Raw genomic sequence first — 576,716 nt, 5'->3', positions numbered from 1 at the left:
AATACGTGAACACAAAAACCCAAAGTAAAATCCCACTTTCAGAGGCATACAATGCTGTGTAATGCCTCAGAGGGAAACAATAATATTGTTAGGTGGCTAACATGGGAATTGCACTGTCCATGCCATAGCAAATTAGGATGTTATCCATTCCTTCAGAGAATACCACTGAAAATTCATCTTGTACTTTCTGACTTTGGACAAAGTCTTTAGGATATTTATAGCTGCATTTCATTAAAACTCCTGTTAAGAGAATGCAGTGGATTTTTTGTTTTGGTTTTTTTTAAGGTTACAGGTTAAAAACCAGGTAGCTGGGAGATTCCTATCACAAAGAAGGTAGAGCAAAAAAAGATTAATAGAAGATTCCTCATGCTATTTTGCAATAGGAATATTTAAAAACAAATGAGCTCTGCTGAGGGTCTCAATACTCCCCAAACTCAGTTATTGATGATCCTTAGGTCAAACAGAGCCCACACTGCCATGATAGAACAATTCCAACAGCTCTATGCTGGCAATAATTTTCTGCATTCTTGTAGGAAGGCAGGAGAGAAAGAAATTAAATAAACTTTTGTTGTTAGGAGGCAAGTAGGTTTTTTTCATGGTCTTTTATTTCTATTAAATGAAAGGTCATCTGTGATGTTCTAGAAGGATAAAAGTAAAACCTTAAAATGTAATGGTTAAACAGAAAAATCATTTTCATAATATGCTTGGTTTTACTGTTGCAGATGTGGCAGTTCTAGACAACATTGCAAATAAAGGAATAATTACAGACTAAGATATTTAAAAGTCAGTCTATATGGAAGCTATAATGTAGTTGAGAAGAGTAATAGTAAAGTATAAACAGGTTCTAAATAGTTTGTGTAGTCAACGAGGAGTGGTTTTTTCTGTTTTTTTATTAATTTGAAGTCAAATTTCTTAAAGGAGTGCCTGCATAAACATAAACAAGTACAAAAAGAAGGGAAGAATTAAGGGAAAGATATATTAAGTATGAGTCTGTGTATTTCAACATTAGTGTGTTAGGTTTGCAATCTGGTTCAATTAGAATTTTCAACCCATTTCCTACCCAAAACAAAACCTTTCTTGGAACTCTCTTTGAGTTTACGTTGGTATCATGTTCACAACACATAAGCAGCTGCTAAAATTTCCAGAACTGTTTATTCAGAAATTTGCTTGTTTTGTTCAAGGTGTGTCAGCCCCTCATATTTTCTGTTGTAATTAAACATTTGTAGCCTTACAAAAAATCCTTTAAATGGAAAAAATGCATGGCAATTGAGTTCTTTTTGTTCTTTGTTTTTAAAGTGTAAGATAAGTTAGTGTGGCATTGGGACTTCTCAAGGAAATTTGTAACATATCTAACACTAAATATCAAAACTACATTGAGCAATGTGTCCAGAACTCTAATGTATGTTTAACTGATTTTAGTTAACAAGGAGTATGAAATGACACACTATACAAAGGACCTTGTGGTTACTATATAAAGAATCTGAAAAAACTCTGCAGATTCATTATGTGACTTGCCATCTGTTATCAAAAGACTGCTGAGCTCTTAGGAGATCTTACAGAGTGCAATAATTGTTAACCAAGTCTATTAGAAATAATTTTGAGATAAGAACTCTAACCATTAATCCCTGTAGGAGCTATATTAGTTTTAAAAAACTGGTCTGCATATAGGAACTTTTTGATTAATTTATCAGAAACACCTTTCAGGTTTTGATGTTGAAAATTAACCTGACCATTCATGACTTTTTTAGTAAACCTTGAACAAAGCTGTTATCTAAATTTCAAGCATATATCTGTGTGGGGAAATCTACTGTGTGTGGAGTATTGCTGTTAAGAGTGGACTCTGTAAGGAAAATTAGAGCTGAACTCTGTGGCCAGAAGCTTTTTTGACTTTAAGAATATTTTGAGAGTATCCCCAATAGTTAACATCCATTTAAGGAAGCCAATTTGGATTAGTCCTGGGAGGAGATTCTCATTTTCCCTGCTGATGCTATTTATATCTTGCAAATACCTCTTTGCAGCTGCTTCAGCCTTTAAGGAGCAGCATGGAGACAGAAAACCTTGCAACAATTCCCTTTTTGAGACAGATGTTGAGACAGAGAAATGACTTGAGAAATGAGAATGTGCTTGAAGTTCTGAGGATTAACTGAAGCTGGATGATATATTTGGACAAAGTGAACATTTTTCATGAATAGCAACTTCTGTGTTAAAGTTGAGGATTTTTTTCTGGCTTAGTTTTTCCAAACACAAAAATTATATGTAAGGTGGGGTGATAACAGCAGCTGTTTGTACTCCTGGAAAACCTGCAGCTGGTTTCACAGGATGTGCCAGAGCAGCCCCTCACCTGGCCACTTAATCAGTGTTCTTGGTGATAATATAATAATAAGAGAGCCCATTTCAGTTTCTTTCATTTTCCAGTACATTCATGTTGAGATTAAAATATTGAAGATGGGCCAACAAGTGTCAGTGTCTAAGGTACTAAAAGCAGTGCTAAAGCATGATGGATATCTAGTAACACATTATTGCTCTCTATTATCTGCTCTTGCCTAGATGAGTGATTTGTTCTTGGCTTCCAAATAAATAATGCAGAGCATCCAAAGAGGCCATCTCACAGTTCCTGAATCCTACTTGAAACTGTGATGAACACAGATATTACTAGTTGTTGTTGTTCTTTTTTAAGTAACAAAAAATAGGGCAGTCATAGAATTTAGTGCCTCTTTTTGATGTAACTGGAGCAGTTTGGGAAATATAGATTAGTTCCATTAAGTTCCTTTCTGTGGGTAGTAAAGAGAGCAGTGCTAATTAAGGTATTTTTCAGATTTAAAATTGTTATGTATCTCAAATGTAAAAATATCTCCTTCTCTCAAAAATTACTATTTTAAAATATGAACGGTAAAAAGCTTGTTTTGAACAGAACATAGTTTTTCCTCATGTGACTACAAAAATTCAGTTTTTTGTTCTGTTCTGTATTACATGTTTTTCTCTTGTATTCCTGAACATTATATTTTCTGATTTATACACTCAGTTAACATTGGTGATATGTGAGAAAGAAGGTTTACTGTTTTGTTCTCCTGCTGACAAACTGATGATATATGCTAATGCCTTACTTCGAGACAGCTTTTTGATTAAGAAGTGGAATTAGCAGATAAATTAGGCTGCTAATTCAAAGACTAGCCAGACTCGTCAGATAAAATCAAGTTGCTCCATTTCTTTGTCTAGCCTGTTCTTTGATATTTGTTTACAGATGGGCAAGTAAATTACCATACCATAGTTTAAAGAAAGAATACAACTCCCCCCAGGATTACTATGAATTATGCACATGCACTTCCCCCCCAAAAAAAATTCCAGAGTGTTTTGGCCAGCTATGTTTCTGCTCAGAATGTGGTTTTGTTTTTGAAGGGGTTTTCAAGGCACAGCAGGGCAACATAACTTAAGGAATAGCAAAACTATATCACTCAATAATGTACACAGAAGATTTCTGATGTTAAGAAATTTTAAATATTTTTCCTCCACTTTTTGCGAGTCCCTTTTAGAAAGGCCAAGTTTTTAATGCCATCAATTAGTCTCTCAATGATTCTCCAAATTACCCTTCAGAGGCTGGAAAGGAGATCCAGCTTAGCTAACACTAGGAGTTTCTAAATTTAATATAAATAAAAACTACCAGGATTAAGAAGTCAGTGTCTGTTAGTAGTTAAAAACAAGTGATGTTAATGTGCAAAACAATCTATTTTATCTAGGACAAGAATACCTAGAGTTAATTCCAGCCCAGGAGCTCTTCTGGGGTTTAAAACACTGTCTCCACAACCAAACAGTCCAATTCAGGGACAACTCTATTTGCAGGATGTAGCAAGAGCAAAAAAATGCTCTCTTTCTTTTTGTCTTGTAATGTCAGATTTAGTTCTGCTTCTTTTACATATGTAACACAAATATTGCCACAGTAAATCAAGAGTCTGATAAATCTGGGAATATGATAGCTTCTTTGCTGTTTTTCTGAACAAAATACCAAACTACTGAGAATTTAGAGAGAGTTTGTGATGAAGAGAATATGGTTTAGGAGAACCCTGTATTTCCACATAATTCTCTAAAAATACTATTGGACACTAGTCATGATTAATAGGAGGGAAAAGGGGATATAAATGTCATGCAACTGTGAGAATCTTGCATCTATCTTTAGAAGAGTTTGCTTCTTACCAAACTTTTGGAAAGTTTATGCTCTTAAAACCTTTCAGTCATTTTCCATATGAACCATACGTGATCCTTTTGTGTGTCACTTTGAAAAATGAATTCAAGGCTGGATCCACTAAGCTTGTGTGAGCTTGTACACATGTGGAGCTCTTGAAATGAAACATCACTTTCTGAATGGGGCTGCCACATTTTGAAATAATTTGGAGCTTGAAAGAACCTGGCAATAGCTTTACAGGAAGTAAATAAAAGATGTAGAAATCATAACATCAAAACTCACTAGCAATTTCTGTCTGGTTAGTTCTTGAGTTGAAGGGCATGGAAGACAGTATGGGTAAAGATGTTTTTTTCAGCTCTCCCAACAGTAAAGTGATACTGATGTGTGGCCAACCTCCCTTCTGCCTTACCTGTGTTATTTATTGATTGCCTATGAATGAGTGTCTGGTTCATTGTCAATATGGCTTTTAGACCTGACTCCTGTTTTCAGGAGAAAATTGAAAGCTGATTATCTTCCTTTAATCTCAGAAAACCTTCTTAATGGTGTAATGAGATATAAATCCTGCTTTTACAGAGGGCATATGTACACAAAATTATTCCCTGAGGAGGGTTTGCTTTTGGTTTTGTTGGGTATTTTTTAGTAAGAGTGCAAGTAGATACACAGAGTAAATTTTTTTTGCTACCTAATGTCTTCTCACTGTTTCTGCCTTTTGGTGGAACTTTCAAGTAGCAAATAATTCTTTTCACAAATATTTTACAAACTCTTGTGGTTAAATTCACATTTTGTAAAAAAAAGAAGAAAGTAGTCAGGACCAAAGAATCAGTTCTCTTTCTCTATGCTCTTCAAAAAATTTGGTAGATTTAATTTGCATGTTTGCAATCTGTTTCTTGACAAACTTTATGGAAGTGTTTCTTATGTGAAAAATAGACTAAAATAAAACTATCCAGCTCAGTATAGCCCCCAAGACTCAGTATGAATTCTGCTGTAAATGGATGGAATGCTGGATTCCCATGGATTCCTTTGTCATGGGGAAGACTGACACCCCATTAAGGGAAGAGCTGTGGGTAGCTATGCCCCCAACACACCACGCTGCTTAGGTAGAGTCCTTATTCCAAAATTATGTCCATAACAGGGATAATGTTTCCTGTTTTCAGAGGAATAGATTGTACAATCTGTCTGTTGGCTGATTTCCTTGCTTACAATACAACTTTCAACACAGTAATGAGAACTCTTGGTTTTGTTATAGCAGAACTTAGAAATGGAGTAATTTACACCAGAACACAAACTAAGAATCTGGTCCTTATAAAACTCAGAAAAATATAACTGACATTGCTAAACTGTTTTGTGGAGTTGTAGATTTGTTATTCATGTCAGAGTGAGCAATTTGATAATGCTGACAACTTCCTGCAATGCAGAGGCTATATAATTTCACAGAGGAATTTTTTCATCAGCCAATAACTTCCTGTGTAGTCCAAGTATATCCACAAGAAGATTACGACTCTGGGGATTTCAGCTGCTGTCATGCCTTTAGGAAATTGTTTATTGTGATTTTAACTGTTTTAGAAACCAAGCTTATCTTATTTTCCAGATTGGAGCCATTGGATCTCTGCTAACGTTGTATTTCATACTGAAAATCTTTCCACTGTTAGAAAAGCTGTGTCTTCGCTATCCACCAGTGCTAATGGGATAGAATGAACCAGGATTTAGGGACTGAAGCTGCTTCCCTGGTGTTCTGCTGGGGAGGTTAAAAAAGACTGCTTAATGAGGAGGAGTGGTTTGTCAAACCTAAATACCTTTAGGATGCATTTGAGTCCTGTTCCAGGGAATGGGTCATATGCATGTTTTTACTGCAATGCTTATAAAAATTTTCAAAGATTTGCTGAAGGAATGCTCCTTGTAAGTGGTTACATATGGATAGGACAGATAGGTGGTGTAATACAGTTTGTAAGTCTGTATTAATGACTCAAAATTCATTCCCAATTTCTAATGCATAGGCAATGCTGAAATAAACTGCTTGAAAATTAGAACAAAATTTATCTGGTTCTCTACTGTAACCATTTCGTACTGCATCCACCAGAGAACAGTCATGGTGCAAGAGCTGAGATAGAATGAGGTTTCTATCTTCTCTGAAAGTCAACCAGAAATCTTCCCCAAATTAGGTTGCATTGACAATGAAACAGAGAACTTGTGCTGCAGCCATTATTCTAACAACATCCATCTGTAAAGTTGTTTCTCTGTTATAACCATGTCTTGGCGCAGAAATCTGCGAAAACCACACACTCAAAAAAAGTTATAAGGTTATCAAAAGATGGGAGGAGAGGCTACTTGAAAGGAAACACTTAGAGGAGCTAATCCAATGCTAATGCATCTGTTAAAATGCTGTTAATTTTAGGACAACTCTTCGAGGAAAGCAAAGAAAATTATTTCAGCAAGTGGTATAAGGTTTTGGAGGGGTTTGTTGTTTTTTGGTTTTTGGGTTTTTTTAACAATTTTGCTGAAAATTTATTATATTTTCTTAGGAAAGGGTTTCCTTAAAATTAGCACTATGGGCCTTTTCCTCCTGTATAAACATCCCCAAATAAGAAAAAGTAGAATGACTAATATGCAAGCAATAATCATTTCAGCAGGGGACAAAAAAGCATGCAATCCATGTGTTGTTTTGGAAACTGCCCTGCTCTACTCCTGTGTTCTTGGCAATGCCTGCGATGGCCAATCAACAATTCTTGGGCTGTGGACAGCGTGGATCTTTCAAGGATGGCTGCAGGCAGCCACTCCTCCACTTCTCTCATGAGCTGGTTTTCAGCACTGAACTGTTCATATTTACTCCAGGTTTGGCTTTCTTCCCAGACTGGAGCACTGAGCTCTTTAAAGGAAAGCCCTGCTGCAGCTTTCAGGGGAGTGCATATCCTCAGCAGCCCAAATACAGTGATAAGCATATGGTTTGGAAGATTTTATGGGTTACATGGAAACAAGTTTTTCCTCATTTTTATGGGGGAGGAACTAGTGTATACCTATCTTAGCAGGTAACAGGTTTAGGCATTTGCCATGCTCAGGCTTTCATAGAAGTCTGGATCCTTCCATGTAGGTCTGCCCCAACACACGGAAGTTTAGTCCTGCTCCCAAGAGAACAAAAATAATTTATATCACAGCCAGGAAGAGATCCAAGGTCTCTTAATTTCTATTCTGTATTATTAATGTCTTGCAGATATCTGTCATGTCAAACTTTCCAGGAAGCCCAGGAGTTGAGTTTGGTTTTTAATAGCAGCTATTACTCTGATTTCTTAGAATTAGCTTTAATCATTTTAGAAGAGCTGTACAGCAATCTGAAATGTCATCCTAATGCAATATTTTGATATAGCTCTCTCATGGCATATATGTTAACTCTTAGTTGCAGGTAGAAGCAGGAACAGCCTTAAAAAAAAAAAAAAACAACAGATGGGAGGGGTGAGAGAACAATAAAGAATAGTTTTGCTCCATCCCACAGTGATAATTTCAGCTTTGTTTCTTGGATGTTTACAGTAAATTTCTTTCCTGTTCTGATTTCTAGGAATAAATAATGAGGAGTCTCAGTGCACTGTTTAATACTGTATTTGGTTCCTGAGAGCAAAGTAAAATGGATACACTTCAAGCTTCTTCTTCAAATCATTGTTTAATAATGGAGAATTAATAATATACATAAAAGATCTGAAGGCTAAAAGACATTAATATTTTTTAATTTAAAAAAAGTAAAACACATGAATCTTTACTGTTTCCTCTATCCTGACTCAAACTCTTGAATTCACCTTTCAGATTATTTCTAATTTAAAACACTAATTTAAAAAAGAACATGATTTTGAATTAACTCCCTATGCAAGGTGGTAATCACATTTATTAAATGGTATATATAATATATGCATTAAAAACAGTAAAAAAAGGGATGAAATGAAAAAAATAAGGTACAGTCGCTCTTCCATAGAGCAATACTTGTAACTTAATAAGCATCTTGAATTTGTACTGAAGTGAATTTGGCTCCTGAATACACTTTGAATTAAAACTCACTTATCTACAAGCTTAATATGTACATTCATGTGAATGTAATAATTTGTATCATATTGCAAGAACTTTTATCAGAGTGACAAATGTGTAAGCATACACCAGTAAGTGAGATCAAAATGCATTGCAAAAGAAATTCCTTTTATGTGGGAGGTATGCTCTTGGGCCAATAAAATCAGTTTTTTGAGACATCTAGCTCATTTCTCTAGTGAAGACTGGGAAGACACCTTTTATCTGCCATGAAAATGATTAATTTCTACTTTTGGCTCTCTTTACACCACAGGCTTCTGCTGAAAATTAGTTCTCACTTGTAATGTTTTCAGCCCCAACTGTGTTTGCCCTTGAAATCAGCCTACTGTATACAAGTATTTTGGATTGAAATACATACATTTCTTCTTAGAATTTAATGAAAGATTTCAGCCCTCTTGGTTTATTGATAGACCATCATGCAGGCTTCACAGCTCTGCTCATTGATAAGAACACCTACTGACAAATTTTATTAACCTCCCACTTTGAATTCTTATTGAATAATTAAAATAGTTAGATTGCAAAAGGTTATAAAATGTGTATTTTAAACTGTTCCCTTAGTCCCTGCTGATGCTCCTTTCACTGATTATTGATGTATAGTACATTGTCCAAGTTTGCTTGGACAAACCCTTTCTTGAGACCTGAACATTCAGCCTTCTGCAAGTAGTTTTATCTCAGCTGTTAGTTGTGTTTATAGTTTTCTGAGGATATATAATTAATCCAAGATTGAGGAGCTCAGAAAAACCTAGGAATTGTTCTCTACTCAGTCATTGTTGCTTCATATAAATTGTTTCTCAGTTCAGACCAAATATTTTCTCTCCCTTGCGTGGGCATAAAGATAATGCAATGTCAGCCTTGGCCATTCACAGAAATGAAATTGAGATGAGATATTCTAGGTAATGTTCTTGGCTTACCTGGAACCTTTCATAGTTTGTGTGTTTCTCAGACTTGAATTAGTGGTCAGGCTGCATTGCCAAGAATATTTGCTGTTTCATTCCCCATTCCTGTGGAAAACGAGAACTGGATGCACTCAGGCAGCTCTTGGGTCTGAAGTGGCTGGTGTTGGAAGGACATTCTCTTTGCTTGGACAGGTTGAATCTGGGCTTCAGTCTGTTCAGACCTTCTGCTGTCAGTCAGAGAAATAGGAGAATTTACTTTTACCTCCTTAAACTGTAAGGTGGGTAAGAATTCAATGTTGAAATATTAAACTACATTATGATTTTGTTGTTCTCAAACAGGAGAAACATGTATTATATAAAAAAAGAGAGAGATAGTTGTTTATTAGCTGATCTTCTCTTACCAGAGATATAAAAATACTTGCCTATTACACATGTCTATTATTTGGGATCACTTATGTAAAATTCTGATCTCAATTGCATTATTTGTGAGAGATGTTTTGCCTAATCTCAACATATTGTTCTTAGAATGGATTCTTTAAAAATGGATTCCTCTGAAGAGGTATTTCTCTTAGAGGTGAGAGAAGCACACTTTAAATGGATTATTGCTAAAATATCCTGGAATGTGTGATATTAAGCTAGTGGGCAGCACATGAAGTTACTTCATGTTATTTAGAAAACAATGACATGAATATTAGGTGCTGCATAATAGCATACAGAGAACTTGGCAGTGTAGTTTGTTCTCAAACTTTTCTTTGAAATAATCTTTTTTCATATTTGAACAGGAGGTTTTTTAAGACTTGGATATAAGAACCTGTAATTTTTAAAAATCTGAGTTTTATGGAGTCTGAAGGCCACAGATAAATGGATATGTTGGGTAGAATATCTTGAGTACTTTTGTTAAAACATCCTTGATATCTCTTCTGTCTGCCTAAGTTTGTTTTCATTTGAAACTAGCTAATATATTTTAAACTAATCTCACTTCCAGTTTGATTTCAAAAAGCAAACCAGTCTTCCAAAAATAACATGACAAAAGGAATCTGGTCAAAAAGGGTCCATCTCATCTACATGTCTATAGATGCATATACAAGAGGGCTGAGTATGTAAAGGGGAAAATCAAAATTATTGGTTTGCTAACTTCTAATCTCATTTTCTTATTTTCTTTTTTTTCCTTTTTAATTTTTTTTTTTTTTTGGTGTTTTTTGTTTGTTTGTTTGTTTGTTTGTTTTTTGGTGGTTTTGTTTGTTTGTTTGTTTGTTTGTTTTTGTTTGAAACCCATGAAATCAGGGACTAAGAATGAACATAAGACACTTTACTGCAGTAGCAAAGCCAGACACTGCTGTAATATTTTATGATAACCCAGGAAGAAAACTCACTGTTAACTCAGGACCATACATAATAAAATACAAACACAGATAATGACTCTAACTCCTTTTCTTTACAGGGTGGAGATTATAGTAGCAAAGAAAAGGCAGGCTGCACTGATTGTCAGAAAAGCATTCTTTCCAAATGACCTGGTGACCCATCAATTTTATTTTATTTTGCTTAAATTATATGTATTGAGATTCCAGCCATGAAATTGATTGCATAATGGCACTCCCCCTGAGCCCAGAGGAGTCCTTCCAAAGCAGGGATGCTGGAATATGCCCAGGCTTTTGTGGGTTTGGAACCATAAATACCAGTGGAGCTTGCAGCAGTCTCTGCTGCCAAGGAATTTCTGCATCTTGTTCCTACATCTCGTGTTATTTATTGTTATTTTATTTCTGGGGATTGCAGCTTGGACCTGTGTGTCTCAGTCAGAGAGGATCCTGAAGGCAGAATGGGCCAGCTCCAGTGAGCCTCTATTGATTTAGTACTTACTGGGGAGGCAATATAGTGTCTGTGTCATCAGGTGGTGAGATAGGCAGGCTGTGTGCTTCTAAGTAATGGGGTGGAACAAACTGGAGCTGTTTCTAAGCCTCCTTTCATCTTCTCATGTGTTATAATGCAGCACCCAAGCACAGAGAGGATAAGTACATGGATTAGATTGACTGGGTCCACAGTCATTAGAGAAGTGCATATTCCCCTGGCCATTAGCAGATGGAAGAACAATGGATAATTGGTGTGAGGTACTTAGTGTTGTTATCCTAAAAATCCTCTTAGCCAGACCTTAATTTGATCACCTTTGAGGATCAAACAGGTTCTCTTCATATGAAAGCTGCATTTCCACATTTGTCAAGAAAGCAGAAAGATTGAAGGTAAAAGCTACTGCTGGAGCTGGAAGAGAAAGCAGCATTTCATATATGAAATTACTGATCTATCTATTTTCACTGGGAAAACAGTGCCTGAGGAGCAATTTTATTTCCTTACATTAGGTTTTGCATGTAATTTACCTTCTCTTCCCTGCATACTTATGTTTCATGTGTTTTGGTTATGCAAACCTATCAAATCTGGATTACTTTTGTGTCACTCTCAGATGAACCAGCAAAGTCTACTTGAATGGATAGAAATAGGTACTTTTCCCCCATTCATTGCATTATATCTTTTCCCACCTTATCTTTCAGAAAGCAAACATTTCTCATACATCAGGAAAGGAGACTAGGAGCAGTTTCAGGGATTTCTTCACAGAAGAAAGCCACAGATTCTCATTAACAGCTGATGTCCAGTAAATACAAACACACTGTGCACTTTTGAGACTTGCAGATAAAGCTTGACACTTTCCAGCTGTCCAGGAAGATTCTCAGACAAGAGGGCAAGCAGCTTCTCAGTGAGACTGCTGGAACTGGGTGGCTCCAGTGATTAGGAAGATTTATCTAGGCCATTAGTTTAAATCTGATTCATGTTGTCCTCTTAAAGCCCTTTTTGGCCGTGTTAGATTAAATGAAGCAGTAGTTTATGTAGTTCCTACTGAAAAAACTGCTCATATCACCAAAAAGAAAAAACAAACCCAACAAAACGTTTAATGTTGTTTGCTGAGGAAAATTCAATGAGCCTTTAAAGTCAGACCTCAATTTTCCTTGTCATTCCCTCCCTCTGTCAGCCTCCTTGTTGCTGTTTGAGTAATATTTTTGGTATTCTCTCTGTCTTCCAGTGCAGTACATAATAAGCCTGTAGTGTTGAAATGCTTTGTGGTAATACTGTGCTTTACATCTCAATAAAGCTCAGCAAGAATGTCAGATATAATCTAAAGAAAAAGAAAAAAATTGATAGGCTTTAAGATTATCAGAAATTATCATACTCATTTTAAAGGTGAAATTTCTGAGAATGAGAGGGTGGAGCACAAGGAGTTTTTGGATTTTTTTTCGGTGTGGGCTTGGGGTTTTACTGTTTTGTTATTTATACCATATCTATGTTATGTAACATAGAAAATAGGTGCTGCTCTCACCATCCCAACCAATGAAGAAAATTCCCAATATCTGCTTAGAATCAATGTCACACACTTGGTTACCTGTACCCAGCCATTCCAAGGGTGAGCAGAATGCCATGGCAGAGGAAGGCACTTGCCTATGGAGTACCAAGGAAGCTCAGCCCTGTTCTTTTGTGTCCCTTTCCATGGTGTTCAGGGCAACCTGAAGCCAGACTCTGGCAGGATCATCTTCTTTCACTGTCAGAGGTCAAATTAATGAGGGCTTTCTGCTGGGACCATCTCCCATTTCCCCTTCCTTTTAACTTCTGTATAATTTCCTTTGTTTTCCATTAATTTCATCTGGTGAACCCTGACTTCTGTGAAGGCTTTCAACAATATAGACGTTGAGCTACTCAGTATAGTTTTTTGGCATCCATTGAAATAAAAAAAATACTCTTCCAACTTGGCACAGTGCAAATTCACAGACCATATGGCATCTTGTTGAAGTAACTAGATTTGTTTTAGTTTGCAAATACTAACTTAAGTATTAAATGCCAGCATTTTTTCCTAATGCAACAGTACTTTGGTGATGAGGAAAAAAATTAAATTCAACCTTCTGCATTATAGGATTCCTTTTGATCCTCAGTAGCCTGGAAAATCAGTAAAAGCTTTGCTCAGTTTGTCCCATGCTGGGGAGCAGATTGACCTGGCTGGTTTTTCCCTTTCCTATCCAAAGAAGTTTCAGTTTTCTGAAAAATTTTTATCCTATTTGATTTGTTTCTGGCATCAATTTTAATTTATTTTTAAATATAAATAAGAAAAAAAAAAAGGGGGGGAAATTAACAAATCCAGATTTTAGGTGAGTTTCTAAGAGATATTTGAATATGAAACAGTCATAGTAGGTATTTTCTTACATATGGTTTATTGCCTAATTTTTATGCTGTCTCTTTTGTCCTGGATAGCCTAAGGTATCAGAGGAGGAGTGAACTGTGTTTGCCAGACCACTACACAGTTAATCCTACACTTAATGACACAGTTATTAAGGTATTCCTTGTGAAAAATATACACTTTGGTGCAAAAGTAGTTGTAAATATTTTGTCTGGCAATCCATAAAACAAACTAGTAAATTTTCTTATTATTAGCCAAGATTTTCTTTTGCTTTTACTAATTTCTTAAAAATATTCACCATCACCTTAGATAAGAAATCTGAGCAGGCAGTGACTGAAAGCCCAGCTTTGAAAAGAATACAGTGAATGCTCTGTTGGCATTTGCAGAGATTCAGTCAGGGCTTGAATGTTAAAAATCCCAGATTAAACATAAATGCCAACGTAATATTGCTGACTGACCTCCCAACACCACAGTAGTTTGAATTCCAAAGCTCAATTTTAGCTGGCTAGGCATTAATATTAAAAAAATCTGAATTTTCTTTCTCATGTACATTTTTCAAAATTACTGTAATGAGCTGCTGGTGAGGAGGAATAACTTCTCTTATACTCAATTTTTTTCTGTGTATCAAAATGATGACAATTTTTTAGGTCCTTCTTCAATGATAAATCTTCAAAAAGAATGTCCTCAGCTTCCAATTATGCATGCAAGCCTGTGAGTCCTGACCATCTTATCCCAAGTTGCCTATTTACAGTCTTGATGAAACACTGATTAGGTCTGATTAGCTAATGGATCTCTGATTAAAATGTCTAATTAAGAAAGTAAGTTATTTTATTCATGCAGTCAAATTAACTTCCTTTCACAAAACCAACATGAGATAGTTGTACATGCTGTGTAAGTACTTGATTCTGAAGGTGCACAGTGCTTCCCAAGCAGTGACAATTCAGAGTATCTAAGTTCATTTCATTAGGTATTGCAAGTTATGCAAGTTTATACCACTTTAATGAAAAGTATTTGTGCAAATAATGTTTTCTTGAAAACACTGGTTCATATTATAAAGCAATGAACATCTTGTTAGTGCTGTTTTAATCATGAATTTGTGTTGTGTGCAGGTTTAAACTGGTTGAAAAGTTACATTGCTGGGTATTAACTGACACAGTAGCTTTACTTCAGAAATTTTATTGCCAAGTAGAAATTTAGTAATATTTTTCAAGTGATTATTCAGTAACTTTTAGAAATAATGATTTTGGAATGATTTCTGAGTGGTCTGCTAACCTTTTCATGATAGAATGTGATGAATCAAAATGTGCAGATTTCCATTATTTTTAACCATGTATTGTAAATTTTAGCTTGGCTTCTCAGTGGATAATGGTGGATAAAGTGGATTGATTAGACTGTCACAGCTGAAACAAATTAATCCAGTTCAAAATTTAATAAATCAATGGGACAAGTTTGTCCACAAACTGATGTGTCCAACAGCTGTTTTCAGTATTTCATAAACCTTGCCAAGCTCAACCCAACTAGGACCTAGCTGGGGAAATTTTCTTTGTTTGGTACTCTGTAGTGATACAGGTGGAGTGCAAAAGTTATCAACAATTTCCAATTCCCAGCAATTGGATACCCTTTTAAACAAGTTGCAGGAGATATATTCTAAATTCCATAAGGATGGTGGGAAATAATGGGGTCTATGGGAGATGGAAACAAATCAACTTCTTTTCTTAAGGAACTCACAGTTAATTGCACTTAAGAAATGGTCTGTACAAATTTAATGAAGGCTTTAAGGATGTGGATTTACGGTGCAAGTGTGGCAGCCAAATTATCTATCCATGGATTTAGGAGTCCCTTAGTACTCATAGAGGTGATAGACCATGATGGCTCTGAGGAACTATTAAATCCATCAGGTCGAAAACAACTTCACATGACAACTTTTACACCCACATTAAAAGCTGCCAGACATTTCTCCAACATCCTGGCTGCTAAAACAGCTGCTTTTTCTTCTAGTCAGACTGTACCATTCACAAACTGTGCTCCTGAACAATTTTTGGCAATTTTTTTCATTGTCTGACTTTGATGTCAATAAAAATATTATCTGATATGATGACAAGAGAATTTATCAGGATTTCTCTCCTCCACTGCGAATTTTGATTTGCCATTGTGAATGAGAAAATAAAATGAAGGAGGAAAAATGTATAGGGCCATTAGGATTCAAGTTGCCTGAAAAGAAGTTAGAATCTAAGAAAATATAAACCTGATAACCATGGCACAATCAATTTCCAATGTCTGGAATTTCTTCTGGAAATGAGGAGAAAGAAATGAAAATTCCTGTTGCAACACCATCCTCGCTTTTTTTCTATTATGTACCTACTATATATCACCCCTTAGAGACCCATCTACTCCTACTTCATCTGTCTTTCTGGTAACCCTTGTGCAGAGTAATGTCACAGAAAGAAATGAAGGGGCAAAGTGGAACACCACTGATAGCACTGCCCAGGGGTAATTTAGTGGGCCATGACAATATTCTTAAAAGAAATATATGGATGCCTGTTGTGGCCAGGGTACAGAGAGAAACAAATCACTTCTGCATGAGCTGTTGGTGTGGGAAGCTTCCAATTCTCCCTCATTACCAATGTTATTAGAAAGCTGAGGAAGGCTCATAATCACATTGAGCCTTGTTTGGGATGTTAGTCAAATCATTTAACCTTGTCACCTCCCTTTAACCTCCTATCTCAACCCAAGAGCGTTGACAAGATCAAGGAACATAAAACACTTCATATCCTCTTGATGGTGGAATGTGATACTGCAGCAAGAGAATAGCTTTGGCTTTAACACAGTTCTTTTGTTTCAACTGGCTGCAAGATCATTTGCAGCTCGATGGAGGTGTTAGAAAAGCCCACAATGAATTAAAACTTATGTAAGATTTTGAGATAAGGGAAGGTGTGTAGTTACACATGGAAATATCTGCTAGTGAAAGAAAGGAAATGGAAAAGGCCAAAACAAACAAACAAAAAAAACCAAACCAAACAAGCCAAAACAAACATGATAAATTTCTAAACTACCTCTGTGAAGCAGAAGAGGCTAGAGAAGCAGGAGAATATCTAGTAAAATACCAGGTTCTAAGAAAAGAAAATACCAGATTGAGGAAGTGAGAGAGAGAATACTTAAATACTTAAATGATATGTTTTTAGAAGAAACAGCTTGACAGGCACAAGCTTTCACTGGACTGGATGTACCAAGTGTGAGAGAAAGTCTTTATTGGCACTGTTGAGTATCCATAAGACTCTTCCAAATCCCACTGTGAAAAGAGGCTGGAAATAGAGCCAGGGATGACTTGTTCCTAGCAGACTCTCATTTTAGTGCTGTAAATCTAGCAGCCACTGTTGTGTCAGGAAAAAATACTGAATTTGCATTGACTTTGTCCAGCAGCTGGAAGTGCAGACTCAAACAAATCACTGTGGAGGATACTCATTGCAAATTAACTTTGGTGGTTTTGTCATATTGCTTGTTGCAAGAGAAAAGATTTCATCTTTGTTTCACAAACTGAAAAAGCTGATTTGTAAGCAGTAGTTCTTGCTGAGGAGTTCATGCAAGTTGTAAAGAGTCATAGAATGGTTTGGGTCAGAAGGAATTTAAGAGATTGTTTTGTTCCAACCCCTGTGCCATGGGCAGGGACATTTTCCATTGGAACAGATTTCTCAGAGCTCCATCCAACCTGGCCTTGAGCACTTCCAGGGATGGGGTATCCACAGCTTCTCTGGGAAACCTGTGCCAGGGTCTCACCTTACCCTTCTGGTAAAGAATTCCTTCCTAATGTCTAACACAAACCTATTTCCTTTCAATTTGAAATAATTCCTGCTCAGTACAATTCTCACTAACAGAAGTAGAAGCTTTTTTGTTAAGGACTGCCTTTTGGGAGACAAGTTGAAAATGTGAGGTTTATTTTGGTGTGTTGATTTGGGGTTTTTATTGTTTTTTGTTTGTTTGTTTGTTTTGTTGCTGCTTTTAATTACATTGCTAGGTTTTGTGGATTCATCTCCTAGACAGGGTTTTCAAGAATTGAACATGCACAATTAAAAATAACATCACAATTTTTGAACAAAAATTATTTTGAAGTTAGCTCTCTGGGAAATGATGGGAGTTGCAGTTCAGCTGATTGCTGTCTTCTTTCTCCCACAGATGTGTAGTTGTTTTTGGAAACTCAATGCACCTCAACAGCTAAGAAAAAAAAAAAAACAAAAACAAAAGGGAGGTCATATGTAAGGAGGATTTGTTAAATTTTCAGTGTTATCACTCCAAGGTTCTGGTCTAACACTAGAAAAACATGGATTTTTCTGTACAATTTTACTGTTTTCTCTATGTAGAAATGTATATTCTTCAATAATACATCTTATAATGAACCTTAATTGCAGCATGGCCAGGGCTGCATTTGCTCAGCTGTAGCTGCTGCTGCTTTTAGCAGTGTGGTGTCTCAGAGGGCAGATGAATGCAGATCAATTGAGTATTACACTTTGATTTTGATAAATATTCAATTAAAACAGGGACTATGGACAGCAAGAGCTCTACCAATATAAGCTCTGTTTTTGTTTTCATCCTGTCCTTCTTTGTATCCAGCATTATATTTTCTCCTTTGTAGTCAGAATTACCTACCACTTCACTTGCATAAGAATTTTACTATCTGTTAAGAAAAGCAAAAAAAATGGTGTTCAGTGGGTTATAAGTCCTCCAGGAAAACGTATTTATTAGATACTCATGTTGCAGAATTGTGTCTGGGCAATATCTGCAAGGGGTACTTTAACTGCATTGTATTGAAAGCCAAAAAAACCAATCTGCATCAGCTTTTTCCACTTTGCATTAGAGGTGCAAAGAAATTCAATATTTAAAAGCTAAATACCACCACAGGCTTCATATATCTCTTTGTAATCACTTAACCACAAAAGTAATGACCCATAAGAAAAAAATCTATCATGATATTTACCATTTCAGCTGGGTACAATTAAATTATATAAGTTAATGAGTTCTCTTAGTGACTGAGACTACAAAAATAATTCCTTTCCTCTTTTGCTTTTTTGAGCAAGGACTGTGATTACTTCCCCCCGCCTTCATTTGATGGTTCTTTGTAAAATCACTGCCCTGAAAATGTCAGCTTTGATTTAAAAGGAATGCAGATGTTAAGTCTCCTTTGCTCAATGGATATACAGATCTGTACAGGTTTTCTTTTTTATCCATTTGGAATCAAGGTACAGATCTCTGTTCTCCTCTAGTGATGCTCAGTGTTGGTAATTTCTCCTTGAAATCTTCTGAATAGCTACATGATTTCTAGCCCACCTCAGAGTGGAAAAAATATGGAGTGTTTTCTTAAAATATATTAAACTATTTTCAGTTCAGTGTATTTCTCATAGGCTGGGAGCAATAGGGAGGCACTAAGGAGCTAGGAGCTTTTAAAAATGAGCTGAGAGTTTTAAATAAGCTCTGGTGTTTTGCTCTGTTTTCAGTTAGTCTGAATCCTTTTGTTTTTCCTCTCTGCCTTCCCCAAGCCCTTCTTTTTGCCCTCAGAGTGTTTCCTTGAAGAACAATCATCTAAGCCTAAATTCTAGGGCTGGTCTTCTTTCCTAGTTTACAAACCAAGAGACACACAATCCTTTACAGAATGGACTTGTAGCTGTGCTGCCAGCAGAAAATTGTCTCTTCAGGATGGTAGAATTCCATGTTATATTCCAACAAAGGCATGATAAGAAAGATATTTGGAAATAGAACCACATCTTTCAATGAAAAACTGCCTCAAACTCAGGAAAAGCAGCATCCTGGTACTCACTAGCAATTTAGGTAAATAACCAAATCCAAGGATTTTTTAAGGAGAGGAGGGGAAGTCTTTAGTAAAACCCCATCAATCTAAGGTTGCCTGTGTTATGGCACAAGAAGAGAGGGAACACTCATGAGAGCTTTGCCATGCCTGTTCCATGGGATATTTTGGCAAACTGGAAGGTGGCCCCCAATGCAGAGTTTTCAGATATGTGCTGAGACTGCTGCAGTTTCTCCCTGTGATTTTTTTTGTATGTATGTGTGATTATGGAAGTTCAAAAGCCTTCTGGGCAGATACAGAACTGTCAGACAGGGTGGGAGTGGTGGTGTTATTTTTTCTTTGTACAAGTTATCTCCTCACAAAGTGAGATGGATGAGCCCAGAACACCATAAGGGCTTAAAGGCTGAAGGGCACTTTATAATATCAGAAAGCAGCAGTAATGCATCTGGACTCCATTATTAATTCTATCAGGTTTGTTCAGCTGCATTTAAACAACAGTGGGGGAAAGAAAGACAAGAGTACTCTGCCTTGACAGTATATTCAGGGGAAGGCAACCTGAAGTACCTGGAGACTGGCTTATATTGAGCCTATTCCCTGAAGAGTTCCTAAACAGTGTTTTTTCCCATATTTTTTCTCTCACAGCACTCTTATTGAATTAAAAGCTTCTCGAGGAGAATTGTGCATGAGAAATGTGCCTTGTGGTCTGCTTGTTAATAGAAATGTTTTGGTAAAATACTGTAAATTATTAGTTTCAGATTTGATGTTGGAGATAATAAAACAATCTATAGAGGTTAACCCTGCATTCATTGTGAAGAAAAGAGGGAAATAATAACAATGTGTGGTATTATTGGTTAGCTTTCCATATTGGAAGACAGTGAGATCTGAGGCTTTAAATTTGGTCCACAACTAACAGAGCAAAATAAGTCCATCTATCTTAGAGTGTGGGATAGTAAAGGATGGGTAACTAATTCTGAGGGAAGTCCACACGTTGTAGACTTGTGACAGAAATAATTGGTCAGGTTTGTAAGCTTGTAGATACATTTGATTTCCTGTTCCTCAAGCCTTCCAGCATAAAAACTTGCTGCAAGGCTCACTTGGGGGTTTGGTTTAGCTTCAGTATTAACTACAAGCTGACTTTTGCCTTTTTAATTTATTTGAGGCCAATATTTTAAGCTTTATTTAATTCCTTTATTTCTTTCCCAAGAACCTCACCATTACTTTTTTCTTTTACTCACTTTGGACCTTCTCCAAAACTTATTAAAATTGATGCAGTCTTTTTTATGTCTGCTATTAAAGAGAACTGAAAGAAAGCATAAAACTGTCACAACATTATATCAGCTTTACATATTTATGAAAGGATAGTAAACTTATTATGCACGATAGCTTGTATTCAGTGGAGATCTGTATTGTAAATGAGTTTAACTACAGTTTCTTATCACTGAACAGTTACTACTGATCTTTAGTCTGTCTTTAGGAAAGACAAATTATGCTCAGTATTATTATTCTTGCTCTCCATCTTGAACTCTTTGCATGTAATATTATCCCTTCTGGAATGATTTAATTAGATTTTATATGATTGTGATTCTTGAACAGCATTGTAGAGGTTTAACAAAACTAGAAGTTAGACTTCAGGCAGTAACACTTCTGTGATATCAGCTTTAACCTGGTGGTTATTTTAATAATGAAATTTTCCTGTGCAAAACATGCTGTATATCATAATATTTAATGTCTTAAAATGCACAACACGTTTCACAACAATAGAAACAGAAACAGATAAGAGAGTGTGAAATATTAAGCCTATTCTGACTACAGTACATTAACTGTTGGTGTTCAAACTACACAATATGAAGATAATAGATGAAACTTATGGTTCTCCACGGGTACAGAGATAATTCTCCAGTTTATTCAGGGTAGGAGAGGACTGGTAGATGATCAGCAGGAGGTACAAAAACTCCCTTGGGCAATCAGTGTCATCTCCAGGGGGGGAACCAAAGAACTTCTTCAGCCTCCCTCTCTTTGCTTCTCCCCCAGCTCCCTCACATCTGTAACCCATCTTATTCCAATTACACCAACAGCCAAAGTATTGCCTTTGACCCCATTTGATTTGACCTGAAGTCAAGTGGGGTTACATATCTGTGGTTTTACCTAGCAGGGGTTCGTGCTACTTCTTTGAGTGCTTTGCAAATGAGCACATTTGCAGCAGCTAAATTTCACCTGGGGACTCGAGCCAACTGCAGACATTTAGATGAGAACTTTCCTCTGAGCTGGAGTAACTTCTGAAGCCCAGAAACTCTCAGCAAACACTTGTTCTAAAATGAGAGGATGCTCACTTTGCCCATGGTGAGGTCTATTGGTTGCTGTCTCTATTTGAAATGGAAATATCCTGAATTTCTAATGGATTTTAATTTTAATGTGACTATTTGTGTAAACCTATTCAGTCTTTTGTGACCAGATGTCTAGAGAACAAGAATTCAAGATTATTGTAGTAGTAATACACCAGGCTATTTCTTACTTCAAGAGAGTTTTGTGTTTGTAAATTTTCAGTTTCATGACAATTGGACAGCAGAAACAAGAAAACAGCTCATATTTTCCCCCCTTCTCCCATTTTCTTATCTTCCACACTATTAATTAAACGATTATGTAATTAATGTTTCCAAGGAATAGCTACATTTGCATCCAAAAAATTAACCCATGTACAGTGTGACTTGTTTCCATATGGTAAATTTACATTTTTGTGTAAAAAATCCTATAATTGAATCTTTTAATGATTATGGCCACAGATGTGTCTGCACATTCAGTATTTGAATGCTTTGCATAGATACAGGTGATTCTATGTATCATTCCCCCCATCTAAGGCCTTAGTTTAAAACAGTCTTAATTCTGCAGTCACTTTTATAATTTAATTTTACAATGAATACAGAGCCCCCAAAGTAAGTATTTTGCTGGTCCATATACTTTATGCTTTGACTGTGATAATTACAAGATTTGCCTGCATATTTAGAATTTACCTTGGTTAGAAATCTTTTAAGGGATTTAAATCATTGTTCGGGAATTTACTAACCTTATCCTAAGGTCAAGGGAAAAATTCACTCATGTTCTTCCCCACATGGTGCTGTTCACTGTGTGACTTGCAAAGATCTTGTCCTGGCTGACACCATCTCGCTGCATCTAAAATTAATTTCAACTCAATCAATCCTCTAGTTCCAAATACTTATCTGTATCTAATCCATTCTCCTCTTTTCATGCAGACACACGCATGTGGAGTTTCTGTGAGCATGAGGGAGGGAAACAGATGGCTTTAACAGCAAGATTTTCCTCTGACTTCTAGTTAATACAATATTTTCTCAGGAAAATAATCTCTCACATGATTTATTAGGTATTTCTTGAACAGGAAGCCTAGTAAGTATCCAAGTCATCCTCATTTCTTCCCCAAATATGGATTATGCCATCCAAATATAACACTTAGTAATTTTCTGAGGAAATTACCTTTCTTGTAGTTCTCGCCGTAATAAGCACATTGTTTTTACTTTTCAAATCATCATTGGGAGTTAACCATAGGCAGAAATTGGTTTGAATATACCTAAATGGCACAGAACAGTGGTTTGGCCTAGCCAGCAAGACCTTGCTTAGAGCAGGCAGTTTCAGAGGGTCAGGGTTCATTGGGAATGAACTCTCTCCAATGCCAGTTTTCCTTCTTGCACACAGAGTTGTGAGGGAGTGAAGGAATGCCTGAGCACATTTATATTTATATTGGTGCTCATATTAAGAAGCACAGAGCAAGCACTGCTAACTCCTGCTCATGGCTTTATAAAGCTGCAATTCTGGCCTCTGCTTCCACTGATTTAAAACAAACTAATCCCAGCATTCTCATCTTTGCTTTCACGGGTGGTGGAAGAAGCCAATGCCACAGAGACCCAGTCTTTCCATGCTGAAAGAGAAGCATCAGCCCTATGGAAACTCCTCTCCCAGAGGGATGAAGAGGCTTGGCACGTTCAGCTGATGGAAGCAGGTCTAGAGATGAGCACAACTGTTACCCTGAGGAATCACTCCTTCTGGCTCTATAGTCTCCCAAAGGAAAAGCAGTCTAATGTTTATCCAGAGTTAATCCCTTTCCCAATTACCACTGCAAGCTGAAGCTGTGGAGGCAGCTAGGAACAGCAGAGAGGTTTCCTTCCTCTAGTCCATAGGGAAAGGAGCTTAACACACCTTACATGGAAACATCAGTAGTTCTGCAACTTCTGTTAGCTTTCAGAATTGCTGTCATCAGTGATGCAAAAATGACTTTCCCTTGTCAACAACAGCAAGAAGAAAATACACTGTGTGTATGTGTGTGTGTGTGTGTGTGACAGAGCATTTTAATGGCAAAGGATGACAGCAAAATATTTAAAGGACAAAGTTCTGCCAGGATAACTCACTCTGTAGTCCTAGTCATGCTGGTGATATCACTGTTGGAAACAAGATGCACATGAGAGTTGAATACCTAAGTTTTGGGTTGATTTTGTTACAACTGAAAGGGCATTGCAGTGGAGTTTTTTAAAGAGACCTGTGATCTCTAGCATTTGTTTTGTGTTTTTTCCATATCTCGTGTGAATTGAAATAAGAACCTAGGATAAGCACTGTTTAATTTTAATGACTTAGTTAAACAAATGTATTTTATCATTTCATCAGGCTTCTGGATTATTTTCTTCCTCCATCATTGAGCTGTACAACACAAATATTGGTTTTGCAGATAAGGAATTCAATTAGCATTTCAAAGGTGTCAGAGTCACTCCCTCTCCTAGCAACTTCTTAATAGCTTATTTGGCATGATTGGGAGCTCCGATGAAATTAGACAGCCTAACAAAATTAAAGGACATACATAGAAAAAGAGAGGGTAATGTTTTATTTTTATGTAATACAAAATTCATTCCAGAAGCTTTTGAAAATCTGGGGAACAGAGTAGCCATAAATACCAGGAATAGAACCCTTCCCAAGGGAGATAAATTAATGCACTGTTATCTAGAACTTTGAAATTTTAGGAAAACTTTTGAATTTGGAAAAGTATCTGTGTATGCTTTAACTTCTCTGCTACTAATTACAATTAGAATTTTATTTGCAGTGCATTTATTAAGGAGAGCTAAGTTTGCCCTGAACAAAGGAGCAGCATGGTCCTGCTGTATATTGCAGACTAACAACCTTTCTGGCCTTTTGCTGCCCTGCTGATAGAGGAGTATCCAGAGTGCAGGCTGGGCAGGAGGGCAGTAAAACAGGTGGAGTGATCCATCCTGAGAGAGCTGCAGATGCAGTGGAATCTCCCCTGGCACTGCTCACAGGGGATGCTCAGCTTCCCCTGCAGCCATGTGCCCTCCAAAGCCCAGCTGGGAAACCTGAGCAGCACCAGAGCTCAGGGAGGTTGTCCTCCCTCCTTCTACCAGGGCGTGGCACAGAAGCTGCCAGCACTGGGACATCCACATGGTGCAGTGGATCAAGCTTCCAGTTTTATCTGTGCTGCCAGAAAAACAGACAGGATCCAAAAGTGCCTTGGGCATTCTAAGTAGTGAATCCATTCTAGCAGAAAATTCAGGGTTTTTTTGATGAAGATGTTCTGTTTGGTTTTTTTAAGGCTGCTTTTTATAAAACGGAGGATAAGGGAAGAAATGGATTCTGTTCCTGCTAAAGTTTCTAAAAAAGTGGATATAAAAGAAAATGAGAAATAATACTACTCAGAGCAGCACACAGTGGTACAGGAGGCAGTAGGTGCAAACTCAAGCCCTTGTGACAAGTTGTGCCTGTCTACGTGGAGATTAGAAATCATGGAGCACAGGCTCCCAAGGCTCTTTCACAATCAGTCTTCTCATATCCCAATGCATATTTTGCATGTAGTTAGTGGATGTCTGACTTCACCCCCACCCTGCCCTTGCTAATATAAATCAGTATTTTATCCTCACATGGTTCTGATGTTTATGTCTAAGATGCCTTTCAATCATCTCTCAATACTATCTTAAATGAGAAACTTCTGTTAAGGAAAAAAGACAAATAAAATTATAATGTTTAGCGTGAATGAGATTTTCAATGATTTTCAGGGATAGTGATTTTGCTGAAGATTAGCACAAAATATACAGAATTGCTAGCTGACATAAAGATTTATGTAACCACCACTTATCTTAGCATGTGTGAGGGTTAGCTTCTGCCTAAGTGGTGACCTACGTTCCCAGCCTTGCATTTAGTTAGTAACAGCATGATAACCCTGTTAAAATGCAAAATATTGCAGCCTGTCTTTGATGCTGACTTCAGATTAAATTCAACTTCTGTGTAGGAGGATACAACTCTTACAGACTACAAAGCAAATGTAGCCCTACTGGTTCTTGACTGCTCTATAATAGGAGTTAATGTCCCAAGTTTGCTTCAGAAGTTCTGCCTTGAAGACAGCAGATGTGTTGCTAAAGCCATCTGGCTCTTTTTTGAATATAATTTGTATGCCTATAAATAATCACTATGCATATGGCCTGCATTTCAAACGTGTGTTCCTCAAACTATGTAAGTTAAGATAATTTATTTCTTCTCGTCTTACAAAGAACTTCTGCCATACATTCCTGTCCTCTTGTTAATATTCTTGCAAACTATCAGAGGAAAAAAACAACTTATGTGTACTAAGAAGCCAGAAAAGTTGATTAGACAAGGAAAACTAAAATACCCCTCTAGGCACAAGCAATCACAGAGCTCTTTTCAGTATTTCCCAGCATTTCAAGTAGCAATTTAGAGTCCCAGAGCTGATTCCATTCTCTAGGCTGCACGTGTGACATTAGGAAGAAAAGTGCTGGAGAAGGGATGCAAACAACCTCAGTCAGAGAAAATATTCTTCTGAAATTATTTCTGCTTAGTGGGCAAAAACTTGATGTGTGAACTCTTGTTCACCTTTCCATTCGGGATTCTCTTACTGATCAGCTGCACAGTGATGACTTATATGCATAGAATATTTCCTAAGCACTAAATCTGGCTTTTCTCTAAACAGGAAAAAAATCTCACAAACTCACAAAAGAGATATTTAAATCAATTCCCATTTCTGCATTTATGAACTAGTGTAATTTTACTGCAGAACTTTCCAATCTGTGTTCTTCAGCATAAGAAAGATAAATTGAATATCATTTGTTCATATTTTAGATTACCCACTCTGATATCAAAAATAAGGAAATAAAGATGAATGTCATTGCATTCTAAGCAAAAAGAAACTCAGTTTTTGCACTTGTTAGCATCAGCAGAATAAAGAATTCACACAACCTTTTTAGATGACAGTTTGAAAATGCCTGTTATTTATTAGAAAATAGCAAAAGGCCTTGTTACATGACTTCTTATGAAGGAGCAAATTATTTATAGCCAGCTTAGCTACATATAACCCACAATTAATTGCAGTAAAAGGTCAAATATTTTTCCAACTTTTAGGGTAGTGGAAGATACAACTATCACTGCAGATCTGCTTAGGTTCTTCAGGAACAGGAAAGGACAGGAGACTTTTTAGTGCAGATCCCAAGTGTCTACAAGTCTCAGGAACTTCAGCTGTGTTATTTGGCTTTGCTTAGGTGTGGTATAGAAATCCCTTGTACATCCATTCAGATTTAGAAAGTCAAGGGCAAACTATTTGATAATAAGATTATTAGCTAAATATACACTAAAAGCTCATGTATATTATGCAAAAGAATGCAATATTCTGCTTATCATTTCTCTTTCCTTACATATACTAGTTTTGATCAATTAACACTGGTTACCAACCCTCTGAACAAGAGTTTACAAAATGACAAAGACTGATTCTAAGGAAGTTAAAGGCTTTTGGAATGAAAAAAAATCTGAAATGTATGATAGCACTGCTTTTGGTAACCACTTGAAGACTGTCCTGGTTTTGAGTTTTGGTTTTCCACAGTGATATTGAACTTCAGACTTTTTAAGATACCATTGAAACTAACTAACTAAGTCAACTAAGCACTTATTTTTGAGTTCCAGAATGATCTCCTCTGTCTGAGTGCACCACAGCCTGCCTTTGCACAAAGGAGGGAGGCCTTGAAGGCTGGTGGTACATCTACTAAACAACACTTTTCAAATATAAATTGAAAATAGCTGTTTCCTTGATACCAGCTTCATGATCAAAGCTAGAATTCCCATCTCCTTCCACTTTCTTCCCATGACTATAAACTGCCTGAAAATGTTTGTTTGATTAGACTTTGTGGTTTTATTTGCTGAACATCTGTAAAACACTTGTGTCTAAAACCCTTTGAAACTTCTTGCCTCCTTCTCAGATTCTCTCATATTTGCATTGCCTCAGTTTTGTTGTGTTGTTGGTTTCTTTTTGAAGCAAAGGGAAATAAGGATTTTGAAAAACCATATAATGGTGTGTGACCATATTTTTATGTGCATCTGTCGTCCACCTCCATCACTCAGGATGCAAGCATGGTGCAATTAGACTGTCAGTATAGCACACAATTGTAATGGAAAACACCACTAAGACAACAGCTAGTGATGTGATGCTGCATATGAGAATGGAGAGAATGGCTGCATATCCCAAGAAACAAGGAATGGCTCTAAAAAAGTGTATCTCATGAAGCTGCAGAATGCTTTCCTCTAGCTAGGAGTGTTTTTTCCTGGTTTTCTAGCTACTGCTCCAGTGAAAAGGCAAATCTTGTGTGTTGGGTGATGGAAATTTTCTCCAAGATGCTTATGTCTGATGTTGACAGAGTTTTCTTGACTCCTTCACCCACTTCTGCCCTCTCTCTTTCTGCTCACTTGCACACATCCTCTTAGGAGACTGACTTCCATTGTGTGGAGCTGTGCTCATTTTGATTTACTGAAATCGTTCAGCATCATAATTGTGAGCATTCATTGTACAGAACAAAAGAAATATTATTTTATATAACAACAGAATACTTGCATCCTATATGAATTAGTCTCTATTGGGCAGTGTTCTGGAAGATTAAAACAAAGCCCCAGTTGGAGAAATTCAGTGTATGAGTGAATGATACTTTTACTGTCACACATGTCAGTCTGACCATCTGAGTCTTGCTTTTGGAGCATGTTACCAGTAAAAGTCCTCAAAGAGCACAAGTTCTTATCCCATGCAAAAGCAGCCTTTCCATTTGGAAATTACACAACTAAATGAGCTCAGTGCACTAATTATCTAGGAAATATGCAGCCAGTGTAATTGCACTCTGTTATCCTTGTTAGGACCAAGCAAGACAAAAAGTGTCTCTGTTGGTGCTGTGTTTGCTGCTACCTGCAGCAGCTACTGCAGGGTAAGTGACAGACAGAGTCTCATCCCCTAGAACCTGGCAGGTTGCTGCATTAACCCCTGGACTGTGCTTGATAACACACTTTTCCTCTCACCTGTGAGATGGGATTCCCATGAAGGGAGAAGCAGAATTCTTGTTTCAGAGAGTAAACTCTCAGTCGTTGTTAGGACTGTGGGTAGTGTGTGCTTTGCCCCCTGATGTTTTCAATCACTGGAATGGCCATGCCATAACCTCCATTTCATTCCCTAGCTGAAAGTGCTCTGTTGCTTTCCTATTTTTAACACTTTCCCTGCTGGTTTTATTTTGGCCCCTTTTATCCCTGTTACTTCCCTGGTTCAGTGAACACTTGAAAGGTTTTTTTTTCCCTATTGAAGGAGGCCACACAAAGCTGTTCCCATGTGGCACAATCTTATTCTTTTCGAACTGTAAGGTAGCATCTTTTGCTTGCTTAAGTTACATGACAAAGTTGAGAATCAGAAAGTTAGGGTAAGGAATTAAAATGTGCCTTCATAGTGCTACAAGTTCAGTAACTGATCTTTTTGTCTTCACAATTTCACGAGCTTAGTAACACATTTTAATAATCATAAGAGATCTATAAGCCAGCTTGTGAAGTGACATTAGCACAAAGACCATATGGATGATTGTGAAATATCTTGTTGAATTTTTAGGAGTGTGAATTTGTCTAGAGTCATGTCTCTCTGAATACAAAAATAATTCCTCTTCTGTTCACTGTGAAGTCTTAGTTTCTAACAACACAATGCTTTGCAAACTCTGTTTTGTAGATTTTTAATTCTCTCAAGATCAATCTTAATTATCACATATAGTTCTTTCTCTAAAGAGCCTGAATATCCACAGTACTCTATATGCATTGTTATTGGTGTAATAAAAGTAATAAATTAATCAGAATTTAAGGGGTGTGTTACAGAGCAGATATAAAAGAGCTGCTTTAGTTGTTGTTACTAAAGTAATTTTATCAGCAGTCCACCCATCTACCTTTCAGACTTTCTTTATGAGCACACAAATTTCCACTTTTATGTACATATGCCCTTTTCACTGTGTGCCACTTTCAGCTGTTGATGAATTATTGATTTCTCCTGTCACAATTCTTTTGAGTTACAGTACTCGTGATGCTGAAAAAGAAACAGGGTTCATTATTGCACTTTTCTGAAATGTGTTTCACTCTCTTTAGATTTTCTTAATTTCCTGCAAGGTTATATGAAAGGTGTGTTGAAATGACCCCAAGGACAGGACATCAACCTGCACCCAGATGGGATGGTTCTTCATAAATTCCAAATAAATTGAAGAAGAGAGCAACAGAGTTCAGGAGAAAATTTTCTCTATCAGAAATCAGTTATTCCCACTGGATTTGGAATAAGAAACTATATATTTACTAAGAAGATAATTATTTTGGTTTCACTTTGGGTTTCCAGTTAGCTTTTTGAAGGATATCATGTTTTACAAACCTGCTGTGAGCTAATTGGGTGTGCTTACCTTTCTTTTACAGATAGCATACCTTTAATTGCAGCAGAGGGAAGTTAAGAAAACAAGCCAAGAAATGTCAAGAAATGAGCAGCCTAATAGTTTAAACTTGCAGTATTAAATATCAGGTTTGATTAGACTTCCAAGACCAAGGATTTCAGCTTAAATAACTTTCCTTTTGCTGCTGTGGATTTATTGATCCCATGGAGTCCCTGCCTGCTGTTGGACCAGTATTTCTGCCCAGGAGCTCCAGCCAAGGCCAGATGTGGGTCTGGCCACTGGCACCAGGACCAGATCTCCAGCTCAGCTCTGGCAGAGCCAGTAACACAATTACAGAGTTCAGAGAAATATGTGAGATTGTCACAGCAAGCAGGTGTGAGATGTGTTTGGTCTTCTTCTCTGTTTACTAGAGGCTGGCCCAAGACTTAGAACATGAAATTTAATTTAAACTCTACATTTGTACTACGAGTGCTATAGACTGGGTACTTGGTATCCAAACACAGTTTTATAAATATTTATATCTTGCCTCAAATAGTCTGCACCACAGAGTTCTATGGTCTATTTTCAGGCTGGGGAGAAGCACAGAAATTCTTAACCAGTTTTGTCATTTTAAATGAAGTTGGATGTTTACTGATTCCTGTGAAGTTTTGGTAAAAGGGATTTTTTTTCTTTTTCTTTTTCTTTTTTTTAAGAACGCCATTAATTTCTCTAAGTCTATGTTGATTCACATTGATAGTAGATAACATAAATACACAGTTCCCACCAGGAGTGACATAATGCAAGGCACTATAGTGTGTGCCAAAGAATGGATTAAATTATGGATACATTTAAAAAAACAAGGAATGCACATTGATTATTATATGTAAATCAAATACTGAAATTTCAGCCCAGAAGCATTTTTTTGACAAAACTTCCAAGATTTTTTTCCATGTGATACTAAATGCCAATTAATATCTGCAAGCAGAGTATAATTTCTCTCTGCAGTAAACTCCAGAAACTTCTTGTCAGAGAATGAAATTGTTTGACAATCAAATGCAGGACGTGCAGAGAATTCAGTCCAAGTTTATTGTTGTTTAAGTATTCTGCAAATCAAATGATTCCTGGCATAATAGAGCAAGAAACTTCAGTAAAGATCACTGTTATGAGCAGATGACATATGTTTGTGTTATTAAGCATGTACCCTTGCAGATTATCTTCAAAATAATTCAGCTTTCTGATTGGAGATAATAGGATGAAAGATAGTGGCATACTTCTTTCCCTTTTATCTGGATCAAACTCAAATATATCATTGGGTAGGAAGCGTTTTCATTTCTTGTTCTTAGATCATTTCTATTACTATAATGCAAAAGTATTTTGAAGTAATATTTAAGGGGTTATATTTTAGGATTCATAGCAAATAGGACCTCAGAAGTAAGGAGATTGTAAGTCCATCCCTTGACTCCAAACAGTCATGGCTGTTTGGCAGAACCACTCTTTAAAACTTTTACAGGAAATTTATTCCAGTGCTTACTCTTCTTTCAATTAGAAAAGTTTTCCTGCCTTAAACCTTTTACCTATCTTAAGTTCACCACACTTCAGTTGAACTCTACTGCTTCTTATATTGTCTGCTGTAAATTTTAGAAGCAGTATAAACATCCTCTTGAATTTTAAACCTGGTTTGTTTTAACAAACCAAGAGTTTGTTAACCTCTTGCAGCCTGATGCAAATTTAAACCAGTTTTCCTTTCTATCCTTCTAGTGTTCTGTGAAATATCAAATTATATGACATTGGGGTAAATTCAAAGAAGCCCAGATTGATAATATTTGTTTCTAATTTAGAGTGAAACCTTGACAATCATTCACTTGAGTAGATGTTTACCAGAAAGCTGCTCTAGTTCCCATTTTCTGTTGACTTGTTTTGCTGTGCAGCTATTTCACAGTGGTTGCCTCTAGACACAGTTCTGTAACGTGTTTAAGAGATGGGCATGTCAGATACTGCTTTACTAAACTCCAGGCATGTGGCATTTTCTGCTTTTTCCCCAAGGAAAATGTATTATGGAGTCCTAAAAGGAAAAGGGACTGTGTTTGGTGAAATTTGTTCTTGAAAAATACCTGTTGGCTGTTGCTTGCTTTATTTCTTTTTTTGATTTGCAGACCATCTTTTTACTAGTGCAGGAAATCTCTTTCTCAAGTTATGGCATTAGCTAAAAATAAAATTTTATTTTGTTCTTTCAAAGATGATTTCACGTCCAGCTGTAGGAATGATTTATACAAAACAATAGACTTCTCAGTTTTTTCTTTTAAATTTGGGTCTAAAATAATTTTTAAACTAAAGAATATAGCCTACAGTGAGCAAGATTATTTAATCCAAGGATCTGTTTGCTAACAACATCATTCATTTCCACCAAAATTTCTTATCAAGTCCTAAACTCAGTGAGTGCTCAGGTCTCTATCAAAAAATGTTGTCTCTGCTTCATTCTCATGGATTTTAAAAATATTGTGATACCAGATAGGGAATAACAGCATCATGCTACAGAGCAGGTAATCTCCAGATAATATTGGGGGGGTCTTAATCAGAAGTCTTTGAAGTATTTTATTGGAATAGCATCATTTATTGTAATAGTGCCTTTTATGAAGAATTTATTTGTAGACCTCAGCTATAAGATGTGTATCTAAACCAAGAAACTGAGAAACAACAACTGAGATCTGAATCTATTCTGGTTTTAATGCATTGAAGCAATCATGGCCTTGTACACTTGAGAAATTCAGTGTGAGCAGTAGGAATGACACCCCACCTCTTTCACTGATTTGTGCAATTGTACAGCCATGTCATTCTCTCACCTGCCTCTGAAAGGTGACCCATCCTTCAGTGTTGTTCTACTGATGTTTTATTTGATATTATTCAAAAAAACCTTTTCTCCTTTGAGTGATCATTTTTGCTCTGGCCAAAGAAATATTTGATTTTTTTTTTTAATTGGTAAAACTGAGCAACAGGGAAATCCAGCAGTGATTTTCCTCTCTTACAGCATTATACCTGTACTCCAGTGCAATCTTGCATTGATAATTTGCTGCTTCCCCCACTTTGCCTACAAATGTCAGCAATTTTTATAGAAGCTCAAAATCTAGCATGCAAAACCCAGCAGCAGTGAGAGTCCACTAGGGCTCAAGGGTCGAGCAGAACTTGAAACTGGACATGAGAATGGATGTGAACTTACACACAGCATTAGTTTACAGAGGAGGAAAGCATTGTTGCTGGATTCAAATCAACCTATGTATTCAAACTAGGAGAAAATTTGTGTGTGGAACTGCAGGTTTTCAGATAAGATACAAACAAGTGCTAGAGTCTTCTTGCTGAATTGTGTAAATGTATCTTGAGAAGTGCACAAGGGAAGGAATGAAAGCAATTAACACTGAAAACTGAAAATTTTCCTCTTCATTCTTCCTACTTTGTCTTTCTGTTCCAAATCACAAGTGCCTTAATGTGTTACAGTGGGAAATGATGGGATATCCTCATCCAAAATCATCATAAATGTTGAGCTGGTTATTTTTAGTCCAGTCAGAACAGCTTTTATGCCACTCACTTGATGTCACTCACACTTCTCTCTAAGAATTTGTATGTATGGTGATTTGTTTGTATGGTTATTTGTATGTATGTCTAATTGAGGGTCTTTCTCAAGCAAAAAAAAAAAAACAAAAAAAACCCACATAAACAAAATCTACACAGGGATTCACATTCTCCCTATGTTACTTCATGTAGTAGTTCATGCTCAAGAATATGTACAAAGACCAGTAGCTAATCTTAAAAATATGTTTTGGAACCTTTTTCAAGTTTTTATCAATCTTCCTATATTTAAAAGCTAGTTTGTAGTCCACTCTTTATGAAATAACATTTTTCTTACTAGTATATAAAACTGGCATTTGATCAGTATTATTTTGTAATCAAAAAGGCTGAAAGAGAGAACATTTTTTTCTTATTTCTGAAAGAATATTTGCCCAGAGGAATGTTAACCCTGCTGTTAGAAATATGGCTTTTCCTCACAGTTTATTTTTTTTTTAGTTTTCTCTGGCCAGAATTATTTATGGAAGTAATATAGGAGAAGTTTTTATGTCCCTCATTAGTTTTCTTGCCAACCTGTGGTCATGTTCACTTGTCCACTATGTCTTCACACCATTTTCTTTGTACCTGTCTCATCTGTGCTGCAGAAGTTTTACTTTGAAAACTAAAATGTTTTGTCATACAATACCTGAATTTCTTTGTCTGAAAATGCCAACGAGCCAGGCTTTCTGTTGCTGCATATTATCATATTGTCAATCCCCTTCCTCCTCCTTTCTCCAGCTATGCAGCTTAAATTTTCAGGCTTTGTTCATTTAGTCACAAGGGAACATTTTCCTTCCCTTTCTCCCGTTATAATTATTATTTTTGTCTGTGTTCTGGCTCCAGCCTCATTGCAACTGCAGCAGTGGTGGCAGCTGTGACAGGAGCCTCTTTGAAGCAAAAGCATCTAATGAAAGGGCTTGAACACTCTCTCTAAAGGTGTTTGTGGATCAATTCGAACCATTTCAAACCTTTTCCACCCCTGTGCTACCCAGAGTGTCTCTTCAGCTTAGTCTGAGTTAGCTGCAGAACTTTCCACCCTCAGGAGATGCTGGCTCATGCAGAGGTCACTGGCATCCTTTGGGAGAGCAAGGATTCAGACCTCCAGTGTGTGGGGTTTGATTTTTGACAGACTTCAAATGCAGCATCTCTGGAAGTGCCCTAATATCATATCAGACCTTTCACAGATAATGGGAAAGGCAATCAGAAATTTGTTGGGCAAGCTAAATTATTATTTGTGCTTTTTATTTGTTGTTGTTGTTGCTAGTAATTTTTCCTTGCTGAACTTATGGAATTTCAGTTTCTTTTAACAAGGGAAATATGTATGTGGATGGTCTAGAAAACCCATCAAAGTCTTAAATCTGTCATGGCCAGTGATTGGTTTATAAGCAAGATTTCTTATTTATTTCTATTTAGTTCTCATTATTTCATAATCAAAGTTCATAAAAGCAAAAAACACCCTGGTCCCACCATGTTTCAGTGGATTTTTCATTGGTTTTGGCTGCTGGTTCAGTCTGACAGCTGCACAAGCTGCAACAAGCCTTGGACCTGTTTGCAGGCAGGTTCTGATCCTTTCTGAGCCTTCACAGATTTAGGGATCTCTTCCAGGCTCATGGTGCCAGCTCAGCTCAGAGTTACTTATGCAACTTATCTCTCCTTGGGGGTTGGGAATTGTTAAATTGGTAAATGAGACACTGAGGTCATACTGAGTGTTTTGCGTAAGGTAATGGGGAAAATGGGCAAGATTACCCAAAGAGAAAGTACACTTCCTAAATTATTTTGTATTTTGGGTACAAATAGGGTATGAACTACTGCTAATCATGTCTACCATGCCTGAATTGTGAGCTTTATATGTGTTGGTGGGTTTCTTTTTATTCTATTTTGATACTCATGAGCATAAGAAAAATAAAATAAAATAAAATAGTAAATATTTTTCCTTCCCTAACTGTTTGTCTTATATAATGTGATATAAAAATCATCTTTTTTTTTTTTTGTTTAATACTTTATTATCTATGCTATTATGTATTTCAATATACATATTGAGGGCTGTACATTTTCCCTCCTTTTCTCAGATTATTTCTTTTCTGTGTTTTTGCATTCTAGAGGTATCTGAAATGTTTTTAACTCAATATCTTTAGTGCATCCCTGAGATTATTGCAATTATACTAATTTTCTTCACGTGTCATGTGTGTATGTGTTTGTGTTCGTAAACATTAACTGAAAATATTTTCATGTTCACCTCTGGGAAATTAACCGTCACCCTGAAAAAAAAGAGCTATTTCAAGATGTTGTGGCTTTCATTCCTGGTTTCCAAAAAAAAATAAAAAAAAAAAAATTATCCAGAGTGCCAGCACAAGCTCCACTGGGAGAGTTTTATCCAGAAATGCATTTTTGTTACATACTTGTTGATTTTATCCAGGTTAGTTATACACCTAGCTAATTCCATAGTTAGATATTTTAACTTCTTCTTAACTAACAGTTGTGCCAAAATATTTGGCACAACCCAAGAAATGAGTTCTTACTGAAACAGATGTAGTCATCTTGTGAGACTGGGAGAAACTTGTGTCCAGTGAAGCAGTGACAAAGACTGTGCCTCAGCTTCTCAGCTGGGTAAGTGCAGTAAATCATTTCCTAGCACAGCCAAATACACACTCGACCTGTGCACAAAAGAACAGGGGTTTGTTTTCCCTGAGCTAGATTGCTTTGCTCATTGAGATCTTATTCAAGCTGTAAAACCACGTGGAAATGACTTTCTGGGGTGAACTTGGCAAATTCTTCCAGTATGATGAGAATCTTTTTGCAACCCTTTCAAGAACTTAGGAGAAAAATGTAATTTGTCAAATTTGATCTAGTGCTAAGGAATCCAGAAACATTAGTGCCCTGATCCTCAAAAGCTAATGCAAACAGCAAAATAGTTTAGGATGTTACTGTTCAGTTAAAATATAATTAAAGAAAGCCCCTAATGATGTAAATATGGAGTCTGAAATAAAGTTGGTTTCATGTATTTCAGTTGATTTATACCAAAACCTTTATATAGTGTTGCAGTGATTGAAACTGAATTCAGAAGTTCAGAAAAGGATACAAATGTAATAAATCCTATTCATTCTAACCTATGAAGCCATTAGTTAATATGTCTAATAAAAATGCTGAATTCATTTGTATTTAACCAGTTTTTTAGAGCTAAGTGGAGCCTGTAAGTAGCAATTTGATTATTTCTGCATAAATTGAAAAATAATTTTGTCCTTCATTAGAGATGGATTTCTGTTTCAGGCATAGGGATGTAGAATGAGGAAATCACACCCCAGAATACACAGATCTTTTATATATTCTATTTTTATATATTATATTCCTTCTGTATTACTTGGCTTTAGCCTGGGAAGCCAGGCCACACCTGCTGTGGAGTAAAAACCTTACCTTGTAAAGCTTTAAAGACTTCTAAAATCCTTATATAAGGCATTTAAATTATTTTTATGTTCTTCTATAATCAGGTGCATGCTTGAGGCAAGCAGAATAAGCATTAAAGTGTATGTCGTGCAGCAGTGGATATCAAGGTGGTGATATTCAAAGTGTGTATCATGATAGTGTAGCCTTGGATAATGCACATTGTAAAATATATTCTGAGTGTTTCCAAACTTCTGAATTCTGAAAACACACAGAAAAGGGATTTTCACATCCTCCTGCTTCTTTTCACATATGATTATCTGTGTCTGTATAAAATGGTTGTGGAATGGGGTTAAGGTTAGTAGTAGGGAGGGAGTTGTGGCACCACAGGATGAATGGCTTCTCAGTGGTTACACAATGAATGTGTTGTTAATCTAGTGTTCATTTAATCTGACTCTTATAAGTTTTCTGTTCCTCTACATTAACTACTCACTGCTTTATGAACCCTAGGAATTAGCTTGCATTTATTGTTTAGAGAGACTATTATTTCTCTCTAAAGTCATTTTTCTTCCTGCTGATATGAAATCGATGTAGATGGCAAAAAGCAGGATTTTAAGAAAGTTTTCACATGGAAAAGCACTTGGAAAAAATTAACAAATATTTTACATCCCTTCTTCATTCAAGCCAGAAAAACCACTGAAGTGGTTTACACCTGGTAACACCAGTTTGATCTGTGAACTTCAGAAGGATTCCTCCTTAGTGTTGACTGATTAAGGCACCTCACAAAGCTGCTCCCAAATACTGTCCACTATGAACAACTAAGATAGGGATATCAGAGCAATCAATTCTATTTTCATCCTAAAATACTATTTTCCATTTCCTTTGAAGTATACAAAATGTAACTCATCTGGATTTCTTCCTAGATATAAAAATGGAAACGCCATTTAGATTACAATCATTCATTATATTATTTTTTTTCCATTTAATAATTTTAAGGGTCTTTTGCTTATATGTCATCAACCTCTGGCCACTTAACAAGTGTATTTATTCTCTTGACTCTTTCAAAAGGCTTTTTTCATGACCTAACAGGAGAAAAAGAAAGTGGTGGATTATAATGACTGGATAGAAAATGCTGTCATAGTTTAAGTGGCTTCTTTTCAAAGTGTGTAATGCTTTAAAGTCCCAAAAATATCTATTGAACTTTTATCTATTAGTGCAAGTATCTCAATGCTTCAAAACTGCCTCAAAAAATGCATCTTTTCCTGAATTTGTCCTTATCAGGAGGTTTTCAGGGTCTCTGAATGACTTTTGTCCAACAATTGAATCTGCTACAAAGACAATTCTGCTATTCCTATAAATGGTACAGGCATTGTGATTTGGGATGATCTAACATGGTTCTATTTTTTCTTTTTTTATGAATACCATTTGAAAATTATTTTCATGGTCCCATTTTAGAATCTCTGCCTCTCTTTGTTAAAAGATATAAAAATACATACAAGCAGCATGTACTTTCCATATGTAGGACACACACCCTCTCTCCTATTGCTCCTATTCAGAAATCACATCTTGCCCTTCATCTGTGTTATCTGGATCCCTGGGACACTCTACTTTGTTTTGATTGGATTTCATAGGAACTATCATTAAATTCTTCAGTCAACTAATCAAGTTGATTACTCACATGAAATGAAAACAATTGCATTTGAGAATGAGATAGATGATTCTCCTGTCTATGCACACGACTAAATGTACAATATAAAAATGTAAATAAAAGTTTAAGTTAGCATGTGAAAGTTCTATTCATGGCACAGAGACAATTTGTGCACACAGTATCTAATTATATGCTTGAATCACAATCAAACCTGAGAAAGGCTGAGCAACAGCATTTTCTGTCTAAAATAGGAAATAACTTTTTTGCTGCATCCAGACTCAGATTTAACTTTCAATCCCTAAGAGTACCTTTTCTGTTTCCAGGCAGAGCTTCTCCTTTCCTCCAAATGTTATCTATTTTTACAATGCCTTGAGCTCAGAAATAGATGCTGCCATTTTAACACCAAAAAAAAAAAAAGAATTTTTAAATGTAACTACTGTATGAGGTATGACTGACAAGTCTGGGCCCTGCTTAGTTTTAAATTCAGTTCTTTACCCTTTAGGAATGACATCATACATATTTCTTAAAGCATATTAGCAATATTCTTTGTTCCTCTTTTTGAAAGCCTACATGAAGGCCATTGTACCCCAATAATATGAATTTTCAATGCATCTGACTGCTTGTCTTTTAGCATTAGAGTCACTGCATTGAAGTAACTCCAGTTATTGACAAGAAACAAATAATGCTTAATGATGCTGATCATATCACGATACGTGGAAGTAGAGATAAAATTTGGAAGTGTTAATAGGCATCTTTACCATTTAAAAATCACACATTTAGAAACAGCAGATAAAAATGAGTTGTGGCAAATATCTATTTCTATTAATCCTCTTATTTTATACAAATTTAGTGTTTTTTATTAGGTGTGAGAAAGCTTAACAATGCCACAGTACAAAATTCATATTCATACTCCGAGATAATTAACATACTTCTTCATGCCTGTATCTTTGCACAAACAAAAAAGGATATTGCCAAGGCTGGTTCATGGAGAGATTACAGAGGAGAAAAATAAAAAGAAGAGATACTGAGCATTCTTTGCCCAGTGGTGTCCTGCACAGCTCAAAGGCATACAACTCCAGCATCTGATAGAAAACACTGAGGATGGGTAAGATCAAAACAGCCACATCATCAAAGTGCAGCCCAAGCAGGAGCAGCTAATTGCTGCTCATCCCCTCGCTGCAATTAGTGAGAGCAGCAGTGAATTCTCTGCCCACCAGCCTCACCTCGCTTGGGGGATGCATCCCAGCACACAGCCAAGGCAGAGCTGGGGGAGCATGAGGTGGAAGAAGCTTGCAGGAAACTGCAGGGGTGATTTGTGCTTCCTACTTTGTTAGTTTGGCACATCCCCAGTAGGGTGTAAGTTCTAAATGCAAATCTGCATCTACAGCTGCTGGTTTTGTTTTGAAAGCTCTATACTGATATTTCTGTACGACTGCATTTGTTGCCACAGCCTTTGCCTTTTGCAGTGCTAAATATTGTTCTTTAACATCCAAGAAACTGCATATTTTTAGAGATTAATGTGGGTATTTATTCATACAATTCAGAGTGACCCTAGTGGAAGCCTTCTGGAAAAAGCCAGTATTTCCAAGGTTGGTTTTTCACTTTACTCACTACCAGGACCAGGAAATCATAGCAGCACATGCTACCAGAACCACTGGAAGCAGTTATCCAGCTGTATCCCTTGCAATACACCCAAAGGGACCATCCCAGGAGGCCTTCTCAGCCATCCTTCCCAGCAGCTTTTCATTAATCTTCCAACACTTGTCCCTGTGTTGGCACTGGGGCTGGCTGTGGGGTGAACTTATTGAGGCTTTCCAGAACCTAAACTGGTGTTACACAAGAGCTAGAGGTGGATTTTTTACAAGAGCATGTAGTGATAAGACAAGGGTGAATGGCTCTAAGCTGAAACAGGAGAGATTTAGATTGCATATTAAGAAGAAATTCTTTATTTTGAGAGAGGTGAGCTGTGGGTGCCCCATCCCTTCGAGTGTTCAAGGCCAGGCTGGATGGGGCTCTGAGCAACCTGGTCTGGTGAAAGGTGTCCCTGTGTGTGGCAGGGGGGTTGGAACCAAATTATCTCTAATGTCCCTTCCACCCCAAACTATTCTACTGTTTTCAGTACAGGTCTCATTGGGTCCAAGCAGCCCTTTTAGAGCTCCATGGTGTCCTGAGCCTCATCTACTGAGCCTCAAGAGGCTCTGTAGATATAGAAATATATTTTTATTACAGAGGCATTCATGTCTATATGTGTAGGATATGCTTCTGAAAGGAACTACTCATTAGAAAATGGCAGCCTGAGGTTTTCAAGTGGAGTTTGGGCAAACATATGCTTCCCATGGTCAATCAAAAATATAGTTAATTATTTAAAAAGCCAAGAATTACTAGCTCCTACCTTCTGCAGCCTAAATATCCCCAGCCAATTCTTTCAACAAATGTAAGCAGTCTTTGACCCTCTCCCCTACATCTTAGTTTTTTATCCCTTATGTTTGTACACTCACTTGCATTTGTGCACTCAGCAGAAGCAGTAGTTAGGATCCAGCTTGTAGAAGAGAGAGTCTCACAAATTTTGCTCATGCAAATCATGTCAGTAGCTCAAGGATTAATGATGTGCATGTTGAAGAACAGGATCTGACTCAAGCAAAGGTGATGTGCATGTGTAGGAGTCTGAAATCCTTTTCCTAATCAGCACCTGCAGCCCATGGTCGAGGGAGAAACACCTGTATGCTGTGGTGTCACAGGGGCTACCTTGAGCACAGCTGGTGCATGTCATAAATTTAAAGACCTGATGCAGACAGAACACTGTTTGACAAGCCAAAATGACTTCTTTGGAGAAATAGGAAGCTGAGAATTTGGTGTGTCAAGGTAACAAAGCAGAAGTTCAAATCCATCACCCTTACAGCAACACGATCCCTTTGGCAGCAAGCTCAGTTACACTACAACTATTTATGTATATAATAATGTTATTCTTGGACTACAGACATCAGTTCTGCTTCTGTGTGGGGATTATCTCTTGAATCCTTCCACTTAATCCTCTGGCACAGCTGAGAGAACCATGGTGCATCAAGGCTGCTATTGTTCTGAACAGCTTGCTGGTGTGACCCTTGACTTTGCCAAATGTGTCACCACTGAGCCTGGCCACCTCCCTCTCAAAAAAAGGCTCTACACAGACTCTGTGACTTAGAACTATCTTATCCAATCAATCCCACAGCTCCTTACAGCAGCTCCCAAGAATGTTACTCTTTATTGGTGTAATGACCATTCTCTAATCTTTAGTTATCACTGTAAGAATTCATTTTTTATTACTTCACAATTGAAGGTAAGATATGTATATAATGCAAGACACAGAATGATTTTACATCAAAGAAATGTTTTTATTTCGAATATATGATATTACAGCTTCATATATTTTGTGAACAGTAGTACAATGGAATATCTTTGCTGACTCAAAAGCGGGATGGTATTCTCCTTAAAAAAAATTTATATGTATTTTAGTTTATTACCAAAGGCTGAGGGGAACAGAGCAGAGATATGTTCAAACTGTACTGTTATTGACTAATACTCCAAATACATGTAAGCAGTGCTTTGCTAAACATCTCACAGATATGGGATTTCTGCAGCCTTCAACATTTCCCAGAATAGAAACCACGAGACAAGGAGATTGCATCAAAGGCAAGAGTAGACCCTGGGCATTTTGAGTGACAGCAATGCACTTTATTTACAATAGTTCCTGCTTCTACAGAAATATATTCCTTGTGATCACCTCTGCAAGTACTCACACCCACTTGGTTGCTCATTATACGTTGCTCTTGATCAAATATGCATTTTAACATTTTCTCTCACGTGCCTCCTAGCAAGTACTGAAACATTGTTGTGTGGTATTTCTGACTTAAGAAAATTATAGGGTCATTTGCTGAACAGGTAAATATTTGGGCTGACAACAGGCTCAAAAGATTTTATACTGATTTTGTATAAGGGCTGAATTTGGCTATGTGGGCTATGTGATTAAAATTATTTTACCTCTGACATGAAAGTTACTTAAAGAAAAAAGAAAAATTTTAAAAGCTAATAATTAGTATTTGCTTTATTTCTTCCTCAATACGTGATTAAATATTCACCCAAAACAGACTAGCACTAACAATATGTCTATAAATAAAAATATAAAATTTTAATATTGGGCTTATTCATATGGGTTGTGGAGAATACACAAAAGGACAGTTTCCTCTTGCCTGTAGATACTTTGGGAATTTCTAGGCATAAATAGCATCGTACTCAGATGTTTTCACTTCCCTTGGGAAGAGAATAATGCTTCTCCACCCCTCTTATATTTATTGTTCACTGATTAACTGTTGTAGAAATAAGAGTGACACTGAACATGTTCATTTAGAACAATTTCCCTGGAGCCTTTTCCTCTATGTTTTATATTCCCCAACTTTACCTACATCTGCAAATACTTTCCTTGATGACCAACATATCTCTGCATGTGTTCTTCCCTTCACTGTAATCTTTCTTCTTTTCTGTAATTAAGTAGGTCATCATTCAGCACAAATAACTGTTCCTTTTCCCTGTCCTGATTCTTTTCAGGTTGCTCTGAACTTGAAAGAAAAATTCTGCCTTTCTAAATAAATTTCATTTAAAATGTAGATTTCTTGTAGAGAAAAAGAAATATTAATATATATATATATATAGTAAGGAAAAGCCTTTAAGGACAGGATGCTAAGGTACTCTTTGTGAATAAATGAAATTTGGAAGGAGTGTGGGAAGGAAGGTATCTTTGCTTTTGTTTTCAGAAAATAGGAAGATTAATTTGATTCTATGTTTCTCATGGAAATGAAAATCAGAATCAACTTCTATAGATGGTCAGAATGAATATGGTCAGTTTGTTCTCATCTTTCAATGACTGTTCTTTAATAATTTTTTAAATCATAATGTATTCTGTGAGCAAGTGGTTCTTAAATGCACTTATTTTACTGAGCAAAGATACAAACATTAATTTTTTATCTATTGCTGTGGCATCACTTCATAAGGTAAAAATCCTAAAACAGACTTGACATATATTTGATTGTTTATGTATGGATCTGTTTTATTAGTAATAAAATTCATTGTGAACTTTCTGAAATCTATAGAAACTTATTAGGATGTGATGTGCTTTGACTACTAAAAGTAAACTCCAAGAAAGTGTGGGTAGTGTTAGAGTTTTTAAAGCCTCTTGCCATGAGGGTATGCCAAATACATACTGACACATTATGCAAATTTTTCATTGGGATTTACATTCTTTAATGACCTCAAGATGCTCCAGATTTACTTTTAGATGCACACAGGCAATAAATGAAGAACAGTACATGGATGAAATTAGGCCAAAAGTCAAGATATATCAAAGCAACATGAGTGACAAATATGAAACAGTCAGGCAGCATCAGTCTCCCTTGATGTCCAGCTATGTTGAACCAACATAAATATTTGATGTGATAGAAAAAAACAAATGCCCAGCAGCAGCAATATTTTCCTTAAGGAGGTAAAGTCCAGCTGTTGTTTCTTCCTACCTCCCAAGGATAATGTGCAGTGGCTTGGCATGGTCTGGATGAAAGAAAGCACAGAAAAGTCCAGAATAGAGAGGAAAGAATGGAGATGTCTCAGCCCATTGAAATTAGAGCTTTCTTATGTCCTTTTTATACTGCAATAAGAAAAATTTGCTGTTTCAGATTTAAATACTGTGCTTGCTCTATCTGTAATGGAAAAATAATTGCTTAAATGGTCTTAGGGTAGGAGACAACTTCTAAATCTCAGAAATATAAAATAGTTTTCTGACCATCATACTTTTACCAGTATTAGATTTTTAAATGATTATGAATTAAGATTGGAGGATAAACCCTCTGTTAGAAGTAGTTAAAATGCTGGATAATTGTGTGCATACCTAGGTTACTTATTCAAATACAAATAATCAGCTAAGTGTAATAGTCTTTGGGACAATAGCTATTTTTAAAATAAGTCTTTCAAAGTAGAAGGTGGTTTCCCATTAATTATGTGTTATATTTGTTAAATGAGGCAGTCTGGGCAGAAATTATGGCTGTAGTTTTGCCATTGGAATAAGAAAGCCCTGCAACCTGGACTACTCTCAGGTCCTGTTGAGGTGTTGGGTCATAACCTGGAGAAGGAAGAGTGAAAGAAATCTTCAGTTCAAGAAGCTTTCATGTTCACCTGAGCATAAAATTTCAGTTTCCACATAGCTATTGCACAAATCCAAGTTCAAACTAGGTCAGGACTGTAAATTTCTATCATAATTGATCTTTTTTTTCTCTGTAATTGTTCATCCGTGGCAGATTCAGTAGAACAGCATGAGGAAGCTGCTATCTGTAGAGCCTTTGTTTTGTGGCTAGAAGAGATCCATTCTCACAACTCACCAGCAAGTACCTTTTGGCAGCTCTAGATTCACTTGGGATTTCTCATTAAGCCTCGCTTTTAATGCAAAGCTTCTCTGATATTCTGTGAGCCTGAGACTGTCCTTACATAAATGAGCAGACTGAGATTTAGGATGTGAAGTAGAAGCTGACACAGTAACTCTGTTTTAATTTCTATTCCATACACATGAGCATTAACTGAAATGTAGCAACAAAAGCTCTTCATACTCGCACCTCTAAAGGCGCTGCAAAAATAAAATTACATCATTTGATTTCTACTATTGTCCTTAAAATAGGATGTCTGACACTCTGAACAACCTCAAGTCTGACCTCCCATTTCACAGCTTATCCCTCTTTGTCAGGTCAAGAAGAATATTTTGAATCTGTCCTTTGATCTCTCTATCCCTATGGTTATGGATGATGGAGGAACTGATAACTCATGCAATAGAACCATTGCTGTCAATAGAAGGACATGGGCAAGTTTCTTTAGAATTCTTGTGATGGAATTGGTAGGGTATGTGTTTTAGAATTAGCTTTACTTTTGAGCCCATGGTTGTCATTTTTGGGTTTGGAAAAGGGCATGAAGCAAAAGAATTCTGAAATATTTTTCCCAAAGACAAGACTGGAAAAGTGGGAAATAAGTGGCAGGTTTAAAAACTTCATAAGTGGTAATTATTTTGCAGTATATATAAATATATTGATTACATGACTATTGAGTAATAGGGGTTTATGGGGGCCACACAACCTTATTCAGAAACAGCTCAGTTGGGTTCTGTGGGCCTTGGTTCAGCAGTATGATGAACTCAAACTCCAAATTTCTATGTGCTTAAGTTGCTAAAGATTCTGTTGTGTTTTGTTTACTGTTTTTCCTCAGTCTTAATTCAATTAAAATAGCCTTGGTCATTTTCAAAAGCACATTGAACAGCTATTGTTGATATTAATTTTTCTTTATAAAGACTAATTCCCAATGTGATTTCTTTGCTGAAATATTTAGCAGCTTTCACCTGAACCTATTGCCTTCTCCCTTTACAGCAATCACTTCTTCAGTGCAAAGAACTGAAATGTGGGTGATTTCCTTTTATCCATATTCTGTCCTTTTCCTGTGGAATGTGGCGATATGCTAATGGAAAAGAGCATCAGGCCCACCCATTCCCCCTCAGCTGCTACAAAGCAGGGAGAAGGTCAAGGAATATTTGAGCTAAGACTTCAGGGTGGTCCTTCAGAGTTTATGGGCTCTGCACTCCAATCTCTGTCTTTATGTACCTTGTGTGTGTGTGTCTAAGGTCAAGCAATCAGGCTGACTGTTGCTGGGAACATTTTTTATCACATATCAAGATGAAAAGAAAGAAGGGACCTGGTGTAAAACCATGATATAGATATTTAGATCATAGCTCAGTGAACAACGAAAACAATTTTTTTGGGAACTCTATTGAAAAAGGTGAGAATATTAACTTTGAAATTCATGATTGTCATAACAAACTGTTCTAAGTAATAGAAATTAATATGGGTTTGTTTGTTTGTCTGTAATGTTGCTCATCTAGACAACTAACTTACTTGGGAAAGGTGAATAATATATCTTGAATCAGCACTGTCTCAAGCATATTTTTTTAATTCATATATCAATCTATAGCATGACATCTGAAAATCATCAAGACTGTGAATGGTATGGCAAGTAGAGCTTTAATGAGATGTGTCAGAGCTGCTATCACATAGCCTGGTTACAAAAGGAGCACACTCATCATAATTGCAGTTCCACACCATATTGCTCTGCAGTAACACATTATCCATGTCTCTGCATGAGAGTGTTTTGGCCAGGGAAAAAAAGGCCAGGAATGGTATCCTGTTCCTTTTTTAAATCTGTCAAGTGGATGTTTGGTGTATTTTGGGAAAAGGCAGAAGAGGTAAAAGGAAGAAATGGTCTTGTTAATGAGATGTTTTTGAAGCCCATTTAGCTATTAAAAAAAAAAAAAAAGGCCTAAATATGTACAAATTTCTACACTATGACTTACACAGAACACATTTCATGTTAAAAGGTATTGTCTATTTTGATAAATTCTGGTCTCTTAATAAACATAATACAGTGAGAAATTATTCTACAGATCATTTTTATTTAATTTTTTATAGAGACAGTCAGGGGTACACTGGGATATGTAAGAACTGAGCTGAATTTCTGGCTTTTTGACAGTCTTGAATAATAATGGGAAAGATAATTAGAACAAGAACCTAAAGTCAATGAAAATATTGCCAGTGATTATAATGGGACCAGAATTCAGTCTGTTTCCCTTTCACAAAATGAAGATATAACAGTGCTTACGGGTCTCACATGGGAGTCATAAGAATGAAAACATTACAGTAAAAAAAATGTGGGTCAAGTTATTCCTAGGAAGATAAGAAGATACATAATAGGTACCTGGTTATGACTGAGAGATTCAACAATCAGATCAGGTTACCAAAATCTTTTTTCTATGAATGAAATGGGGGAAATCTCTGGGGTTTCCATCAGACTATAATTTAAAAATTGTAGAAAACTAGTGCTCATTCAGGGTCAAAACATAATAACAAAGGCAGCACATTGACTACTGCAAAACCACAAGGTGAATGCAGAACAGGCTTTTGCATTTTGGTCATGAAAACCAATGAAAACTTTTTTTTCTTCCATTTTCCAGAACTGATATTTCTTTGTCGTTCTCAAGCCATCTAAAAGATTTGTCTCTATTTTACACAAACAAAGCTTAAAATTTCTTTAAGAAATCTAGAAAATTAAAAAAAAACAAAAAACAAAAAACAAAAAACAAAACAAAAAAAAAAAAAAAACCAAAAAAAAAAAAACCAAAAAAAAACAAAAAAAAAACCTTCTACGATATTTTCTTGATTACTTGGTTAAAAATCCAAAGACAGAATATAATATCATGATCTGGATTAAGCAGTATCTCTCTGTCCTTCTTCAAATTAACATGAAAGAAGAAAGAAAACATTAGCATGTTAATTTGGAGAAACTGAATATGAACATGAAGGCATTTACCACAACTGTTTTTTGTTGTGAGGGAAAAAAAATGACAACATCTGGAACTAAATGTTTTCAATTATAGTGGATTGGATGATATAGTCAAAATGAATTCAATAAAATGGAAAACAGGTTTCATGACAGCAGAAATGAGTGAAAGGGAGAAATCTCAACTGAAAAGCTTAGCAATCATTCATAAATATTTTTTTAATATGTAATGTTCATGCAGTCTGTGAAGAAGTTTTAGAGCTGGCATACTATTAAGAGAGTTTAGAATGCATTAAGAATGCATTTTACACACCCTGAGTAAGTTTTATTATTAGGTACTACAGTGTTCCTTTACCTCTTATGTATAAAGTAATATCTACATTAATTCCTTATGAGAGAGGGAGCAAGTGTTTTTATTTCTGTTTTTCCTTTTTAAAAGTATATTGTCATACTGACTGCAGGAAAAAAATTGTGGAGAAAATAATAAGGTCGAATTCTACCACCGTGATTTGTTAATGCACCTCAAGAAATAAAATTAAAAACAAAAAAACCCACTCCAATTTTCCTCTCCCAATTAATCTCTCAAGGGATTTTGCAACTTCTTTGGTTTTATTTTTGTTTTCCTTTCAAAAGCAAACTCAGTGAATTTCTCATAATATTGCAGTAAGATTTAATTAAATATTTATATAAAATTAAGGAATGGTAAATGAAATAAGAATGGTCATCCAGGGTTTAAGTCCTTTGCCTCTGTTTGACTGAGTTCAGGTAGCCAAGCTCTTCTGTATATTCTAATTTCATAGCTGAAAAAAATATAACTACAGATACTGTTTCTGGCTTTGTCAGAATGCAAAATGTAGTTTTAGAAGGAGGTCTGTACTTTCCATACTTTAAAAACCTTGTAAATTACTGTATGTTCCTGGGTTAATAATGCCATACTGAGCCCCTCTGAGTTCAGTGGGAAACCACCTGGAGCAAGGGGGTCCCTCCTAGCAGGCAGCTTGGAAGATCAGCAGGGAAAAAGTACAGAGTGATGAGTTGGTCATGCTCATAACATCTTGCTGACACCTGGTTAAATAACTGGGTATTATTTAAACCAGAAGGAAGTGCTCTCTTTTTTTAAACTTTTTTATCTTAAAATATGTAAACTGTTGCTGGAGGATGTTGTTGATGCTGAATGCATGGGCTCAAAAAGGGATTAGGAAAAAAAAAAAAACCAGAAAAAACAACACAAACTTGTGGAAGGTTCCCTTTAGGATGCAGATCCGATTTCTGAATATCAAAAAACCACAAAGATAAATTTAGTTTTGTGCCCCATTTGCTTTGTATGAACACTACTCAAGATCACAGGTAGTTTTCACAGTTTAAAAGCTGGGCAGCACATTTTGGTTCCTTTTTACTCCCTCTCAGCACATCTTTCCAGCAAATGTCTTATTTCTCTTCCAGGAGGTTAAATAGATCATTCAGGGCAAGAGGAACTGTCCCTCAGCATCCTTCTCTGTTAGCCAGGCAGGTTAACTTGTCTGGCCTCACTCTCTTTGACAGCTTTGGGTGATTTTTTCTTACCAGAAGACTGGCAAGCTACTAAAACATGTCAATAATAAGAGTTTGTGAAAGGCAATGCAGTCTTCCCATTCACACACAGATAAAAAACTCCTCCAAAAATTTATTCTCAGGAAAAATTGAACCTTCCTTTTTGAATCTTGTATTCTTGTCATTCCTGCTTCACTATTGGTCCCTATGACATTGGTTTCTATGACGGCCTCAGACACAATTTTTGTTAAGACACCCACCCAAACTTCCTTCTTGATTAAACTAATCCATTTCTAATTATTACATTTCTTTCTATTTCAGGGATGAATAAACCCAGCCATTGCAGCAGGGCTTGGTTCTTTCCCATTTAGTAGCTTGTTCTTTGTTCCTTCATTAAGCACTATTTTAATCCCTTATCTCTTCTACTTTGTTTCTTTTGATTTTATCTTTATGAGGCTGTGTCAGGTAGTATCACTCAAATCTACTCTGATTAGCCTGGTATTTATAGGTATTGATACAAACACTTGTTAAACCACCTCCACCAGTTCACTTAAATAATCTGAATTTTGGTATACTTCACTTGTGTTTGCAATAAAAAAGAAAAAAAGTAAATGAGGCCTGCGTAGTCAAATTTAGAAAATTTAAGAGAGGAATACAAAGAATGCACAGCAAAGTCTCCTATGACACAAATGGTAAAATAAGCCCATACTTCTTTTACATACCTTTTAACAAGTTTCAGATCATGAGGCTTCTCTAGCACAAATCATTTAAAAAGTGATTTAACTTACAGAAATTGTTTAATCCATCAATAAAATACTGAACTAGTTTATTTGACTCTAACCTGTGTGCTATACTTTGTGTTTAAATTGAACTAATCAGTTATCCTCTGTGTTCATCACTTTCCCCATCTCTAAAGTGGGGCTAATGCTTTCCTCTTAAAAATCTCAAGACTTAATTTATTAAAAGCAATTTCAGATCCTCAGGCTGAAAGCACTCTAGCAGTGCTATGCATTTTTATTATTACAATATTTGTAATCAAGCCTTTTATCCTGGGTGACAAAATGCTCTTCTCTTAATGGAGATTTCCTCTTTTGTTAAGACAGTTTAGGAAAATAGCAGTCAAAATCCTTAAAGAATTGCCATTACATGTGTTTCTGCCACAAGGTGGTGATGGGAGAGCTGAGCCCATCATTCCACGTTTGGTGAACGTTGTGTGATGACAGTGAGTTAAATGCTAAGACCTTGACAATCTGCATATATAAAACAAATGTTTTCATAATATGAAAATTAAGACTATTCTTTTCTTTCAAGATTGCATAATTCCAAGATCATCATCCATCTGTGTACATCCTTTATTTTTTCTTTTCACTTACTTTAATAGCTTTATTTTGCAACTTAATGTTTTTCCACCAGCAGGTGAAAGCATTCATAAATCTGTCACAAACAGTTGCCAATGAATATTCATATCTGAACTGTCTGACTGCAGTACTGTGACATTTTTATTTGATTCTAGAGGGAGAGCAAACTTAGACGTGCTTCTTATTTCCTAATGTGTCCTGATTGATACTCAGCATTGTACTGCTGAGTAAGTTAATGCAATTAGTAACCTTAAACTGCCAATTTGGAATACAAGCATACATGAAATTGTTTAAGAATAAAATGCCTATGAGATAAAGGGGAGCTACAAACTGTTACTGACATATTTTTTTCTAGGTTTGGCAAATAACTGGGATCTTTTAAAGCCAAAAGCTCCTCCTGTTCAGTCACAATACTTGCCCAATTATTGGATTGTTTATCTGTAACATGGAAGAGGAGAGGCAGTCAAATATTTCTGTTCAGTTTGTCCCAATTATCATGCCAGTATTTTTTTTATTCTCTACTGGCTTTGTTATTCAGTCATCAGAAGAAAAGCAAGGGCTCATAGTAGCTCCTTACAAACCAATGTTTTGGCTGCTACATTTAGGAAGTAGCTCTTTTGTCCTTAAAATTTGTTGTGCCCCAATCTAATATGTTGCTTTTTGCTTTTTAAAGTCAATGTTCTTTCTATGACCTCAGTCACATATGAAATGAAATGAGTTTCTTTTTATTTATTTATTTCCTCACCTCAGCACCAGTCTCTAACCTCTGCTTATTTAGAAGGAAGCAATAATATTCATAATTGTTTTCACTCTTTCTTCTCTGAATAGTTTACACATTAATGCCACTTACACATTTTTTATTGATCAGACTTTATGGTAGGAGTCAAGGGAGAATCTTAGAGGAGTTGGATTTTTGCATCCCATAAAAACTCAGTATTTGAACACTTACCTTCCAGTAGGTGCCTTTGGAAATCTAGCATCCATACTTTCTCTTAATTAGGCAAAAAACCAAAGTTACTGTAAAAGTAGGCAAAAAAAAAAAATTCTACTGCTGTTTTCCTTCAAGCTGTCCTGTGAAATCACCATAAAAATATGCACTGCCATTAATCTGGAGAGATAAGATCAGAATTAATCCTTCCACACACTTGAATGAAAGGCACAGTTTGTAGGGAATTAATTGTGTTTGAGTGTGGTTTGAGTCCCTCACAGAGGAAACATTGTGTAGCCCAGGCCTTGGGATTTACATCACTAACGAAGGGTACAAATTAGTCTTTTAATAGTAACCATACCTAGAAATGGCTGGCAGCCTGCTGAGATCTTCAGTTGTGAGTTATTATTGCAAAACCGTGGAAGTATTTTGACTCTGAAGTTGATGCAATCCAAGTTATGGTCGTGTTTTTCAAGGAAGTCTTCCAGCTGTGCTGCAGGATGTGTTAGCTCCAGTTAAAGAGGTGTGACTTACACCTTGAATACTAAGTATCCCAGGCCAAATCTCAGAATTTATCAATCACAGGTAATATAGAGATTGGGAATCATTTATTGAATTCATCTCAATATGAGTAACAAGACTTAGCTCTAAATAAGCTTGAAATTAAAAAAAAAAGAATTAAGAAGTTTTCTTTCTGCCTCACTGGCAGATCCTCATCATCTTGAAGAACGTAGCAGCTGCTGAATGCAACTAATGTTATTCATTAGCTGCTTGGAAGGCTAAGTCACTTTTAAAAACAGAATTATAGCTACTGGGTCAGTTAGGCATGGCTGAAAATTAGATCTAAAATTAAATCTGTAAAATCAAAACTACTTTCATGAAACAAGAAAATGGGATTCGAAAGCTTGCAGCACCTGGAAGAGGCAAATCAATCCAGCTGACGTTGCATTAATGCTTGGTAGCAGTTTTGTGTATCTTAACTGGGAATGCACACATGCATGCATTAGATTTCAGGTTTCAGTCATGAAGAATAGCAAAATGCTTTCTAGAAACAGGTTTATGAATGAATAAAAATGCTGCAATTCTGCTCATGCCCAGAATGGGAATATTAAACTTACCTGGAGCAGGAAACGCAGGGTTAGAGGAAACAGATTGACATCAGCATCTGATTTGAGGAATCTTTTTGGTTCAGTGAGGTATCCAGTGCTGCTATTTATTTACAGCAATGCCCAGAATCATGAGGAAGTCAAGATATTTGGGGAAAGTTTATCTGAATGATAGAGATTTCAAGGTTTTAAGATGGATTTACAAATAAATGTATTTTGACCCCAACTGAGCACTATTTGCTGGTGACAAAGTTATTCTCTGAAGAAGGATTTTTGTGAGGTATTGTGGTGGAAGGTGGTATTTTATGAGGGATATGGGCCTTGTGTAGTTCCATATAGCTTTTCAAGGCAATTTGAGGTGTGTGTTATCTTAGTAAAATAAGACTGGTTTTTGTTAAGTGAGTATGTTGGAAGGTTTTTTTTGTTTGGTTGATTTGGATTTTGTTGGGGTTTTTTTATTGGTTTTGTGTAGCTTTTTCATTCAATTGCTTTTTTTACCATCAGCAGGATGGAATTTTATTTTTAAATAAATCATGAACAAAAGGAGTTTCGCCCAGACAAAAATTTGGGTCAGGGTGTCTTAGCAGTCAATTCTGTTTTTCCAATTAGCCTGTGAGAATCTCAAACCCGAATCTTCATGTCTTTTTATTCTCTAACAGACCCATTTAAATATCACAGAATGTCCCCAGTTATTAGAGTTTTCTATACAATTATAGCATGTTTTGTTGACTCTCACATTAACACTGTGGAAGGGTAACAGTATTGATTTTTTGATAAGGAATAAATTTTTCAGGAGCAATGGACCAAATTAATGCTTTCTGTATCACACTGTACAAGATGATTTTTTAGAGCTATTCAGATTTTTATACATAGAGAATTAAAAGTCTATGGGAGACCAGGGAAAAATACTGTAATTTCCAAGTCAAACTTGTGCAGCGTGCCAAATTCCAGTGAATTCCAAATGTAGCTCTTCTGTCCTATATTAAGTTCTTATATGAAAATTTGGGATGCCACTCTTGATTGGATAATTACTAGTCTTATGTTAATTCCATTTTCCTGTAAAAAATAAGCTAAGCATGGCAAACAAAGTAGGAAGAGGGAATATTTGTATAAATAAGTTTCTAGGGTTTTTCTCTTGTGTAGCTATTTGGATCTCTGCCATTTCGTTCAAGAAAATGTTTGTGAATCCTAAACACTTATTGAATGATTATCCATGCAGAGGAGTACAACTCTAGGAAATCAGAGACGAGACAAAAATGAAATTAGAGGAGTGATATCAAAGTCATGGCAATACTTAATTCAGAAGGATACATGCAGAGAAGGCAGGACTTGTTTATTGACTAATACAAGATATAGATTGAGCACAGAATTCTATTGTGATGAACCATTTAAAGAGAGGTAGTCCTTTGATTAAAAAAAAACTCAAAGAGCCAAACATTTTGAGTTAAACCCTATCTATGGTACAAATGTACTATAATTTCAGTTTACCTTTTCCCCTTCTATGTGGTCTGCAAAATGCAGGGTGAGTTTTGAGCAGATCCGTTCTGTTAGGCTTCACCAAGCAAATTGCACTGTAATAGCATCTATTTGATCTTTCAGTACCTAAAAACTGCCTAGAGGCTACATGTTTCACTTCATTTCATTGGATCAAAGAGAGGGAAGTCCAGGGTTTTCAAAGCACATCCAGACTCCAAGTGGTGAAAAGTGTTCTTTTGATTTCAGCCATCCAGAACAAGCAGTGCAGATTTAGTGTGAACCCCATTAGTCACCACACTCTGTTCCATTTAGTAGTCAATGATTTTCTTTCCAAAGTAGTAGGGTTATAAATTTGGCACAGACAGCTCACTATTACACTCTGTAGATGTTTAACAAGGTTCATATAAATATAGGTTTGATTTTAATTACATCCTGGGTTTATGCACAAATTTTTCCCAGTGAAGAAACAGACTTCAGTGAGATGTGTTCATGATGTGCTCTCTGCCTGATGCTGTTAATTTGAGATGAAGCAGTAGAAGTCCAACTTGAATATTACCATGTAGGACTGCCTTGCCCTAGCAATGAAAGAAGTAGCATTTACTCTCTTTCCTCTGGTGTCTATCCATCTTTAGAAATCAACCTTGGGAAAGCTCTGTGGCCACTCTAGGAATTGTGGTGTTTGAATCTAAAAGAAAAGAGCATTTTTAACACAATATCATTTCTGCAATGAGAAACATTAAGATGCCTGAGTGAAGAACATTAGAAAATGGCCTTCCCTCTGTTTCACTCTGACCTTCTAAGAAATATTTAGATTGAATTGTGAATTTTCAATGGTAAGCAGCTATGGTGAATTTTAAATTAAAACAGTATTTCAAACTATAACTCGCTGCTGAAAAGTTCAGCCAAAAATATTGTCCTTTAAAAACCTAAACAAATCATGAGAAATTAGACTCCTTTAAACAGCTCTACTTGGTCAGAAAGATGACCTGCATGATCTAATATCGTTTGAGCACAATTATATCTACTGTTCTTCGAGTACATACACTTGACCTTTTACAGCTACTGTGTCATGAAGAACTTTTTGGCTGCTTAAACTACATAAGATCCAAAATTGACCAGTAGCTTTTAGGAAAATTTAGAATCCAATAGGTTTTATCATTGAGATAAGGAAATATTAATACTATATTGTAATAATCAATAGTTTTTCATTTAAATCAGTTGAAAATAGCTACAGAACTTCTAATTCTTTTTTTTTGTCTTTGAGCATTTGCAGAAGTTTATCCCTGAGACAGTTACTTTGATCTGTATGCTACATTTCCTGTCTGGGTTTAACCTATTTCTATTCAACAGGTATGTGGAATAGACATGCAACATAATCCTTACAACAGTTTACTTTGGAAAATGAGTGGTATATAAGAAAAGTAACTGAATTTTGCATATGTAATTACACTGAATTAAATAGCTGCCAGAAGAGGATAATTTCCAAGCACTGAGTAGTAGCACCTGCACATCTGAACTACTCTTCATCCCATGAATTTCTTGAGAGTCTGATCTAGTTCAGTCATTTAGCAAATGAGTTAATCACTCAGCCATTCCTAGTGGTTTTACAAGAGAGGATGAATTAACTGACCTCAGCCATGTAGCTAGAGCAACATCTTGTTAACAACTTATTTCTTTGTGAAATGTCTTCCCTTTGCTTCCTTTTAATCCATCACTCCAACACTCTGAATTCTCTAGGAATTAAAAACTGCTGCTGAACAATCATAAAAAATATAATTCAATAAAATTATTTACCAGGAAAAAAAAAAAATCTTTGCTTCACTATCTCCCACTTCATCTTGGTTGGCTTGCAGCTATGGTACCATGTAATGTGTAGATACAAGGTAGCCTCTAATCCAGGCATGGAATTCAGATAAAATCTGCCCTTGTGTTTTTCTAGTTTCATGTATCTCTACTCCTCTTGTGTCAGTACATATCCACTTACATACTTGAAGACTGTGTTATCTATTTGCTGGACATTTATACAAGATAAAATTCCACCACAAGGTATGTAAGCAGATGTGAAAGTTCTCAGCTCAATGTTCAGGTTTAAATAGTTCATGAGATCCTCGACTGAGCTTCAGGTTTTTTCCTTATATGCTCACAAAGTGACTTTCTCAGAGGTGTTAAAATTCTTTGGGGGAAATGAGTTGAGTTTCAGTATTAGTTCTTTGCAGATTGCCTGGCTTACCCTAAAATGCTACTGGAAATTTTTCTTAGCACAATAGACTAAGTAATTTGCTTCTTCCACCTACCTTACACAAAATATAAACACTGAAATAAAAATAATGTTGATTTTTTTTTTTTTTTTTAAATGGTATCCAGGAAACCTTTCTTGATCTCTATTTTCCAATAGTTTCTTCAGCTGGTTATGTATTACAGCAGACCCTTCACTAAGGTAACCACATACCAAAAAGATCTAAAGGTTAAAAGAAAAAAAGAAAATAAGAAATAAAAAGATCATATTGGTTTTCAAAAATGTGAAAGGTAATATCTCTCTCTTTATCACATTTCAGTCTCATGTTAAATTAAAGCAGATGTACTCTCACAGTCCAATCTAAAGATCAGTAAGGTCAGAAGGGCCTTTGGTAGTTTCTGTCAGATTTTGTACATAGTTTCTCCATTAGACCACCTCTACTTGGCTAAGTCCAGGGACCTAGAAAGCATTTTGCACCAGAGAATTGTGGCAAATATATTTGATACCTCTAAGAGTAAACAAGTTGTGAAATCATTTACTCTCCAACCCTGAATCTGTGCAGCAATTTGGGCAAGTACTCCCAGCATCACCGTGGGACTCAACCAGCAGCTCTGAGGCAGAGTAGGTCTGCTCATCCTCCCAGATCAGATCCCAGCACCTCATCCAAGTACTAGAAACTTATATTGTAATTAGAGTTAGGGTGTGGGATGGGAAGTGTGTTTCTTTATGGTGTCTTTATGTGTCTTTATGGTACTTTCTTTGACTCCTTTATTTTGATCTCCTGGACAAAGTGGTTTCTGGAGAAAGTGTCTATATAGGCTTCTTTATATATTCAACTTTAGGTTTACTTTAAATTTTAACTTTTCTTCTTCTCTTTTCAAGCTGTCACACCTTTTGTTTCATAAAAGGCTCCATTAAGTACATTTAAGAGATCATAATTTTGGAATATGAGTCAACACAGATCAGAAAGGCAAACTAATCTTAGAAAACATCAATAGATGGATGCAAGTCCAGAGGACTGGACATGCCAGACCTTCCTGGGAAATAGTGGTAACTGGAGGTGGGATTAGAAGAGAAATAGTGTGGTCAGAGCTTCAGCTAACAGCAAACATTGCCAGCACTGAAAACCTGAATGAGGAGGAGACACTGAGCAGTCTGAGCCATGACAGAGATTTTTTCAAGGCACTGCAAAGTAGGGTGTGCAGAACAAATCTTGATAAAAGAAAAATTTGTTCTTAGTTTTGCCTCACAGAATACATTCAGTTTTGAATTTCTTGAAAACATTTCAGTCTATGAGGATTATGTTGTTGTTATAATTAGCTATACAGATTGATCATACATGGTGCTCAATAAAAGCTTGGTGCTTAACTTGGTTTACTTAATTGCATTTAGCCAGGTATTCTGCTTGGAATTGCTTTTGTTATCCCAGTGGTGATAATCTCTCCCAGTGAAAATGTTTGTGAGTAGTGACATATCTGACAGTCATTTTCCATCACAAGTGGAAGAAGAGCTCAAATACATGTTTTTCACACAACTGATTAATCAAAAAGTCTTAAAAATATCTCTGTATTTTGAAACAAATGTTAAATACTCCTCTAAAACGCAGGACAATTCCCAGGGCTGAAACATATAAAATATAATATATTTATATACATTAAGTTTTTTAATCACAAATATATTTTCATTTCATCTGAAAAATAATCTGCAGAAAGCCAAAATACAAGTTAATTATATAGATGTTTTGTATAAAAGAATATAATTTGACAATATCTTGGAATCTGGCAAGAGAAGGAAAAGAGTTTTAAATCATCTATTTCTTAGAAACTAGTATTTAAAAAGAAAAGCCAGGTATAATGACTGTAGAAATCTAGCCTGGTTATATTTATTATAGAAAAATGGATACATAGAATAAATTTATTTCTGAAGCTGGACATGACATTCAGCTTCTTGGTGAGGCTTGATGGTTACATGAAAAGTGAATTTCCATATTAAAATTTGAACTTTTGTTGAATTTAAGATACATGTGTTGACTTTCAAATAATCACCAGGACATGAAAAAAGATCTTTTTCAAAATTATCTTAATTTTGTATCTAAGAAGAGTTAAGTGAATAGTGTCATGAGCTAGAAATTTATATAAATGAGGGTAAGACTGATGAAAAGATAAGTCCATAACCCAGCCACATATTAAAGTTGTGAAAGTTAATTGCTTAATAACTGAATTTTAGTCTTTCATTCATCATAGCAAGGTTGCAGTACTAATTTTATATTTTTATTGTAGGCATTGCATCCCTAGCAGCATCCCATAAAGCAAAAGAATATTTATTTTTTTTTCCTTCAGGTTGCAGATTCAGATTAACAGGTTATTTAAAAAATTAGCACCTAGCTGGTTTAATGAGTGTATAAATGATCAACCTTTCTACCCTGAGAGCTCTTTGTGAATAATACATGAGAATAAACTCATGTCATAAATCCACATGTGTGGATTTAATCCACGGCTTCAATTTGATATTTTCTCCAATATTCCACAGCCTGTAGCTGGCTACAGAAATGTAGGGGTTGGATATCAGGAAAAGATTTTTCACCCAGAGGATGGCAGGGCAGTGGAACAGGCTCACAGGGAAGTGGTCACAGCACCAAACCTGAGAGTGCTTAAGAAGGGTTTGGACAAAGCACATGGTGGGATATTCCTGGATGTTCTGTACAGGACTAGGAGATGGACTGATGATCCTTGTGGGTCCTTCCCACCTCAGGACCTTCTGAGATTCTGCAATCCAGAAATACTTAGAGAAAGAAGTGTGATAGACAAAATTACCTTGTGGCCCACATTGAGTGCTACAAACTCTAGCTAATATCCATTGCTGATGGGTCACTTAATAAATGTTAAAACACATGCTGGGATTAAGTTTGTGTTTCCCAGGATGATTAAAAACACTACATAAATGTTTTAATTTTCTTAAAGGCTTGCTCCAAGTTTGTTTAGGTTTGAAGCAAAAGGGTGTTATATTTTTACTTTACCAAATCTTCCTGTAGTTTTCAAAGGTGGAAGAGAAAATGTGCAATAAAGTTTACTTGGAGTTTGAGGGTATTCTCTGGAGACCTATGATACTGGCTTATTGAGAAATATATAGAGTATCCAGGAAGATATTTGTACTTTAAAGTTATTTTGCTTGCTACCATCAGTTTTTAGGGCTCTATAAATTTTAATTTTTAAAGCTCTAATTCCAGATCCTGTTATAAGGTGTAAATAGCCTATTCTTTCAAGTTAAAGATGTCTGGGTTGTAATTTCTGTACAGATTTTGAATATTTGGCAAAAATATTGATTGAAAGTGATCGAAATTGTGTTGTTAAATATTTAATGATATTAAGATCAGTCTTCAAATTTGTTATTTTGTTTGTTTAATGAAGCTGGACTTGATGTAGAACAGCAAAACAAAGCCAAGTTAAAACAGTAAGGCAGCTGTCTATATATTCTTTGTAGAGAGAAAGAGAGATTTGGTTTATCTGCAAATAGTTTTTTAGTACTATACTAAAAAATCCTTAGTAAAATGGCATCTGAACTATCAGGCAGAGATTCTCACATACCTGCTGTTTAATTGAGTTCTGGCTAGTTATGTGTGTAACTCTCAAAATTCAGTTTCTCCTGATTGTGGACTGCTATGTTGCATCCTGTCTAAAATCTCACTGTGTTTATATCCTAATTTACTGATTGCATGGGAAGGAGGCTGGTGAGAGGTAGATTCCTCCTAGATTTTTACTGATGTTCACAGGCAGAGGCTTTGCACTTTTTGTTTTCATTGAGATCTTTCTGGTTCAGACTGAGCTAGAGGTCCTGAGGAGACTGATCTTGGAGATGGATGTATAACTCAGCTAATATTGGTGGCCATGACAGTGAGGATTCTTGAAAAAGCATTTGTCTTTAAATCTCTCAAGTCACATAAGTTACACTGGCATTTACATAACTCCTAAAATATGCAGTTTGAAACAATATTCCATTGGTAACACAAAAAACAATAAATCAGAGAGAGATTTCTTGAGGACTCTGAGCAATTTCCAATCAAATCACTCAGATGAGCAACACCTTAGAGGTTTCCTTTGAGAAAGCAATAAGATTTCTCTTACATTTTTAAAGTTCCTGTGTTACATTTGTCCCAAAATTAAAGGAAAATCCTGACCTTACAGTGCTGCCTTGGGCTAAGGACTAATAACTCATTGAAATCTTACCCATGTGGGTCATCCTGGACAAGCCAGTTAGTGTCTCCTTTTCACTTGTAACTCAGCTTCTCATTAAACCAGAATTGTAAGAGTCTGGGAAATAAAGAAATTTGTAAAGTTCTAAAGTTGAGTACTAAAGGTTTCAGGAAAATAAACATATAGAAGCATTTGATGGAAAACTTCACCCTTCCACCACTGCACTGAGTGATTTATATCATGCAGCTCTTTTGTGTTTTTAAACAAAGCCAAATGGCAGAGCTCAACTGAGTGGAAAAATCTCTGCTATGGTCTCTACTCATCCATCATCCCTAAGAGGGGTAGGAGAACAAACTGCACCCCCATAAATGTCCCCACATCTTCTCCTATCCTTCAATCCCACAGGCAGGATGGGAGCACGTGAGAGCACTAACACAGACCACTGGCCTCAGTTAACTTGCCCCAACCTCATGGCCCTAATAGAATTCAGATTTTTGGGATCAAAAGATCACTATTCCTACCTTCTGGGTCATATTATTCATACATTCACATTCATTTTATTAGGTAGCTTACATATATATATATATACATATATATAGTGATTTGCATTGCCAATAAAGTCTACATTTAAGAAAGAATTGCATTTACCTTTATAAACCCTAAAATTTATAGATTAGAGAACAAGTTAATTGTCTTTTTAAATTTTTTTAAAAACTATTGCTTCTCTCTCTGCTAAACATTGTAAATAAGAATTATATTGTTTACCAACAAACACAATGAAGAAATTGGTGGAGAAAAGTCATTTTTCCAAGAGATGTTTTAGGGAAGAATACAAATGGGCCCCAACTGCCATTTCTGTTACACATCTCCCATGTCTCTGGGTGAATTCATATGTCTTCTTTCTCTTTCTTTATAACTTGTTTTTACATGGAAAATGGTTACCCTAGGGGACATTTATACATAAATTATGCTGTTTGAGTTCTGGCTTTCTGTAAACACAAAAACTACAACTAGAATTAGAAATTCTACTCCTGAATACACAATACAGATGCAGCACACAAGAATGTTGCTAAATAAATTGACATTAAAGGCAATTAACTCTGGTATTCCTCTGAAGATTTTGGAACACAATGCAATAACATCTTCTCCTTTAAATTCAGTGTGGCCCACTTAATCTGATAATGTCTAGAACAAAAATGACCAAGTTTTATGAAATAAATGATTTGCCCTTCTTCTCAGAGAGACCTTTCTGCCATGTCTTGATTGACTTTGAACATGCCATTATGCTAAATGTTAGCTAAAATGTTCTGGAAATTCAGTGCAAGAAAACTGGGATAGGTTTACTGTCAACTAACAGGATTAAACTGAAAGCTGGAAACAAGTCTCCTCCCTTCTTTCAGTATTTTAAATATGTTTTAAAGTATGTTTCTAATTGAATTCATTTTAATCTCATTTAAGAAAATGTGGATGATGTTAGAAGAATGCAGTCTGGTGGGGCATATTTTGTAAGAAGCAAGAGAAATGTATATGGCTGTCCATGGCCTGGCTGCCCAGGGAGATTTGGCAGGATATTCTGCTGCTCTGGAAAAGTATATTTTTCAATAGACATCTGTTCCATGCCTTATTCTGACTTGGTTTGAAGCTGAAGTACAGGCCAGTATGTAGCAGGGTGGTTTCTGTGCCTGAAGTAAATGCCTTTCTGCCCTAAGACTGCCTGAGGAGAGGGAAAGATGAGAAGGAGGTTTCCTCATCTTTCCACTAACAAGAGAGGGTGGGAAAAGTGTTCCAGGATGGTAGGCAGAATCAGTGGTTCTCTTTCTTTCTTTCTTTCTTTCTTTCTTTCTTTCTTTCTTTCTTTCTTTCTTTCTTTCTTTCTTTCTTTCTTTCTTTCTCTCTCTCTCTCTCTCTTTCTTCTTTCTTTCTCTTTCTTTCTTTCTTTCCTTTCTTTCTTTCTTTCTTTCTTTCTTTCTTTCTTTCTTTCTTTCTTTCTCTCTCTCTCTCTCTCTCTCTCTCTTTCTTTCTTCTTTCTTTCCCTTTCTTTCTTTCTTTCTCTTTCTTTCTTTCTTTCTTTCTTTCTTTCTTTCTTTCTTTCTTTCTTTCTTTCTTTCTTTCTTTCTTTTCACTCTTTCTCTCTCTTTCTTTCCTTTCTTCCGCTCTTTCTCCCTCCCTCTCTTTCTTTCTTTCTTCCCTCCCCAGCCCCAAAATGTAAGCACTCTTCTGAGTCGTTTTCTGACCAGAATACTGAGGAAGCATTAGATAACTTGGATGCCTGTTTTCAGGACAGTCAGGCAAGGAAAATGTAGCAAGATTGAAGCAAGTTATTTATTCATTAGAAGTCAAGGGAAAGCAACAGGAATATTTCTTAAACAGAATCATTTTAGGGAAAATTTTGTATGTTTTCTGGGGACCCTTGTGTCTATAAATAATTCATGCCCTTGCATGGTTCTGATTTCTTTCTCTGCAAATGCTTTTTTTTTTTATGACCAGATCACATGGTCAGAGTTATCCTTTAATGTCCTTTAATGTATTTTTTCACTTTATCATTTTTCCATTTTGCTGAGGAATACATTAGCCTTTGCTACTTACCCTTGAAACATCTACTTTAGCAGCAGGCTTTGAAGAGAAAATGAGTAGTGAAATATTAGTTGTATCTGACATACTTGGGGGAGAAATTTTACCTGAAAGCTTCAAAATGTCCAGGAAAAAAAATATTATTTCTTTTGGTTTACATGCAATTTCTTAAAATGCCAACTATGTTAACTTTATATATTAAAAACAAAGTTCAGCAAGCAATACATCCCAGATTATTCATAGATCTGTGGTTTCAAGCATGCAAAACTATCCTTCAGTAGCTTCTCCCACGTCTGAATTTTGACTTATTTCCTATGCTGCATAAAAATGTCTTTGAAATTAATGTGAAGTTTCTACATAGAAACTACAAAGTTGTGACTTAACTAAATTTCAAAATATCTATCCAAATCGACCACTTTTAATGCTTGAGGCTAATAAACTTTTGAAAGGAGATCAAAATCTTTATTCCAGACACTTTTTGGGACAAGACTTCTGCTGATATTGAAGGATATCTCAGTAATGACTTTGTCTCTAGTCCCTGTAGAAAAGTGGACTATTCAGAGGAATAAAAAGTATTCCCTTTTATGTATGTATGCATATATATTAATTAATTTATTTATTTAAACAGTGCTGCCTTTCCAACCTCAGGAGAGTTTTCCCATATTAATTGCCTCTGTGCTTAGATGCCTCCAATTATTAACCTGCAGGTGTCTCTAATCACTGCATATTCCCATTGGAGTCAGGTTGAGGGCTATTAGCCGTGGTGCTTAAATACAACACACATTATCTGGGTTTTGTTTACTGTTTCATCCCTGAATTTGGCCTCAAAGATGTCAGAAAATAGTCATCAGCAACCACTTCTTTCCACTCCTGCAGTGCCTTGGATCCCATTTTCCTCCTTCCCTTCTTTCTCAGGGAAATATTTGAAGACAGTGTGTAGGCTAAAGTGAGAGGAGTTTTCCAAACACTATTCCATATTATTGAACTTGGAACTCAGTCTCACCGTTCAACACTTCTGCTTTCCAAAGCCATAAAAATCCCACTTGGGAAACCTACATAGTTTTGCTAAAACTGCCAAGCAGGGATATTTGAAAATGTAAGGAGCAGTGGACTCTGTCTTCATTTGTATGGGGTTATCATGGCTTATTTTGCAGTAAAATTGTATCTAATTATGTTGGTACTAGACTGAATCTCCTTTAATTGATTAATTATAATTCACGTGTAGATTAACAGCTTTTAAAGGTCAAAACCTTTCAAATTGCACTGAGTACTTGTTTATCTCTCCCTGTGCTGTGTAAACCTGGTATTCTATTGCAGCCTGAAAGCGACACCATAATTACAGATTTGGAGGCCGAGAAAAATTGATTAGCAACCAAGGCAGGGTAGGAACAAAGGAACTGGGGCTGGGTATTCTTCTGCTCTCCCTCCTGAAAAGCACAAGCCTTGACTCTAGTTTAGAGCATGAGATTTTGACAGCCTAAGGTGTTCCAGAAGTGAATGAGCACTCTAAATAAAAGGTGTTACTGATTACGAAGCTGGCACACTGCATACAAATAGATATTGTTTCTTTAAATTCTGAGTAGCATGAGGTGCTGGTATTATTACGTTTTGAAGGAGATGCACACTGATGCAAAATTATTTAAACTTTTAACCTAGTACTCCAATATACTTTGTTTTTCTTGTCATTCAAGTGCTAACACAGAACAAATTTTTTTGTGCATGACACCTCAAGGGTCTCAAAGTGTTTGACTAAAACATGCTATTTTCACCTATTGGAAATATCCCCAATATCTTCTATACTCTACATGCAGCATATGACTTGCCACATTTTTCAAAGTGCTGTGACAGATAAAAGTGAAAAATAGAGAAGTTTTCATTTGTGGTGGAAACAAAAATATATTTCTTGCAATAGGAAATTTGCCCTTGTTTATAAGAAAAAAAAAAAAAGAGTAGTTATTCTTTCTATTTTTAAGTTTTGATATTGAAAGAGAGTGGCTTGTTGTTGCTAGCTGTTTGATATGTCTCATGATAAAATTAGCATTTTTAATTTTTGAGGAGTTCTTTTTCTGACCCTTGATATTATGTTGAAATAAAGAAAATTTAAAGCTGAAGAACAATATTCTCTTTAAACAATGAAAACCACTTTAGAGCACTATTTTTGTTTGTTAATTTGCCAACAGAAACTGAATAATACTAATTCCTGAAATATTCTCTTTTTCATAGACGAAGAAATTAAGGAAACTGTGTAAGTCATTGGAGTTTGGGTTTGCAATTAAGAGCACAATGCAATTTCTCAGAGAAAAGAGAACATAGAGACCAAACTGGCAGTGCAGTTGACTGGAGAAAGCAGACCTGGAGGGAAGAGCTGTCTCAAGTGTGTATATATATGTATGTGTATATAGATAGATATAGATATATATAGATATAGATTAGATATAGATAAATAGATATAGCTATATATATAGATTATATAGATAGATATAGATATAGATAGATTAGATATAGATATTTATCTGCATCTTTACTCTGATAGTCAAGTAAAATACTTCAGGACAGGACTTGAAATGTATCAAGACTGATCCCTGCTTAGTCAGGTTTATTCCAGACAGGTGTCCTTACCACTACTTAGATTCTACTGCAAAAAACCACCTTTTGATTATATTTTTGTTTCTCTGTACTTGATATAATTTTCAAAATTTAAAACCAAAATTCAGCAGGAGCAATGTTAGTGTGAAGGTGGAATGGAAAGTATAAATACATCTTGTAAGATCAAGGAGTAGGAGAGGCTGGGAAAAACACAACAGTGAAGTCTATTTTAAGCTATTTAATTTTTTTTCAGGGCAGGATATATTGTGAATACTCTTTATCTGTCAGAAACTGAGAGAAGATAAAGTATCAAAAACAGAGGAAGTGTTCAATATCAAAGTGAATTTTGTTGTGGTTAGCCAATTTCACAGAATCAGAAGGATGTTACTTGGAAGATTTCTGTAAACAGTAGAAAAATATTTCTAAAAATTAACTACACATATCTGCATCCAGTGTATAGAGAGAGCAAAAGACACATTTGAACCACCCATCTCTCATGAGTTTGTACTCCATTTATTTCTGTGTTATTAGAATAGTCAGCATGACATTGTCAGCCCATTATTTTGAAGGGAAAAGAGACAGCCAACTCAGCAAAGAAAGCATCAAAAAACCAAAAAACCCCAAACCAAAAACAAACAAAAAAAAAAACCACAACATGAACAAAAGCCCCAAACAGCCACAAAAACAAAGGTTGGGGTGCTCTCCCTGTGAGCCCCATGGCTGCTCCCCAGCACAATTCCCACCCTGCCTGCACACACCACAAACTGAGGCATAGTACAAAGTGTGTGCTGAGGGAAAGGAGACACCATTATTTCTGATAGTCATACTGATTATATAGCAACTAAATCTAATCTTCATTCATCTGGCTGTTCTAACAATGAAATCAATTTAAAAGTCACAATTGTCAGCAGCTTGGCAGAACAACAGTAAACATCTAAGCAAGATTGGCAAGGAGCTTTGAGATATTAAGAAAATGTGCATTTAAACAACATTAATCCTCACTTTCCTTATAAGCTCTTCCCCTTCTAGGCTCCTTGGAATTTAATTTGGCTCTGGCTTAAAGGAGTTATGAATGGAAGTAATTTAAAGATGGATGGATGTTAATTTAAAGATGTCGTCATTTTCTAACAGAGCTGGGTACTGAAGTGTAAGAAAATGCATAAGGAAGATAGTGTGTAATCAGGAAATGCCAGTCAGACAACAATTTGATAAACTGATGGGAAAGAGACATGATGCTTCTAATGGCCTTTAGTCTCTACCAAATACAACATATTTGATGAGCTAATTTCTGCTATGGCACACAAAGCAGGTTTCCTAAATTATGCTATACAATTGTGTGTGTTTATACTGTAAATGGAGGCACATTTTTTAGAAATAAGAGTAATATCAATATTACCTCCACTAAGCAGTAATGTAAATTGTTTAATATATAAACATTAGTGTGAATTGGAAAATTAATTAAAAGAACAAGTCACTATAATTATGATAAATAAAGCTTATCTTTATTGCTAGCATGCTTCTCCAGCAATCTGTCTAAATGAGAGGAAATTATATGCCATCAACTTCCCCAAGAGCTAAAGTCTCATTTTAAGGATCAGGTATGCTACACTGAAATTAGAAAAATATCTGCTTAATCGGTATCACATCTCAAGGAGGATTAGAGAGAGAGGCTGGCCCTGTTTTGCCACCAGTTCTGCATATACAGAGCACAATTCTTGTCCCATTTAACTGACTTTTGACCCCAAGTTTCACTCATTGTGCATAATTTAGTCAGATTTTGATGCCAGGGAAGCTGGTCATTGGACTCTAATGATAAAGCACATGTAACTATTAAATATGTAATGCTTTCCAAATTGGACTATTGGAATTTTTTTACTGTCATGGTATTTTCTAATCCTAGTCTTCTCCATCTCCACTATCTTTTTGTATTCACCAGATTCTGGTACCTACTTTGAGAGAAAAGAAAAGAAGTCAACAGAAAGTCCTTACAACTTTGCTGTGATGTTAGAAAATATATCATCAATCTGTCTTTTTTCTGGCTGGTCTTGTACACTTCTTCTCAGTTATCTGTTTAAATATTTCACTGCCTCTCAATACATTGAGCAATCATTATTGGACAAGGAATTATAGTGTTGAAATACACATCCTGCATGTTGTTCAGGACTTCAACATTGCTTAAAGTTAATAACACCTTATACAGCTTCTGAAAACCATTTTCTAAATTCAGGTGTAGAGACAAACAAAGTAGATCAGAAGACATTTGGGGAAATGTGGCATAAGAAGAGAGGAAGTAGTAATGAGCAGAGCAGTCTTTGGCCTCTTTTCAGCACAGTTCATGTCTGGTGTAGTGTTGGAAAACTTCTCCTCTTGTTCCTCCTGCTCCTCCTCCTGAGCCTGGCACTGGGCCACTCTGGATGTTCTTGGTCAGGACCTAAGACTGTGATGGTGCCCTGGCACCCTGGCACACAACTGCTGCCAGAGGAATTAGGGATATATGCAAATAAGGTTCAGGTTGTTACTTCTTAAGTTGTCTCTGTTGCATAAACATGCAAAAAAAAAAAAAATGTGTGAAGTTAACTAGAACTTGTGCTTGCAGCAATCTTTGCATAGCAGAACAGCTGCAACAGCCAGGATGCAGCTGAATTTTCAAAATGACATCAAGCTTCCTATAGTTTATAAATCCCCATCTGGATGTGCCCCTAGAAAAAAGGCTTTATCTCATGTTGCTGGAAAAAACTTGGCTCCAAGTTTTAATCAGGGCCATAAATAGAGAAGGATGTGGATTTATTATTTACTTGTCTAGTCTGGATGTTCACACATGTACATGTGGCATGTTGAAAATCTTGTCATTCCTGATTTTTGAAACTTTCCAAGATCATTTTTTCTAATATTCAACTATTTGCATTACTTAAAAAAAAAAAAAAAAATCACTTTAATTGGAAGATGTATTCCCAACCAGCTGTAATGAGAAAAATTTGAATTTCCTCCTAAAACCACTTGCACACCATACACTCTAAGATTAATTGTATGCATCTTACTTCTTGCCTCATTTCACTATACAAATGAGATACTGAACATACATAAAATTCTTGTATTAGTGCCTGCAAAACTTTATTTGACAGAAATTGCATTACTGGTTGAAAAACAGTCTCTATCACAATCTTCATTGCAGCAGTATGGAAGTTGGTCAGCCAAGACTTGCTAATTATCTGTCTAAAAACCACTGTGCCTAAATTGATAGTGTGCCACAGCATTAAAGATTTTTTTATCTGGGAGAATTTTTAGCACCTACTGTTTTTATTCTGACTTCTGCTAATTGCAGTATTCCCACCAAAAAAAAAAAAAAAAAAAGGCAAGGTACACCAATGTTCTCAACAAAAAAAAAAAAACAAAAAAAACAAAACAAAACAAACAAACAAACAAAACAAACAAACAAACAAACAAACAAACAAACCCTATAAATGAATTCCAATACTAAGCAAAGACTTATACAGGATGTTTACTGTATTCAACCTATGACTTCACTCCCTTCCCTTTGAAGTTTTTTGTGATTTTTTAAATTTTTAAGTTCTGTAGGACAAGAAAAAAAAAATAAAGAAAAAGAAAAAGAGAAGATTATTTTATTTTTCCTGCAAAAATTAATAAGCCTCTGTAAGATTTGGGTCCTTTGCTTTTGGATTCATTTCATAGGTAAGATATGCTTGGCTTAATTGGTTCTTGCAATGAATTCCCAGTAAAGCCTTCAGGAACAAATTTTTGTTTACCACCAAATTCTATGCATGAGTGTTGTGATTCTGTTACGTTAATGAAATAAAAACCAAAGGTCAAATTCCCACCTGAACTAATAAAGAATCAGCTTCTCACCAGATCTATTCCACTGGGGAGCCACTTCTGTAAAGGGGAGGTGAAATCTGAGGTCCTCATAAAATTTGTGGTCATTTAAAAACCTTGCATGTGCCAAATTAAAGGTGTTAGCCCCAGTGTCTTGGTGAAATTCCAAATTAAATATTTATGTTCTGTGTGCCTGAGATCTCTGTCTAATTTCATTTAAATATTATTTCTTTCCCTAGTGGCACCATTCCAGTGTAGTTGCTGTATTTCAGTAGTGCTTTCATGCTCCATGATGGCAGTCTAACCTTTTGTGAACATACAGAATATGCAAGTGTATTTAAAGGAATTAAGACATTTCTGTCCCCTTTGACAAGTTCTTTGCATCCAATCAAACTGTTACATAAAGGAACAGAGAGGATTAAAAAGAGATGAGGTTTGTTATTATCTGTGATCCTTGTGATTGTTCAGCTTGGAGCAGAGATTTTGGGGAGAGCTCATTACAGCCTTCTACTGACTTGAGGCAGTAGATTATAAAAAGGAGGAGGGGGGACATTCTGAACAGCCAAATAGTGACAGGATAAGGGGCAATGCTTTTAAACTGAAAGAGAGCAAGTTTAGATTAGATGTTAGGAAAAAATTGTTTTCTGTGAGGGTGGTGAGATGCTGGCACAGCTGCCCAGAGAAGCTGCTGCCCCATTCCTGGAAGTGTTCAAATCCAGGTTGGATGGGACACCTGAGCCACCTGGGCTAGTGAAAGGTGTCCCTGCCAATGCCAGGGCTGGAATGAGATGATCTCTAATGTCCTATCCAACCTAAACCATTCTAAGAATATGTTTCATGGAGGTGCAACTACCTGTGTGGATCCCCTGGAAATATTGCCACCAGCATGGACAGTGACAGCAGGGCAGAACCACTTACTATTATTAAGATTTCTTGAGAGAAAAAGCTAAGATCTGGGCTACATCCAAGCTATCTGACAGGAATTAACATTTTTATGAAACATAGGATTTTTGCCACATCCCATCAGAGAGGGCCCAGTGGCAGATTTCTCCAGATTTCTCCAGGTGCAGCGACTGGACAGGTTGGAAGGTACAGGAGAACACAGCACGTTGTGTTTCCAGGGCTGTGTGGGGTCATATTCCCTCAGAGACCAGTGTCTGTTTAAGCTCCAGTGGATGCACATTTTTGCCACTTTGTAGTTTTTGTAGTGCTGTGTAGTTTGTAGGCTTCTGGATCCAAGGGTGGAGCCCCAGCAGCTCTTATTGGCATTGCCACAGCATGGATTACTTAGATATTTACCTTTGGGTTTACCACCTTTAAAATAATGTAATAACTATTATAATACCTTTTTTTTTTTTTCATTTTTTTTTACTTTCTCATTTTAAACTTTGAGGTGGATCATATCTGGAACTCTAGTATTGAAAACCAGTACGTGCAAGTTTTCACATGCCTAAGAATAATGATTTTCAATTGTGAATTGTGGTCACACTTGGGACTTTCTAAGTGGTTATGGTAACATATATATGTGTACATGGTTTAAGAATCATTCCTCTAAACTGACCAGGGTGGATTCTGAGTTGCTTTGTGTTTTCAAAGCAAATACCTAAACAGCCTGGACCATTCCCTCCTGGCCTTATGTGGAGAAATGCTTGCCTTGGTCCCAAAGAACCCAGACACTGAACATAAATGAGCTTCCTAAACAGAGATATATAGGAGGATAATCATGGCAAGAAGGATGAAGGCAATTAATAAATTTTTTCTCAGAACAACTCTCATCTTCCCCATTTTTTTTCAGAGATCACATAGAAGCAGGCTTTTATAACTGGTTGCCTCCTTAGATTTTTGTTGTGGTGAAGAAAATACAAATGTATTAACTTCAGATTTATACCAGTTTATCCATGAGGAAAATTTTAATTTTGCTTTCACAATTCAGCCATCATAGCAGCTAGGTCAATAGTAAATACAGACATCCATTTTATAGAACTACTGTAGGTGTTTAATAATAAGATACTCATTAGGGGCAATGTTTACCTTGAATATAGTAACATAGCTCATTTTGCCTCAATCCAACACAGAGCACAGTGACACAAAGCGAAATTATACTTGTTAAGCTGAAAAAACAGTTGCTAATTGTACGATAAATGTCTGGAACACAGAGTTTTATTATTTTGAATTCTTTTTAGTAATATAAATATATATGAGCCTGGAAAGTAATCTCAATAAATTAATCATTTTGAATGTGAGAAGACTTCAAAAGGGGTTGAGATGAAAGTGCAGAAATACAATTCATTCCTGAAGACAATTTAATACAAATTTTGCAATTTTATATTTCTCAGTGTTTAATACGTAATTCTTTCAAAATATCCAGCTTAGAAGCAGAGTCTCTGGAATACTAATAGGCTATTGTTTACACTGTCTTACAAACAACAGCATGAGAGCAGGAAAGACAACAACCTCAGCACTTTCTATCTCCTGCTCTGAATTTCTGAGCATGCTGATGTGGCTCATCTGCAACACAGAGCAATATGATCTCAGTGGCCTAGAAACAGCCCAAGATCAGGGACTTGGAGGTATATAGGATCTAAAATGAAAAGCACCTAAAATGAAAAAAAATTGGAAAGATCCCCTTTCAGAATATTGAGGGGTTTTTTGGATTTTTTTTTTTTTTGCAGAGAATTAAAATTTTGTCTTTAATTTCAATAATTACTTTTTTTTTTTTTTCACTGACAATTACATGCAATATTTTTAAGGTATAGAGCTGAAAGTGTGGCCCTGCCACACTTTAAGTAGCAAAAGATTCTTTGGGAGAGTGTTGCTGCATGCAATTTGTGGAGCAGTGCCAGGAAATGTGCTGTGGAAACTTTAAAACGGTGCCTTTTCCCTTCATGTGTTATTTCCGCTGCCTAGAAGAGCACAACTCACAGTAATTCTAAAAAGGGCAACAGGGATAATTGGGTTCCTGCTGCTACACGTGTTTATCAGTGAGCTACTACCAGATGTAGGACATATGCTACAAATGGGCTCCTTATCCCCAAAAGAAAAAAAAAACCACCCAAACCCCATCAGATTTCCCCATCTCTGTACAGACATAGAGCACAGGAATAAAGTCAGGAAGGTTTTTTTAACTTTGATACCCCTACCTCTTAAATTAATGCTTTTAGTCAACTGATGATTACAGATGAGGGATTGTTTTGATTTTGAACATGGAATAAAAAGCCAAAGCTTTTCATGAGAAATTTAGAGACTGTGTGCAGTTTTAGAAGTGTACATAAAAGTTTATACAGCTCATGCTTTGTATGTGGCTAGTGAGGATTGGATTATGGCTCAAATTTCAGTACTGGGTATTTTTTACATTGGGAGGTGTTGTTTGACTGGATGCTTTTGCTCAGCATGTGAAAATCAAAGCTTAGTTTTGACTTTGCTCAAAATGAAAACAGTTGCAAGGAGAACCATAGAATCATGCTTAATTCAGATTGTTTTGGGTAAAGAAGTTCACTGGACTCAAAAGAGAAAGAAAAGGTTCTTTTGTTTTTGTTCTTTATTAATGGTACTTTGTGAAACTTTAAAATTAATTTAAGCTTTCAACTATTAAAAATAAGTGAAATGCTTTAATTTCTTTAAAACATACATTTAGAAACTACTGTCTTCTAAGAAATTCATTGAGCTGGAACACAGAACCTCTATCTACCAATCCAGAGACTCTACAAAAGTTATTTAATCTCACCATAAGCCTTTCTTCTTCTTCTGTAGAAGCAAAAATCCTTTTGTGCTGTGAAACTAGTGAAGTAGTTCAACATTATTATAAGACTTTTGCAACAGATACAAAACATGGGATGGAAAATAGGAAACTCAGATTCATGTATGTGGACTAGCACAAGAAACTCACTGCGTTTTCTCCCTGTTAACAGACTTTAGATAGTATTCAACTCCCACCTGAAAAAAACAAACAGTGGATAATATGATTTTTTGTAGTACAGGTCTCTGAACAGCCTCAGGGGTGATGCTAAACTTTTGAAGAAAGAAAAATTTAATTCCAGGCATAAAAGTGCTTGCAGTCTGTGGACTGATATGTAGGGAAAAGCTGAGGCAAAAGTAGTCACTGTTTACTAGCAAGTGAGGAATGGATGTTTTGAAAAAAATATATGAACAACCATAAAGAAATGTAAGTTGGAAGGTAATGCTGTCAAAATATGGAGCTGTTGGAGGCTGGAGGGGAGGAACAGGGAGATAGACCCTGCATAGCTCCAGGCAATGGGATAATGCAACAAGAAATGTTGCTTTTTTTTTTTTTGTTTTATTATCATTTGCCTCTAGATGACATTCTGAATAGATGGTTTGTGACTCAAGAGCACTGAAATATTGTTTTTGTTAACATAAGTGCTAGACAAAATAATGTTTTGAAAATGTCAAGCCATTTTTAAATGGCATATATTGTATACACACAATTTACCTCTCAAAATGCATGAAACTTGCAAATATAGAGCTGATTCATGCATATGCATTGAGAGGGCAATAAGGTGCTCTTTAAAGACCAAGTGAAGTTTATTTATAGAATCACAGAATTATAGAAGGATTTGAGTTGGAAGGGATCTTTTAAAGCCCTTCTAGTCCAAGCCCTACAATGAGCAGGGACACCTTCAGCTACATCAGGTCACTCAGATCTGTCCACCCTGACCTTGAACGTTACCCAGAATGGGACATCCATCACCTTTCTGGGCAACCCATTCCAGCGTCTCACAACCCTCATCATAAAAGAATTCTTCCTTATACCCAGTCTAAATGTGCCATCTTTAATTTAAAAGCATTATCTCTTGTCCTATTGCAGCAGGCCCTACCCTAAAAAGTTTGCACCCATCTTTCTTACAGACCCTCTTTAAATACTGAGGCTTTAAATTTAAGCCTTTAAATTAAAGACTTCAATAAGGTCACCCCAGAGCCTTTTCGTCTTATCTTTTATCCAGTGTAGTATCTGTACAATAAGGGATTCATTTTCACTTTAAATTTTATATTTTAGAATGCTGTGTTTAAAGCAACACAAAGAATTTGTTGTCTAAGTAAAGAATAACACAGCTCTGAGAAGAATGTCAATTTATCAATTGAAGCTGAGAGATGGGAGGTTGAAAACCCAAAAAATAACATTTTCCTACAAAAGCCTGTTTTGTTGATAATTGTATACCCATTCTTTTTAATATTAGAAACAGTCTAGGAAAAACTATTTTTAAAGCTCCAACATCATAGAATTAACTTGGCTACAAAAGAAAAATAATTTTAGCATCAGGAATGTTCCCCTGCACTTTTCCTTTTGCCAAGATGAATGACTACATGGAAACCTTGTCAACAGCTTGAACTGTGTCCTGAAACAAGTAGGAAGTGAGTGCTGTTCCTGGAAAAATTATATCCTGCAGGTAGCACACTCACCAAGGAGAAAAAGTGCAGCTGGCACAAAGCAATGGCTCCTTTTCTTTTGGGCAGATGAAGTGAATACCCTGGATTTTTGCTGGTAATTCAGAACATGATTTCTGGCAGTTGATTAGAAATCAAGAGGAGTCAGGGATGTTTATGCTTCAGAAAACCCATCCTGGGGCCTTCTATGTATTCAGAAACTTGACATGAAGTCATATCACCATAGTGTTAAGATAAAATAGCAGAGCTCTGTTACAGACCTGCAATTGGTTCAGACAAAATTGTTGGCCATAATTTGTTGTTATGGTGCATCAGTAGCAGACTTTATGTTGTGCTCAAGATTCCTCGTCTTCATTCTTTGTATTTTGTCTCTGTTGTGTTGTCAGCATCACTCACATTCAGATTATCATGGTGTATCTGCTGGGCTGTTTCTCTGGTGCCCTTCTCTGGAAGACCTTTTAATTTATAGACAAGGCTCATTAGCTCTGTAAGCCAAAAAACGCTGAGGAACAGCAAGAGACCTGGGTATAATCTTCATCTAAACTGAAAACTAAATTTAAACCTTGAATTTTCAGTCTGTTGTTTGGAGGCAAATGGTGTCATTCTCATTGCTCCCCCAGGAAGATTAGATAAGTCTCCCTCAAAAGAAAAGTAAATGCACACTCTGGGTCTGCTAAAGATAATGCAAAATGTTCCATGTATATGTCTTTTTGATCTATCCAAAATCTTTAGCACTAATGAGTCACTAGCAGTGACAAAATTCTTTAAAGGCAGAGCATGCCACCTTGAACAAGCACCCCAAAATTTCAAGAGACTGGTTAGGTCAGGAAAACAACCCCAAATATAAAGATTGGTTTGTTTTTTTCCCAAGTAATGAATGGTGTGGGTTTCTATACATTAGTTAAAAAGTCTCTGCTGGCTGGCATTAGAACTTGCAAATATTTTTTCTCATCAGTGTATTTTGTACAACATGAATATTTTGCTATTTATTATCTGTACAGAACCAGTGACCACCTCAACACAAAACACCAAATTACCCTTTTGGATGGGAGAAAAAAGAAGTTCTATTTCTTCTTGTGAGTTTCAATAAAATGTTTTTAGCAAAGTGTAAGTAGAAAATTCTCTTGGAAGTGACTTGTATTTTGACAACAAGACATACAATTTAATGCCAAGAGATACTGTGCAGATTTCTTTTGGAACATGCCATAATTTCTATATCCATGCTTTGAGTCTTAAAATATATGAATAGGAAGTACATTTACAATTCTATCTCTGAGTTAATTCTAGAGGAATGCTTTGATTTTTGGTCCCTTATGCTCTATTGATGACACTTTTTTGACTGCCCAGAAAGTACCATGCTACCTAAAGTGCAGGGTAGTTGCTGGAATCCATTTTAGTTACCTTCTTTTGCTCCCTCTGAGCAGAACTTGCCAGATAGGGACTCTAATGAATTCTTATGTGTTTTGTAGTGTGAACTGCTATCAATTAGGAACTAGGCTGAGACCATCAAACTCATTTTAATTAGAACCTCTGATTGGATTCATGCCAAGATCCCAAAGGTAAAAAACTAGTACAGACATTCTCCATCTTTTCCAAGTCAAAATTTGAATTCTAGTCAGCTCTCCTTCCTCAGTCTAGCATTTGCTTTCTTGGTGTACATGCTTGTGTATGAGGTTAAATTTTATTTGCCTTGGCAGGAAGTGGAGATGTTCCTACACAGACTGAACTGAGACCATCCCAGTGTTCCATCCCTGTCCATTCCATTTACACTGGCAGGCAGAAAAACAATTTTATCTCTCACACTTGCATTCTATATATTTAATTTCTAATGAGTTTCAGGGATGCTCCATTCCCAAGGCACATTACCTTCCACTATAACCACAGTGCACTATAATATTTAAAATAATAATAGAGAGTAATAATAATAGCTAATGTGTAATCATCTTGAATCTGTTCTCACAAAGTCTGACAATTGTATCCTGGTAATAGGAAGATCTAGCTGCTGGATGTTTCAGCTTGGAAAGATAATTTCTTATTATGTTCCTTTATTATTATTATTATTAGTCTTTTAACCTTCACAATCTTTGATTTGAAATTCATGCTTAAAATTCAGTTAGCCATAACCAGTTATCTAAACGGGAAAATTGTTTTCTGTATGGCCAGGAAAATGCTCAAATGAGGTTTTCCTGATGCTGGAAATATCTGTACATTGAATACACTTGTATGTATAGAGAACTCCCCACAAAATGTTCTCCAGAGCAGCCTTTGTATTGAACAGTTTGAGAGCAGTGAACCTTACAAAGAGAATGATAGCTGAGGGATAGTTTTGGAGTTCATACACCAAAAAAAAATCTATAGGATCCTATGTAAATAGCTGGAGGCTGGAGGAATTAGACAGAGAAAAATTATGTCTGCGCAGGGAATAGACAGTTCAGACCAAGTTGTTGACCCATTAAGTCACCTATGACAGTAGTGAGACAGAAGCCAGGGGACTTCAGCTCAATCCTCAATTAGGTCATCCAATCAAAACGTGTTTAGGAACATAACTAACCAGATGGACTGCAGGATGTCTCAACTCCTGCCCTTTCTGTGTCCCACAACTAAATTTCAGTCAGCCACACCAGGAATAAAATAAAGATGAGACCACTGCTGCACCAAAAGCTTGTGGTTGCACTAAAACATCACTTAGGTATAAACATATGCTCATGCTGATGTCATGTTTCAAGCCTTTGTTTAGACTTTAGCTTATTTATAACCCAATAAGTATAAAGAGTTATTGAAACCGTGTTACACACATTATTCCTTTATCCAGGGTTTAACATTTTGGTTGAAGTTTTAGGCAATAAACCAACTTTATTTTAGGGAAGTGCTTCCAAAGTTAAATGTCATAATGTGGGCAAGGCAAATCCCCAAAAACATGAATTAATAGTTTTCAACTACATTTCACGGAGATCTGGGGGGTGTTGGTAACACTAAAAACATTTCAGGATCACTAACCATTGTTACACAGTCCAGAAAAAAATTTAAAATCTTAAGTCAATTCTGTCTTGTAAAAAGCTGATATTTGGACAAGTAATTTTTTGTACATTACATTAGAAATGTAAAATGCAAATACTGGTAACCTGGTAAATGTAGGTACTTCAAAAGGAAAATAATTTTAAAGGATCAAAATGTTCAGTGCTAAAATGAAGAAGGGAGAGTTTTAATTTCATAGTTCTTTTTTGAGGTTATGTTTAGAAGTAAACTAAAAAATGTGTATTTTTTTTTTCCTGAAGTGTTTCCAGTTATTGCCAACTTAATCCCTACGGATGGTTTTCTTTTCCAGAGAAGGATTTCTTTTAACCTTTGTGTATGACACTTAGCTTGAAGTATATTGTGATAGCTGCTTATGAAAAAAATTTTCCCTGCAGTTTTGCAGATTTAAAATAATGCTTATTGTTTCATTTCCTTGTGGGTTTTTAATATTATGATCATAATTTTTGATCACTGGGGGAAAGCAAATAACAACTCAAATGGGCACTGAGTCATTGCAGATCCAAAAGTTAATAACTTCCTTCTCTAAACTAACTCCATATTCTTCCTGAATCAAATGTTCTGAGCCCCTCCTTTTTTTTTTTTAATTAGATGTGTAATCATAACAGGTTTTGATTAGAGTAAAGCAGGTAAAGCTCTCATGAGACCAGCCCATGTCTAGTCATAAGCATATGGTAGGAGGTGGAAATAGGATAGTAGACCTGGGGGACTGTGTTTTTCATTCAGGATTAGACATCCATTATATGTCAAATTTGCTGGTGAGAACCAATGACTGGAAGCCTCACATCCAACTCCTGTCTGTACTGATTCTTTTAGGCAAAATTTTACTGATTTTTCTAGACCAAATTTTAGACCACTGCAGAACAAAATACTTTCAGGCAAAACAATTCTTCTCTGGAGATCATTCTTGGTGTTGCAGCCTTTATTCAGCAAAATAATTTTTCTCCACTCCAGCTTGTGAATCCTAAACTGAGTCAAGGAAATAATGTGATGTTCAGCAGACTCCAGTCAACTAAGATTACATTCTTTGTACCATGAGAGTAAGGGGAAAAAAACACATTTGTTGAGACCAAAGGGCGCACAGAGGCAGCCCCGGAGTAATTCAAACATAAACAGGAAAGAAACTTGATAGAAAAGCCTGGCACTGGTCCATGTCAAGGCTAATTACTGCCACTTTGTTCATGCAAAGTTCTGAATTAATAAGGTTGAAGAAAAAGGGAATACAGAGCGTGCACTTCGCTTCAAGGGCACAGCTTCATTCTCACAATTCTTTGCTTGCTCTTCAATTGAGAAGACATGAGAGCTGTTTCACAAAAAATATTCTGGTTGAAACACACTGTGAAAAAAAAACAATTCTGATGTTTTTGACATTAAAATCAAATGTTAGATAGGATTTAACAGTTATTGTGGCCTTATATTTCATTAGTCAGAAACAGGGGCAGGTTTGTTTTATAATAGGTCAATTTATCTGTCTAGCATTATGCCACTAAGCAGTCAATTTGTTTTCTCCTACAAACATCAGTAATTGTAAAGTGCATTTTCTTTGTTTAGCATTCAAACATGTTGAATGGTGTAATTATTTCAGTAAAATGGCAGCTGTAGGATTTAAATGGATAAGGTAAAATATGTTCCATTTTTTTAATATAAACATGGATATAAAACAAAGTTCCTTTTCAGAAATTTTGGCATGGCTCTGAAATCCTGCTACAAAGGATAAGGCTCTAGCCTTGGAAACAATCCTTCTGGAGGCAGTAGACTACCCACCTGGGTGATGAATTCTAGGAGGGAAGAGAGAATTTTTTATCAATGGAAGGTTTTTCCAGAAATGCAAGTCCATCATTTCCATTTGATGTGTCAGAGGACATTGCCTCTGGAGTGAAAAACAATGAAACTGGTTGAGCAAATGGCCAAACTCAGAAATTTTCACAAAATGGAGAAAAAAACTCATTTACCAAACAGCTTTCTCAAGAGTGCAGTCCAAAATAAGCTGTTTCTACTAAGGCAATTCCTGTAATACTCTAAAACAGAGATGTGTGTCTGTGTGTGCACACACAGACATTATCTCTGAAAAGAAAAAAACAGTTCTGAGAGCTGACAGACCATTGATAACCATTATCTGTTTATTTTTTCCTTGAACTTAAGGCTGAACAAGTGAGGTTCATGTTTTCCACTCACTGCTTTGATGTTTCATTGGCTGCTTTTGTCAAAGTGAAATGTTTGAAAGCCAGGAACCAGAAAGATGCAATAACCTTGCATAACATGTGTGATACCACTTTCTGCTATTTGTAGGTAAAAACATGCATTGTTTACAAATGGCTTGAGGTAGCCACAAGATGATTTTATATGTGCAGCCTCACACACCCTACATATCTGGTCAGTGCCAAGCATGCAGTGTTCTGAGAGTTCAGAAATATCTGTAGCTTGGATTTGCTGCTCAGGTGACATCATTCAAGCCATTTTAGCACAATTTATGTAGGCAATATGAATACCACATTTTAAATTTGCCCAGACCTTCTTGCCATTTTTATGTCAAGATCTGGAAAGTACTCGGAATTAGATCCTTTAGCTGAAGTCCTGCTTACTCTTCTGCATGCATGGAAAATGTGGTTACTCTACAAACTGTGCTTTTTAGTGTGTGCACAAGTTTGTGTTCTCAAGGCCAAGAGCATTTGATACTTCCAGGCAGATTAAGAGGCATTCTAACAGCATAAATGCAGGACACAGTATGAAGGCAAAGACAAATCTACTGTTTCGCTGAAGGTCATTAAAAACTGTGATTTTTGGCAAACCTATCCATTACTGTGTTAAACTATAACAGAGATATGTTCAGAGGGGAAACAGTATCCCCTTTGTTGAGCAAGAAAAAAAAAAATCCTGTTTCCAAGCTGCCCTTATAAATTCTCACTGAACCCTTTCAAGTAGCTTGCCAAGACATTAGGCAGTTTTAGGAGAACACTGGGGTGCAGATTAATTCTTAATAAATTGATTGATATCCCTACAAGTAAGCAAGCAAGCTGTGTGCTCAAATGCCATTTGGGTCCCGTGCATCTGACAGCTTCTTGTATAAATTATGGTTTCATTCTTTAAAAGACCAGTGTGTCATCTGTATTAAAAGTCTTCAAGAGCTTACAGTTGTTTCACATTATAGCTTATTGTATTACAGTTCTGGTATATTCTTTCTATAAGTAATCTTCTGGGAGCCAGGGAAATAGGAGCCCTTCAGAGTGTAAGGACAATGGGTTTTCCGTGTTTCCTCCACTGTGCTGGTGGGGGAGCAACTGGAAGGGACTGGAATCTTCCTAGGCACCCAGGTTTATGCACATTTCATTCAATTTTTGGTAGGTTTTGATCTTCATTTTGAAAAGAGCTGGAGGAGACTCCTCACAGAAATAAATATTCACCTCTCAGCCATCATTAACTCACAGAAACCTAAAACTCAAAAACTTGCTTTCAAAAAAAACAACTTGTTCTTAAAACAAAATAACAAACAAACAAAACCAGGATAAAAAAAGTTCAGGGGTAAAATTGGTCTACTGGTAAAAATGTATTATCATACACATTTCCAGTAGAAAAATGTGAAGAACCTGTATGTAAATTTACTTAGCATTAATTTAATCCCTTTGGAAGTTATCCATGTATGTGTTACATATGTTTGATAAGGAACACTAAGAAAAATGGTATTTTGTTTCAGACATGCTTTTCTCAGGAATAAGGGTATTTTTTAATAGCAACTACAGCATGAGAAGTCATTGAATTTTGACTGAGCAAATTCAGTTTTATAATCAGTGTGATATTTTTTCATTTTTCAACCTATAATTTTTCACACTCATGAAACAGATAAATGATCAAATGAAAGCCTAAACTGCATCTATGCATAGACACAATTAAAATATATAGTTAATTTAAAGGAAAATGTCCAGTAGGCATCATTTGAAGCCATATCAGAAATAATTTTCTTAGCAAAAGGAAACTATCATACATTAAAAATTAGAACAATTATTACACTTTTTAGAGGGTTGACCATGGCTGGACACCAGGTGTTCACCAAACTGTCCCCTTCTCAGCTGGACAGAGGAGAGAAAATACAATGAAATTGAAGATGGAGGTAAGGACCAGGAGAGATCACTCACCAGTCACAGATAAAACAATATTTACTTGGGGCATAATTAATTTAATATATCACCAATTAAATCACATTAGGATAATGAGAAATAAACCAAAGGTTAAAACCTTTCCCTCCCTTCTTTCCAAGCTCAAATTCACTCCCAGTTTGGTGCATATATTGTCTCTGCTGCTTCTTCCTCCTGTAGCTCTCAATCCACCTCCAAAACTTTGCTCAATAAACATTTTATTTTTTTTACCATGTCTTTATATATATAATTTCTATTCTTTAATTTTCTGTGTGTTAGCTATTTCCATGGTTATTTTCATCCCTTTACATTACTTTTTGAAGACTCTAAAATTTATTGCCATTTCCAGTTTCCAAGGAAAATGCTAGTTGCTGGTTAACAAGTTGAAAATTAAGTTCATGAAAAAAATTATTCAGATATTTGGGATGAGAAATTGCCAAGTGTTCTACTTTTTAAAGTGTATACAGTGGAGATACACACAGAATTGCTTCATTTAAGCTTCTTAACTGATTTTGCTTCTAAGCCAAACCTTAAATTTTGTAATAAAGAAATAACAGCTTGTCCAGGGATGCCAGGGATTAGCACCCACAAATGTGTGACTAAATTCACACCTGAGTTTTATTTTCCAGATTACCTGTCAGTTCCAGTATTCCAGGGCTGGAATAATGGCAAGGGCAAAGCCAAGGCACTACACTGTGTGTGCAGCAGCAAGTGTCTGAAACCTGAGACTGTATCTGGTGTCTTAATCTACTCTAGCATCTAAAATAAGCCCCTTATCTCTTTGGGAAGATGTGAGCTTCTGAAAAGCATGATGCTAGAGTATTGGAAATAACTGACATGAGTAGGCAAGGAAGAACTGCTCTGAACAGTAAGATGTGAAGCATTTTCTTTATTAAAACAAGTCTTTGAAAATATCTTACAAGTAAGGTTTTGCAGAAAAGGCATGAATGCTTTTATATACTAACACTTCACTGGATATTTTGAATTATTTCTCTGTTAATCTATCCTGTTAGGACTACTGATTTTGCTCTCAAATATTCTTAAATTATAGTTTTTACTCTCTGAAAGTCTCCCATTATTTCATGCGTAGGCTTCCTCTGTTTTCTTTAGTTTTTAAACTTTCTGCAGATAAAAATAAAAATCTGTTGTGGCACCCAGAAAGCCATGGCTCATCTCTTCACATCCAGGCTTCATGTACACTGCAAAAACTCTGTGCTGACATCTGACTCAAAACTACAAGGGCTGTGGCATCACATTGCTCTTTTCCAGCCTGTTAAATGTGCCACTCCTGCTGAAATATATCTTTCCTGTATAGAGAATCCAAATAGTTTATATATCAACAATTTTTTTTTTCCATTTTCTTAATATGACCCTATAATAAGGATGGGATACCATAGGGGCTATTTTATTGGCTTGTTAGAATGCAGTACATTGATCCCAACTGCTAAATCATTTTTATGGCACATTAACAGTATCATGACATCAGGAAACATATCTTTCAGCTTGAGGGACCTCTTTCCAAATCAAATGCATCCCACATGAGCACTGAAAACAAATCATAGCAGTCTATTCTGCAGTGGAATAATAGAGGCCATTTTCAGTCTTAAAAGTGTTTGCTCAAATGAGTCTTTGCTAAGACTTGGGATTACATTTAAAGATTTGGAAATACCTGAAGTTTTATCTAAGATTTGTGTTACTCCCTTATCTTAAAAATGTTTGTTGGTTTGTTTGGTTGATTGGCTGGTTTTGTTTTGTTTTTGTTTTGTTTTTGTTTTGTTTTTGTTTTTTGGGGGGTTTTGTTTGTTGTTGTTTGGATTTTTGGGGCTTTTTCTTTGTTTTTTGGGTTTTATTTTGTGGAATGCATTGGGTTATTTAATCATATATTGATGAAAAACACATCAGTTCTAGAGTAAATTTTTACTACTTAGCATCTGATATCACTGTGCAGAAAAGGAGATGGAGAAAGCAGTGGATGGTTTGGCCTTCCTGTATTTCAGAATAGGTGTGGCACTCTTAATCAGATCATTGGTACAGGAAAAAATAGTATTGTACTAAATATATGTATGTTTTGACTGTATCACAAATACTTTGTATTGTCAAGCAGAAAATTGTTTCTCAAGCAGGAAAGTGAGAATCTGATGCTAATGTTAGATTTGCAGGATGCTTCATTTCATATTGGGAGAATTTCTCTACTCAGCATTTATACACAGATTTACCTCTCAAAGAGCAAGTCTTGCTCTGTTTGCCTCTCTTTTTTCTTTATTCATATAATTTCTTCTACTGTTTGCTAATAATGACAGTTGCCCTCTATTTCAGAAATCAAAACAGTAACTACTGAAACAGCAAACATTTGCAGCCTTTATTATTGCCTGCAGCCTCCCTTTGATATGCAGTCTCTGTCTCCAAATTAGCAAATTAGTATGAAAATGGCTGGGATGAAGAAGGCTGATGAAAATAATCTGAATACAATTTTAATATGTCCTCTTATGCTCTATTGAATCAGACCTGATATCACCTTTGTTAAAGCAAAATGAATCCTGAGAAATCTGAGCCAGGGAACTTAATACAAATTTCTAATAAAATATCAGGCATCTTCTCAGAAAGGACAGGGTGCCTGAAAATACCCAAATTTATCTCCCATTTCAGCCAGAGCTTGTAATTAACAACTTATGGCCTCCTTTTATCTAAGAGAAATACTTGGGCAAGTTCTGTAGCTTGTTATTAACTATCAAGGTTTATATGAACCAACTGCATTAAGTAAAGCATGAGAACTTTCCACTTTTATTTTACTGTTTACCTAGAGTGAAAAAGATCTCCTTCACTCTTCAAATAACTTCACTGTTAGCACCATGTGTGCCAACTTTTTAGCTCTTTCCCACTCTGCAGGGAGAACCTGGCACCTGTGCAAAAGAAAGTGAAATGATTGTTTTCCCAGGCTCCTAGTTCTCCATATCTCCTGACAGATATGGAATTCCATCCCATTGAACAAGAAACTCAAAGAATTAACGTTTCAGTAATGATTATTGCATAATAAAATAGATTAAAATAGTCTGATTAGTAGGTAATAATCTATTAGGTACATCTTTCTCTCTCTCTCTTTCTTTCTTTCTTTCTTTCTTTCTTTCTTTCTTTCTTTCTTTCTTTCTTTGTCTCTCTCTCTCTCCTTCTCTACTTTTTTCTTTTTTCCTCTTTTCTCTATTTCTTTCTCTTTCTCTATCTTTCTCTCTCTCTCTTTCTCTCTCTCTCTCTTTTTTCTTTCTCTCTTTCTTTCTTTCTGTTCTCTGAAGCAAAAAAAATACAACAACAAAAACAAAACAAAAAGTCCAATGTAATTATGGAAGTAACACTAGAAGAAATGAACACTATATATATGCCAATATATGAAGACAAGTATATATGAAATCTGTGTGACTCATTACCATATTATCCTACACAGAGGTAAATGGCAAAGTGTATTTTTGCTGAGAAAAACACTAAGTTTGTGTATTTTGGCAACTGACTCTTGACACAATTTTTAATGGGTTTTCATAGCAACATCTGGTTTAGCTTTTTTTAAACCCCAGTCACAGTCATAGAGCATTATTAATGGGTTTCTGTGAATGTTTGTTGAGCATGGTTGTAAAACATTGAAAAAAATAAAATATACACTACCTGCCTGTTGGAGTAAGGGGTGTCATTGTCTCATCCCATGGATGATCTCCCCTTCCCATGTAAGTGCACTCACATCTTATATTTCTCTCTTCCTTTAAACAGCTTCTAGATGCACAATGAATTCTGTGCTGTCAACCTTTTTAATTTACCAAGGGCTGGGTTTTGCTCTTTGTACCTAACTGTGGGAATGAAGTGATTGGCACTTAATCACTCCTGGAGATGTTGTCCCCAAAGAGATGCTGCTCTTGTACTGGCAGGACATGGTTCACTTTATCTTCTCTGAGCATCCTTCTTTGCAGTGACTCTGAGCATGCACAGCTCTGAAACACGGTGAGGAAAGCAGTTTTATTTCTCAGTTTCATGGGATGAGTGCTCCATAGGTAGATCTGGTTGCTCATCTCCATAATCAGCCAGGAAGAGGGAGTGGATCTTGCAAGTGAGCACAGAGCTGATGCAGAACAAAGGAAGCTTTGGCAACCTCGCATGTAAAATTTCAAGGGTCAAGCAAAGACTGAAAATAAGGGGTTAATTTTAAATTCCTGCTGTACTCTGGGGCTCCTCAGAGGGCTGATTTCTGTGCTGTTTGTGTGTTTCTCTGGTGTGGTCTGCCCATCTGCTGGGAATATAACAGAGGAGAGTATTTGATTTCCTGTCAATGAATAAGATATGGCTCAGGTAGTGATCAAATGTTGGTATTGAGCCACCCCCCTGGTACAGATTAACACTGTGAGCCCTCTGCCCAGTGCCACTTGGCCCTCTCCACAGTCCTCAGTCTCCTCTGGAATGTTTTTGCCAAGTGCACTGAACTCATGCTACAAGAAATCATAACCTCAGAGTTTCTCTGCTTCTTTATCAGACCTATGGCCAGAGAAATACTTGTGTCAGATGTTCTAATAGATGCTCTCTGTATATTTAGCTGCAATGTAGAGAAAAATTACCCTTCCAGAAAAAGAAGAATTTTAAGAGCCCAGCCCTGCCCTAATTGCAATGAAAACTTTATGGGCAGCAATGAGTTGGAAAATTAAATATCACCTGATTTTCAAGCTTGGTTTTTCTTTTCCTTTGGGGGGTGAGGGGGCTCAGTGTGTGTTTTTCATTTGTTTGTTCTGTTTGGGTTTTTTGTTTTGTTTGCTTCCTTTGTTTTTAAAATATATTTTTAGAATTCAGCACAGTGCCACAGCATAACTCATCATCCAAGGCATTAAGTATGGAAAGAAGTAATTGATTGCTGGTTAGTTGTAGCTGTGACTTGTGTTTCTATTAGAATAATAACTTACAAACTCTTACAGAAAGTAGCTATTTGGCACACTCCTGAAAAGCATTTGTGTAAGTTTGGTGTGTTTGCCTCATACATAATGTATTCTCCTTAATCACCTGCATAGCCAAAAGATGGCACTTTAAATTGATGACTGTGATATATTCATACATAGAACAAATTAGTTTAAGGACAGATGAAGAATAGATGTGCACTCTAGCTAGCATGAACTGTTACAATTATAGAGATTATTACAACCACAGTCTAATACCTTCCAGACATCAGAAATCATTAAGTGCCAGAGTTACATAGGTCTACAAGCTAGTTTTATCCCAAAAATATTACTGAATTACAGCAGTTTCAATTGTGCTACTATATTTGAGATCAGAATATTTCTATTAAAAAAATGTATTTTCACAGGTTCCAAATTTGACCTTAGGAACATACTCAGGAAAGCAACATGATAAAAATATCCCTAAGTGAAAAGCAGAGGATTATAGGGTGGTAAATTTTTTATTGGAGCATTTTGTTTCTACTACGAAAGAGGAAGGTGTTTTTTTAAGTCAGTGTCACTGCTGACCTGAGCAAAGCCTGGCCCTCTCACAAGTGTGGGACTGAAAGGGGCTCATTTTCTTGAGGGTAACTTAGAAAATAAAGAATTTAGTCATATCTGTTATAAGAATCTATAAAACATTGCAAAATCTAAACTCACTTCAGGCTGCACTTAGGTTTAAAAGTGAGCATGAACCAGACCAGCACATCCTAATACCTGCAGGTTTGCATGTGTCCTCTGTGTTGAATTATGGATAACTTTCATGACTTGAACTACTCCAAAAATTTACACTGAAAAAGTAACTGGAAGGCCAAATTTATTAGATATGGTGTTTTTCCTGTTGCAAACACTTTGAAACAATGACAAGCCTACCTGTTAGGTTCTTCTCTACTCTTAATCCTTCCATTTGCAGTTTCATTGGTGCTTAAATTCTTTACTCACAAGGACTTTTCTTTTTAACTCCACGAGGTAAAAAAGGCATGTGCACATGATGAGTACCCCAGAAGTTCATGGCAATAATCAGGAAAAATGTTTGTACCCAAAAAAAGTCAATGAAAGTAACAGTTAATGGCATGTTTTGTTTGTTTTGTTTTGTGTTTTGTTGGTAATGCCACAAATCCAGTTGTTTTGTCTTTGTAAATTATTATTTTTATATATGAAATTTCCTACATAACCCCAGACAGTATATATACATATATGTATATGTATATGTGTATATGTTGTTATATACGTATCCTTTCCCCAAGTCATAGTTACTCTCTTACTGACAAGAGGAAACATTTTTAAACTAAAAGAGATGTTAGGAAGACATTATTTACTGTGAGGGTGGTGAGGCACTGAAAAAAATGCCCAGAGAAGCTGTGGATTCCCCATTCCTGGGAGTGTTCAAGGCCAGGCTGGATGGAGCAACCTGGTCTAGTATGGAGCTGGGTACAGATGATCTTTAAGGTCCTTTTCAACCCAGGCCATTCTTTGATTCCCCTTAGGACAGGGATTGCATGATGGCTCTGTGGAAATGTAGTGCAAAAGAACAGAATATTCATTTTTGGTTTAAACATGTTTTGTGGTTGCTGCTGTGTCTCTGCACTGGCTTGGTTCTATCTGGACAGAATGCTAAAACATTCCACCTGCTGCCTTCACCAAGGCTGGATGGCTACACAAGGGATGCAAAATCCCACCATTTCTTCCTACATACCTTACATATTCCTTACATATCTTTATTCTCAGCATTAAATAGTGACAGGCACAGGAATTCTCATGCAGGCAAGCAAGGAACAGAAAGGAGGTTCAGAAAGTGAAACAACTCCTATTACCCTGCCCTGGTAAAATGAGGATCATCATCAGACTACCATAAAATAGGGAAAATCACCCTCCTTCACCCCTCAGCAATCACTGCCACATTCTTTTATTAAGACATGAGAACTGACATTCTTTTCAAGAGAAAGAGGTAGGTTAATGGGTTTTTTTCAAGAAGTATTTCAGCAAGTTTTTTTCCTTGGTATGTTTATGTACATCACCAAAATGCTATGAATTTTCACTATGGAAGACTTTTGGTTAAAAGGAAGTTTATACCTGAATTTTTTTGGTCAGCTGCTGCATCTGCTCTAGATTAGGTAGCATATGGAATGAAAGAAGTGAAACTAGAAGCAAGGAGGACAGCATTTTGAGGTTGGACTGACAAGAAACAGGTATTTCGGGATATTTGAGTCTAAATTCTAAGTTTTCAAAAAGAAATTGACCTGGATAGTTAACAGCTAACTGCTGTGTGATTGCAACGGACATTAGCCTTGAAATTCATCTGGAAATCTGAAAACAACAAAAATGTATTCATGCTGAAACTTGCAATTCAAATTCAGATGGTGAGGGAAACAAAAAACCACCAGGGATCAGAAATCATGACTTTTCTACTCCTACCATCTTTACAAAAATCTTGCACACATCCTGCTTATAACACTATTACTTAAACACTCACAAAGAAAGCCACAGTGTTCAGGAATTAATAGATGGGAGACCAGAGGCTCTGTAAGTTAGACAAGCTGATGTATGAATCAATGTGAGGACCCTAGGTTAGTTTGTGTTGTTTGGTTGGTTTCATCTGTTCATTTGGTTTGGATTTGCTTTTTTTTGTATAGAAGTATTCCCACTGTAAAGAAAACATTTAGAGTGAAACCATGAGTGATTGTTAAGATCCTTAAGACTTTTCTATATAACTCCACAGTCCACTTATGTAATTGTAGATCTTTGTATAGTCTGTATCTTTGTTCACACGTAAATTGATTAAATAATCCTCAAAAATATGAAAATTTTGGGTTGAAGAGCAAATAGGAATTTGCATAAAAAAGATCCATGATAAGATTTCAACTCTAACTATACAATATTTAATTTTCAAACTCTAACTAAGGTCTGCACCCATGCCACACTTAAAATGTTTCTGTTCTTTCCTGAAAGAAGTTATTATTTGCATCCACCATACATTTTCAAGTTTGTTGTAGGGCTGAATTTTGAAAATTTAAGGGAAAGAATCGGAAGGTGTGCACTGGTTAAATCCCCAAGAAAAATGTCTCTTCCAGGTGCAAAGTAGATTCCACAGCAGTGGTCATGGCCAGTCACCTAAACTTCCTTGGTCTCAAATACACAAGACTAATTTTTGAGTCTTTTGGGTGCTGCTCGTTCATGCAGGACCTGGTGGTGGATTCCCAGGAGAACACGAAGGAGGGAGGCTCCAGGTGTGAGTTGGTGGCTCCAGGTGTGAGCTGGTGCCCCAGGTGTGAGTTGGTGGCCAAAAAAGGTCTCCTCTACAAGGTTCTTTTAGTGTAAGACTGTAGCAGAGGTCATGTCTTCCTGCCTCCTATTACTGCATCTTACATCTGCAAGAAGTGGAGCTTTGGTTTTGGCATAGCAGCTGGCAAGTCGATGGATCCCAATTACCTCTTGACTGGTGCACAGAAAGGACAGAAAATAGCAGTTTCTCCTATAGAAGAAGTTGGTTTTAGTTCACTGACAGAACCAAATTTGTCAGAAACTTTTCCTGCTCTACACTAAAGAGCAAATCCTGTATCCAAATTATTCTCAAGAGGCAGAAATTTAAATGTAAATGGTAAGCATGGCTTCAGGCTGCTTTTTTACTTTTTTTGCCTTTTTTTTTTACATATTCTGTCAATAACTTATTAATGCTATTTTCTGCTATTTAGTCACCAGGAAGTCAGTGAGGTCTAGTGCAAAGCTTCACTTTGCTGCCACAGGGTCCATATGCAGGGGGTTCCACTGCACAAGGTTTAACCTCCTTATCTCAAGTTGACATTGCACACCACTCATCCCTGTCTGTGGCAGAAGCTTTATCAGCCCCTCCAGCAAGAAGCACCCCTCTCTGGTTGGAAAACATCTGTGTTTACACTTAGAAATGTCAATCATCTTGTCCTTTTAATTCTCACTATTACTTACTACAGTGTCTGTCAGCAATCAGCAAGCTTCCTGACTTTACCAAAAACTCATATCTTCTGAAAAAAAGGAGCAAGAAACATTCTATAAGAGTGCAGCATGTAGGGTGGGTTCTTTCAAAAAAACATACTATTGTGTAAAAGGACTTTACCAATCTGTTGATATTCCTTTAAGTCCCTTGTCACTTCAGAAAACCTTAGGAAGGACACAGTAATAAACTATGCTGGCAGTTTTGAGATATTTGTCCTCAACTTTGATTCGGGCTTGGGACACACTTATGCAGTTAAAATTTGCACCTTTACAGAATAAAATTTATTCACACCATTATAGTGCCCATCAGCACATCTGCATTCCCATTGCATGCCAAAATATCCAGTAAACTGAGTCCACTGACTTAATCCCTGGGCCATCCACAATTCCTGTGGTATGTGTAGTTTTCAGTCTGTGTTTAAGTTGCACACAAATCATGGTCAAATAATTCACTCAAGACCAAACAGTGCAGGATCTGGTTTCACTGTCAGGAAAAGGCATTATGGAAAACTCTAGGAAACTATAGAATCTTTGTGTACAGGGTGTGCTGTTCACTGACATTAGCATGAAGCAGCCTTAGCAAGTGAAAGAATCTGACTGTGCAGCTTCAGAAAACCACTTATTTTCTCCTTCAGTCATTTGTAAGCTCTCAAAGAAAGAATAAAGTCTGTAGTCATATGCTTACCTAATCCAATATTTCTTATTCCTCTGGGTCAAGGTTACCCAGTTCTGTCAGATGGAATATAAATTTTCTGTAAGACATTGACATTTGGGGGCTGGAAGGTCAAATATAGGATTGCTCCTTTGTTGTGGTCAGTTTGTTCTGTGTAAAGTATGTAATGTGACATCTTAAAGAACTCACTGGTACTTACATTTTGATCACTTCCAAGTCCTAGAAGCAAAGTGTACCCTCAATTTCCAGGTAGTAAGGATTTCTGTACCATATGATATATGCCATATATCATAGGCCTCATACATACCAAAGTGCTCTCTGTCAGTGAACACAAAGTTTTGTTTCTCTGCTGAGTTCTTCAGCAAATGCCACCCAGTGTTCCTAAACCAGGGCACTCTTGCTATTTTAATGTGTGTGGTGGCAAATTGTTTTCCTCCTACGGTTTTTACCAGTTTTACAGATCATTACTAGTTGACTAAAATGGCTGTAAATTGCCTCTGCCAGCTGATGTTTAATAATAACTGTCAATCCTGCCTAGACTGTGCATCAGTAATTTCTGAAAGTACATAACACACAACACACATGTGGATTGAACACCTCACACTCTTCTGACAAGATTTAATTAACTGATAAAAATCAAAGAATGAGTGGATGGACCTTGAGAGGAAGCTAATTTGTGTGTTTATTGGACATTCGATACCACGTTGGCCTCTAGTAATTGCAAAAGTTTTGTGCTGCACCTAGCTCGTTCCAAAGGTAAGGCTGGGAAATGTGTTCACTGCACCCTTTGCAACAGTTCTTCAGTGCCAAGGACCTGAAGGAGAGTGCACTGAATGTCAAACCACAGAAAAAGTGAGATGTGGAGGGGCTTTCCTGACCGTGAAACCGAGGGCAGCTGCTTTATTTGCAAACTGGTTTAATCTCCTTGCAAGCAAACTTTAAACGAGGAACTGCTGAGATTTATGGCTCCTCACAGGCCCCTAAGTGCTGCATGTACTGGAAAAGTTGGAGTGAAAACATGTAGTTTACTTCCCCTGGAGAAGAAGTATTTCATGGAGGCAGGTCAGAGAGCCATGTCTGGATCATTGCTGACTTAATATGTGACCTGGACAAGCTACACAAGCCCACTGTTTCTGCCTTCTCAAGTGTAAAATAGGTAAAATATTTCAGTGCACCTTAATTGGTTGACCGTTTCCTATACACTGGATAAAAGGAGATTACTGCATGTTTAAGCATCACATTTCCCTTTTATATTTTGTTTTAACCACAGCATGACAAGATTTTCTCATTCTTTCTCTTACACTTAGCTAGTTTGTGTGCCTGACAGTTCTTTTTTTCTTCTGTTTTTCTCCTCTGGTTTTCCTCACTCTGTGCCTTTGTTCTCCTTCTTGCCTATTTTATTCTGCTTCTCTGTCTTTCTTCCTGCTCTTTTTCACCATAATCATGACATGAATAATTTCTATTCAGGAGTCTCACTGGGTGCTTGATACACTGAGGCACGTTTTTGCTGCCTGCTGCTTGCAGACTCTGTGGAGCATCAGTCCCTGTAGGATGCCTGGGTACATGGTTCTTATTCTCAAGTACTTTTTCCTCCTGCATGCAAATGTTTAAGGGTCTGCTGGAGTAAAACACACCCTGAGAAGTTCAATTTTGCCATGATTCTGGTCTGGAGTCTCCCAAGGACTGTGCCTTTATCAGAAAAAGCTATTGCTGAGTCATAGCCAGTGACTTGAAAGGGCCTGAGAAGCAAACCTGTGACCCAGCTATTGATTGGACTGTCACTTTGTCATGTATGGTAAATACCCAGAGGCACTGCAAGGAAAAGAGGAAGAAAGGGAGTTGCCAGACCAGAAAAGCAAGGCATAGGCTTGTGAGGCTGGCAGGCTGAATTTTCTTAGGTGAACCCTGTTCTGAGGGACAAAATTTGATGGCAATTCATTATAGCAGTCATTCAATCTGCATGCTTTTATCATAACTATAGAAATTATTTTAATATAGTAAAATTTTCTTTCATGAGTGAAGATATTTCCTCATTATAGACAATGTGAAACATACATCACCACCACATCTCTCAATAGCACCACAGTGGTACATTTGCTATTCCATGATTAGCAAATATCAAATATTTCAAGAGGAAAATGAAGACAGTCTAGAAACAGGTCATTATTGTCTTCTTTAGCTGTCTAGTCTCTCTCTTTTTATTCTTTGCTTTATTAGCTGTTAAATCACTCATTTTTTTCAGACAGAGCTAGAACTCACTGTTCTCCTTGGACATCACAAAAACAGATAAGGTTAGGATATTGGCTTACAGTAGGTCCTCACCACCTCTGCCCTCCAAAAATCCAAGAGTTATAGTGCACTGTCCTGGTTATGCATTGTTTTCTTATTTGGGTTGTTGTGTTTTTGTTTGTTTTTTTTTTTTTTTTTTTTTTTTTTTTTGTTCTTTTTTGTTCTTTTTTGTTCCTTTGGGGGTCTATAAAACTATAACTGTGGCATCTGTTAAGGGTGGCCTGATTGGAAATTTAAGGATGTCAAAAAGAACATTAAAGGGGGTTTTCCATTGAATGAAATTGGAAAATGGCAGTAGGTTTCTTTTCCTCTGCATTTAGCACAAAGAACAAAGAACAATACTTAAAGGAAACATCCATTGAATGCTGCCATATTCTAGTGCTCACAAATCATGTATCCAGTGGAGCTGTACTGGCAGGTTGTTACTCTCTTTAATTTCTTCAGATTTATCTGTTGAATTCTGAATTCTGTGAGTTTTAGTCGTTTCACCCTGGCCTCTCAGCAGACCCAGGTGCAGAAGGAAAGGGCTGGTCATTGTGTGCAGGTGTAAAGGCAGCACAAGGTACCTTCCCTGGCAGCTGTGAGGGGGAGGGACCAGAGAGACAGACCTGGAGGAGCAAGGTAAGAAGGTTTGAATATATACATATTGCAAAGGTTTGCCTTTATTCCATCAGGGACATGTGACCATGAATGTTTTGTGGTGTAGTCATTTTGGTTTTAAAGCACTAGAATGTTTTGGCCTGATACAGCCAAACAAGAATATTCTCGAGTAGTTCTTCTTCATTGTCGTGAAAAAAATCAAGCTAATCTTCTTGGCTTATAGTTCCAGTGAATTCTTTATATTTCTCTAGCTTTTCCATAGAGAAAATGAAAAACACATTTAAAAGTGACCTTTAGTTTTTGCCATCTAGTCAAGCGTTCTTTGCACCAGCACAGTAATACCATTATCTTGACCTTTGTCTCCCTCATACAGTTTCTCTTTGTGCCTGTCACCAGCTCTGGCTCAGCTAGTAAGAAGGAGAGAAAAAATATAAAAAGGGAAAAAGCTACAGTCTTATTCAAATTTTTAGGCCATGTAAACTTCTTTTTTTCCAGTTATGCTTGATTTTGTTTTGTTTATTTTTACCTTTTCAGCTGGAGTTTTCTATTTCTTTCCCATAATGTTTTTGGGTTTTTTATTCCTCACTCAAAGTCTAGTTAATCAGGTATATATGTGTGGAGAAATAAAGTTTAGGAGAACTTTAATGTGAGATTTTTCTGGTTTGAGTCATAGTTGTGGTTTGCCTTGATGTAAAACCTTCCCCAATACCATGCTGTTGCCCTTCCATGTGCAAAACAGTTGTATTTCTTTGAAGTTAAAATAAAAGTGCTTCCCTGTTTTCTCTGACTTCAACATAATCAAGCAGCAAGCATCTATGTCTAAATCCTACATTTAACTTTCAATCTGACCTTGGATTAATCCCTTTACCTCACCATGCCTCTGTTTCTTTTCCTGCCCCAGATCAGCATGCAGGCAGTGCAGTGAGAGTTGGGGAGCTCAGTCTTAATTCTTTAATACAGCTGGAAAAAATCCCTCAAGACATAAACCAACAGATTTCAAGCCATGCTTGTTGGCTACTTTCCAGTCTGAGTGAAGTGCAGAGCTACAGGACGACTAATATGGCTTGAAAATATCACTTGAAAGCCTTTATCTCAATAGTGTTTTGACTGATGCATAACTTGCAGAAAGACATTCAGTTTCCATCTGAAAACATCAAGAGATTTACAGCGTGCCATTTCTTTCTGTAATTTTGTCCTTTGTTCTGTGATTTATTTCCAAGCACGCTGCTGGCTGTTATAACACATAAATTTAATAAGAAATGTAATCTACTCCGTTTCCTTCCTTTCCTGATGTGTAGGAAAGAACTATGGAGGATATACATTTAAGGACAAGTGGCAGGGCTCCACTCTCTGTTTCAGTGGCAAGGACTCCTGGAACAGGGTTGATGTGCATACAGATAGATGGTTTCCTGTTGTTTGTTTTTAGTCTAATCAAGCTGATTGGGATGAATGGTAATGGTGATGTCTTTAGCACATACCAGAAATTTTCTTTGCTTGTGAGCTGGAAAACATTTGCAGTCTGCAGCAGCAATAGCAGTTGACTGAAGATGGGATGTTTGATCATTACCCTCGTAATGGGAGTCGCTGTTTTTCCACACATGCGGCTGCTGATGAGCTCAGAAATTAAGAGCATGCTTCATCCATTGATCTGAAAAAGCTTTTTGTAAAAGGGTTCCCATCGAGCAAATGATGAAATGGGTGAGCAGACAGAGGGAAACTAGCTCAAGGTGATGAGCAAAGGGCTGGCAGAGGTGGCAGGGGACTGGGGTCCTCCCATGGTTTGAGTCCCAGGGACTGTGTGACTCCCCTGAGCTGATTTTCCCCTGCTAGACTCAGCAGAAATGCAGAATTGTGGTGATCCTACGAACAGACTGCTCCCCAAGTAATCCATGGCCAGACTTGCATAAAGTCTATTTCTGTTCTGATCCTTAGGGTTTGATAGCTCAAAACCTGTAGTAAATTGTATCTGCTGACACAGTCTACTTCTGTCTTCAGTACCAAAACACTAGATGCAAAACATTAATTAATTTAAAAACCATTATGAAGTCTTTCATAGGGATGCTTTTCATGGATGAGCATTGTGAAATAGGCAAAGGACTGTAATTTTGGATGTACACAGGGTGCTCTCTGTCCCCAAAGGTAGCTGAGGATGCATTCCACATGAAAATAAAAGTGCTAATTATACAGTATGTCATATGGTATCCAAGATTCGTGCATAATTTTTTAATTTCCTACCACCTTTTTGTTATCTTCCCATTCATTGGCCTAATTGATACACTACCTACCCTCCTTTGTGCCAAATACATTTGTTTTCTTCCTTCTAGGTCACAGTTTTACAATTATCACCATAGCAACATTCCAGCTATAATAAGAAGATACATCTTCTGAATGGCTGGTGATACAACATTAACTGTTAGAACATAACATTTTTCATATTGGAAACATCTGGAGTTCACAACCAGCAAAGATCTGTAAAAATGTCTGTAGCTCTTTAATAATCACCCAAGGCTGCACTTGCAAGCTTTATTAGGATGCATTACAAACACTCTTTATTCTCCAGGCAGGGAATGTGATAAAAATAAGCTTTACTCCAGCACCAAAAGTAGAAGGGAAAAAAAAAAAAAAAAAAAAAAAAAAAAAAAAAAAAAAGGGAAAAAAAAGAGTTCCCTTTAAGTCATGTGATTTTAAAAAAGAGAATTTTGAATTGGCCTTCATGTCAAGCCCTTTATTTTTGAGAGCTGGGCCAGACTCTTTTCCTCTGCTGTTCCCAGCCTATTACCTACAGCACTAATATTGCTATTTACTAGCTGATTATATCCTCTGGCAAGATTCGGACTGTGTCTACTTCCCTGCTGCAAACTAATCAGTTTTCAAAATTAGTTATTGATCTCAGGCTCATTGTGGAGGACAAATTTAGTGGCTGGTTCATTGAGTATCAGCAGTGCCACTCTTTGTGTGAGCTGCATAGAAGTGAAAACAAACAACATATTCAGGCCCACGTACATATATAATCATCTAATATAAGGAGGTACAAGACAAGTACAAATGCACTAGAAAATGAAATAGCTTTTTTTTGTGCAAAAGGTGACATAAAGAAATTCAAGACTATTCCTCTTAAAGTACATGTATATTTCTTACTGTCTTCTGTGGAGAGTTTATCTGAGAGAGAACACACATATCAGAACTCTTACTGGAAAATATTGCTGTTACTTAATCTGAAGTAATTTGGGGTGCTGAATTTGTTTAGGGTTTTTTACTAGTTTCAGTTGTTTGAAGTCTGTAAGATTTTCAAATAATAAGTACTTGAGCTTGGGATTTACTTTTTAAGCAGTAACAATGTGCTGTCATTTTCCATTGAACTGCTCAACACAAAATCTTTTCAGTAATTATTATATTGCCATCCCTTTGGTTTTAATGGGAACTTATCAAATGCAAGAAATTTTAAGAGGAAAAGTTTCCCTCTAAAACACTGAGACAAAGATATAATCAGCAATACAGAATTGTCCTGGGGGTGGAAGGCCCATGCCCAAGTTGTTTCTCTACTTGAATGGAAGTGCATCAACACGAGGTTTCATGGTTCTAAATTTCATCCCCAGGTGGACCTATAAAAGTTTTGTAACCTAATTCTTTTTCTGAGAAAAGAGATTCCCATATAGGTTCAGCTGCAAGAATGCCTTTTCTAGTCCCTTTAGGAAAACTCCTAGTCAATGCAGGCATATTGAAAATGTCCAAAATATTTTTAATAACAGTTTACTCATGTCCAACTGGAACAATTTCATTAGTTATGATACCAAAAACAATGCTAAAAATGTTTTTCTCTTTCTTAAACATTATTATTCTTAGGCTTAGTACTAAAAAAAACTCAATCTTTTACACATTTCACTGTTGAAACAGTATACAGAGTATCTGCCAAGTGTATGTGTATAAATACATATTTCCAAATTAATTTAATATGTTCAGTAAGACTTTTATTTTATTAACTCCTTGAATTTTATTTCAAGTTTAGCATTTTAAAAGTGTTCGAAAGATGAGAATGCCAAAAACATTATTTACATGGATTTTTCATTAAAAACTATAATTTTCCAAAATTCACTCAAAACTTGGCCCAAATTTCCCAAAAGGTTTATGACTCTGGACTCTATTTCTGATTTATGAAAAAAACACACACCGGGTCCTTGGCTTTCCCTGAGTTTTGAGACTTTCATGGCGTGGTTTATTTTTGATGTACAGAAAAGCTGGAAACTCAATAAATAGTTGGTGGTCTGTGATTATGTTCCTTGTTTGAATGATCAGCATGCACACAAACAAAATTCCAAAACAAAACTTTTTGATTCACATTGAGGTAAATTAGAAATTACTGACAATTTTATTACAAGGTTCATTTTAAGTTGAAAGTTTGACCCTACATTCCTGTATGTTTAAAATTTCCATAAAACTCAGTAAGAGCTGGAGTAGGCAAGGAGTACAAATCCTGTGTATAATGGGAATTGAATCTTAGAGAAGAAATAATGAGACAATGGAGTCACCTGTGTATTTCACCATTAGTTTCTGTTACACTGTGATGAATTTAAAACGTGCTGTTTTCCACAGTTCTTGAATGAAGCCAGGGTGCTAAAACATCCTTCTCACTTTTACCTCTCAGCTTATTAAGAGGTAGCATAAGAATCATATATTTCACTAAAAAAATCTGACTAAAGCTTTCTGTTGTTGGCATATTCTTTGAACCAAAAATTCCTTAGTCACCTACATTCCTGAACTGATGTACCTGAAGCAATTCGGTGTCAGATAAAATCCAATTGTGTCTATGAATCAAAAAAAAAACTATTTTAAGAGATATGAATGAATTAAATGTGCATTCAATTTAATTTGAAGATGGGCACCCAGGTCGAAAAAACCCAACATTTACTTGTTTCAGTGAAGCAATCACTGAACAAAGAACTTGTATACAATTGATCTATAAATACAAGTAAATCAATAAAATATTTTAGACCTCCATTTCTAGCCTATCTAGGTCATTTAAATGCTCTATCCTCAAGGGAATTAATGAAATTAAAAACTGTATTACTTTTTTATTTGAGCATACTCTGTCTGCCTGCAATTTCTCTGCTTTCCAGTGAATGGTTCCACTAGAGTTAACCATATTTTGCCCTAGATTTTTAATCAACTAAAACTAAACTGAAAGCCAACATGCTTAAAAATATTTTGGTGTACTCAAATATAGTACTAAGCAATTCAAAAAGACCCCATAATAAAATGCAAATGTAAGGGTTTGTACTCAAGACACATTTTTCAAAGAAACAAACTCTCATATGAAATTTAAGCTATATTTTAATGAGGTTCAATTAACAAAGGGGGGGTAAATTTCAAGTTGTGGAAAACTCAGAAGTGGAGGTGTAATATTTGTACACTGAAAGCTAGTACTGAGGTAAAATTAATAAATTTTTTGAAGCAAAATAAATGAGAATTACCTGTAACACTGAGATGTTGTTACACCAAAGTACCCTATGCTAAAATGGAGTAAGCTTTAGATTTGTATCTAGTTCTGATGCATTTGGAACTGGTTTACTTCCAAGATTTTTTTAGCAACTTTGTGTGACTGTAGGCCAACTGAAAATGTTTCAATATATTTTAATTATTTTTCTTCTGACTAAAATGATGGTAATTTCATAGGGGTTTATATTTTCATAAAAGAAATCTTGTTTGCTATTTTCCTTATTTCATATGCCAACACTTGATAAATAGTTAATATCTGTTAATGGAATAAGAGATACCTGGCTCAGATATTTAAGATTTTTGAAGCTTGGGTACTGGTTCGAAAAATTTTTAAGTTTATTTTTTATGCCATATGCAGTCTGCTGAGAGGCAGTGAGAATTCTGAGATTAACTTGATCTTTAAAGAAGTGACCAAAGTTAATGCATCTACATCCTCCTTTTTTGTTGGATTGCTAAACAGGCCCCCAGCTGTGATTACAGCTACATCTCTAGTGTTACTATGTTGTAAGGGGGAAAAAAAAGTCAACAATAAACTGTTTAATATAATTTCCATCTATCTTTGGTGCCACAAATTAATTTAATATTATAATTTATATGGAATTAATTGAAAACATGCCATCTCTGTTCCCATACTCAAAGCATGTTTATCATTCAACAGTTAGATAAGTTACAGATGTAAAATCTCAGGAGAAGAACAGATTTCTATGATTTTGAGTGCTTTGAATGTTGGTTTTGGTTATTTTTCATTTTAATCAGTAGCTGCTAATAAGGCTAACCAAATTACTACAGATTTATTGTCATATGTGAGTGAATTTATCATCTGTGAAATGCAATATGACAGAATTTGGGGTCCATTTGAAGCTGCTTAGCAATGCACAAGCTGTCCTCATGCAGTAGTGGTGATGGCATTCACTACCAATAGCAGGTTTGGCTTTTAAACTGGAGATGGGGATTTTCAGTACAGGAAGGATTCATCCTCTTTTAAATTTGATCCAAGCACAATTGCACCAAAGCTTTTATGGCTGATTAGGTTAGAACAATTTTGCTCCTTAGTGTAGCATTATTTTCTTTTCTGTAGATTTTCTTTGAGTAAAAAGTGAAGGACTTGTGCAGCCCAGCTTAAGTCCATCCCAAGAACTACTGAAATAAAAATAAATCCAAATGGTGTTAAGCAGGTTGATATCGTGCAGCACTGGACTAGATTCCTACCATTTAAAATATTCAGGTTTGCTTATACACTGCCATCAAAGTTCAAAGCAGAGTATTTGGTTCATTTAACAACTGCAGACACTCCATTAGCCTTTTTCACTACCAGCCTCACATCTCATATGCCTGCCTGATCCATCTGTCACGTTTTGTCAAAGTAAGCACTCTCAGGGAGCAGCCATGATTTCACAGTGCATTGCAAAATGGGGCTCCAACCTGAATACCCACTGAACCACAGACTAAAATTTTAATAATAGAAGAGCAAATGGAAGCTCTGTAATGAGGAGGACTATGAGCAAAGAGGGATGGTTACATTAATGTAGCTGTGTGGTGGGCAGAAAGACATGTAAATCTTCACTGAACGGATAATGGAAGGATGGAAATATCAGGTTGGATTACACAGTCGGGCTTCTGCCTCTGAAAGTACTCAGTAAAAGATGCTGAGAAGAAAGCTGAATAAGCCAAGTACCCAGAATCCTTTCCTGATGTTTCTTGGCTCAAAACAAAAGAGCACCCAACTCCTCACAGATCTGGCTTTTCAGAGTAGAAATGGATGGTAGGGAATAAACTGCAACCTCAATACAATATACCTCAATACAATATACCTCAACAATCTGGCCACTGGCATTTACATACAAAATTAACGAGCAGCGTGATTATAGGATGCTAAAAAGATTTTTCATTCCAAACAAAAGGTATTTTAGTATGTTATTGCCAAGGCTGGTGTGTTTTATATACACAGTATATGTACATAAATCCCTTTCTGTCTCTGCACATGCAGTCATACTGACACACATACAGATATAAAGAGAACACATCTATAGTAGAAATCTGTTTGACTGGCCTCATATTGTCATTCTGACATAAATTTTGACTTATGTTTGGTGCAGAATATCTAATTTTGTAGCAACATCTGTATCATGGTGCAATTAACTTCTTCCCTGTCTACATGTACTATATATTTTCTTTAATATTCTTACATGCAAATTGCACACTAAAAATAAGTCATAAGTCTTACCCTGTAAAATAATAAAAAAGTTAATATTTTTCAGGTACTAAAAATTTAGCTTGTGGGAGCTGCTGGAGTTATTTAGGTGCTATACATACCCAGCTAGTGCATCTTGATATTACAGCTGTAGTAGTCAAGTTATATAGTCACTGTCCTCCTTGGGGGGTAGTCAGTAAAGTGCTTCATAAAGAGTTTCATAAAAGGCTAAATACTGAGCTTTTCCTTAGTATATTCTCTCATTTTCAGACAATCTGTGGCACTGAGATCTTCTGAGCCAGAGGCTGCATGCACATCTTTGTGCTTAATGGCCCTTAATGGATTTCTTTTTCTAATCATTTGCCTAATTATTTTTTTAACTCATTTATCCTCTTGGCCTTCGCAACATCCTGTGGCCGTGAGTTCCACAATTTAATTACGTGTTATGTGAATAAGCACTTCCTTTTGACCCTGGATGCATTAAGAATATTTTATCTGTATTTTTTTCTTTCTTTCCTTTTTTTTTTTTTTTTTTTTTTTTTTTTTTAATTCCTTTTACTTTTATGCTGATGCTCATGCACCAGAAGCTAACTGCTTGGAAACTTTGTTCTTTAGACTTTACCTCAGTGTTCTTTGATTCAGAAATGGCCCTTTTGATGTTGGAATAAACAAGTATATGAACTATAAACCACATAAAATACTGGCTACATCTTGAAGCATGAAAGAAATGTGTTTCTAGTTGAGCTCCTTTCTCCTTTTCTGTTTCTTTCCCATAGTTTTAGAGTCTGGGTCCTTGATTAACTTTTGTGGTCTCATACTTTATGAATCCTAACCTCTAGGGACTGTGAACAATGAATGACTTAAAAAAAACCCCTAATCAACCACCAACAGCAAAAACACAAAAAAACCACCTCCAAAACCCCAAAAACCAAAACCCAAGCAACACTCTAAGTTTCAAATTAGATATATAAAAATACTAAATTTGGTCTGAGGAATATGTGTGAAAAAGAAGGTTAATCTTCATGTTTCCTGAATTCTCTCTTGCCACTGAAGTTCTGGTTTTATTGTCTAGTTGCTATTGCATTTGTCATTGGTGAGTTTGACCCAAAGAAATGAGGCATAATGGAATATCAAGATTTGATCATTAAAAATCAAGAAGTCAAGAATCTACTTCTTTAATGTAAGGAGTTGAAGGAAAAGGACCAATCCCAATAGAGTTATTTTTCACCAAGTAACTAAATGTGGATTTGTGGCCACACCTGAGGTGTTGCACTCTAAAAATGTCAGCATTACAACTTTTGATTTAGAGGTAGAAGAAATAAAGCAAAGAATAAATCCGATGAGATCTCTGAAGCTGAGGTTATATTTCAGGATAACTGAGCCCTTTTGTGGAGAATGTGCTTTATTTTCATCTGACTACCACTGCTTTTGTGCCAATTTTATTTCAAATTTTTACTTCACAGTTTTTAGGCAAATGTTCTTCTGATGGCCTTGGGTCAGCCACTGCTGTCCAGAAGACGATAAATAATAACACATGATGTGCATAATATCCTTCCTGGAAAGATTATCACAAATTATTTTGCACCCTGTTGAGCATATCATGAGTCCTGGTGTGATGCTTGGCAGTTCACTGCCCTCCAAATGCACTGCCTGCTCGTTTCCTATATCCCACAGTTTCTGACTGTCATGTAGATTATCCTTCCTCTTGTTTTGCCATCAGCAGGGATGTAAAACTCTGTTTGCAATACTGAACTTACCAAGAGATATTTCATAACCTTAAGTGTAAATGTACAAACAGTCTTCATGGAAGCTGTTTAATGCATTTCCTGTAAATTCTTGAAATGGCTACAGCACAGCTTGGCAGCTCAGCCATGTGTACGTTCAGTATTTTTATATTACAGCAACAGGAGATGGAAGGTGTGTTTAAGTAGGAAAGGTGATACAGTTTGATTACCTGATACAGAGAGGAAGCTGTTTTTCAGCCTGTTAGGCCTGGTCATAAAACACATCTTATGTTTTAGCTAAAGAAAAGCACAGTAAAACTGCAGGAACATGTTTCAGATGCCTCTAGTGCTGAATGGAGACAACCACTGTGATTTGGATCTTGCTGATTCATCTCCAGTGTTTTAAAAGGACAGATGAGACAGTCTGATGATCCTTCAACTAGGAAAAAAAAAAAGGACCTTATCAATATGAAAATAAATGTTGTAGCTGATTTGATATCACTAATAGTCCAGCTACAATAAAAGCCCATTTCCTGGAATCAAAGGGCTCCTGGACTGGTGCCACATCCACAGAATTTAAGGAGTAGGTGGAGGCATCTGCTTGCTTGCTTTCTCTTGCATGACCAGGGTTTCACAGCTCACTCTTCCATTTCCTGGACATTTTCCTCTTCATTATTAACATTTTTGAGCATTGGAATGCACAAGGAATTTCAAATTAAAACCAAGGCATCCTCAAGATGCAGCTGACTGAAATGTTTATATGCCTGACAGTGGGATTGTGAGGCAGTGCCTCCTGTTGTCATAGCCAAACTCCAAGGAATAGATGATTCCTGCTTGAGAAAACTGCATTATGAAAATCTAGAAGGTTGTCAGTGCTCTGAGTTGTTCTGACTTTTCAAGTTGCACTGCTTAGCCTAAGGCATGAGGATACAGTTCCTTTTCTAGGAAAGAATTAATAGCTTGCTATTGCAACCCAAAAATGTTTCAGACATGATAGTATTAAAAACAGTAACATCTTTTCCATTCAAATTTCCCACTAAAATACAGTTTTCAGGTTTCTGTGGGGAGAAAAATTAAAGTTAAGAAATCTTATTTTGCTTAGCTTTTAGAGTTTTAGCTTGTTACTGATTTTAAATGCCTGTTATAGACAGAAGAATTCTCATATAAATATTTTATTCATCTAAGAAATAATTTATTTTAGGTTTATCTTTAGGATTTCAAAAGTGTTGTAGAGTTTGGGGAAATAATCTCTACTTTTTCCTTGCAACTTGCAGAATGATTTCTACACTCTTATGTTGATTGTAGAAAAGCTTTAACCCAAGGAGTCATTTATCCAGGGCTTGGTAAAAATAGAAATACTGCTCTGTGTTGTTCTATATTGTTTGTACAAGTAGCAGTGGCTGTCACCATGATATGCTAGAAAAAGAAAAGAAATGCCTGTGGAGGATATCAGAATGATAAGTCTTGGTCACAAAGGCCTCTCAGGTTCCAGTGAGTTCTGCCAAACCTCTAATTCAGTTTTAGGGAAGGCAAATTCTCTGTACCTGCTCTGCCTGCAGTGTTTGAATTTCCCTTGGGGTAAAAACTCCCATATGTAAACACAGATATCTATACCTATATAATCTATATCTATATAAACATATAAATGGGTGTATAGTATGTCTATGGAACTGCTACTTTGCAAGGTAAATGGAAAATAAGTCTTTATCTTACTGACTGGAAAGGACATAATTTCTGGTCTCATTTGGCTCTTTCTCACAATTTTCGTTCTTGTCCCTTTTCATCTTGGTGTCATAGTTCAATCCTACTATCTCAAATCTTCATGTTTTTGCCTCTGCTAATAGTTTGATATGTCTTGAACTCCACTGAGCTGACAGAACATATGGCTGATTACTGACCACAGAAATTATCAGCTAAAATTTCTAAAGAGAAATATTACATGCCACCACTAAGACTGTCACTAAAATGTAACTAGATGAGGAATATTTCTTTAAATGCAGTAACAAAATCAACTGCTATAAAAAAAAAAACAAAAAACAAACAACCTACTAAAGTCTACATCATGTTTTTCTGAAAGAGTCTAATTAAGTACTTACTTTTAAGGGATTTTACTGATATTGAATGTTTGCTGCTTGAAAATAAACACTTTAGTTTGATCTGACAAAAATTGCTTGATGGAGAGTAAAAGCATATCTAGAATTATTATAGCAATACTTAAGTGTCAGAAAAAGTGTGGCCAGAAGGTCAAGGGATGTGATCATTCCCTGCACTCAGCAAGTTGAATCCTGTGTTCAGTTTTGAGCCCCTCATTACAAGGAAAGCATTGAGGGGCTGGAACACAAGTCCAGAGTAGAGAACAGAGCTGGGGAAGGTCTGGAGCACAAGGAGGGGTGCTCAGCCTGGAGAAAAGGAGGTTCAAGGGAGAGCTTATCACACTACAACTCCCTGACAGGAGGTTTCAGCCAGGTGGAATCGGCCTCTCCTCCCAGAAAACATGTGATAGGACAAGAGGAAATGGCCTCAAGTTGCATAAGGGGAGGTTTAGGTTGGAGATTTAGAAATATTTCTTCACAGAAAGGGTTATCAAGTATTGGAACAGGCTGCAGAGGGAAGTGGGGTGGTGGGGTGACCTTCCCTGGAGGTATTTAAAAGATGCTGATGCAGATGTGCACTGAGGGATGTGGTTTAGTGGGGACTTGGCAGCGCTTCACCTTCTGAGACACATGGCATTTCTGACCCCTTATTTAAACATCCCTCAGGCACCTGGGCAAAATCTGCCTCTCCAGGCTCTAATCAGCTGTCTTCACAAACCAAACAACTCCTCCTTGGAGGGGGCAGAAGGGAAAGACAGTGAGCTCTGGATATATTTACCTACAATTGGTGTTCTTCCCACAGATTAATCTTGAGTAAACCCAGAAACATAGGAGATGAAAGCTGAGGACATGTACTCAGCCAAGAAAAAACAGAAATCTAAGTCCAGATTCAATCCTGTTTCACTCTGGTACACACATAAATAAAAATCAGATCCATCCCATAATTTTCAAACAATTCAGAGTACAAACACATACACGTTTAGTTTATTTTTGAAGTAATCTCTTGTTGCATTTATGCAAAACTTTGACCTCGCTTCTCCCTTAGAACCTGACTGTCATGGCATGCAAGGTCAGCTAGAATTTCAGGCACAGGAAGGGTCAAATAGCATAACTAATTGCACTTTTATGAAAGACAACAGAACACAAGTTCACTAATTTAAGCCTGCAGTGCAATCACATTTAAATGCTGAATACCCGTTTGAACCACAACACATTTTTTGTCTGTACACATTGAAAATCCAAGCATAAAATTTCCCCAGAGAGATGATAAGCACTTTTTCTGCTGTGTTTCCTCCACATTTTAAAATCAGTAAAGTAAGGTGTGTAGGTAATTTGATGATTGCCTGGGTCTTAGCACTGTTTGTGTTTCAGAGTGGATTTTTTGATCTTTTTAGCTCTTTAGCTACAGGTCTTCTAGGAGAGTATTCCTTCATTCTTCTGTGGTGTCAGCTGGGTCTCATCAGAAGATCTGATGCTTCAGAATTGTTCAAAATACTATTTTATGCTAAAACTTTGTTTAACCTTTCCTTATGCTGAAGAAAATTACAGAAGGCTTCTTTTAGTCTGTGTATGTGATTCACGATGTTCTTAAAAGTTCATCTTTTAAATGCTAAATTTGCTTCCTTTATGACAATCCTTGGCAGCTAAGGATGTTTAGGTTTTCCTCTCTTTAGTTTTTAAACCTCTAAAGAAATACAGATTCTTAAAAATACATTCTAGGTTTGACCACATACACCCTTTGGAATGGTAGGTAGCATTTAGGTAATATATTTTTTTATAGAAATACAGGCTTGGCAGTCTTGGAAATATTCTCTGTTAGCAGTAGGAGTACTAAACATATGAACAAATGTATATGATTTGCATTAGTGGTAAATGGAGCTCTAAGAAATCACAGCACTCAATGCCCAATCTGTGTTCCCTGATCTGCCATCAATCTTAAGAGCTGGAATAAATTAATATTAAAAGATTTGGAGCTATTGCTGCACTCCAGAGGACTGAAAGCTGGGTTATAACATTTGCTGGATGCAAACACGATCAGGGCAGTTTCAGCCACCACCATCTCTCTCCTGTTCTCTCTGGAAATATAACAGCAGGGCAGTGTGCAGTAGCTAAATGTTCAGTTGTCATTTTAGCTCTCTTAAACCCACCTGATCAAGCCTGGAGAAGTAAATGCAAACTGGCAGTCACTCTTCCTTCGAGGAAGCAAGTCACTATTGGGTCTGTGTGCAGCAGATGCATAGCTAATGCAATAAATATGGCTCTTAAATTTTGTATATAGGAAAGTGAAAACTGCTCATATTTTCTAGCTCTTTTTATTTTGCATTGTGCAAAGAAGGGTTTATCCTGTATTTCACATTTGAAAGGCAGACAATTGCTGTAAGCCATTCAGAATATTTTTGGACGCTTGTTTATCAGCATAAAAGATTAAAGCTTTATGAATAAATATGGAAAATTCTTCACAGCTTTCTAACTTCAGAAATCCTCTTGTGGTAGCTTCTTGAACTAATATATTTATAATCTATACATTGGAGGTATTCAGCAGATTTATAATGTTTTATAAAGGCTGTTAAGCATATTAATCAGCAAGCTTTTGTGATTTCATTCAAATTGAGTCCACTAGGATTCTCCTGACTTTGTAAAGTCAATCTTTTCTTTTTTTTTCCTATGGTGTTTTACGGGGTGTCTACTTAGTTAATTTCTCCAGGGCTTTATTATCATCTTCTTCCAATGCTTACAAGCAGCAAAGAAAAATCAACAGATACTGAGGAAAAGCAAGAAGCAAGATGGGCACTCAGAAATACCTTAGCAGTTCCAGTCAGATCTTTTATAGAAGAATGGAGTATCTTGTTCCACATAAACTGGATTACTCAGCACTTGTGTAAACTAACCTTATACCCCTTCCTTCAAGTGTGTCCAGACATTGCTCATGCCTCAGTTTAATTAGGGTAAGGGTTTCTATGTAATGCGATGCGACATTAAGTGCACACAAATATTTGGCTGGACAAACATCTGCATTTTCACTTCTGAAATTAATCACAGTCTGAAAAAAATGCTGGAAATGAATGACCCAATGTGTAGGAGCAAAGTTTCTACAGTGGTTTAAGGAACAGTGCCTGCTTTGTTAGGTGCAGACAGAATATTTGCCCAGATAATTAGGGGGTTAGGCTAAAGGGTATTGAATCCTCACATCGTTCTGTTATTTACACTTGCTAGAGTAGCACCATTCTCAGCAGATATTCCTTGTGGAAGATGAGTTTGTCAGGGCTGGACAATGAATAATCAGTTGAGGTCATTTGGGAAAATCTGAAGTATCAGTGGAAATTGCCCTGTATGTTCTGAAAGCGTGTGCAGAAGGACTAGTGAGGGGCAAGCCATAGTTGCAGTGGATGCCAAACAGACAGGATACTTATGGCAAAATAAGTTTTCTTCTCTTCCTGTCTCTATTTTCATGTGAAAAGATTCCCTTGTAGTAGGTGGGATAGGACTGCAGCTATCTCAGAAGCCAAGCAGCAGCACCACAAGTGTTCACAAGTTGCTTCCCACGCTGATGTTCCCTTCCCAGGCTGAGCTGCGTTTTCTTGGAGAGCGACAGTTTAGCCAAGCACTGGCAGCTCTGATGTGCTCAGGCTCCTCTGCCTTTTCCATGGCTTAGCTCACTATTGTATATTCTTTATCAACTAAGAAAATTGATATTCAAGAGCTTTTTTTCTTCTCTTGGAGGGTATTTTTTGAGGATTTTCTCTCTCAGAAAGGCTGTCCCTGACTAGCTCAGTGGATTCCACAGTGGATGTGGAATAAGATTGTTTTGCTGTTTTCTCTAGAAGTTGTCACTGCAAACCCAGATGAAGCAAAAGCACTTGTCAGCTTGGCACACTGTACGTATTTTGCAACTAACAGGAACTGTTTAGCTATTTTGTCCTCTTTTGAAATTCCAAGAGACCTTGATTCTGCACATAAAAGCTCTGGCAACAAGCCCGCAGATCTCTCTTCCAAGTGTATGCCAAGAGTTTGAGTGAAAAAATTCAAACAGAAAAGATTTGGGGCAATATGGATAAAAATTCTGTCCTTTCTTTTCATCAGCTTTAAAACTCTTTCCCTTCATGATATCATAATCTCTAAATATATGCAACATTCTTCAAAGCTCGCCTTCACTTTAGCAGCTGCTCTGGGTAGCAAAATAAAAACAAAGGAGCTCTTTGGAAAAGCCTTCTCTCTTAGCAGGAAAGTTTCATGTTTTCCTTGAAAGACCATGTGCACAATACTGAATTGTATTTACCTGGGGCAGTGATCATTATGTTTTTTTTGTTTTCTACAGTTTAGTTCTGAGGTAGGTGTCAAAGCAGCTGCCAGGGCAGGGAGGTGATGTGCCAGTGCATCCCTTTGTTTTGGGAACAGCAGTTCCTCCAGTGCTTCCAGTGTTGCCCCAGTAATTATTGCTCCCAAAAACAGCACTTCCATCCTTACCATTCTAACACTTGCACTTACCATGCTGAGGTTTTAATTAAGAGATTGAAAAGCAGCTTCAAACGTGCCCTGTGGGTCTTTTGAAGGATTAAAAAAGAGGTGTTACCTGTTTAAAGAAAGGAGGGGAAAATATTTGATATCTGAGCACCTTATAGATAAGATTTACAGGGTGAAATATTTCTTCAGAAACATATTACTGGAATTTTTGGGGGAAAAAAAATTGAGTTTTCTATGTATAATTTTCTCATTTTAAAATCCATGTCTTTGCTCTTGCTTTTCACTTTTAAAAATACCTTAATTGTACAGATGGGATTGTTTTTTTGCTGTGTTCAGATATGTAGGTATATGCATACTGAGAATTTTCTCCTTGTGATTAGTGTATCCCAGGTGAATGGCAGAGAGCTGTTCAACTACACTCAGGAAAAAAAGTGTGTGTAAAATCATGTGGAAATGCACACACTTTTTTCCTGTTTTATACAGAGGTGCAGTACTCAATGTTATTAATGGGGTATTTTGGTTTAATAGACAATGCTGCTATGTTTTAACACTTCAATATTGTTCAAAAGTAGAGCCTGGGAAAAAAAAAAAAAATCATTTACTTAAATAGCTTACATGGCAGGCAAGTGTATGAGAGTCAATGGAAATCAATACCAAAAGAGACATTTCTACTACCAGGCTTTTGAAAGAGATGTATAGACAAGGCTGTTAATTGGTTTTCAATGGAATAATTTTCAGTGGAGTTCATAATTATTCAGTTGTATGTATCCTCAGACCACTGTAATTTCCCTTTAACTTCCAAGCTCTCCACTTTCTATGGAGCATTTATAAAAGAATAACATGAATTTGCCACTTTCAGGCAGACTGTATTCTATTTGCAAGTATGAAATGACTTTGTCTTTCTTGTGTCACTTGAAATCCAAGAAATATGTTGCAAACAAATTTAAGAAATAATTTGTAATTTCTATGCTTGAGCACAAAATACTTTAATGGTCTTAATTTTCCAGGCTAGTTTTCAATATTCTGCCTCTGAAGTTGTTACCTGATTCCTTTTCAAAAAAATCCCATGGGAATAAGCCCTGATATGTGTGTACCCCTCCTTGTGTCTGTTCCTCCCCAATTAAAGTTACTTATAATTAATTTTCTGAATCTTGGTCAACATTTGGCTGTACATACAACTCACCAGCTGGATTTGGTAATGTTCTGCTTGGCCAGGGATTGAAATTCCCACGGAAGGTGGAACACTTGGATTGTGCTGCAGGGACCATGCCCACTTTGAACACTGTTTAAATTAAGGGGTAGAGGAATGTAGGGGTGCCTGAAATGTATCTGCCAACTCCAGGCATGTCACTTCAACCTCCATCACCCTGACAACCTTGTACATGCTTTAAATAACCACAGTATGGGATGGCAAACCCTGCAGCACAGGAGAGATGTTCTCTGGAAACAATTCTGGGAAAGCTTTAAGGAAGTCAAGCTGGAAACAGCCCTACAGAGAAGCAAAGATGAATTAAAAAAAAACAATTTAAAAGCCACAAAAGATATCCTAATTGAGAAGAATGCTTCATACCTCAAAAAATGTGGTGTAAAGACCTCATAATTTTGAGATGAGTAATTGTAGCAGACAAACAACCAAGCCCACCCCAATTTTGGGTACATAGAAGAATACATTTTGAGTGCTATCATGAATTATATACAACCCACTTAGAAACAGGCAAAACAAATATTGTATAACAATTCATGAGGATAATAAAGTAAATGATTATTTAAAATATGATGGTGATATTAACTTAGAACTGTATTTGTTCAGGTATTGAACATTAAGAAAATAGGAATGTGGCATTGAGACAAATTCCTTTCTGAGTGAGCAGACTTGTTTAGCCCAGTGCTCTGTCTCTGCAGTAACTAATCAAGAGAGACTTTAAAATTAAATCATACTTACATCCTTTGCTAGCACACCCTCCCAACCTAGCAGCATCAAAACTGCCTTCTTTGGATCATAATCTGGATAGTCATGTTTAAGAGCCATTAGCTGATCTTTTCTTGATTAATTCATCTAAGTGTGTTGTATTTTTTTGTATTTTGAATATTGTAGGGCCATTGGTTTGACATTGCTGTGCAAAAAAAAATTGTTTTCTTACATTTGCTTTAAAAATATTATCTAATTTTTTCAGCTGGACTCAATTTTTGCATTGTGAAAAATGTTTCTTGACTGATCAGCTTCACACAATTTGGGATTTTCTTTTCCTTAATTTCAAGTACCCTTCCAGTTGTCCCTTTATTCACTGGAGACTATCAAGTCTTTTCTCTTTTCAGAACTTGTTCTGCATCCCCTGCTCACACTTGTCAGCCTTCTATGTTTTTATTACTTGGACCATATGATTTTTTCAGACAGCATAGCCAGAACTGCATACAGTAATTACAGTGTGGGCACACCAAAGATCTACAAGCAGTTTAATACATCTCTGTTTACACCCAGACTCCTTTCCCAATAACTCCCAACAATCTGTTTGCCATCCTGACTGCTATGGGTAACAGCTAAATCAAATCCAGCATTGTGTATGTTTGTTGTTGTTTTTTTTTTATTAGTGTTCATATTTATTGATAATGAATTGTAATTGCTTTTTTAACTATCACTCCCTAAATGCATTCAGCCTTTCTGAACCCTTTTTTTTAAAATAATTTTTGACCATGAGAAATAATTTTTAATCATCTGCATGCTTTGGCATCTTTCTGCTGGTTATTTCTCAGGCAGATGAATGGAACAGAATACAGCTTATGGAATGAAGTGAATGGGACAGATAACCACAACAAAGTGAAGGTGATGGCTACTAGACATGAACACTTTTTTCTGAAGCAGTCATCTTAAATCACCACTTGCAAAGTCCCTTAGCACATGGCATTTTCTTGCCTGTGTTTGAGGAGTGTAGTTCTGAGGACTTATCACAGCAGTAGAGGCTTGACAGAATTACATTCTATACTTCCTTTTTTCAGCTTGAAAAGGTGGCATAAAAGAAACTGTTACCTACAAAAAGAGATAATCAAGCTTGTAGTGGATGATCTTAAAGTAGCAGTATATCCTACAGATCCTTCAGGATTGCTTTTTATGTTATGCCACTCCCAGGGATTATTTTGGTTTATGATCATCCTTTGTTGTCCTATAAAGGTTTGTGATCATGCCTAAATGTGGTCCTACCTGTGTGAGGCTATGCTAGATAACATATGGTGGTGTATGCTGAAGAACAATGGAGTAATATTTAAATAATATTTTTGATCCAAGGAAAAAAATAATGACCCAGTTGCAGATGTGTTCATCTTAGGCTTCACCCTGTTGCCTCTTTCTGACTTTTATTTGCTTCTTTAAATAATTTAAACCCATGAGAAGCAACAAACCATGCTTCCTAAGACTTGTGTGCTTACACAGATTTCAGTGAAATTTAATTTGTTTAATTCTAAAGAAAATTCTGTGAAAAGTTTGAGATGATATCTCTAGATACTGACAAATATAAATACCAGTATTTTTGTGCTGTGCTAAGGTACAAGGAAAAAGAACCTGGAATGGATGAATTTTTATTTTCAGGTGGGATAGATCATATTTCTTCTATTTCTCAATTCCCTTTAAAATACGTTTGCATTGCTCAAATAGTGACCTTTCCTAATGTTCTCCTTACAGACCCATCCTTATAGATGGTTCTGTTTACTTTTGCAAATGGGGCTTCTCCATGCTGTTATTATTTTAGGAACATGGTATCTTTCCAGGAATTTCATCTCCCCCAGAAATGTGTGGTTGTTCTCTCAGGGTGCATGGCAAGAAGCGCCGGCCTCACTTCTTCAGAGAGATTCTGCACGAGAGTGTAGGAACAGGAATGCTGGCTCAGATCCAAGCTCCTTCTCTTCTGGCAATACCCTGTGTAAAATGCTTTTAAGGAAGATTATAATAACCTAACAGATGGCTTGTGTAGGATAATCTGACACTGATCGCTTATTCTTAAAGGTTGCTTTAAACCCAGAAGTGTAATTTATTTCCACATTTTTATTACGAATATTTATCATAACAAAATATTTTCTGTAGAGATGTCTCTGAATCTTGTGTTTCTGATGTCAGCAGTAATCAGTTCTTCAGTCAGATAATATGTCTTTATGAAAAAACATTTTTTTGTTTTGCTTTTTTGACTCTCATGCTACCGTGTGAGAAACCTTGTGTCATCATTATTTCATACACGATCACTGTGGCAGCTGTTATTCCTCTTTCCTCAGCAGTAAACAATCTCACACCTTTTCAATCTTGACATGTCTTCCAGATTCATGATCATTCTTAGCATTTTTCTCCAAGATCATGATCTATCCCTAAATACCTGATTTCAAAAAAGTTTCAGATGAACTTTAACTCCTGCTGGCAGATATAAAATTGCTTTTCTGTCCCATATAGTCACATTATCTATCTATCCCAGGCACACCTTTAAGCAATATTAAATGAAGCTGAATGAGTGTGGAAAAGAATAGCTGTTGGGAATTAGGAGGCCTAAATTTGATTACTTCTTGCTGATCAAATCATAAACTCTCCTATATCCCTACCTGCAAAATAGGGATAATATTGGTCCCTTCCTCACAGAATAGAATACAGGCACAAGAACTCACGTGATATAAATACCTCAGGAAATGTTCTCAAATATATATAATGTTACAGAAGTGCAGGTTATCTGTATTCAGCCAGCCCAGTGGCTTGAATCTAATTGTTTCCTGAGAAAATGTAAAATATAATAGATTTTGACATGTAAAATTTCCAAGTATGTGACTATGTTCCCTTCATTACAGGCATATAAAATAACCCCTTTGAAGTTAAAATAGGAGAAATAATAATTCTACCTGACAAGAATAGCTGGAGCATTAAGATTATGACTTAAAGATTAGCTAGACAATAAAATACAATACTGGCCTCTTTCTCACCTCATTGGAGCTTCTTCAAAAGGAAGTTGTAGATAATGAAGTTCTAAACAGAAGCTTTTGGTAAAAAGAAAAAAAAAATCCAAAATGTCCTCATCCTCGGTGAAATACAAATGCAAAATGCATGAAGAAAAGTGGGCTATAACTTAGGCAAGATGCCATGGTTTTCCTTGCAAATGTACAGCACACCTGGTGGTTCCTCTGCTGCCATCATAGCTGACATGCCATGTCTCACATAATTAGTTTTATTTTGATCAGACAACATTAGTTTTATTATAGTACCTATTTGCTATTTAGAAAAAGAGAGACTTTTTTGGTTGGGGTTTTTTTTTTGTTTTTTTTTTTTTTTTTTTTTTTTTTTTTGTTTTTTTTTGGTTTTTTTTTTTTGTTTTTTGTTTTTTTTTTGTTTTTTTTTTGTTTTTTTTGTTGTGGATGGCCAGATTAGCTTTTATAATTTATCCTTTCTTTAACATGGGATTTTGTCATCTTCTGTCTTGGTCACTTAGTATTGTAGGTTTAACCTATTCTGATTCTTCATGACCAGAAATGTTACTACAACTCTTGTAAGTAGTTATTTTCTAAGCCCTAAAAGAAATTCATTTTCTCACACCTGTGCATGGGTGTTCACTTCATCTTCAGCTGCATTTCCAAACCTCAGCAACACTTCTTCAGACTCGAGTTATCCAAATCTGAAAAAATGTTGGTCTTGGCTTGTGGGGAGTTTGTGCATCACTCTTAAGCAGATGTAAACTGTTCTTTTCCAGAAATATAAGACAAGTTTTCACAATGCCAGTGTGTTTATTTTGCTGGTACTTTCTCCCTGGCTCTTCCCATTGGATGTGCTGACTCTTCAGTTGCATTGGGCAAAGTTGGGCAGACTGGAGAAATTAAAGGCACTTTTGGATGGATCTCAGCACAAGGTGACTTAGTCTCTGTAATGCCCAAGGATTCTCCTTAGCTTTGGGATCAAGTGGTTTAGAGATACTGTTTTGCTGTTTCTTTTCCCTATTAAGCCATCACTAATGTTTCTCAACTAAATTTAATTAATTTTTTTTTCTAAATAATGGGCATGGTTATCAACAAAAATGAATTCTGTGAGATGGCCTTGAGCACTTCAACACCACAAAGCTTCTAGCAGTCAAGGGTAAGACTAGAAGGCCAATGCTTGAAAGATGCAAGCAGCAGAAAAACAAGTCTTTACATTAGGATTACTTGTGCAGGCTTAACTATAGCTTGCATTGTGTGACTCAGCTATAATTCTATTAGCAATAAGACACTGCAGGGAGTGTATTTCCAAGCAATTATTATACTTGGGTGATTAAAGTAATTCTAGATATGACCTTGTCCCATATAACACCGCCAGAGGCATGTTGTAATCTTGCAGAAGTGTATTGCTTGTCTCATCTCATTGCTTAATTATAAAATGTACACAGTAAATATTCTGGAGATAGAAAATTGAACTGATGCTATAAAACCCACAGGTATTAAATTAGAAAATAAAATGTAAAGGTATGACTCCTTTTTTCTCAATCTTCAATTTTATAACAATATATGTAAGGAATCAATTGCAATAATAGATCAACTTATTTTGAAGCCACACAAGATGGAAAGATCATTATATTACATAAAAATACACCTTTTTTCTTACTTTACTACTTTTTTCCTGTGTTACTAGAAGCTTTTCATGTTAATGCAAAGCAGTTAAATCAATAACTTATGGGCTTTCTCAAAGATTTTTTTTCTCCATATAGTAAGGCTTAAATCTGATTCAGAACAGGTACATGAAATTCACCTCTGTTTCCTGTTAGCTTTTTTAAGAACTGAGATCCAAACTCATTCTCTCAAAGGGGAAAAAAAGGTTTATGTAGTCATAGGTATGATAGTCTTGCTGCAGGGTTTCTTCATTCTGAGGAAAAGATTATTATCAAAATTTACTGCTGGGGAAGAACGAAAGAAAATGCACTGAATTCTGAAAAAAAACACAATAAACTGGTAATTCCTGTTGTATGATATCTGTATACAAGAAATGTCACTTTTGACATAATCAATTCTATAGTCATAGAAGTACTACTTGGGCCTGATCAAAAGCTGGCTGGGTTAAATAGAGCCCCATGAGTTAATTCAGTTTAAACATAAAATATTGTGAGTTTATTTAGCAATATAAAAATCTATTTTGCCACTATTTTTTTGGAATGTTGCACTTCACATGATTTTGAGTTTTTGCTTCTATTTTCTTTAAAATTGTGGAATAAAGCAAGAATTTGCCTACACAAAACTTGAGACATTAATAATTGGAATACAGAACATTTTCTAGGGATTAATAACCAGCTGGGAGAGCTGATGGCCTGAGGCAAAGACAAGGGCCATTACCCCCTGGCTGGTTATTAAATCCCCAGGAAATTCCCAATGCTAAGGTCACGATTGCTATTACAATCTTTTTTTCTAAAGTAAAAAAAAAAAAAAAAAAAAAAAAAAAAAAAGCCTTGCTTCATTTTATTTCAACCTTCTTAATAATTTATTTTAAAATACTGCATGTAATATGGATATAATTACACTGGTGTTTGGACATTTCTAGGGACCTAAATCCCCTTCAGTATCAGCAGAAATCCTCCTATTTTTTCCTGTGGATCAGGCCCTGTACAGTCAGCAATCAAAATGCTTTTTGGGTATCTAGTGCATTGTCAAAGTTAATTCATACTAAGAAACAAAACACTTCCATTTTAAAGTTATGAAGCAAAATGGCAAACACCACTGCTGGTTTAGGAAAGAGTAGATAAGTAAGAAGCATTAAATTGTATAATTTATATTGTAAAATGATGGGCAGTGTTGCAGTCAGATGTCTGTTCAGGCCATTACTGTACCTTGTGTACAAAATGTCAATTTTAATTGTGACTGGATGTGCTCTACAGTGCAGCCCACAGCAACCAAGCCTATGACAGTCAGAAAGAGAATGCAATCAGTGCCCTGTATGCAAATGCTCTTAGGAAAATCAGCTGCTTGGTAAAACCAGTCTGGCATCAGAGAAGGAAGGGCGAAACAGTCATATTTTATTGTCAATGGGAGTGATGAAACCATGCAGATTAGATTAGAAGAAACCTAATTGGAGATATGGGTGGTTTGCAGTACAGTAGGGGGAACAGGCATTAATTTGTGTCATGCTACACCATGTCACTACCACTTGAAATTCCATTGGGCAATATTAATTCAAACAGAGGTCTAGGCTGCTAATAAATGAGGTAAATTGAGTCAATTACTAATTTCATGCTTTTCTGATTTTTGGTTTGGATAGATAATATCCACAATTTAATGCACTGTCCTCTAGAGATCTTTGCCACTTATGAAGAACATGTGTTCATAGAATTATTTATACTATTCCTGTTGATAAACGTTGCTCCTGTACCCAGAGCAACAGGACAAAGGGCAGGAAGGGAGCCAGGTTTTGTCTGCCTTTTCCTCTTGATTGAACTATTTCATTAGTTGTGATATGGCTTTCTTGCCTCCAGGCAGATCTTCACTTTTTCCTTGTCATTTGCTTCCTTATCAGTGGCACAACAAAGCCTTCATTTATGTGCCTGCAGTGATATTTCCTATCAATATCTTATCAGTGGGGAAGGATATTTTGTACAAGTTAAGGGAGAGGGGAGCAGCTTTTACACCCCTCTCTTGCAGTAGAGACCCCAAAGCTCATCTTGAATCCCACTGTTAAATCTACATTTCCTTGATTGCTCCCATTTTTTTTTTTTTTGAGACAGACCTTTTAATAACTCTCTACCTCTCCCACTATGCTCTTGCTCCTGTCCTAGCTGTGGCTGATAAGGCAGGAGCTGTGCAATCAGCTGTGCTCTCTGATCCAGCAGCTCACTTCCAAGTGCTGGATGCTCTCCCAGAAAACCCACTTCTAACAGAGTCTCTCCTACTCTATCAGCATAATGTAAAACTCAATACCTTGTTTGGGAAAGGCAAAGCAGAATAAACATGATGGAAGGGTTCTGATCTCTCTGGCAGAATTATTTGTCTGCTCTGCCATATCTTCTTACTGAAATAGCATATTATTTATTATTGCTAACTGAGCTCAGCACCTCTTAGTTCAAGACGTGCATCACCTACTGGCATTTCTTTCTCTTTCTCATAAATGCATGCCAATCACTTATAGAAGTCAAAATACATGACAAGGATATAAAGAAACACTACCCCTACTCCCCCCCTCAAAAAAAAAAAAAAAAAAAAAAAAAGAAAGAAAAAAAGGAAATAAAAAAAGAGAAACTATAACATAAACTAATTAATTTGGAAAGCTATTGGGGAGAAATAATGGTTCAGAAAATACTTATACTAAGATCATCTTCCTTCTTGATTCTATGAAGCAAGCTCAGCATTTCTCCTTCCCATTTACCTTTTTATTTTTTTAAATGCAACTTTTAAAATATATTTTTACATGTTGGCCTTTGATTATTGTTGCATCTTCCTCTGTGGGATATGTTGTACTCTCGTTTTAATGTGTACAGAATTTCATTGTTTTTTAAAAAGCTTTGATGTTTTAAGCAGAGAATTATGAGAGATCGTAAGAATAAATTAAAGAATAAAATAAATAGAAACCTTCTATAAACACACAAATATTGTGATCAGCCTGAGAGAAAAGGAAGTACAGAAAAGTGCAGAGGCAGCTAAATGATATAAAATGATATGATGCCAAATGATGTGAAGCCACAGTCCCATCTTTCATGGTTCAGTACAGGTCATTGGGTGAATTTTATTTTTCACACTAACCTTTGTCTGTATTTGTAAAATGAGTATTCATGACTACATCTTGAAGAGAGGTTTAAGTCCCTACATCTTGTGGATATAAATGCAGCTATCAAAGCTACAGATCTATTCATTTCAGCCAGAACTTAGATTTATTTAATGTTGCCATTTTATGACTGCAGACATTTTTGATGAAGCTTTTCATCTTTATTTTTGCAGTTAAAACGTAATAAAGAATTGATTCCTCCAATACTGGCTTTATTTGTGAATATGCATAGGTTATTCAGATCCTATCAATATTTGGTATTTCCTTTGTGAGTCTTTTTGGAAAAAGTGTTTTTCCTCAAATTTTTTTTTCACGGAATTCAAACCCACCACTTCTGGAATGTCTTAATGTCTAATAATTTTTTTAGAATGATCATTTGCCTTATGAGTTCCTGGAGTGCATTGCATACAAACATATTTTTACATCATGGCACAGGGCGAGGGAGAAAAAGGGAGGAAAAAAAAAACACCTTGATTTTTAGGTAAAATATTAATCTTCAAATCCAGATGAAAATGAACATGGCAACTTATTAATATTAATGTTAGCCTATTAGTATGTATAACATGAATATCTCAACAACTACTCAGGCTCTAAGTTGATAAACCAACAATGAGTGTATCATTCTGTGAAACACTATAAGCCTTTGAGTGCAAGGGAGAGACACTGCAGCTGAATTATGAAACAGATTGGTTCTCTGCTAGATTTGTACTTTGCATGTTTGTGAGGATATTAACCTCAGGATGGGAGTTGTGTGCCCCCTAATTACACACTCAGGTTATTTTGAAAAGCTTTTAATCGGACTTTCACATAACAGTGAACATGAAAAACATACAGATAAAAAGGGGCCATGCCTTTGAATTTACATGGGCAAATAGTACTTTCAAGTCTTCAGCAGTAATTTTTTCTGTTGACATTGTAGATGTGAGGTTTATGCCATCTGGGTCAATAACCTCCTTGTTTCAAGAAAAATGGCTTCTTTTTCTGGAATGTTTAACAGACAGTGGAGGAGATTAAACAGAAGCTCTTACATAATCTTTTCATTTGTATGTTAAGAGGAGATGGACAGGATGCATATAGAATGGTATTTGTGGAATTTTTACCAAAGCTATCATTGCAATCGAAATCTGAAAATAAATTATTTTTCCATTACCATCATTCACAATTTTTTTTTCTTAAGTTTAGCAGGGTAAAGTCCTGGCCTAAGCCTTTTCAATGAACTAAAAGCATTAGGAGGAGATAAATACAATGAGTGCAAATCCATTTTACTGCTGAAATTATTGTCTTACTCGCTCAGTAGGAAATACTCTCCTGCCATTGCTGCAGGACTCATCAGAAGAAATTCTGGCTCTACTGAAATTAAGAGAGAAGTTTCCTTTGATGTCAGTGGGGACAGGATTACATCTTGGTGTTTGCCACCATGGATGCTAATTTTAACCCTCAGGAGAAATGTATTCACCAGTGTCCTCAAAGCAGAGCTTTGCAGTATTTATTACAGACTGTCTGCTCTCCAGCAGAGCACTACCTTTTATTTTTCTGCCAATTCTGACTGCAAATAAATAAAATCTAAGTGAGGAATCATGAAATCTGTCATCTTTCAGGCTTCTCCTGTACTTTTGATAAAGACTAATGTTAGGTGTCCAGTTTTTTATTAGGCAGTGAGCACTTATATGAAAGAAGATTCACCATAAGATATCACAATTAATACATTTCTAAGAAGAAAAATTTAGCACCTTAAGAAAAGAAACCCAAATACATGACTACCAAATAGATGTCATTTTTATTTGAGAAATGTTGTATGAGACTGTTATTTGAGACTTACAACCAACAATTTGCTGCTCCAAAGTGCAAATGTAAATTTTAATATCCAATACCACATGTTAAAATGAATTTAGATGTTTAACTCTTAGAAGACTGATGCATGGTCATTTGTTGCAGTCTAAAAATAAGGTTTTTCCCTCTAATGTAAGAGATGTTGAAACTCTAGCAATGGTGCATCAACACCTGCTACCATAAGGCTCCTAGTGGAGTTTTCACAAAGGAGTGCCACTGCAATATTTAGTAAATGGTGACTTATAAATCTACCTATTTAACTGCTTTAAATTGCAAACCACTCCTATAACAAAAACCTGAGTAGTGTATTCCGTCCATCTACAGTTTTTCTTGCTTTGGAAAGTGTGTCTTTGCTCTGGAGGAACCCTGGTCTGCTCAGCAAATGCATTAAGGACTAAATTTTTAAAACATCATAGAAAGGTTTGAGTTAGAAGGCACCTTCAGAGATCATCTAGTGCAACTCCTCTTCCATGGGCAAGGGAATATTTCACTAGATCAGGTGGCTCATGTTGGCTCGTGCTTGCTATGGAGATGTTGATTAATGTAACACATAAGGTATGTGTACAGATGCCCTTCCCTGATCAGAATAAGAAGGAAAAGCTGGATAAAATAGTGAATAAGTAAAATGTTATTAGTGATATTGGCTACTCTTCTTTTTTTAGTCTGTACTTTGGACATCAATAGTCTCTACATTCAAACAAAGCTCTTAGGGGTAAGAGGGAAGTTTCCTCCCTCTGGTAATTAAAACACAACCTCTGGTCCAGTAGATTCAGGGATGTGAGTCATAACTTTAACTCAGGCAGTTTTGTGGCCAGCCTGGATATGCAGATGGCTTTGGCATATGACTGTGAAAGTGATGTAAATCATTTCTCATTGAATCCTAGCATCCCAAGCTGTTGCCATTTAATTGTTCAGCTTATACAAAACTAAATGCCAGTAGAATAATTTGAACTACTGGCATGATCTTTCTGTGAGGTGCTGCAGATTGTTCCAACAGTAACCTTCTGCCCCAGAAGGTCGTGCACTGTTTCACCACCTCATTTGACATGTTTCTGTCAGTTTTGGTGTCTTCACAGTTTTTTGGTTTGTACAATTCTCTTTTATCTCTTTGATCCAGAATGAGTAAAATGTTTAAACTTCCCATTTCATACTGAAATAGTGTTTATTTTACTTAATGTAGGCCTCTCTGCTATCCTAGTGTGACAGGTCAAAATAATTTCCTAATTGGATAGAGATCCAATACATTAAGGCAGGTTTGAAAATTTCTGTGACTGTAAGCTGGGAAGCTTCCACCTATGAAGTAGTAAGAAAAAATACTGTAATATCTTTGTGCCATAGCAAAGGTGAAGTAAATAGGTTTGTGCTGATAAGTGAGTGTTCATATTTTCTACTACAAACTGAAAAACTTACCTTTTCTAGAAATATATGGTTTTCTGGATGGCTGTCTTCCTTTATTCTCATCTTCCACTTTTTCAGTTGTACTTTCTCTCTTAGAGTAGAATATTCTTTCTAGATTGAGAAGTCCATATTTTCCTGTGTGTTTGCAACATGTTCTACATATTTTAGATTTAATCCAGCTACACTATAAAATATGTCTTTGTATTCAATGACACTTCACTGTAAGTCACACAACTGGATCATAAGGAATATGCTGGCTAACATGCCTTTAGTGTGGAGCTAACATAAAAGTATATGATGCAATTAATAAGGAACATATTGGAAATTTCTTTGTGACTGGTGTATTTAAATGGCAATGAAAAGATTAGCTCCTTAGTCAAGCATCTTAATGACAAATGTTGCAATGGGACAGTGATAAATTCTCTGACAAGCATGCAGTAGTGCTAGAATAATGCTTTAGATTCACTTAAAAATGCAGTGGATGGACAGCAGGAAATTGAGGCCTAAAAGGAACAGAACACAAGGAAATCCAAGTAAAAATGAAGAGTTGTTTCAGGTTTTCCACTTGACTCCTGCCAGAGGAATAGGGAACAACACTACTGCTAGTATAGTTCTGATAGCATAGTTCATATCTGAATTTTAGAAACAGAATGAAAGCCATTATTCTGTTTGCAGCAGTTATAGAAAAACATTAATATCCAGAATATTACAGCAGCACTTTGTCATCTCATATTTTTTCTCACAGTTCTGTCATCCCATTTGGTCTATTTGTATATATCTTTATTTCCAGACCTTATGTGCCTCTAGCTGTGCTCATCCTACCAGTATCTAAAAGAATTCTGGCTTTATCTGGGAAAATGGGAATTTGGTTTTAATGGAATTAATGAATTTCAGATTTAAAATGCTTAATTAGGGAAATTGAGAGTTAGTAGACAAAGGGTAGACAAGGAACTGGATAAATAGCAAAAAGGAGTGATTAATAACAAGGAGCTAAGTGTCAGGGGAAAAACTCAAAAAGGGGAAAGAGCCATTTAAGGTCTTTAAAGATTGGCAGAGCTCATGTGTATTTTTATAGGGCTGGGAGGAATATCCCTAAATATTAGAGCTCTGAAATTTCAGGGACTGTCTTAGAGCCCAACTACATCTAAAATGGAGCTTGTAAAGTTTATGAAGAGGATTATGTGATGTGATATTAAATAAGTGATGCTGAATAGACTTATATTCTCATAATTTCCTTTCTCTACAATAAAAATATTTTGGGTTTCTCATTCAACTGTGTATTTCTTCTTAAAGCACAAGACTGAAGTATGAATTAAAAAAAAAGGAAAGAAATAGAACCAAAATTTGGAACAGAACTTCTTTCTCCATAAGCAATCCAGATTGGAATGTTGGACAATGTCAGTAGTAACAGGGTTCTGGCTGCAAAGCAGTCAATTTATTGACTCATTAACAGTTCATAAAATTTAGCGTGTGCCTCTGTTTCTTGTCACTGGTAAACATATGCTCTGAATTTATAGTGGGATCTGCAGTACCATTCCATAAATATTAAAAATAGTTTTGTGATCATTACAATGAATGTGTTTCAAACCACAGTGGAATTCTGATCTTAAATAAAAGAATTGCAAATTGTGGCAGACAAGTTCACATGATTCATGCCCTACTGAACTCACTGAAACAATCCAGCAACTCAGTGAAAGCCTTCAAGAACACTTTTTTCTCCCAGAATCTAAAAGCAATTTCTGATCATAAACATAATTCTAGAGGTGTGGATGAAATACAATGTTTCTCAGTATAGTGCATCACAAATGGAACCAGTGAAAAGACATTCCCAGGATACTGATAAACAAATGTGATGATTATAGATCTTTTCAGTACAAAATAGAGTTAAGACATAAGCACCATTTTATCTTGTATTAAATAGGGTCTGGTGTATCTGTTACTGCCAGATTCCTCTAATTTTACTCATGTTGAAATGTGGTATGTAGCTTGAGTAAGGGAATTGGACTTTGAAACACAAGTTTTAAAAGTCTGTCGTAGGTACATATTGACAAGGAAGTGAATTAATGGACTGAACTAATTACTGTGATTTTCTGTTCTTTTTTTATAACTGTAGTGAAATATATGAAAACAGCTCAACAATTAACACAAGAAGCAAATAAATTTCATAGTGTGATCTTTTACTTGCTCTCTTCATCAGAAATGTAGTATGGAAATTGTTGACCAGAGAATCTCCATCTTTCTCCTCTTCCTGTGAACTTGTCTTGACAACTCCCTTTTCCAACACTCTTTGGCTGGTAGTGTCTTCAACAATTTTTAGAATAGTATCAAATGTAGCTGACAGTAGATCCTATATATAAAAATATATGTTATGGCTCAGTTGAAAGCACTTATTTTGGCTGTCCAGTTTAAATTTGATTTGACTTGATGCAGTTAAAAAGGAATAAAAAGTCATTTTATTTGCAGACATGACACTTGTCATGTTAGAACCTCATCCAGAAACTAAGTACCTAGCAGTCCTTCATTCACCCCTGACCCCCACCATGAGTGGAATGGGGAGGAGAATCAGAAACAAAATTAAACCTGTGGGTTGAGATGAGAACAGTTTAACAATTGAAATAATAATGACAAAAACCCCAAAAATTTGTAATGAGAAAGGAGAGAACAGAGAGGAATAAAAGCAAAGACAGGTAATAGATGTATAATACAATTTATTTTATTTTATGTGGAAAATTAACTACAAATACCTGCATTTGTAGAAGCCTGTATTAGTGATAGGGAGAGATTCTACCTCATTGATTGCATATGATACGAGGTACTACAATTTTTGTTGCTATTCAGCTTCATATGAATGAACATGCTTTTCTTCTACTTCTAAGAAGCCCACCTAAAGTATATAAAAAACAGAACTGTCTCCAAAAAGGTTAGAAAAAAAGAATGTAAGTTTTCCAGTCCAGAGTACAAGAGGAGTTGCCTCTGTAAACATGCAACTTCCATTTTGTCCTTCTGTATCTCCATTCAGAGAGCTCTGCTACAGGCTTGGGATAACTGAGAGCACAGGCAATCAACAAAAGAGGCAGATCACAGTGGCTGAGATTTATTCCTTAGCATATCTGCTGCTTTCACTTGGACTTTTCAAGAGATACAGCAGGATGCAAACATGAGATTGCACATATTTGCAATCAAGTTATATTCTAAGCACCTGATGTATCTAATTAAAACTTCCTGTGTGAAGTGGAATAACACAGTTCCAATTTCCTCTCAGCTAAAGGGACACTTCCAAAACCATAAGGACTAAAGCCCAAATAACATTGTATATTCTTATTTCCTGTAATGAATCAGATATTAAGCATCTTCAATTACCTCTACAGAAAATTTCTATGATTCCTTTTTTTTTCTGATCTGATGAGATGTCTCATAGAAGAACACTCAATCTCAGTTCTAGATAGTGGGGAATAACATATTTTTGGGTAATAGCTGAGTGTTTGGGACTGACTTTTTAACAAATGGAGTAGAAGCATACCACAACAACTTTTCCTCAGCTCCTATGTGCAAAGATTTATAAATTAATACTAATATTTATGCATTTTTAAAAATTGTTACACTTAACTTTTCTAAATTAGTCTCTGAACAAACTATTTGGCAAGTTTCCACTGAATCATTACTAGTTAGGAATGCAGAAGCTAAAGCCTGATGCAGAAATCTACTATCTGACAGGAGATGAAACAGTGCTCTCATCTTTGCTTCTGCATCTTTACAAGCATCCATATCTTTATGAGTGAACATGCCATTAATGTGTGATTCTCAGATCACACATAGAAAAAAAAACCTAACTCCTCTGTAATTTCCTCCTTGTGCAATGCTGTGATATGCCAGTTTAACTGTGCTTTTTTAAATATAAGAGTTGATCACATGGACCACCTAAGGCAGCATATATGCAAAAAATTATATAACAAGATAATTAAAATGAAAGTGGCCTAACACATAATTGGACAATTTTAATGTAAAAAAAAAAAAAACCAAAACAAACATATTTAATAGTTTAATTTGTTTGGTTACAGTAGTACTGATAGTGTGGTTGTTGACAAAGACTTGAAATGATCAAAAGTAGTAGCATATCTGACAGCATCTTGATAGTGAAAGAAATCTCATTAAAATTGGTAATTGGCATTGAAGCCAACAAGTTCAGTAAGTGGGAGGGTGTTAATAAGCACAGGTACAGAGTAAGTCTTGGCAAAGCTGTTGGTACAAGTCAACAACAGGCAGATATACACACCAGGTACACAGTAGTGCCCAACAAATTAAATCCAGGCTATTCACCAGATCCTTCAAACATCCTGCCACGTATTAGCAGCAGCTCCTCTTCTGAAAGTGTATTACACAGGTCAGATTGTAATAGTAAAGAATTGCTGAATTCATGCCTTGGTATCCTGTAACAGATAATAATTCTGTGTATGGAGGTATTGTTCTGTTCATCCAAACACGCTGCCTGAAAAGCCACTGAGCATGTAGTGACATCTCATTTGTTTTCCTCTCATTTTACTTCCACATCCCAGCTCTCAGCTCCCAGCCTTGCATATGTAGTTAACCATATGTAGTGTTATTACCCAAAAACTTAAAGCTCTTTATTTCAAAAAGCTGTATGGAGTTTGGAGACAAAATAAAAACTATTTTTGTAACCAGAAATCAACCTAATTAAAGCAATCTTATGCCTTTGCTTTGACTTTTCTTTTTTAATACTGTGAAAAAAATGGAAATATATCCTTTCTGTGTTTTGAATGTTTTTAACACCATCTTGACACCATACATGGTGCAACCAAGTGCATCAAGTGGTTTATACCTACTATTGCTTTCTAAAAAGTAAATAAATAGCTTATTAGGCATCAGATTTAAACAGTTTGTTTTGACTTGTCATACTGCACTAGGTGGCTTTATAGTACATAGTACTGTCATTCACATCAATAATACTAAAAAATCAGCTTTTATTGAAATGTATCTATAAATGCAAAGCTGAAACAATAAAAATAGGAACAGTTGATAAGATAATCTATTTAAAACTAGAACATAATTGTGGTTTTTATTCTCTCAGCAGACATTAGGACTAACTTCTTTAAAGTTCCCTGTTTTGTTTTTAGACAGGTAGCAAGTCACACACCATGCCAGTTCTGGGAATTCATTAAAGAAGCAGGACTGACCCTCTGATATTCTCCACAGAGGCAAGAGTTTGTTTTGCAGCCAGGACTTGCCAGTGTTCAGGGTCACACTCTCTGTTCTCCCATTACAGTGGGTAAACCTGCAACAGGAGGCTTGTGGCACTTCTGAAAATATGCCAGTAAAGCAGTCCAAACAGTTTCCAGAACACAGACCATTGCTGTTTGCTGTTTGTATCCCACATAATTTTTCAAGTGGCCAACAAACCTCTTATCTCCTGCAAGAGGTTACATACACCATAACAGGCACTATAAACTCAGCCTTTATACAGGAGCATGAGCTCAGATTTCCTCATTTCTTTTTCTTTGTGTGTGTGTGTGTGATTTGTGCAGTGAAAAGTACTGCCTGTTCATTCAGCTTACAAGTCTTCTAAGGAACTGTGTTCTATCCATCAAAAACTGGAAAAATGCCTTGTGGAAGAGGGTCAGTTTCTTCAAATGGAAGGGGGATGAGTAAACTTACCTGGCCATACTTAATAAGGAACTTTGAGTTGGTGTGTTGTTTCTTAGAGTTTCTGCCCTCAAAATAAAGACCAGCATTTGAAAGTTGTGCTAATTACCACACTGGTATATTTAAAGTAGCTTCTCAAGTAAATTCAACATTTTAGAAATTAGTTCTTTAAGGAATTTTAATGCAGAAGTACTTTCAGACACATAAAGTAACAAACTCAGTAAAAGTCTAGGAAAAATAAAGCACAATGGAATCTGAAAAGACAGGAGCTGGCACTGCAAGGCAAGAGGTATTTATTAGCTGAGGAATAGTTTTCTTAGAACCTCAGAAGAAGAATTTCAGGTCATTCTGATAAACTACAAGAACACTGGCAAAACTGTTCCCTGTTTCCCCAGAATCTCAAAGACCCTATTTTAGAGCTCAGTATTGTAATAGATCTAAACCCACGTTCCTGCTAAAGTGTGTTTCACTACTAGTGAAAAATCTTTTCAATGTTTGGTTTTTTTTTTCCTCCTCCAAAAAACCACTGTTATCCTCTAAACAGATCACAGAGCTAGGTGAAATTAATTCCCTCCTCAAAATGCCAAAACTTATCTATTCTTGAAAACATCTACAGGCAATAAGAGCTGTCTGATTTTCTTTCATGCACATATACTTTTTTAAGAATTCATATTTTTAATATAAAATCTAAGTATAACATTATCATGTGAATATAGACACCTGTCTTTTTTTTATTCTTTTTTCCCCTCCTATCATTGCCTTTTATACAAAACCCAGCAGAATGGATGATCCTAAAAATCCTCTAGTTTATTTAATTTTCATACTTTTTTCTTTCTTTTTTTCTCTATCTTTCTCAAACCTGAAAAATTTGGAGAGATGCCAGTTATAAAATTAAACCACAATATATACAACTTGTTATATACTTTTAAACCTGGGAGAATATCAAATAGGTAACAAAAAGGAAATTCATAAAACCCTTTCAATTTCTGACTGAGAGCAAAGGTGGAGATTATGCATCTTCATTGCATTTATTGAATAACATGGAAGGCAGAGGGAAAAAGTTTTCTGGGAAAAAAATGTTCTTTCCCATAATACATATTTCTTTTAAAGAAAAGGCTTATCTGAGTTAAAGCAAAGGGAAAAAGACCCCAAACAAATCTGAAAAATCCAACTCAACAAACCAAAAAAGCCCCACAAGGAAAAACAATTGCCTCATCAGTTGTTTATGGTGCATAGACACTGATTCCAGTGAAGGGAGAAAGCAGGGTAAGGAAGGGGTGAAGCTGAAGCTGGTTTGATGTGGGAGTGACAGCTCTACAGGGCTGGGCTAGGAATCCTAATCCATCTTCCCTTTCCCTTTGCTGCTAATTTTACTGACAATCTGCAAGCCTGCTTGATTCACTAAAATCACAGAAAATTACCCAACCATAAACAAACAAAATTTGCTTGTTTCTTATTTTCTCCTCTCTCTTCTGATTTTAGTGATGTAGATTTGTTCAGTCAAGGGGCAGAGGTAAGGCTGTGCAGCTAGAAGGAAAGGGAGAAATGATGAGGAACTAAGTGCTGGGAAGGGGAAAGAAATGTTGCTAGACTGTTCTCTGTAGGAACAAGATGTTAATCAGCTCATTGCCCTGTGGAGGGTAGGCTCAGGGTGGATAAGGTGATGTGAACTAAAGCTCAAGCTTAAGAGCTTGCTGTGGTTTAATGCCAGCCAGCAACTGAGTCCCACTCAGCTTCTCACTCACTCTATCACCAGCAGGATCCAGGAGAGAATTGGAAGAGTAAAAGTGATAAAACTCTTGGGTTGAGAGAAAGGCAGTTTAATGGGGAGAGCAAAAGCCACACGCACAAGCAAAGCAAAACAAGGAACTGATTCACTGCTTTCCATGGGCAGGCATGTGTTCAGCAATGCTAAATTGGCAAGAAAATAATCCAGACTAGAAACACATGCCTTACCTAGATGAGGAAACCTGGGGACTGCATGATCAAGATCGTGTTCAGGGAAGACAGCAGCCTGGGAAAGAGGAGGGAGACTTTCACTTGCAGTAGTGGTAAGGAAGCAGAACACCTCTGTCACAACATGGAATAGCACCCTCAAAGCGACAAAGGAATCTTAAATAGAAACAGACTCTTAGCTGAATAGCCCTGAGGATGAGACCACTGCATTGTGCATTAACACATATCTTCTCCAATCTATTTTTTGTAAAACCAGTTATTCCTATATCATGGACTGTTAACTGTTCTTCAGTTTGAAAATGCATGCCGGGACACTTATATGAAAACCTTTTTAGACATGTAACAGACAGACACAAGGATTTAAAGAACAATTTAAATATGTATTGCTGCTACTCTCAGCAGTTTGTAACCGAGCAAGCAAAGGACAGTTTGTGCCAATTTCTTAAAATGCAGGATTTGCTCACTCCAGCATTCTGGTCTTTTAAATGAATTTATCATGAAGTGCAGGATAAATGTCATTAGCATTCACTTTCAAAAAAGAAATGAGTTTGTTGTTGTCTACATTCATTTAATTTATCACTCTCAGCTAAGACTGCACCATACTGATTCCTAGTAGGCACAGAGCAATTTCTGATTTCTCTATACTAAGGAAGTGTTTTGCCCTTAAGAAATGACTTGTGGCTATTAAAAAAAAAAAAAAAAAGATCGTTAGGGCAGCAGTCTTCATCTAGAAAAGGAAAACTCCTTCTAGGGTGACAGAGTAACTACTTGCTGTGAAGAACCTGACTTTGTGTAGTCTTCTAACTCCTTTTAGGGGAATGGTGAAGGGTCAGCATGCAAAGGCTCTGAGAACTATCCTGAAATAGAAACTAAGTATCCCACAGATGTTAAATTCAATTAATTAAGGCCAGTATATAGGATAATGACAAGAATTTACTACATTATGTGACAGCAACAATTCTTTGGAACAAGACTTATGAGTTCTTATATATTTGTTGAACATTTTACCTTATTTTTTAGGTCAAATCGAACATCTTTTTTGCAGAGTTCTCAGAAAGTACAGAGTAAAGAACAAGCACTAGGAAAGGAAAAAGTATTATGTGCACCTCTAATGAAATCAGTCAATATCACCATCGCTTTCTTAAAAATATCATTTTCACTGCTCATTTCTTTGTCGGAACTAGTTGACAGACAGCCTGGGGCAGCTAAAGATGGAGAGGGGAGCTTTGGGATAGTTCAAACTATGCAGGTAAAACATTGCTTTTGCTTTCAGTGGGGTTAGTATTTTAATTTGAAATAAGATGCACACCCTGAAAATTACAATATATCAGAGATTACATCTCTTCATTGTCTGTGAGTGATATATTAACAGTACACTCCATTTTCATTCACAGTCTCCTTGGAACCTCTCAGAGGTTGCTGTAGATCATTAAATATTAAAGTTTTCCTTCTGTCCATGAATCAAAGCCAGACTATGCAAATTTTGTTTTTCACGTCCATCCCATAGTAAGATTATAATATATTTATGAAATGTAAGACCTATTTTTAGCTGGATGTTTCATGTTTATGTACTATAGACAACAAAGCACACTGAAGTTAGAGGGTACTATTCAAAACTTTGAATCCCAAGTCACAGTTTCCCTACAACTTTTCCTTCTTGCTAAGCAGACTTGTCTCACATGTTTAGACTAGGCTAGGACTTCTTAAGTAGATTTTAATTTTTATTTATAAGTATTCCTTCAATCATTTAAATTCAATGAGAGTAATGGTGCACAAAGGAAAATGCTTTTGTTGAAATCTTTATCATTGCCTCATGACTTAGGGGAGACCTCACTGCAGTCTAGAACTTTCTCATCAGGGACAGACTCTCTCTGGTGCTCAGTGACAGGATCTGAGGGAACAGCTTGAAGCTGAGTCAGGGGAGGTTTAGGTTGGGTATCAGGTAAAGGGTCTTCATCCAGAGGGTGGCAGGGCCTGGAACAGGATCCCCAGGGCAGCGGTCACAGCCCCAAATCTGACAGAACTCAAGAAGTGATTGGCCAATGCTTTTGGGCACATAGTGGGACTCTTGGTGTGAGTCTAGGAGTTGCATATTGATGCTCCTTGCAGTCCTTTCCAACTCAAGATATTCTGTAATCCTGTGATTCCATGATAACTATGTTTTAATTCATATTACTGTCTTAATGTTTGGACTTCCCCACTGCTTTCTGTGAGATATAACACATAGCTTAACAATGATGTATCTTCCTTTTAATATGAAATGAGAATAAAAGAAGTTTGGAGATATATTTTAGGGCAGCTATCTGCAGTCTAGTAAAAGTTTTATGTTTTATAGTATTTTGTTAATACAGAATGAGTGCTTTGCTTTATACAAACTATCCTAGCCAAGAGTTATTGTGCTTAGTTTATCTCGAGGCAGTTGCCTCTTGTTGACAACAAGATGAATCATATCTGGTGGTGCTAGATTTTGTACCTGTTAAAAGTAAATGCTTGACTTCTTTTAGGACCTAATAGAGCCAAGTGCAAGGTGCTACATCTGTGTTAGAGCAAGCCCTGGCACCAATCCAGGCTGGGATGAGCAGATCCAGAGCAGCCCTGGAGAAGGAGTTGGGGTGCTGTGGGTGAGGCTGGACATGCCCCGGCCGTGTGCTGGGAGCCCAGAGCCCCCCGTGTGCTGGGCTGCAGCCAGAGCCCCGTGGGCAGCAGGGCAGGGAGGGGATTCTGCCCCTCTGCCCCTCTGCTGAGACCCCACCTGCAGGGCTGCATCCAGCTCTGGGCTCAGCACAGCAAGGACAGGGACCTGCTGGAGCCAGCCCAGAGCAGGCACCGAGGGGAGCAGAGGGATGGAGCAGCTCTGCTGGGAGGAAAGGCTGGAGAGCTGGGATTGCTCAGCCTGGAACAGAGAAGGCTCTGGGGTGACCCCATTGCTGCCTTCCTGTGCCTGAAGGGAGCTAACAGGAAAGATGGAGAGGGACTATCTACAGGTGTCTGGAGTGACAGGACAAGGAGGAATAGCTTCAATATGAACAAAGGAAGCTTTAGATTAGATATTAGATAGAAATTCTTTACTGTGAGGGTGGTGAGGCACTGGAATAGGTTCCCCAGAGAAGCTGTGGATGCCCCATCCCTGCTCAAGGCCAGGCTGGATGGAGCTCTGAGCAACCTGGTCCAGTGGAGGTGTCCCTATGGCAGGGGGGGTTGGAATATCAGACGATCTTTAAAGTCCCTGTCAACCCAGGCCATTCTATGATTCTGTGATTATCAAATTACACAGACAACTTTTTTACTTAGCAGTTTTCACCTTGAGCAGAGCAGGAAGGAAAATTAAAAGTGATCTACCAGGTATCCACCCCTCTTCAAGAGTAAAATTGGAAATTTTTCTTGTAGTGTATAGATGACCCATTAAAGTCTTGCTTTGTTTTGATTATTCTTTTAAAATACATGTCTTTTCAGTAAACTAAAAAGGAAAGAGTTAAATGGAAGCTGAAAGGAGCTTATATGAAAACAAGAGATGACTCTATTGCAGTGGAATTAATCAAACACAGAGATAAGACAGACATATCTAATTTCAGATAGAAAGAATATCTTATCACAATGGTTTCAGTGACCTCACTTTTTAACTTTGAGAGGAAATGCCTCCAGTATGCAACCTTACACTGAGTAAAAAGAGCCAAAATAAGTAGAAAAAACAATATTATTGAGATTGCCAATGGATTTTTTTAACAGAAACTATTTTTATTTTACAGTCTCTGTGTCTTACAAAAACAAATCCAAATCACCAATTTGATGAATTTTAGAATGTTTTTGTTGCTGCAAAAAAAAAACGTTCAATGAACCTAAATGAATCAGGTGTGGCTACAAGTCCCAGTTCAAAAACCTGATCACAGGTGAAATGGCAGCAACATCCCCAAATCATACGCAGGAGTACAAACACAAAATTGTGGATGCATGAATAAAAATGGCACCACTACCCTTTTATGATGCAATATTAAAAGACAGAGATTTTGACAAGAATAGAAAAATGTTGGGATATTTTATCTTGGAGTTCCTTAACAGTCTCAGCAAACCATATGGTCAAACCTCCAAAGCAATAGAGTCATTCAGCTGAACTCTTCCTCTCACAGGGTATCAACAAAGAAAGGAACAAAAAAAAAAAACAAACAAACAACAGCTCACTTCTAGGAGCAAGAACGTGTTGTCATGTCACTGAGATTTAATGTGGCAGTGAGATTTAGGTACTATTCATATTACAATTTTGGCTTCTATATAATTAGAAAAAAAATGATGAAGGTACTGATCTACAAACAGACTCTTTGAACAGACTTTATAATGATATTTCCTGAGAACACAGCAGAAAAAAACAGAATGGTTTTATCAGCAGCTGTTGTAACTTAGGAGTTGAGATCTAGTATTCTGGTAAATTATTTGAAAAAATCCATATTCTTTTCTTGCCTTATTGAAAATATGAAAGAACAATGTGTGGCCAATAGCTGAATTTCTCTACATGTAGTTTGTGGCTTTTTTTTTAGGGGGTGAAACTGGAGCGGGTTCAGTCCTTCCTGTCTTCTTCAAAGACTATATGAGATTCCTTTTCTGTGAAAGTAACAAAAGTAGCATTAGAAGTAATTTCTTTCCTCAGATGTCTGCCAAGTTACCTTTGTGTTCCTTCTTTTCTCCTGGAATTCCCTTTCTGCTCCTGCCCATGTCAGTTTTTAAATCCATTACATTTTAATTCCCTGTCTCCTGGCTTTTGTCTTTGCTTTCTTCACCAGTAATCACAAAAAAATCACAGCTTCTAACCCAGCCTAGCCATGCTGCTTGAGGAATCCTATGTTAATTCCTATTTAGTATCAGGTATTGTACTACTCAAAAGATTTGTACTTGCACTTTTTATTTGATCTGAAAGAAGAGTACTTAGCACTCCAAACTCCTTTTAAAAAGCCTTTGATTTATTTTCTAGATATCCAGATCAAGGATGATCTTAATGGGGGAAGTTTCTATACATGGACAGAATAAAGATGTTTAGATAGGTACTCGTTAGGAACCTTCAAAAGAAACTAACAGCTAGAAACTGAACTCACACTGACTTGCAGCACTAATGAGGCCTCCACACAATTCCCTACAGCACTGTGAAGCACCTCTATATGATTTTGATAAACTTGGCCTCGGAGAAAGATTTTTTTTGCAGAAATGTTTTGCTCTTAACATTGAATAAAATTTGGTAGGTATTTTAAATATATTAAAATTCTATAGACCAAATGTATAATATACTTGTATACAGTGGTATCAATCTGAGCACCTATAGTTGCAGTAGATGATTCTTTAATATTGACAGGCAGAAATTACTAGAGATTATGAAAAAATTGGGTAACTACTATACCAAAGCCCTTGCTGTCACTACTCTTTTGCTTAAATAGTATAGAATGTAAGAGATCACCAAAATAAAGTTGAGATGCCGAACACACAGTAGTGCCTCTCAAATAAAAGAAGTACAGTTACAGTTCTAATGATAAAAATTTTCCCTTAAACATTTGGAATTAAAAATAGAAAATTTCCTACTGTCAGTGCCTGAAGTGCATATGACAGCAATCCTACTGTTCTGCTTAATGAGCCTGTCAGTCTAGAATATTAAGCAGTTTGATTTAAGCATCTTAAATATGATGTAGATCTAAAACGTTAATGGTAAGCAAGAGTTTTGAAAATGTAATAAGGGACACTTTTCCTATACGAAAGAACCATCTATCATCTATTATTTCCTTAGATTATGAAAGGTGGTTATTAATTATTACAGCTTTGATTTCTATGACTTAAAGAATTCAAAATTTCCAATGTATTTTAAGATATTTCAAGACATCTATATAAGATGCTTGGGGTTCTTCACATTTACATTTACTTGCTGTCACTCGGCACTAATTTCATTTTTTTTGCTCATTTTGACATTCTTTTAAGGAGTATGTTCCTCAGTTGTTTGGTCCACCACTGATTTCTCTTGGCAGTTTTTGGATTAAGTCACTGCCTACAAATCCAGGATTTAGTGCTTCAGATGCTGAAGCCTTCTTATGGCATTCTTGCATCTATAATCTTATTTCTGGTGGAAGAGACATCTCAGTGTGTATCAGACACCAGCTCCCTTCTTTTTGCTGTATTGGTGTTATGGAAGGCTTATATCAATTTTCTCTATATTCATTGTCCAAGACATGACTTAAGTAACTCTAAACTTTTCTGCAAATATGCTGATCACTGATATGTTCTGGCCTCCACAATATTTCAGAAATATAATCCTTTGTATTTTGATGTTAAGTAGTTTAAGGGTAGTCACTGCAAATTATTGGTGTCTAAAATTCAAGCTCCTTCTTGACTTAGATGTTTCCATTTCATTTGGGCAGTGTGGCTTTATGTTCATTTGTAAATTAATACATTCAAACTTCTACCAGAGCATATATGGAATCACTGACCAACTTCCAGCTCATATGTTGAGGAAATGAAGTAGAATCACAGAATCATAGAATGGTTTGGGTTGGAAGGGACACATTCCACTAGACCAGGTTGCTCAGATCTTCATCCAACCTGGCCTTGAACAGGGATAGGGCATTTACAACCTCTCTGGGAAACCTGTTCCAGTGCCCCACCACTCTCACAGTAAATAATCTCTTTCCTAATATCTAACCTAAACCTGCTCTCGTTCTGCTTGAAGCCATTCACCCTTGTCCTATCACTACAGTTTCTGACAAAAGGGAAAAAATAGATTTGTGTAGGGAAAAAAAGAAAAAAGTGGTTCTCAGATTTCTATGACAGTACTACTAGTGATTACATAACCAGCTCTATCTTATGCCTGCAGAAGCACTAAATAAGGTGGTCAACAGTAAAACCACATCAGATTTTAAGCAAATTTTCTATGAAAAAGAGGTCACTTGAAAGGTTGTCTACAATTTCCAGAGGAAAAATTCCCCAGGTGGTCTGCTGCATTATTTAAATTATTTGAGATCAGCTGTGCTACTTCTTCCAAAGGATACTGGAAAAGACTTACAGTGGTTTTTTTTAATATGAGAATTCAAGTCCTGTAAACACTTGGGGAAGTTTTTGAAGTAAATTCTGGGCATATTTAGATCAGAATATCTCCTTCCTTCTGTTCTTCAGGTTGGACTGCTATTTCTTTCTAAATAGCAAAATAATAAATCCTGCACATTTCTTCATTATTTGATACCACCTACTTATCTTTAAGAGTTATTACAAAATTCTGAATTTCATGTGTAGTGGTATTTACCCTTTTTTTTTTTTTTTTCTTAAAAGTAATCTTGTGGCTTCCCTTACTTTAAATCCCATACTTTAAATCTGACATTTTAATAGATATGCCACTTACAGATTAAACAGCATGTTGTGTTTGTTTGTATTTTTTTGTTTGTTTGTTTTTATATATAACTTTTTTGCCAGAATCGTGGAAGACATATTTCTTTTAGAAATCTTTCAGCATGTAATGGGGCAGGATTTAATTACTATTTATATTACAGAAGTTCATAGATACACAATCCTGGTAACAGGATCTCATTGTGGTAGATGCTGTTGAAACCCAATCCTTTCTTCATTCTCGAGATAAGAACCTTCTGGGCCATGGCAGTGCGAACTGCCCTATTCTTCTCTGGGTTGTCCTAGCAGGCTGAGCTATTGCTGATTGTCTGGGGAAGATAAGCTTACAATGTGTCTCTCTTGTCCACAAGGAGCTGACTCTAAAATAATTTAAGTGGGAATCAAGTAATAACTTTTGGTCACCATCATCATGGGCAAGCTCTGGACTGGTGCCTGAGACTGAAATGTGTTAAATTCCACCATCAGCCCAGTATTGCAAGCTGTACAATGAATAGAAAAAAAAATATATTTTTTTTTTGTTGTGTGAGCAGTGTGCTTTAAACGTGAGTCTTCCTTGCTATGGTAGCAAGCAGCTTTGAGGTAATTGCTATTTTGTGTTTCAGAGACAGACATTCAAATGAATCATTGGCTTCTGTTTCTGTGTTCTGAGCTGGCCCCTCTGCATGTTCAGTTTTATTGGTTTTAAAGGAGCTGGCACAGCTGCTTCCAGGATAATGGGATATGCAACACAGAGGAAAACATTCCCACGTACTTTTCCTGGTAAAAGTTTGATGATTTTATATACAATTTAAGCAATCAAATCCTATAATGGCTTCAGCTGCAAAATATACAAAATATGATAGCTCCTCTAGTGACTCTATAAGGTACTTGGTGTTTACATTTGTCTGTATTCAACACTTTGATTAAATGCATACATTTTAAGGGGAAGTCTTGCTCTGAGGCTTCAAGTTTTTTCTTGTTTTATGTTTCTTTTTCATTTACTTTTGAAATTTATATTAGTTTTGACCACTCTTCTAGTCTGCCATGCATGGGAGAGGTATTAGCTAAATTCTGCTGCGGGAACTCTGTATTTCAGCTGTCTTTAATAGGATCACACTTCTAAAAAATAAGTCATATACTCATATAAAAATTTAGATAGAAAACTAAATTACATCAGCAGTGAAAAATCATACAACTGAAACATCAATTCTAATTTAAAAGCATTTCTTGAGACAAGGTAAAATGTAATTCTATTGCAGAAGTGAGGCAAGGCTGTTGTGGGACAAAACTAATATAGAAGTCTGACAAATATTGTTAATAATCCACTGATATGTATAACTGATGAGAACAGTGTTGACAGCACCATATTGCAAGAAAAGAATCACAGCCTGCTGGGAACATTACAAATCCACTGGTAGACACAAGCACGACCCTCTAATGCTGTTAGGGGTGCTACCACAACGATGGGCCAGATTCTTGGGAGCTGACATCTTCATAAATCAGAAGCTCTCTGGCACCAGAACTGGTCCTTGCTTTGGCTAATATATGATTACAGTTGAGGACTGTAATAAAGCAGAAATTATGCTAAGCATAACCTATCTGTGCCAATGACACTTTGGAGGTCAGAGGTAACAAAGAGAACACACTAAGTCTGTCTTCTACAGAACAATCACTGTGAAATCCAGCTAAATTCAGAAGCCATTTAAGATTCAACAACAATACTGGATGTGTCTATTAGAATTTCCAATTAAATTGACTTGTTACTGACATAATAAATCTTGTTTCCTACATTATTAAATTAAACACTGCCTATTATAAGAATATTTGCCCATCTACAAATGGGTATCTACATAATGGACATTTACACAGGGATCTACTTATATAAATTTTGGCCCTGTTAACATATCATATAATAAAATCACAGAATTTTTAAGGTTGGAAAAGACCTCTAAGATATCAAGCCCAACTGTTAACTTATGTACATATTATAGTTACATATTTCCATTTTAAAAGCTGTAATTAAAGTGTAAATATTGTTGGCTAATGTAGTTGGCTGTCAATAAGCACTTGTTATGGAAAGTGTGACATATGTCACTTAATAAGAGAGCATAACATGCTATTTCTAATATAATTATGTAGGAATATGGAGCTCAGTTTAAGACTTATTTGTGTATTATTGTGTACAGTTAGAAATGTGTTGAAGTATAGGCTGATTTTCTGATCCTTGGAAGTCAGGGTGCAGTAGCAACATTTAATTTCACGTGAATCCATCTGATCACACTATGAAAAAATACAATTTTCTACAGATAATTTCACTTTTCCATCTCTCCCATAGACACTGTAAGATTTTATCACCTTCCAGTTATTAATTATAAACACTCATTCTTTTTTGGAATGACACAAGGTCCACCTTATGTCCCCTAAAAAGGCAAACTGTCTTTGGAAATTAAGTTTATCTTGTCACCTAAGGAATAGTTTCAGTTTTTTGTATCAATTAGAGCAGAGTGCATTTTTGTTATTTTTTAATTAAAATGAATGTCCAGATAGAGGACACACTATCAAAAGAATATACTAAATTACTCTTTTTGTTTTAATTCTAGTTGATAGAATATGTCTTTGATGTCCTTATTTACATAGATTAGCTCTTTATTCCATAATTGGTGCCTTCATTTTATTAAGTAATTGACTTTTACTTCATTAGACAAAGAAATGCACAACTTACACAGAGTTCTGGATATAAGAGAGGGAAGAGAATTTCCTGATGCAGCAGACAGGCACACTCACAGCTCTCACAAAGAAGAGATGTTATAAGACATGCAAATATGAAAATATTAGTGGCTAAGAGGAAATTCCTGACTTGGGGAAGGCCAGCTAGCTGTAGTCAGGAAAAGGAGTGGAAGGGATGCAGTGTGACCTGTTGCAAATAAAGAATTCAAGTTGCAGTCTAGTCTGGAGACAACCATAAGCCTGATGTGCAACTTACTGCACTTGGCAGAAAGGCCATTAATTCTAAATACTGCAGTTCCAAAGGAAAGTGTTTCCAATCACCAGAGAGCAAGGAATGCTTTTCTACTCCTGTAATGTTCACTGCTCAATCTGCATGGGAGTCTCTCAGCAAAGGCTCCTATTATTGCAACAAGCTTAAATTTGAGGAAAATCAAGCAATTCTTCTATTTATAGCTTGTATGTGCAGTTTAATGTAATTTATAATAGAAGTGAGTGCTACTGAACACTTGAGTACATAATTCTCTACTAAGAAACCTTGGTGTTCAGTGTCAAACAAAGTACACATGCATGACTGGAGCTTTGTCAGTATTGCCAGTCACAGAATCATGGAGCCATGGAAAAATGTGGGTTAGAAGGGACCCCTGGAAATTCTCTAGTCCAACTCAAAGCAGGTTCACCTCCAATGTCTAGGATATTGTCCAATTAATCTCTGAATATCTCCAGGGATAGTGATTCCACAGTCCCCTTGGGCACGTGTTTGTAAGTCCTGTTTCCTGACACCTGACCAGAACCCTCCCACATTGCAGCTACATATTTGTGCTTACTACCTGCTCTGAATCTCACTCTAAAATAATCAAGTAACTCTTATTTTAGGTGAGGCTGTTATAATGATTGTCAAGAAACTGTACCATCTTTCTTTTTGCACATTTAATGAGCTGTGGATGTAAACCCTAAACTGAGCATATGATGTATATGAAAAACTTGCACTAATTTAATTTGCCAAATATTTATCTTACCAATAGTGTAGATCGTTCTTATAATTGTGGTAAGCACTGTAGCTGTACTAGCAACTAAAAATAGTGCAGACATACTAACTCAGTCTAGCAAAGTAAGGATATTTCAAAATAGGGCTCTTAGTGTTGCTTGAATGGTATTTCCAGAGAAAAACTCTGAAGTCAGATGCCACAACTCAGGAATTTTTAATGTTGTAGCAGAAGGTGACACTCTGTGCTGCAAGAGGCACCTGTGAGACAGAGAAAGAAGTAAGAAGGAAATGCTTCTAGTTCTGGCACCTTTTTTTTTCTTTTCTTATTTTTTTTTATTTAAATCCACAAGGATGGTTTTAGAAAAGCAGATTAATCAGAATTATTATAGTTATGGTATCCAAGGACAGCAGGAAAACTTCTTTTCAGGGGGCTTTGTGGGTAGATCAAGCCACAGTACTTACTTACACAGTTTCTACCAACGTGTCTTCTTTTCCTGGACCCAGTTCCTGATTTACCTCTCATGACCAATCTTCCTGTGGAAGACTTTATTGATTGTAGCAGGAATAATAATTATGCTTCAGCATTTATAAGGATTAAAATCTATAAATTCTGTTCTCTCATCATGTATTCAATAGTCAGATGGCATCAGAAGCCGGTGACCTGGAACAGAAAAGCACAGAGGAAGACAAAACTCTGTTCTATGGGAAGGTCTGTGCTCACTGTGTCATTTTTCTTCCTTTCTCTTTTCATGTTTCTGATGTGCCTAACATTACATACTCTGAATTATCCTCTGGATCTGCCTTTTGTCTGCTCCACAGTCTAGAAGGACCAGCCTCCTAACTGAACTTGCCTACATTTAAATTACACGCTCATCACATGTACATTCTTTGATATTAAAGATCTCTATTCACTTTCAGTAATTGCCTGGGTGAATAGCTCTGGTATCCACAAGAAATTCTATATGCCCCACCTCAACTTAAACCTTTCTTCTATGAGAGGATAACAAGAGGGTTTTATGGCAATCAGCAAGTACAGTATTTTATATATACGTGTAACACCAGAAATGGTAATGTTGGTTTAGAAGAAAAATGCTATGAATGGTAGAGAAGAGAAAGCTAAGAACACTGGTTCTTAAACACTGGATCCAATGTTTCATACACTAAATATATATTTTAATGCAGATGTGTGGGTCTACAAATCAATGATATGAAATATCATTGGGAAAGCAACGAAACCTTTCCTTGTAGCACTGACACATCTAATCTCACTGCTTCTTTACCAAATTAGTCCTGCCTCATTTGATGACTGACCTGAGTACGAATTAGTGCAGTCTTACTCTGCCCTTTCCCAGTTTTTAAGTTCCCCCTCAACAACACCCCTTGAACTAAAGCTTTATGCACACTGCTCCTGACACGTCTCTTCCTCATCCTGCTCACACAAGTATTTAATCAGGTGGCATATTGCTCATGGCCAAACAAATAGTTGGCACATTCAGTTCCTCTGTACAGACTTTGCTATTCAAGCAGAGAACATCTGTCCTGTTGGCCGTGTTCACTGGAGGTTATTGAAAGACCAGAGAGACAAGCATATGTTTTTTTATTCCAGTATCTGGACCTCATCTTAGAATGGAAGCACACACTGTTCCCAGCAAACCCTGCTCACAGGCCAGTGACTCTGATCTGTGTGTCACTTGTCCTGTGCTTGTAAGCCATGGCACATTTGCACCTCTGCTGTACTGACCCTGCACATCTTTGGATGACCTCTTATATTATTCTGGTGAACTGCTAAGTTTTCTCAAAGGAAAAAAAAAAATCAGTGATACACACATGAGTAAAATCTGTGCATGAAAAGGCTTGGTTAAATCTGGCTGAAACTTCAAAGTTTTGCAAAGTGTTTAATAGTTGAAAAGTGGTGTTCTCTGGAAGGGAATGAATAAAATAGCAGCTAGAATGGATAATCCACTGATTTCACTGGGAACAGTGAAACAGTTTGTATGAGTCATTATACTCTTCTATGGGTACCTTTGTACCTTAAGGTTTTGAACACAGTATATATCTACCAAGTGTTCTGGCCTACATCAGCTATTATTAAATTTATCTTAAATTTATTTGAGAAGCAGGAAAAGAGCTGTACACTGTTAATCTATTTACAATTTAAAACTTTGCTTTAAACAAGTCAGCATTTTCACTAGCACCATTGTATCGAAATGTCCACCGCAAAGGGAAATATTCTTTAATATTTCACGTATGTTATACAGACTGGCATTGAGTAGTTGTGGTCCTTTTGTCTTGAAAAAAAGAACAACTTTTTGATCACTTTAGCCTAATTAGCCTTACTTACAGCTTTCTTCATGAGGTAATCTTCAGGTGTAGTAATATATGACCAGGGAGGGGATTCTGCCCCTCTGCCCCTCTGCTGAGACCCCACCTGCAGGGCTGCATCCAGCTCTGGGCTCAGCACAGCAAGGACAGGGACCTGCTGGAGCCAGCCCAGAGCAGGCACCGAGGGGAGCAGAGGGATAGCGCAGGCAGATTAGAAGAAAGGCTGATAGAATTTGGGTTGTTCTGCCTGGAACAGAGAAGGCTTTGGGGTGACCTAATTGGGCCTTTCAGTACCTGGAGACCACAGAAAAGAAGGAGAGGGTCTTTTAGCATGAGCATGAAGTGACAGAACAAGAGAGAATAGCTTCAAAGTGACAGAGAGAGTAGGTTTTTATTAAACATTAGGAAAAAATTCTTTGAGAGTGGTGAGGCACTGGCACAGATTTCCCAGAGAAGCTGTGCATGCCCCATCCCTGGAAGTGATCGAGGTCAGGCTGGATGAGCTCTGAGCAACCTGGTCCAGTGCAAAGTGTCCCTGCCCATGGCAGGGGGTTCAGAACCAGAGGACCTTTAAAGTCCCTTCCAAAGAAACCATTCTGTGACTCTATGGTACTTATCTGCAGGGCATACTGCGAATATAGGGGAACACCATTCCTGATTTGCATCGAGAGGCTTTGGAGTTGTTATCTGGCTTTCTATGAAATCGCTGTAATCATCTCAGATATTAAGAACCCTGACACTGTAACGTTTGGCAGCGGTAAAATATCTGCCACTGAGTGCACACAAGAATTAAGGAAGAATTAACTTGCAGACCATTTAAGCGAGTATGTGTGGGTAGTATACATTATGCAGAGATACAGTTCGGATCCTTTACGTGAAAAATTATTAAGTGAATAAATCTCAAGATAAAGGGGGGGGGAAGGAAGAAAAAGAAAGCAAGGCGAGATGAAACCTTTGGGACCCCAAAGCCGCGGTGACAAAAGGCAGCGCGGGGGGCGGCCCTGCCCGCGGCCCGGCAGTAGGGGGCGCTCGGGCTTCACCGTGTGCGCGGCCGGCCCGCGGGACAGCGGGGACGGGCTGGCTGAGCGCGACCCGAGCGGGGCGAGACCCGCGAACGGGGAACGCGCCCCATCGCGGGGTGGGAGCTCCCCAGGGTGTGTGTGTGACCCGCGAACGGGGAACGTGCCCCATCGCGGCGTGTAGGAGCTCCCCAAGGTGTGTGTGTGTGACCCGCGAACGGGGAACGCGCCCCATCGCGGGGTGGGAGCTCCCCAGGGTGTGTGTGTGACCCGCGAACGGGGAACGCGCCCCATCGCGGGGTGTAGGAGCTCCCCAAGGTGTGTGTGTGTGACCCCCGAACGGGGAACGCGCCCCATCGCGGGGTGGATGAGCTCCCCAGGGTGTGTGTGTGTGACCCCCGAACGGGGGATGTGTCCCCATCGCGGGGTGGATGAGCTCCCCAGGGTGTGTGTGTGACCCCCCGAACGAGGGATGTGTCCCCATCGCGGGGTGGATGAGCTCCCCAGGGTCTGTCTGCGACCCCCGAACGGGAAATGTGTGACCCCACTGCGGGGTGTATGTGTCCCCCCCAGGTCAGTGTGCGTGACCCCCGAACGGGGAATGTCCCCAAATCGTGGGGTGTATGTGCCCCCCAGGGGTGTGTGTGACCCCCGAACGGGGTTTGTGCAACCACTGAACGGGGTGTCTGTATTCCTTTAATGGCGTGTCTGTGACCCTTCATTGGGTGTCCATGCCCCTCTATCGGGGTGTCTGTGCCCCCTCTGCGGTGTGTGTGACCCCTTAGGGCTGTCTGTGACCCCCAGAGTGTGAGTGACCCCACCGCGGGCTGGCTGTGTCCCCTCACAGGGTGTCTGTGCCCCCACCGCGGGCTGGCTGTGTCCCCTCACAGGGTGTCTGTGCCCCCATGGCGGGGTGTCAGTGCTCGCCCCTCACTGGGTATCTTTGTCTCTCTCTCTCACGGGCTGTTTCAGCTCCCTCCCGGGATATCTGTGCCTCCTCTCGGGGTCTGCCCCGCTCCGGCACCGGGAGCCGCTTCCATCCCTCTTTCCTCCCCGTGGCTCCTTCCCTCGTGTCCCTCCCTCTTTCTGCGGTGGTGCTTCGGGGTTTGTTCTCAGCGTGTGTGGGAGAGGGGCTGTTCTCCCGGTTCCTGGGGGGCGAGGCGGCTCGTTCCGCCGTCCCCGTCACTGCCGCCGCCGGGGACCTCCAAACTTTCCCTCTGGCGGGAGCTGCGCCACATCCAAGGGGCCCGAGGGAGGCTGCAGGCTCCTGGGTGTCGGCGGAGCCCGCCGGCTCTCTGGGACACGTGCGATCTTTTGTTTTGTGTTTTATTTCATTTTTCCTTTTCCACAGAGCGGGCCAGCAGAGAGATCCCCGGGGAATATCCTTTCGAGGGTCTCGCTGCCGAGCGCCTGCGTGCGCGCGCGAGAGGGGAAATGAACAACTAGAGAACAGTTCCATGAAATCACTTACCGAAAAATTAGCTGCCCATTAAAGAGGAAGCGGTGAGGAGCAATCATGTAAATCCTACCTACACCCAACTGTAGAGGGGAGGCAGCGATCCTAATTCCTGATTCCCAGCCCTGCGGCTGCCTGCTGACACCGCCGTCCCCATCTCCCTACCCCGCGAGGAGAGAGAGAGAGAGAGAGAGAGAGGGACGCGTGGGTGTGGAGCGCAGTGGTTTAGTCCACACCCCGCAGCCTCCCTTCCCCAGGCAGCCGCGGGAGCCGCGCTCATTCTCCTCCCTCTCCCCGCCAGCCGGTGTGTCCGCGGCGGTGGGAGGCGGAGGCGGCGGGAGAGGAGGGGAGAGAGGAGCGGAGCGAGGCGAGCGGCGCGGAGTGCGGGGCCGCCGGGAGAGCCGCGGCGGCGGGAGAGCCCCGAGCTGCGCAGCCCCCGCCGCCACCGCGCCGGGCTCCTGCCCTCCTACAGTTCCCGCTCCGCTGCCACTGAGGAGGGAGGTCTAGGGAACACGGCTTTATAGATATATATTTTTTTTTTCAATTATTATTATTATTTTTCTTTTGAGGGGATGCTGAGAAAGCAAGCCGTTCCCCTCCCGTGTAGCACATTGCCTGGGCGTTCCTATTATGGAAGTTAAGTGAGAAACTCTGCAGCTTGAACTGATTTGGGGAGAGAAAGGGAGAGAGAAAGGGGTAGGGGGAGGGCGAGAGGAAGGCAAAATAGCCGAACCAAACCAATGGTTTTCCTGAAAAGTGCCGGGAAGTTTGTGGAGCACTTTCTAGGAATCAGGTCCTTTCTCAGAGTCTCTCCTTGTCTTCCGAAGAAAGACCTTGCTTTTGGATTGCCATGGATCCTAAAGAGAGTCTTAGACACACTTGAATAATTCCCCTGCTTGGGCTGGATTGGTGGGAATTTAGGAAGGAGCGTGTGTGCGAAGCAGAAGCCTTCGGAGCTCACTCGCTGCTTCTCTAATCTGTATGGATCTAAAAGTGTCACATTCAAGACCTTTGCATCTCCAGCTTTTGAACTGAAGATTTCCATTTCCACTTTAAGTAGCTGCTAGGAAACTGAAAACTTTTGGACCTACCTCTTACTGGCTTTGGATACTTTTTTCTTTTTTTTTTCCCTCTTTTTATATTTCCTTTTTTTTTTTTTTTTTTCCTCCCCTTTTTTAATCTCTGTGGAATTGGTCTCGCAAGCGATCGGGATTGTTTTTAATATGTCAAAATGGGTCTGCTGACGCCACTCCTGCTCTTCGGATTTGCATTTTTTCAAGTCTATGGTAAGTTCGCTTATTTTAGATATGTCATTTCTGTGCAGAAATCCCCTTCATCTGAATTTGATTTGGGACAGCACATGGATGGCATTATAAGCTTTAACGTTACAGAGCCCTAAGTTTGTTCCTGGTATAAAAATGGTATTTGGGGAGGGAGGGAGGGATGGGAAGAGGGAGAATGTATGTTTCCAATAAGCAGCCCTTCCGTCTCCTAACTTAATGGAAAAGCAGCTTATGAATGGAATAATGTCAGCTTGACGTGGCGAGCAAAGAGTAAAAAACTACCGTGATAAATCTTTTATTTGGGGGTGGGGAGCGGGAAGGGGAAAGGAGAAGCAGAGTGTTGTTGTAGCTGGTATTACTTTGCCGCCTTCTATTGTTAAACTTTCCACCGGGAGAGCCAGGTGATGAAATAAATAGGTTAGCCCAGCCTGTGGTGCAGGTGAGGCGGACTGGCGGGTTTCCAGAGTCCCTCAGCGCCTCGGAGAGAAGGGAGGGAGGCGGGCTGGCAGCGCGGCCCGAGCGCCCCGCTCCGCCTCCGCCCGTCCCCGCCGAGCCCAGCCCAGCCAAGCGGGGCCGAACCGAGCCCAGCCCAGCCGAGCCGGGCCGGGCAGGTGGGGCGGCAGCGCCTCCCCGGCAGCGCCGGCCCCGTTCCGAGCTGCCCCCAGGGAGCCTTTGCCGTGAAGCTTAGCGACGTCTGGGGAGAGGGTGGGTTTCCCTATGAACACCGCCCCCTCCTCCCCCTTTGGGTGTGCTCTGCAGCGTTTCTTGTGGTTTCGAGTTTAAGTGCTAGATGGGGAGCTGTAAATTATCATCCTGGGGAAGTACGGTTTAGCAGGGCGAGACTTGAGTGCAAGGGCAGAGTGCTTTCGGAGTAGGGGTGGGCGCTGTGCTGCTGAGAGCGGGCGCCCAGCTCCACAGCGGGTGTGCCGGCCCCAGCCAGCCCGGCTGGCACCGGGCACTTGCAGCCCTGAGCAGCCCTTTAGGCTTCAGATGGATGCAGTGCCTGGGAGCCTCCGTGTTTCTGTGTGTGTGTCAGAGCAAAGTTTGTTCCAAGAAGCTGTTCGCAGCATTTGCTGTATCAGTCCCGAGGCAAGGGCTCAGGGTTTATTGTTTGCAGTCACAGGCTGCTTTGGGTGTTTCTCCACCACCCCCTAGCAAGAAAGGAGGCAAAGGAGAATCGGGACAGATTCAAGTGCAGTTCTACCTTGGGTCCATGATACGCTCTGCAGTTTAATCTTGGGTTTGGTCAGTCAGCAAGAAAATTGATACAAAATATATACACGTGCTAAAACAAACAGGAGAACTTTTAACTGTAAAATGATTTAATAGAACCCTTATGTCTGTCAGTACAGTCATAGTTTTGAAGGGATTTTGTTTCATGTTTTGCTCTATTTTTCTTGGTGTAACAAAAGATCCGTAACTTTAAGACCACCCATATTGGAGGTGTCTTTGTGTACAAACTGCAAACATCAGGTTATAGAAATGTAATTATTAGCAAGTGTTTAAAATTGTATGTAGCTAGAAGGAACACAATTAAAGTGCTCAGTGGAAGTGACAAAGTGCATCAGAGTAGCTTGGTGTTACAGAATGTAATTAAAGTACCAGTCTGTTTGGAGATATATGAAACAAATGCAATTAACCAGCTTGCTGGAACGACGTAATTTATTCGAGTTTTGTCACGGGGAGCACATGTAGAACGTTTGTTCTGGTTAAGCCTTATGAGGGTGGGGCGGTGCAGGTAATTTAGAGCTAGACCATTAGAACAAATGGCCAAGAAGCTCCCCGGAATATATGTGATATTCCCGTTTTGTGAGAAGGTATTGCAGAGACTGTCAAGCTTGCCTGCATTAACAACTCTCTGAAATAAATAAATAAAGAGCTTTGTGGATAGCACATCATGACCAAGTAGCTATAAGCTGTTATTGTCGAAATGACTAACAAGTAGCTTTGAAGAAATACTGGCAGGCAAGCTTGGCACACAGTGCTTTTGTCTCCTTAGAAGCATAGTAATTACAATCACATCTTAGGCTGACATATACCACTAGTTGCTTTGAAAAGATCTCTATCAACATCAGCACTATTTGTGATGCTTTAGTTTAGGAATAAAAGGCAAAACCCAACAGGCTTCTCATTTAATATGTCCTTGGTTTGTTTTTTATGTTTGAAAGTTACCTCTTATTGCATTTCTGGGTTTGAGGGGGTTTTGCTGTTAGGCTTGGCTGGGTGTTTTTGTTTTTTCTCTTGGCAAGAGATCCAGACATAGTCACTGTAGTATTTGAGGCATGTTAACCATCCTTTTCCCTCTGAGTTCAGTTTTATTTAGTAACTGAAAAGTGGCATAGTGAAAATGATAATCTCTTTCTTCTAAAGTTACTTTTTGCTGTCCATGCTTTCAGGACACCTGAAAATTACACAGCTCAGTGAAAGTGGCAGAAAACATATGCTACATACACATATGTAGATTTTTAGGGGTTTTATTATAGTGCTTTTGATTTTCCTGTAACCCTGCCCATGTTCTTGTACTCCGATGAGTGAATAACTTAAATACTTTTTTTTTTTTTCTTTAACTATCAGTCTTGGTTATTGTTCTTGACACAAAGCAAACAAAGAAAAAATCAAGCACAAAAAATCCCGAATACCAAAACACACACAGAACTCCCCCAAACAAACAACAAAACACCCCACTAGACAGTCTGCACATTAAGCAAGCCACTAGCTACTGGAGTTAAAGAGCTGATTACATGTGGATTTTTAATAGTGTTCAGTAGATTGTTCTTTCATTGTTCTGTGTTTTGTTTTCCTTCTTCTGGTAATTAATTAAGTTTAAAAGAACAAATACTAACAGAAAAGGTAAAAACTGATGTGAACACAGGTACTGGTGGGCCAGACCCTGGCCTGGTAGGACCCTAAAGTATTTTCAAAGAAAATGACAACCTTTTGTGTCAGAGCTGACCTTAAGTCCCTTGAAAACTGCAAGTGCGATGCTCTTGAATGGGAGAAGGTGCTAAAGATATGAGAATGATTCTGTAAAACCAGCATTTTATCATCATATTAATATATTTCACAAGCACTTCTTAATGAAGAGTGTGCATCTGAAATGGTGTAGTGTCTGAAGCATTCTGTATTTATTTTCCTTTTAATTTTCTTAAAATTTATTTTATTCCTCCATGCCAATGAGTTACATATCTAGCCTTGTGCAGGTCCCTGTTGCCTGTTGCAGAACATGGCTTACATATAAAGCTGGAGTATATTCTTCCAGTGAATATTTGAGCTGACAGGGTCCTGGTCTCTCATGTGAGTTTTGCTGTTGATGGATAACCTTTGCTTCTGTGGAACGTGTGCATTTTAATGCCTTAAAAGTAAAATTCTGGAGAGTTTGCAGTTTTGTTTCTTTTACCTTGTTCTTCCATAGGACCCAATCCTGCAGAGCATTTAAATGCTTCCATCTCTTAGCCAGAGTCTTGCTGAAGTTACTAAGAATTTAAATACTTGTTCCAAGTTAATCATAGGTTTTAAAACTTTGCTGAGTGAGGATGCATCTATGCCTATGATGACAGGTTTTGCCGAATTAATCTTAAGATTTTGCTTTCTTCCTTTTGCCATTGCAAAAATATGTTTTTATGTGCAGAAGATAAGCAATGAGGGAGCCCTGTCATTGTAATTCCAGAGATGGACTTGCTTGAAAAGTAATATGATAATCCAGGTACTTTGGTTTGTGTCTTTGCTAATTTGGAGCTCTGGAAATAGTCTGATACTCCACAAATCTTTCTGAAAAGTTGAAATTAGGGGGTTTTAAGCCCTTATGTAGTACTGACTACCATAATCCTTCCATTAGGAACTGTCTGGAATGATGAGATTGATGTTGCTCGGGGAAATTGAGTTTTAGCAATGCAGGCTAAGGATATGCGACCTTAAAAGTAGACAAAAGAATTAAAATACATTTTTAAGGATGCATAGAAAGTATCAAGGACATGTGCCAAAAAGTGTGATGAGAGGGAAGGGAGGCTTTGGCTGGTCTGTCCAATCAAGTCCATTTGCAGGGGTCACTTTTCCATAGCAAAGCTATGTGGGCTCATAGCCCTGAATTCGAGACGTGCTCTGTCTGCTGCTGAACCATTTAGTGGAAATTACTGAGGAGTATGCAATGGCTTTTTAGCCATTTGTTACCCTTGAATTGCTATTCAAATATTGATCTGGGCTAAATAGATTGCTAACAGGTTCTGTGCATTCTGTTTCAGCCACCTAAGAGGACGCTGCTGTCAGGTTTTATCTGTTATCTCAGCTGGCATGGCAGAGCTTGCTCTTCCCGTGGCTGCCATCTGGCTCACACCTCTCACACCAACCTTGGGGAGGATACTTAGCAGTGATATTGATGCTGTTGCTTGCCAAGAGGCTCCCTTACTGGTGTGCTTTTCTATATTTCTATAAAAAATCTCTTTATTTCACAAAAAGAAGGCAGAAGAAAGTGTTTGCTCTTGCCAAATAAATAAATAAATAAAATGTGTTGGCTTTTTGGTTCTGACAGAATAGACATTTCATATGTGTAACTGCTGAATTTTTACAGTACCCTTTTTTTGTTACATGAGTTTTCTTGCAGTTGTACTTGACAGAACACATCTTGCATGTTCAAAAATATTTGTTTTGGTAGGTGGATGGGTACAGGATCTGATCCCAAATCACTACTTCAGACACAATGTTGAGAATACCTTTTATACAGGATAGTCATGTGGACTGTTAGTTATAGGATCTTGGAATACAAAATATTTGTATGGAAATAAAGATGTGCAGATGTGTATTTTGTTCTCACCATCTTTACTCTCACACTTGGCTTCTGTTATGAATTGTGGACAACAGTTAAACAGCTGAAGTTATTAGTTCAGAAATAAGATTGAGTTTAGTGTTGTGCTCACCTCAGACGTTTTTCCTTAATAAAATAATTGCTAATCACCCATGGTTATTAACTTCGTTGTTGTATGGATAATTAAATAAGGCCCATTTACGTCCTGATTCTGCACCACTGAACTCTGTGTGAATGTTGCTGTTGAGTTCACAAAACACTGAGAAAGCAAGCGATGTTATCTTGGCTTACTGTCATTGTAATCTTCCCACAAGATGAAGTTGGCTTCTTGTTATGTGCAGCGCTATGGGAAGATAAGTTGTAAGCATAGTGCAGCAATTCCCAGTGGATTACAGCTGTACTGATTACCAGGAGTGGAGACAGCCTTGCCTGCCCAGTGAGGTGGGGCGTTATAAAAGAGTGGGTCAGCTGGCCACGATTTGCAGTTGGACTTGGAGCTTGAGACCTGGAGTTTTCTGCAGTTTGGGATGGATCTGCTGGCTGTGCTGTGGGGAGGAAGGGGCATACAGTCCTGCAAGGGACAGATAAGGTAAGATGCTGTGTGAGAGGCAGAGTTAGGTGGCCAGTGAAGAAAGGAGTCAGTACTGTGTGGAGCTGCCTATGAGGAAAGGAGTCAGTGTTGCCTGAGCAAAATCCCCTGAGTGAAGGCACGAGAACTTTTTAACAAAAGACTGGTGTTGGTGCCAGTTTTGTCTGTCTTGACATAATTATTATGCAACACTACAACAACTAAAAAAAATACTAGAGTACAAGTGCATATTGATGCCTCAGTTCTGGTTACTCCTTTCTACAGTGCAGTCTTTACTAGAACAGAGTTTCCCCCAAGCTTATTCTTGCGCTGTGTCTGTATGTAAAGATATGTATTCTTTTTTCAAGCCAAAAGTTCATTAAATAAAAAATGGCTTTTTAATTCCACCTCTGCAGCTCATCTTGGCATTGCTGCTATGGAAGAGATCCAAGATGTTCTCTTAATTTTAGTAAAATAATAGCCTTCATCAATAAATACGTAAGCAACAATGGACAAACTAACCAGTAGTCCCTGTGTAATAACCTGCTGATACTTACATTGAGCTGCTGTGCTCTGATGGCCAAGGCTTACTGAGATTCATCTCTGGGTCCTGGACAAATGTGAAGTGAGGATATAAATCTAAACATTGTTCTGGCAGAAGTATTTTGTGTATGTGCATTGAACTTTAAACTCTTTACCCCTCTCCCTTAGTAATTTTTGATTTTTTTTTTCCTGAGGATTTTTTTTTTCTGTAAACTAACTAAATAATAGTTATTGTCTGCAGATCCCTGAGTTAATGCATCTGTTTAATTGGGTTGTGAGAGAACTTTCTGCTAATGTACTAGATAGGTTGGCAAACATTATTCTTTGTTGCTTGTTTGCATTGCTGTTTCTACCAGGAACCATCGTGTCTCTGGCTTGCTGATAACTGAAGGTCACCCTTATCTAGTGATTCCAGTGTGTATTTTGTAACCCATCGAGATTGTGTGCACACAGGTGCTGTTGCAGACTTCCAGTGCTATCATTTGTTGTGGTTGTGGGGATACTCCTTCAGTTCTACTTCCCCAAGTGATGACTGGAAGAACACAAAACATCTTTGGATTTATTCCTCATCATTTTCAATTGCTCGGTGCACAAGATATTATTCCAAGCTTGGTTTTAAGCACTCTAAACAATATGTGGCATTTGCTTGCAAAATTACCCTTGTCAGTGAGTCTTCATTCTACCACTTCAGTTCCAGCAGAATTCTTGAGTCTGATGACAGTGAAGGACCTGCCACTGTGCTACTTTATACTTCATATCCTGCTTTTACTTTCTCTCATCACTTTTCCTCAGATTATTTCGGAGAACAGTTTATTTGGTCTGATATATGGAAATGAACTGGTAGGATGAGTGAGAATGCCAGGAGCTAAGTATGGTCTCACTCATTAGAGACTACCTAGATGGTTGTGCCACCCTGTCTGTTGCAGCATATGGTCTTTGCATTTGTATTTAGGCATTGCCTCTATAGCTTTAGTGCAGTGTGCCAAGGAAAGAAGAGCATCTCTCTGATGTGCCTGTCATAAATGCAGATTGGACAAATAAGTAAGGAATTAACGACCAGCAGCAAGTTGTAAAACACAGCGAGCTGTGTTAATCACTTGCCATTGATTACAAAATAAACTGAGTGGAAAAAAATTAACCTTTTAAAACCAAAATGCCAGGTAACTGACATCAGTTGACTTGTTCCTCATCCATAGTGAATGGAGGGACAGTTCATGCCAGGGTACCAGAGGTACTTTTTTTACTGCTCTGAAAATGTCAAGAGTTAAAAACCTGTTGTGAAAACTATTCAATGCTGGAGAAGCCCTATAATCATGAGTTGTCAAGCAGTCTTCAAGGTCTGTGTGTTCTGTAGCTCAGATGACAAATGGAATGGCCAGTTTTAACAGCTTGTTTTTATCCTGAATAGACAGGATAATTTCTTTCAGTATTACTAAAAATTCAAATGGCATACCAAAGCTGTTGGACCAAGCTAGTTTGGAAAAGAATGTTTTCTTCACGTGGGTTGCCTTTCCCTGGAGAACTTGATCTCTTTGGGATTGTCACTCTAGTAGAAGCCTGCAGTAAAAGAATCTCTGTGTACATCCTTCTTCTCACTTTCCAGATATTATGTCACCTTTGAGACCTGGTGATGCTTATTGTTGCTGTGTGTACAGTAGCACTGTGCCTCTCTGACCATTTTCTGGAGAGAGAAACTGTGCTGTAAGCTGGGAGAAAGAGTGGAATAGTAGCCTGATTCTGGGTCCATGGCTTGATGGGGAGAGATACCCAGCAGAGGAGCTGGGTTAGATAGTGTAGGGAATGAATGAATGAGTGAATGAATGGGGAAGCAAAGCACCTCTGTCATGCTTACCAGGAGAGTGCTGGTCCCTGAACACTTCAGGGTTGTTTCATACTCTGTATGTTTAGGCTTTTATCATTGCTCTGGCATTTTAATATCACTTAACCATGAAGTGAATAAGCTTTTCTGTTAAATTGTCTTAGTCCAGTTTTGCTTGGAGTGGCTTCAAGAAAACGCTGATTTGGAGTTTGATGCAGTGAACCAAGGTCTGTGCTGGCTTTAACCTGATGTACTGCAGAAGTGCTGTGATAAATTGGCTGGGACTTTTTGTATATATGTTTTTATGGTGTGTAAGAAGAATTCAGTGGACTAACTAAAATAGTTGGTTTATGTCAAGGCAACTACTATTAAACAAAGGACTTTCAATGGAAAACGAATAACTATCAGAAATACTGCAGGCTGCATTTTATCCTTGATTTATGCATCTGTTCTGTCACCAGACTGGATTTTAGATTATAATGCTTTGATTTTTAAACTACTCAGTGTGACTTGACTATTTAGATGTATGTCTGAATTACAAAATTCTATCTTTGTTGTTTTGGTTTTTTTTCTTCTGCTTGAACTTGTTTCATCTTCTTAAACTGTGCAGTGTGGTCTTTATCTAATGAGATCAGACAAAGCATTCAGTAATATGTAAATCCTATCTATGGGGTAAAATCTTAACATTTAGAATAGGAGGATCCTATGATAAAATTGTCATCTAGTGCTGTGTTTAAATGCCTAAGAACAGTTTTCTCTGTATGTAAATCTAGATTAAAAACCACAAAACAACTGTGTGGAGAGATCATTAGAAGTGTGTATAGATATAAGTATAGAAAATAACTTCAGAAAATGTAAGGGATAGAATTTATGTCCTTTAAAACAAAAGTCTAAACAGTAGCAGGAACCATTAAAGCACTGAATTAAAGGAAAATGAAATGTGACAAGTAGGCAAACAGATATTTAATTAAATGTGCATCAGTGTAAACCAGAACTGCTTATTATTATTATTTACTGATTGTTTTTTGACAACTGCTCAATTTAGAATGAAATGCAAAAGAACATATGTCTGTCTTTGTATGACTCCAAGTATCTCTGTTTCCCCTTTCAGCAGACAACATGCCTTTTTTTTCCCCCTAAGTGATTTTTGGTTGCTAGGAGAAGTGCAATGGTCTGCCCTGCTCTTACCCAGCAGTAAAACTGAAAAGTGTATTGAGGTAAAGAGAGGGGCAAAGCACAGTGTAGGCCATGAATCACAACTTGTCTCCAATATGTCCACTTTGTTCCCACTTTTTCTTTGAAAACTTTTGTTTTTACTAATGGTGTTTCTTTCCAGCTGATCTCTCAAAACCATTTAGAAGGCAAGAAAAAAAGGAAGAAAATTGTGCTGTTAAGAGTCCACTCAGAGGAACAATAAAAGGAGGGGGTGACTGAGACTTATTCATGGGGCCACTGTGGTAGCAATGCACAACTCAATGAATGGCTTCAGTCAGCTGCTGTTAAACCTGGGTGATTGATACCTTCTGGTTTTTCCTAGAGCTGGAAAAGCATGCAAAAAGTCTTCATAGTGCTCTTACCAGTTTTAATGCAAGATGTTTACAAACTATTTCGAACAGCAGAATATTCAGTGTTCTTGAAGCATTCAAGTAGCAATGCTCCATTAAATGTGTTCAAATCAGAAAGGATTGTTAATAATTGTGGTCCTCTTGTTCTTGTTTGTGAAACCCTTTACTCACTTTTTAAATCATGATTTTTCAAATAATTATGTGCTGTGGCAAGGATCACTTGACCATCACCTCCTACAGTGATCTAAAAGTGGCCTTATCCAAATGTCATTGGCTACTTTTAAATTTTGTCTGTTAGAAGTGGTTGTATATGATGATGTAACGGGTTTAAATTATTTGGCAATATTGTCTATATTAATAGACTATCAAAATCATGAGAATTATGGCAGATTTCACTTGAGATTGATTGCAGGATGAATGTATAGACAATATATTCTTTCTTCAAGTGCTTGATGAAACTTAGCCTGGAGAGCTGTCTTAAAGCAATAATTATATCTCTCCGAAAAGATTGCTGAAGAGGTCATGTGTGAGTCCTGTGGATGAGGAAACTGAGCATGTGGCTGCAGAGATCTGATTTGGGCTGTAGAAACAGCTGTCTGCCTGTGGACAGAACTGGCCCTGTATCATTCCTTACCGGGAGTAAGGGGTGAGTGGCCAAGGGTCTCATTACCAATTCAGACTGTTGTGTTGACTCAATTTAGTGACATGCAGATGATAGAGAAATTCAATGATGATGTACTTGGAAAAATAGTGCAGCAACTTGTAACGATTTGTTATTCCCATGGGGACAAAGTAGGTTTCACCCATATTTTCAAGGCTATTGGGTGACCTGGCAGTACTGGATTGAGTCCCAGTGTAATTTAATGGAATTTGTCTGTTTAGGTCAGGGCTGAATTTGCCCCCAGGGAAAAATAAAGATGGAAGGGTTGTAAGTTAAATTACAGGGAACTGACTCTATCTTACAGGCTGCTAATGGGGATGGGAGTGTGTGTGGTGGGTTTTTTATTTTTCTTCTTGATCCACACATCCTCTAGGAGTAGTTTAAATACCATCCAAAGTACAGCTGAGTTTTCATTTACTTCCATGAAAATTGCAAGTGCTGAGACCAAGAATTTTTCCCTCCATAAATCACAGCAGATGTTGTCTCAGTCATTCTTCAGTGCTACCCCCCAAAGCACTGTTGTCTTTCTTCCTGCTGAGTCCTCCTTCCTGCTGAGACCTGCATGGGGAAGCTGACATGGTTTTGTCGCTGCACGTGGATATTGGTTAATGAATTTGGATTAGCTATTAATATGTTAATGTAAAGGATGTGCCCAGTACCACTTAGGAACTCCATGGCAGAAGGAATAGTGAGATTTCATCTCCAGGAACACAGCTGATGGTGGGAGAGGTGTGCAGTTTGTAGATGAGTAATGACTTGAACTGTTTCTGCTGCATCTGTTAGTCTGACATCCAAAACAAAGCAACTTTTGAGGTCCAGGAGGATGAGAATTGAAGAATCACAGACCATTAAATATGCCTTCTGGTAATAATTTTCCTTCCTGTTACTTGACAGCCTGACACACTTAAATGCAAAGGAGAAAAGAGGTGGAGGGAGATTCAGCACTGCTGGTTTGGGACAGGGGTTGAGGGGGGAGCAGGCGCTGCATTGAGCAATGCCTCTCCTTCCTTGTCCTTCCCCTCAGACCTAAGGCATGTGCCTCTGGGAGTCTAGGTATGCCAGGGAAGGAGTCAGGAAGGAAGTGGTAGCTGTGGGCTTCTCTGAAATTAGAGGAAACCTCTTGTAAATGGTGACATTTAGCTGAATGTTTTTTCTGTTTCATTTCCTTATTCATGCAACTCTCCATGCTGAAGGAAGGACCATTCTCCAGAGATCTCAGCTGTTCCCCAGAGCCCAATGCCTTTGTAGAATAAACTTCTTCCAGATTAAGTAGCCAGCATTTATTTAAATAAGGAACAGTTTATAGCTGTGATACTGAAGTGGAAAAGCAAGTAAAGAAGGCAGGTTTGCATACACTTTTCCTTTCATATGAGACAAATCAATGACCATTTCTTATGCTTTCTTTCTCTCCTCCTTCTAAGTTTATTTCCTAGAATATTTCCTTCAAGTGCCTTAGCTCACTACAAAAAAGTCAGTGGAGTTGAAACTAATAGATTTATTCTAGGCTAGGGAGAAAAGTGTGCTCTTGTGTTTACAGATTTTTTCATTCCCTCTGTCCTTCATCTGTTCCATCTTCTGTGGTTTATTCATATTACTTGCCTCCTTATATTTCATAGTTGAAGAGTTTGTTCTATCTTACTTTGTCAATTGCTTTATTTTATTTTCCAGCTTCATTTTTCTTCTGTTCATTCTCCTTTGGCTGCTGCTTTCTAACCATATTTCTTGAATATGAAGAATTAAAGGACAGCAAGGGTTGGAGGGGGAGAAGGCAGTGTTAATGAGGGAAGTACTATTATAAGCACCTTTGTACTCTGGCAGGGTTACTTGGTGAATTCTCTGCATAGATAAAGTTCTGTGGAGGCATAATTCTCTGCCATGCTTAACTAGTGCCTTGAGGAAATTAAAATAAATTAAAATTAACTTACAGAATTCAAGTGTGTAAGCCAAATTTTGTGTGAAGCTGGAAAGAGGTACTTTCCTGAAAATTAAATTGTGTCTTAAGTCTTCCATTTAGTTTTGAAACGTACAAGTTTCTCCTCTGTCATGCAGAATTGTCTCTTTCAGTCCAGTGAGAACTACAGATAACTATGTTTATTTTCTCAATTTATGAAATATTGAGACATAGAAGGATAATAAACTTATAAAATTTAATAATAGGTATCAATGTCTGTTTTTTAATATTTTATAAAGTTTTTAAGGAAAAAAATAACATTATAAAGTAAGAGATACTGAGTAGGAATAGTAATGACATTCAAGGAAATTGTGCTGATACAACTCTTGAAATAATTGTTATTATTTGAGGACTTGATTTCTGTTATGTCTATGTAATCTATACATGATATATGTGTATAAGAGAAGAGGACACTGAGGGGAGACCTCACTGGAGTGTTCAACATCCTCATGAGGGGAGGTAAAGGGGCAGACATTGATCTCTGTGAGCAGTGACAGGACCCAAGGGAATGGCCTGAAGCTGTGTCAGGGGAGGGTTAGGTTGGGTATCAGGGAAATGTTCTTCCCCAGAGGGTAGACACTGGAACAGACTCACCAGGGCAGCGTTCACAGCACCAGCCTGACAGAGCTCAAGAAGTGATTGGATAACACTCTCAAGTACATGGTGGGGTTCTTGGGGCTGTCCTGTGCATAGTTTACTTTCTTATATATAAGCTTTTTTATAAATTGGTATTACATATAGGAAAGTAAAGTATGATGGACTTTGATGATCCTTGTGGGTCCCTTCCAACTCAGAATAATCTGTGTTTCTATGATAATGCAGTAAGTACTAAACATGTACTGTACAAAACACCTTGTGAGAGAATTCTCTTAATTTACTAGGTACAATGGGTGAAATATTTCTGAGTGAAAGTTTCTTCATTTTGTTTTTAATTCACAGTTGTTCCCAATCTTACTGAAGAACAAATGTAACTTTTTGTAAGTGCATTGTCAATGAAACCCTGAATCAGCAGAAGATGCTGATGGGAATTTTGTCATCAGCATCACTGGGGCCACAGTTTTTGTTCAGTTGTGGTTGGCAATGTGGGAGGTTAATGCTGAGAAGGAAGTTCTCTTTGTTGGTTTGGTTTTGTTTTTGTTTTGTTTTTGGTTTTTTATGATTACACAAAGCTTAAGAGGGTGACTTAGAACTAAATATGAAGTTGTAATCAGGAGGTTATCAGATACCAGAAGCTTTACCTGTGCTGCATTAGAAAACCAGTGGGAAACCAAGACAATGATGCACAACAGATCAAGCAGTAAGCAGTGCACTCAGCAGCTTGAGGAAGAAGTCTGTAGCACCATGAAAGCTACATTTATTTCATCTTCAAATTGAGGCTGGCTCTTGACTTACAGTAACCACCTTTAGCTTCATCTGTGCTCAGGACTAAAATTTTTACTATTAGAGCAGCCAAAAACCTATTTTAAAACCAATTTGTAATAAATTTGCAAATTAGAAAGTCAGAGGTATTATTTGATAACAAATTTCTTTCATGTCTCATAGCATTTGTGTCCTGGTGTCTTGCTAGACTGATTGGGATTCCCAAACCAGAGATGAGGATGGAATAAATTCTGTCACTCTTTGGATGAGGAGTTATAACTCTTGTGAATAATTATATTACTATAGTCATAACTTATAATTCTACTGAATACAGGAATTATCAGGCATTTAAATGGAACAGAGTCATTAACTTTGGAAAAGAGTTCCAAGGTCAACAAGTCCAACCTTTAACTGGCCATCACCTTGTCAACTAAACCATAGCACTCAGTGCCATCTCCAGTCATTTCTTCTACACTTCTAGAAACAGTTATTCCACCTCTTCTTTCAGCAGATCATTCTAGTTTATCAGCCCTTTCGGTGAAGAAATTGCTCACTGGGTACCTGGAGAGAAAATAGATTCTTTAATATTCTATGCTGTGTCAGAAGACTTTTTAGATCACAATTTACTTTCCTATATATAAGCTTTGTTTATAAATTGGTATGAATTGGTTGCATATGCTTATGATATAAATAAAACCTAACTGAATATTATAAGCCAAATAAATAAATAAATCAGAAAATTATTCTATTGCATGTTGTATTCTTGGTGCAGCTGTCTTGGAGACCTATAAATAGATATTGCTTATTACTTTCACTTGCATTTATTTTTGCTTTAAATGGCAAATGCAGCTATTGTTAACAGACCTTAAAATTGCTTGGAGGGTATTTACTTAGCTCATTTTGAGGAAAATTATGAATTTCATTGTTAAAATATTTGTTAATAGTATCTAACTGTTGGGACAAGTAGATAAATTGTGAGTTCAAATGACTAGAGTTTTTTTCATGTTTTCAAGAAAGAGATTCTGTAGAGGATTTGTAAGCACTTTTCCAAATGCTTACACTGTGAGTTTTTTAGTGAAAAAAAGACATATCCAAGAGGGTGGGAAAAAAAGAGGATAAAAATCATAGTAGCAGTTTCAAAAAGCAAGTAAAACAAACATAATAGAAAAATAAAGAGTCTTACAGACCTTCTTTTGCTCCTTTTCAAATATATCAAAATCAGCAAAAATACCGCTGTCGTTTCAGTAACATCTTCTTTAAAAGTAGGTCTTGCTGGTTTTGTTTTACTTTTCCAGTAATGGAAGAGCTTTTGCTTTGTAAGGATTTTTGGAAGCTTTACTCACTGCCAGTAAATATGGCAAAAATAAGATACATCAGTCCACTAAAGTGTTTGAGTGTTCATGGAGGATATACCTAATGTAATGTAGATGTCACTGGCTCTTGGTCCCCTTCCTGCTCATGGGGCAGAATTGGTACCTGTGCTTCAGAATCCTTCCTTTGATAAAATGAGGTGGACAATGGTGATGGCTCTCACTGTCTGGCACCATGGCTGTCTCTATGATAAACCAAATACTCGGAATTCTAGAGAAATAGTGCTAAAACATGCTGTTCCTGACACTTGGCACATCTTGCCCACACTAGTGAGACACTTTGGATGGTGAGAAATATGATAATTCAGAATATTGAGACTTAGTGAGATTCCTTTATTATATAGCAATAAAGTTATCATATGAAAATGTTATTATATATCTTTATTATATAAAAATTTATTAATAAAAGTCGTAAATAGTGAGCAGTACAGTTACTGAATGTTTTGCTAGAGAGTTTTAACTTTTGTTTGTATAAGCAGAGATTCACAGTACACCTTACAATCTGTATTTATGTTCATTTGTAATCTTCCAAGTGGTGGGAGCAGTCAAATTAGCCTTGCAGTAGAAACTGAAGAATACCCCCAAACTACACAATGGGAAGGATTAATGGAAAAAATCCTTCTGCAAAGTTAAGTTTCATCTCAGCTGAGGCAGAACTAGGTACACAAATTTTACAGTGTGAGATACAATTTCATACTTAGATATCCAAGTGAAAACAGAGAAAAAAAAATCTCTTCAGACAGGAATTAGATTTCAAAATTCCTTGAAAGAATAATGGGAGATTTTCATGCCTGCAAGTAACAGACCTTGGATTTTTCAAAAACTTGCAGTGAATAGAGTGGAGTTCATGTATTGTAAATCTTAACTGCAGTTCTGAAAGCTATTACATAACAAAGGCGAAGAATCTTTTGGACCTTAGATAAACTAGTAATTTGGACAATATAAAATTAAAATTCACTGAATATTTATCTGGTTTTAGACTGAAAATGAGAGGGTTGTAGCAAAACTGGGCTTGTGTCTAGGCACATGATTATAACCTGTTCCCTAGTTGGATATTCACATAATATTAAAACACAAAGTGCTAAAAGAAGGATCACTGTTGCATTTCAAAACCAGCATTTAAAAAAACAAATAAAAGCAGTTAAATCTTTGCTCTGCTTGCACTCTGTTCATTGGAGGCCTCTGAAAATAGAGATTTAGGTAACTACATAGTGTCTTAACTCTATATACTCCGTGAATTGCTGCCAGTTATATCATACTGGTTTATCAGGGCCATATATTGGTGTCATGCCTTGGATTTCATAGGCCAGCACTCCTCTAGCCCTACCTTGTCACATTTGCTTTGTACAGAGATTGATGGGTGATGAGCTGCACCAGCTCTTGTGTGGTGTGAGGATTGCCACAGGTGAAGGAGGCAATTGTCCTCTTCTGCAGTGGAGGGAGTCTGTGGTGGCTGTGTCACATAGGATGTGCCAGACTCTCTCCTTGTGCTGTCTTTATTACTAGGTCTTGGTCAAAACCATGAGGAATACTGTGGGCTCTAAACTGACAGAACTCTGTGATGTTCCTGCACAGGGTTTGCCTGACTGTTGAATGACACATTAGTAGGGTTGAAACAGCAGGAATGCCAGGTTCATAAATTTGGGTGGATTTACGAACCTTTATATTACAGTTCTTGTCTTTGGGAATATTCTTCTGAGGAATTAATTCTTTCTTTCACTAATCTATGTTCCTTCATTTACTGTTTCATTCTGTTGTGTTTGTGTGTGTCTCAAAATGCTTTTCAATTCAAGCAGCACTTGGGTGAGTGGAAATCTGATGTTGCTTATTGGTTTTATTTGTAAGCTAGAAGTGATCTCCTAATTGGAGTAATTTCAATTATCGTCACGTCTCCTATTGATTAGGTTTTGTTATTTTAGGGCAATTGGCCATCTTTTCAAACAACAATAGGACTGTTGAAACTCAGCCACTGAAAAAATGGCACTAGCCTTTTTATTTTGTATAAGACATAGAAGGCACATAGTTTTGAGGGTAAAAAGGAATCTGAAAGATAGAATTTTAAAAATGAAGGAGTGAGATTTATATTTATTGTAAATAAGAGGTATGAGTGGATAGTTGGATCAAGTGGTGGCCTTTCACCTCTAAGGCAACAGCTTAAATTAATCCTTAGATCCTAAGTTAATTGAGATAAATGGTTTTAGCTTTGTCCCTGGTGTAAAGTAGTCCATATTACAAAATTGCCGTACATCTGTTTGTGCAAACTTGGCATAATTGGTATTCTCTTAGGACTGAGTTGTCATTGAGAGGGGACTGTTTCTTATTGCTTAGGAAGGTGTTCCCTGTAGGTCAAGGTAAGTGTCGTTGTTGGGTATGTGAAGGAAATCTGCTCCTGCTTCACTTAATAATCCCTAGCTGACAGATTTTCAGAAATGTTTTAAGTGCTATAGCTGTTCTTTTAGATAAAGTAAAAAAGCCCAAAAAAACCTTTTGGTGTAAAGAAAGTAACTCAGTAGAGACTCGACCATATATTTTCTCACATCTGGTAGGAATCCAGATGCTCAGAGATGTTAAAATTGCCTAATTTGTTCATGACTGAGAGCCTTCTATGATGGTCTTCAACTTTATGAAAGATGGGCATGTAGAGAGAAAGAGAAATTAATGTAGAATATATTCTGTAGGAACTGCAGTTCATCCTTTTTTCTATTATTAGTGAAGCAGTAGCACAGGTTGTCCAGAGAAACTGTGGGTGCCCCATCCCTGGAAGTGTTCAAGACCAGGCTGGATGGGGCTCTGAGCAACCTGGACTAATGGAAAATTTCCCTGTCTCTGACAAGAGGGTTGGAACATGATGGTGTTTAAGGTTCCTTCAAATCAAACTGTTCTATGAGTCTATTATGTGTAGATTTGGCATTTAGGGACATGATGTAATGGTTGGCAGTGTTTGGTTTATTACTATACTCAATGATCTAAAAGGATTTTTCAACCCAAATGATTCTGTGATTTTTCCTCCAACAGAAAAGCAATTTGTCTCATACTGCTCTTGGCTGAAGAGGTTTTGTTGTTTTCCTGCTCTTGCTCTGATATCTTCTGGGCTGGAGCCTTTGAAGCTATAGAGTCCTGTACCTCCGTCTCTTAGCTGCCAGATGATCTGGAAGAGTGAAGGATCAAATACTCAGCTTCTACTCAGTGCCTCCTTCTTAACCCCAAGTGTAGGATGGGATGTGTTGGGAGGCAGTGAAGGAAACTGCATCCACATTTTGACCAATATTCTGTGTGGCATTATCCAAGGCAGTGTTTCAGGTGTCAGTGTGCTAAGTGTTGTCTTTGCATTCTTGGAGGATGTTTTCCCAGAATCTTTAGATTTAGATGAGAAAAGGATTGCAAAATAGATTTATGTATTACAGGAATTGGGGAAAACCTTCCAGAAAAACAATGGGTATGCACTAAGTTCTGCTTGTTGTCTTGTGTTTCCAGGAAAAGAAGCAACTTCAGAATGGAATGTTGTCAAACTGCATATGTTTATATACATCTCTGAGCTAGTGAAGGAACAATTTTCTAAAAGCAAGGGAAGATTACAGTATTTTTCTAGTGCAGGTTTGCTTATGTTCCTTTTTGAAAGTAGAACACAAATCTCTTTTTTTTTTTGTATATTAAAAAAAAGATTTTGAAAAAAAAAGATTTGCAAAACATTTATAGCTTGTCATATGTCTCTTTATATGAAAAAAAACCTGAAAATTATTTTACATGGTTCTTGTTTGGTTTATGTTTATAAAATGTAGAGATATGCAGTTGTAAAGGAATGAGAGAAACTGCCTCATATGCGTCCATAGCAGGATTATGTACAAGAAGTTAGAATAGATATCTTGAATCAGTAAAGTTTGGGCTATGTATTTGGTCAAATTTAACATATATTTCAAAGTGTGCACCTTTTGTTTCAATAACTGGTGTCTGGGTGAACAGGAGGGGAGGAGAGAGGAGTGGGAAGAAAAAAAAAAACTTTTCTCCAGTTATCAAAATCTCCTCCAAAACATGGAATGAACTGTTTTATCATAATATTCATGCTGCTTAGTTACTGTGATTTTTAAGGATAAGATATGGATCGAAATTTGTGGTAAAATTCCTTAGGTGCAGTTTGAATAAAATAGGCATCTCATTTAGTTTTTTGCTGTATCATGTGTGGAACTTACTGGCAGGAATGGGAGATGTGAGCTGTTCTAAGCCTTTAGTAGCTGAAAGGGATTAACCTTACACAGAGGATTTACTAATGAAGACATTGCACTTAGACACACAGAGGGAAAGGAAAGTGAATTGCTGATCCAGAAATTATTCTATCTAGTTGTCCAAAATGCTTTTCCCCCCTTTCATTCTGCTTATAAATTTAGTTTATTGTATAAATGTAATTGGATCTTCCTCTCCTGTGGTGTGTCCGTGCTTTGGTAGCAGTTTCAGAGTAGCTGGCAGTCAGTAAGGTACAGCCTATGGACACAGAGTATGCCAGTCAAACTGTAGGCTGTGATGGCACCCTGTGCAGTTTTTGTTCTTCTGATACTTCATTTTCATATGCTTAGGACTAGAACCCAGTACTTGAGCCAGTATATAATTTATTTTCAAAGGCTGATGCAGGTTATTTTAATCTTCTCTGGGATTATTTGTGGGGCAGAGAAAAAAATCTTTAATTCTTTAATTGAATACCCTTCTTTTGCTTCTACTCTCTAAACAACCCTGTTAGCTTTGTAGCTAGAGGCCAGGTGAGCATGATCAAGGTTTAAATAAGGAACAAGAAATCAAAGCCCAAGCAGGAGCAAGAAGGTTCTCCACCAAGAAGTAGGAAGATGTGGGGACAACTGCTTTCATGGTCAGTCTGTCCCTGTGTGCTGAGTTGTGCCAATATTATTTGGGAAGAGCAGGAGGTGCACATTGGAAGGTAGCCCTCTTTATGGGGTTTTTCCAGAGGATTTTTGATCTTGTTGGAACACACTGAATTTGTAGGCTGAAGGAAACGTGTTAAGAAATGTGCCTGTTTGCCTCTGATTCCTTCCCTTGCCTTTTTACCATATCAGCTTCAGGGTCTGTACTGAGACAGCCCTCCTAGAGCTTTATTTCACATGCATCTTTGCTGCAAAGGGCTGAAGCAAATTATAAGATGTTTTAGACCAGATTTTGGCTAATACAGGATGAGGTAACGTTGGTGCTCTTCAAAATACACAGGTTTTGTTACTTATAATATACGTTTATGCACATGCAAGTATATAATTGTAATTATTAAAGAGCTGTTGTGATTTATGTGCTCTGTTTTTCTAGGAAAAGATAAAAATGCTGTTTGTAAGAAGGAATTCTGTTTCAAGGAGTTTCAGTATAAACATGGAGAGTCATTTAAGAAGCAGTTTTTAAATAAGGAAGGGTAAAGCCATTGCTGTGGGAAGCCAGAGTATATTCTGTAAATCTGTGTAAGCTATTATGAGTGTATCATTCAAAAAGAAGTTTATTCAAACTATCCAGCATATTAAATGACTTTAGTCTTGCAAGTTATTAATGCTGGTCCTACACACTTTCCTGTATACATTATATGTAAGTTATTTTATAGATTATTATAGATTTTGTGTTTTGTAAATTATTGTTATTATTTCAACTTAAAAGTCTCAACCATTACTAGATATGATTTTTTTTTCAAAATCATTAGTGTGTGGCTTGAGTCACACAATAAAAGACCCTTGTTTTTTGTCTCGTTATAGATAAACAATGCATTTTGGTAAATAAAAAAAATGGGACAAGCACTTTGAATCTTCCTAGCTTCTAAGTGTTTTTGGCTTATTGACTTCCTAAGGTTCTGTCTTTGTGGTTAACTTCTGTGAATGTAGCCAGTTGTTTGGGTTTGGGGTTTTTTTTAAATCCAACACTTATTTGCTCTTTGCTTTTTGAGGTTTTTCTGATTAGAAGTAACAGAGGCGTTCCAGCAAACCATTTCCTGTATTATGAGCTGATATTTGTCTCTACATCAGTTCTTTTGCCCAGTGCCATTAAAGAATGCTGACAGAACTTAAAGAATCACTAGAGGCATGTTTTTGTTTTGTTTTTTTTTCTTGCTGCTGTCAGATGGAGTAATATTAACCTACAAACATAAGCAGAGCACCTGATGAGCAGGGAACCAAAATAGTTTTAAAGTGCAGCCAGTTCTGAGGTTTATTGCACCACCATAGTGATTTTCTCTAAAAAGCCAGTGATACAGTCATTTGAAGTTGTTGCATTTGATATTGATGTTGACCTTTAGCATAGCTGATAAACTGACTTTCTACTGGCAGGCATCATTAATAGGAGGCTCTGTGCTGTCCTGAATAATTTTCCTCACAATTAGCAGCATTGATCTTGTAGGTGCAGCAGCAGCTGAAGTTCCTTGAGGCAATCAGGGAGGGAAGGTGGTTGAAACTCACCCTAAGCCATGTCACTTGTTCCCACTTGACCATTACAGCAATTACATTTTTCTAGTCCTAATGTGTTGATTCTTAAAAGCAGTTTATTCCTCATGCTCACATCTATTCACATGCTTTCAAGGTAAGAAGTGAAAGGCAAGGTTCACCAAGCTGTTCTAGGTAATATCATCTCTACTTGGTAAGCCTTTCTGGTTATGAAGATAACCTGTAAATTACTTTTGAACAGAGACCCAGTGTCCTGGTGTCTCAAATATAATGAAAGCTGCAGGGCTTTTTGTTGGGGAGCAGGGCAGGGGGAGAAAGGATGAAATAATTTCTAGTTGAAAAGCTGCCTTTATGCAATTTTAAATTAATATTGATTAGTACTAATGGAGTGGGCTCTGGGAGAGGCTTTACATACCTCTTATGCCTACTAATAAGGTCTCATCTCAGATGCACAAATCTCTTAAGGAAGTGAGTCATTTTTATCAAAGTTAGAAAAATCACTCTGAGCTTTTTGAGTGAAAATAACTTGCCAACTGAACAAGCTTCAAAGTAAAAGCTTGATACTGATGTGGGGGAATGGCCTGGGAGCTGCAAGAGCTGCTGAGGAGCACATTTGCACAGTGGGGGGAGAGAGTGCTGTGTGAGACCATCCTGTGTTAAGTGCAGGTCATGATGTGACTCTTGGTGTGAGCCTTTCTTCATTACCTTTATTATATAGGGTAAGAATTGGTGGTGATGCATGTTGATAAAAACCCAGTCTTGAGTTTTGGTGAAAAACCGCATCCTATCCAAAATGCATTTCTACTTGTATCCGCCTTTCTGTTGGCTGTAACATTCTCTCAAATTATTGTCTTCATTTTACTATTAAGAAGGGTTTCAGCAGTTGGGAAGTGCTGGTCTTAAACTTCTGTGGGGTAGGTAGAACATAATGAAAGTTTTAAAAGCAGGGATAAAAGCAGCCTACAAAGTCCACAGATGGGTTACAGCTGCTGAGTGCCTGGGGACTGCTGGGGCTTGCACTCTGCTATGGGGAGGAGTGCTGGAGGAAGCACTGTTTAGGACAGCAGTCTTTTTCAGTGCTTACTGTTTGCTGGGCTTTGTCTTTGAGGGGTCATCTCACATGACAGCAGATTCTATTTGCAGCTTTTTAATCAATTTGTTTACATTTCAAGCATTTTTAATATTAATTTGATGGCTATTTTTTTGTTTTGCTTGAGAAATAGAATGCAGGCAGTAAAGCAACATTTGACTGTTTTGGTAAAGGTGACAGAAAAACAAATGTGCAGTCCTTTAAGCAAATATAAATTACAGAGTCCCCATAAGTCCTTCAGTATGGAAAGTTCTGTTGATCTTTCTAGTGCCTCCTACAATCTGAGGTGCTGTGGTGGGAGGCAATGCATTTGTGTTTGAAACATATAGCAAAGTCTTGTCTGAAGTTTGGCATTCTCTGAAAAAGTGTGGAAAGCTTCTTGAATTGTTTTTTGGTTTTTCACCAACATTCAATGCAAAGAGAAGTGCTACAGCTTAGTAATCCATTTCTATTGAAATCAGTTGTGAAACCAATAAATTTATTCAAGTGTAAGAAAAGAGCAATTATGTCCAGAGTAACGTATAAGTAAATAAAGTAACTGTTGATACTGTCAGCATTTGGCTTATTCTATTCTTATTTGTGATAAAAATTGGGGTATTATCCCTGTAAATTGGGGGAATGCACCATATGCAGATCCTCACTGAATGCTGGGTATATTTTTTTGTATAAACCCTGCTCTGAAACAACATGGACCTTCATTTCTCAATCAGGTTACATCTACTGCATCAATATTCTTCCAGACTTACAATGTATTAATACTTTAAAGCAAGTTAGTTGTTTTTCTCTTGGCATTTCTGCAAAACAGTCTTGCTTATCCAGCAACTTTTTTTCTTGCTTATCCAGAGTTTTTGTGTCTCTCTATATGTGTGCATATATAATGTAAAAAAAATAATGGCTATGGTTGTTAAATAGCCTTTTTTGCATCTCCAAAAATATAAATTGGTTAAGATATTACAGTATTAAAAACTAGCATTCTGAGAATTGTCATGTGATGTGTGTAAAATTCATTTGAAACATTTGCATTTTGAATATAGAAAAATTGAGATGAGTGAAATATCTGCTAGGTATCACAATGATGGTAGAGTCTGGAGTTGAACTCCCATCTCATGTGTTCTGGAGCACACGTGGGAGCTGGAGTATCTGCACCCTGACGAAATGAATGTGGCTTGGGAAGGATTTATGAGCATAGAACCCAAGCAAATGAATGTGTTGTCATCCACAGGGAGAATAAAAGGGTGAGAGAAATAGAGAGTGCTGTTTTGTAGCTCCCACTGTGTTTAGCTGTCCTAATATATGATATCCTGTCTCAAAGTGACAGAATTTCTTGTTTCTTTGATCCATAGGGTAGCAAATCTGTGTGCATGGTGCTGTGCCACAAACATTAACATTGCTATTCTATTTCCACACTTTTTCTGTGAGGAAGCATCTAGCTAGCTTGAACACCAGTAAGATTAATGAAAATAGTGTCTGATGCCAGTTTAAGTCTGAAAACACTTTCAGGGGAGAACTTTAAAGGAAAATTATATATGTGATGGTCAAGGAAGTTACACTTGTTATAACAGCAGAAGAGTAAAGATCCAGTTCATGTTGCTCAGCAAATACATCTTGCTTTGTTTTGTTAGGAAGAAAATCACATTTTCAATTTTGGGGCATAATTCTACTTGTTTTATTGCATTTTAATGTAGGCTTTGAAAATCATCAGAGTTATCCATTTTACTTTGAAAAAGCACATTCTCCAGACTGTGATAATACCCCTTCCTTTAGGGAGCAGTGTCAGGAAAAAGCAAAGACTAATGGTAGATATGTGTGAATTTAGTCTGGATGGAAATGTTCTTGGTAAAGATAATGTTAAATGGAAAATTTTACACTAAAATAAGCAAGAAAAGTTTGATTTGGGCTCTCAGATCTGAAGAGAGGGAAGTTACACAGTTATCAATATACAAAAAGACTTTAGGAAGTTTGTAATGGAGTTAAGGGAGAAAATGTATTGCAATAAAAAAATCAATAGTCAAATGATATGTAACAAGGATGAACATGGGAGGTCAGTGATGTGGCTTAGAAGCATTTTTGGGAATGACAAGCTAACTTCAATGGAATGGATAGTTTGTGCCAGGTTTCTGCAGATGGGGAGGGATTTAGCTTTTTCACATGTGCAGTTCTGGATCTCGTGATTTAAAACTGTCAGCAGAGATAACTCAAAGGTGATGACAAGAGATTAGTGAAAACTTGGAAGAAGTTTTATAAAAGAATAGCCAGAGGTGACAAAAAAAGAATCAGGAGGGCTGTTGGTATTTTTATTTTGAAAGGTTTCTACTCATTTTTACACATTTCATCCTTTTTTTAGCCAAAATAATTTAGATGAGTGATGAAATTTTAAATGTGTCTTTATCTTCTAAAAGTTATTATGTAACACTGCAAGCAATTTAACTAAACTCTGAAATTTAAAGTTGGAGGTAACACAATAAGGAAATGCATAGTTAAATGTTAAAATGTAGAGCTGTTAGTGATTACAAATCTTTGAGAAAAGGAATGTGGCCCAACTGGACGTGTTTTAAAGTCAACAGACTGAGCTAGAGATGAGTTTGCAGGTCATGGATCAAGATGCTTAAAAGTAAAAGAGAACATGCTGATTTCATCCTCAGCTGGTTACATGCACAAAAATCCATTTTGCAACATTATTTTAGGGCAAATTATTTGGACACTTAATACTGAGAACAAAGTTGTGTTGTACTACAATTGCTATACTTTGATTTGTTGTATAATTGTTATATTTGGAGGAAGGTAGAGATTCTGGAAAGGTCATGAAGAAAGAAAAGGTCTCTTGGGAGGAGATTTACAAGGCATTGTTTTGGCTTGGCCTAATGATTTTGAGAGACCTTATTATATTACTTGTACAATGTTTTGTATTTTACTTTGTGGTAGTAATTATAAAGTCTACATGTTGCACTTGTTTCAATTAATTGTTACACCATTTTTCTCTATGTTAGGCAACTGGGGGGATGATTTTTTTAAAGTTGTTTATTTGTGTAGTATAAGAGATAGTTTGAAATTAGCACAGATGTGACACAATTTGAGAAATGATAGTGCACAGTGGCACTTTAAAGCTGTGAGGTGAAAATACTTAGGTGATGCCCTTTCAATTGAGACCATTTTTTCCCAGTAGAATTGAAATCTAATTAAACAGTTTTCTTTACTCCACATGAATTAAAAATTAATAAAATTTAGAAAAAATGTTCAGAGCACACATTCAGGCATGGAAAGATGGAGGGGGCTGCATGATTAGTCTGAAGTAAAAATGAAGGAGTCTTTCATTATTCATCACTTAATGACAGTTAGAAGCAAGCTGCAGTGTTTCGATAAATGAGAGATGTACAGTGCTGGTGTGAAGCTGTTGTCTTTCTCTTAAAGTAGAACATAAGACTCAACCAAGCTCCTCAATGAAAGTGCTAATTTCACATGATTAATCCTTTCTTCTTTTCTGTCAACATGAATATTAAATAACTTCCTTTCCAGGGTCACTGGGAAGTTGTAACTGTTTTACTTGGGGTTGCCCTACCCTGAAAAACAAAGCCTGACCTTAGGGCCTAAAATGACCCTTATTGTTTGTTTCTGCCTCTTTGAACTATTGCTCTTATTCCCCTCATTCTGGAGGAGGGAGGCAAGCAGTGGAACAAACAGTCAGGGGCAATTACTGATGCACCAGGAATAGGTTTGTTTCCACTGCTTTTTAAGTGCCCAAGAGGCTTGTCTTGGGAATGGTTCCCCTAAACCTTCCTTTAAATAAAGCATTAACCTTAAGCTGGTTTTCTCTATATTTTTACAAGAGTTTCTATGACTATTTAACCTGTCATGTCTGTATAATTTATAGTGCCTACTTATTCTTGAAAACTTATCTTTATAGGCCTGATATTCCAAAGTGCTATATTGTCTAGTGTGATACAACCATACTTCTTACTGGATGTTCTCCCTCCATTCCATTTCACCTTTATGTATATAATAATATAGGCTTAAAGATAAAAGACCCAATATTTTAGGTGCCACATATACAGAGACATGTTGGTCACTTTGATTTAAAAGTCAAATTTATTGTTTGTGGTGTTTGTGTTATTTTACTGAAAGACTTGATGATGTTTCGATGACAGATTTTTGCCTTTTCATAGGAAACAAGGCTAATAAAGCATTTAAAAATAGGTAAAATTGAGGCTTATAAAGTAGGACATATTGTCCTTGCCCTGTGTAAGGAAAAGAAGGTTTCACAACTAGTTCTTTGATGTAGTTCTTCGTGGCGCGCTCAGTGAATCCGTAGCATAAAGATATTATTAAATCAATACAGCGATGGCTATTATAAAAACTGATTTAAAAGATGGCTGTGCCCTGTGGATGCATTCCAGATAATAACTTGACCCTCTCTTTCCTTTATACTGTCCCTCAGTGACCTCTGCCACCTGCATATACTTCTGTTGCATTCCTCTCAGCTCCTAATCGTGCATTAGCACCAACTGTTTCTTTGGTGTGGAGGAGACAGCAGATGTGGCACTGGTGTTTTGTAGGTTCTTTGACTTCTTTTAATGGTTAGACACAGTGGCTTTTTGTTTTTTTTTTTTTGTTTTTTTTTTGTGAATATCTGCAATATCCAGGTTGAGCTGGCTAGGTGGTGTCTCTTCTGCAGAGTGGAAGACTCTCACAAGATGGCCATAGCTCACCAGTGTCTGGGGTTTTTCCTGTTCGTGGTAAACCACACTGCGTGTAAAAGTGTGATAACTTCCACTCAGAGGAAGTTACCTATGATTTATTTGTAAACTGAAACAAGCATGCACACCTGAGTTCTGAAGATAAGTGTTAGTTTGTATTGTTTAAGTAATATGAGAGAAAATGGTTCCTGCTTGTGCTTCACTTGTTATAGAGTGCATTTGGTCTCTTCAGACAGGCTATGTAAAATTAGGTTCTTCTGCAGACATGGATATTAAGTATATATCTGTGAGCAAACTGACTTGAAAATTACATTAGCATGCAAAAATTAATGTTTTTAGTATTTTTCCAATAAAACACATAAACAGTGTTATGTATTCTCCCTTCTTCTAGGTTTCTATTTACTACTATATTGCTTGAAATATGTCTTTAAAGTAAATTATGTTCTTATCTGAGAGTTTGTAGAATCACAGTGTGTACAATAGCATGGTATGGAGTGTTTTGTTTAGGAGCTGCTAAGGAGTGCTGCTGGTCACTAAGAGGGTGTTGCAGACCTCTGCTGGAGAATTTTATTTTTAGTTCAGCATCAACTGAATTTATAGGCTTGTGAATTTATTTTAGTCTCTACTTAGGCTGTTCACATTCTGTCATAAGATAGCTTTGGAAACCCGTTGTGCTGCTTCTATTATTTTTTCCACTTGCAATGTGGTATTACTTGGGAAGATCAGAATGTCTTGCTTTATTCTGACAATTGCAAGTTGCAATGGAAGGGCCAGAGCTCTCCTGTTTGCTCTTTGTAACATGTAAAGGGAGGCTCTAAATGTTTTCATTAACTTTACTGGAACTGCTTTGAGGCAATTTTTTGTGATTACTCAGCAGTAAAAAGTCATAGAATGTTTTGGGTTGGAAGAAGAATCATGAGGTGGCTTGGGTGGGAGTGGACACTAAAGGTGATCCAGTTCCAACGTCCCTGCTCTGGACAGGGACACTTTCCATCAGACCAGGTTGCTCAGAAGTTCCATCCAACCTGGATTTGAGCACTTCCATGGATGGGGCATCCACAAGTCCTCCAAGCAACAAGGTCTGTAAGAAAAACAAGTATTCTATAGATAAGCTTAGAGAGAGGTTTTGTGACTCTGGTATGTGTGGCCACCTGCTTTAGAGAGAATTTGCATTTGGCTTTGGATGTTCAAGTGTTCATTTGTTTCTTGTGTCTCAGTACTTTTGCAAGGGAGGGAGGACTCTGCTTAATGTTTTAAGCTACAATGGGTTTGGTTTATGAGCAAAGCTGTATGTATATCTGTAATACATATATTAATATATAAATGTGTGTAAATCCAGTGGTATGTTCTCTGAAGTTTTCTCAACTTGTTAGTCTTCAGTTGTACACAGGATTCTCTTTGCCATTCTTGCTTTTCTTTTTCCCAAATATGATTTACTTTATGGGCGAAACTCTGTTACATTTACATTACATTACATTTACTTTTTCAAAGCCTAAATATCATTACCCAGATACTACATTGTAGTTTTGCTCATCTGGTGACCAAAACTGTAATAATGCCCTTATTGAAGCTACTTACTCAGTAGTGCTCTTGCATTCCTTTCCATAAATAAAAATTAATTTTAGTTTTTGCTTTACATATTCTTTGCATAATTCCCACTGCTGCTAAACTTTTATTTCAAATGCAGTTTATGAAACTGGGAGCGATTTAATGTATTTAAGAGGCTTACTTTTTCTAATGATTGTCTCCCTCTGCCAGATTTCCATGGACTGGTTTTAGATTCACACTAGAAATGATCACAAATGGTGTGATTTTTCCTGACCGTCATTTAACACTGATTCTGTGCACATGGCTGGGGAGTGGCAGATGAACCAGGAGAAGCCAGTGTGATGAAACAGTGTGTGTAGTAGATGAGACACAGGATTTGGGAAATGGGATTTATGTATAATTCTACTATGTTTAGTGTATCACAGCCTGTTAGCTGGGAAAACAAAAGGCAAATTTGCTTGGTTGTCCATGCTATCATGTAGATGAATCATTGGTTGACATCTGTAAATAAAGGGTTACAATAGATAGCAATAAACTGATGTAAAGAAAGGCATCAACTGGTTTGCCACAGGGATCTTTTTATTTGGATTGTGTCTTGTTTAACATCTTCGTTAATAATCTGAACGAGTGGGTAAACTGCATGCTAATTAAATTCACAGATGATACTAAGCGGGGAGGTGTTGCAAACATAGGGTGGCCAGATTTTCTAAGTGAAAATCTGGACCACCTGTCATGGCAGGCAGCGGGAGGAAGGTTTTTAGCAGGGATGAGGGAGGGGGTGTGCACAGAAGGACTTGACAGCTTGTGGGAGGGGAAGAAAGACTGCCCACTCCACCCCCTCCTTAACCAAGCACACCCTCTTTCCTTCTTCAGCATCCTCTGGCTTGGATCCATTGTATTTATACTGTTTGCTATCCCTAGGTTATAAAAAAATTACTAGCTACCTATTAGCTGGTAAGTGAAACCTCTTATTCAGGTGTAGATGTGAAAGATTGAGAGAAGTGCAAGTTTTCTTTGCTCCTTTTGTTCCTGTTTATGTGTGATAGAATCTACTCATATTCCTCCCCCACTGGCCCAGCTTATTCTTTCTTATACTTCCTGCTCTATTTCCTAAGTGAATGTTTTGTTTTCATAATTTTTCTTCCTTAACTTTGTTTGGGGAACACAAGTGCCACATTGAATGTTTTCATTTCTGTTCTTCCAGGATTCTGAATAACAGACATGAAAAAAATTCCTGACTTTGGCAGTCCATGACTGTGTGGACACCTGAATGATGAAATCCACTTTTTGCTGAACATACTGTCAGCTTTTTGGAGATGTCGTAGCATTGATCAAGGGGAAAGATCAACGTTGTGTTCTTAGTCTCTTTAAAAGTATCTGAAGAGTTTTTAAAACTCTCCACCCAGTTTTAAAGCAGTGGCACTTCTCATTTTGCATTAGGGCTCAGAATTTTCTCTATCCTTGGCTGAGAAGGTCAGCTTCATCCTTTTACTCCTACTTGTCATGTATTGGATAACCTGTGGCACATACTGTCCTGGGAAGCTTTTTGTAGTCAGCAAGTTTGGCTTTGTTTGCTTGTGTAGTTGTAGCATCATGAAAGTTAATTTACTTGAGAGGACTGGAAAACAATGTGCTTTCTAATTATCTCAGCATCCTGCACTTTTCTTGGAATTTTGTTTGGACAGCCCCCGTGTTCTCTGCATATTCAATGGCAGCAGTGCCAAAACTCACATAGGCTGATATTGTGTGTAGATGTTTGTTATGTATTTAGCTGTAATGCATTTTGGGGTTTGTTACCTCAAACAATAGACGGTTCAAAGTGTAATGGCCATGTGACTAATGAGGAGCATGTCATGCTGCCTTCTTGAAGCCTTCCACTCTTGGCTTTTGTTTCCCAGGCTTCTTTCCCTGGCAGTGTTATGCAAATTAACCAATTAATGACAGACAAAATGGCCTTCCTGCATCGCCATGCTTGTAATAAGAAGGGCAATGCTGTAAGTCACGTACCTATTCAGCGAGCTCTGTAGGCCACTGCCAGGGCATGATTAGCCTGACTGTGGAAGACAATTGCAGAGGCATCTGCTCGGTTAATTTTGAGAGAAAATTTACCAGATGGAGGCTGAAGATTTAAGTGATTAGAAGGTAGTAGATTGGAATACAAATTGGATTAAAAGAAATTAGATTGATATAAATCGAATTGAGTCACAACAGTTTGTGTTGTCTGTACCAAGGGGCAATGGATTATGGGAGAAGCAGATGCTCCAATGAGATAGGAATTAATGTGGCTTTGACGGTCCATCTGGGAAGGCCTGAATATCGAGTACATCCCTAATCTCTCTCTCCATTTATCAATGCCATAATGTTAATTAGTACTTCATTCATTAAGTTACTTACAGAGAAAAAAATCTCACCCCTGTAGCCCTCCTCTGCTTGAGGATTTGTTGCTGCGCCAAGAAATGGAAATCTCTCTTTAGCTGAGCTAGTTACAGTTGATTGTTACACTAGACCTGTGTCATTTTCCTCAAGCTTGCTGCTGCTTTTGGCCTAAATGAAATTTACTGGGCTTTGTTTTGCAATAAACTGGTCTTCAAAAATCCAGCAGCATAGTTTTTGAAGTCCTGCCTTGATCTCTACAGCTAGCTACTGCTAACAAGCCTCCCTGTCACACATTTAAAAAGGTACAGTGTATTTTATTTCATATAGTTGCATAGCATTGTGGCTAGTGACCAAACTTTAGCAATGAAATTAATAGCGGGAGAAAATTAAGAAAGTTTAGGTGTGTGCACCTGTAAGATCTTGGGTAGAGAAGTGTGTGTGGAAGAAATGGGCTGTACTGAAACACCTGATTTGGGGCATATCCTCAGGTGTGCAGAACTGGCTGGTGACAGAACTGTTGGATTTTAAGCACATTTCTTTTACTCTAGAAGGTAAATATCTGGGGTGTTTTTAACTCTGAAAGTTGACCCAAAATCATCATTCAGATTTTTTTTCTCTGAATAGGTAGAAACACAAAAGGAAAATAATGCCTGTAAAATAATTAACAAATACACCAGGATTGTGAAGGAATGGAGTTAAATTCTTTTTCTAGACTTGTGAACATGAGATAATGCAAGGATGCTTAGCAAAAATCAAAAGGACTTTTCACTCTTTCCTTCCTCAGGTGCACACAGAGGTATGGTGCAGAAAGGCTGTGTTCTGATATTCACACAGAGTAAAGACACTGTCAAATCCTGGTCTCCATGTGAGCTCCATTGTAGTGTCAACCTTAAACTTTTACTTACATTTTCCCATATATATTTAATTTGTTTTCCTTCATGGCAAGGAAGATTTGATTCTACTTCACTTAGCTGACTGTAGCTGCAGTTTTTTAGTTATTAATCAGATAAATATTAGGTATAAATTGATGTTATTGCTCTGTTTCTGGAACCTAAAATGACAAAGGCATCTACAAGGATGTCTCACAATATGCTTATATGTTTTGGAGGAAATAGATTCACTGTGAACTAGTTTCACAGAAGAAAAGTTTCTTTTATCATGTTGGAGGGTTTTTTTATCTGTTGAAAATAAGTCATTAAAAAAAAGATTCTTTCTCCTGAAAAGTTAATGATTTGTACCTCTAAGCAGAGAGTGTAGTAGGCATAGGCTGGCAAGAGGTTGGAATGGAGCAGAGCTGGGACAGCTGAATCAAGATGATCAAAGGGATACTCTGTGCCATATGTCATCATATGCTCAGCAATAAAAACTCATGGAAAGGAAGATGAAGGAGGGACATTGATGGTTATGGCATTTGTGTTCTCAAGCAACAGTCCTGCATGCTGAGGCCATGCATGCCAGGGAGTGCCTGGACATCTGTTTGCTGATGAGTAGTCAATGAATTCCTCTTTTTTTGCTTTGCTTGTATCCACAGCTTTTTCCTTCCCTTTTTAGCTGCCATTATCTAAATCCACAAGTCTCTTTCTTTCCTTTTACTTTCTCTCCATCCCGTGGGAGAGGGTGATGAGTGAGCAGCTGGATTTGGCTGTCAATTGGGGCCAACCTACCACTGTTTAAAGGTGGAATTTTATTTCTGAAGTTTGTCTAGACAGCATTAGTTATATTTACTAAATATAGTGATTTGGAAATTAACATTATAGCTGAAAAGGTGGAATCGTCTTCCTTTATTTTCTATTTATTTCCTCTACTGCTATTTTCACAAATTTTGTTGTTTACAGTAAACACTTTGAGACCTGCCTTGGAGTTTTTGTTTGTTTTGCCTACTGTGCTGCTGGACACTCTTATTTCTGTGCTTCAGTGTAGTGTTGTTTGATCTAGAAAAACATGGAGTAAATAAATTATATGCTGGAAAGAAGCTCTCAGAAGGTCACAGCAGTCCCCTTGCCATTCCACAGCTCTGAGAGGTGGTTGTTTATCAGTAATTCATGCTCCATTAGTAGAATCAACAGAGATGTCTGTAAAAACAGGATAGACAGCAGAGGTTTCTGAACCAGTGTCTGCAACTTTATTGTTTTGAAAAATCTCCCTCTTTTTTAGTATAGAAAGGGTAAAATAATGCCACAGAAAGATCCTGTGAAATGCATATTCTTGAAAAGCAAGGTTCTTCCACCACTAACAGCAAGGGCCAATAAATCCATCTCACTGGATCTGTGCCTTCAGCCTAATGTACTAGCAAAGGCTTTTCTAATTTGTGCCAGCTTTGGGTGTAAATATGTGGAGCAGAAAAGGTGAGACAAAAATCACTGAGGGCTGCTTAAAAACAAAAATCTGTAAGTTGGCACAGATACTGGAGTGTTTGTGTTCTGTCACCAGGCCCAAGAACATTAAATCCCATTTTGGCTGTAGAAGTTGCAGAATTGTGTTTTGTTATCTAATGGGACAGATAACTGGATGGCTTCTGAACAGAAGGATGACAAGAGAAGAGATTCACCTTGTAAAGGGAATTAAACTGTTTCAGATTTTTAAAAAGTAACTTTAATAGCTAAAGGTATAATAGTAACAAGGCAAAAAAAGACCTTTAAATACACATGATGAAGTAAGGAATTGTGAAACATGTATGGAGACCAAACAAATAGGAAAGAGACAAGAAAAAAGGTAGTTTTTGGGGTTTTTTTTTTGTGTTTTTTTTTTTTTTTTTTTTTTTTTTTTTTTTTTTTTGTTTGTTTTGTTTTGGTTTTGGTTTTTTTTTTGTTTGTTTGTTTTGTTTTTCTGTAGGGAGAGAGGGACACATACATGGGACAGGATGTTGGGGCAGAGGAGCTCCAAATATTTTCGTAACAGAAGATAGTCCCTCACATTATATATATATAAGTACATATAATTGTGCTATAAAAGCATCAGGAGAAACTAGAGTTAGGACACATAGATGTTTGTGCATAAATTTGAATTTTGTGTGAAGTTTCTCATTATTAGTGGTGAGAATTCCTTATACAAAGAGGGTCAATAATTTGACCTTCAGAGATCAGTGTGATAGTCATTGAAAAGCCAGTGACATTTTGGTGATCAAACAAAAAAAAAAGTGCAGTACTTGCAGTAAAATATTTACTTTCTAAACATGGGAAAATCAACCAAACAAAAAACTCAAACACCAAACCTATAAATATATAAAAAGACAAATGCATGCTGTAAAGCACCAATATGAAAATTGTGATCTTTTGTGTTTGGCATATATGAGGTGTTTATAAACCTGACCTATATAGGCAGAAATAGCATGTGACTGAATTTTCTGTAGAAGTTGTTTGTTTTCAAGCATTGGGTGGCTGAATGAGTTTTTAAAATGCCAGCTAGCAAAAGGTGAAAAGGCAATTATAGACATACCCCTAAGTCTTGGAGTGCCTGTACTTGTTCACCTGATTCTTTTTTGTTGACATAGGTAGGAGAGATACAGCTTGTGAGGAAGTTCATGCTAATTCAAAACCCTTCCACTTTGAGCATATTTACTTTTGAGCTTATTTACTCAATATGGGGTTAGAAAAAGTAGGATTAGACTGTTTCTTCACAGAGCTTTGTCTGTATTTTCATCTGTGAATATTTGGAAAAAGTTCTCCAAACTAGTTGAAGCTTCCAAACACAGAAATGACAAATCACAAAGATGTAATTTGTAGATTTCTAAACCAAGATATCACAATGAGGTTTTTATATCTGTCATACTACTTTACATTTTTTTGAGAGCTTCGCTGCAAAATTAATATTTGTTGGCTGACAGTTACTTGGAACTTTACAAAAGGTTTCTTTAGGGTGTTTGGGTCAAACTTTAAGTCAAGTATTGATATTGTGTACTTATAATTCCCTAGACATTCACAACTGGTGTGGTTCAGGGAGTCTTTGTCACCAGTGTCAGCAGAGAACATAGTGGCTGCAGGATAAAATTCAGAGCATCAGAGTTAAAATGCCTGCTGTGCTTATAGTAGAAATCCCTCCTTCCTCAAAATATTATTTTAAGACTGCTTCAGATGGGTGAATTTATTTACAAATGTAGTCTAATTTCACAGATTGTAGCAATTTTATTTTAATCTGGGAACTGTTTGACTCATTGTTCTTGAAGGGATCTGGACCTGGTTGTCATTTAAAAGATGTTTTATAGCTGTTGTTTTAGCTTTACACTGTTTAAATGGATGTGTTTTTCTAACTGCTCATTTTTAAAGCTTTTAAATGTATCTTTTAATGTTGCCTTGGATGGTCATTATCATATATGAGTAGAAAGCTTGAGACTTTGAAGAGCCTGTGGTTATCAACCCTTCTATGCAGAAGCAAAGTTTGCTTCTTCTAATGAGCCATTGGTTTTTCCAGTGGTATCAGGGAAGCAGTGAAGTTTCCCTTTGCCTGGCTGATAAGGAGCCATTGCCAGTTCCCCAGTGCTGTGATAACATGCCCCTTGTAAAATAAATTACTGTGCTGTCTGTAAACAGTGTCTGCTTTTTTACCTTCCATCCTTGACCTGAAAAAGAGCTGAAATATGTTTTTAGAGTCGGGCATGCACGTATTCTTTGCTTTGTTACATTCCAGAGTGATTTGGAAAGAAGAGGGAAGAGCTGTTGTACTTGAGTTCTGAATAAAGAGAGAGATGTTTGGGTTCTTTGATGTTTTTGTTATATGCTGTGTATATATCATAGAATAATTTGTATTGGAAGGGACCTCTGGAGATCACCTGGCACTTGCAGGTATGTGTGTGTACGTTGTGTAAATATAGATGTGGTATGTATTTACACTCTGTAAATACAGAAACATGTATGCACACATACACATCAACATTGTCCCTTCTTGCTTTTCATACCTGGAAGTGTTTCTCTTCTCTCCCTATCTTCTTCACTTCTTAAAGTCTTCCTCATTTTTTTCTCATTATTTGGAGTCAGTGAATATTAATGAAACCCACACTTGAACTGGAGCAGCTATTCTAGTTTGAAACCTAGAGCTTTTTTGAGAAAGAACCTCTAAGTGAAGGTGGTTTGAATTTGCTGGGGTTTTTTCGTGTGGTTTTTTTTGTATGTATCTGTGTGGGTGTTGGTGTGTTATTAAGCAAATAATTGTCTGTCATCTTCTTTCAGGGAGCATTGCTCTGGTGGATATTTTATTTCTTGACTTGAACTCTAAACCATACTACTTTGCAATAAACAAATCGATGTAACTTTCTCATTGAAGCAGTGACTTGTATTTATAACATCACTTTTCACCTGGGGAAAAAAGATTAATCATTCGCCTGTGAATCTATATTCCAGTTTTCAGGGCTATTGTGCTCACTCCTGCTCTCTTGACTGCATCTCTAATATGCTGTTCCATCCCAGGCAGTGTGCTGGAAATTAATTTTGAGGTGTGGTAAGACTCTGCAAAAAAAGTAAAATGTGGCATTTGAATGCTGGTATGTGACAAGAAACCAATTGATAAAAATGAATTAAAGTAAAATTGCATTAAGCCTTTATGGCAATTTTGGAATGCTTCCCCTGAAATAGTTTTATATAAAAATATGATGCTTATACTGTGGTACTGGATTATTATTCACATTTTAAAAAAAAAGAATTTTGCAGTGTTTCTTTAATAGTAAAGTTGATTACACCTTGTTTAGCAAAGTCACAGTTTCATACAAGAGAAACTTAATGAAATCAACCTTCCAGTAAGATTTGGTCAATGCTTTTAATGACAGTTATTGATCTCTCTTGTCAGCATTTCCTGCTCTCCCTTTTGGCAGACACACTCTATAGGAAAGGTGACTTATCTGCAGGCACATGTCCTGGGGAAGTTAGGTTATGCTGTTTAATGGATTAATTTTGCTCAAGGAAAAGCTTTCAGAGGACCTTGTCATAGCTGACACAGCTTTGAACAAAAGCCTTACCTTGGGAACAGTCGTATCACTGAAGTCTTTTCCCATCTCCCAAATCTCAGAGGAGGAGGAGGAGAGACTGTAGAGTATAAATTTTCAAAATGTTGTCCTTGCCCTGTCACTTTGCCTAAAGGAATGCATGTTGAATAATCTGTCTGGTGCCAGTGCATCAACCTATATTCCAGTTGAGTTTTCTCATTATCTTGACTTTTTTTCCACATTGTCTTTTGTTTGAACTCGCATCTGACTGACTGGATCTCTACTTGAGATCTCAGCTTGCCTTCAGTCAATTCCTTGCCTGAAAGGGTGGTGAAAGCAACAGACTTACTACATCAAACAAGTGTGCAATAAGTGTTTCTGATAAGTGCTTCTCTTGTGAAACGAGGCGTACGAAGTGGGAAAATGAGCAGTGACTGTCCTTTGGTAGCTTTAACTAAGTAGCTGTGGGATTGTCTTTGTGGAGTCTGCATAAATCAAAAGAAGGGCTGGAGCCTGGCCATGTGACAGATCTGATGTACCAGATGAGATTCTGCAGGCACTTCAATAGCTGTCCATCCACTTAAAGCACATTATTCTTTTAATACTGCTTTCAGTTTCATTTTTTCTTAAAAAAATGAAATGAAAAATGACGTTGTTGCAGTGAAAATAAACAGCATAAAAGAAGGTTCTTTGGCATTAAAGACTTTGGAGCTGTCCTCTCTGTAGAATCAAGTGTACATAGGGCTTTTCTTCCTGCATCTGTAGCTTTCTGTTGTAGGAGATTTATTTTTTCCTATCACAGTTTTGCTGTTTGTCTTCTTGATAAACAGTCCTTTTGCACTGTCTCAGGGAGAACATGTGTTGTTGGCAAGCTCTTGGAGGGAATGCATTCAAAATGCTATCAGAGGCACGAAACAAATAATAACTCATATGAGGAGCAGCTGAGGGAGCTGGGGGTGTTTAGCCTGGAGAAAAGGAAGCTCAGGGTTGACCTTAAGAAATGCAACACCCTGAAAGGAGGGTGCAGCCAGGTGGGAGCCAAGTCTCTTCTCCCAGACAACAGGAGAAGAGGACACAGTCTTAAGCTGAGCCAGGGGAGGCTCAGGCTGGACAGCAGGAGGCATTTATTTACAGCATGGGTTCTAAAACATTGGAATGGGCTGCCCAGGGAGGTGGTGGAGTCACCAACCCTAGAGATGCTCAAGAAATGAGTGGATGTGACACCATGATCTAGTTGACAGGCTGTAGCTGGTAAAAGGTTATACCTGATTATCCTGGAGGTTTTTTTCAGCCTAAAGGATTTCGTGCCTCTGTGATATGAGTTTGTCTTTCAAGTTCCATTCTTGCAGCAACTTCTGTTGCTCTTGTTAACAGTGCTTTCTTTCTGAACTTAACATACAATATACCTGTTCAGCATGACCTGAAAGAACTCTTGAACTGGAAATATTTTAAATATATGACACAGTGTAAGACATCACATCCCATATTAAGCATCCCTTTCACAGCAGTAGCATGAGATTAGTAGGGCAGATTAGACAGTAGGTGGGTGGCTCTGTAGTAGGGATGATCTCTAGTATCCATAGTGTTAATTGACTGTTGGTCCTGTTATTGAAATCTAGCCCCAGCTTCTGTTTTAATCCAAGTATATTAAAGCTATGCGTTTGGAATGTTAAAGGAATCAAAATGAGAGACTTCAGGAGGGATATAAAAGGAGTAGTAGTCTTGGAGGTTAGCTGTGGAAGAACTTTTCTCTATATAGGAAGTGAGGTAGGTAAAAGTTGGAAAAGAGTTAGAGATGCAAATAAATGGGATGTCAGATGGTAAGAAGTGATGACAGGTGTTGATAATGTCAGGGGGAAAGAGAATTTTGAGGAGATTCTTGAAGGCAGTTCAGAAATGTGTATTATGAAATACCATCTCAGAGTGTTAACATGTAAACTAATGCAATGTTGTTTTTTCTTTAAAATTGTTCAGTGGTTACAATACAACTGCTAGCCTGTCTCTTAACCACCACTGGCCCAGTAGCCATGAATGTTTTGTTGATTTGAGAAATGAATGAAATGTCTCTGAATTTAGTCTATCCCATTGCTTTTCTGGTATGACAGACTATTAGTTTTGTAGCCGCTTTCCCTACTTTGATTAGGAATATGTAAATACATAAATTCATAAGACAGAAAGGAAGAGTGCAAGAAGAGTTGGTGAATATATTTCAATACATGTGTGGGACAGGGACAGCACGTAAATAACTGGAGCCACCTTCTTTTTTGTGACAAAATGTGTTCCCCAGCAGTTTCTTCTTGCTTGGTTCCAGTATGAGGCTGGGTTCCCCTGTTCAGTGTCCTGACTTCAAAGGACATTAGCAATGACTGCTGAAGAAATTATTCACATTAAGGTAGTTATGAATGCAAGTGTTCTTTACTTATGAAGTGACAGTTTATCACAATTCTACAATATCACCAGTTATTATGAGAACTACAGTGTTCCCCATCAGGTCAGCAGTTAGCAGTTAGCAGGCTCTGGTATCTGAAAATGAAAGCTGTGTTTGTTAAAGTGACAAAACATTGTATTGCAGTGTCTTAGGCAATGTAAATTGATAACTTGATGTTCAGTTTAAAGTGAAGATTAATTTAATCACACATAAACACACCACAGCACACCATTAAGATGGACGTGAGCTGGCCATGAGTGCTGGCAGCCTGGAGAGCCAAACATGTGCTGGGCTGCAGCCAGAGCCCCGTGGGCAGCAGGGCAGGGAGGGGATTCTGCCCCTCTGCCCCTCTGCTGAGACCCCACCTGCAGGGCTGCATCCAGCTCTGGGCTCAGCACAGCAAGGACAGGGACCTGCTGGAGCCAGCCCAGAGCAGGCACCGAGGGGAGCAGAGGGATGGAGCAGCTCTGCTGGGAGGAAAGGCTGGAGAGCTGGGATTGCTCAGCCTGGAACAGAGAAGGCTCTGGGGTGACCCCATTGCTGCCTTCCAGTGCCTGAAGGGAGCCCACAGCAAAGATGGAGAGATGTTTTACAAGGGGTCTATTTTAAACTGGGAATAGGTTTAGATTAGATATTCGGAAGAAATTATTGACTTTGAGGATGGTGTGGCACTTTGGAATAGCTCCAACAATTCTAATATTGTAGGAATTTTGGTGTTGCCAACTAGCATGTAAAAGCTCATGTGAAGTCTTTGTAGTCTATCCTACTCAAGACTGAAGGCTCCTAAGCAAGCACAGGGGTTGCTCATATGCTCTGTGCATGCACCAGATGGAAATCCTGGGGGGAAGAATGGAAAAGGAACCCTTATGAGTAGCCAGCCACAGCTGCCTGCTCAAGATCATGGTTGCATCTTGCTCTCCAGTAAAAGTATCTTCTGCCCAGACAGCTCATGGGATTAACAGAATCTTTGTTCCTTCTAAATGAGGTTGCACTTGTAAGGAAATTGGGGGGGACCACAAGTGAAATAATCAAAATTACAATCAAATCCCACTTGTGTCTGTCTCTCTCTGATATGCAGATAGTGTCTAGAGACAGGCAGTGGAGCCAAGTTTCTGGTTTCCTTTGTTATTTCTAGATCAGCATAACTTTTGGGAATGCCTGTTGGTGCTCAGTTCACTTTGGAAGGAGGGAGTTCAGGGTGCTCTGTGAACACTCTTGTGTGTGTCTTGCTTCCCCCCTGCTCTGTGTGCATGATGAGGGGAATTCCTTGTAGCCCTGGATAGCTGAAGGTGCACCCAGCCATCACAGGAATGTGTGTCTGAGCCCCCCTTGAAACCCCTCCTGAGCCTTTCTCCTGGCGTGTTGGCATGTTCTCTGCTGCTCATATCTTAACTCTCCCTTGTGCACAAATTGCTTAATTAGGATAGAGTGAGTAGGCACCAGTTTTGTGATAAACATCAGTACTGAAGAGGAAGAATCAGCCCTATTGTGACCTGAGGAGGGGTTTTTTAATTGGGTTGTATAAGGTTAAAATTTTATGGGAGAAAACTTTTTGCATAGCTTTAAACATGGTCTGTAAATCTATGTGGGATATAGTTCTAGGAGTTCTAAACACTATCAACAAACCTTTGTGTACAGGAAAACTAATATTTTGATTTGCATTTTGCATTTCTTGCAGCTAGTTTTGTTACCCTGCATTAACCATTTATCAAAATTCAGTTGTATCTGTTCTCTGCCTTAAGTCCCTCTCATGTTGCAGAAACACCTCAGCTTTCCTTTTCTTCCTGATACTGTTATTAGCAGTTTCTCAACACAACTAGTGAGGTTTTGTTTGCTTTTTGACAATAAGCAATGAATTAAGTTGGTGGACTTGTGTGTGGAGTATTATAAATATAAATGTTCCTAATCAGAATATGAAGTTGGCTTTCTAGTCCCATGTGCTGTCAGATGTTTATCTTTTACTCTAATGGGGATTTCAGTCTTTTTTGTTGTGTATAGAGTCATGGACTAGGTTATTTTTTTAGCTGGAGATTCTCCTAGTAGATTTTATTTTTTTTTTTTGTCTGTACGAGTGAGAATAAAATATATCGTTCTCTTCCAGATATCCCATAATTTCATCTCGGCTTAGCTATAGATTATGGGTGTTTTTCATGTACAGGCATTGCAGATTATGGATTTTTTTGCTTTTCTGGTAATAGAATCTGGAAGCCACTGAAAGAGCCAATTTGTGCAACAGCAATGTAGCACTTAACTGCAGTGGCAAGCCTTAATGACCTGAGTGTTAGTAAAACAGAAGTCCAAAGGTGGATTCACTCTGTTGAATGGATCCTTATGCCTTTCCTCATAACTTTTGCAGTAAATGAGGCATTGAAAATATTTTAAAATGTGTAGAGACTAGAATGTAATTAAGACGTTGATGTTAAATTGCTTTCCTACGACTCAGCAAAACTGCTGATCAGAAAATTGAGACAAATGTTTCACTAACCTGCAGAAGCTGGTTTACCGTGTATTTCAGAAATGCAGACCAATTGTAGCAGTGTGGCAGCTCCACTCAAGGGATTTTCAGGATCCATGCTCGAAAAGACTATTTTTGAGACCCAATAAAAAGGCAAAAACTGCTGAGATTGCTGCAGAAATATTTTTCTGGGCTCATGTAGTCTAATTAGATATGCAGGAGTGGAGAGTGTCTGTGCCGTTAATATGGAAAGAAGTGTTCAAGGCCAGGCTGGATGGAGCTCTGAGCAATCTGGTGTAGCGGAAGGTGTCCCTTCCCATGGTAGAGGGTTTGAATGAGATGAGCTTTAAAGTCCTTTCCAACCCAGGCCATTCTGTGATTCTCTGCCTGTATTGTATTTGTATGTGTGTATACGTGCAGCCTTGAAACTGAAAATTTCTAAATTGAGCTGACATTTGAGATTTCCCTTTTAGCTTTTTTTCTTCTCCTCTTTCCATATCGGGACTATTTGTGGAAAAGGGATACATGTTAAAAAAGTGTGCATGTTAAACTGCAAAGAACTGTTAACTAATGGGGGTGGTAACATGTCGTGGTTTTGGATGTCCTCCTATTGAATCTGGCAGATGAAAGGATGAGAAAGCAGTAGCTATGAAGGCAATCTGGAAGCTCACAGTGATCTAGAAGTGACTGTAAATAGGAAGATTTTCACCAAAAAAAAAAAAAAAAATAGTTATATATGTGTGTGTAAGAGATTCCCCTCTAAGCAGTTTGCATCTGGTATGGGTTTGATAACACTACGAGGACTATCTCTGTTAGTCCATCTCAGGTTTTTAGGTAGGAGAATGTCTGATAGTCTCTGATATTTTTGTCTTTTTCAGAAGTTGTTGTAACATTAAAGGAGTAGGTAACTTGCGAGAGCTCCTTGTGATGCCTAAAACACAAATAAATGGCTCCCTCTTCCTTCTGTCCTTTCCTGTAGGATCCCGTCTCCGCCAGGAGGACTTTCCACCGCGGATTGTTGAGCATCCTTCGGATGTGATAGTGTCCAAAGGAGAGCCAACCACTCTGAACTGCAAGGCAGAGGGAAGGCCGACCCCCACCATCGAGTGGTACAAGGATGGCGAGCGGGTGGAGACGGACAAGGACGACCCGCGCTCCCACCGGATGCTGCTGCCCAGCGGATCCTTGTTCTTCCTGCGCATCGTGCACGGGCGCCGGAGCAAGCCCGACGAGGGGAGCTACGTGTGCGTGGCCAGGAACTACCTTGGAGAAGCTGTGAGTCGCAATGCGTCTCTGGAAGTGGCATGTGAGTAGTTTTGCTTGTTTAGGGCTCTGTGAAACTTCGCAGTGGCTTTTGTGCTGTCACCCAGCGCGTGTCCTGGGGATAACAAATGGGGATAATGCTGCTCTAGTCAAGGCGTTTTCACGTGTGTTTGTTGAGTAGCAGTGACTGTGCAGAATAAGTGATTTATACCAAAATGAGGTTCTAGCCAGAGTATAATCATGATTGGCACAAACATGGACAAAGGATAATCTTCCTCTGAAGAATAATCTAATTTTTAAATGATTGTCTAGAGCTGGTTATGCTGGAACTAATGTGGAAAAATACCTATCATTTAATCTAAGGTGCACTGTCTGTTTCTCTTTATCTCATCATCTGTTACCTCAACAGAAGCAGACAGCATCTTGGTGACTCATGTTCTGTGCTGCTGGAAACCTCAATATATGCTCCTCGATCATAAATTTGACCCAGGCCTCATTCATTATGTGAATGGCAAGTGAAATTGTTGGCCATTTCTCTTACCATCCAGAACAGTCTTGGTCTTTATCGATTCTCTTTGTCTTAACAGAGAAGTCAACAGGGCTCTTTCAGAGCCCACCTGGTGTGAGTAGTCTGCTTCCTGTAGAGTCAGCAGATACATTCATTATATTCACAGCAAACAAGCTCATCAGACATAAAAAATAATCAGTGGCTCGTGTTTTATTTGCTGCTTAGTTATATGGGTTGGATCAACACTGATCTTTTTATTCAGAATGTGCATCTTTGCATATAATTGTATTTTAATAGATTTATGAGTGCTCTTTCTTGCTCTTCTTGAGTTTTTCACTCACAGCTTTTCATCTGACAGTAGTTTCCCTAAAATGTGTATGAAGTAGGGGCGTTAGAACAAATTTGCATTGCTTAGTCGATAAAGAATGGATTTAAGTCTGCAGTAGATGGTATATTTAAGGAGGGGAAGCACAGAAGAGACATCTTTTTTCCTAATGTAGTCCTCAGGCTTTCATAGCTAATGTGGTGTGATCTTGAGGCTTCTGTTTTCTCAGAAATTGCAGAAAATGCTGTTTTTGGAAAAATTTAAATGGTGGAATAAGCCAAGTAGAACAGACTTGTTCACTAGATTTCACCTGTTGTAACCTAGATTCAAAACTGTCAAACAAAAAATAAAAACAGTTTTGGCATACTATCAAAGCAGAAGTAAACGTGCCAGTAAATGCATCACAAAGTTTTTCAGTTTTGGTTGATTATTTGGGAGTTGAAAAGAAACCAGTTTAGGGAAGGTTGAAATCTGGGTATTACTAGATAAATTTACTGGATTATTTGTGGTTTTGTATATGTGTTTTAACTGTTGAGAAATCCTGAGAGAGAGACCTAAACACTTGAAATCTTTATTCTAATCCTGTTGAGATTCAGGATCTGCTGTTGAATTTCAAAGGATTGTTCCAGTTGTACCTTGAGTCATCAAATTGAAGTGACTGGTTATTTTGAAATTTAAATGTGCTCTATATCTTGTCAGTTTTCATTGATCCCTACTTCACTGACTACTGTGAGTTTCTTGTTACACCACCTCCAGTCTCTGGAGTTTGTTTAACCACCGTAGCTGGTGGCAGGTGAGGCATGGCTCATATGGGAGATAGTAGAAAACTTTAAAAATAATAAAGCTGTTCCCTTTTGTCAGGTATTTTAGGGGAGGAGCAACATGAATGTGAAACTGAGGTCTGAAACCATGGCCAAATTTTTGTGATAACATTGTGCTTTTACTGTTTTTGTAGCTTTGAAATTTAACTGCCTGAATCCCCCAATTAAAAGATTTAGTAGTTAAAGCAAGCTCTCCTATTTCACTTCAACAGAGTGAAGTGAAACACTTCAATCTTTCCTTGAGCAGTACCATGGCTGCAATTACAGAAAGGTCTTCATCAAAGAAGAAAAATGTAAATAATGCATACATTGCTTGTTTATTTAATTTTAGAGATTCTGCCGTGATTTTTAAAAGCACGTGGAAGTGCTTGGTGTGTATCAAAGGCATCCTTTGGAAGATGATAGCAAAACTACAGGTTTTGCTTGGGTTTGAGATGAAAATTTTTGGTTGTAAATCAGGTTAAGTGACTTTCAGGGAACTTTTTGTTTTTCTACTGTCAGCGTTTCTGTGCTGAAGAAGAGGAGCAGTCTGTAGCAGCCTGTTTGCACACTTGGGAAATGAGTTGCTGGTGACAGGCTGTTGTCAGCAGTGAGTGCCCATTCACCTGCTGAGCTGCCTGGATGCTGGAGCCCTGTCCGTGGGGCTGCTCACGATCCTGTCTGACTCGTGCTCTCTGTCACAGGGTTGAAAACTCTGCTTTCCAACCAAGCCAAGCTCTTGTCATCACCAGAATAAAAGGACAGTTTTCCTTTGCTGACAGCAGGGTTCTGGATTGTTATCTGACTGTAGGTGGCCTCAAATAGTGCCATGAGGGGCAAACTGCTGGTTTTCACATGTTTAAAATCCTTGAGTGTGCTGTTTTAGAGTAAGAAATTGTATTTGTTTTATTTTGCTTATTAAATTGGCAGTTGCTAATAAGGTACTCTTTCAACTTTTGAGTGATTTCTGAAGAAATATTTATTGGGTTTCTATATATGTTAGATGTGTTCGTGCTTACACGTTAATATAATAAACAGTGTTAATTATGATTCCTTTTTCTTTTATCTCCTTTTACTTTTGCCCCCTCTACACCTGCTACAAAAGCAATGGGATTGGAAGTCTTCTGATGTATCCACATTTGTGTGTAAAGACAGACCCAGAGTGGTTCAAACCATTTTGGACACAATCATTTTGTCCCTTGTTTTTTTTTTTCCAGTGAGTTTTTTTAAGTTGCTGAAATCCTTACTTTTTAGTTGAGTACCAGTTAACCTCTTTCCAAAACACAATGGATTTAGGTACCAGCCCCTCTAAAGTACTTAAGGTATACTTCTAAATCCATGCCTCTTCAGAGCACATGCATACAGTCCAGGGCAGGTATTTTTTTTTATTGATGTATGATTTGTCAGAAAAATTTGTCCATGCCAGTAAAACTGTGAAGAACTGTGATTTGGGAAGTTACTTAAAAAAAATCATTAATATACTGAATGAACTTTTACATTATTTTTGCCTATAATTTCGAATATCTTTATTCCAGAAGACATTTAAGAAGAAATAGTTGGAGTTTAGAAGGAAAAGTTATTTGAAGGCACAGTTTAGGATTGATGTAACTTACTCTATTTAATTGTTTTAATGCATTAATTCATGGTGTGCGTCATGCAGATTAATTCTTCAGTAGGGGCTTCCTCAGAAGGAAAAAAATAATGCTAATGCTACCAGTCAAACAAGTCTTCTAAATTTTACATGGCAAATTCTCATGGAGTGTTTTTGTTTTATGGTTAAATCATTAAAAACAGGTGATCTAGTCTTAAAACTCTATGAAGAATTGTATTCAAAAGAGTAAAACATCTTTCTTTTGATTTTGTCCATTAGTATTTTTTTAATTGAAATCGAACAAGGGTTGGCATTGTTAGATGCATGTTGATCAGATTTTTTTGGGAGAATTTAGAAAGGGAAATAGGCTTGAAGTAGTTTTGTCTTTTACCATACTGCTTTTGTATTCTAACACCAGAAATCCTAAAATGAAAACACGCTTTTTTCGCAGTGCACTGGTTGAGGCAATCGAAGCTTCGAGGTGGAGTTTCCACTGGGAATATCAGGAAACACATTTGCAGGAGTGAGCATAGCTGGGATTTCATCTGGGAGCACCAGGGCACCGATGTGAGCAGGGGAAGCAGCGTGGGGTCCCCACTCGGCCGGGGCTGCCTCTGATCCAGCCGGAGTCAGCGGCAGCCCCCGGGGAGAGCAGCTGGAGCTCCAGGTGTTAAATATGTGACAGCAGCTTGATCTATCGACCACTGTTACAGGGGGCTTTGGCCTAAATGAAAATTCATGAAAAATTGATGAAGTCCCCAGATTATTTTTTTTCCCTTTTCCTTTTGCAGCGCTGTGCCAATGCAGCGAGGAGAGATTAAATGAGGTGTTGAACGCTTTAGTGGCGAGGAGGTTGTGGTTCAGAGGTCAGGGGGGAAGGGAAATAAGACCCATTTTCTACCTTACTCTCCTTTAAAAGCAAACATGAAGCTTTTCAGATTAGTTGGGATTTGCTGCCATTTTAAGATACTGATAATAAAGCTCAGGAATATTCACAAATAGGATTCTTTTCTGCACGGGTTGGCAAAGACTGTGAGCATGTGGGTTGGTGCAGAAAATAGTGGAAGCCTCTGAGTCATAATTCAATTGGAGAACCAGAAATAGATTGAATTTTGTAATGGCAGTATAAATTTGGGCTTCCATCTTTCTGAGTCTCTGCTTGAACTGAAGTCATTTGGAGAAAGAAGAGGTCTTGCATTATTTATATGCCACAGATTGCTTGGATAGCAGGCTTTGGAACACTCTCTAAACATAATGATCCTGTTTGTGCTAGAGTCAACACTGAATTATGTTTTTATCTGTAACAAGAGAGGTTATAGTAGTACACTGAGTTTACTGTGAAGTCATGGTGTTCTGCAAAGCAAGCCTAAGCCAGATCTTAAACACAAGAGACAGTAATCTTACAAATAAACCAGATACATTGAAATGCTCAGTGAATAAAGGCTGAGAGATATAAAATACATGCTATGCAATCACCTTTGCATCATAATGCTAATGGCTATTTGCTGGAGCATGTGCATAAGGCTGCAATATGCTCATAATAATGGAGTTAATAATTTCCTATGAGATCTCAGAGTGAAAGAGCACAGTGTATGTGACTGTAAAATGGGTGGACGATTTTTTCCATCTAGTTTCTCTTTAATGTATGATGGTAACACATTATTAATTTTGTTACTCGTAGTTATAAAGTCTGATTTGCTTTGAGATCACTTTCATATGTGGAGAGCATGTCCTGTTACTTATATTTCTCTCCCCTTCATCCTTCTAAACAAAGTATGAAAGGCTTTCTGTCTGAGTTGGCACTCTTCTGCTCTCATCATGACAGAATAATTATTATAGAAATTGGAATGCTGGAGGCTGTGGTCTGGTCTATGTGCAATATCAGGACACTGAAAAGCATCTTGCTTATTCTCTAAAAAAAAATTTTAAAAATCGTGGCTGTTATCATAGCATGCTTAAGGAAAATTAAACTCTCCTTGCAGTAGAGAACAAATGAAATTGTATCTGATTACATAATCTGGGGAAAGGTAGATTTTGTAAAATGGTGTGAATACCTTAAACCTTCTCTGTATTTTGGAAGCTTGCAAGAAGCAGTTTCTGTGGACTTCTTCTGGTGATTAGGATGAAGCCAGTGGGAACACCATTGTTTGAAAACATTACATAAAATGCCATTTCTGTATAGGGCAGTAATTCTGTCACTTCTAGAAATTAAAGAGATTACTAAATATAAGTGACTGAAGACACACGTCAGATAAACCAAAACCTGACTTGATATCTTATTGCAAAGTTTCCTTTGAGGTAAAAAAAAAAAATAGTTCTATTTACTTTATTAATCTGGCTTTTGGTTAAGTATTTTTATTTCTTCTGAATTCACATGAGACAAGAAACCTACATGTTTGAGAGGGTGTGATTTTTCTACCAGTAGCCAGAATGAACTAGAATTTCTATGAGCAGTACTCTTCATCAGGATAACCTAAATTCTGTTGATAACACATTTCTCACAAACTGTTTAAATTTGTGCTTCAGCATTTATACCTTCCATGTGGGCAGAAGCAGTACTTCCCACCATCATCCATTAGGATTTAGAAAAGTCATCACATTGTTACATCTTCATTTCTTACTTTTTGAACTCTACCTGGAGATGCACATTTAAACATTTCCAAGGCTAAAAGAGCTAAGGACTCCTTACATTTCAAGTAAATCCAAAGATACCTAAAATTCTGTCACTCATAATATCAAGCTGTATAATGCCTGTAGGTTTCTCCAGGCCTTGATTTGTTCTCCTTTTTTTGTTCTTTTTATACCGTGGCTTTTGTACAATATCATTTTTAATTGATAGACATTCACAGCACAGTGGACACTAAAGAAAGATGGATTCAGATGATCACACAAAACAAGCAGGCTCAGGTGCCATAGGACTTTCTTTTGTTGGTTTTGTGCCTTGTGAAGAATTTCCTTAGCAGCTGGAAGGTGTTTTTGCTACGTGAATTAATCCTTGAGAACAGGCTAATAAGTGTCTGCAATGTGCTCTTGTGTGCTGTGTGTTCACACAGCCCAGTTTCATCCCCAGCATCCCTGCAGTAGAAATAGTTCTCACAGCCAGAAATAATTACAAAAACTCTTTGCAGGATATCTTATTTATCCCTTGAATTCTTCTGCTCAGGACCTACCCTTTTCCACCTAGGAGAGAACTTAGTGTTAAATTTTTAGGGAGTATTTGCAGTTGATCAGATTCTGCTTCCAATAATTTATTGCCCATTCCTCACTTGATTTTTATTGGCTTCTTTCTTCCCCCTTACTTTGATTTGACTTTATTTTTAAAATCAAATGTGCTGTTTACATTACCCTGAATGCTCTACCTGAGAGAATGTTGAGAGCTAAGGAACAACTGATGAATTCACAGAAACCTTGAAAGAAATCAGCTCCTGATTGATCTGTTAGTGGGTGCATCATCATGTGCTGTTTTTTTTTTGGCTGACATTTCTCTGATTTTTAGTTCATATGGGAAATGAAAGAGAACAAGATAACATTGGATTTTTACAACTCTCTTCTCTTTTCTCAGGAACTAATAAGCTTACACTCCATTCATATTGTATTATTCTGCAATGTCAAACTTTAAAAAGTACTCATTTTAAGCAATGCTCAGACTATGCCTTTCCAAATTTGTCATGATCTCAATTCTAACAAGATTCATTACTGTGGTAATTAACAATAATTATCAGGATGAGATTGGTGAATGTTTTACATATACACATCTCTCTCTCTATCGATCTATATATATATAGATAGATAGATACAGTTTTTATTCTGATAATCACTCTATTTTTTGAAGACTCCAAACCCTTTACCTTCTTCCATTTTTTTTTTTTTTTTTTTCTCTGTCTTCGTTCAGACATGAACTTCCTTATTCTTGCTCTTAGAGGACTAAAATTTAATCATGGCTTTGGTGATACTTCAAAAGTTCCCACAGTTTTTATACTTCATATAAGTTTCTAATATGTGGAATATATGTGGGAAATGAAGTGGTGGTTTTGTTCCACTCTTCTTGCTTGGATTTTTCAAGTGGCAGTGATGTGGATGTGTACTGATACTTGGTAAATGGCTTCATTGTGATGGAGAAGGGAGGCGTGCACAGTCACTTTCTGCTGTCTCATGGATCTGTTTGCCACTGTACAAAGGGATGTGGAGTTCTGAAGAGCTGGGAGTCCTGGATTGCTGAGTTCCTGTGCTCTACACAGCTGTACTTTGTAATTCCATTCAGAAACATTTCAAGCAGCAGTCTGAAAAGCAGTTTGATTGCCTTCCCCTTCGTGCCCAAGCTCACTCCTTCCGTTTCTGTTGAAAGCCTGTCTTGGAACTTAGGTATTCTAATGGTGAGGAAAAAAAAAAAAAAAATTCATGTTTCCAGTGCAAACATAAATGTGCTTGACTTATGTTAGTTCTTGTGATTTTGGAGCACCTCTCCTGTGAGGAAATGCAGAGAAAATTAGATTGATGGAGCTCTGAACAACCTGGTCTAGTTGAAGATGTGCCTGCTCGTTGCAGGGGGGGTTGGACTAGATGACATTTAAAAGGTTCATTTCTACTCAAACTATTCTATGATCTGATTTTTCTGTAGTTGTTTTCTCTCCTTTGTATTTACAGAATACTGTGGTTTCACTTCTTATCTCTGCTATTGCTAAGTTAAACAAGAAAAGCTCATGAGTTTTCTTGGAAAATATTTGCTTGATCCTAGTAGTCATTCATCACGTGTTCTAATCTTCACATATTTTCTGAGACATGAGTGGGTAAATTGCATGTAGTATTTCAAGACTTGCATGCTGTGCATGATGAACTAATGTTAATAACTATCTTCACTGCTCCCTGATCTGTCAGTCCTGTGATCATGTTTAACTTTTTTATAAGCATTTGGTAACTCATAGTCATTCTATACTAATCAGACACAGATCTGTCTCTTTCTCTGCAATTTGTAACAGATGAGCTCTACTGTGCCATAAACTTCCCCTTGATGGGTTTGAAAGAAAATGGCCTTGTACTTGCTGTTATTCCACTTTAATTAGTGTCTCCTATACTAATTTTCAGTGTCATCCCATTCTTCCAATCTAATGATCCTCCTGTTGGGTCCTGCTGGGTTCATTGCCTAATCTTGTATGCCAGAATAGATGTTGGCCTTGGTGTTCAAAATTGGCAGGTCCTTAAACCACCTGCATCTTGCTGGAGGACTTTTCTTATATTAATTGGACTCAAACCTGCCTGTTGCTCACTTCATATGCAAAATCATTTGATGAAATAAATGAGAAGGAAACAAGTTTCTGTCAGCCTATGAAGAGATTACCAGCTCAGCAAGGCTGAGACATATAAACATTGCTTATGGGAAGGAAGTAGTTTCTTTCTGTTGTCATCTCAAAACAAACAGCACATGAGAACCTGAGGAAAAATATCCCCCACTTAAAGGGGATAAATTGAGCAACAATCTTGGAAAAGAAATTACACTGGCTAAGCTTGGAATTATTTTTCAGGTCATAATGCATACAAAAATTCCCCATCTGCTGACTGTTATAATCCCATAAGGCTGACAGATAATAGGACAATCATTTTGTATTTTGGCAGTGATGAATGCCAAATAGAACTTTGGGTGTGTTTAGAATGTGAGAATTCCTGTGTTTTCTCCAGAGCAGCACTGCTGATGTAGTTATAGATCATGTCTTTTATTTCACATGGGAAGCAGTGGCATGATGACCCACTGGGTCTCACCAGTTGGTCCATTTAATGTCTTGGATAGTAGAAAAACACTGATTTAGAGAACATGCAACGTGTTTAAGCTCATGTGTTTCAAGTTTAAGCACTTCCTTAAGCTCATTCACCTCATGGATTTTGGACAAGTAGAATTTTTCTTCTTGGCTGGAATCCAAAAAAGGCACAGGTAGTGGAAAACCTGGAGCAGTTGAAATCTGGGTGAAACACTGTCACCTTAGCCACTGAGATGTGTGTTATCTTTCCTGAAAGATTGTCTTTATGAACAAGATGCTTGCATAGAGTCAAACTTCCTTTGTTTTTGTGTACCCTGCTTTTCTCTTGAAGTATAGTATATTTAGAATGTTTTAAAATTACCTTGATAACAAAGCCCATAGGGAAGCACAGTCTGAGTGTAAATTTCGGGCTATTGAAGCAAACTGGTAAGTTAAAAGTTTTCAAGGTTTGTTAGGATGGGTTTTTCTTTTAGCAAAGCATCTGGGGTACTAAAGAGTAAAGGGTAAAAAAAGTGAAATAATTTTCAGAAAGTATTTGCTTTTGTGTTCCACCTACGTAATTTTTAACTCTGTCTTATTTATATATATATATATTTATGCTTCAAACTTAGCAACTAGAAGTCACATTTACCTCAAGCATTCTGATTCTTGGGTTGATTAAATGTTATTCATTCAGATTGCTGGAGGAAGATTTAAGTAGCCTGCAGTCTGCACACTCAGCTGGGAAAAGTGATTGAAGCTACACTGGGTGCTAAAGATTTGTACCTTAGAGCTCCTGGTTTCTCCCTTAGCATATATACAATTTTTATTGTACTGTAGGAGCAACTTAATTACCTGCTTCAGACCTGTGGATTTCTCTCCTGCAGATGCCTGTCTGAAAGTCAGTGATGTTCACATCAGTCATGTTTTCTTTGGGATTCAGAGCCATCTGTTTGAAGCCATGTATCATGTTGATTGCAGAACCACAGGCAGAAGCCAAATATTTTGATTGGTAGTATGATATGTTAAAAATATGAGAGATATTCATAATTTTATTTGCCTTCCTCTGCCTACTATGAAAAGGCAGGTGACTTTCTTCATGCTTTTATTTAAGATTTTGTTCCCATTTGATCTGAATGTATCAGTCACTGCAAATTTTGGACTTCTTAATGGATTTTTACGTTGTATAAACTTTTATTGTATCAGTCTTATTGGAAGTTGTGGAAATATGACTCTCTTGCTCCCACCCTCCCCCTTGGGAGCACTTAACATAAATAAACTTTTCAGAAAATGGGCCATAGGGAAAGAAGTTGCAATAATCCTAACAAAAAGGTTTCCTTTGTCTCTAAGAAATTAATATCACACAAAAATGCTTCAAAATCAAAACCCTAATCACCCCCAAGAAAAGAAAGGCATAAAAATTGGACCTGCAAATTATTGTAGAATTCGTTCTCTGCCAGTGTCATTAGTCTAAGAGATGTCTGCACTGAAGCATATACTTTTACATTTTTTGAGAGACTGGGACAGAGCCCTGTTATTGTTTTTCTTTTTTATCTGGATTTTCTTCTCTAATAGCTTGGTCAGATTGTAAGGACTTGTTTTCTCTTTCTAGAATAAAAGCTTGTCTTTGACTATTCTTTATATAATTCACCTGCTAATTTTCCTATTCATCAAAATATTTTGACTGGCTATCATAAATACAGTGTGTGTATATGTGCAAATCTAAGTTTATATGTCACTTTTCTCATTATACACCTGCATTCTGAACAAATGAGAATTTGGTTGGATCAAATTTATGCTTTTAATTGCAGTGCTGCACATGTGCTTAGAGATAGCTAATAATACTCATTTCCATCTCTCTTGGAAATAATTCCATATTTGCAGAGTGGTTTATTATGAGGTGGATGTACAAAGCACATGTGCAGAGTTGTAAGGAAGGAACAGTTTTGTATATTGTGTGATCAAGTTCCTGCTGGTGGCAAACAGAACAGGTGAACAAACAGGATATAATGTGCAATATAGTTATGAACATTATTATATAGTGTAATTATTTTTCTAATGTTCTGGGAATAAAAACTCTTAACTTATACTGAATATTGTTTAGGACCTGAACAGTACAAAGCTATTGAACCTGTTTTAGATATATAATTTTATTTATATATATGTGTGTATATATATGCATGAAATATGTATGTATATGAAAAGCATATGCATTCTATATGTAAAGGTTTTAAAAATTAGTATTTATCATTGATCCATATTGGAATTCCTGCATAATGGACAGAGTAGGAGTTTGTGTCATCTGTGCTGTCTGTGTTTCAAGAAACTTCTTTGCCAAGCACAGAGTGTGCACAATACAAGTAGGCTGAAATGTGTTGCCCTCCACTGTCACTGTGTACCAGAGCCAGTGTGCAACATCATGTGCTCTTTTTGCTCCTTTCCCTTAGTTACAGCAGAAATATAAACTGGCATATTTATTTTCTGATTTTTAGTGGTTTTTTCTTTTGCCTTTGTGCTGCTGCTTGATACCTACCAGCAATTTTTAAATAAACTTTTTTCCCTTTTTCTTTTTTCAACCAAGTAGACTAAAGCCAGCTCAAGGCACAGTGAAAATAAGGATTTATGCTTGTTTCCATGTGTAGCATCAACTGCAGGGAATATGTGTATGCTTATGCCAGCTGTTTTTCCACATCTATCCCAAACTCCTTGGTTGAGGTGACCTCTGAAGTGCCTGCTACAGTGAGTGATGGAGTTATTGAGATTCAGCGACAACCCTGACCCTGACCCCCTCGTGGCCTTGGTTTCACTCATCCATCTTCCCAGCCCCACAGGCTGTGATGTGCTGTGTGGAGACAGGATTAAACAAGTGTGAATAAACAAGTTCAAAGCCTTCTGTCATGGCTGCCAACACACAACATCAGGGGAGTGAGGCATTAATAACCAGTGCTGGGCAGGCATGTTGTTTTGCCATAGGAACACCTGGAGGAAGTACCACTTTCAGTGCAGTCAGGTTTTTGCGTGCCAAGAAAAGTTTGCTTAAGACTTCTGTGAAGGGTGTGAGATTTGCCCTGCCATTCTTCTTAGTCACGAAGCTGGCAGCAGTGAGACCAGAGGTAGAACACATCTTCTGGAAAGGTGCTGAAAAACCTTCTATGGAAGCAACATCCTCTGCTTGTATTGTGTTATTTGGGCTATGATTCATCAGAAGTGATTGTAAGGTTGGGTTTTTTTGTGGTTGTAACCTAACCTATTTACAAGACAAGAGTCTGGAACATGTAGCCAAAATTGTTTTCTTAAGGATAATCTTACAGGATCAGTTTTGTTGTAAACAAAAATTTTATTCTATAGTACGGTTTAAGGTCGAAGTGACTGAGATAAGATATGCTTGTTGTGACAGTGGTTTAGGTAGTGCCTGTCTTCCCTCTGTCAAGACACTCATTTCACCCTGTGGCACCTTCTGATCTGTTGACTAGTCAGTGATTAAATACATTTATTTAGTTCAATGGGTCAGAGATGTTGGGGTGGTTAGAAAATTACTGATGGATTATCAGTTTCATCACCTCTGACATCCAGCCTTACCATAGTTCATCATCTGAGAATTCATAACACATTTGCCTGAGCAGTAACATGCTCGGCTACCTGTGTGATCATGGCTCTAGGAACTGGCAGTGTTGTGCTCAGGATTGATAGGACAGATGTCATAGGAATTAGAAGGGCACCATCTCTTTTGGTGATAAACACACTTATTAAAAAAACTACTGAAGAGTGTTCTTGGGCTGATGGCTAAAGTGGCAAACATAGTAAATTTCAAAGCTGTAATGCACTGATACTTGCCTTTTCTTGGAGCATTTCAAGAAATAAAAAGGAAAGAAGCTTTGGCTTTATAAGACAGAAAATATGCAGTGATTTTTGCAATCTAAAGCTGGCAAATTCATATCAAAGCAGGTATCATTTTAGAGACCTATTCATTTCATCTCTGTTATACAGTAAATCTCATTGTTGTTGTCTGACAGCCTATCTCTGATTAGGGGGATTTTTATGGAGTCCAGTACTGGGGCAAGCCCAGTTGGAGGTGGCACACTACTGTACTTCCAGGTTCCAAAACATTTATTTATGGATCAGTGAGTTGTTGGTGCTCCTATGCTGATGTTTTGATTTTCAAAAATTTGTGATTACCTACAAGGAAAAATCTTGGTGTCAGAAAGTGAGGTACAAAATCCAGTCCTTCCTGCTTGATTTAAAGCAGGTGAAAATGTCCAAGTGATTTCGATCATATGGTAAGAACTTTATTAAAGGAAGTTAAAACATCGTTCATAAATAATAGAAATAGTACCAGCTTCTTAGCCCAAATATCAAATGCACATAGAAGTATCAAGGGAATAATGGACAGGATTTGCTTCAAAAACTAGTCAAATAAACCTGCATCCTAATGTTTAGGAAAACTATGAAAATTAACAGGAGAAAAAATGCCTGAAGAAAAAGTATCAAACATGCTTTGGGTGAGGGTTGGCATTTTTTGTTTTGTTTTTTCTCTTCCCATGGCACTTGTAATAGGAGTCTCACGTTGAGAGTGAAGCAAATTTATCTAACACTCTTTTGGGCTGTTGACATCAAAGATAAGAATAATGCTGGTTGCAGTAGTGAAGTGAAATCTAACACAGCAAAGGCGTTTCAAGTTTATTTGTTGTCATCATTCATCAAGGCACAAAGTGGTCCAGACAGCAGGGCCAGAATGGGGGTTGGCTGTGTGTAGATTTGAGCAAATATGACTTTTAATCTATTGGACATCATGAAATGTGATGAGAGAGTTTGGAAGGAAATGATGCTTTCATCAATTGCAGTCTATCAAAGCTTCTTTGTTGGCATCATACCAGCTTGTAGCCAATATCTTGATGGAAGCAAATTGTTAATGTTTTCCACTTGTGGGTTTAAAGTTTAAGGTTCAGGGAGTTGTAATCCTTAATTTTTACAGTTCTTAGTCTAGTGAGTTTTATTTCTGGAATGCTTAAGAGCCTGTTTCTTTTCTTTTTTACTTTTTAGGTTTTTCAAGGACCTAATCCTTATCATTCTTTTGAATCATAAACAACTTTAAGATCCATTTAATATAGCAGTTCCATAGAGACATCTTTTAATTCCACATAGTTTACAAGTATGACATTTGAAACCTTTAATGTCATGTTCAGCCAAGGGGAAAAGATGCTTTGAGAGGAGGTAAATTGATTGATTTTTATTTTTTTTTCCAGAGGATTAAACTACAGTTTTATTACTAGTACTGAAATAAAAGTCAGGCCCGAAGCTTTTTACATTCAGTGCTTGTATCAGTTAACCAATGAATGGATCTTGTTTCAAAATCTAAAGTTTTTTCATGAGTTTAAAAATATTGTCATTAAGAAAATAAGTCTGAGTTAAAATTTTGTATAAATAAACTGGAGAAACTTTTATTTTATTAAATTTGCTATACACATTGAATGAAGTACATACTAGTACACATTTTTTGTTTTCTCCTTTTAGCTAATATTCCTTCCAGCTTTTGATTAGAATGGAAGAGGAAGTGCTGTGGTTTCAGTTCTTCCTTCTGCTACAGATTTTAGATGTTACCACCCTTTTTTTACAAACTATTGGGCAATACCTCTTTATCCCAAAAGTTTGTGAGCTCAGCGTGCTGCTGGAGTGAAATGTCCCAGTAATTCTGGTCCAGGAGGTATCTGTGGGACACTGTGATACAAGAGCTGATCAGTGTTCATCCACAGGTACAGCTTTATACACAAGTTGTTCTTTTAGCCGTGAGAGGCTTCACCTGCTATGTCTCCTTATTTTCTTGCTGCAAAACTACCTTGGCTTTTACTGCCTGCTTGATTTTTCTTTTGATAAGTATTTTGAATAAACTGAGAGGGGAAAAATGATAAGGCATTAATCTAGAGGGGATTATCCCAAAGTGTGGAAAAATATATGCAGTACTTGAAATGACTTTTAACCCAAGTTTGACATTTGACTTGCTTTAGAGTTGATAATATCCTTTTGATATCTGACTTATAATCAGCCTCATTAATTCTTGTGACTTCTCTTGTTTCTTTTTATTGACACATAGAATGTGCTATTTTAGAAAATGAATTCCAGTTCTTTGTCACAATTCCCTGCTACAAAAATGAAGTAAGGTTAAACTACACATATGCTCAGAATATGACAATAGTTCTGCTCTTTCACTGGGGGAAGCATGCAGGAATTATCAAGTTAGACCCTAGAATTTGCATCAATTGTTGTGATGTCAAAGCTGCCATATTAATATTCTTAGTTTTCCATTTCAGTGGTTAAGGATAATGCAGATCAATCTAATGAGGTTTTAGGTACACTAAGTACTTCTTGCTTTTACAGCAGTATGGTCTTGAGTTAAAAATAAGCTTTTTAAAACATATAGTCATAACTGATAACAACTAGTTTTAAATAAAAAGGGAATTTAAACAGGAGGGAAATCAGTTATGTAAGTTTTATCTGATTTTCTTAAAACTGAACATGCTCATATTAAGAAATAGTTTTTAAATATTTATGAATTTGTAGAGTTTGTTTTGAGCAAGTTTTTAGGTGGCCTTAGGTGGGCTTAAGAATCTGTTTTCGAAAGAGAATTATCTATAACAGTTATTTATTAGGGTAGATGATGCTCATTGCTCTAATATCTAGGTGTGTTATTGTATTTTTCTAACTGAGAAGAAAATTCAGAAGCCTTCCTAAGAGCAGATGCAGTGCTTACATTGTTGGATTCAGATCTGAAAAAAACAAAGACACCCCAATTTTTGCCAAGAGTGTGAAAACTTTATAGTCTAACTCATGTTTTTGCTCAGTAATACTGTGTTTTATTAAGACTTAAAGTAGATTCAAAAGAAATTATTGTGCTCTCTTATCCTGGCAGCACAATGGTCTGGTGAAATAATGCCACAAACCATGTCTGGACAGGTTTAAAGTTGAACACAGGTGGCCTGTATTTCCTTTTTCCTACCTCTGCTCCCTATTACAGGCTCACTGCCTGTATTCTATATATGCAGCACAGACAGATGTGGACACTTTGGTGGTGGCCAGCCAGGAGCCACAGGCAATTGTGCATTCAGAAATGCTGGGACTTTGAGTGTAATTAAATCTGAAGATTTGGAGAATGGAGAATCAAGCCATGTTACCTTCAATATAAACTATGAGCAGTTTGATTAGAAAACCAAAAAACTAGCCTATTCTTTTTTATCTAGTTTTCCAGGAATTTAACCACTCTGTTTCCTTAAGAATCCCTGTGGAGATGCTTTTAAACAGCAGAGCAGTTTTACTACAAGAAATTGTCATTTTTAGGCAATAAGTACATTTTCCTATTTTCTTTAGAGATTTAAGAATGTTCTAGTGTACCAGATAATTACCTTGCTACTACATGTTTTTATTATTGGGTAAGATTTTTTTTTTTTTTTAACTCTTTAGCATTTTTAAAGGCTTCTAAATTTTATAACAGAAAAAGAAAGATGTGTAAGGATAAACCAGAAGTTATTTTGGCTCCTTCTGGCACATGTGTTTGAAAACTAATTCAGTGTGATTTCTACCAACCAACACTTCCTTCCATAGCATCTAAGAAATGAGCTAGTTCAAGATTCCTGGGCTATCCTGAACAAATTTTCTTTTGGCTGAAAGGTCAGTTAAAGGTTAGAGGTGTGTGGAAGCAGGAAGGGAGGGTGGTTTGTCCCTGTGATTTTTCCATTTCTGGCTCTTAGTTGGCTTTTGGTTGCCATGCATGTTTGAGAGGCACTCATGAATCCAGTCATGCCAAATCCATGTTGCCCATGGAAATATCAAGTCTTGACTTGTTTTCTGGGGTGCTTGAGAATGTTTGGGTGTCAAATCTTAGGCTGCAAACCAATAGTCTAAGCTAACAGAACAAAAAGCAGGGCAGGTTCACTTCTTATGTTACAGTTTTATGTAGTTCTGTTCTTAATTTGGGTGTGGCAGGGGCAGCTTTGTAATAAACCTGTTCCTTATAATAAACCTGTTCTATAATAATTTATTTAGCAAGGTTTCTTTCTGTTTGTGCAAAATTTTCTGGTTTTGCAAGGAAGAAATAAAATCAAAACTGATGACTCCATATCTTTCTAGCAAGTGACTCCATATCTTTCTAGCAAGTGGGCTACTAAATTGCTTTTTTCTGTAGCATCTAGGTATGATCTGAAGCACCTTATTAGACATGGTGTCTGTATATGCACTTTTCACCTGTTTTGCACCTTTCACCTATATCTCAAAGTATAAACAGCAGTGAATGACCTGTTATTTGCGTCTGTACTCAGTTTCACCCAAGCAGCCAGTAAAAGCTGATAAATTATCCTTAGATCTTGCAAGAGAATCCAATGTATGCTAACAACTCTGCAGAACTCTGCAAACTCCCATTTAATAATGAACAAAACACAAAGGAATGGATGGTTATTTCTGAGCCTTCATCTTATGGAGGTTTCCTTTTCCACTGAAACTCCTGATCTTTTTCAGTCTTCAGATGGGAAAGTGCCTTTAGCTTCAGTTACCCCTAATATTGTTTCATTCTTGAATTTTGAAGTTAGATTTTTCTCCAACTTTCAAATTTTGTCTGTTTTGTTTAAAATTTGTAGATGTTAATACCTTAAAACAAAAATGCAATTAAGGTGTACCTTGATTTTTTGGGGTGTATGTGTGGTCATGTATTTAGCAAAACTGCATTTGTGTTTATATAGCAGTGTTGTCAAAATGCTTAACTAGACAGTCATCTAAGTCAACTGCTTAATTTATTTCCTCTTTTTAACCATAACATATGCTGTTTGGAATTGCTCTAGTTCACCAAAGAAAATACAGAGTACTTACACCACACTGAAATAGCTACCTAATTTTTTTTAGGAAACTAATGGTTTTTTGCCTTTTTCCCCCCTATTCAAGATACTGATGAATTAAGCCACATTTGTTAGAATCACTGAGTATCACTTGATCCTTATCCCCTGTGTAGAGATATGATCCTTGGCATAGATTTCAACAACTCAAAACAAAAAAAAAGAGACACAGTCCTTTGAAGACTTAGCCAGTGGCAAATTACTTTTATAAAGCCTTATCAGAGCCATAAAACTGGCAGTGTGACCCTGAGTGTCATGTAGAAACTTGGTGACATTCAGCCAAGTGGCTCAACCTCAGCACAGCAAACAAAGTGTTCCTTTAAAAAATTGGCTGTAGTCTCTGGAGAAGGGAAATTCTGGAGACCACCGTGAAGCTGAAGTAAGCCTTCCTATTGTGTATTCAGCTTCCAGCCATTGTACACATTTGACCCCCAAATGACAAAATAAATGAAAGCTGCTCTTCAAAGTAATGCAATTAGTTCAAAAATATTGTGCTAATAAAGTTATAAATTCTAATTGAAAGATTTATGGCAATCCATTTAGTTGTTACTAGGTTATTTGTGGCAGACAGATGCAGAGTAACCTGATTAGAGTCAGCATTGTGATGACTTGTAGCTGCAGAGGGGAGTAAAGCTTTAAACCATTGTCATGGCCCATTCTCTGAGATGCATTTGGAAGCTGATTTGAAAGAAAATATATGACCCTTAAATGTAGTTTTGCAGCTGCCTCGGATAAGTTGGCCCAAAGAAAGTGCCAAAATGACTGGCAGGTCTTTCTTTACCTGTTTTAATTTGTAACTCAATTTTGCAGATGGATTTAGAAGAAATTCAATTGAAACACTCTTTTCAGTATAATTTTTTTCCATTCATTCTATATTTAATATCTCATGTCAGGAAAAATAGTCTTAATTCAGTTAATAATATAAATGTTATTAAGGAGTTTATTCTTTTGGATTTGATGAGCAAGCTTTATGAAAACATGCTTCCTGTATGAACATACCCTTGAAAAATGTAAAAGCAGGGTCTTTATTCATGTATAGCTGTGTAGTTGTAGTTGAGGGGGAACTTAGATTTACTGGAGTCAAATAATAGTTTCATAGATGCTAGGAAGAGAAGGGGGCTAGTGCTAGTCTGGTATGCATTCTTAAATTCACTATCTAAAAATTGGACATGGAAGGATGCAGTTTTATATAATCAGGAATAAAATGTATCAAGTTTTTGAGTAATACCCTAATAATGTGTATTGCAAATCAGTTCTTGCTCCTAACTTCAGTGCACTTGAAGAATTTGGCACAATAAAGCAATAAAATGATCCAAGTTCAGGCTTATTGGCAAGTGCTGGTCTTGGCCACTCTGACTAATACAGAACTTCTTCTGTGATATGTAAATTTAGGTTATATTTGAAATTCTAATCAAAGTAGATATAGTCGTTGCAGCTGTCAAAGGGAAGTACATTGACAGAACTGGTCTTGTACTCAGAGTTAAATGATTCTTATGGCTCCAGCCTTACAAAAAAGTACACTTATTCCTTACAGAATGGTATGGTTGCTGGCCATATCATTCAACAAACTTTTTCTGTGATGCAGTAGGAGGAAACTCTAATAGACTGTAACATCTAAAACTAGAGAGTGAATTGTAAATATGATCAATGAGCAGATTATTAAATTTTGTGTTTATGTAGAGCAGGGAGTTTTTGACAAATTGTAGTAGTGTTTAATTTTCTGTTAATATTAACTAGTAAGTGTATTAAAATAGTGGGAAATACTAAAGAGAATTGTAGAAGTGTTTGTACTGGTACATTTTTGTAAATTTGTGTATGTACATGTGTGGTACATACATGTCTGTCATGTTCCAGTTAATTATTCTTATCATTTTAACACTGTCTTCTCTTTTTTTCCAAGGTAAGAGTAGTTTCTGTTGTCTGTCACATTACTGAGTTTGTGATTACTTCATCTGAAGATCAAATTTGGCTCTGCCTTCAGGATGGTTTCTTGTGAGTGCTGTGATGGGGAAAGCAAAGGAAGGAAACAAGGCAGAAAGTTTGCCCCTTTCTAAACATGAGTGTTTTATGAGCCAGGATCCTTGAATACCTCTTCCCAAATCCTTCTTCAGGAAGGATTATGAAGCAGATTGAAGTGCCTAGATACTCAGGACTAGATAATTCCCTTCCACTTTTTTTTAATCAAAATCCATTCAAGACATCACTTTTTACAGGGTTGAACTACCAGACTATGAGTTCCTAAACAGTTACATACCCTGAAGATCTAATCACTGTTACCTGTGTTTAATCCCTGGTGAACAAGCTATTCCCAGCAATTGTAACTTCGTTCTAATGGAGATCATTTGAAGCTCAGGGGCCAGGAATGGTTGAATAATTCCCAAAGTGATGGATTAGCATGAAGAGAGCAGTTGAGGTGGTCAAAGGTGCATGATAAATATGATTCATCACATGGATATTACTGCTATTTCTGGGGTTCCTAAGGGACAAATGTAAGGACATTTTGGGAATTGGCAGAACTTTTTTTTTAATCTCTGAATCCTTATTTAATAATACTTGTTTCATTGTAAGTAGCAAAATCATTGTGATTAAAGCTGCCAGTACAGCTTTGTGGAAAATATTAGTACTGGTTTTCTATTGTCTGGGAATACTAATGTTAAGCACAAACTGTTGTGGAATGGGAGCAAAAGAAGATCCAGAGCTTGTCATCTCTTTTCAGTTAACTTTTATTCTGCTGGAATATGATCATTGCACAAAACTTAAAACTCCAGACAGACTGTTTTAAGAACTGCAGTAATGACATTTTATATTTCCCAAAGCTTTTCCCCTTTGGAATTTGTAGTGAAGCACAGATTTGCAATAATGTGAAATAAATATCTGGACTCTTAAATACTTTGGTTGTAATGTGTCAGGAAGGCTGTTGAAAGAGCTTCAGGATTAGTGAAGCACATCATTAGCTGACGTGCATGGACTCTGTATCATTTGCTTCCCTGGAATTTTGCTGTAGGGATGCACTGTGAATGGCCTGGCCCTCATGTTGGTAATAAAACTGTGGTGGACCTTCATTCCATCTGTAGTGGTCACAGTGATCCTGGAGGCTGCTGGCACAGAACTTCCATTAATTCTAGAAATTCTCACTTTGAAAAGTCAAAGGAAGCATCTTTTCTATGCCTTTGTCATCATTTAGGAGTAGTACCCCCCAGTTCAGTGCCCCAAAAGAGATTCTCCCAAACAAAACACTGCTCACTTGCTTCCCCCACCCCTTCCTGCTCTGGGGACAGTGATGAGAATTGGAGACACAAAGGTAAAAATCAAGGGGTAAGGTAAGAACAGCTTATTGGAAACAGCAGTGAAATAAGAAAAAAAACAGTGACAGCAAAAAATAGTACTAACAAAAGTGTACAAAGAGAGGGTGATTTACATGCAAAACATTCCCCAAGCTCAATGGTGAAAAACAATGGCAGAAACACTTTCTTCTGGGAGAGAGTCCCTTTGCCCAGCCCCCTGGCATTTTGGTAAGGTGGCATTAAGTAACATTCAGGAGTGGTAATGCCTGCTCAGCCCAGTGCCCAGCAGCCCAGAACTCCTGGGCTCATCCTCCCAGCAGCTGGGGCTGCAGGTGGGCACCCCTGCACCTGACTGTACAAGAAATGAGCTCTGTCCTGCCCAGAACTAAGACAACAACATATTTTTCTCCAGCTTAAACAGACAAACTCCCTAGTCTCAGGTTTCTTATTAAGGTTTGTTAGATCTTACTCTAACACATAAAAGCCAGCAGTAGACTCCAAATGCAGGATAACCATCTGCTATTTTAATGGGGAAGAGAAACTTTTTTGTCAGTTCTCATCTTAAATGATTATTTTCCAGCTCTGTTCTACCTTTATTTTGCTTCCTAATCTCTTAAGTAGCATTTGTAAAGACTTATGTTTGATTCACTAATTAAACAATCTGGAAAAAAAATCCTAAATGAGGAAAAATTTGTCGTAAACTGGATTTTGAGACAGTTTTAATTTGCAGTTGCAGTATGTCACAATCAAAGCAATTCCTTATCAATCTGTCAAGTGTCTGAGGCAGGACTGAATTGAAGGAGGGCTGTTCTGGGAAGTCTCAAGTGTTTGTCTCAGGTACCATCGCTGTGCTCTTTCATCAAGAGTCAGAAATCCTACGATGGGCATATTTTGTTTGTTCACATCACTGTCTGTCAACACTTCAGGAACCTTTTCAGTCCCCTTCTTCCTGCTGCTCTCCCTGATCAGAGCATGACTTGCTTACTAAGATTCTCATAAGATAATCATTTAATAGCAACTCTGAGCCAGAAGACAAAAGGAAAGAGAGTTCAAGAGCTCATTGCTAATTTCTCTCCCAGCATAATCCAATCAGTACAGCTCTCCAGCCAGGACTTATAACCCTTAATAAGTCACTCTATTCGATTAAGAGGAATTGATTTTCTTCTACTGTGTATCATAGTGATTATGATGAATATGGTATCTGCTGCTCACTTCCCTACCTTTCCTCCTAGTCTGCATTTGTTTGCAGGGCTGGCAGGTAAGCAAGCCAGGTGTCATTAACTGGAGCTGGTGTCAGCACTGTGACAGCTCTGGAATTGAGGTGTCCCATAGATCAGAGGAGAAGCTGGTTATGAGGGTCTCACACAGCAATTCCAGGCTTTTGACAGCTCTTCTGACAGCCTCAAAAGCAGGAAATGATTGGACAATCATTTGCAGTTGTGACTAGAAGAGCAACTTGCCATCGGTGGTGGTGTGGTGGCAGCATATTGACCATAATTTAGCCCATCACACTAAAGCAGATGGGAGAGGGGAAAAGGCAGTTCTCATATTTCAAAAGTGAAGCAATATTGAATTTTCTTCAACCAGAGGATACAGGTGGAAACGTATTTTTATGATGTTACCTCTTTGTTTGGTTTCCACAATTGATTGGCCGTAGAAAACTGAATTGACTTGAATTAATTGAAATTTTGGGGAGGGAAAATAGGAGTAGAGAGGAGAATTAGCCAAGTTTCAGCGCTGTTCAAGATTAGTTTTTGGAATGGTCACATAAAGACACACAAATGTTTGTTTATATAAGTTTAATTTATCATGAGTGCAGTCAAACAGCAAAACAAGACATTATAACTGGGGATTTTTTCCCCACCATGGGAGTAGCAGCCTATGCCTGGGCAGCTTTCCTTCTGGGCATCTTCAGTCTGTAGACAACACAGCAGGTGCAGGTGAGCTTTGGAAAGAAATGAGCCAGGCACATGATTCAACTCTTCAATTTATATTTCTCTCTTAAAACTGCAGTAAAAGTTAAAACATAGCACACTTTTTAATAGTTATACTATTTTTTCCAGAACTATTGCCTACCCTGTATGTGGGCATCTACTTAAGAAGCTTTATTTTCAAAACTATTTAATTACATTCTTGCTGAGCAAGGGAGATTGAATTGCCATTTTGGTGTCGAATTATATAATTTGAATAAATTAAGTCAGTGTTTTCAAAATCATGTAGTTTGACATCCTGTATAACCCAAACCACAACTTCTTTAGCAGAATCAATAATGTGTGGCTGGAAAAATACATGCATCTTTTTAGGGCCTGGATTTGTTATATGTTATTTTGAATAAATATTGAAATGCCTCTGTAAAGATTTCAAGTGAGGGAAATCACATTTCCTTTAGGATGTTTTAATATTGAGATGACCCAAAGGTAAAACCTTATGAGTTTTAGTTATTCTGTTCCTGCTGACCTTCAGATAATGTTTCTTTTTAAATTATACAAACTGAATATTCTGCAGAGAAAAAAGTTTTGCTGCCCAGACCACATTCTGAGCTATTTCTTAGAAGTTATATGTCTTAAATATTGCAGCTGTTTCATGCAGTTGACATTTACTTTCCCTGCATAGCTGTGTGGAATGCCTGTAAAATGGGATTCAGGTTGCCTGGTGCTGTCTCATAGGTACAGCTTTCAAGCACTGATTAGATGGCAGCCTGATGGTTTTGGTTTTGGGGTGCCTGAAATCCAGAGTCTTTGGATCCAGGGGCAGTTTTGAGGGAAGTAAGATAGAGTGATGAATTTTTTTTCAGGTTTCAGAATACTTTGGCAAGTGTCCTTCATTTACACCAAAAGAATCCCCCAAAACCCCCAAACCCTCAATCCATTAACTTAACTTGCAGTTTGAATTTTCCTAGTCCCAAATTCTAGCGATGAAATGGTGAAATCCTGGAATGTCACCTGAAGGAAGAAGCCTCGGAAAAATGCAACTTGTATAAATATTTATCAGCTTAGATAGTTTTAGTATCTTGAATTTTTTGAGTATCAAATTATAGATTGGAATTTTCAAACTTCACAAAGAGGACATATTAATAATTTAAAAACTGTTGGGCTTTTAGTGTACTTTAAAAGTGTGGACAGTAAAATGTCACATGAATAGCCTAATCATTGGCAGTTGCTCACTGGGGAAACAATGCTGCTGTTTTCTTATATCCAGTTATCATTTAAGTAATTTTTATCTGCTTTGTTAAATCAGGAGTTTTTGTTCCCTGGGTTATTTCCCTTTTCCTCTATGATATAATATTCTATTCTGTTATTGTTTGGGTTTGTTTTTTTTTATTGTTTTTTTTTTTTTTTTTAAATAGGATCTTACCATAAATCTTGAACTGTGCCCAGTTTACAAAGCAATGTTTATTTGTATGGATTGCTTGCCACTTCATTATCCATCAATGTGTGTTGTCTGAAAATTGGATTAGTAATGACCTTATATTTTCTTCTCGATTACTGGCAGGTATTGAATTGTTTTGAGGGTGTGAACCAATACCATCATGACTCCACTAGGAACTTGCTTTTTCATTGGTGATTCCCCAGTGATATCTCTTTCTCTGGATTTATCAATTACCTGTTTCAAATCCACTTAGTACGTGCCAAGTTTAATTTGTGGGATGCTAATTTCCTATTGCAAATATCATGTGGTCAGATGCTTCACTGAGTATATAACCTCTTTTCTGTGAATGTGTTGATCATAATACAGTGAGATGTGATAGCTTTCTGAGCAGCAGATTCACAGCTTTTATTCTGGATTATTGGATACTTGGATTTCTCTTTTGTAAAAGCAGTTTAGTCTGTGTGGTGCAGCTTTGATTTAAAAAAATGTTCCCTATTGGTGTTGCTTTTGAGAGTTCATGCTGCTCATGCTGACAGACACTGAACAGTACCAATGCTGTTTACTTGATGAAAGTGCCTTAAATGCATCTAAAACCTGGTTGTTGTGGACTAGAAAGTAGAATAATCTGCTACCCAATTTACCACAGATGGAAATTCCTTAGGAACTTCCTTCTTATGGCTTTATCTATTGGTTTGTATTTATTGTTATTTTAGCAGCAATAGATGCTGGCAAAGACATGCTTGATAATTAAATTCCTATTTTGACCCTAAAGTGACCTATTTGAATAAAACTTTCTTATGTACACGTCTTTCTCTTTAAAGCTATAAAATGTTCTCATTCAGGTCCTCTGGACATTGTTTTGGCTTGTGCAATTTGGAGATGTTGGAATGTACTTAGGGCCTTGGGAAACCCAAGGTTAAAGTAACAGAGGGGGCTCTTGTTCTGTCCTTGGCTGAATCTGTCTCTGAACAGCACTTAGAGGATACAGAATGTCCCTGGGCCAAACTGTTTTCCATTTAGGAAATCTGCATGACCTCAGCTGTCATCTACTTTCTATGAATTATGATCTTTATGCATTTAGTATATTTCTCTACTTCTCATCTTCGCTTGAAACCTTTAGGTTTCTGAAATAAAGAGAATATTATTTACTTGCTATAATTTATCTAATAATGCAGGGTTAAAAGCACCTGATAACATAGAGATAATTGTATTACAAATACCCTACTTTTTTTTTTTTTTTCCATGAAAACGTTAATGAAAACATAAGGTTCATCTTAGAAAGTTCCAATGTATTTTGATAAAATTGGTCTTCAGTTGCTCTCTCAAAGCTTAGTGCTGGTTTTATATTATGGAATCTAGCAGGTTCACTGACAATTTTTCCCCAGCTAGAATGAGTATCCAAAGTTAGCATTCCTCCCTCTCCTCTTGGTATTTCCACTGGGAGGACAATAGTGTAAGCATTCAGGAGAAATAGCCAGGAGGCACTAACTTAGCTTTGAGAGACAGAATGCTCTAATCCCCTGAGCTCCAGGGTATGCTAAAGAGTAGTGAATGCCTCCATTTTTGTACCCCTGCAAAGATGCTTTTGTAGAAAGTTGTATTTATGTCAGGAAACAATTTCCAACGTGAATGCTAACAATTATAATCAGTATAGATTACAAAAGCAGTAACTCTAGAATATCCTTGACTCTTAGAGGGGGTTCTGCGGTTTGTGTTTGGTTTGTGGCTTTGTTTTGTTTCAGTAATCTTGAGTCTGATTTGAATCAAGGTTGAGCATTTCTTTACTACCTGATGGTCCTAAGCAAAACCCTATGCTTGAGTTACTCACTCTTGAAAAATGAGTTCAGAGTATTGGTGCACTCTTCAGTCCAATGTAAAAAGTACTGCTATTGAAATTGGTCATATGCCCAACAGGGTTACACAGAGGAGTTGAAGGAATGGTGGGAGAATATTAATTGGATGATGCAAATAAACAAAGATCCTTTTGGATTTGCTGGCTGCTTTCTATGAGCTCATCTCATACTGTAAGTCAAGCATACAAGTCTCAGTGGGCATTTGATGATTACTCATGATACTTACAACATCATTAGAATTTTGAATAGAAACATTTAAGGATATAATGAATTAGTTTATGTTACTAAAGTGCTCTGTAAATACTTGCTATTATAAAATAAGCTGACAGATATTTTGGAAAAATGGTACAACCATCCTTATTACTGTAAATCACTACGTTTGCTAACAGAGTTCTGCTTGTTATTAAGGGGAATTTATAACTGATGAAGGGTTCAAAAGAGACCTGCAGCCTTGAGTCCGTAATTTGTCACAGGATCAGGATTTTGTTGACAGAAAAAAAATAAAAAAATGCTGTGGTACTTCCAGTACACCCTAACCTTGACCTGGAGGAGACATCTCTGGGCAGGATTGGGGAATTCTTGCTCCATGCCCTGTGATTTGTGACCTTTCTGTTACGATTGCCAATAAGGAGATCCATTACTCTCTCTTAAAAGCTGGATTTTATTCGTATTAACTGTAATTTATTCTACACTGAGGCCTAGAGAAATGGCTTCCCAATGTTATAAACAATGTCAAGGCATAACAAAAAGACCATCTCTGTCCCAGAGAAGTTACATTTGAATGCTTAGACTATAACCCTGGCCCTCTTACAGATGACTGTCCATCAGATTTCTGTGTGAGGCAGTCACGTTACTGTGGGTTGAATTGTTTGAGCCCTTGGGTGCTCTGGTTAGTGTGGGTTCTATGAATTTTTTTCCTCTTTTAAACCAGGTTTTACGTTTCAGTTTAAATTATTGCTGCATAGCAAATCACCGATCTAATATAAATACAAAATTCTGTAGCTGAATAGTCTCCATGTGCAACCGCAGTGCAAAGCATTCTTGAGCATTCCTTTTGCTGTGGTGACTTTAAAAATCTTTGCAGTTTTCTTTCTTTTCACAAAGTTGCATAGCAGCAGCAGCCTTTCTCAAATGACTCTTTTCTGTCTGTATTTTTTTTACAAATATGAACTAAGTTCAATTACTTTCCAATCAAGGCAGATTCTGACAGCCTCTTATGTGAGTAAATAAACTTACAGGTGCTATACTTATCAACATTTAATTAAAAAAAAAAAAAAAAAATAGGGCACATCTTCTCTTCTTTGTGGGCATATGGAAGTCCAAACCAAACAGAAGAGAATTGGGAAGGGAGGAGTGCTCCAGACATATTGCCTTTGTCAGCAATATATGTTATGTTGTGAAATATTTCCCAGTTTAACTTCCAGGAATGAATGTTAATATCCAGGATATTAAACATGTACTTTTAGTACATTTGTCATTCTCTATGACTGCAAATGCCCCAATTAAGACAAATCCTTATAGAGGTCTTTGCTTGAATACTTTTAAGTAAAATGGATGCCTAGTTCTGATTTAGAAAAACCCAAACTTTATTCCATATTTATTTATTTTATTTATTCCCCTCCTTGGACCTCTCCCATATATTGACCCATGCAGTTGGCAGTGTGGTGTGAGAACGAGCAAATGGTTCTTACAGGAGCTCTTAAACCTACTCAGTTCTTTCATCTGCTTATCCTCTTGAGAGAATTGCTTTGATCCTGTTTGTAGATCAGTATAATCCCTGTAAACAAGTGAGGGAATGAAAATGTTTGGTGTTTCCAGGTGGCTATTTAATCAAGTGAAGCTTTTACTGACAAAGATGTGCTGCTTTCCTGCTTCTGAAATGGACAGCACTGAAAATGCATTTTTGTCAAAGTAGAGAACTGAGTGAAATCTTAGAAGCACAGGCAATGTAAAAATCTGGTTTGTGTTTAATGCCTTTCACTCTTAATATTCCTTGGCTGTATTTACTAAATAATTTCCTTTTCAACTGCTCCTACACTATAGGATTTCTCAAGCTATTGGTGACATATGGAAAAAAACTATTTTACAAAGGTCAGTAGTAGAAATGTATGGTGTATGTATTGGTTGTATTTATGGATTGATGTCCCTGAATCAGAAGACTGAAAGCAAATTCCTCTTTCAAGTTCTGAGCTTGATTAAATTAATTGATAAAAGACTACACATGTGATTCTTCATAAGTTCCAAAGACATTGAGATAGAAGAAAAAGCAATAGGTATTGGTATATTAATGATAGCCATCCTCACAAATCATCTTGAAAACTCACATTTGGAGATGTAAGGAAAAAAGACAGGGAAGTCTGTGTTTGTGGAAACATACACAGTATCAGGATTTGTATAAAATTCGAGGTGCTCCTGAATTTCATGTCCTTTGATTTCCATCCTTCCTGTAATTATAAATAACCCTTTCACTCATTCACCTGCTCTAGATTATAAAGAAATACAGTCAGACACTTGCCTGGCAATACACAAGCATTTTTTGACACTTTTTTCCATGGGAGTTATTCATTATGGTAATGGTAGTGTGTGATGTGCAGTTTCTGGATTTATGACCCATTCTCGATAAGCGTGAATCCAGCCTGCATGTGCATCTTTGATAAGGTTCTAATTGGATAGCAGTGACCTTTCTGAATGTAATTCTAGGAGGAAGATTAAAAAGCAGTCCAGAAAGTGACAGGTTTGGGACAATAACATATGAATTCAGCTCTGCTGGCAGGCATGAGATGTAAGCCAAGCCATGATAAATTAGAGGCAGGCCAAGCAGGCTTGCTGAGTGATTGTTCATTTCTGCTGCATCCTTGGGTAAAATCCCGTGAGGAACACCACTGGTGCCATATTTCTGCCATATTCAGTGTTTACTGATTATGCATGCTATGAAATAACACAGCAGGGAAAAAGTTTCAGGAGACACCAAGGGGAGCCTGCTGAGCACTGCACATCTCAGTGATACTCTCCCCTCCTGTATTGGGGGAGTCATATATTTGTTGTCCTCATTTAACTACTTGCTAATAGTTTGCTTCTGCTTGCTGCTTCTGTTGGCTTTCTGCTCTAATTAAACTATTTTTACAAAAGTCATCTTCATCCAGAGTAGGATTAAATAGTTTACAAATTGAAATTTAAATTAATCAACTTGACTCTGCTCATGTATTTTTCTTTTCCTTTGAAAATAATATAACTATGAAGTTGGGTTACAGAACTTGTTCTACATATGCGCTTAGATACTTAATTTAAGAGTGCACTGGAAATAAAAACAGAAAAAAAAGAAAAGTTGTAAAATCATATTGAAAGTCCACTTCAATAAAAGTTTTATAGTTTGGTTACATTGCCAATTATCCAGAAGAGTCACCAGGTGCTTCCTGTGTTGAGACACCTTTTATTTCAAGAAGAAATGTGGTCTATATTTTAGATGTCTTTTTACTTCTGTATTATTATTTCTACAGAATTTTTGTGGAGAACACTTGAGGATAAAAAAGCAACATATGAATTTATATCTTGACTTTTCCTGTTTTATGCATACACAGGTAAAAGGCTATTGTGATTATTGTTCTTAATACAGTTTTTGCATTGTGACAAAAATACTGAGTTTCAGGTCGCTTCACTTTTTAATTTAGGTGAAAATCTTCCTCTACTAGATGAAATCTGAGATCACCAAACTGCAGGGGGAATATTTATCACTGCAGTAATGATAACTGTGAATAAACTGTTTTAAGACTTTGTGTAAGCCATTGTTATTCAACCTCCAAAGTGGAGAATTCACATGGTCATTAGCTTTAGCCTTAAAAGTAAAATGGTGGTGAAGGGAGAAAGATGTTATGAATGTAAATAGGGTTCTGAGTAACTGAGTGTCATAGAGGTTACTGGAGTTGTAAACAGGGATTTGTAGTTTTATTTAAGTTTGTAAATTTAGCCATATGGGAAATAAAAACTGATTTTGTATTTTGAGGCTTAATCTTATGACAAACATATTTAAATCAAATCCCCTGGTACTGGTGATATTTGTGAGAGAGGGATGTAATTATTTATTCATGCCTTGGTTTATTGGAGCATGCTGATAAAATGAGCTGTCTCTACCTCCTGATAGTTTTTGTTTTACCCTAATCTGTTTTGAAACATTTAGAAAATAGGTCATAGTAAGAAAGTTGGAGTTTACAGGGCATAACTGTCATTTAAATCTTAATAGTGTGCCTCACAGAGATACCTAAAAGGAGACAGAAAATTAAGTATAATTTTCTGTAATAGTTTGACAGCTGAAGTTTGGCAGGTAAGTTTTTCAAGCGAAAGGCCATATTTTGGTTAGTCTCTTACAAGTGTTTTAGAGAAAAGTGGAGGAGTTCCCGCTGTTAGAAAAACTGGCCAGCACAAATGTCCATTAATCAGTCCAAATTTGACTTCAGAATTCTGCACTTCAGAATTCAGCAGAGACAAACTGCATGTGAGAGATACAGGGCTGAAAACATTCCTAGAACCAGCAGCAGCCCCACAGGTGTGTGTTTTAATAGTGCCTCCATGCCATTTCAGGCCATGTGCAGGCAATTTAGGGCTCATGTTACAGGTGAGCTAAGAACTTTGCAACATGTGAACAAGTGTTATGCTTTCTCAAAGCAGAATTGTCAAATATGGTTAGTTAAGGTTAAATAAGATTCAGCACTTAAGATCTTACCTACTTGATTTTCATAAATTCTTTGGTGCTGCTAAATTCAATGTCCCATTCTCAGGTGCATAGAGGATTTGGGATCTGGAAGATTTGTGTGCTTTTGTATTATGCCATATACTAGTTTATGGGGTGTTTTTGCCATGTGAGTTATAGGTGTTTATTTTTGTGTTCTAAAATTTTGCATACTTTAATTAAATGATCCAAGTTTTCAGAGTTTGAGTGAATACTTTGAAATAACAGAGTGCAGTAGTCAAGGAATGTCCTGTTCTACCCAAACAGTTCAACTCTGCATCTCTGCTATTCTTCTTAAACTGATATTTTAGACAATAACTGGAATACGTGCTATGATGCCGTGTAAACTTTGGTAACTATTTTATCATGATTCAGAGCAATGAGTTAAAAATAGCTGTTCTTTTTTGACTATGTGGCTAATTAAAAGGTTAGATGAAAAACAAGCAGGTGTGCAAAAAAAAAAAAAGTAGTGATTCTTGCTGTTTTAAGTTGGTGAATTGGTGTTGTGGCATTTAAGCTGGTGGGCTTGGTGCAGCTTCTGTAGTTATTTCTTTCAGGCATTTCATTCAGATTTTCTTGTTACCATACCAAACCACTTATGTTGCTTGGTTGCTTTGTTTTTTAAATCTTAATTGAATGTGTCATCTTAATATAAAAATCTCTGAAAGTGGGCATGTGCTTTGAGATGGAGGTAGTGTTGGCTCGCTAAACAACAGCATCAAAACACAGTCAATCCTTCTGAGACAGCAGAATCTTGAATGTTTGTTGAAGTGGTTTGTAATGTCTTAACAGCACATCTAGTGGGATTAAAAAAAAAAAACAAACCTAAAAAGACTGTGAAAGGAGTGATGGCATGTGTTGATGTGGTAAGGTTGGAATCGCCTTCTGATAGAAGAGTCCATTTTTACACTTCGATTGCAGAAATATCTCATTTTATGTGGGAAACTCGTAATGCACACAGAGCTACTTGTTTTATTATGAAGTTTTCACAGATATTTATCTCCTCCCAAGCAGATGAGGCTGGTGAGTGAGTACATCTTGATTCGCATTAGCAGTTTTCCTGGTAAGAACCGAAGTTCTCCTTGCAGATGCTTGTTGGTTCCGCAGCCCCAGCGCTCCCGTGTTTTCCATGGAAAGGCAATGCTCGTCCCCCACAGGCAAACTCCCCTGCTGCTGTTGTGTGGAGAGCCAGGGAAATCAAAGAGCCACCTACTGACCCCACCTATTGTCTGGCCTTGTCGCCTTCTATCAGCAGCATGCCACAATCAGCGAGCTACACGTGTACCTCGCGCTTGCCTGGGCTTTGGCAGAGCCCTGCCTTGCACCTGCTTGCTTATGCATGAGCTGGGCATGTCTGAGTGCAGAGAGCTGACAGAGAGCAGGGAAAGGGGGAGGGAATCACCGCCAGGCGCTTTTCCTTAGGCTGCCTGGAGCAGCCAAGGCTCAGGGATGCTGAGGAGGCAGAGCAGGCGTTGGCAGAGCCCACCAGTGTCTGAGCAGATCGGGAATTCTGGCAGATGTGGGCAGCTGATGCTGGCACGTGAAAGGCATCTGGTTTTTCTGTTTATTTTAATTCTTGGCTTTGATCTTCAATGCAAAAGTACTGTCTCCTTTGTGGGCGATGGGGGAATCTGTACTTGTCTTGAACAGAACCTTACTAGAATAAAAGCTGATAAAAGCACTATTCAGCATAAGTAGGAATGACAGAATCCACCCTGATATCAGCTAACAAATCTACTCTATCCAGTCTGCTGGGCCTTGTAGGCATATGTTTACAATTGTTACAAAGGAGGGTCCTCTGATTTTTCCCTGCTATGCATAGGAGCCACATTTAACCTTATTCATCAAAGCCTTTTTAATTTTTTTTAAGTAGGCATTTCTCATACTGAATCTCAAATATGAGTGTGTGGGAACACAAGCATTGGAAAATATATTCCATGTGCTGCTGTATATTTCTTGACTTTTTACTGCTTTGAATAAAGTACAGGAAAAGCTTCCAGGTCAACCCAATAAAAGTAAGTGCAGGGCCACAGTCTTGATTTCTTGTTTGTACCTGCCCAGAGAAAATTGATTATTGTCCTCTAGTCTCAGAGATATCAAATACCTTCACTCATGTCTAACTTTTTTTGGTTCTTCCATGTGTTTATTTCCTTCTTGCTTTGGGCTGTGCTTTGGAAATCACCCTCAAAGCACTGTATATAATGTCTAATTTGGATATTCTTACTCATGATGTGGCTTTATTGAGGTAGGGGTGATTCTTTGCAAGGGACAGGAACATAATCCCCATTCTAGAGCTAAATAACAAAGTGCTGTGGGATAAGGCTTCCTTATAACTAGATATTACCTGTATTAACCAATTTTTAGCTTTTTACTATATGGATATGTCAAATAATCTCTGCTGTCATTTGGAAAATGCCTGAACAATTTTGGTTCCCAAATGATTAATTTGCTGTTGATATTTAGGCTTTATTAATTCCAACTGGTTCTAAATTCCTAAAACTTGGATCTTCTATGTGTAGTTCTTCAGAAGGAGATAGAAGTAGATTAAACATTTGAGTACCTTTGAGAACATGGATCCTGTGTGATTGTTGAATTTGAAAGTGGGGTTTGGATTATCAAAGGATCCAAGAATATTCTTGCAATATTGCAGCTCTAACTCAACAGACACTTTCATACACAGAATTACAGGAGAGTTAATGAAATAAGTTGCCAAATTTTGTAAACTTAGAGCTACTATAAATCTTACTTGCCTTGTCAATGGAATTTTCTGCCAAATACACACCTAATTACAAGTGTTACACTGATCCCTCCTTTCTCCCCCTCCTTTTTTAGGGCTATCTTTATATCTTGATGACAACCAACAAAAATTTAAGATGGTGGAAAGTTTCATGTTCTTCTGCAATAGGAATGTTGGCTTCTTTTATGTGGAGAAGGGTCTTAAATGTGATTTTCAAAATGAACTCCTATTATTAAATTCATATTGTGCTTCAAGTATTCCTGTAAAACCTTTCCATAAAGTAAAATTTTCATGCTATAAAATGTAATTTCAGTAAGTATTTTAGCATATTACAGTGGATTTATTTTATATAATTCATTACTGTATCAGAGAAGTTCTGTGTTTTTTTCCTTGTGTAAATGAGCCAATGCTTCTAATGAGCTTCTTCCAAAGTTTCACCTCCAGTCTGTTGTCCCATACAGCTGTTGGGACTGACAATCTGACAAAAGGGGAAATAAAAAGAAAGAACAAGACACATTCCTAAGGTCTATTTTGCACATTCATCTATGGTATATAAAACATGGTCAGTCCTGTAGTAAGTAAAGCAGCATTTGCAATTGAATAAGTGTAATAAATTCTGGGAAGCTCCACCTCTTGTGTTGCACAAGTCTTGGAGCTGTTGTGTCTGTGCCCCACACAGCCTGAACAAATGCACACTTTTGGACTTTGCATTCAGAGTTGCAGTGCTTGGGCAGAAGGATGTACATCTGCAGGCCCTTGCATGACTAATTGCATGTCAGCAATGGGTTTACTGCCATTTAAATAAGAATTTATAATAATAGCTGTAAAGTTTCCAGATGCTAAGACGGGTAAGTTTTAAGGCTACTAAATTTAAAAATATTAAGAAGTTTTTTTAACAGCCTTTCTTGAGCACAAACATATATAGATGTTTGTTTTTTTTTCAATCGGCCTTTACTAGAAATATTTTTTATTCTTCCTGTTAACCCATGTATTGTAATGCAGCTGCCTTTCAGTGGGTTTTTTTTCTTGGAGAGCTGTTATGATTAATTTTTCTGTATGTTTTGGGGTTTTCCTTCAGGATCTTTAAATGATAGCAAGCTCATTTCCTCTTTTTGGCACTCAAAATTTGCATGTCAATTTGATTTTGGAAAGTTCCTTAAACCATCACATCTATATTTGTAGATGGATTCCACCTGTTCAGCTACAGTATATCTACAGGCTCGTTATCCCAAGAGCATAAGATCATAAAGAAGCCAAAGATGCAATGAGGTGTTTGGGAGTCCTGTGAGTTATACAAGTCTTACAAACATTTTTATGTTGACATTAGTATTTATTATAGGCTAGCCATTGTGCCACTATTCCTGTGAGATTTTTAGTGTTTATGAACATGTGCAGACATACAGCAATGCATTGATGAGCACCAGCATATTTAAGAGTCCAGTACTAGTCATGGGGATATATTCCCACAGGTCCCTGTTGTTTTGTACATCTTTCAATAGATTTAGGTCCTTTACTAACATTACTCAGTCTCTTAACATCCCTCTCATTCCATTCACAGCTTGAACCTTCTTACCTACTAACACATGTCCTTGCTGCCTGAAAGCATACTTTGGAAATAATGCTTTAAGAATAGATTACTGGCTTAGTTACATCCAGCTTTGTCACAGACATGATCTGTATAAAATATCTTGATGACAGAATATTTCATTTCTAGTTTATCTTTTCCAGTCTCTTGTTTTGGCTGTCAATTAGTGTTCTCGTCTCTCAATTTTTTTTTCTGTACATTTTGCATATTTTCGTTTTAGCTTAATCACTTCTAACTATGGTTACAGATAATTTGTAAAATAACAGGGAACCACATAAAAAGCAGAGAAGCAAGAGGTAAATGCTTTTCCAGGAAAATGTCAAAATTGGATAATTTCTTTTCTCTCTCATCTGTCTGCTTTTTTTTTTTCTCCCCCTTCACTGGATGTATAATTACCTCATTGTTTCAGTAATGTGAAACAAAAATTAGATGCAAGAGGGAAATCTAAATAGAAGGACTCTAAAACGCTTTTTCAAAATGAAGAATTTAACTAAACCACTCTAAAGTCCCCTGCTGGGCTCAGGCAAGCTGAAATTAATTCAAGAAGGCAGATAAAAATTTTAACCAGCCCGAGTGGAGATGACGGATGTGACAGCTCTCAGTTAAAATGTCTTTTAGTGGCAAATGCATGCATATTAGTCAAGTGATGTGACATAACCGTCCTGGGTGAAAGAAGATGAACCAATGACCATTTGCATTGAGAACAAAAGAAAATTTAGAAGATTGCCATATAGAAAAGAAGGAAAAAATAAGTTAACATTCTGAATCTGTGTATAAACCTGTGTCTTCGAATATATATGTGTGCAAGAGGTAGCTTAGAAGGTTGTGTGGGTGGTGGGAAGTAACCTCTGTGTAATATTTTTGAGTTTTCTTTTTACAGAAATACTGAAAAACAACTGTGGGCTTATTTGAATGGGATCCACAAAAATTTATGGCTTTTCCTTACTATGTGCAATATTGGCAAAAATGAAAAGGCTGAGGTGTGTGCTGTTAATCCATACACTTCCTTTTAGAAATATTTCTCTTTTGGAATATGTTTTGGCTCCTTCAGTGTCTTCTCAGACTGAGGAGATGTACAGGTTGAATGGGAGCAGATTTTATTCAAGGCTCATGTGAGGATGCTGCCCATTGTGAAACACTGCAACAAAAATAAATAACGTCAGGAATGGACCTTGAAGAAATTACCTGCAAAGAAAACACACTGAGAAATATTGGTCAGTTTACCCACGATTTTTTTATTTTTTTGAGTTATGCTTTACAAGCATATGCTACCAAGTCACAGTAGCTCCCAGTTAGAGCTGCCCAGATAATTTTATTTCAGTATTATTCTTATTTTACCCCACTATAATCAAATTGTATTATCATAATTTTGTTATTCAGATGCACCTCTCACTGTGTACCTCAATAACATTCAAGGCCACATCTGGAACTTACTACCCTTAAATGCTGTGGGGAGAGTGTGAGCAGGGGCATGGGAATATCTTTCTAGTAACACTTGGCTGCAAAATAAGACATACTTCCAAACTCTGTTATAGAGGGAATTCTCTCTAAAGGTTAGTGGTTGAAATCTTAAAACTAATTGGGCATTTGGGATATGGCTACTTTTGATATCTTTGTGTGAGAGTGTGAATAAACTGATCCTTAACATCTTAATTTTTATGCCCAGTTAATAAAACCCCATTTGTTTTGTTTCCAGTGGTGACATTTTCAAATGTGCCCTTGTGCAGCATGCTCTGTGATCCTATTTCACTTGAAAGAAGCAGCATTCATTAAGGGAGTTTTAACTATTGAACAAAGTACTTTAAAACAGGGTCAGAGGGGTAGGGACTGTAAAATGCTGACCTGTTCAGAAATAAACTGCAATTCAGCAAGCCTATGGCAAGCTACTCATTAACATTTTAACAAGGGTAGCTAATGGCACAACAACCTGATTACAGCAATGTGTCTGTATACATTTGTTCTGTGGATTTTTTTATTTTTTTTTTATCCCTGTTCACGGTTTCTTTGAAAATAATGTTTATAACGTTTAGAGAGGTGATCTGAGCTATTATAAGTGCTTTGCTGGAGAGACTAAGTCAAAAGAGGAATATTTGCTGCATTTATTTTAATTAAAATCATGTAAACAAGCAAAGGTTATGTTTTTTTGTCCCTGATGCTCAGTTCAGGTGTGTATGTTGAGAACATCAGTGGTGTAAATCAACTCCTTTCTAAACCTGCAAATGCTCAGATTTTCTCAGTGTCTTCATCAAGCTCTCTCTTGTCACATTCTGGGTAGATCTGAGTTTGAAATGGCCATAATTCCAGTTCCCTAGCTATTCCCCTGACCTTGGGAAAGGTTTCTGTACCCTTTTTGTGCTTCAGTAACCAATCTGTAAGATGAAGACATTAACTTTTCCTAGCATCACATGGACACTAAATATTAACTGCTTTTTTTGAGTTATAGTGTGCATACAGTTAATGTACACCCTTCTGGACAATGTGCAGCCTTTCTGTGGGAAGGGAGCAAGGTAATTTCTATAGGTTCATGCCTGTGACCCCAGAGTTTGCTGTTGTGCACCTGGAGATCATAGAATTTCCTAGACTGGAAAAGACCACTAAGATCACCAATGACTGATGGGTCTGGAATCCAGGAAAAGTATCTGAAGAGACTCACAGCTTCATGTTGCTATCTCAGTAAACTAAATACTGAAGGAGTATAAAATGAAATACATGGAGTAGATTGCACCAGAATAAACCCTATATGAATACAATTCTCTCTGCTTAAGTGTTTGATTGTTTTAAGTGAAGTCACTCTTAATTGGCGTGCTTAGCATGTTGCCTACCAGGATTATTGTCTGCCTGTCTCAGTAGGGCATAGATTAATATTTCAGGAGGAGGGATGTTGACCACAGAGGAGATTTCTGCTTGGCTGGCTTTCCAAATTATGTCTAGTTCAGGAGTATCCAGATTATTTCTCTGTCCCCATATTATGTGTATTTCAAGGACTAAAAATTATTTTATATTATTTTTTTGTATATTTAAAATTCAAATGACACTTTCAAGTGATTTAATCTTTATTAGGATTAAAATTACAATTTTAAGACTACTGGGGCATGCATACCTCACAGGAGAACAGTGCTGCTTCAACTGTTACATCTGTTTGTACTTGGTGGATTTGATCTTTAAAATAAAGCAGTAAATGCTGCCAGGGTATTTTCTGTAAATAAATAAATAAAATTAGATTATTAAAAAAAAAAAAAAAGGCACAACTTCTAGGAAGGAACAGGATGTCTGCCATGACTGTGGTGACTTCAGAAATGCTAAGGTGCTTACTGGAGTGCAATGAGTTTACTGGTTAGCAAGAGGTGACTATTTTGGATGCTGAACCTTTTTTGCTTGTTCTTATAGGACTCCCAGTTTGGGCAGTATAGCCTGTGATGGGCTTGTCAGGTCTGATGGACTTGTGTATCCAAAAACAGTGAAAGTCAGTAACATCAGCAGTCCTAGTGACAACAAGAACTTCTCTACCAGAGTTTGAAGCATTTTGTCCAAATGTCTTTTCTGTTGTGGTTTTCACTGTTATTCTTGTTATTTCTCTCAGTGTCAGCTGCTTTTTAATGGATCTTAACATTATTAATATCATGTTGTAAGGTTTGAATACATCATGTTTATACAAATGAAAGGTCTGGTCTCACAGTAATTAGAGTCTTGGAAGGGAGGCATGCTAATGCAGAGTCCCTTTAGGGATCGTGGAGATCTATTTACTTTCACATATGGTTTCAAATGCAAAAATTCAAATTCAGATGATGTAGGAAAAATACTTATAGTTAACCTCAGTGCAAGATCTTATGGAAGGGGAAGGTGATATTTACTTCTTAAATGTTGAAGCAAGTTGTTTGTATGTACTCACACTTGAAAGACATGTACTCAGATAAAGATGTTTCTATATGGTCAGATCAGATCACTTGTGCAAGACACAGGAGACAAGGGATGAAAGTTCCTCTTGACTGGCAATAACAGGCTGGATTTTTTGTCTTAACATAACCATCATATCCTGCAGCTGTATTCCTGGGAATAACATCCTTCAGCATCAATACAGGCCATTATATTTAACCTTTGTTCTTTTTCTGTGGTAGGACACAGATTTTCATTTATATTTTATTTTATTCTTACCAGTCTTGACTTTTTTATACCCCCTGATACAAAGCTGTACAGTAACCTATTAGCAAGGGTATATATTATTTTCTCCACAGTAACTCTAATTTTAACTCACTGGAAACCATGGGAAATACTGTCTTCTGTAATTTTGTGCTACATGCACAGCTAGAAATGTATGGAAGTTATGATAATAAATATAAGACATTCAGGAGAAATGATGAGGGGGGTGTAATTCAGCATACTTTTATCAGAGTATGGAGAATTTCTCAGAATTTTTAACACTTACCTTGACTATGAGTTTGCTTTTCCCCCCTCTCTTCACTCCTCTGTGCTCCCAGGGCTGGTTCACACACTTTACTTCTCACTGCTAAGTAACATTTTCTGCCTTTTCTTATACACACATCTCCCTGCTCTCTAACCATCCTGTCAGCTCTATCTGCAACTTACCTGCACACAGCTGCTACAATTTTTTGGACTGGTGAAGATGTACTTTGTTTATGAATATCATTCGTTATTGCCATTTGCTCTTTATTTTCTAAATTTTGTCAGCAGTTAGTGTTTTATCAAGATGTAAATGCTGATGCCTTGGCTCACAGTTCTATGTGTAAAAGGCTTGGAGGAGCTGGACGTGGAGCATGAGCCCTATGGTCTCAGCAGAGTTCCCACTGAGGTGTTAACCCTGAGATTTGTGGAACTTGCAGCCACTTTCACTGAACCCATCTAGCACTTGGAATAACTCTGCCATGTGTCTTTTTTATTCCACAATCTGTTCTCTCTTCCTGTGCTTTAACTTTGGCACTATGCTGTACTGTGCTGCAGAATGTTTTAAGGGAGGATGTTTTCCACTTCACGTGGAAAACTCTCCCAGACCTTTGAAGCATTCTCCAGAAGGATGACACACTAAGTGCATTATTCCCAAGTGTTTGTAGATGAGCTGCCTCAAGGCTATGGTTTAGCATTTATTATTACTAGATCTGTATTCAGAGTCTAAGATGAGAGCTCTATGCTGTTGGGGGGAGGCAGATGGTGTAAATTTAATGAGTTGTTACTGGTTCAGCACTAATGTGTAAATGTTATCTATGTCTTGCTTCATAATTCTGCTCCCTCAAACCAAATGTGCTCCTATTATGGAGCCACTACTGGAATTTGCCTCAAAAATTCTAACATGTTGATTAAAATAATAATAACAAGCGAGGTTACTTCCCACAGGGAGGGTTTGTGAATGTTGGGAGGAAGGTGGATGTTAGAATCTCACAGTCACTGAGGTGAGCCACACTGGTGCAATTGTGCTAATTTTGAAAATTTTAGTGATATGTAAAATTTTATATCTTCTAAAATATTTTACTATGAAGAGATTTAAACCTTATTTTTCCCCAAAATATGTGAACCAGCATAAACAGCCAAAGATGTCTCAGCTTGCCTCCTTGTTCCCTGCCAGGTCCCCAGGTATCCCTTCTCATGTCAGAAGGAACTGTATAGCCAGAGAGTTTCTCCAGATGGGGGATCTAATCTAGGTTAAAAAAATCCTCTGTGCTGGGTGAGTGCATGTGTTTAGCCAAATTAAAAAGTTTGTCCAGATCCCTTTAATCCTTTTTGGATTACTCCCCAGGCCAGTTCCAAACAGGTCACACAAGTTCTTGCAGTGGTCCAGTGCAGGGGAAGATGTGGAGCTGAAGAACTGGAGGCTGCAGGGCAGACAAAGTCAGCTAGCACTGGGGTGAATGAGGCCTGCATTTGGCAGAATATTTAACATGGGGCTTGATAAAACCCTGTCCTTAGGCAGCAATGTACAAAAAGCACTCAGAGAGGAGTCTCTTAGCATAAAAAAGTGCCCAGTGTGGCCTGAGGGACGGGGACACAAATGATGCTGTAATGCTAAATGTGACTTAGGTTATTAAAAGAAGATAAAGTAATAATGAGTATTTTATGGATGAACTGTATCACAGGGAGGTGGGAAGAGTGACATTCTGAAATGCACTGTGAATTATTTCTATATCTAATCAAAGGTTTAGTGCTGGTTCATCACAGTTTTCCACCTGCTGCTTATTCACAGCTTACCATTTGTTGAGTCCAATAAATGTCATGAATTCATCAACTTCCCTGTTAAGCCTTTCAAATGCCGGAGAATGGCAGCAGGTATTACTGTAGGGCCTTTTCTTCTCTCCTTCCCAGTCATCTTTGCATTTTCATTCATTTCTTTGAATTTTCTTCTTCTTCCCAATGCTTCTGCTGTTAATCATCCCTTGGTGGTCACTCTAATGACTGTAGTCATTAGAGTGGAAGTGCTGGGCAGCCCTGTCTCTTACCCAGCTTATTGGCAAACAGGGAGTGTTGTGGGAGCTGCCAACACTGGAGTCTCAGCCTCTCCATTGGTGGTGAAATCAAGTCTGGTTAGCAGGAGTTTGTGAATTTAATTCCTCAGATACCAAAATAAGATGTCCCAATGTCAAGTGAAACCCTACAGAATAATTATACCAGAGTTTTTCTTCTGTTCTTTCAGGCTGCTGTTGATAGTGGTTGCAGGAATGAGCTCTGCCAAAAATTTTTTGGTGTTGATATGCAGTAAATCTCCCTTTTGATATTAACCTTAAGTTTCTTTGTTTATGTTGTGGCAATACCTACAGGTCTACTATAACTTCAAGAATCTTAACCTTGTGTACTGCTCAAAAACAGAGCACTAATATAAAATGGGCTCTCTAGTCTTTACTGTTACTATATTCCTCACTTCTTTTGAATCTTACAGTAATTATTACCTTCAAAACAACCACACTTAATTGTTGCTGTTTAGATAGTGGGATAAATATAAATAATGCTTAACAAAACATTAAAAAGCTCATACAGTATTTTACATAAAATATTGTATTATACATTATGTACTACAATATAATTTTTGGTATTATTTTAGAGAGTTTATATCTATATAATTTTTAAAAACCTTGTAACAGACAGGAAGGACTGTTTAGATAACAGTGGAGAGAGCCTAATGTGGAGCTAAAGAAAGCAGTTGATTTTAGGGAAGATTTTGAATAAGAAAAAGTATGTGGAGGATATATATATTGACCTCTCTTAAACTCTCAGGAGCAGCATTCTAAAGGATATATTGCAGGTAGTCATCTGAGAATGAAAGTTCTATTTCTGTGACAAATCATTTAGAACCCATATGTTTATATTTCACAGAAGTGGTGAGTGCAAGGTGTATAAGTGATTGAAGATTGTGTGACTTGTAAAGGGCAGAAGTGTGAATGAGACTGTCTGTTTTACTTCTCTTGGAAAGAGGGTTGCATTTTACAACCCTAAGCCTAAAACTGCTTCATTTCCTGCCTGAAAAATAATTAGAATTAACACACATGCAGTGCTCACTTTAGAGGCAAGATTTTTAAAGCAGCTTAGGGGAGGGAAATAGGAGATCTGGTTTTAAATGCAGAAGGCTGAGGAGTGTGGTTTTCCTAGCAGGGCTCCTATGAAAGAAGGGGACTGGGAAAAGAAAAGATGCTCTGTAATCCACTGTACAGGGACTGCCTTAGGCCTAGCAAAGGAGCAGGGAAGGAACCAGCATATATCTAAAATTACCATTTCATTCTTGACCCATTTCTTACCCCACTAGGTTGGGTATGGAATATTCTTGTAGGCACTAAATCCCTTCTCTTTTAGGCTATAGAGACTCATCTGCTTAAAGAAGCAAAGAAAAAAACCCAAACACAGACTGTCATTTATATAATACTGACATTTATCCAAGTCCACAACATAATTTTATATTCTGATGGTTTTGTAGACTCGTTTTCAGCTCTTTTAGTGGGGACAGTAAGTTTTTAATATTTTTAAAAACACTTCATAAGCCAAAATCAACAAAATAATCTCAGAATTGCATATAGTTAGATAAAAATGTTCCTCTGAGTTCCCATAAAACTGTCTGCTGTATTATTTTCTTATTTATTAATTGTTGCTTAAATGATTTAACAGAAATATGTTTTAAAATTGACCCTTGTAATAAGCACAGATGAAGTGGGATGACATTACTATAACCTGTCTGCACCCACAATGTTCCAATTCATTGCCTGCACTGAAAGGATGATTCTGGCTGTAGTATCAGTGTTACCTGTCTTAGATATGAGCTAATTAAAGGTGTATGAGTGTTTCCTATGTGAAAAGTTAACTTTTAAAAAGTTGTTTGTGGTTTAAATGTCATGTGAACTTTAATGTCAGGGCCTTAGAAGAGTTTATGGACAAGTCAAGAGCATTGCTAAGAGAACAGATGTTGGAAGCAGATGCCATATCCTTGTCTGTTTAGCAACACCTCTTTCAGAGCCTTGGTTCTCTGCAGCTCAGTATCATAAATAATGTGTTGACTCGCTCTTAATCCTTCTGCTGTTGTACTGAAAGCCAGGCTATGTTTGGATCCAGTAAAGTGCATTATTGTTTCCAAGGGCTGAGCTGGTTAAAGTGGAGACACTTGAATACCCACTGAGAATTTCTACAATTTCCATCCTTTCTTGGAAGAGGCAGAGAAGGTGGATTTTTAATTTTTGCTTCTGGGCTCAGTCTAATCTCAGTCTGTTCAGTTACAGTGGTTTAAGATTAAAAGTAGCTTTCTTGATGGGTTTTCAGTGCAGCTAAGTGGGTGGCATTTCCAGGAAATCTGCAAGAGTTTCAATAGTGATGCTGTTTTTTAGCTTTTTATTCCATTTTAACAAAACAAAACCCAAAAAACTTAAAGGCAAATTGTTTATAAGCAAAACTCAGTTAAATCTTAATTCAACTATAGAATAATCTTAAACCTTTTTAAGCATTAGCTAACACTTTTAGAATATTCAACTCAAGAAAACAAAGAAGTTGACTTTCCAATGGTGATTCTTTTCTTTCCATTTTTTCCTGTTGGTTTATATGGATTCATAGAGGTCTTAAATATATAGCAAAAGTTTTTTTATTCATCTTAAAGCAGTTTCAAAAGTAATTTAACCTAAATAGATATTCCTGTCTAGATTTAAGAACATTTTATTTGGTTTATCTTCATGCCTGATAGACTGAAAACAACTACAGCAAACCTCTTTAACTGAATTGATAATTACATTCTTTCAGTTATTGAGGTAATACAGAAAAGGAACCATATTAATTCTGGGGCAGAAAAAAGTAATTTAGATCTTAACATTTATGCTATTCCTGATTTTGCCAAGTGAATTAAATATTAAAAAATAAAAGCAGCTCTGAACTAGGTATTTTTTCACTGACATGCACACATATATGATCAAGTGGAAGGTGTCCCTGCCCATGGCAAGGAGGTTGGAACTAGGTGAATTTTTTAAGGTCCCTTCCAACTCAAGCTGTTCTATAATTGCACAAAACAACCATCCCTATTTGATATTATGGATCCACAATGCTAAATACCCAAAAAACTCCATAGGAAAAAATAATTGTTCTCTATAATACTAAATACTCTTAGTTGGGAATTCACTTTCTCAGCCAGTACATTTTGAAGACTGCTTAGCCTAAGGGACTCATCTGCAGTAGAAAATGACATTAGATGATGATTGGAAATGCTGCATGATGGAAAAGGGAAGCCAAAGCTTGCAGTGAAGTCCATTCCTGTGAAACTATCAGTAAAGTCCATCAGAAACCTCTTAGAGTAATCAACAGATTGTGCATGTGTTACATCCCAAATGGAGGTAGGAAAGCCAATCAGCAGAAAGATGAAGACACTTTGCAGAGTTTTCATCTCCCTGTCCCCCTATTTGCATGGAGATAGTGCTAACAGCAGACATCACATGGCCCTAATGAGAGCAGGTGTGTTCCCTCATGGATCCCAGCCAGTTGTGGGTGGCAATGAATCCAGCCTGCAAATGAGATTTTAAAGGGTGCAATATTTCATCACTGGCAGTGCTGTCAGTGTCAGAAGCCCTTCCCTCTCCTCGGAGCGGAATGCGATTAGTTGCAGATTAAGAGGGATGACAGAAGAGAGTTCAAAGCACACCCTCCATAGTGTCAACAGGCCTTAATGATAACATAGTGCTGCTTCCCTCAAGGAGTTTCATGTCTTATTCAATGTAAATGGCAAAAATGTGGCATTTTAGAACCAATGATGTGTTTTCCTGTTGGTGCTGTCATAGTACACAGCTGCTGAGAGAGGGGCTGTTTGTCAGATCCCATTTTCCTCAGTGATTCATCAAACAGGGGCAGTTCATGCATGCAGTATCAGAATGGGAATGAAGAACTTGCAACAATGCATTGGGCAATGCAGTGCTGTATTCATCTCCTGCCTGCTTTGATGATATCTGAGATTTTCGGTAGGTTCATCCAGGTATGTGTTTGGTATTTTGCAAAGCTACTTTTTAGGAGCAGGACTTAGAAAATAGGGATATTATTGTGTTAATGGATGAGAAAAGCAGAACTATGCATTTACATTTTATACTGTGGAAGTTTTATACTCCTTGAAAGTGCCATTAATGCAGCCTTTTCTCTTGCTCTTTATTTCTGTAGTTTTGTCAAATTACAGTCATTTTAAGAAGGAAGAAAAATTGGTTTAATAAAACTCACAACTGATTAAAATCTAGTTTACTCACAGAGCACTTGCTATACCCTATAGCATGCAAATGCATGACCTGACATTATTTAGTGGCAATAAAATAAATGTTTCTGTTTCAGAAGGGTATTAGCACTAACAAACCATGAGTTCTCAAGAAGTTCTGGGCATTTCTTGCTGGCACAATGTGACATGGATGTAAATCAAGATATTGGATGTTTTTTCATTGCTAACATGGGAAAGTGGTGTGTAGCTTTAAGTCTTAAAATATCTGAGGATTAATTTTAATTATTGTGGGATTTTGACAGTTTGGGATCTGATGTGAAATTGTTAGAAAAGGGGGAGGGGGAAGATATGCATAAGGAAAGCCAAGTAAAAAGCTTGACACATAAGAGGAGGCTTCTCTTTTGGAAAGTAGATGTTGACCAGTGTTATGGGAGTTGGGCACATTTTCTAAAGGGAAATACTACAAAAGTTTCACACAGTGGGTGCTTAAATTAATAGGCTAATGCCCAGAGACTATATAGAGTGGTCTGGGCTCTTACACATCACCTATTTCCAGCAAAGGTTCTTCCTCCTCTGCCTAAAGAAAGGTGGGCAAATATTATAGTTTATGTGCAAATTGTACACCCCAGCTTGTGTGAGGTTTTAAATAAGAGAAAGTATCAATCTGTACTTACTACTTGGGATGTAGTTTAATTTTGTATTAAAATCTGCTTTTATTCCCTGAGTTCAAGGGATTCTGACAAGTTCTCCCATGTGCAGTGTGTTCTCCTGGGTCTGCTGGAAGGAAAGGCAGAAATAAATCCCTCTTTGTCTATGGTAGCTAACCCTCATAGAAATTGTTTTAGAGAATAGCCTTTGTGTGGTCTTAAAGGATAAAAAGCTTCTAAAGTATGGTTTAATAATAATTTAATTGATGTAACGGTAATAGTGTGCAGTAGACATTTTTGTGATTGTTTTTTTGCTTCATATTCCAAACTTTGAGCCCACCTGACTGAAAGATTAGTTGGATGACACAATTTTCCACAATGCCCAGCTATTTTCTTCCAAATCACAGGAGAAATGGAAAAAAAAAAAAAAAAAAAAAATCTGTTCAGGATTGTCTGGAAGGCACAGTAGTTGAACTATTCCAATGACAAAGATTATAGTATTCATCAGGATTCTTTCTCTCTCCAGGGATGTATAAATTAGCATATGAGTATAACCAACATAAGACCATTATTAATTAGTTTTAAAAACAATTATACACACATATGTGTGTAATCATAATTTCCATGCATATTACATTTGTATGTACCAACACTTGTAGATCCCCACACACAGAGCATACATTACTCATAAAGTGTCACTGCAGGGTAAGTAATTTTTCATTTGTGAAGTAATTTTTCATTTATGTATGGTAAGGTGTGATCAGGATTTTTTCCATTCTTCTCCACCTGAGAGCTCATTTACACATCAGTTAGAGAAATGCAGGAAACTGTGGTATTCTTTTCAGTGAGGATTTAGTAGCTGCTTTCATTAAAAACTTCCTGGTAGTTTTCTGTCATGTTTTGATCAAAATCCCCAGCAGTATTCTGCTCTGGAGTGTCCTTTTAACATGAGTAGTGGGCTGGAAAATGTCACCAGATTTAAGATAATGATCTATCAGTTCATGAACAGAATTAATGGATGTGTCTGTGAGCATGAGAAACCAAAATCTAGCATACTCATACATTTTTGACCTCATTAGGCATCTTTAGCATTCCCTTCAGGAGAAAAATGGTCAAAGTAAAGGCATCAGCAGTTTATCCAATGGTGAGAGACACAGATAATGCAGAGGAAGTTTGGGACTGCTGGGTAGGTGATGGCAGAATGCAGAGAAAATGACTTTCTGGCTAGAGAGTGGCAGATGTATGTTGAAAGTGAAACATGGGATCCTTTGTCTTCCTAACTACAGCTCCAGCTTGTATGTGGTGTGTAGTCCATCAACATAAATCCATGAGAATTTCTGTGTAAGACTCCTTCTCCTAGAGTAAATCTTCCAATACTCCCTTTCAAGGGGCATCAAGGGCAGAAATTCTAAGAAATGAATGTGTATAGAAGAATTAATCTTCAGAAATGTGAAATGAATCCTCTTGGCAGGTATTTATGATGTAGTTGCACAGCAGTAGTGTGTGGGAAACAGCTTATAAGTGCGAGTTAGACAGAGCTCTTCTCTGGATTGAAATCACTACAGCATATACTTTTTTTTAGCAGCTGATGAAATTTATGGATTTCTCAGTTCCACAAAGAAATATAGCCATGCAAAATATTATTAAAGCATCTTATATAATTGACTTGTTAACAGATTACACGAGTAAAAGAGTACTCTGGGCTGGGGAAGCTTGGCAATTGCAAGTCTGCTTCAGCACCATAGCTTGTGGTCTTTGAAGAAGGCTGGATTTAGAAAGGGCTGTCTAGGACATGAAGGTCCCAGAGGCTTTGTGCTGTTTATTTAGGATTTGAGAAAAAAAAAAAAATACAGCACATGATAGTAATAATAATAACAACAATAATAATAATAATGTATTTTGAATTGGATATTTGTACCCATATCACACAGTCATTCTAGGCGTGAAAATGCAAACCCAGCATAATTTTATAATGCTTCATTTGCTAATGGAGCAATGTAAACCAACTGAAATACAGACACACAATCGACAAGCAGTGCTATTACAGCTCATTTATCAAACATGTTAGGCTTATGAATGTGGTTTTACATTGTTTATTAGTTACATTAGTTACACCATTTCATGGCTTACCTCCCTGTGATCTCAATTGACATAACACAGGTATCAGATGATTTGAGGATGATTTAACAGTTAGTATTTTTCTCTTTTCCCCAAAGTAAGCTTGGTTTCTTTTCTGCAAAAAGATATGTGGATTATTGTCCAGTCCTGGCCCTAAACTTTATTTTGAAGGCTCAAATGGGGCAGAAAAAATGCTTGTGTGTTTTGCCTTGTAGCTCAAGCAAATTACTAGTGCATACAGCAAGTATTATTAAGGATTTTCAGTAATTTATTTTAGTGCAAAAGATCCTTCATATTATGATACACCTGTAAGTATTTACAGAATTGAATTAATTTACACTTTGAGTAGTGTATCTGCAATGAAAAGAAAGAGGATTTGGAAAGGCAGAGTGGAAATGTTACTTCTACATCATTTGACTTATAACTTTGATGATATGTCTGGTATTTTGTATTGCTCCATTTGTAAAACCAACCACATACCTTAAGCAGCCCTCCTTAAGTATATGTGCATAGCTGTAACTGGGTAGGAAAACACTGGTAATGTTATAGGTAGGTAACTACTCAGATTTACAATGAATATCCTTTTAATTCTTGTCCCCATGCTCTATATTTTTGTTATACATGTTCCTTTCATTGTAGTTGTTTTAAAGGCAGCCAGAGGTTTTTTCTCTGTCTACAAGGGAATGAAGAACCTGCCTTACAAAAGCCTGTAAATGCAACTCCCCATTAAAAATCAAACCCCCATGAATATTATATGAGTGAGAATTAACCATTTCCACTAGTCAGAAAATACAATAAAAACAGCTGAGGTCTCATGTAGAGGATTTTCGTCACTTATTAAACCTCCAGCTTGAAACAGACAAAGTGTAACAGTGAAGTTACATTGGGGTATAATGCCCTGTGCTCTGTATTTTATAATGCCATTTATTTAAAAAAAAAAATCTATTATCGGTTAACAAAGGTCATTTATCCCTACTGAAATTCTGATTTTGAACAGTATGCAGTCCCATGTACATTAATTTCCACTGACATTTGTCTCTCCCCTTTGCCTCTGTGCATCTGTGCTAAGGGAGCCAAAGTTTATTAGTCACAAGAGGAGATGATCTTAAATACCTCTTGCTTTGAATTTAAATGGGGCCAGTCTAGCTACTTTGAAATTAAAATTAAATTCAAAATTATCACCCTTGATTATGAAACTGAATGTGAGAGAGCAGTCAAGTGGGATTTTTCTGAAAAAAATATTCTTCTGTGATACTGCTATATACAGTATTTGGTAGTTAGTGACACTGGACTAGATTGTGACAGACCTTTTATATACATGGACATATGTGAAAAAGGATCTACTTTGTGTAAGGCCTCATCATAGGCTGCCTGGAATTCACAGTGCTTAACTTAAAAAAAAAAAAAATGCACTGGCAGATTCTCCACTGATGTCTGGGAAACAGGTTTTACATGTGGTCTTTGGATGTACAAGGCACCAAGAAGAGAGCTACAGATTTGAATGTAGGAGGATCCTCTTACTGCTTCAAAAATCCCAGTGCCACATGACATAAAAGTGCAGGTTAGTTATAAATTTATGCTGCTAATTCCAATTCCTCCAAGCATTTTTGATAGGTGAACATGACAGCAACAGGCACTCTGCCATGCTGTCAGTCTTCCCACATGGCCAGCACTGACTTCATATTGTGTGCTGTAGTGGAGTTTGCAGCAATCTGCCTGTGTGTCTGTGCTGATCAGGAGCAACTGTGAGCAGGAACATGCATCTGCTATCAGTAATTATGGAATCATAGCCTGAGTGGCAGTATTGAAAGAGTTAGGGAATTATTGAATAAATTTTGGGAGGTAATTGTTGTGGCTGCCATTAGTTCAGCATAACTGAATGCCATCTTGTTAAGGCATGGTCGTGAGGAGGAATATGTATGCTTTCTGAGATGAGAAGTGAATGCTGGAATTTTGCAGCATTTTGTGTTTTCTGCCTCCAAAGGAAAACCTAAAATGTAACTCAAAGTACCTGGATGTCACTTAAGTTGTTATGTTTAAGTCACTGAGAAACTCTTTGTAGTGGTTTAATATCTGCTCTTCTTATAATAATTGCTGAATTCATAAATGATTGTGTGCATAGAGTTTGCTCAGGCTTATTTCTTGAATAACTGAATTTGAGGTGAAAAATATGCAAGTTTGATTATTTTGCTTCTTAACTGAAATATCCTAAAATATTCTCAAAAGACTGTTTTAAACTTTCCTGTAAGGAGTGTGCTGTGCCTTGGTTCAGAACTCTGTATTTTATCTGAACTGATGAAGCTGGAAGTTTTGGTAAGACAAAATTCCTTTCCAAAGCTTTATTAACTCTCCTAAGGACAGTATCATAAAACTAGAGAAGTGTTTCACTTACACTTTAAACCCTTCTAAAAGATTATAATTAGCAGTTTAATGATCAATGCAAAGGAGAATGGGACTGTGTTTGTCCATTAAATTAAAGGAAATTAAATTAAATAACACATTTTGGTTCTGTGGAGTGTGCTCTTGTTGTGACAAGCATGGATATGTTTCTCAGAGGGTTGATTAGCCTTTTGGCCTCTCTGCTTAATATTTTTGTCCTTCTTCTATGGAAGTTCCTGTGTGCTTTCCATCAGGATTATTGGAATTTGGAACCTTATCTATAATTGTCTACCAATAGGGGTGACATGATGTCTCTTCGCTGCATTAACTTTATCGTTCCGTGTAAAACATTAACACAGCAAAAATCTGATCTTGTAAATGAGACCCATGTCTTCATCTTGATCAGAGAAATGAAATTTGTAATTCAAATTAGAAAAGTTAATGAACTTAATGCACAGGCTAGGAAAAGTGTTGTAATGTGCCAATTTGGTCTGCCTGTGGATGCTTCCAAACATTCCCATTAAGGTATTGATTGTGTCCATTTAGCAAAGTGAAGGGGACAGTGAACTCCCTAATGGTTTACACACTACACCAGTGGTGTCTAGACCCCCCAAACAAAGGAAACCCATTGATAAGCCTTAAATTTCCTTAAAAATTAAATTTAACAATGTAATTATTGATGCCAGTGTGCTTCTTTTGAAGAACTGTTGAAGGCAGAATATGCAGCCTTTTGTGTTTATTGATATCCATGAAGAATTTAGTTTTCCCAAGTTGAAATAATGGTGGAGGGTCCTAGCACTACAAATAACAACTAAGTTCTCCCATTACATAAATGACTGATTTAGTTTTATAGTAACATTTTATCTGGAGACTTAAAAGTTGTGATCATGATTATAATTCGGAAATTTAAATTCTGCTCCTTGTACTTTCAGAATTTTATTTCTGTGTTGGTTTCCAACAGCTGTGATTTTATCTTCCATCAGTAGATGCTGGTGGTTCACAAAGGGTGTTCAGGCACATGATCCGATGATGTTACACAAAGCTTTATTAGTATAGTCTGGAGTTGATGGCATCTGGAAACTGAAGTTATCTTGGGGAAAAACAAACAAACAATTCCCCCCCCTCACCAAAAAAAAAACAAAAAAACAAAACAAAAAAAAAACCCAAAACAACCCCACAAAAAAAAACCAAAAAAAAACCCTCAAAAACCACTGAAGAGAAAAGTATCTTTTCCTAGTGGCTGCCTATGAAAAGTAATAAAATAAAATATATACTTGGATATGTGTCCTCTGCAATGCACTCGGGGGTTTCCCCAGGCACTTTTTTGGTGAAGATCCATTTGCCTGGAATTACAGGCTAGAAGCCAAGAGGCAAAGAGTGATCCAGGAATCTGAACCAGTCTGTGTCACACAACCCACTGTGGCAGTGGTCAGAATCTGCTGGTGCAGGGCTGTGAGTAGAAGAACATTTGGGGTAGTAGAAGCACTCAGTATCCTCAGGGTGTGAGCTGATGAAAAGTCACAAGGTTACGAGGGACAGTCAAGTTGCAAAGCTAGAAATGGAAGGCCTTGGGAATATTGAGGTAGTGGACAGTGCTTTGTGCAGGAGATTTGATCCTGTACCAGCCCCAGGTGATTTCTAGATTGTGTGATTGTGTACAGAGGAGTTGTTTATGAGCGAAACAGTAACAGCTGCTGCCTTAGCTCCTCATGCCAAGCACTAAAGTGAAGTATTAATCTACAGCTGCACTTGAAGATTTTTAATTTTTTTCTGAGTTATGAAGTGAGCTTCCACATCAGTATTTTCTTCCTCCTGTGTTCAGGACTTTCGTCTCGGAAGATTTATGTTCCACGAGTTGTGAATAACTGATTTTTCTCGTCTTGAGAGATTGTATGTGCCAGCTTGTGATCATTTTACTGTTTTACCAGGCTAATTGTTTTAGGTTACTGGGTGATGTATAAATGTTTGTGGACTTTGTGTTTAACAAACTATTCTGATTGCCAGACAGTGTTTTTAGTGTGTATACATGTGGTAGTTCATTTTAAATAAGGTCAGTGTTTGCACAATATGCATCTGTTTCCTCTAAAGCATGGCTGTATATAAATGCAAGCCTACAAGGGAAAAGCAGTAAAAAGATGCAGTGATTTTGTATACTGTGGCTAAAGAAAAAATAATATAATTGAGAAAACAAACCTTTTGTGAACTGAAGTAAATAAGTGAAATTGATGGGAGTAAGGTATTTTAAAATTGAAATAGAGGACATTGCAGACTCCAAAAGCTGCTTCCTACATTTAAGTTGGAAAGTATTTGAAAGGTAGCCTATGCTAAATGGAGACCTTGAGCAGCCACATGCTTGAAGGCAGAACAAGTCAGTGCTCTATTGATTGGAGTACGGGGGGATAAATGTGTGGCTTCTGCCCTTAATGGAAGCTGATTGTTCAGGGACGGACCGGCAAGGCTGGTCGATTCTTTAGCTGTTGTTTACTGGGGAGGACGATATCAATTTTCCAGAGGGATGATTGGTGGGATGTCAAGGCTGTCACCCTCTTCTTCTCATCACTGACAGACAGTTGAGTGACAATTACAGTGATGGGACATTGCCTGCATTGGCATATACACCAGAGGATAACTGGCAAACACAAAAAGGCAGCAGCACTTTAAAAAAGATATAATCAGCAGTTGTCAGGACTAGTTACATATATGATGTCTGAATAACAAGGCCAGAGTGTCCTGCCTCAGACACTGACACAAACTGTAGTGTGTATTCTTCAATCCACACAGAAGTTAGCTCTGGGAAAGTTAGACTGTTGATAGAAGTCATTGGGAATCTACTTGGGAATTAAGCATCAAGGGACTATATTTCCATGTGGTTCTCCCTGAAAATAAGTGAGCTTTTCTGCACAACTTCAGCATGGAGAGGGGTGCAATGTTCTGAAGTGTGTGCTGAGCTCTTTCAGGAGTCCTGTGTTGGAATTCCTTCAGACTACCCCGACAGTTAGATGGCAACTGTGAATGTGGGACTTCGTGTCACATATTTAACATGCCAGGCTAGAGCACACAGACTAAGCTAAACTTTACATCTTGAAAGCCTTATTTTACACCACATAGATGTCTAGTAGGTGTATGTAAGTACCTGTGAATTAATATCTTGTAATAGTTACAAATCATTATGCAATGAATTGTGACCTGATCATGTGAAATCAGAGATAAAACCTGAGATGTCAGTGGTGCATGCTGAGAACTGGTGAATCCAGTTGTGCATTGCATTAACAGCTGTCACTTCCTCTTGCTTCTGGAAGCTGAGGAGAGAATGGGGCTATCAGGAAAGAAGAGACCCAAGAAATGACTTAAACGTTAGATTTACAGCACAGAGCACATCTGGCTTGTCTGCAATCATCTGTATTCTCCTCTTTACTGCTCTTCTTGCCACTCCTGCCAGAAGCTCTAGATTGAGCAGACCTTTTCAAAGAGTGTTTTAGAGGTAGTCTCTTCAAACCTCAATTATTGTTTTGGCAGTACACTTACATTTGCTTCAAACTTTTACCTAGAATATACATCCTGCTGAGACTTTTCTCTGGTGTGCTTCCCAAGATCTCCTACAGCAAGCACAGGAGAGGGCAGAGCACTCAGCTCCCTGCATGCCACTAACTCTGAAACAAGGAGAGAAAATGGAGGCAGGGATTTTAGGAACAATCCTATTCTTTCCCATAAGCCTGTATCTCTGGTCCTACCTATCATGGAATTAGAATGAAATGAAGTAGTGGTCAGTAGTTCAACAAAGTTGTGTCTCTCCAAAGACAAGTGTATGAATAGACTAAAAGAATGTGAATGATGTTTCTCTCACATGTAATCAGTGGAAAAAATGGTGCAGAGAACAATTGGTGCAATGAGGAATTGGCAGTCGGAATGCTTTTCAGGCAAAGTGGCAGAGTTACTCCAAGTAACTCCAAGTGTTTGCACTTTCCATACCTGCTGAAATTCCAGTGCTACTTACTTTCTCTACCTTGTACAAAGCCTAGTTACACAGTTGTAGGCAGTGTATGGTATGAAGGACACATGTGCTAATTTTCCTCAGTTTAGGTCCCTTTTTCGCTTTTTTTCTCTTTTTGGCCTCTTTTCATGTGGATGAAAATTTCTATCTTCAGATTTTCTTCCTACATATTTTGTATACATGCAGGTTCTTTGTAGTGTATTTGTTTGGTACCTGTATTTTTCTTACCTACTACTTTAGCATTATATAATGACACTCCTGGTCGTGGAAGTTCAAGTTCCTTTTGTTTGCTGGATTCTTGAATATTTACTGTTCCTCCTCACCAAGATAAGGTTGCATTTGGGGAGCTTAGAAAATCTCTACAAACAGAGGTCATGATTTGTGACCCGTTATTTTCCAGGTACAAAAAATTCATAACAAGTTGCACCTATAATTGCCTGGTGCAGCAGAGATACAATATGACATATGAAGTTGGCTGTCACCCAGCTGAATGACATTAGAGAATTACATCATACACTTATCTTGCCTTTTTTTGTTTTTTTTTTTTTTTTTGTTTTTTTTTTTGTTTTTTTTTTTTTTCCTGAAATTATATTTTCCTTGAGTGCTTTTTTTTTTGGCTACACTATGGCATTTTTTCAGGTTGGCACTGTGAGAGACTATGATGTAGCAATATATGTACTTATTTTGTATTTTTATTTTAAACAAATGGCTCATCATCCTGCATAAAAATGCCAATGCATACAATTAATACAAAAGTTTATTTTTGATGGGTATCATAAAAACACCAAATAAGTATGGTTATTAATTTCTTCTTTTCTAAGCCACCAGCTAATTGATTTTGCAGTGTGCTCATTAAAAATAGATACTTTGCCTTTCAGAGGGCTGTCTGGGAAACCCAAGGCAGGGCACGACTCCTCTGGGACACCATCAACTGACCATTCCATCAGGCAGGGAGAGAGTGGTCATGGTGCTTGTCAGAGCTGAAGTATATTTACTTCATCTCCCAGCAGATAAACATTTGCAAGGCAAATAATAAATTAGCCATTAATCAGGAGAGTGGCTGTGTTTGATGAACCCTGAATAGAGTGGAGATGTCAGATAACAAGACAGAGTAAACTGACATTGTAGACTGAGCCATGTGGAAATGACTGTTAGCAGTTCTGAAAGCTTTTGTGCTGTGTTTTCAAGAGGCTTCCAAGGTTAAAGTAAAAGGAGACAGAAGACATGAGGCTAGCAGCAGTTTCTAGTTTTCAAAATGGTAGCATTATGCAGTCTTTCACTTTAATTAGATCTGCAGCATTACTGCAGCTAGGTGTGATACAGAAAAAAAGAGGATTTTACAGACAAGGTACAGAATGCCCTATTATTACCAAATTATTCAAGGCGTACATTTGTTCAGACTTAATGATCTCAATACATCTTCAGGTGAAAGTTCAGATTTCTGATTGACAGTGTTTCTTAAATATTAATTTCTGCCACATTAAGTAGAGGGGTTTTTTACAGCATTTACAGTGTAAATAGGTGTTGTTCTCAAAACAGTGGGGGAATGCTACTCTGTTATTATCCAGGCAATTTTATTAAAGGTTGGGTGTGTGCTTTAATGGCCATACTTGTAAACAGAACTGAAAATAATGGCAGTTTCATAATTGCCATTTGTGAGTGCTTAATTTGAGCATCATTCTAGAATTACTAAATAGTCTAGGGAAGCTTTAGATGGCCAAAGTACTGAAAACTGGGCAGTTGGTGTCTCAAAAGAATTAGTCCTAATGAGTTTTGGTTTAAACTTGTAAATAATTTGAAAAGTAAGCTATGTAGGGTTTCTGTAATATTTCCCAAACTGAAATAGGGCTTGTAATACTTTTCTCCTTAACTGACAGGCAAAATTGCCATCCTTGCAAATTGTACATCATTTGTTTAGTCTCTCTTACAATCTCTGTTAGACATTCTCTTAGCCTTCGGGTGCCATGAAATGCTGCTTGAAAAACAGAGCTGCACCTTTTTTTCTTGAATGCATTTTTTTTTCCTAAGGTAGATTACATATACAGTTGCAAGTTTTTGAAGTAATCAGAATATTCAAGAGGTTTCATTTTCATCTTCACTCATTCAGCACAGTATAGCTCCTACAAATGAGTTTGCAGGCTCTCAAAGGAACACCTTTAGTTTCTAAGATCATCTGTGTTATTGTTCATCTCATTCCTTCCCTTGGCTCTTGAAATCCTTTAAATGACTAATTTTGGATTATCACTTGTTCAGTTCATTAGCAGGGCTTGAGGCAAACACTTTAGGTAAAAAGGTAAGCAATTGTGTGTGGCAAGCTGCTTTCTCACAAAAGTAATAGATTTCAAAGGGAAAGATTACAGATGCATGTTACCTGGTGTGATTTTGGTTTAAAAGTGCCCCTCCCTGCCATTATTCCAGTTTCATTATTCCATTTTTTTCTTGGCAGTCATATTCATGATTTTATAGTTTGAAAAGGAGCAAGACAGTTTTCTACAGGATTGTTGGGTTGTTTGTTGTTTTATAATTTATTTGTTTCAAAGAACTCTCCTCCATTAAGTAACTAGCCAAAGATCATCACTGTCTCTGAAACATTCATCTTGTGTTATGAAGCATCATTTTACTACTGCTGGAAATTGTGCTGCAGGTGAATGTCTCAGCAGGAGAAAGCTTTTTTTCCTACAATTCTAATTCTCTTGAAAATTGAAAATAGAAGCTTCATGAGAAAGAAATCTCTGAGCACGAAAGGTTTCTAATCCGTGCATATGTAGTAAGAGTAAATTTGAGGGGTTTAGAAACAAGGCAGCAAAAATTCAATAAAAATATTTTCCATCTACATCATTTGGGAGAGCTGCTCAAAGGTGCCTTTTGTTTGTTTTTTTGGTTTGTTTTTTGGGTTTTTTTAAGTGTTGTTTAATAATATACTTGCCTTAAGTTCTCTTGCCAGTTTTTCTAGGTCACAGAAGATCTTTCAGTTTTTTAATCTGCCTGTAGATAGAAAAGAAAACCCACAGAGAGTGAAAGCAAGAGGAATTATTCTCAAATCTAGATGCTTTCCCCTATCTCTTGTGATCACAGCAAATCTCAACTGTCATTTATAATCTAATAACATACTGTTCATTTTTAGTCAGCAGTATGATTCCAAAATTAATGGTGACCCTTCAGATTTGAATTTCCTGAATTTGACAGAGCCTCCAAATGTGAAACCAGCCTTCAGTATCTGTTTGAAGCACAGGATACCTGTGAAGTACAAGTTTGTAAGAATGGTAGTATTACTTTGGAGTGAAATGGTGCCTCCAATATTTTACATAATGCTGTTTTGCTATAAAGTTGTTTTTCTTCACAATGTGTGGGAGCTCATAAATAATTTGGGCACAAGTAACCAAAGGTGCAGAAAGTGTGTAAGGTCCTCATCAGATAACTGTTAGAAAACTGATCTTGAAAAGATAAATTTGCAGATGAGTGGCCAGAAGATTCATGGCAGAGCTGTTTTGGGTTCTCTGGCATTTTGTCTTTGGGGAGGACTTGAGTTTTGCTCTATCCATCCAGGGAGCTCAAACATTACATATTCTAACACAGTGTTATTGCACAATGATATCTAAAGAAGAGAATCACATTTACTTTACTTTTTTTGTTCTGTTTGTTTGTTTGGGTTTTTTTTTTCAGTTTTTAGCCTTAGATTATTTTTCACAAAAAAACCCACATTCAAATAAAATAATTACAAGATGTACTCATTATGATGCTCTTATTTAAAATTTATATTTTGGTAGAAGCAAACATCAGTAGACTGAAAAAACCTCTTTGTTTTGCATGGATTGTTTTAAAGTATTTGGAGATAAATTTTTTTCTGGCTTTTTGTTGTTTTTGTTTAATTGGTAGTGGTTTAGACACTAAATGAAATGCATGTTTCAGTCTTTTGTAACTGAATTTTGAAATCCTTCTTAAATTTACTGCAGCAACCTTGTGCTTAGCTTTCTACAAACCCCTACACTCAACACAACAGAGCAGTGTATTCATATGTAGATAACATGCCAACTATTCCTGGCTGACTTGGTTAGGTTTAGGAAAATGGAAAATGGCCTTTAGGTTTTCTATTGTTCTGTTGATTAGCCAAGTTTAATAGAGGTTTATGTCAGAGAAATCTGAATGCCCATAGCCTTGTCTTTTACAAAAATGCTTTGCAGATTAAAAATTTGTCACTAAATGGAAAAGCAAGATTTTTTTTTTAATATATCTAACAGTATAATGAAAACAGTATGTGCATTATGCAGCAAAATAGGATTAGCCTTGGTATATTTGCAGTGAGAATGATGGAAGGAATGTTTTGCTTAACTACCCAAAAATACATGTGTGTCTTGCTCACAAGATACTTTGCATTGCTGTTAGTGTCTGAGGATCACTGGCTTGGATATATCCAATATATCAGGTAGTTTAAATGTCAGTTTCTTTATTTATTTCAGACCTTTTAGAAATCTTAGGCTTTGACTTTGTCACTCCTCTATTCTGACTGCATAATGATAAAATAGAGATTATAATTTTTCACTCTGTAATCAGTAGAGGATGAGGGACTATAATTGACTGCATAGTGCAGAAAGCATCTCTTTTCATTTTTTTTCAGCAATTTTATGGGTAAATGAGAGAATTATGATAATGAACAATATCCTTTCTTAAATCTTGGTTATCCAAGTAACGGGGAAACTGGGCTGATGTGAAGTCATAGCCATTAAAGTAGAAAACAAATGTATAAATGTAGGAAGAGAAGTTATACAGTTACTTTGCTATCAGTATTGTAAAATATTTCATACTCACTTTATTAAGTGGTGGTTTCCCACAGTCATCTCAGTGTGAGGCTGACTGAGCACATCATAAACTCTGTTCAGCCCAGCTGTGGCTAATACCAGTTCTGGAAGCTCGAGCTTTGTACCTGCCCTTGCCATCTATGATTTCCCTTTGCTCTTTTCTTGACTCTCATCCTTTGTTTGTAAATAAGTGTCCTGGTGAGTTGAAGATCTGCTAAGTTTGTTATCTTCCTTCCTTATTCATATTGCAAGTATAGTGGCCCAGAATGCACCTGAGGGGAATGTTACATTACCTGAAAAACTGATCTGACAGCACACAAACATTGGAAAAGGCAGAAATGGGGTCTGTTCTGCTTTCTGAATTGGTTAATCAAAGTCTATATTCTTCTGCCTTTGTTTTTGGTCAGCTTTAGTAGAAGGGAGGCCACTATATCCTTGACCTGAATTGAAATCATAACTTGGAAAATTAGCTTCACTTTCCAGGTTCACTGAGTTTCTTAGGAAATCTCCACAGCCAATACTGCTTGCTTTCTTTGTTAAAATACTAGTTCATAATATTTAGATAATTATTTCTATTTAGCCTTTTCACTGACTAATCTCTAAGCTTCAGTAATGTTAAAAAGGCAGAGATGGTATAGAACTTTCCAAATGAATTCTGGTGTCTTTTTAATTTTTTTTTTCTCCTGATGAGCCAGTAACATGGTATAATTATACATACATACTGCAAAATAGGGCCCTGAACAGCAAACTCAGTAGTTTTGGATTCTCTGATGATTCACCATGATTTTACTTTCCCAGCAGTGAGTTTTCATAAGCCCAGTAGGATTAGTGGAAAATACTCATATTGATTGTAAGACTCATCATACTTTTTCCTTCTCCTGTTTTATTTTTGTTGTGTTTGCTTCTTCACTAGATTGCTCTAAGATGATCAGTTTCCTTTGTACCTGTACCATTACATGTAGAAAAAGATCAGTAAAGCTTTTTAGTTGTGGAATTACTTTTTTATTCTCAAAGCTGTCTGATTACACAGTAAAAACTCAGTTAAAACTTTCAAGGTACCTTTAACACTTTGGAAATTTTTGGCTGCTTGGCTTCCCCACAGAAGATTTCTTAGCTTCATCACTAGTTTTTGGTCTTTTCCCTGCACATTAAGGCTTTTGAATCACCCCTGTGTTGGGGGGTAACAACCAAGTTCCTACATCCCTACAGCAGCTCAGTTTTGAAATCTCTCCTCCTCTCCTCAAGGGCAAACAGAGGGTTCCTGTCTCCCATGTGAGAGCTCCAAATGCTGAACTCTCTGGGCTCAAACTGGGTTAAATTACTCATCTCACTTTTGTAAACACATTTGCTTCTCTTTCTGTTTTGAAAGGAATTTGTAACTCCTGTTTATTTGTTGAAAGAAGAGAGACCTAAGTGCCAGTCTTTGTGAGGCAGTTCTGTGGTATCTTCTCAGTTGAGGGAAATGGATTCCAATAGTGGGAAAACCAAAAGAAATGGGGAAGAAAAAAAGTTGCCTGGAGACCGGACAAAAGGTCCTTTTAAACAACTTTGTGCTTATAGGGACTTTGTCCCATCTACTCTGACTCCTGTTTTGCTTCGCTTAGTTTAAGGGCAGACCTTTCCCTAAAGCAGAGCAATAGCTTCTACCTATTGGGAATATCAAACATCAGTCAAAGGAATGCTCAGCACTGTGATCTATTTTTTCACCTTTGAATCTTATCCTTATTTGAAATCACATTTAGCCTGTGCAATTTGAGACGTGATTTTGTGGCTAGGAAACAGCTACAAGTGTGTGGCATTTTACATATGGCAGTTCAGTGTGGTTGGCTTTACCCATACCATATATCATGCACTTATAAAGCAAACCAAAACGCATACCTTGCTAATTCTCCCTATTTCAGCTTTTGCCAACTGGATCAGTAGCTGCTTTGCTTATGATTTGTATGAACTGTCCATCCAAACTGGATGTTTCCAGATGTTTTGAAGCTGTAATTTTCCCTTGCCATTACTGAAGTGGCGGTTTTGAACGACTGTGTGTTTTGCACAAAAATAGAAGGAGTAGTAGAAGGGGAGTATTTAGGAGGAGGAGGCTCAGACAGCTGCAGAACAGCCTGTGAGGGTCAGCCCGTGCTGAAAGTTGCAGCTGAGGCGGCTGTGCCGGGGAGATAGAGCTGTTCTAACTGCAGCCCATTTGTAATGAGATAAGGGATACTGACAGCAACACTGAGTTAGTGGCTCCCCTCCAACGAGAGCTATTGACTGAACATTAGGTTTTGCATGAGATGGTGATGCAGTCGATAAAAGCATCAGGCCTTGTTTGGAGTTACACCACCGATTACTCCCTAATTTGCTGCCTGGAAGTGAGCCACGGGCATTTCAGCCTTGTGTTTAGTGTTGATGAGATCTAGAGCGAACATTTAATCTTATGTTTACTAGAAAGCCACTTGTAAGGAGGATGCAGCACCACTAAAGGGTAACTCTCTGATAGCTTTCCAGCAGTAAGGTTGTTTTTGTTTTAGCAGTAACACAGTTCAAAGCTGCAACTTGATAAGGATTGTTCACTCTGTAAGCTGTAGCTCAGGGCAATCTGTTAAACCTTTGATGAGTGACTTTTTTTTTTTTTTTTCCCCCTTCAAGGTATGTATGTTGTTTACCTGGTGACTAAATCAAAGTATTCTTTTTCCAAATTACAGCAGTCCCAATTCTTCAGTGGGCTCTAGGTGGAAAAGTACATCTATTCACTTGTATAGCCTCACTCCTGGGAGTCCACAGTTGCGAGGGGCAAGCAGTTTGTAGAGCTCTTTTGCCAGCCTCCTCCTCTCCTCCTCTTTGCTTTGACAGATTTCTTATCAATAGTGCTTTATCAATGCTGTTTGATTTTTAGATTTATTCATGCAGTGAATTAATTTGAATTCTTATTTGTTGTGTCTAGAAAGTTGCTGAGCACGTACAGGAGATTTGTGATTTGCCTTGCATCAAGACTACAGGCTAATAAGTTTAGCTGAAATACAGCTTCAAGTGTCATCCAGCAAATGGGAGGAAAAAATCAGGAGAGGAGAGTCAACAGTAACTGAAATAATCTTTAAACATCTTTCAGGAATGCATTTGTGAGATTCCAGTATTGTTCTGTTTGAAAGAAATTGGTTCAGTCAGGTGCCTAAAGGAGAAATCTTGGCCACAGGAAAAAAAATATGGCCGAGATTTGGTTCAGAAATTAAGTTAGTTTAGGAGATTGGGGATATGAGGTTTTTGACTCCTCGGCTTTTCACACATTCATAACATGTACTTTTCCTCTCCAGTGGTGACTTGGATCCTCTGTGCAATGAAATACACAAACTTTAAATTATTACAGTAGGAAAGAGTCGTAGCACAGAAAGAAAACAGTTCCCTGAAATATCACTAACCCTAGTTGTAGTTTAAATCCTTCAGAAAAGGTCAAGTAACATCTGCTTAGGAAGCTTACCAGTTTCAGTACAGTTGGCCAGTCTCCCTAAAGATATCCTCCCTTATCATTAGGCAATGAGGAGATGCTTTTTTCCATTTTGTGATTTGTGTTGCATGAAAATTAATTGGGTTTCTCTTCCTGTTCCATAGGAAAGTTGAACAATCTGTGCACAACCTAGGAATTCTGACTAATTGCACGTATTGTTTAGCACCATGGGATTTGTGTTTGTTATTGCTTTAGCTAAAGCAATAGTCTGGATTATAAAGTATTTGTAACATTACACAGCTGCTCCAAGGGTTTTGTTCAGCCTTGGACTGCCCTGTCCATCCAGTGAGGTCACTCATCAGGAGGTCAGTTTCTCCAGCCCTGCTGTAAATCTGCTGATAGCCTCTGTCTGCCTTTAGAAATGCTTCAGTCCTTTCAGCATGGGAACACAGTCACACTCTGTCCAGTCCATTGGCATAACTTTGTAATGACTTTTTCTGTATTTATCTGAAACTTGAAAAAAGGAGGTCTGTATATCACGTCAGCCTTTGGTCTGTCATTTTTGTATATGCTGGAACCATTCTAACACAGTGACAGTCGTGTTTCATGAAGGATGGTGCTTGTTTTCATGTTTTGTGTTATTTGTGACTAGTAGGGGGTTTTCAGAGTTGCTTTCAAAGAGATACATAAACCAAGAGAGGCTCCTAGAATCTGCAGAGTAGAATGCAAATAGCAAAATGACATGGGTTTAAAGTAGGTTTCTTTAGGTTGTTGAACACTCATCAGAGGTGGAAAGCTGGAAAGGATGTATTTTGAAGTCCAGAAACTCGAGAGCAAAAGTCCTGAACTATGCTAGAGATGCTGATGGAGGAAAAGGAATGTTTTGTGGGAAAAAGAAAGGATATCAATTTAAGGAAATACACACTGGTTTTATGTTACTGCTTGTGGGAATATTTCCTGATGTGAAGGCAAGAACATTATTGTAGGGTTTAATTCCTTGTATCTCTGTGTCCATTGCATAAGAGAATATAAACTGCAACCTGGCCCTGACAAAGCCCACCCAGAGATGAGACTCCTGGGAGAAAGTGCATTTAATTTTCCCATTTAAAATAGAGGTTCTACATGGTTTGGATATCACCTCTAATGTTCCTGGGAGCTGGGTGGGTGGGTTGTATGTGCTGATTTCTGTTGATGGTTGGCTCTAATTAAGAAAGGGCTTATGCACAGCAATACATCAGAGGAGCTATGGAATAAACCAGCACCACCATGCTGCTGCTGAGATTAAGTGATGCTGTTCTTCCTTTTGCTGGAGGGCAATGTTTTCCTCAGAACAGAATATCCCCGAGCTAGTGTAGGGGATATTAAACTCATGCAGATGTATTCAGGCTCTTATAGCTGTTCAGTGTAATGATTTAATTAAATTAATTAAGCCAGAACAGTACTTGAGCACTGAATAATTTATCAAAATAGATTTAAGGGGAGAATCAAAACAGTGTGTCTCTCCAGATTTTATCTGGTGTACGGGAAACTTAGTTGTGTTGTAATCATCCTCTGTAAACAGGCAGGCCCTGGACAGATGTCCTGAAAGCAGCTGAGGTGGATTCCATGGAAATCTCTGCTCAGTGCAGAATTTAGACACAGACACAGAATTTAGAGGTAGGCTTCTAGGCAATAAATGTGTCAGGAGGGTGTTTGTGAAGAGATGTGACACAGCACAGGGGGTGGGGAGCCCGCCCAGGCTGAGATTTCTCATGAATAAATGATACACAGAGCTGGATTCAGAACCCACCATGGTCCAGGGAGGAACATTTGCTGTAGTACACTCTGAGAACATTGACAGCATCAGGAGTGGCACCGAGGGTGGGCAGGGATGACTGGTCTTTGTTAACCTTTTTAGGCTACTGCCAATGTGAGTGATGTGTGATGGGCTGTTGGATTTTCTTGAGTCTCAAAAGTCCCAGACTGAAACATCAGTTTAGATGAAGCTTCTGCTTCCAGCTTGCTGGTATAGGATTTTTTCTTTTATCAAATGGGTCATTTTGTGTGATTTATGACAGTTGATGCTTGTAAAAAGACTTAATTGAATGTCTAAGCATTAATTACATGCACAGTTGATGAAATGTATCTTGGTAGGGCCTATAGGAAGGAGGAAGAGTTGAATTACTGCAAGAAACAAATATTTTTCTTGAAATGGATCAAAGCTTGGTTTTTGTCACAAACATTTTAAACCTAGTGTGCTGCTTCTGCTTTTGCTTTTGTGCTCTGGTCAGTGTCCTGCTTTTTTTTTCTTGGAAGAAACTTCAACTGTCTTTCACAATGAATGTGCATCTTCAGAGTGAAAGATAACTCTTTAATAGCACCAACATCACACAGGAAGTAAATACATGTACTCAATAAATTGAACCTGTAGGAGATCCTTTCTTAGGAAGGCAGATGGTGGTTAGATAAATTGGTATTTGGATCCTTCAACAACAAGAGGACTTTACTGAAATCCCCAGGGCTCATAGTGCTGTCTCACTCCAGCCCTGAGGTGTCGACTGAGCACCACATTGGCTCTGGTTCAGGCTCTGTTGATGGGGGAAAGAAATCACCTTCTTTTAATCTGTCCCTGAGAGGGAATAGTGTCAGCTTTGAACCACAAAACCCCTTCAGGGTGCACCTGTATTTTCCTTGGAGGACTCCCATGCAAACATGGTCATGCTGAAAACTGTGGGATCTGAGACCAAAGCCCAGAGTAGAACAGCTCTGGAGGCAGGAGCTGAACAGAACCAGCCACAGAACAGTGGGGTTTCCTGTGGGAAACCTCCTCAGTCCTCCAGAGACCACGGCCATGAGGAAAACCATAGCTGGGGAAAGATGTCAGGTGATGCTGGGCTGCGTGCAGCTGTGCTGTTCTTGGGGGAAAGAATGCACATCTGTGTTTGAGACTCTTGGGGTGCAGAACCAGCAGCTTGCAGACTGGGCTGGGTTGGCAGTGGTACCAGAAAGTACAGCCTTCACACTTTCCTCACTTTGCCCTCTACCATGTAAAGCTCTGAAACTGTGAGAGAGGTGGTTTTTTGTCTTATTTGGGTTGGTGGTTTTTTTGGTGGTGTCTGTGTAAATAAAGACTAGTAGGATTAGTTACCTTCAGCAAGTAATTCTTTGAGAAACCTTGCTAAAATCTCCTATTTATATAGAACAAACTTTGAAATCTAGTAACCATGATTGGCTATGCAATCTCTAGCAGAGATCCTGTCAGTTTTCTTTTAATCCTTTTTGACTGTGGCTTAACTTGTGATCTAAGGGTAACTGCTGTTGTAGAAGGCTACTTTGCAGACTTGTGATAGTGAACTCTGTTAAATCTCTCTGAACAGCCCTGTGCCCAGAATACCTATAGGTAATTACCATCCTGTTTATTAAGGTGCAAGGAATAATTACTCTAGAGGCATCCATATCACTGGACAACACACCTGCCTCTCAAGAGACAATGGCATTAATTGTCAAGTGTGTATTTTTAACTTCCTGCACAGCTTACATCAGCCTGCTTTGCAAAATCTAAAATCAGCAAGTAATTTTGCTTTTTTTCAGTGCTTGGAAAGCGTGAGGATTTTAATTTCCTGAAAAGGCTAAAAAAAAACCCAAAAAGCACCCATCAATGACCACTCTAAATCTAGTGAAGTGTGGAAGCAGCATGTTCACTGAAGGATAGCTTCTTGTCCTGAATACACCCTATTTATTTTTGGTGATGAATTTGTATTATTCATACCAGATGGCATATTTGTTTTACTATCCATCAGATTTTATAGTGTATTAACCCGAAATATTTTCATCAGTAAATACTGGACTGTTGCATTTTGTTCAATGACACAACTCTATATCAGTCTTTTGATACAGAAAGGGAAACATGACCCTTGTCATCATCATCTTCTCTATTGTGAGAAGTTTCATGTGAAAGAGTATAAATATGCTATCAGAGATGTTTATAATGTTGGTTAATCATAATCAGTGCTAAATCATAAGACTGGAACTGTGCAATTGTACAGTGTTTCTAGGAGTTCTTTTTTTCTTAATTCCTCCAGGGCACTGCTTTATTAAAGAGGTTTATATAATGACTTGTTTTGTTCACTAAGGTAGTGTCTCGTGATTATGAGGTTAGGAGCACATTAATGGTTTAAAATATGTGTGAGAATATCACCTACAAATGAAGACTTTTACAATTTTGTACATTTTATACTAAGATTATCTGTTAAATCTGACTTTTCCTGATCAGTAATGTGTGATACAATTTTCTGTTATATGCAAAATGACGTGTTGGAATTACAGAATGTATTCTGAATCATGCTTATGTGCAACATGCTCAAATGTGAGGCAGTATAGTGATGAAGATGAAATTGCATCATTGTCTTGGTTTACCTGGGAAGAAAAGGGCTGCTCTGTGCCAGGGTAGTATGTTGCTGCAGAATTAATCCTTGTAGGAGTCTGTAATTCTTCATTAGAGAAGAGGTTTGTAGAATTTAAAATATTAACAAAGAACTTTGTTTCAATGAAAAACAAAGAATAACAATATTGTAGATTTTCAATGACTTAAATGAGGTCAAAATGAAGATAATAGTATATTTAGAATACAAGAGTTTGATAAAATTGTGGGCTAGATTACTTGTCTTAAGCTACAATAAAAAATTGTAGGTGTTTTAAACTTGTTTTAGTCTAAGATGGTATCTGATTATAGAAATTTAAAATTATTTAAACAATTTCTTTGTTTACCCACAAAATTTCTCAGTGATTGTGATATAAACTGGTGCATCTGAGTGTGGATCCTCTGAGGTTCAGTTCTCTTGTGTAGATTTAGATTAATTTATATGTAATTACTTCTGTCAAGTCCAAAAAAACTTTGTTCAGAGTAATTTAAGTGTGTCCACAGGAGCTTTTTAACTCTTAACTAAATTTGTTTCTCATACCTTTGGATACTTCAGTTAAGGGAAGAAAAAAAAAAGATACAGTTCATTTGTCTGGATATTCAAAATGTCAGGTAGCAGTACCAAACATTTCTTGCTCTGCACTCTGCATGTTGCTGACTGGTTTTATTATCTTTGACCATAAAAAGTTAATAGTGTTTATTTTTTATAATAGTATTTGTAGTACTTTTACTAATTTTTGTCTCTAGGCAAAATTTTGTTCCCTGTCAAGTGTGTAGGATTTTTTGCCAGTGGAGTTTGGATTTCTCATTTAGTTGTTGATCTAATATTGTGGCACCTGATGTGGTGTAAAACTTCCTGCTTTGCTGATGATCCAGGACCCTTGCCTTCTTAAAAGAGCTTAGCCACAAGTGCCCTTAACTTTATTTTTCCCAGGCTGAAGTTGTGCAGGTAGAGGCAACAGACTGAAAATTATAAATTGACAGCAGCTGCCAGGACACCTCTCTGCCTTCTCTGCCACCTTCTTTGGGCTCTCAAGCCTGTGGTCAGGACCTGCTACTCTCACACCTTCTGTGAGGGCTCTTGGGGTAAAATTCAAACCCTTCTGAACAAAGCTGTGACAGGTATGATGAATTTTAATAGCAAGTCTGATAAAAATATCCTGCTCTTGGAGACACAGTTAATAGGGGGCATTGTTTGAAACCTCAGTTTATGCCTAGCCTTCTTTTTTAGTCACCCAAGTTTTGCTGGGTTTTAAAAATTATTTGTTCTGGTAGCAAACCCAGTGAAAATTAGTCTTTGGTTTTGTAAGCCCCCTTGGTATTTCAGGGAGCTTTCTGAAAAAAAAAAAAAAAAAAAAAAAAAAAGTAAGTGCAGGCAGTACTTCTTCAAAGCCCTGGCAGACACAGGGTCCCATTGCAAAAGGGGTTTTCACATAATTGATCTTACCAACAGTATATTTTTAAAATAATTAAAAACCTTTCTCACAGAATTCATGTTACTAGTTTTTTGAGGAGCTGTGAAAAGGGAAATGGGGCTGTATTACAAGCCTTGGGCTTTGCATTTTCTAGTTTTCATGTGTTTAAAAATCTACCTTAGCTGTAGGCATTTTATTTTTTTTTTCCTCCTCTCATAAAAAATATTATTTTTCTAGCTCCCTTAGACCAACAGCAAAAAGAGGTACTAGTATTACTGTTGCTGCAAGTGATTCCATGATCTTTGCTATTAGATTAGCAAGTGACCTTATCCATGGAAAAAGGTTGCTCACAGGCTGTTTTCTTCTCTCACTACGAGGCTTCAGGGATGCTTGTCACTATTATTTCTTCCTGGATGCACAAATTGTTTCAGAAAGCCAATAACTGTCATAAGAAAATGCAAAATTCTTCCGTGCAGTGTGACTTTTTCAGGGTTTTGCTCCTCCATTTCTTGATTTACTTACTTATCTGTAATAAAATTAATAGTTCAAGTTTGTTTTTTCAAGTACAATGTGTTTTCAAGCACTGGTGAAATTTGTGTGTTTTGAACATAATATGAGATTGAAGTTACAATTGATTCAACCAATTTCAGCAACTGTTTCCCACAATCTTTTAAAAATAGTTTTATAACTAAATCAGACGGTGTAATACAAAACTTACTTAAATGAGGTCCAAGCTGTTCTCCTCTGTTTATATTATAGAAAACACTTTACATTTTTCTAAAGTAGTAGTATAAATGCAAAAGGTTAGTAATTGAATGCAAACACACTTTTATGATGAACTTGAAATGGAATGAAGCATCCTAGAAACTGAAGATGTATGTCATTGTGCAGCTTTGAAAGCTGCTTTGTGTTTCATTTGCAGCAGGTGAAGTAACACGTTAAGGAGCGTGACTACCCAGCCATACAATGTTCCCTTAAAGAGCTGTGATTTGTAGCTTAGTCAACCAGAAATTTCTTAAGACAAGGATAATCATTTTGAAAGCAGAGTACACAAAACCTGACCTACTAGCCTCTTTTTTTTTCCTTAAGCTTTTATCTCACAATTCATCTGGGGAGTGGAAGGGAGAGAATTCTATCTACTTCTCAGACAGACTGTCATAATTTCTGCTCAGAGTGCAGCAGGGGTATGCTGCCACGATTGCTATAGCACACAAGCTCATCCTCAAGGGGTGCAAATCTGAATAGAAAGAAAGAATGTCATTGCCAGATGTGCCTTTGGACTTTGCCCTGCCTGAAATCTACCAGAGAAGGCATCATGGGAAAGGGAGACAGAGGAGAAGATTGCTGAATGATTCCTGCTTTTGTCCTTTCCTGGCAGTTATGTAGACACAGTGCAGTAGGGATAAGTTGAGGAAGGGAACATAGCACAGACACCAAGCAAATGATTTTATTTTGCCACCTTTCCTGTAGTATCCATCTTCCTGAAAAGTATCTGAAAGCAGTAAGGTGGTCCTGCCCACCTCCTGCCTGGAGTGGGATGGTATTTACAGTAAAAACAGCAATCCTTCATTCGTCAGATATATTGATCTCCTTACAAAAAAAAAAAAAAAAAAAAAAAAAACAAAAAACAAAAAAAAAAAACCAAAAAAAACCCCAAAAAAAACCAAACAAAAAAAAACCAAACAAAAACTTATCCCTTACCTCCTTGGTAGATGTGAGTGAGATGCTTGGAAGGAGTATAGGTGAGGTGCAGAGTTACAACTTTAGGTAACCTTCAGAATTCCTTTCTAGAAAGCACAGTGTTCTTTTTTGTGCATGTCAACTTAACACTGTTCATAACATTGTAACCTTGATAATTAGAATATGTTTGAAGAAAAAAAAAACAGGGAAAAAAAAAGAATTAGAACAAAAACAATAGTGTCGGGACATATCTGGATTCACAGTCCAATGTGCAAAACCAGATAAGATTTTTTTTTTTTTTTTTTCTTTAGTATCACAGAAAGCATTGCCTTTAATCCTGGGAAAAGCATAGGCTTTCCCTTACTGCTCCTTTGTTCTCTCAGCATCTCCTCTCTAGTTCTGTGGCCACAACTCATTTTCAGGTCTCCTAACAGAACTGACTTGTATATTCAGATTTTGCCTGTCCTGGACACCCTGAGTCTTGTAGTTGGCTGAGCCTGGTTGTGTCCCAGGCAGAGGCTCTGTTGGACTGTTAGGAAGTCTTGTCCATTTGTGAAGAGAAGCTACACAGCCAGGTTTGTTCTTTCTCAGGTCTCTTCCCCACTGTCCTTTTATCCAAAGCCTTGATACTTTTTCTTTTTGGTTCAAAACTTAGCAGTTTTTTTCTTGTGGAAATGTTAATTAAGGATTCTCTTTATGTAGTGCTAGTAATCCCTAATACACTTTGGAGTTCTACTGGAAAGAAAAATAACTACTAGCCCAAAATTGTTTCCATTTGACCAGGGAATGAGAGTGCTGACAAAGGTGTTCCTTTGCTGAAAAGAAATAATTAAGTTTACGGTGGAACAAACTTAGCCAGAGGAAATTGTAATAGCCAAAATCAAAAGGCAGTTTTTTATCAGACTCATTGTATGTTGACATAAAGCTAAATTGTACTTTTCATCTGCAGTTGACCTGTCTTCAGCATTGGGCATGGCAATTGCTACTTAAAACAATCCATAAAAAAAAAGGGCAAAAAACCAGAACAAAACCCATATGCTGATCAATACCATCAATGAAAATTTCATCCAACAGTCCTTTAAAAAAAAAGGAATAAAATCAAGAAAGTGAGAGGCTTTGCAATGCAATTTTACTATGTGGTTTTCTGGATAAAGAAATAGAGTTGGAATTTAATTTCACACCTTGGGAAAATGTGTTTTTTAAGAAAGCTTATGAATTCCTTTTTCCTTACACGGGTATTTAACAAACATAACAGGTTTATATGAAGAAAAAGCATATAAACTGCTGCAGATTTTTTTATATTTTGTATAAACTACTGCATGAACTTTTACCCTGACTTGTAAATCAGCATGTTTCAGTCCTGGTCTCAACCTGAGCAGAAATTGCTAATTGTAGAGTTGGTTCATGATGCCACTAAATGTCCACTAGGGATTAAGGGGAAATCACAAATCTGTTAACTGGTGACCTCAGACATGCAGGAATGTTGGCTCCAGACATGACAGGCTAATACACAACCCCACCACTGCCATCTCCCCATCCTGGTCTCCTTCTCAGTAAAATCAAGGATAAGTACTTTTGTGAGTTTTAGTATTTGATAGGTGTGAACACAGAGTAAACTACATGTCAAAGAAAAATATGAAAATGTGGACCAAAACAATTGATGCAGGGAAATTTGTTTTAAGAATTATTGTTCCTGTTAATAAGAATTCCAGTGGATCTTTCAATTTCTTACAGTGTGATCCAAACAAAAGTGGCTGTTAAAATGTACCTAACAAAGATAGTAAATTACATTTTCCTCTTTGAAAGATGATGACCTGATGATTTGAAGCACAGCTGTGGACATGACTAAGATCTTTGCTTAAATGGAGATGGTGCTAATGCCCTTAGCAATGAGTTGAATGAAAGATTTGGGAATTTTCCCACATTACATAAATTTAGCAAACTTAGCAAAATGTGTCGTGTAAGGCTTATCTGAGAACAACTTTTATAGTATGAAATGAACAGAGGATAGAAAATTTTAGGTGATTTGATGTAATTTTACAGCAAATCTATTGTTTTCCTTTTTTATGAAATAATAATTTTAAAGTATTATATGTTACATGCAAAATTAATGGCTGCACCAATTTTGCAGATGATTATTCTTCATTTTAAAGTGTACACTGAGCTAAATAAAAAGGACCATTTATCAGGACTGCTGGATGGGAGATGATAGATCACTTCGTAAGGAATGATATTATAATGTATTGAAATCTACCAGAGTGTTTTCACTCCCTGTGTGTTTTCTGTGGTGAGGTGGGATCACACCAGACCCTTTTTGTATTTGCACATCAATGTGTGGCTGTTCTGGGAGGGGAGGCCTATGAGAGCCCAATCTGCTCCCAGATACGATCTCTTTGTATGTGCTGGGATGTTGCTCCTTGTTTGGTATCAGGTGAGGGTGCAATTAAAACCAAAACAATGGGCGTGCTTCCTTTGTTTTTTTAATTGGGAATGTCTTTCAGAAGAAAGACTGCTGAGAAAAGTAGAGGAGGTTTAAGGGAGCTATTAAAGATTTTGATGCTGTTAGGTTGAACAAGCTCTTTTGTAATTTAATAATGTTACTAATCTTGCAAATGTTTTTTTCTTAATGAGCATGATTAGCAATTTGAACCTTAATTTATGATTTAAAAATTTGCTGTAGCAATGTCTCGTAATATGGCAGAGCAAGAAACTTCATTAAACATAAAGAGATCTTCTTGAAATGTTAAAAATATAATGTCTGTTTTTGTAGGGTCTTAAGGACATTTGCCAAACCAAAGTTCTTCATTTAATCTGATTGACATGGAAAGCAAGGTTCAGAGGTTTCATATTTAATGGACTTTGGTATAATTTTTTAATATACCTTTTTTTTAATGAAAAAGTCAATTGAGATAATAATGTGTTTTCTTGTCAAGGACTGAAAACTGATTGAATGGATGGTAAATTCTTCATAAGGAAGGCTTGCTTTGTTTTTCCAAGGCTATATGATCCCTTAAAGTTACAAAAAAAAAATCCAATGATTGCACTTACAGTTTCTTAATGAAGAACAAAAATGTCATTTCCTTGTAAAAATGAAGGGAGCCTTGAGCAAGATAGACTTGTTAGATGTGCTAACAAGTCCATTTTGTTAATTCTTTTTTTCTTGACAGGACATTCTTTGAAGATTGTGAAAATAGATCAATACAGAATGGATAGAGAGGTATCAGGCCTCAACAGAAAAGCATTTAACCACATGATTAAGTATTTTTTTACATACTAGAACATGTCTCATCCACCTCATGTTTAATTTCAGGTTTAATTTCTGTGATTTAATTTTATTTTTTTTTAATTTGCCATGTGGTTGTTGGGTCTCTAGCAGAAGCATATGATGTATATATCTTGGCAGTGCTTCACTTCCCCTCTGCTGCTGTTTATGAAAATCCACATTTGCCATCACTTCTGCAGTTTCTGTTTACCATGTTCACAAATCTCATCACCCTTTTTATGATAACTGGAAGGATAACTTTTGAGGTAGTATTCACATAGTGGCTGGTGGATCTCTGTTTTAATGTGAGTTATGCCTCTGCCTATTGTAGGCAGTCCTTCATGACATCGGAAGTTTAAAGATGTTTATAATGAATGATGCAGGTTCCGCTACTTTAATGAGATACTGCTCCTCTGGTATGTAAAATCAACATGAATATTTATGAGCCAGGCACAAAATCTACTTGCCCACCTTTCATTATGCTGATGAAATTGTAATGAGGCTTCACTTGCCTGTCAGGAAGTTGCTTCCCTTGGATGGATTAGCAAAGAGAAAATTTGCAGCGCAGTTTGTCTGGGTTTTGCCTCCGAATAAGAAACTCTTCACTTTCCAGCACGACTTGACATTGAATTTGGAAGGATTCACCATGTAGTTGCTGTATTGTGTGCAGGATAGGTGATAAGGAGGGACGGCAATGTGATGCCTAGAGGAGCTGGAACAGGGGCTACACAGATTTAAGGGGAATAAAATAGGTATTTATTGAGGGGCCTTCAAAGGCCACACCCTGGCAGTACCATGGCCCTGCCTGGATGGCTCCAAGGTGGAAGCAAAAGAGGTCACAAGATCTCACATCTTTATAGGTTTTAGTCCATTAGCACATAGGAGTCAACTGTCCAATTAATAGTCTCAAATAATGAAGTTTCATCCTCCTTGTTTTCTGGCTGGCCTGCCCTCCTCTTTTCATGTTGTTTGTGCTTAGGGCCTGAAGTTTGAAGAGAGTGTCCTTGAGTCCCCATCTGGAATAGGACTGTTTTTTCTTCACCACCCAAGCACAGCAGAACAAAGCATACCTGAGCAGAACATAAAAAACTAGAATACGGCATCCAAGTCGGGCTGTGTTTGAGCACAGGATGGAAACGCCTGAGCCGTGGCACTGCGCCTCTGGGCCCGGCCCGGGCTCATTACGGATCCCAGCAGCAGCGCCCGCTCCGAGGCAGCCCGGGTGTCCTGATGGGCTGGGGCAGCCCACCCCTTGGCAGAGCCAGTGCGTGATAAATGTCCAAAGCCCTCCAGGCTGACTACACATTTTTCATCATTAATCCGGCCTATTGTGAGCTGGTCACTCACATTGATTCCAACTAGAGGGCATCATCTGCTGTTAAGAGGGTGATGACTCGCTAGAAGTGAAGGCCTGAAACTAATCAAATATAGTTAGAGCCTTTGCTGGCAGCTGGCTTGGATTGCTCCAGGGCACTAATAGGGAAGCTGCAGACATGTGGGCAGATCCCTGCAGGCACTTGCAGGCCTTTGTATAGGAATGTGAGGGTTTCCTTTAACAGCATGTCGTGTTATCATAGCTATTGCTGAGTCCTGCCCTGTTATCATAGCTATTGCTGAGTCAAATGCTGTTAGGAGAAATTCTTCGATCTCTTTTTGCCCTTTTTTTCCCTCTGGTTGGTTGGTGAGAATAAAAAGCCCAAAAGCAGGGTGAATTTGGAACCAAAACATAACACCCATCCTGTCAAGTCAAGATCAGAGTAAATGATCCTGTTACAAAGAGGAAAGAATTCCCTCTGCAGCAATCTTTGTCTGCCTATCAAAATCATCTGTCTTTTCTTCTATTTAGCTATTATTTATCTATTTATCTAAAGGCTTAATTTCTTTTGTTTAAAAGTAACACATATGCCCGACTTGATGCCTAATTCAGTGTCTGAATAGTTATAATTTGCTTGTATGGAATGAGTCCAGCTGAGAAGCAAAGGCTGAAGATCTGTGTAAATCATAGCCTCAAGTGAAATTACAGATTTTACAGAAATTATAGAAATTACCCAGTTAATGTGTTTGTAAGCAGATTGTCCCCTGTGGTTGTTGTTCTTCACCTCACTTGAGCGCGTCCCTCTTCTAAAAGTTCCCGTCACTAGAGGTTCCCCTTGGAGGAAATTAAAAATCTCCACTTCAAGGGAGAGAGATCCCTTTTGAAGAATATATCCATTGTTGGCAGGAGGCTTTCCAAGAGTCTGCACTTCTAGGGGGTCCCCACCCCTCCTGGGATTGTTTTCTGGGCTTCTCCTACTGAGAGTGCATGTTGGAGGAAGCCAGAAAGTTGAATTGGTAGCTCGTAAAGCTCTCTTGTTGTGAAATGCCTTGCCCACAGTAAAAGGTTTGTAAATACATCACATGGCATTCTACTTTGTTTTTATTACGAGATGTGCAAATGATGCCTAGTGGCAACTTTTCAGAATGTGAAGCTGTTGCTCTTTTTGAGCGTTGATTTAGTCCTCTTGGAAGCAAGTTCAACTTCCAGGTCATGTTTTCTTAGAAAGCTGTTTATGCTACAGGAGGAACCACTTTATGTTGGGAAGAATTGCTGAGAGTGCTGGTCTTGGCCATTCATTTCAGCATAATGCATTGATGAAGTGGTCTACTTAAAAAGAATCCAGACAACAAAAAGCATCCCCACCTCGCCCCCCTCCAAAAAAAAATCCCTAAAAAAACCTCCAACACAAAACAAAACAGGGCTGGTTTCCTCAAAAAAAAACAAGACAGCTGTTGTTTGGAACTGAGGGGTGAGAGGAAATTCCCTGCTGCAGACTTTGTTAGCCTCAAACAATGTCATTGAAAGCAAGCTAATTGAGGAGCTCCAAACCGGCTTTGTGACTGGGATCAGGGCATGCTGGGGAGGAGCCGGCAGGGAATTTGCTTCACAAATGCCCTCCTGCTCTAAAGCACAACGTGAATATAGAGGCACCCTAAGGGTCACAGTTTTGTAAGGATAAGATGGACTTAGCCAGCCAGCTCACACTGAACTCATCTAGGGCGCCAACTTTTTCTGCCAAGCCCTAAGTTTCAGTGCCTTTACCTGTGAGAACTGCCTTCCCACACCTGAAGGGGTAGAGGATAGAAATTAAGGCTTTGCCACAATTACAGACTTCACCAAGAATATGCAACATAGTCCAATGACTTATGAGACTTTTTATGTTCTTAAAAGTGAAAGTACTTTCTTCTGAACTTATTTGGATCATTTAATTTTCTTCTGGCCATTCAGGGAATTTCACAATGAAAAAGGTGAAAATAATTGAGTGTTAGATATCAATTTCAGTCATACGTTTTCGTTTGGAATACTAGACCTGCCTTTTATGCAAATATTTGTTTGCATAACAGATGCCCTGACAAGCTATGTAAACCATTTCCCAGATTTTCCAAATTTTATTTAATTTTCCTGTCAAACTCAGATATTGTCCAGGACAAAGAATATTCACGTTCTTCAATATTAGATTTCTCAAACCACTATCTTAGGTTTTGTTTCCTGTTTGTATTGTTCTAGCATTGTAGATGGTTGAGTATTTTTTAAGATAATTTATGACATCTTGGTAATTTGATTCAGAGAAGTATTTCTTGTCTATTCAGCATCTTCAATAAAATGAGCTATTTTAATTTCTCCTACCCGTAAGTAAATGAATGAATTATTACTTTGCCTACACATTTAGAGGCCAAGGAAAGATTTTACAAATAATGTCGAAGAGGAGAGAATGCAGCCAACTGTGAAATTACTGATCATCTGGATTTTTCCTCCAGTTTTGACTGCATATAGTGAACTGGAATAAATGCATTTTCTGCAGTATACAGCATTTCTATCTTATAGTAGTTTATACCAATTTGCTTCTTTTGATTACATGTCCATCTTACTAGAGCCGAAGTAGTGTACTGGATGGTTTGTAGCTTATTTTCTAGTGAACCTTCAGAAAAGGTTATATAGGGCTGGGAAGGGAGGAAAAGTCTTATTAATGTATATTTGCCCTTAATGTCCTGAAGAAAAATACTATGAGGAGAGATTTCCCTTCTAAAAATGGAAATAGTTTTTCTTCATAGTGTTTTAATGCAAAGAGACAATGTAAAATAACTGATGTGTAATAATCCTTCTGCAGTGTAAAATGAAGTGAAGCAATCTTTTGCTGAGTGTTTGGGAGTACGCTGCATGTATTAGACTTAATTTCAGCTGCTGCTTGGGAAGGAATGAGCTCATTCACTGAACAAAGTCTGCAGCCTTGCTCCTCAATCAGATAAGCAGAGCAAGGCCTGTCTTAAAGGAGTTGGGCTTTAGGAAGTTATAAATAAGGGACCCTGAAGACCTACCTGTCTCATGCCTGTTGCAGGTTTTTTATGCATTACATATGCAAAGGGTGATTGACTGTGTGTATGATGAAAGGGAAGTTTATCAAAATATAAGCGACCTTGTGACAACAAATATTTCAAGGCTAATTTTAGAGTCAGAGTGGCATGTTTATAATGAAATGGGTGAGATACTGTCTGTGATCTCAGTTAGTACAGCCCTTAAGAAAAAAAAAATCCAAAATACTTCCCTTAAGAGGACATAACCATTTTGTACATGGGAAACTATATTCATTCTACATGGAGACTGTGCTGTGTGGGAAACCTGCTTCAAAAATCCCTTGATGCTGATGGCTGAGAAAGCATAATGTGGGGGTGGAATGGTTGGTTGTTTCCCTGCTGGACTATTCCAGCAGATCAGAGAATAGCCTCATCATGTTCCCAAACAGCTCCACTGGAAAAACTGGGGAAGCCAGAAAATGGAAGAACAGGTGGCAGGAGGACATTGCTGGGACAAGGTATAACTTTGGAAAGTGGCACTGTGAGCAAAGAAAAAATACAAAATCAAATTGCATTCTGGTACACTTCAAGCTAAGCATGTGATCAAATATTTTGCTATTTTGGAGCTTGTATTGATTTACTTTGTGCATGTTGCTGCTTGAAACAACAAGGAACTGGTGCCTGCAGTGTTTCACACTGCTGTGTTTGTTTGGAGTGTGTTTAGATTATATTTGGATATTACAGTGTTTCACTATTCTGTGGTAAAGAAAGTTACTTTTTTTCCTATAGAAGTGAGAGACTATAGTTTTGTCATGTGTGTTCTGCTTGTGGGAAATAACAGCATTCGTTGAGCCCTATTACAAGTGTTGTGAGGTATTGAGGACACATCAGCCACAGTATCCAACTGCAGCTATCTATTCAGAAGAGAAAATGTAACATCTAGGTAGCCTAATTAGTCAGATCAATGATCTTGGAGGTGGGGATGTGCCAGGACCTCATGCCAGCAGTTATTGCCTCATGTGGTCTTAAACCAGTTTCATAATCTGCATGATTAGAGGAAGCATTTTTCCTGTCTGTCAGGGGCAGACAGAAAGATGCTCTGTGACTCCAGAGGAAATGGCAGATTTCCCTCTGGCTGTGCATGCACATCACATTCTATGATATTTGGAACTGGTAGATTTTCTCAGAAAGTTGCTTTTTAGGGACCTAGATAAATTTAGCACCAAAGAAACAGGAGAGAAAAAAGTAAGTATTACTTTTTTTCCCCTGTATCAATCAACGTGCTGATGCTTGGGTTTTAAGAAGTGTCATTTGTACATAGCATGTTAATATGTTATGTGGTTTTGTATTTTAATCTGTTTTGGTGTGTTTCCAGTAGAACTTCAAAAGCTGATAATGGATAGCAGTGATTCCTAGAGGAGTGAGTGATAGGGTCTCATAATCTTCAATTTTATCACAACAGGAGTTTTAATTATATTTTCAGATGTTCAGTAGGTAGCTATTGGATGTGTTAAAACTCTTATCTTTCAGGTTGTGTCTTTACATGACCACAGAGCTCAGGCTATGCATCTTGTACAGTTTATGTGTGTCTTGGCATGGCTCTGAAGTATGGAAGGTCAACACATATTTGCAGCTTTTCAGAAGGCATATAGTGTGGCTGCTGAGCCAAAACATTGGGGCTAGAGAGGAAGTGTTATTGATATTTTCATGCAGCAGTGTATGTTCAGGCTGTGTGTTTAACAGCACATTCTGCAGCTGTAAGTGCAGAGCACTGGCACACAAATCCCTGAGGTGGGGAGGAGTACAGTTCCCATCTTGAGAGGATTCCCTGTGCTCTCTGGCCTGTTTTCTTGCTGAGCAGGAGCACGCCAGGACTGTACAAGTTAGCTTTTTTGAATGATTGTTCTTACATTATGGCTCTGATTCCTGACCACACATGCTTGGAAGCTCTAAAGACACATAAAGCCTTAGCATCTTGCAAGATCTATGCGTTTAATCTTTCTGTTGCTTGCTGTTCTTTCCCACTGCTTTTCTGCTAAAGATTAGCTTTTCAGAATTGTTTTGTCTCTTTGCATTACTCAGTTGAATCAAATGTATCACGTTCCAGGGAACTCAGTTTGTGCATGTGAGCCTGAGGACCAACACCTGCACCTTCACATCCTTCCTGCCCTTGATCCGTGCCAAGCATTGATAGGTAACTTGGAGGCAGGCAAGTCGTGGCACAGGGTGAAAAGGAGGATGTAGTCAGGTTTATATGGGCAACAATAAAATATTTCCTTTAGAATTAATGAATTACACAAAATGAAAAAATGAAATCAGCTTGAAGTCCAACCGTACTGGCAAGACTTTCAGAATTGTCCAATTTTTTTTTTGAGGAGTATCAGCTCTTTCCTCTCTGAATTGAGGCATCTCTAAAGTGTTTGCTTTACAAAGAGAGACGACCAGTATATATGGAAAATGATGACCAGTATTTATGGAAAATTATGCCCTTTGAGAAAAAGGGGAGAGTAGCAGGTGGGGGATCCTGATGTAAAAAGATCCTGATGTAAAAACATTTAAAATCAAAAAATTAAAAATTAAAGATAGTAAAGGCTCCCAGTATGAGCCATACTGTTACAGACTTGCCCTGTTATTCTTGCCAATGTTGGAAACTGATCCTTCTGGAAAGAGCCCACCCTTGGCCTCTGCTGTACTTTCCTTCCACTTGAAGGCTATTTTGAGATTTCAAGTGGAACTTGGGCAGTCCTCCTGCACAGTTTTGAATTTAATAGTGGCAGCAGGGGGAGTTTCTTAACAGAGCACAAGGATAGAAATTTAGTCCATAAAAAAAGCCTGTGTTGTATTGTCTGTGAGTAGTACAAATAACAAAAGGAATATAAATATAGAGTGCTTTTCTAAATACTGTTATGTTCAGACAAGTGCAAATGTCCCATGATAAAATTATTACGTGGGATATTTAGATTGACTCTACTTAGGAGAATAAAGTAATAAAATTATTTTTAATGGACATTAACATTCCCACATACTGGTGCTATTTGTCACAAAGTCCATGTGCTGTTTGTATGACTGCTCTTTACATTTCTGTTTTGTATTATTGTTGATCAGAATACACTACCATCCAATTAGGAAAACATTGAACTTGATCTTTGTGCAGGCAGTGATCTCCTGAATTGGATGCATGTCCATATTACAAGTTGTACTGCCCAGGGAACACCTGATGTGGTAACTAATGACAACCCAAGCAATGAATGTGAAGGGTGAGCTGAGTGTCCTTTCTTGCTTTGAGGGTGCACTTTGCAGGAGGAGCTAGAGTGTTCTGCCTGGAGGGATGTGATGGATACTCCCCAGTTCCTCCTGCCACAAAACCCCCAGCCTTGTGTTCTCAGACACACTGAAAGTGCTCCCTGTCTGGAATTCAGAGCATTTTTAGTGAAAACATTTTACTTAAAATAAGATTTTGGTGTTTCACACGTTACCTGAGTAGGCAAGTAGTCTGGCCAGCTTTTAGCAACCTGACTTTGAGTGAAGTGCATAGTTACAGTGGTAGAGACGTGTGTCATGTGCCTGCAAACTTTATTATGCAGTAAATTGTTTACTACCTTTTCATTGCCTCTGACCTGCTAAACAGTCCACTCATGAGAGCCTATTAGTTTTGACCTAATTAATATTAATGGCATGGAGCTACTTATAATTCGGGTTTAAATGGCCCATCAATCTTACGTTGGCTTGTGAGTGGTGCAGACCTCATAGTTTTGTTCCTTGCCCTATGTCAGTATCTTCTGGAATTGCTGCCACATTTAAAAACAAACACCTGCTGTGCTCGCCAGTACATAATTTTAGCACCATAGAGAAGTTTGAAACAATATTGAAAAGGAATACCAGGATAAAAAGCCAGCTCATTTTCTCCAGCTGTGGCATGCCTGAAGTTTGGCAGCAAAGTCATCAAGAAGCAATGCTGTGAGCTAGTGATGCTATGGTGGGACAGTCGTCTTCACCTCCTGGTCTGGGACAGTCACTTGAGTCCTCCTCATACACTTGGGAGGTTTGTGGTTAATGCTTGATACACTAGATAAATAATCACATATTTAGTTTCGAATGAGAACTGGAGAACTGAGTAGCAAGCCAAGAAAGTAAATAAATTAGGTTCTTTTGTCATTCTGGTCTGTGTTGTAAAACCAATTCCTAATATATAATGATATGAGCAGTACCTAATGTGTGCACATTGTTGTTTTCTAATGATTATTTTTTACATTTCATATCAAGAGCAGAAGTTAGAATTTCTTCAGCTACAAAATTATAATGGAAGCTGGTACTCCTTCACCTGAAATTCCTGTCATGACAGACTGTTTTCAATCCACATACTGGAGGGCATTATCTCTTGTTCGATCTCATGCAACCTAACAGAAAGAAAGAATGAGTATTATTTAGTGGTCATGCAATCCTAAGTTTTGTTTTTTTAGAGGAATTATCTCCTTCTATATTCTTTTATTGCATACAGAAATAGAATCTGTTCAATTGGTTGTGCTTAGGGAACTTGATAATGGGGTACATTCTTATACCATTTAAAATGCGTTCTTTAATTTCCAGAAGATGATTACAATTCTGATCAGGGACTAAATTTTTCATTCTATTTCCTTCAAACATTACAGTAAAAGCTGAATCAGTAGGAAAAAAAAACCCAAACATTTGAATTAGTAAACAACAATAAAATGATAGAGATATTTTTAACATAATCATTACTTAAATGGGATAGTATTTTAACACTATAGAGAATACCATAACCCAATGGGATTTTTGTTTTCTTTACGTATATTATGTTTTAAAAGCATCTCACTCCATCATCATGTTCTTTTAAATATAATTCTGTTCCTGTGTAATGCATTATATCATCAGATATTCTGCATGGCATTCTGGAGAGTATGCTATTTATATACTTCAACCATTTAGTCATGTAAGGGATGCATTAGAATAATTTTCCTGAGCACAATGCATGATTAAAGGACAATGTCAAAGTAATTTTTCAAATTATTTTCCCCTTTCTGTGTTGTTTATAATGGCTTTTTGGAAGAGCAATACTTGTGGCATATTCATTTGAAATCAAATAATGTCTCAGAACATTTTCTAACTTGCCTTGGTTCATTTTGGTGAGCTAATGAAGAGAGATTAATATCTGTTTCACTATTAAGACATTAATGAATTTTAAGTCCTGGGCACCCAACTTTGCCATTCATCTTTCCTAAGAGACAAATTATTGCATAACTTTCAATAGTGCTTCAGAGTTTTATTACATCTATAATGAGAATACTTGTTTAAACAGCAGCATTTTTATTCTAAATGGCTAAGGGGCATAATCTGGTTGAAGTATAAATAACTCTGCAACTCAGTGATGAGGAAGTTCTTAGCATAGTTTGATTAATAAATGCCTTGAGTCACATTCAGAACAACAGCCTACCTATGCTTCTGCCTTGGTAGAAGGGGAGCAAGGACAAAGCTTTTTTCAAGCCATGCTTTGGGGTGTTTCATTCATATTCTTTGGGTTTTATCTGTTTTTATACCTACTGCCACCCTGCTATGAAATGCTGAACTTTTATACCCAAAATAAAAGGTATGTTTGCCCAAGGTTTCTTCACTCAGAGTATCTGGGTCTTTTGTGATCTCTGGCTCCTGGATGGCATGTTTCCCATCAGAATTTTTCTACTGGGGTAGTACTAAGGCATCTAAGGCATCTTCAGAGATGTCCTATCTTAGTAAATGTAAAGTTGGAGTGAGAGTGAGCTTTAGATTTCATCTGTGAGTGTAGTTTCTTGCATGAAGGATGTTGGTCCTTGATAGATTCCTGCAAGTTGCTGCCACAGTAGCAGTAAGGTTGTTCCTGCAGATGCTGTAGAAACATTGATTGCATTTCTATGAGCTGGGGAAAGTGGGAGAGCCCACCTGGATTTACTTCTCTCTTCTAACATACTCTGTGACAGTGGAGGTAAGGGGATTACACAGGATCCTGGATTAGGTCTGGAGGGATTCATCTGACTAGGATCATGTAGTTTGTGTCTGTATTTTGTCTGTTCTGCTGATTTCCTTGGTACCTGTTTTTTTTTTTTTTCCTCCTGCATGCCAACTGTGTGTGGCTCAGGCTTTGTTCAAGTGGTTTGGAGAATTTTATATTTTTTTAAGAAAAAACCAAATATGAATAGTTCACATATTTCCACAATACAATTCATTAGCATTTTTTTTTCTATTGTCACTAGTGTTTCTCGTTTAATTTTTTTAATGTCTGTCTGCATCTAGCTGGGTTTTGCAGAACTCAAGCATGCTATGATCAAAGATTTATCTGTTGTAGAATTGACACTGATCTCAGCGATAAGACAGTTGAGTCCCAATTTATTTTCTTTTCTGAATGTGAAGGTCTATTGCACTGCAGACATCTGGTGTTTTGGGCACTTAAAGCTGCAGATCCCTGACAACTCTGTTATTTCTGTTTAAATACGCATGAACTGTTGTTTAGGTAATCCACGCTGTCAAAATAGCATTAAGTGTAACATATTACTGACCTTCTCCTTTGTATGGTGTAGAGCCGGAGTAGTTACTTATGCTTGCAGCTACAATGGCTATGTTGCATTTCTTACATTCAAATCTTTGGAAATGTGAAGATTATAGGGGATGTAATATTTGTAATAGGTAGCTTCATTTATTCATACATTTTATTCTTTTAGCCCTAAACAGGATATGACATTCATCTTTTAAAACACAGTCTTGGTCTTAGGGATAAAGGAATGTAATGAGGTAACTTGGCAAGCTGCAAGCTTTTTTCTGCAGGTTGTGTAAAGCATACCATGAATGCAGTACCTGTCCCCCTTCCTGACCTTCAGTCTGGAGGGCTGCAGGAGCCTGAAATCTCTGTAGTTGTAATTTGGCTTTTGGTCTTGAAGGAAGCAAGCTTGCATCACCCTGGAGGTCATTTCAACAGTGATAATCAGAGCAGCACTCCAGCCTCCATGCTTCCTCCCCACCAAAAGGGTCTGCAAGCATGTGGCAAGTGGCCACTCCTCTGTCAGACAGGTAAGGGAGTTTAGTGACTGAATTGCTTCTGGGATCCTGTGTAACAAACTTCTTAGGATGGCATTGCATACAATTGGTATTTTGAGGAAAACAGGCCTTGGGTTTATAGTTGAATCATGGCAGTTCACCTGCCATGTTAACATACCCCTTTCAGTGGAAATTATGGACTGTGTCAAATAAAATGAATCATATCCCTAGATTTGGTTTTTTTTTGTTGTTTTTTTTTTTTCTTGTGAACAAGCTAAAGTGGAAAGTGGTTTCTAAAGGGTCTTCTGAAATCAGTCTCTGCAAGTATTTTGAGTTATTGATCTTGACTATTGAGAATTGGCCTTGACTAGTCTTTATATGTTTATGGATTTCTCTGCCACAGTTATGGGAGGAAGACCGCTTGCAGAATATGGCAAAACTCAGAATTGTCTATAAACTTTGCAATTTGGTTTTCTAAGGCTGAAATAAGATTGACTGTTGTTCTGTTGTTTTTTGTTTGTTCCTAACTTTACAATGTAAAGTATTGCTGTAACGATAGGTGTGATTTAAAAGGTACAGGCCTGTCTTGCTGCAGATGAATGAATTTTTTTAATGGGCACTTAATCCTTGTGAAAGGTGCTGGGTTGTGACAGCACTTGACGATGAATTCCTGTATTTTTCTGCAGCTGTACAGCAGGACACAATGGCAAGGCATGCTTCTCTCACAAATATGTCTGAACCCTGACCTAGACAGATCACCTTTAGAGATGAGTCTCTGTGCCCATTCAATCCTTGACCTCCCTGCCAAGACTCTCTCAGTGTTGCCAATTTATGATGTGGACCTTGGGCCGAGAGGACTGACTTATTTCAAGTTGACTACCAAGCCTGTTGTGACTGATGGCAACTCGATAATGACCTGGAGGTGGTTTCAAGCCAGTGGTCACTGAGGAAATGCTCCCATCCTAATGCAGGTCTTCTGAGCCATCTAGCTTGTGGGGCAGGTACTCTTCATTGTCAGAAGGGATTTTCTTTGTCCATATTCTGTGTTCATTTTCATTAGGTCTTCAATGCATTGTTTTTACACATCTGGGGGAAAAAAAAAAAAAGAAAGAAAACGGTTGGGATTCCTTTTACATCAGGAGTTGCAACTTTTAGGAAGAGACAGGTACACCAGGGTTTTTGGTTTTTTTTCTTGCTGAATCCTGCTTGTGAGCAGTGAGCTTCCTGAAGGAAGGAGAAAGTGTGTGCATGAATGTGGCAATGGTGGCTCTCCCTGTTCATTAGCAGGTCATGCACAACCTGATGCCCAAGCAGATGCTTCCCATCTCTGCCAAGGAAAAGATTGAGGATCTAATTTTTTTTTTTTTTTTAAATGGGGGAAATAGTATTTGTGTTACTGTGCAATTAAATGTATGTGCATTCATGTGTATTCTAAATATGCATGTTTGGACATCTTCAGTTAAAGTGTTCTGCAAATAATTTATGAAGTGCTGACTGTAGATTGGTAGGCCCTATTCTGAATCTTTTCTAGGCTTTATCCTGCACTTACTGGATAACAGAAAAAACTCTCACTGTAGCATTAATACAGTGCCTTGTCCTTGTTGTCCTTTATTTGCAATAAAGTTTGTAGGCACGCAGGAAAAGAGAGCTTTGGAGTGATTATTAGGCCTCTATTTCTTGTTTTATTATAATTATCCTCCTTTACATTAGGAGGAATGAGAGCCAACTAATGCATTTTGTGAGATTTTTCTCTTCCTTATCTTTTATTTAATAATTGACTCAAACTCAGCCTTTTTTTTTTTTTTTTTTTTTTTTTTTTTTTTTTTTGTACAAACCATATTGGTGTCAGAGCCCTTTTCATCTTTCCCGTTCTTGAACATTTGAATAACATTGCTCATTTGGAACCTGTCTTAACCTCAGCAATATGCTTAGACCATTTGAATTCCTGTTCTCTTTTCCCTCTTTGTTATTCACTGTACAATTTGTTTAATGCTGCGGTAGCCATGCATTACTAGTCAACCTTATATATAAATTCCATAATAAATTAAATAAAGCTCTGTATGGGTCAGCTTAGACTAGCCTGATTAAAAAGTGATTTACTAAAGAGATAGAGGTAGCAGGGTGGTAGAACATGCTTCTAAATCAATTATGAGTCCATTCACTGTCGGCCTATTGTGCGTAATAGTGTATTAAAATGCATTCTATATTGTTAAAAAAAATTGACTCTTTCATTGAAACTGAATTAACATTTGCAAGTGCATAATAGTGTTTGGAAAGCTATAAACATTTAAATTCAATCCCTTATTGCAGGCTAAGTGTATACAGCTAGAATTGTAATATCCAGATAAGTCTTTATGTTGTGCTCATTTCATTATTGCAGCAGGATGTTCACTGTGCTGAAGGTAAGGTTGGGTGGATGCTTGTATTTAGAAGCCCATAATTACAAGGAGAAAGCAGCAGCACAGGACTGTAAAAGGAAAGTTCATTCTGAACTGAAAAGTAGTGTCTGCATGTATTTGTACATATATACAAAATATATATATATATATATAATACCCATTTCTACATTTGTACTGGGGCACATCTTAATTCTGCCCTACTACCCCTTCCACCATAGAACCTGTAACCTCTCTTTTCCTTGTGAGGGAGCAGAGGCAGGGAGCAGTCCAACAGGCTGCCAGTTCTTGATGAGCTGTGCCCATTGAAGGCTGTGCATGCTTGCAGCTTGACAGAGACCCTGTCATCCATCAGAGAGCTGCCTTCTCCCTCTCCCCCAGGGGCTGCAGAAGGTCTCTGTTCTCAGCAGGGACTGCCTGCAAGGATTCACCCAGGCATTAGTGACCTGGGTGCATCTATGCCCTGAGTGCACAGGCAGCACGCTTGCATCCTGGTGCTCCCATGGTAGCACTCAGACAAGGGATGCAGTGGAGTTCTCTGCCTCTAGAGCATTCCTCTGCTGGGAGTAATACTGCCTTTACTGGGATTTGCTTACTTCAGCTAATTAATTTTTATGGGATGAATTCAAAAGGAGCTGAAACTACAGCTGTCATTTCAGTTTTACTTACATTTGTACTTGCTTCTGTGTTTCCAGTGTACTGAAATGATATGAGGGGTTCCACAGGAAACAGAACAAGCAATGCAATCTGCATGGTTTGGGGTTTTAAAGAAGTTGTATTGTATTTTATTTCATGGAATAGAAGTACTGGGACTGGAGTTGAGCCCTTTTTTGTTTTATAGACTGTATTTCCTTCCATTGTGTCCTAAGCTGGTTCTGTGTATGAGCACTTCTCTGCACACACTCGTGCACTGAAGTGCATAAATCCATAACAAGAAGCTGTTTGTGTCTGAAGCAGATCAGTGTAAAGCAGTGCTGTTCTTTCTGTCAGCATTGATCTGGGGTAGCTCCCAGTGCAAGAGCTGAGCTGGTATGTTTGTAAACATTTGGTGAAGAGGCACAAGCAATGGATGGAAATTCTTTGTGAATTAGGAAGCAGGTAGTAAGCACCTTATCTGAAGTTTTACAGTGTTTAGTGTTCATACCAGAGTTCTCAGAACTGCAAGAACAATTCTTTCAGCCTTTAGAGTTTGCCTGAATTTGTTCTGAAAGTGTGTGTGTAATGCAGGTTGACATGTAGGATGCTTGCAGAAACCTCTGAGAATTACCTAAGCACTTTTGTTACACCCATGAGGGACATAGAGCTGAGCTAGCATGAAGACTGATTTATTTCTCATCTCTGAAGAAATTTAGCCTTTCAGTTCTCTGAAACAAGCAGGTGAAGCATAAATCCACTGGTGTATTATTTCTAAAGCAAAGAGAAACATGTATGGCTTTAGATATTGTGCTTTTCCAAAAAAATAGAATCTATAGGTACCATTATAGCTGTACTTTTGAATACAGATATAGGTGTAAATGGCTTTTGCTGTATTTTCTTAGGACTGGGACTAATTTATGCAAAGAAGAATATACCATCCTGGCAAAGGCTTCATACTGTGAAAAAGTAGGTTAGGGTTTCAGGTTAATTTTCTGTCATTTTGTTAAGCATGATGTGATTTAATGTTTATTTTTTTTTTATAATGTATAGGACAATTTAAAAAAACCAAAAAAAAAAACTGTATTACATATGTATGTCGTTCGGTTTTTTCTTATTAAAAAACCCAAATTATTTACAAATGTTGTGGGTTACTTGCTACCTGTGACTCAAGAAATGTTTAACCTCCCTTCAGCCTTGAGGTTCATAGTACAATTCAGGGACTATCCAAATGAAATAATTGCTTTGTCTGGCAAATAGATTGTCTCATAAGAGGACTGAACTGTATTAAGTGATTTTCCCCTGGTGATTGGAAGTATCTCTCTCCACTGGTTCAGGAAATTCTAAGGTTGTGCCTTCACTCTTTCATGCTAGACTGCTTTTCCAATAAAATAAAAAATGTAGAACCTGCTACACAAATGTAATGTTAACCTAGATTTCTCTGAGGACAAAGGTGAATGCTATAGGGCTTGCTGAAGGCAGAGGAAGAAATGATATTAAAAGGTTATTAGAGATAGAATTGAATGCATGGGACTGTACAAAGCTAAAAGGTGCATATTGGGGTGTATGTATTTTATATTAGTTTACATTTCTCTGGGACTCCTTAAGGCAAATCCTAACAGATTTTTTAAATACTTGAATAGTACTTTATTTTCCCTACCAGATATAAATTCATGTTAATGTGTTTCTGGATTAGAGGAGTGGTCATATGCAGAAGAGGAAGAACTACTGGGAAAAGAAAGGCATAGAGATCATTACAGAGCAGGCTTGGACATCTCTTTGCATTGCTTCTGCTCAGTACTTGACCAGGGCCATGGCTGGCCAAACTGGGCATGTCCAGGGAAAAAAAAATGGAAAGAAGTAGGAGTTCTGGTGCAATGGAAAAGCTCCCTTTCTCATTTAGGTCCTGATATGAACTGCCAGGACCTGCACATTTTTGACACGGAAAAACTAGGAATGCCCAAAGACACAGCTGGCTTTTTCCATAGTACTGTACATGGGTTGAAATTACATATGCAAATGCTGAAATGCACTTTATGCCTAGCAAAACATCATATTCAGCAGGGAAGCTGCTTTCATTGCAGCTAAATGGATGCAATCTGGATGTATATTTTCTGCTGTAGTGGAATAAATGTACACATCTGGAGAGATGTTGGGGTAGAGTACTGGTGGGAAGGAGGGAATGCATCAGTATCTGTTTTATGAACATCTTATTAAAGTGCAATTATGCAACTTGTGCTCAGTTGCAGTGCAGCTTGAATGTGATCTGGTGCTTGGGAGTACTCAGTGCTTCAATTCTCTGCAAGGGCTTTGAGCATGGGGTCTCTGTTACACAAAGGTGCCCAAAGGTCTATATCTCATTATGTTTTGCATGAGTACTTAAACAAAAAAAAACCAAAAACAAAACAAACAAAAAAAACACCAAAAACTTTATTTCTGAATAGAAAATATGTTTAAAAGCACATATTTCAAGACTGCTGAGGAAAATGTTTTGAAAGAGGCAAAGGGAGTTGTTGTTGCTGCACTATGCCAAATAAAATATTTTTTTCTCTGTAATTTGGGTCATTTACTTGAGCTCAAAGGTAACATCTAAAGAAGAACTTAATAATGAAAAGTATTCATTATTTCTATGACACCTGTTAGTTCTCAGTTCTTGGAAAAGCAAACTCATTTTGTATTGTTCTAAATAAGAAAAAGCCATACCCTGATGTGACTTGTGGGACCCAGTGAAATTTCTTAAGGTCCAGTGATTCAAAGTCAGAGTTGTGAGTGATGACAAAAGGGCTACTCAGATGATAAAGCCAAATCTAGCAATAGCAGTTGGGATTAGGTTTTTGGAAATGATTAGGCTTTGGGGAAATAATTTTTGCCTTGATGGTTTCTCTTGGTCAGAAGAGCTGCCAGTCAGCTGGTGACCCAAAAGACAGGTTCAATTTCAGAAAAGCTGTAGCTCTCCCTGCCTCCTACTCCTATGTCTGCATCCACTCAGAAAGTGAAAGGGAGCCTGAATACTCTTCCCTCCCATCCATGGTGCACTGATCAGGCCCATGGAAGAAGATATGGCCACTCTCCACTCTTACAACACCAAGCATCTGACTCCTGTTTGCCTGGGTCGCTGTTGCTGTCAAAAAAATCTGGACATCTCTTGCAGGTAGCAGGTGACCATGTTGAAATAATAATCTCCTAAATCTCAGTACAGAGAACATTTTAAATCTTTTGGCAAGGAAAACAAGGCAATTCCAGAACAAATTCCAAAATACAACACAGTGCAGAGCTTTTAGTGAGATGTTAGCAAATGCCATGACCCACATTGCACAGAGTAACTGAATATTATTTAGTGGGAGAAGCCTGCAGGAAAAGGGGGAAAAAAAAAACCCAAGAAAATTATTTTCTTTTATTGCCAAACAAATTTTTATTTGGCTGAAATCCTTAATGACAGCTCCTGTGTCTGGTGAAGTAGGCACTAGTATATGAGCACACCACCTGTGCTGCATTTTGTCCATTATCTGACAACAGTTCTCAGAAACTGGATCACCCTTTTAGCAGTGCAATCAGTTTCCAGTCTACCAGGCAGTTGTTGCCCAAGGATGATTTAAAACAAATGCCTGTGAATTCCAGTGTTTCCCATCACACAGCCCTTCCCCTCATTTCCAGTAGCTGGACAGTCGGGATCAGCACACGGGTCACTGGTGTGCTGGTTCCTCAACTTGGGTGATGATGTGTTCTCAGGCTTGCTAAGGAGAATTAATGGGGTTTGGAGAAACACCTGTCTGCACTCTGGTAGTTAGGAGTGTGATCACAGGATAAAGCCTGCAAGGAAGAAATGGGGCGGGAGGTAGAAAAGGCCTGAAAAAGTTTTCTTGTCAAGGAATATACAGAAATGCAAACAGACTTCTCTCTCAGCAGCTGTGTGTCCTTTCTGTGTGTATACCAAGAGGTTCAGTCATCTTAATGTTTATGCTTGATTATTCCTTCTTCTGATACAAATGATGACCAGACATTGATGTTATGTGCCAACTTGTAGTATTGTCTTTGTTGTTACAAGAATAGAGAGATCTGCCATTCTAGATGTGATGTTGTAGAATAGAAGAAAGTTTTCTAAAGTGGGCAGTAGGTTTAAGTAGAATGTCTGATATGGCTGGGACAAACATAAAAGCTTTATAGCCATAAAATTCACAAATACTATGAGTTCTGTGAACCAGGAGCATTTTCATTTTCTCTAAAGAAATTTCAGTATTTTAGAGCACAGAAACTTATTTATTGTAAGTTTCTATTTAGACCCCTGCTGTGGGAGGGAAGACTTCATAAGCTTTTTCTTAGCATCACAGATGATGTTGTTGCTCAGCAGCCATTAATATAGCTTTATGCATAATTAGGGAAGGTCTAACACCTTTCTGGCCATATGGAAAATGATAAGTTAGCACCTGCCATAACAGGAAAATAATTATTAGATAAAGTATAAATATCAAAACATGATAAATAATGGTTACCCCAGCAATCCTCAGCTGGATAAAAGTAGCATCTGCCTTCAGTTTCTGAATATCACACATGATTAATTTGGAGATAGTGAGGTGCTTTCTCAGCTGTGCTGTTTCTTCTGGGCAGTGAAGACAAGATGTCTTAGGGCTTCTAAACACTGCGGTGATATCTCTGAATCAAAGATTTCATCCAGATGGTTTTTTAAGGAAAAACGGGAAATGAGGGCAGGGGTGAGGTGAAAATTTAGCATTGGCTGAAAGTATTCAGTAAACAGTTTTGTTTGTGGAAAGTGCATCTGAACAGAGCTCTATTTTGTTCTCAGAATTTATACTCTATGTGTGTTGGGAGAGATTCTACCAGCCCCTTGCATCACAGAGCTTGATTCTCTTTTGCCATCAGGTCACCCATACAAGTACACTGAGCATCCAGATTCATTCAGAAATGTGACCTGACAAAACTCTTCAAATCTGAATTGAAATTCCAGAGCTGGTGGTGGGTGTTAGCACTGTGCAGAGCATATCACAGGTTGACACAAAGCCCTGACAAATGTTGGTGCTGTTGCAGCAGTGCCCCCAGCTATTCACCTCTGGCTATTTATTTGATAAGAAAAAGGAGAAAATAAAGATGTGTGTGTGCACGTTAAACAGGAGAAAATAGGGAAATGGCCTCCAGTCTGAAGGAAATTCACTGATAAAAAACTGAAGTTCTTCTTTCACTGCTCTTGTGGAGGCTTTTGAATAAAACTGTCTTGTCACTGACTTTCTTAAAATAGTGAAGTATATGTAAAATCTTTACTCCTGTTTGAAATGAATAGCAGTGGCATAATGCTTCAGAGTGTGCTGAAATTGCTCCTGTAAGCTTGGTGCTATCTGTTAATCCACCCTGACTTGACTTGAGAGACAAAAGGAGGACTGTATCAGATAGAATTAGGACAGGTTTTTTTTTATTTTATTTTTTTTATTTTGTATAATCTCAAATGTCTGCACATGCATAGAATTTCCCAGTAAAGTATCTTTCCCTACTAAAATTTTTGAGTTTGCTGTAGATTCTGCATAGGTATTTACTACTTAAAACCATCTTATGTAGCTTGAGGTCCATTAGCTTCCTGGAGCTCTGGGACTCTGCCCTTTGCCTCAGGAAATTAAATATTTAATATTGCTTTGTCTGTGCTTACTTTGAAAAATGTTCATCCTTCATTTGGGTGCCATATCAGAATTCATTGAGAAGCAACATCTGATGTTGCCAGATGGAATCAAACCTCGACCCTCTCCTTCCCCTTCTGCCTTTAAGGGTTGTCAGTGTTGCCATCTCAGGAACCCTTGGGGCTGATCATGATGAAATGAAGGGAAATTAGGACCATGGAAGGAAGCAGGCTCATATCCCAGGTGGTAATGAAAAAAAAGACCTAGTTTTCTATCAGGGAGATCCTCCTTTCTTGAACAAACACTGCAGGATGTGTATTTGTGTATGATTAAAAGCCATAGAAAATGTGAGTCAGTCAAAATAAATGTATAGGACTCGTTTTTCTTATGAGTTTTGTCTGAAATGAACAATGCACATAAATAGGGTTTATCTTGCTCAGTTAAGAACATGTTTCTTCCAAGAAGAATATATTGTAACATGGAAATAGGCAGGATGAGTGTCATTTCTGTGTTGTATTTTTCATTACATTTTTTTACTATCTATTATTTTTTTCTCTCTCTCATGTTGTTATGATGGCCTGAGTGCTGTGTGCGTGAAACATCTCTCCTGAGATGAACTTATTTCAAAAGATGCACAGTCCATGGACAGTGTGCACATAACATACTAGAGATTCAGTTCATATGAGCACTGAGCACACCTTTCTTGTGAACTATGGTGCTGTAAATTGAGAGTGCTTTGAACAGGCTGTCCAAATGCTTAGCTGTGTGATATCAGCATTGCTATAGAGGCAGTTGTCCCAGTTTTCAGGTGTTTCATCTTGCTCAAGTTTTGTTCAGAGAATTTAACAGTACAGGTTACATAACTTTGTAGACAGGTTCTTAGATTTCATGAACCCGTGTTGTAACTTATTTAATAAAATAACATTGGGTTTGGAGGGTTTTTCTTTCAGTAGTTAAAAGTGCCACTGTATCCGTCCAATAAGTATGTTTTAGAATTGAAGACAAAAATTGGAACAAAGTAGAACACTTCTTTCAATTTTGTTCTTAAAGAATTGTTATTGTTTGATTAAATTTAATTACACAAACTAAGACTGCTGAAGATATCAATTTCTGTATTTCATAAAACAAATATGAAGGAACTTATTTTTTCCTATAACTTAAGAAAAGTGCATAGTGTTATATAGTGTTAATGTTTTCTCAAAGCTCATAATGAGGTTTTAGCAGGTATTTTGTATGACATGAGGCACTCCTGGGAAACAAGGAGATGTGTGATGAGAGGTGGACACTTTGCACTTCTGTGGTTACAGTTTAGTTCAACTGTCCCTGAGTTACTGTGTGACGAGTGCAAATGTTATTTAAGAGGGTGGGAATATTTTCAAGGTGTTAGGTTGTTTGCTTGTTTCTATTTTTAAGTTAATTTATTATAGATAGCTACATAGTTAAAGCTGGCGTTTTTTGTGTTCATTTTACTGGTTTACCTGGACGTACATTTCCTGTAAAATTCTGTCAATATTTATTACTGGAAGGATAAGTTTTCTTTCAAAGTATTTGCCTTATCCTTTACTGGAAATAAAAGAGGAAGGGCTATAGGGTGTTCTTATCCAGGACTGGAAACAGTAGCTGAAAGATACAAGCAGATTTCTTCCCCTTAGTATCTTCTGTGCAAAGGAAGACTGTGCCTGATGATAGAGGTGCCACAAGGTCTGAGCACTTTTCTTGCCCTCTGGGGATAACCAGAGTGCAGCTTAGGACCTCTCTGACTTCTGTGCTCACCAGCAAAAACTCTAGAGTGGAAGCATAGGCTACAATTTTTATTAATCTTAAGGATTTTCCACTTGTATCCCTGCAGTGTTTTCACCATTTCAGGAAAAAGCCCCCTCTGCATTATCCATCTAGTGATATTGTCCTACATTTGTGTCTCAGGCAAGGTGTAATGGCTTGTTTGGAGATTTAAACCTCTTAGGCATTGCATGTTTTTCTACAGGGCTGAAAATGTTATCTGTTTTGCATGACAACTCTTTAATAAAATCCAGAAAAAGTTAATTGACCCAGAAACACTCACAGGAGTTGCTCTTGAAGGTGGCATCTTTGTTTTGTCCTCCTGGGAGAATGAAAGTATTTTATGGTATACTAAAGCTTAATATTGTTAAAGCAAGCTGCTTAGGTATCTAAATCTTGTTCTTGTACAGCAGTTTTCCTGGCCAGGGCAGCCCTCACCTTTACTCCTAGAAACTCTGTGGCACAGAAGTTGGTCTTACCAGCTGCTGAACTTCTACTGAGCAGCTGTCAAATATCAGTTAGTTCTGTTCAAATGCCTCGTTTTCCAAATTGTGGTGGCTCCCCCAATATGCCCTTCTGCTTAATTTCTCATTGCTTATTCATATTTGCTTGTGATGTGCAGTTGAAATATCAGCACCCTCATCCTGAGCAAGCTTGTAGTTAATTACATGTAACCCTTGTGAGTTATGAAACTGAACAGCAATATTAACCCATGGTGACATTTGAGATTACAAATTAGAATAAGAAATGGGTATGATAAAATAGTCCTAGTAGTGGTTTAGGTCTGGTGGTTTATTGTACTAAGTTCTGTTCAAGTAAGAGAAAAAAGATTAAAATTAGTAAGTGAACAAGAGTAGTCTATTTTCTTCTTAAAAATGCATCAAGATAAATTTGGGGAAAATGAGATCATGACTTTAAGCAGCATAATGTTTCTATTTTATTAATATGCCAAGTAACATGTCAAAACAAGAAATCAAAAGCAATTTGCCAATTTCTCCCTACCAAAACCCAAATACAGTGCTCCACACAATGTAGTAGGAATTTTAATTTGATCTTGTCCCTCTAGATTGAAGTCAGCCATCAAGTTTCCAAATAAATTTAATACCTTATAAATGTGATTGATTGCTGATGTGGTAATCCAGTTAGCTGCTGGGAGGTTTAATAGCTGGAGAATCCATTTAGAGAAGAATAAGGATCTTGAGGTTAGGATGCTGTAGTATTTTCAAGAGGCCTAATTTCAGTTCTTGTCTTTGATATGAATTTGGCATAAATCCCCTTCTCTGTGCCATTCATGAAATGGACATGTCTATCTCCTCTACCTGCTGGGTGTAAATAAAATGGTGCCTTCAACACAGATACAGACATTGGGTTCTCTTGTAGGATTTTCTGTATATTTTTCAAAGATCAAGCAGACAAATGTTAATACACAGCTCATGTGTTATTTTTAAATATTGTAACCTACTGAGGGGGAAAAAGGATCTGAGAAGCTCTTCCCAAGCTGATCTCTCAGCTCACAAATCTGCCTCTTCAGGATGATGGTGATTGTAGTTTTGAGTACAGTCAGAGCTTTAACAGCTGTTGGTACTGCTGATTTCATGCTGAAGTTGCAGCATCTCATTAGTCTGTCACTCTCTCAACAGCAACCTACCTTCACATCTAAAATGTTCTTTTGCTTGTACTCATACTGGACACTTAATGATTTTAGCTTTTATCCTTTTCTCCTGAAAATGGTGAACATCAAATGTTTTTTTTTTGGTGACAGTTTATGTCAGAGTTGTGCCTTTCTTTATTTTCCCCATTATGGAAATCTCTCCTACTTATTGTTACCTATGTTAGGAGAGAAATCATATGTAGTGTGATGTGGGTGCATAAAAGCATGCCAAGACAATGCTGGTGTGACAGCTAATTAAACCCAGGTACGTTAATGCTGAGAAACAAACAAAAACCTTTAATGTTACTGGAAACCAAAGTGTTATGAAGGCAGAACAGAATTGCAGAAGGCTTGTTCAACAGACAGCTCAAAAGATTTATGGAGTACAAAGGAATATGAATGATTTTCTGAAGGAAAGCTGTATTGTTGTGGCTCCCAAATGACATGCCTTTTTTGCCTTGGTGCTGGAAGACTGCTTTAGTTGCAAAGCAGCTATAGGTGGTTTTTCACCTTATGGTACCAGATACCAACAAAACAGAGCATTTTAGATCATTCAGATTCCCCCCAAGTTCCTTGGCAGGTGATCCTTCAACCTGATCCATTGAGTCCTTCTAAGCTCTTTTTAGGCTCATCACAAAACTGTGGTATCATTCACATTTGTGTATGAAAAAATATAATGTGTAATTTTTATCTAAGGCTTCTTTTAGCCCCAGTATTAATATTAACAGCCATGTAAAAGTAGTGTTGGGAAGAAGCTGTCCATTTAATTATTTGCTTTGACCTGAATGCAAGTTGGAGCTCCGTTTTTAAGTACAGCCATTATACCACTAGGTTACTTTCCATTGCTATGAGGAGATCTTATGATAAGCAGATATTTTACAAAGCCCTGTGATATACTAGTGAGTCATTTGTAGTGCTGTTTTATTTAATATTATAAACATAAGGCAGTCCCACTCCTTTGAGGTGTGCAGCAGAAGGGCTGGAGGCAATGGCCATAGGTTGCAGCAAGGAATGTTTCAGCTAGATAAGGGAAAAAATCCTTCATGGTGAGAGGTGTGATTTGTGGCACGGACACGGATGCCCAGAGGGGTGTTAGAATCACCATTCCTGGGTTAGCCAAAATCCATCTGGGAAAGATTGTGAGCAAAATGACTCCTATCACTGCTTTGGGAAGAGGCTCTCACCAGGTCACCTCCATAAGGCCTCTCAACACAGATTTTTCTGTGATTCAATCAGATTATATATATGTATGTATATATGTGTATATAAATATATATATATATATATACACACATGTAAGTGATGGAGAACGTATTGCCTCATGCCTTGCTATTGGCACAGCCTGTCAAGGTGTTAAACACACAGGTTAAGTAGAATTTGGAAGAGGTGTCATTTTGCTTCAGGAAAAAAAAATAGGAGTAGCATCATATAAGAAATGCTTTGAAGTGGCAGCGAGGTGTCATGTGTTTGGCAGTAAGAGATAACAACATTTAGGCCTTGTGGGAATAGATTCCCTTTCCCCCTCCTCCTGCTCTGTTTTGCTTCTAGACCATGCTTTTGGCAGTAGAAAATGTCATTCTATGCATCATGCAACACTTTGGTTACATTTCCCAAAATAGGATTCAGCTGAGGATACAGTCAGCATTTGAAACCAACTACTGTACATAGACAGCAGACATAAAGGACTTGTTCTGAAAAAGATGAACCCATTCTTGTTTCATTTTCAGAGCATGTTGGCAAGAGCTGCAATTGCTGACATTTTGGGGGCAGCTCCTGAGAAGTGCAGCACTCAGTTGTCTTGCTCTGTTATTGCCACATCAACATTTACACAGTTTGTTTGTGCAAATGTGTTGTCAAAATGAAAGCATTTGTTTTAAATCAGTCTCGTTTTGTTTCAAAAGTGAAAGAAGATTTTTGGCATGTATTTTGCAAAGCCATGGAAGTTTATGTGTAGGAGGCAAAGCAGCGGAAAAAATGGGGGTATAGTGTGTCACAGACATGAAGAAGCTGTTTGTACAATACATAGAAAAGCTTGGGAATGAATAGAGAGTCTCATGTCAGTAAGTTCATGACCACCTAAACCTTACTTGACTTCAAAAATTGTGGCACAAACTAGAACAGAGACTGTGCTCATTACAGTCATCCATTTGCCCACAGTTTTGAAAAGAGGAGGCAAGATGTGGCTTTGGCGTGAATATAATGTATTTTTGTGTGTGTTTGAAGGATGTGGGATATTGAGATACAGGCAACATCAGTGCAGGAGGTTTAGTTAGGCATGCATGATCTTTCTTTGGAGATTTTCAGAGGATGCAATAGCCTTTAGTAAGCCCTGGGAAGTAAACAAAATCAGCCTCACCCTGAATCCTACAAAATTTCAACAGATGCATGACTTAAGGTACTTGAAAAGATGCCAGATTTCTGGTGGAATTGTCCCACTGCTTGTATATTTATTGCGAGCATGTACACAAGAGGGTAGGATAGATTTTTATGGTCTCCTATGTTATGTAAGAAATATATGTATAGTTGGCCTTGGAGACCAAATCTGATTGGTTTCACAACACCCAAGATTCTGCCTTACATTAGGGCATTTTAAACCAACCTATGTGATTTACAGTGTGGGAAGCTGTGATTTCTCAACTCTCTTTCCATTCATCTCAAAATATTTTTAGGTTAGCTTAGCTTTCATTTGCTGTTCTAACGAGTTGGAGAACATGATCCATTTAGGCCAGTCCTCATGGTTGTGCAGTTTTCCTGATTTAGTGATGCTCCTGTTTAACAGCACAGTCAGTTTCCACGCCTTCTGTACAGTCTGGGGTAATGATGCAACACAAGCACTGAACACAGAACAGTGAATAGGAATCCCAGCTTTTATTTTCATAAAAATAACCAAAATATCTGTGCAACGCCTATAAAGGCTTTTAACGACTTTGAAGTATAAGGCATGACATGTTGTTTTAATTTATATACAACAAACACCATGTTTCTAAAGTTGCTATTTGGGTTTTTTAAAAGATGAAACTGATGATAGCTGAAGTGAAATGAAGTAAGTTATATGCATGTTGCATTTTAACAAGTCTGCTGTCTCATTGGAATGCACTGCCTTCTTGTGCTACATTTTATTTTTGGAATTTAATAAGGCGCCTGTCATATCTGCCTCAAGGCTAAAGAATATCATGAGGGAGAAATCCAAAGTACTGTCATGTTTGACTGACAGGGGGCCAATTTTAATTTTTTTATGGGAGGTGGCTGATATTAACAGGCTGTAGTGCTGAAGATGCACTGCTCTACCATCTGCTTTAAACATCCTGTGCTGATGAGCCAGTAATGACGTTGCTCAGTGACATTTATCAGGTGAATTTGGCTCTGACACTCAGTAGAGGATTTTCATTAAAAAATTAATTCTGTGCATTTTACAATGAAGCCCATTGTGATGATAGATTCTGGTACAGTGCCATGTATCTCCAGAAGCTGTTCTAATTACCTGAGAAACTTGGGAAAGCAATAAACTACTACTTTCCATTTCTTGTGTGTACTCCCTTAGCATATAATTAACACACTGACTCACTTAGCTTAAATCTCTGAAGATCTATGTCTATGTGATGATTACTAGCTCTTCAAAGTAATAAGAAAATGCACCTCAGTGGCTCAGTGGCTGGATGGCAGCAGGCTCAGCAGCCTTTGTGAAGTGCAGCTGATGGTGACATTACCTAAATGGTCACTGGAAAAGTGAGGAGGATGCAGGAATAGTGGAAATGCTGCAACTTAGGTAAATGTTTTAAAAACCCACCCAGCTTCTGAGAGAAGTTCTAATAAAATATTTCATCAGCCTCTTGAATCTAATGGGAGAAAAAAAAAATATTCACCAAAGTATTTTTTTCAATATTTATCATAACATTCTTTCATCTTGGTTAACTTTATTTTTCATTAGCTAAACATTACGAAAAAAAAATCTAAGAAATGAACTCAGGTTCCTTAAGAATATACAGAATCCCTTATTTCTATTTGCCATTTTATCTGGCACCTTTTCCTGTTCTTAGATGTGTCAGATCTGCATGTATCCTTCTCCACTTCAGAATGGCTTTCAGGTGACCTGGAGGGACAAGTAGCCTTACCATAGCTTTCCAAGCCCCCCCCAAGTGCACCCTGGCAGGTGGTGGCACTTCCACTGACAATCCTGGTAAAAGAGGAGAGACTTAATAGGACACAGTAAGAGGGATTGTGGCTCAGTGTTCATTAATACTCATCTCTGTTAAACCAGATTATTTTGCAGTGACTGTTTTGTATCAAGGCTGAGCACAAGTTCTCCTGAATTTATTGCAGCACATGATAAGGGGGTTGATGCCAAGTTTATATACCTGACTAGAAGAGGGGATGCTTCCCTCAGCCTACAGCTAAATTACCATACCCAGAGTATTGCAGGTGCAGCATGAAGCCTACTAAAGCCAGATTTATTCTATCATGGCATATGATGATATCACCTCAGATAATTGGGGACATGATATCTAAGCAGAGCAGCTGAAGGAACAACTGCATTGAGAAAACAGATCAGGCAGATTGCTTAGCATTTTGCTGCTGATCATGAAAATACTTAACAGCAGCTTAATGCAAGCCAGGTGAGTTACCCATTAATGTCTCTGGAGATGATTTGATTAGCCATTTCATCAAATCAGATGATTTTAGATTACAAACATTCTATGTAAATTATTAAGACCTTTTTTTTTAAAGTAATCACTTGTGTTTTATAGTGATTGGAGAGGTTTATTATTTAGAAACAGACTATAAAATTCTATTCAGCATTTTTACAGAAAGTTTATAAGGAGTTTTCAAGCAGATTTCTCAACCTTCTGGAGGGGGGAAGTGTTTTAGTTCTCTGATATTCTGCAGCATTTCTCCATCCTTCTGTTACACAGCAATACTTCTTTATTGTCTGGTTTAGTAACATGAATATTTACAAGTGTATTTGGCTCAGCAAATCACTTGGTGAAGACCTGATGATATCCTATACCTGGCTTGGGAGCCATATGCTAGTGAGAGAGGGAGAAAAGCAATACTTACTTAATGGCAGTCCTGAAAGAAGTAATTTTGTGACCTTTGGAGAAAGGGCTGTTTTGGGGGCATTTTCACAGCAGGCAAATGCCCTGAGAATACATCAGTTCCATGTGTACCTGCCTGATCCTGCAGAGGTCACCTGGGCCAGGCTTTCCAGTGGCTTTCCTGGTAACCTCCCCTTGGTCTGCCCCTGGCTGTTATCCCATCTCCCTGTCTTCTCTGGCACAGCTCCCTGGCTCCCTGAAGTGGAACTGTTGGCTGGAAAGTCTGACCTGGAGCAGAGACTAGACAGAGCAAAAGGAATAAAATAGGTATTTATTGAAAGGATTCACCTTGGGCAGTGCAAGAACCTGGCCAGGGCTACACCCAGATTAGATCCAAGATGGATCCTGGTCATTTTATGTAAAAACATAAAAGTTTTTACATTTTTACAAGTTTTGGTTCATCTACATATTGGGGTCAATTATCCAACCACAGCCCCAGGTTATGAAGTCTCAGCCCCTGGCTTGCCCCCTTTCCCTTGCCATTGTTTCTGCTTTTTGGGTACCAGTTGTCCTTGATTCTCTACCTAGAAAGGAATTGTTTTCTCTAACTACCCTGTGAACAGACCTTACAACACCTAACATGAAGTTTCAGTTACACACTAAGCAGCAGATTCTGAAAAATATAAAAGCTAAACCCCAATGCATCCAAACCAGCCCACAGACAGTGCTGGGTAGCTGGGGGATGGCATAAGGCAGATGGGGCTTGCTCAAATGCAGATTTCTTTATTTTTTGTGGTGACTTTTCCCTGCCCAGGTGTTGGTGCTCCTGTCACCTCTGGCCCTGGTGGTGCAGGAGAGTTAAATAAGCGTGAGGCTGCCTGCTGCTGAGCTCAGCCAGCCCGCTCCCAACCTCAGCAGATGGTTGTGCTGCTCAGCCTTCAGAGACTGGCTCTTTCTCTTCTAAGAGAAAATTAACCCATGGCTGCATCCTCCTGGAAATGTGGGTTTGTTTTTTTTTTTTTTTTTTTTTTTTTTGTTGTTTTGTTTTGTTTTGTTTTGTTTTTTTTTGCTAGGTTTTTTTTTTTCTTGCTTGTTTTCTCATAAAGGTCTGCAGGGCCTAAACAGGAGTCTGTCAGTATGAAAATTTAGCAAAATAGTAGATGACTGTCACAACAGGAGCTGTAATTTAAATATTAATGTAAACCCTACACAAACCTTAGGCTTTTTGTTGTTCATTTTCAGCTGTTTCCTGTTCACTTACCCACCTCTCAAGGCTCTGGTTGTTTCAGGTTTGCAGCACATTGGTACGAATGTCATTGTTTTACAGGGAAGCACCTTTAAAGCAAAAAGGTTTTTTTAATCCCCAGCTGCATACACTGAGTATGTCTTGTTTTTCTGGGTCTTTCAGTTAAAAGGAAAAAATGGAAACCAAAAACCACCTCTGCTGGTGGAATGGTTTATTGCCTTTTTCCCCCACCTTGTGAAAGAAGTCATTGGTCCTGGACACCCTAAGCCTTTTTGACAAAATTGGAATTGATTGCTGTTCATTTCAGCCACACTTCTGTAATAATTTCATTCTTGTAGGAACAGAAAGATAGATTAAGCACATCCCTAGAGTTCTGCAGTTGGAGTTAAAAGCAAGAGAAAAAATTACTGTCTTGAAGGAAAAAAATGTGAAGTGGGAGCCTTCCTCTTCCTCTCCCCCCTTTCCCTCATTTTCCTTTCCCTGCTTATTTTCTCTGTGACCATACACCACCTGCAGCTGACTGAGACCAGATCTTCAAAAGAACAGGAATTCTGAGGAGAAGAAAGGGACAGAGAAATAGAAGGAGTGATACATTTTCCTTTGATCAGAAAAAAGCAAATGTGAGTTAGCAGAAATCCTTCTATGGACATCAGCAGGTTAATGCAAGAACTAATAATTTTATGATATTAATAGTTGAGACAGCAGTGTTGCAATTGTATAAAATATATTAAGGGTTTTAAAATGATTTTCATCGTGCCAGAAATGTTTGTGTCTACTTTTTCAGCATTTTCAGCTGCTGAAGTGAAGGATGCTTCCTTCCCTTTTCAACCATGTACCTTTTATGATCTTGAACTTTGAAAGAAATCTTGTGAGTAGCTTAAAACCTGGTGTTTCTGAAAAAAAAGCCAACTGAAAACCAAAAAACCAAAATGAAACAAGAAAACCATTAGGTCTGCTGCTCAGGTTCTGTATCCTTCACCCAGTAGAGCATTATAGTGGTGTCAGAGGGTACAAATATGCATGAAGAGAGGCAGAAAAAGTCCTACTTTAGTCCAAAGGCAATCATCCCATTGTAAAGGGATTACAGGAGAAGGGACAGAGTGTTCTTAAATGGAGCAGCAGGGTCCAGAGGAATTCCTTGTGCAGCTCTCTGCTTCACAGTGGTAAAAACTTGCATGGGGTAAAGGAATTGCACAAGAAACAAGATTTTATAGGAACAGCAAGGAAATTATGTAGGCTTTAAAGTTTGTCATGACTGTTCATGACAATTTGTGGGATGGAGCATCCAGACCATTTGGATTTGGAAGAATCTAGTTAAATGTTTGGACACAGCAGAAAGATCTGTCTTGTGTGTATGCTGGCTTATGCAAAAAACAGCAGTTTAGCTTCATTGAGTAAGTACTTTTTGATTCCCTCCTTTTTCCCCTGAGGATGCAAAAGGATAGGTGATTGTTAGCAGAGATAATAAGCTACATAGTAGTACTAGAAGGAGTGCACTGAATAAATAAAGGCTGCTCTAGATGCCAGGAAAGCTCTGTAAAAAATGTAATGTTCTCTCTGAAATGCAATGTCTCTCTGGGTGAAGCAGGCAGACTAACCAGATGCACTTATCAAACACTGCTGCCAACAATTTGCTTGTTTTCTTTTCTCTAAGTGCTGAAAGATGCAATTCTTTATGGATAGCAGTTCTAGTGACATGTATCCTTTTCTTCTTTTCCTTTCTCCCCCCCCCCCCCCCACTTCCATTTGTTTTTTAATTCCACTTGTGTAACTTTATTGATCTACAAATCAAACCACAACTTTTCCCTCTCAATAAGTGGATAAGAAGTAAATGGAAAGACCCTGAAAAGACAAATATTTGACCAGACAAAACAATTGGCATTTACACCAGGGAAGCTAAGGTTGCACTGGTACCTAAGAGAAATATTTCCAGATTAGACTCCATGGTCTCAGAATTGTGATTGATAAGAGGTGTAATCTCTAATGTTAATGTGTTCATGGCCTTTTTTTGCCATGAACAAGTGATGCTCCAACAAATCCCTGGAATGAGAGGATCTGCTGGAAACTGCAGGTATTTCTGTCTGCACAATATCACACCAGGCTTTTGAAGTCTATCAGCTAAATTCAGTGGACACTGTCTTCAAATTGCTTTTGGAGTTTGATTTCTTAAAATGGGATGTAGTTTCAGTAGGCATAGCTTCAGTCATAAAAGAAAATGTAGTATTATAGTGAGAGCAGACTGAAATTTCCAGGAACCTGAGCTTTCCCAGTAGCAGTTGTGGCCACTGTTGAATTTTTAATTTCTAGTTTGTGATTTTTATTTTTTTTTTAAGTTTTGTTTTTGGTTTATTTTTTTTAGGTAAAATTCCTCTGAAGCAGCACTTAAAATAAGTGTCACATTGAAGTTCAAGTCATTTTACCATCATTTACTCCTTCAGTGCAAGTGTAATTTCAAATATGGAATATGTTCTTATGATTGGTTCAGCATTTTTCTATTAGTCTATAAAAATTTTGAAACAGTTATTTGTAACTATAAAGATCTGTGTAATTTTCTTTCCTTTTCTGTTGCCTCATTTGGTTCGCTTTGCACACACTAGGAAAGATGACTGTAGATTCTGGATTATAACAGAGGAAAATGGAAGGTGGTGAAAAAGCTGGAAATATTCTTGGTCAACATTGAGTGTCCAAGTATTTTTCCTCTTTAAAAAGAATGAGCTCACTTTACAGCTCTTGAGGTCTGCAGATATTTTTTGAGATAAATTTGCTGTTGTTGTGCATAGCAAGTACAAATGTACCCTTAGATGGGTTGTGAGCATGTTTTTATCTATAAAAACCTTTGATGCTTGATCACATAAAAACCTGAATCTTTGGTTTATTCCCTTTTGTCCTTGCATGCCAGAGTTCTGTTGTTAAGCAGCTCTAGGGTGTGGCTGTCACCTGTTCAGTCATGTTATGTGTGGACTTTTTCCTCTGCCATGCATTTTCCTTTGTGATATAGATGAAATCACAATACTTGGGAAAAAAAAGTGTATTTCAGATTGAAAAGGGATCACTAGCCTACTTGCAGATGCCTAGGTATTGGTAGGCACAACTAGGATACTATTGTCATTTTTTAAAAAGCTAGGGGCTATGACTTTTTGCTTTGAAAGCACGTACAAAACTATAAATGTATTTTTTTTCCACCAACAGTACTTGTTCTTATAAATAAAGTCTTACCCTGCAAAAATAAGATCCTGGGTTGAAAGTGAATGTATGTATCTAATGTTAATAAACTGGACAGCAGTCTATTCATGGAAATCTATTATTTTAGGCTTAGCTTTGGTACTGCTCTTTTGAGTGCTCTTGTTTGACCACTCCTTCTGACCTTCCAGAGCCAGCACTTATGGACACATGTGGGATAACAGCTGGTGGTGGCTGCAAATTCCAGGTGCAGGTGTCAGAAACACATTTTTCCAGCTGTGCCATCTAGACATTTTCTTTTTTTGTGTCTTAGCTGTCTTCACTTCTGGTGCACAGGGAAGCAGCCCATGGGATGTTTTCTGGGCCAGTTTAAGACAGTCCCTTGTCACCCTTGATGCTTTTTGTGTTGAATCAGTTAAGTGAGAGTGATTTAACTCCATTTATGCTTCATTTGAAAGAAACAGAACAGTTGGTCTTGAAATTTGGGAAGGCAACTGGGTATGTTAAATATTACATAAACATGGTCTGCTCTAGATGTTTTGCTCTGAAGATCATTTATAGGTCAGAAGTAAAGTTACTATCTTGTCTCAAAGCACTTCACATAATTGTATTATTTTATCTCTTTATGACTTGATAGTATCTCTGAATCTTTTCCCAGAGCAGGTGGCAGTGTTTCCTTAGCACCACGTGTTAGGTCAGAAGAATAAATGTGTACTGGGTTGTTAATGAAAAGTCATGTATAAAAACTTCATTTTAATATGATAAAAATAAACACTCATCAGTTTGTTCATGGTTAAGGTTCTTTAAAAAAATCCTAAGAACGAAGAACAAACAACAAAGGTGCAGTGGATTTGCTGTAGTTTTAACAGTTTTCTGGTTTTTTCCCCCCTACTCTGTTGGGGGATGTAGTTGTGATGTACATAAATTGCTTCAAAATTAAACAGACTTCTATGACATGGAATTGTAAAATGCCCAAAAATTCAGGGTTACAGTGCAAGTGTACTCTGTCAAGAAAATACATAATTGGGAGGGTTGGACCGATTTGACAATTAGAAGTGATTGAGGACTTGTCTCAGAGGAGTGATCTCTTTCAGAGCCCTGGAAAGCTGCCTGTGTAACGTGAGTTAACACAAAGTTTTGTGTTGGGGAGCTGTGCAGAGCCAGGACCTCTTGGAAAATTTATGCTGCCCTATAAAAAATACTAAAGCTGGCCCTATATCCTGCTTGGACCCTGCCCTGAGCATCAGTGGCAGGAAAGGGAAACCCCCCATGGCAGGGACGCGGAGAGAGGCGGCCGAGCTTCGTGGGGCAGGGAGCAGCCAGGCAAGGCTGTGGCAGCCTGACCTGCAGGACACTGCTGGGGTGAGCAGGAGGTCACCTCATTCTGCAAGCCCAGCAAAGTGGGGCTGGGGCTGCCAATTAGCAGCAGCTGGGCTGGTGGGCTGGGGCGTGGACAGCTGGGAGCTGGACCCAGACAGCCCTCTCCTGCCATGGGGAGGCAAAAATTAGAGGAGCACAGCAACTTTGTGCTTGCTGGATGATTAATTTATTTGTATTTTCTCAATCACCTTTCAGTGGTCAGTTTATTTATTTATTTATTTGCTTTTTTCCCCTTTTTCTGTTTATTTTCATTCTGTTCTGTTCCTTCCCACGCTGTGCTGGTTGTGATACTTAGTTCAGCACAGCATTCAAGATCTCTAGCCAGGGCTGGCTCATTATCTAAGAGGATGTGAAAACAGGCTCCAGTCAGGAAGAAATTGGTAATCCTGTGTGAACCACACTAAAGCATGAGGAAATACTGTAGGTAAAACATTCTGAATTTATTTTTTGAAGTGTGAGCTGATCCAATAATTGGGTTAAAATCCTATTGACAGTCGAAGAACACAGTTAAAATATCTGAAATCACTGTCATGCTCAAAAGAGAGGGCACAGGCTGTAGGCTGAGTTACTCTCCCATCCTCAAACTGTCTGGGTCATGTTTTAGGAAGCTAATGTGTACAGGCTTCTTTTACTGGTTTCCCTTCTCTAAGTTGGAATTATTTTATTTCCTGTGTGAGGAACTGGAAAGTCTGATGCATAAGAAGGCGCCTTAGTCCTAATGATTAAGATTTTTCCTGAAACTTTTGAATTTCAGATTTCAAAAGATTTTTTAAAAATTCTCGACCCACTCTGAAGGTATTACTTTTTCAAAAGGATCCTTGACTGAAGAAAAAAGAACACTATCTCAAACCTGTCTGTTTTCTCAACTAATGAGTAAAGGGAACTGGATCATCAGACTTGTTTTAGTCTCTACAGCAATGTAGCTTAAGTGAAGTGCTTCCTTTTGGAACTTGGCAACCACACATACAAAAAAAAAATGGTAATAAGTAAAAAATACATATTACCTCATCTGTAGGAAACCATGTAAAGTGTAGCAGCTCCTTTATGTTGCTCTGATGCCAAAGAAAACATTTCAGACTTCATCTTCTGTCTGAAGTAAGATTTGCAAAGAGTTTATTGATGCTCAGAAAAATACTGTTTGTCTGACTGGATTCCATTCAACCCTACTGAAATACAATGCTGTGAGGCTGCCCTACATGGTAGCTTTCCCTACTTCAGTTTTGTACAGTATGTCTTTAGCTGGAAAAAGTTATATATCTTTGAACACCTTTTACAGGTACATTAACTAACTTTTGCAATGCACAGAGCAGCTCTGCCATGGAAACAAGCCTTTCATAAGTAGGAATGACAGCAAAAACTATGGCCTTTTCATGTCTGCTCCAGCCTTCCAGAGTACCTGTGTCCAGGACTGAAAGGAAGACCCTGTGGAGGATGTAATATCATCCAGAAAGCACTTTTTTTGTGTATGTGCTTGTATATTCTCTATCTATAGACAGGGGCATTTAGAAATTAGAATTTACATTGATAATCCTAACAAAAGGAGACTTCCTGGATGTTTCAGATACTCATCACCTCACCTCTCTGTTATTTGAAGTCATTGGCCCAAGTTCTTTATGGTTTTATGACTGGACCTTGAAAGACATTAGCAAGCTTTTCAACATGCCAAGTCTCCCACTCAAACTAAAAAAAAAAAAAAAATAAAATTGCCTTTTGCCTAGGAGCTTGAAGACAATGAAATATATAAAAGTCTGTCTTCTGGCTCCTCATTGTCACCTTGATGGTAAAGATGAAGTTCATTTCCATTTAGAAATACTGCCACATACTCATATTGTCTGCTTTAGCTAGGGAGGGTTAAAAAAATGCCTTCTATTTTTTTATTATGTGGGACACTATCACATTTCTGCAGTAAAAAGGAACATTAAAATGATATTGCTTGTTTTTTCAAGACTTTGTATGGAAGAGCAGCAGTGTCTAACCAGTGTTCACCATCTCTTGTCAGTTGTGTATTTGATAAAGGAGAGGTCTTCAGGAGCATTTCACAGGGAAAAGCTAGATTTCTATAAATTAAAGAATGCTGAAATCCACTGCATGAGGATAGTGCACTAACCTTTTCATTGCCTTCTGCATCCAATACAGAGACTGTAGCAAAGAAAGGACAGAAAAAATGCTTTCAGCAAAACAACTTTTGAAAGTGTAACTTTTGAGTAGTTGTATTATAAAGTGTTTGTTTTTCTGCTTTATTTGGTTAACGGTTGAAGTAATTTAATTTTCTTTTTAATTAAGGAGTATACTGTAGGAAAATTAAGTATTTTGCTTATTAGTAGTGTTGGTTCAGTATAATCTCAAACTGCCCACAGAGGTTCGTTCCTTTCCTTCCTTCTTTTCCTTCCTTCTCTTCCTTCCTTCCTTCTCTTCCTTCTCTTCCTTCTCTTCCTGATTAATGCTGATTAATTCTAGATATCTAGAATGTTTTGTCCTGTAGAAAGCGGTTTGGGAGAATCTGATGGAAAATACAAGTTGTACATAGTTGACCAAGCAGGGGTTATTAAAAGCTTTACTTATCTAATGTGGTTAGGTAAAAGATGAGAAAGTTAATACCTCTCTGTTCAGTGATGCTATCCATCTCTCTTGGTACTGATAGGAAAATAAAGACATCTGAAAAATTAAAAATGCAACAGTATGTTAAAATTTAATCCAATAAGATTAATGATAACTGGAATAAATTGGTAAACCTGAGGAAGTGCAACATTGATTTTTGAACATAGTCTCGTTTAAGAATGAGGTACACAAGCCTGTTAGATAGTTACTCTTAATTGCCTTTGACCTTTAGGTAGTTGAGGAAGTGGCATATCAGCAGAAACAGGATAATTTTGGATTCAGAATAAGCCCTTTCATACAGCTTATGGCACCTAAAAGTCTGTTGATGTCATTCCATTCTTTAGATATGTTAACAGACCCAAAGTTGGGCTGTGATATGAGTGGAAGTGTGAAAGGTGGAATTGGCAAGGTCCTTCTGCAGTCAGCAGTGTCATTGTCATCAGCTGATAACATAGGACTGGGCATTTGTATAAATGCACACACAGAGAAATAAGACTGTTAAATCCTACTTCTGAAACTCACATGTTTTCACCTTATGACTTGCTCTCATCCTGGTAGGAGGTTGTATATGCTTGGGAAGGAAATAAGGCAGGCAGAAGAAGCTGAGGTGTGTGTTTTAGTACATCTGTCTGCAGTAAAATCCCATTGTCAGAAGGGTTAGGCCAGTGTACGTGGATAAAGTGAACTTTAATAATAATAATAATAATAGTAATAATCATGATTATAAAGTTTCTTTGTAAGTGGGGTGGTCCCTTCAGCTCATGCATTAGTGCTTGTGCTTCAGAAGACTAGTAATTTATTGATGCAGATGGCTATGTAAAGTGCATGCAATTTGTGAGGGGGCTTGACCCTTGACTGATGGGCCATATGTTGCAAAGCCCCAGAGGCATCATTTGACTGAGTTCTTTTCCTCTCTCTGTCTCTGCACCTATGGTCCTTGTTCAATCACCACATATTGGACTATAGACTTCCTAACTCCCCCAATAAATCTCCAACTAATGGCTCACGAAGGCCATAACTTAACCCTTTACATACAAAAGAGTACATCATTTTGCATTGCATTTTTCACACTCGTTGAGATAAATAATACATGACCTAGCCTAGTTATCAAGGATCAGGATGCCACAAAATAGGACCACCTGCAGGCTTGTGATTGTGTGTATGAACCAAATTCAGCTGGAGCATTCTCTAATGTGTGTGTGACGTTATGGAGAGCTGTGTTCTAAATGCACATGTGGGTTGTAAAAATTCCTGTTGTATTTCTCAAATACCACAAGTGAAACATAGTAAAGTACATCATGTACCTAATGTCTTACCTTGTCTGCTACTCTTCTTGTATTCTAACAGGGTTAACAGCAAGGTCTCCATGACCTAGGCATGTCTTCAGCTGCACAGAGGTTTGGCAGACAGTTATCCCTGTTGACATCTTGTAAAGTGGATCAAGAGTTTTCTCTCATAGAAACCCCTGTATATGTTCATTAGTGTGTTCATGTGCAGCAAAATTACAGCTGCAATTCATTTCATGCATTCTCCTTGAATTGTACAGTGCTGCCAGTTGCTCCTCAGCTGGGCTGGCATGGGATTCTGCACTGGTGGCTGCAGCAGGAGCTGTAGGCTCCTGTGCAGCAAAGTAGCCCTGTAACAGTGTCACGTATTGCCATTAAATTGTTTTTATATAAGAAGCTGAACAAGCTACACAAAGCAAGAAATAGTGGTAAAGTACTGTGTGAGACAAGTACTGATACAGCTCTTTTAAATATTAACCCCAAACACCTGGCAATGTAGGTACAGGGATTTAGCTTGAAAAGGCTGACTTGAAATTGGAAAGGCTGAAATTTTTCATTGGATTAAAAAGGAAACTAAGGAAGAAAACCACTCTGGGTAAATAATGACTATTTCTCCACAATGTGCTATGAGGGTAGTGGTTTATCTGGGCAATCTGGTTTATCTTGTAGCATTGGCTACAAGACTGGCTTTTCTAGAGGGAGCTGAGGCATTTTACACTATTTTTAGAAATGTCTTTTACTGTGGTGAAGCTTTGAATAGTAGTTTAGTGGAAGGAAATTTTAATTATTCTCCCAGGTTTATTCTGGCAAAACTTACTGGTAATGGGGTTTTGTGTGAATAAAAAGTGTGACAGTGCTCAGTTATTATATACTTTTATACTTAGAAAATGTATAGAAACTGTAGTTCATTTAGGTGGTCATTGTTCTGTAGTTTAAACTCTGTGTATAGGTGCTGGATTTTTTGCATATTATGTGGAGGGAGAAAATGGAAAAAATACCAGAGTAATTTGGAGTTCTTCAGTGCATCTGAGCTAGTTATTATGGTATGAAAAAAAGGAGCTCATGGCAAGCTGATGCAAATGAACAAATCATAACTCCTAGAACTGCTTCCTTAGCAGTTTGTGATGTGATGTAGTCAAAGAAGGAGGTTATTTCAGCACAAATCATGCGCATTAATCACGCACATTGTTGTGTGCAGTCACGTGTATTAAGGCCCGTAGGCTTGCCTGCTTTATTCATATGGATCTTATTTCTGTGCTGGAGCCTCTGCACCATCCTTTTATTACAAGTCTTCAGGCTTGAAGTATTCCATGTAACCAGAAGCCAGTGATAAGCATTCCCTCCTGAGGTTATTATTTCACAATTAAAGTGATGATATTGAAAACATTGATGGCAGTGGGATTTACAAGGGCAGAGGTCTTTACCAGTGCCTAGAGTACCAGAAGCAGTTGAAAACCTCATTTTTAAAATTTCCTGCATGCATTAGTCCCCCTGTAATGGCTGTGTACGGGTTTCAGGATATGTTCTGAATTGGTTAGGCCAGCCTATAATTTAATGTGCATGTTATTGAGCTTCTATCAGAATTTCGTCTGCATTTCAACTCCATTATCCCAGGTGTGATTCTATATTGCACCCGGTTCTATTTCTGTAGTGGCCACTTAGGTTCAGATTGAGTGGGCTTTGTTTCCTGAGTGCCCCCACTCAAATCAGACAGACCCCATTCAAAAGAGAAAAGCAGAACAATATGAAGAAATTATTTAATGTTTTACAGCTAAAGCAAACTGACGAAACTGTAGGGAAGTGTTCTGGTACCATGCAGATTGATCGCCTCTCATATTACAGTAGTATTTCTGAAAAATGTGAGTGTCAACAAAAGTCTGGAACTGGCTGATGTGAAATATTAGGAGGTAGAGAAAGACATTTGTTCCCACTGATCATAAAAGAAGCTGTAGAAAGCTGCCTGGAAGAAATTGTGTTAGTGAGCAGGCACACTGCTGAAAGCCATTACCCTGGTGAGTTCCAGGTGTCAGTTTGGATATTATCACTGCCGTGCTACACGCAGTGAAATGTGCTGTCCTTGATGAGTTTGGGGTTTTCAGAGGCAGTAACAGATTATCTTTCCTGTCAACCACAGTTCTAGCAACTGCTCAGTTTTCTGAGCTTTGAGCTGGGCGTTAGAAATACTGGTTGAAAATAATGATTTTTTTAAAAATTTATTTTATTTTTATTTTTGGAAGCTTTATTTAGACTAGATATGTTTATTGCATACTCTTCCCAGGTGAATCCAAATTAAGGGAACAGAAAAGATGAAACAAATTGCAGTTCAAGGTGGTGCAGTTTTCAGTAGCTAATGCCCAGCTTTTCCAGCTTGGGTGTTGTATGCAGTATTTGAATTGTTACACACCAGTCATTTGGACCACAGCCTGGAATTGTTCCACTTGTACTGATCTAGGGAGAACAAAAAAATAATAGTAATAAAAAAGAAAATAGTTTGCATCAAAGTGGGCACTGGAAATTTTGAATTCTCTTCCTACTTATGCCTGTATAATCCTGAGCAATTTGTTCTTGGGAATGCCTCAATTCTTAATGTTTTATCAAATTTTATTACCTTGATTGGTGAAGTTTGGTGTCTACTTCTCCTAACCAGACATACAAATGAATAAAAAAATCCCCATGTAATTGTGACAGAGCAAAGTGTAGATCTAGAAGTTAAGCTTGTTGCTAGGAATATCTTGAAACACAGTCAGATAGAAGTAAAAGTGTGTTGTTGCCTGATTGAATAAAGCTTCACATAAGAGTTTTATGTTTTGCTGGGGTTTATTTGTCTTTGGAGAAGGTAAAGGAGAATAGGTCAAGCTGCTCTATCCTGCAGCTTAAACCACTTTTGCAATCAGATCAGCTGAATAACTGGGGGGAAAAAAGTCAGATAAGGAAATATTCAGTTTTGTGGTTTTAGATTTAGAGTTATTTCACTGATGCCATCATCAATGTCTAAATCATGCTGTCTAAAAGCTGATGTAGCTATCATCAAATTTTATGAGTTTTTAGGAAAAGGGACTATGTGAACAGATTTTTGAGCTGTAGAAGACAGATCATAAAATCAAAAATTACACCAGACCCTTTAGTTTTAAAGGACTTTTTCAGTCAGAGTAGAAATCTACTGTACAAAACTAGGTTTTTTAGTAAAACTGGTAAACCAAGAATAGTGAAAAGATCTCAGTCTTGCAAAACTATGATTTATTTTTGTTGTTCTTCATTTCCCATTATAGTTTATTCATGGTAAGCTTTTATCTTGAAGACAGAGTAATTGAATTGGTGTTGAAGAGAAACTTGATACACATAAATAACAAAAAAGGACAGCTTAGGTCTCTATATATTTCAGATGCATTTTCATTGTAGCCAAAGGCTCTAAAGACACTAATAGTAAATTTCAGCTAGTTCCTTCAAGATTAATTTATTATACCATAATCTTTGTTTATGATACAGGCAGAATAGCTAAGTAATACCAAATAAATCAGAGTATTTTACCATTATAACATGAAGCACTTTATCGTATTTTCTCTCCCGCCATGAAATTTAGGACACTTGAGATACACATAATGAAAATAAGACTTCTGTGTTGGTAAAGCAAGCTAAGAAAAAAAGAAGTATTTACTTGCTTTACTGAGAGGTGGTGATGATTGTTTGGGCTTATTCTAACTGCAGTAATGCTACCCCATGGTTTCTTCCTGAAAAGACATCTTCACATTTATGGACAAATTACCAGGGCCATCACCTGTGCTGTATTTGCTGACTCATGAGCTATTAAGTGCACTTAATGGGGTGACACTAATATGGCCACTGCTGGGGCACTGGGGTTGATTGTGTTAGTACTTTAGTATTTAAGTTTTATTTTAATTCAATGCACGCAGCCTGATCGTTCTTGCCATTTACTTCAAGAATATGACTGAGACCCATCATCATCTTTTTCTCTGATATCTGAGTCCCCTTTTGGCTGATTAGAGCAGTGATTTTAATCTTCAATTTTATTTGCAACAACCAGAGCCATCTCAGTGGAATAGAGGGAGCTCAGGGGGACAGAGCAGGTTCTGCAAAGTTGTTATTTGCTGCTGCATATGCTTTAACTTGTGCTACAACTTGCTTTTTGGTTAAGTACTGATAGCACATAAACCACCTGCTGCTGTCCTCATCAATGCTGTGATGCTTGTGACAGTACAAATATGGAGAAGTTTGTTTTCCTTCATGATTAAGTCACTTCCCAGTATATTTTTCTTGGGTGAAATATAAAAGAAGAGTCCTATGTGTATTCGTTTGTGTGTGGGTTTCAAAACAGAGCCTTATCCCTAGACAGAAATTAATGTGTCAGGCATTACCCAGAAGAGTATTTATAAGAAGCAGCTGAAGAACTAAGGGAACAGCAGAGTTGTGTAAAGCAAACAAAGGAACACTCTGATTAAATCACTGCTTGATTTAAGCTATTCTTAGACAGTGTGTTCACCCCAGAAATCCACCCATTATCTTCCAGTTTTTTGTTGGCTTGATTTTAGTGTTCCTGTAAAAATCTGATGGCTTTAATAAATAGTGGAAACCAGTACAATAGAAAAGCAGAGTAGCAAATTCATTATCTATATGTCAAAAGCTGTTTAATAGATGTGTGTGGTTTCTGTATCAAGTAGTGGAAGCTCAGGAATATAGGATAATGTTAGAGCACAAATGTGGTTTTCCCCATTACTTTCCCACTACAGTTTTCTCATTGATTCTTCATAGAATGAATATATTCATGCAATCTTCTACCCAGGTTTGGAGGGGGGGGCACCTTTTTTGCCTTCTCAATACCTTTATTAGCTAATGTAATGCAATGTTACAGTATTGTTTTCTGTGACCTTTCTGAGCATGTAGTTCTGGGCGTAGTTTTTTTGTTTTTTTTATTTTTTTCTCATTTGATGAACTCATACATTCCCCTGCAGATAGCTTAAGGGAAAATTTAATTTTTTGCATTTTTTGGTTAATTATAACACTGATATAGGAGAAGGAATAGGTAACTGTGATTTCATTCTGAGTGAAACTGTTGCATTTCTGCAAATTGTTCTGCATTATCAAGTTAGGATATCATATAAATACTTTTAAATTCTGAGGATGTGGGGGAAGAAAGGAAGAACAACTATTGATAAGATGTAGGTTTTTGCCTCCTCCAGATTATTAGGAATTTCTCTTCAGAAGATTAAAGTGTTACAACAACAAAGAACAAGAGACTTTGTCTTTGCTAATATGTAGAAATGATGAAAGGAAAAGTAGGAAAGCAGCTTAGTGTTTCTGTTGGTTTGGTATCCAGATGATCTGTGCTTTGGGAAAAGGTATCAGTTGTGGTTCTGCAATTATTTTTATTGTGCTGTCTTTTCAAGACCTCAAAAGAATGACCTGTAAAATGATTTGAAAGTCACAGCTAGAGGCAACATAGAACCTCACAATAAAATGAAACAGAACATTTCTTTGCCAGTGTTGTTGTTTGCCTTATGACTTGGCTGATAGAAGATGGAGCCATTCTGGATATTTTGCTTTAAGTGACCTTGAGGATGTTGTGAAAGTTTTGCTCTAAGATGCTGAGTTTGTGTGTTCTCTCTCTTGGAATTACCAAAGGAGTGCACGTCTAGGTTTGTTATAAGTTCCCTTTCCCACAGAGATAAACTGAGACACAGATAAATTTGCCTGCCAGTTTTTTCAGATGGAAATAAAGCCTCATATAAGAATTAAGAGTATGGAATCTCTACCCTCTGCTTCTCTGTGTAAGCAGTTGATAGGCCATGTTTACTGAAGGATTAAAAATTTCTAAATCCCTTCATTAAGAATGGCTGTGCAGTTTGTGTATAGTTATGTGATTCAATAAGTTGTTTCATTGTTGACAATTTGCTTGCTGCCCTTAAAATAATCCTTTTTAATTTACCAAAGAAAAAGAGTTTCAAGATACTCAGTCATCAGTTTCCAAGTGTGTTTGCTTACCTAAGCACATATCCATAACCATTTTGTTTTGATATTATGTTGGAAATCTCAGAAGAATAAACTTCTCTGTGGGTATTTCTGATTTAATTTACATTCAAAATGAGCTGACTATCGTGTTGCATAGAATCACTCTTTTATCCATGTCTGGATTTTATGTGGGAATTGTGAAGTTAAAACAGAATTTTGCAATTACCATGCTAGTGTAGTCCTAAAAGTAAAGCTTTCATTTCAGCTGAGGATATTTGTTTTAAATGGGCTCTGGAAAGGGAATTCTGTTTTATTTTTTCGGTGCTGCCAAAAAAAAAAAAAAAAAAAGATAATCCACAGGTATTTTTATGTTGATACTAATTTAAGCATGGGATTACTAGTGAAAGAAAAAAATTGGCCTTTGTCAACAAAATCCCCAAAGTTACCTTGCAAAGGGTATTCAGCAGAAAGCAATCCCTGCCAAATTGTACTTCTGAATTTAGCAGTGTGTCTCATGTTCAGTTTTTGTTCAAGAGGTTCTCCCTCCATGTTAATCTCAAGTTTCTCTGTGCTATTTATGTTGTAAGTATCTGACTGCCACTTAACATTAAAAACTTCATACTTCACAATTAACCAAAAATGTAAATTATATAAATGGTTCATTCCTGGAAGTCCGTGGTTCTTGTAACTCAGCCATCAAATTATTCTTTAGTGAGCAAAGAAAGCAATGGGACCATGTCTGAAATTGTACTGAACTGGGGGAAATGAGAGATACTTTAGCAGCTCAGAAGAAAGCTCAAACAGCTTGATGGAGGAAAAAGCAGCCACTTTGGATGGTGGTTCAGCTGAGAAAGCAGAATCAGAAAATGACAATTGATTCACTAACTATCACAGCATCAGTCCATTCAGGGGCTTGTGGAGATCCCACTGCAGGTCTGGATCAAAGGAGCTAAATTAAAGCAGGCTTCCTGGAAAGGACTGAAAGAGAAAAGTAGCATTAGGGAAAGCAGGAGGGCATCTGTGTCTAAGAGGAGCATTGATTTTGAATTTTTCATCAGTCACGTGAATTTAAAATCAAATAACACACCTATTGTGGCTTTGTAATTCTGCATATTCCTTTCTGACTCTCTTTCCAAATTGCAACCTACTCTTGCTGAATGTGCTCTTTAATAACAGATTCCTAATGCTATGTACCCAATTTATCATTTCTTCTTTGAAAATTGCAACTAGTTCCTTGTTCTAAGTAAAGCAATGTACAGTGGTTGCTCTTCAGTAACAAAACCACCCAATTACATCAAATATATCATCTGCTATCCTAAGAAAAGAGAAATATCACAGTATCACGAATACCAATTATGTCATAACAAGTGGTAAATGGCAAATTTTTAATGGGAGCCACATTATGCCTTAATGTGAGCCAATTTTACAGTGCATATAACTGTAAAATTTTTTACCTCTTTCCAAATAAATTGTCTCTTCTGTTTCATGAGTACCAGTGTGATAATAGCTCTTGCAGTCAAGATGGCAAAAGTGCAATTTTGTATTGAATAAATGTGTGCCTTAGGATTCTTTGAGAAGTTACATATTATTTTTTTTACCCAAAATTATTTTATTTTTTGCCAGTAATATATTTTATTTTAGAGACAGTAATTTCAGACCATCTGTGTGGATTTTCCTAGGCTTCAGCAAATGCATATTAGAAAGTCTTTATAATGAAGGGATAAAAACGTTTTTATGCTAAGATAGGCAAAACTGTGTAAACTGCTGAAGCTGAGCTATACAGTCATTCTATGGAAAATGTAAATGTATTAAGATTACATCATTTTCTTGGTCACCTTTTTAATTTAACTCGTTTAATTTTGTGTTTGAAAAGATGGTGTCAAGTCCACAGAATAAGAATGTATTTTTAACTTCCTTAAAATATACTAAGGAATAACTGAAAAGTTGTCTTACCTGGATAAGTTGTGTGCTTTCAGAGGAAAGCCAACAATTGAAGCTTTCATTTTTATGAACAGCCACAAAAAAAAACAGTACTCCACTAATTCCATTTTCAGACACAAAGATATATGTAAGAGTCCAGAAAAAAATGTGTTTTATTGCTGTCAAGTGATTTGGAGCTGGACAAATGTAAGAGCAGGTTGGACAGCTCCTGATAGGAAGGATCATGAGTTTGCTGAGGCTGAATCAGGCACTGTGCTTCATGGCCTCTGTGGAGATGGGTTGTTAATGGAAAAGACCTAGTGCCAGTCTGGAAATAGAGAAGTATTTGGGAAAGAAAACCAAACAGAGTTCAGTAGCTATTTTTTGTTGCTCCTGAAAATGTTTGTGTGTTTGTGATGGAGCATGCTTTTCTAGGAAGAGGCACAACTTTTTTGGGTTTATTGGGATATTCTTAGGGGGAAGTATGCAGACTGCCAGTCTTTAGTTACTGAAGAAACGTGTAAAAATCAGCCAAAGTGGACAGAAGCATCACATCTTTCTGTAACTGTGAGAAACTTAGTAGTGATTTATGGTTGAGAATCTTGCTTTCAACCCTTTAAGAAGTTCTTAGTGTTAGGTAGAGAAACTAATGAAATAAAGGTGTTTTCAGTTTGAAAGGGACTGGCACTGCCATGGGAAATCTATAGCTTGTTGCATAAAAACTTGAGATGTTTCTCCATCTCTTATATTATTGTTCAGGTGTAAACTGTTATTAAATTCAGACTTCTTCAGAGTAAAGGCCTTGTGTAGTGCAAAGAACTTAGATTATAAAAAAATATAATTAAAACTGAGTGAAAATAGGTAAAAACATAGATCCCATCCACTTTTGGTATCTTGTCAAGTATTTTGTTCTCTAAGAGAAAACACCTTTTTTTTTTTTTTTTTTTTTTTTTCCCACTCTAACTTCTTGCTGATACTAAACAAAGTTGCCAGGTCTGTGCGAGTCTACTAAGTGCTATCCTCATGTTTTATTGTTTGGAGAGTTTATGATAAAGCCCAAAGATCAAACCACAGATTGTACTTGTATGTGGATGAACTTTTAAGGTATGGAATTTTCATCTTGATTTTGAAGAAATGGACATTTTCTGCCTCTTTCTGTTTTGAGTTTTAACATTTGGAGGAAATACTGGTCTAAAATGTTACAATAAGTCTTCTAATTTAATTTAGGTGGTTTTGGTTTTTTTTTTGTTTGTTTGTTTGTTTGTTTGTTTGTTTTGTTTTGTTTTGTTTTTTTTTTTTTTAAAAAAAAGGACCCCTTCTGTAGCTGAAGAGGCACAGGGAACAGGTTGCCCAGAAAAGCTGTGGATGCTCCATCCATGGCAGAGTTCAAGGCCAGGATGGAGATCTGAGCAACCCAGTCTAGAGGGAAGTGTTCTTGCCTATAGCAAGGGGCTGGAATTATTTTTAAAGTTCCTTCTAACCTGAACCATTCCATGATTCCATGTTTATTTGTTTGGTAGAGCCATTTTATGCATACTTGCTTCTCATAGTGCATCACAGAATATGCAATTGCTCAGGAAAGAAAAATATGGAGAGCTGAATAAGCTAAAACATATTATAAAGCTCTGAAATTGAAAAAAATAAAAGTATGGAAAAAGAAAAAAAAAATAAACCCGTGCTCAGCAGGCTGAAAAGAATGACGTTAAATCCTTTGGGAGTACTTGGAGAACTACCAAAAAGCTTTAGAGAAACACTGATTTTGATTCGGGCTCTGATGGAAATACCCAAAATTGGTGTCAGCTGAGTTGTGTGATGGGTTAACAGAAGCAGTTTTGGTGTGCAGGTGTGTTATGACATAATTTCTTGCAGCAGCAGCAATCAGCACTGCACTCCATAGAGGCTGTACTGCTCCTGATTTGAAATCTCCCTCTACCATTCTGAGCCTGCCTGAAATCACAGGGGTCGGATTTTTCATGAGAGTAACCTCAAGGACAGCTGAAGAAAAAAGACAATGAAAAGGAAAAGCAAAATTGGGTTTTATTGTTAGTAGTATTATGAACCATCTGAAATTATTATATCTTTACAGTGTTTCTTTTCTGGACTTATTTTCTTTCTTTTTTTTTCCCCCTCACTCTACCTGTGACAAATTACCACACTGGTGGTGTAGTCTGGTTTTGTTTACTTTACCTTCAAATTTTTCTTCATTATAATCCAGTCTGCATAAAAAAAATGGAGTTCAAACAGGATATGCATGATTAAGTGTAGGTCTATAGACCAGATACATAATATGCACAATCACTATATTTAACATATATCCAACTTATATCCAACATATAATACTTCATATTCTTGTAATAGCATAATACATGCATAGCATGTGACTCTGTTCTCTGGTTGAACCAGAATATGTATGCCCACATTTCCTGTAAATCAAGATGTACTATGATTAAATTACTTATTCTTAATCCAATAACTCAAACACTGACAAAATTGGTACTTCATTCTTGACTAAATTGTAAATCAAATTCCACAAGCATGAGAAAGACATTGCTATGGTTATGCAAGAAATTAATACTGAGATTCAGTTTTGTAAATTGAATTTTCTTTAGATTAAAAAAAAGAGTTTTTCAAACTGAAAAATTTCACTGTGTTAGGCACTTTTTCACTATTTGGTTGTAGGCTTAGAGTCTGCTAAAAGGTTGCTGTTGTGTTGTGGGAAAGGACTGTAGAATGTAAAGAGTATATATTAATCCCAGCTGCCTAAAACTTCCTATCAATTTAACTAAATTCCACTTGTGGTTCAGTATCAGTGTGGAAGTATTGCCTTGTAAATCCTGACCCACATTTGGGAATAACTTTGCTGATTTCAGTGCCTTGTATTTGTCAGTTATGCTTTTCCAGTTTGGTTCAAGGATGGGTTTAGATATTGCACTTTTGTTCACAGAGGTCCTCTTCTGTATCCAGTCATAGTTGAAAAAAACAGTAGAGGTTAAGTGAGCCACTAGAACCAAAAGCCTAAAGCAGTGAGAGAAAATTTTAAAATTTAAAGTGTGCTGACCCTGTGAGGCAACTATGAACAGAAGGTTTATTCTCTGTAATTTAGACACTTAAAGTCCATCTGTCTGGAGTTTGGATTGCACAACTGTCACACCAAAGGGCATTTTCCCATTTGGTGCTTTGCTCCAGGCCACCCAGGGATTTCCAGTTATTTTTAAAGAGGAGTTAGTGTGGAATTGGCAGTGGCAAGAATGTGGGGATGGTATTCTTTTCATCCTTCCCCTCCCCACCACCAAATCAAGAACAATAGTTTCAAAGTGGACTTTGAATTGGTTTAAATCTGCACAGAGCACAAATGCAGGCAGTCAGAACCTTTCAGTTATTCTTGGCCTCTTCTATGAATTACAAAATTTGCTTTTGATTTTGATAAGAAACTCCAGCTTACATTTAAAAACCCCAAACCTTCTGGTCAATTAATGTCAGGATTAATGTGTAGAATTACCCACTCAGTATATGCACAGCCACAAAGGTTTCACAGTTTTTGGGATGCTGTCTTCTAGGAACATCACTGTGGCAGAACTCTGAACTTGGTCTTGAAGAAATATGTATAATTTGAGAATGCTGGAGAATCCTTATTAGCTGCATAAAGCCTGCAAGAGGGAGTTAGGCAAGTCTAATTCCAGCTGAGAGAGGAGTCAACCACATACCCAACAGCTTATTATAGAACAGTGTGAAACATAAGGGTTCTTTCAGGAACTTTTGTAGTTTATCTGTTACGTGCTAAGAGTAATGTGGTGGTGGTGTTTGATTTTTTTTTATTCAGTTTTTATTTCTGGGGTAAAGCAACATCTACATTTTATTATTTTTTATGTTTTTAAACAATCATCCTGACCATTCTAATATGTAGTTGGATTACATTAAACAGCTTTGTATGAAAACACTTAATGCATGTATTTAATGAAAGAAGTATGAAAATATCTGTGAATACTGTTTGGATGGAAAATTCATGATGACCCTTTTTAACCATTCAAAAGGGTGTGAAAGAGCAAGAGAGATTAAGAACTTCATTAATTGCTGTTGCATGACGTTACAAGCCACCTGCACTTCAAAGAATTTACAGTGAAGCAGATGGATTGATGAATGTGCCATCAAAGATTTTGAGAATATTTGTTTTAAAAATAAACTGCTTTCTATATCGTTGACAATTAAACCACACAATTTACAAAAATGTCACTGCTCTTTTTTTCCTGTATCCCCTATACTTTTGAAAGCATATCTTTGGGAGTGGGGTTCAGAGATGATGTCTTTCATATGGAATAGATTTGAAACAATCTTTGTGTCATAAGATTTATATCTCTTGTGTGTAATGCATGTCTTATAACTGAGGGCAGGTCAGTGGTTCTTTAATTTGTCTGCATGGGTCTGGGGCTCACAGAGGTGCAGAATTATTCCTCTTGAGTAAACTGGCTAGACTGAGACAACAGGATACATGAGCATAGATATTAAAATTATGTGCACTGGCAGTTTTACAAGAACCTTTGTTTATATTCTCTTTTCAATGGAAAGGATGCTAATCTCTGCCTCAATAAGTGGCTTTATGATTAGTAAAGTCCTGCTCATCAAAGGGCCCAGGAGACAGGAGTCTTGAACCGAAGTAAATGTACTTCAGAGTTGAGTTGACATCCTCAGTCCAGTCATTCCAACACCAAAAGTGTTACTGTGTGGTGGGTAGATGTCGTTGCTCAGAACTAAGTATCAGATATTAGGGACAAAGCAAAGGAAAAATAGTAAAGTACTCAGCCTCTTTTGAATGCTGACATTGTTCTGTTTCTTCTAGAATAGATCAACTCATCAAAACAACTTTCCATGGCTAAACAGAAACTTGTATCAGAAACTTGCTATTAAGTTACTTTTGGAGCCACTCGTAGTGTAGATTTATTTCACTTTCATCATCTCCATTTCCTAAAACCATTATAAACAGCAAAATTCAGCTAATTTGAAAATCTATTTTGATATCAATTTATAATGCTTACTAGATGAGCTCTTTTGAGAGAAAAACTGAGATGCACATTCTCAAATTAGAAAAAAAAAATCTAATTCTGCAACCTGATTAGATGTTGATTGCAAGGAAAGTTACCTTTCCTTACAGATGGAGAGTGATTGAATATCTCAACTTCAGTTAAAAGAAAGCAGAAGTAAGCTTATTTCTTTAAATATCTGAATGTGAAAAATAGTGAAAATTATCTAAATCTAATACAAGGGATAAAATGTTGAAAAGGAAATTAGGGAAAACCTAATAAAACTTTTAATATATGTAGTACAATATTTTCTTGCTTGGAACATTTGAAAATGGATATCAAGGGAAGAAGAAACAGTGGAGAAGGATCATAAAAGATCCAGCACTTAAATTTAAATCTTTATTAATATTTAGTGTGAGATGCTTTAGGAACATCAATCAGTCTTCTTTTTTTATTTTTTTTTTTATTTTTTTTTTTTTTGCAATCAGGTAGTGGTATTCTCATCTAGATCTCCACTTTGGGAAAGAACATTCAGATGTAAAAGGATTGATGTGTCTGCGGATAACAGGGCAATTTAGTCTACAGGCTGAGTCGCTTACTTGCTTTAGGAAGAAAGAGAAAAATGAAAGACAAAGATTCAAAGATGAGGAAAATGGAAATACAGCCGTTTTGTGTCAGATTTGAATTCTCCAAAGTTTTAAATGTATGATTTCACTGTGTCCTTCCAAGTGGTTTCATTTGACCTTCGTGCGTGGAACACTAAGCATAATAGACTAAATATTTACTGAAGTCTTCAGTGATGAGTATTTGAACAATGCTGCTTTTCTTTTTTTTCCCCCTCCTTTCAGTACCAAAGAATAAGAATACCAAAGAAGAAGAAATAGTACTGGTAGTGAATATAAAAAACAGTGTTAGGAAATATCAGAGAAAATGTCCTTGTTTTGTTTGTTTCAGATTTATTCATTGTTTTACATTTTGTAGCTCTGTTTGGGTGGTGAGAGGGGAAAACGAAATAAGGAATAAAAATGTGATAGCTTAAAGAGACCTTTAAAAGGAGGAATAAAGCAAGTTTCTTTAGGCTGACATTTGCTAAGTAAGGATTTGCACCGTCACTGGAAAAGAAAATGAAGCATCTACAAATGAAAAAGAAGGGAACCATTGTTTTAATGAAATACAGAACTGCTTGTAGGAGCCACTGTCCAGAGCAATCCAGAGAGCCTGGTGGGACTGTTACACTGTAGATTTACAACCAGGTGTTTGTACCTGGTGTTTAGCCATATTCTGGCCATGTCAACCTCTGACATAACTGTACCCTTGGATCTGATTCCTTTTTTTCTAGGATGAACTACTCACCCTTCTAGGACAATAGGTGGAATGGTAATTGTAGTAAAATATTGCATTTCTACTTGAATGGGAAATATTTGCCATTTTACAACTTTTAGAAGCTACAGCCTTCTTTACTGTTTTTCCTCCTTTTACTTAAGGATATGAAGGTAAAATAAGTTTTGTTGAGCTATTACTGTGTTTGCTCTTTCTTTATGTGAAAAATGATAGAGATGTTATCACTGAGTATTTGGTTGTTTTTAAACTGTGAAAAAAAATTGTCATCTGCATTTGGCTGGGTCTCATTGTTATTATTCAGTGTAGGTCAAAGTAGGTTTTAAGGTGATGTGTGTTTTTTAAATACCAGCTACAAAGAATCTACATAGGATAGCACTTTTATTATTCCTTGATTCTCAGTGCCTGAAATAATAATGCACATTAAAGCATGTCTTTATGCAGTTGCAGGAAAGCTGAGATTCTAAACACCAACAAAATCCCTTTGTGATGCAGATGTGATTGGAAAGGTTGGAAGGCACAGAATGCAGGGTATGGGGGTGGCAAAGTGTGTCATTTTCCTCTTCAGAAAGAGGGATTTGCAGTCTTTCAGATAGCAACTTGCCCAGATTTCACTATCCTGTCAGTACTTTGGAGTGTCATCCTAAAAGATGACTGCAGTTCAGATGTGGTAACTGACTGCTTTGATGTCTCTCTCCATCCTTTGCACATCATAATCCATTTTCCTCCTCAGATCACCTCAGACTGTGATGTTGTACAGCAGAATTTATATTCACTGTTTAGAAGAGTCTGGGTGATATCATAAATGTAATGGAATCTGCTTAAGCAATGTCTGATCTTTAAATCTGGCATTTTTTTCAAAGGTTTGCTTGCAAGAATGTTAAGTTTTGAGGAAAGATATTGTCATCTCAACAGTTTATCAGAATGAGATTAAAAGTACTGTTACTATTTTGGTGTTTGGTTACATTCTGTAACTAACCATTAGCATTTGTTGAATTCAGTTGTGTTTCAGTGCTTAGAACAAACTTTGGCTCGTTTTTCCTGTTTTTTTGCTTTATAATACTGAGATCAAGTGTGTTGCTAAAAACCTGGTCAGGCATGAAATTGTTTCTCAGTATTGTGGGTGACAGTTCAAATGGCCAGAAAATTAGGAGAATTGTCAAGATTTTTTTTTCAAGTGATGCTCAGAAAGATAAGAGCACTAAATATTAAGGATAACACATACAAATACATGTGATAAACTGTTAAAAACACTGTCTAATTGGGGCCTGTGTTTAGCTTTGGCGATACCTGTAGTCACAGCCACAAGTGCAAGGACTGGTGTAGATCTTGTGCCTTATGGCAACTGCCACTAACAAGCAATTAGAGTCCATTATGAGGGTGCTTATGCTGTACTAATTAACATTCTGTTGTGCTGTTTTCCTTGCTTGACCATGTGACAGCCACAGGCCCGGTGGATAATCAGCTGAGGAATTGTTAGCTGCAGTAGAAAGTGCACAAAATGCATTTGAAGTGGATGTGATCCTCCCTTCCTGCACTTGGGATGAGCAGGACTGTCTTTGGCAGGAGCTCCTAGAAAAGAGCAGCAGTACAGGCACAGGAGGGCTAAAAGAATAACCTTGAACTTAGTCATGCCCATAATAATTTGTTGCATTTCAGTCTGCAAAGACAAGCTATAATGATCAGACTGAATCCTATGTATGTGATTCCACATAGGATTTGAGTTGTTTAAGTCTTGGTGAGCTAAGCAAGCTTTCCAAATTATAGACTCTCTGATCTCTTCAGACTACAAGAATAGTGCTGGTAAACCAAATGCTTTGTCTCAAGTCAAAAAGAAACTGATTTTCCTGTTTTGGGACTTGTTACTTCCAGTTTGGAATTGGGACCTTGGGAGTCATAAAACTGTCCCAGTGAGCTACAGCCAGACTGTGCTTCAGTTCTTCTCTAATGAATCCTTGGTAACATAACAGTTTTACAGCTTGTAAAGGTCTGGGAGGAAGACAGTGTTAAAGGCTTGGGGGATGAAAATTAGGTGAACGAGCAGAGCAGATAGATGGACAAAATTTGAATAATTTATTCTCCAGTATTATGTTTCTATACATTTAATGAGATAGAACTGTGTTTTGGTAAACATTTTACAATTGTTTTGGTTTTTTCCCTGCCAAGACGTGTTTGCTGTGGCCAGGGCCCAAGGAAGGGACAGGTGGTGTGACTCAGCCATGGCACAGTCAGATGGTGGACAACTGTGCTGATATCCAGGGGCAGAAGCTCCCAGATTTGTGAAACATTTCCCAGGCAGGGTTATGTGCTGCCTGTTGCTCATGACAGATAGTTTGCCAGTTTTATGGCCAGTATCAAATTGAATACATTAGGTCTTGAAAACACATTTTCATTTGAGTTCCTGCAAAGGTAAAAGATGGATGGTCCTGACAGAGAACAAAAGACCCATTATATTAGGGTCTTATTTGCCTCATGTACTGCCTTTCTTCATTATTCATGTTTGCATTAGAGACAGATATGTCAATGTGGAAGTTACCTGTCTTTATTTTACTTTTTGTCCAGTCGCTAAATGCCAGGTCTCTGGCAAAGGACAGTAGAATGAATAATGTATGAAAAAACAACCAGAGGATGGGGATGTTATCCTTAGAAACACCTGTAGTGGGAAGGACTGTGGCTCACTCAAAGTGCAGCATCTTTGCCATATGAAACCCCAAGCAGTTTATTGGGTGTGTAAATAGGGATGAGAAGAAATTCTTTAATGCATCTTTAATGCTCTCCTGGAAAAGTAATGGAGAAAGTGTAGAATGTAAGTGATGACAGCTTTCTTCCCTCTTCATCTTCTCTCTGACTTCCCTCCTAAAACTGGAAGTAGAGTTAGTTTGGAATATTCTGGCAGAACAGTTTTTCTTCAGGAGATTCCCTGAGGAATCTCTGCTGCACAGCTAGCTTGCATATCAGAAGCTAGCAGCTTCTGTGGCTGAAAAAAAAAAAAAATAGTGGAAGCATGGATACCTGGAAGTCCTTGTGACAGGCACTGCCAAAGCTCACAATCTGAGCAGAGAGCTCATACATATTCCAAAATCCAGGCTGAGACTGGGGCACTCTGATTCTGGAGCTGTGACTTGATGTTTGGAGGCAGAGGGCAATGGCAACACATCCTGAGTCCTGGGCAGCAGAAACATCAGCAACTTCCTTCTGGGAAAATGAAAATCTTTTGATTTAATGCTAGTAGGAGCTTGAGGGATCATAATTTCCAGAGAAACAAGGCGAAGCTCATCTTCTGTCATATGACTGTGCTGTGTTACCTGATCTTGTGGTCCTCTCATGAGCCCTAAAGTGCTATGAGACATGTCCTTTATGTTTTTCAATGACTTTTCCAGATTCTCCATAATTTCTGGAGGAAATTAATCTAGGCAATGGCTGTAAGGTATTAGTTGTTTCCCTAACCTGAAAGTGACATTAACATCAACATCTAACTCCTTTATATTTTCATTTTTTCCTGGGAAACTGATATTAGGTGCTTTGTATGAGAAATGACCAAGTTCAGATAGTTTGGGAATTCCACAAACTATTTGCAGAGGGAAAAAAAAAAAGTAAGAAATGGAAAAACACTGAGTGTTTGAGGGAAAACAACACAATGAACACAGTGAAAGGAGATTTAAAGTAATTTAAAATAATTAAATTGATGGGTGCATGTAATTCAAGAACAGCCTATGCACGGGAGGCAGCTGGAGAAGAAGGGAGTAAGCACAGTGGTAACAGAGACTAATAGAAATGAAGGTGAGGATAAACAGAAAAATGAGAAGCAGGGGAAGAGGAAAGAACAGTAGAGAGCAGAGATTTAGGATAGGAGGGAATATAACGAGGGACAAATTGAAATGGAAAGGGAAGGAGGAGTATTGAGAAGGGAAGAATTAAGGCAGTAATATCAAAAATCCAATTCCTTCTGTCTTCAGTGAGCACTTAAAGCCTCCTTTTTCTTTTGGTCTGTGACTGCAGAGAGAGGATGTTTCCCCAGCCTTTGGAGAAGTAGGATGCAGAGACCAGAAATGTGTGAGCTCTGGGAGGAGAGAGCTCACCAGAGCCCTTGGGTGGCTGCTGAGGACTTTTCTTCAGTAGGAACTGACCTGCAGTGTAAATGTTTCATTTCTAGAGAACAGACCTGTGCAATCCAGCTGGTAATTGCACAGAGTTTGGGATCTTGGTGGAGTTCCTCCAAGATTACATGCAGTGGGCATTGCTGCTTAGTAGTGGAGACAATACTTGACCAATACTGTCTTTGCAATTGGGAATATTAATTTTATGAGATTCTTTGTCTAAAAGTGATGATGAATGTAACAGGCATTATGGGATGCAGATAAGGGAAGTTTTCATGGAAGGAAAAAAGCAATGAGTATCACTCATTGTGAGTGAAAAGTATTTCTGAAGTTAAAACTTTATCAGGTTATTAGGACTGAAAGGAAGTCTCAGTCCTGTTAGAGGTCTGGTGTGGGCACCAGCTTGTTCCTATTTCCACATAACAACAGACTGGAACCAGTTCTCAGCACTGAGCAGCTGCACTTACCAAAAACTGAACCTCCTTTCTGTGCTTGGAGCACAATAATAATTTAAACTTGCTGGAGATTAGAGTACATGCTGTTTTCAGAATGTGTGTTTTGCTACTGTGTTTTATATCACTTAAAAAGGGGTAGCTTTGGAAATGCCATTTTAGCTCTTAAAATACATTAAATATTTTGGGTATAAGTGTGGGTGGTCAAAAGTATTCAGGAATGCTTTTCTCTCAAGCATCTGTAAAGTGTAGGACTATGGCACATGGGAAATGTTCAGCCAGTTGTGATAGCAATTATATATATTACATAGAAAATTGACTTTCACAATATCATAGAACATCCTGATATTGTTTAAAAAAACCCCAAACAAATGGTTGACAGTGTGAAAAAAATTTTGCTTAGATATCAAAATAATAAATCTGAAAAATATCACACACTATCTACAGTGTAATATAGCAGGAACATGTGTTTGAATCTTGCCCCAAATGCAGAAAACCTCATTTGAATTTAATTGAAATGCTGTCTAGATAGGTAGTACTATAACCATCTCACCTTGAGTATATCTCAGATTTTACAGCAGTATATCTTACAAACTTCCTGAGATGTCATTCCATATGAGACTTCAAGCTTAAATTAAAAAAAAAAAAAAAAAAAGCCTCCCCAGTTCACAGCACAGAACAGTTAATAAATGTATGAAATGGTCAGCTATGTAAGGTAGTTGGGTCAGTGCCAATAAAACATTTAGGTAAATCTGCTTTAAGCTCTTTTGATAATTCGAGTATAAATGTATTAATTAAATGAGGTTTTACAATGCAGTTTGGTCTTCCTTATGATACAGTGTTTGTCCAGGTGAATGATTGCTGAAAGAAGGGAAAAAATATGCCCTCCCACTCCTTCCTTATGCAAGTTTAAATAACGTTTCTCCAGTTAGACCCATAAATTGTGTACCTCATTAAGCACAGGAACCAACAATGCACATATGCCACTAGTGTCCACTTTCCTTCAGAGATTTAGAGTGATGAAAAGATAAAAGGTCTGCCTACCAGATGGAGCTTGTCAGATTAGCAATTGGAGCACTGTAGAGAGCAGTGTCATATTGTTTTTTTCTTTTCCTTTTTTTTTTTTTTTTCTTGAGACACAAAGCAATCCCTTTATAACACATGTGCATATTTTATGGGGCTTTTTTTTTCAGTTTTTTTTTTAGGAAGAGGAGGAAAAAAGACCTCAGCAGAAGGTTGCTGGTGGTTGTACCACTAGCAGAGTGGCCCTTGCCTTTGGGCACTTTCCTTGTAATAAGGAACATTAGCAACCAGTGGCTGGGGAGAGGCAGAGTCAAATAAGTCTCTTGGGGACAAGTAGGCCACATGAAGTGAGAACCATTAGACAAAGCAATGAGATTACTGCTCCAGAAAGGGTTTACTACATGTGTTACCACATAGATTTTTCAGGGTTGCCAGCTCGCTCTGCTTACAAATGTCAAACGTGATTTAAAAGGTTATTATACTATCAAGAGAGAAAGAAGATTATTTTATATCACTGATATTTCTGTTTTATTCTGTTGCACCCACTGCATCTTACAGAGTCCAGTATAGCCAAATAATCTGCTTTTCTCTTTAGTAAGTGTTTTATGGAAGATTGAAAAAACCCCACATTTTCACTTTATTTTATTAGAAAATGTGTCTCTTATCATCACAAAACATTGTGATATTGTGTGTACATCAGATATTGAGAATTTGAAGACTTGTCTTTTAAAGTGACCATATTTGTATGTTAGGTGTTGAAAAGGGCACCCTTAATTACTGTGAAATTGGAGTGATATGTTTTAAACACAATATGTGTTTTCTCAATACACTTTAAAGAGTAGGACTGTTTAAATACAGAAAGTTAGGTACATTTATCTCTAGTTCAGTAAATTATAAGAAGATTTTATTGTAACTGATTTTTAAAACAGAACCAAGGGAAAAAAAAAAAAAAAAAAAAGTTTTTTTCATTTTATACCCCCTGGGTATTTTTTTTATAGCTTAACAGGGACTTCTGTGGGGCAGTATGTTTAATTGTGTTTTATAGCCAGACATAATTTCAGGCAGTAGTTTCAGTATTAGCTACCCTGGTATCATATTTTGCTTCCCAATTAGAATTAAAATTGAAACTTATTAAGTACTGGCTGGTTTGTACCTAGTTACTATATGGCTTCCAGCAGAGTTCCTAAATTACACAATACAAAGCATTCCTGCTTCAATTTTTTACCCACCTAGGATCCATTGCAATATGGAGCAGAAGCTGTTTTTTGTGATCTGGATATTTTAAAGGAAACCTTTTATTTTTCTCCTTTCTTGTTCTGAGGCCTCTTATTTCGGTTTCTCTAAAATAGTAACCATTTCTGTAGACAAATCACACCCATTTCCACAGTGAATGGACTTTTTTATTTATTTGTACAAATCTGTAAAATCTAATAATTCTAGTTTCTAATATTTGACTGACTCCGAGTACAGTAGTGCATTGGAGCTTGTGAATAATGAGGACATTTCCTGGAGTTGGGGTAGGAGGTTTTAGTCTTTGATAGTCAACTAATGAAGATTTTTTTTTTTTCTTTTGTCTTAGCCCTAAAGCATTCAATTTAACACCCTGGATTCACACAGATAGTATATGTGTAGGTATCAAGACTCAATTAAAACATTTGGAGAAAGCTTGCATGAAAAGCAGGGCTGAATTGTTCCAAAATCAGTGAGTCTGTTGTCTTTGTCACTGGAAGTTTGAGAACCTTCCTGTTCCAGTAGGCAAAGTGCCTAAGTTAGAAAGTTAGAATAGAGGATTCTTGAAAGAAACAAAAAAAATCACCACATTGCCCATAGAAGCAAGAAAGAGTAATGATTAATTTAAAGAAGAGTAACAACTGATCTTTCCTATCAGTAGTTATTAAAAGTGTTTCAGGTTTTTAATCCGACATTTCAGACTTGTGGAGAGAAGTAAATTTTCTTTGTGAAAAATTGGTTTACATTATCCAGGGTGACAATCTGAGGGGAAAAATCCATGTCCTTAATTCTTGTTAGAACTTCATATGAAAATATAAACTGGCAAGATGAACATAAGTTAGAACTGCAAGTGTGCTCTTTGACCCTGCTCCTTTGATGTCTAATTCTAGTGGCATAAACATGGAAAAACATTTTAAAAATTCCTTGCGAAGTAAAAATTGTCTGCTTCGTTTTTCTGTGGTGCAGAGGACACAACCAATTGAATAATAACAATATTTTTGCACTTGTGTAACACTTTTTGTCTGAGCTTTCCAAAGTGTGTTGTAAATATCCTCACATGAAGTTTTTAGTCTTGTAAATAAGATCTCAGCTCTGCAAACTGAGCTAGCAGGAGAAAGTAGGAAAGTGCTGGTTGTGCCTTGTGTCAGAGCATGGGGAGGAGCTCAGGAATCCTGTTCCTCAGGATCCTGTTGAACCATTGGAAATCAGGCAGATTACAACTGTTTTTAACAAAGTAGAGCCCCCACGTGAGATTTTTTTGTTTGAAGAATAAAGGGAAATGCTTTTCGTAGAGATGGACTTTTATTAGTGTTGTTTACCTTTACCAATTTATGAGTGGATGAATTTTCCCAACTTTGCACTTAAGCATCTTGTTGTTTCAAGGGAAAGCACTGAATAAATAGTTTAACTATTCTGAGAAGGCTAAGAGATCTCTTAAAAAAATTTCTCTGGGAAAAGAGCAAAATCCACCTGACTTATAAAAGTAGTTCATGCCAATTTTAAGTAGGGAGAATTCTTAGGTTTTTATTTATTACAGAGCAATCATGTATAGTGAAAAGTTGCATATTGATAGAAAAAAAGGAGTAATTAATGCAAACAGTATTAATAAAAGAAATTAACAACCCTTGATAATCTATCCTTCCTTCATATTCCTAAATAAACTTTTGATTCTCCCAAATTAAGGGATAGAGCAGCAGGGTTACCTTGGTGGTGATGATGCAGATTCCTGCAAAGCCCTCTTGGGCTCCACTGGAAGGAAAAATAACGAAATTAGAAACAAGAACATGAAGGATCTTGTTGCATTTTAGATAGTGTCACTAAATTGGAAGCTATCTGGTATTTTTCTGCTATGTGTTTGGTTTGGATTGGGTGAAGAGAGATTCTCTTGAATTTCTCTGTGAGGGAAAGAAAGTAACGTAGAGCAGTCAGGTTCAAGTGCTTGGAGATGGATGAAGATGCAGCAGTGTCTAAACTGTAAAAAAACCCTGTTTCATGGTACCTTGTAGTTTTAAATTAACACCTAATCTGAGTGATTTGTAGCTGTTTGCATAATACTGGACCTTGACACCAGTTGAAACTCTTGAGTACTGCCACAACAGAAACCATAAAGAGGCATTTGTTTTTCAGCTTTTCCTTTGTTTTTAATTGGATTTGTCAATCCCTTTTAGTTTGAATAGACTTCAAATACTGTAGTTAGATAACTGCATGGTCAGTCATTGATGCAAGGGTTAGATTCTTCTGTGAATAATGGTAGCATTCATTGCTTGGCATTTTCTCTTAGCACCCACTTCTGTCCTCTAGAAATTCCTCTCTTGTCCAAGAACACTCACCTCATGTGCTGCCACCTGCATTTGGACTCCTGTATTTAGGAGGCCATAATTGGAAGCTTAATACTATTATTGCCTTTTGGTAGAGTGAAAATCACACAGCTGTTACCAAGGAATCACATCTGGTTTAGGAAAGCTCTTGTCATGAATGGTGATGTGAGATAAAATAAAAAACACAAGGACAGCTTTCAAATTTCAAATGAAATTTGAAGAACTAATCATTAAGGGTCAATGTATTGTCTTCTGCACTGATACTATCAGGTAGAGATGTAATTATCAATATGGAACTTCCACTGGCATTTTTGTGTGCAGCTTTTAGTTCAGCTTAGGCTTTAGAGTTATTTTGGAATTGTGGACATGAGGAGGGACTACAGAGAAGCCTGATGGACTTTTTAGTTACAGATGTACTGGAAACATTTCACAATGGTCCAGAGGAAATCTTGGGTTTAGAATGATGATGGAGGGGGAAAAAAAATATCCAGAAAGATACTGACATTGGAGAGAGCTCAGCTAAAAATAGAACAAATTAAAGGGCTAAAAGGTCCAATTTACTAAGGATGTTGAATTTGAAAACTTTTATGAACTAAGAGAGACCTGATAACTGTCTGTAACTATTAAAAGTGCTTTTTGCCAAGGAGAGATTAATTAGCCTGGAGGAACTGGAAGTAAAATACACCTGTAAGAAAATGAGAATAAATGGACGAGTTAAGTCATACACTTCTCCTGTCCTAATTGCTTATGTTCTCTGCCCCTATTTAAAGCTCATATTTTCATTTCCAGGCTGTCAGAGAAGATGACTGCCAGGTTAGCATGTTAACCTTCCTTGCAATTACACTCACTGTCTTTCTAGCACCCCTAACACAAAACACCTCCATCATTCCACTTTTGTTTTCAGTGCATCTCTAACCTAGATCCTGACCCTGAACATCTGACTGCTGAGACTTAGGTTTGTAAAGTCTTCCCAACAGAGGCAAATGGGTGCCAAAGTAACTTAGAAAATGATACCTTTAGCTTTCATAACCCTGCTTGCTTGTCTTCCACTTCTATAAATGCCAATGCCTCGTTTGTTGTTTTTTCTCATTTCTGCCTCTGGATCTTGTTCTGTGCTGCTTTTCATGTATCTGTATTAAATTGGAGCTTGCAGAAAAAGCTTGGAATGTTTTAAGAGGCAAGAAGAAAGAATAATTTTTGTTGGGGACAGGGCAGGATGATGAGGGACACAGTTAAAACTGTCAGCAGATTAACAGTGATTAGTTAATTGGGTGATTCAGCTGTTACCTGCACTCAGGATTTCTGCCCATATGCTTGACTCCAGATTGCAGGTCTTTACAGGTAAATTCATAATGCAGCAGTGGTGGTTCTGCATTAGGAGTCAGAGTGTGTGAAATACACCAAAATGCTAAAAATCTTCAAAATCAGAAGCAATGTGATCTGTTTGATGCATGTATTTTTTTTTCCCCCCCACTACTCAAAGGATAAGATTCCCAGAACAGTTAACTTTTTCTGCATAGTAGTACATTCCTCTCTGGAACCAAGGAAATAATAACAGTCAAATCTGAGTTTCACAGCTGCTAAGCCCATCAGATCTCAGTTGCTTTACACAGCTCCCCATGTGTTCTCTTTTTCTGCCCTAAATTTGCTGAGCACATGAAGGAGGCTTCAAATCTTCTTGCAATCTTGGCTGAGTTGCTTTTGGAAAGTTCCAGTAAACTCTTGTAATTACCTCATTCACTGTTTCTAGTCAATGCATTGATGTTATCACTGTGTTTTCAAGCTAAAAAAATTAGGTCCCATTTAGTTGCAAACTAATGGTATTTGTGCATATGTTAAATATATTTTAATACAACACTATCTAAACTCGTAAATATAAAATATGTTCTAAATATAAATTATTCATGAATTAATTTGAAAAATGTCAAACTGTTATATAAGGGTTTCCTTGAAATCTTTTCTTTTGTCAAGAGTAGTGCAAGATAGCAAAATATCACATTTGTCTAATGGGCTCAAGGAAAAGCTCCTATAAAGTACAGTATGTGCTTGAGTTGATAAAGAAAGCGGAAGAAAAAAATACAACTTTTGGCACAGCCAATGATGGGGTCTGTTATAGGGGTCTGTTCTTCTTTTATACATAACCAGGGGATTTTAAGTAGGCCTTACTAGCAAAGAAGAATAGCAGGGTGAAAGAAATCCATAAAAAACTCTGGCATTCTTTAGCTGAAAGAAGATAAAATTCATAGAAAGCTTAACAACAATACTTGACCACCTAAACTGTGTCTGGGAAATGGTCATGGCTTCTCACTGTAGGCACAGGTGGTGTATATTATAAGGGCAGGATCAGGCAGCCTTACTGCATAACCTCTTTTAGATGAAAATTCAGCTTTAGACAAAAAATAAAACAGGTGCCTTTTTAGAGTTTACGGGCTTCTTTTGGATGCTGAACTTACAAACTATGCCTTCAAACTATAGGCAGTGAGTGATAATGTCAGCAGAGCTTTAGCTCCTGAAAATTTATAAAGCAGTTGTGAATTGTGTAGGCCAAGGGTGAAGAGAAGAATTAGGCAGCAAGATGGTGAGGCTGCTCTGTGTCCTCCTCCCAGCTCTAGGAAAGCAGTAGTGAAATATTTCATGGTTTATAATGATGAAGTGCTTGCCCATGTCTCAGCAGGTTGTCAGAAAAAAAAAAAAAAAAAAAAAGAAAAAGTAGCAGCACAGACCAACTTGAGAGGAGAGCTCATCCAAGCATTCTGAGCCAGAAATTCGGAAGTCGTGATGTGCGTGACATCTCCGAGGTGGTGCTGACAGATGAGTGGTAAAGGAAGAATACAATTGCTCATTAAGGTGCTGGGTTGAGCAGCCACAGAAGAGCTGTTTTTGCAAATAAATCACTATGTTTTGTTTAGACACCATATTTTCTCTCCTTGAGTGAGCAATTACTGCTGGGCAATCATAGCAGAAAGACCTGCAGATTTTAATTTCATACTAGGAAACAAAGAACAATACCCAGAACTCAGTTGTATGTGAAATAATGATTTCCCTTGATAGAAGGCTTTGCACATAGACCTAAGTCTTTGTTGGAACAGACTTGTGAGTATATCAGCCAGCACGGAAACTGTGTTTTTCTTGAACAGAAGGGATGTAAAATACTGTCCCTGAAGAAGGCGTTTGTTTGTGACTGTTGGTTTGACACTACATCAAACTCACAGTAATATCTTTTCACAAGTAGTACATACCATCCTTTGCCCATCAAACAAACAGGAAAGAAAGAACATTTCTTCTTCTTATTTAGTGGAGTGGAAAATTTTTAAGTTGAAAAAGTGACTAAGATAGGATTATAATACCTAAACTCCACAACCACTTATTACTGGGCAAGATCAGGTCTTCATTTCAATCCACTGGGAAGTACTTTTCCATTTGAATAACCATCTGTAATTTTTATGTCTAGAGTCCAGTGGAAGAATAGGAGGTTTCTTTAAATGGCACTGTGAATTTTATGTGTGCTAACTGGCCAAAATGCTGACTGAAGTTCAAATGGAAGAGTGGAGTGTTAAGGAAGCAACCATTATGTATGCTAAACTGCTTCTAAAGATAACTGCAAAGTGATCTTTTCAAAGTCAGGGAAGGACAGCACATTTGCCACGTGTATCACATCTCTCATGTGGAATTTTACTTTTAAGGATTATCAGTGTTCAGGTTCTTGTTATTATTATTAGTGTTAAATACACATTTATTACTAAGTTAGTGGTTTTCAGTTATTATTACAGTTATTCATTAAATTATAAAAAGCCGGTTTAACAGATATTTTAAAATTTCAGGCCCATACATGTTTAGGATAGGTGTTGCTTCTGCTGAGATGTTTTTGGCACCTTGGACTAGGATGGAAGTCTGAGATGGCGAATTTTATTTGGGTACTGAAAGGTACCAACATACGTCTTGGTGTCCTGCCAAGGAAACTGTAAAAGCCAGGCATCAGGTACTGAATCATTACAGAATTGCAAAAACAAGTGTTCACGTAAAGAAACTGCACAAGTTTTTACAGTAAAATGATCACATGATAGGTTAGACTGCTTACTGACTTTATTCCCCCGGGTGCATTCACTTAGTTGCCAAGGAATTTTTTGAGTGAATTTATGTAACTTTTATTGGACAATGTTCAGATTTGAATCTACTTGCATGCTTATTTTATATATTCTGTTTTGGAACCCAGTGTTGAAGATACATTAGAAGAGATATAGAGATTTATATTTATGTTTTTTATCAGGAGTGGAGGCACGAGTTTGTCTCCCTCTGCCTGTATGCTTTGTAACTATGTCAGAACTTAATTCTGATTTTAAGTCTACATGTTTAGCTGAGGTCTCTCCAGACATGTGAATCTGTCAGAGGATATGGAGCATTTCATCTCACAATAGTCTTCAGGGTTATGACATTTAAGCAGTAAGCTTTTGGGGATAGAAAACTAGGACAGAGAGAAGGGAGAAGCTGCTCTGTGTCTGTCTGTGCAATACCCTATGCTAAGATAAAATCTTAGTTTCTTCTTCAGGCATTAAAATTCAGCTGAAAAATGTAAAGAATAGAAATGAACTGTTGTGGTTTTGGTTTTTTTTTTAACTTGATATGTTACAAAATACATCTCTTCATCTAAGCCAAGGAATTGTTGCAATTGTTATTTAGAGTAAAAGGTGAATGAAAAAAAGCAGTAGGAATTTCTTAAAGGCAAATATTGTTTCTGGGATCGTATTATAGAGAGAAAAATTTTCCGGGTCCTTAATTTTGCTTCAATATCTACTACTATTCTAAATATAATAACAGCAATAATAACGTTATCTGTGGTTAAATATGTTTATAAGTATGTGTATCCATATATATGTAACATAGATGATGTACAGATACGGTATTTATAAAATTTAGTGTTTGCTAGGTGGGGGATTTACTGTTCTGCTGCTTTGCAAGTAGAATTCCTGTGAAGTGAAGTTACAACTCCAGCTGGCCAAGGCAACCTTTGCAGATGGATCTTTTGGGGTTTTGCAGACCTTGGGAGCAGTGGTGGGGAGGGAGGTGGCTGTTCCCACAGAGCCAGCCTTTTGGCTTCTCCTGGCCCTGTTTCTGTGGCTCATACACACCATTCCTTGGAGTTTCTCCCTTTTTCAGCTGTCACGTTTCTGCAGGGTTTCCCCATACACCATGGAACTGCTCCTCTTTTTACCCTGAGCTTGCATTAATGCCAGTAAGAATGGCATTGCTGTGTGTGACTTGCTGACTTGGAATAAGACAGGAGGAGGATTCAGGAACAAATGTTTTACAGGAGAGCAACTGCCATATATTTCCATTAGATATTATACAGCCATAAAGGAATATATGCAGAGAAAGACACAGCTTTGAAATTATATTGGCTCGAGCCTTCTGTCAGTATTTAAAATGCAAGATCTCCTTTCTCCTTTCCATTTCTGTCGAATCTTTATTTTTCTGCTGGCTGTCTGTTGAATGCAAGCTGCAGTCCACCACACAAATACTTGAGTGACTTTTTGTGGGCATTTGGTACTAAGAGCTCCTAAAGTGTCTGCTTGTGTCCAAAGCCTTGTTCTGGTTGGAATTCAGAGGTTTTCTTCTGTGATGCTGTTTTGTTTTCTTCTGTGATGATCTTGGAGATGAGTGGCCCCAAAGGCAGTTTTTTGAAACTCTCACTGGTAGGAAGGTCTGAACGAGGTAAATTAGGTTTCTCAGGAATGTATTGCAGTAGTCTAATCTCACAGTTGTGGACAAGAACACCAGGAAAGCAAGCCTGAATTGCAGTTCTGGAGATAAAAAAGTATCATTCACCTGAAGTCCTTTTAACCTAGAATGTCATCACTGGATGAGACAAAATCTGTTCAAGTCTTTCTGTCACACTTAGTGGGCTTTAGATCAGATTTTCATAGTTACAGATGTTCATCATAGCAGAAGTGATGTGGTTCCTGAAAGAAAAGAGAGAGGTCTCAGGCAATATTTCCTTTCAATATTTAAGCTGAACCAAGTATTCCTGTATTAAGATTCAAGCATCATGTTCTGTTTTGATGATTATTCTGATTTCCATAACCTTTTGATAGTGGTCCAAAAATAGCGTTTCAGTTTTTTCTTAATATAATCTCAAAAAGAGAGCACACCAGCTACCTGATACTTGTTATTTTTCCTTTTACAAGCAGAGGAAAACAAATCCATAAGTTATTATTCTGAAGTCAGAAATGCTGGAATTTCTATTAAAAAAAATCTTAAAATACTGACTAGATAAATTAGTGTTGCAAGCAATAAAAAATGTACGGTTTCTGTTGCTATATTCTGTGGTTTGGGGTTTTATTTTCAGTGCTACAGGCTATAGCATACTTTATTCATCAGAACAAAATAAAGTGTAAAATAAAAAAAATAAAAGCAGAACTAATCAAACCCCAGGATGAGAGTCTTTCTCCTTAACTACATGTGCATCTCTTAAGGGTTTAGTGTGAGCTCCAACAAGCTACCACTGGGACCAATAGTGATAGACCTTTGTCATGCTGTATTGAGGGTTTATTAAGAGCTTTGCCTGGTTTATTTGGCTTTTTGATGTTTATATGTAGCTTGATTCAGGATTCCACCTTTCTCCAGTGCTCATTAGTCGTTGTGGCCTTTCTAAACCAGGTCTTTTGGGACTGGTGGTGATTGTGACAGATGGTAGAGGAGCAGAATTGCTCTGGGACACTGCTACTCACTCTGTCTCTGTCCTTCTCTTGCCTTCTTTCCTCTTATTTCAGTGCTGATGTTGGATTCCCATGCATTTGTCCCTGGAGAGACACAAATTACAGTAGTTACTTATGCAGCACTTCAGACTACTTGTAAGAATAAACTCTCATGCTTCCCTTTGTCAAATAGGAAGCAATTATATTTTCCTTTTTTACAACTGGATTTCTTTTTCCTTCTTGTAAAAGGTAATGCATTGAGAGTATTGGAGCCTTAAGACACAGCTTTGTAGAAAAGCTTGTTACAGTTCAGCTAAAGCATTTTTCAGCTGCTTCCTGGACTTTTTCTAATTAGACATGCTCTGATGGAGAAAAGTACTATTTTAATTCTGGCTTCTAAAGGGCCAAGATTACTTAACAGCAATATTCTCCTAATTTGTATAATCAATATATCTTCTGTATTTGTCCAGCACAAACAGGAATGGCATGTCACTGTCATTAAATCTGTGGGGGAAAAAATAGGGTTTTGCTTAAAGAAAGTCAAAAAGCAAAACTCAGACAAATTTTCAGCTGGGAAAAAGGGAAGAAAATAAGGAGAAAAAACCAATTTTGAGATGATGGTGGAAAAAGAGGAGAAATAAAAGAGAAATTAAGCTATGTTATTTATGTCCCTTTTTTTTTTTTTTTTTTTTTTTTTCTTTTCTCCTGGTTGTTAAGGTACAACTTCAGCTCTTTAAGTCAGTCACAGTGTGAGAGATCTTTCTCAAGACCCTGTAGAGAGAACAAAATCCCAGGATTTAGCATGAGAATGGCACCCACTAATATTTCTGTAAATCCAATATGTGTTGAAAAAACTATAAGGACATACCAGGGTAATGTAGAAACACTTACAATACAGTGTTACCAATGTTTGTGCCATTTGTCATTTTAAACCAAATCCCATTTGTTTCTCTCTTGTTTGCCCAGTCCTAAAGGCCAGATTTCTATTTCTTTATTCAAAATTAAAATGCCACACAAGGAATACTGTGTTGTCTCCAGTCTTGCTGAGGTGACAGGCATCTTCCTCCTTTTCCCTGTGTCTTTACAAAGATTAATTGTCTCTTCAAACCCCTGTGCCTTTTGCCTTCAAAGCATTCTCCCTTTTGATCCCTCTCCTCCTTAGTTGCCCATCATCACTGGACTCAGACATGGGGAAGCCTAAACTGGATTTGCCTGTGTATTTGTGGAATTCGCTGTTGAGGGGAGCAGCTTGCACATCCTCCACTGCTCATGGAGTATTATCGGATTAACTCTAATAGCGAGCTGCAGTGTGTCCTGGAGAGGACCTTGGAAAAATGGGAATATTTCTGTCATTTCAGGGTCAGTGCTCTGACTGTCTCGGTGTACTTTTCTCTTAGCTGGGAAATAAAGCCTGCTTTTATGGTCTTTTGTGGTTTTTAGGGAGTAATCACCCAAACACAAACTATTTAGATCAGTGTAAAGTGCTATGGTAGATAATCATAAATTCTTAAAAGTGAATATTACATGTAAACAAACTACAAAAAAGAAGGCAAATTAATTGCAAATACTAAATTGTACATACCTATTGGAAAATACAGTGGTCTCTATTTGTTCTTTTCTTACTTTGTATAACCCAGGGACTTAAAGTGTTATTTGCTTTATTTAAAATGAAGTTATAAAAGGTATTGTCATATACTTCAATATAAAGCAAATCTTTCAAATTCTGCTGCAGATATAACCCATTTTCCAAGCTAAATAAAAAGAACTCTTATAATTCATAAAGTCTTCAGGCCTTCCTCCATGTCCTCGAATTTTGAAAACTGAAATTTTGCTGTGCTATGGCTGACCTCAAATCTGGCTCCTTTTTTCCTTTGTTAGATTTTCGGATTTGTTTTGCATTGCATCAAAAGTTATTCAAGTGGAAGCAGGCATGTGCTGTGCACGCCACAGCATACAATTTTAATTTCATGGAGGGCAATGGGGTTTTTTTGTTCTTTGCCAGGCCTTTTATGAACATGCTGCTAGATCCCCCATCTAATAGCACCTGCTGTGCTAGTGATGGGGATATGTGTAATGGTATGTCTACCTTAGGAGATTATGGGAATGGTGAGGGCAGGGGACCAACAGGGAGGCCAATGTGTGTGTATACTTTCCAAATTCCCAGCTACGCCCCTGGCTAGATTGCAGTGATAAAAGTGGCCTGCTGTTAACACTGGAATATAGAAAGTGAGGATTAAAAAATAGCATATCCCTGCATGTTAATGACTATTTATTCTCTGTACCTTCTAGCAGAATAAAAGCCTCTCTAAAGCACAGCCACAGAGCCCAGTTTGCCAGTCTGGCAACCATTCCTTGGGCTTGGAAAGCCATGCTCTCTGTGCCAGCCTGAGTCACCTTGGGTTTGAGGGGATGCTGTGGTAGCTTTATGAATTTCACCTAGTTATTAGGGCAGATGCAACCAGGGAGTTGACAACCTCCTCCACACATTGACTGGACTGACATTTGCTTAGCAGTAACAAGCTGCCATAGTGTGGTGCCATGGGGGCCCTTGGGCTTGATTTAAGAGTGCTGACACCAACTGCTTGTTATTTCGTGTTTTAGAGCTGTCAGGGAGGCAACTGATGTCAGCATAAAATTATTTGATAGCTCTAAATCATGGGTAAAGTATGAATCCATTGACAGCAATAAGCAAACAGTCAAATTGTTGGACCCTTCAGTTGGGGGAAAATTGACAATGGGGTGGTGTGCATACACTTACAGGGGCAGAAAATGTGGCTGTAGCCCATCTGTGCCTTCACTCTGAAATCCATGTGGATGATTCAGTTTTTTAATATTGTGGTAGAACTGCTGCTGTTACTACCCAGCAGGTTTTCTAAGAAAATACTGCACTGCAATTTTCATTGTGTTCCCACTGAACTTCTCATATGGTAAATTTGATAATGGCAACATTTGCTTGTTGTACGTGTAATCACAATTACATCTATATCCACTAATGGCCTTCTTGAAAACTTTGTGTTGAGGTGAGACTCTTGATGTAAGAAGATAATATGTCTGTTATGCTCACAGTGAATATTTATGAAGCATACAGCATTCCAACCCCCAAAGCTTTATCAGTTGCTTTACCTACATCCTACTTAATTTTCTTAGATTTATTCTGGTGTAACTCCATTACAATACAGTAAATCAAACATGTAAGCTTCAATTATGGAGTAACAAAAAAGGTTTTATATTTTATTTTGTTTTTTAAATCTCGACAGTGTTTCTGGTTTTCTATCCCACTGCCCTAAGCCCATCACATGGATTTTGGGAGCTTCTGATTCTCTAATTCTGTCCCAGTATATAGCAATTGAAAGCATTTAGTTGTGATTAAAGCAGATTGAATGAGATAATCCCTCTGAGTGAGCAGCTTCAAAAAGCTCAAACACAATTCTTTGGGGACATGAACTAACTCAACACAGGCTAATTCCTGCAGCATCTCCCATGTGATACATTAGGCCCACTACTTGTTTCGCTTTCTAGATCCCATTAGAGTTTTTTTTGTTGTTGTTTTTTTTTTTTTTTAACTGAATTTTCATGTAAATGTTAGCTGTCATACAGCATGGAATTGTACAGTTTAGACTTCTTTAAAATGTGCAATAGCATGAATATTTCTGTGTTAGAAGTGGAAGCAGATACTTCTGATGGAAGCAGCGATGCATTGAGTGGTGACCTGCAGAGGAAGGGTAATAATATGCAAAGCTTGGGAAATAGGATTGCTTCACTTTCAGCTGTATAATGCTTTGGTTAGACAAAGCCCAAGCCTGGCCTCATGCTCACACTCTCCAAGCCCCACTGCCCGGCCTCATGCTTAACACTTTGCACTTTTTCCAAGGAACTGCAGAATGGCAGCCAAAAGTTTGAAGCTGAGGCCTTGGAAGTGCAGCTGGTGTTGTGAATGCTGTAATGTTGACAGCTTTTTCCAGTGAAGTATTTTCAGTTAAGGCTATAGCAGTTGTTTTTTGTTTATATTTAAATTCCTTTCCTCAAATGTATTATTTAAGGGGACCTAAATGTTGAGATCTATACCTTCTGTAGGCATTAAATATTTTTTTCATTTTTCATTTTGATTTTTTTTTTCATTTCACCTTTGAATTTTTGGAAAGGGCTTTATTTGCCAGGATCCACAGCTGATCTGATTGTGTTGGTCATGCTAGCCATGAGGCTGCAGTGGAAAGTGATGTGATTGCTGTCCTCTGCTCTTCGCTGTGGAGGACAGGCTAAGAATTAAAATGTTTGGAAACATGAAATGCTTTATTAAGAACCAAATGAACATGAACCAAATTCAGTCTTGGCCGAATGATCAGTAAGTTCTGTCCTTAAAAGCCATGAAGTAATTGCTTCCTTCTGGTCTTCTCAAAAGTTATAAGGTTATTATTACTTTTTTAGTCTTGCCATGTAAGTGATGTTAGAGAGCTGCTCTTCAGAAATCCTACCTGATTGGTTTTATTTTGAGACAGGTGCAGAAAGTCAGCCTGTCACCTGAGGCAAAAACTTAAGAGAAATGAAGGGTTCCTCCACTTCAGCATTTTAGGGTAGAACAGAAGTGCTGTTCTTGAAAAGGGAATGTGAGTATCCCATCACTGTCCTCTGGCTCCTTTTAAAGAGGGATGTTGGGCCATGGCAGCTTTGCTCCTTTCAGGAGGAACTAAATCAAAATATGTTCTTCAGAAGAAACTCCAATGTGTTCCAGCAGCCTGTGAAAATTAAGTTTGGTAGTGGCCTAGGTCTAGTTTAAAATTGCTCTACCAAAGCCATGGATGGTGTGCATATTACATTGCTGGTGCCAAGCCCTTTATTCTGCAGATCTTCTCCTCTTATGCTACAATTATTAAAGACAGGGATGTGGCATGGACTAAGGTGGCATGAAACTGTGAAAGGAGAAACAAGGTGACATTATGAGCTGTTTTCAACACATCAGTTTCTGAGTGCTGAATAAAAATCACAGCCATTCTAGTAATTGTATGTATGTATATAAATATATTAAATATATATATGTGTGCATTTATATATATAAATATATATATAATTTCTGTTTCTATATATATTATTTTTATATACCTTGTATATTATTACAAATGTGTTTATATAAAAATGTATATTATATGTCTTTATAGATTTATATATACTTTATATATATATATATATATATATATATATATATATATATATATAATATTTTATTTTAATTATTCTGCTTTGGCAAAAAATATCCTTGATTGAAATCTGAAACACGATCTCCACATAGTCTGTATCAAGGTCTTCTTTGCCATGCTGAATTTGAACTGGGGAAACATTACAAGCTAAAATTCGAAGCAATTGGAAGGATCCCTGGCACATGTCCAGCTGGCAGGTCCTACGTTGTGTTAGCTCAGCTCAGTCCCCAGCCTTAGAGCAGAGGTGGTTGCTGAGTCTGGGACAATTTGCACATGTGGGAGATCATAAATATCTTGGCCAAGTGCCACCTACCTCAGTCTTCTTACAGAAGGAAAACAAATGCATTACTGCTGAGGCAAGTTCTGCTACATTTGCTGTTGTTCACCAACAAAGGAGAAACAAGGGATTAACTTTAAAAATTGTAATTGAAAGTGAAGAGGTTTTGATGTGCCTGAGAACGATGCTTTTAGCAGTATTGTGTATAATTGAGGGTTCCAGTAATGTGTTAAGAGCACTGTGTCCAAATATAACTTGTGAATTATTACCACCTGCAGTTGTAACTAAAGGGATATTTGGTTTTGAGTCTGGGGCTGACCTACAGGACTTGTTTTCCTGCAGATCATACCCTAGAACAGAGATGGCTCCAGTCTCATGCCACACAAGGAAAACGAAAATAAATTTTTTCCAGGCAGCGAAGGAGATGTTGAGACTTTACTGATAGCAAGCTCCTTTTGCAACAGGAAAGGGAAGAGTCAGAACTGGGGCCAGATTGTCTTTCAGTAGTCAGGGAAGATTAAAGAAGCAGAGTAGTTGTAGCCACTTGAGCAAACCTGACTTCAGGATTCAGTCACAGGAAATGTTCACTATTCCTGACAATTTTGTCTTAACTTGAAGTCGGTTCTGACTCAGTACAAAACTCTTCATGTGGGAGGTAGGAAGAATGAATTAGAGATGGAAAAGAATTCTTTGAAAAGGAGAAGTAGCTTTGCTGTATCACTGCTGTAAACTGGGTAATAATTCCCATCACATAGCTGAACAAGTTGTGAGAAAGGAATGAGGGAATGGCTGTTTTAAACCATTTCTCTCCTTTTTACTTAAAAAGCAGAACCAGATCTCTGCATTTATCTTTGGTATGTTTTAGAGCCATTATAGAATGGGATTACTTGTCACTTGGAGTTATCAGGACTATCCATATTTGACTGACAATGGTCACTGTTTCAAAGAAATTAACACTTTTACATTGTAAAATATATTAACACTTTTGAATTGGCATTTTCCAGTAAGATTATCATAGGTCAGATGAATAGCTGCATGGAGTAGGAGATGAAATACTGGGGGAACTAAGAATGGGAAGGCAAAAGAGAAAGGACAGCACTTTTCTGGACAGGAAATAATTATCCATGTAACTACATAATTGTCTGGGTTTTGAAAAGAGTCTTGCTTGTTTTAGCAGCAAAATACTAATGCTCTTTACCTTTTTTGTGTGTGTAATCAATTACCAGATTGCCTAAGAACTGTCTATCATTTCAAGACTGCATCATGATGAGGTAGAGATCAGAAATCACTTGTTTTCACGTAATCCATCTAGAAAATTATAGTGCTATGTCCAAGCTGAGAGCTCTTCACTTTGTAGGAGAAATCTGGTGCTGTTCTTAGGCCCATGGGATACACGAACACAATCAGTTTGATTGGGGGGCAGAGTGGTTGGCTTTCTTTTGTTTTTAAGGGTTTTGTGTTGCCCTCTGATGAAGTACCATATGTAACCAAACTTTAGGGCTTCAACCAGCCTGTCCCAGCCCTGCTCTTTTTCCCCTGGTTATAGCTGGGCTTCTGGAAGATAATTATTTTGTTCAGGTGTCTGTACTGAGGTGTGGTTACATCACTGTCTTGGTTTTTTAAGGTGGCATTTTGTTTTGTTTGACATTTTGTATGAAATTGAGAGGAAAGGATTGCTCTCTTCCATCACCACAATTTTTTATATGCAATATATGAAAAGAGAGTTGCAGTTGTGGGAGTTTAATTAGATGAAGCTATTGAATGTCACTAGGTAACTGCTCATTGAATTGTTGTCAATAAGTGGACTGTAATATTACATGCATTTACCTGTAATATCTATCCTTGTAAAACTGAACTTTTTATTATCATTTTTATTGTGTTAAGTTTTTTTTCCCTGACACATCTTGATAAAGGCTCTACATGCATTGTTTAGGGAAAGGTTCTGTTTGGGGTCCATTAATAATGGATATCATCCATCTGTCTCTCAAAAATGAATTTTCATGATCTCATTGTTTTGAGTGTTATGGCTAAAGCTCACAGTTGTCATATGTAGGAAGAAGAATTTGCCTTAGTAGATTAGACCATTGGTCCATGAAATCAGGAATCTTGCCTTCACTGGCAGCTAGTTCATTGCTCTACATATTAAGGACACTATTCTGATCATCCAGGATACAGAATTTTCTCTAATTTAAATGAAAAAGCAGCATGATAGGGCTCTTTCATTTCCCTCCAGGATATTAGGGCACATTCATGGAAACGCATCAGGGACAATACCACCTGCTGTGGATATCCTAAAGGAAAGGGGGAAGGAGAAATCTGTAGAGGAGTAGTGAACAGTGCAGACTGTCATGTTCTACTTGTATTTTTCTTCATATTTCTTTGAAATCTTTTAGTAATTGTGTTAGTAGCAGAAGCCCTTGGGCAGCTTTGACTTTCGTGGCAGCAGTTCAGCATTAGCACATTAATGACCTTGGCAGGATTACATAAACCATATTTTCACCTGAATAAAATGGTCCTCAACAGTTTGGTGGTTGTTTTTTTTTTTTTCTTTTTTTTTTTCTTTTTTTTTTTTTTTTTTTTTTTTTTTGTTTGTTTGTTTGTTTGTTTTTTGTTTTGTTTTGTTTTGTTGGTGGTTTTTTTTTTTTTTTTTTTTTGCTTTAGGCATAAATTGTGTTTTCCTCAATGTCACATTGGGATGCCCAATTTTGATTTCTGCCATGCTGACAATGAGGAAATCTCTGTTCTCTATTATTGGTTGGCATGCCATTTTCTGTATTTTGTATTACTAAAGGGTTGACATGGTGTGCCTTGTACTCCTATCTCCCTTCTCTCATTTTGGATGACATCACTTGGAAGGTTTTGCAGAAGTCACTTCATATTCTCAAACTTATCTCAAACTTAACTCTGCTGAAGTCAACAAAATATCAATTACTTTTGCAGAGTTATGTTAGGAAACAGAACATTTTATCCCCTAAAGCAGGTTATTCCTGATGGTTTTACTTAAGAATCATCCTCCAGCAAAACAGAACCTGACAGATCTCTCCAGAATTTCTAAGCCTAATCTTTCTCTGGAAGCTGCAGATACCATATTCTTTCTGACTGGCATCTCTGTGGGTGGTTGTGAGGGGAAAGTTTTGCAGACACTTAGCCCTTTCTCTCTTAACTTGCATGTAATGAAGAAAAAAAAAATAGTCACAAAATACCAATGGAAAGAAAAATATGTTGCAAACACTCATGGTACATGTACATTTTCATAGCTGTTCCTAAAGGGAACTTTTTGGGTTTGAAAACCCTTCAGGTGGACACCCTACAAGATACTGTCAGACATACTCATACCACAAACAGTGAATTATTACCTGAGGTCAAAAAAACCTGCCAGAGAAGCAGGCAAATTCAAAAGTCTGTGTCACTGATAATTGTTCATTTATGTGTGATCTAGGTATTAATTTTAGATAAAGAAATGTTGCAGTAGCAAGGATGATATTTAAACTGTGACCATAGGGACTATTTGTCTTTTGTTTTTCTAGTAAAATGACAATAATAATATCTTTAGATCAGAGAAATATTTTATAAATAAGGATTATAACTTTTCTATCACTAGGGTCTTAATGTCAACTTTGTTTAGTAGACAAACCACACGAATTAAGTGAGACTGAAATAATCAGAAATGCTCCTCTTTCTGGATATTTTGTTTTGTGCTGGTTTTGACTATCCTATTTCATTGATCTGTTTCATTTGAAGAACATTTTTAAATACAGCTGTAAATCTGTGATTATTTGTTCTTTTTGATGGATTTAATGTGTTGGTAACATTATCACACACCTGTACACGGGAACTTTTTAGGAAAAGATCTTGGGAAAAAAAGTAAATACTGCTCTTGTCAAGAATCAGTTAAAGACAGTCTTCCTTTCCCTCCCTTCATTGGATTCAAAAAGTAGATTTTTTGGATTAGGACATCAGCTGATGTATATCATTAGGTTTACCTGTACTGATGAAAGGAATTATGACAGAAAGTCTTGCTACTGAAATCTCTGCAGAGATCACCTTCCACATGTCATCCCTCTGTCATGTACTTAATCTGCACGTTTTTATTTTTGGCCAAGTTGTGGGACTAGTTAAACATAGACATGAACTGGGCTAGTTAAGCTTATACATTAAAAACCAAACCAGACAAAAAAAACAAAAAAAAACCAAAAAAACAAAAAAAACAAAAAAAACAAAAAAAAAAAAAAAAAAAAACAAAAAAAAAAACAAAAAAAAAAAGAAAAAAACAATGAAAGAAAGGAATTATATAGTAAGAGTAGTTGTCTTCAGAAGCACAGAAGTAGTTTTTAACACTGAGGTTCACAACATGTGATAACTTGGTGATTAATGTCCAAAGGCTTCAGAAAAAACAAACAGTGTAAAAAAAAGCAGTGTAATATAAATTCAAAGAGAAAACACCAGTGCTTTATTGGGCAACATCAGACCTCATATTGATGGAGTTTTCAGCAGCAAGTACATCCTCCTGTGGAATGTTCATGTGTGCGTTTGAAGTATGAAAATTAGAGATATTACTTGCTTTGGATCAGAGGGTTTGTTGGGCCCTGAGACTGCACTAGCTTTTCTATATGGGCTGGTCATAGGAAATAACAGTGCCAGGTGATATTCCCATACCAGGAACTCTTTGCTGCTAAAGACTGCAGCTATTCCATAATTAGTTGTCAATCGTTTTGGCTCAAACCTGAAGCTGGTTTGAGCCTTTACAGTTGATTTTGAGATATAAACATAGTCTGAAAAAAAGCAACACAAACCGAAACAACGAAACTAATTTTAAAATGTGAATTTGTATTTAAAAAAAAAACAAAAAAACAAAACAAACAAACAAACAAAAACAAACAAACAAACAAACAAAAAAAAAAACCAAAAACACAAAGATGACTTGATATTGTTTCAAGTATTATGAGGTTTTTTACTTTTATTAACTTCGTTTTTGCTGCCTCCTGTAGCTCTGATGTTTCTGATGCGTCTTATCTTGATTTTCTCTGGAGAGGAGAGATTTCAGTTTGTTGGAAGCTGCCCTTTGTTTGCCAGGTTCTTTGTAGTTGGCACTGATTTTGTTTGATTTCCTGCCTCGTGCAGCACTGAGTTCTCAGCAGACAGCATCTCTTTGGGATGGAGGAGCAGTGTCCAAGGCAGGGATGTCTGAGTGTCACTGTCACTGCGCGTGGCGTGGCTGTCACTGCGCTCTGGCTGCCACAGGTGACAGGTGACAGCCCCAGGGCTCAGCAGGGGCCACCCACCCATCATACCCAAGGGGGATCACTCAGTCATCACTGGGAAGTCTAACCCATGATTAAATAAACATCATTTCCTCCACTGTTCATTAAATACACTCGTAATGTATGGAAATACGTATTTAATAAAAAGGCTGAGAAGCTGCTGTAGCTAGGTGGGCCAAATGTGTAAATGAGGTAGTGGCAATTTCAGTTTGTGGCCTCTTGCCTTAGGGAGTGTCTTTTAATGACTTGGTGTGATGCCTTTTACAGTTTATCACTGATGACATTTTGAGGACACACACAGTTCGTAGAACAAAGAACAATAAAGCTGGGCTATGTTCCTGGATGTGGTTTATATGCCCTCCAAGTTCTAGCAAACAGAAGTAAAGGGCTACTGTATATTATTTTCCCTGAAGGTAGGGAAGAATGCTTTATTAAGGAGAATAATGTCAGCTATGTGACAATAACTGGATAGTAACCTAACACTTGAAGTTCATTTCAATAAATAAAGTATTATTTTATTACTGATATGATTCCATTTTTTTGTTGTTTTATTCCTATTTATAGACTATATTTTGCATTTTCTGATCTTTACAATATCTTAGTGTTTCCAAATTGCCAGTACATTATTTATTTATTTATGTATGTATTAGAAAGCCACAGAGTCACTTATGCAGTGATCATAACTTGGAGCTCCAATTAGCCCCAGATGCACTCAGCCCTCAGGTTGAATGCCTGGAGAGAACAGACAAAGATCCTGAATTTGGCATATTTGCTTGTTTGAGGGACAAGGATCCCAGGTGCTTTGGGAGGAGGGTGCTGTTGTATTCTCAGCCTGCCTTTCCTCAGGACTTGCTTCTCAGTCATGTTATTTGTGTGTGTCAGTCTTTGAAAAGGAAAGTGTTTTTATTGTCTCTGCAATGAAGAAATGAGAGTCCAGCTGAAGTATATGTGCAAGTGTGTGTATGTACAAGTACACATACTTTTCTATACATGAATCATCACAAGATATTTAGATTATCTGTAGATAGTTTTAACAGAAATACAGCAAACTGTATTTAAAATCTTCTAAAAGATATTAAGTAAATTAACTCTTGTGATCACATTGAGTCCATATCACACCTGCTGTGTTGTATGATATGTTCAAAAGCTATTTGTATAATCCTGGTATTTTAAAATTCTTTTGTATCATGTTACTTCACATAAAGTTTAAGTTGCCTCCCTCTTGGTCTTCTATTATAGCAGACTTGCCAGTGTCTGTTCCAAAGAATTTTGTCATTCTTTGTGATGGGTAGAAAAGGAGACTGAAATCTAAATTGTTCTTCTGGTCTTGGTGTGGTCAGGAACTGATGGTGGCAGTAGGCAACTACTGGAGGAGGATTTTCCAGCTTTGTCTGGCTCAGTCACAACAGTGACACTTAATCACCAGAACCAAGATTAATGTAGAATCCATTCAATACAGTTATTGACTATTGGCCAAAACCTATTTGTGTTAATAAAGGTTACAAATAGGTATCAAAATGTGCCTCTGGTAACCTTCACAACTGCTAGGTATATGCAATTTTAAATTAGGCAGGTATAAATGTTCTGGTGTCCTAAACATGAATGTCTGGTTCAAAAAGAAAATATAAAAAACTATCTTCTGTTAAATCATAAAACAATTCAAGGAAAAAGGTGTGCTCCCACTGGTAATTCTCTTTTCTTTCAAAGTTTCTAATTTACCTTTCCCAATGACTCCCAGAGTTAGTCACAGTAAATGAGATGGTTTCTGCTTGGAATTATGGTCTCCATAATGGTTTCACAAAGCCTGGTTGCTCTTCTACCCTTTTTATTCAAACTAATATGTGATGCGTTAGCTAGGACTGACATGGCAAACCGAGTATTGTTTTGGGGAATTTGTGTGATTACCCCTACAGCAATTGTTAATAGTAAACTTTTTGTCCTGTTTAGTACATTTGGCTGTAACCCCTGGTAATGTTCAGTGGCACAACAGTTTCAGTAGCTGGCTGCCACTGGGTTTATGCTCTTTTGCAGGAGCTGCTCTTTGCTCCACTGTGTCCTGGCACCTCTGGAAAGAAAATGGCAAAAGCCAGTCCAGAGGCACTGCTTTCTTCTTTATCCCTGGTGCAGCTGTTAAACCAAGACATTTTGGCAGGCTTATGGAGAATACTGCTGGATATACTGAGCACATTTCTGTTCTGAAAGTTTCCATCTTTTGCAAAGTCTGATGTGGAAACAGCTCTGTTGCAGACTGTGCCTATGTCAGGGAGGTGAGAGCAGGCATTTCACATAGGTACAGAATGTAAAAGTGTGTCATAAATGCATGATATCACAAATGCATTAACAAAGAGTTAGTTGTGAAGAGTGCAAGCATAGCCTCCATATCACAGCTGAATGTAGAGTAAGAGGTTTAAAAGAAGTATGCATGTGTTTTAATTTGCTTATGGAAACTGCAAGTGTATGAGAAGGGAAGGAAGGAAAGAATGAAAACATTTATATTTATTTTGCACTGGTATGCAATATCATTTATCTCATACTTAGTTTAACAGGAACCTGACAATGAACTTTGTCAGCATCTTCAGACAAGCTGAGCAATCATTAAAAATAACAGCAATCATAAACTCCATGTATTGCACCAGCTGCATTTCTCCAAGCTCTGTAAGGGAGTATGAATTTTCTCCATGGGAGATGGGATCCTGCATCAAATCCCATTTCAGCAAGTAGCAATCAAAGTGGAAATTTAGTGTGGTTTCTTATAGTTTATTGCTCCAGTTTTGTTTCAGATGGCAGAATGACAGGACCTCAAAATAATTACTGCAACAAGTTTTGCTTATTCCCTCTATATTTGCTGATCCTTCTGGTATCATAGGTTTAAGTTCTAGAGGATTCTGATTCTTTTTCCCATTTTCTCTTTCCATGATTTTTTTTTAAATTTTTATTTAGTTTAGTTTTTATTTAATTTTTATTTAGTATTTTTATTTTCATTTTACTTCAGTGTTTTTTTGTTGTTGTTGTTGAGTTTTTTTTTTTTTTTTTTTTTTTTTTGTTTTTTTTGTTTTGTTTTGGTTTTTTTGTTTTTTTTTGTTTTTTTCAGTCAGGTCTCAGTTTGCTCTGTTAGTGTAATTCCTCTTGTTCCTGATCATCTTTTTAGTCATGGAAAATATATAGGTAGACTCCTTACAATGGACCAATCAGGGAATTTCAGTTGAGTGAAAAGAAAAGCTGGCCAGCCACAGGCTAGTGGAAGGACTGCTCCAAAAATTAAAAGCTTGAGTGTATAAAGGTACAGAAAGTGATGCAAGAACCTTGAGATCCATCTAGTGGATTAGGAACCTTTGTTGTGCCTTTTTACCATGTATCCCTGTGCCTGGCTTAGCATTTGGGGCATCACATCTCTCAGTGCTGTATTTTAAATTTGCTTAACGAATAATATTCTTCCAAAGATAAGGATGGAAAGGGGTGAGAGGAATAATGTATAGTTGCATGTGTCCATAACAAGAATTTTCTCTTGTTCACAGATCAAGTCAAATTAGTCAGGTGACTCTTTTCCAGTCAGCAGAGGGTAGCTGAACTGTAGACTTGGAGCATATATCCATCAAATCAAATGGTTTGCATTATGCAATAAATCTGTAGGTTTTGCTGAAATCTAATTCCACTGTCCTTGAAATGCTCCACTGAGCTTTTAAGATTTTAATAACCTCTCATTATTAGGAATATTAATGTCTCTGTGTGGAAGGTGGAATGTGGAGGGTTAATTTCTGTCCAGGTCAAAGATCAAGGGTTCAGTCAACTGTCATGAGAATATGAAAGAGAACAGTAGAGACCTCTGAATGACCCTCTCAAAAGCAGATAAACTTGTAAAAATGTTTAAGTCAGTAATTTTCTGTCAAAAACTAGAAAAGATAATGTAATTTTTCCCTGGGAAGCAATGACAGCACCATTGGTTTCTCTGTGCATCTCTCCCTGCTGCTTAATCCTCACTGAGGTATTATAAGGTTATCAGAGAAATGCATGTAGAAATGCAGTGTTCTTTGGCAGTGAATGCCCTTTATTGCACTTTAAATGTGCACACAATAGCCAGCAAGGAGGTGTTTTTATATATCTTCTAGTCCTCAGGAAAGCAGCCACAGTTTCCTGAGTATCTGGGCTGTGATGGGCAGAATAATTTCCATAACAAATATTTCCAGTGTCATGTACATGACTCGAGGGAAGCTGAAGCTTCACCACTGACTTCAGCTGAGCTGTGGCTTTTTGCACAAAGCAGGGAATGGGTGGTCTATGACTGCCAAAAAAAATCAAGAGTCCACAAAATGTGGTGCTTTTCATGGTATTTGCAACCATTGCGGGAAGTGAGAGGGGGAAAAATGCTGTGAGAGGATTGTAGGGAAAAGGTTGATTTATTTTATTCTTTTTAGCCTGTACAGGAATTCATAGAAAGAATAATTAGAAGTATCACTCAATCCATTGGAGACATGGAATGTTAAGACTTTTTGTGGGAGATGTGTTTTCATATTAAAGTGTTAGGAGGTTTTTGTTGTTTTGTAACAATAGCGTTTTCCAATTTATGTCATTGTTGTCTTTTTGGTTTTGTGTTTTTAAAGAAGTGGGAGGTTATGAAAGGATGTTTTGTTTCTTTGGCTTGATTATTTTATTTTTAAGAAAAGGAAGTTTATTCAAACTGTTTTCTGTGCATCAGCATACTCATAGTGATTCTTTGCTATTTGTAAAACACGTGAGTATATAAATTGATGAATAATGATGTGGATGTGTTTAGGATAGGATAGGATAGGATAGGATAGGATAGGATAGGATAGAATAGAATAGAATAGAATAGAATAGAATAGAATAGAATAGAATAGAATAGAATAGAATAGAATAGAATAGAATAGAATAGAATAGAATAGAATAGAATAGAATAGTCCACAATTAATAAAACCAATAGAATATAACATTTCCCCATCCCTGCTTCAGGTCTTATTCCTGAATGATGAGATTACTGAAGCAAATTCTCTTTTCCTGATGTTTCCAGAGGGCTGACCTCTCAGCTTCAAGGTTGTAGGCTCATATTTGGCACATTATTAGGCATGGAAGAGCAAAGCACATTTCACTTAATAATACCTTTTGTTTGTATTGTTCATGATAGCAAAGACTGAACTGCACACAAACAGGGGAACAATATGAATACAAGGGCTCTCCCTTGATCTCCCCAATTAAATAAATTGAAGCAGCCTATATCCGTGTGACACATCTAAAGAGATCACCACACATCCCAGCTCAGAGACCTCTGGGTAGGCTGAGTGTTTGAAAAACATAAACTGCAAGGAGCTGAAACACTTTGAGAAGTGAAATCTTTGAGAAGTGGAGTAACCTTTTATCACAGGTGTTGTTTTAGGGTCCATCTTTAATGCAGAATAAACTCAAATAATTTTCCTTCTCACTTTTTAGGATTTGAGTATTTGTTTCTCTAGTCTTGTAAATAAATTTTGACTTGCATGAATCAATTTGAAAAAAAAAATAGGTGCTGATTTTGATATCTTTTAAAGAACACTTACTGTAGGAAGAATGGCAACAAAGCAAGGTGCTTCTCTTTACAGTCTGGTAAAGTCAGCTATTTGATAGGTAACAAAGTTAATTCAAATTTTAAGAGTTTTAATGCCATCTTATATAAACCATATTAAATGGCTTTTTAGCATGTTGATCTAAAAGATAAAATCTAATTTGACAAATCTGAAGAGCAGGCCACACCTTGGAATGCATCTGAATCCAGCTGTGGGAACTGGTGCAGTCACTGTAGCTTTCAAGTAGCCCAGCAAATGACCTTAAAAGTTCCCATAAAGAGATGCTCTTTGTAAATCAGTGTCTGCAGGTGTGATGTGGAGCTCATGTGTTTATTTAACCCGAGGTGAAATTTGTTGGTGGGGATCATCACACCATGTCTAAGAAATGTTATTGAAGGAAAAGATGTGCCAGGATAATTTCCTGGTTGGATTTCAGCTGGCATGTTGGTCATAGATACTCATGGTCATGCTTGTGGTCCAGTGGTTATTGGCATATTTTTATGACAATCATAAAATCACAGAACATGCTGAGTTGGAAGGAACCCTTCAGAATCATGAAGTCCAGCTCCTGGCCCTGCATAGGACACCCTAAGAATGTCAACTTTTATTTTTTTTTTCCACTTAGAAACCATTTCCTTTTGCTTGTACTACTGTGGCTACAGTTTCTAGCAGAGAACAGCTTTCCTTTTTGTAGCTGCACTTCATGAATAACAGCTTTATTTGGTGCCAAATGAGATGCCCTGATTTGTGAGCTTTCCATAAACATATCTGAATTGTTCAATTTCCTTCTCATTCCATAATTTCCATCTTGGCCTTCTGCCTGCTGATATTCAGATAAAGAGTGTATTCAAGTCATTTACAAAAATGCTGTGAAACTGTTTGACTGTAGCCTGCTATCAAGCATAACAAGATTGTCTGAATTTTGTTTATGTGTAGTGTAAGTACCATTCAACATTTTCTTTTAACAGCTACTTTAACAACCCACTTGCTGTAATGGATAGTAAGAGGAAAAAAACAGCATTAGCAGGTACCTGCTTAAATGAATATATTTCATGGCAGAGGCTAACACTGATTGTTATTTATAGGTTTGTTTTAGTGCTTTTTGCATTTGAGAAAAGGAGCAAGATAGCTTACTGTTTTATTTTTTCTTATTTTTCCTTCATGTCCTTTCCATGGTGATGGATACCTAACATGGATAATTGAACTGCTCTGCATATGGCTTGGATTTGCTGTAACTTCAATAGGTAAGTGAACAATCCCCAGTTACTTCAGTACTTTTGCTGAAAAATATTTGTTTAAAATTTAGAAAGTAAAATAATCTTAATTAATTTCCAAAGAAACAATAATGACATGTTTAGTACAGAGTCCAACAAACAGCAAACTGGGCTGATAAAGATTGGGATCAGCCTGATTCTTCCTTTTCCCAAGGGAACATCTATCTTGCCATATTTTGTCCTCAGTATTAAGATAAATTTAGCACCTACTCAACTACCTGCATTATAGAATCTATTTAATCTTCATGAATAAACATGAAGAAAGAGTTACAGTAGAAAAGGAAGTCTTTGACAATAACTTCCCTACTCAGGAATTTGGAGGAAAAATTCTAAGAGAAAAAAATCTTGTATTCAGGCACTAAATGACTGTAAGTTTTTAATATCAGTGGTGTTTGTACATACTGAGCTAGGAAACTCTTGATGAGGAAGATGACTGGAAAGGGACAGCAAAGCAAGGTACAAGAATGTGAAAAACTGTTTTCTGAGATCACTATACCCAGTGGGTGAATACCCACTGGAAACCACGTAGTCAGTGTCTTCTGACTGTTATTTACAGTAGTAAATCTGACCATATAGATAACAGCAAATTGCTCTACCTGAGCATACAGATACCCACTAAGTTTACTACAGGTCAAGACAATTCTTGGGGTCTCCTTTCTAACATCTATAGTAGAAGGCTGAGACTGTATAGATTAAAAACAATAATGCTGCACTTCATGGCACAGTCAACCAATAGAAAGTTCTAAAGTATGGATATTAGTGTTACAATGTTTACAGATCTAGCAAAGTTTTTTCTCTTTTTTTTTCTAATTTTTTTTTCTCTCCAAATATAGGGTTTTTGTGTATTTGTGTAGTTTTATTTTGGCTCTTGCAGAGGAAAGAATGTTGGGGCTGTCCATCTGGCATTTGAACCTGAATGTTACAGGAATCCCCCCCCTCAAGCCCAGGCTCCATCCTGTCCTTGCCATCTCAGGGCATCTCACTGTGCCCAGGCAAGAAAGATTGGGAGAGAACCCTGGCATGCACTGGAAGCATGACCTTAATTGATTGTTAAAGCTGTATTTCTTTGATATTTCTTCACTGTTGCTGCCACTTGTTAGCTGGGATCAAGGACTGCAGTTCAATTACAGGAGCAGGAGCTCTGGTGGTTCCCTCATTTGTTCCCCAAACACAGAATGTGGTTATGTCCCCTAGATGTCACTTAGAGCAACATGACTGAGGAACATTTCTGCAGCTAGAAAACATTCCTCTGCTCTCCAGATATTGTTGCAATCTCTTGAGTTGTTTAGCAAGGAGGAAGACGGGGAAATGAAGCAGTCCTGAGGTTGTGGTCTCACAAGTGTCAGGGCTTGCTGCTGTTGCCAAGAGCAAAACTTGGCCTGTGATGTTGGAGGGTCTCTCAATTAGCACACTCACTGTACAATATTTGCTTTGGCTGTTTCAGTAGGCAGCCAGCATTTGGCAGAACAGATATGTCAGTTTGCATTATTGCAGTAGATGTTTGAGGGCTGTTGGGGGGGAATGGATATACTGTAGGATGCTGTAGAGGGAAAGCTAAGAAACCATGTAAAACCTGCTAGCTGTTAAGCAGTGATTATTTTGCTGCTTTATACCTGTCCACTCTGCAGTTTTTTTCTGTGTACTTGATATATGTAGACAGTAAAAAGAGTTGAGTGTACTGTACTCACCCAGGTACAGTGCAATTGCTCCACATTTTTTTTTCTCAGAAAACCTGTATTCAGACTGGAGTTGCAGGGTTCACCAGAGAAGGAACAGCTGGCTTCTTTATTAGATTTTATGTTGTACATAAGGAGACCATGTTTCCCATTGTCAGAGCATAAAAGAAAATGAAAGCTCTGGGCATCATTAAAATCTTGGAAGTGTAGTATGTGTCAGTTCCATTCCCACAACACCTGGATCAAAAGCTTAGTGTGAGGCCACTTAGCAAACAAAACCAGACTGTTTTCCACACTTCATGTTTTTGCATTAAGTTGCCACTTAGTTTCTATTTAAAAGATGCTCAGCCATATTGCCTTGGGTATTGTACTTTTGGATGGTACTGAAAAAGGAAAGTAAACAACTTTAGAAAACCCCCTTTTTGTGCATTTTGAATATATTTTCTTCTACATACCATGTATTTAAAAATAAAATGAAATTAGAAAATTTAATTTTAAAATTGAATTAGAAAAATATGTATTTTCATCCCAAAAGGTTATAGAGAGATTGCTCTGAGTTTGCTATTTTGAATGTTTCTGCATTTTCATATTTTCTGTAATGCAGTACCTGTTGCATGTCTTGAGTTGCACAGTTCTACCCCCTCCACAAGGTTTGCTGAACTGGTGGCTCAAAAAGTGAGAGAGCAAGAGAGAATTGGTGTGGTCTTCTTTTGAGTCTAGTGGAAAGACTACACATTATAGAGGATAAAGGAGTCAGACTAATTCTTAGAGGGTTTTGAGCAAGATGATCACACAGGTTGTTATATAAATAAATTGTGTTTATGGTATTTCAGGAGAAATCAGTGACTTCCATTGGACTTCAGAATGCTTAATGAGTATATATTAAATAATGTAGTTTCCAAAATTTTCAATAATTCCTATCAACACAACAAATTATCTGTGTAAATAGAGAAAAGGTTAGCAAGAATTAGAAAGTGTTGTTATCTTTCTACATCTTGGAATCATATTTAAGATTTGCTTTTGCAGAAAATGTAGGATTGTGAGTAATGGTTAGGCAAAGAAAATGAGGTTATACTTCAGAAACGTGCACAAAACAGAGCGGAAATATGTAATCCATTCAAAAGGGAAGTTACACTGCAACAGATATTTGCAAGAAGAGCCTTTATTTGTTCAGTTTGGTTTTTGGAGGCATCATTCTGAAAATGTAATAAATAGGGGAGAGCTAGAAAATTGGGGAGAAATAGAATTCTTTTATTAAGAAGGTCTGAATAGATTATTTATCTTTCCAATGTTACAAGAGGAGTGTTTCTCAGTCTTCATAAATTGGTTAAACAGTCAGGGACAGCAAGTCAGAACTGCTGTCAGGACTAATTGTGTTTGGAGACAATTTGTGGAGCTGGTTAAATCTTCCTGAAGAAACCTTGGAAAGTGTTCAAGATGTTTGATGTTTATTGACATAATTCTTTTCAAACAGACATTTTTTTTTTACCTTCTTTATTCCTCCTGTTTCCTTCCATTCACTACACAAAAACAATTAAAGGATTTATTTTTATTCTTATTAGTACTGCTGCTTTAAGTAGGAGTAGTCTGACAATTTCCATCTTTCTCTCCATAGTGCATTCTAGCTCATGTCAAGACCCAGCAGTTCCATCCCATAGCAACCTTGTGGCTGGAGCAGAGCTTATGAGCTGATGGTATTCCTGTGCTGCCTTTTCATTCCTGTGTCATTAAACCATTTCTTCATACCATTTCTTCCTGGTTATTAGTCTCCTTTCCTGTGGCTTGTAGTTGTACTGAATGTGGTCTTACACACTGGCAATTCTATAATTCACTGCTTTCATTTATAGATGTGTATATCCATATATATGTGTGTGTGCACATAAATATGTTTTTGCTTTAGTAGCAAAGTGTGTTGCACTTTACATCAGGGATGTGTTGCAGAGAGACCCTGAAACATTAAGAATCATGTGCCACTAAATACCAAGAGATCATGTGTTGTTTTTACCTTACAGCTGTCTCCTCTCTCTCCTTTTCTGCACACATCGTATTATTTTGTCTTCCAAATAGCATTTTAGATAGTTTACTACTGAGCAGTCTGGCTGTTTGCTGCTTGGTTCCTGAAGTCTTAATAAATAATTTATGAGAAGCCAAAATAGTTATGAGTAAAAGCATTAAACCCATTGGCTTCCTGCAGCAATCTTAGGTGATACTTTTCTCCAGAGGCACATATGATTAATACCATAAAAATTAAGTGAAGAGCATATATTTATACTCTTCAATGATAAGCATCAGATTCTTAAAACTTTGAGCAATATTTCAGCTTTTGGAGACAGTGAAGAACATTTCCTGTCCTCAGGTGAGAAGCTATGATGCTGAGACCTAGTGCTTAATATGAGGGATTTCATCTGGATCAGCTCTTTAAATGCATCATTGTTACCTGGACCGTGAGAGAAATAGAAAGAGCAGTAAATAATGAATTAGTTTTCAGGATTTGATACATGTGTGCACCTACATAAAAATAGTGTCCCACCATTTCCCTCCAATCCCGTCTGTGTGCACGTCTGTGCTCATCACAGGAGAGGGCTGTCACAAGAGCTGTATAGACCTCAATTTCTAATTAAGGCAATATTGGTTTGCCATAAGCTGTGCTGGCATTTATAGCATTTCAAGTAGCCCACACAGTATGTGCCTCTGACCTCATGCAAATCCAAACGTGTGACATGGGGAGTGACATGGGCAGTGCCACCAGCCTGAGTGCAGTCTGGGCAGTCACCAGTGTGCTGTAAATTCACAGCCAAGTCTTATGGCTATAATGTCTTCATTTAGAAAAGCCCTTTATCAGAAATGGGGAGGCTGTATGAATTATTTTGAGCAATCCCTGCTATCAGAATTTCCTCTGCTCCATTCCTCATTAATGGGCTATTACCAGCTGTATCAGCATAGCAGATCTCTGCAAACCCCCACTATCAGCCATTATTTGCTGTGTGTTTTATTGACATCTATGTTTAAACACTTAATGCTCTTCATTATGCTCCCAGGATCAGTAACAGCAGGCCATCAACATAAAGCAGCTCAGTGCCATTAAAACTAAGCTACTAACTTACATTGCTCTAAAATAGACTTGAAGATGCAGATGTTGCTGTTGCTTTACTCTCTCTGTATTGCTTTTCACTCTGTTTCTTTTCAACAGTGCAAGTTTTTAAAAGCAAGTGAATTAAAGCTCAGATATTTTGTTAAGCATGACGTGTTACAGTGGGTTTAAGTGTCTGGTTAAAATTATCAGGAATGGAAAGTAAAGGAATGGAAGCTGAATTTACTGAAATATTTTCTTTCAGAAGAGAAATTAAATTATATTTTTTTATGTTAGGTAAGGTGAAATTTGAGGAAGACTTCAAACATCTACCTAGTAAGACCACTAAATGGCAAGGAATATTAGAGTGTCACAAAATGTATAAAGAGAATCTGAATTTCAGTCTATTCTTCATCTGCAGCTTTCATTCTGTTTAAAGAAAATGAACAGGGAATGAATGACTTATATGGAATTTGTTATTCCATAAAATAATGTATTTCATTGCTGATTTTCCTATGTAAAACCATTAACTTTTAGGGTTTTTTTTATTTGGTTTTGGTTTTGTTTTCTTTTTTTTATTTTTTTGCCTTCAGTGGGAAGTGAACTCTTATATTTACATCATCCTTCCACTTCGTATTTTTCCCATTAAAAATCTGTTATCTTTCACCATCCACAGAAGTTACTGAGAATGTAATCAGTGATTTAAATGCATGTTTTCATCTCACTGGTTTTTTTTTTGTTTGTTTGTTTGTTTGTTTGTTTGTTTGTTTGTTTGTTTTTTGAAGGAGAACTTGACATTTGCATTCAATTTATGCACCTAATTTGGTGTGATCATATAGGCTCTTGGACTGATGTGATCCTGTGTCACACGTCTTTCAGCTCCTTCTCCAAACCCTTTATGAAAGAAAATATGTATATAGTAATGTGTAAAGCAAATAGTTAGAGAATAGAAGCACCATATTTTTATAAGAAGTAATAAACTGGTATGGACTAATAAGTAATAACTGAGACTTTGGCACCTTTCTGAGGTGTGCACAATAAAAAGAACATTCAACAGGAAAAATTAAAGGTGTTATGGAGATGTTGAAAGTGATTTTCTGTTTCCTACTGAGGGATTATGAGAAAGATGAAGGATTTCAGTCTTTGAGAACTGGAGACAATAATTTCTCCAGCTCTATGGGACATACAATGCTTAGGAATGAAACAGAGTCTAATAAAATCTGAGGCTGAAATATTACCTCTGGCTTCCAGAACTTTATTCTTTTTTATCCTCTCAAAGGAATGTTACATTCCAGTTAACCCTTGAACTTCCAGAGTTCACCAGTGCTTGACAGTTCTTATGATACATCAACTGTGCATTTCTGTGTATGTGTGTATCTCTGCAGGATTATTCTGAGAGCAGGGATAGAGAGGAAAAAAATGTTTCTTATCTGCAAAATTGAATTATAATATGTTTAATAAGTTGCAACACAGAAGAGCCTTGATAGATGTGTTAACTGTTATATTTTCTCCGCAGTAATTTGTTTATGAGACTATTAAATCATTATAGTAGAATGCTTCTTGCATGTACATGGGTTAAAGGGTCATATGTATGCTTTGGGTTGGAAGAGACCTTAAAAATGATCTGGGCCCCTCACCAGACTTGGACAGGGACATCTACTAGATCAGGTTGCTTGAAGCCCCATCCAACCTTTCCTTGAACGCTTCCAGGGGTGAGTCATGCACAGCTTCTCTAGGAAATCTGTTCCATGACCTCACCACCCTCACAGTTTCTGAACAGTTTCTTCCTAATACCCAATCTAAACCTACCATCCTTAAGTTGAAAGTTATTCCTTCTTGTCCTGTCATTACATGCCCATGGAAAAAATCCCTCCCCAGGTCTTTGTGGGTCCCTTTTGCAGATCCCTAATATCTGAAGGTTCTGGAAGGCTGCTAGGACTCCCCAGAGCCTTCTCTTTTCCAGGCTGAACAACCCCAACTCTGTTTGTCTTCATAGCAGAGGTGCTCTAGCCCTCTGAGCATCTTTGCTGCTGCTCTGAACTCTCTCCAGCAGGACTTCATGAGGATTGCACAGACCCACCTCAGCCTGTCCAGTCCCTCTGGATGGCATCCCTTCCCCAGAGTATTGATCACACCACACAACTTGGTGTTTTTGACAAACTTGCTGAGGGTGCACTCAATCCCACTGTCTGTGCCAGAAAAAAGGACTCTTGAATTTTTTCTTTGTGTACCCAAACTATTTCTAATAGGTCCACACAAATTTCAACCTCTCCCTTGGTAACAGAAGAGCAGGAATCCAGCACAGATTACATCAAGAACACAGAACATTAGGGGTGCAGTTTACTTGACAGGGGTATGTTCTTCCTGACTTTGCCTGATTTGTGGAAAATAGCATAATTGGACATAATTCAGTACTGATCTATCTAAAATGTGACTAGTTTAATTCTGAGAAAAAATGAACACTTTCATTGACAATTCTTGCTTTTTTGTGTCTTTTCCTTGTCCATCCTTTCTAGTTGTATTTCTTTTCTGAAATGTTGTTAGAAATAACTTGCATGGGGGTTTAGTGTCATGCATTTTTAAGATGATGTTACTAGGATAGTATTTGATAGTCGGAGCATCCTCTTCTGTAAACATTTCAAAAGGTGTATTGGCTGTGGAATTACAGAAACACATTATTGCCATCTCTCAAGGATTAAAAATTATACTCCTTATTTTTGGAGCATCATCCAAATGTCATTAAACTCCACTAAAATATATGCTGGTAGGTCAGTTTCCCTGAGGCCAGTTGCTTAAGGCCATCTTAGCTGAGGACACACTTCTGAAAATTGTAAAATCATAGTCTCAGTTAAGTGCTTCTGGTTCTGCCTTTTTTGTCAGTGAAAGCTTTTTACTTAAATTGGTTATGAATAAGTTAAAAATATAACCTGAAGCAGACAGAAACAAAGCTAGGGATGGAGTCTTTAAAGCTGAATATATAGGCTTTAGCCAGCTCCTGGTCTGGTTTAATCATTATTGGAAGGGCAGCAAGTATGTAATGCATAATTTGCTTTTCTTTAGGATACTCAGTACATTGCTGGACATGCTGCTCTAAAATAGTGATATTCATTGCTTGGTGTGGATTCTTGGTTTTGCTTCACATTAATTTGTCTCAGTTAAATGCACAAGAAGAAGACAATGGCACATATTGCCTATAACCATTTTACAGTCACTTTTCACAGTTGAAAATGCTCATTAATATCACAATGGCAGGAAAGGAAAGAATCAAGCCCTCCTGAACTCCTTATTTTTCAAGCCTTGGTAGTGTCTGAGAACAGCCTTTGTCTCTGAACCTGTCCTCTTAGGGTTTAGAGGTGAGGAAAACAAGGTACAACATTTAGTCAATAATCCTTACTGCAGAAGCTTGTTTTTCAGAAGTTAATTAAAAATTTCTACATGGGAGAGAGCATTTTATTATTTTACCACTTCCTTCTCTCCCAGCATTGTAGACCTTGCTTTAAGGACACTTCAGCTATTTTATTTTTTTTTTTTTTTTCAGCCAACTAAGTGGATATTTTTTATTCCGTGAAGAAAAGAACCTTTAAAAAAAACCCCAAGAAGTCCCCCCAAAAAACCACATATCTTGCATGAGTTCCTGATTTGTGGTAGTATTTTGAGAAAAGAAAGGAAAGAAATGGTGGAGAAGGAGGTCTGGGCTTAGTTTTCTTCAAAGATTAGAAGAAAGACAAGGGGTCTCTCTAGATTTTCTATAGTTCAACTGATAAAGAAATTTATTAGAAAAGAGGTGAAAGCTCTCCAAGTTTTTGTTAGTGTCCTGGACAAATACCATATATATTTTGAAACTGGCTGAATTAAGAAAGATTGTTACACCTCCATGATGCTTAAAGTGCAGTTGAGATTTTTTTTTTTTTGCAGTAATTCTATTTAGTTATTGCACAGTATCTAAATCATGAGTCAGATATGGCATTTCAGTGGAGTAAGTGCATAATTAAAGTGCAGTATGTAATAAACCTAGGACTTTTTCAGTGGAAAAAATAATCCACACATTTGTCTTAATTATAAGATGAAAGAAATGAACACAGCAAACTCTCTTAATTAGGCCTTTCCAATGTTTTTTACTTTTTTTTTTTTTTGTTTTTAAATAAACACGTACAAACTACTCACTTCTTTTATTCTTTGTTTTAGACTTTTATATTATAGAATTGCTTATATTATTGCTTCTCCTGCAACAGAAATAATAGTCATGTGAGACATCATCATTATGGAACTTTATAACTCGATTACAGAATTCTTAATTAGAGCTATAGTTTAATGGGTATTAAACAGTGACAGTTACTTTCTTTACTGACAGTTTTAAGAGCAAAATTGCAGGGCATTAGAAAGGGCATTTTGCAAATGAATTGTCTCCCTCCTGTTCAGCTATGCCTGGAGGAAGGGAGCATCAGAGATGTGTGTTTTGATGGAGTAAGCTGCAGAAATTACAGCTTTGAGCAGTGCCACTGCAGGGACAAATTGGCAGGGAGGAAGCAGAGGTGACTCCTGGCCAGCTGGACACCCCCTCCAGGAGGGACCAGTGCTGCATTGACTGGATCTTTATTGACTGGGACACTGATCCTTCCCTCAGCTTTTGACTGTCTGCATTTCATACTGGATCCCATCATCTGACTTGAGCATCTTATTCAGTCACCTCAGCAATGGGCTGATATTCATTGGTGGCATTCTGTTTTAGTAGCCATCACAAATTCCTGTTTTCCACAACTTTCACTTATCTGGGAGTAGATTTCCCTTAAATCCTATCTGCCAGCCCTATGCAGATGTCTTAGGTCAACCCAGGTGTCTAAAATGATACAAGGCACCTATATTTTAGTGAATCATATACCACTCTATTCTTTTAACAGTGGTGGCAAAGAAGTAGGAAAGTAAAACCTTACTTGTCTTTTCCTTTTTTCAAAAGTTACAAAGTCAAGTCCAGCTCTGTTCTTTTACTGAAGTTACTTAGTCTTTTATATAAGACAGATAATTTTAGGCATATGAATTAAGAAAAAAAAGAGAAATCATAGGAAATATTTATTCTTTTAACTGTAGTTGCTCAAACACCACTACTCTTAATCTACCTAGCTGAGAAACAAGTAGCTGAGAAACAAGAGCAGCATTATCTGCCTATATTGTCCTTTAGCATCATTCATCTGCAATGAAAAGGATACAGTCATGATTTCTCCTAACAAAAGATAATGGCATCCTAGGCTAAGTCATATGAAGTGTGATGATCAGGACAACAGGAAGAATTACACTGCACCAAGGGAAATATAAGTTGGATATTAGGAAAAAGTTTTTTACAGAAAGGGTGATAAAGTATTGGAATGGTTTGCCCAGGGAGGTGGTGGAGTGACCATCCCTGGATGTGTTTAGAAAAAGATTGGATGTGGCCCTTGGTGGCATGGTTTAGTTGAGATTTTAGGACATGGGTTGGACTCCATGATCTTGAAGGTCTCTTCCAATCTAGTCATTCTGTAATTAGAGTAGGTTTCCCTCTCCAATTAGTAGCTGCCCCAAATGGTACTTTTGTCTTCAAGTGTGTAGTTCCTGACTCAAAGTGAAGGCAATGCTGGTTGTGCCTCTAAATGCTGCATGCAGCCCTGAACAGCCTGGAGCTATAAAGAAATGCACTTGGTAGTGTCTGTGAACAGCCTTTGTCTCTGAACCTGTCCTCTTAGGGTTTAGAGGTGAGGAAAACAAGGAAAATGCTTGCAGTAGAAGCATAGAAATAAGTAATTGCCCCATAGATGCAGGAACTGAGCTCTGCTGAAGGTTGAAATTCTAAACTCAGAATGCTTGAATGGGAAGAGGCTACAGATGTATTTATTCACAGTGAATAGATATGTAAAAAGGGATCTTAAAGTAATTTCTGTCAGTTCTGTTCAAGCTAAACCAGAGCAAGGAGGTATCTGAGTGCTGAGGAGTTACACTGAGGGCTGTTTTGCTCCTCCTCAAAGGAACAGGAGTTCACAAGTCAGATTCTGTAGCATTGAGAAAGAAAGAAATACTGCCAACTGTTTAGACTCCTGTAGCAACTTGACAGGGATAGGGCTAGATGTCTAAACACTCTTCATATATTTCACTTAGGTTGAGATAGGTTGATTAAAAAGTACAAGACAAATGTTTGGGTTTTTTTTAAATTTTTATTTTATTTGTAGCACCTCTGACTTTTCACCTTTTTCTGGAGCACCACTTGGATTGGTTTGGTGTTGATGCAACTATTAGCCAAACTTTCAGAACACAGAAAGGTTCTGGCATTTCTGTATACTTTTCTGGTGTTTTTTAATGCTGTACAATGCATAAAGAACCTTCTGTTCTTCTGAAGATCTTTTCAAAACTCTTCAGCTTTAGTATAAGTGTTTCAGAGATGGAGAGAGATTTAAATAGTCATTCTGATGCTGAATACTCATTTAACATGTTGCAGCTGATCCTGGTGGAGTGCTGTGTACAACTTAAGTATCAACAGTGGGGTTTCAACAGAGCTCAGAGTTGCTGCAAATTTCAGTTCTTGGCAAGAATGTCAATTTTGTATGTGCCAAGTGTCTGTTATTTAACCAAGCAGAGGATATTGAGTTACTGTAGCAGAAGCAAGAGGTATGATTCATGTTTGCATATCCTTCTTCAAAACAGAAACAAAGAGATTTCACTTTTAACACATCATGCTTCTCTCAGTAGTCTTTTACCATAATTTGGTGGTAAAAATACAAGTATTAGGTATTTATTCAGTTATTTAGTGAGATGAGTAGCACAGCATGCTCTCAGGTAGTAACAAAACTAGGTAAGACAAAAACCTGCAGCAGCAGTGTTCATTTAAAAGTTGTAGAGCAACACTGTGTCATTAAAATTTTGTCACTATCGAATACAGTTTATTTTTAATAAAAGCTAAAAAAATCATATTTACTAAATAATAGTGACCTTAAATAAAAAGTGTTCTGTTAGGTGCTTGTGCTTTTTTTGATGGTGATGAGTTTTAATGGTGGGGGTTTTTAGGGTGATACTTCCTCCTCCTATTACTTTAGGAAGAATAGCTTTTTCAAAAAAGTTTATTTGGGGGCAATTTGGATTTGATGCTGTTCCTTTAACACTTGGTCTTACGACTGCAGTGGCTGTCAGCAGGGATCAGAGCAGAGCCCGTTTAACCCGTTTTGTCACTGTGCCACTGCCCAGCCCCACCCGCAGCTGCACAGGGCAGGGTGTGCTCCATCTGTGCAGCTCCTCCGAGACACCCAGCAGCTCACCTGCCAGCTCTGCCTGCTCCCAGCCCTTCCTCTGCTACTGCTCACAAGCTTCCTGGCCCTGCTGGTGCCTCCCTGGAATGCTACCCAGGTTTTCCTGATTCAGCTTCCCTAGCTGAGGATGGTGCTTAGGGCCCTTCAGCATATAATGAAGTATACAAATAATTAACTTTGGTATGGAGATTATTGTTTCTGTAAGAAAACCCAGCTGCTAAGAAACTAGAGTTTGGGTCATACTTGGTTCCAGATTAATTTCCTGTGGCAACTGACACGAATTCAACATCGAATCTCTGGGGAAAAGGATGGGCTGTAAAAGTATGATCTTGTCCTGCCTGCTCTGTGGCCTCTCCCCACTCGTGGGCTGTGCAAGCAGAAATAGCTGTGAAGCCTTGTCTTGAAACCCTGGCAGCTTTGTGTGATCAGAGAATCCTGCAGCTGCCTGCACTGCCTCAGCAGGTGCCAGTCCATGTCATACACACAGGGCTCCTGGACACCCCCCTGTGCATGGGTCTGCTATGAACCCCCAAAGTATGGTAAAAACTGATGGGTGCAGTCTCTTCTCATACTTTTTCATTTTCTATCTTTTCTCATATTTTCTGTCTATACTACATCCATTTTTACTACTTTGAATTAAGGCCCCAAAGATATTGCAGAGATTATTAATGGACCAACAAGGTGAAAAGTGTGATTATCTTAGGTCTGTGTGACAACATTTTCAGCACTTTGTTTTAGAATAGGGGTGGGGATTTGTTTTGTTTTGTTGTTTTTTTTTCTTTTTTTAAAAGAAACTATTCTGAATAATTTGCAACTCCTAGATAATTGCAAATAATTAAACATGGCTATAGCTGTTGTGAGCAAATAATAGAATTTCTCAAAATTTGCTTTTAGCAAATTTTTTTTAGTAGTGTTTAATACAGGGCTTTATATCTCACCTTAGTGCCATGATTAGCAGGCAGAACCAAATAGGAATTTTGCATTTTGGCAATACCAAGGAAAATTAAATTTGGGTTTGTTGTCTAACCCAGATGAAATGCAAATGTTTGCTTTTTTACATTCTTCTTGTGAGAAGCTTTCTTTGCCAAATTTGGACCTTCCTCCCCACCCCCATTTTAGGGGTGGTCTTTGGGTTCTGTACCATTTCATCATAATATTCAGTATAGTTAAATAATTTCTGAGATTAAATTTTCAGTGTGAGTGAAGTAAAGTCCTGATTTGAGTCTGTGTCCTTGAATCTGTCATGAAATTACAGCTATAAGACATAACTTTTCTTGAATATATCACTTCAGGGGGAAACAGCTAATTATATATGTCAGGATTGAGATGTTTGGGTTCTTTCAGAAGAGGAAGAGATATAGTTTTAGTGATCAGAGCTGCAGAAGTAAAGAGAAAATAAGGGAAAACGCTTTCAGTAATGCATAAAATTGAGGAACTGAAAAATAAAGGAACACAAAGGAAGCAAGGGTTGAAAGAAAAAAAAATGATAAAGAAAAACAGCAGATGGGGATTTTGAGGAAACTAAAGAAGTAACAGAAATAACTGTGCTTTGTTTTCATGTACTGCTTGGCCTTAAAGCTTTGTTAGGCTAAAGTGTCCTTTTTATCAGAGCAGTGGGTGTTGCAGAGATTATTTCAGTGGCGAGTCTGTGCAAAGATGAATGTGCTTCTGTTTCCCTCTGCTGATTAGCACAGTCCCAAATGGCAAGTGTGATAAACCCTGGTCTTTTGATGCCCCTTTTTTCCCTTCAACTCAAAGACTCTGAGATCACAGGGTAATTTTTTTCCCTAACAAGACACCGGTGTTTTCTCCTGAATTCTTCATAAATCAGACTTTTAAAATGCTTAAGACGGTGTCCTTACATTTCCTGTTTCCATGGAATCTATAGGAGGTTTAAAGTATTCCAGGGTGCTCTGCCAACCCTTAAAGCCATTATCAGATTTTCAGTCTCTTGTGTCTCACTTAGATCTTCTGAGGATATTGCATAGCTGTTTTCAGTTGAGCAACTCTGCATGAGGAGCTCTTAAATAACACCTTCTAAACTTCCTGTATTCCTTTGATTTCACACTGGGTCTATTTTTTCATCTTACTGACATTTGTCATTCCCTTGAGGCAAGTACTACAGCATCTGCAACACCCACAGCTACATAATCATAAACTTGGACTTGTGACTGCTGTAAGTGAAATATTTTTAAAGAAAAAAAGATAAATTAAAAAAAAAAACCTGAAGTGTTCTTGTAGTGAGTGCACTGAGATAGCATCAGAGGTAAGGAGCTGTCTGTACAGCCACTTTACATAAAGAATATATTTCCAAAACTTCTGTTTCCATATCTTTGGTTTTTTGGATAGCTTTTTTTTCCAAACCCACCTCTCCTAACCTTTCCCTCAACTTGTCTGGAGTTGCTGTAGTGCAGCATCCTGAGTACCAGGACCAGTGGTCTGGCATCTCTGCTCTCTTACTGCACAAAGATGAAATATGGTCATGTAGGATTTGTGCCACTTTTTTTTCCGTGGAGCCAGGCTTTGAACCTGAGGGCAGAAAAGTCTGTGTACTGTAATGCCAATTTTTTGTTTTGTTTTGTTTTTGACACATTATCTTCGAATGTAATTACTGGAAGTTTTTGTTTTAAGACTCACGTGTTTCAAGTGTTCCCTTGTGAGTTGCAAAGTTGAGGTACTACCATTAAATTGCTTGATTGTTATGGAGTGCTAAAGCATGACATAGTTTCTGTGCACAAATTTAATTGCTCTGCTTATTTCATTTAAAAAGTTCATGTAAAATTTAAAAGGAGGATAAAACATAGCAAATAAAAGAACACAGGAGACCAGAGTTTAAGGAAGAGATTATTAGACTCTGTAACTGTAGGACTAGAGAGTAGAGATTTCACTTCTGGAAGAGCAGTCAAATTGCAGTTTGGGGAGGTGCTACTAGAGAAAAGAGCTATGACAAAAACAATTTGTTATGAAATATGGAGAGGCTATGCTAGGCAGGCTGTAATTATGAGCCAGTTTGCATGTTTGGCAGCAGTACCCCCTGAAAATACTGATGCATCCCTTGATCCTTGCCAGGCTGTGGCACACTGGCTCTGTCAGGTGTGCTGGCAGACGTGGCAGTGGCCCCACGCTGGGAGCCACAGAGCAGTTCCACCGAGCTGTCACTCTGCACGTCTTTAGGAAGGACATGAGATTTGTAAGATCAGGTTTCCTGAGCTGTGGCATGGTGTGCTCCCACAAATTATTGTGCTGGCACACCTGTGGGAATCAGGAGAAGCAGCACTTGTGGCAGCACCTGTAGCTGTTGAGCTGAAGTGTAGGGTTTTGGTACTTCAGTGTCAGGATGTCCTGAACTGGTCAGAATTCCACATTATGCACTATTTCCAAAATCCTTTTAATCTTCAGTCACAGCAGATTGCCTGCTGTTGTCTCCCCCATGGCACTAGGTCTAGTCATAGGAGCAGGCAGAGATTTACAAAGACAGAAATCAAGGTTCCCTTTTGCTGTCCCTCTCTCTCCCCATTCCTGCCAGGGCTGGGGTGGTGGCAGGGACTGGCACCTGCAGGCTGGGCTGGCCAGAGGCAGCAGGGGGCTCAGCCTGGCCCCCAGGTCCTGACAGCTTCTTCCTGATGTGTTTGGGATGCTTTGGATGCTGCTCTTGCTGCCTTTGCAGCCTGCTGTGGCCATATGGTACAGGAGGGATCTCAAACCTGAGTGTGTGCTATGGATGGTGTTCTCACTTCTTCCTGTTCATCTCCCTTTGTGAAAGCACTTATGGGACATTGTAGTTAAGTTGTTCCAGCATTCCCTGAATTGATTCCCACCATTTCTGAGAAAGATTGGTTTCTTTTTCTTGTGAGCCTCGTTGCAGACACCTCACCAGGAGAAGTCTGTACTTGCATAAATGCCTTGACTGTGACCCACTATTCAGCAGGGAAGCCTCTGAATGGCATGCACCAATCTGCTGGTGTGCTTTTGGAATTCTCCAGAGTAACAGCCACAGAGTGACAGATTTTGTCAGATGAAGGGTTTTGCTGCTAAAGAAAAGGACAAATAATTGTATGGTAAGGTCATGCATTTAGCACTAAATCCTGCCCAAGCAGTAACTTGACTACGAAGTGAAAACAGAAGTTCTGCAATTCTTCACTGGAATCAATCCTGACTTGCACTGAAGCAATGGAAAGCAAAACTGGAGCAAAACCAGCAAGAGCCAGGGTTTTTCAGATAAATCTGTGTTCTTAAAGAACAATAAGAAAGAGACCAGAATAGAAAAAGGATAACTATAATTAAATAGTGTTAAAACATTGGTAAATATTTATGTTCTCTTTTTCTTACTCTTTACAGGTTGGTAGAGACTTTTAAACATGGAAAGTTTAAAGGAGTAAGAAGTGTTGTTCACTTGCAGTGGGTGAAATTCAACCCTGTTGGAGTCAGTGGAAGTTCAGCCATTTAATTCAGTAGGATCAGGTTTCTACTGTTTATCATGACCTACTGTGTGTTTGGACACCCTCTAAGCACAGGAATTAGCCCCTACTACTTAAATGTTTTTTAATACTTTTGAAGATCACGTGTAATTGTTCAGCAGCTCTCTGTATGTGCTAAATGTTCATTCTGTTTCCTAAATTATTTTCTGGTAACCAACAGCTGAAGACAGCAGAAAGGTAAACCAGTTCAAAGCAACAATGTTAATTGTCTCCAGCACAGGCTTTCCTTATGGTTTATATTTGATAAATAAACAGGACTGTTTTTCAAAACTGCAGGAGGAAATCTGGGTTCCTTTTAGTTTTGTGGAAGATGCTTGCCTGTGGGTTATCTTTCTTACTGTGTTGAGCTTAAATGCCAAATTCCAGTTTGAGCTGGGACATTATCACAGTTCCTCAGTTTATGTCCTTTTACAGCCAGCCCTTTTCAGTAAATTGACTGTAAATCAGGAAAAACCTGTCTCAGTGCACCAAATGGAAACTGTAAAACTCTTCATGATGGAGTAAAATTCTTGAAAAGTAACTCTTAAATGGAAAGGGGATTTAGCAGTTTTAGATCTCCATTAAAACATTGCAAGTGCATGTGGATTGACAGTACCATGTTTAGAGAGCTGCCAAAGAGTTTCTCTTGGCAGAATTATGTCTTGCAGAGTTTCAAGTCCACTACCCAGGAACTCGCCTGCATTTGTCATTACCTTGGGTTTTCCCACAGCCAAATCCCTCAGTGATGCGTTTCATTTCCTTCATACTAATTTTCCAATTTCCTTTTTTTTTTTTTGTCAAGTGAGAAGTAGTTTTGCAGTATCTCAGATGTAATTTCTACACGTGTCCTGTGAGTTGCCAGCTTTAATTTCACTTGACTGTCTCTTTAATGGAATTTTCCCTACGCTACAATTGTTTTTATAATTCCAGATGGGTAATTATGGGCTAGATGGTAATACTTTGGGGAAGGCAGGAGAAGTAGGTAGTGTGCATAGTGAGAAGGGATTTGAAAAATGCTGTTGGGATTGGCAGGGAAAGGGAGAAAAGCAGAATCTTGTGACAGAAAGTTTCTATGCCTTTAGTTTAGCTTTAATTCAAATACACAGATCTCTCTATGTTGCTTTTTTAAAGTGATATAGTACAGCTAAAAATACACCAGTGATGTATACAAGAGGAAAAAAAAAATCCTGAGGGATATAAAGACTCCCAAGTCTTCCCATTTTCCTGGATTCTTGTCATCTGTGCGCTCCAAATTAAATTGGAATAATAAATAAAAAATACACCATATATCAGGGCAAAGGTTTTCTTCTGTAGATCTGTCTTGTTAGCAAGTGTTACACTTCTCTGTGGAGGTGCTTACTGGTTCCTGCTGATTCATTATGGCAGGAGTGGCTCGTTAACTCTTGCCAGAAAGGCGAGTGACAAGTGCGGCTTTTTCCTGAAAAAGAGCAGAAGGGCTAAGCCTGACCTCACTGCAGCAAGGGTAGGTTTTGTTCAGTGTGGGATGCTGATGTGGGAAGTAGATTTGGATTTTATCAAGCCAAAATTGTGTTTTTTTTAAAAAAAATCTCTCCAAACAGCTGCTCAAACATCCTGATCTAATGAGATACAGGCAGAGGAGCTGCTGGTTCAGCTGGCACGGGGACAGGGCTCGGGCAGAACTTGGAGCTGCCTGCTCCAGGAGAGCTTTGTCCTCCTGCTGGCAGCCTGCTTGATGGGATCCTCCCTAAATCAGGGTGATTTATAGGGGAGAGAGCCATGGCACAGAGCTGGCTGGATGGGAACTTGGTGGCAGAGCAGGCACACAGTGTATTGTGGCAGCAGCTCCAGCTTTTTTAGTTCAGCTGTAGTTACATAAATGTGTGTGTTTTATATCTATATATAGTGTATATGAGTTTATTACAGTGTACACATGTGAAACCCACACTTCTCACTTCCAGACTGCTGTTCCTTCCACGTGTTTTATGGCAGTTGTGTGCATGATGCACAGTGAAAATGTGTTCTCAAAGGCTACAGAGAAACCTCTCAGGGCTGAATTGGTGTCTTGTTCTCATGCTTGGGGTTTGAAAGGAATTTTTCTGACAGCAAAAGGGAAGTTTCTGCTTCCCTTGGCTGTGTGAACACTGGTTTGTTTTCATGGTCTCATCAAGGTGCTTTTCAACTAGTAGTTTACTTTTCAAGTACCCAAACACACTCAAGCTTTCTGCTGTTTGTCTATCTGTAACACACACTTTGAATTCTTCAATGACTAAAATATTTAAGTTACATTTGTAAGTCTGGGAAGTACAGGGGTTTTTTTTCCTATCCTATGATATAAAGAAGGCCAAACTAAATGGCATAGCAGAAGTCCCTTTCATGGAGAGTCCTTGTTATAGGTAGTCACTGTCAAAGTGTAAATGAAGTAAAAATTAAATGTAACCAGAATATCTGACCTTTCAAAGTTGTTGTTCCAAACTTTGCTTATCGAGTCAGCAGGTAGGGCAGCTGTTTATTTCAGTGTTAAAACTGAATGTTTATTTTAAGTTTTTTTTTGTTTTTTTTTTTTTTTAATTTAAGTTTTAGGTAGCTCAGTCATGGCTCATTCTGCTAAGTTCTAAGTGTCTGAATAGGCAAGACAGGCAATGCAAAAACATTGGCTATTGTTGCTCCTGTGCATAGAGGGAGAAAGAAAAAAATAGTTGTTTCAACACATATCTGAGGGCTACTACTATTAAAAAATTTCCAAGCTATCAAAAATAGGATGTTTAGAAAATGTGAGTCAGCCTTCAGTTACTCTGGATGTTGTAACAGCACCTAGGAGTTAGTTAAGCTTTCAGTTAAAGTTCATGTAAAGTATTTGTGTAGCTACATGTAAATACCTAATTAGCACTATGCTAAATGGTTTTTTTCTCTTCTGAATACTACAGTAAAGCCTGAAAATTGCTCTTTTCCTTTAGTTTGTTGTTTTTTTCAGAGCACCTCTTGCACATGTGCACTTCCAGTTACAATAATTCATACATTTTGTACACAGTTTTAATCACTTGAAAGTCTTTTAATTATTAATAAGGAGAAATCCATTGATTTTCTCCAGTTGTTCAAACACAAGTCTGGCCTAATCCTGCCTCAGGCTTGAGGGGCACTGAGATGAACAGCAAATCCTTGAGCTAAACATTCATTTCATGGGATTTAAAGTGCGTGGGGGAAGGTGGGGAGGAGAACACCTCCTCTTTTTTTCCCTTCTATGACCTTTTCTTCTAGCTTTTTCCATTTTCTCATATGCAAACACACATTTGAAAGGTGTAATTTTGTGATGAGGAAAATAAGTAAAAATAGAGTAAAAAAAATCTTCAAGAGGTTATTGCTCAGTTTAATCTACACAATTTATGTGACTGCACAAGTAATGAAGGCAGACTTGTGGTGCAGCAATCTTTGCTACTGAGATGAAGTGTTGTAACTGATAAGCAAACATGTGAGTGTTCTAGCACATAAAAGTGAATAAAATAATGCGGGACTGGTGTGCTGTGTTAATTCACATGTGTGTGTGTGAGGTTTATCCTATGATTAGTGTCAGATTGTCCCTTTTGTGTGAGGAACTCTTTTCACTTAAGCCTCTGGCTCAGCTGCAGATCAGGGGTTTGATGCAATTTTGTCTCAGTTTATTTCTTTAATTGATTCGATCCTCCTTTTTCTTTATTTCTGACCCTTATTACTAAAACCTGGCACACATCCACCCTACAGGAATCAAATAATTTGTTTTACTCCTTTATCAGTTTAGTTTTGTTTCACCTCAGACTCCCTCATGTTGTGTTACCATCTGAAGTCTCTTCTGAGCTCTGAATCCAAGCTAAAGCAGTTTTAAAAGAAGAGGGGGCAGGGATATAGTATGTGCATAAAACTGAGAAAACACAGAGGCTAACTATCTTCACAATTTATTAGTTTCAAAATAGGTATTTTGAACTTGTCCTCAATGCTGTTCTGGAAATCAGTGCCAAGCTTCTGAGCTTTACTCCTTTTTTTTTCCCATAATTTTTTTAGCCTTTGAACAGACCCTTTTCAACTGCTCAGCATCCCTGATCCTGGGGACTTAATTCCCAAAATGATATAAGCATTTCAGAAAGCATCCATGAATATGAGGAGTTCAAAGTGGCAAGTATCAGTCCCTCAGTCGTGCACAGGAAGACAGGATCCATCTTCTCTGAAGAGAAATAGTGTTTTTCACTGCTGCCACTAAAGGGAAGCCTCCTCTGGGACCTTGTTAGATGCTTTCATGTGAGGACCATTTGACCCACTTCTGACTAGTGAGCAGGCTCAGAAGGCAGAGTTGTTGGGGGTATGCCTTTGGCTGATCTCCTCCCCCTCTTTGCAGGGAGAGAAAACCCTCAGTGGAATATATTAGGGATAATAACGGGGTAAAAATGTCACTTAAAGAAGGGTGACGGATGGAAATCCTAATCAATAATAATAATAATAATAATAATAATAATAATAATAATAATAGTAGCAACGATCTTCAAAAGGTGTCCCTATTTACAAACACAGCATCAAAATAACATCAGCTGTCCTTTCTTAAAGCAAATTTTAAAAAAAGAATATTGTATAACTAATACTTGTTTTTAATAACAAATAGTATTGGTTGATGAATGTCACTCAATGAGGACTTCTAAATTAAGCCCAAGTTTTCCTTTAAGGTGGTGAAATCAATTTAGTGGAATTGAAACATGCATTGGCTGGGAGAAAATTGATTGGTTTTTGACTGCTTGCAACCAGCAAATAAAGAAGGAGGAGGGCTGCTAATGAAAGACATACCTTCAAGATGTCTGGAAAAAAGGTGGTATAAAAAATAGTTTTCTAGTAAGGAAACCATCAGCAAAATAATCCAAAATATGTGCATGTAATAAATCTGTTTTATCTGATATCTAAGACAAAAGAAAAAAAAAAAACAAAAGCTTTCAACCATAATGTTGTTTCTTAGACAAAACAAAATACCTGTTACTATTCCATCTTTGCTAAATAGCAATTTTGGTGTTTATCAATAAGATAAGGCATTCATTGTAAGGCAGCCAGTTTGAAACTGGTAGTATCTGGTTTATTTTAATATATTGATGATCTACAAAGCCTTTCCAGTTTTTTGTATGCCAAAGCAGGCCTTCATGCAGGTGTCAGTGTGGCCTGGATTAGGAGATTATTGCATTTGTGTCCCTGGGAGAGCTAGTTTTGATCTATGATTTCCTTCCCAATCACCTCAAAATATACAAGACTGAATCTAAAGCCATGAATGTGGAAGAGATCAGAAATAAGTAACTTTTGAAAAAATGATTAATGTTAAGCTATATATTGCTACATGAAATATGAAATATTCTCCTTTCCTGCCACTGGGGTTCCTCATAAATAATCTGTCTGACTCTGTACAGAACCTTTGTTCACTGTATCAGGAGAGAAGCCAATTAAATTGTTGTGGCAAGTAGAAAACAAACAAGAGAGAACACTCTTTGCTTTGTGCTTGAAAGTCCACTTAAGCATTGGATCTTTAGATGGTTTTTCAAGGTTTCAATTACATCTTTGAAAAGAAACTGGAAACCAACAAATGAATGCCTGAAAAAAAGGAAAAAAAAAAAAAAAAAAAAAAAAAGAAAAAGGAATTCTTCCCTAGCACATTTTTTGAATGTTTGTCAGTACCTTTCAAGCAAGGCAGTGACTGCCAAAGTGACCCAAAGGGGAAAAACCAGAGCACAGAGGCAGTGCTAGGCCTGAGGAATCCAGCAGGATGTGAGATGAAGACATCTGTAGCTGAATGAAGACGCCTCCTTTAGGAGATTATCCTGGAAATGATTGCAGCTGCCACCAGAGAGCTGAGGAGGCAGATGCTGCCGGCCCCGGGAGCCCGCCATGGGATGTCGGAGGAGCAGACATCCTTCTCCAGACCTTACAGAAAAACTCACTCTGTGACAGCTCTGCCCTCAGCCTTTCCCACCAGGAAGGGAAAATTCGCTATAGGCCTCTTGCCATCAGTTATCTCTCTTTTTTTCTCTCTTTTTGGCATTTAGAGATGTGACTAGTGGGAAATGACTACTATGGTACTTTGCATGGATGGTAAAAGCTCTTTAAATAGACCTTGAACCGAAAATGTGTGTTGCTCCATGAAGTCTTAGGATTTTTAATTTGTTAATGATGTATTTCATGTCTTTGGAAGAGAAGTAACAATGTTTTTATAATACAGGTGGCATTTCATGGCAGGAAAAAAAGAATATTTTTCTTTCATTAATTAAATTCAGGGCTGTTCTCTTTAAATACAAGAAGGATGTATGAAGCTGTATGTGCTCTGTGAAACGTTAGAAATAAGACCAGGTGGAGCTGAAGAAGTTCTTCAGCAGTTTTAGAAATGGAAAAGTCAAAGACAGTCTTCCCCATGCAGGAACATTCTGCTGAGATGCAAATTAGGACAATTTCATGTTTGCTCCAGCAAAGTTTTGACCAAGTTTTGAAATAACATTTTTTTACCTCTGCATATCTCTCACACTTATCCTTTAATTCTGAGTGCAAAAAAATAGTGTAGCAGAAAGTTATCCCAATCAATTAATTAACATTCCAGAAATACTCCAAAAATTATTGCTACTGTGAAGATTTTTCTGATTACCTCCTCAAATCTTTGAAGAAAAGGTATTTATGACAGTCTGCTTTTGTGTAAATATCTATTTCATCTCTTTACTAGCTTACACTAAGAAACTGCAGTTTAATGTTTGTCTATTAGGGCAAGTAGTAGAGTATTGAATTTACTGTCTGTAAAGCAGTTTGACCTCCTCTTGTTTTTTAATGCTAAGTCTTTCAAAACAAAGAAACACACACAAAAAAAATCCAAATGCACAAAGTTGTGAAGAAAAGCTTGAAAATGTGAACTCAAAGGCATAGAAAAGACAAAGTTTTATTGATGCTTATCTTTGTCATGTGTGGAACTTTTATATATAATTTCCAAACAAATTCTGTGAGTTTGGTAGGAGTTATATGATTCTGGAATACTCACATTGAGAGTGAAGTGTTGGTTGGTAAAGAGAACTTTCTTACCTAACTCATAGAACCAGAATGTTCAGTATTGTTTCAGTAATACTTACCAAGACTGACTTCCCACCTCAGTAACTGTGAATCATTCTTGGTTATGAGAATGGAAGTGGCAAAAGTTTAAGCATCTTATTTTTAACCCAATTATTTGATTAGTGTGAGGAATCTCTCTCATAAACTGACAAAACCCATTTTGTTCCTGTATGTATGTTTATTTTTTCCAAGTTTGTGTGTTTGTAGTTAGTTACATTTATTTCCTCATTGCTGTGTAGATAAGTTCCCATGTGAATGGCTCCTAAAATGATTCAACCTACCCTAAACATTTTGGACACCGTGGTATCTTTTGTCAGCTGTACATAACTGGGGAAACTAGAGCCAACAAGTGTGGATTAGTGGTTTCAGATTTATATCAGCATTTTTCTTAAATTGTAGAGCAACTGAAACAAGTTTAATGATATTATGAGTTAGAAATTCCAAAGGATACCAATATTATTTAGGCTTGACTGTCTGTAGTCTGATTTTAATGTACTTTTTATTAAAGGTAAGCTTTATAAATTCATAAGAAGTGCTACAAATTAGATGTCTTTTGTCAATTGTCCACTCTATTTTTACTGGTATCAAACCTTGATTCTGGCTTTACTAATTCTATTACTGTGTTCACATCAATTATTTTACCACACAGGCACTTAATTTTGTTCTAAGTAACCCTTTGCTCTCTTGTACAGCTCACTCAGCATGTTGAGCTCCAGATTTGATGTCTGTCTCAGAGTTCCCCACTTGCCATGTGTGGCATAGACAGAGTGCTCAGAAGACAGCCCATATGTCAGATAATAACGTGTCCATCCTGTCCTGTTGACCTCAGCCTTTGACCCCATGAGGGATAGATTGCTGTCCTGCACAGTCACACTTGCTAAAGCATTCTGTCCTCTGCCTATTAGGATGGATGTTCTGGATTTTCCAACATATACAAAATACTTTAGCCAATCAGCAGTAGGCAATTGTGCCATTTGTCTTCATCTTGCCAACTTCATGCCGTGTTGTGAGGGAAATGGAAGTGTTTTCTGGTCAAAGCCATGTTGCAATGCTGTGGGAGTTAAATGATGAGGATTTTCTTTTCTGTCCTATGAGTAATTAGCAATTAGTTCATTATAATGATGGCATGTCTCAACCATCAAGTTTTATAGGAAATGAAAACAAGAAACAGGTTTATGTGTTAATCGCATTCACCTCAACGTAGCCTGGAAATTATAAATGAGAAAAATCACAATTTAGGGTTATTTGTATACAGTTTGAAAGAGAGTCCATGTTTTTTATGTGTTGGTTTTGGTTTTTTTTTCCCCCATAACATTGATGTTAATTGTATAGATTGTTCAGGGATACACAAATTTGAACTTGGTCGTTTCTGAGTCAATATACATAGCGGTAGTTAGCTAAAAGAAAGTATTTTTGTATCTTTTCTGCAGGCTGATTTTATTAGACATTTTGGGAAAGGAAATACAGGGTTTAACTAATCAGACAAAAGAGATGCCTAACTCCCAGGGGAAAATTTCTATGGAAACGTTCTATAAATGATGCTGGCCTTAAATTATTTTATAATTATCCTGGCATCCATCCCAAAAGCAAATGAGATGATAATGCTGTTCACCTGTAGATGCAGTAAGAACTGAATAGTTTTTAACAGTATTTGTCCACAGCCTCGTTCCTGATAAGCTTCTGCATGAACTTGAAGAGGAATTTTGAAAAAACTGTACTGCAGCGTGGTGTATTTGAGCTGAGAGAAGTCTGAATTTGCTTTGATTAGATTCTATCACCAAAGAAAACTTAGAGTTCCTTTGCAAAGAGCAGATGAAGGCAACATTTCAAACTGCAGTGAGTTTCCTGCTGCCGTTTTTGAGCAACATCTGTTCTCTATTTTCTGGGCTTCAAATTTGTTCCACTCACGTGTGTTTCGTGGCTAATTAGTGGCAAAGTCTGCCAATACTCTCTTGAGGCAATTCTGGACTCTGGAGATACATTTCTATGTAGTGCAAAGTCTTTGTCTTGCCACCCACTATGGCGTTATAGGACCATCCATATCAGAGCTGCCAAAAAAGAACGTGGGCTTGTTTTCTGTCAGTGTAGTGTGTTTTTAGTCTGAACTCTTCCCAGCCTTGGCTGTGTTGTTTAAGCCGTGGTTTGTCTGTGGGATGCTGCATTAGGAGACCCTGGGTGACTTTTCGGCAGCGGAGTGCGCCCGGTCCCTCTCACGTGAGTCAGCAATTGCTTGCATCAGAAACTGATATCCCTCAGAAACACGTGGGCATCCGACCTCTATTGATCTCCAGAAAGACATTATTGACCACAGATAGAAATGCTGTCTCTGTGGAGAGATGTGCAAGTAAAATCTCGCCACGGATGCAAAGCGAGCTAATCCCTGTGTAGAGAAGCACTGCTGTGCAGTGTAATCTTTTTGATATCTGTGCCCACCCCTCTCAGCATTCCTGACTAAGCAGTGATTCAGATTTCTGGGGACATCACTAAGTGGTATGGAATCAATGCTGGGAAGTCAGGGCAGAACTGGAAACCTCTGTTGGTTTGCTCCCCATCTCATTACCTGTGAAAGATTGTTCCCTGTTGTATATTTTCTAGTGATTTGTCCGTTCTGCTCTTAAAAGTTTCAGGGCCTGGGTTTCTACTACATCCCTTGAGAGACTGGTCTAATGTATCTTCCTGTCAGGAATTTTGATCGGTCTTCTTTCTTCCTCTTGAGACTCTCTTTTTCCTTTCCTTTTTTTTTTTCTATCCCCTGTTACCCTTAGTTATATTATATTAAATGTAATTACTGTTTGAACATGCTTTATGATGAACAGTGTAGCTTTTCTTTTATAGCATATATATATAGAGCTATATTTGTATTTGCAGCTTCTAAATGAGGATTTTAAATATCTTTTTGTAATTATTTTATAGGTCCCAAGTAATATTGGATGACTTATTTATCAAGGTTTTCAATTTTTCAGTTTTCCCTAAAAATAGTTCACAAAATAATATAGGTTTGTTAGTAGTGTTCCATCACAAGAGTAAAAGAGGATTATAACCATCTGGATTTGCCTCTTGATACATCTTGGTGTAACACAAGCTGTTTTAGACTTTCTGTTGACATTTCTTCAAATGTATATCTAATTTTTTGTGTATTGATGTGGTTTAGATGGTTTTTCACCCTTATGCTGACTTATTTTAGATTATATCCCCTACAGTGTGTTATTCACTATTAAAATTGATATTTTTCCCTTGTATTTCTAGGAAACACTCACTGTTTATATTGTTTCTCATATCCCAATGGACCAAGCCAAATGGTCAAAGAATTTCAGATTTCTGGGACTTCACTTTGAATTTGATGTTAAAGAAATTAGAAAAAATTGTAAGTCATTTATTGTTGAGTAAGCAAAGCTGTTAATGGAGAGGCATTTCAAATTGCTTGTGTAATAATTCAGGCATTACAAAAATAAGGTTTTACAAAGTATTTCTAGCATGGAAGCAGCAGTAAAGTGGTTGTATTAATTCTTAACTTAGTCACCAAGTTAGAGTGATCAGTAAAGAAACCCTTTTGTTTATTGACATGAAAGAAACCCTGTTTTGGTCTTCAGGATGTGTGGGTTTAATTATTATAAAGTTGTACAGTTTAAAATTGATCAGCAGGACTTAGATTTTAATTTTTCTTGCTCCATCCACTCATATTTATAAATATATATATATATAATAGTAGTAGTATTAACCAGTCAGTAATGTTAGGGCATTTTTAGTCCAGAAACCAATTTGAAGGCTACATCTCCATAGCATTGGCTGGATATTGCCTGCTGCAAATCCTGTCCATTATCCAAAAATCCATTATTGCATACACATTTAAAGTTTGGGTTTTTTTAATAATCTCAGCAGTGCAGGTTTCACATTGGTTAACAGCCAGGAAAACAAAATTCCAACAGACATTAAGTTATTTGTGCAAATGACACATACTTAAATATTATCTGCTATCCACAGAAAAGGAAATGCAAAATCTGACTTCCCTAAACCTAATTTAATGTAAAGAAGGAAGAACTGGCTGAAATAATTTTATCTAGTTATATGCTAGTTCGTATATAACTCTATAGTTAGTATTCTCCTAACACCTAAATATTTCCTGGGACCTATTTAAACTTCTCTAGCTCTTACTATGGGTGAGAAGAGCCCTGTGGGCAATGAAGTGATGAAAAATCAGTGCTTGGATGCCTAGGACCACTCAGTGGCACAGAGAAAATGTATTTCCAGTGGTGTGTCGTGTAACCATACTCTGGTGGAGGAACAAGCCTAATTGTGCATAGAGAGGTAATTTATGTTTCAAACAGGTATACAAATTATGCTTTCCTTACAAGCCAAGATGCTAGCAAGTAAGAACATTTGTAAAGATTGAAGACAAAGTGGCAAAATGCACAGTATCTGCCCATCTTGCTGGTGGTATTTTTATCCAGGTCTTGCAGAACACATTATTTGTACAAAAATAGCTCATTTTAGAAGGAAACAAAAAAACAAAATAAATAAATAAAAAGAGAGAGCACCTGGAAAGGTACCTCTGTCTTACTGCTATTTCAACTCACTTTTGTTTATTTTCCCCTAATTTTCTGTCATTAAATAACAAAGTGCCACCTTTCAAAGTGAGACTAGAATACCAAAAGCTGAAAGATGCAATAAAGGTTCCATGTAGAGTCCTTCCATTGACTTCAGTGGGAGTAAAAGAGACCATAAAACCTTCATTTGAATTCACCAGAGGCTTATAAAAGGCATTCAAATTTTCAATGGCTTGATTCAATTTGCTGTTGGAATTTGGTATTTTGGTTCTGACCACTTCTTCAAGTCAGGTCTGAATTTCTGTGGATCTATTAATGTACATACCCTGTACATATCTGTGTCAGTGACTGTACAGCATAGAGAATCTAACTCATTGTGCCAAAGTTATTCGAAATTTCATACTAAAGGTGAATTTCTATCCTTTGGCTAATGAAAACCACTTTTTTTCCCCTCTGTGAATTTCCTTATTTTGTTTTTTAACTCCGAGCTGATCCTTTCCAAATGTCATTGTGCTATGTGAAGATCTTGGATTCATTAAAAATGTTCCATTGAGAACTGGTAGATATTTTACAAATGTTCCACTTGTTTCCAGGTGACTGAGAAACTCAGGCAGGCAGCTTATCAGTCAGCTTTCTGTAAAACAGTCAGCCAGAGAGTTTATACTGAAGCAGTGATTTAAATAGTTGAGGGCTTGTTTGATTGTTTTTCTTTTCCTTCCCCTATGTTAAAGTATTTTCACTCAAGTAGTAAAGCAGAGCATGGGGTGAGAGCAGGAAAGTAATGATTAAAAAACCCTTTGGTCTATTTGAAAGTAAAATTAAATTTTAAAGATATCCTCTTTGCATTGGTTTATGCATACGCTGAATTTTCAAGCATTTTATTTTCTTTCAAATAACACATTTTGCAAATAGTAGTTGACCCACAAAATGCACAGCTCTGCTTGTCTTAGAAAAGATTAGAGCTGCAAAGAGGTTTCTCCCAAATCAGTTACCTCAATTCTTTGCAAGAACACAAAAAATGACGGTATGTTCAATTTAGGAAATACTTTATTTCTCCAAATAGATATAGTGAGATCATTAGTTTGTCTTTCATTTGTACAAATGACCCTCGGGTGGCATATGGGCATCATTGTGTGGCACTGGGTCGGTGTTCCTGCCAAAGGAAAACATTCAGCAGCTCAAACACCACCTTCCATCTCTGCAGTGCCCTCAGGGTGCTTTGAGAGATTCCACATTGAAGTATTTTCTTAGCCCCTCCCTGCTGAGTGTGTGAGAGCTGATGAGATCACAGCTTGATATCAGATCACTGCAGGCCAAATATTCTCTAAGAAGATAAATAACCCAGCTATATAGGTCGCTGGAAGAAAGCCTGGCTTCTCTAAATCCAGTGAAGGCAAGATTTCACCTTATAGGTATGTAAGTAATCAATTCACTGTCAAGATCTATTACCCAATTAAAAAAAAAAAAAAAAAAAAAAAAAAAAAAAAAAAAAAAAAGTTGCTTCATTTGGAAAGGTCCTTAGTTTTCCCTGCTAGCTGGTGAAACTGCTTCAGCATTTTCAAGCAAGTTTTTAATGTGTTAAAAGTAGATTATAATTAAGCTCAGTAATTAGTCAAATAATAAATATTCAAAAAGCAGACCATCATAAAGGCCTGATTAGGCTGTGCATAAATATATATGCATAAGCTAAATCCCTTCTGTCCTTTTATACAGAATACTTTTGTATTTGCATTCAGATTACAGAATCTGAAAAATTGTTACTTTTTTTGACACACAAGAAAACAAAACAAAGCACAGAGGGAAAGTGCAGAAAGAGATGTATGGTGCTTTTAACATAGATTGAAAACATCTTGAGGTTGTCATTTGGGGAGAGCAAAACCTTCCACTGTGTTAATTTACAATAGAAAGGCAAAGACTGTATTTCCATTTATTCCATGTCTCACAGCATTAATTTTTTAAAGACTCTTATTTGTGGTTTGGTTATAAAATCAATTACAGTAGGACACCCTGTATGAGTAGATTCAACTTTTTTGCCATCTACTGTTGTCTCTGACCACCAAACACAAATGTTTCTGAAGTCTGGAAACTTCCTCAGTGCAATTACAGCTTAAATATATTTTTAAACCAACAAGTAGAAACAATGGTTTGCAGCCTTTATCTCAGTATTAGCCTTCTGCAAAAGTGAAGGGGTTTGTTAAACAGCCTTTGACAAACTTCTACTCCATATCCTTTTTTTTTTTTTTTTTTTTAATTTGAAAGTTTTCCAGAACTTTATCGGTCAAGTAGGCAGTTACAAATTTTTGCTCAGAGCATGAGATGGCACATCGAGTGAAACAAAGCAGTGATCTGGAATAGGCACCAGTCACCAGTGAAATTACACTGTCCTGGCCTCAGTGGCAGCTTTTCATCCGTGCAGAGGAAGTGAGATCCCAGGGAAAGTTCTCAGTTCTTCAGCCACCTCCAATGAGTAGCAAGTGGGCTGTGAGCATTTTCAAACGAGCAGTGCGCATTTCCTTGCCACCCTAAGCTTTAAATGAAGCAGCAAATAAAAAAAATGCATTTAGGAGTTAGGAAAACTCTCTGGGATGTCTCTTAAGAAGCTAGGACAAGCTTGGATGTTAGCTAAGGATGCAGATGCAGTAAAATGCTGTGTAGAAAATGGCTGTGACAAAAGTAGTTTTTTTTTCTTTTAAATGCCCTTCTGCCCTTAAGGTTATGTAAAATTCTTACATTAAAAACTTCATTTTGTAATTTTAAGTGACACTTACATTAGAGATAAGATCTCAGATCTTGAACTTTAAAGATGAATTAAGGCTTCATTGGATTAATTTGATTTAAAATTCCAGTATTTTGAGATAAATATTTACTATTCCTTTATGCTGCACTATAATTTGTTGCCAAGTTTTGTTTTGATCAGTTTATGTCTTACATTAAATCAAGGTTATCTTCCTAAGGAAACATATTCCTAACTTTTCAAAGAGCTTCAGGTCAGAGGAGCTTTGGAAACTCGTATTCTGTTTCGCTTTATTAATAAAGCACAGAACAAGTGAAAAGCCGTATTTTAATTGGTTTCTCTGCCAGCAGACAAAGCACTAGGACATGGCAGAGAACTTTCTTCCTATGCAGATTCTGTAATCACGTTGTGCTTATATTTGTACAAAATCTGACTGCCCAGTAATTTTCAAGGCCTGCCAAGAGCAGATGAGAACTAATAAAACAAAGGAAAGAAAGAAGAGTCTGAGAAATGGCAAGTGAATGGGGCAAGACACAAGGCAACCTTGTGATCTATTTTTAAAATAGATATTATATTCTGTCTGCTTTATTGCTGCTCCCCCTCTGCTCCCAATTTGAGCAGGGATACATCTGGGAGGGGATTACCTCTCACAATGGAGGAGCACAATGGCATCTCTAGAACTGAGCAAGAATCTTTTTTTTTTTTTTTTTATTTTTCTCCCTCCATTCATGTTACCAAAGGCTGGGGCTTTTCTTCTTCTTCTGCTTCGTGATTGATGTTGTCATAACCGAAGTTAAATGTTAAATTGGCTGATAAAGAATGTGCCCCTAAAGCTGCTAGGCTGCATTTGTGGAGCCCACACAAAAACTGTACAGTATCTAGTTAGCATTGCTAATCAATACATAATGCATATCCCTCAGCTAATCTTTTTGAGCAATTAAAGCGAATTCAAAAGAGAGATTATCATGTGTAAACAATGACGGCTTAGATATCTTGCCTACTGGCCTAAGGTCTCGCCACAGATCCTGCAGAGTTTACCTTCTGTATCAGTAGTTAATTAAGGTGAAACATGAGGTAATTAGGGCTAATCCCAGTGCTATCCTGCTGGCCTGCTGCCTCTCAGGCCATGCCCTAAACCAAAGCATTTTCACAGCTTGTGAAATGTTGCCATTTTCAGAGCAGATTTTAAAAATTGATGCTCCTGTTTATTGCAGACAGTGTTCCTAATCCTTTAAGGGAGCTACAGTGAATACAGTCCAAATGGAAAAGGGAAAGGATGGCTTCATTTATTTTCTATGGGTTTGGAAACTGCACTGTTGATACAACTTTACTCTAGGACATTCCTTGTAATTGACAAGGGATTAGGGGGATTAAATTTGTACTCTACACTTGTTTCCAACTGCTTGTGTGAAGCTTCTTTTTTTCCTTTTAATGCATTACATTTGTCAACACAGAAGAGGGATGCACACTCATGGAAGATGAGTTCGTGCACAGACATGCCAGTGTGATATAAATTAAAAGATGTATGGTGGTACCTGGAAGAGCTGCCTCAGAACAACATGGCTTTGTTTGCCTCAGAAAAACAAAAAAAAACAAAAACCAACCAAAAAACATGCTTTTCCTTAGAAACATTTTGGCCTTCATGAAGCAGCAAAGAGGCCCTGGTGAGTTATGTCTGATCTCTGTCCTTCAGGATGCATTTTCTCTTTGCATAAGGAATATTTCAGATGCTCGAGACTATTTTATTATTGAAAGAATGGGTTTAACTGCTCATTAAATATATATAACTACACAGAAAGGCTCACCTTTTTAATAGGAAATACAACAGATTTATTTAAACCAATAATAAAGTAAGTATTCATCCCAGAAGGCATTTTATTAGGCTTTTAAATTTTTAGCTTTGCTGTATGATCTTGATCATGTATCAAATAAAATGACTTAGTTTTTCTAATTAGCTGCAAGTCAGTATGAATACATTGCCAGCCAATGACTCTTGTTCCTTTTGTATTTCCTGAATCTGATCCAGTGCTTCTGACTGGTATCTTATGCCAGGGAGGAATTTAGACCTCTACTGGAGTCATATTCAAGAGGCTTGGTTCCATGCAACTCCCAAATCAAAAAACAAATTAAAAAAGAAAAGAAAGAGGTAGTCAGAATGTAACATTCAGATTTTAGTGAAGGATTATTTTGCTCTCAGTGTACATGCATTTTGTTAATTGTAAGACTGACATAGGTGTTGAGCATTACACTTTGATCACTCATCCCTGCTTTTCCAGGAATAGTAGTTTGCTCAACTGTGCCATAGTTTCAAGTGTCTGATTGAGTGTTTTAATGAGCCAAAGAGCTGCCCCTCTTACACTCTGTATTTACAACTTGTTTGTTTTGTTCTTAATACTGCCTTCCTCTGTTCTCAGAAGCCAGGGAAACTGAGTGTTCAATTTGATATCACTTCCCTGCCTGCTGGGCTTTTTTAATTGCCAGACAGTGGATAGATAGATTTCCTTAATTCCTCAACATCTCTTTTTTGTTTGTTTTTCTCTAGTCACAGTCTTTATATTTCTGAGTGTTACAATCCTTATGGTTTTTAAGAACAGGTGTTAAAATCATAGTCCTAAGAATAAAAGGTTCTGCCTTAGATTTACTGGGTTTTAGACATTTATTATGCTTTTTACTTGATTTCAGCTTCTAAAACTGGAGGAGGGTCTTTTCAGTCTGCATAAATGCAAAGAGGATTTGCAGCATGACATTTAGAAGTATATTGTATGAGGTTTGCTATTGATCCCTCTGGTGGGGATGAGTGCTCAGAGGGAATAAATGGGCTGCTTTTATGAGGCTCTCTGTCATCATGGATTTAGCTGTTTCATTTGCAGATTCCTGTAAATGTTTGCCTGATTTATGGCCAGTAATTTTCGACGGAGAAGGAATCGACGTATCATCAGCAAATGATTGCGAGTTGTTAATACTTTCAAGTGGCATCTGAAAATGTTCATGCACTTGCATTGATCCAGACTGCTTCCCCCTTTACAGCCCCAAATGTTTTAGTGTTTTGTTAATATTACATATATGAGGCTTGGGATGTGTTTCATTAGTGGAGTATGGGAAAGTGTTACGAGCATAAATCATAATTCAGATTCATTGTGTCAAGCAAAGTTTAAGCAAAACAGGAAGAGACTCAACTTCAGCATGCAGCAGTTCCACCTGGTAGCCTGAAATTACTTTTGTGGTATTTCTCTGAGAGTTGCTGGAGGTACTGGCCTGTTCCTGTGTGAAAATACCGGCTTTGAGTCTTTACATGTACAGTGAGATTTGTTCTTCAGGGAGTTATTGATATAAATGTGATGGTATTAATTTATTTTGTTTAATCTACTAGTGATAGCCATTATTTTTAATTGCTGGTAATGCCACATAGTTGTTGGGCAGGTGATTTTATTGGGGTTTATTTCTGTATATGCAATGCTAGTAAACAGGTGATTGTGATAATGGTTTGATGTAGCTGCTCATTCCCAAAAAATCTGAAATCCAAGGTAAAGGTACTTTGCATTGTGTTTATAAAAGTGCCAACTGCTTAGCTTGCTAGCACAGAGCTGTAATACTGTTTCCTATTTTCTGTAATCTCTAGGGACTCTGATACCCATACAGAGCAGTGGAGTACTTTAATATTAAAAATTGAGATATCAAGTACAAAAAGGCTTTATGGAAACATGCATAAAAGTGTGAATGGGTGCTACCATAACAAATAACAACAGAAGGCTTCTGTTTCTGTGGGAAGTCCTACACTGGCCTCATTGTGTGCATACATATTTAAATTGGAAGTTCTTGCCCTGCTTCCAGAATAAAAGACAGCATCTAAATTCACATCCCTTTTTGTTGTTATCATTGAATATGCATGGAGTAATAAAGGAATTAATTGCTCTGAGAACAACTGTTAGAGATGGATACATCAAGTGAATCACAGTTTTTTTCTGTAAGTAGAGTTGTTCTCAAATTTGGCCATACTATTTGTGGTAACATTTATTTTTTTTATATCAAAATAAGATAAGGAGAAAGCAGATTACTTAGGTAGTCTTTCACTTCAGTTTTCTGCTTAAATTCAATTCAGCATCAAGGTTGTTACAAAACAAAGCCTTTAACAAGTAGGATCTGTCCTCTTGCTGGAACACAAGGGTGCACAAACTTTTTCTGAACCCTGATGCAGTCACCAGTTCTGTGAGGATCCCAGGAGATGCCACAGAATGAATAAGAAGAAACAGGGAGGAAGGCTTTCATTTCCTGAATTAGTTAAGGTATCCAAGCCAGAGTTACTTGTGATTCTTGGAGGGGTCACATTATCTGAGACTTGTAGTTGTTTATATTCTTACTCTGAATGAGCAGAAAACTGGCCTCCTTTTTGCAGCCAAAACAGCTTTTCTTTCTGCTTTGTATGGCCAGTTTTGATCACCCTTTATTTAGTCTCAGAAATAATAGTCTCATGTGGAACATCAGTAGGTGGAATTATGTCTGGCACCTAAGTGGTAGTAAACAGGAATTCTTGTTGTGAACTTGAAGGAAAATGTATCTTGTTTACTCTTCTGTTCAAGTATTCCTCCTGTATAGCCAGTGCTCCTGTGGAGAAATCACTTAATTAGTCAGAAATTTGCTGTGTGTTGCCTTTATTATTCCTCACCGTGAGTGCTCCACCTCTTTCTCACCACCAGCCTTCAGCAAAACAAACCCCCTAGAAAGATGAGCTGCAGGAAGCAAAGGAGGGGATTATTCATTATTAGCAATTCTATTACAGAAAAAAAGTGTTCTCCTTCAAGCCAGCCAGCTGCCTTGTACATTAGGAGCACTGTTTAAGGAGTATTTTAACCTGTCTTTAAAAAAACTAACAAGAACATTAAATTTTCAGAATAAAAGTACAGTTGGTTGCTATGCAGATAGAATTGTTATCAAAGTCTGTTAATTTCTTTAACAAGGCACTCCTTCCAATTGTATTATGGAAATGCTGTAGGAGAATACATATATTCATTCCCAAACAGTGACCCTTCAAACATTTTTCAAGAAGTTAGAGTCTTTTTTTTTATTTTATTAATAGGAATCCTGAAACACCAATTAGCAGGTGAGCTGGTAAAACAAGGTAACATCCATAGTTCTTCATTCACAGTCTATCCACATCCTCTTGTTATGCACAGAAAGATAAAATATATTAGTAATATTTTTTACTTACCAGGTGTTGGAGGATCTTGTTTCTTTTTCAGTGTCTCTCACAGTCTTGATTGTCTGAAGATGCTTTGATTTTTAGAGCCATATATGTATCTGTGCTATGGCAGGGATTTTATTAATGCCTGGTGAAAATATAAAAAAGGAGCATAATTAAGCTATGCTGAGTTATAGCTGATATGAGAATCTTGTGTTTATATTCTCTCTAATTAAGGTTCTGGCTTTGCTCTTACTCATAATTTCTGCTAATATATGAAATCAATCTTGTGCTACTTAACCTTAAAAATGGTAGACAAAAGAAAGTGTAGCTTTATTAAATTTATATATGCTTTTTAATTGTTCAGTGAGGATGGGAGTATTTACTCCCACTGATGTATCAGTGATGTTTTAAAAAATAATTGTCATATATGACTTTGAATACACCAAAATCACAAATGTGAGGGAAACTAGAATGAATGTATGAATGCTCAGGGAGTGAATGATTAAGCTGTACTGCTAGTTCATGCATTTGGAGGTAACAGAGCTTGTTCACATTCTCCTATCCTGGGCAATCACTGTCATCATGGACAGAGAATAAAACAGGTCAGTGTTTCAACCAGTATTTCTCAGCCCTACCACAGAAAGCTTTCAGTTCTGCAATACCTGGAGTTATGTTCTTTTTAGTAACAAGGTAGTAATGATTTTGATAGCAATTTGTGATGACTTATTTTTGATGATAATTTTGGAGTGTCTCTTTGGCATTGCCTCTGGTCCTGAATAGTTTCTTCCAAGCACCATTTCAAGAGAGGAAGCATTTTGCACACCTGAGTCCTGAGCAGAGTTGCTAAAAGCTTCATTTGTAGTCTAACCCTGGAAATAATACTGAGGTATCTGAGCTTTAACTGATGCATTAAACCAAATCTACTGAGATTACTTTCTGGAGAGAAGACCTTGGATTACTCTAATTTTCAGTTTTCCTGCTATTCTTTCCTTTTTGTGTCCATCCATGCCTATTTCAGCACCTCCTAAAGGCTGATTAATGAACCCCTGTTGCTGGCAGTCATGAAATATGTTGCATGTAGCATCCTCCCAGCAGGAGGAAATGTTGCTTGTTGATGGTTGGCTGCACGTGAGGGAAAGCAGCTACCCCAGGCTGAAACCAGGGACATTTCCTGCAGATGAAAGCTGGATGGTGAGTGTTGGCAGAAAGAAGAATAGACAAAAAAGCACAGCAGGGTTCTGGATCCATAAAACATTTGCTCCCCAACTGTCACTCTCGATGTCTCTGCATCTGGTGTTGTGTTGACTCATTTCACCTGAATCAACCAGCCAGCTTATATCTGGTCAAGTTTTCAGTTTGAGCACAGAACATGAAATCCTGTACCCCAATATATCTGTACTGCACCAAATTCATTATTTTAATAGGCAAAAATTAATTTGCTTTTTCTGTTTAACAGACCTGAACTATCTATTTCAGATTTTTTCAGTTTTTTGGTGATCAGTGTTTATATTTGGGCAGACAAGTTTTTAACACCTTTAACTCCATTAGATAGTTTATAGAGTTGTAAAAACAACACAATTTGCTTAAACTATTTTTTTTGTTGTTTGTGGCTTATATTTCTTAAGAATTATTATTATGCAGGGTTATGTGGACTAGTCTCATAACAATGGAAGCTCTGTACAGACTAATATGAGACTAACACATAAAGGAGGATGATTTAATCTGTAAGGTTTAAGGAGAAAATATGTATTGGCTTTTTCTCTTGGCTTTTTAAAGTTTAATTTTGCAGTTGCTTTTAACGGACAGAAGCTTTAAATTTTTTCAGTTTGATAGTACTAGAGGTCACTCCAGGAGGCTTAAACATAGTGAAAGGAGAAATGCTGAAAACAGAGTTGCATGCATACATGAGCTCTGTTACTCATGTCCTTTATTAAACCAACTCAATGGCTGTATGCTCATTCCTGCTGAGGACAGGGAGGATACACAGTCTGCCTCAAATACTCCATAAGGCAAATTAGATTGTGGTGCTGTGGTTGGCCAAAACCACCTTGTGGTTATTTAGGCAGCTCTGTACCTGACTATTCTGGACTTAGTGGCATCAAATACAGGGGAAGAAATGCAGAGGGAATGCAGAGCAGGGAGGAAGAGTAGGAAGAGCATGTTAATTACCCACTGGCCACCCTATGGGCATGGCATGGTCCCACCCCAGGGAGCAGGGTGACAGATAAAGATAAAGGAGGATGCAAAAAGTACCACAGAACAGCAGGCAGTGGTGGGGCCTTGAATTTGTATTTTGCTAGAAATACATGTTGCATTTGACTGGATTGGAGTTAATGCTTCACAGGAGAACTGTGCTATGTAATGCATAAAGTAGCACATGCAGTTCAGATTTTCCTTCTGTTGACAAGTGAGACTGAATGTTGGTTAGACACAGAGAGAGGATGAGAAAAGATGGGGTTATACAGGAAATAAACATCCTTGCATTCACAGTCAGAGTTTTTGGATTTAGAATGAAATGGAAGAGTTGCTGTACTGTGCTGCCTTGCCTTTCTTTGAACCTAGGACTTCACATCCACATTGTGGGTGTGTGCTCCTACATTCCTTGTCATTTTCACAAGGAAGAATTAAAAACTAACAGCTTTCACAGGCATCTAGTTCAATGTCTTTCAAGTTCTCTTGCAGTGTGAAAAGTTGTTCCCCTGCAGGATTAAATGAGACCAAGACTATTTCACATGTGGCATGTTTGAGAATCTTTTCACATGTCTGTTATTTCCAAATCTAAACTGAAGTAAAAGTCAAACCATTAAATTCTGTTTTGCAATTTCTGACAGAAAGTAGTTAGAAAACTAAAGGAAAACAGATCTCAGAATATTGTGGAGAGATGAGTGCTTCTGGACAGAGATATAAAATAATGCACAGATAGTGTTGTAGTCTTATCTCAGTTGGGTTTTTGGTTTGGTTCTTTTTTCCCTTCCACAATGAAAAGATATGAGACATAACCAACAGTGTCATTTCCACTGATGCATGGAACTTACAAAGCATAACACTGAATGAAAAAAGTAGATTGTCTATATTTGATCTATTGTGCAGTGATAGACTGCCTATAACCAAAACAAGAGGAAGAGTAGCTGAGAAATGTATCATTTTTGCTAATGCTGTAAAAAACAAAAAAGGAATTTGAAAGCTTAATATATATTAATCATACTGTAGAAAATATTTTATTTAATTAATAATTTTTAGATGTAGAAGTACATTGAAGCAAATAAAGGTAACCTCAAATTTATGAGGTTCCAGAGTAGAAAAGACTTGGCAGAATGCTCAAAATTTTCAGTTGTTTTCTAGAACGGTGTACTCAATCAAATGCACTTTAATTAGTTCTTCTGACCTTTTCTTCCTTTCCCTAAGTATCATCTTGCTTTATCCCCCCTGGAGCTTGCAGAGCCAAGAGAAATGGCAGTGATTCTGCACACCTTTGTGCCCCACAAAATCTCACAGAGATGAACAGCCCCAAATCAAACCCCTGCAGCTCCTGTGCTGATGGAGCTTGGGAGCTCTCCTGCCCCTGGGGTGGGAGCTTTGGGAGCACCAGGAGACAGAGCCCTTCTTGGTAAAGGAGAGCAGGTGAGTTTGAGCAAAGTGCTTTAAATGTCAAGCTCAGCATGGCTGTGTGGGTAAGAGCAATGCCCTGGCTCCTTGGGCTGACACCTGCCTCCCAGGGCAGCCTGCTCCTGGTCATGGAGCTGATCCTGAGCATCTCCAGGTGTGGGCACGGCCGCAGGGACAGCACCACAGCCCTGCTGCTCCCAGGGCTGCTGGCCCTGGCCATCTGTGAGAGAGCAGCAGCTGCCATCCCGAGCAGCACGGGCACAGCAGGACCTGTGCTGCTGCCTGCTCACCTTCAGACATCTGTCACTTCCTCAGCATCCTCATCCCAAGGTGTGCAGCCCAGGCACACGGCTGCTTTCCCCAAGCTTGGTCACTTGGAGTTGGTGTAGTTGAGCCTAAATGAAAAATCAGCCCTCAGCTCTCTCGTGTATGCCCATTATCTGATGGAAAGAGGCACCTTTGCACTTTTCCCTCCAATTTATGTTTATTTAAAGAAAAATTAAAAAGTGGAGTCACTGCTCTGCTTATGATTTTTTCAGTTATTGAAGAGTTATGCTTTCAGTAGTAGTGGAGAATCTGATGTAATTACAAGACTCACAGATTAGCATTTTACTACATTACCTGTGCCCCTTATGCAGCCTTTCCTAGACTTCAGTAAACACTGTGGGCTTGGGACCTGAATTAATGCGATACTGGGAGATGAGTTCATAGGTAGAAAAGGACAGACAACCCATTTAAGACATCTCTGGGACCAGGTGTGCACTGACACTAAACTGAATATATCAGTTTACTTTGGAACTTCAGCAGTGAGTGATGGAGTGGTGTAATCTGCTTCTGGGGACTGAGCATTTTGGTTTGAGTCCATTCCTGTGGTGCTGCTGAGCCTGGCCTCTCTCCATAAAATATTTTGACTTGGGTTCCTCAAACCAATGGTTTCCAGAGAGCAATTCCATGGACTTACTAAAGGAAGCTGTGAAAGAACAGTGAGGAGAATAACACAGTCAGAGGTAAGGAAATGAGAGGTCTCAGGGTGTTTAAAGGAAGTTCTTGGGTAAGCACAGCAGTAGGACACCAGGGAAGCAGTCAGCAGAACAGCTTTGGCCAGGTGAGAGAGGGAAATACAAAAAAAGAGACAAGCCAGGGTGGAAGAGAAGCAACAGAGCATAATGCGTAACATGTCTTTCTCCTTGACATCAGATTTTGCCTGAATAAAAGTTCAGTAACAATAAACTCCATCAACACTCAAAACCAAGAGCTGTTGCAAAGGGTTTGTGGTTCTGCAGGGTCTCTGCTTTTTCAATGAGGAACTTGATCTGGAAAAGTGATAGTCCAGCAAGGAAACTTAAGTTTTGCTGCTTTTCTATTATTCTTTTTCAAAAACACACAAATACTGCTCAGCATCTTCTCTGTCCCTGATATAGTGAAGGTTATAGATTTTAGCAAATCTGCTTTGCTATAAATGTCTATAGTGATAGATCATACTTTACCAAGTCAGAATTAGTGTATTGCAATTAAAATTTTGCACTGGATGGCATCTATCATAACTGATTCATAACTGAAGTGCTGGTGTTAGAAACTTAAGAGTATTATATAGGCAGCAATATAATGAAATTTTACTATAAAATTGTTACTCAAAATTAATTTAAATGGAAGGGAGAATTTTAGCTTTATTCACTGGTGACACTCAGATCTGATGATTTAGTTTTATTATGTGTTTTGTTTTAATGATTGTGTCTATTTATTATCAATGCAGGGTGAAAGCTTTCTGTGTAACCACTGGGGGCATAGATTTTATGGAGTCTATTGTCCTCTGCATTTCTTTAAAATAGCCACCTACTTATACCTGAAGAGAGTTTGAACTGTTCAGTTTAACTAAAAAAGTCTGCATAATATTTTAGCAGCTTGTTAACAGGCCTGCAGACAGGTACTAATTACACCCCAATTTACAATACATCAGTTTAGCACTATTGATCTGTTGAAAAAAAAAAAAAAAAGAAAGTAAACTGAGCAAAAGCCAGTCTTGTTGCTGAAGGAATGATGTATTGATTCTATCTGGCAGTGCTTTGTCTACAGATCAATGCAGATGTGTGGTATAGACCAGAAGAATGAGACAGGGTCATCAAAGGTCAGCAAAAGAACAGGGTGTCCCAGATTATTGGAGACAATGAAATGAACATATCATAAAGTAGTCCTGATTGGCATTTGCAAAGGAATCCACCAGTAACAGGTTTTCTCATGTCAGAGAGGAAGAACATACTCTATTTTACAATTAGCTTTAGTTCCTCTCTTAAGAGATTTAAGGGGGATTCAGTGTCTGCTCAGTAACGTGCTGATTACAAAAAGTGCTGCAGGTTTGAGATAATTAGCTGCTTACAGCTCTTCATGTTTGTAAAAAGTGGAAGCTGCCTTTCTGAGAGATATTTGTCCAACATAGTAGAACATTTTTAAGTTCAGATATTAAATAATTCTTAATCCCTTAAAATCTTCAGCCCTTTATTTTGATGGTTGTAATTTCTGTTTTGCAGTGCACAGAGATTCTATTCTGTGCACTGAGGAAGTAAGTAGGTATGTTCTGGTTTAATTTGACAACAGCCCTGAAGTGTACTTGTACCACAACGTGTTATCCATTCACGGATTTCTGGTGTCCTCAGTGTCCTCTGAGACGAAGGGCTTTATATTTTAAATAAGGAGAAACACTACTATAATGTGATTAATCCCTTACAGCTTTCATGCCTTCTAAATCCTTCCTCGTTCTGCTTTAGAAATTTAACTTTTACGATGAGGGGGATGTCTGTTCCACACAAGTATTATAATGTAGGACTTAATCCCAAAAATTAATGTTTAATCTGCACTGCTGCCTTGTTTTAAGAGCTGCTGAATAGGTGTCATTCAAAAAAATTTCTTCCAGAGCTTTCTAATCCACATTTTTGCACCATTGCTGTGATTTCCTCAGGTTTTACCATATTTTGTAGCTAATTGCCTAGCACTGAGTGATAGAAGGTTGAGGGTGCATGCTCTTCTGACATAATCACAGAGGAACAATTCACCACAATGCCACTTTGGCCTCCCCTCTAAGGAATCAGATTTAGCACAGTTTAGAGTTATAGATGCACAGTCACTGTATCTCAAAGTGCATCAGCTGTTTTGGTTCCAAGTGGCTTTGCAGCAAGGGAAACAATATCTGCATCTTTTACCTCAATCCCTCTTTTCTGCCTTTTGGGACAAGATAGGTTTTTATGGAATATGTTCTACACCAGCATTTAGTACAACTGCTTTTAAGAATAAAATCGTTCAATATGTGAATAATTCACAGTAGAATAACCTGGGGACTTCAGGTCTTTAAGGCAGTCAGGTGTGGTGTGTAAAGACAGTGTAAAGACAATGTTTAGGTTTTAATGGAAAATACTTCTTGGAATATTGCTAGGTAGCAACAGTGACAATCTATCTAAATTAAAAATTGCTTAACATAATGCGCATATTTTTGGAAAAAAAAAAACAAACAACCCGTTCCTAGAATATGTTCTACCTCTGCCTTAAAGAAATAGATATAGAATAAATAGGTCAGTTCTTCAAAAAGACATTGCATTAGTTTTGTATTGAGTTTTTCAGCCAAGTCATAATTGGAAAATCAGTTCTTACTCTTTAAAAGTCCTGCAGAGTTTTCAGAAACGGAGAGAAGGATTGAAATCACTGCTTTGACCATCAGGCAGTTTCGAAGTTCACTGCCTATGAAAAGTCAGGTGTGGTGCCTATTCTTTGTTTTACTGATGTACTCTATTTGCCTTTGGAATATAACAGAGAATTGCAATTTTTTGGTATGATTAATCCTTTGTCATTTGTATGCACGGTATTCATCGCAATTTGTCCAAGCATATAAGGTAGGCTAGAAATACTATCCTTTTTTGTCTTTTATGAACATTACCTTATTAACCATGTTGGAAATATCCCAAATAATGCATTTATTAGAGGTACACACTGTCTGAAATGATAATTTCAAAATCAGTCTCCCCAGGGGTTTGGATTTATACATACTGAGTTAAATGATTGGTGAAACTGTGGCACATAAAGTGTTCAGTATTGCAGTTGCTGGGAAGTTTTCATAATAATTAAGGTTTTGATTTAAAACATCACAGTCAAAATTTCTGTGTTTCCATTTGTAATTTCCTCTTTCATTTCGTTGCAGTCATGAATGACATTAACTAAATTCCATTTTGCAAGGTGCTGACCCTCCTAAACATCACTGTCTTAGGAGTTCTTACTCTCACTTGATTCACATGGAGACTTGATTACTTTCAGGTTTTAATCTGCTGAGATAAAGAAAAATTGACTAAATAGCACAAAAATGGGAGTGCTGCATTTTTAATTTTGTTTTTGAGGGAGAACTCAAAAAATCTGCTCTATGCTATATAACATAACAGACATCTATTTAGAATAATATTTGTATCTCTTCCTGTGAGGTGAAAGCACTTCTGGAGTTTTCTGCTTTTAAGATTCATAGCAATATTTCTAGGGCTGTAAGAGAAAGAAAGAAGAGGGGCTTGGCTTTGCTGTGAATGTGCTCTGGAGGTGCTAAGTGATAAATGCTGGATGAGCATGACCTAGTGACACACTCTGACACAGCTGCAAGCCTTGTGCCACACTGATGTTTCTGTAGGTCCTGAACTTCTGTGCACCTGTGGAAGTTTCTGGGCGCTTTTGAGAACTCAAATTCAAAATACCAGATTTCCATAAGCAGCTACTTTCAGATGGAAGGCATGAGTGGACCAAAGCTAACTTATGCTGGCTTCAGGAAAAAGAATATACTTCCAAATAATGCCATAGTTCTTGCTAGGAGGGTTTCTTACTGATAAATATCAACATTACTGATATATCAGTAATTTTCAGAATTACTAAATGTGTCCTCTGTATGTAAAATGATGTAATGTTCTGCTGAAGTTGATGTAGTTTTTTTGTACTTATTATCTTTTCATAGTTGACTAATGTATTAAAAAATACAATTATTAGGTGAGTGTTTTGGTAATTTCTTATGGAAAATGAGTCTTGTGTGTTCAGTGTTAGTCACTGTGTGTGTCTGCTTACTGACCTTGCTCTCTGATTCTCATAATTTCAGTGAAGTTTGACAGAGGTAGAAAAATTTTCATAGTATTGTGTTTACATTTTGAGAGTAAGTGCCAGATTGAAAAGATGTATTCTGTTCCAAAGAGAGGAGGAGTCCAGTGTCTGCACAGAAATCTGCAGAATTAATCCTCCTTTTGAGAGGATGGAAATGAGACAATGTGGGAACAGTTACTCCAAACAGCATCCTGCTGAAACTGTGAGATGGTAAACAAATTTCCAAGGCCTCCTATTATCCTGATGGAATTTATCAGCCTATATGAAAAATGATACAAGAAAAAAGAAATTCTTGTGGCTTTACTCTGGCTATTGCTGTCACTCCCTCAGGGAATGTTGTCAAGTGGTTTGAGTAGAAAAAGACATTTAGGAATGGTACATCCCTTAAGTGTAAATGAAAAATATCTTACACTGTTTACAGCTGGCTGAGAACCATTTACTTTAATAATGACAAATTAGTCAAACCTTGTAAATCATTAACAAGCAATTACCTTTCTTCCTAGAGTTTCAGCAGACAGAGCAGTTCTTATCTCTGTAGCTGCCTGGGAACTTTATCTGCCTCCCAAAGCAGCTGACTCTGTGAGATGGCAGGATGTGATAAAGGGCTTTGGTGTGTCACAGGTGTCTTGGGAAAGGAGACTGATGCAAGAATTGGCTTTCTCACCTGCTGAGAGACCAGAACTGTTGCTGAAGCCTCTCTCAAGTGCAGGTCTGTTGGTACAAGTTAATTTGTTCAACTTCAGTGGGAGCTGTACAATCAATGCTGTGAATTTTGGTCAGTACAGTGCAGTGTCCAGGCAGGGAGGACAACTGGACCTTCTACTTCATTTTATACCAGTCTAAAAAGCATCTTCAGCAGACAGGCTGCTAATATGGTATGACACTTTTACATAGAGACCTGGACCTTGTCTTATATAAGAGAAAATAGCCATGTTGATAAAAGGTGTTCACAGCTAAAAGTAAGCTGCTGCATCTCCCTTAGCTGGGTGAGTTTAAAAGGTGCCAGTTAACAGTGCAAAGTATTCAAACATTTATTTAGAGGATGTGTCTTGAGGATGTATTCAGTGAATTACATCTAGACTCTAAATTTCTGCTTTATACAATCTTACAAATCAAAATACTATACCTCTTTTTGCAAAATGTCACATTGAAAAGAAGCTCCTATTATAAATTAATAATTGACTTGTAAGTAAAATGAGTGTGTCCAATGCAAAATGAGTTTGTTTAAGGAATTATGTATCTCTTTATTTAGCTAGTTAATTAAGAAAATCTTTAAGAATAGCAGTACATACAGGTGAATCTTTTCCAAATTATGCTTTCCAAGATAGAGCTGAAATAGATCTCTTTAGCCAAGGAGCAGCTAAACTTATTTCTGCATGGAGAATTACTGTGTCTTGTATTAAAATGTTTGTTTTGTTTAACTTTTTAATTAGTTTGTCCTTCCTATGAGAGACTCCCACTACAGTATTAAGAAAATATTATCAATCTTGGCATAATTTCTAACTTCTGCCACAGTCTTGGGATTCAAAATCCCTACAATACAATTTAAATTAAGTACACCTTTCCCAGAGAACACACCTAACCTTTCTGAGGTGTAAGACAAACACACATCATTGTTTTCTGTTTTATCTCATCTGGGCTGTCTAATCCAGCCCAGGTCTAAGGAGTCAAGCCTCCACTGTGCCTAACAACCACCTGGGAACAATTTCTCTGGAGAAAATAAATGGGTTTCTTGTCAAGGCCATTGTAACAGAAGAGCTGAGGGCATTGATACTGAAGGGGTCATTTTTTTCCTGTTGTGCACTAATTTGAGGGTGACATGTTGTAAATGTTGCAGTTTCATAAGTTGCATGAGACATCACTTTGTCTTTTCCCTTCCAGATATATTCTGAATGTGTCACCATCAGTCATGTATAAAGCACATAATCTTTTATCATCACTATGCACATTCTGACACTCTGGTGATTTAGTCTTAATACCATCCCTATTACTCTGTAAATGAAAATCCCATATTGCATTAGACACACAGTATCTTGTTTTCCTGCCTCATCATTACCCCTGTTTCTCTTCTCCATCATCCAGTGCTGCCTGTTCCTGTATGCTGAGGCTTGTTGGCCAGCTGTTTCAAGGAGTAATTCAGGATGTTAATTGAACTGAAACAAAACATCAATTGAAGTATTTCATGGTCAAAAGTAAGAGGTAGGCCAGTGTTTTTCCCACTGAGGAGAGCTGTGAGTGGTGACTATTCTCTAGAAATCATTGAGAAGAGTTAAACAATTGGACAGCCTCTACAGAGTCAGATCCTCAGGGTATCACCCCAGCAAAGTAACTATTGAAATATCAGCCCCTGAGGCTGAAATCTTCCCTGTGTATGTAGCTTTATGCACTGTGAGTATTCCTGTTGCCTTCAGTGGGATTACTGACAATGAATATAGTTAAATGTGCATAAATCTTTGGGACATACAGGTCTGTAGAGTTTTCCCTGTTTATGAGCATTTCAAACTTATTTTGGAGAAGCTCATTTTTATCCTCCTTATGTGAAGGTTCAGAACAAAGCAGGAGCACAGCCATTTCTGTTTCCAATTTCAGCAGTTGTTTTCTGTTGCCTTGGTTGGGTATTTTTTTCAATAGCGAAGAGAATATTTTGCAGGTGTAGATGTATCAATTAACTTTTGATTTTAGCCTTCATATGAAGAATAGCCCTGATGGCTTCACTGGCATTTTGAGAGAGAAAAGAATAATGTTATACTTTTATAGATTTTGGATTTAAAAATACACAGATACACCCAGATATACAATCATACCATGTTTCACATGTGATACAATGCCTACATGTATAATATTTATAAAATTTCCATGGGGAATTGGGAGGGTTTTTTTTAATGTATTGATTTTTACCTTTAGCACATTTACTAAATGGGCTGAGGTAAATAAAAAAAAAAAAGTAACTTACCAATTCTTCTGTGTTCTTTTCAAACTTTGGGTGGAACAAGGTCACTGTCCAGCCATTTTAGGCAGAAGAGCTTTTTAAGCTTGCAAGTGTGAATTACCATAAAAGTGGCTTTGCCTAAATACTAAAGGTGACTTTTAGCTGAAAAACTATAAAGTACTTTGCTTCAATACTAAAGATAGCTTTTAATTGAACAGTGTAAGTGAGCCTACAAAGCAAGGTTAACGCTTAGTGGTATAATTTTATACATGCACTTTGGCAGTCACAATGGCTTTGATTCAACCTTGACTTCCTACAAGATCATAAAAAGGCACAGAATAATTTGTTATAAAAGAAATGAGAAGTGGAGTACAAATATGAGTCGCATAACAAATTCTGAAGATGGAATGGTAGCGTTCAAAGGAAATGTAGCATTTTATGCCAGTGCCATAATTCTCAGACAACATTACAAAGAAAGAAGTATGGCCTGCAATTTGACCTTCCTCCTCCTCCTCCCCACTTCAGCTCCATAATGATGTTTAGAACTTTATAGCTTGGTTAAAAAAGGTTTTAAGGGAACACAGTGTCCTGTTCCCTTCTACAGGATACTGAATTCCTAATCACCTTAAATTCTGTCAGCAGCTGGGCTGCTTCTTGCCAAGGACACTGGTAAGCAATTACTACTTTCATCCTCACATTAAGAGGAACCCCACATAATTTGATTTTTGGGTAATCTTACATGCCATGCAGTTTAAGATGAGTGCTCACATCCAGCCTTGCCCCTTTTCATTTCTGCCTGCAGACACTGAAACGCTGGAAAGATTTAGTGAGTGCAAATAAGACCTGATGGTTCAGTGAGCACGGCAGAAATGCTGCCCCTCTAAAAGGCTTGCTGAAGGCCTTTCACAGACTTTCCTTCACCAACTGGAGTAACTGCTGCTTTATTCTTGCTTGATATTACACTGGCAAGGAACAGATAAAATCTGCAGGATCAGGACAGTTTCTGAATAACAAAAAAAGAGTATAACATCTAAATGGGTTATAGAATTACTGAGTATTACTGAATAGGACTTAGCATAATCTTTATCTCAGTTACCCCAAGGTGTTTTGTTTTTTTGTTGTTTTGGTTTTTTTTTGAGGTGTGTCTTGAATTTGTTAAGCTGTTAAGCTTTTTATTAAAGTAGGTCTAGAGGATCTCTGCCTCAACTGAAAGATACCATAACCTTTCTTTCTAAAGACCAAAAAGAGATCACTGAATTATTTGCCAATTGTGAGAAAAATCTGTATTGATTTTGTGTGTGTGCCTGTGTCTGAGAATAGGCCACTAGTTATTTCTCAGCAGCATTATGTGCTGAAGAATCTCTTGGGAAGACAAGAGCAAAAAAAAAAATAAAGTGGGAGTAAAAGCCAAAAAAAAAATACAAAAAAAAACCTACAAAAAACCCCCAACCATCCTGTGGTGACATACAACTGGCAGACTGCATGTTTTCATGGCTTGTGCTTTCTCTTGTAAAGGGCTGTGAGGGAGGATGTAATATATAATATATTTAGGTAATAGCCCAAAATGGAGACAAATTAATCTCTTGCATGCACTCTATGTGCTTATAAAATTTATTGTGATTTTTTTTTTTCTTACATCTAAGGGAAATGTTACCTTGTGGCCTAGAAATTTAAGCTGTTTCCACATTTCTTTGGGAAAAAATAGAAGGTGAGATCTTCTCAAGAATATGTAATGTACACACAGTATAATGTGTTTCTGTAGCAGTGGGATATGTTACTTACTAGTTCATTTAAGAATTTGCCCTGAAAAGCTACACTGACTTTTTAAGAGTTTGAACATTTTGTTAATTATAACAATTACTTTTATTTGTAATTGAGCTTTTTTAATGTTTGAGGTGGAAAGTCATATATATGTATGTGCATATGAGTTTCACTTTTGTTTTTAGCATGTTTCACTCCAGAAACAGAAGTGGTTGCTCTTGACAAACAGCTTTGTCTGTGCAGAGTTGTGGTTATAAAGCTGTGACAGTTTCACTTTTGAAATCTAATACTGCCACAATGAAGTGCTTTCAGAAAATAATACATGAGCAGCAGTGCTTCAGTAAACAACAGTGACTCAATAACTCTGCAAAAATTTAGGAGGATATAAACATGGGAAAGAATGGAAGCAGGTCTTGCTGGATGACTGCTGTGGACTTTTTACACAGAGAAAAACGTATTCCCATATGTCCCCAAATAGGTATTAAAACCAATGTACCTCTTCTTTGACATCTGTTACAACAGAATGAGTCCTTTTGAAATCCCCTAAACACTCACATAGTGACAAAGTGTAGTAAATGAAGCAAAATGGTTTGGGGAAATGAGGATGTGTAAACAAGCCAATCAGATGTCATTTACTTTCTTGGATCACACTGGTATTTTTTGCAGCTCTGGCTGTATTAAATCTTTGTGCACAAAGCTGTATTTACTGCACTGAATGGATTCTCTACCTTAAAGAACAAGGCTGTTTAAATTATATCTGGTTTGGAGCTGGTTCTCTCTTTTTATTGAGTTTTAATAGGCAGTGCAACCAGAGACTGGTCTAGTAGTGGAAATCTTTCATGGCCAGCTTGCTGCATGTGTGTCAGGAGATCATTCCATGCATTTTAGTTTTGGATGCTTAGGAATGATGTTTATATTGCTCTTTGTTCATACACCATTTGTCTGCAGTGTAGCTGAAAGTGCCAGAAGAGTTACAAATAAGAACACACATAGCACTGTTTAGTAAACTCTTGCAGTTTGCAGTAACTGAGGACCTTTCTTTATCTTTAGAGTATTGATTCCTTATGCAGTAGCACTCCTCTGTGTTTAGAAGGAAGTGTTGGGGAAAGAGCTTTAGTGGGTGGTAAATCTATTTTATCTTTCCATGGCACATTTTTGCCCGTGTTGTAGTTTATATTTTGGGGGACATTGGCCCAGAAACAAGTCAGATATTGGGGCATTTACAAGCTTGTTTGTCTTCTAAAGGAATTAAAATGTCACTCAGCAGAACCTGTGACTTACTTGTTGACTGTCCATAAGTCACAGTAGAGCTGAGAGTCAATCAATATAATGTAATTTACCTCTGACTTAAGTGCAGAAAATAGTTTCACCAAAATCTGTGAATGTTTTTCTTCTCTAATCCCTTCCCTCTCATAGATTAACACAACATAAATTAAAGTGCATTAGGGGAGGATACAGACAGTGTTTATATACAAAACTCTTCCCCAAAATTGTATCTAACACTTTGTGGGTTTAAGGAAAGTGCCTTCATATTGGTGATTACACGTGTATTTATAGTTGTCAACAATGTTTTCAGTATGCTTTGAACAGTGCTGAGGGCACACCATTTTTTAGACTGATAGACACTTCTTGGTAGCTCCAAATGTGCTTTTTTTAACGACAGAGGATGAAGGAAGCAGCATCCAAATCCAGCTCTGTCTGATACCATTTTCCTCTGAACTGTCTGCTCCAAGGAACTGCTAGTTTTGTTTTTTGTTGTCATTACTGATGAACTGTATGTGTGCATGCAAACTTGAAATAAATAAACTAACAAAAAAAACCCACAAAACTCCAAGCACAGAAACAGTAAGTTTTATATTTAAAATTTATGTTATGGTTCCTCTCGCCTAAATTTTCTCCCCTCATTCACATTTTAATTTTTTAAAATCTAAGATGTGACCCAAAAATTTTACAAGCATGGAAAAGAAGGGTATAACAGTAAAGTAAAAAATTACTATGCAGATGCCTCAATAAGGAATGATTCAAGTGTATCTTTTCTTTAGCATTCTGAACTTTTAATTCAGGATTTAACAGAGCCACCATGTTAAATCATATTTTATTCATTTCCCTTGAAATAACGGCACTTCTTGTAAGGAAAACATTTCTGAACATGACTAAAAGCTGAGGATTTAGACTGCTTGCTACATTTAAAGGATATTAGAGAAAAACAGAGAAGGTGGAACAGGAGGGTGGGCTCAGGCTCTGGGGATGGCTCTGCCACTCGCATGATGTACAACCATGGACAAATGATTTAGTCTTTACTGAGTCTAAGTTTATTACACAGAAAAGCAGTAGGAGTCAACTCAGAGATGTTAAACAGTGTGATTTAGCCAGGCTTTGCTGTTGAGAGGATACTGGTAATGATATCATCATTGATGTTAATTACTAATCTTCCTTGCTGACAGCAACAGTAACCAGTCCCTATCCAAATATCCTATTTACCAATCCCTATCCAAAAATGGACTCTGTGTTTTGACTTAACCAGTTTACTCTGGAATATTGTTTTAGGATAAATTGAACAATCCAATGTGATAATTCTCATCATTTGAGTGATTTCATTTGCACAAACCTATGCTGATTTCCATAGGAGCTGTGAGAACAGACTAGTGCTAAGATAGTCTTGTAGGGTTTCAGGATAAAGTACAGCTGTGGATTAATTTCAATTTTATTTCAAAATAGAATTATTTTATTTTTTAAGGATTCTTTAAAAGCATAATAACTTTGCCAAAAGGATGTTTGATTTTAAGGCATGGCACAGTGGGAAGCTGGAAGATTCTTAAAATATCCAGCCCTTTGGAGTATTGTAATCAATGAAAACTGAATACAGTAACAAATTATATCTGCAGGCTCTTACTGATAACTGTTTTAGAGAGACAATTTTTATACAGAATACGCATATGTTAAAATTAATGAAATACATATAATAAGAAAAATAATGTACTTACTAGAAAGTTTTTCTGTAGGCTCAAGGTATGGTCTTCAAGTGGATTTATATTTTTATCCAGTTGGGAACTGGTCTTTCTACAGTTCAGGTTTGGAGCAGAAAATTGGGTATTTTATCCATCTGGCAAAGGTATATTGAAAATTGTAAAATATGTGTGATTTTATTTTTTTAATTCTCTTTAATGGTAGGTCTGTAACTTTTATTAAAATTGTGGTTTAATCACAGCTCAGTGAGAAGCCTCATAAAACCACTTTGCTGGTACCTTTTAACATTAACAGCTTTGCAGCTTCTTTTTTTGTTGTATTAAATTTCAAATGTGTGTACCCTGTGGTTTGCAAGTGTTTAGTACAGCATCCATGTGCTCACCTTGCAACATTTCAATTTATTTATATCAAGTCATTGCTGTGAAAAAAATGTTGAGATTTTGTATTCCATTGAGGAGCTAGACTCTTGGATAAGAAAAGTAAGAGCGCTGGTAATCTAGAAATAATTCAGTATTAAAAGGATGCTGTTGGTTTCCTTGAGACAGTGGTGTCACTAAGTTGAATTAAAGATGGTTTATTTTGCTTTGTATGATGTCTTCACCCTTGTATTGAAAATTATTTTAGGAAAATAGGATTGAGACCCACATTCTGATCAATAAATCCAGCTATTCTGGACAGGACATTATATCATCACTTTCACAAAGTTGTTAAACGAAAATCTGAAAATCTGTTTTGTGCCTCCACTGTGCTTGTTAGAAAGTAATTTGAAGATCTGGTAGCTGTATTAGTAAGGGGCTTTCTAGTTCTCTAACACAAACTTATTTATGGGCAATTTGTGTTTTTTTTTCCCCGTTGCTATAAGTCCCAGTTTAAGTAGCTTTTTTTCTATTTATTTTTACATGCATAGTTATAGATTATTAATTTAAATGCAGGAGGAAAATGTCCACAATTTTCATGTCCTTATTACATTTCTGAAGTTTTTTTTAAAGAACTGTAGAATATTCCTGTTCCATTTTGCTGAAGGGAAGTCCTGCTGCAGAGCACAGCGTTGCTGGAAGGGGCTGAGCTGAGCTCAGCTTGAATCTGATTCTGCCTCTGGAAAACTTCCATTAGCTTCAGCAAGGCAGAATGGAGCATCATGTTATTAGATAAGTCTGTAATGATAAGAGAAGCCAATATTTTGGCTAGGTGCTGTGGCTCATGCAGTGATAGGAGCAGAGGAGACAACAAATACTTGCCTCGTGTGGTTGACCCTGCATTTAGCACAGAAGGGACAAACTCAGAGGAACAGGTGGTGGTGGATATATTTCTTCTGCATTTATAGCTGTTATGGAAGAGAAAATGGATAGAAGTACCATGAGATTGAGACATACAAAAGACTTAAGTGCCACTCAATTGCCTTAAGGCATCCCCATTAAACATAATTACCCTACTTACTAAGCACCAATCATAGCTATTAAGTATCATCGGGTTTAAATTAGTTCCCTGGGAGACATCCCGTTTAAGCAGATTTACCAGTTAAGCACAGGAAACTTCTTTTTTAATCAGTCCTTCCTCCTCTTCTCCTCCTCGTCTCTTCCTCTTCACTTTACCTGCTGTAGAAGTGGCTGTTTCCTAGCTCTCCAAACAAAAGAATTCCCAATGTGTTTATTAGGGACACTAAGGAATATGGAGTTTCCAGTGTAAAGTGTGGAGGGATCAATTCCTTCTGCATTCAGAGGATGCTGCTGTGGGAATAACTGGAAGTGTTTAGGCTGGATGTGTTTCTCCATTTTTCATCCATTCATGCTCTTCTAGTCTTAAAGATTCTTTGGGATTTCAGTGTCCACACAGAATGCTTATTCCTCTGAATTAACCACTGAAATAACCATTATGACATATATTCTCCTAGAAGTTCATCAGGCGTGGTTATTCTGATTTGTCTGTCCTCATCTAAGTCAGTTTTTCAACAGAGAATCACAGCTTGACTGAGGCTTTAGGGGGCCTTTACAGCTCTCTAATCCAGTCTGCTGCTCGAAGTTACTCAGGGATATGTCTAGCTGAATCTTGAAGTCCCCAAAAGACTTCTTTAACTGCTTTGTCTCCTAGTTTCTCTTCTGATCAATGTTTTTTGAAGCCATTAAGTTTATTTTTCTTGATTGTTTCTGCTAACAGATATGTGGGAGGGTTTCTTTTATTTTCCAGTTGAGGAAAATCACTCTTTTTTCATTATTTTCAATATTTTTGTTAAGCTTGCTTGCATTATTTTTCATTTTTTCTTCTTTAACATCATGCTGTAAAAGTCTTCTATGGTGTCTAATAAATCTGTTTGCGTCTTAGAGCAACACAGAATCTGGAGGGGCTCATCTGCCAAAGTGTTATTGTCTAAGTAGTGGTTTGCTGCAATTCTAGATTTCCCTCTTCAGCTCCTCTTTGTGGATGCACAACAGTTTAGACAGCAAATCTCAAAGGAGTCCTTTAATTTAAAGAGCTTATTTTCAGTGGAAACTGTTTTATATGCCAATTTCCCTCTGTATATAATGAAAATGGAAGAAGAACAGTGGCTATTTTATGCCTGCCACATTGGATATACTACTGATTCAAATCTGCATAAAACCTTTACCTGTTTAGTACATATATTACTTAAATATTACATGGAAGTTGACTAGTATGACTGTCATTAAAGTTATAAGAAGATAACTGCATTCTAATTATGATGTGATTATGGTTTCTGAATGACTCACCATATATGTGCCAGCACTTCTATTTTACATACAGGAACAGATTTCAGGTGCAAGCTGCAAATGGGATTTTAAGGTGAGAGCTGAGGAAAAAAAAAAAAAAAAAAGGATAAGTTTCAGAATTTGAAAATTTTCTGAAATGCTGCCATGCCCTGGGATATCCGGGGTAAGTTCTGCCATGCACCTGCAGCATTTTAGGACAACTGGGGTGTTTAGAAGAAAATATGAGAACTATGTGACTGTCAGTAATATTATTTTTGGATCAGACTTGGGTAACAGCAGTCCTTAACACAGTAGTAGCAAAGTAAATTTAGTAGTAAGCAAAAAATAACATCCAAAGAAGAATCTTTAAATGACAGCATAGTCATAACTTTTCTCGAGGAGAGCCCTGCCTCTCTAATTTACTATTAAATGGCAGGGGAAAATTGTTAATTTAGATTTTGTATCAGGCTTTAAAAATATGCAGGTAAAAGACAAAATACCAGATTGCAAACTAGGAAAAAGAACCAAAACCAGGAAATAAGAATAGAAATAAGGAATTATTTTTCGTCACAATGACAAGATAAAAAATAGTCTTGAGTTGCTTACTAGTTCCAGAAATATTTAACTTATATATGAAAGAACTGGGAAGAAGGAAGAGGAGTGGGACAAAATAATAACCTTGCAAAAAGATTGAAAGGTGAGAACTAATGATGAACTTTAAGAAAATATAACTGGATGAAAGGCATTTCTGTTTAATATATCTTGAAAAGATCCTACATTAAGTGTTTCCAATTTTTTTCTTTAATGGCAAGTCTTTACAAATTTTCCAGAGTAGGTAAAAATATACACAGGGTACATTTAGGTCTGTTTCTGTATGGTAAGTACACACAAAAAGTCCAATATTAAGATCCTGTAAAGAGATGAACTTTCTTTAAAGGAAATGTAGGACTTATGGGGGGGAAGGAAGGTTTTTGTGGCTCTCTTGTTAGCAAGACAGTGTCTTTAGTTAGATTTTGTGGGTAAGAAGTCTGGTCCCTGGACTAGCAGTTGTGGAGGTTCTGCTGTATCTCTGGTATGCCTTTTATCCCACACAAGTAGCTTGCCCCTTCTCCAAACACAGCTTTGCTGTTTAAAGAGTCACTGGAACTAACAGGACATGCACTTGCTCAGCTACTGAACCCGCCAGTTCTTTCAGTTCTCACCTTCCTCACTCCCAGTTTTGATCATTTTCCATTCCTGCACTGTCCTGTGCTCCTGTTGTCTCAATCACAGGGATAATACAGGTCAAAGTGGGGATGGGAGCACTTCCTAGCAGAGATTTTCTGGCCCCCATTACACGTCTGCACATCCAGCTCAAGGTACGAGGTGAAGGGATGAAACGAGGGGAGCACTGGAGCACTTTGCACACTGCTTCCTTCCATCCTCCAAAGGGTCTCCAGGGAGAATTGAATGCTGAGGAGAAGGGAAAAAGAAAGAGAAAGGAAGAAAGAGAATCCATATTTATTTAATATGTAACTTTCTCAGGAGGCTGGCAGGTCTGGTTATAAGATGCACCACATGCAGCTACAGACTCGGTGTCTCAGGAGTTGTGACCTGGGTGCAGGGGAGCATCTTTTATGCAGATGGAGAAAACTCAAACATCTCAAATCCCTTAGTGGGGTGACAGTTGGCAAAGAATAAATTTTTAATTTTTCTCTGGATGTGTTTAGTCAACCATTATTTTTTTCTCCTCATTTTGTGAATATAGTGCTCTCTTCTTCTATGCATTGATGATTACAGAATACAAGTTTTCAAGTTTTTTTGTGCAATGGAAATGACACTTTTTCTCCATATACAAAAAAACTTCATGTCCCGTGTGGCCTAATATGTAGAACATCACAGAGCAAAGCACACACACAAAGCTCCTGTGCCCTGCTCTCCTTTGAACTTGTGTTCCTTTTATAAAGGATTGTTCCTCTGCTTTTGTTACAACACGTATTTCAGTTTAGTAAAAGGAAAATTGTGTGCCTTCCCAGATAAATTAAGTGCTGTTAGTCCACTGTGCATTATTTTACTTATTTGGACAACATTTTGCAGTGTTAACATCAGCACACATCACTGTATGTTTGACTGGTTTTAGCTCACTGCTGTTCACTCCTGCAAATTGAGCACAAAAGTGAATAAATCAAATATACTTCCACATATCTGTACATGCTAAAAAGCTTTTCTATACTTACATCATCTATTCAACAATTTTCTAATTATTAGGAACAAAATAGTAATTACACCACTGTTTCCTTGGCCATGGGAACACCCCCAGTTAAAAAGAATGCTTTGGAGGATAACAGATGTTTTATCTCTTGGCCTCTGACTTCAAAGGAAAACAGTTATCTGGAAGGCACAAAAAAAGAGGCAGTAATCAATTGTTCTGTCATATTTTGTGAGCATGGTAATTGCTGACTCAGCTACTTAATACAAAGCATCTCAGCCTACCTTTTTAGGCAGGCTCAAAATCTTTTAGGTAGTGGCAAGAAGCTTGAAATGAAATTCTAAAATTAATGAGTTTGTAACTTTTCATTATGATGGAGTTGGTTTTTTTTATTTTAAAGTAATTTTTACTGTTTATGACTTCTCAGATTACATTGAATTTTACAGTCCTGGCTCATCATGCAGAAAGCTACTTGTTTACAGCAAAATGTTAAATTAAATAGGTCATTACAGATAGATAATTATAAATGTTGATGTAAAGCAAAGCAAAGGGGCTTTTTTCTCTATATGTCCAGTTTTGGTAAATGTTAAAACAGGAGTTTACTACCCCAAAAATCTACACCAGCTTTCTATCTTTTCATTTTCTGATATTTCTCTTTTTCCCTGGAGATTTCTTCAAAGGCAAAGTGGATATTATGATATATGAATGATTATACTAAATATAGAGAAATAATTTAATTCTCAGAAAGTACAAAAGACAATCTGTAGTCTATGGTCAAAGGCCCCTGCAAAATAAAGGTAAGTTACAAAAAATGATCTGTTTCTGTAAAGTGACCAGGAACAATATACAGTTTAAAAATAACATGTTCAGAGCCATTCATTTAACTGAAACAGTTAAATAACAGAAAGAAAAAAAAATTAATTTCAAGCTCCATTGGAAAATGCAAAAACAGTATTTGCCAAACCATACAAGGAAAAAAATGGTATTTAAATATTTCAATACATTTTAAAATATTAAGAAAAAAATTTAGGAAGATGATATGTTAAGCTAATTGGAAATATTCTGTACAAACATGCATGTTGATTCTTCCTTCTTGTATAAATGGATCACCCCAGAGCAGAAGATACTGTTCCCACTGTGTTCACATGTGAACCTAGACAAAAGCAGGATTGATTTTCTCCACTTGCACATTGTCACTAGCTCATTAAATCAGTCTTTTCAAGACAGGCTGAAGATTATAGCAGCTTGAAGAGCATACCTCTGCCTCCTTTGCTTCTCTTCTCACCCAGTTCTCTCCCTGTTCTCCTTCCCCATTCTTCCCTACTTTGTGCCATCTGCATGAACAGTGCAGAGTCCCCTCAGAGCCCTTGGGGGCTCAGGACAAGAATGAAGTAATCCAAACCTGGATCTCTACCCTGTGGCTGCCTCTTGTGAGCATGTCCACTCTTCTCCATAGGCAGCAGCAAGTGGAGATGGCACAGCACTGCCAGAGCAGTCCTGGAACCAACACATGAGCCTGAGGTGATGGAGGGTGAGGCTGAGACCCACTTCACTGGAATTTTGGGTGCACAGTAACAGGGAGCAGGAGAGTTGTAGGGGTAGCCTGCAGTGAAGGTTGCAGCATGGAGTTATGTCATCAGGCATGGGAATGGGGCAGTGGGAAGGCACTGAGCTACCAAGGCGTTAGGGTAACCAAAATGGATGGAGAGCTGATGAATTTTCATTTTTATAGAAACATATATAATTTGATGTCTAATTTCTGAAGGGGGAGCTTTCTTTGGAAAATAACTAAATAGAAATAATCTTTTTAACAAATGTTTTAAATCAAGTCTTACTTCTGTGCTCCATGTTGAGGAGACAGCTGGAGAACATCAGCAGTCTTGCTGTAGGAAGAGATCTGCTCTTTTATATGCCTTCCTTGACCACTTAAAACAAGCAGGTTTTTTGCATGACCACATCTGATCAATGCCAGTCTAACTCAGTCTTTCCAAACTCTTGTTTTGAGATTACTGAATGGGTAGGTGTACTGTCAGGATAACTTGTATGATTGTAGAAAGGTGCAGTGGAGAAATTATGCATATATTACGGTTTAAAAAATAGTGTAGTTCCATTTTTCAATGAGTGAATATTTGGTAATGTATTTTGAGAGAAGAGCAGATGAAAATCTGCTCAGATTAAGCTTTGGTCATCACTCCAAGTAGCCATAAAATTGAAATGTTAATCAAAAAAGTTATTAGCATTGCCAGTTGGATGTTCTGCACATCTAACTTCATTAACTGTCTACACTAATTTTTAAACAAGCAGCCTCTGTCCAGCTGTCCTCTTTGAGCATGTCTGCATGACAAAGGCATTAGTTGATGGTGGCAACATGATGTAAACTCTCCCAGGATTCCTGGCAAATACTCCAGGGTTGCTACTGAGTGCAAAACTCGGGTCGTTTATCCTGACTGTGGAGTTGCCTGGGCCTGCTGCATTAGACTGATGTAAATACATGGGGTGGATCACACTCATTTAAATGTGTCTCTGTAGCTGTGCCCTGCAGTTGCAGCTGCTATTTGATAGATTCTTTGTTTGTGCTGCTTTTTATTCTTTCTATATTTGGATTCAAGGCAGGAGACAGAAGTACATGTTTTTGGAATCAGATTTGGAAAGCACTTCTAGCAGATGTTGATAATTGTATGGCACTCTTGGCACTGCTAGACAAAGGGATGAACACAGCTGGTTGAACTGTATTTATTGAAAATAAAATGCTGTGAAAAGTTCTCATTTTAGTATAGTGATTAGGCTGGGAAAATGCAGAAGTATTTGAACAAAAAAACAATTGGAATTTTGTGTGTCAATTGTAAAATACTATTTTGGAGTTCAGAAATAATCTAAATTGACTGCAAGTTATATTGCTGCAGTTCATTGCTTTCATCTTTCCTGACTTTTTCACCCCTTTATCTCCACTTAGATTGTTATTCCAAATGCATTTGGAGCACATAGGTGACCTTCAGTAACCCTCCCAAATGTACATCCCTTCATCTTCGTATAAAATTAAATGTCACCTGCTGTTTCAGTATTGTATCTCAAATTCAATGGATCCTTGTATGGATCCTGAGATCCTTGGATGTCTGCAATATTTATCCTTTGGATACAGTTTTGAGTTGTTCACTGCTTTGCTTTTACTTTCAGTGTATTTTCACTTTGAACCCATTAATTGTATGTATTGAACACCTGTCCTGTCTCAGATCCCTGAGGTACCCAGCTCTTAACTTCTCTCTACTTGGAGAAGCAGCCATTAATTACCACTCTTTGTTTCCTCTCACTTAGCTAATTTTTAATCCAGAACAAGAATTTACCTCTCACCCTGTGGTTATTTATTTTCTGTAATAGTTTCTTATCAAGAATCTTATCACAGGCTTTTGTCAAGCCAAGTAAGTTATATCTACCAAATCTCCACCATTCTCCCTGTTTCATTAACAATGTCCAACAATTCAAATAAGGCAGGGGCAGTGCTTTCCATCAGGGAGGTCCAGCTTTATCAATGTGTGTTTCTGTGCTATCAGCTACTCTACAGCTAAACAAAGACATCATGCCCACAATATCTTTAGTTTATTTTTCATAAAGGTCAAATTTATGGTGCTTCACTTGGCTTTTTTTTTTTTTTTCTGTAAATGCTTAAATAGATATCTGTGACAGCATCCTGCCTTTTTATTTAGATCCACTCTTTAACATTCATGAATCACTTCTTTCAAAGTGAGGCAATCAAAAGTATAATTAATATTATATAATCATATAATCAAAAGTCCCATTATTACTATATAGATTTTTCCAAAATATTTCAGAAGTTGAAATCACAGCTGATTTTCCATTTTTCCTAATCTTCCTTGAAAATATTTTTGAAATGTTATTTTAAAACTGCTTTAATTGTCAAGCATATTTTAGGAATACCTAGAGGATAAAAATATGCCTGTTGCACAGTGAAAATTAATGTAATGACATTTTGTAGGTTTTTTGCATTAATCATCAAACTTCCCACTCCAACCTGAATTAGCAGTGTTGCAATACCTGTTTTAGACTCCCAGGTAGTATTTCTGAGTGCTTTAAATATTATTTGTACAGTTTTATTTTAGTGAAACAGCACTTGAATATTTCTTCATTCCTCTTAGTCATCAGTGAGGCTAGTTCAGAGTTTATGAAGTGCTTCAGAGCCACAAGTATGAAAATATTTTAGATTTTCAAAGGTTTCCAATGTCAGTAAAAAAAATATGGTGTTCGAAGGTCTTACTGAAGTTATTGGGGAAGTGCTGATAGGAAAAAAAAAGGTCTTAAAATTTCCCTCTCTGTGTAAGTTCCATTGTGTAGCTCTGTGTGAAGTGTTCAGTCACAGGTAAAAACTAGAAGCTCCCATTTCTATGTGCTATGGGCTCATTCCTTTCAGTATTGACTGTCACACGCTTTGAAATAACGCTCTGCCGTGCTCAGATATTCCGTAATAGGAGATTCCATGGGTGGGTACCAGCTTTATCTTCATTTCCCACCTCCCTTCCATCTGGAGGAGAATACTTTCTAATTACTTGTGTTTTCCAGGCCACTCGTGGTCTCTGCCTCCATGCTGAGTGGAGATTTCCCTCCCCTATTAGCCCTTTCCAGGCCCAAGGAATGCCAGCCCTGCCATGTGTGAGCAGTCTGCAGCACCATTAGCACTGCTCCACTGCCTCTTGATAACACTCCTTAGGAAGTCAATTAAAGACGTCAGGGGGTGGGCTGGGCTGCTTCTTTTTACTAACAACTCTCGTTAGGGGGTGGAGAATGGGGAGCTGGAACAGGTGATTTTTTAGTGTTTTAAATAAGAAATGAGAAAATACCCAGACTAACCTTCTCCCTTCCCTCCCCATTCATTATTTCTCTTTCCTTCCCTTTCTCTATTTTTTCCATGTTTCTAAAATCTCTGGCAGATACACCAAGTCTAAAAGCAGCAATAAGTACAAATTTCAACAGAAGCAATCTATACAAACATTAGACAGCAGAAATCCAATCAGTGTTTCAAAAGTTAAAGGAAATCTTGGGCAGTAATTTTTCAGAGCATCCTCTGATCACAAACAGCCCCCCCCCAGTCATGATTTAGGCTAAATTGAGGACACTCTCCCTTTTATAGAAATTTTTAGTACTGTGCAGGTTGGGAAGCTTGAGAACTTCTAAATATTCAGGAATATAAAGAACTTTAAAGAATCAGTCAGAAGGGGCTCTGAATGCCCTTGTGCTCATGTAAAAGTCTCTAGCAGCTGTGAAAGATGTATGGCTGGGGAGGACACCAGTGAGGCTGGTGTGTGGCCTTGAGCAGACTGCTTTCAGTGGTGATGCTAAATACCTCTGACAGTTAAGTACTGAGGTGGAATAATTGGTATTTCATAAAAGAAGTGTAAGATATAGACTAAGGTACACAAAAGCTGTGGTAATTAAAAAATTTGAAGCACAGTTTGTACTTCTGCATGTGTTTTAGAACCTGAGGGTGATTATTGTTATTCACTGATGAACTTTGTTTTTTGACTCTTGCAGAAAATATTAGGAAAACAGAAAAGTAAAATGTGTTTTGTTTTTCATAGCAAGAGATACAGTTTGTGATTCCTTCTGTGGTCTGGGTTTGGCTTTTTTTGGAGAGGGCTCTCCTCTCCTTTCCTCTTTCCTCTTTCCTCTCCTTTCCTCTCTCCTCTCCATTATTACTTTATAGAATTTCCAACAGTATGTGGGAGTATACAGTTCAGCTTTCATTGTCAAAGGTTTTGCTTTGAGTACAGACAGTACTCAAAAATCTGACTCAGGATATACAGATCCACTCTAGGACCATCATTATGATTAATTCCAAGCAGGCAATGGAAGGGCTTCCAATATATTTTGAGTACACAGGAAAACTAGTAAATATAATATGTAATTTCTTCCTTTTTTCTCTTCTCAGTGCACCATCCATCTCCTGGTTTATGTTTATTATGGTATATAATTTATTTTTACTTAATAGAAGAGAATACAATGGAGAGGGTTTTCAGCATTAATTCTTATTATGCCAGTTACTTATTTTCAGAATTATTTATTTCCATCTTGCTGAGTGTTTGGGAGAAATGACTGAACATATCTGCTAGTGTGTGCAATAAAGATAAAATGAGAGATTGTTTACTCCTCTAAAAAGACATGTTATTTATTTTCTTTTGAAACAACTGCAAATATGAGATGTAAATTAGTGTAGAAATAGTAATCTCCATCAGAAAAGTTAGATTTATCAAGGAGTATCAAAAGCAAAATTGAGAAATATGACCTGACTTATTGTATTAAACAGCCATTTCCAGCCCACATACTGATATCTCACTGAAAGTGCCCTGGATTTGTTTTTATAAATTTTATTCAGTTAGGCATTATAGAATTGTCATTTGGACCCCTGCATGAAGAGCTGTAGAAAGGACATAGAGGAGACTGTAAAGATTGACAAGACCAATCTAGTTAAATAATCAGCAAAAGGTGCCAAAGAAGTCTGCTCATCCATCTGCATCTGGGATCTGAGATCAGCTAATTGTCCAGACTCACCCAGGAAATCTATGGTAAACCAGATAACTAGTTTTCATTTTGTACATTCCAGCATGGTACCATAGAAATGCTGTCCTATTACATACAATAATTTCAGCTGTTGAAATTCCTAAATCTGGTTAGTACTTCACTTCTTCTTTTTTCCTTTAGATTATTTTTTCTAGTCTGTTATTCTTGGCTAAGAGCATAGAAATTGAACGCTCACAGACCACTTTTCTCTTTTGTTCTCCTTACACTAACATGTCTAACGTGCTGCATCTGTATTTGAGTTTAATTGTGTCTTTAGCATGCTAATCAACTTTCACAAGCCAGAAAAATCCATATTCAGTGCATTGTGGTATCTGTACTTTAAAAAATAGTATCTATTTTATAGAAGTAGAATTAATATTTGAAAGCCATAGAAAAGAGCAGTGATTGGCATTAAATTAATACTTAAAGACATCTTAAATGGTGTTGCATTAGACAGTTCCTTGAATGACTCAAGGCTTCCAAGTTCTCTTTTTCCCATCCAACAGTCTGGGCTGTGTACCCTGGCAAGCTTTTCTATCAATCCTTCCTCAGGAGTTAAAATGAAAGGCAGCAAAATACCTTCTACCCTAATGTCACATGGTAAATAATGGACTCCAGGCATTCTTAGTGTTGAGATTATTGAGAAGATGTAACTTCTGTCCCTAGCTTTTGACTGTTTCATCACTACATTTTTACACATTGCTCTGAATTACCACATAGAATTTTTCTAAACCAGCACAGCAATTTATTCCAACAGAAAGTTAAAATAAATGTGGTTGGACTTTCATGATTAGTATAAATCTATGAATCACATATTTAAGCATAATAATACCCACCATTACACTACAGGCAAATTCTACTCCTGAGGCACACTTTTGGTCAGAATTTTATTACTGGCCAAGTCCAGGGCAAGTCCTCTGCTTGGGGATTCTATCATGTGCAAACCTATGGTAGCAATAAATTATGAAAATGAGAATAAGGCTTTGCAACTGAAAGGCCCCTGCATAATTCCTGGTTGTCCCTGGTGTTGAAAAAGTGATTGGAAGGATATTTATATGACTTAGGAAGTCTGACTTGTAATATATATTGGTGGCAATTTTACTTTATTATTTTGAAACAGGAATTTACCAAGGGCTTTAACTGTTATCTTTTCTTAATGTCAATTCAGGTATCACTGTTTCTCAGTTCTGTAAACTGTATCAACATGAACACTTCTCCCAATTGAAAAAAACAACAGGGAGTAAGCAGGAACATAAAATTATTTTTAGAAAATGCATTTTTAATTACTGAGCTGCTTAATTATTGAGCACTACTGAAAATATCCTGTGAACCTCATCACTATGCAAATGTATTCAGTTTTGGAAACAATTAAATGATAATAAAGCATTCTTTTTTCTTTTACAACATATTACTGCAATGAAGCTGTTACCTCTCAGTGTGCATTTTAATGAGTTTTAAGTAACATTTTAATGAGCTCAACATTACCATAAACCCAAGGATTAGACAAAATTGAATTTACTGGGAAAAGGAAAGGGTTCATTAAGAGTTAATTATATAGTTTAAGAAGAAATATAACTCATTTTATGATGTCACTTCAACCATGAATTCAGCAGTAGATCTACACTTATTAATAGGCAGAGAAATGCCATTATTATATTGACATAAAAACATGGGTTTGCACACTGCTGCTCAGACTGCCAATGAAAGTTTCTGTATTGAAATCCCTGGGTCAACTTTGTTCTTATCCAGTTCATTATTACATCTGAGGAGGAAAAATACCAAGCTTTGTATTGCTGGTTTGTAATTCCACCTACTATTTTTATAAACATCATGAACAGTGAAAGCAAAGTTTAATGGATTTACCATTGTCAGTAGGATCTGAAGGCAGGTTCTGAATAAATGTCTTGGATTTATTATTTTAAAAAGGACTGGTAGGGATTTGAATCCAAACTACCATCTCTCCTGACATGCCCACTGTAACAGTGATGAATATCTGCAGTCCAGGCTCCTGGATGCCCAGAAATCACAGGTAAATTCCCACATAACAGCTCTAAGCTGCCTGCATTTAAATTCAAATGTACATTCAGGTGTTGTTGAGATCCTGCATGACGTGGATTTAAAGTGCTCATGTTCAGTAATTTCAGCTACACATTGAATTTACTGCTTTGCCAAAGTTGGCATTTCTATTTAGCCATTTGATAAAGGAGGGAGGGTTGCAGATCAGTGCCCCCAGATGTTTGATTAGTAAAGAACAAGAAAAATCTTAAAATCTTAAGCAAAGCATTAGTTGTGCTGATTTAGCATAGTCTCTTGTTCATAGGATATCTCTGTGATCTGCTGTTTAAAAATAAATTTCATTGATATGGAGTGAGGGATGTTGAAAGCTTCCATGAGTTTCAGTAAAATGGAGCTGATCTCCTAAACCCTGCTCTTGAGGGGTAAAGAACATTCTAAGAGATGTCTCCTTGAAGGAGAAAAATCAGGAACTGTGGCCAGCAATTTGGTCTGCAGGAGCCAGACCAAAAGGTGTGTCCTGAGAGTAGCAATTCTGGTCTCTGAGCTTCAAAATGTTAAGATGAACCAGTAGATCCTTGCTAGAAGAATGATTCCTTTCAACAGAAGTCAGGGTACTGGGGGCATTTGAAAAGGAAGCTTGATTATTGCTTTGGATTGAATAGGTAAAAGGAAGAGCAAGGAAGAACTATTGAGCAGGTAATAAATTCTGGATATGAGAGAAGGAAAACAAAGTGCTGCCAACTGTGTGAATATGAGCCACACAGTACTAGATTCCATTTGTTCAGCAGAAGTGTTTCCATCTCCTCTGAGTTGTTTCCAGCAGACCTGTCTGTTCTTAAGGAAGGAAGGAAGTCCCTGTGAACAGAATTAAGTTGTGAAATCAGACACGTAGCAATTATTGACTGAGCACTGCTTGGTGCCCCGTGTCTTCTCCCCCAAAAGCTCACCTCTTTGTATGAATGTGAGCACAGCCAGGGATGTGGAATTCTTCAGAGAGAAACTGAAAATGTTCTACACCTACATCTGGAATTGTTCAGAAAAGGAGGAGCAGAGCTACAGAGATCCTCCTCAAGGGAGAGTTTAATTCAATTTGCCTTAATTGAAGCTGTGCAAGTGAACTACAGAATGTTTCCAGTTCTCCTGGTCTCAGAAAAATCCCACAGTGTGCACTGGTTATATGAGCTATTGCATTATATATATTCCTTATTCCAAATTCCTTAGTCTAAATATGGAGAAACATACTGCATAGTTTAACAACACAATCTCCTTGCTGGAAAATCTGCTTTAAGTAGTGCTATTCTCTCCTGGCCACTTATTCCCTCTGCTTGTAATAGCTTGTCATTCTCTGTTGTTTATGAATCTGGGCTGTGAACTGGGTCAGTAGAGTGATTTGGGTTAAAGATCCTCAGCAACAGGAGTTGTTGCTTTTTTTTTTTTTTTCCCCTTTTCTAATTGGCATGGAAAGAAATGTTTGTAGTACTTGACCTAAAATCTATCCCAGGTGAATACTGTGGTGGAGGCTAAAAATCCCTCCATCCAATCCTGTCGAGTCTAATAATCTAATCTGCCTCTTTCAATATTGTGCTTTGTCTATCATATGGTGCTTGAATATTTTATCTGGTTGGTATAGTCTCTTGCTTTCCAGTGCAATCAAAGAATGGCAGTATCTCTGTAAATGTACACAGATTAACTGTTTTGTGGAAAGTACAGACACAGGTGCTGTGTGTCCAGTTAAACTCTGTGCTAAGGAGGGAAACAAGTGACTTAAACGTGCTGGGAAGTTTTTGTTTAAACCTGTTTAACATTTAGTGATGGAATGTTGCCCGAGCTCTTTGTTACACTTGCAGTTGGAAGAGAGGTAAGAGGAAGAGGAAAGATTTTAAAATGGATTTTTTTATTGTAATTTGGGATTAACAGAGGTCTTGCAGACCCTTCAGAGGAATGTGAGCCCTTCTTAGGAAGGGCTGTTCCAGCTGTTGAGTAACTTAAAGGCTGCTTCACAGCTTTTTTTTATTGCTGCTTTTCTGTTGTGGGGTTTATGGTTGTGTTGTGCTCTTTGTCAGTTTTTTCTTATTTTGAAGTAGTCATCAGAACTGTAGTTACCCTGATTTTCTCTTGTACTGAACTACCGGAGGAATACTCGGCACCAAGGGTTTAGAAGGATGTGTGGCACATGGGGGCTTTATTTTATTATTCTAGTTTCTTGTACTCATTTTTTTTTTTCATTGTGTAAAATTTGTTGTACATGAAATAGCACTTTGGGACAGTGGTAGTGGTTAAAAAAAGGAAAAAAAAAAGTTTCACATTTACTGCAATCCCCAACATTATGCTACTGTATTTCCAGCAGTGTGTATTTCCAGTGTCTGAGCCTAACCCCTCAGCTGAAGGTCATTTGGAGTCTCAGACACAGCACAGTGTGACTGGAGGCTGGAGCTGGACATCCAGGTTCTCTTCTCTCTCTGGGTGCTAAAGCTCCCCTTTCAAAATTGTTGCTTCAGGCTATTACAGTTGGTCTTCTCTCCTGCTTCTTTATTTTTTTTTTCTTTTCTTTCCTCTTGCATCATGTAGTGAATAATAATGAGGGCAATGTGGACTCAGGTTCTTTTGCACTTTTGAAAATAAGTAGGAGAGTTATATTTTATATTGTATAGAAGTAATTCTTCGTGCTATTTGAATAGATCAAAACTGCAAAATGTTTCTGGCAAATTACACTAGTTTCTTCTTTGCTTTGCATAAAATCTCAGAATTGAGTCTTTCTGTTCATGCTTAGACCATAGAGAGCTACTGTTTTATCTAGATGTTTGTGGATTATTTCCTAGTTGGTAATATGTTGACAGAACTCAAACTACTTCATCCTAAGAGCACTTTAATATAGGTTTTATGTATCATGTTGCTCCTGTTTTTAGAGCTCTGGAAACTTAAACTTATTATGCAGAATGATACCATAACAAGTGGCAGATAAATTCTTTTGCATTTGTCAAGATAATACAGAAAATATGTTCTCTGACCTTTTTTTGTCCCTTGTTAAATTTGAAAGAATTTGAAGTTCCTTTTTTGAAGGAAGAATCCAATGACAAAACTTCAAAAACTAGTCTAACATTGGAAAAAGTTTTTATTGTGTTAAGAGATGACAGAGTAGATGTTCTAAAGAACCATTTATCTAGGCCATGCATTCCTGCTTTTTAAATTTATCATCAAAATAATATTGAATTAAAATATGCAAACATAAGTGAATAGAGGAATTTTAGAAGGTGGAGCTTTGTTGTAAATTCTTTTACAGGGTGTGCCTGAATGTGCTGGACATGCCTCAGTAACAGCCATGTGAGCACATTTTATGCTTTTCCAGTTTCCATTCTGTATTTGCTGAGACAAATTCTATAAAAAGTTAAAATCACTGAGCCTTTCAGAAGGTTGATGATTAAAAGGTCCAGAAGGAGATGCTGCTGCTGAGCCTGTGTGCTGTGACATTCCTGTTTGTGGGACAGAGCACATGAGGCCAGCCAGGCTTATGGAGCCTGTGGAAATGGCACCTGGCAAGCACCCCAAAATGGCCATTGACACGGGGACAGTTTGCAGGATGGGAAGGGAGGTATTTGGGAAGCAGCAGGCGGCTCCCACTGGTTGTGTGTACCAGCTGTGGACACATTTCAGCTCTGTGTCTGATGAAGTGTGGCTGCACAGTTCTCTCATGATGGAGTTACAAAAGTTTATTGAGGAATACATGCCTTGCTGTGTCTGCTCAAATACTTCATTTCCAATCCTGACTTCTGAAGTGAGCACAAAAAAAAATCCTGTTCACAAAAAATTGAATAGATTAGTTGTAGCTTATAATTAACAGATAGGGAGCATGGTTGGGCATGGAGTAATGGAGGATGGATGGAAGAGGTTTCCTATGTTAGGCAAGGGCTGTTTTGTTTGATGCTTTGCCTAATGTGTCTGAAGTATAGCAGTAATGTGGCAGTGCCCCCTGCCAAGACAGGAAAGCATCCCAGCTGTTGTGTGTGTGTTGTGCATGTGTACACAAGAAGTTTATTAGAGGCTATTCACACTTCAGTGGAGCTCTGAGATTGCAGTCTGTATTATATTGGCTAAATGAAGCATGTAACATTCTATATTTCTCATACAAGAAATATTCATTCATTTGTATTCATTTTCATGATTCTCAGCTGCTCTTATTCCTTTGTTTTACTGAGGGCACATGTACATTTTAGGTATTTTGGCTGGGCTCAAAATGGAAGCCCAGGGCATTGACGGGGTGAAAGTGGTTGTAAGAGAACCAACTTCAATTTGGAAACAGAAAAAATGCAATTGCTCAATTTTGTGTCAAACTCTAGGTAGCTTTCATTTGGATGAACACAGTGCTGCGGGTTCCTTGCAGTGCAACTTTTGTACTCCCAACAGCAAACCTGCATGTTAATAGACTGTCATTTCTGAACCTCACTAATTAAATCTGCACTTTCTGGGGAATCTCTCTGCTGTACACACAGACTCAAAATGTACAGCACAGTTTATTCTGTGCTCTTCTAAACCACATGATGAGAAGCTCCCACCAGAATTTTGTTTGTATATCAGTTACATCTGAGTTTTTTTGGATGACATTGCTTTTTTTAAAAAATATATTTAAAATTCTTTTAAGTTTCATTTTTTAGTTGGTTGGCAACCAAAGGCAAACAGGCAAAGTCCAAACTAACCTTTTATAACACTAGCCTCGGACATTGTGGAGGATTTCTGCTTTTCCTAAACACAGTCATCCCTCCTGCAGTGTTGGGAGGGAAGCATAGATGATGGGATTTGAAGATCCTCTAGTGCTTTTGGTGAAACTTGTCCCATAGTCCTGCTGAAAAGAAGACATTCTGGCATAAAAGTGACAGAAAAAGTGTCAGTTCAATTTTCATGTAGTGTTTCCTTAAGCTGTGTTTGCTTCCACATCTGATAATCACATTAGTTGGCAAAAAAAAAAAAAAAAAAAAAAAAAAGTAATGTATTTACTTAAGTATTTACTTATATTTGTTTAATTATGTAATGCCCATGAATATGCAGACCATTAAAAGTGAAGGTCATATAAAAGCTATCTTCAGATCTGAGTTAAACTTCTAAATGTCTGATCCTTATTAAATTTGGAGACTTAGAGCAGACCATGCACTTTTTAAAAGTTTGTTGTCTAAAATTATGGTATCGGTTCTTCTAAAAAGTCTCTGAACTTTAAGCAAGTAGTTGGGCTTTCAGTTTCAGTGAAATAAAACTAGTAATGTGTCTCTTGTTCACATTAGCAATCTGTGCAGTGCATTCATCAAGACTGATTATGCTTTAAGAATAAGAAAAAAGAAATCTGCTCTGTATCCTAGAAAAAAAATTTCAACATATTACGTTGTATAGCTTTAGATTTCTGAAATTACTTAAATGTGGTCTTCAGGATATTTGCATTCATAAAGAATACTTGGTTATGCTTATTGCTTCCCTTTGCCTTTCTTGACTGTCAAAACACAGTGATGCTTTTGAAGATTTATAGCAGATGGGTAATGAGATTGCTGACTGTTAACTGCAGCATTCAGAATTTGCTGGTGGAAGGAGGTGGGAGTTTAAAAAAGGGAGAAGGTTATCGGGGATTCATTGCAAGGAAGACAGGTGATAGAACTTCGTTTTCAATCAGGAGGCTTAAACATAAATATGTTATGTTCTAAATTAGAAAAATCTCCGCTTTTCATGCTATTTGGTAGTCACATAAAATCTTTCAGAAGGAAAAATTACGGAGATGTCAGATTGCATTCAAGTGATCACAATGAATCACAAGAAAGGCAAGGAGATTATACAATTTTTCAGTAAGTACATACAGGCTGTATTGCACATGCTTAATTCAGCCCAAATAGCAGCCTTTAAAAAATAAGAAAGAAATCATGAACTAAAGTCTGAAGTAACTATCACTTGTATACCTGTGTAATTGTGCAAAAGGGAAAATTGGTTGGCAGTGCCCTTAACTGGCCTAGAAAGATTTCAGAATCTGAGTCCTGGCAGTGTGTGCTGTAAGTAAAAAAGGAAAAAAGTCTGTCTTCTTTCCTGACATTTGTACAGTCAGCTAGTTGGGGTACACCTCAGACTGCAATTTAGAGGAGAGGCAAAAAAGCCAGTTATCTCCCACTGACTCCATTTAGAGTGTCTCCTTACTTGCCACTTCTCTGTCTACCTGGTTTAATACATTCTGTCTTTAAAAGCAACGCTTTTATATTTAGACATTAATGTTCATAATAATTTTTTGTATATCTATATCTGTGTATATGAGCAGTTAAAAGTTTTAGAGGACGTGTCAGGGTTTCCTCCACATTTTTGTCTTTACTGAGGCTTGAGAATAAAGGGCAGGCTACCTTGAGCTGTAAGTACTGGGTAAGTTGCTAAATTCAGAAGCACATGAAATACTGAGTGAGAGAAAGGGATGAAGCAAAGAAAGTTGCTGAATTGGCAAGGAGGGAAATCCTCCTGTTGTTTCTTGATGCAGCTATCTCCGTGCTGATCATTACTTTGATTTCCAGGTACCCTACTAATCAAACATTGCTGAAGCTACTAGACTCTTTAAAAATATCCTAACATCTCTAAGAATTATTCTTATGGACTTGGGGCTTCATTTTACTGAGCATCTTTTAGTCATGCTATATTAAATAACTTTTTTTTTTTTTGCTAGGAAGTATCAGTATCAGGAGATAGGCAAAGGATGGGAAAAACAGGAGGAAAAAGTGCTCCTTATAATATATATTTTTTTAAAGGTAGCAGCTTTTTCCTGGCTGCTTTTTCCTCTGCACATGCAGAGGGAGCTCAAGAACTCCCTGAGAGTCTTGCTTAGGACTATTGCCAAGGTTGTGTGTTTTTGTTACAATTTTCCTTACAAATTGAGTCAGAGACTGTTGCTGAAAAAAAGATGTCAGGCAGCAGCATCTTCAAACAGTCTATTATTCTTCACAAGGGAAGTTGTCTGTGACTCATTGGGGTTTTTTTTCTGTCACCCTATTTCAGCAGGTAGTGCTGGCTTGCTCAGGGACCATTTCAGCAGATCATACACATTAGTCAAGATCTAAAATACCTCCCTGCACCATATGCTACCTAAAGTATAATAATCCTTTAATCTGTCCACTGCATGACATCTGGGCAGTTATTTGACTTAGTAACTCATGTCGATTGTTCATATCAGTGTGATTCAGAGGAGGGAGGTTCCAAAGCAGTGGCAGAGAGATGGGGATTTAGGAAAATGCCTGTGGGGAGGTGCCTTGGATCAGGGGAGACCTACCTGTGGTGTGGCAGGTGACCAAACCACCACCGATATATCTGTGTAAAATCTTTATGTGAGAATAACATTATCCTGAGATAAGCACAAAACAGAGCAGGAAGGAGAGGACGAACTACCGGGACCAAGTTACAGAAGCGCATTAATATTTACTCAATGTCTCTTTATACCCTCTAGTCAGCACAACAGATGTAGCTGTGTTTTAAGGCATTATAATTCATTGAAAAAGGCAACAAAGATACTCTTTCCCTCCCTCCTGTCCCCGGTAATTTCAGATGTTCGCCGTGCACACAGAGGGGGAGGAGGTAGAGAGAGAAGCGCTGGTGGGAGAAGAATGCAATTATCCCAAAGCCTCCTGACGGGCATCCACTTCTTCCTTCCAGCTTAGCTGCTCTGACCACAGGCTGGGGGCTCGTGGGACATGGACCAGATTGAAAAAGTGGAAGCAGACAGATGGTTATTTGTAATCATCATGTAAATGTAAATCCTATAAAAATGTTTTCTTTCTGAGGGTCTGAAAGCTGGAAAGAAGGATTAAGGCATGGATATCTAGTCTGGAATAATTTTGACCCTGCCACCTTCCCTCCTACCCCATAAACATCGTGGCTTTATCTTCACTTCCTTTAAACAAATTGCTGGAACCTCAGCCGAGGAAATTAATTCGGTTTCCATGTAATTCCCCGAGTTTATGAGCATCAGTTTGACCACGGCCTGGATTTGGGCCTAAGCTGGCAGGTGCTGCTAGCAGCTGCCTTGGGAGCGGGGACTCCTTTTTAAGGGCTCCTTTCCTCCCATCCCTCGCTCCGGCAGGTGCCGGCTCCGCGTGTTTATCCCAGTGCCTTTCCCTGGTTACACTCCTGGCTACCTGGAAATGGCCTCAAAGACTGCCCTGGCTGCTCACAGACATCTCTCTTGTTTGAGCAGCATCAGCTTGTTTGAGCCACAAAGAGGCCGCTCAAACTTTAATTAACTTTCGGTGCCATTGTGGGCTGTGTGTGCGCTGTAGCTGCTCTCTGCAGCTCTCCAGCCCCTCTGTGCCTTTCCAGACAGTGAGGCTCGGCCATCTGGAAGCTTTTGCCCTTGCAAGGCTTTGCCTTTTGAAATGTGGGGGTGTCTGTCCTGCTGGGCTGGCAGGGGGAGCAGCCCCAGGGCTGCCATGCAGTGTGGGGTCACCTTCCCCTTTGGCACCCCTTGTTGGGTCATAAAATCACAGAAAGGTTTGGCATGGAAGGGGCTTAAAGATCACCCCCTATCCCATGGGCTGGGACACCTTTCCTAGACCAGGTTGCTCAGAGATTAACCCCGACTGGCCTTGAACACTTCCAGGGATGGGGCTTGCAGAACTTCTTTGGGCCATATGGTAAAGAATGTCAGGTAACACCCAAAAATGTAGGGAAACAAACACCCATGCAAGCACCAAGTGATCTGTGTGTAACATTGGAATAAAGCAAGGCAAGAACACAGGGTGAGGAAGCTGATGGCAGCACAGTGCTACTTGTGTTGAATTTTTAAAGCATTAGTGTTTGTGCCCTGCCAAAAGGGCCCTGAGGATGGCTGGCTTCTCAAGTGAACAAAAGCTTTTTGCCTGTGTGGAGAGGGTGGTCTGCTCAGGCACACTAATAGTTATTTGGAAGTATCCAGCAATTGTGGATAATTGGCTGAGGAATATTCTGCAGCTCTCAATCATTTTTCTGTTTTCACAGATGATTGTACCATTAGATATGGTGAGTGCACTAAGCTGTGCTGCAACTTTTCCATTTACTGTGCTAATACATGTGAACTCAACTTCCAGTTGATGGTTCTTCCTTCTGTGGCTTCCTGTGCCACTCCAGGAGGACAGCCAAACTCACCAGCTCATGCTCTGCCCTCCTCTTCCCTGCTCCCTCTCTCTTGGGGTGAGGATGTTCTGGGATGACTGGGCTGATCAGATTAACATCTGCGCTTTATTTCATTGTTGTTAGATTGCATTAAAATACTCAATCACAGGAATGGCAGCCTGGGCCCTTTGCTCTTTACCTTGTTTTTTTTCTCTGCTTTTATTCTTTTTTTCCCCTTCCATTATCTGGCTTTTTCTTTTTTGTCTCCCTAAAGTTAGTGTTCCCCCTCTTCCTCGCGAAGTTATTTTCTCACTTTAATTTATATTTCAGGCGTTTTTCTCTTATCTTTGCTTTTCTGTCACTGCTTTATTTTTTCCCTATTTCTTTTTTCTACAACCTTTTTTTTCCCTACAAAACACAGAATTCTTTAGATGGAAATGGTGAGATATATCTATTAAAGATTCACGTATGTGCTGAGGTACAGAGCAAGATTAAGCAAAGCCTATAGCATCAATTTTGTCTTCTATTCAAGCTAGTTTTGCAGTGAGACTTTGGGTAAAGGAATGTGATAAAATCAAATCACCTCTTAGCCTCATATTCTGAGGCTGATTGGAACCTTACACAGTTGCTGGGATGATTCAGAGAAAGTTAATGTAATTTGCTGTGTTTCACTCCAAGAAACTGTGTTTGTCAGGTTCATACAGCAGTGTGAAATGTTCAAGGAAAATGCTTTCCTTAATATTGCTGCCAAGAGTTAGGAGTCAGGAATATAAAGCCATTATGTGGTGGGATCTGCTGATTTTCTGGGGATTTTCCATTAATGGATTTACACTGAAGTTCTGTAATTATAAGTAGAATCAAACCAATAAAAATAATATTTATTTTGTGTGTAGTAGTAAGAATAGCAGAAATTAATATTTATCTATTTGCCATTTATACAAATGTGGGTATAGCATTGTCTTGAAGTACTTTTTCTTCCTGTGTATCATGGGGATCACAAAGACATATGAAGCTGCTTTCCTAGAAACCATGATTTTGTAAGACTTTTTTTTCTGGTTCTTTCTCTGACATTCCCATGATATTGACTTTCTTGGCTTTGCAAAGTGTTATACTGCCAATAGTCAGCAGCCCATGATCTTTATCATACTAATTTTGTGCTCTGCATTGCATAAATTATTTCTTCCACTTGATCTTGAAGTTGTATAAATTCCATTTCTGTCAATTTGATTATTGTGAATCAGAAGATTTGTATTATTCAGAAATATTTGGGGATTGAGTTTTTTGTTGTCTATTGGGTGTGTCACCTAAGAAGACTACAAGTTCTTGCCAGAGCTGCATTTGTTGCCAACTGCCTCCTGTCACTTTTATTTTATGCTTCAAGAGCAAAACCTAAATAGTGACTCTTTTTTGTGTGCGTGTTAGAAAAGGAATTAACTTCCAATTAATTCCCTCTTTCCTCTGGGATCTACCTGTGTATCCTGAAATGGAGAACAATAAAAGTTACCTCCATGTCATTTCAAGTGCCAGATATATACAGCCCACTCACCTCAGACTATTCAGAGACCAATTCTTATATGTATTAATCATATTTTTCTTCTGGCTTATTACAGAAGAGAAAAATATTCAGTTCCAAATGTTAAAATGGGGCACGTTTTATTAACATCGAAAGCAGTAAATTATCTCTGCTTATGAAATGAGACTGAGCAATTTCTTCTGAACTCTTCCTGACTTGCCCCTTCACTAGGATACAGTGTTTTCTAATTTCTCAGAGGGCCCAGGTTCCATTAAGGGCGAGAACTGTTTTAATGCTGTAATGAAAGCCATGCGTAGCTGAAATTCAAGGAGGGGCAATGCCCTAAATTCTATTTCAGTAGCTCATCTAGAGCTATTTTCAGTTTTATGTTTATAAGAATGTCAATTAACCTAGAGACTAGGACACACATGGAAGAATAAGGATGAAGTAGGTATCATTCTAACACACTGAAGCCAGCTAGTTGGACTTAATCCTTTACAGAAGTTAATTTATATAAGAAGTCACCCTGTGTTGCCTAATTTCATTCTCAAACAGATTGATGATTTAAATGCTCTTTCTTTCCGATGGGATAGGGCTGGTCAATGTGGCAAAATTATTAGAACTAAAATTATAGAAGGAAGAAATAAATACTTTGGAAGTACATTACTATCAGTTTTAATTCTCTGACACCTTTTAGAACTGGTGACCATTTTAGCATGTATATGCTAGAAATACAATAATAACAGTAATAATGGCAATGCCCTTAGCCAAAGTGTAGCTCTGCAATTCAGAATTAGTACTGTCCCTTTTTTACTGAGCTTGTTCTGGAATTGGAGACCCAGAGAAGGCATATCTGAATATCTATTCAGCAGGTTGTTTTCTGTTGTGAAAAGGACCTAACCTGCAGTGCTGCTTTTGTAATGATGAAAAGTAATCCTGTCAAGGTTAAGAGGGGTAATGGGTGCTGCACATTTTTGTAACTTAAATACATAGCTATGTTCTTATCTGGGAAAAAAAAAAAAAGGAAAACAAAAGCCCTGTATGTGAAGTCTGCCTCCACTGGACGGAAGGGCGTATCTGCCCAGCTTAATTTTTGAGATCTTTTACAGTAATATAAGAAGCAAAGTGATCATCTAACAATAGTTGAGGCTTATTTATTTAATAGTATGTGTTTCTACATTTTTTTTTACCCCACTTACAATATCATCACTTCTATTAATTTTTTTTCCTCTGTCCTTCATTTATCGCTTTAGTGCTGCGGGATGACTTCCGCCAGAACCCTACAGATGTGGTGGTGGCAGCTGGAGAGCCTGCAATCCTGGAGTGCCAGCCCCCTCGAGGGCACCCCGAGCCCACCATCTACTGGAAGAAAGATAAAGTCCGGATTGACGACAGAGAGGAGCGCATCAGTGTGAGTACAGCTCAGGTGCTTCTTTATCTGTAGACACAGGGCCCACAGCTGAGTGCAGCAGAACTTGCTCAGCTTTATAGCCTTTCCCATGGATTTGATGTTATTCTTGGCAGTTTGCCTCTCTGAGCTGTTTGTTCTCCTAGTCTGGCTCTCCAGCTTGAGCTTTTTGGAGGGTTGGTTTGTAAATCCAGTGTAATGGAGATTCACCATTAGAACTGGAGGTTCAGTCATAGAAGGTGCCCAGTTAGATGAAGGAAGTCTTTGACCAGTTTGGTTTTACCTTTTCTACATCTCAGTCCTCCAGACTGAGAATATCAGAGGTGTTTATAAGTCAATTCTCTCAAATCTATGAGGTGCACAAATAATCCCTGGAAAAAAACATCGTAGAACGATACCAGTGATTTTATAGTTGTAGCAATTTGGATGTGCCTAAATGAAGGCTGAAGTCATACTCTAAAGAATTATGGTTCCTGAAAAGGAATAAATGTTGAGCAAATGAGTAACACTGGTTGAATTCTGTGGCCGTTCATTTCTTGTACTGAATGAAAAAGGATCCAGCAGAAATATTTAACTTATCAACTGATCAGAGATAAATCATGGCCTGTGCAAGCAAATGGGATAAATTAAGGGGTTGAGAACATGTTTCTTCCCTAATTTTTAAATGCTTAGCTTTTCACCATTAATATTTCTCCAATAAAGTTTTATGTTATATGGAATGATTCAGTGCTGACCTTATTCAACATGGAAGTACTCTCAGGAAGCTTGTTAGTGGCTCTGGAAGCCTAAGGAATTATTCTAAGCCAAAGAATCTGAGCTGTTGCTATTTGTGGATGAGACTGACTGTGCTAGGGTCTACTCAAGAGTAGAAGAGCAAAGAATTGCAGAGAACTGGCTATCATTCCCTGACTCTCAAGTTTCTTTGGTTAAATTCCCAGTTTATTCTGGAGCACCCCATTGTCTAACCTTTGACACTGTGACTTCTCAAGCCACACATTTTTACTTCATTTCTTTCAACTACTCTCTTCTTTCACTCCGTAAGCACCGTTTCTAGCCAAGAAAATATTAAGTGTCAGGTGAATTCCTAGTTTGGGCCAGATTCAGTCTGTTTGCCTTAACAAAAAGAGAAAATCTGTATTTATTAGTGATCAAGGAGACTGTTCAGACACCAGTAAAATGAAATTAACTAAATAAAACTGAGTCAAATTTTGTTTTTTTTCAGAGAGATGTCAAGAGTGCTTTACATATCACCATGCAAGAAATAAAATTACTCTCTGTTGCCAAGAAGGCAGCAAGAAATGCAATCTTTGAAATGTAAAGAACTTAATGAACGCCAAAGGAACAAAACGAAATGCAGTTGAAATCAGTTTCAAATTGAAATTAGTCAGTGGGATAAAAATGTGTTCTAGAACAGCTTAAAGATATTAAAATATTTAAGTATATATTTTTAAAACTATACATATATTTACAGCAAAAGTTTAGGATGTGTTGGTTATGGAACTTGTAGCTTGAGAAGGTAGCACTTTTCCATTTTTTGTTTACCTGAATTTAAAAAAATGTTCCTTGTTTTGAAACAGATCCGTGGTGGGAAGCTGATGATCTCCAACACCAGAAAAAGTGATGCAGGGATGTACACCTGTGTGGGGACCAACATGGTGGGGGAGCGTGACAGTGACCCTGCAGAGCTGACTGTCTTTGGTAAAGACACCCTGCCTTTATTGCTTTTTCCCTAAAAATGTTGTAGGCTGAATTACTCTGGGTGGCTCATCAAAACATGACACAAAGCAAGGTTAACAAAACACAGCAGTACTGCTCAAGATACATTTCACAGCTTCTGAAGGAGATCAGGTTTTAAAAGCTGAGGTTTATAATGATGGAGCCATGGTGGCTCAACATTTTCCTTCTAAGTGCATAGTTTCAGTCTGATTGGAGGTCCACAGTGATGTGCATAACCAGAGATGTTATTGCAGGACAGTGCTCTCCCTCACAGAATGGCCAAGTGTAATTAAACTACTTTTAATACAGTTGACAATGCCTGTTTACCAGAGATTTAGTCCAGGATTGCCTTTTTAAATAATTCCGTATTTCCAAGGGGTTGTGAAATCAAGCCTTTGTAGGAAAGCACAAAAAACCTCACTTGATGAGTAGAACATCATTGGAGACAATTCCAAAATCAAAATTTTGAATATACAGAGATAACTTTTGGCATTCATTTTTAAGAGGACCTGAAACAGCTTTTCCTTCTGTAAGCCAGGACAGCATTTTGATTTTTGGTGCTGGTGAATGATGTAAAAATGAATGAGCTTCCTGTGTGAAAGGGCTTCTAGACCTGATGGGCAAGGCAAGAAGTTGTTTGTTAGGAGCACTTGTCCCATGGTTAGGGTCCAGAGCAAGAACAAAGTTAACCAACCTAGAGCTGGATTTCATCCTGCTAACAACTGAATAAGAAGCAAATAAGAACAAAATCATGCTGTGATTTATCCTACAGTTATGGGTTTGTAGGAATTAGTCAAGAGGTTCTGAGCAAACAAAGGAAGATCAATAAGGAAAAAACCCTCGCTGCTAAGAAAAACATGTCTGTGCTGACAAAAGAGAGAGAAATGGTGTTAATGTTCCCTCCTGCTGCACCTCTTTGATATATTGATACAGTATTGAAATTCCAAACAAGACTCTTCAGAAATCCTAAGGCTCTTTGTGAAGCAGATGCTCCAGATTTTTTCACCTGCTGCCTAATATGGTGCACTGAAAAACCCAGTCACTCATATTGCCATCTCTGTGTTTGCATGTGTGTGCAATTCAAAATTTGTTTATCCACTTAAAAAGAATATGTATATTATGTGATTCACAAAGGCAGAGAAAGATTTTTACTAGGCAAGATCCATGAATTTATGAGGATATTCTGCTTTCCAGCTTTTCAAGACTGAAAAGGTTTCCAATCCTACTGGCTTGTTGTGAATTCATGGAAACGTGTGGCTTTTAAAGACAGAACTATTATACCTTGTAGAAAAAAACAGAGAAAGGATCTCTGTCAAATTATTATTACCTTTGCAGCCAATCTGTTAGAATTGTGGCTTTATACAGATGCAAAAGAGACATGACATATCTCCTTCATCAGTTTAAGTACTGCTAATCTCTGGTAATACTCCCTGTGGATAGCAAGCAGATTGCAGTCCTAAACTACAAAGCCTTAAGAAATCCTTAAGAAAATAATTTGTTAAAAAGCATTGAACTGTAGGAATGAAAGATGAAATGTGCATGTAATTTCATATCCTGCAGAGCTACGAAACATATTAGGTTCGTCTTGATATGTAAAATAATACATAGCCAATTACAATATTCTGATTTTTTTGCAGGGTATAATCATAGCAATCAACTTGCAAAATACAATCTAAAACTATTTGGCGAATACCAAACAAAATCAGCAATAAATGAAATTAGATATTTTAATCCTTAATTGCGTTAGACCACCTAAAGAAAATTGTATTTAAAATTCCTTACTGCAGTATCTTCCTGTCCACATTTCCCATTCTATTTGGGTATTCCCAGATACCTCCCCACCTTCCTTTTTGCTGTGAAAGAGTAGCATGCAGGAAGCAGGTGCTCAGGTTGTGACCTGCTGTCTAACAAGATGGTTTGGCTCTCCTGTGGTCCTGAAGCTCTCTGTTGGTTCACTGGGCTCAGTGTCCAGGGCAGCCCTGGTCCTCTCCATACAAAAGGAGGGGACTTGCTTGGGCTTTCCAGCAGTTATATTCCATTCCTGGGCTCCAGGCAGCAGCCCATGTGTGGGCAGGGATGTGCACAGTGACTGGAGAGCATTATCCCATGGTGTTTCCAGGAAGCAATGTATCTACTGGACAGTCCAATCACTCTAAGCACAAATCCAATAAATCCAGCGACTCTGGGAAATGTCAGATTGGCTCTGTGTGTTCAAATTGGCTTCACTGAACACAGGCAAAACCACCAGGATCATATGTTGGGTTCACAGCCTTCCTCTGATATGACTCATGGGTCTGAGGAACATGGGAATACTGCAAATGTTGATGAAAAATATACTAGGAATACTTACATGCAATTCATGTGCCAAACTTTAACCGCTTTGAACATTTTTGAAAATGGACTCCAAAATAAAGTGGGAGACTCAGAGAATTTTAATGTGACTGGCAAATCTATAGCTGGTGCTGATTCTGAAAAGGAACGTGTGTTAATTAGCTGATCAGTCATGTCTTCATTCCCTTCCCAAATAAGAATTCTCCAAACAGTGTGAAGGGAGCCTTAGTAAACACATTATGTAGGAAAAGGAACAGTTTCATACTAGCTCTCAAACCTTTCCAGAAACCGTCTACTTGTTACTTTTGGCTTTGCAAGTTTTTCTGTAATACCTGAAGTTAACTTCTGCATGTGACTTGTGACAGATCTCTGGCTCCCTGAACAGTAAATTTAGCTTGAGGCATTGCCTCTGGAAAAACTGACTCAGTGTGGTGGGAACTGGTGGCCCAAGGGGAGCAGCATGGAAGTCTAGCCTGAAAGATTACACTTTTCCTAAGTTTAAAAACAATAAAATAAAATGGGCCATAAGAACCTTGGGAAGCAGTAGGGGGAGAAAATAAAATTTTCTCGTGTGCAGAATATGTCCACTGGGCTAATATCCATTGAATAACCTTTACTGAGAGATAGTTATGAATAATAGATGTAGAACTTTCACTTTTTTTTTCCCAAGCTTATCTGCATAGGAAACATTGTTTTCAACATTTAGGCACTCTTAACAGTATACTGGTTGTGTCAATGCAGTTTGCATTAGTTTTGCTCCCAAGTCATGATCCTTCTATTAGCAGAAAATTGGCATGCTTTCACAGTAAAATACCATAAAGATCATATAAGCAGTTCTATCCAAATCTGTGTTTCGAATAGTGACAAAGATGCCCTACATTTTGTTAGTATTTACTTCTAGTTTTTGCCTTTATGAGACTCCAGTGTGTAATCTTGGAGTAAAGCAGAAAGACAGGGTCTGTCATGGCCTTAAGTTGCACTTTAAAGGAAGTTAATAACCTCAGTCCTAATGTTCACAAAAAGAGGCAGCATGGGACTTGATTATTGTGTGCACACTATTCTAAAGGCCAATTTCCGAAGTGTAAGTGATACAAATTAGGCTGCATTGCTTGTGTTTGGGCTCATAGCCCTTGGCTGAACAGAATTAAAGCAAGATGCAAAACAGAAACAGTTTAATTCCAATTTGTAAGAAAGCTTTGTTTGTAAATACATAATATGGAGCCAGAAATTAAATTGAGAAGACATTACTCCTTAAGATAACCTTTATCATTTTGTCATGCTACTTCACTGTTCTAAGTTTTCAAGTTGTATTAACTGTTTCATGTTCTTTTATTTCCCTTTGCATTAAAATGGCATGTTTGAAGAGAATGTACAAAGGTATATCTTGTATATTGATTCTAAAGCTCAGTGAAATCAATGAAAGCCTTAGTATATCAGCTTCAAGAGGCTAACATCAAGCAGAGGAAAAAAAAATATATAGAAGAGCCTCAAAAGAATATAAAGCATGAGTAAGAAGAGTACAAAAATATCTTTAAAAGATATGTCAATTTGGACATATTAAAGATTGTTTTGGATTAATCTTTGATTTTATCTTTGGTATCTGAAACCTTTTTTCAGCTAATAAGGTCCTGTGGGATGAAGAGGTATTTTTGTCTGATGCTTGAGCAAGTATTTGTGTTTGATGTTCTGTAGATATTGTCAGGCTGAAAGAGAAACCCTAGTTTCAGAAAAAGTATCCTATGATGACATGGTGTTAGAAGAGAAAAAGTCCCTAAAATCCCTTCAATGAAGACATTGTGCCCCATTTTACTTTCTTGAGCTCTGCCTATGTGGAAGACCTTACCAGAGTCTTGACCCATTGTATCCTGAAAAGCTTTCCCAGTCACGTGGAAAAATCTACCAAAACCAAGTATATATTCGTAGGTCAAGACAGAGAAATCAGCAGTGTTTATTTTTTCCTTCAGGTCAAATCTCCTCCTGGTTTTCTTCCAATCCCTGTATTTTCCACTTGCAGTCTACTTGTGGCACTTTGCAAAAAGCCAGTTTAGCTTTAGAATGTTTGTTACCTACAGATACTGAGAAGTTGTTACAGGATAACGATACAGCTCTGAAAAAATTGTCTGATTATGTCCCCAAAGCCTGTATGTAACAGTCAGTAAAACCTGTTATTAACATGACTGTAGATGTATATAAAAGGAGAAAACCACTAGCAACTGATAACATTCATTTTACTGCATTTGCTTCTTGTTGGTGTTCCTTTACTGTGCAAGCTCATCATGCCTTGGGTGCTGCTTAGAGTGTAGGAGTTTGTGATGTCTACACAAGTGCTTATTTCTCAAATGAGAAAGGGAAAAGTGAAGCAGAAGAACATCTATAAATATATAACCACCTTCTTTTGCAATTCTATTTTCATTTATTTGGCCAACATAGATAATTTTAGTGAGATCATAATATCCTGTCTTCTTTCACATGCTCTTCTTTTGGCAGAGAGTTTTACTTCCTCCAGATCACATTGCATTTAATGAAATATCTATGCTATTGACAGCATTCTGAAGTGAAACTTACTTCCAACCATCTAACGTTTCCTTTTTTCCCCTTTAAATCAGAACTCTAAAGTGCAAAAAGTATTTAAATGTAAGTATTTGCTATTAAATCCCTCCCCAAAGCCTTTTAATTTGTGTTTCAGTACTCTTTTTAGAGCACAAAAACATTTTAGAAAGATGAATTCTTCTATCCAGCAAAGACAGAGAAAACAAGAACAATTCTAAATCAGATTGAGGCTCTACATTATAAGGACCATCAAATCCTTCACTCTAGCAGTTGCCTCAGCAGAGAAAATATATTAAGGTAGTTAGGATCATGTTAATTAGATTGAGGCCACATATACAGCTGTCTAACTTTTTGAGGAACAGGGAAAGGGCAGTAATACATCTGAAGGTCATTTGAGTCTCTCTAATAGACTGTGATACTCAGACCAATTGTTAAATATGGGAAGAATTGAGCTCTGAGGTTAACTTGTGTCAGCACCCAAAGCAAGGAAAGCATTTTGCTGTTTCTGGCTCGGATCTGTAGTTTCCTTGCAGCACATACCTCAAGCACTGCAACAGATTGTAGGTGTGTGTCCAGATTGCATTAATAGTCCCCTTTTATAACTGCAAGCAAAGGTTATTCTGAAGTTATAAAGGTCAACCTAGTAATAGCAGGGCTGGTTGACATGACATATAACCATGACCTGTTTTATAGTTCTCTTCGAAGATTTTTTAATATTCATCAGAGAAAGTCAGGGAAGTGGGTACTTTATTTACTCAGTGAAAGCTTATAAAATAGGTAGATTAAAATTTTTATATATGCCTATGATTTTAATTTATCACCCTTTCTTGTTGTTTCTGAAATATATTGTGCTCTGGATGCTGTTGATAGTGTAACAATATTTAATTATACTGCAAGGCTTTATTTATGAGCAAACCGTTTGAGAAGAAAAAAATATGAAAAAGATTTTTTTTCCCCCCAAGATTATCTCTGAAACTAAATTTGACCTGGCTGTGCAAAGAAACCTTCTTTATTTAGCATGCTTGGGCAAGCAGCACTTTGTCTCCTGAGAGATTAACATTGTAAGCAAGTTATGCAGGTGACTCAAATCCAGTTAATCTCACATAAAGAATGTTAATTGCATTGGCAATGGCATTCACTCTGATCACTTTATAGCTGTATAATTAGCTATTGGACATATTGAAGGGGTTTTCTGAGTGATACAAATACAGGAAACAACATGAGAGAGAACTTGTTCTTTTCTGATTCCCACTGTGCAAAATGCAGAGATGATGGAAAAATGGAAGCAGCAGTTGTTGGTATTTGCATGGCCTTGCTAACTGGGCTCTGTCCTTTCATAGCTATTGATTTTCTAGCAACTTCTTAGATGTTTTTGAAAATACACAGTTTTAGAAGCTGATATGAAACAAATGTGTTTTCTCCTAAATTGCCTTGATGTGGGATCCAGTGATTTATCTAATGACCTCAGGGCCCTTTACTTTCTCCTCAGCTGGGTTCTCCTCAAAATGAGACAGGAATTTATTTTCTCATCTCCTGGACAGGAGAATTTACAGCCACAAGTAGCAAAATCATAAGTATGCACATTCTAATATCTTAGCTTAGTTTACACACAGCTTTTTTAAACCTGGTCTAAAATGATTTTTGTGTGCAGAAGTCAGAGTTGTTTAAATTCAATGGGGATGAACCAGGGCCTCTAAATCACTAATTAGAGTACTGATCTGGATCTGAATTTCTTAGTTCATGTCTTAGATCAAGTCTTGAAAAAAAAAAAAAAATACTGAAATGGAGTATTGTGTGTGAGCTGAGAGCAGGAGTTGGTCTAAGCTCTTCTTAGGAAAGAAGTTGTGAAAAAGATGCTGTTAAAAACTTGCAGAAAGTGTCCTTAAAATATTCTGATCCAGATTCACATAGTTACAGATAGGCCAAGTACATTGCTTAGCATTAGGATTTTTTTTCTTTGTCCAGTTTTAATAAATTTATCAAATTAAAATGGCTTTATCCAAAATTTTTCATGCCTAACTGGAAAATTGATTTTAGTTGACAAAATTAAATTTAATGGACAAAATAATTGACTCTTCTCTCAGAGTGTTGAAGTTCTTGCAGCTTAGAGGCAAAGGGGATAATTGGAGTGAACTGGGCAGGACTGAGAGGAATGGAGGAGGCTTTTTGTCCTGAGAAGTGCAGGTGCCTCATACTGGATATCAGGTACCTAAAATATGTTTGGAATAGCTACACTGTGCCAGAGATGTACTTTTTTTTTTTTGGCTTGTCCAGAGGATAGTCACTAAATTTAGCCAAATACAAATACCTGCCTAAAAAAAAAAAAAAGTAATAGAGTCACCTATTCACACACCAGAGAACCCATGAATGTAGATCTGGGCAGCATTTTCCTGTGTCTGCACAATGTTCTTGCTGCTGTCACTCTCCTGGGAGGGTCTTCGGATACTTCAGCTTATTTTTCTCGTGTTAAGTTTGTGAATGGGCTGTATTTCGGTGACTTGGGGAAAAGGAGCTGCTGTTCAAGTGTAGACCAAACACCCAGTGGAGAAAAGTCCATTTGCTGTGAGGTATGAAGAAGGGCTGGATAGTTGGAAGGGGAATTGGACTTGTGAACTTGCTGGGTTCCAGGTGTGAAAATTGATCATTCTGGACTAAAAAAAAAAAAGATAAAATTACTAAGGAAACAGTCAGCAGCTTGATATGGCTTGTACATAGACTTGAAAAGGGAAATTATAAAGATTTCAATATAAGCAGAGAGGCTAGAAATGAATTTACTTGCCCAAACATTGCTGCAATCTGCAGATCCAGGGCAGCAAAAGGAATAGGACAAAAGCAATAGCTTGGGGAGAAGAATCTTTGCCTATTAGACATGCTTTTATCTCTGTCATCTGGAAAAGTGCTATAGATTCTTGAGCATGTCTATTCTTCTGCTGACAAAATGTGTTTTCCCCTGCCAATAGGTTTCCCTGCTAATAAGGAATTCCTGTGTGATGCTGTCACTCATTTACATAATTACTAACAGGTGGTTTTGTGTTCCTCATTTTCTGACTGATATTCCAATTTGTAAAAGTGGTGAACACTTTTTTTGTCAGCAGTTGAATTAATGGAAGCTGAGCTTTGAGCACACAAAATTAAAACTTCATTTACACCCAACGCCCCCAACCTCTCAAAAAAAAGTTGTCAGTTTTGTGATGTTCAGGTTGAACATCAAAATTAAGCAGATACTTTTTACCTTTTTTTCTGAGATCTCTATCTTACCTCAGAGAGGAGCTATGAAAATAAGTGAGGTGATTACAAAGCATTAAAATAGGTGTAATAGAGGTCATGAGGAAATTAATAATTGACTTTGAAGTGCAGCTTGAGTTGTAAGACAGGGGCCACCCTCTAAACAGTACAGCTAAAGCAAAATATTAAACACCTGCTCATTAAATGAATATCAAAAATCTGGAGATGTTTGGGGAAAAAATAGTGTGTGATCGTGTAATTGCAACCCATCAGTCCCATAAGGCATCATAAACAGGAAGGAAGTGATTAAAAGACATACAGACAGACTTAATTCTGTCTGGCCTGCTTGATTTTTCAACCTTAGTAATGTTCTTTTAACTTTTTTAAAATTAATTGCATATATAATCATGCATAACAAACATATAAAATTGGCTCTGTAGTTATCAAGACAAACTGCCTGAGTCAGAATCTGGTATAGCTTGCATCTGTGAGAATTCTGAGTAATTTTTCTAAGTGACATCATATCCCTTAACTTGCTGAGAGTGAAATGTGAAACATAGTGTGTAACCAGTTTTAAATGTCTTCATGATAAATCCCTGTCTTGAGTGGAAATACTGTTTCATATAAACCCAGTCTTATAATGGTTTGACTAGCATAAATAATTTATGACAATAAAAGTGTGGTATGGCTGAGAGGACAGAAAAAAAAAATTTGTGTCATCCAAAGGCAACTTGAAAACTATCCCCAGTGACATCCTTTCAAATGAAATTACCGGTACTTGGATTTTGTACCAGTGTAACTGAGATCAGATTGTGGCTCTGCATCTGGATTTTAAGCAGGCCTGTACAGCATTATGGTGATTAATACTATTTGTAGCTGTGCAGCCTAACATAACAAGGGTAAACAGAAGTTATTATTCAGACCTTAATTTGGTTTTCCATGGTGAAGTTGGCGATGGGGATCAGGGAAGCTCTGTCCTGGGCTCGACAGCTCACAATTGCCTGAGGTGTGTAACAAGGAGTTTAAATTTCCTCTGAAGCATCAAGATATTGATCACTGCCAAAGGCAGTGCCTCCACTGGCAGCTCATACACTGCTGCAGCAGGAGCCCCCAGCTCAGCTCTGGATGTGCTCACTGCAGAGCCACAGCTTTTCCAGGGAAGGGCCCGGCCTCAGAGCCCTCTCCCTGCCTGGCAGGTGCCTTCTGGTGGCTCTTGGAGGGTGGATGGGACAGCCCTGCCTCTCCAGCCTGGCAGCCCTCTTCTTTATGCACATCATCAGTTCCACCTGTCTGAATGTGTGGAGCTCAGCCTCCTTCCTGTTTGGTGGCAGGGTAAGCAGCAAGATGCTGAGAAGTCAGAGTGTTGGGTTCAGCCCTCTGGCTCACTGTGGAATTTCAATGTCTCTTGCAGAGCGGCCCACGTTTCTCAGGCGCCCGATCAACCAGGTGGTGCTGGAGGAGGAGGCCGTGGATTTCCGCTGCCAGGTGCAGGGGGATCCCACCCCCACCGTCCGCTGGAGGAAGGATGACGCAGACCTGCCGAGAGGAAGGTGAGAGCCACCTTCATTTCAGATTCCTGCTGCTGCACAGTGCTGGAATCCATCCCCACTACTAAGAGTTTGCTCTTTGTGTCCAAGATTTATTTCCCGCGTTGCTGCTCTTTTGGCACTACAAATCTTGCTCCACGGGCAGCTGTGCAGGGAAACCCAAGCTGGGTGAATTGTCCAGGTAATGGATTCCTGTGGAGGAAAGAAAATGATGAGTAGGTGTTGTGCGCACATGGGCATTCAGTGAATTTATTGGAGACAGTAAAGATGTTTTAGGACTGTAATGGTGATAGTAGCCTTCAGAATGATGTGCTGATACCAAGAGGGAGAAAACTTGGCAGGAAAGTTGCTCTGTTGCACTGGCAAGGTGAATTACAAGCAGAGCATAGTGGGCTTTGCTGGCTCCTCAGTTTGTGTCTATTAAGTCTTGGAGAGAAACCTTCCTCTTGAGGAAACAAAAAGCCAAACTAGCAGAAGTGTAAAGCAGAGTTGAAATCTGGAACAGGCCCCCTGTGTTCAAGAAAGATTAATTTACTCTGGAACAAACAAGGAGAAAATTTTAGTGAGCAGGGGAAGGGAGTCTCTCCTGCAAAAGGGTTTTAAATTAGTTTGGCTCCTTTCAGCTAACAGAGCAGTGTTTGGTCTTCATTTTCTGGAACTCTTTATTGTTTTGATGCTGAATCATTATTTCATTAAAAAATCTCAACACGGAAATAGCTCTGGGAACAGGAATTAGAACCCAGGTCTCCACAACCCAACAAGTCCTTCTGGCACTATGAGTCCTGATTTACTTTTGCATAGCTTTAATTTTAGCAGTAGACATAAATAGTGCCTCTTTTTTTTCCCCCCACCATAGCTGATATTTTCCATCAGTTGAATATACTAATGGAAAAATACATAATCCGAAAAAAGCGCTTCTATGTAAGTTAGATACATATGTGTATATATATCTGTACTTTTAAAAAATTTAATTTTCTTGCGATTAAAACAAAATTTGAAAAGTGACACAGCTGTTTTGCATATTACAGTGACAGATGTGTATGAATGTGATACACAAAATATTATTTTCAAGAGAATACTTTGGATGTCAGGATAGATTTTTCTCTTTGCTTGCTCTTAACTATGTATTGTAGAGTAGTCCACAGTAAATACATTGTGTTTCTGTGATTTATTCTTGCTTTTGTGCTGCTTCTGTTGTTTTAAATCATGTCTGCTTCTAGGTCACATAAACAGAATAGATGATGAACACACAGTGTCTTTGGTTAGACTGCATTTCTATTAGATATTTTTAGTGACTGTATCCTTTCTTTTTCTCCAACATCTGCACTTTGGAGGCAAATGCCTCTGATAATTAACATTGTATGCTTTCTATTCTATATATATTTTTTTATTTCTATGGCACAATATGTAAGCATATCTTCACTGTCCAAAAAGTGGACATTTCCAGATAATGCTGGCAGGAAGGTAAATTGGGACCTCTAAAACAAAAGCTATTGGGTTTTTTTATGGATTTTTTTAATACCAGCAAAGAAATTTGCCCAGGTATAGTCTGAATGAATGGATGGATAAGAAAATTATGGTACCAAAATTTTATAAATTAGGAATAAATGTCAAAATGATTCCTCCTTTTTGTAATTGAGGGTTTGGGTTTTTTTTTCCTTTTGAGGTAAAAGACAAATTATCTTTTAGCTTCCCAGCTCTTGTATTTTAAGCATTTTAACATCTACAATAAAACATACAGCCCTCAAGGATTTCCCTTTGTTATTCTTCCTACATGCATAAATACTTTTGAGCAGATCTCTGAGCTATTTGTCTTATAACTTTCAATACAAATTTCCTGTTTCCACAGCTAACAATGTTCTTTGCACATCTGTCTGTTTTCATTTTTTCAATAATTTCATTTTGGCTTCATCACTAGATTGCAAGACAATTATAGTAGGTACCTGTTTCAACAATTACTGCAGATTTTTAAATTGTTGATTCAGTTTTCAAAGTGTCTAGTTCAGTGAAAGGAAAGTGGGACAAACTGAATTTTTGTATGCATTTTGTTTCTGTAATTTGCTCCTGGTGAATGCCAGAATCAGTGATGATGGATCCATGGCCTTTCAGAAATCCTTGTCTGTTTTTCTGCCTCACCTTGCTTTAGGTTTTTTTAGTGGCCCATGTGAAAGTGAAAAGTGGCTCCAGTGATTTTTAGTGACAAATGTGAAGAGTATTTCTACACCAATTGGTGTGTTGAGTAGTAATTGGAAAATAATTTTAGGCTGTTAAAGTTCTAATTATAAAATTCCCTGATGGACTGTGAGTATCTCCGGTTGCAATTGGATTAAGTGAGAAAAAACCTCAACTTCTAAAGAAATTACTATGTTTGAAAACATGACTCTTTATAAAAAAAAAATTTGGCTATTTGTCAAATTGTCTGTGTAATTGCCCAGGAGTATATAGATAACCATGCTTCAAATATGAGAATAGGCAGTTTATTCTGACCATGCAAAACTTCATTTCCAATTTCAGTTGTTTTGAACTGTTGATCTAAACCAACTATGATAGTCTGTATTTTGAATTTAAAACTTTAAAGTGCTTCTTTGAGTAGCAGTTTTTAAAATGCCTGGGAAACGTTGGTCTCACTAGGAAGTTACTTTTCAACATCCTGTAGACTTGACCTGAGATTTCAGACTGTGATCTATGTCATGGAGCTCCTCTGTGCATGACTGGGAAGGAATTAAAAAAAAGGATAAATACTAGGTGAAAACAGCAGTGTGAGTACTGTATGATAACTGTTTTCACACTTCTTTTGCACCACTGTGATAAAGAGTTATTTATATTCTTCAGTGCTTAGAATTCTTGTTAGAGCCTAAATTGATCCAAACAAATTAATACCTTGTTGATCTAAATGTTGATACTGCACCAACAGGGAGAATCAAAACACACAAGTCTGGGGTGTATAAAGCCCTTTTCCAGAAGCTGTCCACTTCAAATCAGTGACCCAAGACTGAAATGTATTGTGAATCAAAGGTAGAGGCACATGGTGTGTATTTTATTTTAATTGCTCTAAAAATTCAGCCTCACACCACAGCTTCCCCAGTACACAAAGGGTGAGGAATAATTAATCAGGTATGACTCATGTCAAACTACTGGAGGTGAACAGGATGTTGTGGGGTCACCAGTCCTATGCCTTTGGCTGCAATATGAGGTTCACTATTCCATGAATAGAGTTTTTTCTCACTGTAAGTGACACAAGGAAATAGCACAAAGATTGTGTCAAAATGACTCAGACAATTGTGGCCATGCATAATGATTGAGACCTACTGAAAATTAAATAAAATTCGTCTTTATGCATTGAAATTTTTTTCCACACACATGGAAAGGTATCTTTCCCTTTGATGTCTGCTCAGCAAAAATAGAGATTATGCTTTTCTTCCAAGGAGGTGATGGTCTCTTGTGTGGTAGGGAACTCAGTATGGCCTGGATCAACTTTTCATTCATCTACATTTTAGTCCTGGTGATAGGAAGACATTATTTGAGAGCCTACAGTATGAGTGGCAGATCTATGACTAGCAATTTAATAACATTTGAATAAGGTTTGTACAGTGTTTCATGTCTTCAAATTTTCTAGCGAAGCTGAGGAGAGCAGCTGCATGGTCTGTAATTATATAGCAAGTAATAAGTACTTTTTTTTTTTAGGAAGTGAAGAGATTTTCAATTACAAGTCAAAATTTATGACACACTATAATAACTGTTTAAACCTTTTATACAGAAGAAGTTAGCAGTGCCAGCTCTTCGGGAGAGTGAGGTTAGCTCAGCAAATGCATTTTTCAGTTGCCTTAAAAATGACTGAGTAGCAATCACATAGGCCTTTTTTTATATTCCATCCCAGAACAGCTGTTTTAGCTCAGTAAATACATCTTTAATGAAATTACAACCTGCTCTTTTAAGTTGCATTTACAGGCACTGTCTGATTAGATGGATATTGTACTAGAGATGAAAAGTGGCAACTGTACCAGCAGGAAGAGGTATTTGTTTTATGTGCCACCCACACAATGGGAGTGTGGGCAGAAAAACCAAGAGTGATGCTTCAGAAGGAAAGTGGTGTGTAGTTTACATAAGGTACATTGCTAAGTGTTAAGAGATTGTAGGTTATTACATGAAACTGAGCAGTGACATGCAGCAGTGAAAACAAAAAACAGCACAGTAAGCTTTCTTATTTGCTGGAGATTAGGAGCAGTCATTAAAAATTATTTGGGAATAAGCATTCTTAAAGCACAGAGTCAGTAAAGTCTAAGATATGTGTTGCCTTTAACAGCACAAGCCTGTGTAGGTGTTAGTTTTGCTATGTTTTTAAAACTGGCTGCCTTTTTTTTTTTTTTTACATATGTATAGTCTGGGCAGAAATGCTGTCTGTCACACTTCTGATAGAGTTTAATGAAAAAGCACACCTCTAATTTCACTGCTTTCCTCCATGGCTTCTCATGAGCCCAAAAGTAGGAGTATAACCCAACATTTTAAAAAATATCTTACTGTCTTCCAGATGCAAATCTTTGAAATGGATTTAAACACAACTGACAACAAACCTAATGAACTAAGAAAGCTGGATTTTTAAAGAGGAGATCCAGAAAGAGCCTGATAGCCTGAGAAGTTTTGCATTTGTATTGCTCCATTGTGATGGGTTGACCCTGGCTGGATGTCAAGTGTCCCCCAAAGCTTTTCTGTTACTCCTTCCCAGCTGAACTGGGGGCAGAAAATATAATGAAAGGCTCATGTGTCAAAATTAGAATGAGGAGAGATCACTCATCAGTTAGTGTCATGGGCAAAACAGACTCAACCTGGAGAAAAATTAGTTCAATTTATTATCCATCCAATCAGAATAGAATGATGAGAAATAGAACCAAATTTTAAAAACACCCTCCCTCCCACCTTATTCCTGGGCAGGGAAAGGGAGTTGTGGTCAGTTCATCACGCCTTGTCTCTGCCACTGCTTTCTCCATAGGGAGAGGAGTTTGCTCCCTTGCCTGGAGTTCCTCCTCCCCTCCTTCTCCACTGACCTTGATGTCTGCAGAGCTGTTGCTCCATTGTCAGAGCTTTGGTGGGTACCTTGCACAGCCCCACCACAACATGACCAGAAGATAAGGCTCTGTAAGCAAGAGAGACAGTAATTTTTAAGAATAAACAGTGGTGCTCCGTAATTCCATTTATATTCTGTGGATAGTGTATTGAGGTATTTAACTCCAGCCCCCTCTAAATACAACCAAGGGGAGAATGACCTTTCAGTGAAATATGAGTTAATAACACTACAGCCCTGTGTGCTTTGTTCGAGTTAATATCTGTGCAGATTGTAACAAAATGCAGTCTAATGTGTATTGAAAATTAATTAAAGAGTGTGTTTTAGTAGTGTAGTGAATATAATCATTGGTTACATCAGCAAATTTCTATTGCAATTAATAACAATTAATGGTTTTAAATAAAGGATTGGAGGAAAAGGATGTTTTTTCATATTAGCTTTATCACATGTACTATTTGTCATCTCTGGTTAAATCCTGTATGATTTACATGCCCATCTTTTTTTTTTCCTTAAGCTAAAGCCTTAAGGAGAGATTAGTCCTTTATGAGAAGCATAGGGGAGAAGATTGGATGTTCTTAATAGCTTGTCAAAAAGAGACAGTGAAAGAAAAGAGGTTTAATATGGTGTTTGTATCCTTACATACATCTGGAGGCAGAAGAGGAGGTTTGCAGAGGATGTTTGTGTAGATGTCTGGCACAGAGAGAGCTGCTCTGTAACTTGCAGAGTCCGTGGGGATACAAGTGAAACCCTGGCAGATCTCAGCCAAGTGCAGCACAAGCATCTTTTCAGTTGTTGTATTGAACCATTTGAGGAAACTTCTGTAAAATCAGAGATACCATTTAGAGATAGAGGGATGGTGGGAGGTAAAATGGATGCAGAGGTTGGTTAATTTTTTGTGTATATAGCATCAAGATGATGTATCCCAGTGATGGTGGGGTGCCCCTCCTGTGGTACTTTTGGTTGAGTATCCCTTTTCACTGATCCCTATTTTGCACTGATCCCTTCCTGCTCTGCAAGTGGAAACATACTCCTTACAGTTGTATGAGGAGTACATGCCTAAGTGAATGTGTAAATGAGGGCATTTTTTTACATTTTAAATCCCTCAAAACTTGACATTGAATAAAGTCTTATAATTGCATCATCCCACAGTTACTCCAGAAGTTTTTAGTCTAACCCAGGAGTTGCCTGCCATTCCATTTCTCTGAAATATTAAATGCTGTGAGCAAAAGTGGTAGATGTGTGGCTTTGCTACACTGATCAGCAGAGAAACAGTTAATAACTTTGACATTTAAATTGGCTTCATGTTAAGTGTCAGTTCTCACCACAGAGCTGAAGAAGAGCTATTGTTTCAGCCCAGTCTGTTTGTAGATTCATGGAAATACTCTCCAGTTGCTTACATAAGGGTCAAGGTTGGAAAAATAGCTTTACAACTCCATGGACAGCAACCATAAAGGAATTGTGTCAACTAGCACTCCCTCCTGCATATTTTCTCTTCATGCTGTGTGAACTACTAGTGATCTATGAAGTGATCACTGACAGTGCACTAGAAACAGTACTGACACAGGAGAATGTTCTTACTTCATGTTATTCTTTTTTATTCTGCAGCCTAAAGTAGTTAAATTTCAGAGAATTAATGAAGTCACTAGAAGAGTTCCGAAACAAAATTTAATGCCAGTTGTAGTAGCCTCAAACATGGATTTGTCTGTATTTTCCACTCACGGAAGGCTGCAGTAAAAGAATGGTCTTGCAGGAAGGGGACATAGTGAAATTTAATGTAGAATTTCATTCAAAATACTCCTAGTAGTGCTTAAATATTTCTTCAGTATCAAAAAAGGCAAAGTATACTGAGTAATCACGTGGTTTGTATACTGTATTTATAAATTTTAGAAGGTAGCCTTCTTTCTATTATCAGTTTATTAAAACCATTAAAATCATAGAATTAAAAAGTAAAGATTGTTAACTATGCATTTTTTTCCATGAAAGCCTCAGGAAAACAGGGAGGAGGAAGCTGTTAGTTCTGTTCAAGTGGGAGTAAGATTCAAGAGCTCTAACCACTGATGCTGCTGGAATGTCTGGCCTACGGGGATTTCTTCTGCTTTAACACATTCCATCTCCTCATGGGATACAGAACTTGTCATCTGAGTTAAAAACAACTTACACTGTCAGTGAAAACACTTTAATGGTAAAAATTATTTCAAGTTCCTATCAGTAAGTTCTATGTTGATAATTGCTTAACTAGCAAAATGTACTTTTTAAGAATATGACTTCTGGCTCAATTGCAGTATTGAAGGCACTTTCATTACAACATTACCATGACTTCATCTTTAATTACCACTTCAAGGTTGGTTACTGATTCAAGATAGAGATTAGGAAATATTTTGTTTGTCTAAAAGTTTATAATAATCTTTCATGTGCTTTAGGCAAATAATAATAAACAGGCAAACGCAAATTCAGTTTATTTCAAACTATTCATGATCTGCGTGCTCATGTTAAAAAAAATGCATCAAGCCAAGTTTAGGAGGTACATGATGCCAGTCTGGGCTCAGATCTTTTTATTTTGTTCCAGTCCTTGCAGTAACATTTCAATTTTTCAAAAGCTGAAGTGGATGAAACAAGATAACTCTGAGCATCAGAGGTACTTTTCTGAGGGATGAATTTATGTCATAGGCATTAATAATATAAATCTCCCCAAGTGCCTGACAAATGTGTCTCATCTGTGAGGCAAAGGACTGCTCCTGGTGATGGGAGGATAGGTCTGCATGCCAAGTGATTACAAGGTCTCTTAGATCATACTTCCACCAACGCTCCAGTTTCTGAAATGCGGAGCTCTGTCTGGAGCTGAAATCAAATCAGAAGCCCATTCTGGGTAATTATCATGTGGTAATTCCCTATGAGTACACTTCCATGGGCAAACAGAGATGTAGAGGTAAAGGATGGAACCTGCCTAAGTTTAGATAGGATTTACCAAGTAATTGATTCCCAGACATTTGTTTTGTTCTTAACTTCTGTTTGTTTTCAAAATATTTCAAAGAGAATCAAAAACCAGCCTCGATCTTCTTTCTTGGTCCTCTTCTGAGCACATGGCTCCTGATTTTGTAAGAGACTGTGCAATTTTATGTGCAGTCACACCTGTTTGTTTGCATGTAAGAGCAGTGCTGTGGAGTGTAATGCTTCTGGATAATTTGGAAAACACTATTTCCTTGGACACAGGTATGGTTTCTCAGTGTTGGCCCAGTGGCTGTAACAGCTGTACACATATTTTATGAGATTTATACCATTTCATTGAATGCTCTGCTTTAAAACACAGTGCAGTGTGCTTTATATTATTGCAATTGAGAATGTCTACTCTAACAGATAGAAATGATCACAATGCATAAGAGGTTTGGATTAAAGCAGAACTTGTGTCAGCATAATTGAAGAAAAGTCCTGATACTGTATAGTGATCTGTGTCACACAGCTCTTTTCCTGGTTTTTTGTATAGAATAAGGAAATATGAGATATAGAAACCCTTTTATATGACAGCTTGCAAATATGCATCACACAAAGGAATTCAGAATAATATAATATTGTCTTCTACCTTTCTCTGGCATGAATGGCAGAGCCAAAAAATAAATGGGTATCTGGACATGTAGGTGTGGGGAGTAGCCATCCTGTCAGCACCTTGGAGATAGCTCCCTGGTAGCTCAGTTTGTCATGGCTGTAAGCAGTGTCTTAGAGACACCCAGCAAAACTCAGCTTTTGATTTCAAGGGCACAAGAGTTATTTGAGACCAGCACCAAAAAAGATATCCCTAACTGTTGCTGATTCAGGTTTTGCTAGAGAAAAAACATGACACTCCTGTATCTTTCCCCCAGAAAGCTGTTACCCTTATAGGTTTGGGCTTCTTTCTACTTCCACTTTATCAGTGCATGGGAAGGAAGTGAAAAAAAACTCAGTTTGTGTCAGATATGCATTGCCAGTGGGCATGGAGGCTCTCCCTTCTGCTGCTGGATCACACAAGCCTGGAGCAGGTAACAGCTCACACTTCCATCTCACTGCAGCTTCCCCCTGGCTGCCTCCATCTGGCACAGGCAGAGCAGGAGCCAGTGAAAAGCTGTGGCACTATGCTGGGAGCTGAAGTGCCAGCACCACAAAACAGAAGTGGAGACAGAAGCTTAAACCTCCTTAACTACCTCCTGTTTACCCTGGTTTTGGCCAGTAGCATCTCTCTATTTGGGCTCCCTAATCATTGATGTTGTGAGCAGTCTTGGAGCTTCGTGCATGTTCTGCAAAATAGTCTGGCAAACAGGCAAAAGAAAATAGAGCAAAGTCATTTTTGTGCCATCTCTAAAAAAAAACAGAAGAAAAAGAACAAAAGAAAGGGCAAGGCTACAATGCATCCATACAAATATTCTAATTTATTATTTAGTATTCTTTATTTACAATAATATTTTAGATGAAAATATATATACCTGGTATGAATTAATGCAAATTTTTTGAGGCCAGTGGCATCAGTCTTTAACAGTTTAGATGTGACTTTTTTCCTCCTTCAATATCCCTTTAGCAAGAAATAAGACTTCTTGAGATTTGTTGAGTTCAGCAGTGCATTCTGTGAAGTTTAAAATAGACTGCTAAAGCAAGTACATCCTTGTATTACCAGTTAGGCCTACTTGGATATTTAGGAATGTAATGACTCCAGCTGCAGCTGCATTTTTGCTATCTGTGCATGTTAAAAACAAAAGAATTTTTCTTTTTGCATAGCTCCATGCACATTTTTGAAAACATAGAAGCTAGGGGTTCTGCAAAAGACTGTGGAAAATTTATATCAAATGCAACAAAACAAAAAAAAATTGTAAACACATCTAAATTCAGTAAATTTTTCTCTATTTTTTTATTTGATAATCATGAGGAAGACTGATGGCTGAGTATGAACAGATACTTTTTCCACCAAATGTGAGGAGAAAAATTCCAACTGTGACAAAACCAGTTCAATTCAAGTTTATTCTTAAATGCTTAAGTTAACACATGAATTCAACCTCAGTACATTAATTTGTGATACTTAAAAACAGTTAATGTGTTTTGTTTTATTTGCTGTTTGGCTGAGCAGATGGTAATGGTTTTGACACAAATCGTTTTTTTATTTTTCTTCTTTGCTTTTCTTGAAAAAGACAAGGCTCTTTTTCCCACTTTGTCACAGCTGGTTACCAATCAATCTCAATTCACAGTACAGTGATGATAGCACATGTTGTTCAGGGGCCAAATCTGATTGGGTTGCATTTTCAGCAGTGTTTCATATAAAAAAAAAATTGTGTCTGTATGGCAGTGACTGTCAGCACACTATTGTACAACTGTCATTAATCAGAACTAGCAACAATGAATGCATTCATATGTGCCAGAGACTGCCAGATTTCACTCAAAATCACCCAATTTCTATTAGAATTTCCTCACCAGCAGTGTTTTCTCATGTGCCTCTTGTTTCTCTCTTTCTTTTTTCCTTGCCAGTCCCCTGCCAGCCCCTTTCTTTTCTCTTAATTAAAGGCAAACCTGCTCTGTTACTTGGAGAGCAGAAATTATGTAACGTGGTGCCCAAAAGTGGCTGGTTTATATCTGGCACAGACTGACTGGCTGTGTAAAAGACTTCTCCCAGCTTAGTCTGATGACTGAACCAAAAGGTTAAGCACTTCTGAACAAAGAGAAGTAGTTAAAATCAATTAGATGTCCAAAATCATGTGAAACTGATATCTGACGCTATGTGGTTTTAGCTCAATGTTGCATTAATTGGCTAGGAGTCAGCAGTATTTGGGCAATATGTCACAAGTTCTTTCTTGACACTGCACATATTTTGAAGATATAGCCTTCTTCATGTGCTGATAATGTTAAGGAGCAATTTAGCCACTGCACCCTGGTGTTCTGCCATTCCATCGTCAGTCCAGGAGCCTGGTAAATGCTCTCCATGACTGGTATTAGCAGAGAGGACCCTGATCCTCATTCCCAAGTGTTCAGGAGCACTAATCCAGATGAGAGTGAACTTCCACAGGAAACAAGGTGAAAGCATCTTGCTATGGGGATGTGAGGCTCTAGGACAGAGAGGAGACAAGGCACCGTTCAAGGCTGAGCAGGTGAACGCTTGCGAAATTCAGAAGATTTTCAGTCTTCATTCCTTGTTATTTTGTTTGTGCTGCTGTGGGTCAGGCTAAGAGCCAGTTTTCCCCCTTTCTCCATCCTGTCTGCTTCATCTGCCAAAGCTCTTCACTGAGCTGTGGTGACTTGTGGGGACAGTGCGGGTGGAACAGACGAGTGACGGGCAGCGCGTCACTGCTGCAGGACAGCAGATGGTTCTGACGCCCCACGGGCCCATCCACGTGTGAATCCAATGGCACCTCCTGTCAGGGTGGTCCAAACTGGGAGAGGTGAGCCTGCCCTCCCAGTGACTGTTAACTGGACCGTGCCAGTGACATGTTTACGCCACCCTCCCTTTGGTGAGCCGAGCTGGTGGCTGCTCCCAGCTCCCTGCGTCCTGGCATGCCATGCAGCTGGCTCCTGCGCCCAGCAGCCTTGGCACAGCCTGCTCCATTGGCAGGTGCAGGGATAAAGGCTGTGCAGCTCTCAGGCAGCTGGCTGGCATGCCGGCACCAGCACATCCGTGGCAGGAAGCAGAGAGAGTCAGCTGCAGCCCCCAGCACGCTGGAGCTCCCTGTCCCAGCCTGCCTGCATCCCAGCTCAGATACATCCTCGCTCAGACACTGCCTGCTGCCTGCCTGCTTTGCTCTCAGCAGCATTAGGTGGAACACAGGGATCTCATCTGTTGCATGAAAAGAAAAAAGATCACTTATATACGTGCCTAGCTTCATAGGCCTGGTTCTGATATCCAATTCATATTTATATTACAACTGATCCTAGATTTCTCATCATACAGGAGCTTAATACAAATTTATATTTTCAGTCTCTTAGAGCTGGCCTCATGTCAAGAAAATAAGCATTTGCTCTTGTCTGCAGCTCTGCAGTCACCAAAGACAAATAGCTGCTCCATCATTGTGGGATAATGTTGTCATATTCTTGAGATTTTTAAGGGGGACAATTTGCCTTTTCTGTCTTATGAAAACAGTGATTTTTATTTGCCATTGACTAACGCAGCACAGCATGTAGAATGACATAATTTATAAGCAGTCTAGAAGAAATGTTCTTTAGCTGCATGTGGCTATTGAATGTTGCTGTAATAGATGTCTAGTTCTCCAGAAAGTGCATATTAAGTTCTCTAACATCATAACTCCCTGCCCCCTCACCTATACCAATGGCACTATGCTGGCAAAAAAATGATCCCTACAAGTTTCTAAAGTTTGCCATGGCATCTACTTACTTATTCTTCCCCTTGGCATATCTCTTATTAATCAGTAAAATCTGAGGTGCTGCATATACATACAATTAAGTGTAACTCCAAAGGAAATGGGTATTACATGTGTTTATGTTAACTCTAACAGAATGGTTAGCCTCAAATTCATCTTTATTAAATTATTTCTTGCTAGTTGATAGAATCTACTGAATATAGAAAGAAGTTGTATTGTGGTGAGTATGAAAGGATGTCTTGACTGCTCTTTGTTCTTGGAATGCTCTAACTGATGTTGTGAGATTTAGTTAAATATAAGAGAAATTTAAATATTTCACCATATGGGATCTTTGAGTTAGGGTGCTTTGAAGTCTGTTAGCACAGTGCTGCCTCTACAAACCTATGCTGAAGGAACCAATAGCAATGTACTTTATGTACACAAGAGAAAGTTATCTTTCACATTCCCAAAGGATCTAAAAATGCTCACAGAGCCTGAAACATTCCTCTGATTTGTTGCATTGCATCCTTATTCCTCCAAACATTTAAGGGCTCTCTTCCATATGATTTCATGTGTTTCCTGTGCAAGTCTATAAGGTCTTTACTGCATAACAAAAAGAAATAAATGAGTCCTTCTAAAATTGTGTCATGACTGTGTATACAGTGAGAAATAGTACTGACACCTGAAGTCTAGATCCATCTTTAGTTTTGTGTTCTTATTTCACTGATACATGTGAATCTGAAGCCAAGTCTAGATTCAGGGTGATTTAATGTATTGTATCGAGAAGAAATGTTGTTGAAAATAATTTAACAAAATAATATTTAAAGGGTACAGTATCTATGCTGATAACCAGAGTTTTCCTGATTTGGGAACCAAAGACGTTTTATACAACATGATGTGTCCTGTTAACTTTAATGAGTTTTTGTTAGGCATGACTTCTGCAGGATAATAACAATTTAACTGAAAATATTTTTCTGGGTATAATCAATCTAAATGCCTTGAGAATAAATGCTCACTACATATTTGAGTATGCTGCATTAATTAAGTTTTATACATCCTCATAGTTTAAAAATTATTTCAACAGTAGAAACAAAAAAATGGACAAAGCACAATGGAATTGTTTCTAATTCCTTTTAAGAAAGAGAAAATGTCATTGTCCACCCTTATTGAATAGTTTTGTTGTATTTCTGTGAAATTGATAAATCTGCTTTAATGTGCCTCTTCAATAAATGTCACCTTCCTGTGCTTGAATATATCTTTTATTGTTTGCAATTGAGTAGTGAGATCCATGCTCACCATTCTCTAAGGGATTGCTGCTGTAGGGAAAAACTGTCTATAAAGGGAAGTTTCCAAATCAGCAAAAGGTAAAACGTGTAGCTCACAGAGTTAAGGGCATGATAAACCTGACCTGTCATGTATTGATAGCTGATGTCTGATACCTTAATTTTTATCTTATTCCTCTAGATCAAGGACAAGGTGAATGATATTACTAATAAAGCCCTAATACTGAACACAGCAATACTAATTTTATGTAAAGTTTCTAACTAATGCAGAGCGCAATAAAAATGTCACGGAGATTAATGCTTCGTGGAATTATCTAATGCCGGATAATAATTTATCTTCCGAAGTTGGCTCTAAGATAGATTCAGACTGGCACTTTCCAGGTGATAGGTTTTTTTTTTTCTATTTTCCTGTTGCCCACAGAAAGCGTTCTCATTCTTTTGCTGTGCCACAGGTATGACATCAAAGACGACTACACGCTGCGCATCAAGAAAGCGGCGAGCACGGACGAAGGCACCTACACCTGCATCGCTGAGAACAGAGTTGGGAAGGTGGAAGCCTCTGCCTCGCTCACCGTGCGAGGTGAGTGCTGCCTCAGAGGCAGGGCCTGTGTCCCACACGGGTAATTGCTGTCTGACATGGGCCACATCCTTCCCTGCCGTTGCTTGGGCTCCACACGCCCTTTGCAATGGTGGCTGGTTTACAGCACAGGTGAAATCCTGGTCCTGTTCATATCTCATGCAAAATTTTAATTGATTGCGGTGGGATAGGATCCCCCTGCAGTTAAAGTCCTGCCCCAATGTGTTTTTACTGAAGAGCAGATGCATATATACATAAGCAAGCACTGCATAACCGTGAGCATAGACATTAATATGTGAGCCATCAGTTCAGGCTATTAGTCACGTTTCTTGCTCTAAGAAGTATAAGGAGTAGAGCAACTATATTTATTAATAACAAACATAATACAGATAATATTATTATGGGATTAGCTCTGCCATAATTAAGCTCTCTATCACTACCCTTTATCCAAAAAATAAACCATAGCCAAAAGAAAGAGAAAATCCTAATTAAGTTTTGTAAGTATTACAAGGTAAAGAATAATTATTCTCTCCTAAAATATTTGTGGTCTCTAGTATCCACTCACTGTTATGTGCTGCTCTTTTGATTCGGTAAGGATGTTTTAAGGCTGGTGGAATAATGAGCTGCCAAAATATCTTTTGTGACAGTAGATATAGACATGCTAAAGATTATGGGGAGAGAAAAAGTTTGTAAGCTAGTATTTCTATTTGAGTAAATAGAATATAATAGTTATTACCTCATTCCAAAAGAGAAGCAGCAATTTGGCACAATGGATATCATGCAGACACTATTTCACAGTTTAGTGGTGCATGCTGACAGTTTTCAGTAGAGCTGGGAAAGGTTAATAAAAACATTTTTAGCTTTATCTGTCTTCCTCTTTTCATACACATTAAATCAAATGTTCAAAGTCTCAATGGATTGCTTTATTAGAACTGGGGTCAACTGACCCAAGAGGCCAGCTTCCATTTCCATCCATTTAATGCATGGACACAGTTCAGTTTAATTTGCTGAATTCAAAGGAAAAAAAAAAAAAAAAAAAAAGCCAGAGTGGCTTTGTAGGGGGAGAGATGTTAGTATGTAACATAGAAAAGAGAGTGTTGTGGTAATCTGTTGAAATATTACCTCAGTGTTCACTTTAGACTGTAAGTGACAATATGGCTCTTCCCATTTTAAGTTGAAGAAATAGGTGTGTAAGAGATTGTTCTTCCCTTCTCTAATATGGGAAAATTAGTGACCACAGCAAACTCCCAGAAACAGTCTACTCTGTTCTTTGTCACAGTCAGGATCTCAATGTCCAGTAATTCTGGTAACCAATTCCCTAGCCTTTAAACACTCCTAGAACTGTGTCCACTGTGTACAATACTGGAGCAAGCCTTTTGGATTTGATACCCTGACTTGTAATGTGAGTAGTAGCTAGAACCCAGCAAAAAAATCCATTGAAATCACTGAAGCTTGAACCCAATGAAATTAAAGGGAAAAAAACTCAAGGAAATTTGTAATTGAATCGATTTCCCCCCAGTAAAAGCATGTTTTTATTATCTTGTGTATTTTTCCCCCTGGACACTCAAATACATAATGTTTATTCAATACAAAGGAATCCATGATATTATAAACATACAACATGTTCAAGATATAACAGAAAATGAGGAAAAAATGAGAATTTCATTGGAGAAAGCTATTAATCTGAATTTTGTGAAAACAAAGGACTGGAAAATCTCCCTTTGACTTTAAAGGGATGATGAACAATGGACTTCTTAATTAAAGAAATTAATTCTGATTTCTTAATTAATTGTTTTGTCTGACACTGGTTTTACCATGTCATGTAAAGGAGCAAAACCACTTAGCATTTCAAAATTTACCTTGAATTTTTCTTGGACCTTGCAGGTGTTGTGTATTTCCTTCTGCACACCTGACAACAAAACCATGTAACCCTTAGCTCCCTCATTCACAGCTCCATCTTCTTAAACCAGAGGATGGGGATGCAGACAGGAATGTTGCATTACACTATCACAAGCAACAGCAGAATCTGAATTCTGTGACCCAGGCTCCATGTTCTCTCTTGGAAAGATGCATATCACTCTTACACCTCATCTTTCTGCAGAAGAAGAAATATGTCCATAATACTGGGAACCAAAAAGTTCCAAAAGATGATGAGTGAGAATGGCAGCAGACTAGACACATTTAAATGAAATGGGGACAGAGCCATGGAAACGCTGAGAGCTAAGAAGGCCCTTGCAGGCTCTGTTACTCTGAATTTGCATGTCTTACATTTGACCCTAGCCTGCACATAAGCACAAAGGACTGGTAATTTCTTAAAAATTAAAAATATATATATATAATTGTGCCATTGCTCAGAAATGTTTAATCATTGCTGCTGATAAAATAAGGGAAGCTTTGCCTACACAGATGCAACCCGGAGTCAATTTCATGTCCAAATTTTCAGCTGCTCTGAAAGAGATGTCTATATTTTATTAGCAGAGGGACTGACAGCTCTCTTCCCCAGCACAAGTATAATGAAGGCATCTTGCTATAACCAAGAAATCACCTGTTGCAGCAGCAACTTTCAATCTCTATATCAGCCTGAAACAGTATTAACCTGTCAATCATTTAACTGCAATTTTTTAGCAAGTTGAAGTTACCTAAGCAGTGACTTGGGAGGTTCTGGGTTGAAGCCCCTGTGGCCATTTCAGCCCATTTGTTATATTTTCATCAGCATTGTCAGTGATGAAAAAGCACTGTGCTGTAAGCTTTCATGCCCATTATTGAATGAGAAAAACTGTCCTGGGCTTTCTGTAGCCCTTACTACTTCACTGACTGGTCATGCTTAAAATTCAGTTGGTATTTGACTCAGAAAGCAAATGCCTTGCCTGACATTAGGCAGTGTGAGGCTTAAATTGATGTGTTCATTGGGATCTAAAAGTTTGTGCTAATGCAATACAATTTTTCTTTTATCAGGCATTAACAATGATACTTGATGATGGCATGTGAAGATAATAAAAATGTTTCTCAGAGAATGGTTCCAGTCAGCTTGTTCAGATGCTATGCTCAAGTAAATGGGATGATAGTGGCACGTGACTAAACAATAGCAGCAGTGAACATTTGACTTAGACTGCCATTTGAGGGGTTAGCAATCATGGTAGAATCCATAGTGGAAAGTTACATTACACGTCATGCATTCTGACAGATATTCTTTTCTTTTTTTAATTTCCTTTTTATGTTCTCACTACATCATTGTAATGTCAACAGCTCGCCCCGTTGGTAAGTAACCATCCTTCTATCCATTTTAGCATGGCTTCATGCAATGCTTCATCTTTCATTTGCAACAGCATTTCACTGGCTGGAATGAGCAGCCAGCGCTTGATAGTTGTAACTGTCTAACACCAGGCAAGCAGTTTTGTCTGACCAAGTGCTATTTGCAAACGTTTTATTTCCTGCTGTGTCGTGTACGAGCACATTTGCCAAATCACCAACTAGTACTGATCAGTGGAATGGGGTGGGTGTGCCAGTACCGAGCCACAGTCACTCATTGCCGTGTTTTATCTGGTTTTGGTCTGGTGGAAAAGCCACTGAAATCAACAGAAAGGGTTGTGTTGAGTTTGGTGAGCCTCTCCCAGGTCGAAACAATCAGCTCATCCTGCTTTTCCTGCACAGCAGTAAAAGCACAGGCTTTGCATGTCCTGTCTTTCTTGTATCGTTCAAAGAGTTCTGAAATGAAGAAGTCCTGAAATTGAAGAGAGGGTGGAGTAGATTTCTGTGCTTGCTGAGGAAGTTCATCACTGATTCCTGCCCTTGGGTCATCTTGGAGTGCAGTTTGGAGTGCACTGTATAGCATGCAGACTGTTCTGAAAAACAAGTCCTAAGGAAGACAACCTCTAGGTTTTAAATTCCCACACTGAAAATTTTATTATTTCCTGTGCCTTTGAAATTCTGTAAACGCATAAAAATCTTACAGAGGATCATGGAAAATTTGCAACTGTCAGTAGCTGAAATTCAGTGTTCAGAAATATCCTGAATGTACGATTCAATTTTCTTTCATGAATATTTACTCAGTGTCTACATGGATTTAGTTTAATGAGCTGCATTGCTCCTCTGATATTTGTAGTTTGTATTTAAATGTATCTTTTAGAATAATAATGTGGTTACTCTGATTTTTTTTTTTTTGATTAGTGTAAAAAGTCAGTATTGGTGTTTATGGAGATTGATGAGGGGTTTGGTCTTTGTTTAATTAGTCAAAGCTTTTGGTAGATATGTGTTTGACTAAAGTTTGAGAGTTTTAATTCATCTCAGCTCTTCACTGTTCTAATTTTGGAGGAAGAAAGATTACAGTAATTTAAAGATAAAATCCAGGTTAGGCCTCTGTTTCCAGAGTTAGGCTGAGCCCATCTTATAAACTTGCTTGAACTAACATCCATGGAACCAAGCCAAATACCTCCACAGTCACAGCATGGCTTATCCCCACGTGGAGAATTCCCCATGCAGAATAGAAATTCACTCTTCATTTGGGATTTTGATAGCAAGCTTTAAACCCAAATCACTCCTGCATTAGTTTGGCATTAGGCTGATTCTCAAGTGATTCATTCCCAGGAGTTGCAGAAGTGCAAAACTGCAATAAACTCAGGAGAAGATTTTCCTTTGCTTAGAAAATGTGGTGTGAATTTAGGGTGCTTCTTCATTCACTAAGAAATGCCACAAGATTTTTTGCTTGTAGATTTTTTTTTTTTTTTCATTTTGCTGACTCTTAAAAGACAGGCAAGGAAAAGAAAGTCATAAAGTGGAGACTGTTTCAAGTTCCGTGAAAACTACATAAAATAAATTATTGGAGATTCACAAGAAAATGATAGGTTTCAGCAGTGCTGATAGTGTCTCATTTCACAACACTCATTCTTTTTAAGATTTTTCAGGCCATTGACTCATCCCTGATTCCATCTCCAAAGCTTATATAGCAGGTCTTGGTCTCAAGTTACTTTATGTCCAGGTATACGATTGTGTGATCATTCAGTAGTCAGTGCCACATGTTCTCTGCCTAGGCAATTTTATTTTGTTGAAAGAGAGCAACTGTGGCAAAGAAATTTATTCTTCTACAGAATTTATTCAGGAAACTGAAATTAGAATGGTTGGTCTTGAAATAATTACTACATGGTCTTTATCAAATTATTTGATTCAGTGATAGTCTTTGTGACTGTGAAAGGATTGTTTGACGCAGATCTCCCATACAATGTGGGGATTGTGTTTAAACAGAGTCAGTCACTTATCTGATCCTGTATCTGTAGAAAGACAGTGATAGTGTGTACCTATATTGGATTTTTTCTTAAGTACCTGAAATAAAGCTAATTTCTGCAGTTCATTACTCTACGTCACTCAAGACTAGGCAAAGAAGGTATCTACCCATCCTGGTTTTCTGGAAATTTAGTCTGGTAAAGCAAAACAAAGTAACTTCCCTCTCCACCAAGAAACCCAAGTAGTCTTCTGTTAAAATTGTCATTTAACAAGAACAGTGAGTCAAATCTTATAGCATGTTTTTTGTTTAGGAAGTTAACTGGAATGCAGAGCAAAAATATCTCTCCTTACCTAAAGGAATCTAAAGAAAACACTACTTCATATAATTAGCTCACAGCTTTCTAGGAGGGTGACATTTTAATAGAAGTATATTTGTGTATTTATGTATATGTTAAAGTGCAGGAGAGCACTTAAAAGTTTATATTCTTCCATGACACCAGAGAATTATCTAGGTACTTCTGTTTTCCATCACTGTCTCCAAATCGAAGCAGACATGTTTTGTCTTTATTAGGTTTTAAACATGTCCAATTTTTTTTCTGATGAAGAATAGAGAAATATATTTTTTATGCTTCAAATTTGTATTTCATGTTGCAAACAGATTAATTTTCATTTTCTAGTCAGTTTTTTTCCTGATTAAATATTTGTACTCTGTAAGGTGGGATATTTTTATTTTAATTTCAGCTTGAGTGGTAAATTCAGGAGTGGGATTACCTATGACCATCTTGGGTTCAAGCAGTTATTAACAAATGGTTCATACTACACAGATAAAATGAGGTATGGTCCTGCCTGAGGTGGGTGGCAGCTGGTGAATTTAAAAGCTCTGTGCCAGATTACTCATCATGTTTGAATTTGCTGCTAGGAATAAATGTGTTGCCTGTTTCTAAAATAGATTATTTATAACCTTTTGAAAAGATTTCTGACAGGATTTACAACAGATGGGTTTAGGAAACAAGATATTTATCCTTATTTAGGCCATTTCTATAGTTATTTCACTCATTAGATAGATATTTCCAGATGAGCAAGTTAGAATTTTCTCATTTTTGCATTCTGCTGTATTTCTTATGGCAGTTGGGCAGGAGCATAGCTGCTGAAATAAGCACAATAACTGGGAAGAACACAAAAGTTTCAGGAACACTGACCCTCTTTTCAAATGTAGTTGCTGTACTGCTTTGACATGGAGGACCTTCAAATGGAAATCTGTGAAGATCTGTCTGATATCCCAGTTATTCTTTTATTAATAATACAAACTGTCATTCAGATGACAGAGTAATACTCAGTTTGCAAAGTAATTTCAACTAAGTTCTTTGCATGTCAATTGCTTTGCAGTAAGTCAAGTTTACTTAGTTTTTTGTCCTGTGGCTCATCTTCCCAAAAAAAAAAAAAAAAGACTTGCAGCAAATACCTGGATACCTTTGCCACCAGGATAGAAGTGAAGTATTTCAACTTAGCTCTGGGACTAAAAGGAGAGCAAGTACAAAAACTGAACTTCCCTGTCATGGTGGTGAAGAGACAGACTGCTAAGACACCTGCCATGAATTTTCCAAATTTCCTGTTAATTAAATGCAGTCTATTGGCATTTAAGTATGATGCATTTCAATCTGCATTGGGAAGTTTTTGTGACATGAATCAGTCTGGCATAACTTAATGATCTGTTAAGAGTGGTGCAACATGAAAAGCAATAGAAAGGGCTGTATTTTATAGAAAGTTGTATTAGGTTTTGTGACATTGTTCAGATTGGTGAGAAATAATTCTTCTTCTTCTTCATTCTGGCTCTTGCAGGGAAAGTCTATATACAATAAATGCTTTTATTTTTTTTACATTCATTAACATATCACCTTCATTTGAGACATTGAGGTTTTATAAATATCAGTAATGTGGACTGATGTGTGATGGGAGAGATGAGATCATGCTTGGTGCTATGATGCCATCTTTTAGTGGCAGAAATCTCAAATTTCTATCAAAATGTGCTGTCTTGCCTGTTTGCTACCACGTACAGAAATTTTCAGGAAAGGGTAAGGACAACAGTGGACATTGGGCTTTGTTAAATGAAAGAGTAAGACATCATTAATTTTTTAAAAAGTCAGCAAATTCTTCAGATTTAATGGTGCTGTAGAATGAAATTCTGATTGGTTTGTATAACAGTAAGAGATTAAAATATGAAGCTGAGTTGTTACAATTTTTCATAGCCTATAAGTGCCACTCTAAAAATCTTGAAGTCCTTAGCATGTCTATTTTGCCTTCAGTTTAGTCACTGTAGTGCAGGAAGTGATCAACAGCCCCATTATTTTAAATTTTTTTTTTAATTGCTGAACTCTAGCTTGGGGAAGTTTTAAGAAGTTTAATGCATAACTTTTTTTTTTTTTTTTTAACTTTCAAAGTTTCTAAAAGCATGCTCGAATCAGTGGGAATTGTTTTCCTATTTCATTGGCTTCTGGTTCTGAATACATCCATAAGTCTTTGAAGATTAATGTGTAAAAAAAGTCTGTTGATGTGTTGCTCTCCCCAAGCTTTTCCCTTCCTTTCAGTAAAAGGAGTAATTGGTTGCCTTTCCTTCAAGAGGAACATGGAAATCAATACATTAATCTGTTCCCTTTACTTTCTTTGCTCTGTTGCTGCCAGCCAATTTACAGCTTGGATGTGATCTCAGTGTTACTCAGCAGCAAAACTACTCTGTGCTCTATTCCTTGAATGTTAACATTGTCAGTCAGAATAAATAGTCATTTTTCTCCCTCTCTCCTTTTTCTCTCTTCCTCTAACAGTGTCCCAAATTGAGCAGGGTGTCTCCTCTCTGCCTATTTGTTCTCAAGGGTAAACAAACAGGAATTTGTCACCTTTCTCACTATAGATGTAGCCCCTGAGCCTGTCTGATCTCTTTACCCTTCTCATCATCTCCTTAGCTCTTCTCTTCAGTGTGTGAATTCATGTCTTTTGGAGAAGCTAACCAGATTACACTCATTATTTGATGAAATCCTACTGTATCAGCAAGGGCTGTGCTTTTCCCTTTTAAACATATTACCAACAAACCATCCTGCTATGTCCCCTGAAAAAGGAATCAAGGCATATTACACATCTTTTTGGTGGCATAATTTGTTTTGTTTGGTAAACTCACAGAAGGTAAGAGCAGCACAAGGGTATTGTTTACATAACCAGGGAGGCTAAATTGTTAAGATTTTAGAAAAGCACATCTTTTCCATGTGACCTGAGCAAAAGGTAGATCCTGAATCTCAGGCACTTGGGAAAAAGCAAAAAATTACAAAGCATTGTTTAAAGTAGAGAAAGTCCTGATTAACAGTAGTTATTGGGCAGACAGAACCTTTATGTGCATCAAAACTAAATGCAAAACTTTCTAGATTGGATTTTTCAGCGGCATCTGCAAAATTCCAGGGCTGCTTAAAAGAGGTGATTGGACAAAGTATTATAAAATAGGGATGTATGACTAAATGAGAACAGGCTACAGTGTAATGCTGGGATGAAAGTAAGACTGGTAATTAAACTAAATATTTTAAATCACTGTAAACCAAAGAGGAGGAGGGGCCCAGGAAAAGTGCTGCTGCTGAAGTCAGAGCACTGGAAAATGGGATGGGGGAATGGAAAGTAAATGCCTTTGTTTTTGTCTATGTAGGAGGCAGACTTGATTTTTCTGAAATATTTATTCTCAGTGTAATTTTTTATTTACATTAGTCCTAGGGAAGAATGAAGAACAAATATTTTTTTCCACCATGCAGATTTATCCCACTTCATTCTTTTGGGTCATCCAGGGATAAAAGAGAGATTCTGTGTGTTAAAACATGTAGGACAGTAAGCAATTTTTATTTATTAATTCTCTAGACTTCTTTCACCTCTTGCAAAGAAGGAAAAATGCTTATGGTTCTATGCTTTAAGACATTATCTGCTTCAGTGTGTCAGAGCAACTGAAGGATAAAAATGTTGTTATATGTGAAATTCAGAACCTGAATTTAAATTGAAAATTAGAACAATTAGTATGAAAGAAGGTTTAGCATTCTCAGATGATCAAAGTGTGCTCTTTTCACAATGTTGTGTTTACACATGGTTCATCTGAAAAGGGCAACAAACCAAAACAAAAGGAGTTTCTCAGTTTCCATGAGACAGCAGTGTGGAGGACACTTTCAGGGGAACTGGTCCTAGTAATAATTCCCCCTGCTCTCTACTTGCTCTGATTCTTTTTCTCCAGTGTTTCCTTTCGTTCAGCTTGCCAAAAATTCTCCCCACTGTGCCATGTGCTTCTGCTTTTGTGTATTTGGCCTGTTGTTTTAGGGCATGTGAGAACTAATTCTGAAGCAGTGTCAGTGTTAAAGGGATATCCAAGCCATGGATTATCCTTGCCTCCCTAGGTTATGGGAAGCTGATTGCCAGAAGACTCCAAACCAAGCACCTGCTTTACCTCCTCCACACATGTGATTTTAAAATAATATAATGACTGTAGTGAAGTGCTTCATAAATCACTTGTTATCCCTACAACCTACCCATTCTGTGGCAGAGCTGTTCACCTGAAGAAAAAATCATGAAACATAGAGAATGCTCTAAATGAATAAGCAAGAGGACATAGTTAAAAAAAACCAAACCAAAACAAAAAAGCATCTACCAGATGAGATTTATGCATTTGTTTCAAAGGCTACTGCACTCACACAGCCTAAGGAATGGCAGAATAAGAGAGGAAACTCATTTTCCAGGTAACTCAGTTGTAACTCAAGTGCTAAAAAGTTACTGCCTTCCCTGTGTGTGAGCACACCTGATCATTGGAGCACACCATAAGATTGAGATGTCTTTTCTCTTTAAAGAGAATCATTATCCTTGGCTTCCATTAGTTTATCTCTGATAAGAAAGATCTGAATTAATAATAGGCCTAAGACATCATCCTCTCCATCTTCTGTAATGGCTCCTGTGTCAGAGGCTACACCCTTGATTTATCATTAGTCACATCTAATAATGCACTAATAACTTTGTGTCCTAACAACCACACATCACTTTCAGTACCCATTAAGAAGATCTGAACTTTTGGGGGAAGAACTGCTGAATCAAAACAAGTTTCTGGATTTTGAGGCTGCACCTATTTTGCTTTCCTCTATTTACTCCATCAGCATTAGTAGCCTTGCAAAAGATCTTTCAAAATTTCTAGGCTTTTCTATCTGCACTTCTTGGCAGCTCATACTAAACATTGTTACAAGGTGTATAAATAGGATCTTACAGTTATTTTGTGTTTGTATCACAAAATCATCTAAAATTCCAATATCTGCCAGACAAATTTAACCAATGACACAGAAAGGTAGAGGATCATTTTTTTTTTCTTTAAAGAAAAAAATTCAATTGTCATCTAAGCTGGTATCAGGAACCAGCAATGCAATCCTAAGATAAGTAGTTCTATTCCATAGATGATGTCAAGGGTCACCTCCCTTTTGGAAATACATATTACTTTACATGGAGCTCTGCAGGCTTCTCCTTGCCTCTGTGTAAATGTCTTAGAGGCAAGTCTTGATTTGTACTTGTAAGAGTGGAATTGAGTTTGATCTCTTAAAATATCCATGTGCATCAAAGGCAGCTGAGGGTGCCACACGAATATTGTCACTGCAGTAAGGATTTGAGAGGAGCACTGAGATACTAGCTCCAAGTCTTTGCAAAAGAAGATTTGATGGGTATTCCAAAGTCAAAAAAGCAGTTTGGGGAAGGCAACATTATCTTATCACCCAGCTCACTCTCAGCTCCAGACAGAGTATTGGACCAGGTGTAACCTTGATTGTTGAAATGAAATTAATTGATTTCTTCAGATGTACAGTGCTGAAAAAGACTGTAGGTGGAAATCTTAGGTTTGCCTCCTGTCTCTTCCCTGCTGGAAGCAGCACTGAGTATTACAGAATCTTGCTATTTTACCAGACAGTGTGTTTCCACTTGCTCCTCAGAGCTTTTTCCCCTACCACTGTCTGAATTTTGCTTAGAATATTTGCAAGTCAGCATCTTTCCCCTTCCCCCCTTTGAACCAGTCCTAGGAATATATTGGTGGATGATAAACAATTCCAGTTTAAAATGAAGCCCTCATCTTTATCACTTTAGCTTGCCTAAGTAATCTCCATGATGAAATTCATGTGCAGTTCACTATCAACTGAAATTAGTTGTAATTAAAGGTTGTCAAATCTGTAATTTAAGCCCTTGAAATTTGTTGCTGTCACTCATTTCCTGTAATACTCTTTTTTTTTCAATGGATTTGATCCAAAGTCCACATAAGCCAATAGAAGAATTTCTGCCAGCTTTAATAAGGTTTGAATAAATTCTCATATTCCCTGGTAGAATCATAGAATCATTTTGGTTTGAAAAGACCTTTAAGACCTTTTAAATACTTCCAGGGATAGTGATTCCACCACTTCCCTGGACAGCCTGCTCCAGTGCTTGACAGTCTTTTTAATGAAGAATTTTTTTCCTAAAACCCTCTAGACCTATCAGTTGTTATTTGGGAGAAGAGACCCATCCCCACCTGGCTCCACCCTCCTGTCAGGGAGCTGCACAGAACAATAAGATCTCCCCCAAGCCTCCTTTTCTCCAGGCTAAACGCCTCCACTTCCCTCAACTGCTTCTTATCTTGTGCTCCAGACCCTTCCCCATCTCCACTGCTCTTCTCTGGACATGCTCCAGCACCTCAATGTTTTTATGGCAGTGAGGAGCCCAAAACTGAACACAGGATTTTGAACCTCATACAATTTGCCTTAATTCATTGATCCTGTCTGTTGCAGTAAAAATATCTGAAAAAAAACTTGCTACAGTATGTATTTTTAATTAAAATCACTAATATAATGTATGAACCCATGGGCATTTGGTCTGGGGAAGGTACTGTGAGCAGGTTATGATAATGAAATTCCCAGAGGGTCATTGAATTCCATGGCAACTTCAAATCAACAAGATCAGCTGAGAAAACTGTCACTGGAAAAAAAAAATGTTGCTAGTACTTGATGTGGAATCAATGTACTTTTTTGCTATGAATTCACATTTTTATGTATTAAATTTCCCCTCCCCTTCTGAGTCTTCTGCCACATTTCTTATCAGATGAGGGCTGAACTGTCTCAGTCAAGCTTCTCTTCATCAGCAGCTTTATCAGCTGCTGTTGACTCAGTGTAACCTTTAGTATCCAGCAGCAGTACTAAGAAGGAATGCATGAAATCCATCCTATCAGATTAGAGATTGTGCTAACTATTAAGATTGGAGTAGAACTGAGAAATCCCTTTGAAATTATATGCAGCTTTTTCCTTTTTCTTTTTTTTCTTTTGGTATTTTTAAAAGCTCTTTAACACTGGAGCAGGGGCTACCTTCATATATATTTATTAATAGCATAAGAGATCCATTTAGTCATGCATAAAACCACCAACATCCTAAAGGACTGCAACAGAATGCACTCTTCCCATTTTGAACAACATAACTAATGCTCACTACTGCTCATGCTTTTCTATCTCCATTTTAATTCCTGCAGTCAAATACTGTTCTGTGCTGTAAAAACAGTTCTGAACATGATGTGATTAACCTTAGGGTCCCCCCATCCCCTCATCTCAAAGCCCCCTCGTACATGGCCTGTGCTTTCTATTCATGTTCAACCATCTGATTTCCATATCATCTATTAGCATAACAGAGCTCTAGTGTGACATTGATTGAAGCCAGCGCTTGCTGAATGCAGTATCAAAGCATAATTTGCCAAAAATCAAATCTAATTTACTGTGTACTATTTAAATTTCTCAAAAAAAAAAAAAAAAAGAGGTTTCAATACAAGTGTATTGGGTCTGTAATCTTAATTGTTCTTTTTTTCCCATATTTTTGACTAGTCTGCTGGAATCCTAGCAATATGTTTCATTTTAGAGCCATTGTCTTTGACTTTCAGATGTCAGTTAAGCAAAAGGTTTTCCACTCTGCTTCTTCCAATCCAGTTCTTGTTACATCTGAAATAGCAAAAAGTAATAGTCTGATAGACACAACGCTCAGTTTGCTGCTTCATAAGTTTTTCCAACAGATCCTTTTAATGATGTTAATGTTTAGCCTGAATTAAGCATTAAAGTACTGCATAACTTTAACAGCTGAAGCATATCAAGCCTGCTGTTACTTCTGTAACTCTACATTTTCAGAATGTTTTAGAAATTCACCTACTTTGAGAACAGCAATAATGGCTTGAATAAATTTTGCCCAATGTTCCACTGAAGCCGTGCTTTGAGCAAGTCATGATCTCACTTAACCCTTCTGCATTGTGGAAGTAATAATATTTGTCTCTTTATAAACAACATCCATATGTGAACATAATGAGCTCTCTTTTAAGAAAATGGAAGAGCCCAAGTGCTTGTTCTGTCAAAGAAGCCTTGCTGTCTGAGCAGGGTCATGCTGCATTCTCTGAGGATAATGACAGTCACAGTGTTTGGGTAGTTACATTTGACCAAGAATTGCTCCTGCAATTATTGACTGTTACTTTCAGTTTTCAAGTTCAACTAGAAATTGACAGATACTGTGAAAACATTGCTTAAATGCTGTAAACAATGGTATTTTTATCACAGGCTGTCTGTAAACAGAGCTGTAGCTGAGTAGGACAACAAACTAGGACAAAATGAAGATTTTCTTCATTATAAAACTCCATCTTTGAATTTTTTTTTTTAAATGCATGCAGTTTTATTTTTCAAAAATAATGCTTTTCATGTCCTTTAAAATAATTTTGCTGAATAGTTTGGCTGAAGAAACTGGTTTTGTGCTCGATTTAATGTGAAAAAAAGCTGTGATTCATTTATTTTTATAGTGAATTTCTAGTAATTAAGGCTGCAGAGCAAAGCTAGAAAAGATATTTTTGCATAACTATGCATGATTGTTTGCTGGAGTCTTTAGAAAGCCTGACTTAGTAACTGTGAGGCCAAATATCTGCTCACGTAGTAAGGTCAAATGGTGGAGAGGACTTGGTGTGTGGCAGGGAGAGAAGAGAGCAACAGGGTCAGTCCATGTCAGAGCTACAGATTTATTTTCCTTGTCTTATTGGGGGAAAAAAATCCTTATGAAAATGAGAGATATTGAAAATTAGGGACAGATCAAAAACTGGAAACTAGGTAGAAACCTAGTGTATTTCTCATTGTTCCTTGAATACCAGATTACAGGTCTGCTACAGGGACAAATTCAGTTTTATTATATCTGTTTAGTACTCTGAATTATTGATTCACAGTAGAGACCTGTGTGTGTGAGACAGTTTCAGATGAACCCTTAACCTTGCCTACCTTGCATTTACTCAGTTACATGTTTTGAAGGACATGCTCATGGAAATGCCATGCCCTTCATGCTCCTGTTGAACTGGCTGAGAGCACTGTGTGCATCCCCCAGGACACAAGCAAACCTAAGAAGTGAATTTAACCATCCATTCTGCTTAGGATAGATCTATGGGATGGTCTCCTGACACCAGGTTTTTAGGCAGCATAGGAATATTGTGGTCTTGAGGCCACCCACAACACTGCACTGATCATTGCAGTGCCATTTCCTGGCACCTGTAGGTGTTGCACGTGGACATGCTGGGTGAAACAAGGTGAAGGAAACCCAAGTAGCTCGCTGCAGCACTTGAGGAATGGTATAGCATGAGTTCAGTTCCCAGAGTATGTTTAGCAGCACCTTATAGAAACCTCTAAACATCTGGCCACAAACAGGCAGCAAGAGGGCACCTCACCCTTAGTCCTGCCTGGTCATAAGATTAAAACCTCCCAAGATGGAGGAAGAGGTGAACATTTCTCTCCAGAAAGGCTCAGACCTCTCTTTAGGAGTGTGAGGCAGAAGAAAATACCCTCCACCTTCTAAACTGATTCATATTTATCAAGTGCTTTATAGTCCTTGCTTTAAGAGTGCCTGCACTACTCAACTGATGCTCTTTAGACTCCTGCTGATCTGTAAAGCCTTGGGAAGCAGCTCATGAGATAGCTGCAAAGTGTGTTTCAAGAGAGTCAGGTCTGCTCACATTTCATGCAGTTAGCAGGTTTGTGTCTGTGCTGTCAGCAGGTGTAATCGGAAGCTGGGTCTTGATTGCTCTTCGTGCCTAATTAAATAGTTTGTAATTATAATGCTGAAAATACGGTTTTCTAAAACACTTAAATTCTGTTTACCTGAAAGCTTAGTGTTCCTAAACCATCCCTCTGCACACCCACAAAACCAGCAGTGGAATAGAAGAAATCAAGGGTGGGGTGAGGGGTTTGAGTTTCTTTTTGCATTTTTCTTTCTTTAGCTGCCCCAAAAGTTAGCGAGTCCTTTGATAGGAATATTTGGAGATGCTGCTTACATTTTTAAAATATGCAAAAGAGTACAAATCCCCTTTCAGTGAATTCCAGTGATGAACCAAGAGTGAAGGGTTTGCATGTCCTGCATAGAAAAATAATTTGCTTTACTTCTACCTCCTGCTCAACATAGTTACTGATTTCAAGTTTTTATCTCAAATCCTCTAACACTTCTTCCCCACTCTCTTTCTACTCATTAGCATCTTCTCTCTGCTTTCACATTCTCAAGCATTGACTCTATTCTCCACCATTACCCTACAGAGAAGGCAAACTGTGCCCCTCTCTTAGAGATTCACTTCTGACTGTGCTTCCTGGTCTCCTATGACTGAACACTGTTAATGCCAGCTACTTGAAAACATCGAAAACTTAGCCAGGCCTGCTTCTTCTTTCTTGTTTCAACTCCAGTCTCCTTTTTTCTTTATCCTATGTCTTCCTTACCTCCTGAAATACCTATTCCTTCTTACTCACCACTCGTCTCTCCCCATCAACTCTTCAACCTTTGCTTTCCTCTACTCTTAAAATAGCTGAAACCTGGATTTACCTGGGATTACCAAGTTTGTGTTCTTTTAGCAACCATTATTTTTACAGCAATTCCTCCTCCCCTCACCATTCTTTACCACACTGCTTCTAAGCAGAGTGAGGGAGCTCTTGAACTTGGATTCTTTTGCTGTCATCCAGACCTTTCTCTCCTTTCTCAATAGTTTTTAAAAGTCCAGAGGGGCAGATTGAGAAAGGCAGTCTGTTTATCCTAATTCATATCTTGCAATGCACAATAGCTCTATGAAGTGTGAGAGGATCTGAGGGTGCTGATACCTTTCCAGAGCAAAAGTAGAATGCATCCAGAGTCAGCAATATAAACACCTGACTCCTGCTCTTTAGCATTTAATGTCATCAGAATTGACTCTAGCATGTATGATTGTAATGTTTCTTTCCTTTGTTATTTTTTTTTTTTATAACTGGGGATGTCACATACATATATTGCTGCTCTCTTTGTCGCTGTTGTTGTTTCTGTTTATATATTAATTCTGTCTATACTAATGAATGTTTCTGGTGTCATGTCCTCTGACATAAAACAAATCTCCATAATGTTGTCTTTTTTCTTCAATATTCCCTTTCTCCCCCTTGAAAAATATCCTAAACTTACACCATGGTTTTTCTTACCTTGTAGCTCCCCCACAATTTGTGGTGAGACCACGAGACCAGATTGTAGCCCAGGGTCGAACTGTGACTTTTCCTTGTGAAACTAAAGGGAATCCCCAGCCAGCTGTTTTCTGGCAAAAAGAAGGGAGTCAGGTAAGTTGCAAGCACTCTAAGTCTTTCAAGTCTTTCTAAATAGTTATATTATAAAATTTTAAGGAAAATTATTTATATAATCTTTCACAGTTTTCATCTTTCACAGAAATTTGTCTTTTTAAGCTATCATTATTCTTTACTGAAATTTGTGTCACTTTGTTTTTTTAATATTTTGAAGGACACAGAGGACATTTTAGTTATTGAAACCTGTGCTAGGCACTGTATAGATGAGTAGAAAGAAACAGTATATATGTTAAAGGCTTTTTGTTCTGAAGCCCCCAACAAACAGGTGGTGACACAAGCACAGTAGATTAAAAAAAAAAAAAAAAAGGTATGACTCAATTTTGAACTAATCAGAGCCAGTAATTACAGTTCACAACCTGTCTAGACATTATCAAGCAGAATGTATCCAGCAAGCTGATTTGCATTGGGTTTTTCTCATTGGGCATACAGGTTTTGAACACAGAGATGCTTTCTTCAGTAAAATTGTCTCAAGAAATTTCCAGATCTGACTGTGGAAATATTTACCTGATCATCTTTGAAGGGAAAATCTGTGAGGCAGCAATTGGTGCTGCCATCAGCCCATACTAACTTCTATAGCTTAGTATTTGAATGTGATGCCACAACATTTCTTTACTGGAGGCATTGTGTGTACCAGCTCACAGATGAAATAAGAGCTGAACCACAGATCTGCTCTGCCCCACCTGCTTCTGATTCACCTGCTCAGGAGATCAGAAAACTGGTCCAGAATGACAGGACCTGGCTGGCATCATTTTATGCTTCACTGTCTTGGTGGCTTACAAAGACACAACATGATTATTTTTTATTATTATTTTATTATTTCATTGTCTGAGTGCAAGCTTAACCTTCAGTGTGTATCTCTCAGTGTAATATTTAGAGAAATTTAGATCTAGCCTCCAAGGATCAGATCCTAGAAAAACACAGTATTGTGAGTCTCACTAAGGTGACAATTTTTCCAAAGGGAAGATAGAATAGCATGTTGAAATTCAAGTAGGTAGTACTGATGTGCTAGCAAACATTTCAAACCCCTTTCTTGTAGAGCATTTTAATAACATGGTAATGTTTATGTAAAGTGAGCTTATAGTGTCACACTTGAATCTAATAAAGTGGACATCCATCATGCTGTAATAAAGAGAAGAGCTTCTAATTAAAGTAGGACATCATTTTCAGGATTAAAGTCATTTAGCGTAATTGAAAAGTGCTAATACTCTATTTTATCCTCTTCCATTGGTATCACTTCAAGGGTAAAAACATTTTAAGGTGAAAATGCATCTTGTGTCTTTAATTGAAAGTTATTACCTACTGATTGTACTATGTTGAAGCTGCTTAATTACAAACCTGGAAAATTAATTACCATATTGAGAATCAGATCCCTGAGGGTTAGAATAGTCTTTTTTGGCAAATAAATGCAACATAAAAATTGATACTTGCATGGTTTATAATCAAACTTTGAAACATGGCTCAATGTGGTTTACAGCATCCTCATGCTAATCTTAATTGATCATCAGTGAAGGTTGGGGTTGCCATCTCAATGTATAGCTTTGCAGTGAGATGCCACAGAGTGAGTTTCCACATAGTGTATATCATCATAGCAGCAGAGAGGGGAATTTTTGCCAAATTGCAGGACTTTTCACCTTAGCTTTCCAGCTATAAATTGTTGCTTGTCTCTACAATGTGTTTCTGCTTTTAGGGGAACTGTATGCAGCACCACTTGCAGTGTTCAAAGTAATGTTATACAGTCATGTTACCCCACTCCAGTTGGGCATTTCTGGTTGTGAATCTGTTTCTCAATCCTGCGTTTTTGAGCTCAACCAGCTGGGAGGGAGGGGAGCTGTTCCCTCCTGAGTAATTTTTTGTGCCAGCTTGTGTATAAACAGCTGGTCCTTTGTGCTTGGTAGCCTTTTCCCCAGGGCCAACAGCCGCTCGCCGATGACACGTGCGAGGGCAGGGCGAGTGTAACCCTTAGACTGTGTGGATTAAATTCTTCCTTGAGATAAATTCAGTGGTACCACATCAGGGATGGCTCTGGTCCCTCTGTTTGCAGCCCAGCATGCCACCATTGTGCCCAGATGAGCAACCCCACAGCCAATTAAAACCAGTGAAATTGTGAAAAGCATTTAAAAAGGAGTGGTACTGTAATTTAGGACAAGTTATAGTTCATAGTTATCTGGTCTTTGAAGAGAGGAGTTATGAGACTGATGAACTCCTCCTGATGTATGGAATATTCACTGGGACACGATACCTTTCCAGAACAGAGAAGCAATACTGAAGGCAAAACAAGGATTGATTCCCCATTCTAATGGAGTGATAAAGAGGGTTCTGGATTCTTTTTCTTTAGGAGTTTAATCCTTGCTCTGTCTTTTAAATTCAGCTTCTTTTTACACTTTACATAATGAGTGATAAATGAAGTCAAGATCAGCCATGTCTTCTTTCTCATAATATTTTAAGTTTTTTAATAATATTCTCCAGTAGGTATCTTGTGCCAAGCAGAAGTTATTCTGAAAGTTTCAAGGTGGTTCAGAAAACAGGGCAATTACTTGAGACCCACTTAGTTCCATAGCCTGAAATTGTTTGAGAATTTTAACACTTTTTTTTTGCTATTATCAGACATGTTTACTGGGTGAATATTGATTTTTGAGGAAAAATTTCCTGTTATATATTTCTTAAGCATTGCTCGTGAAAGACAGTAAAAGAAAAGCCTAGTGTGATGAGGAGCCCAGTAGGATAATACAATTATAAGGGTACTTGGCATGTTGGTTCTTATTTAAAGCATATCTCTTTCCTTTTGCTGCCAAAACCATGGAGATAAAGGCATTTTTTTCACTTAAAAATAGAATTTGTTTCTTATTTGAATTCTTACTTGTTTATTAAGGAGTTTGTTGCTTATCAGTTCCAAATAATTTTTGTTAACCATCAAGGTCTGTTTCAGAAGAAATAGATCTGCAGAAAATTTGTTTAATACTCTTCTCTGCACTTTTAGGTTTTCTTTTTGAGTCAATACAGACAAGCTTAAAAGATTATTAGGGAGTCATCATTAGAAAGCAGAACAGAGCTAGACAGAGCTGCAGTAATGACTGAAAGCTTATCACGGCATGGTAACAGTGTTTTGGGGTATTCCTGATGCAAATAACTGTATTTTTCAGGAGTCTTGTTGAGCTGACATAAAATCCAGACCCTATTTTACTGGAATTCCTCTTGTTTAATTATTGTTTAAGCTATTCTCCTTTCTGTCTCATTGGGCAATGCTGCTGACCTTTCTCTTCACATTGCCTCCTGTTTCCTGTTCTTATTTATTCACAAGAGCTGTGCCAGAGGGTGTAACTTTTTCCTTGAAAGCACAGCTCTCACCACTAAAACCTTTTCAGGTCTGTAGTATTGATTCATTCAGTCCCTCATCATATGCAATGACTACTAGAGCCATTCCAGTTATTATTATTGACGTCTCTCTTTCCTCCAATCCAGCCCAAAGGCTAAAACTAATCTCCCTGTTTTGTGCTAACTGATACCTTATCCTACATGAAATTATTTTTTTCTCTCTGATGATTTCCACATCAGATTAATACCCCTTCTCTTCACCCTCCAGGCTCTATGCTGCATTTCTGCTTTGGTTTATCACAGTTTTAATTTCCTTTTATTTCTCCTTTAAACTCTCATGCTCTGCCAGCTTCTCCTACTTTATGGCATGCCCTGTCTTCCTCCCAGTTTTACTTATGTGCCATTCACTTACTTGCTTCTTTTTTCAGAACATTTTCACAGCCAAACAATAGTGCTCTGCTCTCTCAGGTCTCTAGGATTCAGTGCTTGCTGCTAGTTTTGTAGTGTTTGCTGTAGTGTTATGGCCTTCTGGTTTGATAGCTGAGTTTATTATTACAATTGCATTCAGAACGAAGACGAATGTGTCACAAATATAAATCACTCAAGTGTGATTGTTGGAAAATGTCTCCTTGCCTACAGCCCAGTCAGAACACAGCACTGTAAGCTGTAAAAAGGCTGTTTCTAATTTAGACTGTGAGTTGCCCAAGGCAGGGAAAGCAGCTCTATGTGTTCATAAAGTCAGAACCATACTTACTTTTTCTCCTCGATTATTTATAGTACTTTTAAGGAAAAATCATTGTCTCTGTAGCTGAAGGTAAAGTGGTGTTTTTGTGCTTTGAATTGATGTGAGATGAATTGTCTTTGCAGAACCTACTCTTCCCAAACCAGCCTCTGCAGCCCAACAGCAGATACTCTGTGTCACCAACTGGGGACCTCACCATTACCAACATCCAGAGGTCTGATGCAGGCTACTACATTTGTCAAGCACTGACGGTTGCTGGAAGCATTTTAGCAAAGGCTCAGCTGGAGGTTACTGATGGTGAGCTCTTAGAAATTCCTATTGTTTTTTTTCTTGTCAAAAGTACTTTAAAAGCAGTGTAAATAAAGGCATACGAGATCACATAAATCATACAAGTAAATGGACAATTTTCTATAGGAAATAAAGTGAGAAAAGGCCTCTGTATTTGTCTATGCAGTTAAAAAGGTATCAAAGTCTAGTTTGCCTCTTGCTTGCATTCTGGAGGTTTGTTAACAATGGAAAAAAGGGACAAACCAGCTTAGGTTTGGTGAGAAATGAAGCTGCTTGCTTTGCTAGAGCTAGGAGAAGACTGCCCCCCCCTCCCCTGCAAAAAAAAAAAAGAAAAAAAAAAAAAAAGAGAGAAATGGAGAATTAATAGGTTTATGATTAAAGTAGTGAAATGGAGTGCAAAGAAATGTATCTCGATTCCCACCACTCTCCAGCCCTATCTTAGACAAGTAGAGGGTGTGTCCTTAGCTCAATTAAATCAACACAGTTGCTCTGAAGGTGGTGGGTGCTGTAGGTTTAGAATGCCTACAACATGTAGCCCTTTAGTCCCTCCATGAATGAGGCACCTACCTCAGGCACCTACCTGTGTTCTAAGAATGCCTCAGTAGGGGTAGGTGTGAAAAAAGTAATGAAAATCCATAGGCAGAGAAGAATTTTAGGGAAAGGAAAAGAATTACATGGTCTGTCTTGATGCTTTTCATTTCAAATTTTTGGGTTTGAAATTCATCATGCCTTGAGGTTTCCTATCTAGAAACATGAATCCTTTTCATGTATCAGGAATCCTGTTGATAACCCTCTTCCTCCTATTGTGGATAGAAGGCAGTTTGCATCCTTTAATGTTGGTGAAGAAAACAAGAGAATCCCTCTTATACTCTGGAACAGTGGCATTCCCCAGCGTCATTATTCCTTATCTTAGCTGACACATTAAATATCTCCTGACAGACTTTGATGAATTTTTGCCATTAAAACTGTTGTTATATGCAGAGGTCTACTTTTACTGTTCCCTTAGAGACCTGCCTGCACCATGAAAGTTTGAAAAGATGTCTAATTTTGAATAATCTGCCTTTTCACAAGAGCATATTCATCACAAGTGACAGGTAGAGAGGTTCAGGCTCTTGTTATAGAGGTTTGAGCATTAATTTGATGTCTTTTCTTTGTTTTCCAAAAGCTGCTTATATTTTTATGACAAGGGGAAATAATTTCTGCCCTATCCTTGAATCTCTTCAAGCACATTGCTTTTCTGTAGTTTCTGGAGACTAAACACTTGGCTTTGCTCTGCAATCTCTTTAAGTCCTTTCTCTCATGGTCTATGACAAAATGATGCATTTTCATTCAATTCAAATTTAAATGTAGATTAAAAGGTCATTTAAAAGGAAAGGAAAGGCAATATTTTTTAATATCTGTCCATAGTGCTGCCTGATTCAGGGCCATGAGGGTGATTGGAATAAATAGAACACACAAACATTGGCTGGGAGGACATTGAGCTGTTAAATGGTCACACCTGCTGATGCTGCACAGATTTACAGCAACAGGCGCTGAGCGGATCAAACCAGGTTCAAGGATGCTAGTGATGAGAAATTTTTCCTTTTGACAGCCAAGGGCTTTGGTCCACCTTTATCTGTTCCTTGTGGGGGGAAAAAAATAAATCCTAATTGATCTCTTTGGAATTTTCATTAGTTTGTTTAGCGAGGCAAGAGGAAGTGTCCTGGCTGAAATGCAAGCTCATCTTCAGTTGATTCTGATTAAAGGCAGCGTGCATTCCACATTAGCTGGTGGCTCTGCTGAAAGAGTGCAGGGCCTGCCTTTCTCAAATGCTTTCCAGAACCCACTGTCAGCATGATCATTATGAAATAATACAAGATTGCTTTATAGAAATACCATTTCATCCTGGAGTCAAAGGGCAGGTGAGGTCAGAAGAAATGTGCCAAAACAACATTGTGGAGCTGAGATTATGTGAATAAATGTACCATTAGATCACAGATATTTTTTTAATTGCTTTTAGTTAGGAAGTTAACCATAAATGTCGAAATAATCTGTTTTGGTTGATGCTGAGCAGAAGTTATGGGAGCTAATGACTTTTATCAGTAGGGAAATCTAATTTAATAGTTTTAAGAATATAATAAAAGATAAACACTGTGCGTGCTAGCTATATGCTTAAGCATTAGTGTTCTAGTTTTTGGCTGGTGATTTCAGTTTTACTTCCTAGCCCAGAATTTTTCTGTTTGGTTAATGATTTAATAATAGTGGCAAGCCATCTTTTTCATTTTGAACACATTTTTGTTTGATCCAGAGTAATTTAGATCCAATTGAAGTTCCAATACAGAATGAAAACATGTCATGTGCAGAAAAACAAGTGCTTAATTATACCATATATAGCAGTGTTTCAGTTGTTACATTTTTGCACTTACAAGTCTTTACTGGAAATATTTTTAACTCAAGTGTTCACATGAGAAGAGATTACTAGCTGTGATGAAATGTGCTGAGTTGAGTGATAATTTTGCTGATTATGGACTGTGCTAAGAGCCTTCAGCGTATTTGAAATTCAAATCTTGTATTTTCTTGAAAGGCTATCATGTAATTCACTGTCTAATGCACATCTGGAAAAGCAAAATCATTTTAAAAGTTGAAGAATCATAGCAATCCTTTCAAACCCAAGAAATGAATATGCAGCTCACTATCTTAAAATGACAGATCTTGCCAATAAACCAAGTGCTTCCATCTCTGTCCTTGTGTAATGTAAAGGGAATAGTTTCCAATTAGTATTGTGTCAGTATTTGTCAAGCATGCACTGAGTATTTTGGAAATCTTAAATTCACCTCAATAATTATTAAGATTTATTAATAAATGTTTCACAGTTTATTTGTCTACAAATCTGACCACCATGACTCTTAGCCCTCATCCAAAGTATATTACAATCTCAAGTGTGACAGTTTCAAACAGGAGGAACTCAGAACTATTTCACAGCTTCCTGTGAAGCTCTCTTGTGAGAACAAAGACATATGAAGGATTGATCTTTGTTTTTCCACCTTCCAGAGAGAACCCTGTCCTATCATAAGTGTTCATCATGTGAATTTCCTTACTTACATCTGATTTTACCCATTATTTCACCAGAAAATTTTTTTGAAATTTTGATTTTGGAAGTGCCAAAGTAAAGACTTCATTTTGTCTTTCTCTTATTTTAATTTCCATTGCAATTTGACCGCATATCCCCCAAATTTAAATATGTTTTCATTTGATCCAAACAGCATTTGTGGTGAATAAACTGTTCATGAATAAATATAATTTGTTCTTTTCCTATATCTTCAAAAATTAGGAATCTTTTAATTTTTCAGTTACCGGAATAGGCAGATGTTGGCATCTTGGATATTGGCAAACAGTTTAAAAACCATTTTTAAAATTAAAGTAGTTTTGAAATCAGCTTCTGGTATACCTTACAAATATGTTTGCAGGCCCACAAAATGTTTTTTGGGCAACAGATATAGACATTTCCAGTAGGAGAAAACTATATAAATGGAAAGTAAACATTATCATGTTTTAAAAGCAGCTAACAATCCCCACACCATTTTGTGGCTATTTTTCACTAGCCTTCACTAGCACTAATGCTTCTTATATATGCATCATTTTAAACTCTAACCAAGTTTTGGATCCTTACTAATGAGCACCTAAGCAGTAGGAATGCAAGCACACACATGTTTTAGGGAAGATTTACAAGTTACAGTTGTGAAGACAATACAGCCGTTCACAGATCAGTGGAAACTCTTAAGTGTTCATTTAACCTTTAGCCTTAGTGTCATGGAAACCTGTAGTGGTCTTTCACCCATAACACCCTTGAAAATGAAGATTCCTTCTGGCTAGGAGGCTTTCAATTACACTATTGATCAGAGCTATTTAAAGGATTATGAGCTCCTCATTTGGGCTGTAAAAAAAATCTAATTGCATGCCAAAGAACAATATCTGTAATGCAGCAGGTTTTGAAAATACCTACATTGCTACACATATGAAAGACACTTAGCAAATAACTGCAATGGAATAGCTAGCAACTGAAATAGTTGTTCTTCCTTAATTTTAGCTACCTAGAATACTGGGATTTGCTGGTTTACATTAAATCCAAAGAATAACTTGCACAGTTAAGTTTTAATTTGAATATACTCATGCTGCAGCTAGCCTGATAGTACATTTGAGCTGAGATAAATTTTTATTTCTCCAAATGTCTGGACTATGTAGTCATAAGGAACCTTAATGAGATTAAGCATTTTGTATCATGATGAAAATGCATTACATTTTTCTTGTTTATATAGTGTTTCCGGTCCTATCTCTTAAGTTCAGTGGGTGATATTTCAGAATTTCCAAAATAACTTTTGCATTCTGGTGTTAAGAAATAATCTGCATTGACTTTCTCTTTTCAGCTCAAAACATGTATTGGCTTTCTATTTTCAGTTTCAATTTCAATGAATGTCATGAGTTCACCCTCCAAGGTGTGGCTCTGGCAATATTAATGATTCTGATCTTTGTGAATCTTATTAACAAAAAAAGATGTAGGCAGTATTTTTGCAACATTAAAATTTCAGAAACAATGATTTTAGGCATAAAATGTGCCACTAGCACATCCATGCTATGTTTTATTTATTAAATAGCATGATGAAAACACTTTGGATTTGTCAAAGGTTCCAGAGGTTTGTATCTCAAAGAGCTCAAATACAACAGAAGCCATATTGCATCATAATAATTTGTTTCCACTTCATTGTTAGAGTCAGGTGTTGTATATGGACTATGATTAACAGATTCTCAGCTAGAATAAATGATTCAAACTCAATTGACATCAGCAGAGGCATGCTAACTTGTACCAGTTCAGAAGTTAATCCTTCCTGCTACAATATTTAATACCAGACACACAATTGTTCAGTTGTTCAAAATTTAAAACAGCAGCAGTATGGCTGGTAAATATATAAAAGTACATTAAAAGGAAAAATAATTCTCTGTTCTGTTATATTGATTTTTTGCAGCAGTCCTAGCCTTGTGTATATTCAAGTATTTCACATTCAGTTTGTATAAACACATTCTTCAGAAACTAAGGTTATATTTTGCTGCTTAACAGATGGCTCAGAAAAAGGGTTCGACAACAGAATTATTTGGGATAAAATGATCTTTCAAGAAAAATTAACATGAGCATTTTTTGCCACATCTTCAAGATATCCCACTGGTCATAGAAGGATGCTTACATGCAGCCATTCACTCTTTCACTAGTTGTTCACTAGTGTCCTTTATTCAGTATTGCAAGCATGTAGATGTAAATTATCAGGGGAAAAAATATACAGGAGTTCATGGCTTTAAAAGGTGATGAAATGGTTTGATAAGTAAGCTGTTAAATGGTCTGATTGAGTTTGAGCTTTTCTCTGCTGGAAAGAGCCGTGCTGTCATTTAGATCCCTCAGATTATGAAAATGTTTTGTATAATTGTTAGATATTTTTTCTGGTGAAAACTTGCATATAGGGTAGGAGTGAGGGATGTGGTTGGTACCCAGGTTAGAATAGCTGCAATGTTTCACTTTTAATTCAACAGATTTTCTCTTTTAGACCATAAATTGGGTAAGCAGTTAAACACATTTTGATGAGACATCAAAGGTGTGTTTTAAGTGCTTTCCCAAACTGGAAGAAAAGAGTGATGCACTTCAATTCTCTGAATCAAGGTCTTAATTTTCATCCTATGTTAACCAGATGAGCCTGATGATTTTTGCTAACAGATATTTTTCTACCTACATGTTATTTTTCAGTGGTGAAATAAACTCTCACTGAAACGCTTTTCAAATATGCCAACTAAGTGATAACCTCTGTCTATGGCTGCTCCAAAAATAATGCTTTTAGCCTCTTAGATGCTGACTTAAAGCTTCCTAAAACTTACCCTGCATGGTGGAAGAGGGCTCACAGCAGCAGCAGAGGATGGTTAAAGGTGTGGATGCCAATGCCTGTGCCACTGTTTCAGTCTTGACAGATCGGCCTCCGCCCATCATCCTGCAGGGCCCCATCAACCAGACGCTGGCAGTGGATGGCACAGCTCTGCTCAAGTGCAAGGCCACCGGCGACCCCCTGCCTGTCATCAGCTGGCTCAAGGAGGGGTTCACCTTCCTGGGCCGGGACCCTCGCACGTCCATCCAGGACCAGGGCACGCTGCAGATCAAAGCTCTGCGGGTGAGTAGTGGCACACTGCAGCTCTTGCTGGGTGTCCCAGGCAGCCCTGCCGCCTTCCTGGTGTCTTCAAAGTTAACTTTTCTACTGTGAAACCACTTTTCCACTTCTCACCAACTCATTATCCATTCTTTGCCATTGTGTAGGAAAGGGGAGCAGAACCGACTTCAGGTATTTCCATGAGAATTCCCTAAAAACAGAGTTGATATTTATAATCGTATGTATGTTGCAATAGAACATGTGTGCTGGGGATAGATAGAAATATAAAAGAACATTCCTTCCTTATCTTTTCAGTTGGTCTTACCCTGAAGCCATTGGCCTCTCTGTCAAAACTTAGAGCAGTTCCTTGGAAGCACCTGACCGTAATTTTCCAAGTACTTGTGCTAGCACGTGATCTGGAGCTCATCAGGGTTTGACCATGTGCTTTCTCCATCAACAACTCATCAGTCCCGAGCTGGCTGATTTATTCCAGTGTTATGCTTCCTGGAAATGTTCCACCAGGCTGCAAATGGGAAAACACAACTAATATTGTAGCATGCGTGCGGTCATAAGCAGAGGGATTTCTATTAAAAATTAAATACCTATTTTAATATTTAAATTTTTACACATGAGACAATACAATCTTCTATAATACTTCAAATAGCATAATGCCGTATATTTTGGTAAGTATTTCATCACTAATCTCTTTTTTGGCTTTTAATTTTTCCCTGTTCAAAGATAAACGTGTATTTGTATGTATTTGGACAAGCATACATATGGAAAAATAGTAAGTTAAACACACTTATTTGTCAAGAACTTGAAGATAATTTCAGAAACCATTTAATTTAGTAAGCAGAAATGTCTGCACTTAATTTTGCTATCCAAAAAAATGTCAATAAACATAGTACTAATGACAAAAAATAAAGAGCAGCTTTGTTTTCTGATACTGTCTCATCATAGAGGAATTGTGAACTTCCTTGGAACAAAATAGAATTTATTAAAAAATTTATGCTAGCTTGCCTTGGGTAAACAATTTGTCGTTCCTCCCTGGGCTGAAGGCAGGTTTAGGCCATGAAGGTTAATGCATTTTTCCTGTAGAGCTGGATTAAAGAGTGCGCTTGAATAGTCAAGATTCCCCAGTAGTGTTAGAAAGCAGCAATTAAAGGTGGAAGCTTAGTGATTTCAAACAAACTTTCAGGCATTGATGATGGGCTTCTGTGGAGTGTCCACGAGGCAGAAGCTCTTGGGATACCTGTCTGCATGCTGCTGTGCAAACAATGAAATTGCTTCTGAATCGTGCCAGCGCATTAATCTCACTGTTAGAGGCTGTGTCTGTAAACTAAAGGAAAATAAAATTGCTTGCAAGAGAAGAAAACAGAATTAGTAGTGAGTGTGGTTCTGAAAGGCATGAGGATTTTATTGATCCTTAAGTGGCTTATTCGTTGTAACCAATTTACCTTAAAGGCTCAGAAAGGAATTTTTTAGAAACCCCTCTATAGCAGTAATGTGCACTGCTTGTTTGACTGAGATTTAAGAACAAAAATTACACAGAACCATAAACACAAATTTTCTTCTATGCCTTGCAAATTTTATGAATTAAACATGGATTTAAATTAGGAACGTTTAACTTTTCTCTCAGGTTTACCTAACTAGCACCACTTGCTAGAGAAAAAAAGCACCACAAAAATGTCCAAGTATGTTTCCATCCCCAAGCTCAAAATAAATTAATAATTGCCACTCACATGTCCTCAGCCTTCTGGCTGAGGGTAGATTTAGATTAGGTATCAGGAAGAAATCTTCCCTGTGAGGATGGTGAGGCACTGGAACAGGTTTCTCAGAGAATTTGTGGGCTCCCCATCCCTGCTCAAGGCCAGGTTGGATGGGACTCTGAGAAACCTAGTTTAGTTGGATGGAACTTTTTTCAGCCATGGCAGGGGGGTTGGAATGAGAGGATCCTTAAGGCCCCTTCCAACACAATCCATTCTCTGATCCTTTTCTGCTGTTTCTGTTACAGCACAATCAAATGATTCATGAGCCTGCAACAGTCACATGGGCCACAGTCATAACATGGAGATTTTTCTGATCAGCCAATCTCTCAGTTGCCCTGAGGAAGACAACTAAAAGCTCTCATATGTCACTCATTCACATCCCTTCAGACAGGTCAACACTGATGAAAAACTCCCTTCTTCTGTAGAAATGTGCCACACCAGGATTAGACACCTGCATTAACTGAGGAACAAAACTTTATTTTATTGAATAGTGAAGATTTTTCTATTCACCTCCTCTGTTTTTTTTTTTTTTTTCTTCTAGAGCACTAAAAAAGTACAAATAATTGAATTACCAGCACACTAAATCTGTATCTAATCCATCCACAACCTGGAAGTTAGATAATTTGCCATAGCTTGCAAGAAGCAGTGTACTACCAGCTTGCTTTGTATGTTGTTTGCCTTCTGCAAGTTACTCTGTTGTGTGCACCACATACCTCATTGACTATGCTGTGCACCATCTGTCACAGTAGTACACAAATGAAGTTGAGAGCCATAGCCTTGAGAAATATTCCCCATTATCCCATAATGAAGAATTATATATTTAATAAAATCTCCAAGGAAGCAAAATAAAACACTGCTTCAGAATGCTGTAAGGCTCTCTCCTCTGGAAAATCTCTCCTTTCAAGAGTCTCTCTCATTTCAGTAGCAGCTTTATTTTGAGTCTTTGAGCCATTGTCAGAAGGGTTTTCATTATTGCTTGTATTTCACACAAATGACCATCTCCTGAAATGCAAGTTATGCTCATTCAGACAATTGAGCTGGCATAAATGAGTTGTTTCCTCCCCTAAGAATGGTACACTGCAGTCTCAGTGTATCTGAAGGAAAATAGCAACAAAATTCATACATGACAAAGCTAAAAAATCAATTAAAGTATATATCTGCAAGTAATCTAAAGAACATCTTGGTTTTTTTGCTGTGACATTCATCCTGAAGAGTGATATATAAGGGCATATGCTACAGTGCCAATCTGCATTTAACAGAAAGCCCATTACAATTCCTTAAAGTCCAATAAAGCTTGTTGGATGCAGTTCTCTTTACATCAAGTCATGTGATGGTGAATAAAATTCTTCTTAATCACTAGACTCAGCACTCTCCTTTTTCTGCTTCCACCTCCAGATTACCATGCTTTATGCCTCATGGAAGGCGAGGCATGTTTTGTGCTTTGTAAAGTTACCATTTTCCATCCATCCCTATAGTCTTTACTTGTTCCTGACTCAGAAATCTTTATTTTAATTTTAAGCAGGAAATAGGAAAACCCTTGGCAAATTTTGTAGTAAAACAGTTTATACAGCGATGAGATTAATATTGGCATTCTAATTCAAAGCAGTTTCCCCAAATAAATTTAAAATATTTGAACTGACAAGGGAATCAGAGTAGTTTTATACAAATCACTACCAAAGGGCCTTGCAAGCCTGAAATAAAAGCCTATGTGAAGTGGAAGAAAGGTAAGCATGGTGTAGGATCTAATTCAATGCTGCTGTTTGGAAATTGCTTGGAGGAATGTCTGTGTAGAGAGAGCCAGTGTTAAGTTTCAGCAGCATTTGTATGTGGGGTGTATGGAAATTACTTCATCTATCATAAGAGTCTAAGGTGATGTAACATCCTTCCTGGCACTGGAAGCAGGACCTCTGGGTCCTCATGGGATAATGAATGCTGTGATTTTACCCTCTAAGAGGTTAATTGTTGTTATATTGTTACCTGATTTCACCTGCATTTGTTGTAACCAGTGCAAACCCTGGCACTGTCAGTGCTCCATTTTGGAGCATTTACAGTACTGGTACCATTAACAATATGAAAATTAGAATTAGTGAAGTATTAGAAGCAAGTAATCTTATTATAGTTCTCTAAGGGCAAGCCACCATTAAATGATTGTTTGAAAATGTCTGGTGCCTTCTAGTCTGGTGTAAAATGTAGGCTAAGTCCTTCTTAGCAAGGAACATTTAGAAAAAGAAAATAAGAGTAAACTCAGCTGATTCTAAAAGGTTGTTAACACTGCCCTTATGCCCCTTTTATGTCCAGCTGTCTGATACTGGGACTTACACTTGTGTTGCTACAAGTTCCAGTGGGGAAACATCCTGGAGTGCTGTGCTGGAGGTGACAGGTAAGCAATGCCCAGGGATGTGCTCCACTTGGAGCAAAGTGTAGACCATATGACAGCAGTCATATGATTCAGATTGTCATATAATTCAAACATGATTCAGAAAGTCATATGATTCAAATGATTCTAGAACTTCTGGACTTGACATGGAGAAGTTTTGGAGGAGAAGGCTGTGTTCCTTCACACACCTTGCATTTCATTGCTATTGTCTTAAAATGCCCATCAAAACAGTTTTCATATTTGTGTCAGTGACTGCAGTATGCTTTAATTCTTCTAACAGGAGTATTAATAAAGTGTGGATTTATCCAGTAATTGGCTTAGGCAAGAAAATTCCAAAATGCTCTCTGTGAGCAGTTGATTCGGATACAGGAACTTTCTCAGCAATGGGGTTTTTAGTATTTTATGTACATTTCAGCAAACTGGGATTTTTTGCTATTCTTTCTTTTCTTTCTTTTTTTTTTATTTAATATAGTTGTATATAAACTTTTAAGTTTTGCCTTTTTTCTCTTTCATTATGTACTTAAAGAATGATATCTCTTCATCCAAAAACACATGGTAGTAATGCAGTTGTTGACTTAGCTCTTTTTAGATTAAGAACACCCGTTCTGCTGATTTTGCAGATGTTTGCCATGTTTTTCATTTTAATCTTCTACTTTTATCAAATTATATAACCGAGGATAAAAACTAATCGTTTTGTATTTGCCCTTCACAGAATCCGGTGGAGCAACAGTCAGTAAAAATTATGATATAAATGACCTCCCTGGGCCACCATCCAAACCTCAGGTCACTGATGTCACTAAGAACAGTGTCACCCTGTCCTGGCAGCCAGGGACCCCTGGAAGCCTCCCAGCTAGTGCATATATCATTGAGGCTTTTAGGTATGTGAATTATACCACTTTTTAGCTCCTTTCTTTCTAATTTTGCTTAAACCCTGGTACCAGGGTTTTGTGGTGTTCTTTTGGACTCTACATATATCATTAGAAGCTCATTAAATGACTCAACTGCATAGAAGACATTGATTCATATTCTTTACATTGATTTTTTGGTAATTTATCACTTTTTTCTAAGTGATTAATTGAAGGACATCTAACTATTTCTTAAGGTCAACAGGAATATAACAGAACAATGCAGTAATTATTTGTCACTTTTCCCTTAACATTGATGATCAGCAAGATTCTCCTGTGGGAATGCTGCAGGTCCTTGGCTATCATAGTACAGATAATATGGAAATAAATGGGTAATCCTGAAGCCTCTCTGCAAACTTTAATTCCTGCTCTTGTTAAAGCAGTACCTATTAAGGAGTCAAAGTGCTTTAAATGTCTATTTTTTAGTGTTTTAGATAGATGAAAACTTCTATCTGAAAAGACCAGTATTGATAATTTAGGATTTTATGCTGCAGCCTGAGGCTGTAAAGAATCCAGGTGCTCCCCTCCACACAGCAGCAATTACTGTGTGGTACAAAAGACCTCCTGGGCTGTAATCCAGTAAGGTTTTTTTTGAGCACAGGCCATACTCTGACATGTATCTCTAGAACATTTCACCTTAAAATCTGCAGCTTCCTAAGTGTGTTCCAGATATTAAAAAATGGCCAATACTTCAGTTCATCTCAAAGTTAAAATTCATGCAAGAATTTTTCATAATTACATGCATGCAAATTTTATCTCAAATGCTACGTAAAGAATAGTATGATATTTGCATTTAGTTGGTTTTATTCTAGAACTTACTCTTTTCTAGAACTTACTCTTTAAGCACTGTATTAATGAGGCAATTCAAACAACATAAACCTTTTAGCTTTCCTTTACTCTTTCCTTTTAATATATTTAAAGATTTTTTTTATCAGTGCAATACTACAAAGCATAGTAAAATAAAATTCTCTTTAAACTTTTCTGATGTTTCACTCTAGATAAGCTTTAATGGGATCCCATCAATAACTTTTAAAAAGCAAGACATTTTCATTAAAAGCTGTTCTAACAATCGCATTTGAAATCTTTTCATATGGTGGGTTTTAATCTAATTATAATAATAGTGAATTGAAAATGTAATGACAGAAAAAATATTCATATACTTTCCTCCATTTCAACGCATTTTTTCAAATTTTTTTTTAAACTTTGAGTGTGAATTTTGTTTAAGTAGAATACTTTTCTTCAAATGACAGTTTATTGGCATAGTTTACTTAGCAGTGTAGAAAATTATTCTTCAAGAGAACTTTCCTTTCTGAGGCTTTTGTTCAAGAATGGCCTGTTTATCATTCAAATTTACTTTACAGCTTTCTACCCTTTCCTTTTGTAGGTATTTTAGAGAAATAATAAAAAGTTTTACTTTTATTGCAAAGAGAAACACTTTTGACAGGTGCATTATGGTTTTTAACCATAACCAAATATTTTTTATTTCACTCCACTTTTGCTACTTTTTTCTGCACTTAGAGTCGATCCAGGGTTATGAAATAGATTCTTTATTTTTCTGTTGTATTAGTTGATAACCTTCCACACTGTTGTTGTTGCAGTCAGTCTGTGAGCAACAGCTGGCAGACAGTGGCCAACCACGTGAAGAGCACCCTGTACACCGTGAGAGGGCTGCGCCCCAACACCATCTACCTGTTCATGGTCAGAGCCATCAACTCCCAGGGCCTGAGCGACCCCAGCCCCATGTCAGACCCTGTCAGGACCCAAGGTAAGGGGCCCTCTCAAGGCTTGAGCTAAAACAGAAAGAAGGAGCTGTGCCTTGGCTGTTAGGTCAGTCTGGCCGTTCTGCTTTACACTCTCACTGGAGGAATCCTGATTTGATCTTAGCCAATAAAGATGAAATAGCCCAATGTTTGCTGCATCAGTCTGGGGTTTCAAAGAGAAAGGTTATGTCCTTAATCCTTTGTACGGTGTAGACCTTTTGGTATGCAGTTCACTTAGACTCTATTTGCCCCTCGTTTCTATTGAAAGCAATCTGAGTTACCCAGGCTTTTCTGAAAAGCACTCTGAATCCTCTCTCCTCTCCTCTCCTCTCCTCTCCTCTCCTCTCCTCTCCTCTCCTCTCCTCTCCTCTCCTCTCCTCTCCTCTCCTCTCCTCTCCTCTCCTCTCCTCTCCTCTCCTCTCCTCTCCTCTCCTCTCCTCTCCTCTCCTCTCCTCTCCTCTCCTCTCCTCTCCTCTCCTCTCCTCTCCTCTCCTCTCCTCTCCTCTCCTCTCCTCTCCTCTCCTCTCCTCTCCTCTCCTCTCCTCTCCTCTCCTCTCCTCTCCTCTATGTCCTTTCTTCCTCTCCATTAGTAGGGATATATTATAGCAAGTGTTTATAACACTGTGTTTAGAATTAGTTTTAATCAAAAGAAGTTCACAGCATGTGTTGAGCCAACATTTAGGCTAAGAATTCATGTAAATTAAGGCATCTGCATGCTAAGAATATATAGAACTATTCTGGAAAAGGTATGGGCCTTCTATTTATATACCTACATTTTTGAATTTTTGTATTAATCCATTGCATAATGCAAGAGAGAAGGCTGAAGTGAAATCCCTCATTTGTAGGGTGGTGGTAGGGCTGGTAGCTGTGATCCTCCATTGCTCCTGAATCAGCTACTGAAGTCTGTTCACTTAGCATCAACCTCTAACTGAATATAATTACCACAAACAGATTTCCCTTCACAGCGTGGATTTTTTTTTGGCTTTGACAAGACATTGCTTGAATACTTAATTCAAGAGTGTAGTTCTGTGTTAAACATGTCATAATACAGAAATTCATAATTCTTTGGAATCATAATTTTTCAAATCCAAAGTAATAGATCCTGTCACAGTTAATTAAAAATTAAATCCTCTGTCTCTGTTTATTGTCATTCAGAGACTTCTGTCTCTGAAGATCTGAAGGTGCCCATGGAGAGCACATCCTGAGTCTGTCTCTAGCATGTGTTGTATGTTGTTTGGGTCCTTTGCTGGATGGAAAGAGATAAACAAGAGTAGGGTGGTATTTCTTTATCACATAGCCATCCAGCCTCCCTCATCCCAGCCTAGTCCTGGATAAATCTGTCCTGAATAGTTACACCCTGAAATAATTATGGCTGGAAGAGGAAAAACAGAGCTGCCTTCTCAAAAGCTGGAGGAGTGAGTTGTGCAGGGATTTTATGGCCTGACTATCCATGGAGTATGACAAGTTTCCTTCTTTTTTATTTTCCCATTATTATAGGGTGACTCATGCTTTTCAGTGCAACAGCCTTTTAGTCTGCATAACTTATCACCTAGGTAAAAAAAACCCCAACTTTGTTTGGCATTTGAGTGTCAAGTATAGACTTTTTATCTGACATAGTGACAAGCAATTTGATTTCAGTAAAAACATGTCTTTTAATTAGCTCCAGCATGTGTTGCAGCTTCCATTTCCAGAAGCTGTTTAGCACTCAAGCACACTGAGACATGTACAGGATTTATAGCTTCTTTGCAAGCCTGCAGTTTAATAGAATTAAATCATAAAATCAATTGAAAATTAACATAATGTTTTGATGTGATTTCTAATTATGCCTGAATTTAATTCAGGCTCACAGAAGAAGCTGACACATGGTGCAAAACCTATTCACAGTGGCCATGGAGAAATAACAAAGCAGCTATAGCAGTGCTGGATAATAATAATTTGCAACAGGTGTCTGTGGTAGCTTTAATAGCTGAACATTTCATGTCCTGGTGTTCAGTATAGCAAATACAAGCAATAAAATTTCAAGTAAATTTTCATCAGTGAACTGCAAGCAGATAATCAGGTACTATCAAAAGGTTTACCTTATTTGTGAAATAAAGACAGACAAATAAGTAACTAATCTAATGAAGGAGTTGATTTCTTGTTGCATTATTAATAAATGAAACTATATAATAAAAAAAACTCTTCCAAAAAACTATATATATTCCAGCATAACTTAATCTAAAATGTAGCCATGGATAACTGTAGGTTTATTGTACCAACAGTCATAGTTTTTTGTGGATAGAATGATCATCCTCCAGACCAGTCTGAATTACAGTTTTATTTTATAATATCTCTGTTTCTTGGCTGCTTTGAATAAACATAATTTGCTAGACAACCACCTTCACTGGTGCTCATATTTGGATTATATTCCCTTTGGAGATCCATGAAGCCATTTTAACCTGGAAATCAATAGAAGCCTGTGGCAATATTGTTTGTTGGTGACTCAGAGCCCATAACAATCCCAAACTATGAATGTGAATTACTCATCATCAAACACTATTTAGTTTCAAGATCTGGAGATATATGATTAAAGTTGTTATATTTAAAGGTTTCATTCTTAATACAACTATTATTTCTTTCAAATAGCATTTAGAAGATAAAAAGAAATCATATTATGCCTATTCCCATATCTAACTCCATCAGAAAAAGAAAAAAACTCTTATGTATATATCTTTTTCACAAGGACATGATGTTGATCCAAAAAATGAGGAACTGAAATTGACTACTTAATCCTAAGGGAAAACCAAGCTGAATTCAGAGATGCCCAGACAGGCATGACCATAATTTATCAGCCCTTTTTTGAATATCTCTGTAATCGAATTTTAACTAGAAGAAACAATTTCCCCACACACTTTGAAGGGCACATAATCTTGAAGAGAAAATTTTTGTGGTAGATGGTTTTTGTTGGCCTTTTACTAGATGAGAATCAGTTTGGCTTTCTAAATTAAATCTCTTTTTTTTTCATGTTTGCACTAGATTTCATTATCTATGTCTGTTAAGGGAAAATTTGCTTTGCAGGGGAAAATGCTATTTTTAGTATTTGGTTTCTTGTGTGCAAGGCATGTGGGGAGAGGGAGCTTAGAGAAAGTTTGGAAACATATAATGACTTAATGTCATGTGTGCTTTAGCAAAATAAAAAAACACTGTTCATTTTCTTCAATTATACTAACAAATTTGGTTCCAGACATCTGTGCAGCATTATTATTATCTGAGTACTTTGGAACTAGTGAACATTGCATCTATCTCATCATTTACAGAGCTGAGAAAACTTTGCCATCTATTCAGAATACTCCTTTAAAAATATTTATATTTCATGACTTCCTAAGTGGCTCGAGGTGGATGGTTTCTTTGCATTATTTGATATTTGTGTTTCAGCCTCAGTGCTGTTTTTTTTTTTTAAACAGTGCTATAAAGGATGTTCAAGTCAGGTCAATAGGCTACTCAGTAAATTTTTTTGATGCCATATATAGCTGTTATCATTAAAGTAATACTTCTATATGTGTGCCTGGCAGATATCAGCCCCCCAGCACAAGGAGTGGATCACAGGCAAGTCCAGAAGGAGCTGGGAGATGTCATTGTACGGCTGCACAACCCTGTTGTGCTGACACCCACGACAGTGCAAGTCACCTGGACGGTAAAGCTTCTGCTCTTCTCACCTTAACAGCACTTTCACTCTGCATACTGTGCCTATTTATCCCTTCAGTGTTTTACCACCCAGAAAACATCCAGTCTTGACCCCAGTGTGAGTGCTCTGGCAATCTAGCATACAGCAGTACTTGTGTATATATATACTTGTGTGTATATATATGTATATATCTAGATAGATATAGATTATATAGATATAGCTAGATATATAGATATGTATAGCAATGAAGTAGTCTTTTTCAAATCAGGCATGTTCAATGCCTTCAGTCTTCTGCTTGAAGCAAGTTAGCTGTCTGACTAGAAAAACATTATAAAAATGAGCTTGAAGGATAATGGTACTGTGGATTCATTACACTGCATGTGAAAAAATAATCAAAGTTAAATATCGACTAGAAATTGCTCTGTGAAAAAGTACTTTCTGCTTCAAGTCATAGTGACCTCTGACAGTACTCTATTTTAGTGACCCAAAAATCAAAAATATCTTTCCTACAGAGCACTTGTAGTGAAGTCAGAAGCACGTGGTGCTAGTGCCTGACACACTGTGTATCATTTGGTTTTCCAGCACAAGCCTTACCCACAATGAGTGGATATCCTTTCATTAGAGAAGACCAGAGTCTTTTGGGCAGTGTTTAACAGCATTTCTATTTGAGGGGTCAAACTACTGGGTAGAATTTTTAATACAGTGTTTACTTTCAAATTGCTCTGTTTCCCTTCCTGAGGCTTGATGGAAAGGATTTGTAATAGTGGGAGAGAATTCCCAGGGCACTGCACACCAGAAAAGAGGGCTTTGTTCTTGGGGCATCTACCAGAGGAAGAAGAACCACAAGTGGAAGAGTGAGAGAAAAACTTCCCTGCAGAACATCAAAACAGTTGTAATCTGTAGGATGAATTGTGCTAAGGGGGCATTCACAATGCTCAGGATTTTTCTTCTACGTGTCATATTGCTAAGAGCTTAATGTGTGCAGGGGATTACACGAGAGGAGATAAGAAATGTGGTGATAGATTGTGTATTATAAGGATTACTGTTGTTTTTGCACAACTCTGCCATTATTATGGGGGCTTATGCACCATCCTTGTTCTGACAGATTTCAGTGGTCAGGGTACAGATTAGAATAAATAGAGAAAACCACAAATTTGTCCTTTGTGGAAGATTATTTACAGTATGTGTCACTGCATTTTGCCATCAATGATGTCACCATGCATTTTGGCTTTCTTAAAATACTGCATGTTTCAGTACAATTCCTCCAGAACAGGCTGATTAACCTTTATGGCAAACCCTTTTGCCCAAGCAGGTGGAACAGTAGTATAAACTTAGGGTGTTACCAGAGAGTAATTGTAAACCATCCAAGGGGTGCTCCTTCAAGTCCTCTTTTGGGTATGACATCTATCAGAAACACAGATTCATAGATTGATTCTTTCTTTAGCAAATGCTGCAAAAGGAAGCTACAATACAAACAGAATTCAGTGTTATACCATGTAACCAATGTAATTAAATAAATATATATATATATATATATATGTATGTATGTATGTATGTATGTATGTATGTATAGGTATTTGTGTGTATGTATGTATGTGTGTGATATATATTCCTCTAAAAGAATTTCCTGGCACCCCTACTGAACAATGAGTGAAGAAATGGTAAGGTAAAGACAAATTGTTGCAAATGCTATGGATACCAGCTTCTTGGGAAGATTCCTCAAAGCAGTGACCCTGTGCCACCTGACAAGCACAGAGACCTCTGTAGAGGCATTTTGGAATTGCCCAGGGGAAGAAAGACACAAAGAAAGATCTCTGAAGCAGCTAATTAGAAACTAGCCAGCAACCAGAACAAAACCAATTAATTAACCATAGTCTCTAGGAAAAAAACCCCACTCTATCCAGAGAATAAAGTCCACCCTATTAACATGGAATGGATAGATAGTGTAGCTATCATACAAAGGACAGAAGTGCCATGAGAATCATAAGACTCTTTGTGTTGGCTTTATGCAGTCAAAGGGTGAAAGCAAAGGAATGTCCTTGGTTACTGACTTTCTGGCATCCTGACTCACAGCAAATTACCACTGACTTCTCTCCTTTATGAGATTGTTTTGGTTTTGCTTTATTTTTTTCAAATTTGAGTTTACATTTTTGGGAATAGGTCCCTGTGACTGTGTTGCAATTTTAAAATATGCACATATTTTATTTAAAATACACACATATTTTGAAAAGAAGGTCAGACTTACAATGTCAGTGTTAAAAAATAAGAAGAGGAACGTCAAAAGTTAGGTTTTCATTGCCACTTAAATGTATTCCTCTTGTGTATAGATATTAAAATATAGCTGTAATTATCAGGTCACATAGAGGATCTCTTCTTCATGGAGCTATTAAACAATTCTTTTTATCTTCTTTATTCTCTGTGTGGTGCCAGGTCTTATTAAATTCATACCATTGAAACCTTGCATTGAATAAAAAATTATTATTTTGTCTCACATGCTTGCTTATCTGTCATGCTCTCAACTGTAACATTTGTGTGCTTCACAAATAATACTGAATTTAACATCACAATGATAAAAATGTGTCATTATCCTAGCTTTACACATAGAGAGGTGAGGTGCAGAGATAGTTATTGCTGATGAGACTTCTGGAGGCAGATATGCCCACCATTGTCAAATGGCTAATTTTAAGCCCTGGACATGATTTATTTTTACTTTTATTAAAACATTTCACATTGCAAGAGTATATTCTATACTCCAAGAGCTTTTTTAGCTGACCTCAGCTATGGGTCAGCACTTCTAGGCTCAGTGGGCATTAAACTGAAAGTTTCATTAGTGACCAAATATGAAATGTTCCCCAGCATTATAAAGAAGCCCTGTGGCACAAGCAGGAATAAAAACTCAGTTCTTCAACATGGCAAAAGAATTGCTGCTTTGAAGTCCTTACTGCCTTCTAGGAGGCTATCAGGCAGAAGGATAATGTGTTTGCCTGTGTTTTTTAATTTGATGTAGATTTTAAATGAAGACAGTGTTCCAGATTTTCATCCCCATTTGCCTTTTTCCTGTAGGATACATAAATGCCAGTGTAGTTTGAATTTCCAGAGACTCCTGTGAGTCCATGCCAGGGAGCTCAGCACAGCGTGCAAGCTACTCTGCCCAGCTGGAGAATTGCTGTGGGTATTGCTGGGGGAGCAGAGGATTTCTTAGGATATTTTGGGATAGAAATTTGCTTGCTGCAGAGCATATTGCAAAAAGAATTTAGGGTGCAGATTAGCAAGTTTGCCTGAAAGGAGCTTTTATCTGCAGCATAAGCTGCATTATGAGTTTTTTGCCATCTTTTAACAAGCTAATAGCCATTGAACCAATCTTGTGATCATCTGTGGCATGTGCAGGGAAAATGAGCTTCTTGTTCTGCAGGAGTGGTTTTGTAGATGCCTCCTGCACCATGGGCTCAGCATAAAGGGGGGTGAAGAGGAGCACACAGGACCAATTCTGCTTGTAGATTGCCTTAGGTCAGTGCTGAGCACCACCTCCCCAGGAACTGCTATTCCTGCAGTTATAAAGGAGCATCTGCATGTTCTGCCATGTCCTTTGAGGGAGCAATTGTGTCTTTATATCAACAACGGTTGCAGATCTTTGCAGTTGATATGACTGACTAAAAATATTCTCTGATCCCAGTATTCAAGAGAATTCCTGCACTTGCTGAAGTAATGCTGAGTAATTTGTGTAAGGAAGTGGCAACCATTTACATCCTTTATCCTTTCATCAAGCCAGAGTGCATGTTTCTGCAGCTCTGCCTCTGTGTGAATGTGTGCCAAACTTAGAGATGCATAGCTGAATTAATGTCTTTAATGCTAAGTATATAAGGATATTCTTAGCAGTCTGCTCATGGTGTGACACATCATTACCACAGAAACGGAGAAAATTGTGAAGGCACAGTTACTTTGTATTATATATGACCATGTGTGCAGCTGGAGACAGACATACACATATGTATGCACATGTGTGTGTATGTGTATGTGAAATATCCCTGACCTACCCCTCTCAAATATTTCTGGTTAATCCATTTAATTATCCAGGAGTAATTTTTTATTAGTTTGAAAACTCTGAACAAAACAAAAAAAAATCCACCTTTCTCTGTAAGTAAAGTGCCCTCCAAGTAGTTTCCCAACAGAAGACCCTGTTCATTCAGACTAGCTTTAATTGGCCATGAAAGATGGCCTTGTATCCTCTCCCTGATACTGAATGTGACTGGATGTTTATAGAAAACATTAAAAATGCATCATATTTTCTTTTGTCAGTACCCTCCTAGACTCTGAATGATGAAATCACTGTCAATAACCTGATCACTCTGCCCTTCTGTAATCAAGCTACTAATTGAAAACTCTGTGAAACTCAAGCAAGCCCCAAATCAAGCTAGTTTATAGCACCCATAAATGTGACAGCCTTGTGGTGCTACTGCATTCTGCTTTCATATTCCTTCTATTCTTTAGTCTTTCCAGTTAAGATCTTAGAAGTCTGGGAGGAAAATATGTGGACAATTTGTATGGAAGTAGATAGAAAATGAGGAAATGAGAATTGGTATTCTTTAGAAATTTTCTAGGAGTCCAGCTCTTCTGAGTGAGTTGGGAGCTGGGTTTGTGTTTGTGCCATGCTGAACAAAATACTTTCCATACAATGTTGTAGGAACACAATGCTACTGTCAAGTCAGTTCTGACTTTTCAGTTTTCTCCACTAGGCAACAGTCAGTAGAAAATAAAAATAGAGCAAAGACAAAATGGAAAGTTCTAACAAAGTTATGTCATTTTTCAGTGTAGCGTCGAACTCAGAATTAAGGCAAGAATCAAACTCAGTGTTTGATTATCAAACATCATAACCTTATATTGTATTTTAGGTTAAAAATATGTATTACAAAGTGGATGAAAACATTATTTTTGCTGAATATTGTAGTAAATGTGAGGTTTATAAAGTCTTTATATCCATAAAATCAAAGTCAAACATGGATAAAAACAGTTTACTCTGATTTACAGACTCCCTTCATCTGGAAACAGCTGCTTAATGTTCTTCTTAAAAACACAGCTTGATTCTTTCGGTATTAACAAGCTATTATTGTGAGTTATATCCCTCTTTCAGTGCATAAATTCACTTAAAGTGAATGCAGAGAAGTTTATAAAATGCAAGCTTAATGTTGTTGTAACATATGTTGCAAGGTTTTTAACAGTGACAGTTTTGATGAAAGACATTTCTGCCTTGCTTTCATAAATAAAGCTTTCTTCTTGCTTGCCTTGCTTTTTAATGTCTAAGAATCTGTGTCCCCTCTGAATGCCTCAATAAACTGTAACAAGATTGTAGAAGGAGCAAAATAGACCGTGGTTTGTGTTTTCAGCCTTAAATTCATTTATTCTTAAGAGAAGTCAAACAAATGTTTCTCTAGTTCTGGAATATCTTTGAGCAGGCAAATTGACAAGAACATAAGAAATATCCTACTTGTTGAGTCTTAGTTATAACACAGAATTACCAAACAGCCAGCTGTACAGTCTTGTTATTTGTGCTTCACTTTCTTTGCTCCTTATTTGGCAGCTACAGAAGCAGCTGGTTTTGGTTTACTTTTAGCAATCAAATCAGTTTTGGTTTTTTGGTGTTTTTTTCCAGGAAAAATTTGTGCAAGAATCATGATGCCTTGGGTTTTGGGGTTTTTTTGGAAGATAAATAGAAGCATGCAACCTCTCCAAGATAAAACACATGCAAAGTTTTTCTTCAAATAAAAATCATATTTATAGGATAAAGTTGTTCCTTGGTCTTTCCATGGAACTTAAAAACTTCCATGGTCCAATCTTGAATTCTGCTTGCCTAGCAAAGAATAAAATATAAACCAAAACCAACATTCCATCTCCATCTGATGGCCAGAGTGCATCACAACCCCAGGATGCAAAGGGGCTGCTCAGGCTGTGAACACAAGGAACAGCACATGTCTTTGGAAGTTGTTTTCTTTGCATCTGTCTTACGTTTATTTTAATTTGCTGTGCATTTCATGAGCTGTGAGCCAAGTAATGGACTAATTGTAAGCATGTAGAGTATCTTCAAAGACTTGTCCTTTTCTGAAAAGAATTTGTTTTTCTTTTCCTCTCCTATTTCAGCACATCAGTAGCCAAGATGTGCTTAGTAAGTTTACATGCAGCAAGCCTTATGCCAAAGTTTTCTTTTCATTATTTATTGCAGGGCTGGGGGCCTTTTTTTATGATTTAAGGTGGTATTTGTCATAATATATAGAGCTGGAGAAAGCAAAACAGAAAGAAATATTCTATAACCAGTAATGTGAGACAGATGCTCTTTGTAGACAATTAATCAACAGCGACTTACAAGAAGGTATTTAGATTATTACATTCAGCATCATAACTGAGAATTTTCTCTTTTTGATGAGGGCAGAATTATTCTAGGCGACTTTTTTGTTTTCTTTTTCACAGTGGAGTTTTTTTTTTGTTTGTTTGCTTTGCATACTGATGCATTATCTATTGTCCTCTCCAGGTGGACCGCCAGTCCCAGTTCATCCAGGGCTACCGCGTCCTGTATCGCCAGACGTCCGGGCTGCCTGCCCCAGCTGCGTGGCAGAGCCTGGAGGTGAAAGTGCCCACGGAGCGCAGCGCCGTCCTGGCCAGCCTGAAAAAGGGGGTCACCTACGAAATCAAGGTCCGCCCTTACTTCAATGAGTTCCAGGGGATGGACAGTGAATCCAAGTCCGCCCGCACCACGGAGGAAGGTTGGTAACAGGGGCAGAAAAGCAAGGAGCTTTCATGGCTGGCACTGTATTATTCTGTGTATGCATGTTCATCTCTATTTCCTCCACATGTCTTCTGTTTGTTACACACTGAGGTGACATTAAAATTTGCTCTAATATTCAGCTTTATGCTGTAAATATCCCCTGAGAAAGCACTGCACTGGTCTTACATTCTTCTAGCTGATACATCCTTCTAAGGTACAGGTGGCCTTTTGGTGTTCCAAAAAGTGTGCACTTCAGTCTTTTGTAACCACTGCTGCTGCAATAATAGACTTCGGTCTGCACTTTAAAAAAAAAAATAATGCAAGTTCTCACAGATGAGTGTTTGATACTAAGCACATCTTTCTGAATGGGTAATAGTGTGGATGGACAGTTGGCTGGGAAATGAGGAGTAGTGAAGGATATATATTTAACTCCAGTCTCAAGGGCACACCACTTCACAGTTGCTGTTAGCACAGTGTTCATGAAACTGCCCTGTTCAGTACTGCAGAGGATTCCCCTGAGCACCTTTCAAGCCTCTCTGAAACAGTCAGGATTCAGAGAATGAACGGTTTAAACTTTTGAAATTCTCAAGCTTTTATATCTATATCATACAGCCTTGTACATGGGTGTGCTAAAGCATGTGCACTCCAGGGCTGCTGGGTTTTTGTTGAAAAGTAAAGACACTGGGGCAAAGTGTAAGTAATTTTAATAATTTGGTGTTAGAAACCCACCTTTCTACCTATGAAATCCAGTGATTGCCTGGGGAATGTCTCCTGTAAAAGTAGGATTGTCCTGACAGTGAGAGTTCATCTTCTCTCTGTGTCACTGATGTTTTTAATTTTTTTTAGCAAGAGAAAGAAATACTGGTGAAGTTTTAAAATGTTCATATGGTTTCAATGGGTTTTGAGTGCACTCTTTCCTTCCTATTGAAAGTGCATCTTAATCATTTATAGTAGTCTCCTGAGGTTTAATTTAGTGCTGATTGCCAAGTACTCTTTAATTCTAGAAAAGACTTGCTTATTACTCACTTTTCTCTTTGATTTGTTATGATTATTATCCAACATGTAAGTAAAACTGGAGATAACTTGGTTGCACTTTGCACTTTTTGGATGAGGAAATTCAGTGTCCTGCAACATGTGGAAGAGTGTGCAGGAAGGCTGTTTTCAGGTCTGATTTGGAATTTGGAATTTTATGGTTATAAAGCCTAAATCAGTTGGTGAAGAATGTTTGCAGCACTCTGAACAAAGGGGTTTTTTATAAGAAAGAAAATTTTAAAAATATTTCTACAGGTGAATTTTCTTCTCTGGGGTTAAAATGTGGGATTTTGTCCTCTCACTAGCAGATTTTCCTCTTGTATAATTTCAATTGATCGTTGGTATTTGTTTAGTTCATCTGTCTCTTGCTAAAGGTAAATTAAGAATTACTGAAAAAGAGAGAAGGACTTATACCTCCTGTCTGTTTCTATAAAATACTTGAGGAATGACATTCTCTTTTATAAATCTTACTTCCCAGCATTCCAGGTAATTTCCTACCTTAAAGGACACTTTTTTCATGTGGAATAGCTTTCCACATAGCAAAGATTTAAAAAAAAAATAATCCTGCCTGCAAATATGTATAACTCACAGCCTGGGATCTGCTTTGTAGATTAATATAACTTTCAAGGAGTCTATTTACAAGTATCTCCTCCCAAAACGTGTCAGCATAGGACCTGTAATATTATCACCAGAAAAATGTCAGCTCTCGTAAAAAAATTCTTCCTTTTCCTTGGGTGATAAAATTAGGTACTTCCATGAGAAAACCAAGACATTCAGTTGATGCACTTCTACAGATATTTCCTTTAATTCCTCATATTATCTTTGTAATTATATTGGTGTTCATGCATTTCAAAAATAGTATCAACTAAGTGTTTAATGACAGTGGTTTGCTCTTCTTCCACTGAAGAAAGATGGCAGTCTATTTAGAGGTGCTGTGTTGCCTGTGATTCCATTTTGAAAATGAGCTTTTTTTAGATTTGACTTTTAAAAAATGTCAGCTGTACTATTTTTAGAAAATAATTTGGAAAAGTGATACGAGTGTTGGAAGTTTTTTTGTGACATCAAAGCAAATATCCCTGGTAAAGGCAAAGTACAGCTAAAAGGTAGTGGCAAATTTCTGCTGGAATGGATTTTACATGCAATGTTACTTCTCAGGCCTACCTCTAAAAATCAATTTTGCTGCAGTTAGGCTTTTCCTCTAGATCAGACATTTGTCACAGTTCAGTATCCATCCATCTTCTGCCTCTTTGGCCTTGTGAAAGTAACAAATGGAATTCTGTTTGGCTGCATCTGGAAAAGATGAGCAGCGATTTGGGTTCTTTCATATCTGTAAGAAGAAGCTGAGCACTGGAATAATTGACCTGTCAAGAAGCAGGCAAGGTGTTCTCCACAAGCCAGCAGCAAGGGAAATGAGAAAACGGTTTTAAAAATGTTATTTTTCAGTGTGATCTATTTAATAACTGCAGCAGTGTCAGACGAGTGGCTTAATTTATGTCACGGTGCCAGCTCACAGAGTGATATCATCAGGGAGAGGAAGCTGAAGTGGTACATACAAACATGTGTGCAGGCATACAGTGGGAGCTAAATAAAAAATTTAATTCTGTAATTTTCACTATTTCTTTCATACTTTCTCTAGAGACAGATTTTTTTTTCTTTTCAGTTGCATCCACTGTTAAATCTCATTTGGAATAACATTGTGGAGTAGTACTTGTCCTGCACCTTGTGTGTCACCACAAAAATATGACAGGAAGGGAAGTTTTCCTTAGCTTTTATCAGCTGCTCTCTGCCTGTTTCTTCTCACCTTAGTGCAGCTCTTAAAATGTTATTTCCACAGCTGCATTCATTAGCTGCAATTTTAATTTTGCTTTAAATTTATCCTGTGTCCTCAAAAAACCTCAAAAACAGCATCACACACTGGTAGAATATTAACTAGAAAGGTCATGCAGTTTAAATGAATACAATATGAGGATTTTGTAAATTTTAGAGTATGGTATTCATTTTACATTTCTTTTGCATTCACACTCCCCTCTCCCCCCCAGGTATGCTTATATAAGACATTATATTTCTGAATGCCCTTTTTGTTTCAGTAATGAAAGTTTGAGCAAGTTGTTCCATTGTACTTAAAACCAAAAATGAGTTATGCAGTGTTAAGCTTTGCCATTTTTATGATTATTATTTTCACATAAAATATTCTAATTAATATCACACACATACATTTATTCATGGTTTTGTTGTTATGGAATAACTTGAAGACTTTTAAAATGCTAATTTTTCCACGGTGTGGCAAATTATTTCACTTGCCATAAAATACACAATGCAGGTATTTATTTCACCAATTTTATGCTTTGCACATTTGCAAGGAGTAGCCCAAGGCCACCTTTCCATGCTTCACTCGAGCTGGCTAAGAGTCAGATTGTCCATAATACAGCTCCATTTCTCCCCTCCAGTTCACTGTTGCTCTGCATCAGGCAAGGTCACCAGGACTCCACCAAGCACTGTTAGCTTTGCAGCATCTGAAAATGTAGTTGTCGAAACGTGAAGCCTCCCAGGACTGTAATATGTGTTTCATTTTTCACCTAAAATATTTTTTTATTCTGCTGTAATCTTCTATGTTTCCTTGTCCTCACCCCTGATACCCTAGTTTGAAGTTGTGTGGTTCTTGCAGCAGAGCACTCCAATTTTTCAGGGTTATCAGGGTAAAGATTTGAGCTCGTGCCAAGTCAAGTGCTGAGGAGCTTCCGACATGGGAACACAGCCAGCCTCAAAGAGGCTGTGGAGAACAATAGGAATATCTGAATTGGCTCAGGAGACTTGAACACTTCTGATATCTGTAGCTGTGCTTTTTTGTGTTAAACCCTCCAGACCTAAATACAAAGATGCCAGGGGCTCTTAGCTGTTCTGAGAAGCATGGTCCAAGGATGGGCATGGACTCAGGGATATCTGTTAAAGATAACACCAGAGTTCTTTGCCATAAAGTTTAGCAGTGAAGAAGTCACTCTGACCAGGAGGCTGAGTCAGGGAGCCTTGACACACAATGTGAGATGCCTCAAACCACATTGTTGTCTGGGTTTGAAGTTGGGGCAGGAGAGTGATAAATATTTTAGGTTCTGGTATGATGTCTGTACCATAAGTTTTCAAAATCAGCTTTTTTATTTCATATGAAATGTTTTAAGGTCAGATTAAAAGCAATGAAAAATGAAAAAAGCAATGAGGAAGACAAATTACATAAGTTTTTGTTAAACACAGCCTCCCTAGAACAGAAGTTGTCCAAGCAACAGGCTCTTGTGAACTGGAAAATTGTCCTGGAGAGGTATCACTCTATGCTTGCTTTATTAGTTCACACTTTTCTGGCCTCTTTCTATTAGTTTTGTTGAAGACTGGGTAGATGGACTGGGAGAGATGGAATAAATAAATTCTAGGACCAGTTCCAAGCAGCTGCTATCCATCAGCTTTTCCCTCCAGGGACTATACCTTAATATAATACAGTCGACCTCGGTGGCCTAGCTCGCCACTGTGGTGTAGTTTCAGCACTTGCCTGGGAGCAAGGGAAGGATGAGGGGGGGCTCCAAGAAGTTTTAGGTGGCTGAGCAGGGCCATATTGACATCCTCTGCCATGGCAGCCACAGCCATGCTGGGAGAGCCCAGTATGGATATAGCAGATGCTCCCAGAGGAGACTTTTCCCTGGCAGAACTCCTGCATCACTTCCCAAGCTGCGTGTCCTGAGCCAACAGAAGCACCCTGCTGCTGGTGTAGCTGCAGGAGGGGCTTTGCCAGCATAGCTCTGGTCACTAACAGCTGTGATTTTTATTTTTTTTTTTTTTAACAGTTCTAGACAACAAGCATAGCTGGCAAGCAGTTGTCTTGCAGAATTTTCCTTGATGTGCAGTGACCAGCCAAACAGCTGTGAATGGTTGAACTGAACAGGGCTCTGAAGAGAAAGCAATTTGCCTAGGGGCAGAAAAGGACATAAGTATATATGTGACCTAACTTAGCACCTGCTCTATTCACTGGTATTTGATGTAAACATTTTAACCCTTTTCCAGTTCAGAGTTGCAAGTTCTGTGTTTAAACCTGATATTGTCTTCCTGGAGAGAAAACAAAAATGGATCATTAAATGTTGGCTGCTCACATCATTCTTAGGCCATGTACAAAACAGTTTTCAGGCCAGGTGAAGCAGCCTCACATGTGACTTAGTTAATATATCTGTATTTATTCATGCATATTATAGGAAACAAAGGCAAACGTGAGAACAATTCCAGTGCATATTCAAGAAGTGCCAAATATAAATAAATGAGGAGTGATTTGTATTGATTCTCCATTGCCACAAATTCCACATTGTCATTCAGCCCTATGCATCTCTCAGAAAGGCATTTTTCACCATTTTTAGTGCCTGACAAAAGTGCATCCCTAGGCCTGCAGGGAGTGTGAGTTTTCTATACTGTGTGCTTGTTCTTGCACTGCTTCAGCAAATGGATTAATCCTTGCTTCTGTTTGCTCCTCTCCTTGGTGTAGCTCCAAGTGCTCCTCCTCAGTCTGTCACTGTCCTGACAGTTGGAAATCACAACAGCACGAGCATCAGCATCTCCTGGGATCCTCCCCCTCCAGATCACCAAAATGGAGTCATCCAGGAGTACAAGGTACACACAGTGTCTGATGGGAGGGCTGTGTATTTAGGGAAACAGCCTGCTTGAATTACAGAACATTAGCACTCTTTATGGGTTTAGATTCTGACAGCATTTACAGCTGCCCATATAATTATATGGAGAAGGAGGACTGACTGCTTATGGATTTCTTTATTATTATTATTATTACTACTGTTATAATAAAAAGCAAAAACACCATAACATTGATATGAAAGAGGGCTGTAATTTCTAGCCAGTTTACAGTTCTTATCCTTCTAGCTTTTCCCTGCTGTAGGAGAAGAGGAGAGGGTATTTTTAGATTTTTTGTAAGGGGTTTCTGCACTCTAAAGACAAGCAGTGAAGTCCCTGTCTTGGAGTACCTTCAATCTGGCAGCAAAGGTGGCAGGAAAGTTCTTACTTCCTCTGCAAAATTGCTAATCCTAACACTTCAAGGTCAAAGTCAAGGACTGTGGCTCTGGGAGAATTCAAGACTTCTCCCAAGTACTATCTCTGTCAAGCTTCTCAACTTAAAGTGCTAGATTGTTTGCTCTGAAAAACAGGTTGAATACAACTAGTATATCCAAAGTTAGCTATGTGAGAGTTGCTTGCATTGGTTGTATTTCCTTCCTTTTTGTTGCTATGATGGCTCAAAATATCCACTTCTTATACATTAAGTGTAGTTCTACTCTCTGATTTCGTACGAAGATCACTTTTGCACAAGGATATTTTGACAACATTAAGAAAAAATGCACTCTGTTATTCAGGTGGAGAAATGATTGGGCGAGGTTCTGCCTTGTCACAGCATGCAGCACAGTTTGGTAAATTAACACTGCTGTGGCTGGCCTGTATACACCAAGTGTCAAATGTTTAATTGAAATGGATCAGGGCAGCTTTCTTGACAGTCCCGAAAAGGGTGGGTGGTGACTGCAGCTTATTTCACATAGAAGGATTTTTTTTCCCCGCTGTATCTTGAGGGAACACAGCATGAAGGGAGAAAGTGCTTGGCTTCTAAATCAGATAATGGTTCAACCACTTCCAGCTTTTCACTTGGTCAGAGGGATGCAGTAAATGCTCACAATGTTTATGTTTAGCATAGCACTTACTTTGTTTTGCTTTTAGTCAATATCAAGATTTATTAATCCCAGTATTTTATTGATCTAATTTTCATATCAATTAATAATTATCCCTTGGTTTAATTAATCTTGATCCTGACTCCAGTATAAATCAATATAAACCATCCAGGGCTTATAGGCAAATGAGTAAAGCACACTCCTAAACCACAAAACCTGTAGATATGAAACAAAGTGGGCTGATGGCTAATAAAAGCCATGTTCCAGGTGAGTGCTCAGGCCTCTGGGCTGTGTATAAACCAGCTGGAGTCACTACCTATTACAGCCCTCCTGTGTTAGATGAGGTGGCTGCCTGAGTGGTGAACTGCCTACAGTGAATGGTGCAGAGTCTCATATTTATTTGAGTATAGAATTGTTGCTGAACCACCACAGTGCATTTTCTAATGAATTGCAAGTAGATCTGTTGATTCCACTTCAAGTATCAGAATGCTGTAAATTCATTCATTAATTAAATGCTTTTAATTAGGGGCATCTCATAGCTGTTGTAACCTAAGACCAGGACAGACAAGGAGTGAAGGAAGGAATGCAATAGTTACTCACCTTAATGCATTCTGGCTGGCAAATAGGACCACCTTAGGTTTAGGAAAGCAGGAGAATTTTTTTTCCTATTCAAATCTTTCTCTACATTTCACAGAAAAAAGATAAGGAGTTGTAAAATATGAGCAGGGTCAAAAGTGTAAATATATTATTGTTGTTGCTTAGATGCATTAGTTTGTCGTTGAGAGTGGTTCCACCAATAGTGTTTTCTTCTGCTGTTATTTTTATGTAAGTGTACATGTTACATATTTATGCATTGATTTTCTTGTGTTGTAGTGAATGCTTTGTTTAGTAATACAGATGCAGAATTTGCAAATAGCATTAACTGAAGAAACATGCCTGGAAGGTAGTTTTGAAACCTCTTTCAGCAATGCTATAAAATAATGCAAGAGGGAGACATAACACTCTGAACTCATAGACTGCTCTCATAACAAAATGCCAGTTGTGATTATAGGGTAGATTTTCTGTTTAATTAGATAATATTTAAGTGAGAAACTGATGTCTAGATTCCTAATCAATGTAAATAATCACAAAGGCAGCAGTAAATGTGAGTCGGTACTTATTCCATTTCAGAAATTCCAAATATCCCTCTTGTGCAATGAAAAGAGTTTTGAAAATTGTTTGTTAATTAGTGCTTTAAGAAGTGTTTCAACCTGTGCTCATATTATTTGGTATCCATTTGCTATTCAGCAGGAAACATAGAAGAAAAAAAAAAGTGGGATTTTTTAACAAAAGGTTTGATAAACAAGATTTTAATTAATGTATAACACCTCTTTTCCACTTGGATGATTGGGTCTGTGCTTCTAAGTGTAAGCACAGAATTTGCACTCCATGGAGAGACAGAGTCCAGAGAGGTATTTGCAAGCAGTCTTGCAGCTGGCTTGGTCCTGCACTAATCTGGGATACCTTGCTGAGCTAAATCATCCCAATTTCAGCTACTCCTGGACAATAAGGCTGTCAATAAGTCCTAAATAAGTGATTGCCATGAAATACCATGATATGTCATATCTATGCACGATTGTGTGAGTGTGAAGGATTTCACCTATTTTAACACCTCAACTTTTGTCCCAGATCTGGTGCCTAGGTAATGAGACTCGATTTCATATCAACAAAACAGTAGATGCAGCCATTCGGTCTGTAGTAATAGGTGGCCTGTATCCAGGTATCCAGTACCGCGTGGAAGTTGCTGCAAGCACCAGTGCAGGTGTGGGAGTAAAAAGTGACCCACAACCCATAATCATTGGTAAGTTATTGTCTGTTCTGTTGTTCTGTTTTGCCTGTTTGTTTGTTTCTTTCCCTCTCTCAGAAATTTTTTCATACATAATTTCTGGAAGCATAAAGATCTTTTGATAATATAAGCAATAATGAGATTTGACTAGAGCTGGTTAGTTAGCTTTTAAGTCCCACTGCCTGATGATGTTCTGTCTTCTCTTCCTTCAGAGCTTTTGCAGACAATGAAGGGAAGTATGTTCCCAAGACACATGAGAAAATGCTAATTGTCTAGTAAAAGTGATTCAATGTTTTGGTATTTTTTAAAATGAATTTACCACTTCTGCAGGTTGACAGATGTGTGGAATAAACAGCCTGATGTCCCTTTTCCTTCTGTTAAGATGTCTGGAATATTGCCTTACTCATTCCACTGGTGCCTAAGGCACTATTTACCATTGTTTTCTGAATGCCTAAAGTCAGTGTTTCTTGGATATCCCAAGAAGACAAGCCTCCTTTGTCAAAGAAAAAGTGGTCTCTAGACCAATTAGAGAGCAAAGGTAGCATTATCATCCCAGCCTTGGAAATATGTTTCTTGGTAGTGGCCTCCATGCAGAACTTATTTCCTGACCTGAGGGAAACGCAGGTTTTGTTTCTTCTGAAATTTTTTTTCTGAATATAAAATGTAAAAGCATAAAAATATGGAAGACTAGAAGTAATAATGTTTAGCAAACCTGAAATGAGCTGTGCAAAGCAGCACCTCTTTGGAATGCACAATACAGGAATTTTGTTGCCTTTATCCTGTATGATCTAACTTAGCTATTACTTAAATGGACTTTCTTTGTTTGTTTGGGGACTTCTGTTGTTACTAAATATTTTCTTTCTAGAAAATGTTCTCAATACACTGTCCCAAATATGGACTAGTCTATTATGTGTAGACCCTTAGAAAAGGACATCCCATAAGCATTGCTTAAATGTTTACTGATATTCAGGTTCCCCATTCATCAAAACAGAAGCTAAGATACTTCAGCTTTGAAGTCTCACTGGAGACAGAAATAAAAGAGTGAAAGTAAAGGTAGCACTTGGTTTAGAAAAGTCAGCCACAGAAACAAGGAGAAGAGGGGAAAAAAGACACCTAGAAGTGAAAACAAAAAATTGATTTTTGAAAATGCGAGAAACCCAAGACCTTTTTTTTTTTTCCTTATTTCACTAAGGGGTCCATATAACTAGGCAGGAAATGCACTGCTCTTATTTCAGCAAAGCACAATAAGTGTGTTGCATTTTAAGTACATGGGTAGCCTTGTGTCACTTAAATGTCTTGTGAGTTATACTTGCACCAAAGGTCTTTGCTGGATGATTCCCAGAATTCTTAGTGATATTTTTCTGTTCCTTAAATGATCCCAGAATGTCTGCTTCTACAAGTTTGTCTGGTGACATCTTTGCACATTTGAGAGTCATTTGTATGAAAACTAATGGAGAGTAGTTTCCGTTTGGGTTATGTTTCTGTTGTCATTCCTGGTTTTTTTTTGGGAGCCTGAAGCTGGATGTTTTTATTTCATATTGGTCTGTATCTCCCTTTTCTTTAGGTCCAATTTTGCTTTTGATTATGAATTGCTAGCAGTTTTTCCTCAGACTATAAATTTGTTCGATAAATGTAACAGTGCTTAAGTGATACCATTCCTGAAAAACTTGAGTTGGCACCATCCAATATTTGAATGGGAATCGAAATCATAAAATATTTTAATTATTTTTAAAGTAAATTTAAAAAAACAAACTAGTTACATGGATTTAAAATAAGCTAATAAATAAACCTCAAAAATCAGAGTGAACAGGAAAGCATTATTGAGTTATTATATTATAATATAATTTGTATGGTCTGATGCTTCTCTGTACCATTTAACAACTTGCAAACAGAATGAACAACTCCAAAAATGCTGAATTATGGAGAGAACAGGTCAGTGGTGCAGGGGAGTTAAACTGTGTTTCTAAGCAGAAAAAACTTTCAATAGTCATGGACTATAAAGTAGAGTGTATAAAAAGAGATATTATTTTTAAATACAGGATTCATTCTTCTGAAAATATTTTGGGGGGGTTCTGAAAATTACTGATTTTCATGGTGGATAATCAGCTACTGGCCTCCCAGAGTAGTTTTAGATAACAGACCTGTGGTGATCCAGAAAGTCAAAACAGGAGAATAGGAAGCAGTAGGAAATATATTATTCCTTTAGTTAGAAATTGTCTCACTGTTACAGGAATCTTGTGCCCATACTTGAAGCAGGACATTGAAAAATTTTATGGAAGACTCAAATAGAATCAGGAATAAAACTTTTATGATCACTAATGACATGCTAAAAAACATTCACTTGGAAAACCAGAAGTAAAATTGGAGATAAGGGCAATGCTGGTTAATGCTGTAGCTATTATTTCTCTTCATCAGTTGGCCTGGTCCCTCTTACATTCCATCATTGGCATAATAATATGAGGAACAGCTGCAAACTTTCACAGTAATAGGTACAATCGAATCTGATGTGTCTAATTAATTTTTGGTCCGACAAATTAGTTTTGTTCTTCATTACTCTCCAATGGGAGGAAGACATTATATTTCATTATGTTTTTGTCTTCAGGAACAATGGAGCGTTACAGGTCGCACACTTCCCTTGTCTCTGCTCTAATTAGTTGAACTGACAGCATTGTTACAGAACCTCCTGCAGTACATGAAATAGTGCACTGGTACCTTGGATGACATATTTATTCCTTCTGCTTAAATATTATATAAAGAAGTACAAGACTAATGCTGTTTGTTTCCCCAACCCCCAACAATTATATTAATTTTATCAAAAGTCAGTGGGTAACATTAATCTGTCTCCATTTATTTTTTCCATCACCAAATTCACAAAGCATATGTTATTTTGACATTTGAATGAATTATTACTTTTGCAGTTGTAATTGCTAGGCACAGAAGGGTAAGAGCAAACAGCCAGACTGCAAACTTCAGAAGGTAATCTGGAGACAGAGTGTATCTTCTCCTAGAAGAGAAGCAGACGTTTCAGTGATCACTGAAAACTCTCCTCAGGCTCTTTGAAGTTTGGTCTCATGTCCTCCATTTTCAAAAGACTGTTTTCTGGTCTTAGAGAAGACAGGATCCTCAGATGGTTTTGGAGGCTTTAGTGAAAAGAACTCGTTCTTGAATCCAGGAGTATCCAGTCCCAAAGCTTGTCTCTCCAAAGCACTTCCCTGCCTGCTCTTCTCCTTGGTAGCATGGCTGTGTCTGAAGCAGTGCCAGGACTACCTGTTTCCTCACTGTCCTGCTGCTTTGGCCTCTCCTACAAAGGGCACAGAAATTAACTGCAAGTTAATGGTAATTAGAGCAACTCCAACTCCCATGCTGATTTCTACTAGAAAATCGATTTTGTGTCTGGAAGAGCATGCCATTGAGAGCCCCTTTCTATTAGTTTTACTGTCAGCCCTTCCTCTTTCAGCACTGGGGTGCAGCTATGGATTGGTTCCATGGGCCGAAAAAAACATGGAAAATCAGATAAAGCAGCCACAGCTGCTCACTCAGGTTCATTCTCACATACTGAATCAGGCCTGGAAGCCAAAGAGCCTTTGTCAGTGGCAAGACAAAAGATGGAAATATGGCAAAGGACAGCTGCAGCTCCTGGAGCCTGATGCTGGTAAAGCTTCCCAGCATGGCCAGTATAGACTGGTGCATGAGACCAGTACTGTGCACTTTTTGTGCTTCTTTCTGTGGGACCTATTCTGCTTACTGGGAGCCTGTTTTGTTCCTTGCCCAGAATGACTGAAAGCAAGCCAAGCTCTAGCACAGCTTCCACAGTCTGACTGCAAAAGCAGACAGGCATCAGTACAAAATATTGACGTGGTGCTGAAGGAGAGGAAGCCCAATAAACTCACTGGGGTCATCAGCAGTGTGATAACAATGGCATGCAGGGCTCTGTGTTTCTTCCCAATTAACCCAGCCCAGCTCTGAGCACCACTGAAGCTGCTTCTTGGGCAGAGGCAATCCCAGAGGGATCTTCTCAAAAGATCCCTTTTATACAGCATGGCTTTGTGAACTCCAGGTCACCTGCAAGGAGGTGTCTGTGGAAATGGGACTGGAAGTGTCAGACTTCTCAGATTTGCTCCATCCAGAGACCCTGAGTGCTGGCTTTAGGCTGAAACCAGCAAGCTGCTTTGTTGGAAGAAGTAAATCTAACCATTGTTGAATTATAGAAAGGGAATTTGTATCTTTTCACAGCATGGCATAATGATACCATACTTCTAATAATTTCCTCTCAGTGACCATTTCAGTGTTTTACTGTAATGTTCAACTACCTTTATGTGTGATATAGACTCTCAGAATTGAGAATCATATTGTTTGCATCTTCTTTGTCACAATAGAGTCTTGCAGCTTTTCAGCATGCGTACAGGCATCTGGTAATATTGCATAAACATTTTAAGGATTGAGCTGTATAAATGCTTTTACTAGAAATGGGGGATAATCTTTCACAAATTTCAAAACTGCAGATGTGGACAGTTTATATAAAATATATCTAGAATAAAATGTGGGGGATTTTTTTAGAAAAATGTGTTCTGCATTTCCTAATTTTAAAACTATTTTTGACAATTTGGAAGTACTGGCCCTAGAACCGCAGGCTTTAGCATTTCCTGGATTTCCATTCAGATTTTTATAAGCATTTGATTTCAGGCCAAATGCCAAGCTTTTTCTTTTAGCAAAGTTCCCTTTTAGAGAAAGAGGGGCAAAAAGCAATGGGAGCATCTACTGGAATTTACAGTTTTCTACTGTAATATACAATTTAAGATCCTATATAGTAATTATTTGATGCAAGTCAATTTAATTGGTATTACAAGTAATAATTATGTCTTATGTAGGTTGATATTAAGAATTTGTACGCATATTCTAGGTGAAAAAAATAGCATATATTGCTGTGAGTGTTTAGTGCTTGCAGTTAACTGTGTGATTTTCTGTTTTGTGTCAAGGAAGGTACACCTAGAATTTGTATGAGTCTTTTTCCCCTTGAATTAATTGCTGGAAAATGCATCCTTGCCCCAGTGGAAAGTGCATTTATTTTATTGTTTATTTCAAATTTGGAAGCTAGCATTCAGGGTTGAGTTGAGTAAGAATTTTTGGCCTTCTTCTGATCTTGTAGCATAATTTTATTTGGATTACTTGTTTGGAAAAAGCTATTTATTGATTGTTTGATTTATTTTTTTATTAGTTTCCTGTGAATCCATTTTCTCATTATCGTATTCTGTCTACGGTTATGGAAAAACAAAGTAACAAATATGTGTATTGTTAAAGAAAAAAGCTTTGGGTTGGCATCTGTTGGATTACTTGGGAGTGTGCTATAGGCCCGTCTTTGCAAATCTATATCTGCCAAATGGCTGTGGATTTGCTCTAGGAACATAGATTGTGATGTGCATTGCTACTTTTAAAGTTCCTCTGATGTGGGTAATTCTTTGGAGATCCACTGCTATTTTTAAAAACTTTCAATTTGTAGTAGTGGTTCCACTGCGTGTTACAGAATCCAGAATGACCAATTTTGTTCAATTTCTCTCATGCAGGGGGTCGTAATGAAGTTGTCATCACTGAAAATAACAACAGCATAACTGAGCAAATCACGGATGTGGTCAAGCAGCCTGCCTTCATAGCTGGCATTGGTGGTGCATGCTGGGTCATTCTCATGGGTTTCAGCATCTGGCTGTACTGGAGAAGAAAGAAGAGGAAGGGGCTCAGCAATTATGCTGGTAAGAACAGTGCCCTTATTGCCATGTCAGTGCTATCATAGAAAGAAGAGGGGCTACTAAACCTGCCTAAAAACCACATTGGGCTTACAGCAGAAGCATCCTGGGTGACTTCTCTGTGCTTGTTTTAAATGTATGCTGTGGAATTGCTGGTGTATGAAAAGCTTTAAATGCATTGCTCAGTACCACATTTCATCATTGTCATAAGGCAGAAATTTTACATCTCCAGCACATCTAGCATTAAAAAAGTAAAAAGAGGATTAACTGTTCCTCTTGTCCCTTGCTCAGAAGGCACTCTGTTGGCAGTGCAGCCTCATTTATATCTTCAAACATGAGTTAGACTAGACCTTTACCAGGAAAGTTAAAGTATTTGTCTTCTTCTTCTTCATTCTTGTGCATTTCCATGTCTCTGAAGCCATGTGCGTGGCAGATAAATGAAGGTACTTAATCAGTGAGTTCATGCCTGTAGCTGGAAGAGTGATGTATTAGACAGGGAAGTGTGGTCAAAATTTAACTAAGGCAGGCACCATAAATTGTTTTGTCTTGTAGGCAGAACATCTTGGAATGTTCTCTTTCATTAAATGTTTGTTCCAGTTATAAATTAGTTTTTGAAAACTACATTTGGAAAATGTAATACACTTGCCAAATGAAAATATGTTCATCTTTCCCCAACCTTTCTTTGGTGTGTTATTTTGTTTTCAGGATTCTTATGACTTTTTTGGAAACCTGGTGAACTGTCATTAAATGGTTTATTCTGAAGTTAAATTTAACACACAAGAAACCCCAATTCTTCAAATACTGCAATAGATTTTCTTGTAGTTCTTACTAACACTTAAAAGGAAAAAACATTTGCCCAGTTGAGAACAGAATGTATTTAATCTTGACATTATATCACACTAAATTTACACAAGTGTCCTTCTATTTACAAGCTATGAAATGGGAAACCAGGTTCCCTATGTGGCTGAGTAACAACTTGCCAAAAACCCAAAGTCACATCCAAACTGTTCCCAGTTCAGTTCAGCCGTAGTCAGACTATGTGTGTCTGGGCTGGGCTCACTAAAACAGCAGGAAATAATTCCATGTTGGTTTGCAAACCTTCCTGCTGGATTGTTTTGTCTGCTGGCTTAGTGAAAGGACAAGAAGATATCAGATGAGCAGTGGAAAGAGAGGAAGGTGAGACCAGTGGCTTTTGGACGTTCTTGGCTTTTGTGGAACCTCACTTTGTGTCACCACATGATCTCTCAGTCATGGGTTGTGCTTTGTCCCAAGGATTGTTTTTCCTTTCCTTTAATAGCAGTAACTTTTACTCTCTGAGAGATGGGGTAGTTTTAACTGAGAAATTAATATATATCTCACACATTTATACATGTGCTGACATGAAATGTCATTCTAGATACCAAGAGTTTTTCATGGTAGAGACAGCTGTGCTGTTATTTCTCTTAGGAAGTAGTCCTACACAAGATGGGACACAAGATGTGACTAGATTGTTTTTTGAAAAAAAGAGAACTATTAGTCCTGTATGTGAGTTGGCATTCTGGGGTGAGACAATTGAGAGCAGTCTGTTATGACTTGAAGAGTGTAGCTGTAAATAGTTGTAAACAGTGTCTCATGCAACTCATTCCTTCTCATGGCATTTGCTGCATCTAAGTGTGATGTGAACATTGATTGCATCATGAAATTGTGTATGCTTTCAGCGAGGAAAATAGATAACAGTTCGTGCTTCAAAGTTCATCCTAATGTTTACGACTTGGAGAACAGCATGTCTGCACAGAGTCTTCAAATGTGACTGTCAAAATTCACTGCTCATCTTTCCAACCATCACTTCTCATTGGCTGCTGGCTGGTTGGTGCTTTAAGCTCAGCTGTTATGTCCTGCTTATGATATTCAACCCCAACTGAGTAATTTCCAGAGGAACCTCCTGCCCTGCAATTAGCGCTTTTTGTCAGGGTGTGTAACTCACAATGTGTTTGCTTTCTTGTTTTGCAGTTCAGTCCTTCACCTTCACCCCTGCAGGTACTGTCCATTAGTCTGTCTCTTACCTCACCAGCACATCATTTCAAGCATTAGCTATCAAAGTGTTTATGAACGTGTGAGATTTGGAGAATCAGAACCAAGTACAAGGAGAAATACTCTGGCTGCCTATCTGTGATAAAAATGTAGCATTCATTCTCCTCCTGATTCCTGGGAAAAGTAAAATCTACCACCATTAATGTCTCTGTCACTATAAATCTGGCTGCTTAACTCATCTAACTCTCTGAAATGCAGTTTTGAAAGTAATTTTCAGGACCAGATGCTTGAATTAACATAAACAAGCATTATTCATATGTAACTGCATTTTGATTTTTTTTTTTTTTATAAAAGCTCAAGCAGTTTAACAGATCCAAGTGGAGAAATGGAACTTTCTTCTACTTTAGCTCTCAGTTAATTATGTTTGCCTTACCATGAGGTGTTCAGACCTACAAGCAATGTAGTCACCAAGTGATGCATTCACGGACTTTACAGGGTTTTTGAAATTGAAACATTTGGGTTTTTCTCTTACTATTCAGCTCAGAGCTGGTATTCTATTTTTCTTATCTTTAAAAAGGTAGCATACAGAAGACTATAATCATAAACATGATTAAAGATACATGAAGGATAAGTGAAGAGTGGCTGAAACAGCAGGTTGCAAACACTTTATTCAACATTTGGATAGTCAGGAAAAATAGAGTATGCAATTAGTAGTAATAATTAATACAAACAATTAGCTTCTGCTCTCATACTAAATCTTGAGATTTAGAAACTCAAAAATAATTGTACTTCAGCATTACAGTGTTAAAGGCTGATGAATCTCAGCGTTTTCCAGCAGAAGTCTGTCGAGTTTTTTGGGTGTAGTTTGGCCCCTCAGTTGCCTTTACCAGGGCTGTCCCCTGGTGCTCAGTAGCTGCTTTCTCTCTCTTGCTTGTGTTCAAAGCCACAGCTTGTGTTCAGCTTTGGAGGAAGGAGCAGATGGCCACAGGTGGTGGTGTGTGCCCCAGGAGCCCATGACATTCTGAGGGAGAAATGCCCTTGTGGAAAAGCTCTGGGGACTCAGGATTGCTCCCCAAGCTTCCAGGCAGATTTGATCAGGTTGCTGTAAGCTGTGGCACAACACATCCCACCCTAAACATTTTACTGCCTTTTCTTTGAGACACAACATAGGGATTTTTCCAGAATTAAATAATATATCTTTGCATTTGGTTCCTATGACTCTGCCACTGTCAGCTGTCTTGAACTGTGGTGCATTTTCACCATTGTGTTTGTAGCATGCATTGGCATGACACAGGGTTATGCTGGAGCCTCAGGGTCTGAGCATGGTTTCTTACTGTTGATCCACATGTGCTGGGCAATTGGGATGTATCAGAGGGACTGCCAAAAATGTTCTCTTTTAAAAGCACTTTGTGGAACTATTCCATTTCCTGGCTTGTAATAACTTTTAGAGGAATTGAAAACCTAAGTCCTCCAGTAGTTGAATCCAAAAATTATTTTAATTTATAAAAGTATTTTCCTTATGACAGAACATAGTGCATGTTTCTTATTTTTAGACCCAGAGTTCCAAAACAAACTTTGCTAATTCTCTAATATTTGAATTTGCCCTTGATAATATAATTCAGAAAGATACAGCTATGCTTGTGGAGGTTTGACACTCACAACTGTGTGTTGTTCCCTTCAAAGTTGTGGTTTTTAAACAGTTTGGGTTTAGATACAATTATTTAGACAGTGGTATGTAGCTTTCAGAATCTCCTCAGAGACAGCTGTCAATGAAGTTTTACTAGAGATAAATTTATCCTAAAATGCTCAGATTTTAGAAGGTACACATTTTTTGTTCTGACATCTACTTTAAATTCTTCCTTCAAAAAGTTGCAGAACGTACAGATTTAACTGTGGTAGAGAGCTGAATCTATTAGTATAACAATCATCTACTTTATTTCACACTCAGAAAAAAATCCCCTGTTGTTTCTGATGTGAATATTTTTTGTTGTATTTTTCTTCATCTGTATGTTCCTGTGTGTAGAACATAGAACACTAAAAATAGTTGTTTAAAATTACAAATCCATGCAGTTTTATAATTACTTGATAAAAATGTTCTTTTGGGTCATTTGCAGATTATGGGTCATTCACTTGGACCACTTGTTATTTGTATTCTGTTATTAGGCTCCAAAGATGTACAATTTCTGCTTTGTGACTAAACCACTGTAACACATGTGGGAGAAGGGCAAACAGCAAATGTCAGGCAGATTGCAACAATTTGTGTCAGGGAAGAATTACTTTTAGATTTCTGTCTTTGTGAACATTTTCATATGGCTCAGATGGTCACAAACAAAGTGACACTGATAATCACAGCTGAATCTTTTTAGTTATTTTCAGTTGTACTGACTCCAATAGTTACTGAGCCACAATTCTGTACATCACTGTTCTTCCACTTCCCCTTACACCATGACTCTCCAGGCCTTGATTCCCAGCAATATCAGTGCTAGAAAACATAAAATTTAGATAATATACTTGTTAGATTACTCTTGTTAAGTGGTGGTGTCATCATCTTCAGCTGTATAAGGACTGTGCATTTTTGTGACCATGACATACTCTCAGCAAAACCAACTCTGGCACAGGGACACTAAACAAAACTGTTGTCCCTTTTCAGCCATCTCTCCTGTAATAGAAAGGGTGGTTTGGTCTCACTTTTTTTGTGTGAAAGCTGAAGTCCTGCTGCTCTGTTTGGGGTTTGTTTATTTGTTTGTTTGGTGTTTTTTGTTTGGGTCGTTTTGTTTGCTTGGAGTTTTTTGGTTTTGTTTTTGTTTTTTGTTTGTTTGTTTGTTTGTTTGTTTTTTGGGTTTTATTTACACTTCCCCTTTACTCAGATTGCCTGGAGATAAACATGCACCATAAGCTTCCATGATACAAAGATACATGGCACAATAGAGATATCTGACCACTTATTGTATAACAGATGGATTATTTCAATACTGCTTTACAGTAACAGAACAGAATCTGTTTATTTTATACTGGAAGTTGCAATTCTTTTTCATATTTCTGTGAAAAGGTTGTAGGGGAAAAAAAGAGAAATTTGATTTATCTGCTTATCTTTCCTGTGCCCTCAAACTTGTTGTGCCAGTATCCACTCACCAGAATATTCAGGTGTTTTCAAGTGGCTAGGCCATCAGTCATGCAAAAAAAGTAAATATGTATTTTAATTTATGAGTAAATAAGCTTATTTAGTGACTAGTGCTCCTTGGGATTAAAGATTTTATGAAACCCAGTAAATAGAAAACAAATTAAAAATAGATAGAGAATCATGGAACGTTACACATTTTATGTGCAACTCCTGAAACTGTTAAATGAGGATAAACTATATGACAGAATCATCCAAAGGTAGACAGAAGATTTGATGGAATTTTTATGTGCTGATTATCTGTTCTGAGTTAATGCTTATTAAAAGAGGATTAATCTACATTCATATTTGAGGAACAGTTTATCAGTAAAAGGAATGAGACTTGGCTGGCAACATTAAAGTTTTCATTTGCAGTAGAAAAATGTGGCCTACTAGAGATAGGCATACAGAAAGCTTTCTAAAGCTTTCTAAAGCTTCCTTGCCTCAGAATGTCAACTTACTATACATTCATATTTTTCCAGTTCTAGCTGGCATGAAGATTAAGTTTAACCTTGTCAGATAATATTAGTAAATGGTTTTGGTACCTCCTTATATATGTAATAAAAAGCATGTGAAAAGCTCCTTAACATATTCTGGTTTTCATACAAATATATACAGTATAATTTCCTGAAATATTTATGCATTTAAAATGCACTTTGGATTATATTTCTGCATTTTTGCAGTCCTTGAAGTATAAGCTGGTGGGGATTCCTTCAAAATCTCTCTATGCAGAGGTTATTTTTTTCATCTTCTTTTGAAAACCAATCTCATCCCTGCAGGTCTTCAGCCTTTCTAAGAACAGGTATCAGATGCAAAGACTGCTGAAAGAGCTTTTTTGCTTCCTTGGTGATAAAAAGCAAGGAATGTGGGTGGGTCAGTGATAGGGACATCCTTCCCTTCCTCCTCTTACATTGCCCCTTGAAATTGCTCTGCTTCTTTTTGAAGTGGAGACAGGATGAATAAAGCCAGCTGTCTGTGTGTTTTATTTTTACAGTGACATCTACAAGCCTGCATTGCATTAAGTATGCTCCCATTCAGGCGTTTAGACTTGTTTTGTAATTGCAGAAATCAAACTGTAGGAAAAAGTGCTGACAAAATGTATGGCAGGAATGATAAACATAGTGCTTTTTCTGGCAGCCTGACCATATCTTCTGTTGTTAGCTGTCTTGCCTTTCACAACATTGATGCTAAAAGAAAGGCACCTTCTCTATCCAGCCTCAGGTAGCCCACTTATGGATGGCACCAGGAATATGGGGGGTTTTTGTAGCACCCCAGTGACATGGCCACACTTCAAGAGGAATTTTGGCAAGCTTAGTTGATATTCCAAAGCCTTTTACACCAAGCACATTAAATAAATAAAATGCTTTCTGGTTTATTATCTCATTGAGATTATAACCATGCATTCATTGGTGTAGAGTGAAGGGTAAAAAAAAACTGTTTTCCTTCCTAGCTCCATACACATCACATAAACAGACTCAGTCTTGCTTAGGAAAATCAATGTCACTGCAAACTGAACCTTTTTTCTAAAGATGATGTGCATATTGGGGGGTGTAAGATGGTTTAATATAGGAAATTAAAATAAAAAAATAAAAAACAAAACAGGAAAAGGTTCCTACCACCAGGACACATGGAAGAAAAAGGAGCAAATTCTGTGATCCTTGTTTTTTTCTCAGCAATTTCCTATGTCACAGCCAACCTGCAGCAATTGTGGCTCTAGCAAAGAGGTTTCTATGTCATGTCTCCTTAATGCAGTTCTCATGGCATGCCTGGGAGTTTTTCCATACCTGCCTACACAGAAAATAAAATGTCTCAGGCACACATTACTGCAATCTCCTGCTAGCTCCTTGATTTCAGCTTTTGCTTTACACAGGGATATAAATGTTTTGTAGACCACAAATATTGTTGGGATTTTTTAAAATTCATATCACATGCACATTTAAAAGCTCACACACCTGTACATGGTATATATGTGACAACAAAATTACTTCAAAATAATTTCTGGTAGATGACAGTCTAAACAAGAGCATTAATCCAAGAAGTTTTCAGAAAATATGTTTTACTGCAACTCCCCTAGATCTGTAAACTTTATTTATAAAGGTTGTTATCAAACAAGCCTTTGTTTCTCCTTTTCCTTATTTCTTGTCACTTTGACAAGTGCAGAAAGTTGGAGAAATCAAGTATTGAATTTGGAGGAGAGGAGGAGAAAGGAAACTGCATCTAGTGTTCTATTGACCAAGATTCTTGGAAACAAAGCCAGGCAGTACACACATCTTTGCATAATCACATATGATATGCACAGCACTTCAGATTATTCACTTTTAAGCAATGAGTGGTAGTCATTTGACAGCCTGTTAGATACCACGTGAATGAAAGTAGCATTGTCTCTAAAATTAATTACCCACAATGTTTTACCACGTCTTGTTTTTCAAAGCAGACCTTTATTTAGTACTTTCCACACTTGCATTTTGATTTTCTTTTCATTAATTGGTTTGATTACACCCTTTCAAAATTCAGCTATTAACCATTTTGATGTGACATATGACTGCAGTGATTTTCTGATATTGGTATTAGTCTGCTGTGCAGTGAAGGGTAATTAATCACCCTACTATTCTTCCAGCAGAGCTTCCAGAGGGGCCAGTTTTGTCCCCTTTGCTGAATGTACACTGTGAAATTACCCTAGGAGTTAATAAAGAAACAAGGATTCTATAAGGTACCAGAAGAGTTTTCCCAGTGGCTTTATGTCATTGCTTATTTTTTTAATGAACACAGAATTTCTATTGGCTGTAGTAATTTTGTCTGATTGGAATAGTGTATAATAGAAAGTCTAATCCTTAGTTAGTGTAGTTTGGACTAATACTTGGAAAATCTTGCAAATACTCTGGGAGCTGTAATTTCATGATGGGAGCCCCTGTCTTACAAAGGTAAATAGTATTTCCAAATGAAGGTCTATTTTAAATTAAGCTGGTCACAAACTCTTCCATTCCTCACTGAAATTCAAACCCTCATCCAGTCAGGGGCCTGTAAGGGTGCAGGTGTCCAGTACATTGGTATAATTTAATAGTCTGCCTTATCTATGCCTGACAATAAATAATGGGATATTGCCACTGAGAACCAGAGTAGTCTGTTGGCCTTGATTCAAAATATTTTTTCAGTGTTTCAGAAAGATCAAATGTTGTCAATTAGCATCTCACCAGTTGGTGGGTTTACATATATTGCCCTGAAATGTAATCCTGTTAATAAGATAGATAAGGGAGAGGCTGTTTTTTGTCAAACACCCGTGATGGAGACATAAAAACAATTGTCTCCCTCTGATTATGTCCTTGGCATCTCCCATGGATGGAAGACTGGAAGCACTTTCTCTTCTTGGTGACACTGGCATGTGTGCATTTATGTGTGGGTGCTAGTTCTTAAACTGTACTTCTAATGGAAAAGGTGCAGCTGGATGCTTTTTTCCATCCCTTCAGCTGTAATAGAGCTGCCACCTCTTTGTGTTTGTCCTGGGGAATGACATATTTGTGTGGTGACATTATATTACTGCATTACGACATGATGTTATTAACTCACTGGTGCAATGTCATTATGTGCTGAAGCAGAAGCATGCCAAGAAAACAATCTCATCACATGGCTCAGACTTGCAATGCAAAGTCATATGAAGGGGCCTGTGGTGAATTCAGGCCTTTTGCCCAGGTGGCTGCTTTGCCTTGCAAGGTACAGAGCAATCAGTGATGTGCAGTGAAATCCTAAATGAACTGCAGCCCCAATGTGCTTGAGCCTCTTCTTGTCATTTCTGTACTTTATTATGGGATGATGCCAAGAGACCTCTGACCTCGGACACTGAGCAGTTTGAATTGTTACTTCTAATTATTACTAATTGATTTTTCCCTGTCTTATATGTGTGTGTGTGTGTGTGTACGTTTGTTTTGTTTTTTGCAACCAAAACACAGTCACCTTCCAAAGAGGAGATGGAGGACTAATGAGCAATGGAAGGTATGTTTCTTTGTATAAAGGTCTTTCAACTGTGTTTATTTTTAAAATAAGGGTTCTTAAAAATGCTATAGGTGATGCACTTGGGTCATATCCCATCGCTGGGAAGACTGATAGCACTAGGAGGAGTTAAGTAGCTTACCACAAGGTTTAATGACCTATCTGTTGTGCACTTGGGAAGAAGCAAGCCCAGATGTTTCATATCTCCCAGATGTCCTGGAAGAAATGAGTAGTAAATATCAAAAAGAATGTGTTCATTTGTTACTGGGATGTTTATTGCATTAATTAGACATTAGCAAATGAAGTTGCTGTTGTTTAAGATTCCTTATTGGCTCCCCCTAAATTGCTGTGAGTGAACAATTACACTTAATCGATCACAAAATAAATGATTCATGGATGATGAATAGGCTGTAGATTGATAGGACTGGATTCCACAACTTTGGCTACTCAATTGAAATTGATAAAAGCTGATAACGGGCCCATATATCCTCATCTATTTTCTCTTTGCCAATATGGAGATTGTAATTAGGCCCTGGTAATAACTTCCAATCTCCTGTTTAATCAATATTTTAGCAAAAAGAGATTAGGCCTAATGAGAGGGAGTAGATGTGGCAAGAATGTGGCTGGGTTGTCTTATTGCCGTTTCCATGGGAACGGATGTTTCTCTTAGGGACCATTCCAGGCAGGGGTCTGTAATGTTTAACGATGGGAGATGTTGCTCCAACTTCATGAGTGCTGTAATAACCCAGGAAAACTGCAGAACTGCTTTTTGTTTTCATTCAGGGGGAAAAGGGTGTCTGGAGCAAATTATGTATTTCCTCTGCTGAGCACAAATACAAACAATCCACCTGCCTGGCTAAATTTCTGTTTATCCTGGGGGGAGAGAGACGCAGTGCCTTATGGCCTGAGTGTGCCTTCTCTTTCACCCTGCTCCCTGTTTAACACTGCTCTCAAAGCTGGGAGTTACAGGGACATAAAAACCATGCAGTAGTGGCACACAGAGATAGCTGGGGACTTTCCATTAATCCTCCTCAAACCTGTTTGCCTCTAAACCATCCAAGAGTGCTCAAAGAAAGAGTTACCAGCCTGTGGATGACAGGCATGCATTTGGGATGCAAGGGAAGGAAGAAATAGTAGCCCAAAGTCCTGGAAATGGCTGATATGGAGCAATCAGTTTGAGTGATGGCTCCCTTGAGGTGGTAATTTATCATTCAGCCCTGGCGTAGGATCCCGTGGTGGTGCTGCCTAACTCCTGTTTCACAGACAGCAGAGTTCATTTGGATTCTGGCAGAGTCACGACGGTGCTTGCTCCCACTTCTACTGACAAAGTTGATTTGTATATAACCTTAATTAACTGCTCAAGGTCTTTAAATCTTCAAAGGGTTTACAATTGTAATTCGAAATAAATTAAAGTCTCCTAAACTGTTAGTCACCTATGGTGTTAGAATTACAGTAATATGCCCTCTTACATCAGTGCTTATCCCACAAATATTGTAATTACATATATATATTATATTATACGTATCTATATTTGTATGTATATCTCTTTTTCTTATTCTGCTTCAGTCGACCAGGTCTGTTGAATGCCAGTGACCCCAGTTATCCTTGGCTTGCAGACTCTTGGCCTGCCACAAGTCTGCCAGTAAATAACAGCACTAGTGGACCCAATGATCTTGGGAATTTTGGTCGTGGAGGTAGGTTTTCTTTTATTAAGTCACCCAGTACTATAAAATAGGCTTTCATTAGTTAGCATCTATGATGAATACTGTACAATATTTTTATCACTACAGTTCTAGGTGTTTCTTTCTATATTTGATTGAAAATTGACTTTAAAATGTTCCTTTAACTTTATCTCTTTTTATTTCTTTCAATGTAAGTCTAGTTTGTAATTTACCCCACAATGGTGAGACAGAGTCTGCTTATGATGTCAAAAGAAATGAGTTTGTGTCTCAACCTCATTCCCTTTTGTGTGGAGATGAGCAGTGTGTGGAGTGCCATGCAGAGCAGTATAGCTAGGGGTGGAGGATGTCCATAAGAGCAGAGAAAAACTCTGGAGATGCAGGAAAAATATTCCTTCAGCAGGACATGAGGACTTTGTTGCTGTCACCTTACCCATCCTCTTCCTGCTGAGGGCCTGCTCACAGTCTCAGCCATAATCTGTGAAGAAAACCTCAAGGTCTTAAGCAATTTTCTTTTTCACTGGAGGAAAAGATACATAAAAGAGAACTATTTAGATCTTTAAGGAGTTTGTTTCCATTTTCACTTGAGAGAGCATCTTTGGGAGAATGAGGTAAAGATGTGTTGTTACAATGATGAATCTTTAGGGGGGTTATTTCCTTTCAAACATTTAACTTAAGTGGGAATTTTAAGAGGTAAGATTGGGATTCTTAAAAGTCAGTGATATTCACATCTCTCTGTTATTTTCTTGGTTTCTGTGATAACAGAACTAATTCTGCATGCTGGTCTGAAGACTTCCAATGTAAATGAGTATATAAATATTTTTAAGACATAGATAAAAATCCAGACAACCTATACACCAAAAATGCATTAAAGTGCAAGAAAAATCTATAAAACTGTTAAACTGGTAAATGTGAAAAGAATTCATTTTTGGCCTCTACCAGACTCTGCTTCTGAAGGCAAGCCCTCCTTCTGGTTATACATCCCCATGAAAAGCCTCTTGCCTGTGGTTTGACTACTGTGACTTAAAATTACAACAAAACACACTAGATTTATATTCTGTATAAAAATGTTGTAAAGTTCTTGTCAAAAATATTTAAAAGTAAGCAAAACTTTGATAGTATTTGCAAGGCAACTGAATCTCTGCCAGCTTCTTTGTTGTGAATATCTGGAAAATAAAACCCTTCAGTACTTTTCCATCTTTTCTTAAGCTCATATAATACAGAAAAATTGCCATTTTCTTTTAATATTTGGCTCTATATGACTGGAATTGGAAGCATTTTTTAAATTTCTTGGCCTCATTGTGTATGAGGCATAGGTCCAAATTCATGCAAGAGATACAATAGTTAATGTTTTGAAATTCAGCAGCTTAATTCCACCCATGATCTTTGCAGTTGAGCTACAACTTTTATTCTGGGTGGTTTGGGATCAATTATCCCTATCTGTTTCAGCTGCTGAGATTAGATGTTTCTGCATTAAAGATGGATTAGAAGTATTTTAACATGTACAGATGAGATATTAAATATATATATTTAATTTATATATATTACTTGGGCCTCTTTTACTGGTTAAAAGGTTTGTTATAACATTAAAGTTCTGTAAGAATTTTAAGAAGTGTAAGAATTTTAAGAAGTGTCACCTTGGAAACTCAGAAGGTGAGGCAGGCAGTCCTAAAATTCCCTTTAAGAGTGAGATCCCTAGGCTTTGAGGGCAAGGCTTTGAGTGGGAAGCACAGGTTAGGCTTGGAGTCATGTAGGGCCACAAAATGGTATTGCATCTCCAAGGCAGCAAGAGAGAGCTTCCCTGCACAAGTATTTCAGCACTATTTCATCATTCTCAAGAGTTACAAACAAAAGTCAGATTTGGAGAGTTTTGGGGAATGTCTCCAGTGGGAAATGCATCTTCTTGTTTGGTCTGAAATGTACAGTGTGGTGTTTTTGCTATGACAACTTGCTGGGAAAATCATACTTGATTTTACAAGGTGACTATGGCACTTTGTAAAAAAATCTCTACTTAATAGCTCTTTGGTGCTTAAATGTGCACATCTCACTGAGGTCAAAAAAGTAATTCGTGCTTGTACTGAGAATTTCCAGAATGTCTGGAGAACCTCAGCTTATCAGTAAGAATGACTGAAAGTCCTTGGCTGGTGGGCAGCTATGCAGCTTCCCTTTTAAGTGTGTGCTCATGGATAGTTCTCCATTTTAAAATGACTGTGCAGAGATGACACCTCTTCAGTTGCCAGAAATATGCTCTAAAAGACAGATGTACATCTGAGTACTTCAGAGATGAGCATTTTGCTAGTTTTTACTTCCTTGAGTGTTAAAATTCAACACAGACAGGTTGAGCTGGATTTACTTCACTTTATACATCAACAACAGAATTTATTTACTAAACTTCAAGCCATTATACTTTGATGGAACCAGTTGTGGAAAGGAGAAATGTTAATGTTGTGGATGAAATGCAAGAAAGATAGGACTGCACTTGTGTCTCACATCTCATGCTGTATTTGCACATGGATGCATTTTTGTTTGTGTACTGCCTCTGGAAAGTGCATTATATATGTATAGATAGTAACAGCATGATTTTGAGATATGGGCTGTAGTTTGCATTCATTGTAATTTTTTCACACTTGCAATTTATCTGCAGATGTAAGTTAATACAATTAAGATCTTTTAAATACTTGATTGTGCCCATTTCCCTGCTGTATGCAAAACCAGATCATGCTGATAGACCCAAATTTAATCTCTCTCTCTGCAGTGTCTCTGCTGAGCATTTGCTATTGCCAAATTTATTGTTAATATTATCTTGCTGCCCTGAGACTGAAGATGTTATTAGGGTCCATGTTAAAATCTTCCATGTAGCACACCTGAATGCAAAAGAAAATAGTTCTGTGATCTAAATGTTAATCCCAGGGGAAAAAAAACCAAAATTAAACCTAAAAAAACACAATGAAAGCAAACAAAAAATACCAAATCAGTGTGAGGAGACCATGGTTTCATATCTCATTGTTGGATAAGTCTTTGAGACAATGAGAGAGCAAATGTATTTCCTGGGGTTGCACAAAACCCACATCTGAGTTTGAAACAGATCTTAAGCCCTTGACTAGGTGCAGGAATCATCTTTTCTTTCTGGGGCTTAAGGTACATGAAAATGACTGTGGTCCCTGGAATGGGATCTGAACATCCCCAGTATAGGAGTATACATTATCTCAAGTATGATCTATCAGTTGGAACCTGTATCTGCCACCTGGCTGTAGAAAGAAAATGGCATATTAAATGAAGGATTTTTTAAAGAAGTACATTCTGGAATTGATTCAACTTTTCAGAGTCTAAATAAATTGTAAAAATAGTACCATTTGATACATTGACCTCTGAGAGTGCAGGAAGGAGGGTTATCTGCTGAGCTGTGGTTCTCCTTGGGACATCATGCCAGTCATCATTAGATTCTTCACACTTCACTAGTCTCAGTTTCTAGATCTAGTATTCCACCAGCAAAGGTCACTTCAGTGTTTAGTAAGGAGAGAGACTGCCAATCTAACTGATTAAAGATACAAATTGCAGTATGGGATAGGATTCAAAATATGGAGAAAATTCAGCAGATATTTAGTTAAATATGCTGTAATGGTTTTTGGGTAAATGTACTGGAGTTTTTGAACAAGTTGTCTCCATTATCAACATTGCTTTGTCATTTTGAGGGACTGATCACCTAAATCCCTTCAGAATATCAGATTTTCTTTCACATATCAGGAACAGCTTGTTTTTGTCAGGTTTTACTTTTGTTGAAAAGAAGAAATGTACTGGCTAATGTCAAAAGGAAAATCAGATAAGCTGATGCAAAAAGTTTCAAGGAAATCAAGGTGATGCCCTTAAAAAATTACTTTGAGAGTTTTTCTACATATTTGCTGGGCAAGTTCCCTCTGTTACTTGTAAATTCTCTCCTTTCATCATTTCCCTGAAGCCCAGACAGTTTCATTGGCTCTGACATAGAGCGAACAACTGAAAACATTCTTCAGTAGAGAAATATTCCAAACTTCACTTTCACAGTTGAAGGTATGAGGAAAAAAAAAAAAAAAAAAAAAAAGATGGTTTTAGGCAGTGAGACGTGAAGGACAAGTGGTAGCCCTGTCACAGCTGCTGATAGCTTGGTGATGGTTGTACATCATCCTCCCTTCATTGGCTCATGGACCTGTCTCAGCTGAAATGCAAACGTGCAAAATGACACGTTTATTTCTCAGCTTGAACCTTGCTACTTTCAGGCTTCCCGTGCATCAATGATTTGTTTTCTTCCACAGATGTGCTGCCACCAGTGCCAGGGCAAGGAGATAAAACTGCTACGATGCTTTCTGATGGGGCCATTTACAGCAGCATTGACTTCACCACCAAAACCAGCTACAACAGCTCCAGCCAAATAACTCAGGCCACGCCATATGCCACCACCCAGATCCTGCATTCCAACAGCATTCACGAGCTGGCTGTCGATTTACCAGATCCACAGTGGAAAAGCTCAATTCAGCAAAAAAATGACCTCATGGGATTTGGTTACTCTCTCCCAGACCAAGGCAAAGGCAACAATGGTAATTACAGCTCTTGTTTTCCAGAGCCCTTGGCTTTGTGTACTGTGTCATCTGTGCATGAGTTAGAAAATTCTTTTTAGCTCTGTGAGACACTGCTCGTGTTGACCTGAACTAATGCTTGCACACCTTTGCATGCATGCTGAACCTCACCCGATCACAAAATAACATTGCACTGTGCTTTTAATGTCCTGTGCTACTCACCAAGCCATCCATTAGGCTAGGGTAGGTGTACCTGTAAAAATAACCAAGTTCAAGCCCGCCACCCCACCCCATCTGCCCTCGACTTGCTAACTGCATGCGTGGCATGTGCTTGTGCTGTCGACTAATCCCACGATGCCACTGTGACCTCTGCCGTTTAACCCTTAGCCTTGCTTTACATCCCTGACTACCGGGTGGCTGAGGGACTGGCTAATAGATTGCCACACAACCAGTCACAGGATTTCAGCACCACCAGCTCCCACAACAGCTCCGAAAGGAGTGGCAGCCTCTCAGGTTGGTTCCGTCGCCGTGCGCAGGGGAGCGAGGGACGGAGGGGTGTTGGCGAGCAAGCTGGAGGCAGAACACCTCCCAGGCACCAGTTGAGGATAACCAGGAGAGTCCCTGCCCATCAGCAAACCATGCCACCTGGGACTCTACTGACACAAAAAAGCCTTTTGCTAGACCTACTTGGAGATAACTGGGTAACTTCCCTGTGGCACAGCTGCCAGCCTCGCCTTGTCACATCCTTTCCCAAATGTATTTCTGCATCCGTCCTCAGTTCATAGGTCTCCCCGCACTGAACTTCATGAGGAGATTCTTATTTTTGTTGAGTTGTTAACAAACCCCCCCCTCCACTCCCATGAGCTGTTCCCTCAGTGAAGCAGCTTAGAAATAGTTGAAAGGTGACTGAAAGGGGTTTAAACAAATTGTGCCAAGTCTGCATACAAACAGGATGTAAATTTTATGTGTGTGCTGCATGTTCTATTGGAAACATGATGCATTTTCATCAGATGAAAATGATCATAGTACATGTGGTTGTGTATTATATCTGAACACACCTTTTTTTTACTTGATTTCTTTAATTTTGCTTACTTGTTGCTTATGTTATGTATAGCTGTCTTTTTTTTTCTGTCAAGACAAAAACTGAAAAGGCAGCAGCTAAGATGAAAATCTATCATTTCACCTAGCTGAAATAAAAGAACACTGAAAGGACTTTTGATATTCAGAATATATCCACAGCCTTTTGAATTTCCACTTTAAGGTGAAGTCCTCCCAGTAACAGACCAAACCTAGAAATGGCTTCTTTATGTCAATTAAAGTAATTATTCAAACTCAATCTTGAGATAAGAAGCCTATAATCATTGGCCCATGACTCAAATACCCAAAGATGTTTGTAAGTCTTGTGTTCTTAAGGGGGAGCACCAGCTGATTTGACTGAGACCAGAAAATAGGCTTATGGCATTGTCAGAGATGTATCTGGAAGCTTTCATTAAATACTTCAAGTTCTTGTTCTTTGCATGTGAGATATATTGACAACTAGCTTTGGAAATCAGCTTGCTCCCTGGGCTGCATGAAAATGCAGAAATTGATGTGCTGAGGTACATATATGTCAGGTATCAGAGGGCTGTATGTTAGATATGTTGACAGCTAAGGCTGCCTAAGAATTTTCTCAGAAAATAAGTGTCACTGGAAAATGCCCATTGATCAAAAGTTGGACTTTGATCAAATGTTTCAAATGCAACATATTCTGTGTAGTGTTTCTCAGTCAGAAGTGAATTCACTGATGACCCTAGGAAACTTTGGGTTATAGTCAGTCTTTCTGTTGTCAAGGCACTTCGTAGTGACCAAGGCAGCTCACAACTGAATGCTCCAGTGCTCATATGAGTGTCAGATTATTGGACTGCAGAGTCAGTTTTTTGCTCTCCCTTGCCCACTAATTATGCCTTTGATACAGGATAATTATGTCTGTAATACACAAGAAACTGGGGGAGACCTTCAAATTGTCTGATAATTAGAGCATCACTGGAGTCAGAGACCAGCCTTGATTACGTAGTCCCCATCAGGGTGAGCAGGGATTTGTTCTCTCACTTCCTTGGTTAGTACTTTAAGAACTACTTATTATTCTGAATAAGTTTCTGTCTCTCCTACATGAATGTCATGAGAATTCCTGTCCCACTGTGGAATGGAAAATAGCTAAGACCTCAACTGCTTTATGAGGCAGGGAAATTTTGTAGCTATAGTTTGCACAGATTACATCTGTACTAGGATCAGCAGCCCAACTGGCAAATTCTTTCTCCAGCACCCGATTCACCTAGAGATTTAAACAATTATAATTTAATTTCAGTGTGAGGAGACATTGAAGCATCAAGCATCGTTGCTATGGGGAAACAAGGCTTTGGTGCATCAGTTTTCAAACACAAATCAGGCTTTATGTGTTCGGTGTCTGTCCCACCAGTCTGACACTGGAGTAACTCTGCCCATGGGGACAGAAGAGAAATCTCCCTCCCAGCTGTACTGTGTAGGCTGCTTTCCCTACCAGCAATGACCTTGGAGTTCTCTTCTTTCATTTCTTCATCTAAACAAGTCCCTTGTCTCTCTGCCTCACTCCTTCTAATATCTTCATTATCTCTAATTTCTCTCTTGGAAACCCCCAAAATCCAAGTGACTCCCATACTAGCACTCCACACGTCCAACCTACATTTTACCAGTCTCCTAAGATTATCAAGATGCTACACTTCTAAAATCTTCCTCTCCACCTCAGCTAATCTCTAAGGTGAAGTTGTTCTTTGCATTTCCCTTCTCCATGTATTCCTACTTTAAATCCTCATGCAACAAAAAAAAAACCACATGCATGTGCTTTTCTCCTAAAGCAGCCCCTCCTGCTTTAGTTCTTGTTGACTCCTACTCCTGCTGACTTTTAAAAAATTTCCCCATGTCCCACAAATTAAAATTAATGTACTTCCTTTGCACTGTTCAGTGATTCTATTTCTAACTCCACTTTTTTTGCCTTACCTGTGCTTTGAAAGCTTCATTTTCCCTCCAGAAGGTTCCTCTACCTCCATTGTCACTGGGGTTTCTTTTCACTGGTGAAAATGTTCTTTCCCTTTTCAATAAAGCTGTCTTCTCTGCTAGGCTACAAATGGAAGGAATAGCCTGTTTTCCATCCTAATAGAAGTAATATTAGCTCAGTTCACACATAGTGAATGACAGGATCTTGGCTGGACTTACTATAAATACTCCAAAACAAGGAAGGAGGAGTTCTGGTCTGGAATTGAGCACTGGAAAGAAAAGTGCTTCCAGCCAGGTCGATTAGAAACATTGCTGGGTCTATTGCCTGTCTCTAGCAGGCACAACAGGAGGTGAAAAGAGAAGTCTTGGCTACTTCTAAGTCACAGAATCACCTTTTTCTTCCCTCTCTGTTCCTGTTTTCATCCAGCTGATATTTGGACGTAACAGAAAGCCACTGTCTCTCAGACAGAAAAGTCCCATGACAGGAGCTTGTCTCTATTGCTAGAATTGCACTAGCAATTCCTAAACAATCCTGTGTTTCTCTCTGCCTAAAGTTAGAGCCATGGCAAAGAGGGCAGTGCCTGCCAGTGCACATCATGCCACCCTCCCTGACCAGTCAGTTGTGCCTTTCTTCATTCACTGATTCATTTTTACGTGAGGGTTTTTTTGGCTGATCCTTATGAATCATCAAGAGGTGTCAGTGGGTGAGATTGACTAGACTTTGCTTTCTACAGCAGGCCAGGGATGAGTGAGAGCACTCCCACTCAGGGTACCCCACTGAAAAGGCATCTGGCAAACCATTCCTCCCCCCAGCAAAGAGTTTGAAAGCCACAAGGAAACTCCAAAAAATAGATGGTTCCCCAAGCAGTCAAGGGATTGGAAATGTTGAGCCGTTCTTCCTCTTAATTAATTCCTGAGAAGAAAAAGAAGTCAGGGCAAAATGAAAGAAGCAAAGCAAGTGGGATGAGAGCTTTCTCTGTAAGATCACTCTCCCACAAATGGAAGTATCTCAGCTGGAGAAGTGGATGCAAGGACAATACGAGAAGAGCAGAGGGTTTAACCAAAATGTGTTCCTCACTTCATTTCTACTTCATGCATTAGAGCTGTAGAATCAGAAATAGAACCTCTTCTCTATAGTGGCACAGGATATTTGAATCCTGTGAAACAGTCAGTCCTAAAACATTGCAAATGACTTCCTGCTCTTTAAAAACACCCAGAAATTAGGAAATTCCTACCAACAAAGATCTGTTTCTTTTGCTTAGACTATTTACTCTTGTCTTGAAAGTTCTTAACTCCAATGACAATTTTTTGGATGGTGTCCCTAACCTCTGTGTTTTCCACAGAAAGTGGTTATGCAAAATTGTGCTGTAATCATACTGGATTCTCACATTTGAAATAATTTGCTGTTTTATTGTAATTTTATCTAAGAATGAATTCAAGAAGTTATAAAGTGCACATGAATAAATCAGGAAATATATTACCTATACAGGAAAACCTGTCTTTCCTTGTTTCTGCACTACTGTGGTACAGAGGTTTAAAAAGAAGTAATTTTCAGTAAATATTGGGAATATTATCCCATACCATTCTATTTTTACTTATAAGCTTGTGACAGCATTAGCTGATTCTGCTGAGATATAAATAAGTCTTCTTTTTTGGGACATATGCTCTGGAATGAGAGTTCTTTCAAAGAAATGTAAAAAGCTGGCTTTTTATTCCACATTATAGCTCTAACATTTTATTTTTCTTTTCTGGATTTGCAGGTGGCAAAGGAGGGAAAAAGAAGAAAAACAAAAATACTACCAAGCCCCAGAAAAACAATGGTTCAACCTGGGCCAGTGTCCCCCTCCCACCCCCTCCTGTGCAGCCACTTCCAGGCACAGAGCTGGAGCACTATGGGGTGGATCAGCAAGAAGCAGGGTAAATTTTTTATTTTTCTTTTTCTTTTGAAGAAAAATCTCTGATTTGCAGAAATGAGTCCTTTTCTTTTTTTTTTTTTTTTTTAATTTTGCTAAGTGAAAAATATTATTCTGTTTTGTTAAAAAAAAAAAAAAAAAGAGAGAGAACACCTTATCCTGTAGACTTATTCAAGGCTGTGGAGGAGGAATGACTGAACAGCTCCTCTGGATAGTGACTGAAGATGGAAACAAAAGTGACCTTGCTTCATCATCATGTAGGGCTTCCATGCTTTCTCATGCTGAGAAGTATCTGACTTCACAGGTAGCTTAATTGAATTCTGGGATTGCATGCAGCTGATGGGACTCAGAGTGAGTGAGGATGACATAATCTGCCTCTCTGTGTATTTTTTCACTGCTTTGATGTTTAAAAATATTAGAGCCAACAGAACAAAAAAAACCCCACCAAATTGGATTAATTTTTGAAGATCAACCAATGGATAATAATCTCATCGGCTTTTAGAAGAAATTTCACAGTTGAGGAAGGCATGCTAATTCTAGGCTTTTTTTGTTATTATACAAACAACTTTCAAGTTTCTGGAGCCTTCCACATAATTTTGCATAGCTCAAACTTGTTCTCAAGGACACAAAATCACACAAGAAGTGCTGAATGAGAGGGAAGAGACATTTCCTACACAGACAACGATCATGAAATGCTTTTTATTAAGTGTTATTATGTGATATACCAGGTTATCAAACTCTGGAGGTAAATAAGGGTATATAAAAACATATATAAAAACATTTACTGTGGGTAGCTCTGTTGGAGCCTTTGAGAATAATTGTTCTATCAGGGACAAATTTCTGTCTGTTTCAATACATGGATTAATCAATATTTCCTAAGGATTAAGCATTTTTAAGAATATATTGTAATAGCTTTACTGAATAAAAATATTTCAAGTGTTATCTCAATTGTAAGTGTGATTTGATCATTACTACTTTCATAATTAAAATTAGAAAAATTCCATATTAATTCATTTTATACCAAGTCCTTTGACTCCTAAAATGAGCAATAAATGACTGTTAGTCAGTGAAGTTGTTTTTAAAATTAAGGCCCATTCAGGCTGTATTAGAGTTAGAATTTCAAAGTAATGAAAAATGAATAACCCTACTGATTGTGAATGTTGTTTAAATCTCAAGGCAAAAAGTTCATATAATTATTGTCTTCTGTATTCTGTTACAAGAGGCTAAAATAAATTTAAAATTGTTTCACCATATAATAATTTTGTCTTTATCAGTTTATATCTTTAAAGCACATGTGCAGCCATTTAAGTAAAACAATTATGCAATAGAAGGTAAACTACTTGTATTTTCTTCAGAACAATGAGATAGCACTTAAGGTAAATGGAGATACCTTATAGAGAAATCCCTTGTGACACAGGGCTTGACTCCTCAGTTCCATAAAACATCTGTAATTTAGCTGGAAGAAATGATGTTGGTCACCAAGACAACATTGGTTATTTAAGGAGAAGGAATCACCAGCCTCCAGGTTCACAACCATTCAGACTTAGCTTTTCCTCTGATTATGCTTTGAATTACTCTTCTCTGGTTTTTTGTAATGTCTCATTAGCAGTGGTGGTAGCAAGACCTTGTAACATGCATTTTACCAAAAAACAGAAAAAATGTGAAGGTTGGACTTAGCATCTCGGTCTGGAGCTACAGTAATTTGCAGCCACCTTTGATGGAGACTGAATCTGCAGTGTCCATACTTTCTCAGGATGCTTCCAATACTAATGATCCTTCTGTATTTAAGGGTTGATCTTGTGTCTGTGGTTTTCAACATGCTAAAAGGGAAAATCATAGACTACATTCCTTATGTTGCCTTTAACATGGACATACTGGGTTAAAAAAAAGCCACATTTTTTAACTATTTTGTTCTTCTTGGTTTGTTTTGATTTACTCTATGTGTGACAAGTTCAAAGTGTTTTAATTTTAGAATTAGTTACATGCAGATGTGATTATATTATGAATTACAACTGAAAAATGATCTTCCAGTCAGAAAAACTGAACATTTTAATGAAATTCTCACAATGTGATAGAAAATATGACTGCTTAGAGCAATAAAACAAGGAGGCCAGCATCTAAACAGAAACTTGTTTTTCTGTATGTCTTCCTATAACAATTAAATTCAAATGTGAGTTTCATTGGCAAGATTATCACCAAAAAACTCAAAAAAAGTCACCTAGCTTTGCTTACTAGTGGCCTCATAAGCACTAGTGGACTTCTAAGTTGCAAAAGATAATCCACAATGCAAGTGATATTAAAAAAAAAAAAAAAAAAAAAAAACAAAACAAAAAAAAAAAAACACTAACTTAACCTATCACAGAAAAAATACACTCAGTTTTCTGTACCATCTTCTTCCCAGAGGCACTATGGTTGGCATTTGCCTCCATTTTTCTATAAACTGCAGAAGGAAAAGGGAATATCTTGCTCCAGCTAGCCCTGTAATATAATGTGGTAGCTTTGGAGATCTCTTATATTCCTGTTTAACCTCAGCAAAGAGCTTGTTTGTCCCAATTGAGTTTCTCTTTTCCTATAGTAGCTCCCAAACTGATGTGCTCCCCTTCCCACCCTTTTCAGAGGAGATGGTTTTGCTTGATTTTATGTAAACTTGACAGTAAAGAAATGCTCATTTCTTACTCATTATCCTTGATTTTTCACCAATATTATGCATGATCTTGAGCCAACCCAGTAAAGGCAGCATATTGTTATTTGGTTATTTCTATTTCTTGCTATTGATTGCACCTCAAAATGGAATATTAGCTGCTGAATGTCACTTTGATATTTACTGTCTGTCTTTAGGAGAAATAAAGGAAATAGGAGCTTTTACTTCAAAAGTCCTTTCTGGTGAGTTCCAGGGAGGGAAGCTTCATTTGTTGCAACAGTATGTGTAATGAAACACAGCTGTTACTGAATGTGCCCTGTATCTATCACCTTTAGTTTATATTTTGAAGGAACAAATCTATTAGTGTAATGAATCAGGCTTTTTAATAGTAAAAGATTACAATAGAAGTGCTGACAATACAATAAAACTCATTAGACAAATAGAGACTCATGTTTGTTAACCAGAACTTATTAGGGTCTTAATTATAATTAAATTAGAATTAGAGGTTGCTAATGAAGTTAAGGCACTTAGATTTCAATAAGCATACTTGAAAAAGTTGCATTTTTACCACATTGGGTTTATTTAGAAAATGAAAAAGAACAGGGATATGGCCAGCTGTGTGTACCAGATATATAACTATATAACTATAACTGTATCACTTATGTGACCTTAGTTACTATGTAGTCTATTATATTTTGGGGGAGTTTTGTTTTATTTTATTTTTCTCTAAAATGAAGGTTAGGGCTTGTGGCTTTTCGGACACCTTACATGAAGAAGACAAAGGTTCTTGTACCTGAAATCTTGAATCTCAATGTCCTGAACTTCAATCTTAGGCTGCTTTCCATTTCAAGCAAAATTTGGGTTAAGATATGGTACTTGAGCAGAAACTTTTCACTAAGAAACCTCTTTACTAGAAAACCTTTTTGCTATCAAGCTGAACATTTGGGGATTTGAAGCGAGCAGGGTCAGAAGGCAAGCACATCCAAAGCTCGTTTATTCATCACTGAAAAGTCACCAGGGAGTGTCTTTTTCCCCTGTCCCTTTTAAAGAAGCCATTGTAGCAAAGCATGAGGTTGAGAGAGCAAAAGGAAGAGAGAGAACTTTTGCACTGCACATTTTTAGCAGCATGATTTAGGATGGTCCCTTCAGCCTTGGTTGCAAATGTCCTGAGTAAATATTGTTTGGAAAGACAAATTACAGCTGGTCATATCTTAATTGTTTGCTAAGGATGAGTATGTCATTTTCTTAAATCTCTGTGTTATGAAAATGGTAATGATCAATCACTCAACCTCTCCTAGAGGCCAGATGTTAAGAAGCAGCCTGTATTTTCATTTCTGTGCTCATCTGTGTTTGTGTATCTGTTTATGGTTCTATCTACATATATAGAGATTTACATTTATACAAGTGTAAATTACCAGATATATCCTGCATGGACTTTTGGATGATTGAGTCAGGTTGTTTTAGCTGTCCTGAATCTGTGTATTTAAATACAGACTACAGATTTCTGAATAAGGAAACAGTAGTTTAGTTAATTTCAGAAATCTTTGGATTTTGCTGAAAGTGAGTTTTCTGTTCATAACACAGGTTTTGCAACTTCTCCATCTCACTGTTCCCAGCCTTTTTATAACCTGGCTTCACACTTGAGAAAATTCACAGTAATTCATTTTTCTCTGGGAAATTGGTAAATCCTTCCTCCCAAATCAGAGGCTTTAAAGGAGTATTTTTAAGCTGGTTTGAGAAATTAACTGTGTAGCACAATGCATTGCCTGCCTGCATTGCAGAAAAAAGGACCTTGTCAGCAGTCCTTGAAGGTGGAAAGAAGATAAAGTGACTTGGATGATGCTTGGGAAATGGTCTTTAGAGTGTGTGATGGTTTGACAGTGAAGGAGCTGTGAGAGCTTGTGGTTGTCTGGTTGCTTTTTGAAAGGGGGAGGAAAAAAAAGGCAGCTGTGTATCCTGAGTTGTTTTGGAATACTCAGGAGTTAAGAAATGTGTGCTGATGCTCAAGGGACTGGTGCCTGACTGGTTGTTTTGAGGATGGAAAAGCAGACAGTTGAGATTTGAGTGGTGTGATTGTCAGCAAAGCTGCGTACAACTGAAGTTGTGTTCAGATTAGGGAATTACTCTGGGGAGATAATGCACAGGGAATGACCACAGTCACTAAGGCCTATCCACCTGGAATGATGCCAGTCTCTTAGGGACAGCATCCCAGGATGATACTGTTGTACAACACTGAATTGAAGGGTCCTCTGATGAGTACAGAGACTGAAAAGAATTGACTTGCTGGAAAAACTTGGGTAAGAAGTGGTAATAAAATATAAAGCTTTTGTTTCTAGCACCACCCCTTACACCTTTGGTATAAGGCAACAAAAACCACATGCTCCTACCAGGACACCTTTTATGTCTGAAGAGAGAAGAATTTGGTATTCAAGAATTCTCCTAGTGGTTAATCTTTCCCTTTACTTTGGGCAGGTGTGTTAAAAGTGTTCAGAAATGTAGCTCTGTCTAGGTAAGTCCCAGTACAGATTGGTTAGGAGGTGGGGTGCTGGCAGAGCTGTCAACATGTGTGCTAATGTACCTTATCAGCTGGTGCTGTGACACAGCATATGCTTGGGGTCAGTGCTGCTGTGACGTGGATATATTGCACATCATAGGAGATACCCATGTGCAGCTGGAATTTATGAGGAAAGTGTAGCTTTTTATTTGAACTCCAAACTAGAAACAAATGGTAGATTTATAGACAGATAAAGGGGAGGATGGAAATAAATGCATAATGCTCTTGGGGATGGTGCTGTACAGGACCAGGAGCTGGACTTGGTGATCTTTGTGGGTCCCTTTCAACTCGGCTTTTTCTGGGATTCTGTGAAGTAGTTGTGTAAGTAAGCAAGGAAGCTTGCTCTGCCTTTTAAGGTTGCTGCTATTTTCATGTCCAGGTCAATATTCATTCTCCTACATTAATGATCTTGGAAATGAGTTAGTTCATTTTTGTTGTTGATTGTGGTATAACATTATCTAATCACCATTAACGAATGTGATAATGGGTCAGTAATTTTTCTGTTGCATATCTTGTTAAAGTTACTTAGCTGTTGTGGGAAAAACTGTCTCAACAAGGACAATCTAAGCAATTATGACCCTGTTTTCATTAAATTTTAGAACTCACACTGTGTGCAAGGTTTCCAACTGTAGCAGAAATCTTGTACACCCTCTACTGTGCAGCAGAGATAAGTTTTGACATGCACTAAGTTTATCTGGTTTTTATTTTAGATATGACAGTGATGGCTGGTGTCCACCTTTGCCAGTTCAGACCTACCTGCATCAGGGCATGGAGGATGAGCTTGAAGAAGATGATGATCGTGTCCCCACCCCTCCTGTCCGGGGAGTGGCTTCATCTCCTGCCATCTCCTTTGGGCAACAGTCGACTGCAACCCTCACGCCTTCCCCACGAGAGGAGATGCAGCCAATGCTCCAGGCTCACCTTGATGAGTTAACAAGGGCTTACCAGTTTGATATAGCAAAGCAGACATGGTAAATGTTGGAAGGGGTCACTTCTAATGAAATAATATTAGCAATAATAATAATAATAATAGTATGCCACAACAATACACTTCTTTTTTACATGAATAATGGCTGTGTTCAGCAGTGTTTCAATTGTGTTTCCAAAGAAGTAAAATGGAAGAAGAAATAGCAGAGCTCTACCCACACATGGAAGGCCATATGTGATTTTAAAATCATAATATTTGGTAATATGCTAAATTTTGTCTAAAAACATGTAAAAACAATATTCCTCCAAAATTTTGCAAGTGTTCAGCTAAATAGTTAATACCCACCACCTGACAGGATTTATACAGTGAGAGTGCTCTCTTTTCAGGCTAGCAGAAGACAGGAATTTTTTAGGATTTTCAAAAATAATAAGATTTTGAATTCCTGATTAAAAATAATTATAATTATAATTGACTATAATATTATAATTGAAATAGCAATGTGGCAGCTTTTACATTGTGTCACTTGAGAATGAAGAATTTGCATCTCTGTACTTTGAACTACTATGGGAATTTCTGACTCATAGGAAAAACCTAGAAACAGCAGAAAGCAAGTTGTTAGTATTTACAGGATGGATCTAGTGCTTCAGAGTGCTTTATGCCTATTTAAAGGGAGAACAAGCAAATACCACAGTAACATTTCCCCTGCAAAACAAACAGAAGCAGTATCTTCAGGGACTGAAAAAGAACTTGTCAACTGCACCAGGCTAGGGATGTGGTGAAGGTCAGTTGTTTCCTGGGTGCTCCCTGAGCAGCAGTTGTCCTTTTAAACTCTTCTACCAGACAAAGCCCAGGACTCTCAGTGGAGCAGAGCAGAGCTGGTTGTGAATGGCACGCTGCCAGCCGAGGAGCAGCCTTTCTTCCCTGGTAAATAAAGCCACCAAGTTATTCAGCTTGAGCTCCCACAAAGACATCAGGCAGGTAGGCAGGCGGTGCCAAGCCAAAGGCAGCTGTTTTCCCTGGACACTGTGCAAGCCTCAGGGCTTGTCTGCAATCTGCACTCGATCAACAGGGTACCTGGGTCCCGCTGCAGCCGCGCGCTGCCAAGCGCCGAGCCCAGCCTGCCGGTGGGACAGACCCAAATCCCAGGCAGCAGCCAGGCCTGGCCTGCTGAAGGTGCTGCCTTCTGAGCCAGCACACAGATGCACACCCTGCCAGCACAGGCAGTGGCTGCTGCATGGTGCAGCTGTTACCCTTCCTGCGCCCTCCAAACCTGCAGACGGGTCCAGCCGTGGGTAATGGAGCAGGACGCTGCACCAAAGCCTCACTCAGCTGGCAGGAAAGGCCTTGCTCCCTTTTTGGAGAAATGAAAATTGATTGGGAACTTTCATAATGGGCTTAGGATTATACAGATTTTAATGTCACTCTCCTGTAAGGCCTGGAAAAAAAACCCTGAAAAAAAACCAAACAAGGACATAACCTTTTTTTTCATACCTTTTGGGTATTGGGCTAAATGCTGAATGTGATTGTTACATACAAATTATTTTTATGACATGGAAATTTTAACATACTTTTGTTGTTTGGCTGGATTTGTATCATGCTAGTTGACGTTAGTAGAAAGCCCTGCATTGTTTTGACTGGGAAGGATATTTTTTTAGTCTTCTTTTCACAAAGTTAACCTGTCCATTGTAGAGAAGGGAAAACTAAACAGCAAAATGAGACCTGTCAGATGGGTTACTGTGGGAGTAGCAACTGAGAAATACAGAGATCAGCCAACTAGGAATTTAAGAAAGAGCCCATTAGAGATTACTGGAAAAGTACATAATCATTATGGCCTTGATCCAGCAAATCACTTAAGTATATGCTTAACTATGAGTACATGAGAAATTGACTTCAATTGTTCTATCACATGCTTACCATTAAACATATACTTAAGTATTTTGCTTGATTAGGAGCTAATCACACTGTTTATTGAGGGTTAGTTAGATGGTAGTGCCCTTTAGTGCCCCAGTGTTTTGAACACTGTGTAGAACACTAAAAACCTGGTGTCCAGGCAGAAAAGTGTTCAATAACTGTTAATCAGAAGTGGGTTGTATGTCAGAAAGGAAGCACTTGTTCTGGAAATTAGATTCAGAATAAGCAGTAAGTTAAAACCTACACTGAGGTGGAGAAAGTTACCAGTGGTACATAACATTTACCATGACTTTCTCATATCTGATAGATTTACATTATGAAATTGGAAAAAAAAAAAAAAAAAAAAAAAAAAGAGCTCATTGAATAAAGAGAATTCATTCATGTAGGCAATAATTCATCACAAAGTTTCCACTGACAATGTATTATAGCTGTGAGCCAAACAGGTGACAATTGTAATTTCTTCCATTTTACTGATGTCCAAGCAAGAGACCAGCAGAATCCTGGATCCCATCCAGACTGCTGCCGACTCAAATCAGGTCATGGCACCTCCTGTAGAGACACCCAAGGATTCCCACATGCCTAAGTTATCATTTCAAGCATGGTACATGCTCCTGTGTGAAGGCCAGTCATGCCTGGCTCCCCTGGCACAGCTTGCTGTGTACCTCTTGTGCTGTGGGGAATGCTGCTCTGAAAGCTGATGGTGTTCTTTGCTCTCAGAGACCAGGCAAATCAAGCTCTGAATCCCATGCTTGCCTTTGGCCATTTAGTTATCCTGTGGGTGCCTTTTTGTCCTCTTTTTCTTTTTTTTTTTTAATGTGATTCTGCATTCAGTAATTTCACACATGCATGCCCTAAGACTGCTGCAATTAAATCAATTAAACTTCTTGGGATAAAGCAAAATGAAAAGGCCTCGCTTATGATGCTTTAATTGGACTTGAAAATTTCTTCTGTCCTACTGGCCACTTCCTCCTCTTTTGCTTCAGGCACTGCATCTGTTTAAGCAGAAGGAGTGAGATTTAACTTTGGTTCAGTGTGTGATTTGCAAGGGGTGATATTGGGTGAGATACACACATGCTAGGCTGGGATTCAGAATTATGCTTTTCCATGGCTTTCCTACCTAATTTATGCAGCCTCTGTGTCTATTGCTCTTCATCTGTGGGAAGACAATCCTGACCCTCCCTATCTTAGAGGATTTCATCTTTATTCTTTTTATTTAAGAATGGAAAGTGTGCAGGCACTCTGGTATTAGAAGCTGTGGTGAATAACTGAACTGACTTTTCTTGAGTTTGACCTAACCAAGCACATTTTGTAAATCTACTTCAGGACTTGTTGTAAGGCTTGTGTTTTATTGACCATGGGCTGCAAAGTCTCATCCATTCTGATAACTTTTCCTGTTTGTTTGTGCAGGCACATCCAAAGCAATACACAACCTCCTCAGGCTCCAGTTCCTCCCCTAGGATACGTATCTGGAAACCTTATTTCAGATTTGGAAACAGATGTTCCAGATGATGATGATGATGAGGATGATCTTGAAGAAGAAACTGTAGAAATCAGCAGGCCACTAAGAGGTCTAGAGCATACTCCAGGCTCCAGTATGGACAATCTAGACAGCTCTGTGACAGGTAACCAAACTCAGTGACACCATCTTGTTGCTACCAGTAAGATACGTCACCATTTTGACACTTGCAAAGTGAAAATTTATTCCACTCAGTTTCTGTAACATTTAAAATGTTAATACTAAACACTAAAGTTTAAGAAGGATTTGGAAATACTTTGCTTTGCTGCAAAATGATAAGGAAATTCATGAATTTTAAAAAGCTTTAAAGACTTGAAAGAAAATTCAGTTATATCCTAGCTTTCATGAAAGGTTCATTCTACTGGAGAAGCAAGGCAGTTACATAAAAAGGAGGAGAAGACCTCAGCTTAGCAATATATATTTCATAAATCAGGAGCAGCATAAAAATGCTATCTTAAAGCACTTTTAGATATTCTGCTGGGCAAATGCTTTCCCAGATGAACACAAGGAAGTTAAAGACTTCAGAGTAAGTATAGCTAGATCGCCACAACATTTATTTCTAGAGTAAATGCAACATTTACATAGGAAAATGTGTATTTTGAACATATTTTGTATTGCTGAATTTAGTAATTGTTCCCTTTTAGAAAATCTGTTAAATAATTCTGACCCTCCTTCCCTCACTTCTTCCTGTCATTTGCATGCCTTGGAAAGATACATCATCATCAAAGGGGACCTAGAAAGGCCTGCAGTAAAAAGCTAATGCACAGAATCTGAATTAATTAAATTGCTGTTGGTGAAATGTAGGGAGTGAAAGACTTTGTTGTTTAAAAACACAGATTTTATATGGATGTCATGTACTTTTTGTAAGCACCAGTGTAGTTCTCTTTAGGTTGAACCAGGGCCTCTGTATAATGTTCTATGTCCATAATGTAAGGTGTGCTGGAGACCCAAATATCCCCAATGTCAAAGTGTTAGTTCAGTTTTTGATCTCAGCAGACAAACACTGATTGCTGGTTTTACCTTAAGGGAGACTTGTTCAGAGCAGCTTCCTACCATAGCACCACTGAATTCCTTCTTTGTCTGGACCTCTGCAATTCCAAGGCCTTTGCATTCATACTTAAGGATTGCTATTCTGAAAACACTGCAGGAGTATGACAGTGATGGAGCATCAATACTGTATTTTCTTCCTTTCCCTGAAATAGTGTGTAGCTTAATCCCACCTTCCAGGTTTTCCTTCACCCTAGAGCCAGACTGCTTGCCAATCTAATTAAGATTTAGGAATTGTATCTCTGCTGCTGTGATTTGAAATCCAGATGCAACTGAAGGTCATAGAGTTAAAGTTTAAATCCCTGAATTGAGAAGGTTGACTTTTTAGTGCGTGGGTATGTTAACTCACTTTGCTTGAATTTCTAGTGTAATCTCCTTCAGGCTATAATTCTGCATATTTTTGCATATCTCACTAATGGCTCAGAAGCCTTTCTGTGAGCAATTCACTAAGAGTTTTGCACTGGCAGAACAGCAATAAATAAATTTAAAAAACACCAGGTTGGTATACATTTTTCATTTAGTATATATTAATATGGCAATGCTTATGTATCTGTAAATCAGAAAATGAATGTTTCCACATTTGCATCTTCACCTAATGGGGAAGTTTGAACCACCCTTCCCAGAACAAATAAGCAATAGTTATATTCCTGCTCCAATTTGAAACTTTAGTGCTTATTAAAATTTATACTTTTATGAATAGCCTTCAAACTTGTTATATTTTAAAATCTTGTTTAACTTTTGAAGTGTTAAATGTCTAATTACTGAAGCATTAAAGGCTTCTTGATAGTTTGGAAGAAATTGGGCAGTACTTGATATTGTAGACTGGGAGTACACTTAAGGTGATCTAAATACACTTCCTCTCATCACCACCACTAACTTCAAGTGGCCTCATGCAGCTGAAAATTAAGGTTTTTCTTTTGCTTTTTCTTTTACTTGTTTAATTACTAGCTGTATCTCTTCCTTGCTCTGGTTCACTGTATGGCAAGATGTGTGCTGGCACTGCAGGGAGGAAATGTGCAGCTGGAAGGGAAGCAAAATTATAGACTGCCCCTACAGAACCTAGCCAATATTTAGACTGACTTAATTAAAGAATGATAGTCTTACAGAAGTACACCCAGAGTGTTAGCCTAAAGGGTCTGTAAGATGGCAAAATCTCCAAATAACTGAACTATTTCTGTTGTCCTCAGTCAATATATGGGTTGATTTTAGAACAGTTTGTATTGGGCTTAGTTTTTTCATGAGAGTGGAGAGAAACTGCCTATTAATACTTGGGCAAATTTTGTTTTTCAAAAGAGGATTTTAATTTTTGTTTATCAGTTTCTGTTAACTCTTCTAGACTGTGTTTGATGGTGTTAAGGAGTGTACAGCAAATTGCTTCAGTTGTTCCCAAGCTGTTCCTCATTCTTCAATTTGATTGCTTTTAAAATACTGTAGAACAACTGAATTGTTCTTGCTTGTGCTGAGAATATGTAAACTACTTATTTTCTGAGCCCTTGGTGACTTCAGCCAGCATCTTTCTAGGAATTTACAGATATTACTTTTTCACTTCTCTAAACATATTTGGAAATAGAGGCAAATGGGAACAGCTGACCCAGATGAAGCAATATTTCTGTTCATTCTGAAGTGCCCTGGGAGTTCAGTGTTTGTGAGAAATCTGAATTGGCATCCCTTGGTCCAGATTTCCAGCAAACAGAGCTGCTGTGGAGGGAGCAGGGCGAGGTTCCTTGTGCTGTTAGCAAGCCTCAGCAATGCCTCAGCAATACCCACTCTGAAATGGGGCTTTGTTCTTCATGGCTGAGCTGAGAACAAGGATTTCCTGCAGTGCCAAATGTGGGATTCTCCCAGGGGAAGCCCTGGCACTGCGTGAGCCAAAGCACAAACTGCTGAATCCCTCTGAAACCACGGTGCTGCTCCTTTAAACTCTTTAAAAGTCAAGTTGTCTTCCAGGCCCTTGAGTTTTAGTCACAGCTAAGTGAAGATTCAGACAAGGATTTAATCTGCACTATTAAGCTTTTCTCTTTGCAGGTGGCAGAGACATAATGTTGATGTGTATAATAAAGTGAAAAGAAAGGAGGAGTGCACAGGAACTGTATCTTAACATTCTCCAGATATCACAAAGAGAACTCAAGGATGAAGGTTTAGATTTGCACATTTGTGGGATGTAATATGAAACTAAAGCCAAGATTTTCCTACATTGCCAGTATGGTTTGTTAGAATATTGAGTCATTGTATCTGCTTAAAAAAAATAGAAAGAACCTAAAAGCACTGGAAACATTTTTTTGCTCACTTTTAATTCATAATTATTTAGGGTTATTTTTTTTGCTTTCAGAGACACATTGAAATACGGTTTTTTTTGTTCTCTTGTGTTTAATGTTTGCCTTTATAATGAATTGCTGTGCAGAGTTATGTCATGAATGGCCACAAAGAGTCCATTGCATTATTCTACTTTAATAGACTTAATTAATTGCATATGATGACTGTAGAAGAAATTAATTTGCTTCTCACTGAAATCACTAAGAGCAAGCCTAGGTTTTTTCAGGTCAAATCGTTATGGTTTGGGGGTTTTCTTTGCCCTCTCCTTATCTCCTCCTCTTGCAGCACCAGTGAAGCTGGTAGTGAGAGCTATTGTATCTTCAGTCCTGGTGCATTTTGACCAAGGGAAGAGTTTGAGCATGGAAATTAGAGCAAAACCTAACTGATACAAGCTGATATAAACAGAGAGATATTATTGTAAACAGTGCCTCAACAAATGGGTAGCAATTTTTTTCTTCAATAAAATTATATAGATCTAAATTATAAAAATCTTTGTAGATTGTGTAGCTCAGCAAGGAAGAATATCCCTTATTTGACATGTTTTTGTCTTGATTAAAAGACTCACTGATCACTGTCTGTATGGAAAAAAAATGTTCATTCACTATGTCTGAGCACAAATGGAATAATTCTCAAAAACTGCACAATATCATTTTCATGAGCCATATTTTACCATGGCAGAGCTCAATATTTGTATTGATTTGCTTAGGGATACCTATTGCAAAAGATTCTATTTTATAAGCAGTTAGACAGATTGCATTTAATAGGAAGAATGTGCTTCATGGACTAAATATGTGCTCAGAAAATAGGAAACTGCTACTTTTTGTATCTCATAAAAATGGTAATGCAACAATTAGCAGGGTCATATTATAAAGCACAGACTTTACTCTAGCTTAATGGATCTAGGGATATGCATTCATCAGCAATGATAGATTTAGCATAAAATGACATGTAAATGAATTGATGACTGATCATAAATTAATTTTAGTGCTGAAGAAGTAATAGAGACACAGCAAGTTGCCACTTTATCATAGTATTTTACTGCTCAGCAACATTTGAGCAACTACTTAATGTTCTATGTGCATTTCTTTTCTAACAGCTTGAATAAATTTGAGATTTTTTTGTGCCTTTCAGCAATATGGAAACCGAAAAAATCTAGAAGGATGGAATGCAAACAGAAATAAATTTGGCTAAGTGACATAAATTCATTTTTCATTAGATGTTTATGAAGGTCATTAATTATCATTGGACCTGTGAAGTGCTGAATATCTACCTATGTTTCTTTTCTTCCTCTTTTTTTTTTTTTTGTGTTTTCTACCCCAAAATAAAACATTTAAAATGTAGAGGTTTATTCCAGGTGTATACATTTAAATATATGGGCATTTATGGTGCAGGAAACTAGAAAACAAAGTCTAGTTTTTGAAGTGTGATCATATTTAGATTCTACATTCAAACACTTCTGTTATTCTTCCTTATTTTGATGGTGCAATGAATATTGCCACTTCTATTCCATCTCTTCCACCAAAATCAGTGGGCATTCTTGCTGTGTAGTCATGACAGTGGTCAGACATATCCAGGACAGGATAATATCATTCTCCTGTACAAAGGCTGAAAGAATTCTGTAACTGATTTCAGCTGAAGTAGCATCAGTCCCCAAGGATGTCACCCACATTTCAGAAACATTAGCACTCTATCCTTGTTCCAGTACAAAACTGCAGAGGAGCAGAGGCTTAACATTAATATGTACTGGATGGTCTTGTAAAGGAAAACACACAAAGTAAGCACATAGAGGTTGGTAGATGCAGAAAAGTATCTAATGGAATTCTCAGAAGTGCCAGGTTTGTTGTGAGCAGCTTTTATTTCACAGGTATATTAGACTTTTTTTATAATTATTATTATTTTTAAGTAAAGCAGCAGTACACTTTACAAAGAAAAATAGCATTTTTATTGCCAGTAAAATGCCACTAAAAGCAGTAGCATGCAGTCTACTGGAAGCTGGCATTTCTGTTTCTCTCACCTTTCCCTGATAGCAAAGAAGCTTTCTGTTTGCATTAGCACCAAAAGATATTTTATGGAGCAAGAAAACAGAGTTCAACTTTTCACAGAGCTGATTTTGTTCTGCATAAAGCATTTACTGCTGCTGTCAGCAAGAGTAAAATTTACAGTTGCCAGAAAGCGTAAAAACTCAAATGTGCTCTTGGAAAACACATAGTGAGCTGCATGTAAAGGAGACACTAAAAGCCTGTTTCATCCCATTTCAAAATGCACAGTTGATCTGAAAGGAACGTCAGCATCTCTTATTCTGCCTGTATTCAGAGAAAAGCAAATGTGCATCTGATTTGGAAAGCAAGACTGCTTTAAACAGGCAGTCACCACGTGTGCTGTGCTAACACAGCTGTGGGGTGGCCTGAGGTGCCCAGGCTGGGCTCCAGCTCTCCCATGCCTTCTGGGCCATGTCTACACCTCTGCAGGTCAGAGCAAAATGGATTTAGTGCTGCAGGTTTTGCTGGGGAAAAGAAATTGTGTGTGCAGGGAAACTGAATAGCTCAGGAATCAGTAGAAGTAATGTAGAGATTTCGCCTGTAGCTCCCTGGTCACACACAGCTGTGGGTGCTGTATGTGTCTCAGTGTGCTTTGCTGACTTCAGCAGTTAGAAGAAGTTTCTGTATAAAAAGTTGCTTCCAGCAACCAGAAGTAACATAGAATGTTTTGGACTAGGAGGGACTTTTAAAGGTCATCTTGTTCCACCCCCCCTTCCATGGACAGGGGCACTTTCCACTAGTCCAGGTTGCTCAGGGCCCCATCCAGCTTGACCTTGAACACTTCCAGGATCGGGACATCCACAGCTTCTCTGGGCAACCTGTGCTAGTGCCTCACCACCCTCAAGGTAAAGAATTTCTTCCTTATATGTAATCTAAACCTCCTCTCAGTTTGAAAATATTGCTCCTTGTCCTGTCACTACAGGCCTTATCAGAAAGCCTTTCTGTCTGTGTGATGACCCCACTTTACATATTGAAATGCTGCAGGAAGATCTCCCTGGAGCCCTCTCTTCTCCAGGCTGCAGAGAACAATTGGCCCAGCCTGTCTTTGCAGAAGGGAGGTTCCAACACTCTAATCATTGTTGTGGCTCCTCTTTGGACAGACTTGAGCAGGTCCATGTCTGCCTGGTGCCAGGGAGCCCAGAAATGGATGCAGAGCTCCAGGTGGGGTCATGACATCTCAGTAAAACTCATGTCCCTGCAAGAACAGGGCTATGCTTCCAGCATGACAGGTCCCTCCTAGAGCAGCTGCTGGAGGAGAGGGGAAGGAGGAGTGATCCATAGCCAGAGCACACTATTCCCATCCTTGCTGATACCTGCTGTCTGTGGGAACATGGAGCAGTTGAAGAACAGAGCTTTTTTATAGGGTTAGCCTAGAAAACTGGCGGTCTGATAATCAAAATGTAGGTAATTTTAGAAAAACTGGCATGTCTATGAGTGTGTAGAAGAATAGCTGTATTCACACACTATTTCCTTTTGCAGATTTTCAGTATATTTCATACCTAAAATGAGTTTTTTTTTGGTTTTTTTTTTACTGATTAATAAAGTCAATGAAAAACAGCTACTACACATATCCTGAAAGTGTCTCATCCAAATTACCATGTGCATTGTATGTTGTGTAACAGCTGTGGTTAGCAAATGGACAAAGCAATGTGAGCAAATAGAAATTAAAAGTACTTTTAAAACATCCATAGTCTCATGGACCATAACAGTGAAAACAAAAAGTGCTCTGTGTATGGTTTTGTAAATCTCTACATAGACAATAGAATATATGACACAAAACCCTTGGGCCTTAAAATTAATGGCACATATGTTAAATTTTTAGCATCTAGGTATCATCCTTTGATATAGCTCTAGTTACATTTCTATGCTTCAGTTTGTGCTCACATGTTTGTGGAATGTGTCTATAAGTGATTGTTTGAAAATGTCCTCAGTTACAGCATTTCATTTTCTTATATCTTCATTAGGTGTTTTATCTGTAGTATCTCTTTTCATACATCATCAGTAACTGTTGCTAAGTTTCTTTGCTCTCCATTCTCTGTGATGTCCTATCACACTTTGATTGTTAGTTCAGAAAATGTCTTCTCAGAGGAAATTCAGTTTTAGCCTTCCCTTGCTGTTATCTGGGCTCCCTCACATCTGTCTGCATCAGGTCGAGTCTGTTTGGAAAATAACAATTTTATGTGTGCTTTTGGCAAGCAGAATCAACCTCTGTCACTCTCTGTTGCACTCAACACACTTTCTGCCTGTCAGACCTCCACAGACCTCTTTGGTTTCTTTTCTTGTATCTGAGGGGTGCATGGGTTTTTGTTATTATAGCCTGCCACTTCTCTGACATTAAAAGGTTTGGTCACTGCAGCATCACAAAATAACCCATTGTTCTTGGGATTTGTGGTGCAGCATGCTGCTGAATTCCAGGATTCATTTATTGTACTCATGACCTGTTCTTGCATGACATTTTTAATATTTGACACCACCATTAGTTAATTAGCCTATCAATTAACCAATAAGCAGGTCACTATTGATTTACTACTCAACAATTTTAAACACAGCAATGCTTTCTCGGACATGGATTTTAAAAAGGCTACTGTACTGCTACACATTTTATGTGCATTTACAGAAATTCAGCTCTGCTAACTGAGTAAAGTCAGGGCCATTGCCACTATCTCCATCTGAAATCCTGAAAGAAACAGAATTACAGTATTTTGGAAAAAAAAAAAAATTAACTGAGCGATAGCTTTTGAAATTGATGGATAGCTGATTGGTGCTTGATTCATGCTTCAGAAAAAATAAAAGAAAATATAAGCTAAGAGCAAATAAGATTTATCCTTCCTTCTCTGTTTTACTCTTTGTATTTTAGTTATGTCAAGATTTCTGTATTTCTTCACGTGGTTTTTCTGCTGCACGGTTTTCTGATGTTTTATGATGTTGTTATCACCTTCCTCTCCTGTAGTGGTGGTAATCCATAGCTAGAAAGTACCATGAGGCCAACACTGGTCTAGCAAATGATTCAGTGTTAAATCTGAGCATATGTTTTCTCTGCTCTTGATTCTTAAATATTTTAACCTTTTAAAAATGTTACTTTAATCCGCTATAGTGAATTACTTTAGATCAGCTATTTTTAGGCCATTACAACAGCTCATTTATTTTAAGGTTTTGATTGACAAAATTACGTGGTGCCAGTCTTGTTCAGAATAGCTCTTGAAGCCCAGGTCTGACTTTAGCCATATCTACTGAGACTTATATATATGCAGTCCAAAATTAAGACTTGGTTTTGAAAATATCAAACTAGATACTGGTTTATAACAAGTCAAGTAAAACATTCAATTCAATCACAGGAAAAAACCAAAACATTAATTTTCAAAAGAATTTACTGTGGAGCCTTTGCATTTGTAGAGAATATTAATTATTTTGTTTACAGGAGCAAAGCTACATGGAGCAAGCTACAAATGAGATCCCAGCTAGCTCTGGTAGTGCTCTGTTGTTCCAAACTGTCAGATAAACTTTGGGATTTGTGTTGTGAAAGGGCACAATAAGTGGGTCTTTAAGCTTTAGATGAATATTGCTCCCAAACTTTATCACATAAACTTTGGGGTTTGTGTTGTCAAATGACACAATAAGTGGGTCTTTAAGCTTTAGATGAATATTTCTCCCAAACTTTGTCAGATAAACTTTGGGATTTGTGTTGTGAAAGGACACAATAAGTGGGTATTAAGCTCTAGATGAATATTGCTCTTCTGTACCGAGCTCTGCCAAATGAAATTTGGGTTTGCTGTGGAGAAAGGACGTATTGAGCGGGTCTTTAAGCTGTAGATGGACAAAGAATCTCGATGTGCACCACTCACTAGCGCCCTACATTTGTTTTTAGGTTCAATGGTAAATGGATGGGGTTCTGCGTCTGATGAGGACCGTAACTTTCCTAGTCATAGATCTAGTGTAGGTAGCTCCTCAGATGACTCCATCTGTACCAGCGGCACTTTTGCACAAGCACTGGTTGCAGCAGCAGATAAAGCTGGGTTTAGGCTGGATGGAACCAGCCTGACCAGAACAGGTTTGTAGACTCAAAGCTGATGCTTTCTGCATGAGGGGTGTCTCTGCCTATCCTTCTCTCAGTGAAACTCTCTCACTCTTGTCTAACACGCATGGGATAAGGTGGATGGAGATCCTTTATCGGGGTGTTTGAAGTGATACCTTGCATTCTGTTTCGTTTCTTGTGATTTGAAGTAGTGAATGACACAAGCTTTTAATCTGCACCTTTGGTCTGCTGCAGTTCCCCTCAGTGCTGACTCCACTCTAGATTTACTGACATATCCTCATTTAATATTTAGCTGAAGAGATTACTAATTCTGCTTTGCAGCCTTTGATGATTTCAGTTTCTGGAAAATCTCCTCCCTTTTCCAGTGATGAACATCATGTTTAAACTACTATCTCCATCCCTGCTCTTCTGTTGCATTTCATCTTGCAAAAGTGTGTTTTTCTGTGAAGTTTTGCTGAGCATGGGGTGGACTGGTTTGCTTTGATTGTTAACAATGCAAACTGTTTAAAGCTTAATTAATAGCTGATTTTAAAAATCCTTAATTCAATAAGTTAATATATTTTGATAACATTTAATTTTGGTTATGCCAACTGAATCTGCCGAGTAAAATGTAACACAGGTAAAGTGGATATTACATTTGAAAACAGCCAGTCTTCTGAAATTAGTTAATGAAAACTAAATATATTTTAGTTCTTATTTTTAAAGCTCTATATGTTTTATTTCTATTAAAAATATAAATATATAATATGTTTATTCTGGTAAAAAGAAGGATACATTTGCATTTCTTTAGTCTTGTCAAAATAGCAACAATAACCTAATTATTTAAATCCACAAATCTTATAGCAGAGTATGAACTTGGGTCATATTTTTTGTTATGCTTCCTCAGCTAATTCTGGATGACAGGTCCCATAATATTCTTATCATTTAAATTTTTTAGACTATTAGTCTGGTAGAAGGCTTTCTTTTAGTAAAATATGTGCATTTAAGAGAAAGTCTCACATGTTGGAGCTGAAAACTGTAGGCTTTCTGTATGCAATAACTTCATGGCAAGGATTTTAGGAACATTAGGAATAAAGGAAAGAGTTGATGGCAAAGTCCTAAAATCTGGCTTTTTACAGATTACTGTGACTTACCACTTTGGTCAGACAGAGTGATCCTTAAAAGATTATTTCACTGTAGCTGAAGCCCTCAGTTATTTTCTTCTGTTAATGAAAAATTGAGTAAATGTGTCTTATCACTTAAAAAAAAAGGCAAAACAAAATAAGAAGACTCATGTAGACCTGAGCTTATCTAGTATGGACACATCTGGCCAAATTATAACTTAAAATATACTGTAGAGTGCTCTTTCTGAATGAAAGGAGCAAATCTTTTCCAACCTTATTTTGGTGGTGTTTGCTCCACTAAAATTAATGCAAAGATTCACCAAAATTACTGTTATTTATGTCAAACCTTTGAGAAGTGCCATTTCCACCACAAACACGCTCATAACAGAAGTAAATGGACACACAAACACAGACATTTTAGAATAAATATGATTTTTTATTGTAGCTATGCAAATAAAAGGAAAATAATAAAAAGAAAAATACAAGGAAAGGATGAGAGCCCCTTTTTCAGTTGTATTTTCCTAGCTTGATTAGATCACAAATGCACTTTAAGTGAGGATGTGTGTAATTCCTCAGACAGACCATTAGAGCATAGGGTACAAAAAACCATCCAGCAGTTGTGGTAGAGACTTTATGATTATTACCCTCTCACTCTCTTAATGACCCAGCAGGCAGAATGGAAATAAAATAAAAGCCCACATGCAAACAAAGAGCCCTCCCTTCTTTTCCTCACAGAAAGCTCAGCAAATGGAGGTCACTGCAGTGCCACTAGGATGTCACCTGGCAGGGCAGGTGGCTTGGTCAGACATCCCTGTTGCAGCCCAGAGTGCAGCACGGTGTGTGGCAGTGCAGAAACAGCAGTGCTGCCCTGCTCATTGCTCTGGAGGGAGCCTGCAGGTCCTGACTCTATTCATCTGCAGTCTGGACAGTCATTTTCACCCATTTAGAACAGCTGTGAAATACTCTCAGTGGTAGATACTAAAGGAGATGTCCCGCTTGATGGCCTCACGTGGGAAGGTTTGATTGCCAAGCTGAGAGGCACTGGTGAATCCAGATGCAATGTGTCTCTCCTGCCAGACACTTTGATTCCAGTTTCCAGAAGCCATCATGTGATTTGCCGTGAAGTTCAAACAGCTTTCCTTTTTAACACCCGTGGGAAATTAAATCAAGAATTAGTGGATTCATCCTTGTCTCCACTTAAACACACTAAATCTGCTGCAGAAAGTCTGACACTGCTCAGCAGTTCTTACTGGAAGGGCTGCATACAAATACAAGATGGTGTAATCAGTTATTAAGTGCATTGGAAAATGTGCTGCACATCATTTGTGCTTGCCCCATGTGTGATTTAGGTCAGTGCTATTTATTTTGCCTCATTTTTGTGAGGGGATAAAAGAGAATGTTTGGTGTCTATTTCTTTCTTAAACCAGCATTCTGAATGAATAATCATATTTCTTTAGTCAAAAGAATAAGTGTGAAGAATCCACATCCTGCACTCACTAGTTGCACTTGCACGTTGTGAGTTTATTTTTGCAAAACATCTGTGCAGTGTGCTGTGAGCTGGGATGGAATTTCTGGCTCACATCTGAATTTCTTTGCATTAGGAGTCTTATTTTTATTTTTAAATGAAATTTTAATATTTTGCCTGTGTTCATCTGCTTTGTTATCCTTATCCACGAAACAAGGGCTTGATCACTTGTCTTTGTCTGGCTGCAGCTGTGCCAGCTATAGAGGTTAATGTTCCCAAGTGCTTATTCCTTGCTTTCTCCCAGCTCCAGAATTAGCTGCTTGGGTGGGTGTTGTGTAACCCAATTTTGGTTAAAATGAGCTAGGTTAGCAAAGGCATTGTTTTCAGACTATGTAAATTCAATCGGGGGCACTTCTTTTTTTTTTTTTTTTTTTTTTTCTTTTTTTTTTTTTTTAAGGAGGGTTAGGGAATATCCAAATGAGGGCTTCAAATGTGGCAACCTCTGATAGCTGGCAGAGATGTGCAGCTGAGGACAAGCCTGCCTGAGAGCAGTGCCCTCCTCAGGGTGCACAACAGGAGGCAGAAGATCAGGCCTGAAATCTCTGAAGTCAGATTATCCTAACATGTATGTGAAATAATGTTAGGCTACTTTTTGACTTTGCCCTCTTGGCACTGAGAATGTTTCCAATAGGATGCTGAGCTGCATATTCCTCCCAATTAGGCTTTTCTAGATCAAGTTGCATGTGACAGCATGTTGGAAGTAAACACTCCTGTTGGAAGGTTTCACTAGAAAACATAACTCATTGCAGGGTACACCATGGTTTAAGTTAACAGAGGGTAAAATTACCTCCTTCTTATCATGGGTCCAGTTGATCAGGAAAATAGCAATCACACATATTGCCACTTTTTATCATCTCTTACACCATTTAGGCCTAGAGCAGCACTGAAAGAGCAGAAGTTTGGACTGGCTTATGCATTTTTCACTGCAGATAGCATTAAAATATGTAAGAAGTTTAATTGCCAATTCTAAATTAAGATGTTAACATCTCCAAAATTTCGCAGAAACGACATGCATTGAACAAAAGAGAGTCAAAGATGATAATTTTTAGTTTTCATCAGTTATCATTAAATATTAAGGCTAGTTAACAGAATAAAAATATCAGAATAAGAGGAAGTGAATGCAGTAAATGAACTGTGCTCTTTAAATTCTGAGGCTTAATCATCTGCTCCACAGAACAGCATCAAAGATACTTCTTTAAGAGAAATCATATAGCTTGAATAGTGTGTGTGTATATATATATACAACAGGTATTAAAAAAAATTAATAAACCTGAGGTCAGAATATATATTTTTTAACAAATAAAAGTACTGAAGATTAACTGGAAAATTTTAGCATTTAAATATACCTCCATTTTTATTTCTTGAGAAAAGAGAGCCCTGAAGGATGCCATGCTACAATGCTACATAGCTTGTAAAATCAGTTATGTTTATCTCACTGGAGTTACTCCAGATATACAGTGCTTATGGGAGCCCCAAAAATGAGAATCTGGCTCAGAAAACATGAAAGTGGAAGGCAGGAGGAGATAAATCTGATATGATTGCAGAACTGTTTTCCTTCCCTGTTCAAGGCTGAGGAGTTGTTATGACACATCTGCTCAGCACACAGAGCAGGTAGGAGTTACATGGCATATAGTAGTTTTATCTCAACAGATGGAATCATTTTAATTATAAAAGTTAAAGACAAAAGAGTGCCAAGTTTCTCTACCTCACTTGTTGTGTGTGTCTTAAAGCAGTTGTTATCAGTGGGTACCTTGAAGGGACACTTGCCTGCCTCTGAGAATTAGACCTGATTTAATGTTTTGGAGCAGACATTAATAGAGCAGCCCGTTTCAAGGCAATAACATTTTTTCATGCGGTTTCTCTCTTTTATTTTAGGCAAAGCATATTCTTCCTCTCAGAGACCTCGGCCAGGCAGTCCTTTTTCTACTGACAGCAACCCCAGTGCAGCTGTCAGTCAGGGTCAGAGGCCAAGGCCCACGAAAAAACACAAGGGTGGACGATTGGAGCAGCCGCCTTTGCCTCACCGCCGGGAGGGGATCACGGACGGTGAGTGTGGGGAGGAGACCTGCAGGGGCTGCTGGGCACAGCAGCAGCAGGCAGAGCCTCTTGTCAGGAACACAGGTCACAGTCAAAGCAGTCCAGCACTGCTTTGGTGGAGTTGGGGTCCCCAGGTTGCTGTGTGAGCATGATGTGGGGCTAGGATGAGTGTTTGAGGAGCCTTTCCCCATTTCTGAACGTCATCATCTCTTAGGGTTTCTCAGATCTCGAGAGAAATCTTACCCCAAAAGGACTGCATTGCATATGGGTTGACATTGAAAAATGGCCTATGAGTGATTTTACATTTTATGAGAGTAGCCACTAGCAGTAGCTGTGCATCATAAATTCCTAAGGAGAAGGAGAGAGCTGCTCCTGCAGGACTTATTTGGTTTGTGCTGGTTGTGACACACACCCAACTACAGCTACAGCAACACGTGCCGTGTTTTCCCATGATTCTGCCTCACCTCTTGTCCGTGCTGGGTCAGTCCTGACATCCCCTGACCTCAATGACTGTGTCTCACTCTACATCTCCACTTCTCTCTTACTACTTCCCATCTGGAAATTTCAGGCGTGTCTGTTCTGCTCTTCTAATAATTAAGATCAGCTCTGTCTTCCATTTTCTTTGTCTACCCTTCTTGAGTCTGGCAAAAGACACAGTTAGTGCCTGTTAGGTTTTGAGGAAGACTAGATATGAAGGTGGCCAGCTGGCTACCCCCCTTATTTCTTCTGATCCCTTCTGTTCCCAACACCTGTAGGTGTTGAAACGATCAGTGTTCACCAAAGGGGTTATTGTTGCATCTCCTGCTCTATGGCTCGTTCTCATTGTGATGTTATTTGTGGAAACGGCTTAAAGTAGTTTAGATTCTGCTCCTATGGATGTGAGTTCCTTTAAACATTAATTCCCTCCCCTTGTGGATATGTTACAGAGGCCTCTCTATTACACAGATCCATTGAATATATGTGTCTATGAGAACACTAGCTGGAAATTCTGGATGGCAGTTGTACTGCTGGCCATACTCTTGCTGTACATGTTTTTTTAACCCTTCTGAGTGCCATATCCTATCACTCTGAACTGTGAGCATCTTAGGCCACAAATTCTGTGTACATGTGAGTTTGGAGTGCACTCAGTATGGTGGACACTAATCCTGCTTCTGCACAGAACTGCAGACAGAAGTGTTGCTACAGAATTGTTTTCCTAGTGCTACAGAAGTGTTTTACAATAGTGTGGGTGCCAGAAAATTAATGGGGCTCCAGTTCAGGTCATAAGACAGATGGAAGTGGGGCTCCTCACAGGGTGACTTCATCATAAAATTTGGCATTTTTCTAAATTAGTGAAAGAGATCCAATTTTAAGATTCATTTTGAAAGAGGAAACTCCTATTGCCTTTTATTTATCCTTTATAAAACACTAATCTCACTGGAGTTTCTTTCATGTATTTAAATCAGAATACCAGTGTTATACTATTTTCTTCAACCTCTCAGACATGGGAAATAACCATAACAGCTTTCGGATGCCATTAGATTAATATTTGTCTTTTATAAACCTAGCTAAAGTCCTTGCTATATATTGAAAAAATTTGTAATGTCCTGGAGCAATAGAGGAACAGTTCCCATCCTGTATTAACACAGGAACAAACAAACAAACACAAATGGTGCAGTTTTCCGCTTCAACTCCTACTGAATATGAGTCATTAAAGTGTAATGTCAAGTCTGAGTCATAGTTAAATTTACAAAAGATCATTTGTCAATTAAGGAAGCTAAAAGTTGCTGCTGCCACCTGCATTTATGTAAACAATTGAGTTTAGGAATCTCTGGTCTGCAGAAATTAAAAATGGTAACTGGGTGCTTTCTGTGGAATATTGCAATGAACTTTACAAAGACAGACAATACCACTATGCTTAAGCTATAGCTAGAAAGAGCAAGTAGGAGAGCCCCAGCTAAATCCAGCAATTCCAAACCCTAATCCAGGCCAGTCCATTCAGCCCTGGGCCATCCTGATTTCTGTGAAAAGCATCACTATACATTTTCTCTGGTTTTTCTGATGTCTCCAATCCGTTCCCTTATAACTGCTTCCTCTTGGATTTGTCTTGTGAGAATATACTCGATTTGCCAGTTGTTTTCAAATTCCCCAGTTGGATGAGTCCTGGTATCCTGTGTTGTCTCATCACATACCGGATGTCTGTCATTTTCAATTTTCATTGACCAAGAAAGCTCCAGCTTTCTCTGCCCATTTCCATACACATCCTGAGTGCTTCCTCCTTGTTAACTGTAACCATGTGGGACAGTGCAAAAGACCTAAGAAACTGTAATATTTAACACGTAGCACACACATCTCAGACTGTATAAGCATTTGAGGGTTCAACTTCATGCTTAGTTTTGACAGCAATCTACACAAATCCCCTAAGACCCTGATTCTTCATTTCCTACAGCTGCAGGTCAGAAGCCTCTGAGACTGACTCTAGATGGAGTCTTCATATTTGTCTTGCTATGCAACTTCTTTTTTCACTTCCATCCTAAAAGACTGTGGAGACAACAGCAAATCCACAGAGGAAGAATATGTTAAGAATCCCTCAGATGGCCAAAACTTTCATTCTGAGCTCACAGTTCACCATAAAAAAAAAAAAAAACAACAAAACAACAACAACAACAACCAAAAAAAAAAAAAACCAAAAAAAAAAACAAAACAAGAGGGTTTTATTGTTAGTGCTCAAGCAATAATTTGTTTTCCTGGAAACAATGTAGTCATAAATTGCAAAACAGTGTATTCTGTCAAACAGTTTGCAGCATGGTAACTGTGTGACTGAAGTTAAAAGCCCTTCCTTAGCTTAGAATGATATGAAAAAAAAAGTCAAAGAGGAGGCAGAATGGAAATATACTTCGGGTTTGAAAAGGAGAACTGGAACAAAAGACTTATGTTATCATGCCTTGTTATTAACTTCCTACTGTGTATTAAAAATAATATTTAATGTCGAAAAAATTCTTACTTTCTGGTGCTAGAAAGTGCTTCAGAGACTTATTAAATGTCACAGTAATTATCACCCCTAGGAGAGGAAATCACTGACACAGGTAGAAAGGTGTGTCCTTATAGTTGAAGGTTCTTTAACTTGCTGCTTTTTCCAGTTAATAATGAGAGGCTGTGCCAGGCCTTGGCTGGTGCCTGAATCATTTAGCCAATGCTCTGCCTTCTAAACAAGGGCTGGAGTAATCCCAGACTGAATATCCATCTCCCCCTTACCAGGCACTCTGATGTCCTACAGCTCCTCAATCACAATCCCTCCATTACTAAATCAATAAGACCATCACCTCCCCACCAATGCACTTATGAATTGCCTTCCAGGTTTGATAATCCTGCTATTAGAGGCTTCAAAATGAAAGTCTGGTGACATCCTACTGACTAGAAAGTTGCTAGCTCAGTGCAGGCTTTCAGGTATTTTCCCTACCACCTGAACGATAAATAGGATTTAGATGGAAGTAGGGTGAATCAGTGTTGCTACTCTGTATCCTCACTGAAAATCTCACTGAATCCCTACATTCCTAAATTCAGAACTTCTCTGAAGGGATTGACATGATAGAATGGTTGACATAATTGCCTTTATGTGGTAATAAGTCTTCCTGTGAGGATCTGAGACTTCTCATTTAGCTGACATCTGTTATCCCTTTAGCAGGGGTAGGAAATCTAAGGCAAGGCAAGACTATTCTCAGTGGTGTTGGAGGAAGAAACTCATAACTCCAGATACATGGAATCCTTCTATCAATAAGAGAGCAGAAAATACTTAGTTATTTACTAAGGAACAAGATTACAATGCAGGATTTAAGTTGTAGAGCAAATCAAAAGCCACATTTTCAAACGAAGCTCTCTTCCAGCTTCTTTTATTAAAAAGGACAGGTAGGTGTTACTGTGGCTGTCACCATGAGTAAGGAGGTGAAGAAACAAACTGTTTAGTCAGATGATATTTGGCTACAATTAGTAACTGTTCTTACAGATTTTCTCAGACAGGTGTAACAGTTCAGTAAGTTTGTTCTCAATCCAGAGCCAGTTGATGTTAATTCCAAAGTACCCGAAGTTGTTACAGAATTCTGTGAAGCTTCATTACAAGATAAATTTTATTTTTATCTTCAACTCATCCCTAGGTTTAAAGCACCCAAGGAAATTTGTGAACATGGTGTTTCATTTCACTTCTCTGCATAAGTCAGTCTTTATGCTTGTTTTGTGGATGGATAAAAGCAATAATCAGGTTAACAGTAGATCAGCACCATAACTCTACAATAATTCCAGGAGTTGCAGCCAGCTCTAGAACATGCAGTATAGTTTAAGTACAAGCCTTCTTTCCTTTTAAGTATCTAATTAATAACAACTATTAGACAGCAATTTCTGAAGTAGAGTAGTCTGTTTAAAGTTTAATACTGCAATAATTTTAAGTATTTTTTTTCCTATGCTACTACTTGAAAATTTTGCTTATATTGAATGGTAAATATTGTATCTGGGAAATTGCATAGTCCAATGTCATGTTGTGCCTGTGTTTATTGTATCCAATGCATCTCCACAAAGTGCTTGTAAATCACAACTTCAGTAATCTCTATTTCAGATTGCATAAGCAGATGCCAGTGTTGTGGTTCTGTACATTAACTGGTTATGATGGCAATAAAATCAATTATAAGAAATGCCATTTTGGAAGCCAGCACTATAAAGCAATTTTAACATTGGCAAGCTCCCATAGCCTCCTGCTTCCACCCACAGTAACTCAAGTGTAGTCATTGTCATGAAAGGTCGCATCTATATTCATAACGAAAAGTTTCTCAAATAAATTAGTGCTGGACATAAAGCATGCACCAAGCTCACTGACAGATTATTAAAAGGCTGCTCTCGCCAGAGGGTGCTTATCTTAGTCTGGGGCATAGCACTTCAGCTGTGAGAAAAGGGGCAGGAACATCACTGGATACAACTGTTTTTCTCTTGCAAACACAAATAACCTGCACATCCTCATTTGTCTGTACAGTGTTGACTGGAATGACATCTCAGTGACTTTGGAAGTGTTTCTGCTCCATATGTGAGGTATAAGTATCACCTCTAACAGCAAGGACATGAAAAAAAATTCTGTGTAGCATTATATAAAGCATTATATAAAGCTGGATTAGAGACTTTGAAATAAACTCCCTCCAAAGGCCTCCTGACCAATTTATAAAATGAATTTCAGTTGCAGTAGAGTTATAAACATCTGACTTCCCTGCAGGCAAAACAGAGGTTTACTTTTCCATCCCTGTTACTGAGCCAAGTTCAATTCCTTGATAAACCTTCACAACACAGTAAGATAGAAAGGACTAGAAAACAAGTCAGACCCAAATCTATTGTAAGCTAACATAGGTTTTTGTGAAGTTGATGTGGCTGCAGAGATTTATTTGGGCTCTCCATTGCTCCAAAACAGAATTATCAAAAACTGTTCCTTGTATAAAATGTGTATATGATAGAGAAGAATTTTCATTATGATACTAAAGGTGCTTCCATTTTCTGATTTCTTTTCTTTTAAATTATCAGGGCTATTGTGAGTCTATCATATAGTTTACATTAAAAAGTTGCATTTAGAATTAGAATTTTCATGAGTCTATAATTACCTTGGGTTGTGGACTAATAAGATGGTGAGCTTTTGCCCCCACAAATATGTTTAGAAGGTTGACTTTCAATTCTACAAGCATCTTAGTAGTCCAAGCCAAAAACTTGAAAAGGACAGAAGTTGTTTGAGACCAGGCAAGTGTCTTTCTGTTAGCTGAAATTGTGTTTTAATTGATTATATTTGCAAGACTGCTAAACTTAAGAGTGGTCATCTTCTAGTCTCTGAAGAGTCTAACTCTTCTTTTGACTAAAATGCTCACCCATTTTTGGTGGTTCCATTTAAACACATTGCTCAGAGATGTACTGATGCTTTTTCAAAGACAGTAGGTTTCACAGTTATTTTTTCCCAATATTTGTGGCATTTTATTCATTTTAATGAAGTTATAGATTAGATTTTGAGTTTATAACTCGAGCTGAAAGTATAGGTGAAGCAAGCCCCAGTATGGTGGAAGGAAACTGTCAACTTGCACAGGTCAGTTTTCCACAGTGTTTCTTAATTCCTTGCTGTTGGTGAGCAAAACAGCTAATAAATCCCACAGAAAATAAATCCCATGCTTGGAAGTGTAAGTTAGGGCTCATAGTCTATGGATTTTTATGGAAGTTAGGAAGAGGTAGAAACACAGCAACCAGAATAAAGAGCTAGCAGAAGTCAAAACCCTTTTCTGATTAAAATCAGACGATTTAGCGGCTCAGACCATTTGCAAGGCACGTTTCTTTTCAGCGTCGAAAACAGACCTTCTGTTTCAATTAAAAAAAAAAAAGAAAAACAAAAAAAAGATCAGTTCACCTGAATGTTATTCACATTTTTTAGATCTTCCACCACCACCCGACCCGCCCCCTGGTCAGGGTTTAAGGCAGCCCATAGTGCCCGGCCAGCGCGGAGGCTCTGCCGAGAGGAAGGGGAGCTCTCTGGAGAGGCAGCACGCAGCAGCCAACGTAGATGACACAAAGAGCTCCCTGGACCGGCCCGCTAGGACATCTCTAGAGTGGCAGCGGCAAGCCCAGGAGTGGATAAGCTCTACAGACCGCCAAGAGGATTTCAGGAAAGCCCAACACAAACAAGCCTTCGGATCAGGTGCGTGCGCGCCGCACCGGCCGAGGCGAGGCAGGCCCAGCCTCTGCCGAGGGGCTCCGTGCCTGGCAGGGCTCCAGGGTCACCTCACACCTCTCTGGGAGAGCACTGCGAGGCTCAGGCTGCAAAAGATGGAAAGGCAAAGTGAGACGAGGGCTTGCGATCCGACCGTCTCCCCTCCCGCACAGTGAAATCCCGTTAGCACCTGGCTGGGAGCGCTCTTTGCAGTGTCTTGGAAACTCATAATCTTCTCAAGCAAAGCTTGGATATAAATGGAAATAGGAACAGTTTCAGGCCAGCAGGGAAGGAGAGAGGTTTTTAGAGAATGTTTTGTTAGATGTATATATTTATTTATTAGGGCCATATTTTCCAGTTCTTCCAAGTTGGCATCATGATATGTCTGCAAGAAGGCTGATCCTTCTGAGCTACTGACATTCCTTTCAGCTGTATTAAAAACCCTCTCTTCTCTTTATTCGAGGGTATTACAAAATAGCATTCATCTCTTAAGCCCAGCAAGATGACAGCACAGGTTTTCACCTTCATACAGGACCTGCACCTGGCCCCAAGCTGACTTTAGCACCTAAATGGATTTCAAGTCTGCTCAAATGTGCACAGGAGGTGATGCTGGGCTGGAGCTCTATTTCTGCAATATTCATAGCTTCATCCTCTCTCAGCCTGACCTCAAGCAAAAGCTGCTGTTTCATCCTAGGGCATTTTCTTTAACCCATTAATCTCTTCATCCCAGTGCAGTGCTGATGAGAGTGATGCAAGAGGACAAATAAGATTTAAACAAAAAATTATACTGTGTGTGAAGTTTTTTGTGGGGTTACTGTTTCTTCACTTTTGTACATAGCTCCCACAGTGACACTGGAGTCACACTTAACATCCATTTTTTTCTTGATTTTATTCACTCTTAAAGCTCTCTGTCAATCTAACACAGTAATACCATTGACATACTAAAAAAAGAATAGTAGTGTCCAGACAAATCTGTCATGGGGACAGGATTTACTGAATAAAGTCCTCCTAGGGAAAATACTGCTACCTGTATTTAAAATTTAAATACAATCCATATCTTAAAATATAACAATAATGATATTGTTAAAACCCCTTAATATGTTGGCTGAATAAATGAGTGGCTGTTCATGTTCTGAAATCACAATGTGAAGTCACAGTTTAAAAATAGTGTGTGAAATTCATGCTGCTTGGTGAAATGGCAATTTTAATTGCAATTTATGAGAAGTACAAACAGATAGAAAATAGCCCAAATATACCCTACACTTCTCAGTTCCTTGAAAATTATTATTAAGGATGCTTCTCTGACCTGCTTAGAAAGAAGTCCCTTCTTTTTCCTTTGCCTCACAAATGTACAAATAGAATTTGTCATTTATTCTGTGATGCAGAGCTTATACAGTAGTAAAATGCCCATCCTGCAGGGCATGCATTTGTCTGTCCATAAATAAAGAGAACTTAATATTGACTCTTCCAGTGCCCTGCACTGAAGTGGTTACAGGTATCCTGTTCTTGTCAAATTCAGGATGCTAAGAGCAAGTGCATGTCCTTTGTGCATAAAAAAAGGATACATCTCCTCTAGGAGATGTAAGGAGTTTTTTCTGGTGTGAGGAGTTCAGAAAGTTTGTGCACAAGATGGGCCAGGGCTTCATATCTCTCTGCATTCTTATTCCAGCCTCTTGTACTTCAGCTTTCTTGCTCTGCATTCTTGTCTCTGGTAGATTTTTAAAAGGCTACTCTTGTGTGTGATGCCTGTTTATATCACTAAATTTGGGTGGTTTAATAATAATAATTGTGCTTCTTCCCTTTTCCTTTATTAATGCCATAGGTCTTTAGAAATCCATTCTGTCCCAGTTTTCAATACATTTCCAAAAAAGAGTTATTATTAGCTGTCAGCTTCCAGAAAATAGATAATTTGCAACTTAGGAGGTTTCATTCAGATGTTACCAAGCTGTGAGTGAAATTTTGAAAGCAAGACCTTTAATTTGAAGTTGAATAGAATAAAAAAATAAAAAAAGTCTGGGATCTCTGTTTCCACTGGTTGCTTTCAGTATAAACAAGATCACTGAGTTCCTGGCAGTGACTTCATTGTAGAACTGGAGTTAAAGCACATCAAACATGACATTCTCAGCTCCTCCTCTGATGAAAGTGGTGCTAGATCAGGTTACAATAGTTTTGATAACAGGAAAAGCCTTTTGGTTAGTTTCTGAGGTGTAGAAGCATTGTTACACACACATATCCTGATTTCACAGGGGCTAGAATTATATCTTCAAATTAATGGCTCCATATTTCAAAGAGAAATGCACCAGCAAAGCCTCCCCATGTTCTTTGCAGGTTTGGACTTGGGGCACTGTTAGGAGAGTTTAATAAATGTGAGCCCATTCTCAGGACTGGAGACTTTTGTCTACTTTTCATGTGCTAGAATGTTGTATAGAACCTAGCCTTTATTTTATGTCACAATTCCTTATTTTATGGATTATGTTTATTTCTGAGGACACAACAGGTAATTTAACATGCCATATGCTCTATAATGATAATGCACTTTGTATTTATTCAGGGTAGTTTTTCCTCAATATTTCATTGAACCCGAAGGATGCCTTATCCTGACTCCACAAGCTAGAAAAACAAATCAATTGACTATATATGTCATCTTCCAACTCTTTTGAAATGCTGGGGACTTTTGTTTTCTTCCTTTAAAAATGTATCCAGCTTTCTGCTAAACTGATTTATGCTGCTTGCTTTATTGCTTCCTTAATGCAAACTGTTCCATATTTTAGCCAGCCTTTGGAAACCAGGCTTGCATCTGACTCTATTGTTAGGTCTTGATGTTTAAAAAAACAAGTAACATAATTTAGGAGAAACTGTGGCTGTTAAATGCCATTTTACAGTGTCTTTCAAGCATTTCTTTTTATTTCAGCAAGGACAGCACACAGTCATAGCACAAAACACTGATAATGCCCTTATGTCCTGCAGCACAAATATTCTGGTCCCTTGGGCAGGACCGGAGGGAGATGCTTTGGCAGGGAAACAAGTCAGCTGCCTGCCCTCTTCTGTAACAGATTTACCTTCAAAAGAGGCTCAGTTCAACAGCATCTCACGTGGGGAATCCCCACATCCTACTCTCTTGTGGCAGATAATGAAATCCTGAAATCCTGAGCTTCTTCCACAAATTTGTTCTCATTTACCAGTTCTCTGAGTTAATTGTGCCTCTGCTACAGTCTTTGCAAAGGCTTCAAGATTGTGGATAAAAGCATTTATATCTCCTCTTTCTTTCCATCCAATCCTCCCTACTTTTCCTTCTGTGTTTCTGCCCTCTGTCAAAGAAAGTCCATTTCTTCTCAAAAGGTTGTTTAAGAGTGAAGACAATTGGAAAAACAAAATAAGGAAAACCCTTTTGGCCTAAATTCACTTTGAATAAAGGCAAGATTCAAGCAGTAGAAATCCCATTGATTTCAGAAGGGACAATGCTCTGTTTGAGGTTATTCTGTCTTGGATCAAACTATATTTAGCAAGATCTCTTTCTTCAGCTTCTGAGATGGCAAAAGGGGATCATACACAGCAAAGAAATAAAATAGTGCTTCTCTTTCAGTGTTAAATCAGTGCTGCTGTTATGCTCCTTAGATTTGGATTATTGCAACAGTATCTCCAGGAAACTCTAATCAGAAGTGATGTCTTGTTTTACTTCATGCTATATGAAGACATACAGTCTTATGTCTTACTGCCATTAATCCTGCTCTTGAAAGCAGTTCATTATTACAGGTCTTCACAGAAACAGAATCCAAGTGAGTAAAAGTAAGCCTTTTGCTCATAATGGAACATGAAACAAGATGCAGGATTATTTAACCACCCCAAATATTACAACTGCAATGTATAATATAATATTTTCCAATGTTATTCAACACCAGTTAAAAATAAATTGTTGCAAAGTAATCATTACTTTGCATCATTAGAAATTACTGAGTTGCTGGTAGATAATTAAATTAGCTGATATTGTAGTTCTTTGTCTAAACTGATTGAGGTGATGTTGCCATAATTTAAGCTAAAGAAAAGGAAAAGGCACATTTATGTAGGCTTGAAGCAAAAATCTAATCATAGCTTCATTGTTTTGGAAATTGTGTGTTTGCCTATTTTTATTAAAGTATCTATGATTCATGATCTCTTATTCATAATGAATCTAGATTTTTATAATTAATACAAACTGACTTAGGAGCTCACAAGGAAGCAAGATTTAAATTCATACTGGCTTCTCTGTCCTTGGGATACAACTGTGCTGTGTATTTTCTTAGGTTAAATTGTTATGCTATAAAACAAGACAAAAGACAGATATGAATGAATATGATGTGCATAACTGAATTGCTTGTTTATTCCTACTTCTGGGACTTTATTGGTATTTATTTTGCTTTGTTTTGCTTTTCTAGAAGAGGCACTCGTACCATATAGTAAACCCAACTTCCCATCCCCTGGTGGCCACAGCTCTTCAGGAACATCTTCTTCAAAAGAATCAACTGGACCCAGAAAAGGTGAAGTCTTGCGAGGAGGTCACCAACGCAATGCCAGTGACCTTCTCGAGATAGGCTATGTGGGAGCAAACACTCAAGGACAGTTTACTGGTCAATTATGTAAGTTTACCCCTAGCTCCAGCTAAAACTCTCAAATAGGGAGTTTCTTTTAAGGAAAAAAAAAATCTGTTGTGAAGGGAGTAGGAAGTTGTGTGTGATAATCAGGTTAAGCTTTATCCAGATCTTCTGGGGTGTTTTGTATGTGATGGCAAACAAATGTCCTTCTGTTCCTTGCTTTGGACCAATTCAAATCTCTGTAAGCCATGCCAAAGTTAGCTACATGGTGCATCTCTCAGTGTGTAATGCTGGTGAGGCAAGGGGGAAAATTGAGAAGGAATTCTAGTAACTTAGAATTTTTTTTGGCAAAGTGTAGTGTGCTTCTCTTGAAAATGCCAATGACAGATTTCCTCAGCCTTCTCCTTAATTTCCTGTTGCTTGATGAGAAGTATTCTCTTAGATGGAGGTCATCTTTTTTTTGATTGCATAGCCCAGTTTTTCAGCTTTATATCTCCACTTTTTTCCTCACCATCCCAGGACAGGGAAGTTGTTTTCCAAATTTGTTTTCTATTATTGCTCAATATCTGTTAAACTTTGTATAAAACCATGTTGATGCTATGTAGGTGCTGGCAGTACCAGCTGCCCAAAGGTTTGACTCTGCTGTTTGTAAAAGTTCATCAAAACCCCAGCATGCTCATGGTGTGTTTAATAAACTTATTAATGGTAATAACAGCAGTGGAGCTGTTGGCATGTCTGCATCCTCTTGCTGCAGTCAAACCCTCAGCACCTCCTGGCAGTTACTGCCCTGTAGCTGTAAGAGAGCTCATGGTGACCCAGGAGCCCTGAAATGTGCAGTCTCAGATATGGGGTTGGTAAGTGCTAAATTTTAGCATCCCTCGCTTTTCATCTTGGAAGCAATTAACCCTGTTCTCACAGTCTATTGAATATTCATCTTGTGCTGCAGTAATATTGCCATAGGCTTTATTTTGTGTGGCTTTTTCTCCTTATTACAACCTCTTTCTCTTTCTTTTGTTTCTCTCTATAGAGTAGTTGAGAAGACACATTGCAAGCTGCTCTGATGGACCATCAGGTCTGAACTCATGGAAGTGATGACACTAAACAGTGCAATGAACATTTTCTTTATTTATGTACTATTAAAGAACTGTAAATGCAATGTAAAGACACACAGCCACACATATCCCACAGATACTTTACTTGTGTTCTTCTCTTTAATACACCATCCACCTTAAACTATTCCTTGTCAGGAGTATATAAAAAAGAAAGAAAAAAAAAAAAATCACCCTCCAGGATTAAAAGGATTTCCTTCTGTATATAATTTCTTTTGTTGCATTGCTATGCAAGCTCACCTTCTTTTTAGCTATGTTCATATTCATGTCTGTTTTTACTGGTCTGTTGTACTATATGTGAATTAATAGGCTGTGGTGCCATATATTAACTTTTAATTGTGTAACTTTTATGTTTAAAGTTTGCACTGCGATTTTATTTGGTGATAAGCACAAAACTCTACTCCTCATGACATGAAGAAAAAAGAGACTGAATGTGTGAAGAAGGTTTACGTCCTGTAAGCTACTTTGGATATTGCTGGATGTAAAGGAGTATGTTAGGTGGTTTTCCATTGGGGTGTAGAAATGAGAAAGTGACAGGCAAAACTGATGTCAGTGAAGACATTAGAGACAGATTTAAACCTTTTAAAAGCAAGCAACCTAGTTGCTCTTCCTATTTAAGAAGGGGTCAGAAGTTGGAAGTGTGAGATTAAAGAGTGAAAATGAAAACTAAAGGTAGCATGAGATGGCCTAGACCCTTTCACTAGAATGATACCCTTAGTATCTGCTTTTAGCCATCCCATGCCACTAAGTAAAGGGGAAGAAAAATAAACCTTGCTACAAACAAATGAACTTAAGGTGTTTCACTAAAGCTGTTTTTATTTTGCAGTTTTGAAAGAATTATTACCTTTAATTTCTCTAGCCCAAAATATAGGACAGAGATTTTCCAGGAGAAACAAACCATATAAACACAAGGAATACCTAGTAAGAAGATAAGAATGCAATTTATTATTAAGACATATTCAGGCTGCTTCCAAAAATTGAAATGTCAGAGTATCTTATTTCACCTTTCCAATACATGTACAGTATGATGGAGGATAAAGCTGCACCACTGAAATTCATGACATTAATTGTTTTGATGCAGTCTACACAACCCTTTCTGTTCCATACCTGAAATCTGCAAGAGCTGAAGTTGGATCCACTAAATTTGTAGTAAAATGTTTAGTGTTTGGAAGGAAAGCAAGGGTCAAATTATTTTTGGCTTGCATTAAGTATATTTCTGGCAATACAGTACATCCAAAAAGTTGGATATAAGCAAAGGAAATATTTGGCCTGTGTTTTAGTGAGTGGCTTCAAACTCTACTATGATGAGGAAATAACAACACATGTTTATACACTTTTTGAATAAACCAGACTCTGTAAGTGGACATTAATGACAGCATCCTGTCTCTTCATTAATTTTCATGACTTTTTCCAAGTCTTCTTTACCTTTCAAATCTCAAAGAGTAAATTCTCAAGCTTTTCTTAGAATATTGTGTGTGGCTAACCCACCCATTACTTTGATGCTTAATTTAAATATTGCATCTTACAGCTTATTTCTGTTAGTTATCTGACCATGAGCACAAGTTTCCATTGAATACCCTTTTCATATAACCAGTCTATGTTGTTTTATATTTTGCCTTGGAGCTCACCAGTATTAAGAACACTTTTTGTCATGGCAGAATTTTAGAAAAGTAAATTATGATGCTAAATATGTGTTGCTTTTCATTTCATTAACTTGTTCCATGATAAGATAAAACACTACAGCCATCAGCTATAACTCAGCACTATTGAATATTGAAAAATGCTAGTTAACTCCCTTAAGGTCAAGACATGTTACTTAGCAAGTTACAAACAAAAAAAAAAGTTGAGGAAAAAAGTAAGAATTTATTTACATATGTGACCAATGAGTATATGCCATTTTCCTGCTTGTTAAAACACTATAGTTAAAAACATAACTTGAAAATGTTCGAGTAAGATAAAGAATGCAGCATAATTACATATGCATGGTTTTTATTTTGATATTGCCATATGAAAAGAAGACCATTCAGAGTACAATTCAAATTTAATTTTCTGGAAAATGTTTAACTCAGTCACCAATAGTTCCAATAGTTGTTTATTCCCTGTTTAATTGAAAAGTTTGTGCTGAGCTTTGGTGGAACACCTTACTCACTCTGTTCTATTCAAAATTCAGTATCATTAGAGGTTGATAAAGCCATTCCAATTACTTTCAAATATGTGTTTTATCTCTTCCACTGGAAAGTAAATGTGTGTCAGTATTAAAGCTGTTCAGTACCATGATATTCACTAACTTGTCCATCTGCTTCTGTACATTTTTGTTCATTAATAATTTGCTTACAATATTACATAAGGTGTTGTTGTGTATGGCAAAGTGTCTCCATTATCTTACAGGTGATGTCTCTTCTTTTTTTCTCTCTCTCTCTTTTCTATACAGTGTATTTCCAATGAACCACAGTACATATTTTTTAAAATGCCATTTAATTTACTATTTTAAAAGAAGTATTCTTCTTTTTTTAAAAAAAAATTAAAACATTTATTGTGAATAATGTGTTTAAAGAAAAGGGATGTTGTGGCAGCACTTAGAATTGTTTTTTAATTTGTTTTTTTTAAAAACAACTGTTTATTGGCTACAGTTTGTTCACGAAAAAGTATGACCTCTTAATGTGTTTCATTGGTATTGTTAGTGCAGCAAAGTTTAATTGGCATAAGAAGTTGGTTAATAGTACTGTTGAAGTGTGTATTGTATATTTACTGGGGAAAAAAATAAAACATATTCACATTTCAAATCTATGTTAAAAGACCTTGAGTAAGGAGTCAATATGTGAAAACCCAAACAGGGAAAATCAGGCAATAATAACATAGACTGAGCTATAATCATCACTGTCCACTTACAGGTGACAAGGAACATTTTATACACTGTTTTGTGAACTAAGCTGGATATTGCCTGTCCTAGGGGTTTGTGTTTAATGTCCTGTCTCTCCTGGAACAGTTGTGCCACTGTGATTACACTGGTGCAGCTATTCCAGAGATTATTCTGCTCCTAGCTGTGTTCTCTCAGTGTGGGGAAGCACTGTGGGGGCACAGCTGGCTCTGCCTGAAGCCCACAGAGCAGTGGATGTGTAAAACTGGTCTGAACCTCAGACCTGGGGTTTGGTACTGGTGCAGCTACTGCCAAGCCAGTACAGAGCACCCCAAAATGTGTGGATAGGTGCTAGGTCAGTCTTTCTCAATCTTTGCTCTGAATACTTGCTCAGTTCTGAATGCAGGAGGGCTGAAGGACCAAATAATGAATTGTTCCATGTGCTTCAGTGGTGTATTGCTATATGGGCAGCCATTTCAGTGATGCAAGGAACAGACATTTCCTTCTTTGATATTTCTTTTGTTTCTTTCCTCTTTATTTCCAAGTACATATCCAAGTCAGCAAACCCTTAGAATACCTTTTGGTTGTCACCTGAAATGCAACAGAAACACCATTCCTTGGGAAAAGTACTAAAGATAAGGTGCATGGAATGTTTTTAAGTATATTAATTTAACTACACACCAGTGCAAAAGGAAGACATGGCTGTTTGAAATAATTATGTGCTGGTTTATGCTTGCCTCAGCCCATGCATTGCCAGCCATGAGAAAAGGTGTGTTCTGAGGCTGAGAAAGAGTCCTCACAGCTGAAAGACGACAGGGAATAGGGTTGGGGGAAATTTTGGCAGGAACTTTTATTTTAAAAAGAAAAAAATTACAGGCAGCTCCTTTGGCTTGTCTACAATTTATGCAGTTTGGGGTTTTTTTATGGTTAATGGCCTTGTGGAGTTTTAGCAAGGGAACTAGAAAGAAAAAAATTGACCTTTTGTAAAGATTGGGGGTACTTTTTTGCTGGGGGAGGATTTTTTAATTTCATTTTTATTTTTTTATCATATGTTTTGTGTTCCATCTCTCTGGAACACATTAACTAAAACATAAATTGTTTTTGAAAACCATGTGGGCAGCAGACAATTCATTTAGGAGGCACATTGAAATAGCAGGAAAAAGGGAAAAAGGAATAATAAAATAAGGAACACATACTGGTTTAGCACAGCCAAGTCCACCACAGTTTCAATGATGTGTATAAACTTCATTGCTTTTGGTTTTCATACCAAAACAAGTTACCCAAAGTCCATAGGAGGCCTGGATCCTCGGGACACTAAATCTGGTGCTTTGTTTTAAATATGTGGGTGGTTAATCCGAGCTGGGGAGAGTGCAGAATGCTCGGGGGTGTACGAGCCCCCAGCCCTGGCTGCTCAGAGCCCAGGGTCTCCAGCAGAGAAGCCCTTGTGGCTTTAGGCTAGTGCTTTCAGTGGGTCCCAGGCAGGTCAGCATGTAGAGGAGGGTCAGGTCCCTCAGGATGGAGCTTTCAGGGCAGGGAAGGTTCAGTGCCTGTGGTTTGCATCTGCTCTGCTGTGTCTCGCTTGTTCCCACTTCTCTTGAGGACTGAGCTCTTTCCTGCCAACACCCTCCACCCAAATTAACAGATACAACTCACAGATACCTCATGGGACCCACAGGAGATGTAGGGCCATGCCTTTGTGCACAGTGGGCTGGTTATTTGGGGAGAAGTAGCTCTGAGTTCCACAGCTGTGTGAGGACTGGATTATTCTTTACCAGGATTTTATTTACCTGTGTAGCTACATCCAGGAGGACACGAGCAGAAAACAAGTTCCTAGAGCAGAGCTCAGCATTGCAGCATCTCTTCTGCTATGTGGCTCCTTATTCAGCCTGTGGTAGCCAGTCCTGAGTTCACTGCTGAATTCTCACCACATCCTGAGGACTCACATGGCTTCTGCTGACATCTAGGCAAGGGAGGTTGTTCCTCTTGCTTTAGCAGAATGAAAAAACAAACAAACAAACAAACAAACAAAAACCAAGAAATGCTAAAACTGAAGCCTTTCAATTTAATACAAAACTTTTAAAACAATGCTCAAAAATCCTAGAAAACAGCATTTCAGATATATGCTTGACAATTGTTTAATTTTTCTTGGTACTTTGTTTCGGCTACCATTTAAATGATCCATTTGTTTATTTTCAGAGCTGCAACACTGTCCCTGCACCCCCCACCTCCTGCATTTTCCAGTACTTATCTTTCATCTGTAAAGAAGTTATGGTAGAGAATGACATTTGTGTACTTACATTGTTCTAACTTTAAGCAACAAGGTGCACAGTTGCATTCAGTTCAATTGATCAAAGCCAGATGGGCACAAAATGTTTGTGGGGTTTTTTGTCTAAAAAAGGCCTGCTACTATTTGTGCTGATATTTGTTCCCCATTTATGCTGATCAGTGCATCTTTTGCCTTCAAGGATGCCATTAGTAATTCTCCTTTGTGTTCAAAAGCAGGAATCCATTGTGCAGCACTTGGAGAGCCACTCGGATACAGGTAAAGAATATAACAGCTTGAGCAAGTGCTAATTAGAACCAATTAAAGTTAATTGACCTCCTTTGGCAGTAAAATGCATAATAGAACTTGCTCTGTCCTTGCAAAATGGAGATCTTGCCTCTAAGCATAAGAGTGAAGCAGGGTTTCATGTAGCAGCCCCTAGTAATTATGTGAGTATAACAACCAGGAAGCTGCTTGCTACAATTTGTTCTAATAACTGAGCTCTGCTGTATCAGAGCAGCGCAATAAAAGTGAGATTTCTGCTCCAGTCTATTTAGAAAACTAATTTTTACAGAGCAAATGAGCATCCCAAGATACCGATACTAATCTCTAGGAATGAGTTGGCAGAAAAATAGAGTCCCTTTTATAGGTAAGTAATGGTGTGAGCATAAAAAAAGAAGCAGTTTTGTGCCTGCTGGTTGGAAATAGCCCTGATGCTCAGAGGTTCCATCTATCCTGGGCAGTGGGGAAGCTCTGGCAGGCCTGCACTGGTGCTTTTTCTGGGTGAAGGGTCTGCCCACAGTTCCTTGCCATGAGGTTGCCTTTGGCAGACTTGTGTTGGAACAGCTGAGGTTTGTGGTGCTGCAGGACTACACCACTGCCATGGGCAGCACTGTGGACATGGTCAGAGGTACCCAAATAAGAGAGAGAAAGAGCAGGGGAAAGAATGGAGAGTAGGAAATGCAAAACTGTATGAATTCAAAAGCATCAGTGGTGAGTGCTAAACTGTACATCGCTGTGAAAAGTTGAAAAGCCATTTTTATTAGTAAACCAGAATTGATCCAGTTTCCATGACCATGCTTTGATGACTTTTTGCTTGGCAGGAACTGAATGCGACTGATTTTGCTGCTAACTTGGCCTTACTATGAACAGCAATAAAGGTGTTAGTCAGGTGGGGACTTTGATGTGACCAGTGACATCACTCTCCCTTCAGGGAATGTTCTGTGCTGGCTTGTTAATGAATTTCTTTCCTAATGAGTATCATTAAAAACCCTTTGATTAGCTATTTGTGTGAATGCCCTTCCTTTTTCCTCTAAGCTGCTACTTGCACCAGTAGCAGCAGGATTTTGCCCAAGGCAGAAAATGCAGCTCCATTCCTCACCTCATGAATACAAGTCTGAGGCAAACAGCAACAAGAAAGAGGGTGAAAAGAAAAATTAAAAAAATAAAAAAAGACCTCACGGATGAGTTGAAGTTATTTTCTACACATGTACCACCTGAGCAGGCAGCAGCATTCAGATGGGGACTGTCATTAGGGGAAATGAAGAGCAATAGGTGGTGATGGTGGAGCATGTAACAATAATTTACATACACCTTGAGTGCCAACAGGCAGAGAAACAAATAAAGCTATAACCTGGGGAAAGGGAATGCCAGAAAATAAATGGACTGCAACAAGCAAACAAAAAATGCCATGTCATAAAATTTAGCAAAAAGCCTGGAAAACAAAATTAAAAACAAAACAGGGCATTTCAAATCCAAGGCACTTTAATGAGATATTGATGGCACAGAAATTGCCTACTCCTATGCAAGACAAAGGAAGACTGAGAAACACAAAA

At 37.6% G+C, this 576,716-nt stretch overlaps 1 protein-coding gene across 1 annotated transcript; it reads left to right on the top strand.

Annotated features, from left to right (window-relative positions):
• The first annotated feature begins 147,481 nt into the window (after positions 1-147,481).
• On the top strand, positions 147,482-576,321 carry ROBO2 (roundabout guidance receptor 2). The gene is made up of 29 exons (XM_056497313.1): positions 147,482-148,401; positions 190,924-191,250; positions 428,813-428,970; positions 430,545-430,665; positions 440,201-440,339; positions 454,432-454,559; positions 471,276-471,400; positions 475,604-475,775; positions 481,743-481,948; positions 485,992-486,073; positions 486,783-486,948; positions 488,574-488,740; positions 492,287-492,408; positions 498,920-499,151; positions 504,699-504,823; positions 507,547-507,718; positions 513,265-513,447; positions 522,553-522,595; positions 524,159-524,286; positions 528,561-528,842; positions 529,209-529,334; positions 533,591-533,747; positions 539,649-539,909; positions 543,185-543,399; positions 552,558-552,740; positions 557,229-557,399; positions 563,809-564,072; positions 568,497-568,598; positions 569,680-576,321. The coding sequence occupies exons 1-29, from the start codon at positions 148,347-148,349 to the stop codon at positions 569,682-569,684; spliced, it is 4,617 nt and encodes a 1,538-aa protein (XP_056353288.1). The 5' UTR covers positions 147,482-148,346; the 3' UTR covers positions 569,685-576,321.
• The last annotated feature ends 395 nt before the right edge of the window (positions 576,322-576,716 follow it).

The sequence above is a fragment of the Oenanthe melanoleuca genome, chromosome 1, assembly GCF_029582105.1.
Source record: "Oenanthe melanoleuca isolate GR-GAL-2019-014 chromosome 1, OMel1.0, whole genome shotgun sequence".
Classification (NCBI taxonomy): domain Eukaryota; kingdom Metazoa; phylum Chordata; class Aves; order Passeriformes; family Muscicapidae; genus Oenanthe; species Oenanthe melanoleuca.
Note: the sequence above shows the minus strand (reverse complement) of the source record. Positions and strands in the feature narration are given on the sequence as shown.

Excerpts from the sequence above, each read along its gene's own strand:
- ROBO2 (XM_056497313.1), top strand. The coding sequence starts at position 148,347 with ATGGGTCTGCTGACGCCACTCCTGCTCTTCGGATTTGCATTTTTTCAA. Across the intron at positions 481,949-485,991 it reads TGCAGATCAAAGCTCTGCGG|CTGTCTGATACTGGGACTTA; the intron begins GTGAGTAGTGGC and ends TTTTATGTCCAG. Across the intron at positions 543,400-552,557 it reads TCTAGACAGCTCTGTGACAG|GTTCAATGGTAAATGGATGG; the intron begins GTAACCAAACTC and ends ATTTGTTTTTAG.